Consider the following 576,716-nt stretch of genomic DNA (forward strand, 5'->3'; position numbering starts at 1 on the left):
GCAGAAGTCTATATCACGAGAAAGATGCAGAGCAGTCCCCACTGCTTTCTATAATCCATGTATCATGACTAGATAATACAATGAGATATTACAGAAATGCCAGTTGATGTAGATAATGAATTCAGATAATAGGACATATCACACATCAAGGACGAAAAAAAGACTAATTATAGCAATGCCTTGAAAATAAAATTACATATTTTAGCAGTGCTTTAGAAGCTAAATCAAGAAGAGTACAGCTAAATTAATAAAACTACACTACATGGGAGGGCTTAATAAGCTGAATAAAAAAAATGGCACATACAACATAACAAATTGCTTGTTAGAGATACATCAGAGATGAATTTCTCACTGTAACTGCACTGACCAGGGTGAGAGAAATATGTGGCAGAAAAATCAGTTTCCTCGCTGCACTTTCATTTTAGAGGCAAAAAAATGTTGCCACATTCATACCACCATTTGGACTGTATAGAGCGTTCATAACATATCTTGTGGCTTCCTGACTAGATTTGGCAGTTCCATGGGCCAAACTTCAGAGGCATCCTCTACACCATCCGGCCCAGCCCCTGAGCTCCTGGCCAGGCAGCTAGCTCCCGGCCCCTACCCTGCTGTCCCCCCTCCTCCGCAGCCACACTGCTGCACGGGCAGTGCTCTGGGTGGCGTGGCTGTGCGCTCATGCAGGGCAGTGCTGCAGTGTGTCTGGGGCGGCTCCAGACATGCTGCTCTGAGAGGCATGGTAAGGGGGCCAGGGCTGGGGTTCGATATGGGGCAGGGAGTCCTGGGGCGCAGTCAGGACACAGGGAGCAGGGGATGGTTGGATGGGGCAGAGGTCCAGGGGGGTGCAGGGGACAGGGAACAAGGGGGATTGGATAGGGGGTGGGGTCCGGGGGGCCTGTCAGGGGTGGGGGTATGGATAGGGGTCATGGCAGTCAGGGGACAGGGAACGGGGTGGGGGTTGATGGGGTGGGGTCCTGGGGGGTGGTTAGGGGTGGGCATCTTGGGAGGGGGTGGTCAGGGGGCAAGGAGCAAAGGGGCAAGTTGGATGGGCAGGGGGGTCTGGGGAGGCAGGGGATAGAAAGTGGGAGGGGTTGGATAGGAGGCAGGGGCCAGGCTGTTTGGGAGTACACAGCCTTCCCTACCAGGCCCTCCATACAGTTTCGCACCCCAATGTGGCCCTCAGGCCAAAAAGTTTGCCCACCCCTATTCTACACAGTGGACAGGCTTATGGTTGTAACCTTATTGTACCAAAGTGGTTGACTGCCTGACTTAGGTTTGACTAAAAAAAACCCTTTCCAGTTACGTGCTATAAACGTTTAAGCCTCATCAGATTTAAAAGAATCTGACAGCAGGAAAGTGGAAACTACCATCTGTTGCTACACCGCACAAATTGTCCAGTAGTAGCTTCAGCAACAGATAAACCAGTAGCGTGACTGCGAGTGTGCACACCTGCACGAGTGCATGACAGAGAGCCATACTATTGTGGAAAGCCACAACAGAGAGACGACTTCTACATGTGGTTTCAACTCTCAAATAAAGTCAGTCACCAATTTCAGCCAGGAGCCCTGCTGGGAGAACAAGTACGTGGATCCCAGACGGGTGGGCTCCCTCGCACCAAGACGCAGACAAGAAAAAACAAGGATTCTCACAAAAACAATTGCCACATTTCTATTTCAGCTCTAGCTGTGGACAGCAGCCAGGGCAGGGGGCTGTCTGGGAGCCCACACCGCAAGATGGGTCGCACTTGCAGGGGTTTCGCTGCAAGCGTAAGAACTTTTCATTGGTGCGGAAAACCACGTGCGGGGCCAGCAGAGCCGCTTCACCTGCCCTGGGCTCATGGGCTTCATAGAACCACAGAATATCAGGGCTGGAAGGGACCTCACGAGCTCATCCAGTCCAATCCCCTGCTCACAGCAGGGCCAATTCCCAACTAAATCGGCTTGCCAGGCTGGGCCCGGCTTGCCAGGCTGGCCCTGCCCTCGGCGAGCACCACCCAGCTCTGCCTGGGCTGCTGGCGCTGCAGGGAAGGCGCTGCGGCCCCAGAGGGCCAAACCCGGAGCGGGGCCCGCCCCCGCGCGGCTCCTATTGGCCGAAGAGAGAGACCCGCTAGCTGCCTCTCCCGCTCACTGCCCCCACGTGACCTTCGCTAGGCTGTCACACACACCGTTTCAGTTATTGTCCCCGGTCCCTTTCTCTCTCCACCCCCACGCAACGACTATTTTCTTACACATGCGCAGTGCTCTTCCCGGAAATACTCGGTTGAACGGTCAAGTGGTCCTTGGTCACCTGACACAGCCCTCCAGAGGAGTGGGCGGGGGGTTCTCGTGTCACGTGACGCCCCCGGCTCGCTTCTGTTCTCGCCGTGCCTACAGGAGGGTCTGCGCATGCGCAAAAAACAGCTGTCATCCGCGCACGGAAGAAGCCCCGAAAGCAAAGCAGGGAGCGAGTGAGGGGGAGTGGGGCCGCTCCCCCGACCCTGCCGTGCCGGTAGCTTCCCCGTCCAGGTACAGTCCGCGGAGCCGGGCCGGAGCGCACAGACCCCGCTGGGGGCAGAGGCCGGGCCTGGGGAGCCCGCAGGGAAGGCCCCTGAGGGGAGCAAGCAGGGGCGGGAGCCCGGTGGCGCAGGGAGCGGCGGGGAGGCCGGTGCACGCAGCACTTAGGTGGGGATGCTTCTGCCACCTGCTGGGGGGAGGGGCCGGGAGTGTGTGTGTGTAACCAGGGCTGTGTTTGTGGTGAAGCAGGGATGAGTGGGGAGCAGCACAGCTTGTGTGTATGGGGAGGGGCCGGTGGTGGCTCCCTGTGAGCAGCCCTCGCCCCGCGGAGAGGAGGGCACGGGGCTGCGTGTGGGTCCCAGCGCCCTATGCCGTGCTCACTGTCTACGCCCTAAACCACCAGGTGGTAGGTACGGTGCTGCACTGGCTTAACAGGACGTGAGGGGATCACACAGGAAACCAGCCCGCTTGCCCCAGCTGTCACTGTGGCTGCTGCCCTTGTGCACGCTGCAGCTGGGCTGGGTGCATCTGTTAGTTCGGCAGCGAAATGGAAGAAAGCGAGGGGCAAATGCAGTTCTTGCGGCACATGTTGAGTTGTTTGGAGTTTGTGTTCACAAACATGCTATTGTTTTTTTTTAAACAAGTGTTTTCATAACATTAACGTGGAAAAACAAATCAGACTGCATGTGTGACTTGTCAGTGTGTCTCACACTTCTTGTGTGATTGTACTTCAGAGTTGGATATGGGCATGTGTGTAAACCTAGATAATTTACTGTGGGGGAGAAAATCCCATTAAAAAAACGTAGTGAAATGAATACAGCAGGTGTATCACTTTGGCCCCAATTCTGCATTGACTCAGCATAGGTTGGCCCCCCTACTACAGTTCTGGTGCTACATGTAGATACAGGTGTCTGTCCAAATAATATTAATCCCTACCTCTTATGTAGTGGTTTCCCTCTGTAGTTTTCAAAGTGCTTTACAAATGAAGTAAATGTTGTTATTCCCATTTCTCAGATGGGGAAACTGAGAAACAGAGCTGAAATTACTTGTCCAAGGTCACCCTTCAGGCCAGTGGCTGAGCCAGGAATAGAATCTGGCTCTCCTGAGTGCTAATTGGTTACTCTATCCACTGGGCCATACTGAGTCCCTTATAAGATTGGAACCTTCAGGAAGTGTTTTGGATCCTCTGTTATGGAATGTATTGTGGATTCTGTTGCTTTGCATTGTGAAATAGTTCTCAGTATTTTTATAGAAAAATTATTTTTAAACTCAGGCTTGGTAAATGAAACTAGCAGGTGTCAGGTAAATATAATCAGTTAGTTCAGTAGTGCATGGTATTAGATTTGAGGAGGTGCTGTTTTGACTTGAACTGTGATACTTTTTTTAAAAAGCCATGTAATTTCACAGATTCTTCATGTATGGATTTGAATACAGTTTTCGGACTGTCCTATTCTCTCCATCATATTCTTTGTATTTTTTTTCAAATGATCCATTTTTCTGTTCTTGCAGCTTCTGTAAACTATAGGTGCAGTAGAAGAACATATGCATTTCTTGTTGTAGTTGATATTTCAGTGAAAGTTAACCAATACAAGACTATAGCTTTGTACTATCACATAGGTGTTGTGAAGTGGATAACAAGGGATTGTAGTTCAGAGATAGGGTTCCTATTGTCATTGTCAAAAAAAAAAATCATAAGCAAACTCTCAACAGACTGTAGCAAGGGATTTTCTGTGTAATAACTGCAAAAACTAGAAAGAAGATGATTACTATATTCTGAATTAATTATTATTTTAGGCCCCAGTCCTACAGCTGACCCTATGTGGGTACAGGGATTCACCTATGCAGAGCAAGTTGCAGGATTGAGACCTTAAATTTTACATTATCAATCTACTTGAAAATCAGAAAATAAAGGTAAAATTCTCCTCTCCTCACTTGTTCAAGTAATCCTATTAGGTTCATTTGGATTCCTCACATGAGTGAAATGAGTGGGATTTGATCCCAAATCAGTAAAAGCATCACTGGCTTCAAGGTCTGGTTAAAACTAACATTTTTTACTTTGAATATTTCTGCTAGGTTGTAATGCATTTGAATGAAGAGAACTGATCTTGTTTCTTTATGTAAAGAAACAAATTCTTCCTATTGATTGATTTTCAGTGTTTATATCATTTCAGAGACTGAAGGATCCATCTTGGATGTTCTTAAATAGCTTTAAATTTATAGTTTCTTCCATTATTATTGCTGCTAATTTTTTAGAAGTAGGGACAAAAATTATCAGGTAGCTGACGTACCCATAATTTGTAAGCTGATCTATTTTATGCAAAGCAAAGGGCTTTGTAGTGATAGGTTAGTGGCTTGATTTAAAAAAAAAAAAAGAGAAACAAAATAGCACAGTGATCTTTTTCTTGGATGATTTTTTACTAAGATATTGAGTATGATGACATACATATTTGTAAAATTGTTTCTCTGTCAGTGTCTATACTTTGATAACCAGCAAATGGTTTTACTGCAACAACACAACCCCCAAATGTAGACAAACAAAAATGTGATTTGCAAATTCTATTTTCCCTTGCTTGAAATTGGGATAAACCTGAACTGGTGTGATTCATGGCTACCCTTGTCTCCACTGAATTTGTGCTGGTATAGCTATGCCAGTTGCTGGCCACAGGTGGCTGAATTGTGGCTAATGCCTGGTAATAAAACCTATACTATAACCTGCCTTTTTGGGATGTCTCCCAGGAAATGATTTTAGCCTAATAATAAAGAATGGTAAAGATTAAGCCATAATGGGATCAGATTTAGCATACATTGCACTTAAGGGGGGGAGGGAGGAGGGCAGGAACATTTAGCCAGTATGAAGAGATGCTAAAATATGAAATTGTAAGATTTAGCCTTCTAATCATAGATTGCTATGTAAATATTAAAAGAAGAAAACGAGGTGGAGTGAGTTAGTTTTTTGTCTTGTGTCTCTGTTTAATACAGTATTTTGTCATTAAGGGTCTGAATTTTAAACAAGTCAGGTGGGGAGTTGTGTGCCAAACTTAAATGTACAATTACCACAGTTATGCATTCAAATCAGTAAATTACACAGGTAAATGCTAATTATTATTTTAGATTGTTTAAAATGTGGCCTCTTTCAACTGGGGCAGCTGCCTAATGAATTAATTTTGAAGTCTCTCTTATTTCAAGTTGTCTTCTATTGGGATTTGACTATACTTCCTAAATCTGATGGTGAACATATCTTGGTTTTAGCTGCATGAGGTGGCTAACTATATTCAAATGTAGTTTAAATTAAAATCTTGTTTGAAAATTGTTTTTAGTTTTGGCTAAAGTATATATGGAACTTCAGAGTAGCACTTCTTCTTATAATTGTCTTACTATTTGATTAAAGTTCCTCTCAATGATTATGGCAAATAAGAATTGTTTTTGGGACACCATAACACTTTTCCAAAACAAAAATGTAAATAGTGTAACCGTGAGGAACTTGTTGTTGCTTTCTGGTGTATATATATATATTTTTTTTTTTGCTCATTTTAATGTCTACAACATAACAATAAACAAGTGACAGAAAATAACTGTTTAGTTTAATAAATGGAGATATACTAATCTCCTAGAACTGGAAGGGACCCTGAAAGGTCATTGAGTCCAGCCCCCTGCCTTCACTAGCAGGACCAAGTACTGATTTTTACCCCAGGTCCCTAAGTGGCCCTCTCAAGGATTGAACTCACAATCTTGGGTTTAGCAGGCTAATGCTCAAACCACTGAGATATCCTTCTTCCCCCTTATGCTGTTGCATTTAAAAAAAAAATGCCTCCCTCTTCCCTTCCGTAGAATCAGAAATTAGCAAGATTAAATACTGGATATTCTAGAATGAGAACTTAGTTCTTGCATATTTCAAATGTGTAATAAAGGGATTTATAAAGTTGCATACTGATGGGTCTAAATGGCACTATAAAACTGTGCTTCTTTTTTGGAGCAGCAAATTGTTAAGGAGCTTTGTAGGTTTCTTAGATGGTATTGCATTTAGTTTACTATCATAGATTTATATATTAATCTAGGCTTTATTTCATTAGTTAAAAGGTGTGTAATTAAATGATAGATAAAGTCCTGATGCTGCATGCTTAAATGCTTAACTTTATACACATGAGTAGCCCCAGTGCCTTCAGAGGAACTTCTCATGTACTTAAAGATAAGAGCATGGATAAGTTTTGCAGGACTTGAGTCTAACTTTGGGTAAAAATAAAAAAAACATTCTCAAGTTAAAATAACATTTAAAGCAGATTTTCCTATCAATAATTTAAGATGTTAAAATATGAGAGTTTGAATTTTAAATACATTTGTTCAGGTTAAAACAACTGCATAATGCAAAAAGTAGAAAGTGAAAGCAAATTTACTTCTATCTGTAGCTCTCATCAGTTTCACTTTCTGGTTCTCAAACATTGGCAGAACACTACAAATGCAAACCTTAGGCAGGATTATTTAAATCCAAAAACAATTTAAAAAAAAGAAAAGAAAAGAAAACCAAGTGTAAAAATATAATTAGGAAGGCCAAAAAAGAATTTGAGGAACAGTTAGCCAAAGACTCAAAATGTAATAGCAATTTTTTTTTTCTTAGTACATCAGAAACGGGATGCCTGCTAAACAACCAGTGGGGCTACTGGACAATTGTGATGCTAAAGGAGCACTCAAGGACAATAAGGCTATTGTGGCAAAACTAAATGAATTCTTTGCATGGATCTTCATGGTTGAGGATGTGAGGGAGATTCCGAAACCTGAACCATTCTCTTTAGGTGACAAATCTGAGGACCTGTTGATAAATGCAAAATAATGCACATTGGAAAACATAATCCCAACTATACATGTAACATGATGGGCTCTAAATTAGCTGTTACCACTCAAGAAAACGATCCACAATGATGCCAAGATTTCTACCTGAAAACATGCAATCAATGTGCAACGGCAGTCAAAAAAGCAAACAGAACATTAGCAATCATTAAGAAAACGATAGATAATAAGACATAAAATATCATATTGCCTCTATATAAATCCATACAATGGATTTATATATAGGCAATCCATCCATCTTGAATACTGTGTGCAGATATGGTTCCCATCTCACAGAAGATAGATTGCAATTGGAAAAGGTTCAGAAAAGGGCAACCTACATGATTAGGCGTATTGGATGGCTTCTGTATGAGGAGAGTTTAATAAGACTGTGACTTTTCAGCTTGGAAAAGAGATGACTAAGGGGGGATATGATAGAGATCTATAAAATCATGACTGAAGTGTTATTTACTTCTTCTCATGTCACATGAACTAGGGGTCACCCAATGAAATTAATAGGTAGCAGATTTAAAACAAAGTGTTTTTTCATACAACGCACAGTCAACCTGTGGAACTCCTTGCCAGAGGATGTTGTGAAGGCCAAGACTATAATAGGGTTAAAAAAAGAACTAGATAAGTTCATGGAGGATAGATCCATGACTGGCCAGAGTGGACAGGGATGGTGTCCCTAGCCTCTGTTTTCCAGAAGCTGGGAATGGGCAACAGGGCATGGATCATTTGATGATTATCTGTTCTGTTCATTCCCTCTGGGGCACCTGGCATTGGCCACTGTCAGAAGATAGGATACTGAGCTAGATGGACCTTTGGTCTGACCCAATATGGCTATTCTTATGTAAAATAAAAAAAATGCATTTCTGCCAGTAAAAAGTGAATTCCTGTCCCCATCAGGCAAAATGTCAATGTGGCTAGGATTTTACCCAAAGTTGGTTTTTTTTTTTTGGAAATCTAGTTTTCTATCAAAACTTAAAGCTTGAACCTACGGCTTGACAGTGTCCCTCTTTAAAATAACCTAGATCATTATTACTGCGGAGAAGGAAAGTAAAGAGACAGACATTGTTGGGGGCGATGAGGTTGTTAATTTTCACCATTTATTTCCTTCATGTAGAAGTGACCTTACAATATACTCAAAATTACAAATGTATTTGATACATTGGAACCAGAAAAATTGTTTATACCAGCGTAGTGGTTAAGAAAGACATTTTATTTATTCTAATTCAAAATAAAATAAGACATATGAATTAGAAATTGGGTGGAAATATAGGGAATAAAGCAACAGAAATGAAAGTAAGTTTAAGGAAAAGTCAGATATTTTGTGAAGGGGGGGAGGCTGGAGTGGTAAAGCCAGGAGGCTTATGAGAAATCCCAAGAGATTTCCTTTTTAACAATTCCTTTATTCTGTTTTCTGCAATTACAGCTCTGCTAATACCTATTATTAAAACATTATTAATGTTTTCCCTGTAACTCCGTGTTTTTTGTTTCTTGTAACTTAGACAAACTTTAACTTTTTGGGCTGAAACTTTCCAGCTTGGTCTCAGTCTCCGACTAATTGCTTTTGAGTAAACATTTAAAAAAAAAAGTTCTCACTTTTGAGAGTAGGTCAATGAAAAACAGATAAAATATATATTTGGTTAAATCTTTTTTTATAACCTAGTGTCCCAGGGATTTTGCATGTGCATTTGAAATTTTGGCAGAGTGATATTTCCGAGTTCAGAAGTTCCTTTTGCTGTCCCTATGAAAATGTCTCCTAGTTTGACTGAGTTATTATGAGCCATGGGAACTTGTTAAATGCATGCATGCTCCTGGACCACACTGAGCCTCACATATCACTTCTAAATTGCTATATGGAGTTATAGCTTCAAACCCAACACAGGCAAAATGAATGTATCTGGTTCCTTTTCCCTCATCAAGATGCCTGTTGGTTTGGGGGAAGGAACACTGGGCTGGGAATCAGGAGACTTTTTTTGTGTCTTGCCTCTTCCACTGATGAGAAGCACAAATTATTATTATTATTCTAAACTCTTATTATTGCACGAGACTTTATATCTCTTCCCTAAAAGGGAGGCCTATATAATTCCTCCCATTTTACAGGAGGAATAACTGAGGACTAGAGAGGTTACACATGTCCCTTCTAGCAGAATTGGGACTAGAACCCAGATTTCTAATATGGTGGACCCAAGTCATCTCCTCTAAACTACACTACCTTTCAGCAAGAAAATGCCAAATCTATGTGCTTGGCTATGCTCCAAAATGAGACCCTTCCTTCTTACATACAAAATGCTTCGAGATCCATAGAGAGTTAGCAGTATGTAAATGTGAAGTATCATTAACAGGTATAGAATCCAGGATTCCTAATTCTCAATCCCCTGCTTTAATCACTCATTTCCCAGAGACAGGAATTCTGCTCTCTAATTTTCTAACTGATGCCTAGCAGAGATCTGCGTATGATGGAATTATTTTCTCCTTTTTTTCCCCCCCAAAAGTCCATTTAAAAACTGTTGAAAGTATATTAGGGTGTAAAATGAAGGTCTCAAAATTTAGGAAATGTCAGAATTAAACTATACTACGCAACCCTAATTCTGCTCCTTTGTGTGTCTGTATTAGGACACAATTTTTAAATTTAACAATGATCATGTATAATGGTTTTCCCACTTGATTCAGTGCATGGGATGAACAATGAGTGAGGCAGGGACTGAAGGAAGAGAAAAGAGTTTTGTAGTCAGGATGCTGGCCTGGGACCTGTGATAACTGGGTTTTATTCCTGGCTCTGCCATACATTTCCTACATAATAAACCCACGTTTGGACGTGATCACTAATTATGTGATTCTCTTTTGTTGGGTGCCCTATTTAAGATACCAGGGATTGATATTTGTTTCCCCCTCCCCCCCCCCCAAAAAAAAAAAAACAAAAAACCAAAAAAGTTCTCAAGACTCTCAATTCCAGTTAAAGTCAGTGGGACCTGTGAGATGATCACATCTGAAAAAATCAAAAATTAAGATCAGCGTTCAGTTACTGAGTGTGATATTCCCCCAGGTGCAGCCTGCGCTGCTGAACTGCTGTGTCCCCTTAGCTCTCCAGTCTAGGATCCCTTTTAGGCTGCTTTGCTAGTGAACTGCAAACCCATCCAGGCTCTGCTCACTCACAGCCATCAACATGCAAAGTCACTCCCAGCTGAATATATGAATGTTATCCCCAGGCATTCATGAATAGATACAGGGTGATATCTGCCTATCCCTCAGTCCCAGCCTTGCCTCTCAGAAATATGCATCTTGCATCATTCAGTAGCCCACTGGACCGTACAAGGTCATGAGTTAGTCCATCATTCCAACAAATGTAATGAATATGCAGCAGCCCTGTTGGCCTGAGTAGAGTTTTTTCAAACACACTGGTTTAGGTAAAATAGTAAAAACAAGTTTATTCACTAGAGAGAGACAGATTTTCAGTGATGTATAAGTGATAAGGAATAAGTCAGTGCTGGTTACAAAAGAAAAAGAGAAACATGCAAGCTAATTTCTAAACTTTACCAAGACTAATGTTTAAAAACAAAAAGATTTCTCTCACCCAGTCTATACTGCTGGGAAAAACCTCCAGGCCAGGACCACTCTCCCCACTTCAATGACCTCTACGTGGCAACAAGATTGCTTGTAAGACAAGGGGGAGAAGAGGTAATGAGGAGATCACTGCTTCTCCTTTTTATACTCTGACCCTTTGTACTGGAAAAGTCTTTGCTGAGTCATGGGATCAGGCAGTTCCATGGTGTGTGTGAACTGACAACTATCCTTCAGGTGAATTGTAAATTTCTTGTTGACAACTCCCCTGCTGGTGAATCTCCGATTTAAGCAGGTGATGGCCTTTTAGCACTTAGCTGGTGTGCCACTATCCTTTTGTCTTTGAGAAAATAGTTTGAGGGCACTATCCAGAATTACAGCGTATTTCAGTAACAAACCTATAACAAGATCTCACAATTTTACATGCAGTGATGTTACACATTTCATCAGGATAATAATATTCAGCAGATTTGAGTTTTAAACTTATATTTCACAAGGCATACTTTGTACACACTATATCATAACCATATAAAAGTGGGGGGTATATGGGTGTACAGGGTTGTCACAGTGAGCTACCCAAAATAGGTGGTCACTTACAAGCTTTGGCCTTAATCTCCCTGTGCCTCGGCTCCTCACCTGTAAAATATGGTATTAATTCTCTAAAGAAGTATTGTGAAGATGAATTCATAACGGTTTGTGAGGCACTCATGTGTGCAATGTAGTGGTGAGTGTTCCAGAAAAGCTCCATGAAGACATTCTTAAAAAATTCCTTATTCAATGAAGGGTTTAGATGGTGTGCAGTAAATAAGATGATTCATCTTTTGAATGAAGAGGATAAAAAAATATTGAGCAGCTGCCTCACTGAACATCATGTGATCATATAAGAAAAGACTATGTCATGATGCATACTTACAAACAGGCAGATTTAAGATTGTGTGTGCTACCTGGATTCTGGCCTTTCTGAACTTTTTTGAATGCTTCACTCTGTAACCTTAAGAATGCTTTCTAATATTAATTCCTCACAAAAAATATATATTTTGTTTTTCCTTTTCAGTAGGATTTGAAAAATCCATTCACTATTGGCGAGTAGGCAACTTTTTCCTTAATGATGTGTGGGAAGTAGAGTGTTTGTCAGCACTTAAAAATGTATCAGGTGCCTACTAACTATAGGTAGATACAAAAGACAAAGTGTCCGTGTGTATGGAGTGTCTTTCCATCACTGATGCTCAGGGCAGTGCCTTGTTGAAAAGGCCAGTCTCTGGGAGAATCATCATGGAAATGACTTAGCAGAAAGAAGACATCAGCAATCAGCAGGAGCAAAACTTTTTTTCAGCATAAATTCAAGACAAACATAACTAAAATTCTCCAATTTGGGGTTCACTCATCACTGGATTTAGAACTCTCTCTTCTTATAGGCATTCTTTTGGACGTGGCTCACAAGCAGCCATTCTTATAGCTCCTTATCAAATCACATGTATCAGAGGAGAAGAGAGGAAAGCCAGAGATGCTGACCTTTTTGTTTACTGAGCACTAGGTGTTGCCTCTGCATCCCGTCACAACCAGTGTCTGGCTATGTGATTCTGATACATTTATCACTCTACCCCCAACTCTACCTGCTAGAAGAGAGAAGGTGTTTTCTCCTTCTCCCTCCTCTTGGGGGCTGCAAAGGGGATTGGTAAGGAAGATTACTGCTAGTCTACCCCAGAGCCTCCCATCAGACATGTTGACTTTCTAATGTGTTATGGGGGAGGGGTGCGCTCTGCCCCAGGTCCTGGCCTCACTCCGTCCCTTCCCCCAAGGTCTCAAGAACCATAGTAAAAAATAAAAGGAATACTGAAGAATGTTTCTTATGAAAGTAGGGAATTGCTAGCATTAATTTGAGGGCAGGTGCTGTATGTGCTTTCCAAACTCTGCTTTGCTAACACACCCAAGTCCTACTTTTCATTGAGTTCTCCAGCAGAGACTGTCAATCATGGCAATTCTGCAATGGCTCTAAGACACAATCAAATTTGACTAAATAAGACTTAGCCCAGATCTACAGAAGTTTGTGATTGTAACCCTTCTGCCACTCTGAGTTGGCAGCAACAAGGGCTGGGTTCAGTAGCCAAGGGTTCTGTTTCAATAACACAATATAAAACCGGCTCAAGCCCCCACCCAGTGACCTGGGACAATTACATACCACGCCCCCCCGGGCGCTTCTAGGAGGCATGCTTCTCCACTCACAAGCACGGAGTCCGAGTGTAGCAAAATCCTTTTAATAAAGGAGGGAAACAATGCGGCATTACGTTGGGGAAACACCACAAACAGGATTATATCACAACCCATGAGCAAAAGACCCACCTCCAAGTACGTTTGGCAATGTCTTTTTCTCCTCAGGGTCTTAAGTCCAAATCACCCCAAAGTCCAACAACCCAAAAGCCTCTGTCCCTGGTCAGTGCCACCCCAGTGTTCAAAAATTCATCTGCAGAGTTTTACGCGCCCACTCCCCCAACCCTGTGTGGAATTGGGGGGGGGGCACAGAGGGTGTTAAAGGGCACCTTACGTGAGTGAGGCCGACTGTCCCGCCTCTCCGTGGAGGTCTGCTACAGCCTTCACCACGAATGGCTCTGCTCCTCCAGCCGCCCCTGCAAACCACTCCGGTCACTGTTCTGTGGGCTGCTCCAACCATCCCACAAGCTGCTCTGCTCCACCAGCCATCCCATAAACCACTCCAACTGTCCCCGCAAACTGCTCAGCTCCACTCTGCTGACTCGCTGCTCCAACCAATGGTCCTGCAAACTGCTCTGCCCACTGCTTGCAGTATATTTTCAGGCTCCCCCACTAGTTAACACAGCACTCAGTGATCTCAGCTCAGTAGTTCTAGCTCTATAGTGATTTCAGCTTGTAGTAGGGGAGCCCCAATGCTGGTGCACTATTGGCCCAAAGTGAATTCAGCTCAGCAGTCTCTAGCTAGACTTCTAATAGAATCAAAATTAGCTCTGCTATTCAACAGTGGAGAGAGAGAAAAGGAGGTGCAATTGGTGTGCTAGACCCTCCAAAGAGACCCATACTATCAAGTACACACACCAGTCCCCAACCTTTCTCAATTCACTAGGTTTTGGCACCCATGTCCCTTGTCTAGCGAGTGCTATTTACTTGATGGTGAGATTCTCTGTCATAAGGCAGTTTCATAGTTCCTCATTCATGTAATCAGGGTGACAACACTTTATTCCTCCTGCCCCAATAACAAAAATTAGGGATCCCACAGCTGTCAAAGTAACCATTTTAGGCTGCCGTGGGCTATGCTAGGCGGGGTGGGCGTGCCTATGCAAACACGATCAGTCCCTGAAACTCTTTTCCACGCTCACCATAATTCACCATGAGATGTCAGGGTGGAGCTCATCCTGACTCTGCTTACATGGTTAATGCATTAAACCAGTGCAGAACTTAGCTCAGGAGTCAGCAACCTATGGCATGTGTGCCAAAGACAGCACATGAGCTGATTTTTAATGGCACGCTGCTGCCTGTTAGGGTGCCTCTCAGTCTGCTGCCGAACCCCGGCAGGCAGCAGCATGCCATTAAAAATGCTGCCCGCCCCAGCCCGCTCTTCTCCACCTCTCGCCTAACACTCTCTATGGCGGGGGCAGGGGGCAAAAGCAAACGTGGTCCTGCCAGCTGCTGCTGTACTGCAGGCTCTGCCGGCAGCCAAGCTTCCCCCTCCCCGCCTCTTCCCCCAGCATGCTGCATCGTGCCCCGCCTCCTCTCCCTCCCTGCTGCTGATGGCCCTTGTGAGGGAGGGGAGAAGAGCAGCCCCAGCACCCTCACTGCTCAGACCGGTAAGGAGGTGGGGAAGGGAGGCAGGAGCGGGGCATATCCCTCCAGCCCCCTGCCGTGAACCACTCAGGGCGCGGGGCTGGGAGCACCCTCCTGACCCCAGCCCACCCCCCCCAGCCTTTTGCTCTGACCCTTGCACCCCAGCTCCCTGCTTCCCCCCTCACGACCCCATCCCTGAGTCCTGCACCTTCCACACATACCCAGCCCCCCAACACCCCATGTCCTGACTCCTGCACCCCCTCACATGCCCCCAGATCTCTGCTCTGACTCCTGCACTCCTCACACATACTCAACCCCCCTATGCCCTGACTCTTGCACCCCTCACATCCTCACCCCCCACTCTGAGCACCAAATGGGAGCTCCTGCCCCACCCCCCCCATTCCCACCTGCACCTCTCACACCAAATGGGAGCTGCCCAGGTAAGCGCTCCATACCCAAACCTCCTGCCCCAACCCTGAGCCCCCTCCCTCATTCTAGCTCCTGGCCAGACCCTGCACCCCAACCCCCAGCCTGCTCCTTCACCTCCAGCCCTGTGCTCAGTGCAGAGAGAGAGAGGAAGAGAATGGGCCAGAACCAGGGAGAAGGTAGGTACCCACTGTATGTGGGCAGGGCTAGGACCCCAGGCTGGCAGTGGGCTGAGCGGGGCCGACGGCTGGGATCCCAACTGGCAAGGGGCCGGCAGCCAGAACCTCAGACTGGCAGCGGGCTGAGCGGGGCTGGCAGCTGGGACCCTGGCTGGCAGGAGCCAGCGGACGGAACCGCAGACGGGCAGGGGGCTGAGCGGCTCGGCCTGCTGTTGATCTGGGGTGCTGGCCTGCTCAGCCCGCCGCCGGTCTGGGGTTCTGGGTGCCGGCCCCTTGCCAGCTAGCGTCCCAGCCGCTGGCCCTGCTCTCCTGCTGCCGGCCTAAGTGAATGGAACCCCAGGCCGGGAGCAGGCTGGCAGCTTAAGATCAGCATTTTAATTTAATTTAACTTTTAGTGAAGCTCTTTAAACATTTGAAAACCTTGTTTACTTTACCTACAACAGTAGTTTAGTTATATTATATATAGACTAGAGAGAGAAACCTAAAGAAAAGTTAAAATGTATTACCAGCACGCGAAATCTTAAAGTGAATAAATGAAGACTCGGCACACCACTTCTGAAAGGTTGCTGACCCATGACTTGACCTATTCCTCTAGTATGTCATTCAGCAGCTCCATATGTTCAATGCAAGTGGCATACTATGATGTTTGTAACGACTTTTCTTCTGTAAAGTCCATCCAGCTCTCATAATAAAGGGCAGTCTCTGCTGGTTTTGCCGTTTTCGTCTGACAGTTTTCTCCCGAATTGGAAAGGAGGAAAAAATTATGTTGTATAAATGGTTTGTTTTGATCATCAAAAAATAGAGAAAATCACCTTGCATGCAGTCTGTTATTGCAGTAGGTTCTCCAGGCTGAAATTTTTCCTATTTCAACTTGTTTTGCAAAGATCAACCCTTCTGAACTGTTGCTGACCTGAATGAGCCACAACAGATAGATAAATAAAATAAAAATGTTCTTACTTCAGTATTATAGTGCACTCCTCTGACAATGGTTATAATGGAAACAATAGGGTTTTTTGTAGCACAAAACCCTGGTTTTCCATATCACATAACATTTGGCACATTTTTTCATTCATGGTGTGAATAAAAATATTTGCTGTAATAAACATTTTCTAGTGTTTCAGGTGCTCTGATTTTGTACAAAGAAAACCAATCAAGCATTTCTTGCTATTGTGCTTTGGTATCTGGTAACAGGATCTATCTGATTTGCAGAAATGAATTGTAGAGAAATGTCAGAGAGGATAAGGTGGATAAATTACGATTTTCACTTAAATAAGAAATTTAAATAAAGAGTTTTTTTTTAATTCAATTTTTATCCACACTATTTGCTCTAGCCTTCTCTGCAATTAACTGCTACAGAATTTACATACTTCTGTCTGAAGAGTTAAAATAACTCTATTAATTTCAGGAAAAAGAGAAAAAAAATCATTGTGTTGAAATAGATCACTATTATGGAATGTCATCCTTCACCCTCTCACAACTTCCCGGATAAAAAAAAATGTGTATAATGTATAGAAGTAGAAGAGTAGAAGTTTTGTGGTTTTTTTATATATATAATATTAGAACACTATATATATATATATATATATATATATATATAATATAAAACTTTGAAACTCCTTTGATACTTTTTCCTATACTGAATAGAAAAATGCTCATGCATATCGTCTCAGGGTAGAAGTTTTTTGTTTTACACACCCACACCCACACCCTACCTTGGGATGAGATGCAACATGAGCATTTTTCTATTAAGTATAGGAAAAAAGTATCAAAGGCATTTCAAAGTTATGGGTTGGAATAGCTCAGTGGTTTGAGCATTAGCCTGGGTTGTGAGTTCAATCCTTGAGAGGGCCGTTTAGGGAGCTGGGGTAAAAATCTATGGATTGGTCCTACTTTGAGCAGGGGGTTAGACTAGATGATCTCCTGAGGTCCCTTCCAACCCCAATAGTCTGATTGTATATTTCCATTCCAGAAAATGTAAAGGCACTATGCCTGGTACCTCAGGGGCTGTGTTCAGAGAGACCAGAGAAGGGTCAGAGGTTTATCTAGCCCTGTAACCATGACAGGGTCCACAGGGTCTTCAGTAGTACCAACCACAGGGGCCTTGGGCAGAGATAATGGTGTTTCCTTTTTTTCCCGACTCCCATGATTTCCTTATGCCTAATCCATTTGAGTTTTGTGGTAGATTTCTGTTATAGCATCTGTTTGTGGAAAATCTTTTCTCTTGGTTACTGTAATATCTAGCTGTAAAGAAAGTATATTAGGACCTTAGAAAATCCTAAAACCCAACATGTTGTAATTTATCATGCCTTCTGGGAGAAACATATTATAAAGTTGTGCTCTTTTTAATTAGTAGTAGTGGACTAAAGTCACTTTGAGGAGAGGAAAGCCATGTCATAAGGAGGAACATAGCTATTTTTTATATTAATTCTGCAGGCAAGCTTTCAGTTTTATTTTTATCCTGTTACTTTATTACATCAGTCAGCTGATATACTCGTTTTTATGAAGGTATGGGAAACTCACAATAACTCCAGATTGTCAAATAAGTAAATGAATAAAAATAAGGCCCAATTTGGAAATACTGTGGGGGAAAAAAAATCACATAATTTTGGCCTTGTCAAAAAAGATCAAGTGTCAAAAGTAAGACGTGTATCAGAGATGTACAGTCTGGTCACAACAAGGAAACAACATTTCTGAAAAATGTGCTGTTGATGGCAATATAGTTGAACACCCATGTTCTTTCATATAGTGTTAGCCACATCTTCATAGCAAGTTTCTTATGGCCACCTCCGCACCCATTTATGGTCATGTAACGCCCGTATGATAGATACAGCTATTTCTTACATAGAAAAGTTAGCAGTAGGGAAGTATTTTATTTGTCTTTTGATGCAGTTTAGCAGCCGGAAACAAGGAAAGGAAGATAGCACCTTGTGACCTGTCAGCTTCCCATGTACCACTTAGAGTTAGAAGACTAATGTGACTGAAAGATACTGTTGTACTTGACCAGCTTGATATATTGGCTCTATCATTTATTGGTACACCTCTGACTCAACATAACACGGCCCGATATAACACGAATTTGGATATAATGCGGTAAAGCAGTGCTCAGGGGGCGCGAGGCTGCACACTCCTGCCAATCAAAGAAAGTTCGATATTACGTGGTTTCACCTATAACGTGGTAAGATTTTTTGGCTCCCGAGGACAGCGTTATATCTGGGTAGAGTTGTATTCATTTGTAAGAATAAAACGTACAGGAGGATTGCCAGACTGTTGTGTTAAAGTCTAATAATCTAATCTAATATTTTAATAGGACTGTCAAACAATTAAAAATAATTGCAGTTAACCGTGAGATTAAAAAAATTAATCACAATTAATTGCAGTTTTAATCATTCTGTTAATTTTAAAGTGGTATTCTATTATTTATTATAAATATTTATTTTTGCAAGTTTGTTTTACATTTTCAAATATATTTATTTCAGTTGCAACACAGGCATAAAGTTGTAGAGTGCTCACTTTATATTATTATTTTTGATAGCACTTTTTTACAGTGCAAATATTTGTAATCTACAAGCCCAAACATGAAGGGTTATAAATGTTTAGCATATCTGGCATGTAAATATCTTGCAACCTGGCTACAACAGCGCCATGTGAATACCGGTTCTCACTTTCAGGTGACATTGTAAATAAGAAGAGGGCAGGATTATCTCCCGTAAATGTAAACAAACTTGTTTGTATGAGCGATTGGCTGAATAAGAAGTAGGACTGAGTGGACATGTAGGTTCTACAGTTTTACATTGTTTTGTGTCTGAGTGCAGTTATGTAAAAAAAAATCTACATTTGTAAGTTGCACTTTCATGATAAAAAACTTTTGCACTACAGCAGGGAGTCTCAACCTTTTTCTTTCTGAGGCCCTCCCAACATGCTATAAAACACCAGATCGTAGTGTGGGGGACAACCCTTGGGCATAGGCGTAGTTTTACTTCCTTTCCTGGAGGGGGGGGGGCAGCAAGGGCCGGTGGGGCTCGAGCCAGCTCTGCACAGAGGGGTCCAGGGAGGGAGCGCCACCTCCACCCCCGACTCACTCAGGAGGCCACCAGCTGTCTGGGTTGTGGGGGACACACTACCAAAATATAATTCAAAGGGAGGACTCAGTTAAGAAGTTTGAAAACTGCTCAGGGTGCAGGGAAGCGGTTAGCTAGGGGGTGTGTGCAGATGGGGGGATAGCTAGGGGCTGTGTGCAGGCGGGGGGTAGCTCAGGTGCAGGTAGGAGGGTAGGTAGGAGCTGTGTACAGGTCAGGGGGAGACTCCCAGTGCGACTTTCAGCGTCTGTGTGTGTGTGTGGTGTGTGTGTGGGCCCTGGTGCTCCTAACTTCAACCACCTGCTGCTCTGGCTTTGGGGGTGGGGGGAGTGCTGGCTTCAGCCCCATGCTGCTCCCAGCTTCGACGCTGGGCTTGGGTCGCTGGATTTCAACCAGGGGCTCTACAGCCCCTGAAAGGGCTCGTTGACTCCCAGGGAGCCGTGGACTCCTGGTTGAGAACTGCTGCACTACAGTACTCGTATGAGGTGAATTGAAAAATATTTTTTCTTTGTTTTTAACTTTTTACAGTGCAAATATGTATACTTAAAAATAATAATATAAAGTGAACACTGTACACTTTGTATTCTGGGTTGTAACTGAAATCAGTATATTTGAAAATGCCGAAAAACATCAAAAATATTATAATTTAATTTGGTATATCTATTTGCTGTTTTTAATAGATTGACTAAAACTGCAATTAATCATAAAGTTTTTATTCAAGTTATTTGTTTGAGTTAAACGTTTGAGTTAACTGTGATTAATTGACAGCCCTAATTTTTAAATAAATACTATTGATATATTTTTTTTCTGTTTGTATATTCTATCCAAGAGTACAATTTAGACCTATTTCAGCATGCTATTTGTGCTACCAGCGTTATGAGACTGGAAACTCTGCAGTGAACCTTCTCTTGAAATTTCAGGGGTGGGTTTGTTTGTCTGAGCTAACGTTTTCAGAAGTATTTATGATGTTGTAGCAGGGCACTCACATTGAAGTAATGAGTTCCATGTGTAAGTCTGCATGACAAAAAATCCCCTCTTAAATTAGGCGTAGGAAGAAAAGTTAAAAATGATTACTTTTGATTTTTTTCTTCCTCATTTCCAAAATCAACTGTTTTAAAATGTCTTTTCACACCATTAGTAAAAGGTGTAGAGGAATAATGTCTGGGGGTTTAATTCTGCTCATGTTGAAATCAATTAACTTCCATGGGTCATTTGTAAATTTTTTTTTTATAAATATTATTTCTCCAATCAAGATAAGGAAATCATACCTGAAAATAAAAGTTTGCTGCCTAGTCACATTTTTACAAACAGAAATTGAGAAATGCTCAAATTGTCTAAAATTCAGTATTTTAAAGCAATTTTGGATATGTATTTCTATATAGATCAACCATTAAACCACATATATTCAGATTTTATATTAAAATTCCTGATAGAATCTTTATATATCAGAATAAGGGTAAATAATTCTATATTTTAATATTTTTAGGAATGTGCAAAACTCTTTAACTGACAGCCATTACATTTCCGATAGGTGTCAACCAAACCGTGATGTTTAGTTTAGAAATAAAATATAAAATATTGAAGATTTAACAGATCAAATATATGTGTGGCAGCCAAATACAATAAATAGTGACTTTAGAATTCCTACTCAGTCATAATTTCGTTTTTTTCTGTTTTCAAAGTCAGGTGCACAGACTTCATGCACTTAATTTTCATGTGAGCATTTAGTTAGTTCTATAATGAAAAAGATTTTGCAATAAAAGTTGAAATTGTTTCCATTTTGCAGAGTTACAAGGGACCTGTTTTCCAGTTTTGGCAGACAGAATGTTGATCAACGTTTTAAATCAAAATCTTTTAGACCAACTCTGTTCACAAATCAGTGGCTTTATATGCTTCCCTCTGTGCATGGAAGAACTTTCTATTTCTGTCTGCCAGTTCCAGTCCCACTTCTCTCCTTCCTATCCCTCTCCACCCCAAATTAATACTTTCTTGGGCTATGTCTACTCACAGCGGTGCAGCTGGGCCGATGTATTCTGGTGAAGATGCTCTAAGTCGACTGGAGAGAGCTCTCCTGTTAACTTAATTCTTGCCTCCACAAGAGGTGGTACCCACATCTGCAGGAGAAGCTCTCCCATTCACATAGCGCTGTCCATACTGATGCTTAGATTGGTATAATTTAGGTTGCCTCAGGATGTGGATTATTCACACCCCTGAGTGAATAAGTTATAACAAAGTTATTTGTAGTGTAGATTAATAGATTCTAGGGCTAGAAGGGACCTCGAGAGGTCATCGAGTCCAGTCCCTTGCCCTCCTTGCAGGACCAATACTGTCTGGACCATCCCTGATAGACATTTATCTAACCTACTGTTAAATATCTCCAGAGATGGAGATTCCACAGCCTGCCTAAGCAATTTATTCCAGTGTTTAACCAACCTGACAGTTAGGAACTTTTTCCTAATGTCCAGCCCAACCTCCCTGCTGCTGTTTTAAGCCCATTGCTTCTTGCTCTATCCTTGGAGGCTAAGATGAACAAGTTTTCTCCATTCACCTTATGAACCCTTTTAGATACCTGAAAACTGCTATCATGTTCCCTCTCAGTCTTCTCTTTTGTCTAAATTAAACAAACCCAATTCTTTCAGCCTGCCTCATAGGTCATGTTCTCTAGACCTTTAATCATTCTTGTTGCTCTTCTCTGGACCCTCTCCAATTTCTCCACATCTTTTTGCTTTTTTTTTGCAACAGCATCACACTGTTGACTCATATTTAGCTTGTGGTCCACTGTAACCCTAGATCCCTTTTTGTCGTACTCCTTCCTAGACAGTCTCTTCCCATCTGTATGTGTGAAACTGATTGTTCCTTCCAAATTGGAGCACTTGCATTTGTATTTGTTAAACTTCATCCTGTTTACCTCAAACCATTCTCCAATTTGTCCAGATCATTTTGAATTATGACCCTATCCTCCAAAGCAGTTGCAATCCTTCTCAGTTTGGTATCATTTGCAACTTAAGTGTACTTTGTTCAATATCTTCATCAATGACTTGGATATTGGCATAGAGAGCCAGTCCCAAACGGACCTCTGCGGAACTCCACTTCTATCTTTCCAGCAGGATGGGAACCATTAATAACTACTCTGAGTACGGTTATCCAGCCAGTTATGCACCCACCTTATATTAGCCCCATCAAAGTTGTATTTGCCTGTATTATAAAATATCATGTGAGACTGTATCAAATGCCTTACTGAAATTCAGGTATACCACATTGACTGCTTCTCCCTTATTCCACAAGATCATTATCCTGTCAAAGAAAGCTATCGGATTTGTTTGACATGATTGTTCTTTACAATCCATGCTGGCTATTCCTGTCACCTTACCATCTTCCAAGGTTTGCAGATGATTCCTTAGTTACTTGCTCCATTATCTTCCCTGGCACAGAAAGTTAAACTAACTGGTCTGTAGTTTCCTGGGTTGTTTTTATTTCCTTTTTTTATAGATGGGCACTATGTTTGCCCATTTTCAGTCTTCTGGCATCTCTCTGTCTCCATGATTTTCCAAAGATGATAAATAAAGGCCCTATACCTCCTCTATTAGCTCTTTGAGTATGCTAGGATGCAATTCATCAGGTCCTGGTGATTGCAGGCATCTAACTTTTCTAAGTGATTTTTAACTTGTTCTTCTTTTTATTTTATCTTTCAAATCTACCCCCTTCCCTTAAGCATTCACTATGTTAGGCATTTCTTCAGACTTCTTGGTGAAGACCGAAACAAAGAAGTCATTGAGCAGCTCTGCCATTTCCAATTTCCTGTTACTGTTTCTCCTTCCTCACTGAGCAGTGTGCCTGCCCTATCCTTGGTCTGGCCTACCCTGTCCTGGGTCTAGACATAGCCTTAATAAACTCCCAGCCATAATTGTTGTTCTGTTATATGTGCCCTGAAAACATCACTAATAAGAAGAAGATGGAAAGAAAAGAATGGGGAAACTGCTCCTAAATAACCTGAGATCTATGTGAACTGAAGTGATGGTTTGCTAAGAGCTATCGTCTCTGTCTCTCATGCCTTCCTTCCTTTCTCATCCACTCTCTGGAATTTGCTGCTTTGTAGTGTGGCCTAATTTAGATTGTAAAATATTTAGCACATAAACCCTCCCATTTCATGTGTCCGTTGGTGTAAGTGCTGTAGATGTAATGATGAAATAATCTGGATCTCATAAACAAAACTGTGATGTCATTAGGGTATTGCTATGAAACCTGCAGCTTAATCTTTGCCAGCGGTACACTAGCTTGTGGTTGAGTGTGTGGAGCATGGCAGCAGTGGCAGGCCAGGTTCTCTCTATTTTTGCATGTCTTGCATAGCACTCTCTCAAATCCAGAAGCCAAGCCCAGCCTCATGTACCCATGAAAAGGAAACTCCAGCTGATAGCATTTTGGGAAGAGTGCTGACTTCCAGACTTGCATAGGGTAGGCAGCAAAATTCTACTGATGTGCTGGTGGAATGGGGATGAGAGTAGTAATCAGCTCATTGTACCTAAGGGGAGAGAAGGGAAGTGGACAGACCCTAGCGAAGAAATGGGGCAACTTGGAAGGAAGTGGGGGAGAGGGAATATGTGAGGGGTAATCTTATTCTGGAGTTCAAGATTATAGATTTTATACAACGTCAATTCCAGAATAAGCTTTTCAGTGGTATCACTGTTTGCTTCAACTTAATAGGGCATATAACAGATGTTCAGTGACATTAGTGTCTGGTGCATATGTGCAGTTTGTTTTTAAATGACCGTCAAAGTCAATTTCCAAATTTTTACTAAATTAAACTTCTGAAGTCATATTATCCCATTTTGGTTTTCAAAATGCAAGACAAGTTACCGTGGGAGGAAGGGAAAAGCTGTGATTAGCAAAACAAAACGGTTTGCACCAGTAGATGCTATTTAATAGCTGACAGCCTTTGAGTGGTGGCAAAGGAGTGTGCATAACAAAAGGTGATCCTCCTGGCTCCCTTTGTTAGAGAGAAATCGCAGCTGGCTCATTTGGACATATGAGATTCAGGTAACTATGACTGACTATAGAAGCCCTTTCTTTTTGTTACGATATTAAAAAAAAAAGATGTAACCGTAGATTCTTCTCTTGCTCAGTTTTGCATAATGAGTGTGTGTGCATTAAGTGCACAATATAGTATGTTATATTCTAAGATATAGGTAATTAGTCATTTAACAGGACAGACCCTGATTTTTGTCAAGAAATTCAGTTATTACTGTTTTTCCCTTCTCTCTCTTTTTTTTCTTTTTCAGTTTCCCTGAGTTTAGTATAGGAGATTTTGTCATCTATTTGGTAACTTGCTTCATGTTGATAATATATTAATCACTTAAAAAAACCTCAGTCAGTCCTGTACACACCAAGTTACTTCTGCACTTAAACAGGGTGACTTTTTAAAAACACACACACACAAATTCCCACTGCCAGCAAAAAAGGCAAAAGATCATATTTGCATCTTAGATTATGTAAAAGTTAGTAGTATTCACCCTTAAGTTTTTTTCTTCTTTGCTTTGGGTGAATGAATGTTTCAAGTGCTGTAGTTATATTGACATTTTAAAATATTCATCATTAGGCTTCAGAGTCAACACGTTGAGCTGAATGGGAGCAGCTCATACTTCCTTGAGCTATCATTTCAGGCTGTTCATAGACTCAGGCAAACATTGCTATTTTGATTTACTCTTGGCTGAAGTTCTGAAGATTTCCTTTGCAGCTAAAAGGGCTAAAAACCTTTTTAAGTTTAGATTCTGAAATACAGTTATTCAGTAACTCAAATAATCAGCAGTTACGGAAGCAAATTTACATACTTGCATAATCACACTATACCTGGGGCTCTCATATGTGATTTGTAAGGCTCAAAGTATGGGCCAGACTGGTTATTGGGGCATTGAAGTTGGCAGACAAACTTTGAAATTAGTTTAAGCATAGCAATTGTTAGCTTGAGGCTCAGTTTGAATGAGATGGAAATCATTTCGATACTTAGATTTGAGTGTAGCCATCTCACCATTTATTAACATTGCCTAAGAGTACCTGTAAAAGTAGGTGACATTTGATCTTTGCCATACAGCAACACTTTCTTGCTGCAGATGGGGCAACAAAGGTTCCATTGCAGTTTAATATTCGTGATGGTAAAAATAATAATGTAAAGAAGAAGTTTGTTTAAATCACGAGTTACAAAAGAGATTTTATTTACATATGATAGTCTTTACTGTCTTTCCATTTTGTAGTCTTAAATTGCTGAAGTGATGTGTTGTACTTAATTGTTAGTAGACTTTCAGATTTACGTAAAGATTGTTTTTTTCTATTAAATTGGCCTGCTCTACATTTAAGTTTTTACTGACATAGGTATGCCAGTACACAGGTGTTAGCTTTTGTTTGTGTTTTGTTTTGCTTTACTAACATAGTTATGCCAGTAGAAGCCTTAACCTAGATATAGTTTTACCGGTACAAGGTGCTTTTTACCAGGATAGCGTTTTCTGCTTTGCCAAACTAGAGTAAGCTATACTGGTATAGGCAGAGTCGTAGTAGTATAAGTGCATCTATACTAGGGAGATTTTGATATGTTAACTATGCTGGCAAAGCCTGAAACTAAGAGTCACTCCACTCTGGCTGTAAAGCTGTTAAATAATTCACAAATCTTAAATTAAATTAAAACATAAAAAGCTAGTATACGAAACTTAACGATTTTACCATGTACTGCATGCTACTTTTAATCTGTCCCCCTTAAGCTTCAGACAAAATGCATAATAATCCACTTAAACATCTCTCTCATAAATACTATGCCTATAACTTTCCTAATAACAGTAAGTAAATAGGAGAAGGTTCTTTGGGCTGCTTTTCTGGGGAGTGGGGCGGGGAAGGTAGGCTGACAGTTTATTTCTATCAGGACAAACTACCTGGGCGTGCCTCTTTGAGGACTGAACACTGGTCATTGAGTAGGAAACTGGGCCATAGAAAGAGAGGCAACTGGGATACAGCAGGCTCTTAGTACGAGACCCTCCTTTCAATCAGCACACCAACAAAATTGGTTGAGCAAAAAATTCTGATGTATGTGTCCTACTGCTTGGCTGAAACTTTGCTGTTAATTATGGCTATAGGGTGGGTGTATGGTACGAATCAGGTTCAGTGGAATGCAGTTCAGTGATGTGTTTGGGGCCTGATCCCACTTCCACAGACTTCAATACAAGTAGGATCAGACCCCTAGCATTAGTTTTCTGTCCTGTGTTAGAATGGGAGGATTTTGAGTCTCATAGTTCCTTTTAAATAAGATGCCAGTTGGCAAACTTATTCACTAGTTAAATTCTGTACTGTGCAACTCTGTTTACTTCAAGCTATTTCCTTTCCTTAATGAATTAATTATATCTTAATAACAAGCCATAATAAAGTGTTTAATGTTTGAATGCTCTGTATATGATTTATATTTGACTGGCTGACAAGTATGGTACACTTTTTTTTTTTCCTCTGAGTTTTGGCTAATTAGGCCCAGGCTTGAAACATTTATCAGATACTAATTAGCTGAAAGACTTAACTTGCTAGGCAGTGTTAGTTACAAAAGACAATGATTAAACCCAACATAAGAGTGTCCCTACTGGGTCAGACCAAAGGTCCATCTAGCCCAATATCCTGTCTTCTGATAGTGGCCAATGCCAGTGCCCCAGAGGAAATGAACAGAACAGGTAATCATCAAGTGATCCATTCCCAGCTTCTGGCAACAGAGTAGAGTAGAGTTCAGATGAGAAGCTTAGCCCCTGCCAACCCCATTTACTGAGTTTGAAAGAGGTGCTAAGAAAACGATTGCAATAAATGTATTAAGAAATGAAACATTTAAAAAAAAATCTAAGGTTAAAGCCTGAGAAGTTCTGAACACTTGTAACTCCCATTGAAGTCAGCAGCAGATGCTGATCATCTCTCAGAATTTGAGCAAGTCAGCTGATTCATATTGGACCATTATGACAAATTATTTAATGAGCACAGAAAAATGGAATTATGATAAAATGGAACATATGAATATTTAAGGCTCTAGGAGAAAATTATTGATATTAGGTCTGATTTCTGTAAGCATTTACACACAAGAGTAACTTTAGTCATTTGAGTAGGCACACTGATGTCAGTCAGACTATCCACGCTGGTAAATTTATTCATGTAGGGGCTTGTGGGATTGGGCCAATATATTGAGTTATTTGTGAAATAAAATGAGATTATGTAAATGAAAACTGTAGGATTATGCACACACTCAAGGAGATAGTTAAGTTTCCATTACCTGTCTTATGAGTGCTTACCTGTATAACCGTAACATCTTATTAACACAATTGTTTATGTGGAATACTGTATATAATTTAGCTGAAATAGATGCTCTGCTTGCTAAGTATACTTAGATGAAGTTGCATATTTGACTACTCTGGAGTGAGACAGCAAATAATCACCTGGCAATCCAGCTTTTCTCAGTTTAGTTTATTACAAAACTCATTTCAGGTTGATACCTCAGTAGGAGGGTTTGGGGCAATGCTCAGTCAACAGATAAATGAACAAGAACATGCTATACTTTATAGTAGCAGAAAAGTCTTTTTCCAAATAGAGGGGAAAAGATTGCAGTGATTTTTAAAAATGTATTGCTGTAAAATTACCTATGAAGTCATTTGTGCTTTTTTGTATGCAGTGAAGGAAAACAACTGTTTAACAGTATACAGGAATGCTATACAACAATCTGGGACAGAATATAATGAATTTATGGGTATGGCTACACTGCAATAAAACACCTGCATCTGGCCAATGTCAGTTGACCTGGCTCATTGAACTCTGGCTGTATGGCTATAAAATTGCAGTGCAGGCACTCAGGGCTGGAGCCCAGGCTCTGGGACCCTCCCCTGTTGTGAGCCTGAACATCTATGCCATTTAAAGCCACATAGCCAGAGCCCCACAAGCCTGAGTCAGCTGACGTGGGCCAGCTGCGGGTGTTTCACTGGAGTGTAGACATACCCTATATGTTACACTGAAGTTACTAGTTATTATTAGGGCTGTCGATTTAATCACAGTTAATTCATGCGATTAACTCAAAAAAAGTAATTGTGATTAATTGCAGTTTTAATTGCTGTTAAACAATAGAATACCAATTGAAATGTATTAAATATTTTGGATGTCTTTCTACATTTTCATCTATAATGCTGTATTCTGTGTTGTAACTGAAATCAAAATATTAGCACTGTAAAAATGATAAACAAAAGAAATAGTATTTTTCAGTTCACCTCATACAAGAACTGTAGTGCAATTTTTTTTGTTGTGAAAGTGCAGTTTACATTGTTTTGTTTTTGAGTGCAGTTATGTAAAACTTCAGAGCCTACAAGTCCACTCAGTCCTACTTCTTGTTCATCCAGTCGCTAAGACAAACAAGTCTGTTCACATTTGCAGGATATAATGCTGCCCTCTTATTTACAGTGTCACCAGAAAGTGAGAACAGGTATTTGCATGACGCTTTGTAGCGGGCATTGCAAGGTATTTACGATCAAGATATGCTGAACATTTGTATGTCCCATAATGCTTCGGACACCATTCCAGAGCACATGCTTCCATGCTGATGATGCATCATTAAAAAAAATAATGCATTAATTAAATTTTTGATTTGAACTCCTTGGGGGAGAATTGTATGTCCCCTGCTCTGTTTTACCTGCGTTCTGCCATATATTTCATGTGGTAACGGTCTCTGATGATAACTCAGCACATGTGGTTCATTCTAAGAACACTTTCACTGCAGATTTGATAACTTGCAAAGAAGATACCAATGTGAGATTTCTAAAGATAGCTACAGCACTTGACCTAAGGTTTAAGAATCTGAAGTGCCCTCCAAAATCTGAGAGGGACGAGGTATGGAGAAGTCGTCTTAAAAGAGCAGCACTCCACAGCCGAAACTACAGAACCCGAACCACCAAAAAAGAAAATCAACCTTCTGCTCGTGGCATCTGACTCAGATAATGAAAATGAACATGCGTTGGTCTGTACTGCTTTGGATTGTTATCGAGCAGAACCCATCATCAGCATGGACACATGTCCCCTGGAATGGTGGTTGAAGCATGAAGGGACATATGAATCTTTAGCACATCTGTCACGTAAATATCTTGCAACGCTGGATATAACAGTGTAATGAAAATGCTAGTTCTCAGTTTCAGGTGATATTTTAAACTAGAAGCGGTTAGCATTATCTCCTGCCAAAGTAGCCAGACTTGTTGGTCCGAGCCAATGGCTGAACAAGAAGGACTGAGTGGATTTGCAGGCTAAAAATTTTACTATGTTTTATTTTTGAATGCAGGTTTTTTGTACATAATTCTACATTTGTAAGTTCAACTTTTGTGATAGAGATTGCACTACAGTACTTGTGTTAGGTGAATTGAAAAATACTATTTTTTTACAGTGCAAATACTTGTAATCACAAATACAAAGTGAGCACAGTACACTTTGTATTCTGTGTTGTAATTGAAATCAATATGTTTCAAAATCTAAAAAACATCTAAAATATTTAAATAAATGGTATTGTATCATTGTTTAACTTGGCAGCCCTAGTTGTTATATGAAGTCTCATAATTTGCCTGGCATGAAGCCACACCATCTTAATTCCTAGAGCTGTTCATAGGATCTCTCTGTATGCAGATAGAGGTACTCTTAGGTAGCATATGCATTTACAGTAGATTTCAGACTGTTTGAGAAAGTATAGAATGATGAGTAAGGAGGGAATATTAATTTTCCTGTGGGCTTGTGGGAGAAGAGTGGATCTGTGCTCTTGTTAATGAGACACATGTACTTATTTAAACTGTCTGAAGGTGAAGGCTTGAAAATCAAATGGATACACAGAAATCAAATATCCTGTATGACCTCTTTCCGGTGATACTTGGCTGCCAGTGGGGGCTTATAAATAGCAAATATCCACCATTATGTATATATTGCAATGGTGAGCATGAACACTCATGAGGCCATATGTGCATGTCGTTTAGCATAGTTGTATGCACTTTTTAAGTTAAGTTATCTGCACTGTAATCCAGGTTCTATTTAAGTCTATATATAATTGGAGAGATCAAATATGCTGTTGTGTCCCCGTCCGCCACCGTCTACAGCAGTTTTGATAAATGAGCTTAATTCCTCCTATTGTTACTACTAGTAGCTGGAGATCAGAAGTCAGAATGGTGAGGCCGTTGCTCCTTGTATGTGAAGGATATACAATGTCACTTCTCACGTTTCCAATCTTCAGTGGATGGAAGCAACTTTTTTGCTGGCAGTTAAATTTTTCCTATCGGGATTGCAACTATATGTACTGATGGTCAAAGAAATTTTTTGTGTTGTCTGAATTTCTCTTGGATTCCACTATCTGAAAAACCACTTCTCCGAGAATCTCTCTTCCTCTTGTCTTTATCCATTACCTTCACAGCCTCCCTTTCATGAGCACAGTCTCATGTTTCACCTTGTCATTGTTTTAATTTTGTTTCATGGAAGAAATGATCCTGAAAAATCTGGAAATTAAATGAAATGCACATATGAGTTAAGTTACTCATGCTTAAGGGCTTGCAGTAGTTTGAAAACTTTTTGTATCTTGTATCATTTGAGGCACTATTAAATGCATGGCACTATATAACTGATTTTAATATATCTAATTTTTTTGTCTACATTTGTTGGTAGGAAGAAATAAAAGAAGGAATTGAGGAAACAAATTACCTTTTTTTTTTTTTTCTTTTTCCTTCTTCCTACAGTGTTCTTTCTCTTGCCCGGCAATACAGAGATTTTTATTTTATGTCAAATAATTGATTTTTGCGGTGTGTGTGTCTCTTAGATTCTGAGGTAAAATACTGATTCTGAGGACAAATTCCAGTGCTGACTTTATAATAAATTTTCCCATTATTAAGTAAATTGGGCATTAACCCTCTGGCTCTTAGATGCCTGTGTCCATCCTTGCACTGTATCTGTTTGTCCAGTAGAGTAGGAAGATACCAGCAAACTAAAAGTAAGTTCTTCAAGGCAGCCATAGGAACTTCTGGAAGGCCGTGCTCATTTGGGGCTTAACTTTTGAGTCCTTGACTTTGAAACCTTACTATACTTTTAACGTGTTGTGGATTGGTTTTAGATGTAATTATATGTACATGCTGTTTTGCTTGGATAGCAAAGATTGCAGAGAATGAAATCCTATCTGCAGTATACCCACCAAACCATCTGGGGGAATAGAGGAAGAGGTGCTATGCCTGCAAACAACTGTAACAATGGCTGTTGCTACTGCTCTAGCTATAATATGCATCATCATATGCATAGAACATGTGATCATGCAGAGTGGTACAAAGACATCAGCATAAGTTTAGGATAGGTACATTATCCATGGGTGATGAGTAGCCATCCCAAAATGCAATTAAGACCTCTTACACTGAATCTTGTATTTTGTTTATGCCACATTCTAAAACAGACTTTCTATAGAGAAACTTTTTTAAGAATTTTAAAGGTTATGTTAACAATATCTTTTGTTGTCTTCTACTTGTAAAGCCACGCTGCCTTACTACCATGAATCCAACTGTATAGGTAGAGGAAGAGGATAGTATAAGAATAAAAAGGAAAATCACTTTTTCTCCTTTTCCCCCATGGTACACGCACATGCTGAATGAGGACCAAGTTTAAAAATAAATGAATTTTGAAATATTTGACTACAGATGTGTTCTGACTAGCTGAATGACCCGTAAACTGGAAATATCTAAAACATAAAATCACAATAGAAGCAAAGTATAAGTTTGCAGAGAGTTCAGTTATTGAGAAATTTTCTCTCTCAGTAGTGAAGGACTAGTAAACACATTCTTAATATATCAAAATACTAGATTCTTTATATATATAGTATAGTAAGACATGATCAAGTATATATTTCTAGTTTCAGTCTGCTCCTTGAAATATTTCCAAACTCTCAATGTATAATTACTGCTTGATAACTTATCATTGTGATTGCAATTAATGGATTAACCTCTACTCATTAGCTGAGACTTAAATATTGGTTTCTTCCCCTACAGAAGATAAACTTAGAAGCAACTTCTGAAGGGCAAGAAGCTATTCTCAAGCCACAGCCACTGAATAAAGATGAAAAAGATAAATGCATGAACTAGCTAGCAAGGGAAACGAATGAACAAAACCCCCACAACTTTTGTATCATCTGAACTTTAGCAGCAATTTTCTCTTTACTACAGTAGTGGAAGAGGACATTAAAGAGATGCAGTCTTTAGCTCTAATGACAGAAGTCTGTTAATAGCTTTTAACAATTGACAGATAATCAATAAAACATTGTTCTGGTGTCACTTGTTAACATCTATATTTGTTTCAGGGATTTCTATTATCTTCTGCACTAAGATGATATCTGTGTGGGGAATTCATACTATGTAGGTAGTATTTATTTATTTTTTTTACATAGCACCTCTTATATGTATCAGTGGGCCTGATCCCAATTTCCACTGACTTCAACTGGAATTGGACCAAGTCCAAGGTGCTGCACAGTTTTATGGAGCTGTTGGTAATGACACCATACTTAAGGCTGACCTTGGACTCCGATATTAAGCCCTGATTTTCCCCCTACCCCATTTAGACTTTTGTTTGCAAACTAGGATGCTGAAAATAGGGGTGAGAAGAATTTTTCCCAAGGATTGAGGAAATGCAGGATCAAAGATGTTTATATGCTGCTTAATCAACAGTAATACAAGTCATAAATTTATTCCCAGTGTCATGACTCTTTGACCCATTTGTTCTCAATAGAGGCACCTGGTTGCACAGCAGCTCTTCATGTGCAGAGCCCAGGGTGACTCTTCCACATTGGGTATTTCCTAGGAGAAAACTGTTTAGGAATTTTCATTCTTACAGACTGACCCACGATCCAACTGGGGAAGGGAATCTGCTGACCATGTTGATCCAGTCTGGCCCCTGAAGCTGCAAGCAAAGATAAGCACTGAGAATGGGCACAAATTGAGGAGTGATACGATGGTCAGCTCTGCTGGCTGACAAATGGGAAGCCAAATCTGAGCAGACACATGTTCTGAGCAGACAGAGCACTCTCTTTCCAATTTCTGAACCTGGCTGATGTTGAATGAGGGGGAAAAAGTCCCTGAAGAAAGCTTTTGCTCAAAGGTTGCCAAAGGGGACAGGATGACAAAGCAGCTATTGAGCAGGCCAAATAACCCAGACATCCACCTCAGGCCCGGCTCAGATCTGGTTCCAACTACTCTAGGCTTATAGAAAGAGATTTGAAGGTCAAAATCTTTTGCATTACTCCAGTTTTTTCTGTGAAATGTGCTAGAATTGGCTTCCTTCAGCCCCTACTGCAAACTTTCTTACCAGGAGCATGCCGAAAGGCTACCCTGAACAACAGGGCCTCCTGCCTGATGCTGGTAGCTTTGAATAAGGCAGCCATAATACTTTACAGCAGAGTGAGTGTGAGTGGGTGGTTCCTGCTCTTCTGAGGGGTTCCAAGACCTAGCCAAATCTTTCATTGTTCAGCACATTATGAAACCCCTTTACAGATCAGGGCATCTGGCAGCCTGTGCACTGAATGAAGATGACCAGTAGGTATGAGGTCTTTGTAGAGTGAGTGGAACCTTGCTCCCTAGTTCATTGGCCCACATGTTTCAATGAATGGGTCACAAGTCATGGAATTTAGCAACCTTCTTACAAGACAAAATGGATAAAAGCAGCCTGCTGGTACCACAAGGTAGCTGGGAGCATAGACTGATTCACCATGCCAAACCTTCAGCAGCATCATAGGCTCTCACTCTGTAGTAGGGTCATAACAGCAAAATTTCAACTGAAAATGAATGTGTGTCAGCAGTACTGTTATCTATCATGAGCATATTCCTGCAGGTAATATTGAACACCAGGCATTGAGGGACAAAGGCCCTTACTAACCTCTTAAGTCCTGGCTGTCAAGGTTCATGCCATACATCACTGCCAATTATCCTCCCCAGAATTGTCCAGAACATGGCAGGGGTGGTATAACCCAGCCTTGTAGCTCTACTGGAGGGGTGGAGTTACATATTGGATGAGATCTTTCTTCTTCTGTTTTCTTTTCCCTACCTTAAAGCTCCAGTTAAAGAGGGCTTGGAAGAAAGGAAGAAGTAGGGGGCGGGGTGTGGATCTGTGGGGGAAAAGGCCCTAAATGTAAAGCAGTCCATCTTAAAAAAAACTTTAAAGAAAAATCCTCTGTTTTTCAGATAAATATTGAAAAATCAAACTGCAGGTCAGGAATAAGGAAAATTATACTTTTTAAATCCCTTAAATAAATAAGGGAAGAAACCACCTTGTCTCCTAGATAAATGTAGATAGCTGGACATCCATAAATATAGGGGGAGTTCTAGCCTCAATCCCCATCACGGTTCAGGGGAAAACTAATAAAATAGAAACAGCACTGTAGGTCAAGTAAGGCAGTCAATTCACCCATGTGGGACTAAGGGTGGGGAAAATTCCATAAATGCTATTTTTTAAACATAGTGGGAAAAATATTCCTCCCTTAAGTGCCACTACACACTTTCACTTCTGTTATCCTTTCCTCTATTCTTCCTTTCCTCTTATCCTTCCTCATGTCCTGCCAATCAAATTTAAGACCTGCACATGGAATGAAAGGGAGGTTGTCCTAGCACAAAGCCCAGTGGCTTACATGTGAGTGTATGTGGTAAGAATTGCACCAGTGGAACATTCCTGACCTCCAGAGGCTCACCCATAACAGCAGTTGGATGTGGTCTTTCTGTTACTGTTGAAGAAATACCACTTTTGGCTACTGTGTTTATGAAATAATTATCTTGTTAAGAAGTCTGAGTTATTTAGTTATCCATAAGGCTGCAAATTTGTCACGGAGGTCACAGAAGTCACAGATTTTGTTATTTTCCAGGATCTCCGGGACTTCTGCGGTGGCTAGTGCAGCTGTCCCGGGGACGCCTGAGCAGCTTTCGGTGTGTGTGGCAGGGAGCTTAGGGTTAGAGTATGGGAGGGAGTGAGGGCTCTGGGTGGTGCTTACCTTGGGGGGGGCTCCCCAGAAGCGGCAACAAGTCCGTCCCTCAGCTACTAGCTCTGGGTGCTGCCTCTGCCTGCAGGCACAGCCCCTACAGCTCCCATTGACCATGGTTCCCCGTTGTAGGAGCTGCAGAGCCGACGCTTGGGGTGGACTTAGAAGCTGTGCTACAGTCCTTCCCAAGCAGTGGCCATAAAGAGTTTTTTGTGGGGTGGGGAGGAGATGAGAGCCACAGCTGACAATGGAGAAAGTGAAGAAGGAAAAGCAAAGATGTCCCCAAGGTTTGCAATAAGCAGCAGGCAGGAAGCCATTGTAGCAGTGGCATCAAGACTGGAAAGAGTGTGGAGGATTATCCAAGGAGTGACTGTAGAGTACTAGGAGTATCTTGCTATGGTGGAGGTGGAGGGCAGGGTAGGGAAGGACCTTCGTGTGCTTTGCTTGCCAATACCAACTGCTCTGTGCCCCCAGCTAGCCAGACAACCTACGAGCTTGTTGAAGGCTCCAAGACTACCCAATAAGAGCCCTCCTCTTAGAGGTACTGCCTCACTCTCTTAAAGTTGTAACTTGACAATTGCCTTTGGGTCCTTGACCACCATCCCATAATGGTGGGAAGGCCAACATGCCTTAATTCCAATTAATTTCAATATTCATTGTTTGTTTTTTCATGACAGATTCCAGTATATTAGAACAGATATTTACTGCTCATGGAAGCCACATATTTAGCACAGCATATTTATAAATGCTAACAAATTGAGCTAACATGTTTTAATATGTAAACTGGTTTAACTTTCTCTTTCATAGCTGTGCTCACATATATTGTTACACTTTGAGCTAAAATTAGGATTATATGGCTGTATTTAATGATGATGCTTTAAAATAGTATTTTACAGAGCAAAAAGGTGAGAATTTGAATTATAACACTATGTAATTTTTTCCCCCTGGCTATGCCTTAGCATAGGGCAAAAGAGATGACCTACAGTGAGCTGACATTGCTTATAACAGTCCAATTCCTCTTTGTGCTATATAATGCAAATTCTGCAAAAAGTCAATCAGAGGTTGAATTATCGTATTACGCTTTGCCATGAGGTATGCAACGTGCCTCAGTTGCAAACCCAGAAAGTATGCTTTTGATCCCACAAGTGCTTTGTGTGGGTGATGGGTTCTGTACTAGCAGATCTAGTTGCAGGACTACTGTTAGTTTCTGTAGGAGAAGCATAAATATGTGAAAACCACATAAGTGGCTACTTATTTCATGAATATTATATTTTTGTATGAGAGATGAGTATATTTTGTGTTAATTTATTTCATTTAATTAAAAGCAATTTACTCTTTTTAGTGAAAAAACTTTTTTTAGTGTGCAGGGTGGGGAAGAGAACTTGTTCTGTTTCTCTATGCCTTTGGTATAGATATATATATACTTTAAAACCTATTAAAAGAAACAGTGAGGGAAAGGAAAGTCTTACGGTTAAGGAGTCAGGAAATCTGGGTTCAGTTCTGGTCAGACCCGAAATTTATTGCACAGCCAAGAACACTTAGGACACGTCACTTAATCTCTCTGTATGTCAATTGCCCATGTGTAAAATGGGAATAATGAGACTTCAGTGCCAAACAGGAGTATTGTGAGGTGCTTGGAGTCTATGGTGATGAGGCTGCCATGTATTGTAAATACCTAAAACGAAGAAAATTACAGTGTACTGGAGATGAACCAGCCCAAGCAGATACTGCTATAATATTGAAGGATCAGTTTAGAGAGTATATTGTTATAAAGACAAACAATGAGGGGCTAGATTGTGCAACTGTTACTCATGATTGGGTTCACTAGGGTGGATAATGGCTGAACAGCCTAATCCTACTTTTATATTGTGTTCTTGTAACCAGCCTGGGAGATAGCATTTCAGGAGTGTTCATTCCAGGTAGAAGCCGATATACTGATATATTTTTGGAGACTATTTTCATTGAAGGATTTTTCATTACAGTATACATTATACTTATTAATAACTTGTTTAATTTTTAGCAGGGCTGATATTGAGCCACAATGGCAGCTGTAGTCTCGGACAGTCCTCCAAACCCAAGCTGCAAAATTATGACCTTTAGGCCTTCAATGGATGAATTCAGGGAGTTCAACAAATACTTAGCGTACATGGAATCAAAAGGTGCTCATCGTGCTGGACTTGCAAAGGTAAACATCTTTTACATTAAAAAAAACTATTTTCATAAACATTTGCCTTTTGCAAAACTGATATGTTAAATTTTAATAATTTTTCAAATGGTTCTCCTGTGATAGCGTTGATATGTCACTCTGACGAGAGTTAAATGGAATAGCTCATGTTGCCTATAAACAAAGAAAAAAGAAAATGTATGTTGTCTGCCACATACTCTCAAATTATTGGGTTTTGCTATTTTCATCACATGGAATGTGAAAAGAAAATCTTTGAGGCTGACTGTTAATGCTTAGCAGTGCAGCCCAAAATATAAATGAGGGGATCCAGTATGCCAAACATAGGAATCCACCATGCAAACACTTAAAGGTATGTGTAACTTAGGGTGACCAGAGAGCAAATGTGAAAAATTGGGACAGGGATTGGGCGGTAATAGGATCCTATATAAGAGAGAGACCCAAAAATTGGGACTGTCCCTATAAAATCGGGACATCTAATCACCCTAGTGTAACTTGAATCATTTCACTGAACTCAGTGGGTCTACTTATGAATAAAATGAAGCACATTCTTAAGTGTTTTCAGCATCTGGGCCATCATAGGATTTCAAATTGTTGATTTTTTTTTTTTTTAAATTGTAATCATCCTACCTCCTGGTTGACAAAATTAAGACATGGAAACCATGCAAAAGCTGCTGTAGCATTGCCTCTTGGCTGAGCAATAGTTGATTCAGGGCCTTGTAGCTAGTCAGTTTCCATTAATGGAGAGAAATTGTCACAGCTTCAGTTTGGTGTAACTTATTTATTTACATGGTGAATATGCTCTTATCTCTGCTATATACATTAGTCTTGTTTCTCTTATGTAGTCCTGCAGTGTGAGGATCATAGGGGACGAAACACAACCATGCACATGCAGATTTGGGAATCTCAGCTCGGTCATTCAGAGTAGTCACTAGGTACAGCTACCTTAATCACTGGGTCTCCAATCCTGTGTTGCAAACCCAGAACATTCAAAAATCATCAGAATGGCTTAAAATGAGATTTATAAAGAAAAAATAACAAACTTTGGGTTCTTATTTGCTTTCTGTGTTTTGAGCCTTGAGGATGCACTTTAGTTGCATCTCCAAACTTTTCTTTGCAAGCATGAAGGCTAGAAACTTTTCATTTAAAAAAAGATGAAGAAAAAATTCCAATTACTAGATTGGACAACTCATTCATAACAGGCATAGATAAGTATGTGACATAAAAGTACACCCTGATGTTATGTTGTCCCCACCACCTTCTATGCTCATTCTGTCCTGAAACAAATGGGGACCTACTCTTTGAGGGTTTGCTGCATGGTACTAATCACTGCAGTTGGACTGCTTATATGCTTAACATTAAGCATGTGCTTCGGTGCTTTGATGGACCAAAGTCAGAGCATTCAACACCTTGCAGAATCAAGTCCGAAGATGGCTGGGGAACAGGAAGCGTCTATGTTTTGGTCCCTTTCTGATTAACAGTAATTGAGCTAGCAGAGAGTGAAGGGATAGTGCAACTTGTTGTGGATTGTTCAGTATATTGACTTACTTCCTTGATCCCCAAAATCTCAGCATGATCGTAGACTGTCCAGAGGTATGTTAAACTCTTCTTGGTGCTATGAGGCCACCTACTTTTTCCCACTCTCAAAGGAGCCACATTATGGTGATTTTTCTTCCAGTCACCATGGCTGGATGCAGAGTTTTCTGAGGCCTTTCATTGCCTCTCTCACAGTGAAGACAAGGCCTGGTTACTAGAGTGAAGGAAGGTGCCCTCTTTCCTCAATGTGCTTTGTACTGCCTTGTCAATGCTTTCAGTCCCCATCAGGGAGCAAGAAGGTACTGGGGTTTAGTGGTGATTGCACTCCTCGTTCAGTTTTTGGGCAGGCTGTTTGGGATAGTTTTTCTATTCTCAGTGAAGAATTTCTAAAGAGTGAAAAAATATTTTAAAAACAGAAGGTCAAACTCTCTTTACCTTTCAACTGTAAATAAAACTGAGCTCTTTACAGTATCAGTTTCTATGTTAAAATCCTTAGTTAATATTCTTAATGACATTAAATGAAAGCATAAGTCACTTGCTAAAACCTATCAGGAGATAATGACTTTTTCTGTTTGGATTCTTCTCTAAACATAATCCTTGCTTCCCTGGGTAAATATTTTTCTCATTGAAATGTTTTACGCAATGTTACATTTAGATTAATGTTATGTCTGATAGCAGGGTTGTGTATTTAGTGGCAGTCATTAGAGTAACCTCTCTAGTGGCTCTCAGGAGGGAGGCTGTCACACCGGGAGACTGCAGACACTGAGGTTGTGGTGTGGCTGGAGGTGTGTAACAGGAGAAAGCTAATGAGATCTGGAACTGGTGAGCTAATGTAACAAACAAAGAAAATTAACAGATTAAAGACACCTGAGACCAGAGTGCTTTGTGTTTGTGGACTGGGGATCAGGGAGAATGTCAGTAATTTATGATTTTCAGTACCAGGATCTGTTACAAAGATAGCAGCAGCTGACAGCATGCTGAGTACAAACAAGTTTTCTCATGTCAGCTATAAGAAAAGAGTCACTCTGTTCCTGAAAATATTACAAATTTTCTTTCAAGACACACAAACTCAGTATTAACTGTTCTTAATTTTGCACTGAAATTCCCAAAGGCAGCGGACTTTGCTGATCTCTCATGTTCATTTCTTTGACTGCTTCAGGGAAGAGAGTGATAACACTGAGATCCTTTATTAATTTTAATATGGTAGTGGCCTCCTGAGTTCAGATGTTCTGCATTTAAGAAAATATCCTACCATAATAATGGAGAGATTGTGAGCTTTGATCAGTCAAGCACATTATGTGATAAGAAATATGGCCGCAGGTATCAGTTCTGTTTGTTTCTTGCCCAGATTCTTTCCCAGCCTCATTTACTCCCATCCAGACATTGGACCTCACTCTGCAACCACAGTAGGAAATGCTGGTGACCCATTTTACACATGATACATTAAAATGCCTTTCTCTGCTTATCCAGCTCTTTTTTTGAGGAGTGGAGAGAGTTCTATGCTTTTCAACATTAAAATACCATGTTGAAAAATAGAGGGAGCCCTGAGAAGCAGTACTGACCTAATTGAAATGAGTGGAGAGAGTGGAAGAACAGAGATTAAGAGCAAGCTGTGTCATTTTGTGTTCTTTCAAATGATTGTGCACATAATATATATTCTACTTCAGGTGTGTATGAACCCAGAGTATGCGAGTCAGAGACCTTTAGCTAGCAGTACCTATTGGAGTGGCACATGTGCTCTGCACATCCGTGTGTCTTGAATTGAGGGCAAAAAGGGAAGGGCCACACTGATCCATTTCTCACTGCCTGTGGTTAAAATTTTGAGCCCTCTGTGATGCCTCAAGCTCATGGTCCCTTTTCCCAGCTTATCAGTGGGGAAGTTTTTCTTTTGTTATTGGGAGGTGCCTAAGTACTGCATTAATGTACAGAAATCACCGGATTGATGCCTGAGGCCTTGCTTATTTTGAACTATCAGGCACTCTTGTTGAAATAGGACTTTATTTATTTGGACTCCAGGGCAAAATTCTCACAAAAGCTTCCTCAGGACTGAGAAATGTATTTAACTCCCTAGTTACCGAGGGCCTCCTGGTTGCTGGCATTTCTTTACAGCAGCTCTTGACTTGGCAGATACAGCTCCAGGTGTATTGCAGCAGTCACCACTATACAGTAAATTATTCTGCCACCATGCACCTGGCATCTCTAGAGAGGCACAAATCATGGCGGAAGAATTACCACTTGAGGGCTGCAACTTATTCACAGACAAAATGGATGAGGGATTGCACTCACTTGAAGACTCCAGAGCAACACTTTGTTCCTGAGGATGTCCCCCAGCCCCAAGAAGAAGTCGTTATAGGCCTCAAGTGCGCACATATGGCAGAAGCTGCCTAGTTTCCCAAGAGATGTTTTCACCTATACCTTCTGTGGGTTCTTGCCATCCAGGCCCCTATACTTCAAAGCAACAGTTTTTTGACGGTTTTGTCAAGAGCAGAGTGACAGTTGTTGAGGATCTTTCCATCTTGTGCCCTCTCTTTGGGAACCAGTTTTCCACTTCTTCGGTGTCTGGAACTCCATAACTATAGTACAATGAGTTTGACACTGTGGGACTGGGTTATACCATTCAACTCTGGTCCTTGCCCTACCTTGCCCACCTTCCCTGTCCTTGTTCAGGAACTGCTTTCCTGAGACCATACTGCTTCAGGAGGTATAGTATCTTTTAAATCTTGGAGCTAGAGAGGAGGTGCCTTTACTGCACAAGAGAAGGGAGTTCTACTCCTGATATTTCATCGTACCCAGAGGGAGCTGAAGGCCTATCTTGGGCTTAAGGAAGTTAAGCACTTTTATCAGGAAGATAAAATTCAGGATGGTGTCCGTTGCTTCTGGTTTGGGGCCAGTTCAGCCAACAGGTGATGGACCACATCCAGATTCAATCCCTATGTGCTCAGCTGGGTCTAAAAATAAAATGGAGCAGTTGATTTTGTCACTAATGAAAAGAATCAAGTTCAGTGCGGCCATTCTTGATTCTATGACTGCAACAGCCTACTGCTTCAAGAAAAGTTCTGGTCTGTTTTGAACCTCTGCACAAGTCTTAAAAACCAACCTCAGGACAGCAGTGAGAGCTAATATGAGGCTGTTGGGACACATGGCATCCAGCACATATGTTACTCAGCCTGCCAGACTTCATCTTAAGTGTATACAAAGCTGGTTGAAGTTTGTTGATGAAACAGATAGCTTCTGGACTTGCTGGTTCATGTATCTGTTTAGGTTCTAGCATCCTTAGAGTGGTGGATGAATCTGGACAGGATGAATCTTTGAGAGGATAGTCTTTCAGTGGCCACGAAGGGCTGGGCTTTGATATTGGCACTGTATTTGATGGGGAAGGCAGTCAGCCTATCACAACCAGGACCAAGAACAGACCATGGACACCAGACAAGGGAAAGCTGCTATTTAGACAACTTAGATATCAATGAAGAGATGCATCTTTGACACTGGTAAACCAGGTGTCAATTCTTGCCAAGGCTGTAGGCGTCAGCTGAGCACTGACAAATTCATAACTGGAAACAGACCAGCTCACCTGTATGTTAATGTTGTTCAAGATGGGTTTTTGGTCCTATCTGACCGAGGAAAGGGAGGCATGAGACATGACACTAAGCTGTAACACCTGCTTGTGCGGAGCCACATTTAGAAGTTCCCTCCAGGAGTGCCAGGCTGCCTGCTCAGTCAGAACAATGGGATAGGGATAGGGTGAGCTCTGCTCGAGCATCTGTCCTATACATCAGTCCTCTGAAACAGGTTCCTCAGGGAGATTCTAGTGCCATGTGGTGACCAAATCTACCTCCAACAAAGAAAGATGCCCCCGAGGCCAGCCCGGAGAGCTATTCACTCCTGTGGGCAGCAAAGACGTATAAGGAAAGAATGCCCCCTCATGGAGACTCAGTATGCCTCAGGTTGGACTGTAGAGACACATGCTCATGAATAAAACACCTCAAATTGACAGTACCAGTCTGAGTAAAAGGAAAGGAGTACAAGGACTTGTAGATTCTGGGTGCAGCCAGATAATAGTTCAAGCCTACCTGGCTGGGTAAGACGATGCTCCAGAAGAGACAATCTGTGTACAGCTCATAAACAGTGAAGGTTACAATTAACTGTGGGAGCCCACACTGAAATCCTCACAGTGGCTCTGGCTGGAGAGTTGAGGTACCCAGTAATAATAGAATATGGATTGCAAGTGTCAGTTTTATTTACTAAAATCAAATATATCTGATCTGAATATTCACTCTTTGACTGGAAGGCAAAAACTACATAAATACCATAAAATGTAGCATGCTGTGACTGTCATTTGAGAATGGGTGACAGTCAATACATCCATTAAGATGCCCTATTTCATAGATTTATAACTTGTCTGTGAACATTGTATTGATTTTGAAAGATCTTGGCCCACAGCAATATAATTTAAAAAAAAATTTAGTGTTTTTTTTTTAATATGTATGAATGATTTAAAAATAAGACTTAGTTTTTTTTTTCCAGCTTCTGAATGTACCAAAGCATTATACCTACATGTAAATGGTATCCAGGTAGAATATCAATATCTTGGAAGAGTATGATGCAGATTAGAGGGGGTGTATATACTGTATCCTCTAGTTTTTACATTAGCCAAAAGTGCATCTGTGCATACAAAAATGATGAATAAGATGGAGGGGTAGGAGTTGGGCACTGGGTTGTCATCGCTATGTTGTTTCTCTTATTTGCCATGATGTAATGAAGCATATTTGCAGACTGTCATTGAACATGGGTAGGGAGTCCACATTGCTATCTAATTTAAATGCAAGTTTGTGGTTTAGAGCTACAGTGGTTTGCAGGGCTTGGGAGAGAAGCAGACAAGCTTTAGGAGTCAAGCCCCTCCACCCCCACACACAGTATAACCTGTTAAAACTTCTTCTAAATTGTCAAGCAAGACTCTTTGGAAATTTACTTAAATAAAAATCAAAACCAATTTCCTTCCATAGAAGGCCATTTATTCCTTCCCTCAGCAAGGAATGTCTCCATGTCAAAGTGCCATTTTCAGACTTCAGCCACTTATAGCGCTATTCTAAAGTCATATATAATATAATATAATATATAAATATAAATATGGACTTTCCCCCATAATAAATGGGGGAAAGTGCATTTTTTTCCTTCACTCTCCTTTCACATAGAAATGTTTTGAACTGTTTTGAGAGAAAGGACGCTCTAGTAATTGGGAGCCCTAGCATAGATTTTGAGAGACCTGGTTCATTTCTCCTAGCTCCTGAACAGACTTCCTGTGTGATCTTGGGCAAGATCCTGTGTGACCCACTTCCCTATTTGTGCTCCAGTTCTGTATCTCTAAAAATGGGGATAATAATATTTCTCTACCTCACAGAGGTATTGTGAGGATAAATACATTAAAAAGACTGTGAAGCATTTGGAGCTCTACTGATGAAGAATGCAATATAAGTGCTAGGTGGTGTTACTATTTTGCTCAAAAATAGGACCAATACTAAGCACAGAGAATTTCAGACCCAAAAGGGTGGTTTTACAACGTTATGGGTGCGAGCAAACAATGGATTAGAATGGAAACTGTCCTGCGATCTTAATATAAATATTATGAGGTACCTGCTAACAGTATTTGGAAGGGGAGGGTGTCTGATCTTGCTTCTGTTGAAGTCATTGGAAAAACTCCTGTTGCCTCCAGTGGGAGTAGGATTTTCTCTGATGGTCACACTAGTCAGGGATTGGGATATTTGTACACTGTAAATGAGTTTATTTGAAGTTTAATGTTCCAGGGGTGTGTTTATATCTCAGTTGTTTGTTGGCAAGATGGCACTGGTGCAGTTTACTTACAGAAAAAACAATACACATAGAATGAAGTGGCAGTACATTATGTTCCCTGGCTTTTCCACTCTTACATGTCACTCCTCCCTTTAAAATGAGGTCTCAGGATACATTTTCCAGCTCAGCTTTGTTCATCTGATAGTCTCCAGAGTTTTTTGAACACACCTCAAATTTCTTTGTATGTTATTCCAGAGCGGCTGCCAGCAGCAGTGCAGAAGGAGGTATGGCATGGTATGGTATTGCCACCCTTACTTCTGCACTGCTGCCTGGAGAGCTTGGGCCCTCAGTCACTCTCCAACTGCCCAGCTCTGATGTCACCAGCACAGAAGTAAGGGTGGCATGGTATGGTTTTGTCACCCTTACTTCTGTACTGCTGCTGGCGGGGTGCTGCCTTCACAGCTGGGTGCCTGCCAACAGCTGCTGCTCTCCAGCCACCCAGCTCTGAAAGCAGCACAGAAGTAAGGGCGGCAATACCGCTTACCCCCCCCCCCCCGCAAAATAACCTTGCGACCCTCCTGCAACTCCCTTTTGAGTCAGAATCCCCTATTTGAGAAACGCTGGTCTCTCCCGTGAACTCTGTGTAGTAAGAGTAAAAGCACACACAAGGCCAGATTTCATGGTCCATGACGTGTGTTTTTTTCATGGCCACGAATTTAGAAGAGCCCTACAAATAACCATTATTCTGGGTAGGCCCCCTTCATCTTAACATCCAGGATGCAGGCCACTTGCAAATATTCTCACCCTTCCCCACAAGCAAGAATAAAGGTACACTTAAAGGATATTGGAAAGTATAAAGAGTTAAGGTCTCCCCTTCTTCTTGTATGCTAATTGGGTCCATCAGTCACCTCCCAGATCTCTCTAATTCCTGGGAGCTGGCCCTTTTGAGGCTTCTGCCATAAATTGTGACAAATTTACAAATACTGTAATACCCATTTATAGAAATTGAAGGATTTATTGGAAAATTGCAAGTAAGAATATCAGCGCGCACACAGGCAGTATTTAACTTTCTTCTAAGCCCTGCACACCAGGTTAACATAATATCAAAACAAGATAACCACAGTAAAATCAAGATTCAGCACTATCTATTGGTGAAGGTGCTGTCTGCACTGATCATTATAACTTTCTCTCTTTTGGTTTAATAAGAGTTTGAAAACAATAACTAAAGTTTTATCATCATTGTAATTCCTAGGAATCCAGGTAGTCTGCCATCCTCACAGGTTTCCCTGTTAGTCTACCTCCTCGAGTCATGTATTCAGTCATGGAGATGTCACTTGTAAATGAATTCAGAGATTATTGGCATGTATAGGGTTCATATTCTCCAGGTTAGGCATATCTGGTGGGTGTAGATGGTCTTTTAAAGACTGCAATGTGGTGAAGTTTTGAGGACATACTCCTCCACAATCAGTTATGCATTACAAGTTACAGGAATCTGCTGGTGAATTTCCAAATCCTCCTCTGAAGTTGTTGAATAACCTCAGAGATTGTCCTCCCCTTTTCCTTCAATAAATCTGTACATCAATTCTCTGTGTACTACAAAAGGGCAAGCTCTCACTTTTCATATCGGCAAGGATAAACTGTTTATTTTCCTAAGTATTGTGTAAGGTCCCCCTGAAAAGGAGGACATTTGAGGGTGGGGTTTTTTTCCGCTGGCGGACTTTTTTCTTGGTGCATTACCACATACTTTTTCCTTCCTGGATGGGCACGTCATAAACAGATAGTTAAGGGTTAATGTTCTTTTACCTGTAAGGGGTTAACAAGGAAACCAAACACTTGACCAGAGGACCAATCAGAAAACAAGATTTTTCAAATGTCCAGGGAGGGAGTTTTGGGTGTGAGTTTTCTTTTTTCTTTGTCTTGGTTTGGTGGCCCTCTTGGCTCTGAGAGGGATCTCTCTATCTCCAGGCTTTCTAATCTTCTGTTTCCAAGTTGTAAGTACAAGGATAGTAAGACAATAGGTTTATATTGTTTTCTTTCGTATTTACATGTGTGTAGTTTTCTGGAGTGTTTTAAATTGTATTCTTTTGGATAAGGCTGTTTATTCATTTTTTTTTCTTTAAGCAATTGACCCTGTATATTGTCACCTTAATACAGAGACTATTTTTAATGTCTTTTTCTTTTTTTTTTATATAAAGCTTTCTTTTTAAGAGCTGTTGGAGTTTTTTCTTTAGTGGGGACTCCAGGGAATTGAGTCTGCAGCTCACCAGGGGATTGGTGGGAGGAAGAAGTCAGGGGGAAAAATCTCTTTGTGTTAGATTTACTAAGCCTGACTTTGCATATCCTCTGGGTGAGGGGAGAGAGAGATTTGATCTCTCGGTACTTGTGTTTCAAGGACTGGAAGCAGGGAATATCCTAGAGTGCCCAGGGTGGGAGAATCTGGGAGGAGGTAAGGGGGAAGGGAAGTGGGTTATTCCCCTTTGTAGTGAGACTCAGGGCATCTGAGTCTTGGGGTTCCCCAGGGAAGGTTTTGGGGAGACCAGAGTGAGCTAGACACTGAAATTTCTGGCTGGTGGCAGCAATATAAGATCCAAGCTGGTAATTAAGTTTGGAGGTTTCATGCTAACTTCTCATGTTCTGAACTCTAAGGTTCAGGTCTGAGTAGGAGAGTTAGGACAGGGCACATGGTCACTTTTTCCTGGTACCTTGTGCTTGTCATGGTTCCTTCTGGCCCATCTGTTCCTCTACCTTCTGAAATGCTGTGCTTAGGTCACTGGTGTAAGACTCTGCCTGTGTAGGTGCAGGAGGCCTGGCCATTGCTTGCTGAACATCAAGCCATATGCAAGCATGGGTTTGAGAGTCCAAAAATAATCTGAGAGAGTGGTGAATAGTTGAGTGTCAGCTGGTGTTATATGCAAAGACAAGAAGTTCCCTCATATCTTGGTCTCATTGGTCTTCGCTAAGAGTTTGAGCATGGAACCAATGGTGCTGTTTTACTCTCTCCATTCTTCCATTACCTGTAGGGTGGGTAACCCCAGACCTCACTTTAGATATGTTATCTGGAGTTGTCAGCAAATCTTATGTAATAACAGAGATTGAAATTCCTTCCCCGATCATTGAAAGGCAGCTGAGGCAGAGGGGTGGGGGTGTGGAGAAGGGGCAGGAGCAATCTGCAACATTCCGTGTTTCATCAATGCAGCTGTAACTGCCTCAGGACTTTATCCTTCTTCAGTGGCTCTGCCACAACATACTTTTACATGGTGTCATACATTATCGGCAAATATCGATTTTCAACTGGTGTTTCTGGTTGTGGTCCTTCCAAGACAGTCATGAACTCCCAGGGCTTACTGATAGGGGCATATCCCGTAAAAGGAGTTCTGCCTCTCTTTGCTGGTGCGGTCTTGTGACAGGTAAGATGGGAAAGTAGCAGATCTTTAACATCTGCAGCCAAAAAAAAAAAAAATCTGTCAAACACCTGGTTCAGAGTCTTCTCTTACCCGAGGCAGCCTGCTACTTTGATGTCATGAAGACACTCCAGCACTGCTCTCTGCAAACTTGCCGGTAAGACAACCCTGATAGACCAGGAAAATCATACACCAGCAAATGGGTAGCTGGATCAGTGTTAATTGTTCCTGCACTGCTTTGAATCTCTCCAGTCTGCATCTCCTTTGTGTAGATCTTTTAACACACCAAAATAACTCAGGGTCCTTAGACTGTTCTTGCCAGACGTTGTCACACGATCAGTCTGAGTCTACTCTCACTGTCCTCATCCAGGTGAGAGCATTCACAACCATATATTACTTTCCATGTTTATGGTGAACTATGAATTCTGAACCTAGTAAATATGGATGATAGGCCCCATGGCCTCCACAATAGCCAGAAATTCCAGTACTGTTGCTGAATTTTTGTTTCCCCTCTCACTTAATTTTTGACTTCCAAAGGCCACCAGGCTCTGCCTACTGAGCTAATCAATTTGTTCAAATGCAAATCTGACCATAAACCATCACAGATTATCACAAATGAACAGGATGAGTCTGGGAATTCAAACACAGCATGGTTTAGCAGTCTTTCCTTCAGTGACTCAAAAGATTTTTTGGTGCTCCTCTGTCCAGACAAAGTTGCTCTTAGTTCACTGGTATAATGGCAGTGCTTGTTCTGGGAAGTTTTGTACAGGTGTCCTACAAACCACTGTATCTCCTCCACATTGTGTAGGAACCATCAATTTATTTTTAATTTTCAATTTCTAGGGTTGGAGCTCCAGTGTATCCTCACTGACTATATGTCCAGGCATGCAATGTGACTCTTTGCATACTGAAAATGGTTTCCTGCAAGTTTAAACCCTAACTCCTTATAAAGCTCCAGAATCTTTTCCATTCCTGCCAGAGGTTCCTCCCATCTTTCATGGATAGAAAGAAAATAATCTAAATATTTTACTTCTGACAGTTTATTCAGTGTCTGCTATGTGGAGAAGTGGGTAGCTATGTTGAAATCTTTAGTTATGTCTCTTGTATTCAGTAAATATTCTTAAGTCTCCGCTGGGCTTTTTCATGATTATAATTGGGGATGCCCAAGCTGATATAGATGGTCCAAGCAGGACATCCTCTAGCATGCAGTTTAGCATCCTTTAGGATTTGCCTCACAGGAAAAGCCACTTGCTTAAGGGATGTTGCACTGGATCATATCTCCCAAGCTTCCCATTATTCTTGGAGAACACACTAGCATACTGTATGAACAGATGATTTAATTGCTTTCTTCCATTGTCTTCTATGGATGCTTCTGTCAGCAACTTCTGGTTTCACTGGTGTGGCTTCCCTCTGCTTGGGCAATTCTGTCTCCCATGGGCTTTGCCTCCTCGTTACCTGCAAATATCATATGATCTAGGAATAACTTGGGAGACTGTTGCTCTTATTTGAGCCATGGGATCTCTACAGATATCTTGCACTGGGACTCCTCTAAGTTTTTAGCCACTTTACTAGCAATCATTTCTTGAAGCGTAGCATTTGGTATAAAGGAATCACCTTGGGTCTGGGAATTAATAGCTGATACCTTTTAAGGAGATCCCACCTTCTGCTTCCACATTTGTAACTCTGCACATAATCCGGTCCATACATTTATCCAGTATGTTATCTTCCTTCACCAGCAGTTTATAAAGTTCCTCTGTTAAACCATTTATAAACTGTCTTCTCACACAGGATTCACTCATGACCTGTCACTGGACATAGGTTCCTCCTTGCTATGCCAGTTCCAGATCCAGTGCAGATGGTTTTGCTTTACTCAAGCTATCACTGATTGTGAGGCGCAGGAAAAGCCCTATTAACCAGGCTCCTCAAGGCAAATAAAGTATGCAGGGGTTCCCCTTTCTCTTACTCCAATCTTGTCATTTCTCTCCGATATTTCAAAAACAGATCTCTCCTAGAGGTCATATAAGTGTTTGTTTGTGTAATTGTCTGTAAGATCCATGATTCACACTGGGAAGCTTCTCGTTAAAAGCTTTGGCAGCATCATTCAAAAACACTGCTGTGTTCTGTGGTGCTTTCTCATCAGTCCACTCATTCACAGAGAGCAGCAGCTCAGTGTCTATCAGGTACTCACTGATTCCAATTTCATCTGCAAGACCATTGAGAAGTAACTTAAGCAAAAGTGTTTTTGCCATCTTGAAGCTGCTACCACTAATTGCAACACCTGCTTATAAAAATCAAAGGATTTTTCTGGAACACTGCTGGGATGTCTGGAGTTGTTACTTGCAGTCCCAGGTTTGACTGTCCTGCTTTGACCTCCAAAGCTCTCTGCTGGTTGAAGCAGAAAATTTCTTGCATTCGGGGCCACCCAGAGAGGGAGAGTCCAAAGAGGCTCACCTGTTTAAGAGTTTCCTCAAACTAAGTGGTGGTGTGATTGGCACACAAGGCTGCAGTTCCACTCATGTTTGGCCCTGCTGCCACTCTGTCTCTGTCTACACAGGGGCAGACAGGCCAAACCTGAATGGTGCTGTGTCCCACTGTAGCCATTTGAAACGTTTCAAGGCAGGACTTTATTTCCCTTAGTCCCCTAAACAAGACAGCAACTTAATCTAGATAAAAATATTGGTGGAAGTGATGCACTGATCATTCTTCTTCTTTGCTGGGCTGATGGACAGGAATCAATGTCAATGGGATTGAATGAAGTCTTTTTCATTCTTCATTCAGTTTCTATGGTCTCATGTTCTTCAACCATTTGACCAGGAGTCCTTGGCATGCACTTGGAGAATCAGATGTACCGTTCGCTAGTGGCAGCAACCACTAGAGATCCTCATTAGATTTTGCATGCCAGCTGAGGCCAGGTCCTGTGGTGTGGCCCTATGGTTTAACACATACAGCTACTTGGAGCCTCTAATGAGAGTTAAGTGAGGCTCCAGGACCATCTGTAAGCAAACTACCCTTTAAAGGTTGGGCTGTCTACTATGTAGAGGTACTACCCATTGAACTCACCCCATATACCCTGCACTTATCATTACAATCCACTTACAGTCCAGCTGTAACTTGCTGTTCTTACTCTTATTAACTCAAAACTGCACCTCTGGGAATGGGATGCTATGAGGAATGTGAATTCCCCTCCCCACCCCAGATGCCTTTTCATTCTTGCCCCCAAGGGATAGTGATTGGTCAGACCCACAGTATCTTAGGAACAAATTTTTTTTGACTATACCTCCCTTCTAGGGCAGGCCAGCAACCGCAGCAGAATGGCTACTGCATGCTGCGAGGGCTTCATATAGAGTCAGATGCAGGGAGGAAGAGGGGTGACAGCAGCATGAGAGACAATAAACTTGTTCTTCCCTGTCCCTTAAAATAGGGTCTTACCTCATCCAGTCAGACCCTACTGCTGCCTCAGTTTCCTTTCTTCCCTCCCCAAGAAAATAAAACTCCAACTCTTATGCTTTAGAATTACTCTCCTGTTCTGGAGTCTGGTTTGTTAACATAAACTACCTCCTAGCCTTCTTCTCCAGGTTCACCAGTCCATTATGCCTCACCTGGGCTCCTAATTCCCACTTCAGGGTTTTGCTCCTGCCCATCTCTGCATGTAACTCCAGCAAAGCCAATAAGTGATGCTGAATGTGATGATAAGTTAGTGAGGAAATAATACACAATGGTAATGAAAAGTTTAATTACTAAATAAAGGCCATATTCTACCTTTGATCTTTTTGAAAATTGATTACTAAAATCAATGGGAGATTGAGGGGAATATGTAGTCCTAAATGTATACCTCTGTTATGATAGATAGCTACCCTAAAAAGGAGAGCCATACTATAATTACGTATAGGAGCGAGAACTCTACTTTCAGGAAATGCTTGATGAGAGAGCACAGTATATGTTAAAGGAGGAATAAAGCCTGAATGTTGCACTGTCTTGGTTTTAGCCCAGTGTTTCTCAAATGCGGCCTCCAGGGCTTTCTCTTTGGCCACAGCCTCTTGGACTGTGATGGGGGTGTGGGTGGGGAGCCCCTCTCCCCAGAGAAACGCATGCTGAAGGTGCAGGCAGCTGGTGAATTCCCCATTTTCCCAAGGGTAGGGGAGGCAGATTTTGGCCATGGGGCTTCGAGCTCCGTCCTTGCGGTGGCAGGCTCTGGTTCCAGGCACCAGGTTCACTACTTCCACCATTGTCCCTGGACCCCACTGCCTCCCTGCCCACTTCCCCAACCAGGGCTTAATTTGTGCCAGGGCTTGCTGGGGCTGAGTAAGTCTGCTGTGAAAAGTGATATTAACAAACATACAGATATCACTTTTCACAGCAGACGACTTACCAGCTAGCAAGTCTTGGGGTGGGGTAGGGGGAGCACAACTTAAAAAAACCAAAAGAAACAACAACAAAAAGACAAGAACATGCAAAGTGTGCTGTATTTGTATTTCTGTTCTGTTTAGGTCCATTCAAGAATAGAGACAACTGTAAATTATTTTTATTACTGAGTCTGGAAAAAACCCTACATAAATAAATAATAATTTGGATAGGTATACGTGCATATTTATTTGTTTTTCGTAAAGTTAATTAAGTATTTTAGGAAAAATGTCAGCACAGCCACCAGCAAGAGTTGGTGACTGCACCCTGAGGCCACTAAAAAATTTGTTGTGAGAACCCCGGTTTTAGTACGTCCTTTTTTTCTGTTTAAACACTGAGCAAGCTAAAGCTATAGACCACAGTTAAAAGTAGAATTTGGCTGTCTGCATGGAATGTATTTGATGCTTGTGATTTGGAAGATGATAGTTTTGCTAAACATTAATGGGGAGGCTGTAAGACCTAATGGAAAGGATACTTTACTGAGAGTCAAGAGTGGTTCTGTGCTCAGGTCTGCCATTGAGCTACTTATCTTAGGCAAGTCACTTAATTTCTGTCTCAGTTCCCTGTCCCCAACTTTTGTCTGTCATGTTTGAAGGCTTTGCCATCTAAATAGAGCAGGAACGGTCTCTCAATACAGTGAGATCGCATAGCACAGAGAGGTCCCAGTCTCAGGTGGGCTCGCTAAGCACTACTGTAATACAATTAAACAGTAAGGGTGCTCCAGTTTGCTGAAGGAGGATACTTTGGACACTAGTCACAACAATATTTCATGCTGCATATTGCTAAAAACAAAACACTATTAACTTTTTGAATTAAAAGAATGCAAATGCTGGTTTTTAATATTTACATTGTGGAGCCAAACCTACAAGTTCATGCCTAATAGTCATGAAAATGGAAATCTCTATGCACATCTTTGATTTTTATAAATACATTTTGAATGCATCGCTTCTCTGCTTCCAAAGCAATGTTTTGTATTTTTTGTGCATATAACTTAAGATTTGTGTAAAAACATTAATGGAAACTACACGACTAGACAGTTGAACACTCTTGTTTCTTTAAGAAGAGGAAACATTGGGCCCAATGTTGCAGTCCCTAGATGGACAAAGGTCACATCAAAGTTAATAAAATTAAAAAAAAAAAAAAGTGAATTTTAACCACGTAGGAAGTACAGGATTAAACTAGAAGTATTAACTATGCCTTTAACAGGAAATGGTTATCTACTAAAAACACTTTCTTTGGTTGTCTAAATTTGTATTTCCTACATGTTCTAGGTTTGTGCACTTTTATACTGTGAACAGTGGAAACATCCCAGTCTCAGAAAGACATGTTCAAGCGGGTTAGGTTTAAAATTTGACCGTGTTGTTATCTGGAGACACTGAATGATCTCCAGATCCCAGATGTATTCTAAAATTCCATACTCTCACTAAGGTGTTTTAAAGATAAAAGTGGCTTTTGCATTTTTGTTTATATATAACCCTAAAATGTTTGCATTTTGAAGAAACTGCCTGCTATCAGGGGGAGTGGCGAGGAGCTAGTGGGCAGGGAAAACTAAAGGCGGGCGAGGGAAGAGGAGGAAATGTCTTCAGTCTTTTAATAACAACAATAATATGAATGTAAAAAGTTTTTATATAAAAAGAACTCTATATAAACAATATCTATTGCAGCGTTTTAAAAAATGTCTTGTTGACAAAGTAGTGAATTAAAAGATAAATATCTCTAAATTCCAAATTGGAATTCCATTTTGGGCTATAATAATATATAAAACATCTTTTCAAAACTACCTAATACCCTAAAACAAGACACTTGTATGAGACCATTTGGGTGAACTCAGGCTTCTGTAAAATTCCTAATGGCAATGAATAGCATGGTGCATGCTTGTGAGTCATAGCAGAACTTGAAATCAGATGGGGTGAATCAGGGGAACCTGAAACACAAAAACCCTCAAACTTTGCAATCAACTGGGGTTGTGTACACACAGTTTTTGTACTTAGTTTTATTACATACATTTATGGGAATAAACTCTGTTTAAGGCAACCCAATATACCTGCATCCACATGAGGGGTTGTACCAATTTAACGTATTTGGTTTAAAAAAAAAAAAAGAAATAGTTTAAATTGGAATAAAAATTGTGAATAGACCTGACGTTGTAAGATTTACTAAATAATCTGGATAGGAAGATGGAGAGAGGCATTAAGCAAGTAATTCTGTACTTTTATCTTGTTTTAAAAAACATTGAAGATGTTATGTTTAAATTAGATGGTACACAATGTTCATGGACAACAAGATTTTTTTTTTTAACTTACAGTAATTAAAGCTTTAAATCTTCCAGTCAGATCTGCTAAGTTTTTTATGTATTCGGTTTAATGAAATTACTTGTTTCTTCATCCACTTCAAAAGTATTTTTGACATGAGCAGTAGCTGTGCTGATTTGTGTATTGCTGCTCTGACATTTCAGGTGATCCCACCCAAGGAGTGGAAGCCAAGAAAACATTATGACGACATTGATGATTTAGTGATTCCAGCTCCAATTCAGCAGATGGTCACTGGTCAATCAGGCCTTTTCACTCAGTACAACATTCAGAAAAAGCCAATGACTGTGAAAGAGTTCAGGCAACTGGCCAACAGTGACAAGTATGTATATTGGGTATTCTGTTTGGAAAGGAGAATGTGTAACCTTCTCCCACTGTGACTTTTACCTTTTTAGGCATCAGATGATTTTTATGTCTAACTTACTTACTGAAGGCCGTCCTTGTCTTCCTCTAGGACTTGGTAGAAGGCACTACTCAGTGCACAGAGTAGTCTGTCATCACCCTAACCAATACTGCATTTACAATGGCGCAACTGGTGCCAGGCCCACGGTCGAAAGGGGCTCCAGCTCACTCTTGTCTGCCCCCACTCTCTCCTGTGGGGTCAGAGAAGCTTGATGCTGCTAGCTGCTGTGGCTCCATGGCAGCGTCTGCCAGCAGCAGCCTGGCTCCTCCCTGGCCTCTTTCCCCAGTGTGCTACCTTCCCTACCCCCTCCCTGCCACCGATCAGCTGCTTGCTGGCAGGAGGGGGAAAGAGGAGGGAGCCACAGCACACTTGCAGCTCTGGGGAGGAGGAGAAGAGGCCAGGGTGAGGCCTTGGGGAAGGGGCTGGAATTGGGGCACCCCCATGATCCCAGCCCACACCCCCAGTCCCCTGCCCACCCTGACTGCTGCACCCCCTCATGCACCGTCAGCCCCCTGCATCCCCTCACATACCCTGAGCCCCCTGCCCTGACTCCTGCATCCCCTCACACACATCCAGCCCCCTGTCCTGACCCCTGCACTCCCCTCACACCTTCCCACCCCTGACTCCTGCACTGTCCCACATCCCCACCCCCATCCTGAGAACTAAACAGGAGCTGCCCCATGTAAGCACTCCACACCCCAAACTCCTGCCCCAACCCTGAGCCTCCTCCCTCACCCTAGCTCCTGGCCAGACCCCCCTGCACCTTTTTTTTTTTTTTTTTTTTTTCCTTACAATATTTGGAAAGATCATTAAGTGGTCCATTGAGACCCTCCGTGATTTTCAAGTGGTCTGTGAAAAAATAAGTTAGACTACAAGAACAATCAATGTACCTCACTTTATTTTCGTTTACTTCCTATTACTTTTAGGAGGAGGATGGGAAAAAAAATAATGAAAAACAAGGGCAAGGGGGAGATAAGAGTTAATGTTCTTTTTCTTGGCTGGGTCCCCAGGAGGAGCCCCAAAAATGAAGCTGAGCACAGGGCTGGGAGCCCCCACTAACTCTAAATCCACCACTGGCTGTCACGTCACCTGGGCTGGGGATATTGTCAGGGCCAGTGTAACCACTAGGTGACCGCCTAGGGTGCCAAGATTTAGGAGTGCCAAAAAGCAGTGCCCCCAATTTTTTTTTTACACTACAGTGGAATCGCATCTAACGCGGGGGTTAGGTTCTAAGCTCAGTGCATAAGAGGAAAATAGTGTATAGTGAAAATTACCATAAAGTACAGTATACACTAGAACAGGGGCCCTCAACCTATGGCACGCATGCCAAAGATGGCACGCAAGCAGGTTTTTTTTTTTTTTAAAACGGCAGGCTGCAGGTCCTGGCCACCAGTGAGCCTGCTGCCAGCCTGGGATTCTGTTCACTCAGCTGGCAGTGGGTTGAGCAGGGCCAGCAGTGGGCCAGCTCCTACCAGCCGGGGTCCCGGCCACCGGCCCTGCTCAGCCCACTGATGATCTGGGGTTCTGGCTGCCGACCCCTTGCCAGCCAGGGTCTCGTTCACCGGCCCTGCTCAGCCTCCTTCCAGCCTGGGTGAACAGCAGGAGGCTGAGCGCAGTCACCAGCTGGGACCCCGGCTGGCAGCTGAGTGAACGGAACCCCAGGCCATCAGCAGGCTCAGAGGTGGCTGGGTCCCACATTTGGCACGCGTGCTGTAGGTTTAGGACCCCTATTCTAATGTTTACTGTAGCTTACGGTAACTTTAACTATACGCGATTTTCCTCTTAAGCACTGACCTTAGAACCTAACCCCCGTGTAAGATGTGACTCCACTGTATTCATTTTTGAAAATTTATAATAAGCGATGCTCGCAGGGTGGGGGCACAAGGTGGAAGTTTTTGCCTAGGGTGTAAAATATCCTTGCACCGGCCCTGGATACTGTCAGCCGATCCCCACAGTCTTCAACCTACCTGGGCAGTACAGCAGACATGGCCCTGCCCACTAGCTCCTTGCCACTCCCTAGCCCACCCACCACTTGCCCCTCTCTTTAAGGCTTAGCCCTCTCACTTTTAAAAATGATTGCTTGCCCCTCTCTCCCCCACTCAGGCTTTTCTCGCAGCCCTGTTGCCAGGTATCCAGTTTTAGACTGGAAACTCCAGTAGAAAATGGGACCTGAGTGTCTGGTTAGCAGTGCTGACTGGAAACTTAAATGTCCTGTTATAGGAGTAACCACATTAGCCCCTGCTCCTCCCACTCCCAACACCCACCCCAGAGGACTGGAAGAGAACCTGTCCTGCTGCTGTGGGAGGAGAGGCAGTTCAGTGCAGAGAAAGACAGAGAATGGGCTAGAGCCACATAGGTACCTGCTCTATGTGGGCAGGGGGGATCCTGTTTACCCCCTCCCCAGCCCTGCTGTGCTTGCAGTTTGCCCCTGACCCCTCCCTTGCTCCAGAGACCAACCCTAGCTCCTGTCCCACTGTGCTTTTACCCCTGGCCCCTTTTACAATCATTCCCCAGGAGCCAGGCTCACAAATATATGTTTGGCACCAGACCCACAAAAAGTTAATTCTGCCCAGACCCCAACATCTGTCCATCCCTTTTATTACCAAATCAGTTTTTCTCCCCCTCTTCACATCTGTTCTGTTCCCTTTCCACCAGCAATTCTGCCCCCACCATGCCCCAAGTCAATTTTACCCCCCTATTTCCACTACCCCCTTCAGTGCCCACATCAGTTCTGCCCCCCACCTCACCTGTGCTCCTCTTGCAGCACCTGGAATTTTTCAGCCCCTCCCACAGGCCTGGGGGAAGGGAGGCTGGAACGGAGACCCTTCCCAGGCCAGGTGCTGCACGGAGGGAGAGCAGAGGGGGAAGCAGGGGCGACTTCAGGCACCAGCACAGCAAGCGCATGCCTGGGACGGCAAGCCGCAGGGGGTGACCTGCCGGTTGCTGTGAGGACATTAGGCAGGTGACTTTTGGTGGCTTGCCTGCGGGATGTCCTCCGGTCCCGCGGCTTCAGTGGCAATTCGGTGGCAGGGATGCTGAATCCGCATGACTAGCAGATCGCCCGCAGGCGTGCCGCTGAATCCGCATGACTACCGTGCTTAGGGCAGCAAAAAAACATAGAGCCGCCCCTGTGGGGAAGGAGCAAAGGAGCTGTCTTATTGCTTTTTGGAGGGTGAGGAAAGAGGGAGTAGAACTGCCTTGATCGAACTGCTCTGAGTGGGTGCCATCTTTTTGCTCACTTCCCCCTCGCCCCCCTTTGAATAGTGTCGGCTCCTGAGGAGAAGGGAAATAACTGTCTGTCTGCCTCTTGCAGCATTCCTGATTGGCTTCCGTTCCCCAGGAGGCAGACAAATGGGTAAAGCAGCCAACCAGAAGGCTTTTCCTCCAAGGTGGTCCTAAAAAAGTGCACCTCTGCAACTGGGCTCATTTTTAAAAAAATTAATTTCCTGTGTCTGTGACCCTTTATGATCCAGCATACTTTAAATCCTGGTGATAATGAAATCTGTTTAGATTGCTGTGATCATTTGTTTTATATGCTGACATCTGCATAGGGGGATATAAAAATATAACACATATGTAACCCTTCTGCCCCTCTGAGTTGGCAGCAACAAGGGCCGGGTTCAGTATCCAGGGGTTCCGTTCCAGTAACACAGTGCATAACCGGCTCGAGCCCCCACCCAGTGACTTGGGACACTCACATACCACACCCCCCTGGGCGCCTCTAGGAGGCAGTACTTCCCCTCTTGCAAGCACGGAGTCTGAGTGTAGTAAAATCTTTTTAATAAAGGAAGGAATCAATGTGGCATCCCATTGGAGAAACACCACAAACAGGGTTATAACACAAATCATAAACAAAAACCCACCTCCAAGTACATTTGGCACTGTCCTTTTTCCCCTTAGGGTTTTAAGTCCAATTACCCCAAAGTCCAACAACCGAAAAGTCTCTGGTCAATGCCACCCCAGAGTTCAAGGGTTATCTGTAGAGGTCCCTCCCCCCAGCCTGGGTAGAAAGGGGCACCTTACATGGTCCGGGGCCAACTGCCCTGCCTCTCCGTGGGTTCTGCTTCCGCCTTCTCCACGAACTGCTCCGCTTTACGAGCTGCTCCACTCTGCTCCTCCAGCCGTCCTCAGGAACTGCTCCGCTCCACCAGCTGCTCTGCTCCATGAGCCGCTCTGCAAAACTGCTTAGCTCCGCTCGCTCTATGGGCCGCTCCACTCGTCCCACGGCTACTCACTCTGCCAGCCGCTCTGCTGCCACCAGCTGTCCTGTGATCCGCGCCAGCCGTCCCCACAACTGCTCCACTCCGCCAGCTGCTCTGTTCCACAGTATGTCTTCAGGCTCCCCCACTAGTTAGCACAGTACTCAGTGCTCTCAGCTCAGTCATTTCAGCTCTTTAGTGATTTCAACTCTTAGTGATCTCAGGTCTTAGTGGGGGAGCCCCAGTGCTAGTGCACCATTAGCCCAAAGTGCGTTCAGCTCAGTAACCTGTATTTAGATTCTTGAGGGAATAAAAAAAATCAACTCTGACATTCCACAGTGGAGAGGGTGCAACTAGTGCTTCTGGCTCCACAAGGAGTCTGCACCACCAGGCACAGACATCTGTCCTCAGCCTCTCTCACTTCACTGGGTTTTGGAACCCATGTCCCTTGTCTAGCAAGTACCACCCAACTGAGGGTGAGTCATTTGTCACCAAGCAGTCCCACCGCTCAGCAGTCTGGGATAGGGTAGGCGTGCCTATGCAGATACACTCTCTGACATTCTTTCCACCAGATGTCAGGGTAGAGCTTATCCTGACTCTGCTTACACATCCATATAAAAATTATAGAATATAAAATGCCATGTAGTCATATAAAGGTCGTACAGACATAGTTTAGATTATTTCACCACTTGTGAGTAAAAGGAACAATGTGTAGCTATGAACTTGCATAGGATATCCTGTGAGTGCTAACAGAACCCTAATTCTGCACTCACCATAATAGAAAATATTTTAGAAATATTTGTAATTACAATTGTTTTATCCCTCTACCTATAAAATCATATTGCTGTGTTATATTTAATAAGGCTATATGAGTTTGGAGTACTTAAAAAGCCACTTAGCTTGTTGCATTCTTCTTAAAAAAGTGATAGCAGAAGGTCCTAACCTTTCTTTAGAGAAGATTTTCCCTCTGTTCAAAGAAGTCAGGTTTCTGTGGAGGACCGCTTCCTTTCTGTGGGCATATCTCTGTGACACTAAATTGCTTTCTCCTTCATTTGGGATCCCCAGATGAGAATGCCCTGAACATGGATGTCATCTTAACATGGTTGAATGGCTCTAGTCTGAGTGATAAACTGCATTTAAGAGAAACCGTGGTCTGTAGTCCAGGTTACTCATGGGTTGCTGGGGTCCAGCTCCTGTTTGTTGAGACAGTCCATTCGCCATTTTCCTCCATCCTTCTCAATAGGAGCTCTGTCAGCTGCATGACTTCCTGCTTCCTGTACTTCCAAGTTTTCTTCCAAGCAGTCTAAACAGAAAGAAAAGCCTTACAGAGTTGATCAGGAACTTTCTCTCCCTCCCAAGTTGTTGCGTTTATAGAAGCAAATTTCCCTTCCTAAAGACTTTTTTAAATAAGGGAGTACTGTGGCCAGACACCCTGAGGAAACGGTTTTGGAAAGTAGGCTGCTTGGCAATAGCAATAGAAGCATGCTTCCTCTATGGGAAATTAGAAGAATCTTCCCAGGCCACAGAAAAGGATGTAAAAATGCCCCAAGCATCTGAGACAAGCAAAGGTATGAAGACAAGATCCTCTAAAGATTTCTGCCAACTGGAAGAACTGTTGTACCTCTCCCAAAAAAGCGTTGTGGGAGAGGGAGAAAGGAAACCAAGGTCCACAGGAGCCTTGGGATTCCTCCCCTTGCTTCTGGCCAGGGCTACTAAATGGCAGAACAATGGCCTTTTGGACCTGTTGGGGATAATCTACAGGACCTACTTCTGCTAGGACCAGCATGTATTTGCACACTCTTTTGTGTCTATGCCCCTACAGTACAGGGGTAGGAACTGGTGACCATATTGCTTATTAACAGTAGTACTTCTTCACCAACCCAGAAAATGCGGTAGGCTAAAATGGAGGATGGGGTGGTGAAGAAAGACTGTGGGGCCACCAACTAGTAGTTTTGTATTGGCTCTTTCAAGAGCCTTGGGTGACAACAATCACACTTAATGGCCTAAAACTCAGAACAGGCAGCAGAAGTTCCTTCCAACTGTTAAGACAGGAACAAATTATCTGGGAAGCGCAGGACTAATAGAGACATAAATCTGTGAAAGACATTACCCAGTGTTACTTTGAAAGCATTGTTACTATGAAACCTATGGGTTTAGGACTGTTGAATATGTGAAAGGACAAAAGAGTGTGAAACTGATATATTTGTCTAAAAGTACCTGGTCTGCAAAATCAAGTATAGAGCACATCAGGAGTGTGGATGTTGGGAGACATCCAAACCATGAAAGTGAAGGACAACTTGTCAATTGAGATCCCCTGAACATTGCCTTTAATTTCATTTTCCCTTTGCAGATACTGCACTCCAAGATATATAGATTATGAAGATCTGGAGCGTAAATACTGGAAGAATTTAACCTTTGTGGCACCGATCTATGGAGCAGATATCAATGGGAGCATTTATGATGAAGTATGTATTAGTTTTATATATGTCATTTTCCCCCCTCCTCAGCCCTGGCCCAAAAGGTTAGTTAATGTTGCACTCTTGTATTGCAGCTGAGAACCGGGTATCTCTTGAGAAAATTGTCTCTCAAGATCCCCACTCTTGAGTTGCAGATGTCCTTAGTATGATGCACTTTAGACCTTCTTGGGAAGCAGTATGCCCCCTTATGAATCCGAACATTGGTAGAGGGTATATGGTATCATGGGCTCAACAATCCTTAGCTAAGCATTTCTGGTATCTGCAAGATCTTGCTGCAGCAGCTTATTTTTCTGGATAAATTAGTTTGTCTAGTTACAATCTTTAAAAGGTACAGACATACTTGTTTGTGCAGTATCAGCTCTGTTACACATTTCCAGCCACCTCCATGCTTTTTGTTGTTGGTTCTGCTCAGTTGATTTCCAGTGAGTGGGATCGTATGCATTCAAATCTAAATCCACCCTAATTGATAGTCTGTCAGATTTGGAGCAAAGATCAGGTTGTAAGTGTTGCGCATCATACGATGGGATGGTGTCTAGGGCAGACCAGCACTCGGATGTTGTATGTCCCCTATCACTGTGGTATTTTAATGTCTGATATGTCATTAAGATGGACACTCTCTGAAAAGGTGTTCTGCATGTGCATGATTTTGCCCTCTTCAAATATGAGTGCTACCTGAAATTCCTTCTCTGTGAGGCAGTGTCAAAACTCACCTGAACTAGTCCTTCTCCACATTAGTGCTAAAGAAAATGTATTTCCTGTAGTGATTCTGTTGCTGGTTTGCTGCCCCTTGACCTTTACTTCTGAGATGAGTGTGGTGCTTTAGACCTGGTGGGCCTGGGATGATTCTGAGTTGACACTTCATTCTTCTAGACATGCTGATTCCTCTTGGCTCTGAGCTGCTTGGATATGCTCACCTTGTCACCTCAGAAGCAATATTAGTCTGAGGAAGGTGCTTGGGTCTGAGGACTGTCAAGGTCAACTTTGATTTCATCTGGAATGGGGTCAGAGGTTCACCCCAAGGTCCCTTGGACTTGTGAGTTTCCTAGCAAGTTTATGATCGACCTTAAGTCTGAGGAACCTTCACGAGTCAGATCATTCTCTTCTGAGATGGCTATGTACAGATCCTCTGTCTGACCTCAGGAATCATTCTACCCTCTGGACCTGTCCAGTTCTTGAGGTTCCGTCTGTTTACCACCTCACGTCTTATCCTACCTCTGTGCTTCTCTTGTGAGGAAAGCTAACACAGTTTTAACTAACGTTCTTCAGCTTCGGAGGAAAAAAAAAGTGTTTGAAATAGCTTCATTTTTCCAACTGCTTCACCTTAGAAGATTAGTTGCAATACTGTTTACACCGCTGGACAGGTCTCTGGCTGCATAGAAATGCCCTTAGAATTACTACCTATTTCTGACTGAAATAATGGAGAAAGGAAATTGCAGGCTTGCACAACATGCGGCCTGTAGGGCAAGCACCAGGGTGGGGCTGCTGGTTTCGCCCCCTGCCTTGGGGGGCCCCACCTCACAGCCCTGCGTGTGCTGTGCTTCAACTGCCCTAACAGTCTGAATCACATGTGCCTCTGTCTCCCACGCCCTCTTCCTGACATACAACATGTGTGTCACTTCTGGGGTTCGCTGAGGCAGGAAGCGCTGGGCACGAGGCAGAGCCAGTAAGTGCCAAGCGAGGGGAGAGGCGCCTGGCCTGGGCTCGAGCCGCAGCTTGTGGGGTAGGGGGCAGGAGACTGGACCGAAACCCCTCCCAAGCCCCTCCCCTTCAGTTGGGGGTGGGGCAGCTACTGCTCTGGTTAGTCCTAGGGTGGCCTCTGTAGTGGTTGGGGGTGGGGGGGGTGTTGACCTGTCTGTGGACAACCAGGAAATCCCCAGGGGAGAGGGGTGGGTGTGTGTTGCACCAGCCTGCCCCGACTGCTGCCCCCTTCCCTGGTCCAGGGATCTTCACCCTCCCTGGCCCCTATCACACTGCCCCCCTCCTCCCGGGCTCCCTGCGTCCCCTGTGTTTGTATTGGGGGGGGGGGGGGGAAATGTATTTTGGTGGGGCTGGGCGGCACTGGGGGGGATGTTTTGGCAGCGCTGGGGGGGCAGTTTTTCAGCCCTCAGCTGTTTTATTTTGGATTAATATGGCCCTCACCGCTTTACGAGTTCTAGAGGAAGTAGGATTTTGCTTATTGTTGACACAGGTGACTATGGGTAACAAGTGACTGTTAGTACAGCTCTCATTATACAGTCAGAGAAATGTGAAATACCTATCAGCATCAATTTTGCTACTTAGAGAGCCATTCAAGAAACTGCATAATATCCTAAGGGAGTAATTAAGCAATGAGACCATCTAAGAAAGGAGAAGGAAAATTATCTTTGTAAGAATACATGCACGTCTCCCAACTTACTGGGTGAATCCTTCCTTCAGAAGGGTCTGTGTTCTCTCCACTTTTTGATGGTTCTGCTTAGCACTTCTTGAAATGCTCTCTATCTTTGTAATCAGTAGGAGAAGCAGCGTGTAACTTGGGTTTGTCTACACTGAAGGGAAAAGTCAATCTAAGCTATGCAATTTGAGTTACGTGAATAGGGTAACTCAAATTGATGTAGCTTAGATCTGGGGGATAACTTCTAATAAAGCAGGAGGAGTAGTGGATGAAGGAATAGACAGGGAGAAAAACAGGAGAGAAAGGAGGAGCTGACACCGTGTAAAGGGGCATCCATGCCAGGACATGGCGCAAGGGGATCTGGAGGAAAGTGAGAGGTGGTGCCTGGCACCAAGTCATTGCTGGGAGGGGGTGCCAGCTAGAAAAGATGGGGAATAATTGATAAAAATGGAAATTTATATTTTTAGACAGAACTTTTATTTCCCAAATTACTCTTTGTCCGCCAGATGGTGCTCTTGGGCAACTAATGTGCTGAAGGCTAAGCTAGGGGAGAAACCTCTTGACTAGATTTAGCACTCAAGAGATTGCTTTTGCATGTTTGTCCATTTCAGAGATTTTCACATATGCAGAAAGAATGGATGTAGTACTCCCGGCTACAGTTGTGTGCAAACAGTGAAAGAAAGGGGAAGGTGTCATTAATTTCTCATTACAAGCTATTTGTGATAATGGAAACAAATGTTTGTATTTTGTAAAGTTAGGGAAACTGTTGCAGACAACATGCTGCAAGCATTGAATTTACCATAAAACAATAAGGCAAATATCTCAAAGCATTTCCATTAAAAAAAAAAAAAAAAAAAAAAAGCCAGCCGAAGGCACATGCACTAATTCATGGATTTAGTGTTGCATCTCTGCACTACTGATGTTTCCATGCCCTATAAGCATGCACTCAGATCTCCAAAATTAGTGGCAAAAGCTGCAGCAATATAGGTCCTTGCTCTTTTGTTTACAAAACAAACAAATAAAAACAGTTGCCATCTAGCTGACTGGTTTTGAATAGGATTTGTCTGTTTTTTGCACAATGACTTTCACTTTCTATTAACAAAGTTATCTCTGAAGCGCCGTACACCCCCGATTTTAACTTTTTTTAAAATTAATTAGAAACTGGCAATGTTGTATTTCTGAAATCCAGGACCTTACTGGTGTTATGGGAGAGAGCAATTGAAAAGATACTGCAGTGTATTAACGAGTGGTGAGTTCTTTTTCTCTTTAACTCAAAGGATAATGAGGGTTTAGAAGAAGGGACACGACTGTAAAATCTGTTACATAGAATAAAAAATAGGAAAGGGAACAAGCTATAAACACGTTTTGAGTTCTGACAACCAACATAAAGAAGCAAACTTTGCTCTTATGACTTACATTCAAAGAGTTCTGGTAATATAGTATTTATAGCATTGTGTTTCATGGTTAACTATCTCTGTTTTGTTCACAGATTAGGATATTTCCTCATTTTATAATTTATTTAAAGTAGTAACTGTTGTGAAAACACACGGTGGGTTTATAGAAAAGAAATTCAACGTAGAAGGCTTAGAGTTAGGTCGAAGTATTATGCCATGCTGTACACATCTTTTATTGTTTTTATATTTAATTGCAGTACTTTGTAAGAGAAGGACAACCCAGTTGACTCAAGAAATAATTTAGGGAGGCATTCCACTAAAGGATAGATTACAAAGACTGTATTTATTTTAAGGTCACCACTGTCTGTACTTTTATAGGTGAATTGGGAAATGTTTTATATTTCTGAGACAAGAGTTCAAGGCTCTGTTTTTCTGTGGCCACTATGTCATCTGACCTTGAGTAAAAATGCTTGTGCCAGGTCTACCAAAGAGTTTAGACTGTTAATAATAATAAATAATAATGATAATAAATAGCACCAATGTGGCTAGTTACAGTGGTACTGAAAATTGAATAAGACATTTTCTACTGTAGACGTACCTATGGGGGGGAAAAGAGAAGAAAAGGTTTAGAAAAGGTTCAAAGAAGGGCAACTAAAATGATTAGGGGTTTGGAATGGGTCCCATATGAGGGCAGATTAAAGAGGCTAGGACTTTTCAGCTTGGAAAAGAGAAGACTAAGGGGGCATATGATAGAGGTATATAAAATCATGACTGGTGTGGAGAAAACAAATAAGAAAGTTATTTACTTGTTCCCATAATACAAGAACTAGGGATCACCAAATGAAATTAATGGGCAGCAGGTTTAAAACAAAGAAAAGGAAGTTCTTCTTCACACAGAGCACAATCAACCTGTGGAACTCCTTGCTTGAGGAGGTTTTATGAAGGCTAGGACTATAATAGGGTTTAAAAGAGAACTAGATAAATTCATAGAGGTTAAGTCCATTAATGGCTATTAGCCAGAATGGGTAACGAATGGTGTCCCTAGCCTCTGTTTGTCAGTGGGTGGAGATGGATGGCAGGAGAGAGATCACTTGATTGTTACTTGTTAGGTTCACTCCCTCTGGGGCATCTGGCACTGGCCACTATCAGCAGACAGGATACTGGGCTGGATGAACCTTAGGTCTAACCCAGCATGTCCATTCTTATGTCCTTAATTTCTCATGTTCTTACTTTTCTGAGGCCCCAGTTTATCGGATGCTAATTTCCTGTGTCTCTGGCTTTCTGGTCCTTTTCCCACCACTGCCAATCAACACACTGCCAGTTTTCTTTGAAAAACAAGGCCAAATTTCCATATGAACATAGAAAAACAAATGAGTGCGAAATACACAAAATACACAACCCCTTCAGCCTATACATGATCTATTTGCATAGCATGGAAGTTCTCAGCCTGGGAGGAAATGTTGATAGAGTTTGGACAAAAACATTTTAGGTAGTTATTAGGTAATAATGGTCTAAAATATTTTGGCCAGTTTTTAATTCTTTTTTCATCCTCTTTGAATATATAAGAAAATCAGTTTTATTTCTGCAACTGTAATGTTGAAAGATGTTACTTTATAAAATGGAAAATACTGTTTTGGTCTTCCAAACATTTCAAAGCAAAACATTTGCTCAGTATAATATGGAGTCAAGTCTCATTGACAGTAATGTAACTGTTTAATTCTAACAATTGCAACACTGACAGCAAAGAAAACAGGAGCTCTAGAAGTGTTGCTCATCTCAACACTTAAGAACACCTCTCAAAATTCAAAACTCAACTGGCAATTTTATATTTAAATATCCAACATTAAATTAACAGTACACAGGCTCATTCATATATAATGTTTAGTAGACAGCCACTTGATTGTAGAAAAGCAGTTAGAATCCGTTTATTCATCATCCTTGGCATATGAAGAGAATGCAATCAATATTTATTCTGGGCATTTATGGAAAACAGAGTTAATATTTTTAATTAAAAATGTTTCTGGAGCTAACCTAGATTATTAAAATGTTATTTAATTACAACAAAAGATTATTTATATTTCTAATCTCTACATATATTTTAGGAGCATATTTGTCAAATGTAATGGGTATTTTTTTTTTTTTCAGGAAACACATCAGGCAGTCTGACCTAAGGGACAAAGTTGTGTAATAACAGGTTATTTTTTATTTAAAAGATGAAATACCCTTTTTCCCTGGTTATCTTATTCTGTAACAAAGAAGCAATTTTTTTTATAAGTTTCATACTTATAGTGCCTAATTATCTATGGCCCTTGTTGTAGCACATTAGACTTACCTTTTATTTCCTCTGAGAAATGTTGCAGAACTTTCCTTTACAGGTAACAGTTCAAATGAAAGATCATTAGTTCCCTTTTTCCTAATATGTTGGGTGACGGTGGGCTAGTCTACTCTAGAATCACAACAGTGGCTCAGCTGTACTAATGTAGCTGCACAGCTGTCGCACTGCTAGTGCAGACACTCTGTGCTGACGGGAGAGAGCTCTTCTATCGGCACAATTACTCCACCTCCCCGAGTGGCATTAGGTATCTCAGTTGGATAACTTCTCCCACCAACCTAGCACTGTCTACACCAATGCTTAGGACGGTGTAACTTACATTGCCCAGGGAGGTGGCTTTTCCACAACCCTGAGAAACTTATATTATAGTGAAGTAAGTGCTAATGTGTATAAGCCCTGTTTGTTACTGTTAACTACTGTCCAGTGTTAATAGAGTCTTATGAACAGCATTTGAATCAACTTTCGACACACTGTGGAGATAGAAATGGAAAGCCTGATGTCTCTAGCAAAGGTTTGAAAACTCAGAGTCCTGGAAAAACTGATTCTCTTCTTTCTCAAGAGCAAAGAATCTTGTAGCTTTCAATAGCTCAAGTGAAAGGTCTAGCTTTAATGTAGCTTTCCATGATAAGAGTAAAATGGGTCCCATGTAGAACTAACTTCCATTCATTTTGGTTTTTTAAAGGGTAATTATTGTTAGTGGTATGATACCATTCTTTACTTCTCCTTTCTTCAGATCAACCAGCAGTTAGTTAGTTAAAAACACAAAACATCGAGGCCAGATTCCAGAGGAAATTTAAGACCGCACAACCTTTGTAGACCTGTCATAGAGTCTGGATTTAGGGCTTGATGCTGAAGCTTGCAAGGATCATCTCCTGCCTCACAACACTACGCCTACTATGGACGATGCTGAGTAATAGGTGGCTGTGTGTCAGCTTGGGCAACTAAGTCAATTCGATCTAGTTCCTCAACAATGGACTGCCACAAGGCTCAGTACTCAAGCCAATGCTTTTTAATGTTTGTACAAGCAACATGCTTCCAACAAAGTCATGCAAATTTGCATAGGCGGATAACCTCACCTGGCAACACAAGCAGCCAGCTTCGGTGACATCAAGTCCACCTTGAACAGGGACCTCAACCCAGGGAGGAATAGTTCCAGAAATGGAGGCTCAAGAGACAGCCTCACAAAACAGTCACTGCATTCCATCTTGATAACAGGAACGCTAAGTGCATCCTAAAAGTGACCCTCTGTGGCCACACTGTGTGACATGACCCCACTCTGACCTATCTTGTAGCAAAGCTGGATTGCATGCTAACGTTCCACAACCATCTGAAGAAGGTAGCTGCCAAGATGAAGGGTCAGCCTGGTCCAGTGACAGGCAAGCATAAACTGGGAAGCACCTGCATCCATGTTACAGACATCAGCGATGGCCCTCGTGTACTCTGTAGCCAAGTACAGTGCAACAGTATAGACAAGAAGTAGCCATACTCTATTTGTTGATGTCCAACTGAACACTACAATACAGTGCATCACTGGAACCCTCAAGTCGACTCCAACACCCTATCGGCCCATGCTGTCACACATTGCTCCCACATCCATTTGCCATGATGCCACAACCCTTCGGGAATTTCTGAGGATGATGGAAAATGAATGTCTTCCAATCTTAATTCTGCGCAGTAGGGATGCTGACATTTCAGCACTCCTTTCCCCAAACTTGAGTGACATTTCCCAGAACTGTGCAGAGCTTCAGTAGAGGATGGGAAAAAGATCTGGTCTTGCTTAACTATGAGCATGTGTTTAAGTCCTGTTATCGTCAGGGAGCTTTAAATGCATGTTTAAGTGCTATCCTAAATAGAGATGCTTTCTTGAGTTAGGGCCTAAATTACTTTACTTGAATGTCCTGATGTTCTGTATATCTAGTAATTTGTACCTTACTGGTACTTGTGATTACTGTTGTAATAAAGTGTGATTTTCCTTCTCTTTACTTTTAGGCAACAGCTCTGATCTCAGTTAGTTATTTTACATCACACACAGTGATGCATACTTTAGCATCTGAGATTAGAATTGCTCTTAATGGGTAAATGAAATACAGCAAAAACAACATGTAGGGCTGTAAATATAGAATTCCTATGAGTTATAATGATGATAAAATGACTGAAATTCCATGTAATTCCTCAGAAGGTTTTCTTGTCCAATCTGTTGTTATGATTAAAAATGTTTCTGAAGTGACTTAGTGATTTTATTTTTTCATCCTTTACAGAGCAATGTTAAACTTTCAGAAGTAAATAAAATAATGTATGTTTTAAGTTACTGTTTGTTAAACACTTTCATATTGCATGATTTTACTTTGGAACCAAATAAAATATGCATCCATGCCTTTTTGAACAGGGTCCTAGCTTGTATGTATATCTACAAAAGAGTTTTTTTTTTTTTGTTCTCTGGCAATTTATTTTTAATGTAGCTGCACTTATAGCCCCTGTCAGGATTGAGGTCCCGATGAATTAGATGCTGTACAAACCTCTAGGACAATGTGTGTTCTCTGCTCTGAATCTTAGGGCCTGATCCAATGCCCATGTATTCAATAGGAGTCTTCCAGTTGACTTCAGCAGCCCCCTTAAGTGCTTATAATATTGTATTTGCGTATTAATATATTGCAGCATTAGATAAGGTTTATACCACTAGTAATGTTGAGTGTATGTATTGTACTGTTGAAATTTTTTGATAATTGTGTTATTTTTCATTCCTCTCTTCAATTAAAATACCTTTTGGAATCATTTCAGATTGTGTTTTTCATTTGGTAGTCAATCAGTCATTTATTTATTTATTTATTTATTTAAGTATCTATTAATGTATTTTATGTCTGTGTTTCAGGATATTGACGAATGGAATATTGCTCATCTCAATACAATATTGGATGTCGTGGGTGAAGACTGTGGAATTTCTATTGAGGGTGTAAATACCCCCTATCTCTATTTTGGCATGTGGAAAACAACATTTGCATGGCATACTGAAGATATGGATCTCTACAGTATTAATTATCTCCACTTTGGAGAACCCAAGTCATGGCAAGTGCAATTATTTTTTAATGAAAGCTCATTTTGAAAGATGTTTCTTTTTTGTTTCAGCTGACTAAACCAAATAGGTGAGGTAGAATTACTTCATGGTGAGGAGCTCCATTAAAAAACAAGATAAGAGTGATTTGGTGGGCAGCTCAGAAAGTAATGAAATTTGAGTCTTGTGATTGAAAATTGAATATAAACTTCTCCTCCTTTTAAAGGAAATGTCTAAAGAGAAAAATAATCTGGGACTCAACTGAATGAGTTCAACAGAAAGAACAACAAATAGTTAAACAACAGACATTAGTTGAATGAGGAAACCCACAATACTGTTTGAGAACACTCTTATTAGGGCCTCATTGAAATCATCGGGACAGATTTGATATCTTAAGCCCATGTGAGCAAAGTACATAAGCATGTAGTTCATTTAAATGTATAACCAGACCTCTGAAGTCAATGAGATTGCTGAAGTGTTCTATTGAGTTGTACCTGTATTATCCACTGCTACACAGCAGACTCCACATGAGTGGAGACTGAATGATCAAGGTATATATTAACTGTGATGCCCGCAGCCAGAGAGGTTCTCTCTCCTGGACTGTTAACTGGACAGCCGTATGATAGTATGAGGAGACAACTAGGTCAACATGCTGTGCAGTGGAAGTCCAAGGTGCCTTGGGGATTGGTGTGGGTGAGAGGGTGTAAGAGAGAGAGACTTTACATTTTTCACTCTGATGATCAGAAAATGATTTTTAGTTGAAAATACTGGTGACCAGAAAAGTGATGGAGATAATTCATATTATGTTATGTTGGTTGCTTTATCATATGCTAAAGCTGCATATAATGCATGTCATCCCTATATAGGTGCCTATTTCTGGTCATCCACTTATGATGGTGGGAATGTTTGTTTGCAGGTGATGTTCACTAATGGTGTTATTGAAATTATGTCCATGCATTCAGTCCCTTCTGGATTAGGAGAAGGAACTGTGACATTTTAAATATGTAAGCTGGCAAACTGATCAACTTACTAAAAATATTGCAAAAGCACAGTAGGAAAAACGTTTTCTAGATTCTAGTTCTAGCCTAATGCTTTACATTTAAATACAAGACAGTGGAACTCTCGTTACTCTTTGTGATAATACTGAGAAAGTAAAGAGGACCAGGACCATAATTTCAAATCATATGAGTAGCATATATCTGAGTTTTGCATCATTGAATAGTACATTTTGTTGGAAATGATTGGTTTAATAAATTCAAGTTTATTATGACTTCATCTTTTTTTCCTACAGTGAACTTTTCAGATACAACGTTGATGGATTGATATTTTAAAAACTATCTAAGTAGGCAACTATCTTTTGAACACATAGTTTTTATGTTCGATCCCAAGAAATATGTAAGTAATTTAGAAAGCAATTTTGCAAAACACTTAATATTGTAAAATTCCAACCAGCAAAGACACTTACTTAATCCTAATAGAACATGGACATGTTCTGGCAAGAATTTAGCAAAGTTCTGATTAGTGCATTTAGCAAAGTTCTGATTAGTGCGTTTTAAAGTATTTTAAAGCAAGTTTTAAATTATTTGTGCTGAATGCCCCTCTAGTCTACAGATTAGGTTTTGAGTCTTCCAAATAACTAAATAAAATTTAAAGAAATCTATTTGAGTGCCCTCCTAAGGAGGAATAGTGGACACTAAGCACTTTGTAATTTTATGTTTTCACACTGTCAAGTCAGATTTGTCTCAGAATTAGGCCTTATGGGGAGAGGGACGACCCAAAGAAGTGTTTCCATTGAATTTTTTTGTATTTTCAGTGGAAAATAAATATTCTCTGCACTGTTTGTAACTCAGACACTGAAGCATTTAGCTACTGTATAAAAACCTGAACATGCATTGACAAAAAACCCTTAAGCCTGTTTTCATATTCTGAAGTGAAATTTAATACTAGCATAAGTAGTTAAACCTTTATTAGATTATTCAAATTGAAAGAATTTGAAAAATCTCAGCATTTATAAAATGGGGAAAGGGTTTTATTTTTTTTTAAGCATGTGCTCTTTAACCTGATCGTTAGCCACTGCTGTCATAAGACATAGTAGAAAATAAGAATTTCTATTTTGTTGAAAATTACATCATCTCAAAATTGGTTTTTGTTTGGAATCAGAATAAAATGTCAATATTTTTTTAAATAGAAAATTATGAACAATTTCAGTTTTGAAATATCCAGTAGTTTCATTTTTGATACTATCAAAGCATTTTGTTTTGGTAAGGTAAAATGTTTCATTTCAATAATTTTGAAATGGTCTCTCTATAAAATATTAAATATAACACACATAAATAGTGCTAAATATAAATATAGTATATTAAATTAATATTTTAATTCAATAGTTAAAATAATGAAGGCACAATTTTTTTTACCCTAGTGAAACATTTTGACATCACAATGATTTCTTTAAACTTTTTCCCTTTGAAAATTCTGTCAGAATCCATGTTTCCACAAAAAGTTTCCATTTCGACTAAACTACATTTTTTGATGGAAAACTGTTTCACTGAAACATTCTCAAACAATTCTAATTACCATTTAGTTAATCTTTAACAATTTTTTTTTTATATTTTCATAAATGAGAGTTAGGCCCTCAACTCCCACTGATTTTTTTTTTTTAAATGAGAGTTGAGTACCTAACTGCCCTTTCTGCCTTTGAATATCTCCCCTCTAAAATACATTGTGTATTGCTATTATATGGCAAATGGAGACCATTTATAAATCATAGAAAATATTTAGTTTCTTGATCATTCTTTGAGCATAAGTACTTATTAGATCCACATTAATTTTATAACAAAATGTATTTACATTAAATTTAAGTACAGTTAAGTTCAGTAAATACTAAATGCTAAAGGCATTTTGACAGCCATAATTAGATGATGCTCAGCTGTATCAAAAGTACTACAAAATGAACTGCAATGACAGTTGACTCATTTGGTTGCTGAGCAACAGAAGGCAGAGATCATGACACTGACAAATGCCTGTGTTAGTGTTTAGAATGAAAGCCATGAAATGGAGGAAGTCGATGCCCCTAGAATGAAGAGGTCACAGTTTAGAGGTCCACTGCATCTGTATTTCCCCGCTCTGAGGACCCTCAAGGTTACGGCTCCTAGCCGCCTTCTCTCTTGTGCTGACGCTCATCTCTCTCTCTCCTGCCTGACTGGAGGTTTTGACGGCTGCTCAAAGTTTTGAACATAATTTTAAGGGTTCCATTAAATGTCTCGAGCCCTTAAGTCTGGGGGTGATAAGAATATGAACAAAATTGTTGAACCCCACATTTCTCTCATAGTCCTTCATGCAGATCAGACATAAAGTTTGCCCCCTGATCAATCAGAATCTCACAGGGAAACGCCATCTGGCTGAATAATGCTAGCAAAGCCACCTTGTCTACCTCCATAGAGGATAGAGCTATGAGTTCTGGGTATCAATCTGTTATCACCAGCATATACTTTTATTCTGTCCAGGTAATTTTGCTAAGGAGCCTTCCTCCAGCCCATCGCTTAATTCAGAGATCACTAGCAACTGCTAGTGAATCTAAGATTTAAAAAATAATTTACGAAGATGAAGCATGTTAAGATGCATCTTGGCTTTGAATTGTGACAAGAGAGCCTTCTATTTCTTCCAGGGGCCAAGACTGACCGAGCTTATGGATCTAGCATGCCTCAAATATGCTGACCATAATGGCAGCAATTGGGGAACGTGGAACTAATTTCTGAAAGTATTCTGTGGATAAATACTGCACCCTATTCATTATACAGTTCAATTCTCAATATTTATGCAAATAAGAGTGTCTTTGTAAATTGTATATCTTGATTCCACAGCTGCAGTTGCCATACCCACATGGAGCCCAGTGGGGCTCTGTGCAGGAACAGGTCTGTGTGCCACACCTAGTCAGTTGCAAGATCAGGGCCATAATGAATATGTGTGCAAATGTTTAAATGTGTAATATTTCTTTTTGGGGTTATTTTTTGCTTTAGGATCTGTTATGCCTGAGAATTATTGTCTAACACAGACAATAATTTGAAGGGAAATAGATAAAGAATGGAAAATTAAAAAAAACATGGGAAATAGTGCAGCAGCTGGGGAAAAGAGAAAAAGATACAGTGAGGGGACAGTTACTAGATTTGAGGGTACGATTTATTATTACAATTGATTTTCTTTGCTAGTAGTTATTTTTATTACCATAAGTTTTCCTTTGCATTCTTTTCTTGAAAAATGTGGAATTCTATATAATGGTTATTATACTGTAAATTTATATTCATGAAAATTATTTAAACAGTGCTTCGTTATATTTTTTTGATTTCCTTGTAGAACATTCTTTGTTACGTTGCAAAGTTGTTTGAATGATTGATGGTTTACTTAGCCCATGTATTTAAGGGAGTGGCTTGGTGACTTGGAGTTCACAACAGTTTTTGTTGGATACTTGTTCCCATTACAAAAGGCCTTTTCTGTTGGATGTTGTAAGGTGTTTTTATCTCTCTCTCCCTCCCCGTCTGGTTAATAGTTTTAGGTTACCGGATAAAGTTGATGCATAGGGTGGTATGCTGGGAGGATTTGAGTCTTGACTAATAAATTGAGAAATTTTGCTCATGGCCTAAGTATTGAACTGCACTTGGAGCTAAACCCTTCCTAGAGAGCAGCACTAGCATCTGTATTATAAGATTCTAAGAATGTCACTCTGTGTGTCACTTTGAAGCCTAAAACATCTCTTGAGCTAGTGTGACGTGATGGAAACAGCTATATGTGTGGCTGAGAATTCTTTTTGTTCAGGATATCACCAGGTTCAATCATCACTGGGCTTTGTGTCTGTTCCAGTCCAGTTTTTAAGTTTCAGAACATTTTGACTTCACAAATTACACTTGTATGGTGTACAGCTACAGTAATGTATGTATCTGTACAGTGCCATGAGTCCTAGACCACTGTGATATCAGAGGTAACTCAAGCAATCACCCATACTCTACTGCTACTTTGCATGCAACAGTTTAATTGGTTGTATCAGGGAGACTGCACAGAGGGTGGACTACTTGGCCCAGCTGCCACATTTGTGCACCTAATTCCCACCTGCACAAATCAACACACAACCAGCACACACAACCCCAACCACACATAGCCCCTAACTGCAGCGCTGCCCCACTTTCCACTTCCAGAAATCCATACAACTCTCCCAGCACAACACAAACAGCATGCACAATAACCCTGAACACAAACAGCCCCCTCACTGCAGCATACACTCCTCATTTGCTACCCACCCAAATTTCCTAACACAACCCTGCCCCAAACAGATCAACACTACCACGCACACAACTGCACAGTCAACACGCACTAAACCCAAATATCTCCCTGAAGCCTAGAATGTCTGAGTCAGTGTGAAGCAATGGAAACAGCTACAAGGATGGTTTAGAGCTCTTTTTGTTCGGAAAATCACCAGGTTCAATCATCACTGGTATTCGTGGTCTGTCACTGTCCAGTTTTTAAATTCTCCACCATTTCTGGCTTTTTTTACACACATGACTTTGAGTTATGCCTGAGTGATAGCATGGGCTTTCAGCTACTAGTATAATAATAATAATAAAGGCAGAATACTGAACAGAATATGTAGATTGGAGCCATGTAGAAGATGCATATGATGCTCCAAGGTATGATACATGTCCATAAATTCAAAAAATTTGAATAGGGCCTTCAAGTTGTGGAAAACAATCTAGGCACATTAGGTATTTGAAATCAGTTTATTCTTGCTGCTGTTATCTGACTCGTAAAATACTGGTGAAGCTAGATCTCAGATCTGGAAGGATTAAAATGATATAAATCTCACTGAAGAAGGTGAAAGTTTTGATTTAAACAGGAGCAAAGCAATTATTTTCATGGCAGTTTGGATATTTTGAATGCTGTTGTAGTAAGACTAGTTTCATTTTTATTTGTTAGAACAACCTTACACACATGCTCTTTTTTAGACAGGACTATTTTTGGAATTATACTCATTTTGTCTGTTTGTGTTTTATTATTGGGATTTGGAATTTTTGTTGTATAACATGACAATGTACATAGATAAATACAGAATGCATGGGTCCTCAATTTGTAGCAAGGCATTTTCAGTGGCATTCCTTCTGGTCTTCACACTGTGACTCCTGTGAATGAACTGGGAATGATGGGATAATACATTACTATATGTCAAGTATCAGAGGGGTAGCCATGTTAGTCTGGATCTGTAAAAGCAGCAAAGAATCCTGTGGCACCTTATAGACTAACAGACGTTTTGGAGCATGAGCTTTCGTGGGTGAATACCCACTTACTCAGATGCATGTAGTGGAAATTTCCAGGGGCAGGTATATATATGCTAGCAAGCAAGCTAGAGATAACGAGGTCAGTTCAATCAGGGAGGATGAGGCCCTGTTCTAGCAGTTGAGGTGTGAAAACCAAGAGAGGAGAAACTGGTTCTGTAGTTGGCAAGCCATTCACAGTCTTTGTTCAATCCTGAGCTGATGGTGTCAAATTTGCAGATGAACTGAAGCTCAGCAGTTTCTCTTTGAAGTCTGGTCCTGAAGTTTTTTTGCTGCAGGATGGCCACCTTAAGGTCTGCTATAGTGTGGCCAGGGAGGTTGAAGTGTTCTCCTACAGGTTTTTGTATATTGCCATTCCTAATGTCTGATTTGTGTTGGCATATGATGGCGTATATTACATTGGTAGACAGTGATCCTGGACAATGATCCCACACTTTCACAGGCCTTGGGTGGCAGGCCAGTCCTTGCCCACAGACAACCTGAAACATATTCTCACCAGTAACTGCACACGGCATCATAATAACTCTAGCTCAGGAACCAATCCATGCAACAAACCTCGATGCCAACTCTGCCCACATATCTACACCAGCGACACCATCACAGGACCTAACCAGATCAGCCACACCATCACCGGTTCATTCACCTGCAGGTCCACCAATGTAATATACGCCATCATATGCCAGCAATGCCCCTCTGCTATGTACATCGGCCAAACTGGACAGTCTCTACGGAAAAGGATAAATGGACACAAATCAGACATTAGGAATGGCAATATACAAAAACCTGTAGGAGAGCACTTCAACCTCCCTGGCCACACTATAGCAGACCTTAAGGTGGCCATCCTGCAGCAAAAAAACTTCAGGACCAGACTTCAAAGAGAAACTGCTGAGCTTCAGTTCATCTGCAAATTTGACACCATCAGCTCAGGACTGAACAAAGACTGTGAATGGCTTGCCAATTACAGAACCAGTTTCTCCTCTCTTGGTTTTCACACCTCAACTGCTAGAACAGGGCCTCATCCTCCCTGATTGAACTGACCTCGTTATCTCTAGCTTGCTTGCTAGCATATATATACCTGCCCCTGGAAATTTCCACTACATGCATCTGAGGAAGTAGGTATTCACCTACGAAAGCTCATGCTCCAAAACGTCTGTTAGTCTATAAGGTGCCACAGGATTCTTTGCTGCTTTTACATTACTATATGATTTGTTCTGTATATCACAAAACACTCTGGAGAGAGGGTCAGTCATAAGATAAAGAGAAGGGTAAGCTTTAGAAAGGGAAAGTGACTCCATAACTTTGAGTGAGCAGGGAAAATAGACCAGAGAGCTGAATGGAGGGAACATAGGAAGCCAGGATTGGAGGAGCAGGGTGAATGAGTCTTATCTCAAGAGTAAATGCATGGAAGGTCAGAGGAGTAGAATGAAGCAAGTTCCCGGTGAAGTCTGAAAGAAAGAATTTGAATTGGATTCTTAGATGACTAGAAGCCAATGAAGATAACCAAGGACTCTGAGATATTGGGCAGCTCTTCTTTCTGGAGCAAGAGTGTTCTGATTGCAAGTATTCTGATCCTCTGAAGATAGCATGAGATTCTGCCATGCACACAAGAGGAGGGTGCAGAGGGACTGGGTTGTGACTGGAGCCACATCCTTTTCTGCTGCCCCTCTTCTCTCACAGCTAGAATCTGCATCATCTAACAGGAACTGTGCTCTCCAGTGATTGCTGGTGTCCCCAACAATTGCTGGCCAGCCCCTGTTAAGGGGAGGGAAGCTCCTCTGCCCTTGTGGATTAGGGACGGTTTCAGACAGTCTCGAATGGAACCAATTTAAACTATGAATATCGATTTCAGGGGAAGCATTGTTCAGGTGAGGGTGAAATTGATAGGGTTCTGGAATAAGTGATTCTTAGCAAGAAGAAGAAGTAGGAGAGAGAGAGAGCTCATCCAAGATGATGCCCAAGATTTCTGGCCTAGTGAGCAAAGTTGTCTACGTTAAGGAGAAAGATGGTAGAGTTAGACATAGGGGAGCAAATGTGGGCATGTCTCTCAGAAAGAGTAAAAGTCCCTGCAGGACATTTCAGTCCTTCAGGAATAGGATACTTTGGTGTAACCAGCAGCTGACAGAGTTAAGACAAGAAAGCAGGGAATCATCATCATCAATCAAACCTCTCTTATGTAGTGCTTTTCATCAGTAGATCTCAAAGGACTTCATAAATGGGAAAACCGAGAGACAGAAAGGTGACATGGGTAGGAGCTGGGAGTCATCGATACAGAATTGATATACACAATTGATAGCAATGACATGTCAAATAGAGAAAAGAATCATGTAGCATCTGTTCATTATTCAACTTTTATATCTGACAAAAAATGTGTGTGGGAGCCAATAGAGCCAAGGATAGAAACCTGAGACACTCTTTAGCGCGTAGAGTGGAAGTAACATGTACATCTTTCATGAATGAAGGAAATGGTTGAATTCAAATTAGAGAAGGAGATTATTGAACACACAGGTTTCTTGTTAGAATTCTTAGGCAGGGGTGTGATAAGTAACACCAAAAGTCACAACCATCAAGTGGGAAGGGAAACATCATAAGCAAAAGTGTTGGTTTACTAATTTATCTGTAGAAGGGCCGTCTCACTGTAAAACGGTCAACGCCCAGTTTGAAGTCAGTCAGACAGACCTGTTGTGCTGGAGAAGGTGGTTGGAATGGTGAGAGAGGGTCACCTTCTCCCGAACTTTGCTGAGGAATTGACTTTGAAACTGGATATCTTTTGATGAGCAAGAAATGATCAAATGAGATATTTTTGTTTAAAGAGCTAATAGCAGTTTTGAAAAAGACCTGGAAAGTTACAGAAAGTGCAGTGCTTTTTAAGAACAGTGATCATAAGGAGTTGGAAGACAAAACTTGAGGTTGGAAGGGAGTCCAATAACGAGGTTTTTGCTCATGGATGAGATTTTGTTGAGGACAATATTGGGGTGGATGGGAAAAGATACATGAAATGAAAGGATGTCACTTTGTAGGTGAATCAAGAGACAGTGAGGTGCCTAGGTTCAAAGCAGTCGGGTGGGTGATACTGATTTTTCTAAAGGGATAGCGTGGCAAACTGTTCATATCGCTCAGTGGACAGAGAGAGGTTGGGAGTGGGTATTGGACCAGTGATCTAGAATTAGGCTGAAACAACTGCTTGGATAACATGTGGAGGATGATGAACTACGCTAATCATCAGCCAATGACTTTAAAGTTAGTTGAACAAATTTTAACTGAATTAAAGCTTTGGAATTTTTTAATGCTAGTCATACCAAAGAAATCCTCAGTTGTTTTATTCCCCCCCAACTTCCATCATCACATAAACTAGTATTAAAGTGCAGTAGCATGGTAAAATGTCGCATTGAATTAGCCTGAATCTAATGGCATTTTTCACTATCTGTGGAAATATCTGCTTTAGTAACCATGGAACTCTACTGCTTTTATATCCAGTTTCTTGTTACAAAGATAAGAATAAATGAGTGAACACAAAAGGCTGTTTCACATCAGCCTGATGCCCATATTGTCATTTAGTTGTTACATTTTTTATGTAGTAAAGCACATTTTGAAAATTTGATGATTCTTTGTTTCATCTATGTGTTCGCATTATTACTATGAATAGTTCTATTTTTAAAAACCATGTTACATTTAAACCAGATAGACAGCTTCTCTATAATTTTTATTGAAAACAATTACAATTATCTGGGCATTCTTCACAGATCAACAATTTTCCTTCCACATATAGTCACCAGATGGTGGTTTGCAATATGCTGAAATTTGTTTTAATACTAAAAAAATATAGATTTAATTTCCAATTTAATGACTGCTACACTTCTATAACTTTCAGTGCAAAATAAAGTACTTATCACACAGCACAAAAATTAAAATGAGTGACATCCCTCCATTTCGTTAATTGCTTGGGTAAGATTTGTAAAATGGACTTAATGAAGAACACTGTCCAGTAAATGAAAATTCACTATAAAGGTATTTAATGTTAAGACTATTTTAACATTTTTAATTGCATAAAAACTGTCCATGCAAGGCATTATATTTTCTCATTTCCTACATAGTGTCCTGGATTCCTACAGAATGTTTAATCTGCGTTTGTAGGTTTATTATTACCAGTACATAAGATTGCCCAATTATTTTTATTAGGATTTGGGTTAAAACTCGTAATACAAACTCGCAAAAGTAATACAACTCCTGATAAAACTCATAGTACAGAAGTACTTCACTGATGTCCCTCTACTCTGGCTTAGAGTAACCAATTCTGTGGATAAAGGGGTAGTGCAGTTGTTCATTCAACTCATGGTTTTTTTGGTGAAAGTGCCAAACAAACTTCTGGCTAAAGTTGTTTAATATAATAAATCTCTTATTCTGATTCTTTTTGGGTTCTACCAAATTGCACGTGAATTTAAATTCATCTGTTTTTGTTAGGAGCTGCGTAATCTTTGGAATTTGCTGTTTTTTTTAAAAACTTTTTCCTGAAAACACACTGCTAAAACAGCAGTCTCCTCTTAGCTTAGTATATAATTGTTAGGCCTGAGTAGTTTACTTATGACTTTCTTCTTCTAATCATGAATAACTTCAGCAGGTTTATTGTAGCTTATATAATACCTTTCAGCCTTTGCGACATAGTTTTATAAAGATTCCTTCATGCTAGTGCCCATATAATGAATTTAAGTGGGCACAATGTATGATGATGATGATGCAGACTTTCACACACAGGAGCCCCATAAATACTTGCATCTTTTTTTAGTGGTGCATACTGCGTAAACAGCTAACATTGCTCTGAATTCCTTCTCTGGGACTTTTCCAACCCTATGGGATATTCTCCTGAGGACTGATCTACTTTTTTGGGATGTCAGAACTTTCTCCTTTTAAATTTTTCATGTTCAACTTAATTCTTGTGAAAACAGAAAAGGGAACAATACTGACAAGCATAGAATGATGCTTATGCTAAGCACAGGCAAACAAATGAAAATTTTCTACCCTAGCCTTAAGGGCAAATCATCTGTGACTTGGAGAAGCAAGCCTTTTGTCAGCTGATAGTTACATGCACACAGTAGTTGGCTTCTGAGTTTCCATAAAGGTTTTACAGGTATGGGCTCTGAATTGCAAATAAAGTGTTAATACTGAAAGTTTTGTTAGTTGGGCAACGTGTAGAATTCTGAACTGTTTCAAGAATACATTTTATAGCAAGGTTAAGACAACTATGTGGAAGCTTTTACTTTCTACAAGATTAAGGAGTGTGTTCCCTAGTTGCTTGTCTATACTACTGCGTGGGGTCAATCTAAAATACGCAGCTTCAGCTATGTGAATAGCGTAGCTGAAGTCGACATACTTAGATCTACTTACCATGGTGTCTTCACTGTGGTAAGTTGACAGCTGATGCTCTCCCATTGACTCCACTTGAACTTCTTGTTCTGGTGGAGTACCGGAGTTGATGGGAGAGCGCTCAGAGGTCGACTTATTGCATCTATACTGGATACGATAAATTGACCACCACTGGATTGATCACTGCCCACCTATTTGGCGGGTAGTGTAGACAAGCCGAAGCTACTAACTGCACTGCCAATGGAAGGTTTCTCCCCTATCCTGTAAACAGACCTCATCGCTGACCTTGAGGGGCAAGAGGTTTTTCACTCTCTATGAAAAGTCATTCTTTGACTATTCTGTTGATATTCTTAATGACATGGACCAGTTGTGGCTCTTTGGTTGTTTGGAGAAGTAATGAAATCCCCCTCTCATTTTACATAGGCCTGCAGACACACATCATGTGTGAACAACTCTCCATCCATAAGCATGACTACACTGGAAATGATTAACTAGAGCTGAAAGCCTCCAAATACTAATTAGCACTCTCCTGAGCAATCATGTTCGCTGATCAGTGGGCTATAGAAAAATTAGTGAAAGGTTCTGAACGAACATAACATCTCCAAAATAATCAGTTTTAGAGTTACAGTAGCACTACAAGTTAAGGTAAAAATGGTACTAGTAATAGCCAATATATATTACAAAAATATGTTCTTTGGCTATAATATCTGGAACAATTAAAACTCATTTCTTTTGTGTTAGTGCATATAACTACATCCCAAAACATAAAGAAAAATTAACCTTAAATTACAAAAATCTGCCTAGTTTCTTACACTATCACCCACCATTCCTATAAAAATATTTTATGGTCACTATTAGTTTTGGCGTTTTAAAAATAAACTTCTTACAAGCTGGACTTCTCTGCCATTTTTTTTCTTTATTCATGTAATGACTTTGTACTTCTCAGTGCAAAACCCTATCTGTTTATTCTAACTGCATGAGCTGCCTTACCTTATTTGAGTTAAGTATCAGAGGTGCAGCCGTGTTAGTCTGGATCCGTAAAAGCAGCAAAGAGTCCTGTGGCACCTTATAGACTAACAGACGTTTTGGAGCATGAGCTTTCGTGGGTGAATACCCACTTTGTCAGATGCATGTCTTCCCACTTCATCAGATGCAACTTATTTGAGTTGCAGCCTAGTTAAACTGCATTCCTGGTATCTTGTTTTTCTGCCTGTGGTTTCTGGGACAAAGGAGAGGTAAGCAAGTGTGGAAGCCAGTTCAGTACATGTCAATGAAAGGATGCACCAGTCTCATGTTCTCAGAAACTGTTTTGAAATTTGCATTTGTTTGCCTCTCCTTTTGTCTGTTGCTGGGTTCCTCAGTACAGCAGAACCTTGGTTACGGACACCTCAGGAATGGAGGTTGTCCATAACTCTGAAAATGGTCTGTAACTCTGAACAAGACTGTAGGTACTTCAGTCACAGGGGAGTTGGGGCTGCAACTACAGGGTGGGGCTAGGGGCTAGAGCCCCTGGGAGCACGAGGGCTTAGGGCTTTAGATGTATGTGTGTGTGTGGGCATGCAGAGGCTTGGTGCTTGAGCCCCGTGACTCCATTCCCAGCTTCTGCCCCGCGGGGGCGGGGAGCGCTGAAAATCAGGATTTGAGCTACGAGGGAGCTCTGTGCCTGAGAACGGTGCTCTCCTCATTGCTAAAGCCCCGAGCCCTGGCGATCCCTGTGGGGCTGAAGCTGGAACAGATCCATGGGACTGAAGCCCTGAGCCTGGGCACCCCCCATGTGGCTGAAGACCAAGCCTCAGCACTCCCCCCGGTCTTGCTCTCAAGGGTTAGAAGCTCCCAGCCGTTCCCCCCCCCCCCCCCCCCCCCCCAAGCTGAACCCCCTTGACCTTGCAGCTGCAGCCCCAGCCACCCTGTGGCTGAAGCTGTGAGCCCCAGGGCTAAAGTCCTGAGGCAGTACAGTATTTGCTGGGGGCATTTTTTTACTCCTCTGCTGCCTGATTGATGTCTGGGTGACCAGTAAGTCCATAACTCTGGTGTTCGTGTCTTTAGGATTCTAGTGTATGTTATTAGTTTGTAGAATACTGTAAGGAGTCAGCTCAGAATTCATGGGAAGCATGTTTTCCTAACGAAACTGCCATATTTTTAAAGCCTCTATATTTGCAACTATAGCTCATATCCTGATCTTTGTGCATGAAAATGAGGCCCTTGCCATCATAGAGTTGTGGCTTTGAAGAGAGGTAAAATATACTGCAAGTTTCCTTCTTGGGAAACAGAGACTAAGGATCTATTGGAAAGTTTGGCCTAAATCTCAGTGTTCTTGGTAGCTCTGAACATTACTTGGTATTGGCAGTATGGCTTAGTTGGTCGCTATGCTGCAGTCTATAACAGCTGTCACTGGGTCTACAGAGAATGCAGGGGAAGATAAATGATTTCCTTGCTATGGAAGTGAAATATGCCAGCTTTTCAAGGGCAGCATGCAGCATAGACTGACTGGTATACCTCACTATAGCATGCATCCCATGATTGCTACAGCAGAGGTTACCAGTGGTTAAGCAATGGCCAGAGCACTTTGTGGAACCATCTTTGCCCTCTGCTCTGACTTCTGGGATGATTTTCTTTCAATTAGTGAATGTTTACTGCCCTACAGGTCACTGTTCTTCTGAATAAACTTTCACTTTGATGGGATTTCTCCTTTTTCTTTTAATCAGAATTTTCAAATTGGAGCAAACTTGGATATAGAAATTTTATACAAACAGTGTCTTGGACAGTAGGTTTTTCCCTCACTTTTTTTTTTTACTATTAAATAACTTTTCTCTAATTTCATGTGGCACTTTCACATTTTATAAGGGCCTTATCTTAAACATATCTTAACATATTCTAAAATTCTAGTGTAGACAAGGCAGGGTAATCTTTAACGTGTGTAAACTGGACAGGCTGAAGCTTGCAAGTATTCCGCTACCTACAATTTTAGAAAGTGTTAGTTAGAACATGTTAAATAACATTCTCTAACAACGTACCTCTTAAATCTTTCTCCAGACCCAATCCAAATGGATTCAGACTAAGGTTTCTGCAGGCTCATCTTGATGCCTTTGTTTAATAAAAGCTAGAATACGAATCTGGTAAATGTCATAGGCATTATGGAAAGCTAAGGAGCCTAGGTTTGATTTATACAAAAATAGCACCACTAATTTTTAACCTAAATATTGCTGAATATATAAGGCATTAATTATGCAGCAAAATATTGCTATAGAAAACAAGTGTCATCGCAGAAAGTAAAATATTACTTAAACATATATTACACTAAATTTTATTTCCCCAAATCAACGTTTTAATTTTACAAACTTTAACATAAGGTACAAAACAACATACCTTAAAGTTAAGAAAAATTAAGGTAACTTGTGCTATATAATTGCAAACATTAATGGTTGAGCAGAATAAAGGTATTCAATTTAAAGCAAATGGATTTTATGGCAGCAAATATTAAGACTTGTTTATCAACATCCAAAATAACATGAAGATGTACTTTAATCACATAGATGACAACATCTACACTTGCATTGTTTGTTTTATAGATAAATTTAGTTTTATGCTGTGGAAGGGCTAAAAATGGATGGAAAAGGAGGGTGACATAATGCAAGGCAAAGCGAAGTTCCTTGAGATGCTGCCCTCTGACCTAACTGTCATTATTAAATAATGTAACCTAGAGCTAAAGATCAAACAGAACACAGGAAAATTTACTTCAGTGTCTGGAGCATGTCCAGAATTTGAAAAGAGCACACGTAAGAGATCGTGAGAGGATTGTGGTAGGTTCATTCTTGGCCTAGTCAGCATTGCAATTGGCTGGGGGGAGCAGTGGTGTTCCTTCTCCTGGCATTCCCTGATGGGTCCTGGGGAGAACAGCGAGGAAGAGAAAATTAACAAAATCGAAAAGAGTCACAAACAAATACATAAGAATTTCTATAAAGCATCCATTACTATACATTAAACAGGAATTGGAGATACGACGTGAGACCCTGAAGAAACCCAGAAATTAAGTGAAAGAGCCCAAGATTTTTTGCCTTCCTCTCTTATGAATGGTAGACTTCACACAAAGGTAGTTTACAGAAACCTGAGGGCTGTGGTTCCAGTGGTCTGTCCACCTTTCTGGTCTCTCTTTTTTTTTTTTTTTTTTTTTTTTTTTAATTTTCTTTTTTCCCCACAATGCAGTCTTGCTTCCTGATTAATCAGTTCCTTTAAATGTTGCAGTGTGATCCTTACTCTATTATTAAGCATTCTACAAAAGGGAGAGAATGCCTCAGGAGCCAGGCACCTGCTCTCCTTGGCTGCTAAACACAATGGCACAATTATGGACTGTCTCTTACACAGGGTGAAACATAAAGTCTCAGTCTTACCATTTGGGATTGCACTGGCTACCAATGCATTTTTAGTCCATTTTGAAAATATATATACACACACCTTTCACTTGAGAGCTTCCTCAGATACTTTCCCCGCTTTCTTCGAAGGATTGAATATTCCTAGCACTAGAGCCTGGACTCCAGGCTGAGATGAATGAGCCGGTTCTTGGATTACGTAACATACATGATATTATTCTCTTCCCTAAGTGGCTGACTTAAGTTACAAACAGGCACAGCAGAAATATTATAATTGTTAATTGCAAAGTAGAACTCAGTCTTCTTTATGTTGGGCAGAGGGTCATGTGGGCAGTGGGCAAAGTTATAAATTCACTCATATAAAAGATAAACAAAAACAATCTAGAAGGGGACACTGTGACACATTTTTAGGGTTACTCCGGTTATCCAGGGTGAATTACTATCATCTGTTTACAGTGGGAGGGAGTTCTGTTTGTGCCCCACTAGGGAAATTCTCCCCACTTACTAGGAACACAGGCACTCCAGTCCAGGCTCTGCGAGCCCTGCTCTTTCCCTCTGCAGGCTAACAATTTACACATTCCACTGGGTTACATTTAAGTGTCTAGTTCCCTCCCTTCTGGGCACCCGCAAAATATACACCTATTTGTTGTCTCTGTGGCAACAGTGTACTCTGGGTTCACTGGTTTAGTCAAGAAATGCTTAACTGTATTATGCTGTTAAGAACGGCCATACTGGATGAGACCAAAGGTCCATCTAGTTCAGTGTCCTGTCTTCCGAGAGTGGCCAATGGTGCCCCAGAGGGAATGAACAGAACAGATAATCATCAAATGATCTATCCCCTGTCACCTATTCCCAGCTTCTGGCAAACAGAGACTAGGGACATCCCTGCCCATGCTGGCCAATAGCAATTGATGGACCTATCCTCCATGAATTTATCAGTGTTCAAAAAAAAAACTAGATATAGTCTTGGCCTTCACAGCATCCTCAGGCAAAGAGTTCCACAGGTTTACTGTGTGTTGTATGAGAAAATATTTCCTTTTGTTTGTTTTAAACCTGTTGCCTATTAATTTCATATGGTAGCCTCTAGTTCCTATGTTGTGAGAAGCACTAAGTAATGCTTACTTATTTACTTTCTCCACACCAGTCATGATTTTATAGACCTCTATCATATCCCCCTTTGTCGTCTCTATTCCAAGCTGAAAAGTCCCAGTCTTACTAATCGCTTCTCATATGACAGCCATTCCATACACCTAATCATTTTTGTTGCCTTTTTCTGAACCTTTTCCAATTCCAATATATCTTTTTTGAGATGGGGCGACCACATCTGCATGCAGTATTCAAGAGATGAGCATACCATGGATTTATATAGAGGCAATATGATATTTTCTGTCTTATTATCTATCCCTTTCTTAATGATCCCCAACATTCTGTTTGCTTTTTTGACTGCCATTGCACATTGATTCCAAGATCTCTTTTTTGAGTGGTAACAGCTAATTTAGACCCCATCATTTTATATGTATAGTTGGGATTATGTTTTCCACTGTGCATTACTTTGCATTTATCAACCATGAAGACTAGTGCAAATAATTAATTTAGTTTCTCTGCAATGGCCTTAGCATTCTTGAGTGCTCCTTTAGCATCTTGATCGTCCAGTGGCCACACTGGCTGTTTAGCAGGCTTCCCGTTTCTGATGTACTTAACATTTTTTTTCTTGCTATTACTTTCTTGAGTCTTTGGCTAGATGTACTTCAAATTCTTTTTTGGCCTTCCTAATTATATTTTTACACAATTATATTTTACAGTAGGTGGCAGTGTGTGTAAAATGCTTTTATTTAAACAAATATATACCAGACTTTACAGATCATTAAAGGATCTTGTGATGAAAACATTTGGTGCATATAAGCAAGCTCTGTGACCAGTCAGTGTCTGGGACAGACGTACATGGTGTGGTGTGAGGAATAACCTAAGAACAGAAACATAAGGAACAAAGCAATAAAGATGGCAGGATGTCATCAAAATGCCATTCTTCAGTGCCCCAGAGAATTTCAGCTTTGACAAACCTTCAGTATGGATAGACTGAAAAAAATATTTTGCAAGATTTTGCATTGCTCCCAAGCACCATAAAGAGAGTGGAAATATGCAGGTATCTTCTTTATGCTGTGAGGAAGCAAGCAGAGCATGTCTTTAAATCCTTTGACTTGACTGAAGATAGTCAAAAAGATTACTATGAAAGGGTTCTGGCTATGTTTGATGCATACTTTATACCTGAGATAAATGTGGTTTATAAAAGAGCATTTTTCCACCAGAGAATTCAAGAACCGGGGGAAACGGTGAATGTTTTATAACAGCTCTGCATATATTGGCTGAAAACTGATTTTTTTTGGGAACGCAAAACATGAATATATCAGACAGGCGGATTGTTTGGTAACAGATAAACTTTTCACAGCACCCACAGTTGTAAAGAGATTTAACCTTAGCCACAGCTATACGCAGAGCAAAGCAGCCTGAGCTGATGAAACAGCAGAACCTAGAGCAACTTAACAAGCTTGAAAAACCTGATGCTAGCTTAGAAACTATAAACAGACGCTTGAGTGTTAAAAGTCATTACTACAAAATCCCCGAGGCAAGGAGAGAGAAATCCTAGACTAAGGACAAATTCCAGCCTACATGCAAATGTTGTAGAAAAAGTCATATCCCAAGAGTAATGTAATCCCTCTAATTTTTTCCATCCACGTATGGAATACATTTTGTGTTGTGCACTGAGGTATGTGCAGGTGTGCGCCACCAGGAGAAACAAAAAAACCTAGATTTAATATATGTGTTTAAAAAGTTACCATAGGGCTACTTGCTCCAGCCAGGAGAGGTTAGGCATTTTAGAACTTACTACTCAAAGAATAAAAGAACAGGAGTACTTGTATCACCTTAGACGAACAAATGTATTTGAGCATAAGCTTTCGTGGTGTAAGAGAAATAAAAATTATGAAATGCATAGACAAGTCAAAACACTAAAATAACACACTTTGAAATAATAAAATTACAGAGAATATATGTGCATTGCAGGAAGTACCAAGTAAGAACAACAATTCAAGTATGTGTTGAGAGGTGAGTGTGACACAGACTGTGTGTGTATGTGTTTGAGATACAGTGTGTTCTTTAATAGGAACTTTAGTTTTCTGTAGAGTACTAACACTTTTGGTTGTACTTCATGGAGTTATGTAGTTTAATTAACAGTACAATACATAGCACTATATACAGTAATTTGTCTGCCTTGGCCTGTGAAAGATGTGAGCATATATTTTAAGCAATTTGCCAGGACAAACATGGAGAGAAAGAGATTCAGTTTTAGGAAGATAATGAGTTGCTACTAAAGCTGCAATAAAGTGAGCAGAATAAAGTTGAAAGTCTCTCCCCGTGGTCATTTCCATTTACAGTACTTCTGAAGTGGGCATGAGCTCTGTTACAACCGTTGTAACTTGTGGATGCTGGCCATCTTGATAGAATAATCTTCTTATATTTTAATTGGGCCCACTGAGTAGTGGTTAAGTGTATATGTGAATGAGGGGTTGTGGTTGGGAGAAGTCAGAAATAGGCACCCTAGCTTGAACCTCTAGTGATAGCTTCTTAACTCACTGTGCTTTTTCAAACTATAATAGTTTTCAATTCCTTAACATTTAGAAATAGAAATAAAATTACCAATATATGGTATAGAAGTGAATGTGGCTAGGCTTGGGCTTAAGTTGTTTCAAGACCTCCAAACTGGAAAAAAAAGATTAGTTTGATAGATAGGTGAACTGGGTGGAAAGGGAGATGAATCCTAGATGTGAGTCACATTTACCATGCGCAAAATAGTAAAATGTCCAGAGTATCACATACATGTCTTTTCTATGCTTACCACTTGACATTTTAAACCAAAACCAATTCAAAGTGCACTGATCGTTTTAGTGGTGATATTTGTGCATGTATGAGCAGAGATTGAAAATTACTTAGGTCATTGATCCAGTACTTGCTATATTTAGTCTGAGAACAAAGCCAAGAAGCGGCTTCAAGCCTAAGAGACCAATGATAGATTCCAGATCCAGTATCTTGTGAACCACTGGGGCTAGAAATAAATACTGTATCCCACAGTGTATTCTGCTTCCTAGTAGTATACCTCATTGTTTACTTGTCTTGGCAGGTCATGAGAAACTAGGGTGACCAGATGGCAAGTGTGAAAAATCGGGACGGGGGTGGGGGATACTAGGAGTCTATATAAGAGAGAGACCCAAAAATGGAGACTGTCCCTATAAAATTGGGACATCTGGTCACCCTATGAGAAACTGAATCATAAATTCACATAATTCTGATTACTATTTTGACTTTAGGCATCCAGGTCAATTCTGACTTGATTTTAGTGATTGCCATTTTGAGAAATGTCCCACAGTGTCACAGGGGCATTGACTGGAGTCACCTGGGAAGACTGTCTGGTCTCATGGCTGACTGGAGAGTTATGGCCCACTGTCTTAAAGGAAGCCATTTGACTGGTTGATTATACAACCGCTGCAAAGACCCACTTACTGGACCTCTGTCTGTGGGCATGGTACTTAATGTCACAATTTAGTAAAGAACTTAAGTATAGTTTAAATTTGCCATGAGAACTTGAGTCATTTCATTGAGTTTGTGGAATTGAAAGAGGAAATTTTAAACTGTTGGACTCCACGTAATTTTATCTGAAAAATTACCGTGTATATTTGGTTTAGAGAAACAAGCAATAGTAGGCCAGCTCTTGCTAATTGTTTCACTCACTGCTAACTCTGGTGTGACTCCCAGTATTTCGTTACAAGGGTTCTTTTGCTTAGTTTAGGGCACACCATGTTCAACATCAAGCAAGATAATCACAATTATTAACCATGGCTATTTTATTATTTTAAGAAAAAGGAAAAAAACTCTAAACAACACAAATGATAAACTGGTTATTTCTATTACAATCTCTTCTTTAGCTCTCATTGTGGAGAGCTTTTAACAGAGATTACAACCCTGAACGTGAACATCTGAGGTGTGCGTTTCTCTCCCTGTATCAAGACCAAAATTTATTATTTCACAAAATGATTGTGACTCCATTCTTTAGTATATCCTTTAAGAAGTAAGAATATGTATAGATGGGCAAAGGAACTTTGTTTCAGGGAAGGCAGATCTGCTGGTTATTAATAAATAATCATTGAGTTTATAGTTGACAAAGTAAGCGATCTTAACTACATCCTATTAAACCAAGAAAATATTGAAATCATTCATTAGAAGAAGCCATTTAAGGAGCTGTCTTGAGGTAGGCCAGTTAATCAATATTCAGAATGTCAAATACAGTTTCATCCCATTGTTTCTCTGTTTACCAGTGTTTAACCCCTTCTCCTCTGTAGCAGTATCTGGCCTAACCATCTGGTGATTAATAGGAGAAACTGTTAGTCTTTTAAGTTACAACAGCATTTCAGTATTCCAATAAAATCATTACAAGAGTTTGAAATCTAATTCCTTGGCATTGTTTTGGTTAACCTCCTCTCATCAATCTATGCTGATGTTTTGGAGAAGTTTTCTTGGGTTGGTTTCTTCATGAGTCTTCTCTGTTTTTCTTATAAAAAGCAACAATGAGTCCAGTGGCACCTTAAAGACTACAGATGTATTGGAGCATAAGCTTTCATGGGTGAATTCCCACTTTGTCAGATGCATGTAATGGAAATTTCCAGAGGCAGGTATAATATGCAGGCAAGAATCAGTCTGAAATAAGGAGGTTAGTTCAATCAGGGAGGGTGAGGCCTCTTCTAGCAGTTGAGGTGTGAACACCAAGGGAGGAAAAACTGCTTTTGTAGTTGGCTAGCCATTCACAGTGTTTGTTTAATCCTGATCTGATGGTGTCAAATTTGTAGCAGCTTGCTTGTAGTGATGAACTGGATTAGTTGTGGAGTGCTTGCTGCTTAAGCAGAGTAGCAGAGGGTGTGAGGGTGGGGTCACTTCAGAATTATTTAAAACCTTCTCCTTGTTTTCATGAAGTTATAGGTAAATGTTCCTCTTTTCAGGCTTGTTTAGATTCAGATTAGTTGCTGTTACTCTTTCATTGGCTCCATGCCTTTGGGGTTGGTTTAGGTGACACTTTCAGCTCCCGAACAAGCATTGTTTTATGCATATGCAAAGTTTCTTTAATTGCCTTTATTCTTGTGGCAAGAAAGATCCAGATAACTTGTAAAGTTTAGTGTTAAGTATTCCTTTTGGTATTCCTTTTGATATTCTTATCAAAACAGTTTAAAAAATTAAATAACTTGTTTAAGTACTTGAGCTTAAGCTGTGGCTTCTATGTGACAATTTTTGGAAATATAATTTTTCTCATCATTCTGAGTGGATTGAAAAATATTTGAGCACTGACAGTAAGTGATTCTCCATTTATAGAAATATTCTATACTTAAATAGCTGCTTACATTAGTAATTAGTTTAGCATCAAAAAGCACTCCTATATTTGTACATAAAGCATCTTACTATTCCTATAACAACGATATCAGGCAGTTACTATATGAGGCCTGTTAAAAGAAGCTTAGGCCATCAGCACTTGAGGGAAAAAAAACAGGTTTTCACCTTTAAATGGAACATGAGTTGAAAGTAACCAATATTTTCTGTAACACATTTCCTACCAGAAATATTTTCCAAGTTTGAAGAACATTTATGGTGGGAAATGTTTTACAAAAGATATTGGAGCAATATTTAGTTAAAATAGATAATGATGTAAATTTTGTAATTTGGTTATCTGTTTTTTGTGAGGTTGTGGAGCTTGTTAATTATTTGCTGTATGTGATTCTGTTCTCTTTCTGTGTAAGGGAATGTTGAATTATTGCATGGTCAGGGGCTTGTTGGTTTTCATTTGTGGTGTGGATAGTCCTTACACATGATCATTAAATTATAAAACTAATTTAACTGTTGAGAATAGGCCACTTCCACCTTGATTGAATTGGCCTCATTAGCACTGACCCTCCACTTGGTAAGGCAATTCCCATCTTTTCATGTGCTGTAATATATATACTGCTTTTTTTTCCACTCCGTGCATCTGATGAAGTGGGTTTTAGCCCACAAAAGCTTATGCCCAAAAATTTGTTAGTCTCTAAGGTGCCACAAGTATCAATTCAGGAAGGCAGTTGGATTGTTTGGAGTTGGGCGGATTATTTTGTTAGATAAATGTCTGTCAGGGATGGTCTAGACAGTATTTGGTCCTGCCATGAGAGCAGGGGACTGGACTCAATGACCTCTCGAGGTCCCTTCCAGCCCTACATGTCTATGAATCTATGAATCTATTTTATTATACCACAAGTATTGGTGAAACTCAGTGAGAGAAGTTGCCATGATTTTGCTTGGATTTGGCTCTAACTAATTACATGGGAACAGAGCTGTAACAACTCATGACCTGAGTCAGATGGACAGATCTGTGAGGTTGAGAGCTAATTTAATCTGGGAACAGTGCAGTGCACCTTTGATGTTGAGATCAGGTGATTTATGTTTAATTTGGGTTTAGGGGTTACCTGCGGTCAGGTGAGCAATGTTTTTTCCCCTGTGCTGTGGGCTGCTTACTTTTTTGTTTTATGGTGGCTTTTTCCAGTGAAGTTAGTCACTGTGCCATATTCTCTGAAGTTGTCATTCTGCTTGACAATGTAGCTGAATTATTTTATGGAAGTAAGTAACGCCCACATTTTATGATCCAATATTTTGACTGGTCATGGCTAAAAAAGCTTGAGTGAACCACTGTTAATGAACGTTTCCAAGAGATGATCCTGGACCAGTGATCAGACAGTCAACTGACAGTTCAAAATGTTTTCTTTTATTTCCCAGTTTAACGTCTACTTTCAAAGTACTTTATATAGTTTGGCTGTTGGACCAATCTGAAAACATTCATATATGGATTAGGCTGAAGAATACATACTTGCTGATATTTTTTTCACCTGACCAAAGCCACATGTTTATTCTGCATAGAAGATATCAAATGCAACCTAACTCTGCCATAAACACATACAGTGAAATAGAAGCTGATTGTGCACACACATCACATATGCTATTGAATCCAAAAATTACAAGCTAATTAACATCTTTGGTAAATCTGTGAAGTAAATAACAAAATGCTAATTCATTTTTATATTATACCATGTGCTGCTGAATTAGGAAAGGAAGTATAATCTTTCTGCATTACAGTAATCTTAAATTTTCAAGCTGTAATAAACACTAAAAAACAATGATACCACCAATGCTTTTTCTTCTCACAGATTTTGTTGTGACTAGACTTTAATAAAAAAAAATTAAAAAATTTCTTGAAATAAAAGATGAAAATATTTCCAAATACAGTATTTTCATAAACAATGTGATAAATATTGAATTTATGAATATTTATTTGAATTATAAACTGATGTATAACTCAACTACAGAGAACAAATATGAAAAAATCATCTTAAATTCATATTTTTCAGTTGAACTCTTGTTTTGTGAAACATTCAAAGAAAATAATCCTGTATGAAAGTATGCTGCTTTGGTGTATGTGTAAGTCTTTTTTAGAAATAAAAGTAGAGATAAGTATCTGCATTTCTTTTAACTGGAATAACTGTGTACAGATATAATTACGTACAGGTATTGCCAAACTTTAGAAATTCAAGGCGGGATTGGTGACTAAAACATTCTTAAACTACAATTTGTATTATACTAATCAGTTTTTAAAACTAAAAGTAAAATAAATCACTTTTTCTTAAAAGTAAATCAACTCCTAGTTTTTCCTCATGTTGTTTTACACTGTATTTTATATTAATAACCATATTTAGTCTCTTTTCTTTCAGATAGTTTGTCCATGCAGAATTATTGTTTCATAATTGTAGTGCTAAACATTTAATCCGTTTCTTTGTGTAATTTTTAGGTATGCGATCCCTCCAGAACACGGAAAACGGCTTGAAAGACTAGCTCAAGGTAATATTTTCAACATTTCTAATCAAAGATGTTTGTTTCAAAGGTCCTTGATTTTCAGGAGTTTCTTTGATTTCAGGAAAAATCATTTTACAATCTCGGCTCTCTTGATTTAATATGGTTTCATCCTTCTTAAAATGGTGGCATCTAAAATGCCTGAAACATGGTAGATCAATATTATTCAAACATTTGTGTGGGTGGCGGGGAGGGAGAGGAGAACTTTAAAAGCAATTGAGGCTTGGTTCTTAAAACTTAATATTTTTCTTGACTTTTTTTTTTTACCATATTATAGATACTTATTTTGTCTTCAGATTAAAGTTGAGAATTATGGATAAACAAATAAATAATTAGATCTATTAATGGGACTGGTACCACATGAGCTGTAGGTCTTTGAGATATTTTCACCAATTAAATTTGAAATAGAGTTAAGCATGTTTTAGTTAGGTGCTGTAGGCCAAAGTTATTTCTGTTTATAGGTTTTTAAATATTTGTTTTAAAGAGCATGATCAGATGCAAATTACCAAAAGCGTATGTACATATTTGTCTATACCCAAATTGCGTGTGCAAAAGAATCTGATGCATATGTGCAGGTAGGGTATTTGCACACACATATACAATTATGCATACATTTGGGTTTAATTCTCCCTTGAGTTAATTCTACACTAGTCCCTGAGAAAAGTAATATGTGGCATAGCTGAACTGAATTATTGACACATAATACCAATGCCCTGTATATTTGTGATAATTAAACCATGGCCAAATTCCATCTTGGCTAATTACTTTCTATCTACTTAAATTACTCTTGTTGTTCCAGTTGAGAGAGCTTTCCTCATTTTCTCCTTTCCAAATCCCATTATACCTTATTGCTGAGGTCTGCTATTTACCACCATAGAGTTGGCTGCAGTTCATTTGTGAAGTAAGTGACCCTTAGTATAGGAAGGACTGGTAGCGTCGCCTATTATTGAGGTTGTCTGACACTTCCCATTATTGTACCTTGTGTTCAGTTACTTATAACTTGGCAAAACTTTTACCATTTGGTCTGAATTTTTCCATATTTTGTGTCTGCCTCAGGCTGGTTGGGTTTTTTTTTTCTGTTTGAAATGAGGGAAAAAAACCCCAAGGATAAAGGTCAAGCCATTTGCAAGAGCGAGGCTAGGGAAGCAGATATTGTTTTGCTCTTGTTAAAGTCTTGACTTTTTTTTTTTTTTAAATTCTCTAGTGCAGTGTTTCCCAAACTTGGGATGCCGCTTGTGTAGGGAAAGGCCCTAGTGGGCTAGGCCAGTTTGTTAACCTGTCCCCTCCGCAGGTCCAGCCGATCGTGGCTCCCAATGGCCACAGTTTGCCGCTTCTGACCAATGGGGACTGTGGGAAGCGGCACGGGCTGAGGAATGTGCTGGCCGCCGCTCCCAGCAGCTCCCATTTGGCGTGGAGCCGCAAACCGTGGCCAGTGGGAGCCGTGATTGGCCGGACTTGCGGATGGGGCAGGTAAACAAACCGGCCCAGCCCACCCAGGGGCTTTCCCTACACAAGTGGCGTCCCAAGTTTGGGAAACTGCTCTAGTGCATCCAGATGGTTGAGCAGAGAAATGAAATTTGTTAGGGTTTGGGGAGTGGCCTTTGACAGGGATGTGCCTTTTGCAGTCTCTATGAAAATTTGCCCAAGTTGTAAGCTTTTACAAAAAATAAAATAATTGCAGCTTGCACATACTCAGTAGAGACTTTCTTCAATTTAAACAAGTAAAATCTTTGAAGATTCCATTCACGTGAGAGACAAGCTTTCGAGCTACACAGACAATAACTGGAGAGTCATTTCTCAGTCTCTTTCCCTGTCCCAATGACTATTCATTGCCATTATGAATGATTAGGAATGGCCACCATGAATGTCAATAATTGTTGTTTGCTGGGTGATAGCTGTGCTGGTGTCAGGATATTAGAGAGATGAGGTGAGTGAGGTAATATCTTTTATTGAACCAACTTCTGTTGGTCTCTTTCATCAGCAGAAATTGGTTCCATAAAAGATGTCACTTCATTCACCTTGTCTCTCTAATAAATAGTCATTGAGCCAGGGAAAGAGTGTAATTCTGTAGCTGGTTGTTGGGGCACTTACCTAAGGTGTTGGAGACCCAGGTTCAGGCTCCAATTACTATTAAATTACTTCTACAAAGCGGAACAGCTTCAACAGGAGAGACTGAAAATGACTGATACTGGAATATTCTATAGACTTGCGGTTAGGGCACTCACCTGAGAGTTGAGACCCATGTTCAAATCCCTTTTTTCTCATCAGGCAGAGGAGGGAATTGAACCCAGGTCTCCCACTAGGCTAAAGGATAAGAGAGGCTGCTGTTGCTGCTGCCACCTCCTCCTCAATATGAATTCACAAATAGTTTTGGGTTGCCAAAACTGCATTTTTCAGCGAACAGTTTATTCATAGAAAAAATTTCACCCAGCTCTACTTGTGTCAGGATTATCCTTTTAAAATTGAAAATTCAGCTTTTTTGAATGGCTGAAACAGGGCAGGTAAAGACTTGGCATTTTTTCCCTTTTGTGTTGGGCTTTCTCTTAGGCTTGAGCCAAAGCCAATTGAAGATGCTAGGAAGACTCTTGTAGACTTCAGTAGTTTTTGGATTAGGTCGTAAGAGATACCAGTCCTGTAGACTAGATAAGAAGTTTATTCATCCCAACATAAAATTTGGTATTGGCTTTTAGTTTAGCAGACATTAAAGGTGACTATCCCACCACATTTTTCATGTTTTGGTTAGTTCAATTCTCCATCAAATTTAAAACGGAATTCCAAGAATTACTTTCTTTTAAAATCATGTGGACAATTCTAGAAACTAGTAGTAGTAGTAGTAGTAGTAATAATAATAATAATAATAATATAATAGTTAGTTTTTACACTTGTCGTTCTATTATGAAAGTTTTGCGATACTAATAACTATAAAGCTGGTATGTACTAATAGCCCAATACATTATAAATAATACTAACATAATTGTAATCTTGAACTTCTGGCAGGAGCAAACTATTCTCATGAATATTAAAGTTAATGAGTCCCTGGGTCTGGATAGTAGATTAGAGTAGGACATGGAAGGTGATTATTATAATCCTTCCTTACACATGTAATGAACTTTTTACTCCCTCTGACTATATTTTCCCATATTTTCTTTAATGATTGCTCCATAATTCCGTATTATTTTGTTGCTAGTGGAGTTTGAGAAAGAGGCATCTGTGATCTTCATGATGTAGTTTCTGCCCATTAAAATATGGTCAAAGTTTTAAAGTAAAACGTTTTAAAATGATGAAAATGTCATGTCAGCCACATGGCTGCAATTTATCTAATCAGTAAAGGTTAATAAACTTAGGGGATGATGATGACTTCATACTTAATTACATGTTTATTCAAAACCTGTTTTTGTGGCATATTTCTTGTGGAAATGCAACAGCTAAAAAGCTGCATGATTCAGAGGTTTAGTCTTGCTGACCAGATGCCTACTGAATTAATTGAATACTCCTAAATAATTAAAATAAAATAATGCATTACATGTGATGAAGCATTACAGGTTGTCTAGGTCAAAGCAGTACTTGATACATAAGGTTGAAGAAAGGCTAGGAGATTTTCCATTATCTTGTCTGCACATCATAATTATCACATTTGCCTTTTATGCATGAATGCTTTCATCTTTGGTTTCCACTGAAATCTTGATTGACTGTGGCACCTACAAATATTTTATCTGAAAGACATTAGACTTGCATCTAATAAAGGCAGCAGTTTGATTTTGCCCTTCAGCTGCTTTCTCATTTATATAGTTTCTTTCAATTTTATGTGGACATAAATGTAATAAAAATCTCAAGTGAGCTGTTATTGCAATTTTTAAACTTGTTGTTATGTTCATCTGTAATACCATAGAATTGTAAGGATTTTTGTTTGATAAAGTTGGTTGGAAAATAGAGGCAGAGCAGCAAATCATAAATGTCAGTTTGAAAGATCTTCAGGTTCTTTAAATAGATTCCTTAATTGTATAGGCTATTTTAGAAAAGAGGCAACATCTATCTGAAGTGTTCAGTTATGTTATACAAAGGGACTAAGGCAGAGTATAATATACTGTAAGTATTTTGAAGAATGTTTCAAAACTACAGTATATAGTATAAGCTGATCTACTTAATACAGAAGTTCATAACTATCATTTATGAATAAAATTAAGTAGTTCTTGACGTGCAATTTAATGCGGAACTTGAGATATCTTTATCTGTCTATGTCTATCTGTCACCTCACAGTTGCAAAAACTGAAAATTTGTGGTTGCTGAAGAGTTAAAGCTTTCGTCAAATGACAATTTTATTTTAGTCAAAGTTAGTAGAGATGGAAATGAATAGATAAACTTTAGATTATTACATATGCATATACATCAGTGTATAATAACACTCATTTATTGCAAGCAGCACTTGCCATCTTCTGTGACTGTAACAGTCTGTACTTACAGATTGTTACTGTCTTCCAGAGGTCACTATGACCATACACGATCATCCTCCTAATGTTTCATTTTTCTTGCATTAACTTTCAAAGGGTTAATACATTAAGAATTGGTTATATGTTAACATTCTAACATTCTGGCTTGGGCATGGCATGGGGAGCAGGGGCAGGGCATTGTGTGGGCAGGGTCCCCATCCCCCCCACTTTTGAGAGGGCTCCAGTGCCCTTGTTTCCAGTATGGTTCTTGGCCCTATGCTATTCAACATTTTGTCAACGACCTGGAAGTAACTGTAAAATCATCACTGATAAAGTGTGCGGATAACACACAAATTGGATATATATATCTTGGAATAAAGAATATAGGCCATACTTACAGGACTGGGCCTCTGTTCAGGGAAGCAGTGACTGAAAAAGATTTGGGTCTTGTGGTGGATAATCACCTGAACATGAGCTCCCATTGTGACACTGTCAAAAAGAGCTAATGTGATCCTGGGATGCACACACAAGGAAATCTCAATTAGGGTTCAAGAGGTTATTTTACCTCTATATTTGGTACTGGTACAACTGTTGCTGGAATACAGTGTCCAGTTCTAGAGGCCACAGTTCAAGAAGGTTGTTGGTAAATGGAAGAGGATACCGAAAAGAGCCACAATAATGAGTAACGGATTAGAAAACATGCCTTAGAGTGATAGACCTAAGGATCTCAGTCTATTTAACTTAACGAAGACAAGGCTAAGGGTTAATGGTTTATTTGATTACTGTCTAAGGGCTTGTCTACATCAGAAAGTTGCAGCGCTGGTGAGGGAGTTACAGCGCTGCAACTTAGGAGGTGTACACATCTGCAGGGCATCACCAGCGCTGCAAGTCCCTGTTTGCAGCGCTGGCTGTACTCCCGTTTTGTCTCAGGTGTAGAGGATCCAGCGCTGGTGATCCAGCGCTGGTAATCAAGTGTAGACACTTACCAGCGCTTTTCTTGACCTCCGTGGAATAAGCAGGTATCCCAGCATACCTGAGGATACCTCTCTGGTAATCAAGAAAACTCCTCTGCCCTGTGCTCACCTGACCCCTCCTTTAAATGCTCCGGGAAATTTCAAAAATCACCTTCCTGTTTGCTCAGCCAGGCGTGGAGTGCAATTAATCAATCAATCATTCAGCGACCATGCCTCCACGCACCAAACGAGCCCCAGCATGGACCAATGCAGAGCTGCAGGATCTAATTAGTGTGTGGGGGATGAGGCTGTTCAAACACAGCTGCGCTCCAGAAGGAGAAACTATGATACCTATGGTCAGATATCGCAGTCCATGATGAGAAGGGGCCACGAACGGGACGCCTTGCAATGCAGAGTCAAAATTAAGGAGCTGAGGAGTGCATACTGCAAAGCCCGTGAGGGAAACCGACGCTCAGGAGCTGCCCCCACAACCTGCAGGTTTTACAAGGAGCTGGATGCCATACTTGGGTGTGACCCCACCGTGAATCTTAAGAGCACGATGGAGAGTTCAGAGCAGGGAGAAGTGGGGGATGGTGTAGAGGATGAATACAGTGATGCTACTGGCGTGGAGGGAGACACCCTGGAGTCTCAGGACACAGGCAGCCAGGAGCTCTTCTCCAGCCCTGAGGAGACTAGCCAGCCGCAGTAGCTGGAAGCGGACGTTGATGAGGAAGCTGAGGATCGTGCTCGTGGTAAGTAGATTGCAATGTTTTGGGAGAGGAGGATTTTCGTTATGGCTGCCTGCATGCATGCCTAAACGTGGAATAGCCCATTGATGTGATCTATGACATCTGTGTAATCTGCCTGAGTAATCTCTTGAAAAGTTGCAGCTAGAGCTTGGGCAATGTGCTTTCTCAAGTTTATAGGGAGAGCCACCGTGGTCCCTGTCCCGGTCAGGCTAACTCGTCCGATCCACTGTGCAGCGAGGGGTGGGGGGACCATGGCTGCACACAGGCAAGCTGCATAGGGGCCAGGGCGGTATCCACATTCCTGTAGAAGACCCTCCCTCTCTTCCCAGGTAACACGCAGCAGTGATATGTCTGGCATTACGAAAGCCTGTGGATAGTTTAGGGATAATTGAGGGCAGGGAGCTAGATTCACGGCTCCCCAGCCCCAGGCGCTCTGTTTCCCCTCCCCCAACCCCCCCCGCCCTTCCCAGCACGTAGGCATCCACGCGGTGTGATCTGCTGTTCCCCCAGCCCCCCTTCCAAGCAGGCACCCTGCCCCACGGTGTACTCTGTTGTTCCCCCAGCCCCCCCTCCAAGCAGGCACCCTGCCCCGCGGTGTGCTCTGCTGTTCCCCCAGCCCCCCTTCCAAGCAGGCACCCTGCCCCGCGGTTTGCTCTGCTGTTTCCCCAGCCAGCAGTCCAAGCAGGCACTCATCCCCGCGGTGTGCTCTGTTGTTCCCCAGCCAGCAGTCCAAGCAGGCACCCTGCCCTGCGGTGTGCTCTGTTCTTCCCCCAGCCCCTCTTCCAAGCAGGCACCCTGCCCCGCGGTGTGCTCTGCTGTTTCCCCAGCCAGCAGTCCAAGCAGGCACTCATCCCCGCGGTGTGCTCTGTTGTTCCCCCAGCCCCCCTTCCAAGCAGGCACCTTGCCCCGCGGTGTGCTCTGCTGTTTCCCCAGCCAGCAGTCCAAGCAGGCACTCATCCCCGCGGTGTTAGCTGTTGTTCCCCCAGCCAGCAGTCCAAGCAGGCACCCTGCCCTGCGGTGTGCTCTGTTCTTCCCCCAGCCCCTCTTCCAAGCAGGCACCCTGCCCCGCGGTGTGCTCTGCTGTTTCCCCAGCCAGCAGTCCAAGCAGGCACTCATCCCCGCGGTGTGCTCTGTTGTTCCCCCAGCCCCCCTTCCAAGCAGGCACCTTGCCCCGCGGTGTGCTCTGCTGTTTCCCCAGCCAGCAGTCCAAGCAGGCACTCATCCCCGCGGTGTTAGCTGTTGTTCCCCCAGCCAGCAGTCCAAACAGGCACCCTGCCCTGCGGTGTGCTCTGTTCTTCCCCCAGCCCCTCTTCCAAGCAGGCACCCTGCCCCGCGGTGTGCTCTGTTGTTCCCTCAGCCCCCCTTCCAAGCAGGCACCCTGCCCCGCGGTGTGCTCTGCTGTTTCCCTAGCCAGCAGTCCAAGCAGGCACTCATCCCCGCGGTGTGCTCTGTTGTTCTCCCAGCCCCCCTTCCAAGCAGGCACCCTGCCCCGCGGTGTGCTCTGCTGTTCTCCCAGCCCCCTTTCCAAGCAGGCACCCTGCCCCGCGGTGTGCTCTGCTGTTCCCCCAGCCCCCCTTCCAAGCAGGTACCCTGCCCCGCGGTGTGCTCTGCTGTTCTCCCAGCCCCCCTTCCAAGCAGGCACCCTGCCCCGCGGTTTGCTCTGCTGTTTCCCCAGCCAGCAGTCCAAGCAGGCACTCATCCCCGCGGTGTTAGCTGTTGTTCCCCCAGCCAGCAGTCCAAGCAGGCACCCTGCCCTGCGGTGTGCTCTGTTCTTCCCCCAGCCCCTCTTCCAAGCAGGCACCCTGCCCCGCGGTGTGCTCTGTTGTTCCCCCAGCCAGCAGTCCAAGCAGGCACTCAGCCCCGCGGTGTTAGCTGTTGTTCCCCCAGCCCCTCTTCCAAGCAGGCACCCTGCCCTGCGGTGTGCTCTGTTGTTCCCCCAGCCCCCCTTCCAAGCAGGCACCCTGCCCCGCGGTGTGCTCTGCTGTTTCCCCAGCCAGCAGTCCAAGCAGGCACTCATCCCCGCGGTGTGCTCTGTTGTTCCCCCAGCCCCCCTTTCAAGCAGGCACCCTGCCCCGCGGTGTGCTCTGCTGTTTCCCCAGCCAGCAGTCCAAGCAGGCACTCATCCCCGCGGTGTGCTCTGTTGTTCCCCCCAGCCAGCAGTCCAAGCAGGCATTCATCCCCGCGGTGTGCTCTGCTGTTCCTCCAGCCCCCCTTCCAAGCAGGCACCCTGCCCCGCGGTGTGCTCTGCTGTTCCCCCAGCCCCCCTTCCAAGCAGGCACCCTGCCCTGCGGTGTGCTCTGTTCTTCCCCCAGCCCCCCTTCCAAGCAGGCACCCTGCCCCGCGGTGTGCTCTGTTCTTCCCCCAGCCACCAGTCCAAGCAGGCACCCTGCCCCGCGGTGTGCTCTGCTGTTCCCCCAGCCACCAGTCCAAGCAGGAACCAAGGCATCCCACTAACATGGGAGAAATTTTAGCAAAAGTACTCAACCCATTGCTCGACATGACTTAGCTTTCTTGTCCTCTACAGTGTTATGTGAGGTATGTGAGAGGGATGCTACCTAAAGTTTCAAATGTCCTTCAAAATTTGATAATAAACAATGATGCCCCTGTGTATTACATGTCTCTATCTCTATTTTTTCTAGGGAACTCGAGTAATGCAGCTGTATCACCGGCCTCACGTAGATTACAGAACTTGAGGCGCAATCCTAGGAAATCAAAAGAGGAATTGATCAAGACCGTTCTGAACCACTACAACAGGGAAAGTAGGAAGACTGAGGAATGGAGAAATACTGTACATGAATGGAGGCAGAGAGAAAGCAGGAGACAGGAATTGTCTGCCAAAAAAATAGCCAGGCAGATGATGAGCCTCCTGTCTCACCAAACCAAGTCTTTTGAGTCTCTTGTAGCCATGCAGGCAAATATATTCCGTGATAACTCACAGCCTTCCCAAAGCACTCTTCCTTGTCCCCCTGTGTATCCTCAAAACAGCTTTCTGCAGCAGCCAGTTCCTTATTATCACCAGCTGCCCCCAACACCTATAAGATCACCTACTAACCAAGATATCTATAATTCTTACCCAGTGCACTCCACCCCCATCATTCTGCAGCAAAGTAATGGTGACTTGCATCAGACAGTGACAATTGAGTAAAATAGGACATAGTAAAACCTCTTAATGTACTGTGAACCACCCATACCCCCTTGCATGTTTTTTACTGTATGACAAATAAAAGGTTTTGGTTTGTATTTCTTTCAATACGTTTAATTGGTGCTAGAAATGGTAAATTATACACAGCAAGGTAAAGCAAAGCACAACACATGCATCAAACATTACTGCTGGCTCTCAGCATCAAATTGCTCCCTTATAGCATCCCTAATCCTTGAAGCCCTTTCCTGGGCCTCCCTATTAGCCCTGCTCTCTGGCTGAGCAAACTCATTCTCCAAGCGTCTAACCTCGGAGGTCCATTCCTCACTGAACCTTTCACCCTTCCCTTCACAAATATTATGGAGGGTGCAGCACGCGGCTATAACAGCGGTTATGCTGCTTTCCATCAAATCTAGCTTCCCATAGAGACTGCGCCAGCGAGCTTTCAAACGGCCAAAAGCACGCTCCACAATCATTCTACACCGGCTCAACCTGTAGTTGAACCGTTCCTTGCTCCTGTCAAGCTTCCCTGTATATGGTTTCATGAGCCATGGCATTAATGGGTAAGCGGGGTCTCCCAGAATCACAATGGGCATTTCCACATCCCCTACTGTTATCTTGTGATCTGGGAAAAAGGTCCCGGCCCTAAGCCTCCTGAACAGGGCACTGTTCCTAAATATGCGTGCATTGTGCACCTTTCCAGGCCATCCAGAGTAAATGTCAGTGAAATGCCCATGGTGATCCACAAGCGCTTGCAGAACCACGGAGAAGTACCCCTTGCGATTAATATACTCTGATGCCAGGTGGGGTGGAGAGATAATAGGAATATGCGTCCCATCTACTGCCCCTCCACAGTTAGGGAACCCCATTTCTGCAAAGCCATCTAAAATGTCCTGCACATTCCCAAGAGTCACGGTTCTTCTTGTCAGTGTTCGATTAATGGCCCTGCAAACTTGCATCAGCACCATTCCAGTGGTGGACTTTCCCACTCCGAACTGGTTCGCCACCGATCGGAAACAGTCTGGAGTTGCCAGCTTCCAGATTGCAATAGCCACCCGCTTCTCCACAGAAAGGGCATCTCTAAATCTCGTGTTCATGCGCCGCAGGTTGGGGGCGAGATCATCACAAAGTGCCATGAAAGTGGCTTTCCTCATACGAAAGTTCTGCAGCCACTGCTCGTCATCCCATGATTGCAGGATGATGTGATCCCACGAGACAGTGCTGGTTTCCCGAGCCCAAACGCGCCGGTCCACGGAGCAGAGCACGTCTGTTACTGCCACTAGCAATGTACTGTCTGCACATTGATGCGATTCACTATCATCGTCTGACTCCTCGATGTCACTCTCACTCACATTTAGCAGCTGAAGGAATAGCTCCACAGCCAGGCGAGATGTGCTGGCAATAGTCATTAGTAAGGTATTCAGTAGCTGAGGATCCATTCTTGAAAGATAATGCAGAAAAAGCGCTGTAGAGTCACAATGCTGCCACAGTGCTCCGCATGTGTCCCAAAGCAACGCTGGCCGTTGGAACAGGAACAGGAAGCGGAAAGACAATCACACTTCCTTCCCCTTCCCACAAGCCCCAGCGCCGCTGTGGGACGAGGTGCTCTGTGGGATAGCCGCCCACAATGCATCACTCCCAACAGCGCTGCAGTGTGGCCACATCTAACAGCACTTGCAGCGCTGCTAGCTGTAAGTGTGGCCACTCTGCAGCGCTGGCCCTATACAGCTGTACTAATACAGCTGTAACAACCAGCGCTGCAAAATTTTAGATGTAGACATGGCCTAAGTATCTATATCAGGGGTGCCCAACCTGTGGCTCCAGAGCCACATGCAGCTTTTCAGAAGTTAATATGTGGCTCCTTGTATAAGCACTGACTCCAGGGCTGGAGCTACAGATGCCAACCTTGCAGTGTGCCGGGAGGTGCTCGCTGTTCAATCCCTGGCTCTGCCAGAAGCCCTGCCCCCACTCCACCCCTTCCCACCCCCTCCCCTGAGCCTGCCATGCCCTTGCTACTTCCTCTCCTACTCCCCCATACCTCCTATATGCCAAGAAATAGCTGATGGGGAGAGAGGGGGAGGTGCAGATCAGGGCTGTTGGTGGACAGGAGGCACTGGGAGCGGGAGGGTGGGGGTCAGGATGATGGGGGCTGCTGATGTATTATTGTGGCTCTTTGGCAGTGTACATTGGTAAATTCTGACTCCTTCTCAGGCTCAGGTTGGCCACCCCGATCTTGTTGCCCAACTATTTAATAATGGGCTCTTTTAGCAGAGAAAGATGTAACTCGATCCAATGGTTGAAGTTGAAGCTAGACTGGAAATAAGATGTAGATTTTTAACACTGAGACAGCTTTTAAGTAAAGATTGGAGGTTTTTGTAAAAGATGTGCGCTAGGAATTTTTTTGGCTAAGTTCTCTGGCCTGTATTATACAGGAGATCAGACTAGATGATCACTGTGGTCTCTTCTGGCCTTGGATTATATGGATCTATTAACCTATGAATCTGCATTTGAGATTGCCCTCAGAAGATATTTCTGTTCCGTTGTAAAGCCACAACTTTGTTATGGGCTGGGTTGTATTATTCTTACCCATATTGAATAGTACCGTACACCACTAATAGTCTTGTTGGAGTCAGTGGGTCTGCTAGTGGAGTAAGGCACTACTCTTTTTGAGGTAGTAATATCACTATCTGGCTCTATACGATCATAGCAATACAGTTTAACTGAAGATCCTGTGCAAGTGTTCCTTGTACTATGGACGTGTTTTCCAGTTGTCCCTGACAAAACAAATTGTAAACTGTTTGAGAGGCCTGATTCCCAGCCGTTAGACTGAGACTTTTGCCATCTGATATAGAGCCCTGTGCTATATGGGTCACCATTTCCAAAATGAAAAATTGAGCCCTACAGCTGACAGTGCTCATTGTTCCCTAGTGGTTTGGTTTATCTATCAAGCAAGAGGTAAATACAACCTTTGTCTCAGCTGATCCCAGTTGTGAGATTGCTCGCCCTCAGTGTTTGAAACCTTTTATTGCCTTAAGGTCCCCAGTGCCATGCTGTCCTGTATACATGTGTACTGCTTGCCCTCAGATGCAGCTAGTAAACTGGTTAGCAAATTGTCATTTACGTTTTCATACAATCGTAGACTTTAAAGGTCAGAAGGGACTGTTACGATCATGTAGTCTGACCTGCACAATGCAGGCCACAGAATCTCACCCACCCACTCCTGTATCAAACCTGTGTCTGAGCCATTGAAGTCGTCAAATCATGATTTAAAGACTTCAAGGTGCAGAAAATCTTCCAGCAAGTGACCGGTGCCCCATGCTTCAGAAAAAGGCAAACCCCTGCCAGGGCCTCTGCCAATCTGCCTGGAGGAAAATTTTGCAGCTCATTGCACCTTGTCCACCTAAAAGTCACAAAGATCTTGAGCCAAGTCTGGACCAAGGATAACTGTACTGGAAGTGATGTTGGAGAGATGTAGCCCATCCAAATAGAACAGCCCGAACTTGTGGGGAATCCAGTCGTACCCGAAGGTCTGGTCACCAACAGTGCAAGTGAAATTCTTGTCTCACCGGCAATATTATTCCTGCTCTAGGACACCATACTAGGGATATTGGTGTCCCTTTACCCCTGCCATGAGAGAAGTTTTGAATACACTAGTCTGGTTCTTGAGTTGCATTGTTTCCTATGTTCCCAATTCTGTTGCTCTCTAACTTTCAATGATACACTTATCCATGCCACCAAAACATTGTACTAGATTTTTCTGTCCCTGATATCTTAACCTTTTTAGATATGTGCACTCAGTCACTGCCCACTGTTTTTTCCCCACCCTTGTGTCTTGAGCTGATTATGCTTTAAGTATAGTGGATCTCAGTGTACAGTTTAATTTTTTTTTTTTATTCCAAAGAGTTTTTGATTTGATCACTCTCGGTCCCAACTGATTTCTTCTCTGTCCTCAAACCTTTAACCTCACCTTTTGACAGTTTTTTGTTAAGCTTTTACAGGGTTCATTTCAATGTATTGTAAATTACGTTATTATGTTGTACAGAACCCTGGGCATTATAGCAGGTAGCTAGTGGGGCTTTTAAAATTAGGATTATTATGATTGAGTCATGGCAACTGAAATGCATGTGCTGAGGCTCATTGGTATTTATCTCAGTAGCCCACTAGTAGTTTGCTAACCAGCGTTGCCAAATAAATTGGTGAAACTGCGTTGCAAGGGCTGCTCTTAAAAAAGGTCTTTGGGTTTTATTTACAATTGCAAAAGGGAGAAAAAATTATATGGCTGTTGTTGGAAAAAATTAGTCAGCACTGAATTTTAATGAAATGTGACACAATAATTAGTCCCTTCAGATTCAAAGGAATCTTAATAGACTTCCTAGTGCTTGCGCAGTGAAAGATCTGTATGACAACTTTGCATCTTAATTGAACTTCATATCCTTTATCTAAGAAACTTTGTGTTGTTGGGGTTGGGGAGTCAGCTAGAAAGGAATGCACAGTTGATATACTTATCAGAACCTGCCCAGGCAGACATGTGCAGGTGATTGTTCTGGAGTCTTTAAGAGACCCTAATAGACCTTAATGGGAGAATTGACATGGAGAATAAAACAGGTTGAGGGTGTAGATTAGGATGGAAGGGAAGGAGACTGGTTATTCTGAGAGAATGTTGCCCTACGTTTGTTCATTATTTTAAGACCTGAAGAGTATTAAGACAGCTGAATTGGATGGTTGGAAATGTCTTATTGTTAAAGTGCGAACGTGCTCCATAGAAATAACCTTCTTTTTGAATGGCAAAAGAATCTCTGCATGTGCTTTCTCTCTCATATAGAGTTGACAGAAGAGTCCAGATATTATTTCAATGTCTAGTATCTAAGTTTAGTGCCAGTCCGGTAATGCTTTCTATAGTATTTTTAAGCATGTATGTTTATTTTTACCTATCCTTTCATTTAATGACGTTTTCTCACTGTTTTTATGCAGTTGCCAATAAAACATTATTTTGCTTAAGACAAATGGAATTCAGTTTGGACATTGTAATTTTTGGGCAGTCTTTGGTTGGTGACCCACAGAGGACAAAAGTTCTCTAACCTCTCAAGAGGCCTCGAGCGTAGACTTCTAAACCTACTAATCTGAATCTCCCAGATTTTCGCCATAGATTCCTAAAGTTGTGCAGACATAAAGTGTCACTCTTTATAGAAATGAAATCTAGTAGTTGTTCTGAATGGGTATAAAGTTTATTATAAAGACTTGTTTTTACTCTGTAAAATAATATTGCTGATATACTCTCATACACTGAAAGCAAGACATTGTTTTCAAATGGCTTTTCTTTTTTTTGTTTGTTTTTCATGCGACTGTTAATGTGAACTTGTAAATACAACTGGAAATTATTTTGGAGGACCCATTAGGAGTCCTTGGTGGAGCAGACTATCAATTGAGGACAAGTTTTAAAGAAATAAGAGTCTAAAGTTAATCATCTAAATTTATTTTTGGACACCTAAATAGGGCTGGGCATCTCGGTCCCATTAGGTGATCAGCATTTTATTTTATTTTTTTAAAACTTTTGGATCTTGTATTTAGATGTCCAAATATGGATATATCCTATTTATGAAAATATTGTCTTTTCAACCCATTTAAATTTGAACTATTTTACATTGTACACAGTGATTTTGGTGAGATAATAGAAGGTATAATTTTAGAGGTTCATTATAAATATAAACTGATGCAGAGTACTTAATACACTGCACATTACCTTCCTTCAGTGGTTTTCCAATTTAAGTTAACTTATGGCCAGTCACCACATTTGTTTGGGCCCTGGTTACAAATCCATATAGAAAGAGAATTAAATAGATTCTTCTTTCATCATTGATTTTAATTTAAAATGTAATTCATGTAATGTAGTACAAACCTTCAGATTTTAAAACTTTGCTGGGTTCATTTAAAATGAACTGCTAAGAAATAGATTTTAGTATTGGCATATCTGTTGACAACCTGAATAACGTGGAGTGTTACACAGGAGTTTAGTGGATGAATAAAATGGACTTCTTTGGCATGCACTTTCCTTTCTCTTTCATGCAGTGGTGTGGTGAGCAGATTTTTGTAATTAAATGGTAACTTTATCCTAACTCATTTATCTATCATGTCCTTTATATGTTCGTTGTCAAGGTATTTTTTCCCCCAGTTTGAACGTTAGCTTCCAAAAGTGGGGACCTGCATGTACCCTTCTAAGCTTAATTCCTAGCTTAGACCTGATAGCGCCGCCACCAGCCAAAATACAGTGTTTGGCACACTTTCTGTTCCCCCAAAACCTTCCCTAGGGAACCCAAGACCCAAACCCTTTGGGTCTTAAAACAAGGAGAAATAAACCATTCCCCCTCCCAGACTTTTCCCCTCCCTGGGCTACCCTGAGAGACTACACTGATCCAAACTCCTTGGATCTTAAAACAGAGAGGAATTAACCTCCCTGCCCTCCTTTTCCCCCCACCAATCCCTGGTGAGTTCAGACCCAATCCCCTTGGGTCTTAAACAAGGGGAAAAAAAGCAATCAGGTTCTTAAAAAAGAAAGCTTTTAATTAAAGAAAGAAAAAAGTAAAAATTATGTCTGTAAAATCAGGATGGGAAAAAGTTTACAGGATATTCAGATCATAGAGACTAAAGGGACTTCCCCCACCCCAGCCTGAAATTCAAATTGCAGCAAACAGAGGTAAAAATTCTTCCAGTGAAATACACATTCACAAGTTAAGAAAACAAACATAAGACTAATCCGCCTTTTCTAGCTAGTACTTACTATTTTGAACATGAGACTGTTTCAGAAAGATTGGAGAAAGACCGGGTTGCATGTCTGGCCCCTCTTAGCCCCAAGAGCGAACAGCGAACAAAAAAAACACAAACACAGACTTCCCTCCACCAAGATTTGAAAGTATCTTGTCCCCCCATTGGTCCTCTGGTCAGGTGTCAGCCAGGTTCACTGAGCTTCTTAACCTTTTACAGGTAAAAGAGACATTAACCCTTAACCATCTGTTTGACATTCGTATATGAGAGAAAACAGATTAGAATATTGTTATCATTGGGGAAAAATGGCAATTACTTTTGTTATGTGAGTATGACAAAGGGAAAATGTGTTTTGTCCCTGTAAACCAGTTATATCATAAAATACAGATTGTTTTTTATTTGTTTATGTAAATACCATATTATGACAAAATTTACAAACTAAACTTACCAACCCCTTCCATCCTCTTTCATTGTCATGTACTTTTTCTTTGCAGTAGAGCCTTCCTAATTCATGATTCCCTAGTTAAGAAACCCATTAATTTTCATAAAACAGCAGACATTTCACCTTATATCTAATAGCAGAATGCTTAGTGAAATCTTCTGTACTGAACTTGAGACAGTATGGTCTCTTGGGGTTAAAGCAGATGTGTGGAAGGTAGGACATCTGGGTTCTGCTCCTGAATGGTCCCCAAAAACTTGCTGTGTGACCATTGGAAAGTCATGTAACTTTTCTGAGCTGGTTTCCCTCTTTGTAAAGTGCTTTGGGATACTTGTATGATAGATACTGTATAAGTGCAATGAATTATTGTTATTGAGACATCAATCATTTTGCAAAACATACTGTATAGTATATTATGAAGGTTGTATAGATAATAAACTAAATTGAAGTGGCCAAAATGAATTATTTTGAAATGATCTGCCTTAGGTATTTTAAAATCATATATGTTTGCTTGATTGCGAACAATGTGAATTTCAGTGATCCTCAGTAGATCTGTCATTAATGCCATGTACTTTTCTCTTGTAAAGACTTTCTCATAACTGCTGATCACTGAGTAACTAGGGCAAACAGAATTGTCTTCTTTATAATTTGCCTACTCCTCTCACCTGGTTCATTCAATAATGTTACAATCCAGTCTTTATAGCACTATATTTTATTTCAGTTATGTCACATTTTGATATCACAAACCAGATTCTGCCATCACTGAATGAACAGCGCAGGATGGCTAGACTGATTATAAATAATGAAGATGGTATTTAACCTTTAAATAGCTCTCTGTAGAACTCAAAGAACATTCCATTTTACATGTGGGGAAAGTGAGGTGCAGAGAGATAAGTGACATGCCTAAGATTAAAGAGGAAGTGTGTAGAGAGGTCTTGGAACAGAACCCAGACCTTCAGAAAGGAGGGTAACTTTGTTTTTAGTGATGGAAACCAACCTCTTTCTCCTCCATCTAGAGCAGCATTGCTATCTGATCTAGCTATGTCTCATATTTGGGGGAGAGGTTTGAATTAATTAATCTTAATTTTTAAACAAAATATTGTCATGTGCTGAACCACTATATTACATCAGTTGTTTGCTGATGACATTGCCACACTGACCCATCAGGAGGCATGTGGCACGAATATTCAGTGCTGGCTGTCAGCCAGATTGGGAGGAAACATCTTCAGCTAGCCACTGAGCATCAGCTGTCGTCACAGTAAAGAAATGGCTTGAGCTACTGCCTCCATAACCTCCAAGCTTTATATAAATATAGTTGAAAAATTAGGATTAGCCTTGAACAAAGAAATGTCAGGGAATAAAAATTGAAGATTCAACAAATGATGTGTGTCAACTTGTTTGAGATGGAAACATATTTTATTTTAATTCCTTGGAGTAATTGTCTTCCCCCAGTAAACTGGAAACATTATGAAAGCAAAAAGTCTGACAAGTGAGGTCCAAATTATTATTGAAGTGTTTTTTTCCCTCTTATTTTAAACCTAAATTCTAGCAAAAATAGGCTAATTTATATAGGAGAGAGCTTTGTTTTTTATATAGATATCGCTGTTAATTGACAATGATGAGAGAGAAATTTCAGCTTAAGTATGCAACTGTATGGTTTACTGTGCTTTAAACAAAATACCATTAAAGTTTCCTGTTCTTGTTTTAATTGAAGAAAACTCACTTTGCTTATTTTGCCTTATTAGGATTCTTCCCAAGCAGTTCTCAAGGGTGTGATGCTTTTCTCCGCCATAAGATGACACTGATTTCTCCCTCCATATTGAAAAAATATGGAATTCCTTTTGACAAGGTACCGTAGAATTTATTTAATGATGTGCCTCTGTGCTTAGTATCCAGGTATGTGTAGCTACAAAGGCAAAGCAGAACAGTATCTTTTTATTCAGGCCCAGATTCTGAATCACTGTTATTAAAACAAGCTTATGGGCCGTTTGGTTGTTCTCTTGGTTTAGTCTGGGATTTTCAGAGGAGCCTAAGGGAGAGTTAGGTTGCCAAATCCCGTTGAAATGTAATATAATTATTTTAATATGAAACAGCTTGGAAAATTAAAAACTTTTATGTTCCAAACTCATTTAGTAATAGCTTAATTTTTGAAGCCATCAACAGTCCATTATGTAATATTTTTTGATATTTGGTAAATAAAAATTTATTTAGAGTGGTACTGCTACATTAATTCATACAACTCTTAAATTAGTGGTATTAGATGGTGGTGTGTTTGGATAAAACTTTTTAAAGAAATGTTTATATGAACCCTGCTTTGTTTTCTTTAAGTAATTCAGTGTAATTTTTGTTAGCATCTTGTGGTGATAAGTTTCAGATGAAAATAGAAGATGGAATGAATGTTTGAAAATGTATTTATTGTGAAACTTTAATGCAACTTAGATGTAGTTAGAAATACCATAATAATAATAATAATAATCAGATGCTCCTTTTCTGGGCTACAGATTGTTTTCTAAAAAAATTAGTGCATATGTTATTATTTTGCTTTGTGCTGGTCGATAGTGACTGAGAATGGGTATACAACATGAACATTATATATAAAGCAGGAGAAATAAAGAACTTTGGCTTGATTTAAAAAAAAATCTCCTTTTGAGAAGGATTAAGTACTTTGCTGTTTGCAAAAACATTTAAAATACTCCCGTGTATCCTCCTCTCCACTTGATTTTTTTCTTCCCATGATCCTAGCTCTTCTCTCCCAAAAAGCTTTTTCATTTGTGACTACGTGTGCACTTCATGTGGGTGCAAGGCAGTGAAAGTGTTTTGTTTTTTTGTTTTTTTTTTTTAAATGGCATCAACCTATGCCAAGATTCGTTCAGCACCTTGGTGAGCCTAACTCAGCTCCCCTTGCTGGACATTTGTCTGTGTGATATTGAAATTTAGCAGCCCTCTGATCATTATACAGTTACGATCATTATATGGATTCTTGATTTCCCACCTCCAGCTTTTCTAAAGTGTATAGAGAAGTCCAAAAATAAGCCTCTATATTTTTATCATACTAAATCCACTTGCAGAATAAGCCCATCGGTTTTTGTTTGATTGTTGTCTCTGTTTTCACAAATGTGATTTATTTACTTATAGTTAGCAGGAGGATCTATGTATATATGCTCAGCTGCTCACTTTTTCACTCTCTAGACTGTATGGCTGCGTAGGGCTTCCTATCTTATTTAATTTAGATTTATGGGATATTATTAAATGAAGTTAAGAGAAATAATGTAACTACTGATTCTTTTCATACCCTTGTAATTTATTACTAATGTGTCAAATAAAATCACAGAATTTAGATCTATTGTTTTGGATTTAATGAACTTTAATCTGAGCAGTATATGTTTCAGCATATGGAAATAGTAGAAGCATAAAGTTTAACCTTGCTGGCAGATTTGTTTTTAACATTGTCAGGCTTGTGTTTGGGGTAGGTAGGTGAGTCCAGAGCAAAAAGGTCGGTTGCTTTATTTCAGTGTCTTGGACTTTCTCATTTTCTATTTTTAAAAAATGTGTTAAATTGTTAAATAGAATAAATTTAGTTCTGTCTCTTAGTGTTAGGAAGAAGCAGCCTGTACCCGAGTGCAGTTTTAATTAATGGGATTCAGTGAGAATGTGAATAGAAAGAATCAGGCTGTGATCTCTCGTGGCTTGCTGTGATAGAACTGGAAATGTGCTGAACACTGATAAGTCAGCCTACACCTACCAGGTGACAGCTGAACTGCCGCTTTTTGCAAAAGAACACCTGCTAAACTGTCATCAGTAGCGGGGTGCATGACAAGATAAATTTGGGAATTGCTGGCACTGAGAATGTTTTTTCTTATACGTCTCTGCAACATGATTTGAAAATTCCAATCACAATCACAGTGTGTGTTTCGTGTACTATATATTTATACACATGCTTATGCATATGTAAAGCGTCCAATTGCTTCACATTTATGCTGGAACCATAGGATGGTTTATATATTTGTATATAAAGTGTGATTTTTTTATTCTTTAATCTTATCTCATTGTAGTTTTTGCTATCTCCCCCCCCCCATTTTGGCCTAAAAGTACTGTGATGGTGGTGATATCAAGAACATGCCAGTATCTGGAGTGCCATTCCTTTGGGTTTCTTGTTGCATACAAACACAGAATGCACACACCACATTCATATGATTGTGAGAACAGAGTTTTGTGTATATGTGGGGTCCAAATGAGGAAACTAAATACAAAAACTGTTAGTATCATACTTGAGAGTTTAAGACATTAAAGGTAATATACATTTCTACAGAAGTGTAGTGTGACCTTGTTATGGTGGCTCTGTAAAAGTTACTAACTTTGAACTTTCTGACTTTTACTGTATTTAAAAGCGCAACCACAATGTTGCCTTACCATAGTGTATCTCTCCATTTTTGTGAGTGTCTCACCTGATTGCATTGTTCAGGCAAAGCATTATTAGACCCATGGAAGACATCCCTCTGATCACTAAGGTCTCCTTGTCTTCCATGAACCAGTAACTACTGCTTGGTGCCCAAACATCTGCCCTTAAGTATTCTTCACAACAAATAGCTTCTTTCCACTGGCCCCATTTTCTGACCTAAATTTAGTGTCAAGGGGGCATGTCAGATGAAGTATATGGATTTTCGTTCACCTCTTTACTCTTTGATCACTAATGCCATGAAGCAGCTCCTATCAGCCAGCTGAAGAGAGCATGTGGCTGGGCCATCTGTTCAGCAGCCTCCGGTGAGCTCATCCTTTCTGCAGCCTTTGATGGCTGGGATCTAATGGAGCTCCCAATGGAAAGTAAAACAATCCCTAACTGATGGGAACTCTTGGGGATTGCAAGCAGTGGTTCTGCTGCCTGTTCTCCACTGATGAATGGAGCAGACCCAAACAGCACATAGAGGTGCACATTACTCTGCTAGCAAGAGAGATTCCTGCCCACTGTTTCCTGAAAATTTATATTGCATGCTGTTCACTATCTGGTATTCAACTTTTAAGTGTTTGGTGATTCTGTTTATATGAAAATGACTATACTGTACAAAATATAGTTGTATATTTTGTAGTTTCATTGTTTTTTTCCCCTTACTATAACTTAATCTATTGAATCAGTGGGCTGCAGTCTCTTTCCACTGAATCACTCTCCATTGTATTTTGTAAGGAAAAGTGATCCTTTGGATAAATCCTTGTTTACTGCATAAAGTGGTGCTAAAGCTTCACCGCCCAGTGCTACTTGAGTACCTTTTCCCAGACCTGATGCTTCACACCCTCTGGGTAGAATTCTAGTCAAGTGCTATAGCAACATCCTTTCAATATCCTCAATACTGTTCAAAAACCCTCAGTAAAATAAGTGCTAATGGAGTGTTAGGAAGGAGATTTTAATGGCACAAAGTTTAGGACATTCATTACATCGTTTAGAATACAAAGAATCTTCAGCATTATTAGTTTTTGTGTAACATCACTACTACAACTTTACAATAAGTGTGGTTCTGCTTCCTTGAGAAAGATTTGGAAAAAATGGCACCTGTTTGTGTATTATCCACTAATAGAATGTGTGAAAGTTAAATTAGCACCTCATTTATACACACATAGTTCCACTGTCTGCAGAATAGATTGTCAGTGACACCTGTGAAACCTAATTAGCATTAAATGGGTCAGGCATTGAAAAGTTGTGTGGGGATGGGAAAGAGAGGAGAAGAAATCTCCGTCTATCCTACTTCAGTAACATGGAGCATCTGTGGCACCATTCCAGAGAAGCTACTTAAGGCCAGTGGATGAAGTAGCCTTCCCAGCCATTAGAGTATGCCCCCTCTACTGAGGAAGGTAGTAGCAGATGTTTAGCTCATATCTTCCCCTGCTGGCTGCCAACCTACCTTGTCTGGCCCTTTAAATCTTATGCTCTGTATTTATTGCCCCCCAGGTATTGTTAATAGGGGTTGTCTGCTTTTGTAGAAGAGGGAACATGATTTGCTCCCTTTTGAACGCTTTCTGAATTTGTGGCCTACTCTAATGTGAGGGTACTGGTGGGCCAGAAGCTTGTTATTTCAAAATGTAGTCAGTAAAGTCTCCTCAGGTGCATTCAGGTCTGCCTATATTTAATCCAAATTGGATGCTATGTGCCAATGTCTATTTTGACCTCAGCAAACATAATTTTCATTTCTTTAATAAGAGAAGGTCTTTTAAAATGTTGTTTGTTTTCTTGTTATGTAGATCACACAGGAGGCAGGGGAATTTATGATAACCTTCCCATATGGATACCATGCGGGATTTAACCATGGTTTCAACTGTGCAGAATCAACTAACTTTGCCACAATCAGATGGATTGATTATGGAAAAGTAGCTAAATTGGTAAGTAGGGAGAACAACAATTAAGTCATCTTGTACATCATGCTGTCAATGCAGTAATATTCCATATTCATTAACTAGCATGTTATAACACTTGCAGTACATGTATTTGTTATCGTAGTAGATTTTATGTATGACTTAATGTGTATATGGTATGTTAAAAATCTTTCTTTTTCAGGAGATATTTTTATGTAGTTAAGTTTATATAAGGCCATATAAATTGAGAATTATGTTTGGAAGGGACACACAGAATTTCTTTCTGTTCTTCTGAAACCCTATACATCATAGTCCTAGAGGCAGCTTGGAAATAACCTTATTCAAGTCACATATAGCAATTCAGCTCCCTTATCGAATTTTATATGTATCTTGGAAAACATGTCACAGACTTGAGGGGAAATGTGCCTGTTCAAAAGAGGACAAAGAACAATGAGAGGGCTGACCTAAATGAGCAAATTAAACTTTAATTGTGATTTTTTTTAAATGGCAATATTTTGTGATAAATTAAATATGCTCCCAGAGTGGAAATGTTTCATAATTTAAAATCACTAACATATTTTACAAAAAGGTGGTTTTGTGTCACAGTTTTAGTCTATGCAGTGATGTTGTAGCTATGTCAACCCGAGGATATTATAGAGACAAGGCGGGTGAAGTAATATCTTTTATTGGACCAAATTCTGTTTCTGAGAGAGACAAACTTTTGAGCTACACGATATAGCTCAAAAGCCTCTTTCTGACCAAGAGAAATTGGTCCAATAAAAAATATTGCCTCACCCAACTTGTTTCCACTATTTTAGTCTGAAACTTTGCATATGCTGCATATATTTTACATTCTGTTCACATACGGTGTGTGGGTAATATACTGAATCAAATGTGTGTATTTTGTTCAGCAAAAGGTCATTCATGTTATACAGTACTTTTGAATAGTGGAGAGATCATATAAAGAATGGATTATAAGAGCACTGTTTAGGATGCTTTGATAAATACGTAATGTGGAGCCAGTTTGCAGACAGAGATATTTTGTACTGACAACAACAACATCTACAAATTGTGTGCATGTTACATTAGCTAATGAGATGACAAGTGAATTCAGTTCAAAAGCAAACATGGGAGGAGGTGGGGTTGCAGCAAAGTAATCCAGGAAGAGTATAGGGCTAAATATGTGGCATTGGAAGAAGACTTTGAGAATATTTTCTTTTAGCAGAACTTCTTGATTTTAGGCACTATTGACTATAATTGTGAATGAGATTGATGAGTGGGTTTCAAGAGATAAAAGGCCTGAAAATGATTGATTGTTTCATGTAGCCTATACACAGGCATTTACTGTAATGAAAGTAATGAAAACATTAATAAGAATTTAAAATGTTCAGCTAGGTCTTCACTTTTAAAGCAAAACTTACATTTATGATAGGTAATTAATAAGGCCCTGATTGGAAATACTGATTTTTAAGGTCTATATATTTAGTAGCTCAGTGGTTCAAAAGATAGTAAAATGAACCACCATGTAGAAGACTTGAGTTTAATATAACTCTACGGGTCAAATTCAAATGTGGGACAAGCTGATCTGTAGAAAAATTAGTGGAGTTTCCCTCTCTTGGTCTTGAATTTGCTTCTAAAAGTCCTAATTTTTGGCTAGGAAGTCTTGGTTCATTTTGAGTACTCTTTGTCCATGGAAAAAGCAGTTATTGAAATACATTGACTTTCATGCTGTGTAATACTGTGTTCGTGTATTGTATAAGAAGGTAAAATGGCTCCAGGGTGTTTGTAATCAATTCAAAGTGTCTGAAATCTTCCAAATACTATTTTAATCAATAATAATATCTGCTATAGAGAAATCTTAGGGATTGTAGTGGAGTGTGAATGCCAATTCCTGTGACTAGAGGCCACAGTCATGAATTGCACTCTTCATTTTACTATATATAATAAAAAATGTCAGAATTAAAGCCTGACTCATTGAACATTTTGCTTCATTTTTTAATTAATCAAGAAAAAGACTTGGAAGTAGTATTTGCCAAATAAAACATATCTCAGGTTATTGCACAACTTTCATAGAATATCAGGGTTGGAAGGGAGCTCCGGAGGTCATCTAGTCCAACCCACTACTCAAAGCAGGACCAATCCCCAACTAAATCATCCCAGCCAGGGCTTTGTCAAGCCTGGCCTTAAAAACCTCTAAGAAAGGAGATTCCACCCCCACCCCCCGGTAACCCATTCCAGTCCTTCACCACCCTGCTAGTGAAAAAGTTTTTCCTAATATCCAACCTAAACGTCCCCCGCTGCAACTTGAGATCATTATTCCTTGTTTTGTCATCTGGTACCACTGAGAACAGTCGAGATCCATCCTCTTTTGAATCCTTTAGGTAGTTGAAAGCAGCTATCAAATCTTCCCTCATTCTTCTCTTCCTCAGACTATCCAGTTCCCTCAGCCGCTCCTCGTAAGTCATGTGCTCCAGCCCCTAATCCTTTTTGTTGCCCTCCACTGGACTCTTTCCAGTTTTTCCAAATCCTTTTTATAGTTTGGGGCCCGAAACTGGACACAGTACTCCAGATGAGGCCTCACTAATGTGGAATAGAGGAGAAAGATCACGTCCCTCCAGTCTGCTGGCAATGATCATACTTATACATCCCCAAATGCTGTTAGCCTTCTTGGCAACAAGGGCACACTGTTGACTCATCTCTAGCTTCTTGTCCATTGTAACCCCTGCTGCCTAGCCACTTGGTCCCTTGTCTATAGCAGTGTATTGGATTCTACTGTCTTAAGTACAGGACTCTGCACTTATTCTTGTTGAACCTCATCATATTTTTTTTGGCCCAATCCTCTAATTTGTCTAGATCCCTCTGTATCCTATCCCTACCCTGCAGTGTATCTATCACTCTCCTCCCAGTTTAGTGTAATCTGCCAACTTGCTGAGGGTGCAATCCCCGCCATCCTCCAGATCATTAATGAAGATATTGAACAAAACCGGCCTCAGGACTGATCCTTGGGGCCCTCCACTTGATACTGGCTGTCAACTAGGCATGCAGCCATTGATCAGTACCCGATGAGCCCAATGATCTAGCCAGGTTTCTGTCCACCTTATAGTCCATTCATCTAGCTCATACTTCTTTAACTTGCTGGCAAGAATACTATGGGAGACTGTATCAAAAGCTTTGATAAAGTCAAGGAATAATGCGTCCACTGCTTTCCCCTCATCCACAGACCCAGTTATCTCATCATAGAAGGCGATTAGGTTAGTCAGGCATTACTTGCCTTTGGTGAATCCATGCTGACTGTTTCTGGTCATTTTCCTCTCCTCCAAGTGCTTCAAAATTGATTCCTTGAGGACTGTTCCATGATTTTTCCGGGGACTGAGGTGAGGCTGACTGGCCTGTAGTTCCCTGGATCTTTTTAAAATATGGGCACTACATTAGCCTTTTTCCAGTCATCCAGGACCTCCCCCATTCACCATGAGTTTTCATAGATAATGGCCAATGGCTCTGCAATCACATCCGCTACTCCTTTTAGCACCCTCGGATGCAGTGCATCTGGCCACATGGACTTGTGCTTGTCCAGCTTTTCTAAATAGTCCTGAACCACTTCTTTCTCCACAGAGGGCTGGTCACCTCCTCCCCATACTGTGCTGCCCAGTGCAGTAGTCTGGGAGCTGACCTTGTTCATGGGGGGGAAAAAAAGCAATGAGTACATTAGCTTTTTCCTTCATCCTCTGCCAATAGTTTGCCTCCCCCATTCAGTAAGGGACCCACGCTTTCCCTGACCACCTTCTTGTTGCTAATGTACCTGTAGAAACCCTTCTCGTTACTCTTAATATCCCTTACTAGCTATAACTCCAAGTATGATTTGGCCTTCCTGATTTCACTTCTGCACGCCTGAACAATATTTTTATACTTGTCCCTGGTCATTTGTCCAATATTCCACTTCTTGTAAGCTTCTTTATAAACACTTCTTTTCAACAGCAGTTACATAATAATACAAAGCTAATGGAAACAAAACAACTTGATGATAATTATTTATTATAATGATATTTGTTGGTATTTGTTCATGCTGTACAAATACAACTTGATGGAATGTTAAGGAAATGCATGTTACTGCTTTAATGTTCCAATATTAATTGTAAAACAAGATACATTAGGGAAATGTTAAGTTACAACTTTACCTGTTATACTTGATATTTAAAGACATTATATTTGAAACAAAGGCATGTGGGAGACAGACAGACGGAGGAGCACACCGTTTATTAAAGCGGATACTCTAAATCCTAGTAAGGAGGAGAGGCTAGAAGTTGATGAAGTACAGGTAGTAACTGAAAAGAAACAGCCAAATGAAAGAGTCCCATTCAATGAAGGGAGATAACTAAATATTGACAAATTTTGTACATGTTCGTATACAAATGCTAGAAGTCTTAATGCTAAGATGGGTGAAGTTGATCTCCTGGTATTAAATGAGGATACTGACATAATAGGCATCATAGAAATTCGGTGGAATGATGATCATCAGTGGGACATGGTGAAAAATATATAGGCATGACAGAGTAGGGTTGCGCTAACGGGGAAGTGGCGCTATATATGAAAAAAAGCATGGAGTAAAAATCTAAAATGAATCAAACTGTACCATAAAAATCTCTGAGAATAGAAATTACATGCTTGAACAATAAGACTATAACAGTATGACAGTGATTGTGAAATGCTCAGGGAGATTAGAGAGGCTACGAAAACAGAAAACCCAATAACAAAAAGAGAAGAGAGAAGGTCCTCTCATAGATTGGTAACTGATTAAAAGATAGGAAGCAAAGGGTAGTAATATATTGTAACTTTTCACAATGGAAAGGCGTAAATAATGGGGTCTCCCAAGGATCTGTACTGAAACCTGTGCTGTTGGACATATTCATAAATGATCTTGAAAAAGAGGTATACAGTGAGGTGGTAAAATAAGATAGTTAAGTCCAAAGTTGACTGCGAAGAGTTACAAAGGGATCTCACAAAACTGGGCAACAAAATGGCAGATGAAATTCAGTGTTAAGTGCAAAGTAATACACATTGAGAAAAATAGTTCTAACTATATATTAAAAAGAGATAGGGTCTAAATTAGCTGTTATCACTCAAGAAAATGATCTTGGAGTCGTCATGGATAGTTCTCAGAAAATTTGTGCTCAATGTGCAGCTCCAGTCAAAAAAAGCGAACAATGTTAGGAACCATTAGGAAAGGGATAGTTAATAAGAGGGACGCTATGTAATAACACTATATAAATCTCTGGTATGCCCCCACCTTGAATGCTGTGTGCAGTTCTGGTTGCCCCATCTAAAAAAAAACATATTAGAACTGGAAAAGGGCAACAGAGAAGGGCAACAAAAATGATTTTAAGGATATTGAACAGCTTCCAGACATGGATAAATTTAAAAAGACTGGGACTGTTCTTCTTAGAAAAGAGATGAGCGTATGTGGGGGGTGGGGTGGGTATGATAGAAATCTATATAAAATCATGACTGGTGTGGAGAAAGTGAATAGGGAAGTGTTATTTACCCCTTCACATAACACAAGAACCAAGATCATTCAATGAAATTAATAGGCAGCAGGTTTAAAACATAAGAAAGTACTTATTTACACAATGTACAGTCAACCTGTGGAACTCATTTCCATGTGTTGTGAAGACCAAAAGTATAAGTGGATTTAAAAAAGCATTAGATAAGTTCATAGAGGATAGGTCCATGGATGGCTATTAGCCAAGATGGTCAGGAACGCAACCCCCTGCTCTGGGTATCTCTAAACCTCAGACTGCCAGAAACTGGAACTAGATGACAGAGGATGGCTCCCTTGATTTGTTGTTCTCATTGCTTCATTCTCTCTGAAGCATCTGGCACAGTCCACTGTCAGAAGACCTTGTGTGGCCATTCTTATGTTCTTATATTAATAAAAATAGAGAAAACAATGTATGTTGTTAACTATTCTTGCGTTATATTTGTACAACAGTTTTAAAGCATGCATGATACCAGAGCTTTTGCAAACTGAAAAATACTGTTTCTTGGCCTTCTGTTAGGCAGGAAGTGGAAAATGGGTAAATCTATAGTTGCTTATACTGGAACTCCAGAGAAATTTCCAAAAAATGTCAATTAATTAAAAAAGGATAAGAAATCCTCTCTGCTTCAGAAGGCTATTGTGATGTTAGTAGGTTATATCCACTATTATAATATTATTATATCATTTAATAAAACAAGCCACACAGTTTTATGTTGTAATTTATGGTTCTCCAGACTGGCATGGCTCACTGATGTTGAAGTTTAATCTGTTGCTTCTTCTCTGTCTGTGCATGATACTTACGTGATTTTTAATTAGGGGGAAAATTTTGGATCTAAATATAATTTCTAGATGACTGTTACATTTTTCTCTTTAATATGTATTATATTGGATATGCCTTTCTGGTAGCAGTGAAATGCAGTAATCTAGGTCAGTAGAGTGTAGCGTTCACCTTACAGGCTTTTGTTGTACTGGAGACTGATTATTTTTCTGACAAGGCAGTTCTGAGTTACTTACAGCTGTATTATTGTCTATGCCACTTTCCCTCCAAAAACCCCCATATTTAGCAAAAACAAAAAAACAACTAATGAGCTACCACCTTCATCCCTTTTTTTGTCTCAACAGCAGCTAGATGTGTAATAGCATACAATTTTTTATCGAAACTACAGTAAATACTTAAGTTAAAGAACATTATTATTGTCCTAAAGAAAATGCCACAAGGTTAAGGGCCCAATGAAATAAATTGCCTACATTAACTGCAGTTTTAAATAGGTCATGTCTTTAAAATGAAAGGCATGTTTTGAACACAGAACTAGAGGAAGCGAACTCCTCAATTCCAGTTCTTGCTCTGAAACAGACTCATTCTGTGGCCTTGGGGAAATTGCTGAACTCACTGTCTCAGTTTCCTCATATGTACACCTACCTGCAACAATACTGTTTTAGCTGGGGCTGTCTTTACTAAAGTCCTGGGGAACATGATAGCTGCACCTCTTTCCCAAAGGCTGCAGTGCTGCATGAGGGCTGCATGTGAGAAGGCTGGAGACTAGGTGGAGAGCCTGCATGCTTTTTCTGCTGTCTCAGGTACTTCTTTCTACTGTAGTCTCAGTGCAGTGAACAGAATGGTGACACCTGTGGAGACAGGTCTGAGGTCTGGCACAGATAAGAGACGCGTGGGATGAGGGGCACAGTTGACACATGATAGAGTGCACAGGTTTGGACAGGGGACAGAAGGAGATGGTTAAAGGTGATAAAGGAAAATAGAGAGAAAGGTGGAGCATTCCAAACCTTCCCATGCCCTAGAAGAGAGAGAACAGAAACAACATTAACTTCTCCTCACTGATCCTCTGGGAAGAGAGAGATTCCAGAGAAGGAAGGGGGCCCGGCATCCATCCTGACAGCACTTAAAGGAGTGGGAAGGGAGCAGGCTGTCTGTGAAATGGGTTTAAGTGTTCAGATACTATAGTGACAGGAGCTAGAGAAAACCCTAAAATTAGATAAAACTAACTGTATTTATCCCATGGTAGGTCACATAGGTTAGTTAGTTATGTTTGTAATGTGCTGTGAAGATGAGAGGTGTATACCATACATTTTAAGTATTATTAATAGTCATCCTGTAGCTTCAGTTTCCAGAATTTAATTTGATACCAAAATGTAAAGGGTATGAAAGAAGGCAGATAGGACATTTCTTCAGACTCATGGCTTATTATTTACCTAATGGAGCTTACGTTTATCTAAGTAGGCTGGCACTCCTTGCTGTTCTGCAAACAACATTTTAAGTTATCTTACTCCAGTGCATTTTGTTAATGTTGGTAAAACAGATGAACCAATGTCAATTAGTTTGTATGTTTTGCTGGGATCTACTTTAATTTGTGCCGAGTAGGCAACTTGTGTGCTGAAGTAGGGACAATGTTCAGGCATTAAAGTTACTGAATATAAGTGTTTACACACCATTTTGATTAATTTTTTTGTATTCTACAAAATCCCTTCTGAAGTGATTGGATAAAAGATATTCACTTTAATCCAAGAATGAACTTGCATCTCTCTCTTTAGCCAAGATGTAATGATGTGTAGCTGTGCGGGGAAACACTTCTAGGTAATCTGTATGCAATCAACTAACATTCAAACCTTTGGTAGTCTTGACCATCACATATTTTGATTTTTCCTTGTTTATCACAGTTAAAAGATATTTGAATTTTTTTCTGACTCCTGCAAGTGAGGGATAGCTTTTCCCCCAAACAGTAATTAATTACAAGCAACTATTTTCAGGACTGTTGTGGAAAACAATTACTTAAAACACCTTTTGCCTATTTAAGTATTTATTCCATGCTCATCACTGTGGTCTTTGAGAACCTTTTCTGTATAATTCATTCATGATTCTCTTGTGCTTCTGTCAGTATTGGTTGCACTCACCTCTGGACATTGTTAGCATTTTTATAACCATTTCTATGTATTAGTTTTTGAGCTGTCATGTTAATCATGTGACCTTGGGTATGAAAGGATAAGTTGGAATTAAACAGAAAGAGCTCAGATGGCAAATTGAGCGACATCTTCTGGAATTACATACTGTAGTTTGACCTGTGTTGCAGTAACGCTGGTTTGGGAGTTTGTATGATGATCTGGCACTGATATGTATGTTACTGAAATATATTTATAAGAAGCTGTCTTGGCTTGTATTGATCCCATCATTTTTTCTGTATTAATTCCCCATTAAATAATTTATTGAAAAATGGACATTTTTTTATCAGAACTAATTGACTTTTAGGGTGAATTCCGTGCTTGCCCTCATAAAAAATTTACAGGTGGAGTCCTTTCATTTTCTTTGTGTGAATGTACTTTAGGAAATTTATGTAAAATTTACCTGGAAAAATGCATCATCCATTTAATTGTAATTGAAAGATGATTAGATGATATGCTAAAATCTGGAGAATCACTCATAATTTCCACCTTCTCGCCAAATGAAAATACCCATGGAGAGGACCAGTAAATGCTGTCTGTCATACTGGTATGCTGGAGTTTAGAAACAGACTGAAAAAAGTTAAAAACAAGATTGTGTACTTTTATCTACTGATGTATTTTCTTTACATTGCATTTCTCATCCTTACAATTTATTAGTATTGTTAATTGAAAAACAAGCCTAGGAACAAATAAACTCTTTCCCTCTCTTTTTCCTGTTTGCAGAGCCAGGAGGGTTGGGAGGGTGGGCTGAGCTTGCGAACTCTCTAGACCCTGCAGGGAGGATGTCTCAAGGAGAAAAGGTCTCATAAGCTCCTCCTTAACTCAACCACATGAGCTAAGATAGAAGGAAGCTCTCAAGACAGAGCCAGTCCCAGGATAAAAGGACTCTGGTCCTCTCCCTGGCAAGAGCAGAGAGAGGTGGAGAGTAAAACCTTTACAGTATTGTTTCTGAACGTAGGTGACTTCATTAGACTTTCCTTCCTTCAGTTTGGACATTTTTTATTCCAATTTCCTCCTCCACTGTCCTTCCACTGCAACCTCATTCTCCCTGGCCTCCAAGCACCTCATCATCTCTTCTCCCTCCTTTCCTCTGTCATTCCATCCCCTCAGCCTCCCAAATCAATATCTCCACCACCAAAGGAAAAAAAAAAGGTAGAGAAAACATGACATTTGCCAACCATTACCCATATCATGCCCTCTCCCTTACCCTTCCTCTGTCTGGCCTATTTAAATTATACAGTCCTTGTGGCAGGATGATCTCTTTCTGTATGTTTTTATAGCACAGTAGGACCCCAATTTGAGTGGGATCTTCAGTTGTCACTATACAGCGGAACAAATCATAAGAATATGTGTAAAATGCAAGGATTTGTCATGGTCCTTCCTTATGGCCCAATCCTGCAAACAACGAAGCCAATGGGGCTACTCATGTGAGTGGTGTGTTTGCAGGACTGAGTGCTTAAGTGTGAAATCCCATATAACAGTAATTTGAAACTGGCGTCAGTGCATGCCTGTGATTGAATGGATCAGACCTATTGAAATATAGGGTCATTGACTTCAGCGGAGATTCATCGTCTTACGTCTGGACTCATTTTGGCTCTTAGTGATGGTGTTGTTGTTTTTTAAAAAGAGCATATGTGGAACATAGATTGTTTGTTTGTTTTTAAGAAAACAAAATGCCTCTTTTACATGCCCAGCTGGAGATGCTCATAGCTCTGATCTTGGAAATTTCCTCCTCCTGAGAGCAAGTGCTAGCAGCCGCCTTTGAAGCTTAGTTTACTGTTTAAAAATTATATTTGAACACTGCCAAAAGTGCAAATGAAGTGACTCCAAAATGGTGGATTTGAGCATTTCTGAATCGAATGTGGAAAACAAGTGTTTTGAGAGAAGGAAATACTTGGTAATAAATCAACATACAGTATTTATATAATAGTCACTATAGCCTGCGTATAAATGTGCTGTCAAACACTTATGACTTTAAAGAAAGAAAACAGCATACTTTGCCAGTACCTTTCTTTATTCCTTTTGCTATTGAAGTAGGTATTTTGAAAAAAAATTTGTTCCTTTCACTTCCCAATACTACCCCCTCCTCCTCAATCAAGAAGCGAGAACCTAGGTTCTTTATTTATGATATCTCAGTATTTTGCTATGAAAATGATTGTGCTGGTACAAATTCAATATTATGACATTGTAGTGAGGTGCTGAAGAAGGCTGTAAAAGAGAAACACCTTAGCTGAATTAAATCTTTTTAATCAGCAAAGGGGGGAGGAAAAGTGTAAAAATATGTAACAGATGACTGTCTTGTATGTGATTTTTATTTTCAAGGTTGTCCCCAGCGTGAAAGTTGTCCTTTAAAATTTACTCCCCATTTGAATGCCTTCATATTGGCAGAAATGCTTGTCGTCACCTAATAGACGTAGCTAGATTTCTAGCTCTCGTGATGTGTTATCCCATGGTAGTTATAGGTGTACAATCCTTTTTAAAAGCACAACTCTGTCTCTCTGTTAATGTGAATTTTCTCTTTTACAGTTGTTCTACAATTCTTGTTTGATCTTATAACAAATGCCATAATATAATTGCATCAAAACTCAGCATGGAAATGTAACTGGTGTCATTTGGGTAAAATAAGATCCAGCTCCAAAGGTCACCCATTCTTCAACCTGAAACAAACTTGAAGGACTTTTTTCAGTTCTGAAGAGATATTACAGGAGTATAGGAATTGTAATGTTTAGCGTAGACTAGTGGTTCTCAACCTGTGGTTCTCAGCACACAGCTGCAGCCCATGTGACATCCTCACGGCCATATATATCGTGTGGCTGTGGCCCACATAACCCATAGAGAGCTTCATATGTGTCCCACAATGATAAATAGGTTGCGAACCACTGTCATAGACAGTACTTCCACCAGTAGATGGTGCCATATCCTTATCTTAATGGTAAGTTATTTTCTCTGTCATTATGTTATTGATCTTACCTGGGGGTAACTGGAAAGTCAGTCCTGTCCTTGTGTTCTGAAGTTGATACTTGCATTAAATGTCTGTGGCTCTTTGAGTGTTACAAAATCCTGTGAGGGCATATCGGTGGCGCATCGTGAGAGAACTTGCAGTACTACTGCTGTGCTGTACCTCTTCAGTGGGAGAACAGATAATGTCATTTCCCAGGACTGTCAATTCCACTCTTTTCCATCATTAAATCCTCTTTAAACAAGAATTGGAAGAACTTTACTAATTATATGAAAAGAATTTAAAGGGACACCTGGTGGACAGACACTAAATTTCACGTCTCTTCAGTCCACCTACCCAAAAATACATGGTTCCTTTAAAACATACCGTTGAAGAAGGTGTGCTTTACACTTAAAAGTTCGGTTGACATAGGCTACATCTACAGTGAATTAGGGGTGTGATTCCCAGCTTGCATATACATACTTGCGCTAGTTCTCATCAAGCTAACATGAGTATAAAAAGCAGTATAGCCATGGTAACATGGACAATGTCAGTATGCACAAACCCGCCTGAAAGCAGCGGATATGTACTCGGCAGAGCTAAGTTGCCCATGCTACGTTCCTATTTATACTTGTGCTAGCTAAGTGAGAACTGGCACGAGTATGTGTACGAGCTGGGAATCTTGCCCCTTATTCATGGTGTAGACATAGCTGTAGATAGTTACATTGGTCAGGGGTTTAAAAACCTGACTGACATAGCTATGCTGGCCTAACCCCCATGTAGGTGCTGCTGTGTTAATGGAAGAACGCTTCCATCGATTTAACTTTGTTCCAGAAGGTGGTGTTCCTACAATCATGGAAAAACCTGTTTCATTGCTGTAGGCTGCATCTGCACTATGGGGTTATGCCGACATACCTGTGTCAAACGATGTATGCCAGACTAGTCCCCGGAGCGTAAACACAGCCTCTGGCATAGTTTTGTGTAAACTTCATATCACTTTTCTTTGTTTTAAAGAAACATGAGGAAAAATGTTAAGGTCACTATAGTTCATCTATATTTTTAGTGTCTTTTGAGTATGTGTTGAAAGGGTCAGTGTAGGGATCTTTTGTATTTTTTTAACTGACTGTAGGACATTAAAGAAAAATTTTGCAAACCTTTTTTACTGGAGTCATGGGCTCCTTAAATATTATTCCTTCATTTCATGAAATTAAGTTCATCATTACTCATGCATATTCTGCAGCAGTAGCTGCTTAGAGACCTGTTTTCTGTGGATAGGTTAGATCAAAGTGCTGGCCTGCAGGTTGTATTTCATTTTTTCCCTTTGGTGGGATGAAGTGCAGTTGTTTTGATGTTAGGTTTGATGGATTTGTTTGCCACTGCATTCATTAGCTTCACATCAAAAAACTGACAGGCTGTTAAATGAAACTTTGGCTTAGATTTTCAGCTTGACTGTTTGGAGACATTTGTGAAGATATTTTTGTTTTTGTGTTGCAGCAGCCTCAAGCACTTATAAGTGTCTCAAAGGGAAGAAAATTTATTTACTATGCTGATTTCATTGAGTAAAAAAAACATTCCCTTGAAGACAGTCATATCTAGTGTACGCTATCCAAAATATTATATTTATTATGTTATATAAATTGATATATAGAGAGACTGAATAAATAATTTTGTCAGAGAGAAAAAAAAGAGCATAGTCGCTACCATATTCAAGGCATTTTTCCAGCCCTAACATTATTATTAGTTTTTATCCTGTGAAATTAAGGCAAAAGATGCAATGGTTCAGTGTAGTGTGTAAAAAACCAAAAAAAAAACAAAAAAATGTACTTTACATACAGATCACCCAGACTGATGCAGTTCTGAAATTTGACTGTCAATATTCTCACCAAAGCAGGTTCATAAATGATTAATGTGTCATCTACTTTTTATAGTTTGAGCTGCAGACATCTGAGCCAGGTAACTTTTTATTTTTTTTTTTTTGGGTGGTGGTGCTGGATCTTGGTACATCTAATACTCATAACAGTGGTATCCAGGATAATTTAGGATTTATATAATTTAAGATGTCTGCCTGTCAAAAAATCAGAGCTAGGCTCTGTATGACTCTGTGACTTGGTTTCTGTGGAACTTGATGAAGATTCAGGAACCACTTATGTGGTAAAGCCTCTAGAGAGCCCCCATGCATTCCTCTATGGCAGTATTTAGGTATTTTGCCTTAGAATGAATAATGTTTCCATGAATGAATATATGGTTAGCTGGCACTAATGTTGCATTGCTTACATAGAGCAAGAGAATAGACATAGTATTTAATGCTACCATGGAGGCATCTGTGTTTTAGTGAAACTAGCATGCCACCTTATGCTAACTTGATATTGTTCTTGCTCATGAGTGCCTGCAGCTAAGACCTCATATGTGTGCATCAGTTGTGTGTCATAGAACAGCTAAGTGCAGAATTTCAAGCTGGAAACATTGAAATTAATGGCTTACATTGGTTCCTAACAGTTGCGTAGGAAGTGCTATTGCTGTATCTTCTTAATTCAGGATTAGCATTGAAAAATACCTTCACTTTTCCTGCTATCTGAAGCAAGTTGAGCATGGATGGAGGTATTGTAGTAAGGTCTCCAGTCCCCTTTTTCTCTCCATGTGACTGCTAAGCAGTATTTTGGGATAGCTGACTTCCTAATGGACAATATGAAATAATGGGAAGAGTCTGTTCCTTTCTTGGGGTTCCTTTCACAGGTTGCACATAAACATGTGTTTATCACTTCTACATCAGTACAATGCTGGTCCATACAAAACAATTTATGTACTATAACCTACTCTCCCATAATTTGAATAAAAATATGGGGAGCCTAGGTTTGAAAAAAAAAAGAGAAAGTAAGTGTGAGTGAGTGAAAAGTATTATGCCTGCCTAGTTTAAGGAAACACCATGTGGATTTATCCATATTTGTGGATATCTACATACTGAAATAAATGCACCTGTTTTTATTGTAGCAGCTGATCCTAGAAATAAAAATGGGACTCTGTACATAGGGAACAGTCAAACAAATGTTTTTACACCATATATTCTGATAAATACTCTATATAAAAAAGTAAAGAAAGATGGGACAGTGAAAAGAGCTAGCATTGCTGGATTGCTCATCTAACTGTACATAATAATTTAGCCCGTGTTTATGCATGAACATGGGAATGCATGTATATATGACAAGTGAAAATGATATTTCTATGATACACTGTAGAGTCAGGAGATTAATTAATTTATCATGAACCTTTGACCACCTCTAATCCACCTTCCCTTTGTCATCCTCACCACAAACTTGGATTTCCTTCCAAAATTGCACCTTTCCAAGGCCCATGATGGGTAAGACCAGAGATAATTTTCTCTATATACAAATATCATGGCTTTAAAGTCTGTTACCTTGTCACCCTGCAGGGCTAGAAACAGGAGTGTTATACCACTGAAAAGTGGAGATGGCCAGTTTCCCAGTGGGACACATTTCACTCACTTCTAGCTCTGGAATGGTTTGGTATATTGGACTTCAAAATTATTATAGTTTTAGGTACAAAAAAGCTGTTTCAGGTCATTTATATGAGGTTTTATGGCTCCCTCTGGTCCCTGTATAGTTTAGCTCATGATAACCAAGGTGCTTGTCTTTACAAATAGAAGGATTTAAGGAAGTAGTCTCCATAATCATTTTTTTAAAACACCATGCATTTCCAGAATAGATTTTCTCTAACATATGTGGCATCTACAGAATACATGACCGAATGGTGTGATATAAATGTTTTATCTGCACTTGTTTGGGTTGATCTGTCTTGCTTTTTACTGCCATTCGTGGTTTAATTCCTTAAAGAGGCTTATGAAGGGAAACTAACATATGCCTTTATATAATATAGATTTTTGTGTGTGTGTAAATCTGAACAAGAAATAATGAGATAGTATACTCTTCAAAGTGGATTTTAGATTTTGGAGTACATTCAAGGAACTATGAATGAGCAGAAGTGATAGAATCTGCTTTTTGGTTTTTTTTGTTTTCTTTAGCTGATTCTAAGTGTAAAATGCTGTAGAGGTTTCATTTATCAATGTAACAAATGCACTGAGCTGACAGATTTTGTGCAAAACTAACAGACTTTCAGGAGCTATTGTTTTATGGCAGTTCTAACCAAAGAACAGTGTTTTTTTTTTCTTACCATAAGTCAATAGTTTGCAATAACTTGTCTTTTTGGAATACCATTTGTATGAAATGTTGAGAAAAATCAATGTAATTTTTCTCTCCTTTCATTTCTACAGCACGTAAATTATAGTTATCCTTGACTTCGTTGAGAGAAACTATTTTGAATGACTGGTCTTTTCTCCATACATTAATGTCACAGCTATAAAGAGAGATTTTTCCTAGTCTACTTTTTTTCAAAGAAATAGAATTAGAGCTCCATTCTTCTTCGATACCTTTTTTTGCTGAGTTCAAATAAATTTATGACAGTGCAATTAGAGTGTATAGCTACATCTATTGCTTTGAAGTGAAAGTTGTTTTAATACCTATTTATTACATTTTCCTGTCTTAAGGGTCACAGAAATTTCCATCCCTGTTAGTTACTCCATATTAATCACTTCCATTATGTGGTCATCTATTCTAAAGGACAAAAAGTGGACTTCGCAATCTTAATGTTCTTCTAACTTTTTTGGTTATGATTTCCTAACTATATATTAAACTACAATTCCCCACACAAACCAAAAAACCCTGCCCCCACCAACCCTAGGAAGTCCATCATGGGAACCATATTGTTGCCCCCCTTAAGTTTCAGTCATTGGCAGAGTTCAGATTTTTAGATTCACAGTACAGACATCTGTCACTTGAGCTTACTCAGTAATTGGTAGTAGGAGAAGGCTGCTTTTCTTTTTGTTCACCAGACACACTAGAGGAAAATGAGACATACATTTTGCCATGGGCTCACCAGGAGTTTTCTGAGAGCAGAGGAATGTTAGAGACTGAGGACTCCATGTCTATGGGGACTATTCTGTCTCTTGCCTTCTGCAGACCTCAGTTGCTCTTTGTGCCTATCCTGTCCAACCCTAGCTCCTGTCTCTGTCACTCTTTCCTCCCATCCACCCTCCTTGTCTACTGAAATCCTCTTCAACCACCCAATCACTGCCCCCATCCCTCTCTGCTCCTGTCCAACCTCCCACAGCCCTGGTTTTGCCCTTTCCCATTCTGCTTCTATCCACCATCTTCAGCTTTTGCCACAGGTACCCTCCCCTTCTGTTCCTCCCAACCTCCAACTCCTGTAACTCACTCAAATCCCTGGCCCCCCAAATTTCCCATCTCTCTGCACACCACCTAGACTGCTGCTTCCTCCTCTTTTTCGCTGACTGTGGACAAGCAGGGGGAGCACTGAAAGCACAGATGAGATGGTCTCCATACTCTCAATGCACGGGACTGATGCCACAGCACCCCTTGCTGCCTGGAGGAGCAATTGTAGAGAATGTTCTGCTCAACCCTGCAGCCCTGGGCTGGAGCATGCCCAGTACAGACAGCATCTGTGGAGAATGTAGTTGTCAAATTCTAACAAATCTCTACTGAGCATAAGCAAACAGATTTTTCTGAGGCTACTAAATTGGCCAAGTTTCACAGAAAACGTGAATCTCTGCCAAATATCAAGCCATTGTTCTAGAGCATGCAGGCTTTAGAGCATCTCAACCAAATGGCTGTAAAAATATATATATATATATATATTTTAACACGAGCAAAACAATGTTTTTTCCTGTACTTGTTCTCTGAAAGAGGTGACCTCTTTTAGCTGAAACTTTCACTCTCCACAAAAACCAAACAAACCTTCAAAACTTCAGCATCAGGCAGACACTTGCCATGAGAAGTTTCAGCTGGAAGAGTTAAAGTTTGGCAAAGTTATACACAACTGAAATCAGATTCTTATAGTGGAAGTGTCAGGCAACCTTAACTGTAAGGGATGCTCCCTCTCTACCTTTAAAAAAAAAAAAGTACATGTAAACCTCATTTATTAAAAAATCTCTTCTCATTTTTGTATGATTGGGATTTTTGAATAGTCCTTAGTCCTCATTGCATTAAAAATTTCCTCACACCATTAAAATAAGCACAACCCTTCTGTTCTATTGGGAGAAATTGGGTTCTGTTTTATTATCTGATAATATTCATGTACATTGGATGCTTGAGTCCAGAAGCTTGAATTCTCATTTATACTACTGAGAATCTGAACTAACTAAATCTTTTGGAGTCACTGGAGTTGTACCAATGGAGAACTGGTATATCTGAAAGAAGACTCAGGTGCAAGATTAATTTCCAGTTTCAATTTTATCTCTTTCTACTTTATAATTGATAATTTTTCAAATTATAGCTATTTTTTCCATGCTTGATATAACAGAAAAGCAAATTGTTTGGAGTTGAAGGGCGAAGCAGTTTGACCGCGATTCATAAAGCCCTTAAATTTTTTCTTTTTAAAATATGGAAAAAAATCCCTTATGTTCATAACTCACAAGCATCAAACTTTAAGCTTGGCTTGTTTTATACAATAGTCATTTTTGGAATGATATAAATCTGAAAAAAACATAAAAAAATTAACATACTATTTGAAATATGGCACATTTGTGCTCGGGTTAGAATAGGTTTTATTCTTTTACCGCAAACAGTTCAGAATTCTGGTCACATAGTTAGGCTCTGATCCAGTACAGCACTTAAGCATTTATAACTTTAAGCATGTGAATAAGCCCATTTACTTCACTCAGATGAAGGCTAACAACAAATGTCCTAACCCACATGAATGAATGTGGTTTCTTAAAACGTCATGGGTTTTTCTCCTCAAAAATTATATCCTTTGTAGTTTTTGAATCATTGACTTTGATGGGAATACTTAGGGCTTAAAGTTACACACATGCTTAAGTGCTTCTCTGAATTGGAAATCTAATGCTACCTTTTTCTATAGTCTCCTGATATCAGATATCTGTTTCATTTCCTTTTCCTTATTTCCTCTCTGAGGGGAGATATCTTTTCCATTAAGATTATTTTCATTACCTATATATAAACAACAGAAACTATCAGAAGCAGTATGTCAAGGGAAGTGTTAAAAGGTAGTTTCAGCTTCACTAAAAAATAACTCAGATGGCAAACAGAACTTTAATGTGAGAAGAAAGTGATTTATAAAAATGGTAGCATTCAGTCCTTTTTCTTAGGGGAAACAATTGGCTGAAATTACAAAACAATTTTCAATTAGCAGTAGACTGAGGAAAGTTAGGGAGGACTCAAAAGAAAGGCAGTATACAAATGTATCTACTGTGTAGAACTCGGTAGTGCTAATGATCACATTTTTCACCCTAATGTATTAGATGATGGACAGTAGAACCCTGCTTTCAGTCTGTGTTAGTGGAGAAAAAAGTGTTTACATCAAAGTCTTTTCTAGTTCTTCAGTACAGCCTGCATGGTCAGAAATTGCCAGGCAATGACAGGAAAAGCCAAAGTAGAAAATAATGTTGAAAATCATTTGTTTGCATTGCTGTATGAAGCAAAATATTTGGCTTCAAAATTTCCAGTATTTCTTGAAAATAAAAGGTAGTAGAAAAGGAAAAACTGTTGGTGCTTTGGAAACATTTACTTTTCTTTCCCCAGAATAGTATGTTTTGCTTGGAGTGCATTTGTGAAAGTTTATGGTTTATTCCCTCAGGAATTTCACCATTTTTCCTACAGAAATGATGAAGCTTCAGTCTTGACCAAATTAAAAGATCTCAGTTTTTTCCTTGTGAGAATTAATAGTTTGCATAATTTGAGGTCCAGAAACAAGAGCATTTGACATGGTGCTAAATAGCCAACCTATTAAATACTAAGAGAAAATATTCAAATGATCATTTTATGTTAGGAATCATTTAATGATCACTCCGCCCCACCCCAGAAGATTGTTGTTGATACTGTCTTCATAAAGTAGGTATCGCTTCTAGTTATGGATGTTATAAATATTCTTGTTTTGGAATCTGAGGGCCAACATTTGGATTCTCCATCACATGAAGCCTTTAAATCAAGATTGGATGTCTTTCCAAAAGATGTAGTTGAGCCAGAAGTTACCGGCTTGAAGCAGGACTTACTGGGTGAAAAGTTTTGGACTTGTTTATGCAAGAGGTCAGACTAGATAATCATTGTGGTCCTTTCTCGCCTAAAAATCATGAAATGTCTTTCCTGCTTTGTTTAATCTGATAGTGAGTATGGAACTGGATAGCCAGTAACTTGTTAGTTTGCATTACTTATCAACAGTTTGTGCTATGCAATTCCTCATGCAGAGCAACTGATAGGCAACCAATCAACAGGGATGCCAGAGCATGAGACACAGCTCGACTGACTGGCAATGAGCTGTGATTTGATAAGAATAGTACTCAATAATATGAAGCCTTGCTGAATGTGCTGCTAAGGAAGCAACTAGGTAATTTTTTGGGTCCATTTAGAATAGTGAAACCTGTACTAATTGATGCCAAAAGTTGGCACATCCACGTAAGGGAAATGTGATACTTGGTACTGTTCCCTTTCTGGTTTGCCCTGCATAGAGCCAGAAATGCTGAGACTGACCTCAGAGAGCGAGAGAGAAAGAGAGCAGTGATTCGCCAAGCTGATACGGTTCATGATAGCTGATCTTCTAGGACAGTGATACTTAGGGTATGTCTACATCTACAATTTTGTAGCGCTGGTTGTTACAGCTGTATTAGTACAGCTGTATAGGGCCAGCGCTGCAGAGTGGCCGCACTTACAGCAACCAGCGCTGCAAGTGGTGTTAGATGTGGCCACGGTGCAGCGCTGTTGGGCGGCTTCAAGGGGGGTTCGGGGAACGCGAGAGCAAACCGCGGGAAAGCAGGTCTCCTTCCCCGGTTTTGCTCCAGTGTTCCCCGAACCCCCGAGCAAGCAGGTCTCCTTCCCCGCGGTTTGCTCTCGCGTTCCCCGAACCCCCGTGCAAGCAGGTCTCCTTCCCCGCGGTTTGCTCTCGCGTTCCCCGAACCCCCCTGCAAACGGTGGGGAAGGAGACCTGCTTGCTCGGGGGTGCGGGGAAGGAGACCTGCTTGCACGGGGGTTCGGGGAACGCGAGAGCAAACCGGGGAAGGAGACCTGCTTCCCCGCGGTTTGCTCTCGCGTTCCCCGAACCCCCGAGCAAGCAGATCTCCTTCCCCGCGGTTTGCTCTCGCGTTCCCCGAACCCCCGAGCAAGCAGATCTCCTTCCCCGCGGTTTGCTCTCGCGTTCCCCGAACCCCCGAGCAAGCAGATCTCCTTCCCCGCGGTTTGCTCTCGCGTTCCTCGAACCCCCGAGCAAGCAGATATCCTTCCCCGCGGTTTGCAGGGGGGTTCGGGGAACGCGAGAGCAAACCGCGGGGAAGGAGATCTGCTTGCTTGGGGGTTCGGGGAACGCGAGAGCAAACCGGGGAAGGAGACCTGCTTCCCCGCGATTTGCTCTCGCGTTCCCTGAACCCCCCTGCAAACCGCTGGGAAGGAGACCCGCTTGGGGGGGGATTCGGAGAACACCAGAGCAAACCGCCGGGAAGGATACCTGCTTGATTACCAGAGAGGCTTCCTCAGGTATGCTGGGATACCTGCTTATTCCACAGAGGTCAAGAAAAGCGCTGGTAAGTGTCTACACTTGATTACCAGCGCTGGATCACCAGCGCTGGATCCTCTACACCCGAGACAAAACGGGAGTACGGCCAGCGCTGCAAACAGGGAGTTGCAGCGCTGGTGATGCCCTGCAGATGTGTACACCTCCTAAGTTGCAGCACTGTAACCCCCTCACCAGCGCTGCAACTTTGTGATGTAGACAAGCCCTTAGACTGATGCTTGGGAGCTTCAAGTGGTTCTTTGTGCTTTGTGCAGCTCTTTGCAGCACATATTAAAACACTATGTTTTAATTATTAATCAGCCTGTGTTATGAACCAATCAGAATGCTTTTACTATGTTAACCAATTTTAGCTAATAAATTAATACTTGCAGTGAGAATAATATATATAAAAATAATAAATAAAACAATGAATTCACGTTACTCTTTTGAGTAATGTTGATTGCTAATTTGGTTCCTGAACCACAGGTCTGAGTATCACTCTTTTAAGACCACTGATTTGTGGTGCCCCATCCCATTGAGAGAACACCGAAGAATATATGAGAGTGGAAGAGATCATATTGACCAGAAACTTGAAATATCCACGAATTGGGGATTTTGTGTGTGTGTGTGTGTGTGTGTATGTGTGTGTGTGTGTGAGAGAGAGAGAGAGAGAGAGAGAGAGAGAGCGAGCCAAAGCCAAAGCCAAATCACATGCAGATAGTTATTCTCAGCGTGAAGTATCTTTCTCCGTGAAGTCTCTCAGAGCCCACCAAGGAGTCTGAGCAGGGAATGGGAGGGCACAAAACACCTATCTGCGCATCAGCTATCCTATTGAAAATGGGTTCCAGACAACTGGCTTCGATAAGTAGTGTAGCTCTGTCATAAACAGATGGTTAAGGTTAATGTCTCTTTTACCTGTAAAGGGTTAAGAAGCTCAGTAAACCTGGCTGACACCTGACCAGAGGACCAATAGGGAGACAAGATACTTTCAAATCTTGGTGGAGGGAAGTCTTTGTTTGTGCTTTTTGTTTTGTTCGTTGTTCGCTTTCGGGACTGAGAGGGACGAGACGTACACCCAGGTTTTCCCAATCTTTCTGAATCAGTCTTTCATGTTTCAAAATTGTAAATATAGCCAGGCAAGGCGGATTAGTCTTATGTTTGTTTTCTTAACTTGTAAATGTGTCTTTTTGCTGGAAGGATTTTTACCTCTGTTTGCTGTAACTTTGAATCTCAGGCTAGGGGGAGGAGTCCCTCTAGTCTATATGAATCTGAGTACCCTGTAAAGCATTTTCCATCTTGATTTTACAGAGATAAATTTTACCTTTTCTTTCTTTAATTAAAAGCTTTCTTTTTAAGAACCTGATTGATTTTTCCTTGTTTTAGAATCCAAGGGATTGAGTCTAAACTCACCAGGGATTGGTGAGGGGAAAGAAGGGGGGGATCATTAATTCCTCCTTGTTTTAAGATCCAAGGAGTTTGGATCGGTGTGAAGCATCCCAAGGCAACCCAGGGAGGGGAAAGTCTGGGGGGAAAAAGAGGGGATGGTTAATTTCTCCTTGTTTTAAGACCCAAGGGGTTTGGGGTTTTAGGTTCCCCAGGGAAGGTTTTGGGGGAACAGAAGTGTGCCAGACACAGACTTCTGGCTGGTGGCAGCGTAACCAGATCTAAGCTAGGAATTAAGCTTAGAAGGGTCCATGCAGGTCCCCCACATTTTTACTCTAAAGTTCAAAGTGGGGGAAAAAACCTTGACAAACTCATACTGGCTAGCAAAGTGGCTCAGACATTGAGGGTAGCTGGTTTCAGTCAAAAGGACACACTTCTATACGGTATATACAAAACTTAGGCACATGGGCCATTCAGTGAGCTAAACTCCATATCCTAAAAAATCTCACAGATCTAAAGAAAATAATATTTTTAACCTAAAAGTATTCCTCAAGCATCTGAGAATTTAGTGTAAAGTGTATTCTCTACGTCTACTGTCTTTTTTTAAACTTCAATATCAGTAACGAACAGAACTTCTTAATGTTGAACTTAGAATTATGTGGAAGAATATATAAAGAGCAGTCTGTGTTGTACAGTTTGAGTAATTCTGATAAAATGGAGTGGAATGTGTGACTAAAGTTCTGTGGAATTGACAGCTGTGAATACTCATTATTGTAATCAGGAATTCCTGATGTGCCTCCTTTTAAGTATAAACCACTGTAAAACATACTAGTATTTTCAAAGGAGGCTAAATAGAAATATATTGAAATTATTTGTTGGCATATAATATAGCAAGAAGAATCCTGATACTAGGCTGACAGATTTTCCCATATCTTAGGGCCATTGTTCTTAGGGTCCATTTCTAACATTTGTTTTTGTCTGAAGCATTAACCACTTTCAAATGGTTGAGGAATGAGTTCAAAATCAATCATTTGGAATGCCTGGTCCCTCTCTGAGGATGTATGTAGCCTCCTTTTTACTCAGTTACAGTATTAATACTGAAGGAGATGTATGATTATATGAAGATTTGGATGCAAGTTTTAAACATCTGTTCCTTAGGAGAGTTAAAGTCGATGCCTTTTTTGAGTTCTGAAAAAATAAGTCACTCAAGCATCCAGTAATTCTGAAATAGAAGTCGTGCTCAAGTACAGTTCAATGCCTGAATAAAATATATCCTTGCCTTTCCATTGTGAAATAAAGTATTTTACGTTTCTAATGCAATAGAGATACCAAATCCTCAAATTTGGTCTCTGTCTAAGGTTGTTCCTCTGCACATGATGAGGTCTCGGGTACTGAGAATCCTCATCAGCTAGGTTAAAATACATTCCTATTTAGAATATTTAAAAAAAACAAACAAACCTGGTATGTAGGCCTGGCAACATGTACATTCTGCTCCAGTTGACTTAGAGAATGAGATATGTCATGTTATTGAAATCAGGTGAACTACTCAAGAAGAGAAAATTGCAAGGAAAACAGTGAAAGGAGGCTAGAGAATAATAAAAGCAAGTTAGATAGATAGAAGAGGTAGGACAAGGGTAAGGGAATAAAATAAAGTAGAAGAGTCAGTCCTCTTTCTATGGATATGTGGAGACCTCATGCTATAGCAGCCTCACTTGATTCTTACCTTTCATCATTCAACATCATTTAAGCCTAGGGCTCTAAGAAGAGTTTCTGTTCAGATACCTTCATAAAATTCAGGTTTGTTGTTAAGTCTGAAACACAGGTTGCTCAAAGGTAGCTAGCACATCTCGGCCTCACAACTATTTTAAAATAGTGGTTTGGACTGATATTTTCCCACCATCTCTCAGTTAAACATGTTGCACGGATGGTAGCTACTGTTAGGCCTTTATAGACTGAGGAGGGAGCAGCCCTGGGGGATTTCAGGTCTTGTGTTTCAATATGGACCATGTACAAATGCTGAAAAGACCCCTCCCTCCTCTCTTCCCCTTTTCCCCAGATACAGACTAGAGATACAGTGAGCTGCTCAGCAAAGATTTGAACCTGGCCAACAAACATCTGTTAATGAAAAGTGAAGGTTTTTTTGATCTGCTTACCCACTCTGCTTGTTTTTGTCGTGCCTTGCTCATTCAGATTGTTTATATGATTATTTCACCTGGATGCAGCGGTGAGAGACACCTGATGTCACTGACAAATGCTCAGGTTGCTTTCTCAAACCATGTGAAAGAAAACAATAGCGTGGAAAACAGCAGAGAAATGTGACCTTTTCTGACATACTGTTGTGAAGTTGGGCTAAAATTTTTTTCATGGGCATGAATCTGTAGCTGAGATGGGGAAGCGGAAGGAGAATTTTTTTTTCAAATCACTGCAATTTGTTTTAAATCTTCTGTTTGAATATCTATTGATTAGTATGATTCAAAGCCAAGATTGCTGGGTTGGAATCTGCCTGTAAGGGAAGGTTCAAAATAATGAGTTGTGGTTATATATTCATTCAACGCTGCACTGCACACACTTTTCCCTGTGAGGAGAGGGTGAGAAAACAAATAACGTGACAGATGTCACATTGGTTAATGCACTACAGGAAGTTGCTCAGATGCTATGGTGATAAACATGGTATAAAAAACTACATGAAATAAAATAAAGTAGGTAAAGTCCAGGTTTACAAGAAACCTGATAAGCAGCATTCTTCATTAAGGGGCTGACTATTAAAGATCTTTGGAAAGTTGCTCTCCGCTCCAAGGCAAACATCTGTGGAATCTTAGTTAAAATGAATTCCAATTTTTATTTTTATTTCTTTTAAATCAGATGGACCTCATCTCTCTCTCTCATAGACCAAGCAGGAATGGTTCCCATTTATTAATAATAAATAAGAGAAAGATTTGAACTCTGGATTCAGAATGGATTTAAAAATTGGGTCTGGAATGACAAGATAATGAGAGACTGCTCTAAGATATGATACAATTTAAAATATTCCATGAACTTTATTGGACACCTGCCCAAATTGAGAGATGGGCTTGACACAACAACTGATACTGGAGGTGTTCTGAAGATATGCAGGACAACAGGCATATGTTTTGGGAGTGACAAACTATAAAACATTTGGGCAAAAGTCTTCACAGATGCTATAATTAAACAAAACTTAGGATTCACCTGCAAGCCAAAAAATGGTTTTGCTAGGAAACCATTTACAGCCAGTTTTAGAAATAACGTGGATTCAAATGAGTTTAAAAAATATTTGCAAACAAATTATGTCACATCTAAACTGGGGGCAAAACTGTACTAGTTAGAATAATTTAAAAAAAATGGTTTTCGAGCATGTTCTTCTTTTCTGTAGATGACTTGTTCAATGAGACTCATCTGCATTAGGGTGACCACTTTTCCCTAATTGGGCAGGACAGGCCCAAAATGTACATTTCAAGTTCCAGTCTGTTAGCTCTCCCTCACCATGAGGCCCTGCCCCCAGCTCCTTCTCCTCTCTGAGGCCCTGGGTGGTGCACCTCAGGGGACAGGGAAACAGGCCGGGGGCTGCATATGAGCACCTTGGCACCCTGCCCAAGGCAGGTGGAGGGTCTGGGGCTTGCCACAGTGGCTTGGGCTCCCTGGGCAGCTCTTATTGATGTCTGGCTCTGGCTTCCTGCCTGGTCAGTGAACAGGGCCTCAGGAGGGAGAGGTCATGGAGGGGAGCCGTGCTCCTGCATGTGTCCTGTTTCTGCATTTTGAAAAGGTGGTCGCCTTAAGTTGCATATATGTTACAAGATGTGTGTACAATGTGGAGTTCCATGGGATAGCAATTGAAGGGAGATCCTTTTTGGATATCTTCTCAGAACTCTTAGTAATTTAGAGACATTGAAAGGAAAAGAACAGTTCAGCGGTGAAGGAATTTATTACAAGAAATAGTAATGACAGCATGAGGTGAAAGATATGGATCGAGGACTTTGGAAAAATATTGGTTGATTGCTGAAAATATACAAGGAACATTTTTAAGATTTGTAGAGGAAAAAGTAGCTTCCCAGATAAGTCATTAATAAACAATAATACTAAGTGCAAATATATGTTGGGGGTGGGAGTGAGATGTCATCAGTAGATAGCACAGGGAGAAAATAAGTCAAAGGTAAAGAAACAGCATATGTTTGTAGGGCATTAAGGGGAGGAGTATTTTCTGTTGGCTTGGAGTGATTTTTTCTTATGAATTGGATGAAATTCTGCTCTCAGTTACACTGGTGCAGTAGTGGCGTCAAACTTATTCCAATGTGGTCTTCCTGGGCCCCTCCTAATCTTCAAAGGACAAGGTTGTCGCCTTCTATTTCTAATATATATATATATATATATAATATTCTTGAAATTTTATTTTAACTATGTTTATTATATCTTGTAGACAATGACAAAAACACTAAATACAGCTTAAATGGGGTCAGGGGGTCATAGGTGAGAAACCTGTTACTGGAAGAGGGAAGGCAAAAACTGTCTTTTTATTGGGTTTTTATTTTGTACTGGTGCTCACTGTAGAAACCAGGACTCTAATTTTGTAGCTGGGAATGAGGAATAGCACAGAAGCAGAATGTGATTTCTTAGACTTACAACTTTTAAAATCTACCAGCAGCACGTTGGTGGCGAGTTGGAGAGGAAATAGCTTGAGGTATTATTGAAGCTGAAGTAAGCGTATTTTAAATAACGACAACTACTTTAAAGTTTTCCATTAGGCTTTAAGCTTGGAAAGAGAGAGGGAAGGAACTCAATTGCTATGTGTGTTAATCTAACCCAGTGATTCTCAAATGTCCTTGCACCTCAACCCCCTTCTGACAACAGAAATTACTACATGACCCCGGGAGAGGGACTGAAGCCTGAGCCCATCGGGGTGGGGGTGGGGCTGGGGCTGGGGCTGGGGCTGGGGACAAAACTGAAGCCCAAGGGCTTCAGCTCTGGATGGTGGGTTTCAGGCTTCAGCTTCAGCCCCAGGCCCCAGCAAAATTAATGCCAACGCTGGTGACCCCATTAAAATGGGGTCGTGACCCATTTTGGGGTCCCAACCCACAGTTTGAGAACCGCTGACCTAACCTCTCCTATTTTTAGTGAAGATCTAGAATTTGATATGGTCAAATGGACAGTAATTGCAATCAAGTAAATAAATAGCTATACATTTATGTTTTATTGCTAATAACAATTATCAATCACATAGGGCCGTAGCTTGTATCTGTTATTGAGGTGAATAGTTCTCATCCTAGTAGTCCCATTGATTATAATAGATTTCTTATCTGACGAAGGATTGCAGGATTGGGCCCTTTGTATATAAAATCAGAAATGTATCAAACTGTCATAACATTTTTCGCAGATCTGGACCTTAGCATCCAAAATATGGGTGTTAGCATGAAAACCTCCAAGCTTAGTTACCAGCTTGGACCTGGTAAAGCTGCCACCAGCCAGGAATTATACAGTGCCTAGCTCACTATGGTCTTCCCAAAACCTTCCCTGGGGGACCCCAAGACTCAGATTCCTTGAGTCTCACAACAAAGGGGAATAAACCATCTCCCTTCCCCCTCCTCCCCTCCAGGTGTTCCCTCCCTGGGTTCCTGGAGAGATATACAGAAGCAAGCTCCGTGAATCTAAACAGAGGGACTCCACCCTCCCTATTTCCAGTCCTGGAAAACACAAGTACCGAGAGAGAGCTAATCTCTCCTCCTCCTCCCCCCCTCACCCAGAGGGTATGCAAAGTCAGGCTAGTAAATCTAACACAAAGAGATTTTCCCCCTGACTTCTTCCTCCCACCAATTCCCTGGTGAGCTGCAGACTCAATTCCCTGGAGTCCCCACTAAAGAAAAACTCCAACAGGTCTTAAAAAGAAAGCTTTATATAAAAAGAAAGAAAAGGACATAAAAATGGTCTCTCTGTATTAAGGTGACAAATACAGGGTCATTTGCTTAAAGGAAAAAATGAATAAACAGCCTTATCCAAAATGAATACAATATAACACATTCCAGCAACTATACACATGTAAATACAAAAGAAAACAATATAAACCTTATTGTCTTACCATCTTTGTACTTACAACTTGGAAACAGAAGGTTAGAAAGCTGGAGATAGAAAAATCGCTCTCATAGCCGAGAGGGTCAGACCCAAGACAAAGAACAAAGAAGTCACACACAAACTTCCCTCCACCCAGATTTTAAAAAGTCTTGTTTCCTGATTGGTCCTCTGGTCAGGTGTTTCAGGTTACTGGTGTTACCCCTTTACAGGTAAAAGAACATTAACCCTTAGCTATCTGTTTATGACACAAACATTCCAGCTGCATGGTAGATTTACCTGTGTCTCACATTGTGCTCTATGATTAGACAGGGGGAGTTGCATATGCAGTCCCTCCACCCTCAAGGTATTTTCCAGGAAATTTTTTCTGCTTTTCAGGCTGCAGTGCTGCTAGCAATGCTGCTTGAGCATATGTATGTAGGCTCAGGGAGAATGCACTGGGATCATATTTCTGTGCTTTTCAGTTTGGAAGCAAATCATACGTTCATTTTGGTTTATTTTCTGATTTCCAACTCTTGGGTTGTCCAAATTATTCTGTGTCACTGCTCTGGTCCCATCCCCAGCTAGCTCTGATGAGGGCTGATGCAAACATACAAAGCTTCTTGATTAGCAGATTCAGACCCATTTAACTGGCATTCATTTGAGAACTGGGTTACTCTGAGCCTCTCTATTGATAATTGGCATCCTCTCTTCATCATGTTCTGGTTTCCCAGTGTCTGAAGTGCAGCCTCTACGGTGTTGGCCTGCATAAAAAATGCCATTTTAGCTGGAATATGGCTCTGTTCAAGCTCTTTGTTCTGCAACCCCTTTTTGGCACTGAAGAGGTTGTTCTTTGGCCTTCGGGATCCCAGGGCACAGTGAAAAGAAAATACTGGCTGGCTTTGACCAAGCCAGCTACGTCCTCTGCAATCAGGAAACCAACCCTGTAGATTCTGAAGTCTGCACCCAGGAATTGGAGATTTCTGAATGCAGACCTCAAAGCCCACAGGGCCTGTTTCCTAGAGCTTTTAAATGCAAGCCTTTTGGAAAATTGGGTGTGTACTGTATGTAATTTGTAGCTGTAATTCTTTAAAGCTTGTAAAAAATTTTGGGAGCTTTCTAGGTGAAATCCCCTATGTTAGTATAAGATCATTACCATTTAACTTATTTGTAAATACCAACAAAATTTTGGTTGACATAATTGTTGTACTTGTTATGCTTTCCTAGATCATTATATTCTCACAACAATAAAATTTTAAACCCTCTAAAGGAAAGTGCATATCTGTGTCTTTGGTGGAAATGTTTATAATGAAAATCCAATGATATCTTGCCATTTGTCATCAAAATTTTCCATCATCTGCTTAATGAAAATTAAATGCTGTATGTGACTATAACAGTGGTTAGGAGTAGAAGTGCACACAGAGGAAGGGAAGGAGGAGAAGGAAGGCTGTGAGCCATTCCTCAATAGTAATCTTGCATAAATATCTGTGATAAGTGAAACCTTGACAGCATTTTGAAAGCAGGGCAGATTCACAGCTCTAAATCCAGAGCATTCTTGAAGGGAGATAAAAACATTATGGTATCTTGTAAGGAAATTTTTGTTTATGGATGTTCTACACCAGTTTTCCTGCTTAAGACCTATTACTTCAATTCACATGACTGGCATATATGTCAGGGAGAAGCTTATTTTTATATTCAGAAATGGAGAAGTCTTAGCACTAAATTGATTTTAAAATCTCGAGAAAAGTGGTAATGCACCAACCCATACATCGAGGTTCCTGGCAGAAGCATCTATAGTTGTAATAGTAAAAGAGCTAACAGCAGGATGGGCAGATGGATTGCATTACATATTTCCTCGGATCCCTCACATTCGTTCAGTCTTAACTCCAACAAAAACAGGGGTTGCAAGAATAAAAAGAGGGAAACTAATTTACAACATTCAGCAGTTCCTTCTGGCCAGATTGCTGAGAGGAGGATTCTAAGAAGTTGTTGCTTATCTCTACCAATACATACTGTAACACTTGGGTTTCTGCAAAGAAAGAGACCGCTACACCATATGTTGCAGCAGAGAGCCAAATTTGCAAACTTCTGAACAGAAAGCCATCAGTGCTGTGGCACATGTAGGTGATTTCTTTTAAAGGTCAACTAGAATCTCATTTTTCAATCTGATAAACAGTTCAAAATAATCAAACTGCATATTTCAGACATTTCAGAATTTTTTCCACTGGTGTACATTAGAATCTGGTGATAATTACAAGTATTCGTACTGAAACTAGCACGACTTGTATTGTTACGTTAGGGATCCTGCTGATTCTCTGGGAATCTTATTGTTTTGCAGATTCCCCATATTGTGAGTTGACTTTCCCTTGCTCTGTTTTTATTAAAAAATAAAATGTCAACCAAATTTTACCTACAGTATAAACATGGGTGATGTCTGACACAGTGTAAAAATGCTTCCTTTGCAATATATGTTTTGAGACATCCAAAGTATATATTTTCTCAAATAGTGTTGGTTTATTTACTAGAGAGCTTTTCACAAGATGTTGCTTACGTCACCAAAATGGGTCCTGTGCGTAGAGCAGAAAAAAGCTGGTATCCTGGGGCCCTTCTGTGCTGTGGCATTTACATATTGTTTCAGGCAGGTTCTCCCCTTTTTCCTCCTCTCCTGTTTGGATGGCTATGACGAGCATGTTTGTGGCCTGCCTAGCGACTGATAGGTCCTATAACTCTGGTCCCTGGGAGTTCCTATAGGAAGCTGCTGCTGGATGTTGCCATGGTTCACCAGTGTCCCATCCTTACTATAATTGTCATGCTTTGAGTGTGGCCAATTCATTAGGAGCTGTTGCATGATATGAGGACAGCTGTTTTACTTTGTATCTAAGCAGGTCACTTACTGGGTTGGGAAGGAATTTTCTCCTACTGAAGATTGGTCAAGCAGTTGTGTTTTTGGTTTTGGTTTTTTGCTTTGTGCAAAGCATTTTGTAGTCCTGGTTGGGAGTGTAATATGTTTTGCACGTTGTGTGGTTGGTGGCCAGTGTGGTCAAGGTAGTTGCAGAAGCTGTTTCCCAATCCTGAGTATATCGTTGGACTAGATTTTGATTGCATTTGTGGTTGGTTGTGCACAAGTGTGAAAGACTTCAAAGGCAATTACATACTGGTTCATCCCTTAAATAACCTTCAACTATCATACAGGAGAAAGGTGGTTCGTAAAGATTATGGCATCAGTCATAATTCCATGATATGGTTAAAGGGTTGACTATAATGGTAACCTCTCCTTTTTGCGGTGGCCAGGGGTGCCATTAAGTTGTGCTGTTCTAGGCTAGTTGATTGCCAAATTGAATGCTTATTAACCCTATTTTTTTCTTCACAGTATATATTCTGTAGAACAAACAAAAATTGTCGTTCACTTTAATCATGCTAATTGCATCTGCATCTTATTCCCGTCAGTCTCTAGACAATCTAGTTGTTATGGTTGGCATCTTGTTTAGAGTGGGTTTCTGTCCCAGGATAATCCATGACCATTTTGGTGTTTGAGTTTAGTGTATGGATGCTATTAACAAAGGGAAACTTGGAGAATGATGAACTGGTTTTACTGCTTATTTATTTTTCTATGCATCACATGACAAGGTGAATTACATCCAGTATCCTCTAATTGGCATTATTTCTTCGTTACAGAGAAGTGATAGCTATTTCTGTGTTCTTGTCTGAAAGCACTTAGGAATGGGTCATACAGAAATGTTAAAAGAAATAACGTACCCTAAGTTCCACAGCAGCTGGGACAAATGAGGGAAGTGTATTTGCAACACTGGGGAAATATTCAGATTTACCAGGTCTGGAGGGTTTATTAGTTAACATAAAGTTGGAACTAGCCCACATTTTTTTCAAGGTTGGTGGACTATATTTTGTTTAATCACATACCTCTGGGTTTCCTGGATCAGCTTGGACAAGAGGCAGAAATACCATGAGAGAGTCTATTCCTGCAGCCTTTCTGACCTGACCAAAACAAAATCCTAATATTCTAATATGAGAGGGCTACCCCTCTGATACTGCAGCAAAGAGTCCTGTGGCACCTTATAGACTAACAGATGTTCTGGAGCGTGAGCTTTCGTGGGTGAATACCCACTTCGTCAGATGCATGTATTCACCCACGAAAGCTCATGCTCCAAAACGTCTGTTAGTCTATAAGGTGCCACAGGACTCTTTGCTGCTTTTACAGATCCAGACTAACACGGCTACCCCTCTGACACTTGACCCCTCTGATACTGTTTTTTTTTCAAGATACTTTAGAGAAAACATATTTTGATAAGCATCCAAACTTAACCAAACTCAGGTCTTAAGCTTAGCTCTGAATTTTCAAAGATACAATTCCTATTGAATTCATAGGGACCTGTGAACTCTTTAGGTTCAGACAGTTTTTTTATATATTCTAAATATTAGTTTGCTGATAACTAACTGAAATGCTCTTCTTCTAAAATCTGTGGCCCTTGAACAATACATTTAAGTGTATAAGGAAAGTGCCATATATATATTTTTGTAGGCAAGTCAGTATTTTCTGTGAGATATATTTTTCTGTCATGTACACACCAAAAGAGCTTGTCTCTGCAAGTGGAGAGAAGTAATATCTTCAGCAGAGCCATTCAGTCACTTTGAACAGCATGGCACACAATAATGAGATGTGCTATAGATAAGCTGATGCATTTGTACAGAACCAGCACTTAGACGAAACTGCACTTGATTTTTCCTTGTGTTGTAACTGGACTCCTACATGCAACAGAAGCTATACTTTATTCTATAAAGATAATGTAGCTAACATATAATTGCTCATTTGGAATAATGGGAAATTATATTTCACAGCTGTGCTGCTCATAAAATTTGTTACAAAACATTTTGAGTTTGGAAAGCTTTGAATCCACAGAAAACAAATGTAATGTGAAATCTTTCATTAAATTTTGCCATATTTAAATAATGTAATTTGTATTGATTATATTGCTGCAGTGCAGTTAGGTTTTTATATTTAATTAGGATTTGAAAATTTTGTTTTACCTTCCAGAGCTATTCAGAAAATGACTGTGGAGAAAATTCATGTTAATTAAATTAGCATTTATGTATATTTAGTAAATCCAAAATCAGACCATAATTTTATTTTTCTTTGGGAGGGGTAGGATGAAGGATAAGTAAAATAACACTTCTTACAAACAACACAAGATAGTTTCCATCTCACTGGAAGGATCTTTGAAGTGGCCCCCTGCCCCTTGGGCTGCAGGGATCAACCTGGTTGTGACTGCCTCTACAGCAGTGGTTTGACCACCACTGCTCTACAGGCTAGCAACACTTGCTTCCAAAATGGCTCCAGTGATTAGCATTATATTGCACTTTAGAAATCTTTCCCTATTTCTCCCTGGGAGTGTGCTAGAGCACTTAGTCATTGTCTTCCAGGACTCATAGACTCTAGGACTGGAAGGGAGAGGTCATCGAGTCCAGTCTCCTGCCCTCATGGCAGGATCAAATACTGTCTAGACCATCCCTAATAGACATTTATCTAACCTACTCTTAAATATCTCCAGAGATGGAGATTCCACAACTTCCCTAGGCAATCTATTCCAGTGTTTAACTACCCTGACAGTTAGGAACTTTTTCCTAATGTCCAACCTAAATCTCCCTTGCTGCAGTTTAAGCCTATTGCTTCTTGTTCTATCATTGGAGGCTAAGGTGAACAAGTTTTCTCCCTCCTCCTGATGACACCCTTTTAGATACCTGAAAACTGCCATCATGTCCCCTCTCAGTCTTCTCTTTTCCAAACTAAACAAACCCAATTCCTTCAACCTTCCTTCATAGGTCATGTTCTCAAGACCTTTAATCATTCTCGTTGCTCTTCTCTGGACCCTCTCCAATTTCTCCACATCTTTCTTGAAATGCGGTGCCCAGAACTGGACACACTACTTCAGTTGAGGCCTAACCAGTGCAAAGTAAAGCAGAAGAATGACTTCTCGTGTCTTGTTTACAACACACCTGTTAATGCATCCCAGAATCACGTTTGCTGTTTTTGCGACAGTATCACACTGTTAACTCATATTAAGTTTGTGGTCCACTATGACCCCTAGATCTCTTTCTGCAATACTCCTTCCTAGACAGTCTCTTCCCATTCTATATGTGTGAAACTGATTGTTCCTTCCTAAGTGGAGCACTTTGCGTTTATCTTTATTGAATTTCATCCTGTTTACCTCAGACCATTTCTCCAATTTGTCCGGATCATTTTGAATTTTGACCCTGTCCTCCAAAGCAGTTGCAATCCCTACCAGTTTGGTATCGTCTGCAAACTTAATAAGTGTACTTTCTATGCCAACATCTAAATCGTTGATGAAGATATTGAACAGAGCCAGTCCCAAAACAGACCCCTGCAGAACCCCACTTGTTATACCTTTCCAGCAGGATTGGGAGCCATTAATAACTACTCTCTGAGTACGGTTATCCAGCCAGTTATGCACCCACCTTATAGTAGCCCCATCTAAATTGTACTTTCCTAGTTTATCTATAAGAATATCATGCAAGACCGTATCAAATGCCTTACTAAAGTCTAGGTATATCACATCCACCGCTTCTCCCTTATCCACAAGACTCGTTATCCTATCAAAGAATGCTATCAGATTAGTTTGACATGATTTGTTCTTTACAAATGCATGCTGGCTATTCCCTATCACCTTACCACCTTCTAAGTGTTTGCAGATGATTTCTTTAATTACTTGCTCCATTATCTTCCCTGGCACAGAAGTTAAACTAACTGGTCTGTAGTTTCCTGGGTTGTTTTTATTTCCCTTTTTATAGATGGGCACTATATTTGCCCCTTTTCCAGTCTTCTGGAATCTCCCCCGTCTCCCATGATTTCCCAAAGATAATAGCTAGAGGCTCAGATACCTCCTCTATTAACTCCTTGAGTATTCTAGTATGCATTTCATCAGGCCCTGGTGACTTGCAGGCATCTAACTTTTCTAAGTGATTTTTTACTTGCTCTTTTTTTATTTTATCTTCTAAACCTATCCTCTTCCCATAAGCATGCACTATATTGGACATTCCTTCAGACTTCTCAGTGAAGACCGAAACAAAGTCGTCATTAAGCATCTCTGCCATTTCCAAGTCTCCCGTTACTGTTTCCCCCTCCTCACTGAGCAGTGGGCCTACCCTGTCCTTGGTCTTCCTCTTGCTTCTAATGTATTGATAAAAAGTCTTCTTGTTTCCCTTTATTCCCATAGCTAGTTTGAGCTCATTTTGTGCCTTTGCCTTTCTAATCTTGCCTCTGCATTCCTGTGTTATTTGCCTATATTCATCCTTTGTAATCTGACCTAGTTTCCATTTTTTATATGACACCTTTTTATTTTGTAGGTCACGCAAGATCTCGTGGTTTAGCCAAGGTGGTCTTTTGCCACATTTTCTATTTTTCCTAACCATCGGAATAGCTTGCTTTTGGGCCCTTATTAGTGTCCGTTTGAAAAACTGCCAACTCTCCTCAGTTGTTTTTCCCCTCAGTCTTGATTCCCATGGGACCTTACCTATCAGTTCTCTGAGCTTACCAAAATCCGCCTTCCTGAAATCCATTGTCTCTATTTTGCTGTACTCCCTTCTACCCTTCCTTAGAATTGCAAACTCTATGATTTCATGATCACTTTCACCCAAGCTTCCTTCTACTTTCAAATTCTCAACGAGTTCCTCCCTATTTGTTAAAATCAAGTCTAGAACAGCTTCCCCCCAGTAGCTTTTTCAACTTTCTGAAATAAAAAGTTGTCTCCAATGCAGTCCAGGAACTTATTGGTTAGTCTGTGCCCCGCGGTGTTATTTTCCCAACATATATCTGGATAGTTGAAGTCCCCCATCACCACCAAATCTTGGGCTTTGGATGATTTTGTTAGTTGTTTGAAAAAAGCCTCATCCACCTCTTCCACCTGATTAGGTGGCCTGTAGTAGATTCCCAGCATGACATCACCTGTGTTTTTTACCCCTTTTAGCCTAACCCAGAGACTCTCAACACTTCCATCTCCTATGTCCATCTCCACCTCAGTCCACGTGTGTACATTTTTAATATATAAGGCAACACCTCCTCCCTTTTTCCCCTGTCTATCCTTCCTGAGCAAACTATACCCATCCACACCAACATTCCAGTCGTGTGTATTATCCCACCAAGTTTCAGTAATGCCAACAATGTCGTAGTTGTATTTATTTATTAGCACTTCCAGTTCTTCTTGCTTATTACCCATACTTCTTGCATTTGTATATTGGCATCTAAGATACTGGTTTGATCTTGCCTCCCAGCTTCGCCCTGACCCTCCTTCCTCTCTGCCATTATAGCCTGTGCTCCCTCCTGTTTCCAACCCATCTCCCAGGTCTTGTTCCCCACTTACCTGTGGGCTTTGCTCACCTGTCCCCGTCGAACCTAGTTTAAAGCCCTCCTTACTAGGTTAGCCAGTCTGTGCGCAAATAAGGCCTTTCCCCTTCTCGAAAGGTGAAGGCCATCTCTGCCTAGCAGTCCTTCCTCGAATAGCATCCCGTGGTTGAGGAAGCCAAAGTCCTCCTGGCGACACCATCTTCGCAGCCAGGCATTCACCTCCACGATGCATCTGTCTCTGCCCGGGCCCCTACCTTCTACAGGAAGAATCGAAGAGAATACCACCAATCGACAGGACAGGGTTGAAGGATGGAGTTCAGTCTTGGATTTGGTTGCCCTGATAAGTGTTTCTCTGGCTAATACTAGGCCACCCCATAATACTATAGCCATAGTACTATAGCATGCAGAAAACAATTCCAGAATGAAAAATTCATTGTATTATGTCAAACTCACAAAGTAACATTCATACTGCATAATCTTAGGGCCTTTTAGAGTTTATATACAATTATAGCTTGTTTTCCTTTTGTAGTTGTATTATTAGCAGCTAGGTAAACTATTACAAAAGATCAAGAAAAAGTAAATATGTGCATCTCTGTACAGCTATAACTAGGTAGACAGAGGGTAGACTCCTGGGTCTGTTTGGGGGTGGGAGATGGGAAGAGGGTGTAAAGCGGGGTTGGTTACATTTATGAGATACTGGGGCAGGGAGAACCTTTGTTGAAAGAAGGTCTGCTGAAGCGAGTTGAGCTGCTGACCTGACAGATGCCTTGGCATTAGCACAGCAAGCTACAGATGCTTAATTGGTGATGTTACAGAAGCCTGTGCCTAGGCATCATCCCAGCAAGGCGAAGTGTTGAGGCAGTTGCCTCTCAAGGGGCTTGGTTGAAATCTAGTCCCACTGAAGTCAATGGAAGTTTTGCCATTATTAACATCAGTGAGGCCAGGATTTTACCCTGTGTAGATTGACATTCGCCCAGCCAGATAGAAATGCTGAGCCAGGAAATTCAAGGAAGCGTCTGTCCTGACGTGATTAGTGCAAGCTGGTGGTACTTAACCAATAACTTAAGGTATGTCTTCACTACCGGCCGTATCGGCGGGTAGCAATCGATTTCTCGGGGATCAATATATCGCGTCTCATCTAGACGCGATATATCGATCCCCGAACGAGCTCCTGTCGACTCCGGAACTCCACCAACACGAAGACGGTAGCGGAGTCGACAGGGAGAGCCGCAGAAGTCGATCCTGCGCCGTGAGGACGATAGGTAACTCGATCTAAGATACTTTGACTTCAGCTACGCTATTCATGTAGCTGAAGTTTCGTATCTTAGATTGATTTCCCCCCCTAGTGTAGACCAGCCCTTAGAGAGGCCCATGACTTGACATCAACTCCTCAATGTAGAGATGCTGAGCCAGTGAGGCCTCGGTTTTATTGTTGAAAATTATTTGCATCAGAACAGCCCTGTTCATTCCCTCTGTGCTCATAGCACTCTGTGGTGGTATATATGGGTGTGGATGATGTATCAAAAGTAGCAAAAGAATGTTCATCTTCACAAGTCTGCACTCTGTGTGCTTGTTCACATACATACTTATTTGGCTGGCTATGAGTCTGCTTGGGTCCATCAGCTCCCTTCAGACACATTCATGTGTACATAGTCTAACTCATGCCATGTATCATCTTACAAAGTGAAATTTCGCCATGTGACACAATGTCTGTGATGACATATACCCACAGGAAATGGTGAACTCCCTCTGTTATTCAGATCTTTGTTAAACACTGCTTAAGACGGATCTATCTAAATAGAGGTGTTATGCTACTGCCCATTACTATAGTATCTGAGTACTTTCCACATAAAATCGATAGTAGTGATAGTGTGCTCAAATACAGCTATGATGTGGGCCAAATCGGTCTCTAGATTGATTAGATTTAGGAGTACAGTATTGTAGTGAGGATTTGTATTATTAAGTTGTTGTTTTTACTAAATAAACTACAGTGCATTTAATTGCACATGATAAAATATTAACACAAATAAAACTAAATTACCATACAATTCTCAAAATAAATGAGCAAAATACCTGTGATGCATTATTCTTGCTTGTTTGCTGCATTTGTTCACTTATTTATTAATGCCTCCCAAAAAACTAATTCACAATGGGTTTTACAGACTTTAGGGTCAGAAGGGACCAATATGATCATCTAGTCTGACCTCCTGCACAAAACAGGCCACAGAACCCTACCCAGCCACTTCTGTAACAAACCCCTAACCTATGTCTGAGTTATTGAAGTCTTCAAATTGTGATTTGAAGACCTCAAGCTGCAGAGAATCCACCAGCAAGTGACCCATGCCCCACACTGCAGAGGAAGGCGAAAAACCTCCAGGGCCTCTGCCAATCTGCCCTGGAGGAAAATTCCTTCCCGACCCCAAATATGGCAATCAGCTAAACCCTGAGCATGTGGGCAAGACTCACCAGCCAGCTCTCAGGAAAGAATTCTCTGCAGTAACTCAGATCCCATCCCATCCCATCCAACATCCCATCACAGACCACTGGGCATACTTATCTGCTGATAATCAAAGATCAGTTGCCAAAATTAAGCTATCCCATCATACCATTCCTTCCATAAACTTAGTCTTAAAGCCAGGTATGTCTTTTGCCCCCACTACTCTCCTTGGAAGGCTGTTCCAGAACTTCACTCCTCTAATGGTTAGAAACCTTCATCTAATTTCAAGTCTAAACTTCCTAGTGTCCAGTTTATAGCCATTTGTTCTTGTGTCTACATTGATACTAAACTTAAATAATTCCTCTCCCTCCCTAATATTAATCCCTCTGATATATTTATAAAGAGCAAGCATATCCCTCCTCAACCTTCTTTTGGTTAGGCTAAACAAGCCTAACAAGTCTTCCAGTCATTAATGCGAATTAATGATGATCTAATGTATTTTTCATTTTATTTATCCAGTGTAGACATTAACTATGGTACTACTGTTTGAAACAACTAAATATTATATTAAAAATACAGTATGTGCACAATTTTTTAAAATGTTGTTAAGGCTCTTACATTTTTTTAATTCTGAAAGAGCATTGGTCTGTTGCATTAACAGCCGGCAAAATTTCATGTTAAAGGTGTAATTCAGAGTGCAAACAAAGAAACAAAAAGTGCAGCAGAAGTTATTCCCCTTTGCTTCCTTTTCCCTCCTTTATAATTTATAAATGGATTAAGAGATTGTTTTGAATATTTTAAAAGCAATTTGGCCTTGGATTACAACTTCTGTGTCAGGTTTTAGCCCCAAGCAAATTGTTACAGCCAAGTTACAAACTCTTGATGACAGAAGTGTATGATGAAAAGACTGATAGATTACTCTTTCTTTTTTTTTATGTGCACTTTTTGTGTGACACCATTTTTGAGCTTTATTGATCCACAAAGAAAGAAACTATTATATTTAAAGTTGACGAGGTAAACATATATTGTAATATAGGGCATTAAAAATCTTATAAAGTAATTACAAGAGGGACACAGTCACCATAAGAACTTTCTCATAACAGGAGAAGTTTTTGAACAAGTTTAAAATAGATGTAGGTGCTGCTGATATCTTCTTATGAGTTATTGCATCTGAGAATGTTGACATTAATTTGTCAGTGAATTTAATGGGATTTTTTAATACTTCTCATTTTAATTTCCTCCATGAAGAGTCTGATCATTGATGTTTTGCAGTTGAACAAAGCAGATGTGCAGAGATCTGCCGACAGTACTGTATATGCTCCAATAAATCTAATGGCAAGAAGAGTCTGCATCAGCCCGAGTGTTTGTATCTATCATGTTCCCTAGTTGCTTGGTAAATTTACAGCAAGCAAGAAGATAAATATGGCCCATTTCAAGTCATTTCTTACATCATCGTTTTAGTCCACATGTAGATTAATCACTGGAGTTGAATTTAATATAATGGAAAGTCTGAAGGCTTTTGACAAATAGCTTTGAAGAAGGAAGAGCACAAGGTCAAGCTACATACATAATTGTTATTTCTCAAGGGCTCTCCAATATGTAGGGCCTCATATGATTTCTTGTCATTTGGAATTGTAACTGAAGTAGAATGAGAGATGTTGGATTCAAAGTTTTACTTTTGTTCCGCATGTTCTAAGTGTCTTACAGCACCATTGTTTAACTTATGTCACTGTCTTATAAACTTTATTTCTACTTCATGATAACCTATTTCAGACAAAAGCTTTGCATACAAGACTTTTGCTGGGTGTGGCTGGACCATTTTTAAATTACAGAAGTGGGACTAAAAATTGCTTTGACTCTACTGTTTTTTTTTTGTATAAAAATACATTGATTTTTAAGCTAGTATTTTATAATGTATTTGGTCCTCCATTTGCTAATGTGCCCCAGAACACATGAAGTTTGTATTTCTTGGTCACCAGGGCCTAGCAGAGTTGATGTCAGGTGTGCTGAGGCAGCAATCTTTCACTCTTAAAGTGATTTGGAAGTCAGAATATCAGGTGATCTGTGTACAATTGAGCAAGTCCCTTAATTGTATCGACCTTTATAAAGTTCTTTGAGATCATCAGTTAAAATGTGCTATATAACTGCAAATTATAATTAATACACAATCTTTAAGGATGGACAGTTCAGGCATTGTGGGGAGGGGAACCTGTTCAAAGATGCAGGGAAGACTCTAAGATATGAAAGAGGGAGGGAAGAGTTGGGGGTCTGTATTCAGCCTAATCTGAAACTAGAAAATGATTTGAGGATGGATGAATGGTCAGTTTGATTTTTACTTTATGAACTAGGATGGTTATTGCTTATTATAAGTTCGTGTTGTTGGCCTGCTGTGGAAGTAGTTTCTTGCAGTGTTGACAAATTGAAAAATAAAAGAAATTGCTGTTAGGGCAGGGGAACCTGTGGCAAGCTGTGTGATGGGGTGTTTACCCCACGCCAGAAAGGAAGGGGTTAAAAGCAGCCCAGGGAGGCTGTGCAGGGAGAGGCCAGTCAGGGCCCAGTGGGCTCATATAAAAAGGAGCTGCAGCTCCAGAGACAGTTAGTTGCTGCTGGGAGTTCAAGGAGCAGGTGCTGTCTCTAGAAGGCTGAGAGACCTTCAGCACCTTGGACAGAGCAACTGCTGGCAGAGATGTGGGAGCAAAAGGAGCTCCTGACTGGCTGCGGAAACTGGGTAATTCCATGCCCTAAGGAAGGACAAAGAAGGTGCTGGGGCCATGGGGAAGTGTCCCAGGGAGACATAGCAGCAGTGAGAGGAATAAGAGGCAGCAGGAGGCTGCTATTTACAGGGTCTCTGAGCCGGAACCCACAGTAACTGCCAACTGGGGAAGTGGATGGACTATAAAACTGGGAGATACTTCCCTCTAGAAGAGGGAAAACATGGATGATGGCACAGCAGGAGGGCCAAGTCATGAAGAGTACACTGAGGGACTTAGACTGAGGCAGGTCTGCAGCTGGAGAGGACAACAGGAGAGGGCGCACTTGCTGAGAGAGCTAATCCCTAGAGGGCCAGCAGGAGGCACCATTCTGGTGAATGGACTCCGTAACAGGCAATTCCTAGTATGCTTTAGACTGGACACCACAGAACTTTCAAACCACATAAAGTTATCTTATGTGGTTTTCTTTCTTATGCACCAATGTAGAGGTAAACGGCTTTGTGTTAAGCACTGTCAACAGTGTGTAATCTTTGACAGTGTCCATGGTGTTCACACGCTCAGTGTGCCAAGGTCTGCCAAGACAGACCTTCACAGACAGCAATATGAGAGGTCTCCCCTTTTTTTCTGAAGCATTGTGACTTGATGACAGTAAAAACCTCAAAGATACGTACACCAGGCTTATAGTTTGACCGATCAACTGGACACCAAATGACACCTAAAGTAACCAATCAGGCAGCAGCAGAGATGGAAAAAAATACTGTAATGTGCATGTATTGCATCTTAAAGGTAAGCACATCTGGGCTGCCTGTCCCCACCTCCACGCAGAGCCAGCCAGCAGAGCAGGAGCAGTGCTGGGGTTTGCACTGCTTTCACCCCTCCCCCCCACTGAGAGGGGGCTGTGCTATACTGTTTTTAGGGGTGCGTGACATGCTGTTCTCTCTCTGTCCCTCCCCCCTCTGCAAGGAGGGGGACAAGCTTACAAAGTCATGCCTGAACTGAGTAGGGAGCTCAGCTGCTTCTGAAGCCTGGCCTGGAGTGTCAGCTGCTGGATCTGGAACCTGAACTGTGCTTTGTTCAGTGTTAAGAATATTTCAGAGTTATGGACAGCCTCCATTCCCGAGAAGCCTGTAACTCTGAGGTTCCACTGTAATTATCAGGAGAAATTTATGATCTCTTGGTCAGTGTTGGATCCGACGTCTCTTCTCACTTCCTATTGCTAAATACTAAGGACAGCTGCTTCAAAAACAGAGAAGAGACCATTGACGATTATGTTGGCTCTCACTTTTTATAAAGGCCTCCAGCCAAGAAATATTTAAGCCAAATTGGATCATTTTTGAAATAACAAAGAGATTTACAGTGATTGATTTAAGACACAATTGAAACTGGCACCATCTGACTTAAGAACTGTTATTGAAAGTTAGGTATGAGAAATGGTCTGTAATGATTACTTCACTTAAGTGTTAACAATGTGCTCAAGACTCTAGCTGAGGGTATTCTTTAATCTTTTGATTTATCATATCAACTCCAGGGTAGCTGGATCCCCTACCCACAGAGATTTTAAAAGTAAGGAGGCCCCATCTTTACTTAACAATTGAAATGTGTTTATGTGGTCTAGGACACTTTTCCAGGTAAGATCCCTGACTGCAATTTTTAACAAAATGAATAAGCTTCATTTTTAAGTCATTCATTTGAAAATATTTTTCTGGTGTCTTCTCCATATGTTTCTACAGGAAGGAGGACCACTACCACACTCTAGTCTCTGTCTAGTTAGCATCCACGCATAACCTCACCCTTTAAATCCCCACATTGAGGCAGTCTTATTTCAGGATTGACTCTCATTCAGAATCTTCAAATATCACTTGCCACAAATACCACAAGAGTAAGGCACAAGGCCAGAAGATGAAGCTGATGCACTACTAGCTCCTGTGACCTGCTACACATTCCTCTTTGCTCTCTTCCCCTCTCTCTCAGCCGTCTCTCTTCCCCCATTTGACTTCTTGGCACAGTGTAGCCCTTTAGAGTGGGCTGTTGCTAGTTGCATCTTTCCCGCTAGCAATGTCGATGCTGAAAGTTAAGTCCCTCTTGCAAATGTCCTTGAGTAGTGCAGTTTAATCCCTCCACCAGTACACGTTGATTGATTTGCTGTCTGCTATTTTAAAAACTAATGTAAAGTTAATGCAAGCTCCATATTTTCTGTTGCTTTCTGACGTAGTTCTTGCTGTACACATGAATGTCATACACAAAAAATAAAAACCTCACATACTTTTCAGGCATGAGCAAGATGAAAATAATAGAAAATCATGTTACTAAATGACCATGCTTATTTCATCATATTTTACATGTTGAACTCCATGTGAATAACTTTTAAAATAAAATGATCGTGGTTACAGTAGGGCAATCAAAAATTTATTAGTTTAGACTAGTGTTGTGCAAACTGCGACCCATGGACTGCATGCGGCCAATCAGGGTAAGCTGATCTTGGGCCGCAAGACATTTTGTGGACGTTGATTGGCCGCAGGCACAGCACCCTGCAGCTCCCACGGTTTGCCATTCCCAGCCAATGGATGTGCTGGCCGCCGCTTCCCACAGTTCGCATTGGCCAGAAACAGTGAACTATGTCCACTGGAAGCTGTAGGATACTGTGCCTGTGGACCGTCAACATCTGCAAAATTGATTGTGTCCCACAATCAATCAGCTTACCCCAGTGGGCCACAGGTTGCCCACTACTGGTTTAGACCATTGCTTCCTTGCATTTGTTGATTTAAATCAGACTCCAAATGTTACTTTGATGCAGTGTTTCCCAAACTTGGGATGCCACTTGTGTAGGGAAAGCCCCTGGTGGGCCAGGTGGGTTTGTTTACCTGCCATGTCCACAGATCCAGCCGATCGCAGCTCCCACTGGCTGCAGTTCACCTCTCCAGGCTAATGGGAGCTGCTGGAAGTGGCAGCCAGTAGGTCCACTGGCCTGGAGCAGCGAACTGCGGCCAGTGGGAGCCGTGATCAGCCGGACCTATGGACATGGCAGGTAAAGAAACCGACCTGGCCCGCCGGGGGCTTTTCCTACACAAGCGGTGTCCCAAGTTTGGGAAACACTGCTTTAATGTAGCCTTTTGTGATTGAAGAATATTACAGAAGGATGCTGCTGTGAAAAAGCAAAATTACAGAAACTTGAATTTTTATACTTTTTGTGTAGAACACAGGACCAGCTCCAGGCACCAGTGCAGGAAGCAGGTGCTCTGGGCAGCCTATGGAAAGGGGCTGCACGTCCGTGTCTTCAGTGGCAATTTGGTGGCGGTCCCTCAGTCCCTCTTGGAGGGAAGGACCGGCTGCCAAATTGCCGCCAAAGAATGAAGCAGTGGCGGTAGAGCAGCTGCCAAAGTGCCATCAATTGTGGCTTCATCTTTTTTTTTTTTTTTTTTTTTTCCTTCGCCGCTTGGGACAGCAAAACATGCTGGAGCCGGCCATGGTAGAACAGATGGGACAATGTATTGTTTTGTTTAGACAGTATTATTATTTTGTCTACACCATTACTTCCATTTCTAGAAGAGGGTAGATAAATCACAAAGACATTGTCTAGAATAGGATTTAAGATGTGATGTTAGCTCTTAGCTCAATCTAATTCACATGTTCTCGGACTCTAGTCAAAACAGAGCAATTGTACTTTAGCATGTGAGGAGCTTAGGCTATAACTGCTGAAGTCAGAATAAAGGTGTTAACCTGATTTAACATCCATGTAGATACAGTTTTTCAATTGAATTAAACTAGTTGCACTCAGATAACCTTACTGGGGGGGAAAAACCTAGCAGTAGTCTAGACCAGGGATTCTTAAGCATTTTTCTTTTTAAGCCCCCTTCCCAACATGCTCCACTGCCCAGCTGTGCCACAACAACTGTTTTTCTGAATATAAAAACCAGGGTTGGCATTAGGGGGTAGCAAGCAGGGTAATTGTCTGAGGACCCACACCACAGGAGACATCATGAATCTAAATTGCTTAGGTTTTGGCTTCAGTCTCAGGTGGTGGGACTCAGGGGCCCAGGGTGCAGTCCCGTATGGCAAGGCTTTGGCTTTCTGCCATGGGCCCTTGCAAGTCTTATCCGGCTGTGCTTGGCGGACTCCCTGAAACTGCTCACAGCCTCCCAGGGGGCCCTTGACCCTTAGTTGAGAACCACTGATCTAGACAAGGGCAAAAAGAATGACATCCACTGTATTTTGGAGGATTATAGATTGTCAGACCAGGTGATCCAAGTGGGCCTTTCTGGCACTGCGATCTAGTAGAAGTAGTAGTAGTAGTAATTATAATAATATATATTACTTGTTCATTACCGCCTACATTTTGTTGCTGCTATATGAAATACAAGTATAAAAACAGAGGGCCTAAATCTACTCTCACTCACACTTAGATCAAGTGAGTTACATGAGTGTAAATCCAGCTCAGAGATTATATGAGGAAATAGCATATAATTTATCATCTATAAATATCTTTTTCATCATAGTATTATTCCATATAGATCTGTGAATATACTTTCTTAACCTCTCCTAAACATTTCCCCCTAAAAATTGCCCATTAAAAGTAGTACTCTATTTTATTTATTGTGTTCTAACTGTAGTAACATGCTGGATTCACTTGAAAGAGACAATAACTATAATAAAATACAATTTAAAATAGTTTGAATGTCCCAACTTTTTTGTGGTAAGTAATTTCAGGTGGGATTCTGCAGATAAATTGTATTTTAGACTAGAATGAAATTAGCTAAATATATTTTCTAACTCACGGAACAGAAAAGTCTAAAATTGGATGTTTCCTCTTTCTTTGTTTGTTCATATTGTTCTGTTTGTTGATAATCCTCTGCAAAGCAGAACTGACATTTGGGGTCTGTTGGAATTATATCATGGAAAAGCAAGTACTTCAATTTTAGAACAACACATTATTTTAAAAGATTTATTCAAAACAATCAATTGGGACCTAAACTTAAGTTTTCAATCTAATTTTAATAATTCATCAGCAGAGGGCAATATAACCTCATAAATTAAATTTTGCCAGACAAATATGTTATTTTTTAATGTATTATTTCAAACTTTAAAAGAGCACCTTCAAGTAAATGCCAAGAAAAAAATATATGAACTTGATGAAAAAGCAATGAGCTGTAGTATTAGTATTCCGTATGCACTTTCACAAGGCTATGTCAGGTGTCCAGTAGTTATTTATTATGCGAGATGTGCTTCAAATTCAAAGAGAGGCTGATAACTGAGCCCAGACTTCTGTGAAAATGGGGAAGTTTACTACCACTTGTTTGTCAAAAATGTAAGTTGCAATTAGCTCTTCCATGTATTCTCTGTTACTGATGTGCTCATTCATCAAGCAGTTCTGGGATAGATTCATGCAGAATTTCCGAGGTGTTTGGCTATCTCCTGTTATGCTTGCATATATTGTGCTGTAGAGTTAACCCCTTTCCTCAACCCCGTTGAGAAGAGGTATAGTGGTTTATAACTTTGTGAATGGTTATACTGTAAATCACATATGGTATCACTAAGACTGATGAAAAGAATTGCTGGGCTTACGTCACCACAGAGGAGTCAAGTCTTCATTACAGTGCATTGACTCTGTCATCGGTGCTATAGAAAAGACAACTTTGTTTACACAGCCTTAGCAGTAAAATAGACTTGTGCAGTCTACAGCCCTCAGAAAACATCCATCAGTTTACCAGTGTCTCTTAGCCCATGCTTATGAGCTAAAGTGTGTCATGCTAAAATTATTTTGTTAGGATAGTTCTTTGATTCCTATCTTGCCTTTTAAATTTGTCATTTAAACCTTCATTCCTCCAGCAAATGTCGGAAGTCATAAAGTGAATATGTACATCCAACAGTGATTAACCTCCCCCCCCACGTCCCCCTCAGACACTTAACTATTTCTGATACTCCTGAGGGATTATTCCAGAAGGCTTCAGACATATGGTTTCTTTGTTGTTCAACTGTCCTTTGAGTATTACATATTCAAAGTGTCTATTTGACTGTCCATATGTACACACATTTCCTGTTAACAGCTTGAGCAAGAGACAGCATAGTACATTGGTTTGAACATAGGACTAGGATCAGAAGACTTTAGTTCTATTTCTAGCTGTGCCACTGACTTGGTGAGTGACCTTGGGCAATCACTCTCCCCTCCTCTATTTCCTCTTCTTTAAAACAGAGTCAATGATGATGACCTACTTTTCTCAGAAATGTTGTGAAGCTTAATACTTAGCTGTGAAATGCTTTGACAAGTAAAGTATCGTACAAATTCTTATTATTAACAGATAATTGTCAATTATTACAGTTATGCACATGTATCAATGGCAGAATAAATTATGGAGAAGTATGTAGGTTCTAAAAGTGGTCTAATGTTTACAGTGTAGGACCTAGGCTTAGGAGATCCATGGTCTAGTCCCAGGTCTGCCACTGACTAGCTGTGTGACACTGGCCAAGTCACTTGGTCAGTTCATCAGTTTTACCCACTGTAATTTAGGAACAATCATTCTTATTCACCTTTGCAAAAGGCTTTGAGATGTTTAGAAAGCAAAGTCATTTATTATTAAAATTTCCAAAACTGAACGCATACAGACATTCATAAGTTACTTGGACAAATTTGAGTGTTTGTAGACAAAAATGGTGAATTATGAGTCCAGTTTGCCATTGTCATGCAAATTACAGTGATTACATGCACAAATTAGGGAACAGTTTTGGAAATCAGTCTCCTGCATCTAATTACTGTGACCACATCTAATACAAAGATAGTTTCTTGGACACCTCACTCCAGTTCATGATTTTATCATCCATTTTAACACAGTTTAGCAGGGGGAAATAGGGAGAAGCCAGCACAGTGAGTCAGATTCATGCCCGCTGATGTCAGTGGGCTTTGGATCAAGTCCTGTATGACCTGGCAGCAGTCAATAGACCACCAGTTATTCGTAGTCTGACATTGAAGACATCCTTAATTCTTTAACACACAACTTCCATGTTTATAATTCTTGTAACTGAGAAAATTTGTGTATCCAGATTAAAGAAGGGCTGAGCAGATAATCTAATTCAGACTGATTTTTTTTTTTAAATCTGGATCTCAAACTTCATTAAAATGGTATAAGCATTAGGGTAATATGGTTATAATCTTATTATTTTAAATTAAGGAACATAATACTATAGCTACAGGCGTGCTTTTTTCTTAAATGGAAGCTCACAAGTTCATTTCTATTGCTGTCATTATGTGTTTTCTTTTTAATGAAAACTATTTTATCAATTTAGATGCATATTATGAAATTTTAAGAGAATTTATTTATAAAACTGTGAATCTGAAATTTGACTTTTCATTCTAGAAGTGCAGTTAAACTGGACAGGAATAGAATGAAGCAAGCCTAATATTAAGATCTAATTTAAAATAAAAAAATCAAAGCTCTTACCCTGTCTGTAGCTCATCCTCTTGTAGGTTTATCTATTGCTGAAGTCTTAGGACAGTGTGTGTTATGTGTTGTCACCTATAACAGAGTTAGAATGAGAACTTAAGTCATTAATATGTACAGTATTATGTTAGGGCCCACTCCCACAAAACCTTATTCAACCAGTAGTCTTTACACAAGTGTCATCCTTGTGGACAAGGAGAATAATTCACGTGTAGATGTCAATTGCCCTTGTATGTAAAAGTAAACAAGCAGAAATTCCCAGGCCTTCTTGCAACGGAGGTTAAATAGGGGTGTCTTTTTGTTATATATCTTCACAGTGCCCTGACTTGGGCTCCTAGATACCATAGTACAAGTAGTAAATAATAATATATTAAAAAGAGTGAATATTTAAATGCTTGCAAATGGCATAACGAGACAGGCTGACTATATGTTCTTTTTATAAGAACAGTCCCAGTGGATATTATTCATGGTTTTTTGTTATATTTTTGCTATCATGGAACTGTAGATGGCAAAGAAAATAGTTTATTTCTCTCCCATTGCTGATTGTTTTAGGAAATCCCTGAGAATAGGGTTTCTGAAAGGAAGGATCAGAATATTGAAACTAGCTTTAGTTCTCTGCATGCTTGTTGTTGTGTATCTGCTGCACCCTACCATCTTTACTAATATTAATACTGTATATGGATCTTTGACATATACCTGATAAAAAGGAAAGGATATTGCAGAGCCATGAATTTGTACTGTGCAAATCTGTGGAAAGGGGATATTCTGCCAATCCATGACAGAAATACAATAATACATGAGCAAATACAGCACCTTGATATTGTGGATGGATATGAAATTAATATAGAAGAATAATCCAGACTGCATGTTGAGGTTACACAATGACATATGCCTCACATGGGACCAATTGTGGCCCCCTGTGCAAAGCATGGTTAAATGGGCATTGCGTGTGGGAACACTTTCAGTGATAGGGTGTAATGGATTCACCTGCATCCCCAAGGCCATGGAGATCCAGTGCAGCTGCTACTTCAGTCTAAATGCTGTAGTGAGGGTTGCTACCTATGTGTTCATCCTACTCACCAATTTTTGCCTATAAATCCTGATGGCTGCAGACTCTTTAGCGGTGCTCTCTCCCCTGCTTTCAAAATGTTTTTGGCAATCTGTTTTGTGTGGGGTGAAAAGTACGGGGTCTGTTGTAAAAAGAACACAGTGAAAAACAATTGCTTAGTATCTTTTAAGATTTCTTATGATTTGTCTATCACTGACAAAATATAGGTGACACAGGTGCAAAATGAATCCACACTTCAATTATGAATGCTTCAAATTGTACAGTAGGCATTTTAAAAAATAATTCTATTAGAACTTTACCTTTAGATACTTTAAATATTGGATCAATATTAGTTTGGTATTATTTCAGACTAAAGTTTATAAAAAGGATTAAGTTGTATCATGTTTGTCATACTTTCTAATTTTAATGTCTGCATTTTGTGACAGCTGATAAAGAATTAATTTCCAATTCAAATTGTCTTCCGTGCCTGAATCTATTAGAACCTGTTAAGGGAATGTTATTTGGCGCATGTTCTCTAAGGCTATATAGTCAGATGTCTTTTTTGCTTTGCTGTCTTAATGGAAGTAATCTCAACCCTGCCGTGTTCCTTGACATTTTTACATCAAATCATTATGTTCTTATAGAGCAAGCAGGTACTTGGGAGAAAATGGACAGCCTTTTACTTTATTTTGATAGTATGCAGAAGGAAGAACTCCTAGTTGCAAATTCAGAACAGTTAATGAAGAAAAAAGTGAACCATACTTGACACTCCCTGGAGCCAAGCCACTCTGTGGTAGTTCCTGGTAGTTTATTCAATTTTATTATAAAACATAATCATTGTTATCATAGAGGGGAAAATATGAATATGACAATTGAATGTAGGCAATAAATCAAAGGTCACTGCAGTGAAGACTCTTTAAAGAGCAATCAAATGAAGTAATCTTATTATTCTGCTTTTGCGGTTCCAATATGAGTCATTCAAGTTCAGTTCTAGATTTTGTATTCATTACCTTTTGCTTTCCTTAATTCAAAAGAAACTTGTAAGAGATCATTGAAATAAGAATTTCCTAGCTGACGAATACTGGTACCTTGTGATTATGTACTTAAGTGAGATCAGATTTTGTACACAACACATATAGACCAAACAAGTACATAAACCTTCCAAATATGCTGCTCTTGGGTAAGAGAGAAGGAAATAAAATAACCTAACCCCCCCCCCCGCCCCCCCAACAGAATGTTGAAAATCTTCTGGAAATCAGTTAAATATGTGAATCTTGTTAGTATCATAGTATTTCTTCCATGTCACAGAAATATTTTATCAATGATCTGTTTTTTAATTGAAGATTAATTTCACTCCAAACAGTAATTTTCATCTAAAACATGTCTTGCTATAAAGAACACTATATACTGTGGTCTGTTAACTAACCGCCTGCTGCTATATAGTAGATAAGAATTTTATCTTTTATAAAAGCCTGATTTTTGTTGTATTCTTTTTATATTTTTTTAAACATGGCAATAAAATTATGTTACTGCCAAGTTTATATTAAGCAACAACAAACATATAATTATTGTTTAATGTGAGCTCCACAGCTTAGGTGTCAGCAATACAAGATGAAGGGAATAGTAAACCAACAAACCAAACCAAAGAGGAAGGATTAACTAGACCTGGTTGAAATGTAGAATTTCCGTTTGAAACAAAAAATTGGAACAAAAAGTAAAAATTTTGAAATTTCATGTGAAATGAAATTTCAGAAAAAATGTGATCAAGCTAAATGCTTCATTTTGGTAAAATCAAATTGTTTTTTTCATTACTTTTGGATTTTTACATTTTAGTTTACATTTGACACTTCATTTTGTATATTTTCAAATTGTATTTTATATTATTTGTATTTATTTTACTATTTATTTTATTTTAAATGATTGTAAAATCAGTGCTTAATTATTTTGAAGCCATAATATAAAATAATATAATAATTGGTGCTTGGTATTCTAATTGGTTTGGTAATTGGTATTGTAACTGGTAATTACTCTGTTAATTGGTATTCTAAATAGTAATTGCTTTAGAAATTGGTATGCTAATTGGTTAGTGGTTTATAATTAGTACTTGGTTTGCTCCTTGCTAGTAACTGGTATTCAAATAGGTTGTTTGTAATTGGTATTGTAATTGGTCAGTGGTATTAACATTGGTATAATAAAATACATTAAACTAACGTAAAATATTAAATAAAATGAAAATTGAAATGTCATTTCCAAATGAAAAATTGAAATTGTTTCTGTTTCGACAAGCTCGAAACAGAACATTTTTACCTTATTGAAAGCATTTGTTTCAATTCTTTTTCAAAGCAAAAATTTTGATAGAATAGTCACATTCCCATAGAATGTTTTGATTTCAAGAAATCATTTTCCAATGGAAAAATGTTCAGTGAGAAAAAATTCAATCAGTTCTAGCCTTAATTAAGGTTATCAGTCTTTCTCTACTTAGTGCTCCAGGAGCAGCTGTGGTTTATTGCCATAATCTCCATCGCATGTCTGGGTTTCATCCACAATCTTTTGGGGCTGCAAATTTCTAATTTTGCTAGGATTCTGATAATAGAAGTATTATGATGGGTGCATATATTGCAAATCTGAAATAAAAATGATCTCCAATTAAAATACTGTGTTCATAATACATTCAAAATGGGTACTGTTGAAGGGTTCTGGGTGATGAGAGGCTTGCTTTTTCTTATGAGTGTAGAGGTACTGGTGGGCGGGGAATGTTTATACTGTGAGAAAGTGATGTCTTGTGTCTCTTGAGAATATTTCATGATTTGCTTTAGGATTTGTCTGGGAAGGAGACTCATCAGTGTTAGGCATTCTATCTGGCAGTGACTTACGAACAAAAGGATAGGTATTGCAAATTCATGCCAAAATTATATAATTTTTTTGATTGCACTTTTAGTTTTGGCACCAAATCTTATTCAGCATCCATAAACCTCTCTAAACTGCAATATTATACTTTGGGAATTACTTTCATGTCTGTTTACATGCCACCCATCTCTAAGCTGTGTTCCTATAAATGAAAAGCATATACTTCTTTGAGTGTTGTATATGTCCATTTTGGTGTGTATGTGTCTCGTGCACCAGTGCAGGAGAGTTTTCTCTAGTGGTGCCTGTAGGGGAGGCCCTGCCTGTGTCCTGGTGTCACTTATACTTTGAGTTGAGGGTATAAAGGCAGATCCACTCTGCCCATCCTTTCATTCCTTCTTACCGTCAATGGTTGGAGGTCAGAGTTTGCTCTGAGCTTGTTTCTCTTGTGAACATGCTATTGTAGTTAGTTGTTGTTAGTTAGTGGTACTTGTTTTGGGTTCCTGGACCTTATCTTTTTCTCTCTTTTTTTTTTCTTTTACTTATTGTTCTCTGTCAGTAGTCAGTGGACTCCCAGCTTTGCCTGGTACCAGGGAAGACTCTGTCAAGGTCCCAGTCTTCAAACCCTGCTCCAGGTGTCACAAATTGATGCCCATGAATGCCCCTCACCTCCACTGCCTGAAGTGCTTGGCTGAGGGTCACATCAGTTGTCCGATTTGACAGGGTGTCAAGACAAGAATTAAGAAACAAAGTGAAGAGCGTCTCAGGAACCGCCTTCTGAAGACTGAGCCTTGCCAGTATTGGAACCACCTTTGTCGGTTAGAGGGAGTTCCTCTCCATCCAGGGGTATTCACCCAACCTTACTTGGGGATAGAGAGAGGAGGAGATCCCTTTCACTGGGGCAGTTCTCAGAAAGGCACAAGCCCTTGGAGTATCCTTGAGCTCCAAATCCAAAGACGAGGATGACTTCCACATCATCTGAGTCTTCCTTAACTGCAGAGGCCAGCCACTCCTGTACCAAAGGTAGATCATGCCCTTTGGCCTGCAATTCCCAAGTACTGTATTCTGGTGGCTTGATCAGAGCAAAGTTATTCATTCTTGTTCCTGTGCCGGGACCACTGAAGCTGACACAGACACTGCAGCCATTGGTCCTGCTTACAGTGGTACAAAGGTCAATTTTGGTACCAACCTTTAGGCCTAGGCAGCTGTGAAGAATCTCCTGAGCCTCTTAATATGACCCTTACTGATTATTCAGGCTGACAGTGCCTTGCTGAGTCTCTCTCACTGGCTTCATTGTAGAAATCTGTTGCAGTGCCAGTGATTTCAGGTCTGGTACTGCTTTCAGCAGTCTCAAAGGCAGCTCTGATTACACAAAGTACCACTCCCCCTTGGCATTTGGAGTACTTCTCCTAGGAACCTGAAATCCCCTAAGTTCCTATGTCTCCAACTTCAGGTAATGCAGGGCTTCCTGTAAGGATCATACGTGCAGTCAGAGGAGGCATCCTGACAACAGTTGATCAAGACAATGTAGTGCGTTATCTAGGCACAAGTGATCTCCAAGACCGTACTGGCCCATCTTTGGCACTACTGGATACCACAGGGATTGCTTCCAGCATCTAGATCCTCATCTTCACTACATTACAGAAATGGATCCCTGAGAAAGGAGATCTGGGAAATCTTCCCAGCGGGTACTGACAGACCATCTGAAGTTGGTACTGAACAATTGCTACACTACAGAAACCTCCCCTTCTTGGGTATATTTCTCCATGCAGTACTAGTAGGCCACTCAGTTTTATTACTGAGCTTCAGCAAGGCACTGAGGATTGGGACCACCCATTACCTGCTTCACACAGCCCTTTAACATCACTCATGCAAGATCAACCTCAGGTAGATTTTAATTCATCTCCCCCGTACACCTCATCGTGACATATCTAGGGTACGATCTAGATTTATGAACAGCTGTGGCCCCTCAGCTCTCTAATCTGGGGTGCCTTTCTCACTGCTTTGCTGTTAGAGCTACCTCTTCTTGGCTGCTCTCACACAGCCTCCAGCATGCAAGTTACTCCCAGTCATATTGTATAAGTGCTGCAGCCAGCAACTCTTTCATTACACTTTAGAATGACACCAGCAAACTCCCACTCCCAGACTTTACCCAGAAATGTACAATTCTCTCTTGGGCAAAACAAGCTCATATAAAGGCCACTATTTTGTTAATCGAAAATGATATGCACGATCCTGTTATCCCAAATGGAGTTTCCCAAACACCTCAATTCAAATACAATGGTTTAGATAAAACATTAAAACAAATTTATAAACTACAAAAGGATAGATTTTAAGAGACTGCAAGTAGTGAGACATAAGTCAATTGGTTACAAGAAAAATAAAAGTAAAACGAAACTAATGCCTAACTTAACAACCTAGAGTGAATTCAATGTAAAAGTCTCTCTCACTGCATGTTCCAGCGATCTTACTGGCTGAACGTCTTTCAGTCAGGATTCCTCTCTCAGTCCGATGCCACTTCCTTTGTTCTTCACGTGTTGTGGATGACCTGGGCAGAGAGACGGAGGAATAATTTTGAGGATGTCTGCTCTCTCTTCTTCTTCTTCTTCTTCAAGCATCTCCAGTTGTGGTTCAGGAGACAGAAAATCAAAATGGACAGGAACCCCAAATTGTTTGTGTCAAGATGTAGATTTTTTTTTTTTGCCCACACCCTCTTTCCTTCCAAGGAATGGTCACTTAATCAGATGATGATCCATTTGATTTTTGTTGACATCTGGCTGAGGTGTCAGCTAACCTTTTATCTCTGAGGAACTGGTTTGTGACTGCTCCCCAGACTTAGAACATGTCTTAGATAATACTGTACAGAGGAATCTTACAAATTTACAATGTTGCCATGTATTTTACCAGGACAATAAAGGTCAGCAAATTGAGTTTTCAAATGATAACTCGCAAGGCACACTTTGTATAAAATTTATTATAATCCCGTAAAAGAGGTGAACACAGGGATACAGACAGTTTCCAATTTGAAGTGATTTCAAGTCCTACCTGGAGCACAGGTTATGTCTCTGGGGATAGAGATAGAGCTTGTGGAGGAAGATCCCCACAAACACACAGACACTTTACACCTGGCTACAACAGGGAAAGTTGCTCTCCCTATAAATGAGGCAATTATGCAGCCTCTGAAAGCCTTTTGGAAATCACTGTCATCACTGATGTCGGTGGCAAAGTACATGGAGCACAAGTACCAAGTGCCATAACAGGAGTACAAGCAGATTTATCAGCATCGCACACTGGTAGTGCTGGCAGTAAATGAGAGACCACGAAGGTAGAGCAAATATGATTCTAGGAGACAAAGATACACAAAAAAGGGTCTTTTCTGCTAGAAAACATCCAGCTGTGGGGTCGCAAGTATGCAAAGCAAATCATGTGGTCCTTTTGGCCCATTATGATTGTTCAGATTGGGATACTTTGTCCAAATTCCTCAATGAGCTGCCAAGTGACACCAGGGGTGAGTTCTAGTCTCTTCTGGTGGAAAGTTGTCGAGTTACAAGGTCTGCATTGCAGGCTACTTTGGATATGGCAGATTCAGCTGCCCAAGTCATGGTGATGGCACTAACCATGCGCTGCTTGTCAAGACTCCCGTTGTGGGGATTCCTAGAAGTAAAACAGGCCACTGAAGATTTCCCCTTTGAGGGCTGTGTTTTATTTTCCTCTAAGATGGACAAAGCACTGCATATGTTAAAAGACTCTAGGTCAGCGTTGAAATCCATTAGTTTATATTCACCAGCCTTGAAAAGAGCCAAGTTGCTTTCTCAGTTTCAACTGACACAGTAATATTACATGCCTATACAGGCGGATCAGTATAGGCGAAAACTCAAGCAGCAAAGGAGGAGTTCCTCACCATTCACTTCCACTGCTGCTTCCTCCAGGTAGCTTTGTAGCTCAAAGCAACCTATTTGACTTCTCCATCGATGTCAGCATACCAGCCATATCACAGCTCACTGAGAATGTCCCCATGTCAAGGGTTTTTCCCCACTTTGAACTTAAGCATCCAAAAAGTGGGGAGCTGCATGATCACTTTTAAGCTTAATTACTAGCTTAAATTTGGTACGCTGCCACCAGCCAAAAATATAGTATTTGGCACACTTCCTGTTCCCCCAAAACCTTCCCTGGGGAGCCCAAGACCCAAACCCCTTGTGTCTTAAAACAAGGAGAAATAAACCATCCCCCCTTTTTCCCCTCCCCAGACTTTCCCCTCCCTGGGTTGCCTTGGGAAGCTACACAGATCCAAACTTCTTGGATCTTAAAACAAAAAGGAATTAACCTTTCCCTTCCTTTCCCCCCCACCAATCCCTGGTGAGTTTAGACTCAATCCCTTGCATTCCAGAACAAGAAAAAATCAATCATGTTCTTAAAAAGAAAGCTTTTAATTAAAGAAAGAAAAGGTAAAAATTATCTCTTTAAAATCAGGATGGAAAATGCTTACAGGGTACTCAGATTCATATAGCCTAGAGGGAGTCCCCCTGCCCTAGCCTGAGATTCAAAGTTACAGCAAACAGAAGTAAAAATCCTTCCAGCAAAAAGACACATTTACACGTTAAGAAAACAAACATAAGACTAATCCGCCTTACCTGGCTATACTTACAATTTTGAAACATGAAAGACTGATTCAGAAAGATTGGGAACACCTGGGTGTACGTCTGGTCCCTCTTAGCCCCAAGAGCAAACAACGAACAAAACAAACAACACAAACAAAGACTTCCCTCCACCAAGATTTGAAAGTATCTTGTCCCCCCATTGGTCCTCTGGTCAGGTGTCAGCCAGGTTCACTGAGTTTCTTAACCCTTTACAGGTAAAAGAGACATTAACCCTTAACCATCTGTTTATGACACCCCACCTTTGGTGCTAAGCATGATGGGAACAGGATATACCCTGCAGTTCCTGTCTGACATCCATTCCCACCTACATTCTCTGTCCCTTTTCAGGGATCCGTCTCACGAATCTGTCTTGAGGAAAGAAATGGAGATTCTACATTCTTAGGGAATCACAGAAGATGTGCCCCCTAAGTACAAGCAAGGAGGGGTGTCTCAGTCCCATTGTGGACATTCAAAACCTGGAGAAATACAACAAGGAGCTACAACTCCTTACAGTTTACTTCGCAACTATTATCCCTTCAGTAGATCTGGGAAATTGACATGCTCCCCTTGACTTGAGGGACGTTGCCCACAGGAGATTTCTAAGGTTCATAATAGGAGGAGACCACTTCCAGTTCACATTTCCACCCTTCAGCCTATCATCTGTGCCAAGGGTTTACACCAAATGCATGGTAGTGGTAGCAGCCTACCTCCATTGCTGGGATGTCCAGGTATTCTTCTACCTGGTTGGTGTGTGGTTGCTTCTGTCAGCAAGTGGAGGAAAATATTCATTGAATGTTCCACCTATTTTCATGCCTAGGCCTGGAACAAAGAGAAATTGATCCTCACATACTTCCAGAAAGTATAATTTATCAGGGTAGTCTTGTATTCAACCTTAGCCAAGTTTTTTTCTGCTGCTACCAAGGTATCTAGCTATATGAGACCTCTGTGTATCTTTTAAGGGCCATCACCAAATCTCACTGAGGACTTGTCTCAGGCCCCTGGGGCATATGGCAATGTGCATTTAAGTGATTTCCCCCCTCCTCTGCCTCTCCCCATGCCAGGCTGCATCTTAGAGGGTTACAGACACAGCTCAAGTCAGTGTACTGCCCTCAGGTACATCCCCTTGACAGTCTAGTATGTATCCCAGACAAGGTCTTATCCCTGGATTGGCTAATGAAATGACATTTGCAGGGGAGTCCTGTTCTCTCTCTGTCTCTCCCCTCTATGACTTTGGTAACGAATGCTTCAGCATTGATTAATAAGACTGGGAGTTTTCAGCTCGGAAAAGAGGCGACTAAGGTGGGATATGATAGAGGTCTATTAAAGTCCTGACTGGTGTGGAAAAAATAAATAAGGAACTATTCTTTATTCCTTCTCGTAACACAAAGAAATAGGCATCACCAAATGAAATTAATAGTCAGCAGATTTAAAAGAAACAAAAGGAAGTATTTCTTCACATAATGCACAGTCAACCTGTAGACCTCTTTGCTGGAGGATGTTGTGAAAGCCAAGACTATAACAGAGTTCAAAAAAGAACTAGATAAGTTCATGGAGGAAAGATCCATCACTGGCTATTAGACAGGATGGGCAGGTTGTAAAACCATGCTCTGAAGTGTCCCTAGCATGTGTTTGCCAGAAGCTGGGAATAGGCGATGGGGGATGGTTCGCTTGATGATTACCTGTTCTGTTCATTCCCTCCCAAGTACCTGACATTGACCACTGTCACAAGACAGGTTGCTGGGCTGGATGGACCATTGGTCTTGCCCAGTAGGCTGTTCTTATGGGGTGGGGAATGCATCTGGGAGACCTGCAAGCTAAGGCTTGCGGTCCACTCAGGATGCCAGGCTGCATATCAACATTTTAGAATTACAGGCTATTGCCAGAGCATGCCACCAGTTCCTGTTTCATACAGAGCAGGACTATCTAAGTATTTACCAACAAAAACACAACGCTGTCCTGGGTCAACAAGGGAGTGAGGGCATCAGTTCAAACAGCCTGTGCCAGGAGACAGTCAGGTGCTAGTTCCTGTATATGGAATTCCTTGACTCTCATAGCTTCACACCGACAGAGGGGTTCAGGATGTCTTGGCAGATTGACTGAATAGGTTGTTCAGCTTGGATGGTCTCTCAATGTGACCATTTTAAGATCAGTATTTCAAATAGGAATATTCAGATCAGTGGACTTGTTTGCAATCTGTCAGTACAGAAAATGCTCCCCTTTTTGAGGGCAGGCCACAGCTCCAGGTCTATCTGAGACATGCTTCTTTTCCCTTGAGACAAGGTCCTGCTCTACACTTACCCTCCAGTGCTGCTGATTCTCATTTTCAACCTGAAACAAGAGTGAGGCAAAACGATACTCATTGTACCAGCCTGGGTAAGGCACACAGAGTTCATGGACGTGCAGAAACTGTCCATCAGGGAGCCCTTACCCTGCCTTTAGTTCAGGACCTAATATTGGGTTGGTGTTGCACCTGAATCTTCAGCCGTTACACCTCACAGCTTGATTCGTCTGTGGCTAAATCCAGAGGAGGAACACTGTTCAGAAGCAGTCTAGAATGTCCTACTTATTAGTAGGAAACCATAGTTCTTGAATTCTGATAGCTGCTTGGTGATTTATGTGTATTGAGTTTGGTCTCAATCAATTTTTTAATACACGGGGGTTGACACCAAAAAACCATCATTCCAATAGGCACCTTTGTTGGCAGTGTCAAAGGTTAGGTCTACACTGCATCCGGGAATGTGAATTACAGTTCGGTAGACAGACCTTCACTAGCTCTGCGTGAGCTAGTGTGCTAAAAATAGCAGTGTATTTGGGGTAGTGTGGTGGCAACTTGGGCTAGCTGTCAGAGTATAAATTTGCCCAGACCACCGGGTACATAGGCAGCTAGCCCAAACTCCTGTCCATGCTACCCCCCAACTGCAGTACTATTTTTAGTCTGCTAATATGAGCACACCTAGCCCAATTGGGAAGCATGCTCCCAGCTGCAGTGTAGACCTAAAGAGGCCAAGGAGTAGTGTGGACTTAGGGGCTGGTACTCTCCTGTATGCAGGTGTTCCCTCCAGAAGAGGATTGTTGCTTGTAGTCAGAATGGGATAGGAAACTGTACACTTCCTCTGGCTGTCTTGTTCCTATCTGTGAAGAGAGGTCTGGAATGTTGTCGGCCTAGTTCCTTTCATGAGCACAAAATTCACTTAAGGCTGAAATGTGCACTGCTAGTTAAAGTGAACTTGAGCTACCTCTAGATGGTGTGCTGAGCCTGGACCTCATTCATGCCCTTGTCACAACTTGTATCTGATCTAATCATAAACTCCTGACATATACATAAAGGGGAATTTAATTAAAACAGACCCCAGCTAGGATTCAGTTGTGGCTTTTAGTCACAGCCTCAGGGAAATAGAGGGAGGTGTTCTGCCTCAGGGAGTCAGAATACCTGCCAGACTTGCTGGCCATGCAGAAACTGCAATCGAACTGCTATACTTCTTTATGATGGTGCAACGTGCTTTCCCGTTTGTGTGTTCAGCCAGGTCTGCAGGCTGCTATTTGGGGTAGGAGGAATAGTGGGATATGGCTTGCCTCATCCCCTTTTCTAAGAGCAAAAGGGGTGAGAGAGAATGAGACAAAAAATGGAAAAATAGTAAAGATAGAAAGGAGAGATAGGGAAGAGAAAAATGAGCAGGAAAACCATCATCAACTGTACAGATTAATGGCATGAGGCAGTATGGGGGAGATGTAGCCTTGATTTATTTTTTCTTTGGATGTATTACTCAGGTTAAACAGATGTTAATACAATCTGCAGAGTTTGTCTGAATAGCACCAGTGAGACTGGCTTTGGATAGAATGTCTCTCTCATGCTTTTCCTTTTCATTCTTTTTGCACCGTTTCTTTTTCCTCAGCTCATTGAACTTCACTGCATAATCAAAATCTGAAGTCTTGCTCTTTTGTTTTCTCCATGACTGCTTTTAGATTGTAAGGAAACAAATTACATCTCCAAGAACAGCAGAAGCACTTACATGTTGTTTTGGTGGTCTGTTCTTCTTCTCCTTTCTCCCTTCTCTCTGTTCATTTCTGGTTTTTTTGTCTTTCAATCATGCATCTGGTTTTGGGCTTGTCAGAAGAAAACCTTTCAAAATTCTTATTTCTAACCACATAGTAACCAACTGTTTTTCTGTTTCATGCACACTGTTAGTTTTCATGTTTTCCAATGTTTAATATTTAGAAAAGAGCCTAACAATTATTTAGAGTAATTTTGCTTGGACTTCCTTCTTAAGAGGAAAATCAGTTCCACAAATCTAAGGAAACATCCAGGCAATATATGAGGGACTTCTTTAGCAGAACTCATAAAGAGGGAGAAAAGTTTGCTACACATTTAATTATCACTGTATTATGAACTGTTTTACCAAAATGAGATTTACAATAATTAGAATAAATAGAAAATGTAATTGAATCACATTCATTTTCAGTCACACATAGCATGCTCTATTACATATATAATTCTGTTAATATGATATGTGTGCTATAAGCTACATATAATAGCTGCAGTTTATCATTCTTTTCTGGAGGGAGACCTGCATAGTGTAGCACGGTGCAAAGGACAGCACAGGTCCAGCATGTCCCTGTTTGATCTTCCAGCCCAAGACAGAGGGATACTTAGTGTTAGGGTGACTAGATGTCCTGTTTTTAAAGGGACAGTCCCATTTTTGGGACTTTTCTTATATAGGTGCCTATTACCCCCCACCCCCGTCCCATTTTTTCCACAGTTGCTATCTGATCACCCTACTTAGTGTTGTTCCAGAAGAGACCACCAAACTGTAGGCTAGTACTAAAGCATGGTGGGAAAGGGGGCGCAAAGCATGCTGCTTAGTGTTGAGAGAGACCTAGGGAAAGTAGCAGTTTGTGAGGGAGGCCTCCAGTGACTGAGTTCTGGGCATAGTCAGTAGTGTTGTTCTTGGTAGGGGAGCTGGGTGAATTGCTTAGAAGGCCCATATTGTAGAAGCCTGAGAAATGGGATGGGAAGGAGGCCTACAAGGCTGGCAAATATAGGTGGGCTGGGACGTGGGTGGTGGTGGTGGGTGGTAGAAGCAAAGCGCTGCATAACTGAGTTTGGAGTGAACAGCTGCTTCTCTTCAAAGGTTTCTAGGATGGAGCCCGTGATGAAGAGAAGGCATGAGCTCCCCATGGCCCTTTGGCACCATATAAAGGTGATATGGTTATACATCTGCAGTCAAGGGGAAGGAATTGGTTACTTGTGTTTAACAAGGGGAGTAGGTCACAGAGCTATGGCCAAAGGAAAGTGGAGGATAGGGTTTGCAGATGTTTTGTTCCACTGGATTTTTCTTTATTGTGGAAGAGGAGGACTTTCTGTTGGTTTGTCAGAGTGCTGAACTGAATTAAACACATTAGCAAGGAAGAAAGGCTGAGGCAAGAGCCACACCAGATGATGGAATGGTGAGATGCTCTCATATGTAGATGTACTTGTGTGGTTCTTTGTCATCATTATTGTAAAGGCAAAAACTTAAAAACGGTTGATTTATATTTTAAAGATCTGTCACACCAGAAAAAGCTTCACATTTCATTTTTGACATTGCAGTATTGCTATTTGCATGACTTCACTTTTACATTGAAATCCAGAGGCTATTTTGTGCTTGCGTCTCCAGCCCCTAGCAATGGATGAAGACAACTCTACTTTTTATTTATAACCAAAAGTGAAAAGTTAAGAAAAATGAGCAGAGTCTATTATATAGCCAAAATCTTCTTATCACATTTCATGTGTTGAAATGGCAGAATGCCAGGCAGAGTATACATCCCTTTAACAACATTAAAAATGCAGTATATTGCATAAAGGATAAAGGTACATCAATCAGAAAGTTCAGAATACCGGCCGTTTTGATTTTTAATTGCACAGAAATAGACTCTTTTGGGTTGTAATGGCTTACTGAAAGCATTGAATATAGGACTTGAATTACTTATTGTGGAGACTAATTTGTACAAAAATATAGCAATGCTAAAGATACTCTGCATTTTTAAAGAATTCTCATTGTTATCTTCAGAAATAGAGAGTGAAAGAAAAAAGAATCCCTGATGCTTGATGGCATATTCTAGAGGAGGAAATCATCCTGCTTGTGATATTTAGTTTTAAAAAAATTATCAAGAAATTTCTATCAGCATGTTTCCCTTTGGTGCCTTAGGGAAGCTAATGTTTACTTCATACAAAGCTCTCATATGGTAATCGAGAATTATCTTTCACATAGCTGTTTGACTTTGCCGTTCAGATAAAATGCTCCATTGCTCATACTAGGGAAAGTGTTATTAACTGAAGATTTGATGGTGTCTACTTTGGGCTAGTGGTAGTGAAAGGACAGGGGCACAGATCTGTAAAGATATTTAGGTTCCTAAAGTTACAGATAGACACTTCATAGAATTTTCAAACATGCCTAGGTACCTAAGGGCTTGTCTACACTACCTGCTGGATTGGTGGACGGCGATCGATCCAGCGGGGTCGATTTTATGACGTCTAGTATATACATGATAAATTGACTACTGAGCACTCTCCCGTTGACTCCAGTACTCCACCAGAACGAAAAACACAAGCGAAGTCGACAGGAGAGCGTCAGCTGTTGACTTACTGCAGTGAAGACACCACAGTAAGTAGATCTAAGTACATCGACTTCAGCTACGCTATTCACGTAGCCGAAGTTGTGTATCTTAGATTGACCCCAATTGGTAGTGTAGACAAGCCTTTGCTCCCAATGGGTTAGTTTCAGTGAGAGTTAACTGGCTACTTGGATTTTCAAAAGCACCTATGTACGTAACTCGGGTTGTAACTAATTCATTCGGAGTTAGGTGCCTCGGTGCTTTTGAAAATCCCACTGGGCACTTATCTGCATCGTTAGGCACCTAATGCCTTTAAAAACCTGGCTCAAAGTGAATTCATTCTTCACATTTAGATATGGCGCACAGTTGCTTTTAAATTTTACACATCTCACTTGCTGAACAATATTATACTATAATGAACAATGTTATTTGGGAATGGAATTATTATTCATCATCTTAAAAATTAAACTTACACTGAAAACGCTTTTACGCTAGTAATGTCGGTTAAAGATATCTTTATTCACATGGCCAGAATGTGGTACAATTGTAAATTTTGTAAATTTTAAAATGAAGGTCAGACTGGACAAGTACAAGTCTTGTATCTTCTGTAGTTTCTGATCCACACAGTTTAGTTGCTGAAGCATTTTGTTTGACAGTAAAAATTGCCTTTAACTGTTAGATTCTACCAGTATTTTTTCAAGAAGTAATATGCTATCAAAACTACACTGGCCCCAATTTTTGCCCAAAAATTATTCGTCAGCTATGACTGTAGTCTTAAGATTCTAATTTGAATAATGAATGGAGAGTTAAAGGTTACTTAGCATGATCATTATCATTTGCGGCTTTAGTACATGTCTGAACATGCATAAATTAAAACAAATCACAGTATGTGCATCCTATATGGAAACATAGGTCACTACCAATTCCCCCATTATTAGACTGTATAATACTTCCCATTATAAAAGATTCTTGCAGCCTATTCTGAGAAGCTCTCTTACGTCCATCGTTTGCAGCAGGCTGTTGGTATTCTGACCGGAGAGTGCCTTTGGGCTGTTGAACGTGCTTTTCGTTATCCTATAGAATTCCATTCAGATTTGACAGGTATACAAAGGGATAAAAATTACCATTTCCCTCCTCTCACTTCTGTGCTTCAGGGCGTTTTTGGCAGCCTGCCAGCAGCAACGCATGCTGTATTGAGAATGCCAGTGAGTAGGGAGGCAGGGTAGGGTAGAAGAGAGCTGTGATGGGCATCCCTCTGCCTGGTATAAACCAGGAGGCTAGACATTTCTCACAAGGGGGTAAACCTTTGAGATTGCTAGGCCCAGAGTTCAGGAGTTTTTTGTGCCAGTAGATTTGGTTCCTTGTGCAGGATAATATAATTAGGTTAATATGAAATCAAAGTAGAAACATGTTTCTCCATGCATTTTAGTTTTGTGTACTACACAGTGTTAAGGCTGTAGTTGTTTTCAGTCAGTGGCAGCTATACCTATGATCAGCATGCTGATCACAGATGGTAGAAAAGAGCTAATTAAATGAAAAAAGATTTTTATTTTTCAAGAATCAGTGCATCCAGTTCACTTATTCAAAAATGTCTCCAGCTTATATATTTGGAAGTGTTTCCTTCCACACGTGTAGCTCAGTGTAGCAGTTGTAAGACATTAGTGATTGTACCAGTTTATGGAGATGCTTTGAACTAAGATTAGCAAACTAATTTGAATTTCTGTTTTAGTTGTTGGAATGAAAAAGACTTGTCACAAGAACATATACTGAGAAAAACAAATCAAATGTCTCTATGCAGAGTATTCCACAGAAAGGTGCTTGTAGAGTGTTTGCCTTGAATTTTGAAACAATCCATGTATTTTGACTAGTCTGCATATCAATTAAATGGAATTTCTATATTTTTTGTGATTTAGATAAATTGGCCTTATATTAGGGAGGCTAAAATTGTATAGGTTGCAAATTCGAGCTCTTGAAGGTTAGGAAATGCTAGATTTAAGGATGTCTGTGCAACCTGATCTGGCCCCTTTGTTATATGCATTATGATACTATCTTTAATAACAGGATCACATATTGTTTTTTCCACAGGATCCCAGATTCATTCAGTAAATGCACAGATGTTCAATATTTCTTTTTAGTCTCCTCATTTAATGTATGGCTATCGGCCTTATTGTAAAATATCCAAACCTTGCACTGAGTAAAAATATATTAATTTCATCCTGGCTGTTCTTGTGGTGATCTCACCAGAACATCTGGATGCTTCACAAACATTAATTAATCTGTTTTCACAACACCCCTGCGAAATAGGGGAGGGGAAGGGAGGCACAAAGATTATGGCCAAACGTGTCTACTAATTTTAAGTGCCCAATTTGAGACCCTTAGGGCCTGATATTTAAGGCTATTTAGCAATTTGTAGCATTTTCATGTTCAAAGCACAGCTTCAGTTGTATTCAGTTGCAGTTGTGAGTGCTCAACTCTTCTGCAGATCTGGTCTCAGATGTCTCATGATGAGCACTCAGAAACCGAGGAACATACAATTAGTGGCCACCTGTGAAAACTTTGGTTTAATTGACTTGGTTCCAATAAATAGGAGTTCTGGCAGAGGCAGCATTCAACTTTCTTAACCATGAGGCCATCCTCATGGTTTCCTGCCTCATTCATTACACACCTTCCAACAGCAAGTGGCGAGACCTGCTGCCACTGGGGTGGAGGGCGAGGAGCCCCAGTCTATACTCCATTCTGGTTCCACGGCCCACCAGGGATATTTGTTGGAGGCTCCTCTATGGAGCCAAGAACAGTTGTGTACCTGGAGCAGTTCACAAATTCCCCCAAGTCCTGTCTTTTCTGTGGTGAGAGGGAGATCCTGGCTCACGTCTACGTAAAGTGCATCAGGTTGCAGCCCCTCTTCTGGCTCCTCCAGAATCTCTTAGTGAGGTTCTGGCTGCACTTTTCGCCACACCTCCTGATTTATGTACATGCCACCCTTGACTCCACAAAGTCACAAGACCTCCTCATCAACCTCCTCCTGGCACTGGCCACGTTGGCCAGGCATCATACCAGGCAGAGCCAGCGCTAGCCCGTTAGGAGCCCTAAGCAGGAATATTTTTGGGTCTACTCCCACCACAATTCTAAAACTGGCAAGTTCTTATAATACAAAGCAAATGGGGGGCCCCCTTCAGCTGCTTGGGGCCCTACAGAAGATACCAGGAGAAGAAAGTTAGTTAGGGGGTGGGATGGTCTGTCGCTGTGGGGCCTTTTTCTGATCCCTTCTTAGATCCTGTCTCCAGGCAGTGGTCCTCCGGGCAGTGCCCACTAACTCATTAGATGCCAGTGAGGAGCAGTGAATGCTTTCAGGGGTTCTGTGCTTGATGTTTCCTTCTGGTTCTCTGAGTCTTGCTCTGACCTTCACTCCCATCCCAGTTTTTTATTTGTTGTCCCCTGTAATTACTGGTGGGCTGGGTGAATGGGTGCCTCCCCTGGCTAAGGGGGAGGGCCTTTAGCTATGGGTGGGTGTAAGCTCACCATTTCCCCCCAACCTACAATAGGCACACAACTTCCAACATGAAGTGGTGGGACTTGCTGCCACTGGCAGAGGGCAAGGAGACCTGTGGGTCAGTCTGTACTCCACTCTGGTTCCATGGGCCACCAGGGATGTTTGTTGGAGCCTCCTCTATGGAACCAGGAGCACAGGCATGTACCTGACACAGTTCACAAACTTCCTTGACACCTGCTCCACTTGAGACGAGAGGGAGACTCCGGCACACATCTCTGTAGAGTGTGTCAGGTTGCAACGCCCTTCTGGTTCTTCCAGAACCTCTTATTCAGGTGGTGTTGGCATTTTTCCTTGCATCTCCTCATTCATACACATTCCATCTGTGGCCCTACAAAGTCATGAGACCTCCTCATTAACCTCCTTCTGGCATTGGCCATGCTTGTCATATATCAGTCCAGGAGAAAAGGATTGGAGGGGGTGGGGTTTCCTTGTGACTGTGGGGCCCATTTTTGCACATTTTATCTGGTCGTGTCTCCAGGTGGTGTCCTTCTGAATGCGTCCACTAACTCCCTTGGTTCTTTTGAGGAACGGTGGGCACTTTCTGGGGTCCTCCGTTCAGTGTCCCCTTCTGGAACCCTGATTTTTAACCTATCACTCTCACTCCCATTTGTTGTTCCCTGGAATTAGTTAATCCCCTGCGATTTTTTTTTCTAGTACTTCCCCCTGTAGAGGGAGAGACTCTTTTGGTTTACTAGATGGATTCCCTTTGGAGATCATTCATGTACATGTGGACCAAAGAGGCCTGGGCACTGAATGAGGCAGGGTTTTCTTTGTTTTTTAAACAGATCAGAGGAAAGCCTGATTCTCTTCTCACATTCATTAGGAAGTTGCATACAAAGTCAGGAACTACATTAGTGCAACTTCACTGAAGACAGAGGAGTTATTCCTGACTTACAGTAACATATGTGAGAGCAGAATCAGGCCCATTGTTTCCGGTTATGTTTAAAAGCTTAAAAGTGTTCCGTAGTTTAGAATACAGCATATCTTGAAGTGTTTGTGCTCTTACTGTACATGTTTATTTCCTGGATTAGATTGTTTAGACCCTGTGTATAAGAATAGTCTTGCATCAGCATGTGAGCTTTGATGTGAAAAAGCAATGAACATTAATAATTGCCATTACCCAGAAGCAGAAATAAATAATGAAAATAAAATATGTGCTCCAGGTAAGACTTATAGATTCCTCGGATCTGTTTAAAAACAAAGAATATCCTCACCACAATCCAGGCTGAGTTTCTACAGTGTGATATACCTAGGGTGACCAGATAGCAAGTGTGAAAAATCAGGATGGGGTAGGGGTAATAGGTGCTTATGTAAGAAAAAGCTCCAAAAATCGGGACTGTCCCTATAAAATCAGGGCATCCGGTCACCCTAGATGTACCTTACTTTTTACCTATGTTTTATCACCACCTAAAGAAGCCCTCGTTATATTAGACATTTGTCAATAATTTAATTTTCTCCTGTAGAACACAACATAATCTTGATAAATCCTAAGGATCTACAGTAAATTGTCTTCCATTTAGACTTCCTCTCTTGAAAGCATTTCAGGGAACTCTTTGCAAAGAGAACTTGGATGATGCTCCCTTTGGAGCCACTTACTGTAACTTTGTAGCTAAGTATCGGATTGATCGATCCAGCGGGGGGTCGATTTATCATGTCTAGGTTAAATCGATCCCTGAGTGCTCTCCCATCAACTTCTGTACTCCACTGCCACAAGAGGCGCAGACGGAGTTGACGGGGGAGCGGCAGCCGTTGACTCACAGCAGTGTGTACACCACGGTAAGTCAATCTAAGTACATCGACTTCAGCTACATTATTCACATAGCTGAAGTTGCGTAACTTTGATTCCCCCCACCCCACCCTCCAGTGTTGACTAGACCTAAATTTAGGAATAAATCTTTTACTGCTTTTTTGTTTTGTCTGTAAAACAGTTAGACTAGAGCTTTATGTGTTAGAACAAAATGATCATAATTCTTTATCTGACGTATGATAATATTCTATTAGCTGGGGTTAAAATGTTGTAGATCATCCAGATATGCTATATTTAGCTGGCATGCTTCTCAAAAAGAGCCCAGCAAAATTGAAAACTCAGACATTAATTGACTATGCAAAATATCAAATGGATCATTCCTGGTATTTGTAGCACTCCATAATCGTTATTGCTAGTGCTGACTGCAATGCCATATTCAGAATAGCATCTATAAAAGAATTGCATATCGTACTATAGCAGCAAGGGAGGGATACTAGAAATGAAACAGGAAATGGATAACTAGGTAAATACATCTGGGTAAATACATCTGCCAATACCTAGGAACTGGGACATAAATAGTGTTTAGAGTCATAAGACAAAATGTATTTTCACAACAAATATAGGAACTATATTTTTTTCAAAAGGATTTCTTTTCTAATAAAGCCAACCATTAATGACCTTATAAAATAGGAACTAACAATTTGTTTTCACGTGTTAAAGTACTTTATATTAACTTTTTATTATGCAAATTACTTGCTAACTAAATTACTTTCTAAGTAATTACTTACTTTTTTGATTTAAAAAAACTGGATTCAAATATGTAATGGTGAAATTGTTGACTAGATCTGGTTCCATACATTTCAGTTTATAATGGAAATTGTATTTTATTTTTTTCTGATGTATTCTTTGCACATCTGTATGATTAAAGAAAGCATATTTTAATAATATCTGGGTTGTTTTAATAATACAATCCTGGTTTATGTCTCTTGCGGTTGCTCTTAAAAAGTCAGCAGTTGCCCACAGTCAACACAGTGTTATCTGAAATACCACACTTGTTCTACTGTTGGAAATGTTGAATTTTTAATGGTAACTGTTGTCAGAGGTGTTGTTAGATGCTACCGGTGTAGTGCTCTGCTCTGCTCTCTCCTTGTTGGTATCACTCGGCTGTGTGCATGTGTTCCCTCTGTGTGCTGCCCCAGCTCTGCGCAGGTAGCTGACACAGCAGACACGAAGAGAACTCCCAATGACCACAGAGTCTTGTAAGGTACGAAGGCACGTCGGCCAGGTTTATTGCCGTATTGGACACAACGATAGTTCCCCTAGATTGTTACTCTAGTAAAAGGCATACTACTAATATGTGCCCACGGTCAATGGACTCGGCTCAGTCAGTGGCGGAACTTTCCACTGCCCCCTCGGCCGGACAAAGACATCGCCCCAGGGATGCATTCTTATACATAGGAACAGACAAGTTACACATCACTCCTGACGTATTGAGGTGCAACCCCTTTACGCAGTAAGGTACAACCCCTCTACATAGTAAGGTGCTGCCTCTCACCTTGTACAACTTGGTTTGATCAAAATTACTCTATCCAATCATATTATCCTTTTGCCCCGTCATTGGGATGGGTCAGTCTGTTCCTTGTTATCTGTGTGGAATGTGCAAGTATGTGAATGTTCTGATCTCTAGTGTTCAGTACCTTTTAGGTACGTATCTTCTTGCAACATCAGCCCTTTCCTTGCCAGCTTCTGTGAGCAGGGCCTGCCTCTGGCTCACAGCTTCACTTTGCTTTATGTTAGCAAAGTCTTGACCATTACTTCAGGTCAGGCCTTAGGCCTCATACCAGGCCTCTGATACCAAGGTTTACATTTTAGGGCCTCCTCTTGCTACCGTAACCACAGTGTATTGCATACAGAAAACCTAAGTGTGGTCTTGATTTATTTATTTATTTATTTAATTAATTAATTAATTATCAGTTTAAATTTCAGTTTAGCTTTTCAGGATACATCTGTACGGGAAAAGCAAAAGCAAAAGTGTTAATTTCAACATGCGTATCTCCTCTAAATTAAGAATTGGTAAAGATTTAAGATGACTAGTATATTATTTATATATTGGAAATTTCTTTTTCTCCAACCAGATGCACTGATCAACTTAAAAGTCCGTTGGATACAATGAATTTCTGGTTTCAGAAATTATCATAAATTGGTGGGTTTTTTCCAAAATGCCTTGTTTCCTTTGAATATCTATTGGATTTTTTAAAATTTCTGAATATGAAAAAGTAATGGGATAAATAAAACATTACATTTTTAAAATAAAATATAAGACATTACAAAAGTAAAAATTCCATTGGATTTAATTTAAATTATTCATTTTAGTAGAAACTTTCTGGTTTATGTATATATCTGTTGGTTTCAGTAGCTGATATTGAGAAAATATTTTCAATCAGAATGTCTTGGCTCAAAAAAATGAATAGATAACAATTAGGCACCTTGAGGTTCTTTGAATTAAAACTGTAAAGTTTAAATTATGGATGTATAAATATTACAGTACAAAAAGAATCTCATATTTCAAAGTCAGATAAAGCATAAGAGGATTAGTAGTCAAATGTATTAACATTGCATGCAAACATATCTGTAAAGTTATGTTTATAATAAATGGTTTAGTGAGAGACTAGATCTCTAAAAATTTGGGAAAATCCGAACTAAGGGCCCATTGCATGTATGCAGTACTATGGGGTTTTTAATTACATGAGCACACAAAGGTCTACAATTTGACATAATATCTGAGAAACAATAGAATGCAATAAAAAGCACCGTTTATCGCTATGTAACTTTAGATATGCATATTTGTGTAAAGTATGTAAGATTTAATATTATTGTGTGTGCTCCTAAAAAGCTAATTTTGACTGCTATTTCAGTGAGGTTTTTTTAACAACTTCAGCTGTTGTCCATTTATGATTCACTGTATTTTTTAAATGTTAGATGAAATAGATATTTCCTATTTCATACTGTATGTTGAATTTTTATTGCATATAGTGTAAATGTTTGCTTGTATATTAGGAGACCCTATTGTAACGTGGTAACACACAAGGTGTTAGGGTTTTGGGTGCTGCAACAATCCTCACTGAATTTCCAGATCCCTTGGTGCCTCTCTGGACCACCTCTGAACTCAATCTCTCTTAGGCCTTCCCCACGGCCTCTCCTTGGGGTCACTGTGTATTGACATCTTTCTCTTCTCCAGGATCACTATCAAGCTTCTTAGCATTTTCTTCCACCCAGCTGGTTCTGCTGCAGGAGTTTTTTTCTCCACTCCCTCACAGGGGCATTTCTGACCCTTCAGGAGTCTTCCTGCTCCTTGGAGGCCTCTCCACCAGTGCAAACCAACTGACTTCCCCCAGATTACTTCTACAATTGCTTGGGGCTCCCTTCCTTCAGGGAGGTTCTGTTTGCCAGCAGGCCAGCTCTGTTTCCTGTTTTCAGCTAAGCTTTCTCCCTAAATGAGAGACAGCAATCTGCTCTCCTTCCCAGTCATCCCCCAACTGAGCCAGATTCAACCCTTTTAGGTTCTTCCTCCAGTCTTGACACTTACTGCTTGTGTAGCTGAGTGAAGCTGATAGAGCCCCAGACTCTCATTAACCCCTTCTGACCCAGTGTGGGCTTTGGTTATCCGATCACAACGTTGACTGAAGAACATCCACTCCCTTGGTGGAATCTCTTATTAGTCTTCATAGTTTTCTAAACTGCCCTTGAATACTTTGCCTCCAACATTAATTTAGAAATTATGGGAAATATAAACTGTGCACTTGATTTATGTATAGATTTCAGCTTTTTCTATAGTCCTAGAATGTATGTAAAAACTATGGTTTCCCTCTTAAGACCTGAAGAAGAGCTCTGTGAAGCTTGAAAGCTTGTACCTTCCACCAACAGAAGTTGGTCCAATAAAAGATATTATTTCATCTACCTTGTTTCTCTTAAAATATATGTAGACATTTGTAGTAACTGAATATGTATTGTTGTGACCTAATCCTTATGTCTGAGAGGGCAGAATGAAGTCAGTCATACTATAAGTTAAAATTTCATATGCAAGTCTCAAAGTGAAAATATAAGAAGGCTTTTCAGTTAGGGAAAATAATTGAGCAGCAATCAACTGGAGAAACAGCTGTAAACTCTGTGGAAGGTACATACAAAGTTCTGTGGATACATAGTAAGATGCAGTATGAATGCCTGCATGCTCTTTGTCACCTCTTGCTTTCTTCCTTTCCGTTTTCTTTTTCTCTCTTTCTCAGCTTATTTGAATAAGTATGTACTCAAAAATATTGCACTATTTCCCATTAGAATGTGTGATGGTCCAGATAAATACCAGTGGCATTATCTGAGGGTGCATATATATATTTAGTCTGTACTTAAAAGTTAAGGAAAGCATCCTTAGGTCATGATTTTGAATTGTGCATCCTTAGTTCATGATTTTGAAACATTCAGAATGTTATCTTTTCAAAACCTAATTGCTTCAGACAAGGGAAAGCTCGCATTCTAACTGTGTTGCACTAACTACGTCCCATGTGTGACATTTTATAAGAGAGCTATTTTGAGTTGAGGGCAAAGTGCCTCTGAAAAAGTTAACTATTTCAAAATGCACATTTCTTCACATTCTTAAAATTCAAGTTGTATAATGGGATTGTGTCAGACTTCAAAAAATGAAAACAAAAGGGATCAATCCAAACACTGTGTTGTATGTAATTTTATGGAAAAGATATGTGACTTAAAATAAGGTTGAAATGGTACATTTGTTCTAAATTCTTAGCCACTCTGTTTCTAGATTATGCAGAAATAATAATAATAATTTATTAACAAAATTTAAATGAGACAGTCCAAATGCATCTCGGAGATCAAAATTGCGATGCTATTTTTACTGCACAATGCTAAAAGGGTAAGAAGGGTCAACAGAGATGAAAGTTAAAGGTCTATCAGGAGAAGCTAATACATGAATGATACTCATTCTTGAAAGAAAAGAAAATAATGGGAAAAAAAAAAGATGTGGGACACATTTGAAATAGATGAATTTGGATTCCATGTCAGAGTTTTTCTAGAGCTGTCTTTATTCTCCCACCAATTATTTCTGCTAAGTTTTTTATTGGTCATGAAAGTTTTTGACCATATATGAGATGAAATGTAGCCTCATAATCAAACAGTTATATTCTTACATGATCATGGTCTAATAAAGGTGCTATATGTGTAGTTCATATGATGTCAGTGCATAACTAGAATCCATTTTAAGTGAGGTAAATAGTCTCCAGTATTTAAACAGTTGACAATTATAGATCAATGGTGTTAGCAAATGGGACTCACACTAGCGTGAGATGAATATCTGTAAATAACTAACTTTTTTCCAAGTAATTCCCTTTGAGTATTTAATTAACAGATGCTTTTTACCTGTGACATGGGTAAATCCTAGTATTGCCTTCCTATAGAAAATCAACTCTTAATTATCCCTTTGAGTGGTAGAGCTCATTATAAGACATGAGAACTGGCTGGATAAGAGAGATTTTGTTCTGACCATGTTTGGACTTCTCACTGGAGACAAATTTATACTTGGTGGCTATGTTTGCTTTTTGAAAATGAGACAATTGTAATCATGACTGTAAACACTAGCTCAGCTGGAGGCTACTGCTGAAAATCATTTCTAGGTCAGATGCTTAGCTCAGGCATTCTTCAGATATGTTTTTCTTCATAGTTAAAGGAGTTTTTAAAGGTTTATAAATATAATACATTTCCTACAGCTGCGCAGAATAATCTGATTTATAACTTTTTTTGTACCTGGACATATGCATTTTTTAATTTACTTTTTAAAAAGCTCTTGACAGATTTCCCATGTTTTAGCTGAATTAGATTAGAAAATTTAGATCCATAATCCTAACAAAATAGCCTTCCAACATGCTATACGTTTCAAAGAAACATGATGAAATGACAATAGTACAGTATAGTCAGGAGATGGTAACAGTCTGCAAAGAGAAGATGTAGAGTAAAACTCTGCTTTCAGATCTCCACAATGGCCCTGAGTCAATATCAATGAGTCTCATGGTTTGGTTTTGTTTTTTTAACAGGGAGTGGTGGTGTCCATTGGCATTCCTTCTACACTGAGTTTTAGCCAGTGGCTTTGTGTAGTTGCATGAATATTTCTGGCCAACCTCATTCCCAGAACTGTACTGTATAATGCCATGGATTGAGCACCCCATCATGGAGCCACAGAGCATCCAGTCCTCTGTGTGGACCCTCCACAGCACACAGTTCTTCTGCACACAGTTGTAGCACATTGGTTCTACTCTCTTTGTTTTTTACAGGCCCTGGAGAAGGTGGGGAGGGAGGGGCTCAGAATTGGCTCAGTAATATGGTTTTGCATGTGGAGAGTAATGTAGGGCTAGATCATGAAACTATAGCATATGACCATTGTAACACTGCACTGGTCATTTGCACGTGGTGCTTCATCTGGAGAGGAGGATGATCTTTGCGTTGTTACCCTTTGCTACAAATTGCCTGTGGGAAATGAGAGAGGCCAGTTATATTCCTGAGAAGTAATGGGGAAGGAAGTTTTGGAATTGACTACCAACAAGTTGCAGAATGGTCACCCACAGTAGCTGGCTGAAGTGATTCTTGCCGTCACTCTGTCACTGCTGGTCCACTCCAGGGGCATCTCCATTCCATCTAATGCTGGCTGGCAGCACCAGCTCTTTCTGCAGTATCAGATGCTGTGTAGCCAAGTAAGTGTGCACCCCAGCAAGAAAAAGATCAGTGCCAGTTACATATCCCTCCATGTCCAGGGAAGCAGAATCCATTGGCAAACAGCAGGAGTGCGCTATGCTCCCTGGTGAATGGTGTCATTGAAAGAAGCCCAGAACGGAGCATCCATACTTTTTTTCCCTATAGAAATACCACAGCTCGGCAGAGCAGAATTGTATACAAGTGCCACATTGTTCAGCTACTGCATTTGCTATCCTAATTCCAGTGCATGTCGTGTGGCAATGGGAGATGTGGTTAGCCAGAATTGTGGTGAGTGAAAGACCGTCTTAACTGTCCAGGACTTGGGGGAACTAGTCATGGATGCCTGGCTCGTGAGGAGCTGGCTGGGTTTTTTTAGTGATAAAAGAAGCAAGTGGATGCAGCTGATGTTAACAAGCTGCTGATCTTTGTCCGCTTGTTGGGCAGCGAAATGGCTTGTATGCTCCTCAGTGGGTAAGCTATTTCAACTGAGATGGCTGTGTTCTCACAGCTGTCCAGGCCCTGCTGTTTACAGCTGCCTCAACTGATTTGTGTTGACACATTGCTTGCTGTTCTATTGCATAGGCCGTGGCTGGGAGCTGGGCGTCACGATTCCCATTTTGTGTAATATTACACCATTGTAGGGTTTGAACTTAGTTCTTCTGGATGTGAAAATATGAGCCTCTCCTGCTTGAGTTAAAAGATCCCGCTCTGTTATGTAAGGCCACGTCTACACTACAGCATAAAATCGAAATTATTAAAACTGGTTTTATAAAACTGGTTTTATAAAATCGATTTTACGCGTCCACACTAGGGCACATTAATTCGGTGGTGTGCGTCCATGGTCCTAGGCTACCATCGATTTCCGGAGCGGTGCACACTGGGTAGCTCAGTAAAAGAATGAGACCAATAGCTTCGATTTCCGTCCACACTAACCCTAAATCGATATAGTAATATCGATTTTAGGGTTACTCCTCTCATTGGGGAGGAGTACAGAAATCGATTTTAAGAGCCCTTAAAATCGATTTAAAGTGCCTTGTAGTGTGGACGGGTACAGCGTTAAATCGATATAACACTGTTTAAATCGATTTAACGCTGTAGTGTGGATCAGGCCTAAAAGCCAGTAGCAGAGTCAAGTCTCTATGTGGTGTAGCTGCTAGAAAGAAACAACAAAGCCCCATATTGAGTAAGTGTGTGTTCCACTCCCCCTGCTGGGCTTTTCCTGAGCTGCAGAAGTCCATCCAATTCAATTCATATCCCTGTAATGCTGTGCCCCTGGGTAGGTTGTCAGCAGCAGGAATTTAATTCATTTAATTCAAACGCTGCATTGCTATGTTAAGGCATGCGACTTAGAAAGTGCCTAGAAATCGAGTAAAGCTGATTAGACTCTTTTTTGTCCCAGATGAATGTAGTGCAAAAATTAACAGTAATAATTAAAAATTAAAAGTAATTAGTTAATACCAAACTAAAACTGATTAGACCATTTCTTTTTAGCCACTGGTTTAGCTAAATTGGAAAAGCTGGGGATCAATATGAAAACTGAAAGATGGATAAGGAACTGGTTAAAGGGGAGACTACAGCGGGTCATACTGAAAGGTGAATTGTTAGGCTGGAGGGAGATTACTAATGGAGTTCCTTAAAGTCTATGATTCTGTGTTTTTTCTGAATCATAGAATCAGCAGCATTTGGCAACAATCAAAATGTTCTGCAAACAGTATTCCAGAGAATGTGAGAAATGAACTAACTAATACCGTAACACAGGCTGTAGACAAGGACTATAAGGCATATTAGCAGGGCTATATCGAAAAGTAATATATCTGACCGTATCCAGCTCTACTGGCCCTAATGCATGGAGAGGTAGCTACATAACTCCCATTAATTCTAATCAACTTCAGTGCACCTTTTAGTTTTCCAGTGCTTTGCTGTTTGTTTCAGTGACAGAGCTGACCCGTGCTTCTGCTTAATTCTTTAAGTATCTTCTTATTCTATTTCTCAGGCAAATATTTATAAGCCTTTTTAGTCTATATTTAGTACAGTGTTCGAAAGAAGCTACACTTAGTATTAATTGAGATAAAATATTGGTTTAATATATTATAAATGCATACATTTTAGATAGTGACATAAATCTGACTATATTGCCCCCCCCGTATTTTGTAGTAGGACATGAAAACACAAGAACAGAGGAAATTCTATCAGAAAATGAAATCTAAACTTCATCTTTTGGATATAAATCTTACAGTAGGAAACAATTATGTGAATATGTGCTCTGCTTATTCTAGCAATGACAGACTACACACTTCTACACACTTCTCTGCCGCCAAAAGCGATCAATTACTACCCAATGCTGTCATCTATGCTGGAGTATGAGATAAGTACATCACGTGAAAGTAGTGACAGAAATCATGACAGTGTCAGTTCCACCTCCACAGGAATTGGATTTAAATGTGGTTGGATTATTACTGTAGTTTTGAAAAAGATTCAGAAACTTACAAACTGACTTAAATTTATCAACAAACCTGAAGAAGGCTGGTGGGGAAAAAAACAAACAAAATCAGGGAGCAACAAGTAAGAGACATCTGATTTTAGTATATATACTTTCCTTATGTTGTCACAGGCTCCATGCATATATTTATATGCACACACAAAGGGCTGAGTTAAAGTAAGGTGGAAAGTAGCCCTCCTCTTCTTGAGTTGGAGGAGCAGTGCTCCCCTCACTCTTTCTTATTTGATCCAGTGAACACTCCCCTCTTTTTACAGTTTACTTTAACAACTGCAAACATGTATATACTGTGTGGACTCAAATGACTATTTACATGTTACCCTTTTAGCATTTGGTTTTATACTGGAATTTTTTTTTGTTTTCTTATACACCTCTACCCTGATATTATGCTGTCCTTGGGAGCCAAAAAATCTTACCCTGTTGTAGGTGAAACTGCATTATACTGAACTTGCTTTGATCCGCTGGAGTGCACAGCCCTGCCCCACCTGCAGCACTGCTTTACTGCGTTTATATCCAAATTCGTGTTATATCAGGTGACGTTATATTGGGGCAGAGGTGTATATGTATGTTCCTGGTCATGTTTAAAGTACTAGTTTTAGAATTGATTTATTATTTTAGTATACAAAGAATTTATATTCCTAATTACGAAGTATTTCTCTCTTTCTCCAATAAGAAATCATAAATCATGTCTTGTTACAACTCATGAACAAATGTGGAATGGATTTTAAATTTAGGTCTAACCCTTGTCATATAAACAGACCGTTTTCCTGGAAACTAATAAAATAGATGTTTTGCTCAAACAGTTTCAGTTCAAAAAGGAAGGTAGATTTTTTTGTCAAAGAATCTTCATTTAAATAGTTCCAACTTATGTCCTCTTCATCCCTAAAGCATCCGAAGAAGAGTCACACTGAAACGTTTACTTCATAGAAACACCTTTTGCTTACAGAGTTGCCTCTTGTTTTTGTTTACTCCAGGGTTTTTGTTTTATATTTAAAATTGAAATTCAGTTCTTTCAAAATGATTTTTTTTTATGGTGGTTAATGTTGCCTGCCTTTCCATCTGTGCTGATATATATCTCCTGCCGACTCAGAATAGCTTTTTTTTGTAATATACTGTATATATATCTGCCCCTTGCATGGATATAGCTTTCAAAATAATGCACAACTTCTTATTTAAAAACAAAAACAGTATTTCAGTAAGGTAAAGTGCAGGGACTTCTGAAAGTAAACCCGTTATTGTTTTTGAGGCCTTGAAATACAATAATACATATGACATTTACTGTGAGCCCTCAATATTTTTGGACTATTTCTAAAATCAGACCATTTTCAGTGTAATATGGGGAAAAGGCTTGTTTCCCATACTGAATCAATCTAGTTCAGTGGGCCTGAATGTTGAGGCCATGGTGGTCCTTTTTTTTTAGCATTTTTTTACCACTTGAGAGTGTCATTTTGGGAATTCACAGCAATGCAAGGATTGTGAGGATTTCCAGAGTTCATGTTGCTGAGGCTTGCATGTTTAAATAATTTTATGCAATATAGAGGGGCTTCTCTGTGTGTAGAATTCTCACTGTGACATTATTCTGCTTCCAAAAAATTGTCCTGCTGAGAAGGAATGTCTTAACATAGAAATTATTAGCATGGATTCTCCCTTTCTGCATTTCCAAGGAGTTTGTGGGTGGTAACAGGTGCAGCGAATTTCCTATCTGAATTATTATTATTTTTTACATTTGACAGATCAGATTAGTTTAGCTTGTTTGTTCAGATTTATTTCTGATATGTCTCATTAGTTGAAGAAATTTGTCAGATGGATTTCAGCTTGTCGTTAGCTAACCTGAGGTTGGAATTGAGATTTTATGGTGATGGTCACATAAGGAGTTGTAGTATATAACAATAAAGCGTTTCCTCATTGAAGACATTTTATAACAACATACATCTGATATTGACCAGATAGGGAGCAATTGTTTCTGCCACCTTTGTACTCCCTCATTCCTTATAAATCATGGCAGTGGTGTTCTGACCAAAGTTACAGAGGACCAGCCTCTACTCTGGTTGATGTTATCTGAGCTCCACCAGTTTAAGAGTCAAGAGAACTGAGGAGGTTCCATCTTGAATTCACATCTCCAACACTGGACCCTTTGGCTTGCAGTTCTGCCTAGGATTTGTGCCCATCGGTAGCAGTAAATGAAATTTACTCAGTTTTCTTTAATAATTTTTTAAATTTCATAATGAATGCAGTAACAAGTATTTTAACCCTGCCCCCGACCCTCCCCAATAAGTATGTGAAATTGCCTACATGAAAACAATGGGTGGGATTTAGTGTTTTATATTTGTGGTGACTGCTTGGTGTTAAATAACTAATGTATAGAACCAAATTTTCATGTATGGGCAGATAAGTGGGTAATGATCTACATCAGGATATTTTCCATTTATAGCTTTAAAAACATAGCCCATAATAACTATAAACTGTATGTCTGAAATGCCTTAATTGTTCTTTCCTTTAGTTGGCAGTAAAGCTTGTGGAATGTAGGGAGATGGGATAATTAGGGAATTAAACTCCGATACTATTGAAATACAGTGAAGTTATATTTTTCTGTTGATTTTCGTATATTCTTTTTTTGATATTGGAATCAATTCTGGTTATTCTCACATGACTTTTCAATTGGCTGCCATATAACACGACTTTCAGAACATTTTTACATTTAAACTAACAAAACGTTGCTAGAACTTTGTAAACAAAATCTTGCCCATGTGTACTTAACTTTAACTTCTGTACTTTTATTTAGGAGAAATAATGTTGATCCTAGGTTTATTAAAGAGGATGATTCAAGTAAAAATGTGTATTCAGTTTATTTAAAATGCAATTCAACAGTAAATAAGGACAAATTAGTAACAACGAATGAACTATAACCATTAAAGCCTCCAATTCAAATGTAATATCACTATTTAGAGGGTTTTATAACATTTGATGTATCGAAAAATAAATACATTCCCATGGTATTTATAAGCCTGAGGAACACATTCTCACCTTATTGCATGTATGCAACTTTTATTAGATGTTATAGAAACTATGCTTAATATTGAAGGAAGAGAATCTATAAGGATCCTGTGAATTGATTGAACAACTGTCCAGATTAGGAACCAAGGGCTGTCTTTTGGAGATTTTTTTTTTTTTTAAGTCTCAAAAAGACTTACAATAAAATAAAAATCTTGTCCCAACTAAAATTAAGGAAGTAAACTTTGTATTCATTAGATATTCATCCTTATTTCTTTTTTTAACTCTTATTTGGGAATTTCTGAATTAAAAAAAATGGATCTTAGAGTTTCATACCGATTTATTATCTGGCTAAGCATCACTTATCCCTCTAGCACCAGTCAGTTTTATTGAAATGTTGTTCTGTTCTGAAAAGTAACTAATGTATGTAAAAGTGGCACCTACTTACTCAACAGATTTGTTCCCTCGGTGAATTCAGAGACGTAATTGCTAACTTGTAAGTAACTAAGCAGTGTTTTCTGTTTTTCACTCCTATTAGTCTGGCAGCAAACATCTCTAAAAGAGAATGAGTTGAATTATTTCCTTTCTTATGCATCATCCACAGAATTATTTGTAAAGGTCCATCAGTTACCCTGGTCAACCCCACTAAAGGTAGCAGAATAGCACAGGTGTTAGAGAGGATCTGATTTGGCCAGCAGGACCTTTATTTCTGATGATAGTGTGTGATATACTAAAAATCCACTTGATTCTTAGATCCCAGATTGGGGTTGTAGACATGGAGTACGAAATAATCTTTTTATTTATAAACTGAGCATGTTGAATCTAGAAATCTTGGAGATACAACAGTTGTGGATCCCAAAATGCTACTTTTGGAGACATACTTTTCAGGGTGAAACTATACTTTGGAAGTTTTAATAATATCCCAATCCAACAGCAATCATTGCCATTGTCATTAGGGCAAACCTACTCTATTAAGTGTGTCTTGATTAAGAATTCATTATACCTCCCTTACATCTTAATTCCTCACAGTTGTGAAGAAAAACCTTTCTAGGGGAGGGTATGTGTTCCTGTCACGTTGTGAACATGTAATTTCTGCAAATGGATGCATCTTTGGGAGAACTTCCTTCCATATGTGTGTATCTTTTATGTTGAATGGAGTTAGAACTTAGTCATACAATTGAATAACTCAGTGGGAGCTGAAGGCACTTAGAACCTTCTGCAGTTGCTGATAACCTTGCAGGATCAAGCCCTAACTGAGCATCAGTCACCTTTTTTGCAAATACTGTACACAATGCAGCGTGATATTCCAGCTATGCGACTCCTAAAAAGGAACGTTCTTAACTTGACGTGCAATGGCAACTTAACTGTTTTAAGCTAAGTTTAACTCAAATATTGTAACATAGATGTTTACATTATTATCTTGACACTTGTGAGTACATAAAGCAGCATTTTTTGTTTCTGTTTAAAAATTAAATTAGCAAAGTACACAAAGCTATTGATTTTAATCAGTATTCTGATTCATGCTTAGAGCCTCTGTTTTATTACTGCTATTGATTGAACATTACTGCCTCTGAACTTGTGCCAGATCCAATAGGATTGGGTAGTGCTGGAAGTAGTCGGTGTTACAGTATTAGTTAGACACTTAAGCTGCTCGAAACTAGACTGCTAAAGTCAATTCTGAAGATTGATTTAGCTTTGGAGGATTTAATACACACCAGTGACAGAAAATGGTGCTTTCTGACAGTTTGGAATGGTGTAACAGAAGACTTTTAGTAAATATAGGGCCTCAGGAGTCTAACCAATTTCATGATACCTTTCTGTAAACATTTCTGTTAGTAAATAACTTACTAGCATATTCATTGTTCACAAATTTTCTTGATTCCTCTTTTTTTGTAAGTTGCAAACTACAGTCTGGCTCAGTTTTTAGAATTTTTTATTTTTGTAAGTGTACATAGATTTAAATATCACTTATTTTCAAAGCGTATATTTCTGTTCAAGGATTGACACAGGATATTCACTTACAGAATGTACCCTCAGATATATAAAATAAGATAATGGGCCAGATTCTTGATTGTCCTGTGGCCACACTGCACTATTCAGGTGATGCAGAGCAGACCTAAGTTGGGTGCCTATCCCTTGCATAGGGGAATTCTTGGGTGGTGCAGAGGCATTATACTGACTCCTATGTCATTCTAGGCCTGGCCTCCACTGTTGAGATTGTGGCTAGGAACAAGGGGCTATGGCAGGGGCATCCCCATGTCTTGCAGGTCCCTGGTACCTGGAATGACCCAACAGGTAATATGCTCCTGATGTAGTATATGAAGAATCTGTGTTATGCATCCTGTGGGTTAGAGAATCAGATCATTTAGCCAGGTTTTATTGGAATTTACACACCCCGTTGTTTACTTTGTGGAAAACTTGCAATGGAAATCAGCCTTAGGAGTGCATATCCCTCAGTTAGGAGACATGTTAGGGAAACACTGAAATATATCTATATCTATATATCTAAAGTAAAAAAACTGCAGTAAAAGAATATTATGTAGGTTTCATTATGCTAGATTTGCTGCTACGCATCTAACCATAATTGTGTCTCCTGGTGAGTCCATCCGGCACACTGAATGAGGAAGGGGTCCTTCAGGAAAAATAGTATGGGGGAATCATGTAATTAGAGGCTGTATCATAATAGATACGCACAAGGGGGCTGAATTAAAGCTGCTCAGGCAAGCATAAATATGGCATTTTGTAATTTCCAAGTGCTTGACTTTGCAACCTAAGGAATGTTCTTTAATAGAATTTTGTTTTTATGTAATTTCCTAGGTGTTTTCAAAGGGAAACTGGAAAAACTAATTCTGTTATATGCAACTTTAACAACCCCCTGCATGCATCATCAGGGTTTGAACTGTCACCCTTCAGTATTGCAATTTTTATTGAGCTACAGGATTAACTAAATTACCTCAGATTAAGAGAAGGCTGTTGTCTTGGAGGGGGGAATGGACCACTGGGTTGGGAATGTGGTCAAGTTGGGGAGAGGTGCACAGCCTGGCTTGTGTCTCTTTTTCTCCTCATCCAGAAATTGGGGTAGGTTCCCCCTCAAGGAGGGGTTGTCTGTGCGGATTAAATGCTGGCTCTGAGGCGTGGTTGAGGGGACCATAGCCTAGCTGTCTCTCCTACAATCTGGCAGATGGGGGAGCTCCAGCCACACCTATGAGTCTATGTGGTGCCTCGAGAGCGAGGCAGGGGAAGACATGGGCAGCTGGGACCAAGTGCTGGGTCTGTACGTAGACAGGTGAACCCTGGCTTGACTCTGCAACCCCACCATCCCTACCACAGCTGCTCCAGTGACTCCTAGGTGTTGAAGTGCTGCTACTTTGGCATCAGCTGGTGTTAGAATGATTGTTTGTTTAGTTATTATTGTGGCAGGCTACTAGCATTTTCCTGAAGAATACAAGCAGCAGAATGGAAGTTGTGATGTTTAATTCTTTATATCTCAACAAAAGCTGAACAATGTCATGTGACACAGTCTCTAGCTAGAGGGTATTCCCTCTGCCAAAGTCCCGCTGCAAACAGAAGAGATGTGCGAGCTTATCAAAAAAAAAAGTCACAGGAATCTTATAATAATGAAAAGTGGTAGGCTATCTAAATATAGTAGTTACTGTCAGTTTCCCCTGTAATATATATATTATATATATATAAAAATTATAATTTCGCCAAACAAGCTTTCACATGGCCAGGAGAACATGAAATTACCTCTTAAACTCTATAGCATTATATTTTCTGAGCCTATTAAAAACAAACAAACAAAACCTCCCATTATATGCAAGTTTTTCTTTTATAAAACAAATTAAGGTATATTTATGATTGTTATTATTAAGCTGAGAGCAAATAAAATTGACATTTGTAATACAGTAGTGAAAATATATAATTGAAGTGTGACATTTTCTAAAATTCACATAATTTAAATCTGGGCATTTGTCACACATAACCAATGTGAAACCAATTGAATTTGTTAAAATGAGTTAAGGGCCTGACTTAGTAACTAGTTTGTTCTAGTTACCCACATTTGTAAGGAGAGCATAACAGCACAAAACAGAGCAGATTGTGTGCTCTTACTGCTCATTGAAGTGATTCACTCCACCTTTGTGAATACATTGTTAAAGCCTGCAGAAGCCAAAAGATGGCAAAGTCAAACCTGGCAAATTTATGATGTATGGCCATCTCATGATGTACACAAGTAACTCCTATTCGTGTGAATATGATTTCTGCTTGCTTGTGAATGGGAGTCTGTTTCCCTGTTGGGTGTACTGGACTGTATGCAAACTCAGCAAATGATGGTTTCCATGGATAGATGTATGGGTACAAATGAGTGACCTCTTGACCGAATTGCTCTTAGGTATGTTGCTTTCCTGCCTTTTGCACAGCAAAGAACATAAGTGCTCTGCTGTGGTTTGGGAACAAGACACAAATATTTCTTTATTTCCTGTACCGTATCATGTTTTATTGCACAAACACGTTTACATCATGTTGAACATATCTTGATTTACATTTGATGTTTGGATACTGCTTAGTGTTACTGAGTCATATGTGATGGCGTCTGCTGAATTGACACTATGTTTTTTTGTTTGAAAACTTGATAGCAAAACTAAATATAGTTGTTCAAACTGATGGATTTCTGGGATGAAAACAGATATGAAAAGTCATCAGAGAAATGGTAGATCTATACTTGGAGTCCTTCACCGCTGAAGATAAGAAAGCCCTGGATCTTGGGAGCTCCACAGTAGCATGTACTGAAAGTTAAAAAGCAGTGGCAGGGAGGCAGCAATTCTCTATTTTGCATGTGGTGTTTTTATAAATCTAATGCTACCAACCCTGCAGGACTCTTTCAGTGGACCTTAGAACGTCCACAGAAGGGTCAATACTTTCTTACATCCACATGTTTTTCTTCTAAAAAAAAATCCAAAGTTATATTCTGTTCTCATTAGGTTCTAATACTGTGCAGATAACTGTAGTCACTGAATGCCTTCCATTAGTGCAGTAAACAATGTGACTACACATCTATCACATGTCATTTAAAGGCATACAGAGCCACAGGAGTGTGTGGAGCTTGGAAAGTCTGTGTGCTGCTGTGGAACTCCTGTAATGCCTGTAGAAGGGGAGCCTATGCAGCGTCTAAGACAGGGGTGGGCAAACTTTTTGGCCCGAGGGCCACATCGAGGTTGGAAAATGGTATGGAGGGCCAGGTAGGGAAGGCTGTGCCTCCCCAAACAGCCCACTCCCTCCCACTTCCCGCCCTCTGACTGCCCCCCTCAGAACCTCTGATTTATCCAACCCCTCCTGCTCCTTGTCCCCTGACTGCCCCCTCCCAGGATCCCCACCTCAACCGCCTCCCCCGGGACCCAACCTCCTGCCCCTAACTGCCCCCCAGGACCCTACCCCTTATCCACCCCGCCATCCCCTTTTGAATGTGGCCCTGCGATCATGGGCAGAGGACTCAGGAGGAGAAGGGGCAGCCACGCAGCCAGAAAGAAGCAGTGGTTTTCCTCTTCAGAGTGCCGCTTCTCTCCGGCCGACTGCGCAGCTGCCCGGTGCTCCTCCTGAGTCCTCCAGCCACATTCCCTGCCTGCTCTTGTGCCCACACAGTGCAGCCTCTTCCCCCCACCGCCCCCACAGGGGGCATGCCGGTGCTGAGCTGCCTGAGTGCCTGGCCCTGGGGTCCCCTGTTGTTGGGGGGCCCCGTGCCAGTGCACCCTGTGTTCACTTGTAAATCTGCCCCTGAGCCGTGCCGCCCAGCTGGAGCCAGCCATGCTGCCATGCTGCTGGCATGGTGAGCTGAGGCTGCAGGGGAGAGGAGACAGCAGGGGATGGGCCGGCCGGGAGCTCAGGGGCCTCCCCTCACAATTGCTGCATTATCTTTAGTCTCTTAGATTACTGTAGTCCCCCTTGTCTCTCCTTGCTCCTAAGATCTACAGGAGGTGAACTGTGTTTCTGTATGAAGACTGCAGGGAGTTGAAGTCTTGGAGCCCTTACCCTATGTGGCGATGTATGTTGGTGACTAGAGAGGGACATTATAGTTGAGCCTGCTGTCTGGGAAAGCTTTGTAAAACTTCTCAGCCCCCTGGTGGATCTCTTTAGGACAATCAAACTCCTGACCATCCATAGAAAGGTTGCTAGATTTCGTGTTCCTAAGTCACCAATGAATAACTTCAAAGTTATATTGGCTCAGTTCATCTCAAATTTACTCCTGGGTACTAAATCTCAACAAGATCCTTCAATAATACTACACATGGAATTTCTGTGGCAAAAAAGTATTCGAATTTGCAGACTGTGATTAACATGCATATTTGCTCTCTCCCATCTGGAGTAAGTTACCTCAAATTTGGCAAAACAAAACATCATTAGCTATCCATATGTGCCACTTGCAAAGCTGAAAGGAATTCTATTGGGATACTAGAGGTGGGCCAAAATTGGCATGATGATATTAATTGTGACATTTGGGGGTTTACCCAGACCAGTGAAGGGAGTCTGTTGCCACCTGCGCTGTAACCGTGGATGCCTTTAGCTTGTGCAGTTTTGGCTGAGTCCTAACACCCAGCAGCATGACAACAACAACTATCACACCCTGAGCTTGCAGTCCCGAGTCTCCCCTGTAGTGTCCAGTCCCTTTTATTGGATGTTCACAGAGGTGTAGCACCAAATTTACTGCCTCCAAAGGGCCAGTACATAACAGCTTGTTCACTCGTGCATTCCACTTTAATACACAACACTGAGATGTCTGTAGTAAAATTAAGAATAAGTCCATTAACAAAGAACATAGATTTAAGTGATTTCAAGCAAGAGTGAAAGAGAGCTGAAAGGGTTACAAATAAAACAAAAATAACGTGTAAATCCTAACAAGATATAGCTTTGCTTAACACAGTTTCTTTCTCACAGTAAATCATTTGCATTCTCCAGCATGAGAGGCTGTTGTAGCCAGGATCCAACCCATTCAGAATCAGAAGTGCTGGTTGCTTTGTTTCCTCAAGAGACAGATGCCACAATGGCTTTTTGTTTCTCCCCAAACTCATTATTTTGTCCCCAGAGTCAGAATGTTCACCTGCTGTTCTTGCTTTCCTGTACTTCCCATCCACCTGCTGATTCATATGTAAATAGGGCTTCCATTGTTTTGCTTCCATAATGCTTAATTTACATTGGAGACAGGTAGGTAGCTTCCTTTTCCAGGAGGAAACCAGTTCCTCCCTTTGCTTGGTCACAGATTTTAAAGCAGTGGTCACCAGCCGGTCAATGGTGATCAACTGTCGATCCTAGAGGATGTCCCAGTTGATTGCAATCTCTGGCGGTGCAGTGTGGCTGCCCTTAAGGCAGACTCCCTGCCTACTCCAACCCCACACTGCTCCTAGAAGTGGCCAGCGCGGCCCTGGGGGTGGGGGAGCAGGTGGCTCCCACCGCGTGCTGCTCTTGCCTGCAAGCACTACCCCCGCAGCACTCATTGGCCAGGAGAGCTGCGAGGGTGGTGGTTGCAGAGAGGGGCAGCGCGCAGAGCCACGTGCTCCCTCCCAGGGGCTGCAGGGTCGTGTTTGCCCCTTCCGGGAGCAGTGTGGGGACAGGGTAGGCAGGGAGCCTGCCTTAGCCTCTCTGCGCTCACCGCCGACCAAGAGCTGCCAGAGGTAAGTGCTCCCTGACGGGAGGCTGCAACCCAACCCCCAGCCCTCAGTCCCCTCCTGGAGCCAGCACCCCATACCTCCTCCTGCACCCCAAACCCTCTCCTGCACTCCAGCGCACTGCCCCAGCCGTGACCTCCCCTCCCAGAGCCAGCACCCTGCACCCCCTCCTGCACCCCAACACGCTGCCGCACCCTTGAGTCCTTAACTGCACCCCAGATCTCTCCTAGAGCTTGCACCCTCACCCCCTCTGCACCTTGCCCCAGGCTTAGCCCAGAGCTCCCTTCCACACTGCGAACCCCTTGGCCCTAGCCCAGAGTCCACACCCCCCCCCCAAACCCCAGCCCCAGCCTGCTGAAAGTGAGTGAGGGTGGGGAAGAATGAGTGATGGGAGGGAGGAATGGAGTGAGTGGAGGGGGCTTTGGGGACGGGGGAGGGTAGATCCTGGGTTGCCCTTAGATACAAAAAGTGATCTTGGGAGTGAAAAGGTTGGAGACCACTGCTTTACAGTGTGGTATCCGTGAGTATCCATAATTCGTCATATAGTGTTATACATAGATTTCACAATGATATTAATTACCAGTGTTTCACTGGCTTTCATAACAGACCTTACTTGATACACTTTTATAGTACAGAAATATTGTATGCAATTAGTTGGTTCAAATACTTATTTTCTGAGGTTCAGAACCCCTGTTCTCCCCCGGATCCTGATCATCACAGTAATACCTAGCTCTTGTACAGCACTTTTCATCAGTAGATCTCGAAGTGCTTTACTAAGGAGATCAGTATCATTATCTCTATTTTAACAATAGATAATAGTGGGCGCCTATGAAGAGCTTCTGCCACTCTCCTGAAGGAGAAGCCCTATATTAATGTAACATAAAGTAAATAAAGAAAACTTAAATATATTGGACCAAACTCAGTTCTGGTGCAGGCAAGTGCAATTCCCAGGTAATCACTGGATACTGAGATTGCTTATGGCAGGATGAATTCTTCTTCGAGTGCTTGCTCATATTGATTCCAGTTAGGTGTGCACGTGCCTTGTGCACGCTCGTCGGAAGATTTTTACCCTAGCAACACTCGGTGGGTAGACCGGGTCGCCCCCTGGAGTGGCGCCGCTGTAGCGCCGGATATATGCCCCTGCCGACCCAATGGCCCTTCTGTTCCTTCTTGCCGCCCGTGACGGTCGTTGGAACTGTGGAGCGCGGCTTTGCCGATCTCCACATCCCTAGCTTCTCATAGTTCTTTGCTCTTTACTGTTTTTATAGTTTGAGTTCTTGTAGTTATAGTTAGTGTTAGTACTTCTATTCATAGTTAATGTATATAGTTGAAGGGGGGATGGGGGATTAGCCCCTTTCCTCCACCTCGGTGCGGGCCCATGCCCAAGGCACCGGGATTCAAACCGTGCTCGGTGTGCCAAAAGCCAATGCCAATAGGGGTCCCCACGACTCCTGCCTCAAGTGCCTAGGGGAATCCCACCTTGTTGACAAGTGCCACATTTGCAAGTCATTTAAACCAAGAATGAAGAAGGAGCGGGACTTTCGATTGAAGCAGCTCCTCATGGAGTCGGCACTTAGTCCTGCAACATCGGTACTGAGCACCCAACAGACTGCCTCAGTAAGGAGCGCCCCTTCGGCACCGGATCATTCCAGTACCGAGAAGGAGTCCCGGCACCGACTCCTCGGCACCGCTCCCTTTCCCCGACTGGGAAACGACACAGTGCTCCGACTCCAGCCTCGCAGAAGGAGCACTCGTCTAAGACGGTTTGTCGGGCACCATCATCTGCTGCGGCACTGTCGACGCCGGCACCGCAGATTGCAGTTCCATCTGGCGCGGCACCGTCGATTCCGGTCCCACAAGGGCCGTTGAGTCTGGTGCCAGACAGCTCCCCGGCTCCTGCTGTGGTTGAGCTTGTTCTCCCTTCTACACCAGAGACCTTCTCTACGGAAAGGGAGCTCGTTGCTATGACAGAGCCGATACGTCCTCAACCCCTGGCACTGCCAGTGCGGGTTGTTCAATCCATCGGCAAGCCGACCCTGGTAAGGCCTCCTTCCGTTGGTCCACCAAAGAGACGTCATTCCAGATCACACTCTCACAGACACTCTCGATCACATTGTTCCTGCTCCCTTTGCCGCTCGCAGTCCCGGCACTGCTCTCCATCACAGTACCGGTCGCACTTGCGGCGACGTTCAACATCTCGTTCACTGGACAGATACTCCCGGTACCGATCTGGCTTTCGGCACCGATCTCGGTACTGTGTATCCCGCAGTCACTCCAGGCAAAGGGACTCGAGATCCCAGTCGACCTCCTGGCACCAGTGCAGTCAAGGTCCCGGTCTCACTCCCAGTACCGCCATAGCTCCTGGTACCGCTCCTCGGTACCACCCCAGGATTGAGCATCAAGAACAGTGGCGCCCTTCCAGGGTCTCTCGGCACCACCGTGGCCTTTGAGACACACATCAGTATTGTCTCAGGCTGGCAGTGCATCCTACCATCAGGAGGGTGACTCTAACGTCCTCAGCCAATATCTGGAGAGACAAAGCCACAAACAAGGGCCTCATCACTCTTCCTTCTGGACACCATGGGCATACCACCAGGCCCAACGTGCCCTGTCAGTGGCTCAGCGCTCAGCCCCGTCAAAACACCGGGTACCAGAGGCAACAGTGAGCCGCTCTCCCCCTACGGGTGCAGACGGGGCTCCAATTCCATCTGCAGTCACTTAGGTTCCACCTGATGCAGATGACGCCCCTCAAGTACACGACCCAACTCAGGACCCGCTGTTCCCGGGCCTCGCCGCCGCCTCCTCACCAGATGAGGCGGTAGCAGGAACATCCTCCTCAGGCCCTCCACCAATTGATCTCAGGGCCTATCAAGACCTCTTGAGGCAGGTGGCCCAGAATATGAACTTGCAGATGGAGGAGGTCACTGAAATAGAGGACCCAGTCGTGGACATCTTATCGGCTGATGCACCTACTAGAGTGGCTCTTACGTTCATCCGCACTATACAAGCCAATGTGGACACCATTTGGCAATCCCCAGCTTCAATTCCACCTACAGCTAGGGGAGTAGAGAGGAAATATATGGTCCCCTCAAAGGGGTACGAATATCTCTACACCCACCTCCCTGCTCTCTGGTTGTCCAATTGATGAACGAACTGGAACATCATGGCCAGCAGGCATCAGCTCCTAAGGCAAAGGAGGCTGGATGCATAGACCTCCTAAGCCACAAAATATACTCGGCTGTGGGCCTCCAACTTAGGGTGGCAAACCAACAAGCCCTCCTAAGTCGGTATAACTTTAATACGTGGGTGTCTGTGGGGAAGTTTGCGGAGCTTCTTCCCCAAGAGTCCCATCCAGAGTTTACAGCCCTGCTTGAAGAGGGTAAAAAGGTAGCAAGAACCTCCTTCCAGGCCTCTCTGGATGCAGAGGACTCGGCTGCCAGAACTCTGGCATCTGGAGTGACGATGAGGCGTCTCTCCTGGCTCCAGGCTTCAGGCCTTCCCCCTGAATTGCAGCAGACCATTCAGGATTTACCCTTTGAGGGCCAGGGCCTTTTCTCACAGAAAACCGACCCCAGGTTGCAAAGTCTGAAGGACAATCGTGTCATAATGCTCTCGCTGGGTATGCACACACCAGTGACCCAACGAAGATCCTTCCGGCTCCAGCCACACCGCCCTTACAACCAGACTAGGCCGCGTCAGGATGCTATCGGAAGGCGTGGCAGGGGGAATCGGAGGCAGTCTGGCCCTCAAGGAACCCAAAGTCAAGTGCCTCCTAAACCACCAGCGAGGCCTAAGCAAACCTTTTGATGAGACGCCCGAGGACGGCCCACCAGTTATCCTACTAGATCCTTCTCCCTCCTTTTTCAACTGCCTCTCCCATTTCCTCCCTGCCTGGTCCCAGCTAACCTCAGATCATTGGGTCCTCCGCACGGTGGAAACGGGATACCACCTCCAGTTTGTTTCAAACCCCCCCACACACACCCTCCCTACCCATCCCTCTTCAGGGATTTCTCTCACGAGCAATTCCTCTTACAAGAGGTCCAGGCGCTCCTAAAACTGGGAGCCATAGAGGAGGTGCCAAAAGACATGAGGGGCAAGGGGTTCTATTCCCGCTACTTCTTAATCCCCAAGGCAAAGGGAGGTCTACGACCAATCCTAGACCTGCGAGAACTCAACAAATTCCTGATAAAGCTGAAGTTCTGCATAGTATATCTGGGGACCATCATCCCATCCCTGGATCCGGGAGACTGGTATGCTTCCCTCGATATGAAGGACGCTTATTTCCACATCGCCATTTATCCACCACACAGACGCTACCTCCGTTTTGTGGTCAACCACCAACACTTTCAGTTTGGCCTTTCTACAGCTCCAAGGGTCTTCACCAAATGCATGGCAGTAGTAGCCGCCTCCCTCCGGCATCGTCGAGTACACGTCTACTCATATCTCGACGATTGGCTCATTCGAGGGACTTCCTGGTCACAAGTATCGCAGCACCTGTGCATCATCAGAGACCTCTTTGGGAGCCTAGGCCTCATGATCAACACAGAAAAGTCTACTCTGACACCCACGCAGAGAATAGACTTCATCGGAGCTGTTCTGGACTCCAATCTGGCCAGAGCCTGCCTCCCCGAGTCACATTTTCAAGCAATAGCTTCAATAATTCGAAATCTTCAATCTTTTCCAACAACGTCAGTGCACACTTGCCTCGGCCTAGTAGGTCACATGGCCTCCTGCATATTCGTGACCAAGTACACAAGGCTACATCTCTGTCCCTTTCAAACCTGACTTGCTTCAATATACCGTCCACACAGAGACAGTCTGGATTCGGTGCTCACTATCCCCAGGAAGGTTCTCGACTCCCTCACTTGGTGGTTAGACCCCTCTCTGGTCTGCGCAGGGATGCCGTTCCACCCACCACAACCCCTGGTGGGCCTAACCACAAACGTATCATCTCTGGGTTGGGGTGCCCTCCTCGGGAGCCTTCACACTCAAGGCCTCTGGTTGCCCCAAGAGCTGGCCCTGCACATCAACGTGAGGAAGCTGAGAGCAGTCCGTCTAGCATGCCAGGTGTTTCGGGACCATCTACAAGGCTGTTGTGTATCAGTGTTCATGGACAACACAACGGCCATGTTTTACATAAACAAGCAGGGAGGACACACTCCTCCCTCCTTTGTCAAGAAGCCATCTGCCTCTGGGACTTTTGCCTAGCACACTATTGATTTGGTAGCATCTTTTCTCCCAGGACTCCAGAACACTCTGGCAGATCACCTCAGCAGGTCCTTCCTGTCTCACAAGTAGTCGATTCGTCCGGATGTTATCCATTCTGTTTTCCGGAGGTGGGGCTTTCCCCACATAGACCTCTTTGCCTCCCGAGAGAACAGGAAATACCAGGTGTTCTGCTCCTTCCCAGGTCACTCTCCGGGCTCCCTCTCAGACGCATTCCTGATTCAGTGGAAGAGGCACCTACTTTATGCCTTCCCACCATTTCCACTCGTCCACAGAGTCCTACTCAAGCTCTGCAGGGACAGAGCCCACCTGATCCTCATTGCTCCAGCATGGCCGAGGCTGCACTGGTACACACTGTTGTTCGACCTCTCAGTGGCAGACCCGATCCCCCTGCCACTCTGGCCAGACCTCATAACACAGGACTTCGGCAGGCTTCACCATCCGAATCTGCAATCCCTTCATCTCACAGCGTGGCTGCTGTTTGGTTGAGCAGTCTGAGTTGCGTTGCTCTGCCTCGGTACAACAGGTGCTCTTGGGCAGTAGGAAGCCTTCCACGAGGACGACATATCTCGCCAAGTGGAAGTGCTTCTCCTACTGGTGCACTCAAAGTAACTTAGTCCCCAGACAAGTATCTGTCCCTACCGTCCTGGATTTCCTATGGTCCCTGAAAGAGCAGGGCCTGGCGGTCTCTTCTATAAAGGTGAATCTGGCAGCTGTTTCCACCTTCTACCCGGGGGAAAGTGGCAGTCGAATCTTTTCTCACCCCATAGTTTCCAGGTTCCTTAAGGGATTGGAGTGGTTGTACCCTCAAGTCAGACGCTCGACCCCTACCTGGGATCTAAACCTGGCGCTAGCCAAGCTTATGGGCGCCCCTTTGGAGCCTCTGGCCACCCGCTCGCTGCTGTACCTCTCCTGGAAGACAGCCTTCTTCGTCGCTATCACCTTGGCAAGACAAGTGTCGGAGCTTTGGGCTTTGACAGCGGATCTCCCATATACGGTATTCCACAAGGACAAGGTACAGCTGTGACCGCACCCCTCTTTCCTCCCTAAGGTGGTCTCTCCTTTTCATGTCAATCAAGACATCTTTCTCCCACTCTTTTTCCTGAAGCCACACTCATCGCTTCGGGAACAACTACATACCTTGGATGTCTGCAGGGCTCTCACCTTTTATATGGAGAGGACCAAACCCTTCCAACATTTGCCTCAGCTCTTTGTAGCGGTGGCAGACCGGATGAAAGGCCTACCGGTCTCATCCCAACGGATTTCATCTTGGGTGATATCCTGCATCCGAACATGCTATGAATTGGCTCACATTCCGGCTAGCCATCTCACCGCCCATTCTACTCGGGCGCATGCCTCATCTGCCGCTTTCCTGGCCCATGTCTCCATCCAGGAAATATGTCGCGCTGCTACCTGGTCATCGATTCACACCTTTGCCTCACATTACGCATTGGTTCAGCAGTCCAGAGACGATGCAGCCTTTGGCTCAGCAGTTTTGCATTCTGCAACGTCTCACTCCGACCCCACCGCCTAGGTAAGGCTTGGGAATCACCTAATTGGAATCGATATGAGCAAGCACTCGAAGAAGAAAAGATGGTTTCTCACCTTTGTAACTGTTGTTCTTCGAGATGTGTTGCTCATATCTATTCCAAACCCGCCCTCCTTCCCCACTATCGGAGTAGCCGGCAAGAAGGAACTGAAGGGCTGTTGGGTCGGCAGGGGTATATATCCGGCGCTATAGCGGCGCCACTCCAGGGGGCGACCCAGCTGACCCACTGATTGTTGCTAGAGTAAAAATCTTCTAATGAGCATGCATGCGGCGCACACACACCTAATTGGAATGGATATGAGCAACACATCTTGAAGAACAACAGTTACAAAGGTGAGTAACCATCTTTTATGGCCTCCTTTTCTGTAGCACCAATGGAGGGCACTTCATTTTCTAGCAAATGAGATTAACCTAATTACTTCAGGTTGTAGTACAGTTACACAGAGAAGGGACTGTTAACCTCTATGCTACATTATGTGATGCCTCTGCATTTCAAGCCCCAAACTGCATTGTGTATGGGACGATGCGGGGAGAGGAAGTGTGGTGCACTGTTATACAGTATTGCAAACTTATATCCTAAATTGCTGCCCACAATCAACCCAACCGTTACTCCCTTGCTGTATCCTCCTTCCCTTTAAATATGTGTTTCCAGTTACTTTTCCAGCTTGAAACCCACTCCATTTTCTCCCCATGTTTCAAACCTCTTTAGGACTGGTATCAGGTTTGGTTTTTTGCTTGACTCCTTGACTTTGACAATTAGATTTGAGATGTGTTTGGAAAGTTTTATAGATGCATATAATCCAGATTAGTTAATTTGTATGTATTTAAATATACCCCCAAATATTATTCTTCATCAACAGATATTTTTACAAGATCTTCATTACATCCTAAATACTCAAACTTCTTTTAGTTTTCTTTTTAAAGACCGATTTAAAAGAGAAATCCAGTGGTTCAGACATTTTTGAGTCATGAATTTCCTCATCTTTCTTATTTATTAATATTAATAGGCTTACTGTGTATACCTCTGAGATATTTATCAAAACTTTTTCTTTAGTTATTACCACCTCATTCTGCTTTTTTTTGCTTCCCTTAATTTTTCTGTATTAAATGTAAAGGACTGTGTTCTTGTTTAGTTGTCTATCCCATTTTCCATTTCCAGGACATTATTTTCTTTAACATCAGATCTTTGAGCTGTCACTGAGAATCCATGCTGGCATTTGTTCTTATAGAAAGACCAAAAAAGGTATCTGAAAATATCTTCCTTTACTCTGTTATTAGCTCTGATTCTTGAGAATCAAACTGGTACACCTGCCATAGCAAATGCTTGCATTGATAAAGCCTTTTTTTTAAAATTATGACTTAAGAAATCTACATATGTTATTTTTTACATAGCAAACAGTGAATTGATTCCATCTGCCTCGGCTCTTCATGGCCAGCTGTTTAAAAAAAAAAAAGTCTGGATTGATGGTATCTGCTCATCTATATTAAAAAGAATGCAAGATTCCATTTTCTAATAACACTAATAAGAGATTTTTTAAAAAAATGTATCTTTTCACACTAATGGCCCCATGATTTTGAAGTTTCCTTGCAAGGTGCAATAGTAGAAGCTGAAATACCATCCACGGTTGCATCCTTTTTATTAGGCAAATGTGCTTAATAGCAAAATGGATCTGTTGTAATGCTGATCCATTTCACATTGGTGTTGATAGCATGAAGTGTAACTGTCTGTGCTTGATATTCTCAAGCTAAAGCTTCCAGGGGTGGAAGATAATGACTTTGGCACTAACTCTTTCTTTGTAGTGCCTTGAAAACACATGTGTGAAGGCTGCCTGGCACACAGCCACTTATGAACATTATGCCCTGCCTAATGCATTCGGTAGTTTCCTCACAGATTTATTGTGACCATGAATCCTTTACAGCTCTTTATGTCAAATTCAACCTACCAGCATATTTTTCTACAACACAGTTAGATAGATTACCAGAAGTTTATTTCATATTTTTTTCCTTTTGGAGCTTTGCTTACAGTAGTCTGTTTTCTCTAACATTTCCAGCCATTGCTAGGTTCAGTTCCATGCAGACAAGAACAGTTGGGGCTGCGGCATTAATAAGGTGCCAGAGGCCCCCAGCATCTTTATCATCTTGTCATATAAATATGCTAAGAGCAAGGTTAGTGAACAGGATGGTAAAAATGATGGCAACTGCAGGAACGTTGTCTATACCACTGCCCACTCCATTGCTACCTCTGGTAGAGTGGAACTGGTGGTAACAGTGTTAGGAAAACTCAATGATAAAAAAGCAAGTGTAGACATAGCCCAGTTTTCTGCATTCCTTTTGGTGCCTGAAAGATAATCTCCCCAGAGGTGTCGTGAATGCTGCGGAGGGCCAGATAGGGCTCGCTTCGTAGCTTGTCAAAGTTGCTTCTTAATTAGATAAAGAGCTGTCAGAAGAGCTATGAGAGACACTACCTCCGTACCAGAGCTCACTTCCATTTCTATGAAATGAATTTACTAAGTGGAGAAGAAAGGTTCTAGTATCTTAAAAAAAAAAAATCATATTTTGAGCCAAAAGCCTAAAGGTGTTTTGGGAGATGAAGAATTTGCATGGCATGAATTGTGGACAGGTGAGATCTTGGTTAAAAACTTAACATTCTGGCTTGCTGTTTGACGTTCATAGGTTTATATCATGGAAAGCTGCAGTTGGATTTCCAGTCAGATTGGCTTTCAAATACGGGAAATGAACCAGTGCATTTTGGAAATGCACATCAGTGCAGTTTTTTTCCTCCTTTTTGCTTATTTGTCTGTTTATTTAAAAAAAAAACCTTTCAATATTAATTGTAAAAAAAAATAATCATAATTCAGTAGTAAGAACATAACAATAAAGTGCATAGCTCCTGTAGTCTTGGAGGAAATCTGCGGAAGTTCTTATCGATTGCCACCATTGCAGCCTTTGTTGCATTAAATATCTGTTTAATACTGTATCTGCCACATTTCTAAGTAATATTTGACAAGTAAAAGTGTAACTGTGAAGGCAAACAGCTGATTTAGAATGGTGCCTCAAGGCTATACTTAAGGCCCTACCAAATTCACAACTGTGAAAAATCATCACGAACCGTGAAATCTGGTCTCCACAAAAACACAGATTTCACAGCGAATTTTTATCTATACTGTATAGATTTAATGGGAGAGACCAGCGTTTCTCAAACTGGGGGTCCTGACCCAAAAAGAGGTGGGGGGACTGTGGGGGTTGCAAGTTTATTGTCGAAGGGTTGTGGTATTGCCACCCTTACCTCTGCGCTGCCTTCAGAATGGGATGGTTGGAGAGTGATGGCTGCTTGCTAAGCACCCAGCTCTGAAGGCAGTGCCCCGCCAGCAGCAGTGCAGAAGTAAGGGTGGCAATACCATACCATGTTGCCATTACTTCAGCACTGCTGCCTTCAGAGCTGGGCAGTTGGAGAGTGGCAGCCACTGGCTGAGGATCCAGCTGTACATGCAGCAGTGCGGAAGTCAGGATGGTAATATCATACCATGCCATCCTTACTTCTCTGCTGCTGGTGGTGGCAGTGCTACCTTAAGAGCTGGGCTCCTCGCCAACAGCCACCGCTCTCTGGCCACCCAACTCTGAAGTCAGCACAGAAGTAAGGGTGGCAATACCATGAACCCCCTACAATAACTTTGCAACTCCCCCCCCCCACTTCCTTTTAGGTCATGATCCCCACAGTTACAGCACTATGAAATTTCAGGTTTAAATATCTGAAATCCTGAAATTTACAATTATATAAATTCTGTGACCATGAAATTGACCAAAATGGACCATGATTTTTGATAGGGCATTGGCTATACTATATATTCCCCACTTCTTAACCAACATAATTTATTCTGTTTTTAAGTGTTCAGTCTTGGAAGAAGATCTTCATTTGATCTTCATTTGATCTTCAAATAAAAAGTTTATCTTCTAGGAATTAATATTAAGAAATTATAATGTAAAGATGATGACTTAGTAGCATGCATCTTTTTGCTGTAGTGCTTAAAAATCCCTAAGTCCATGATTTCAGCTTTTACTGTATTATGTTGTTGCTAAGATTCAGATAAGCTTGAACCCTTTGAGAATTCACTGGTATTTGGATCATAGCAGATCTAATAATCTCATTCCTATATTTCATTTTGGAATCTGCTTTTTTTTTAATGCTTGAGTAGCATTTATGTTGAAAAATATTATACTACAATTACCGGGTATTCTGCTTTCAGTCTTGGGTCTTACTAATATTATGTAGGGGATACAAGATATTTTTCCCTTTCATAATGGTAATAGACACAGTATGTCAGCATTGATTATGGTTCTCAGTATAGTAAAGCTGACCAATAAGATGCAAGAAATTGTGTGTGTGGTAGTATAGATTAATGGACACATTGCCTGGACAGTGAGGCACTAGGTGAAATAGAGTCCTCCCTTTCCCACCTGAAATGTACATTAAAATTTAAACAGTATGGCCACATAGTCTAAGGTTTCTTATTGCAGTCATAAAAATCATACTTCTATCTCAAAGTAGTAACAGTTTTAGTGTTAACAGCAATTTTATAAAATGCCAGTATGCCTTGTGAATTAGTAGCAGGTAGCTGTAATGGAGGAGTGAGAGGAGAGATTTGTTTGGAAAGGTTATGGCAATGTATATAAAATTAAAAAAGAACAATTTTGAATTATAGCACTGATTCCATGAAGGGGGTTGTTATCACTACACCAGTTTCTGGTGGTTGGACATCTCCAGAATTTTTTTCGAATTAAAGTCTCATAATTCTCTTATGTATTTGTATATGATCAATTACACTTTTTGGAATAGGCATATAATTATTTTTGCACACTGATTAAGAGACTTATTTAAATAGATAAATATTAATTGCTCTGAATAGCCATGAAGTCCAGTGACTACTAGAGATTGTATTAATTGTAAGTTTTCCAGGAAAAATATTATTTGATCAATAGGCAGATTGCTTCTAATATATGATGCTTGACTGAATTTGAATGAATTGTTTCACCAAGTGTATAAAGAGGATCATTTAAAATGTTAGCTAACTAAATTACAATACTATTTGTATGTATGTGAGAAAAGGAAAGTACCTAGTTGTCAGTCTATATAGGAAAAAATGTGACTAGAATTACATTACACCTCTTGTGCTTACCTTGTTACTGTATCCTCAGTCACACATGTTAACCAGTTCACTTAAGCAGCTAGAGTTGCCTTATGTTCAGCACTGATGTGTTTTAAATAAGTGCTACCACATCAAGAAACCCTAACTCCTGTCACCCAAGAGTTAAGAGAAATATTTTGGCTAGCACTGCAGAGCTAAAAACTATAGCTCTACTATCGTATTTAGCACTTTGCACTGATGTTCCATTTGATTGTGTTCATTATGGGAAATAGTATTTCTTCCCTCCCCCCAAGAATATACAAGTCATGAGCTTTATGGATTTATTAAATAAACATTCTTGGGTTTTACCTTTGAGTGTAATCAGTCTCTGTCATATGTCCTTAACTTTGGAAACTACGCATGGTCCCCAAATGTTAATCAGTGTCATTTTAAAATTAAATATGTATCATAAGCAAGGGCATCAATAATCATCAACCCCTCTTAAACCATAAGCCTGCTGCTGGGCTGATTTTACTGACCTGTAAACCTTGGGAAAGCAGTCTTTCTCATGGTATTTTACTTGTTCGTCATGCCATTCTAAAACCAGGATAAGGAGAGATCTTGGGGAGAATCAGCCATTTTTGAGTATCATTAAAAGATTTACTTCAAGTTTCAGGGGAAGATTTCTGTTACTTCTTACATTATTTGAACTAGCTTATCATTCATTAATGAGAGTATTCACAAAAGTGAACCTTGTCATAGGATAATGGTTTCCTTCAGGAAGAAAAATGTTCAGGTATGCAAAAAAACAAAACAAACAAAAATCAACCTCAACCCCCCCACCTCCCCAAAAAACCCACACATACAAAAATTCCACCAACAGCAAAACAGTGTTTGAAAAACGCTATAATTTTTCATCAGCATGCTCACAGTGAGAGAGTGACCATTTGATAACATTTTGTACAATGAGTTTAGTTTAAAAGCTGTTGCAGTTTTGTCTGGGTTATTGGTATAGTATAATGATAGTTTATCAAAAGAAAACCGGTGGATTTGCTAGTATATGGCTTGAGGAGTAGAGTAACTCTTAATAATTACTGTATTTCAGTAACTGCAGTTTGATTAGTTTAGATTTAAAAAATAAGGTATTTGAAAAATGTACCTGACATGTCCTAACCAGAGGGTTAAACCAACTATCCAGAGATGGATATAAAAGAGGATGATTTCCATTGATGAGCAGTGTTTTGAATTCCATTGTGTCGCCACACTATCCCACCTTGGCTACTGGAAATGTTGAGGGCATTAAGTACTTCTTATCAGTACCCGCTCCTGGAAGAAGGTATTTGCAGGCTTCCTTTTCTCCTAGCTCTCCTTCATTCTCTGGATTTCTGCTGCTGCTCTCAGCTGTCCTGAGGAAACTGGGTGAAATTGAGTGATCAGTTTCATTACTCTTCTGGGTGAATAACAGATTTTTCAGATAGCTGGCAATTCTAAAAATTGGGAAAAATAATTATTTTGAGTTGAACCAAAAAATGAAAATTTTCAGTGAATCAAAAAGTTTTAGAAAATAGTTTCTAATCAAAGTATTTTGTTTGAAACAGTTTTTTTTTCATTTTGAGCATGTAACTTTTTTATTCTTTAAAATCTAATTAAAGAATTTCTAAATGGAAAATAATTTCAAATGGAAAATTCAGTGTTTTGAAAAGGACAAAGTGTAGCATTTTGGTTTTTTTCTGAACTTTTTTACTGTATTTTAACTGAAAAAATTTGGTGAAATTGACATGAACGTGTGGAATGTTTTGGTATTACCAAATCTGTGTTTTTATGGTGGGGGTAGGGGCAGAGTTTTGGTCCAAGGATTTCACCCAGTTTTCCTTCTGAGCTGCCGATATGATACATGTGAATTTCATGGAGCTAATCCGAAGGCAAGAATAGCAAAGTTAGACATTCCATGGCTGACATATGAGTAGGACATAGACAGTCTCTCCCTGTCTCTGTTCTCTTGAACTAACCCAGGACTGGTCCTTGACTCTCCTGCTGGGAGCTTTCATTGTTTACTTGAGACAGTTTCCTAATTTGCAGTATCAAACATGTTTAGTCTTGGTAAGTGAACACTTGTGTCTCTAAGACCACTAGAGGCGATCTTATCAAGTAAAACAGCTTTTTAAAAAAAAGGATTTTTTTTTTGTAATGTGAATGGACCAGCTTCTGATTAACTGAGGATTTATTTATACTGATTTCTGATAAAACTTCAATCAAGACACCCCCACCTTTATTTCTGAAATGCGTCTAATTCATTTTAGAAACTGGCTGGACCATTCAGATTCTTCATCCTTTTTTTTTTTTTTTTTTTTTTTTTTTTTTTTTTTTTGGTAAGAAACACTTACATTGTTTGGCATTGTTCACCCCACTAGAACTTCAGTTTTCCAAGCCCCTCTTTTTTTTTCTTTTGTAAATTGTTACATCCTCTGACATGAATGATTTGCGTTGATTAATCCATTTATTCTCCATATAAGTCAATGTTCCTGGTATAGTCTTATAGTATTAAAATCTAGTTCTTTAAAATATTAAGTTACTAATTTCTTTAAAATAATGCCTTTATGGCAATAGGCCTCCTTAGCACAGGCTTTCCTTAAAAGTTGTGGACCTTGATGTCAAAACATACTATCCCTAATAATGCAATACAAGATTGAAAGCTAAGGGAATTTATTTTTAGTTCTAGTCCTATCCCAAATTTATAATACACCTACAGATGGTGTCCCAGTGTTGTACACTGAGTGGTGTGCTGGAGAAAGGCATGTCTTCCTGATTCCTGCAGGTGGATCAACTTTATTGCACATCCTACTCCAAAGCTGACTGCAAAGAATTACACAAAAGTGGGTGACTAGGCAACAAAATGGCAGATGAAATTCAATGTTGATAAATTCAAAGTAATGCACATAGGAAAAAATAATCCCAAGGATGCATACAAAATAGATTGGGGTCTACATTAGCAGTTACTGCTCAAAAAAGAGATCTTGGAGTCATTGTGGATAGTTCTCTGAAAACATCTGCTTGATGTGCAGCAGCAGTCAAAAAAACTAACAATGTTAGGAGCCATTAGAAAAGGGGTGGATATTTAAGACAGAAAATATCATAATACCACTGTATAAATCCATGGTATGCCCACACCTTAAATGCCATGTGCAGTTCTGTTCGTCACATCTCAAAAAAGATGTATTAGAATTGGAAAAAGAGAAGGGCAACAAAAATGATTAGGAGTATGGAACAGTTCCAAACATGGAGAAATTAAAAAGCTCAGAAAAGAGACAAGTAAAGGGAGATATTATAGAATTCTATAAAATCACCAATGGTGTGGAGAAAGTGAATAGGGAAGTGTTATTTACCCCTTCACATAACACAAGAACCAGGGGTCACCAAATAACATTAATAGGCAGTAGGTTTAAAACAAACATAAGGAAGTACTTCACACAATGCAATCAACCAGTAGTACTCGTTGTGAAGGCCAAAAGTATAACTGGGTTTGAAAAAGAATTAGATAAGTTCCTGGAGGATAGGTCCATCGATGGCTGTCAGCAGACAGACTACTGGGCTAGATGGAGCATTGGTCTGACCCGACATGGCCATTCTTATGTTATGTTATTCATAATGATAAAAAATGTTGCAATCTCTCAGCATTGTACTATTTTCATTGTACAAATAGGATGGTAGGTTCCTCATACATTATGAGTAGAAAGGGGGATTTACCTGTCTATATGATACGGCTTCTCTCAATAATGTTCTGAGAGGCGTTAATGGTCTCTTGAAACTGAAATTATTAATGGAGAATTTCTTACAGATTTTCAATAAATCAGTAACATGAAAGGCTAAAAGGAACTGAATGCTCTTGCTCCACTTTGTAGATGATATAGGTTACTTTTAACGGGGGAAATTCATCCAGCAGTTCACGGGCTTTGGAGAGCCCCACACATAGCAGAACTGACATGGTTCTGATGCATATATAGGAGTTAAAGTTGCAGAAGGGCACTTTGCCTCCCTTTTTCCCATATGTTGTAGGGCAACATCACCTATCACCGCCATGCAGAGCACCATATTGGAAGATTAAGTGAAAAACTGGATTGTAGCCAATAAACCTGAGTTTATGGGGATCCAAACACCACAGACTTCTGCACAAGGGAGTGCATGTGGGTCATGGCCCTATTTTAGCATAGGGATCTAGAGAGGATGTTGTGGGACTGTCCAATATTATGCTTTCAGATTGGGTGTGAATCACATACACCACCTCTGCACAGTTTCTTTCCACCAAGCTCATTTCCTTTGGTTTTGTTAAGAGTCAGGGTGAATTTCCCTTTCAACAGTATGTTTTCACTCCTTTAAGACTGTTTATTATGTAATTACAGCTTAAACTAGTCCAATGGTCACACTTTCTGCCAAGCTGGCTGTCTTTGGGAAAGCATTTCCTGTCAGTGATTGACTGGACGTGCTACTGTTAGTGATGCCACATTGCAATTAAAAAAAAAAAACGTTCTGAATATTTAATAGTTGAAAAAACTGGAGTGTCAAAGGCAAAGAAGATAACCTGACTTTCTGGGGGTGGGTGAAATTTTTTTACCAAACTACAATAGGAAAAAAGAATAAAAAATGACTTTTTTTCTGAATTGGAATTTGGCTTATAGTTTCCTTTGTGGCTCAATACAAATAACATACTTTATCTTTTAATATATAATACTCATTTGTGTGACTGGTGGTAATTTTCAATAATATAGTATCTCTTAGTGCAGGTTGCCACATTTCTGAATATCAGTTTTTTTCCTACAAATAAGGACTTGGATCTAGATATTAAAGTAATGTGGTATAGTAGATTAGTTTCTTAGAAAGTACATTGATTCTGGTACATTAGAATACATTATCTTCTCTTGGGTCGATCAGTAGTTAATTGCTCTTTTGATGTTACTTTACTGACCTTGTAAATAATGTAATGTAATTAAACACACATCATCTATCTTCTCCCCACCCCTCTTTTTTTCTCCCTGACTTAAAACTTGGATTTAAAACATGGCTGAATTTAAATCTCCCTAGGAAATAAGCAGTCTATATAGGGAAATAACTGTTGGGGTAGTCTAATCTTCAGGGACTGTAAGTTCAGGAATATGTGGCTTACTATACTATATTAAAAATAAACAAATTGAATTTAGTTGTATTAAGAGAGAGCTGAGAAAAAGGAGTTCTTTACAGGATGGTGTATGGACAATATTAACACTGAATGGCTGTTCCAATAATCTAGAATTAGTAATTTATCCATAATCTGTATTGCCCAATAAACTGTGGTGATGTATGTTTTGTACACAGCTGTGGGTCTTACATGAAGAGGAAAGATGATAGTCAGATTATAGTGTGGGCGCTGGAGTCAGATGAGGGTTCCATTCCCTATTCTTCTACAGACATGCTGTGTTGGGGTGATCTGTATTAATTTATGAATACGGTATGTGACTGGGTCATGGGAAATGGTTACTGTATGACTAGGGTGACCAGATGGGATGAAGAAAATATTGGGACACTTGGGGGGAGTCCTGCCGGCAGAGCACAAAAAAAAAAAAGTGGAGTCCCGCCAGCAGAGGGGGGGGGGGGGAAAAAAGCGGAGTCCTGCTGGTGGAACAAAACAAAACAAAAACTAGGAGTGCAAATATCGGGACAAATTGTGTCCCGACCAAACATCGATTGGGACGTGGGACAAACACCTAAAAATCGGGACAGTCCCAATTTTATTGGGAGATGTAGTCACCTTATGACTATATTGGACCATGTACTGTATGTATAGGTGGTTAGTTTAATAATAGGGCTTTTAGATAAACTAGCAGGAAGGCATTATGAAGATAAGTAACTTCCTGGTAAGCATTTCAAGGGCAACTAAGAAACAATACCTGAGCTATTAGCTGTGAAGATACTAATCCCAAGCTCTGGCCAAGTGACACAGCTGTTTTGCCAAGGCTGGGAGCAGACAGATCTAAAAGACTACCCCCTTTGGCATATGCATTTGGATACAGTCTTTAATTACATCATCACTTACTATTTTTTCCACAGGACCTTGGTCTCATTCAGTGCACAAGATGAATGGTGGTCACTTAATGAGCAATAATTCAGTATTTTATTTCATCCTTATTGCTCAGTGTGTGGCCCTGGCCTTGTTTACTGCACACTATTCAAACCCTCCTCATGGGCTTTCCTATGGTGCTCATCATTATAGTATCTGAATGCTTCACAAACAACTAATTTATTTTTGCAATATGGGGAGATGGTGGTATTATCTCAATTTTACAGTCAGGAAACAGAGGCAAAGAGAAATTAAGGCCATGAATGTTCACTAATTGTGGGTGGCCAACTTAAGATACCTTAGGAATTTAGTAGAGAACATAGCGTTATGTACCACTTCATATGTTCGAAGCACAGCTCCCACTGGTTTAGGTTGCATCAGTAAGCGCTGAGCCCCCGGGTCTTGGTTTAGGCAGCTGTTGAATGAGGAACATGCAATTAGCGCCACATATGAAAAGTTCGGTTTAGGTGACTTGCCCAGTATCACTCAGGAACTCTGCAGCAAGGCAGGGATAGAATTCAGTTATTCAGGGCAACATTCAACTGCATTAACCTTGAGACCATATTTCTCTTCCTGTAATCCCCTACTTCATTCACTACACATCTTCCAACTTCTGCAACGGATGAGGCAGGGATCCTAGAGGATTCTGTGTATTGAATGAGGCAGAGGCCCTGTGGGAAAAAAATAGGATATAATTAAAGACTGCAAGGGGGCTGAACTAAGGTTGCACAGGCAACTGTAATTCTGGCATTTCCCAACCTTTGAGTGCTTGACCCTGCAATCGTAATAGAGTTATAAACCCGTGGAAAATTGTAGTCCACACAAATTCTTTTCTATCCTTTGCCTTACCTATTTAAACTGTAAGCCGTTTGGAGACGGGGGCTTTTTCTTAGTGTTTGTACGGGTTCTAGCATTATTAGTCCTTAGGCACTACTGTAATGCAAATAAATAGTGATGATAATAGATAATATTGATGTTAATACTGATACAAATTCAGAAAAGTATCCCTATTTAGGAAAGCACATAAGCATATGAGTACATCCCAGTGAAGTCAATGGGTCTAAAGGACATGCTTGAGTGCTTCTCTGAATCAGGGCCACCATATTAAATTTCTGACTTTCTATAGCCCTGCCTGTTTCAGAAAGTTCTTCTTATAAAAATAAAACAGAGTTCAAATTATAGTTTAAAAAATAGCAGGCTAAAAAGGTATGGTTTTGTGTGTGTAATTGGAAATTGTGTGTGTAATTGGAAATTGCTAAATTTGGAAATAAATTATGCTTCAATGATTTAAATATTCACAGACTGGAAGGTGATTTAACAATTAGCACTTTTGAGTCCTTAAATGCGAAATAATTTTTAAACATGAATCTCAGTGTGTTTGTGTTTGTGAGACATGCTGAGTTACTGCAGCCTGTGGGCCAATCCTGCAAAGATATCAGCAGTCTTCTGGGTAGATATGAGGCATAAGTTGGTGTAACTTCCTATGGCATGAATGGGAACTGTGCAATATGACATGGATGAATTAGGCATTTTCCCCACACACAGCTGGGTGCTGAGGAGTCTCGGAGCAACTGAAGGAGACGAAAGGTCACAAAAATTAGCTCTTTATTTCTCATGCTATGCAAATCTCCATCTTAGTCCTGGTCTCTTTTCTCTCTTTAGGGTCAGGCTGTGGAGTTCCTGTTGCCTTTGGACTTATGTAATTTCTGTGCGCAATCCCCATAAGTGGGTGAGGCACAAGTCTGAGCTGGCCTGTGAGTCATCCTTAAAAATAAATAAATAAAATAGAAAATAAAGAGTACTCAAAACGGGCATCATATAGTTCCTACTAACTGGGAAGTCTCTACTCAGAACAGCACCTCTGGCTCCATTGCCAAAGAGAGCAGCAGAACTTTCATTGGTGGTTAAGTTGCTGCCCTTGGATAGGTCCTGCTGGATAAGTTGCCTCCTTTGTTTAGGGCCCTGGTGGTTAGAGGTCATTTTTGAGGTAAATTTTCATTCCTGTATTATGAAAGCTGCATTTATTCCCTACTCTCAGATCATGCATAAAAGATTAAATGTTGGGCCCAATCCTGCAAAACCTCACTGACACGAACAGTCCTTATTCATGTGAGTAGCCCGAATTGGCTTCCAACTACTTGCGCAAATAGACTACTCATGTGAGTGAGGGGTTTGCAGGATCAGACCCTTATCAGCTCCTTGCAAAAATTATATGAAGTAAAATAATTTTACATTATATTTTAGGTACTGTGTGATAGAGCAACTTGCATTGGAATAATATAACACAGCTGGATGATCTGTCATTTGGCTCTGTGAAATTTTGCATTCACAGTTGCACACATATACAATATTTGTATATACAGTTTTTCACCAACAACTCCCTTACATGTAGGCAAATGTGTACACCAAGCTTGGTTCATCTAATTTCCAAGACAAGAAGTCTTTTTAAAAGTTCTGGTGCTCCTGCCTCCTTCTAGTGGATTGTGACATTCCCAAGTCCTGCTGTTTCTGTAGCAATCCTCAACTTCTTTATGGGTTATTAGTCTCCTAAATTGTCCATGTAGTTGGGGTGTGCCCAAGAGCAAGTGCTCTTGACAGAGTTTTGAGGTACTTCAATGTTTTGCAATTGATATCCTCCTAAAGAGCATTCCCCTGCAAAACACTGTCTTTATTGAAGCCGTGGAATACAACAGATCAATTGAATAGTCTTTAATCTCTCGCACGTGATGATGAAAAACATTTGAAGAGTTGTTTTATGTATTTAGAGGATAAGAAAGGAGTATAGTTCATCTTTTGAAAGTTTTTTGTACTCATACAATGTTACAGAAAAAATTATTTTAATCCAAAAGGATGTGCATCTCATTAAAATATTTAGAATGTTTTCCTATTTTTTAAACAAAAAATGCTTATGCTTGTGATAACTTGTCCTGTGATAAAACAAAAGATAATGTTGGCGGCCCAAGATTAATTCTGAATTTTGTAATGTATATGTTGTATTTTCAGTAGAAAATAATCTTCTATTTGTCCCACCATTAAAACTACAGGTATGCCTGTCTCTAAAGGCAGTGGAGAGGTAGTATGTCCTAATGGATAGAGCACTGGACTGGGACTCAGAAGACGTTGTCCTAATCCTGGCTTAGTCACTGGCTTGTTGGATGACTGTGACAAATCAATTCAACACTCTGTGCCTCAGTTTCCCCATCTATAAAATGGGGATAATGATACTGATCTCCTTTGTAGAGTGCTGTGAGATTTACTGATGAAAATAACTAGATAAGAGCAGAGTATTGTTACTGTTATTAGTAATAGTGTTTTTGCCATCTATATGCACCAGGGCCTGATCCTGCCAGGTACTGAGCTCCCTCAGTTTCCATTGAGGCCCCTGGAATTTGAGGGTACTTCTAGGAGGCACTCAGGATCAGGTCCCAGAGTAACTAATCAAAACAGTGTTTTGTCATAGTCTGTTTGTCTTCCTCACTGAAATTTCTTATTATGAAGTCACATTATTGATCCTTTGACAAGAGGAGTGGCTTGCTGGAAACCATTATCAGGTAATTCTTCCCTGCCTTATGTCATTTTGTCTTGTGAGGCAGCTAAGTTTAATATTCATTGCATGCTTCTCTTCAGCATTAATTCTTTAACTATATTTTAGTGGGAGAGAGCAATGTGGTAGGTTCAGATACAAAAATCTTGATTCCTACACAGACATATGGCATAGAATTAGCTATCTAAGGATGAAACAATGTGATGATAACTTAGTGGAGTGACATCTGCACCATAAAATAACATGCTGATTCCATTGGAAAAGTGAATGCAAAAGTTTTATTCGCACTATTCTGACATCATCAGAAAACCATTATCGTGCCTCCATGGAATGTTAAAATGTAATGATCTAATTTAGCCTTATCATGTATAGTATAAATAAAAAATAACCTTATGAAGTATTCAATTCTCAAGCTGAACACAAACCCTTTTAAATACTATACTTTAATATTAGAACAAGTTTAGTGAGAGATGGAGAAAATATTATTAAAAAAAATCCTTTGTCATTTTCTTGGTTCCACTGATAGTTATTGAGGATATTTGGCTACAAACAGTTCAGCTTTTATTCCTGCTGTTCTTAATGTTTGTAATTAGCAAGCGTGAAAAAAAAATTCTATGAAATAAGGAAATTAATAGGGAATGAACTTATGTTTGATTCTGATGTATTTGAAACTCTCTATCATGAAAGTTCTTTAAACATTTGTGTTGATACATCAGAAAAATAGCCTTTGATAGGGAGAAATTTAATTACTTCATGACATAAGAGGAAAGCTTATCATTTGTAGTGTAAGTATTAAAGTGGAAAGTGGGGGCAGGGTTGACAACAATATTTCAGCTTCAGAATATTAAATCTATACAAAATATATTCCATGTAGACTTAGAACAGACTTAGAACAGTCAAGTCCATTTCACATTGATTTTTTGTTCTGTACTTCTAACCTTAGTTTTCCCACTTTAATTTACTCTGTCAAACAGCTTTTGCATTTTTTTTAAATGGACAGCTGCTGCTGTGCGCATTCGTTTTGTTTTTTTTAAAAGGAAGGCACATTTCTGTACATTTTTCTTGACAGTTAATAGATCACAATAGGCAGCCACATTTTAAGGCACTAAAAAAACCCTGCCATGTATTATTTTATTTTTACACAACTGTATTAATAGTCTTTATGTTTTGTTACTTTGTAAAACATACAGATTCCATTTTTGGAATCAGAAATTCAACTGGACAGGCTGAGATAGAATTGTCTTAGGTCGGTCTTTAGTGCCTGCCAGAATACTGAATTGATATTAGCTTCATTATTTATTGTTGATTTCAGGATAACTGCAAATTTGTATAAAATATCCCATTGAAATATATGTGAGCACAGGAAATGAATAAGCACTATAGACATTTTAATCTTTTTTACTTTTTGACGTACTGCATGATTAATAGACTCATAAAGATTAAAATATAACTTGTATGCAATACAGTACCATTTGCTAGGTCTTATCAGTTATCTCTGGGCCAGATATAGAGCATCTGTATAAATCTGTGTAAAGATAAAGGTGATGATTTTACAAAAAGTGAAAATATTGGAATATTCCCCTTGCATTAAAAGTAAGCAGACAGTTTTACTAAAGCTACTACCTTTAAATTTTAATAGGATTTCTATTTATTTCAGGTAACCAAGTCAAATCAGAAAAACAAAACAAACATTTTGTGGATAACAAATAAAAATCACAGTAGTATCAACTCTAACCTGTTATGTATACAAGTCTGAGTCTTTTTGGTTATATTGCCCCAAACACAATTGTGAAGGTTTATTCTTGTATAGAAGTTCAGAAATATAATACAAAAGGATAAATCATGTACTTATGGCTAGCTACCCATCATAGCTACCAAGCAAACCCATAAGTTTTTGAAAACATGCAGAAGCTCTGCAGTAACTCCAGTTTACCTTATGGCAGTAGGAGAGGGTTAGAAGATTCCATGTATTGGGATTGCAGGAAAGAAAGAGAGTGAATGTGCATTAGCTTTCCTCCTTCAAGTAAGACCTGCAGCTTTTGACTGTCAGTTTTTTGAATGTCTAGTATTAACTAATAGATATCAGTTTAATACTATGTAGTTGCAAACACATGATTCTGATTTTATTTTGTATTTTAAGTTGTGTTGAATAAAATCCTGTTTTAATGAAAGCGCCACAAATTCAATAATGAAAGTTAAGACAAATGAAAATAATAGATCTTCTCACATCTTGATTTTTTTTTAATGATTTCTTTAATGACATATGAGCAAGTCTCTGGTGCCTCCACACATTTGTTAGATCAAGACTGGGTAACCAAAAGACTTCCTCTTAATTGGCTTCTGTGGTATCAATGGCATTATTCTAAATTTTAAGTAATACTGTTATTCTAAGGTGACATATACCTAGAGATTGTGTAATCTGTGACACAATAGGACCATTATGAATAATTGATCTCACTGCAGTTACAAGAGGGATGAATTTGGTTTAATATGTTCAACCGGTGATGTGTGATGAGAGGCTGCATTGTTTGTGGAGAGAGCGCTGGACTGGAACTCAGAAGATCTGGGTTTTATTTCCAACTCTGTCACTGGTTTGCGGGTCGACCTTGGGCATGTCGCTTAACCTCTCTGTGCCTTTGTTTCCCCATCTGTAAAATGAGGCTAATGACGCCTCTTTTGGAAAGTGCTATGAGATTTACTCACAAAAAGCACTATATAAGAGCTAGGTATTTATTTTATTTAATTTTATTACTACTGGTACACTAAGGCTTTTGTGAGAGGTACTCCAGGCTCCTCTTTCTGGCCCTAATAATAATGAGCTACTCTGTTGGAATCTGAAAACTGCCTCTGCATAATTCCCATTCAGTCTTACCCATTTTAATGCTCTGAGGAGCTTAGGTTTCTCCAAACCCCAGTCTGTCTTGTAAGAGAACACACAGTTAAAAAAAGTGCAGTTGCTTTTCATTGACCTGCCATTTCTGTTGAGTAGGAGTTTAAACTGAAAGTGAGCCCTCCTTTTTACCATTTGCTGAACCACTGTCTCGCTGTCTATAACATTTGTTAGCTGGAGACTCCTTTCCAGCAATAGGTTCAATTTTCCAAGATGTTTGGCAGATATTTCTTTAGGGTCTTTAATGGCACCTATTTATTTGTTGGCATCCCTCTGTTTGCTGGAGGGTTCTCTCACTGCACATTAGTGAATCTATTTTTTTTTTGTAGAAGCATCAGTTAACAGAAAAATACTCCCCCCCCCACTAGATTTTTGGCTGTGGTTCTGCAACTGATTTGGCTTTGGTTCTGCTACTCTTTCTTCTTTGCTACTGATCAGCGACATTATGCTCTTGCCACCAAGTTACTTCCACAGTCTTGGCACCAGTAGCTGCCCCAGTGGTATGTTAGTACAACTTTAACAGTAGAACCTCCCACTCAACTGAGATGTTAGCCATAAACAATTGGGATTTGGGTAGATTTCATTCTTTTATTATTACTGTTTTACAGCTCAACCTTTCTCTCAAAGATTCTAGAGCACATATCTGAGAGAATTAGCTCCCATGCCTGGAAGGCTGTTTACATTATTACTTCTGTGTCTATGTCACAGTATCTGAATCAGTAAAAGGAAAGTTTCCAGTTTGCACGATTTCCATATGATTTTTATGGGAGGGTGAAAAGAGCCAAGATTCTACAATTTCTCTCTCTCTCTCTCCCCCCCGCCCTCCACACACAATAAAATAAAATCTCCCGTAGAACCTGGGTCACAAATGCTGTTCCTTTTGGCAAGGGACTAGTAACATCCAGTAACACGTTAACACAACTCCTTCATGCAGGCAGCCTGAGTGATTTGGGAATGACAAAAGGTGTTACTCTGCCTCTACCTGGAAATAAGCATTTTTCTCTTTCATCTTTGATTAAGAATTTTGTCATTTTTTTAAATAATAACAGAGGGGGGAGAGAGAGAAGGAAAATACAATGTACAATCCTGCTACTGATGGTACGGACAGTTTCTGAATAGATAGTAATAGTGGCAGACATGCGCGCGCACACACAATCAGTGGAGCTGTTATAAAACAAATGATGTAAGATGCGGAATTATTTTCATATGGTTTCACTTTACAACCTTGTAAGGATGTGGGAGTTTGTGTGTGTGTGAGACAGAGAGAGTATTTCCTAAAAAGTTAAGAGGTTTATTTTTTACTTAGCGTCAAAATTCTGAATTCCATATTGATAACAGAAAATCTTGTAGTAAATTACGCTTCTCTTCCTGAAGGCATATTTTGTCTACTTAACTTTAATCAAATTATAGGTTGTTTCACATTCTACTAACATTACTCAGAGAATTTCAGGTAATAAGGGACTAAGTTAATCAAAAACATATGTCAGGCAACATTGATTATGACATGGCATTCTTAAATAAATAAGGTTTTCAGTATTGCTAGGAGTTTGAGTTCTAAAAGCCCAATAAACAGAGCACGCTTATGGAAAATATTATATTCACATCCATTTTTATATTGGAAAACTGAGACAATCTCCTTTGTTCCAAAGCAAAGCACAGATATATTGAACTCTTACAAAATCTCCTTAGGAATTTTCTGCATTAAACTGTGGTTGTAGTCAGAGTCTGTTAAAATTACACCTTGTTGCTCAGCAGATCTACTCCCACTTTATATTCCAAATTGTATGTGGTGTATTTTATTGACTAAAATAAGTTTTCATTATTTTTAACTAGTTAGCTCTGGAGAACCAAAACATTTAAGGAGTGAGCTGGCTTATGCTCTCACTTATGTATCATTAACAGAACAGATAATTAACTTTCTCATGGCAGCATATTTATTACTGGTAGTAAATGTGTAAGCTGCAGAGAAGATAACCTGACTTTGAGATCTCAAGTTGAATTTAATTGTTGCAGGTTTTTTAAAAAAAAATTAGTTGTGACATAGAAGCAAGAATGAGCAAAAACTGAGGAAATGTGGCCCAGAAATTCTGGAGGGCCCAGTCCAACACACACTGAAGTCAACTGAAAGATTCACATTGATCTTGACTAGGAGTTGACTGATTGTGAGGGACACATACATGAGTGTCTACATTGGCATGTTCAGAGTCACTTTTCAAAGTGTAACCACACTTTACATTCTGGAAATTTATTTTATTTGCATTTTGTTGTATTCTTTTTGACTAGTTTGCTACTATTTTTTTCTGAGTCAAGAGGCAAAGTTTTTCATCTGGTTTCTGTATCCCTTATTTTCTTGACCCAAGGAAATGCAGTACAAATGTGCTAAGAGAACTGGCACATCACAAAGGGAAAAGGGCTTCCTATAATTTGTTCCTGTGATCTGAGAGGTTAACCAGGTAGGAGAACCAGGACTGGGCAGTGTCATGGAAACCCCAGAAGGAGGATTTCAAAATGTGGTTGGCTGTTGGCAGAGGCCACAGAGAGATTGAGGAATGTGTCCATGAAGTACAGACGCTTATGCTATGAGCTTGGAAAAAAACTTCATTCAGAAGTGGCAGAGCTGTTTGTTTTTTTTTGCAGACTTTCAAAAATGTTCTGCTGAAGCCAGACATTGAACGTGGAGCATTTCATCCAGAAACGCTAAAGTTTTAGAAAGCAACCGAAATGGGGGTCAGAATGGAAGTAGTTGTGCCTCTTTTACCATAGCTATTTCTAAAACTCTGGCTATTGTAATTTCTATTAATTAAATTCAGTGTTTAATAATAATTGTTTTTAATTACTTAAAACTGCTTGCTAGATGAATGACGTTGTTTGTAAAACAGAATGCAATATAGTACTGGTCCTATGTTTTAGGTGTGTTACTCTGAAGTGACAACTTGAATTTGTAGGACACAGGTTATGATGTACAAACTGCTTCTCATGGGCTTAAAGTCCCTTCTCTTACCCTGTTTCCCACAGATTAAAATTGTTCCCATTTTTACCTGTCTCCAATATGTGTCCACATCTGGATGCTGTTCTTCCTAATGTGCTGACTAGCTTCACCGTTGTAACACCTTACCACATGGGTGACATTCTATGTAACTGGGCACAGACAATAGAATCAAAGAAAAACATATATTTGTTCCGGTTATACATTAGTGTATTGGAGAGAATGCAACCCACTTGCTCATATATTTATGCTGCAAATCAATATAACATGCTAGTTTTATTCAAATGCACAAGTAAAACATTAAGATAGTTTTAAAAACCCAACAACAAAGAATGGCATACTGGAAGTTTCTGTTTTTGCGTTGTTTGACTGGAACTGAGTGTCCTCTTCGAGACTCTTATCGAAGGAACACTTGCTTTACTGAAGCTTGTGCAGATGGATAACTGATATCAAAGGTTTCTGCAGCAGAGCCTACAAGTTGCCAGAAGGTCAGTGTAAGAATATATCACTTCATGATTCTAGCAGCAACAAATGGTTATTGTTACTATGGTGCTCTAAATCCTCTCCTCATGAGAAACAGTACCTATTAAATGCTTGTTCTATAGGTAATCTGTTAAATGAAAGAGGTTGAGAAACTACTGCTGCTTACAGGCAATATAACAGAGTACATCTTTCACTCCTTTAAATTCTATCTTATTGTAAGAAAAGTGAGTAACAATAAGTGAAACATTGTATTCTACTGTTCAGTCTCTGCAGATTTAGTAATAAGAATCTGAATTGTTATAGCTATATCATTGCTAACTACCACTCTAACACGATGAAAGCTTTCATTCATTATAAACAGTTGGGAAAGCATTTTAAAGACTGATAGCTTAATTAGTCCCCTTTTGTAGTATGCTTTTAGGATGGGAATTTCTATAGCACATGTAGAATGCGGCAGACCTAATTGTTATTTTATTCTGTTCGTCTTTTATGTGCATTTTTTCATAGTAGTTATTGGTCTTTTTTCCACAACAGAGAGTTGTTGACTTGTCTTGACTATATTTCTTACACATGGTTTCACATGGTTGTGCACAAGAAGATTTGACATAGAATTGGAAATTGTATTTTGATGTAGGCACTGCATTTCTCTTAAATGCTTACATAAAAGAATTAGGGCCAAAAATTGATTTGAGAAATGAAAGTACCAAAACTTCCATTTTCATTTGATCTGTATGAAAATTGATTACAGTAGGTTTCATCAGCTATAACAAGAAAGCAATTTTATTATAACATCCTATCCTCATTGTGAAATACTATTATATAACATGGTCTGTGTTATGTAGCTACTGTATTTTCATAGAAATCATAGAACTGGAAGAGACTTTGAGAGGTCCTCTATTCCAGTCCCCCTCTATACCCCCCAGCTACTTTCAACTCATTATGTTAACTCTCATAACACCTTTGTATAGCATATGATGCTTAGATCCAGAAGATATTGTCACAAGTAGGGCATAATTTTACATGATAGCAAATATAATTAGCTACATTTTATGGAACTGAAAGAAAAAGATAAACACTTATTTAAAAAATAGACTCAACATACCTCATCCTGGAAGAATTACCTCAAAGAGAAGTATTCTTCACCTACTAGTCAAATCAAAATATTATGAATCAAATATTTGCTTTCCACTGTGTAAAGCTATGGTACACTAGACCATACTGTGCATATATTTTATATTAACTTCTAAAACATAGTGATTCTGTCTACTGAAGGGATTTAATAGTCATGCTACAGTATCAGATAAATCCTTCAGCCAAGTTCCAGTCCTTGGTTCTCAATTATTTAAAATGATTCCCAGGAACAATTAGTAGTCCTGCAGTTTCATGTTTGAGTTCCTTCAGAACTCTTGAGTAAATACCATTAGGTCCTGGGGACTTATTACTGTTTAGTTTATCAATTTGTTCCAAAACGTCCTCTAATGACACCACAGTTTGGGACAGTTCCTCAGATCTGTCACCCCAAAAGAATGACTCAGGTTTGGGAGTCTCCCTCACATCCTCGACAGTGAAGACTGATGCAAAGAATTTTAGTTTCTCCGCAATGGCCTTATCTTTGAGTGCTCCTTTTGCATCTTGATTGTCCAGTGGCCCCACTAGTTGTTTAGCAGGCTTTCTGCTTCTGATGTATTTTTTTTAAAAATGGCTATTACTTTTAGAGTCTTTGGCTGGCTGTTCTTCAGATTATTTTTTGGTTATTCTAATAATATTTTTACACTTCATTTGCCAGAGTTTATGCTCTTTTCTATTTTCCTCATTAGGATTTATCTTCCACTTTTTAAAGGATGCCTTTTTGCCTCTCACTGCTTCTTTTACTTTGTTGTTTAACCACAGTGGCTCTTTTTTGGTTCTCTTACTATGTTTTTTTAAATTGGGGTAATTAAGTTGGGCCTCTATTATGGTGTCTTTAAAAAGATTCCACGCAGTTTGCAGAGGTTTTACTTTTGGTACGGTACCTTTTAATTTTTGTTTCACTAACATCCTCATTTTTGTGCCAATGTTAACAACACTCACTCTGCCCCCTCCATGGTCTGCTCACGGCCATCCTTGTGGCCTCCAGCCATCGCTTCTCTATTGACAGGAACCCACTTCCCTCTCCCACCAAACCAGGAATTTAGACTTGCTGTCCCTCTGCAATTCACTGTTACTATCCCAGCAGGTCTGACCTCAGTCCAGACACTTGCAGTTCTGTCTTTCACAAGGGACAGTGACAGTGTTTATCAGTGACTAGGCAGCTTTCACCAAGAATATAACATTTATTTTAGGAGAAAAAGCATTATAGAGAAAACATAATAAAACGGTAAACAATCTACGTGCATGCTAAGCTAACCAAGTGTCACTCATCTTTCACAGAGAGACTTTGGTAAGTGTCCAGTATTTCAAACCCTTCCAGCAAGGATTTGCCCTTTTTGTCACAACCTCATGTCAGTTTTGGGGTCAAAATGAGGGGCCCCATCCAGTTCAGGCTGAATCTTTACACCAAAAGCCCTCTTTTTGGTCTCCCATATGCCTTGAACTTGATCTGTGCCAGAGTATTCAATTTACCCCAGGGAGTGGTGTATCACTGGAGTTATTTACCTGTTCCAGGGTCTGCAGTAATTAACCTCCACTTACTTTAGTTATTATGGAAGCTCAGAAATCCTCCACCTCGGAGCTAGAATACAGTCCCTAGACCACAAAGATATATATTTCCTGAGCTCATAACATCTGGCATATCTCAGTGTAATAGTTTTTTGAAGTTTCCACGTTTCCAATGTCTCATGTCTGACAACAAATTTGAACCCAGTTCGGTTGCAAGCCCAGAGGCCAGACTTGATGGTCAGGGAGGCTAACTCACTGCCTCCTCTTACCAGGGAAACGGAGACAGCACTGAGTATTGCTGCGTGATGCCTTAGACAAGAGTAGGGAAATGGTGGCATAACTGAGAGTTGCTGTGGCTAAGACCGTAGGCCAGGGATCGGCAGCCTTTCAGAAGTGGTGTGCCGAATCTTCATTTATTCACTCTAATTTAAGGTTTCATGTGCCAATAATACATTTTAATGTTTTTAGAAGGTCTCTTTCTATAAGTCTATAATATATAACTAAACCATTGTTGTATGTAAAGTAAATAAGGCTTTTAAAATGTTTAAGAAGCTTCATTTAAAATTAAATTAAAATGCAGAGCCCCCCCGGACTGGTGGCCAGGACCCAGGCAGTGTGACTGCCACTGAAAATCAGCTCACGTGCCACCTTCGGCACCCGTGCCATAGGTTGCGTACCCCTGCCATAGGCAAAAGTGGGGAAACTGAAGCTGGTAAATTCTGAAAGCATGTGATTCCTTTCAGTGGTTGCGAAAGGCCGAGATGGAGTAAAGAAGCCATGAGGCCACTCCCTCTAATAGAGGACCCCCTTTTCAGACGGTGGCCATAATGGTTGTGAACTTGACAATGGGCCCCAATACATAGCTTACAGAGAAAAGAATCTGTCCTGGGCCAGGAACAGATCCCTGGAGAAGGCATTTCAAATCTGGGGTGTCAAGTGACTGTCTTCAGGGATGAGATCAGTAATGAGAAACACGATTCTGAAGTGAAAGCCAGGCACAGGTCCATCTTGGTAACTGCCAGTTCTTTAAGTCACTCAGAATATGAGATGGGCAGAATTTTAGAGCAGATGATGGTAGTCATTGAGGAGCCCGCTCAAATGCAGCTAAGCCCTTTAAACCACAGTTCATGACCAGTGTTGGGTTTAATGAAAAGCAGTGATCACGTTGAACATTCATATGTATGTTGGGGAGGTAGAGGAATTTAATCGACTCTACTTGAGAGCAGGGGCAGGTCCTCTTAGAATTGACCAAATAACTACAATCATAATGTCATGGGTGCATTGGGGGCTCAGATATTGGTGGCTGTCACTATTTGGGGTGAGGAATTTGTAAATAAACAGGTTTGGTTTTGGTATGACAACCAGATATGGGTTCACATCCTTGACCAGTAGTTAGTATGGGGAATGTGGCTGGTATGAGCAGTTATATTACACTGCTTTTTTTGTTTGTCAAACTTTTCTTTGCATGATGATGTAGATAATGGCCTCATTGATGCTCTGACTCCATTTCAGGACAGCAGATTAAAGGAGCTAACACTGTTTGACAGCCGAGCCCTGTAGGTGATGGTTTGTGGAGCCATAATTTAGAATAGATGAAAAACCCAGAGTCCCAAGGACAATCATGATTTACAAAGCTGCAATTGTTAGGTTTATTTAATTTAGAGTTCACGTAGGTCTCTTTTGTTGTTTGTGTCTTCACTGAGCCTTGGGTGGTGAGATATAGAGTGCCTATGATGTATCATGGACTAGCTTCATCTGCAATACTGGGTTTCCTGTTTGGCCTGGTTTGTTGCATAGTGGCAGGATTTACTGGCTTATGTAGAGGACTCTTACTAAGCAAGCTCTTGAAGGTATGGTCATGAACTGAGAGTTGCAAAGATGATAACAGGAATACCATCCCCTTGTGAAATTTGCTGGGTTATCGAAGGCTTTACCTATGGAGTGAAGTTGTGGGATGAAGGCATTTCTATTTAAAGCTGCATTTGTCAAGTCCTTGTTTGTGCTTTCAGGTTTAGTGAACTAGTGCTACAGATGGCAGGGGCCACCTCCTGACATATATTAGATTGGCAGAGGTACCATTTTAACAAGCAGCAATAGACTTGAAATTAAGGTATTCAGAAACTGATCAGACTAGAAAAGAGACCATGATAGAGCTAAGGGAATGCTCAGCTGAATGAGTATGTCTGGTAAAAGCCACAAACAGTTTTTGCTGAAACTGCATGTATGTGGGAGCCAGGCCCACCTACTTGTACATGGGGATGGTAGCTACTTGACCAGCTACCAGTTTGTTGTGGTAATGAGGAATGTGTTAGCCTACTTGGATCTCAATCTGGCAAATTTTGCACACATTCTTTGTACAAATGTTGTTGAGGCAGCAACACCAACAGCATTGGAAGGTTTTTTTACTTCTCAAGGATCCAGGCACTCTTACAGGACCTGTGTTCACCCTGCTGATGGGTTACTGGGCAGGCAAAAGCGTGAGAACTAACCCTATCTGTGGTTGCTGGGGACATCGGAAAAGGGTGCTGTCTGGATCTGCAGCTTTTGTACAGCGTTGGGCCTACAAGCAGGTAGCCAGGTCAGCAGGGGAATCACAACTGAACTTCAGGGTTGAGGTTCTTTACCTTCAATGATATGGCAGAGGTGACATGTTGTGGAATCAGCTCATGTCTCTTCTCTTCTCACTGAAATGCAAACTACAGCCACCTTGTGCACTTCTCAGATACAGAGTCTGACATTGCCTAAGGGATCTTAGGGATTGCATTTGTCAGGAAATAGATACTAGGCACTTTGGACATTGCGTGCAGACAATGAAGCTAATTGCTGGTTCTCCCAGCGGCTGGTATCCATTGTAGATGGAAGCTAAAAAAGGCCAGCTCCCAGGTAGAAATGAGATCCAGGATTTTACTGATGGACTTTGTGCCTGTAAGGAGAAGGGGAGACCAATTCTTTTCAGACTGAGGTCCCTCTTGGTACCTTCTACCCTCCTGGTGGTGGGTAGGGCAAGAGAATTCAGAAATGAGTCTAGTCCTAGGAGCAGGCTGAAGAAGGTATACCTCAAGTAATGGTTATATGGTGGGAGCTGTATAAACCCATAATGGACCCACTTAAATACCTGGTATGAAGAGGAGGTGTATAGTGCCTTGCCCCGTTATTAAATTAATAAAGTTGTGGTCTGTCACTTAAATCCACTGCTGTATCTGTCTTTCAGTTGTGCATGTCCTGATCAATGGGACTATTCACATTCTTAAAATAATGCACATCTTTAAGTGACTTGCTGACATTGGGTCTAAGACCTCAATTATGGAAGGTATATAAGCACATGTCTGTCTAAGCACATGAATAATCCCATTGTCTTAAATGGGACTATACATATGCTTGCAGTTTGGCCCAGGCTTAATTACCTTTCTGAATCAGAGCCTAAAATAGGAGGGAAGTACGGCTTAGTCAGGCAAAACCAGTCAAAATATTTAGTCTTTGCCAATATTCATTGTGTTTGTTATTCAGAAATGGCATCCTCTGCAAACAAACAAAAAAGAAAAGATATCTCAAGTAGGCAGTTTTCTCCATTACAAATACATTTCACAGTCTGTTATACCAATTTAATAAAGTGGATAAAACGGTTTCCTTTCAACTCACTGCTATCAAACACCTTGTGGCCTCTAATAAATGTTTCCTTCAAGCAGTTTTCTTTATACTAGTAGAACATAATAATAAAACCAATAATAATAATACCAAAGGATCATGAAGGAGGTCTATTCCCATAATCATATTGATTGCCATGATGATCTTTGCTTGTAATCCCATATAAGAATCTAACTATACTATATGTGGATAGGGGATTCCTTTCACTACTCCTGTTACAACATTTGCCACTGCCAACATGAACTATTCTTTTAATTTTATTGGGCGTAAATTACCATCGATATAACAAGTTATCCTCCGAGTGGGGTATGTTGCACAGGCAGCAGCAAATAAAATTCTCTCAGTTTTCTATCAATATGTTTCAATCCTGACCAGGAGTCCCCATGCTTATTCAGTTCATGGTTCTCTGTTGAAGTACCTAACAAGGGTGCCAGTTTGTGGGAGTGGGAGGGTGATAGTTTTTGTGGTATGGACACTTGTCTGGTAGGGCATGGGCTGAACATAGCCCATTTCACATACAGCAAAGAATACCCATCAGATGGTAACATCAGACAGTAACATCAGACGATTTTCTATTTTTGTCAGTTTATAAAAAAAGATAATTTTTAATTTTTATTCCCACATGAAAATATTTTTACCTTTAAAAATATGATGAAATTTTTCTAAGTATCTTGTGAATGGTGAACATGACAAACTTGATATTTTGGTGGGAAGCTGCATGTTCTATGATCTCTGTCCCAACAGAGCCCTTCAACTGAATGACATTCAAGTTAGCTTCAGGGAGAGATGCTTTCATTCACTCTTCTGTCTTGGAAGCAGAGTTGACAGTTACATGGCTTCCTAAGTAAGTTGGATGGGAAATGAGGAAAGAACACTTTAAAAACCCTGAACCTGCCAGATTATTTATCAAAGCAACATATTACTTTCTTGGCACATTTTGGGGAAAATAAATAGAAATGCTTTGCAGCATATATCTGCTTTCACTGTCTAATACGATGCTTTCAAATGTTTCTAGCCTCAAGTATCTAGAAGCTTAAGTCTTCCAGATTTCCCAGCAAATGATGAAGGCTTGAATTAGCATGTTGATAATGCTGCAAATATTATTAAAATTCTGCTGTTGTCTCATTTTAGATAGTGATAAACTTTTTTACTTTTACACAGGTATAATGCACTTCAGTAGTAGTATAAAAACAGCATCAAATATTCAAAGATTACTAAAAGGAAGATTTTTGTACCTCATTTAGGCATAATTTATTAAACTTTTCTTTTAGAACATTATCATCCTATCACTGGATATTTTTTCTTGATGGATTTTTTACTTCAATAAATCAATGCTGATTTAAATATTGGCCCTTTTCCAAATTGCTTGAAGACTTGATGCCCAACAGCAAAGACAGTAATCTTTTTCCTTAAGCAACCATTTGTCATCCCTGCATAGCAGTGTAGCTTGCATTCAAAGGGATTTTGTGTGTAAACGAGGGGAAAATTTAGTATTACTTGTCCTTATGTAATGAATTTAGCTCTTAATGATGATAAAATTCCAAGTGGACAGTCTTTTGCACCTATCCAATATTCAGAAGCACTATCAGTGCTTTTTTGTAACTATTTCAGTGTTATTGATCAGTGACTCTCTGAATGAGGTAAGCTAGTCACAGCAGAATAAGAGCTTTGTACAAAAATAATACAGTGCACACCCAAGAAAAAGAAAAATCACATCAGATAATTATATTTCTATGCATCAAACATCATGAAGTGCTGTCACTCTAGCACTTTTGTTGCAATTGTGACCTCGGGAGCTCCTCCTTTAATAGTCTGAATGATTTTCTCCTCTGTATATTGTCTCCACTAAATGGGGAGAATTATTAATAGCATCACGGGGCAGGTATTTGAGTGTTGTACAGCAGCACTTTCTATACAGAAGTAGGAAATTCAGTTAAACTACAAACTTTAAAAATAGCTATTAAGGAAATTGTATTTTTAAATGTGTAAGGATTGTTCATTTTTGGGAGGTTTCAGAAAATAATTTAAAACTAAGAACGACCAATTTAAAAAACATATATGCTTAAAAGACGTTTCCCTGAAATAATGCATTTAATATAACCTGTACTTCTCTGTCTTCCTTATATAAGTTACTGTGAAACTGGTAATCATGCCTCTCCAGCAGAAGAGTCAGACAGAAGCAGCTGCAATGACTGCATCCCAGTTTATGAGGGGAATGAGAGACCGTGTTGCCTAGTAGATTGTGCACTGCACTGCACTGGGATTTAGGAGTCTTGAGTTCTAATCCCAGCTCTGCCTCTGACCTTCTTTGTTACCTTGGGCAAGTCACTTTACCTCTCCATGTCTCAGTTTCTCCATCTCTTTTGTAAAGTGCTTTGAGATCTGCGGCTGAAAGCATTATATAAGATCTTAGTGTTAATATATATCAGTGTTACGTGTGGAATAACGCTGTGGTACTAGCAATGAGAACTAGTATCATGGAAGTGTGGGGTTAGACATGCCTCTTCTACTCTTTTGAGAGCAAGCGCTGAATCCTTGCATTGTGAGGTGCCAGATTCTAGTCATACGCTTTCTTCTGATTCAAATTGTGTTAAAAATTCCATCGGAAAACGTAGCAGAGCATAATGTAAATTCAGAAATCTTTCATGGAGTTGTTTACTTGAGACAAAAATTAGTTTGACATTTATCATGCTAACAGTCTTCAAAAGATCCAAGGAATTGCATTAAAAGATAACATCCCTGAGTCATAACAACTTCAAGTGTTGAAATATCACATAATTTCCACATTCTGGATCTGGGATCTGGTCAGTAAGAGAATTTTTCCTTTGAGTTAGGCTTTGGTTGGTCTACCTTAAACAAAAAATATTGGCAAAAACATTTTCTTCATGGGAGGTGAATTTCTACAAAACCAGTTTTTAAGTTGCTTTTTCATGTTTGCAGCAATTTGCCAGTAGGATATAAATGTCTGATTTCAGTGCAGTTCTGGCTGCTGCCTGAAGTAGTTTCCTGTTCGGCTTTTTTCTGTTACGCTAGATGTGTGTTTTGAAAGTATTGAAAGGAAGGCAGGATGTTTTATGACATTTCTGATCCCCTTTTCCATTATAGAACTTATTATTTTCAAGGAAAAGAAGGATGGACTAGAAGTGGCCGGTGGATGCCTGCAGTACACAAAGCCTGTGTGCCTATTTAGCAGTCAGTAACAAGCAAATTTAATTCCATCTGTTGTAAGATATCCTGTTCAGCTAAAAAGGCATGATAATACAAATCATAGAGGACGAGGAGGTCAGGCCATATGTTGTTTTGTTTTCATTCTTTCATTCACCTGAAAGGTTATATTAGCTACACGGCGTTGTTTCACTTACCAGTTGAGACATTTTATTAGGTATAACATTAGACATTTCATTTTTTTTTCAATTTTGGAGAATCAATTTTTTAGCTAAAAACTTTTTCTTAGTATGAATGGTTTATGTGCTGCAGGCTTGTTGATTCACATATTATAGTCTCCTAATATAAAGATTTTTTGAGCTTCAAGTACAGTAAATTTGCTTTGAAGCTATTTTAGTATCTGTTATTTTAAGTGAGAGAATTTTACTTGAAAATTCAGTACTATTTATTTATTTTGGTGTGTTTAAAATATGCCAGTTCAGATCTCTGTGGGCACATAGAGACTTTATCAAGAAAATTAATACCTTGGGCCAATGACCAAACTAAAGTTATTGGGTTTGATAGAGGAATTATGGGGTAAAATGCCATGGCCTTTGTTATACAGGAGGTCAGACTAGATACGATAACACTCCCTTCCGGCCTTAAAATGTAAGGGTATGTCTACACAGCAAAAGCTGTACATGGACTAGTCTACCTGACTTAATTTGAATTCAGCTAATGCAGGTAACAGTAGCAGCGAAGACAGCACAGCATGAGCTTTAGTGTGGGCTTAGTGACCTGAGAACATAGGATCCATGCTGGGCTTGTACTACCTGGGCTGAAGCCCATGCTCTGCTGTCTTTGCTCCTATTGTTGCCCATGCTAGCTTGATTCAAACTAGCTCAGGTAGACTAGCCTGTAGGCACACTCTAAGAATCTAAAAACTGCTCTCCGCTCTTTTCAAAACAAGCATTTTCATACGTGTCACTCAATGCTTCCCAATTGTGTAAAAGCTTGGGAGTATAGGTAGATCTTGCAGCAAGAAAATAGTGATATGGTCTTTTTCTACCTTCCCTAAGGATCTGATATTTGTGTTGAAAAGGAGTGGTGATAGAACAGAATGCTGTAATATTTCTCCCCTCGCCCTTTCCCCCCAGCTAAAAACCCTTGTGACAGATAAGCAACTGCTCAAAACTACTCGTTTCCTCAGAGAGAGAGAATAATGGAACCATTCAAGGGTAATTCAGTCTGTCTATTGGGTTCAACAGTACCCTTGTGTTTAATAATAACAAAGGCAAATGATAGACCTGAAAGAAACAGCATAGACGCTTGCTTATTGTTTGTTATTGGTAGGAGTTCATCAACCAATGAAATTTCCATACTATGTATATGCTAAATGGACTATCCTCACAGAACCATGAGGAATCCAGGCATGGCTGTAGTTGTTCAGGTAATATTTTCTGTATGACCATTCCTCCCAAAAAAAGAGTTTCATATTCAAGGCTTTTTCTACTACAAACTACAGCAAATCATTTAGTTTGTCACATGCAGTATATATTTCTGATTTCTCCTCCAGTGCACCTGCAGGAAAGACATGGTAACAATATCAATGGATATCTTTGTGAGGAAGTTTCAACCAGATAGATATCAACTGTGGAAACAAGGAAAGGATTTATACACCATTGATCACACAAAACCCACGCCTGAAACAACACCTGAGGTAAAGGCCTGGTTGCAGAGAAGAAGAAAAACAAAGAAATCTCCCAAATGGTAATTAGAGTTGTTCACCTTCCATTTAATTAAAGTAAAATATGTTGTATATTTCCATTTTTTTAATGCCCTTTTCTCTGACATTCCATTAGAGTTGTTCATTTATTCTAGTCACAGCTAATTTAACTCTTCTTATAATTTAACCATGAGCTTGAGGCCAAGAAAGTCATAATTCATTATGATTGTTTAAATGAAAAATACATTCATTTTGCAACATGTAAGGAAAATGCATAGCTGAAGTTAATCCACATGGAGAGGTGGCCATTGCTTCTAAAGCAATATTTAAATCTTTTCCTTTGGTGAGGGTGTGTTTACTAGCACTTACACTGTGTGTAACATCATCTCCAACCAGGAGATCAGGAAAACATCTGTAGAGAGTGGGCTAAATGCTATTCATTAGTTAGAAAAGAGGGGTATAAAACAGGTGCAGAATTGTAGCAGCTGTGCACAACCTCTAGCAATAGACTTAACATTCAGTAGCTTGTAGCCTAGGAGGTCTATAGAAAGATTCCTATTTGGCAGACTTTCACAGTGCCACTGCCAATACCTGCTATATCTGCTATGGATTAACAACAGGTTGGAGTTTGGCATAATGAAATCCTTAACCCAATTGTCAGTGCAGACTTTACTGACATACCTAAAAAGTTAACATTTTGGGTTATCATTGACACTATCAAAGTTTTGACTTTTTTGATACAGCTGGGTCCAGTGTCATTATATAGGTAGTGTATTTTGGGGGAACGTTTTCTTTACATGCAGCATTTCTCTTTTGTTTGCACTTAACAGAATTCCAACTGATTTTCCTATTCATTATTGCTTTGAGTTTTAACTGCTAAAAATTATGACGTGAGCTTTGCTTGTGTTTTGTCACAGCAGGGCACAATTGGATCAAGTTAAGGATAATACTTAGTCCTTTAATAGCCCTTTTAATCTTCAAATCATTTTGCAAACATTAAATAATTAAGGATGATGCCCCATTGTGACTGCATATTGGCAAGTGAACACTACACTGTGAATTTCCTTCTTTACTTTTTAAATGAATTTGCTTCTCTTAAAAGGTGATATGATAGCACTGGAGACAAACATTCTCTGCTTATCCACTGGATGAGTAAAACACAGGCAATGGCATTGTGTGGTGGGGGCAGCCCAGTTTGTTGTGTTGCCCCCACCCAAGGTTTAAACTAATACCACCTTACTCAGTCCGGGGTCCAAACAGCCACCAGTATCTTAGTCCCCAAGCAGGTTCCTTTCTGGCCCTTGTAGTAGCTGCTGGTGCTTGGGCACAGTGCAGGCTTGGAGTCATGAATCCCAGTCTCTGCTGCCTTGCTGGTGTCCATGTCTGCAGTCACCATGCTATTCAGGCTTCTTTGCTAGGCTACTCCTTCAGCTTGGCTGTAACCTGCTCCCTGGACCTCTTCTCTAGCCCCAGATTCTGGAGTGGTATTCCTCTCCTCCAGTGACGGGTGGGATGGCAGAAGGAAGCCAGTTATGAGATTTCCTCCCAGTCCTCTATCCAGTCAGGGTTCTGGAGCCAGCTCCCCTCTCTCTGCTTGCCTCTTAATGAATCAGGGTTTGTGGAGGTAGGGGCTTCTGTTCTCGTGAAGGGTGGAGTTTCTCTCCACATGAGTTTCCCCATATTGCTCCACAATATGTGCCTCAACCCTGAAGTAAAGGTTCACATCTAGGGGTGAGATGTTCATTTTCCATGTTGACTCAACTCCCAATAAAGATGCCATTTAATGTTTACTGTGTGAAGACTAGCTCCTGACCTTCCTTGGCGCTACCCAAAGGCCTGAGGGATACTCCAAGCAGACTTTTCATGTGTGCATCTGTATGTGAGCGAAGACTTAGTGGAACATTTTCAGACCTTTAATATAGTTTGATTTGTGGGATATTCAGGAGTGTCTCAATGTGTTAGCTTATCCAAACTGGTTTTCCAGCCTATAGTCTTCTATGAAAGTCCTTTTAAAAATCAACCATACAAAAAAAACAGCAATTCAAAGTTGTTTGATATTTTTCCCTTAACAGAAATTATATTGGGCCCACATTCAGCAAATCACTACATGCTTTAGTATATCCTTATTCATCAAAGCACCTAACCACACGTTTAATCTGTTTGCTGAATTGGATCCTTAGTTTGGAGAATTTAGTCGAATTCTTCTTCTTCGAGTGCTTGCTCATGTCCATTCAACTTAGATGTGTGTGCTCGCCAAATGCACTGGTGCTGGAAGTTTTTCTCTCAGTAGTATCCGTAGGGGACTGGCTTCAGTGCCCCCGAAGTGGTATGCACATGCCACGGTATACAGGGCGCTCCCAGTTCCCCCCCATCCCCAGTTCCTTCTACCGCCAGTGACGATGCTGAAACTGTTGCTGCTTTAGCTAGTGCTGTTGCTGCTCGATTGTATGAACTAGTTATCTCCTGTATTATACTGTATATAGTTTTCTGTTAGTGTTTATAAATCCCTTAGCTATAGTTAGAGGGTCTCACTCCTCATCCTGGTACCACTCAACTGTGAGACATACAACGCTAGCTCCAAGCTGTCGCGGATCTGTTGAGTGCCTCCAGTCCCTAAGACCCAACTCCAGATCAGATTTCAGGTGGAGTGACCGACACTGGTTGAGACAGAACCACCGTTCTGCTCCATCCTGGTCACCTGGGAGCGACCATTCAGGATCCAGTCCTGGTTTGGAGTGAGGTTCCCTAACAGTGGGACAAGCTCTGGTACTGGCTACGTTGTTGGCACCGAAACCAGCCCCATGGTCTCCACTGACACCGTGGTACCCAAGGAACTTGTGGGGGTTCACCCAGCCCTCCCAGGCCACCTGCGTGGTGTCTGGAGCCTCAGAGAGACCAGCTGTCTCTCTCCTCTACCCTCTGGTGCATGAAGTCTTGGGTGTGAGATGCCTGGAGGTCTAAGAGGGAGCAGGGGAACAAGCCATTGGGTCACCAATGGTTGTGGAGGACCCTACAGAATCCTCCTCGTCATCACCAGACGAGACTGTAACAGGGTCCCCTCTCCTGGTTGCTCCGGATGACACTAAAGCACACCAGGAACTACTGAAGAGGGTTGCTGCCAACCTGGGTCTTCAAGCAGAGGAGCTAGAGGAGCCTTTGGACTCTCTCTTCAATGCCCTCTGCTCCACAGCACTGGCCAGGTTGGCTCTGCTCCTTCATGATGGGGTCTCTAAGATTACTAATGCCCTGTGGCAAACTCCCACCTCCCTTCCCCCCATCTCCAAGAGGGTTGAGTGCAAGTACTTTGTGCCATCCAAAGGCCACGAGTACCGGTATACCCACCCTGCTCCCAACTCCCTAGTGGTGGAAGCAGTTAACCACAGGAAGTAACAAGTGCAAGCCGGGGCTACCCCTAAGAACAAAGAGACTAGGCTTGTTGGGGTGTAAGTTTATTCATCTTCTAGTCTCCAACTGAGGGTGGCCAACCATCAAGCCCTCCTAGGATGCTATGATTTTAACATATGGCAAGCCATGGCCAAGTTCAAAGGCTCTCTTCCTGAGGCTTCTAGGAAGGAGTTCTGGGCTATTGTGGAGGAGGGCACTAATGCAGCCAGGGCGATGCTCCAAGCGGCATCAGATGTGGCGGACACTGCCGCCCAAACCATGTCCTTGGCCATCACCATGCGCTGGGCATCCTGGCTGCTCCTTTCTTGCTTGTCTACGGAGGCTCAGCAGTTGATGCAAGACCTTCCCTTGGATGGGCAAGCCCTGTTTGTGGAACAGATGGACAATAAGCTCCATGGCCTAAAGGACTTCTGCACGACCCTTATAACACTGGGCCTGTATGTCCCTGGCCCTGCCCACAAGCGGTTTAAGCTGCAGCGGCCTCAGGGCCAGGGGACCAACTTCACTAGGAACCTTCGCATAAGTCGTCCAGACGTTACAAGAGGCATCCTAGCCAACAACATTAACAGGTCTCTCAGTCAAGCTTGACCTGCAATAAGCAGGCGGGCAAGCGCTCATGTTGAGGGTACGCCCAAGGGACACCTATCACATTGTTCCCAGGATCTTCTGTCATGGTATAATTCCCCAATCTGAACCTTAAAGTCCAAAAGTTGGGGTACCAGCATGAATTCATCTAAGCTTAATTACCTGCTTAGATTTGATACGCTGCCACCAACCAGGAATTCCAGTGCCTGGTACACTCTGGTCCCCCCAAAACCTTGCCTGGGGACCCCCAAGACCCAGATTCCTTGAGTCTTACAACAAAGGGGAATAAAGCATTTCTGCTCCTTCTCCTTCCTTCCTCCCAGATCTTTTCTGCCCTGGGTACACTAGGAGATCACCGGGATTCAAACTTCTTGAATCACAACACAGAGAAATCAGGTTTGTTTCCCCCCCTCTCTCCCCCTCCCAGGCGTTCCCTCCCTGGGATATCCTGGAGAGAGAGACAGATTCAAGCTCCGTGAATCTAAACAAAGGGATTCCACCGTTCCCCCCTCCCTTCTTTCTCTCTGTCTCTCACCAATTTCGTGGTAAGTACAGACTCCTCTTGAGCCTCAACAAGGGGAAAAATCAAACAGGTCTTAAAAAACAAAACTTTTAATAACTTTTACTTTTTTTTTCTTTCTTTTTATCTTTTGTAATTTAGATGGTAAAAGTTACAGAGTCTTTCAGCTTATAGACACTAGAGAGAAGCCTCCCCCCAGCAAAATACAATTTAAAATACTTCCAGCAAACTACACATTTGCAAATACAGAAAACAATCAAAAGACTATAACCACCTTTCTTACTAAATACTCACTATTCTGAATATATAAGAGACTGTAGCAGGGACATTGGCAGGAAACCTGGTTGCACATCTAGTCCCTTTCAGGACCCAGAGAGAACAAAGCCAAACCCAAAAAACACAAACAAAGGCTTCCCTCCACCAAGATTTTAAAGTATCTTATTTCCTGATTGGTCCTCTGGTCAGGTGTTTTTGGTTCACTGTTTGTTAACGCTTTACAGGTAAAAGAGACATTAACCCTTAACTATCTGTTTATGACATCTTCCCTATTTTTGCCAACTGCCTTTCTCCTTTCCTCCCTGTGTGGGCATTTATAACATCGGACCGATGGGTCCTCAGTACGGTGGCACGGGGTTACACCCTTCAGTTAGTTTCTACCCCTCCTACCCATCCTCCCCGTCCCTCAGAAGCATCTCCTCGTGCAGGAGGTAGAGGAGTTACTGCAACTAGGTGTGGTGGAAGTCGTTCCTCCAGAATACAGGAACAAGGGGTTCTGTTCTGCTATTTTTTAGTCCCAAAAGCCAAGGGTGGTCTGCAACCTTTCCTGGACCTGTGAGACTTGAACTGCTTCCTACTGAAGCTCAAGGAGCACATGGTCTCCCTGGATCCTGGAGGCTGGTACACTGCCCTCAGTCTGAAAGATGCGCACTTTCACATCACCATCTTTGAGGGACACAGACGCTTCCTCCGGTTTACTGTAGGTCCCAACCACTATCAATTTTCAGTCCTCCCGTTTTGGTCTAGCGACAGCACCGCAACAGACTTTGAGATATCAAGATCTAGTCAAGGGCAGTTGCAGGTCCCAAGGCATGTTGCGATGCTGTTGCCTCGGCCTGTTGGCAAATGACAAAAAATCCATGTTAGTTCTGGTACAAAGGATAGAGTTCATTGGAGCAGTGCTCGAGTCGACCTGCAGCAGGGTGTTCCTGCCACTAGAGAGATTCAGTCTCCGCGTTTCCTCTGACCATGGACAGGGTTTGCCTGCGCCTACTAGGTCACAGCAGAATGTACATGTGTGTTTTGTCATGCTAGGCTCCGGATGCAACCCCTGCAGCAATTCCTAGCAATGGTCTACTCCCAGTCCATGGACCACCTGGAAAAGGTCATTATCATCCCTGCGACTGTACTTATCTTGCTGCAATGGTGGACCTGCCCCAAAAAAGTCCTGGAAGGAGTTCTCTTCATCAGCACTTCTCACTAAGTCAAGTTGGTTTCGGATGCCTCGGACCTCAGCTGGGGTGTGCACCTCAGCATCCTCCAGACTCAAGGTATGTGGTCTCCAGAGGAAACGACACTTCACTTAAATATCAAAGAGGTCAGGGTGGTGCGCAGAGGATGCGCCATCTTCCTACCTCACCTATCGGGCAACATCGTCAAACTCCTGACAGACAACACAGCCTCGACGTTCTACATCAACAGACAAACGGGAGTGCGATCCTTGGCCCTCTGCCAAGAGGCAGTCCGTCTTTAGGACTTCTCCATTAACCATGGAATCCGCCTTCTGGGTGCCAAGAATGCGCTAGCAGATCACCTAAGCAGGGACTTCTCCTCTCACCACGAATGGGTGCTCCATCTGGAGGTAGCCGGCATGATCTTCCAGAGGTGGGAACTCCCCAAGTGGATTTGTTCACCAGAACAGGAGGTGCTACAGGTTTTTCTCCAGCCTGGGTCTGGGCAAGGGCTTCCTCTCTGACATCTTCCTCCTGCCATGGGCAGGAAGTCTAATGTATGCGTTCCCTCCAATTCTGTTCATCAGCAAAGTCCTAGCACAAATCAAGAGAGAAAAGGCTCAGGTTATCATGATCGCCCCAGTGTTTCCTCGCCAACACTGGCATGGGATGCTGTCGAGCCTGTCAGTGATCCCTCTTTGGCCCCTGCTGAGCCGACCAGACCTGCTGTCATAGGATCACAGCTGACTCGTGCACCACAACCGTGTGTACCTCCACCTCACGGCATGGATATTGAACCCTGAGGAACGGGCCTGTTTGGAAGAGGTCCAGAAGCTCTTCCTCAAAAGTAGAAAGCGCTCGACTAGATAGATTTACCTGGCAAAGTGGATGAGGTTCTCCTGCCGGGTTGGCAAATGGAGCATCTCCTCTTCTCATTCCTTGGTGCAGTCGATCTTAGACTACCTGCTTCATTTGAGGAGCCATGATCTGGCACACTCATCTATCAGGGTGCATCTGGTGGCCCTTTCCGCCTTTCATCCACCCATCCAGTGGAAGACGGTGTTCTCCCATGACATGACAGTCATGTTCCTCAGAGGTTTCGAGAGACTTTTTCCTCAAGTTTGGTCCCCAGTCCCTCAGTGGGATCTCAACTTTGTTCTGCCCGGGCTCATGGGCCCATGCTGTGAGCCTCTGGCCTCGTGCTCCCTGTCTCACTTATAGTGGAAGGTAGCTTTCCTGGTGGTGGTGATGTTGATGAGGTGAGTCTCTGAGCTGCAAGCCCTGACCTCAGAACCACTATACACGGTCTTCTCTAAAGACAGGGTCCAGCTACGGCCCTACCTGGCCTTCCTTCTCAAAGGGGGGTGTACTTTCACATGAGCCAGGACATCTTCCTTCTAGTCTTACTCCCTAAGCCCCAAGAGACTAGTGAAGAGAGGCGCCTTCATGCTTTGGGTGCAAGAAGGGCCCTGGCTTTTTACCTAGATCGAACAAAGTCTTTCCATAAGTCGACTCAGCTTTTCATCTCTACAGCTGATAGGATGAAGGGCCTCCCACTGTCCACGCAGAGGATTTCTAATTCAGTCACCTCTTGTATTTGGACCTGCTATGGGTTGGTGGGAGTCCCTCCACCACTGATTTGTGAGAGCCTACTTGACCAGTGCACAGACATCTTCGGCAGCCTTCCTGGCACACTTCCTGATCCAGGACAGCTGTGGAGCTGCGAAGAGGTCCTTAGTGCACACATTCACAGTCCACTACGCCATCACTCAGCAGGCCAGGGATGATGCTGGGTTCAGCAGAGCAGTGTTGCAATCTGAATATCCGTGAATTCTTACCGACCTCTGAGGGGTACTGCTTGGAAGTCACCCAAGTTTCATGGACAGGAGCAGCACTCAAAGAACAAAAGACCATTATCTTTTCCTTAACTGGTGTTCTTCGAAATGTGTCGCTTATGTCCATTCCACAACCTGCCCTTCTTCTCCACTGTCGGAGTTTTCAACAAGAAGGAACTGATGGGGGGGAACTGGCGGTGCCCTATATACCGCGGCATGTACGCACCACTCCAGGGGGGTGCCAGAGCTGGTCCCTTCGGATACTGCTGAGGGGAAAAACTTCCAGCACCCGTGCATGTGGCCAGCGCACACACTTAACCATAGGAAGACCAACAGGCTTGGGGTCTAGGCAAAGATGCTAAATGTGAAGAATCAGATGCATTGTTAGAGCTTTATGTATAGAGCTTGCCAAGTCCTTGTCCTGCCCTGTGCTTGACTCTGGTCACTGCTGATAGTTGATCATGTCCATCAGTGCAAAATTCACAGGAAATAATGAACAAAACCAAACAGAGTGGCAGGGGGTGGGGAAGGGGTGACCTAAACAAAAAATAAATTATGAGTTTCCCTTCTCCCTTGCTAATTTCCTGCACAGGCATTCTTTTAGAAAATTATTGATCTGATCCTTTCCTTTATCCCCTACGCCTGACATAAGTAGCTATGTGGGGATTTCTTTTAGGATGTCTACGATCAAAAGTGTGATTGAAACTTGAGTAGGCATACCTGCATTAGCTTTAATATAGCTACCACAGCTAAAAACAGTGAAGATGCAGTGGAATGTGTTTCAACGCTGGCTGTACAAGCCCACCCCAGAACCCTGAGTACGCACTCAAGTTGTTAGCCTGTGCTGGTATCTGTGCTTCCATGTCTTTGCGGCTGTTTTTGGCCTGCTAGCTAGATTAGAGCTAGTGCATGTATGCCTATGTGAAGTGCAGTCACACCTCTGATTACAGCGTAGAAAATGTAAGAGGAACGACTGGGTGCTTTGGAGACAATGTTGCCTGCCCTCTGCCTGCCCTTTTGCATAGTGGTTGTGATTAAGGGGAGGAGAATGCAGTCAGGTCACGATTGCTCTTTTGTGATTCTTGGCTGTCCGAAAGGTCTCTTGGATGCTGTTGCACCTAGGTATATCACTGAGGCTGCTATAAGTTGTGGCAGGGCCCCAGCCTACCCTTGGTAGGCATCAGGAGCATGAAAGTACCTTTTTCCACGTCTCCTCACCACCATCAGTTGGTTTAGGCACAGCAGTAGTACAGCTGAGAATCATGCCTGTATGTTAGCGTGAGATTTGTGTGTTAAATTTATTAATTATACTATTTTTTAAATTAAAGAAAATAATGAAACAAATGAAGAAGGCCCAAGAATAAAGCAGATCAGAATGACCTCAGGGATCTCCCTTCTTGAGCGATGGCAGATCAGCGGCTTTATTAAAGTTGATGGACACTATTGCACAGCACCAACTTCTATACGCTTTGACAGCAGACGAAGCTCCTGGTTGCAGGGCCAGCTGCAAGTTGTGAAAGAGAAGGGAGGTTAAGTTTCCAAACAGAACAAGAGAGGAACTTATTACAGGAGATGAGTCTCACTTCAAATAAATGTTTTTGAAATCTTTAGTGATCAGAAGAATTTATCAACCGTAACTTTTGATACTTTCTTTTGTTGCCTGTTATTTCATAGACTACATAAATGTACTGAAGAACAATGTATTACTTTTGAAGTTACAAAAGAAGACTGGCAAAGGGGATTCTTTAGCTTCCTTAACCATCATAAGAAGGGCTTTCTAATACTGAATTCTCTCATGTAAGGTTTAGAGCTTTTGCTTCCCAACCGGTTAGATCTTTTTTAAAATTCATATTAGGATACGTTATTAATTTTGTGAAATAGTTCAGTACAAAAACCAACAACAATCATCACCAGCATTTACCAACTTGAGATAGGTGTGTGTATAATGTTTGTGCACACACACAAATATAGAATTGTATTATATTGTGTTTAGTGTCTCAGATGTCACTCCTGCATTGTTATAGTATGTATAGTACTATACTATGGCAGATTTGCAGTAGGCACAGCAATGATTTACTTGCCAACATAATCCTGTTGGTCTGGGGAGCCAATTTCGGTTAAGTAGAGATAGTATAATAATTATATTAAAAGTTTTATCAGATCAGTACACGTGCTAAATATAATCACTTAGCTAAACTGATAAACAGACGCCTGTGCTATTTAATTACTAGATTGGCAGTGGTGTAGGCACACAGGGATGCATGTCCTGCAAATGAAGATAAAATGTTTTTGTCCATTTCATCTCTGCTGTAATGTATTGATGAAGAACATGATAATTTTGATTCCAGGAATAATATGACTTCCCAACTAGGATTGGGTACGAATAGAAATACAACTATAGGGACGTGCCTGCCTGGATGGAGGTAACACTCATGCACTTGTGGACAGATGCTTTGTCATGCTAGGATCTCAAGAACAAGTAATTGTATATAGTGGTTCCAGGAGTTATAAAACAATGCCAGCATTTCCAGCATCGCAACACAGTTTCTAGAAGGATCAGCTTATAGAGAAGGAAATTCAGGGAATATTAGTGGAGGTAAAATATGGCTCCTTAAAAGGCTGGTGAAAAGGTCATCAAAATATTTCTAGCTCACTGGCTCCAAAATATACAACCCTTTGATGTAAACTAGTGATGTCTACTACACAGGACACTTCTCATGAAAGTCTCATTAGGTTGGAAATTGGCAACACCTGACTTGTGATGAAGTAATGTGTACAGCACTGCTCTTCTATACTAGAGACTTGAATTTAGGATTTGAGACTCTCACTCCCTGTACCTTGGGCATATGGATTACAACCCATTCAGTTTTTGAAAGCAGTAGCCAGCATTCTTGCTGCATGTTTGCCCTTCTGTTGGTGGTACAGAATATGCATAAGGTGGGCTGGAGGTTACACTTTATCCATATACTTAAATATAGTAAAATAACATTTTCTTCAAGACTCAGAAATTTTCCCTAATTCAGATTCTAGTAGCTGCTGTTAAAGATGCATATACAATTCCAAAAATAATGATCTTTGTAAAAACTATATGAATGTACAAGACTGATGAGGCAAAATGTCTAGTGCACGCTGGGACTGGGACAATATTATCTAATTTTATTGCAGCTAAGCACATTTTTTCTTTATTATTATGTTGCTCAACTTAGTCTCTTTCAGATTCCGAAGATTGGTTCATCAAAAACTAGTTTGGGACTTTGGTTAAGAAAGACTTACTTGATGTTGTTTCAGGTTTATAGTTCAATACCTTGTTCTAAGGAATTGTGATAAAACATTAGAAGGTTAAATCCAGTCAATTGTTAATCTATCCCTTAATAAATTGTAAACACTATCTTGGCACAAAAAGTTGGGAAATTGTCAGTTTTTTACAACTTTAAGCAGGTGAAAGGGACATTTTTGTTGGTAGTCACTTTATCTTATCCAAGACAGACATTCTACTGTGACAGCAATATCTCTTATAATAGCTTCCAGCATACCAGATCTCGATCTAAAAAGCTTAAAACTCCAGAGGATGAGAGAGAATCAGCTATGATCGCTGGTGCAGAAATCATAGCCACTGAAGCAGCTACAGATGGCTTCAAGGTCAATGAAAAGCCAGAAGAAAAAGGGAAGCTGGTAAATTCAGAAGTGCCTTCTGGGGAAGAGAAAAACTTTAGCAGAACACAGCTGGATCGGCATTTATTGGATAATATTGAGGTCTCAGGTGAGATAAGGACTGATTATGTTTCACTTGTAAATTTTAGGCTATAGATATTATGATGCCATAAATCTGTGAATGATTAGGCAAATGTGTTGCTCCAAGTGGCATAACTAAAAATTCCTATTCATAAAGTTTTTATCCCGGGAAATAATGCAAGCAGGAGCATCATATGGTATTTTTATGTGTTAGGAGCAAGAGCACAATCAATTTAAAATACTGAGCTGAGAGCAAAACAGGTAAAATTATTTTTACTAATTTATTTTTAAAAGAAAGGAACCTTCCCCCCCTCAAAAAACAGCACAAATGTTTTTAAATGAACTCCTTCCATAGATTGGCACATTGTAGTGAATGAAAACCTTGTCTGGAAAATGATATGAAGTACTTTATCCGCTGAGAGACACTGTACAGAATATGTACACTTGAGATGTACTGCTTACATTTACAAGCAGAAAACAAATTGTGTATAATGTTGTAGGGAGTTTTAGTTTTCCTTGTGCACAAAATCCCCCACTTCCAAGTGGACAAGTTATATTACCTAAGCTACACTAGAAGTGTCTGCTAGAGAGCAGGCTCCCTATGCACACATTACATATGCCGGTGCCAGCCCAGCATATTTTTGTTTACCCTGTTTTGATACTGATACCTTTTCTGAGATTCATTCTCTTGTTAACTGTGAATTTCACTGTGGGCAGGACATAGTCTCACACTCCTGTCCAGAAGGATGCTTAGGACCCAGTTAAGCAAAATACTTGAGCACATGCCTGGCTTTAAGCACATGATTAGTCCCTTTGTTTTCAGTTTGGCACCAAAGCTGTTTTCAGGACTGAAGAATATGACCCTTACTAGAAATACCATCCTTGTTCAAATGTATGAACCAGAAGCTGTAGGCATTGTACAGTTCCCAGCACCAGACAGACGACAAGGTGAATTGTCCACAGGTGACTTCTCATGTGCTTAGAAGTAAGCATGTCCATACTTTCCTGAGTTGGGACTTTACAATATCCACCCCTTTGCCTGATTTTCAGAGGTACTGATCATTTGCAACGCCCATTGACTTAAATAGAAGTTGGGAATGTCCATCATTATGGAAAAACAAGTCCCTTCTTAAGTGCCAAGGTGAAATACAAGCTTTGTAAAATAGAGCTCAGTCCATTCTTCTTTTCATAAATTAAAAGATGGAAGATTGGGCCTTTGTAGAGGGAGCCTTGTGGATGTGACAGCTGGGCTACCTTGTTACATGTATGGTGCTGGTAATTGGTGCCTGCAACCTCTGGCTGGTACATCCCAACAATTAATTAAAGAAAATATTCTTTATATCTGGACGTTCTGCATTGACATCAGATGGGACTACTTATTGGTAAATTCTGAAACCAAATAGATGGATTTTAATATTCATTGTATACTGCACATGAAATTAATCTTCAGCAGCACTGAAGTACAAAATTACTCACTGTAATTTTTGGTGATTTTTATGTCAGTGCTGCTATTTGCAGACAATTCTTGATATTTCTTGTAAATATATTTTCTGTATTTTAAGTTATTATTTCTTGTTTACTGACAGAGTTTCACACAGGCATAATAGGTGTAAATTCAGAGTATAAAGTTCAATACGCCAACTTTTTACAATGGTTATTTCAAGTAGTTAAATTGCTTGTAGGCTTCAGAATAATCATGCCAAGTGCATATTGATAATTTCAACTGATACAAAAATGCTTTGTCTAGTTGTTCAAATTGAAAATGCCAATAGAAAGAAAAGCACGATGTAAAAAAAGTTTTACACTCTAAACTCAATATGCTATTACTTAAATTATTCTTTGATAAAACATATCATTCACTTTTTAGTCTGGCCTTTTCTTGATGGAATGCTAGACAGGATTTCTAAATGAGAAGCAGAATTATGAAACTGATATTCAATTCAAACTGCTGTGAGAATGATATAGAATAATAATAATACAATATGAAGTTTATTAACATTCATATTTTTGATACCTAGGGAACATCTGTTCAAACTCATTTTTCAGCCCTACTCCTGTAATGCAGAAAATAAAAACAGAAGATGAGGACAAGGAAGATTCCAGTATTGCTTCCTTTACACCTAAGGATTCTACACTCCCCATACCTACATCTATTCATTGTATAAATGAAGAAGACGACTCTTTAAAATCTCAGAATCAGTCTGTGCAGGTTGAATCATGCCAAAAGTCACCTGGATGTGCTTCCTTTGAATCAGAGAGCCTGGAAAAAGAAGAAACGAATAGTGTGTCCACAGAGGATGATGTCAGCGACCTAGAAAGCAGTGAAAGTAGCGAAAGTGGCTTGGAACCTGGAGAAATACCTGCTGTAAGAAAAAATGCTGTGAAAATACCCATTGTATATGAAACATATTGCATGGTGGTTTTAATTTATTCATAATCAAGGGCACAGACGCCTGTCGAACAACAGCAGGCTACTAACCAAAACCTGCTGAACTTTGTGTGTGTTAAGTCCTATTGAGTTCAGTGAGACTTGAGCACATGCTTGAAATGAAGCATGTGCTTAAGGGGCTCTCCTGAATAGGGATGATTTCCTGAATTAGGACAGAATTTTATTGCAGCTTACTTGATGATTTTTTTTTCTTTTCCTATTTTGGATATCTGGTAATCTGACAGTAGGTAGGCAAGTCTGAATTGTCAGCTAAGCCCCTCCCCTTTTCACTAACTGCCAGAGTGGAGGACTCCCCACACTGTAACTATACTAGGAAACTTGGCTAGAGCATTTGAAATAAACTAAAAATGGAAAAGAAAGCATCCCATGAGACAGACGTGGCCACTACTATAAGATATTCAAGTGTGAGGAAAGAAATTTTTTACATATTCAAAGAACTGAGGAAAAATACCAATCATTTACCATGAGTCAGTACCCCTAAATGTGTTAGGAGGATTGCTGGTTATTCAGAATAGGTGGATAGGAGGAAGGAAACTCACAGGGATACCACAATCAAATTTTTCTTCTCCTGCTATTGGAAAGTCTGGCAGTCTGACATGGGGATATGAACAGCAGTAAATAGTCTCATGGTAAGAAAAGTGATTTGAACTTGTCTGCCTGTGGCTCATAATAGTTTAGTCTCCTGAGGGCTGTAATACTGTCATCTGTTTTCAGTTGTTAGGTTTAGTATGTGGGTTCTGGTTGGTGTTGGTGGCCTGTAATATATAGAGGCTTAGACTGGATGATCTGGTGATCCCTTCTGGCCTTAGACTTTGTGTAACTATGCACTGTATTTATAACCACTAGCAAGGATGCTTAGGGAGGCACTACAGATTGTATCGCCCTCCTACCGAATGTTGAGGGCTGGCAGATGACTAAAGAGAGACCATACAGTAGCTGGCAAAAGTGTGTTCTAAAGACAAGGTCATAAACCTTGCAGATGTCTTCATAGAGGCTTGAGCTCTTACCACTCCAGAGACTGCGTGTGACCTAGTGGAATAAGCCATGACATTGGTAAAAACATATGTGTCTTTATGTGCTTTGGAAAAACATACTTTGATGTATATGGCTGTTGAAGTATTTGAGGTCTTCTCACCATTAACATCTGGATAATAGCGGATGAAAAACATAACTTGACTTCCTGAAGGGTTTAATACCTTAGATATAAATCTTAATGGCCTATATTCATCTAACGTATGCTTTTTTCCCCCTTCAGGTGAAATGGATTTAACAGAAGGAAGGTAGTGCAGTTTCCTGAGCTCTGTAAAAAATTAATGTTTCTTTAGGAATAAGTGGAGGAAGAAAGAGATTAGTACCCTGAATACTAATTTAAAGGCCAGACAGGAAATCTGTGTGCCAGAGGAGGTTGAAGGAGTTCAGCAGTGTGTAGAAAAAGTGTAACATTGGAGTGAAAAGGTAAAGATCTTGGTTTGTTCATGGTGTTAATATGGACTGCTAGAAATGGCTGAATCTTGAACTGAAGAGCAGATCTGTTAAGCTCAGATTCAGGAGTGCTTTTAGAACTAGGAGTCCTGAGTTCATTCCCTGGAAATGAAGTGACCAGTCAAATCATTGCAACTGGTGAGTCATTCAGGGATTTGAAGTACTGTGACCTCTGAATGTTGTGATGAGCTTCCCCACATTCATCAAGTATATCTTTATTCCCCTCTAGTGGAAGGACCACATAAGGAGTGTTCATGAGTTTGCTATTCCCTCTGAGCTAATGGACTGGGTCCTTTAGCTCAGGCAATAGTGGTTCATGCATTCAGATTGAGCTACCTTGGTTTCAATCCTCACAGACGAACCGACCATGGGTGTTGTTACAGAAACAATATTGGACCCATTAATAGTGATAGAAACTTGGAAAACCATGCACTCTCTTTGGAAAGAACAGCAGGGTACTGTAGGCTACCTGTAGAGAGCCAGTGACTTTGCATTAACTTTGTCATTTCTGCGTTGAATCTGCATTTCCTTCTGAACTACATGGGGGCCTTCAAATCCAATGTTACTCTGTGAGTCCTGTCATCTTGAGAACATTGGAGAATATTGAGCGAATTACCTCTTAGCATTTGAACGCTATAACAGGCTCTGTTTCCCCTGTTTGGAAACAATGACAGATGACTTCTTGTGTAATCTGGCATATCAGTTGATCTTTGGATGTTGGGGGCTTGATGAATCTGTCCCTGGGAAGAGTTCAGTTCAACTCAGCATCCATTCAGAATTAATTCTGTAACCTAACCTGTTTAAGGTAGATCAATAGTGTGCAAAGTTTTTGGGGTCTTCCTCCTATTTTATCCTGGGCCTCTATACATGTGGACTAAAGAGTCTGGCCATTATTCTTAGAGATGGAAGAAGGCATAGAGGTAAATTCAGATTTGCATCTCCTGATATGTCTCTTACCAGCTATTGTCCATCATCTACCTTTATTATCATCTGTCTCTGTTGAAGTTAGAATCTCTTCTTGGATAGCAGGATGACCAGCCCAAAGGGCTGCCTGTTTCTACTATCAGGACAAAATTCCCTTCTGTTCTATCTCATAGAAGGAAGAGATTTCTTACCTTTGGCAGAAGTTTCCACCACTACTTTATCACCACTCCCCAAAGAGCTTCACTTTGAAAATATTGAGGTACCCATCAGTTTGTCTTGTAAATCTCCTCCTGATGCTCTTAAACTAATCCATGTATACGTGATGGTGTTTAAAGTCATGAGTCTATCAGAAAATCTTCAGAGTACCTAAGGAAGCATCTGTAACAAAGGATGAAGCAAGGGAACAAGCAATTCTTGTAGACTAGGAAGAGTTTTTTGTCTTTGGCTGGTGGTTAATCAGTTAGGTTATTTGTCCAATACTGAGAGGGGCCTTCAGTAGCACAAAACTAGGGCAGAAGCTGTCAGCATTGCACAGGAAGCTCCAGAGTTTTTTTCTGGAAAGTCCTTAATCCTTTTGTCCATAGCTAGGAAGTCCTCCTCTGATGGAATCAATGTTTCTATAAAAAGTGCGGCAACAACTAAATTTAAAATATTTGGATTATGTTTTGGAAAAGAGTAAAATATTGGTATGTGATCATTAAAGTGCCTGGACTGATTAGAAAAGTCTCATTCCAAATTAACTGTATCTAAGGGCTCGTTTTCACTACTGGGGTAATTCAACCTAAGTTACGCTGCTGCTGGAGTTGACATAGCTTAGGTCGAATTATCCGAGTGTCTTCACTATGCTGTGTCAATGGGAGAGTAACTTACCTAAATCTTCTTGGGGAGCTGGAGTACCGGGGTCGACCGGAGAACGCTCTGCTGTCAACCCCTGCTGCATCGATTGCAGCAGAGTCGATCTCCCTGTAGTGAAGACAAGCCCTGAGATTCTTTCTCAGAAGAATACACATTGTTCCTTTTGTATATTGAGAAAATACTATGTTATTTCACTAGTTCTGTGAACAGGATTTTCCTCAGGTTTGTCCAATTGTGGAACAACGTCCATTGATTCTTCTTGGAGTGCTTGTTCATGTCAATTCCAATCAGGTGTTCGCGTGCCGCATGCACGACAGCCGGAAGATATTCCTCTAGCAGTATCCGTAGGATCTACCTGGGCACCTGCTGGAGTTGCTCCTTCATGGCGCCCACTATAGGGCCCTGTCAACCTGACCCCCCTCATTTCCTTCTTATTGCTTGTGACGTCTAGCTGGAACTCCCTGTTGCTCTTGCCTTGGCAAGTGCAAGTTAGCAGTGTTCATATATATAGTTAGATAGTGTAGTAGTTTTATTTTTTTTTCATTTTGGGGTCCAACCCCCGTTGTTTTTCCCTGACACCGGGTTATGCCTCGGTCTCCGGGTTTTAAACCGTGCTTGGACTATGGCAGGTTTATGCTGAAAAGTAAGCCGCAGACTTTGTGCTTGAAGTGTCTCGGCAAGGGGAATCTTAGAGACAGGTGCAAAATCTGTAGAAGTTTTTGCCTCAGGACTCTTAAAGACAGGGAGCACCGCCTCCGAGTATTGTTTATGGAGGTAGCACTTCGGCCTCAGTCAGAGTCGGGCATGGCGAATCCGACTTCAAATGCCACATCCTCAGCACACAGCACTCCGGCACCATCCATGCGTGAGCTGCTGCCAAGGAAGGACTCTACTAGAGACGGTTGGCACTGCCACGACTCCGCTCACACCCAGACATTGGGGAGGCACCAGTCGCACTCCCTGGTGTCCCACAAACAGAAAAAGAGGGTGCTCTCCAGCCAGGTCTAAAGACCAGCTGGCCAATAAACCCCCATCCACACCCATTGGGTGGGGATTCCATTGACTTCTGCCCCGGAATGGGTCCAGTCGAATCCAGACCCACACCGCTCACTGGCAAAGACCTACAGCTGCCCTCCACTCCAGAGGCATTCCAGGAAGCAGCAGACCTTTTGGCGCTTACAGCGCCAGCGCCACCGTCACCTCCTAGGCAAGAGAGCTCTCCAGCACCGGTTCTGAGCCCAGTACATTCCATGGGCAAACTGACGATGATGTCGGCCATAAGACCACCATCCCTGTCACATCAGCCTGCGGCATCAGTGGCACATATGGGTGAACTGCTCTGGTCCCTCAGTTAGCACCAATCTCTAGCACCAAACAGCTCCGCTCCTCTGTGGTCATCACAGTCTGAGACCTTGGAGTCGGAAGCAGAGTCATCACACTCTAGTAGGAGCAGAAGATCCTGCTTCCACTGCGACCGACAGCCCTACCTGGCACCATGGCCGGGCCAATGGCAGGCTCCTCAGTGGCCCTTCTGGATACCCTGGGTCTATCGCCGGAGCGGCATTGGTGATCTCAGCTTCTTTTGGGCAGACGCATACATCCTCCGCATTGGGCATCCCAATGGGGACCAAACTACCGACATGAATGGTCTTGACTCTGATGGCACCTTCGATGACTGTGGCACCGATCATGCCACTGGTGCTGGCGGCACCAGTTGCCGCTCCACCCTCGGCACTGATACCAGCACTGGCCGCAGCACTAGTTGTAGTTCAGCTGCTCCTTGCCCCATGGGACCCCAGAGGGCTGAGGGCAGGAAAGAGACCCAGCCACCAGTTCATCTTCCTTGTTGCCGGATGAAGTGCTGGCGGGTTCCTCAACCACTCTGGCCTCAGTGAACACAAGGGTCTTTCAGCAGCTGCTGAGACGGATGTCCCAGAACCTTAATATCAAGGCTGAGGAGGTGATGGAGAAGGTTGATCCGATGGTCGACATCGTCCTCCCCTCCTCCCCAGGCCATCCCATATCGCACTGCCACTGTCAGCAATGCCACTAAGAATCTGTAGGAGACCCCGTCCTCATTGCCTCTGATCGCGAAAAGGCACGAGTGGGGATGCTTTGTTCCCTCTCAAGGATACAAGCATTTGTATACTCACCCCCACTGGACTCCCTGATAGGGGATGTGACTAACCAGCACAAGCACCAGGGCTATCAGGGGCCCTCTCCCAAGAACCACAAGGCCAAAAAACTGGACCACTTTGGCAGGAAAATATACTCTGTGGAGGGGGTTGCAGCTTCGTTTCGCTAACCACCAGGCGGAGGTTAGCACATACAACTATAATACATGTGGCACAATGGAAATATTCACAGAGCTTCTGCCTACAGACTCTCGTGTGGAGTTTTCCGCGCTTGTAGAGGAAGGCAAATTGATTTCCTGCACGTCCCTGTAGGCAGCCTTGGATGCAGCAGATGCCACCTTTTGCACCATTGCTTCAGGGGTGGCTATTAGAAGAAGTTCCTGGCTTCAAGTCTCAGGCCTACCGTATGAGGTGCAGCAGACAATTTAGGATCTCCCCTTCGAGGTCCAGTCTCTGTTTTCAGAAAAGACAGACTCCCATCTGCATAGCCTCAAGGACTCTCAGGCCATCCTGAAGTCCTTGGGCCACCACACGCCTGCGACCCAAAGGAGGCACTTCAGACCTCCCTAACCCCCACCAGTATAGAGACTGAATCCTCCCTGCCTTACCTTTTCGTTCTGTCTGTCCCCATACTTTCACGCGTACTTTCATGTAGCAATCACTTCGTCCCACAGAAAATATCTTGGTCTGTCAGCGGTGCCCTGTGTATTCACCAAATGCATGGCGGTTGTGGCCGTGTTTCTGTACAGGCTCCAAGTACAGGTGTTCCCGTACCTCGGTGACTGGCTGATCAAGGGCTGTTCCAGGCCTCCAGTGGAGGTGCAAGTCAAATTCATCATAGTGATATTAGGCGAGCTGGGCCTTCTATAAACAGGGGGAAGTCAACTCTATCCCCCTTCAGCAGATAGAGTTCATAGGGGTGGTTCTAGACTCAACCCAAGCTAGGGTGTACCTGCCGGAGACAAGGTTCTGGGCCATGGGCAACATTATTCGGAGTCTCAGGCAGTTTCCCATCACCACAGCGCAAAATTGTCTAAGACTCCTCGGACACATAGCCACCTGCACCTACTTGGTGCAACACACCAGGCTCAGGCTTCGGCCTCTCCAGTTGTGGCCAGTCGTGTGTATTGGCCGGTTCGAGACAGTTTGGACAGTGTAGTGACTCTGCCTTTCCCGGTCCTTGACTCCCTTCTGTGGTGGCTCGACCCACAGGTGGTGCGTGCAGGGGTCTCCTTCGCCAGCTCCCAGTCAACTCTCTTGTTGGTGATGGATGCATCAGACTTGGGCTGTGGAGTGCATTTTGGAGACCTCAGGACGCAAGGCCTCTGATCTTGGCAGATCTGGCTGTCCACATCAATGTCAGAGAGCTGAGAGTCGTGTGCCAGACTTTCAGAGCCCACCTAACAGGGAATTGTGTATCAGTTATGACAAACAACATCACAGCAAGTTTTATATCAACAAACGGGGGTGCATGCGTCTCTCTCCCCTGTGCCAGGAAGCCCTCATGCTGTGAGACTTCTGTGGTAGAGCATTTGATTAATCTGCAAGCATCGTACCTCTCTGGAGTACAGAATGAGTTGGTGGACTACCTCAGCAGGTCATTCCACAGCCACGAGTGGTCCCTATGCCCCGATGTTGCAAACTCCATCTTCCAACAGTGGGGTTTTCCCAGATAGACCTGTTTGCCAGCAGTTTTGCTCCTTACACAACCACAGTCTTGGCCCCTTAGCGTTCCTCTTCCTGTGCAGAGACCATCTCCTTTACGCGTTCCCATCCCATTCATTCACAAGCTATTCCTCAAAATAAGGGAACAAGCTTTGATGATACTGGTAGCTCCAGCCTGACCCTGCCAACGCTGGTACACATTGCTCCTGGAAATGTTCGTGGAAGCCCCAATCACCTTGCCGCTCTTCTTGGACTTAATAACTCAGGAGCATGGCCTCCTTCAGCACCCGAACCTCATGATGTGGAAGCTCCGTGGCTGAACCTGATGGAGCTTGCCTGCTCGGACCAGGTTAGACAAGTCCTCCTTGGCAGTAGAAAACCCTCCACCAGGGCAATCTACCATTCCAAGTGGAAACAATTTTCAATCTGAGTGACACAGCATTATTCATCTCCAACGCTCACCACTCTCCTTCTTATATTGGACTACTTCCTCCACCTCAAGCAGCAAGGTCTGTCCATGTCGTCAATAAGTGTTCACTTGGCTGCCATTTCAGCCTTCCATCCAGGTACAAATGGCCAGTCGGTCTTCGCCAACCCTATAGTCAGTCGTTTTCTGAAAGGTCTCAACAGGCTATAGCCACAGGTCAGGCAGCTGATCCTGGCTTGGGACCCCAACCTGATCCTTTCCAGACTCATGGGACCGCCCTTTGAACCTTTGGCAAAGTACTCCTTGCTCTATTTCTCATACAAGGTAGCGTTTCTGGCAGTGATAACCTCAGCCAGGAGGGTGTCGGAGCTCAGGTCCCTGACATCAGAGCCCCCTTAGACTGTGTTCCATAAGGACAAGGTCCAGCTCAGGCCTTACTCGACTTTCCTCTCTAAGGTTATCTCCCAATTTCACATCAACCAGGACATCTTCCTCCCACTGTTCTATCCTAAACCTCCCTCGAGTGACAGGGAGCAAAGGCTTCACTCATTGGATGTCTGCAGAGTGCTAGCCTTCTACATCAAGAGGATGAAGCCGTTCTGAAAGTCTGTCCAGTTATTCTTGGCAGTGGCAGACAGAATGAAAGGTCTTCCCATCTCTTCTCAATGGATTTCTTCCTGGATCATGTCCTGCATCCATGCGTGCTACAATCTGACAGGGGTGCCTGCTCCTCCGATCACTGTGCACTCCACCAGGGCTCAGGCCTCTTCCATGGCATTCCTGGGGCAGGTTCCCACCCAGGAAATATATACAGAGTGGCAACATGGTCCTCCATACACACTTTCACCACGCACTGTGCAATCACCCAGCAGGCCAGAGACGATACAGCCTTTGGAAGAGTGGTGCTCTCATCAGTGGAAACTCCAACCCCCGCCTCCTGAACTTGGGCTTGGGAGTCACCTGATTGGAATCGACGTGAACAAGCACTCGAAGAAGAAAAAAACGGTTATTCACCTTCTTGTAACTGTCGTTCTTCGAGAGATGTTGTTCATGTCAATTTCAATACCCATCCTCCTTCCCCACTGTCAGAGTAGCCAGCAAGAAGGAACTGAGTGGGGGTCAGGTTGTCAGGGCCCTATATTGGGCACCATGAAGGCACGACTCCAGGGAGCACCCAGGCTGACCCTACGGATACTGATAGGGGAAAAAAAATCTTCCATCTGTCATGCATATGGCGCACGCACACCTGGTTGGAATGGACATGAACAACACATTTCAAAGAACAAAGTCACGAGAAGGTGAGTAACCATTTTATTCAGAACTCTTCATAACTTAGAATCATAAAATTGATGGGAAAAAGTCTATCATGAGCTTCTTCTTCAGACCCTTCCTCAGGGAGCTCCTGTTCTTCTAGCCAAGAGGTGAGAGAGGAACGGGAATATTTACCTTCTACATTCTTCGATTTTTTTTTTTGGTATGAAAACCACTCTTTATCTTTTCATCTGTTATAAAAAAGAGTCGTAGATGGAGGGGAGGGAGGGATCAGGTAATGGAAAATAAATGAAGGTTTTCATCAATCCTTTGAAACTCTGAATAGGCTCCAGTAAAGATCACTTAGTTCTCAGATGAGTTATATCTTGACCTTTTAGAGTGTGCCCTGGATCACCAGAATCACTAAGAATGGACTATTTCTCTCTTTTGGTGTGCTTGTGTGTTTGCATGTATGTCAAGGAGGTTTGAAGGATTGGATGGAGGAGGATGGTACAAAAATAATTTGGATATTTGTGATCTGTAGATGGAGCCTGGACTTCAGCAGGAAGTGGTCCATATACATGGATGGTGGGTGGGATGTTGATTTAGGGAGAAAGAGGAAATTGAGTTAAGGACCCCAGAACAAATGGAGGATCAAAGGCCATGAACCACTGTCTAATGAGAGGTGAAAGAGTATTCAGTTAAAATTTCAGCACAATGGGCTGGATTCATGAGGGAATAACTTCCCAAGGGCACGAGGCTGAGGAGAGGGGAACATGTTGACTTATTATTGGAACTGGTCCACATAGACTACTGGCTTCCTCTAGTAAAGCAGCTGATACAACCAGGCCATCTGCTGCAGAAGCTGATGAAGAGCTCCTGTGGGGCAGCATGGTTGAGATGAGGCTCTTGTTTTTCTTAGTTACATCAGCTCGTGTGGCTTTTTTCTGGGATTGGGACCACATTTCTGGCTTAAAGCTATGGCTTCTGTCTGCCTCCTTGCTTGTGAATCTTTATTCTCCTGCTTGTGTTAGCACAGAGATGGGTGAACTCAAGGACATGGTATTGGAGGCATGCGAAGAGTAAAATGACTCCTCAAGGTACATCTGAAACAGGCGTTGTGTATTGAAGGTACGAGGCTTCTTATCCCTTTTGGACTTCAGAGATGCATCTAAGGTGCCTTTAGGAGAAGTCCTCATGTTCAATAGTGTCAATTTGTATTTTTAATTAGTACATTTAGTAAAATCTTCTTATTATTACCCACTACAAAATGCACAATTTTTGTTTTCTCATGCTGAGATAAGAGGCAGTCAGGATGATCTTGGAGAAGCAGAACAATTGTGGGTCTTAGCGAAAAGAGGAGCATGTAGTTGCTGTGTAACAGACTGGACCTGCCTCTGATATTAACAGAGAGGAAGGAAAACCGATTGTTGCATTGCCAGACGTACCCAAAGTAGGGGAAATATAATTTAGGGGCAGAAATAAAACAGCACTTCCCTGACTTTACAGACATGAAGATTGCACTAATAATTTTTCAGAGAGATGTGAGATTTGAGTCCTGACATCACTCCTCCCCTTGTAATAACATTAAGTACTATAAACATCTTTTCAATGTTGTGATCATACTATGTAACAGGTTATATTTAATTTATCTGTTTGGGTACCTCGCAGACATTTCCAAGTGGCTTTTCAAATATTTTCCAGTACACCTCCATGCTCTCTCTGTGTTATGGTTGTACAGAATTACATTACAGAGGCTATCAGGAAGGCCAGTCTGCCTTACTTTTTTGCTCAGCTAGTTGCATCTTTTGATGTCATAAACCCAGCCTTAGCCACAACATCCTCCTCCCTCCACTTATTTTAGTAAACAGTACATTGTTCTGTATTGTAGCTGCTGACAGCCTTGATTTGCTGTTTTCTTGCTCTCGAGGACGTTCATTGTTTTGTCAGTCATCTCCTTTATCTTTCCTCCTTACCTGAACTGGCAAACTCCAGAAGTGATCTCTGGTACTGATCCTTGATAAATGAGGTTGTTGTGACGTGATTTTCCCTTTTTTAAAAAGTACCCATTTGATGATGATTACTGACAACTGCATGAAGCCACCACAGGGTGAATCGTATGGCTGTGCAGATAAATGAAATGGCACACACATTTCCATTTAATACCTTATGAGACAGTGTGATCAAATGTTTTGAAGTACACAGCAGTATTCTAGCGTACATTACATTTTCAGCCAGCGTTAATCTTTATTCAGTAAATTTAGCATTTATTTGTTGTAATTATATGTTAATGGTTGCTTTGTGTTTCATTTTAAAGACAAATGTTGCATTTTAATTTTTAATTCCTAAACTGAATGGGGGAAAAGTTATGAAGAAAAACCATGCATGTTTTTTTAATATGTTGTCCTAATACCAAGTTGTTTTCCACACCTTTTTCTGAAGTAAACTGAGAGATTGTCCCATCTCCTGGATCTAACAAAATAACTAATGTCAGACAAATTTTTGAACCATCAATGAGAGTATTTTACATTCCTTATGTGAGAATTTATCTAACAAAATGGATACTTTATACTATTAGCAGAAGAATGTTCTTGTTTATCAGCATTAGTTTTGTTCGGTTTCCGATTAAATTAAATGTGGTTTCTTCCTTTCAGCTAGCAGAAATTGAAAGAAAGAAAACATGTAAGAGTTGGCGTCATCCACTAAGTAAACCCCCGGCCAGATCTCCTATGACACTGGTTAAACAGCAGGCAGTAAGTGATGAAGGTGAGCATGGTTTTAATGTGTTTCTCTAATTATATCTGCCTGTCTTTATAAACCCGTATACATATATATTTTAACTATGACAAAAGTGCTGAGGATGAAAGAGTATTTTGACTGTGGGAAATCTTCTAAAGTTGCAGAATAATTCCATTGAAAAGCTGTCAGCATGCTCACTGAATTCATGGATTCTTTCTTTTTCCTCGTTTTCTCTTAAATTATCCTAAACATATTAGAACTGTCTTGTAAGAAGCTCAGAACAGTATGAAGTCATTTAAAGTGCTGTGTGTGGGATGAAGACACTTTCTGTAGCCAGATCTCCTTTGTTGGATTTCACAGCAATTGGTTTTAGCAGCAAACTTTACATCTTATTGTAGGAAGGCAAGTGTAGCTATGACATGCCATTTCTAGATCTTTAGAACATCAATCCTTGTAAACTGTACCTCATTGGACCTTTTTTTTTCCTTTCTTTTTTTTGCGCATTGTGATTCCATTGTTTTATAGACATCCAGTTGGAGGCTTGAAAAGTGGTTCTGGTAAAAGACGTCTGTAGTCTTGATTCATGAAAGAGACCAGGCATGGGGTTTGGTGGGGTGGGGTTCTGGGTTCAGCTACCTGAGGGTCAGTGGCATAAGGGTCTGGATGTGCAGGCTCAGGGTGGTGCAGGGGGTGAGGCATCAGGGTGGGGGTTTGAGTGCAGGGAACTCTGGGGGTGATCTGGATGCAGGGGTGGGGGTCTGTAGTTATACCAGTAAGTTTCTGTAACAAGCAAAGTTCAAGATTTTAACAATCGGGGATCAGATTCTCAGCATAGCTGAAGAGACTGGCATAAATGTAGGCCAACTAAAAGCAAAAATAGCACTTAATGAAATTTTAAAGCTACCCAGGACTGCCTCCCTATCCTCATTTCTGACACAATTCCTCCTCTGTGGGGGAATCGGCAGCAGCAGCATTAAGGTAGCTTTCTGCTTGCTTTGGTGGTGCACAAAGCAGATGGTGTCAGGGCAAAGAATCTGGCTCCTAAATTCACATTTAAGCAGTTAAATAATGTTCGAAAACACTGAACCCAGAGCAGCTCCCATTAACTTCTAGGACTGCTGCTATGTACTCAGGACTTCTGAAATTTAGTCCAGTTGCTTAGATGCCTAAATAAGGAGCCTAATATTATGCACCAATCTTTCCACAATATTAAAACTGCACCTCAAAGCTAGATACCACCATAGAGTGGACAGGTTTTTTTAATAGATCCAAATAGAATTAGGCTTCTCCCATAATATTTCAATCTGAGTGGGTTGTGAAAAAATAGTAAGGTCAAAATGATATAATACAGCCATCAAGCTATTCAGTATGCCAGCTTCACTCATGTATAAGGTGCTTTTGTTTTCCTTAACTGTTATAAGCAATGGTGTGTGCGCGCAGGGCTGGTACAAGGATATTTTGCAATGTAGGTAAAACCTCCACCTTGCACGTGTGCCCCCCCGAGCATCGCTTATTATAAACTTTCAAAAATGAATACAGTAGAGTCACATCTTACGCGGGGGTTAGGTTCTAAGGTCAGCACGTAAGAGGAAAATCACATATAGTGAAAATTATCATAAAGTACAGTACACACAGTATATACTTTTATCACATAATAATTTTAACTTTCACTGTATGGTTTTCTTTCAAAAATTTAGGATTAATATTTATGTTAAAGCCCTAAGTTACAAAGGAAATTTGATCTTCTTATGTGGCATATTTGGTAAGTGGTGCTAAAAGAAGCCTCTTTTCCCCTCAGCTACTATAGATTCATCCATACACAGTTCCTGTAGCTAACTTGATGGTACTTTTGATTTGAATGACTTATCAGACATCTCTTATTAAAATATCGATCATGGCCTCCTGGATGTGTTCTCTGGGTTGACATGCAAACATTCTAATAAGATACATCACAGTTGTTGAAAGCAGTTTTTATTTCAGGTTTGCAGGCACCAGCTATTAACAGTTGGGAAAATAAAAATAACCTCTATCTCACAAATTCCTTTGCATGCATTTCCAATAACACAACATTCATTTTAGGGGAAAATACTTGAGAAAAAGTACACAGCAATTCTGTTGGGTTGTTTGGCTGTATTTTAGTAGATAGGAATATGGAATGTATATCGTCTTTTAACATATAGTAGTTTTGTTTAAACAGCATATTTTGATGATAGATTTAAAGAAAAACTAGTTAAAGGGGATTAAAATAAAGTACATGGTTGTTTTCAAACAATTTAATTAGCATAGTTAAATTAACATAAGCCCTTCTTAATTTAAATCATTCACCTCCATTACAACAAAAATTTTTGGGACAATGACAAACTCACAATAGAAACTGATGCAAAGCAAGCAAACAATATGGTTAGTGTTCTACTTCCATCACTTTTCATTTCTTTTTCTGCCTTATTTTTGGCATTCATCTAGGTGGCTGCTCTTAGAGGAGCTGGGATTGGCAAATATAGTTCACTTCTGAACTTGCTGACATTGATGGGCTTGAATTTCAGTAATGCTGAGCGCTGACACCTCCAGTGAAGTCAATGTGAGTGCTGAGCATCTCTAAAATATCAGGTCTCATGTTTTCAACACAGTGGTGCCAGTTGCTTATTAAATGATGCTACATTTTTTTTCTTTTTTTAGTTTTTGAGAAGTTACTGCACTCAAGTATAGTTTAAGTGTAAATCCAGCAAAGACATGAATTGGTATGTTAAATTCACAGCACTTTGTAAAGGAATGCAAAAGGTTGGACCCTGTAGCGGGGTGGTCACCCACTCCGGCCTTAAAGGGCTTCAAACAGCCCAGGAGAGGGCTGTGTCTGGGGAATGGAGAAGCCGCCTCAGCTGTGGCTATGCTCTAGTTAGGGCCCAGCTGGCCCTTATAGGAGGGCAGTGGGCCAGGAGCAGATAGTCTCCCTCTAGCTGAGGAGGGAGATGGACCTAGTTGCCTGAGTGCTAAAGGTTACTGGAGTGGAGCAGGACTGGGGGAAGGCCAAGGGAGCTGGGGAGCTCTGGCCTGGAAACCCCCCAGGCTGCCGCCTAGCAGAGGGCCAATTAGCTACTGGGTTGCAGGGGGCAGCCCACAGGTAGGCAGAGGCAGCAGATCCAAACCCCCCTTGCCTGTGATGAGAGGCTTTTACACTGCAGTCTGCCCCAGTGAACAGGGGCTAGATGGTGACTGGCAGTAGCCCACGACGGAGGCAGGGTGGGGATAGAGGGTTGGGGGTTCCCCTGGGTGGGGAGACCCTGAGACTGCGGGGGTATTGCCAGGGGGCAGCACCCCAAAGACAAGGGGCACTGGGTCCCAGGAGGGACACGGGGACCAGTGGCAGTGGGACAGCAGCCTGCAGAGGGCGCTCTGCCCTGGAAAGAGCTAATCCCCGGAACGACCAGCGGGAAGTGCAGCAGGGGTGAGTCGTCCTGCACCATCACAGACCCCTGAAAGTGTAACTTGCACAGCCTTTATCTAAGAACAATGGAAGGCCTACCTCCAGACATAAACTGCAACCGTACAGGCAGCTTAAAAACCCCCTCTGCAGCTGTTTTTGTTCTCTTGGATAACACAAATTTAACAGGGCTGGCTTGTCTCTTCCAGTGTTATGCTTTCAGTCAGCCTCAGCTAAGTGTCACTGAATTGCATGTGGTAATTATAGTTGTTTCCTTGTCCATAAGTCTCCCACCTTGTTCTAAGCCTAAAATCTCTCATTTGTTTCTGCTTCCCTTTGCATCCGAAAATGTCTGAACAGATCTAATTCACCAAATGCAGTACTTCAGTTAGCTGTTAGCATCTTTCTGAACATTAGTGACAGCTTAGATGCATGATCCATATCTCTGTAATGTTTGCATGCCTTGAGGGGCTAGATTGAGTGGATTTCAGACAGTGTTACAGTAATTTGCACAAAAAGGGCTTTATTAATTTTATAATTCATCTGGTAAAGTAATTAAATATTTAAGTATGTGGTGGGTTAGAGTGAAGTTGCTCTTTTTAAATGAGAGATTTTAGTAGTTGTGGTAGATGATGGCTCCTTAACCTTGGCTAGAGCTAAAATAAAGTATCAGAAACGTGGATTATTGTTGCCATAATCTGGTTGGATGGCACAAACCTGGCAGTGAGTCGCAAGGATTCTGTTGTCTCCATACTGTCTTTTGCAGCAGGGTGTCAGCCTTCTAGCATCCCTATATCTGTTGTCACAGAGGCAGCAGCCTAACAGCAGTTCACGTGTCTTCTGGCTTTTAGCTCACCTCCAATTTCTCTCTTGAACAGGAAAATTATCTTTCTGGTGACATAATTTGTGTGTGTGTGTGTGTGTGTATTGGGGATGGGTGTGAATTGGTACCAGTAGCTACTGGGCACATGTGGCCCTCTTGCTGTGAGAAGGGTGAAACAGTCAGTGGAAATGGTGGGTATTGCTAACAATCTGAAGAAGTCCCTCCATTGTTCCCTCACCCTCCTGTCTCTCCAGATTGTGGTGATCTTGTATGATAGGTTTCCAGGCTTGGTCAAGATGGAGATGGTTTGTACTTTGGTATCACTCTCATTTCTCTCTGCTCCTTCCAATTGTCTAGTTTACCAATATTGTCCTTTTCACTCTGACTTCTCATCATGCACCAATTACAGGCCAGCAGCCACCCAATTCCTAGCTTCGGTGGGTGACATCGCAACAGAGTATAGACTTTGGTGGGCAGAGTTTGCACACAAGATGGAGACTGAATGAGCCACTAAAGGGAAGAGCAATGCTTGCCCCTTTAGCAAAATGAGGCCTCATCAAGAGGCAGCTCGAGTTAGGGGATCTGAATCACAGACTCCAAGGCAATACCAAGGTCACATATATTTAGTGGGAGTACAAGAGCTCTGTTTACAAGGATGCCAGGTTCTTCAATTGCTGCCTTCTGTCAGGAGCCTCCAGCTGCTTGCTACGCTCATCATCCTACTGTCTTTCCTTTCCCCACTCCCATGGTCTCTCACTTTCCTCCAGTCCCGCTCGTTGTGTGGGACTGCTTCACAGCGAGGACACAGCTTGTCCTCTCATCTCTCTGTGTGAATCCAGTCAGCAGCGTTTCTTTCTCTTCCTGACACACCAAATGGAGAGCAGTGGTTAGATGAGCATCGATCAAGAGGAGCATCAATTTGTTAACCAGAACGTGAATACCAACATCTGGGCAGAGGTTTTTCTGAACACATGCTTGAACATCGATTGTCAAATATCAGAGATGGTAATAGCAAGTGTTACTGTGTGCAAAATACTCCATGCTCCAGAGCATCTCAGCTGGGATATACATCTATCCTATAGTGATGTGTAATGACAAGGATTAGTTTGGCTTGTGTCATATAGGAGAGCTACCCCAGGAAAGACTGCTCCTATTGCAGCATCTGCTGATCCCCTTGTTTCTGAGCAACTGCTGCCTTTACTGTCCAAAACACTGCTGCAGCATCACCTGCTGTCAGTATTAATTCTGTCTCATCTAATCTGTTCTATCTAAGCCTTTCTGCAGCACTCATTTGCTCTGGTATCTGTGTCTTCCTTGAGTCTGTTGAGTCATGGGTCTGATCCAGGTAGGGGCAAGGGGCATTTTCCCAACCTTTTTATTAAGTTGTCCTTGTATCCAGATGTATTATAATAGGCGATTAACTATCTGAAGTGTTCAAAAACCGTAATGAGAGCTCTGAAATAAGGGCTTGATTTACTCTGAAAACACCTATTTATACTGATTTAGCAGTTCCTCTTGGTCTTTCTAGCTAATGTTTTCATACAACGTTCTGTCTGGGCTCTATTTTTGCCAGATTATTTCTTATATTTCCAATCTTTTGGGGTTGACTAGTCTGCTGTTTTTTCAGGTGTTCAGGGAGATGAGTGATGTCCTGGAAAGGAAATGTTAGTATTCTTATAACTACGTCATTAGTATAGCTGTAGGCTGGGCAGTTCATAGCCTGTTAACGTCTGTTGTGTGAGACCCAGCTATCTATACTTTTACTGGGTATAGTCCTTGGAGTTGCATAAATTTCCAGTTTGTTTAATTTCTGAGGAGTTCTTTGAGACTGAATGATCATCTGCATGGGGCATGAGAATATTATGTTCCCAGTCAGGGCCAGCTTTAGGAACTGCGGGGCCCGATTCGAATACCAGGCAGCGTCTTTGGTGGCGAGGGTCCTTCACTCGCTCCGAGTCTTCCACGGCACTGAAGGACCCCCTGCCGCTGAAGACCCAGAGCGAGTGAAGGACCCCTCACCGCTGAAGACCCGGACGCTACTGAGTGAGTAAAATAAATTTCAAAGGCACGGGGCCCGATTCCGGGGAATCGAGGGAATTGGCCTAAAGCTAGCCCTGTTCCCAGTGGATTATGATGCATGGAATTCAGTTCTTTCTCCATTAGCAGCAACCTAAAATGAATTAAAACTTAAAATCATGCAAGGGATGTGTTCAAGCCCTAGTGATGGTCGTTGATGTGCTTCTTTGAGTGTTGTCAGAAATACAAAATAGGTGAGGCTAAATGGAGTTAATGAACTGGTCCTTTTCTCTAAACCTTTAAGTGAAATTAGTGCTCGTAGAAGGAGCTGTATTGAGAGCCCTGGAGACTGAAGTCATTTATTTGCTGCAAGCCAGCATCAGCAGTGCAAGTTTCTCATTCTGCCTTCAACCTTATTCTGGAGGTTACACCTTTTGGGTGAGAGGAGAGTTCAGTCTCTACCCCCATTCAGCACTTGTCCTCTGTGTTGATACTACCCACTAGGGTGCCAGATACTATCAGAATTTTGTGATCTGGACACGAGTCCACTTGAAAATGGATTGGTTAGTATACTTCACATATGAACTTATCATTTACCTTTGGAGTCCTACCTAGATTCAAATTCTGTGTTTGATCAGGGTCATCTTAGTCCCTAGGAAATGTATATTCACATAATCAAACCAGTACTAAGTTTGGCAAAATTCTGTGTGATTGGTAGCCTTTGTTCAGAAGTTGGGAGGTAATGCCAATATGGAAGAGACTGGAATATCATACAAGAAGATCTGGATTACATTGAAAACTGGAGTAATAGAAATGGGATGAAATTTAGTAGTACAAAGTGCAAGGTCATACTTTTAGGGACTAACAATAAGAAATTTTGTTGTAAGCTGGGGATTTATCAGTTGGGAGCAACAGAGGAGGAGAAAGACCTGGGTATATTGGTTGATCACAGGATGACTATGAGCTACCACTGTGAAGCAGCCATGAAAAAGACTAATGCAGTCCTAAGTGCATCAGGCAAGCTATTTCCAGTAGAGACGGGGAAGTGTTCGTACCATTATATAAGGCATTGGTGAGATGATACCTGGAATACTGAGTGCAGTTCTGGTCTCTCATGTTTAAGAAAGATTAATTCAAACTGGACCAGGTGCAGAGAAGGGTTATTAGGATGATCAGAGGAATGGAAAATCTGCTTTATGAGAGGAGACTCAAAGAGCTTGGTTTATTTAGCCTGGCCAAGAGAAGGTTGAGGGGATATACCATTGCTCTCTATAAATACATCAGAGAGATAAATACCAATGAGTGGGGAGGAGTTACTGAAGTTAAGCGCCAGCGTTGGCGCAAGAACCAATAGACATAAACTGGCCATCAATAAATGTAGGCTTGAAATTAGATGATGGTTTCTAACCATTAGAGGAGTGAAGTTCTGGAACAGCCTTCCAAGAGGAGCAGTAGGGGCAAAAAAATTAACTGGCTTCAAGACTGAACTTGCTACGTTTATGGAGGGAATGGTATGATGAGACTGCCTACAGTGGCATTGGCTAGTAGCAAATTCATAGATTCATAGACTTAAGGTCAGAAGGGACCATTATGGTCATCTAATCTGACCTCCTGCACAATGCAGACCACAGAATCTCACCCATCCACTCCTGTAACAAACCCTTAACCTATGTCTGAGTTACTGAAGTCCTCAAATTGTGGTTTAAAGACCTCAAGGTGCAGAGAATCCTCCAGCAAGTAACCCATGCCCCACGCTGCAGAGGAAGGCGAAAAACCTCCAGTCTCTGCCAATCTTCCCTGGAAGAAAATTCCTTCCCGACCCCAAATATGACGATCAGCTAAACCCTGAGCATGTGGGCAAGACTCACCAGTCAGCACCCAGGAAAGAATTCTCTGTAATAACTCAGATTACACCCCATCTAACATCCCATCACAGACCATTGGGCCTATTTACCTGCTAATAATCAAAGATCAATTAATTGCCAAAATTAGGCTATCTCATCATACCATCCCCTCCATAAAATTATCAAGCTTAGTCTTGAAGCCAGATATGTCTTTTGCCCCCACTACTCCCCTATCTCCAACAACCAGTGTTGGAATGCTAGAGAAGGGAGGGCTCTGAGTTACTACAGAGAATTGTTTCCCATTGTGTCTGGCTGGTGTGTCTTGCCCACATGCTCAGGGCCCAACTGATTGCCATATTTGGGGTCAGGAAGGAATTTTCTCCTGGGTCAGATTGGCAGAGATCCTATGATTTTTTCGCCTTCCTCTGCACCATAGGGCATGGGTCACTTTCAGGGTTAAACCAGCGTAAATGTTGGATTCTCTGTAAATAACAATTTGAGGACTTCAGTAACTCAGCCAGAGGCTATAGGTCTATTACAGGAGTAGGTGGGTGAGGTTCTGTGGCCTGCAACATGAAGGAGGTCAGACTAGATGATCATGATGGTCCATTCTGGCCATTGAAGTCTGAGTCTGTGTCTAAGAAGTATCTCTGAACTGGAATTGCATGTGTACTTCTGATGTGAACTGAGAGGTATAAGCAGACCTATGAGGGAAAGCTTGCCCATGTCTGAACTATGTTGGGGTTCTTTTAGTTGTCTAGAATAGTCATTTGCTGCCATAACTCCTGAGTTCGCCTATCATTTTTCAGGGGCAGTGCATGCTAGATGTGTGCTTTATATCTTAATTTTGCTGTCTCCAACAAAATTATATATGGAAATAAACCCACAATACAAGGGACCAGAGAAAAAGATAGACATTGTATGTTCACTTAAACACATCTGTAAGACCCTCCAATGCTATGGTGATGAGCAGTCTAAGACCCTATAGTAGATAGGGATGATGGGGGAAAGAGAGTTATCTTCAAGAGCTAATGGCAAAATTAATACATTATCTGACACTTGGGCAGCTATTCATTGGAATTTCACCATATTTACTAAGCTGCATAATGGCGGGAGGAAGACTTGTCCCATCAACCCCCTGGCAGAATTTCAGCTTTTTCTTCATAGGATTACTTGCAAGTTGCGTTCTAAATGAGACTTTTGTATTTTGTTTTTACTACTGTAAATACTAACTCTGATTTCATTATGACCTGGGGCATTTTCTCCAATAATTTCTCTGCATCAGGGCTGGCTTAGGTATTTTTAGGGATTCCATTATTGTAACAGTTGTTGTTTCATGAGTTCTCTTCATCCTTGGTTTCCTTGCAGAATTGTTTGTACACATTTCAATGTAAATCCAGTTTTTTAAAAAGAAAATTTGTCTTGCAGTATGCCTGTCTTTTCTTGTTATGCCTATTTTGGTGGAATTAATGCCTAAAGGAAGAGTAGCAATGAAGAATAGACGGGATTGAGGAATAGGGTGACCAGATAGCAAGTGTGAAAAATCAGGACAGAGGTTGGAGGGGGGGTAATAGGTGCCTATATAAGAAAACCCCTCAAAAATCGGGACTGTTCCTATAAAATTGGAACATCTGATCACTCTACTGGGGAATCAAAACCAGAAAGTGCTGCTCACGCTGCCAGATTTGAAAAATAAGTGGAGCAATACAGTATGAACTGCATCTCACACTTCAAATATTAAGACTGGGAGTCATTATGCAAAAAATATTATGTTCAATTCAGGCTTATTATTAGTGAATGCAGTCATATTTCTACTCCATTTAAGTAATAAAATGCAAATTCAGCAAAAAGAGTAAGTAGATTAGCTATGGATGCTTATTTGTTGGCTCCAGAGATTGTTTTCCTGCGTTATTTGGGCATTAAGCATTAGAATCTGTTTTTGACTAGGTTTTTCATTGTCCTTACAATTTACAGTTTGAGTTAGCATGTTTCTTCTATAATGTTTCTAACATTTTCAATAGCATTCATGAGTCCAAATTTAGTTTGCAGACTTCTACTGTAAGATATGAGAACAGGGAGGGAGGGAAAAGGCTATTGTGGCTAGAAAGAGCAGCTGGAACAAGAGTTTGACTGAATTAGGGGAAAATTGCTCATTTTATAGCTATAGTATATATATAATATGGCAATATAAATCAAAGCTTCCTTTGCTTTTTTTTATATGCAGTCACAATAGCATGTGAAATGTACTGAACAGCAGCTGCTATTCAAGTCAGATAAGATATATTCAGTAATGTCATAAGCAGGTTAAGCAAGTTGAATGGAAGGTAAAATCATATGTGAAGATGCAGCTATAGATTGTCTGACCATGAAACCTAAATTGCTAAATTCTAGTTCAAAGTCCTTATTCCTTGTTTGGTCTATGAAAGTGCCACTTTACTCTGCTCTTCCATGCATTACTTTGGTGGTGGAGGGAGGAAGCCACTAACCTGTTGATATGGGCTGATCTATTTTTGCCACCATTAGCATTAATATATTTTATATTAGCATATTGTATAGCAGGGTGGTAGGGTCTTGGTTTTAAACAACTAATCGTGGCTTTTTTTTGTTTCGTTTTTGCTATTCTGTAGTCTGAGTATTCAAATATAGGGCAGGTATTTTGCACTCTTCTGCATGTTGCTTTGACAGTACAGTAACTCCTCACTTAATGTCGTCCTTGTAATTGTTGATATGTTGCTGATCAATTAGGGAACATGCTCATTCAAAGTTGCGCAATGCTGCCGCCTGCTTTCTCTACTGCTTGCAGAAAGAGCAGCCCATTGGAGCTAGCTGGTGGGGCTTCGAACCAGGATGGACCGGCAGCCTCCCTATCAGCCCCCCGCTCCTCTAAGTTCCCTGTGCAGCAGTCGCCCAGCAGGCTACCACTTGCCGGACAGTTCAGCTCCCCCCACTGCCATGTGCTGCTCCTGCCCTCTGCCTTGGAGCTGCTCCTGGGAGCCTCCTGCCTGCTGTGCAGGGCGGGAGGGAAAGACTGGTGCTAATGTCAGGATGTCCCACTCCCTCTCCTCCCCACTCCTTTACCCCATCTCCAGAGAGCAGGGCGGGGGACATGGCAGGGGTCAGGACAGCGGGAGCTTACTGGAAGCAGCTGCTGTCTCAACTTGCTGATCTACTTAAAAAGGCAATGTACTTAGAGTGCGGTCAGCATACTTAAAGGGGCAATGCCTCTCACACCCATGGTGTGTGTGTCTGTGTCTCTCTGCCATGCTGTCTCCTCTCCCTCCATTCATGCTGTCTTGTAGAATACGAGGCTACATTAACAGTAATGTGTTAACCCTTGAGAGCTCAGCCAAGTGCTAGTTCATCATTTAGCAGTAAGGCATTCCCTGGGAAATACCCCACCCTCTTCCACCCTCTGACTTCACCACCTCAACCAACCTTCACAATCATCATTGCTGTGTACAGTACTAAACTGTTTAAAACTCATTCTGTCTGTCTCTCTCGTTATAGTCTTTTGTCTGGCGAAAAAAATTTCCCTAGAAACTAACCCCGACAATTTACATTAATTCTTATGAGGAAATTGGATTTGCTTAACATCATTTTGCTTAAAATAGCATTTTTCAGGAACATAATTAAAATGTTAAGTGAGGAATTACTGTATATTTAAGCATCACAACCCTAGCTATATATCATTGCTCTATATAGTTACGACTATAGCTGTATGTCATTAAGCTAGGTGGAAAATATGCTACCCATTCTTATGTAATCTAAAGTTTTTCTGATACATTTTAACTTAGGTTTAAAGGACTAATAAAAATTAGCCTAAACCCTATATGGCACATTTCATTATGTGAACTCAAATCACTTTACAGAGTTGAGTAAAAATCAGCTGTGATTTGGAATACTGAGGCAAAGAGAGCTCAAGGCCAAATTTTTCCAAAATTTGATCAATCTTTGACACCTAGAGGCCGATCTTCAGAGATAAGACCTGATCATTCCGACTGAAGTCATTTGGGAGCTGTGGGGGGCTCAACACTGTTCTAAGATAAACTGTGTCTTAAGTTGGGCATCGAACAATTAGTGATTATATAGGAAGGTTTTGGCTTAAATAGCTAGACCCAGTGTCACCCACTGAGTCAGTAGCAAATTTGGAAATAGAACCCAGGTCTTCTGACTCCCCATGTGGTGCCCTGTCCACTGGATCATGCTTAAGGCTGTTATTTAATCATGGATATATTTTAGTAAAAGTCATGTACTGATCACGGGCAATAAACAAACATTCATGGCTCATGACCTGTCCATTACCTTTATTATAAATACTCCTGACTAAATCTTAGCTGGGAGCGCCTCCTGGGGGTCACTGCTCTGAGGGGCCTCTGCAGTGCTGCTACTCTGGGGAGCCCCTGGGGTCAGTCCCACTGGCCACTGTTCAGGCGGCTCCCGGGGCCAGTCGTACCTACTGCTTCTCAGGCGCTTTTCTGGGGCCAACTGCCTGGGGCCGCCCGAGCAGCAGCTGGTGCTGCTGGCTGCAGGGCCACCTGAGCGGCTGGCTGTAGGGCTGCTCCCTGCCTAAGCAGCTGGCCCTGGGGTCAGCCATGCTGGCTGCTGCAGAAGTCACCGGGTCGCAGAAAATCACGGAATCTATGATTTCCGTGACCCCCGTAACAGACGCACAGCCTTAATATCCTAGCTTTTTGTGTTCATTAAAACTCATTAACCTTTAATAAAACCTGTTTTGTTGCAATTTTCATAGATCCTTTGAAAATTTGTATAGAGAATATATATTTCGTCTCATGAAACAATGATACAGAACCATAGTCTCAGATATATAGTCATGCACAAGTTCCCTATGATTAAAAGTAAGCCAAAATGAAAATGGCATTCCTGCTGTATTAGCACTACTTCTCAGTAGCCTTCCCATGAGTAGCTACAGAGTCACCAGGCAAATTGGATATGAAGTTTGCCAAGGAGCTAGATGTCTCTTCTGTAAGATTATCTTCCACAGACTAGTTTCTGGTTTTGTAATTACAGTCCAAAGAGAAAATGGAAAATGTATGACTTACTTTCATGAAGGATCAGTTCACTCGAGTATGGATACACAACATTCCACAGTATAAGATAGTTAAAAGGTATCCTAGCAATTACTTTTTTTTTAAATTAAATAATGAGTTTGTTGAATTACCATTATTTTTGTCTGCCAAAATCTGTAACTGCTTTACAGACCATCTGCACTGTAAGACACTCAATTATAACACTCACGTTATTGTACCAAAATGTTCTTTAGTTAAGTATCATTCTGTTTGTGATACCACCTCCTCTGATAATGCACAAAAGGTTAAACTCCAAAAGTTGATCACTGAAAAAAGTTGAGTACAGTTGCTGTCCAGTACTTGTATCGTATTAATAAAGCATTTAAGAGATACAGGTTCTAGTGATCTGTGCAGGGGACTATGAGCGTGAAACTTCTGAATTACAATCACAACAGCCCTTGATTCGCCATGTGAATTTGGGGAAGACACTTGAATTTCTCTACTTCTGTTTTCCCATCTATAAAATAATGATAATACTTAGCTACCCAAGGCCCTGATTCAGCAAAGCACTGAGGCACATTATTTCCAGTAAGCATGAGAGTACTGCCAGCCCTTAAAATTGAATATGTACTTTGCCCAACATTGGTTATGCAGAGATTGATTATTTACTTAAAGCAGATTCACTGCTGTTGTTCAGATATTTTCTGTTGCTCTGGGGATGGAAAGCAGCCATAAACCCAGTTTACTAGACTTAGAACTGCTTTGCATCACTGGAATGGCACAAAGCAGCTGCAGTGTGCTGGTGAATTTAGTCTGTAATGTTTTTAAAGCAATTTAAAGGTTAAAATGATGTATAAATATATATTTTATTGGATAGTACATTAGACAGTTTGATCAGTGAGAATGCATTTTAATTTCTGGAATAAATAGGATATACACTGTAATAGCTAAGCCTGTCATATCTGAGTTCCTTTTTATTGCTAGGTGAGAAATGCTAGGTTTTGCCAAAATTTCACTATTTTTCAGTTTTGCTAAGCCTCCATATGTACATTTATGGCCATAAGTTCGACAAACTTTGTATAGTGGCTTAGAAAATCATAATGATTAGAATGTTCATTTAATATGTAACATTCCTTGAAATCAGAAAGACATTTGAAAAAAAGAATAACCGTAGACATCATCTAAATAGATTTTTACCTACTAAGATTACACTAAAAGTATAAACCTTATCTGCTGTCTCCGGTAGAGGTGGGCTCTCTCCATAGTGAATTGTGTATGTTTTATTACTTTGTTTTTGTGCCCAGAACTTCAGATTATCTTAATGTTGAAGAAATAAAAATAAGTAAATGAAATCTTGCTCATTCCCCTCTGTATGGAATAGTTCACATATCTTGCTGAAACATAAAAGGCCTTATTTACCACTTCTATACATCAGTTTTACACCATGAAATCACATTGGTGTAATGGAATGAGGAGTCAGGCCTCAAACCTGTAGTATCTCATTTCTGTGTCTGTGTAGTAAATATACATACAACAATATACTACACATCACTCTTTTAATAGTCCAGTTTCTGCTCCTTTACATTTGTGCAACCCTATTGAAGTCCATAGGGTCTATCTGGAGAGCTAATGTGTGGCAAGCTACTAAGCTACTTTGATCTACTCATGTTTCAAGCGGGAGTAGTTCAAAGAGCACTACAGAACTTTTAGTGCATGGTACCAGGGACCACACAGCCAGTTAGTTGGTTGAGGGGGTACACTGGTCCATTTTCTTCCATTGTAAAGCAATGAGTGTTTAGACCCACATTTGAATTGTGGGTTCTTCAATATATGGGCATCCAACTGGAGACATCTTGGGCCTGATTTTCAGAAGCGATGATTCAACATCAATTGAAATCAGTGGTAGCTGTGGGTACATACCGGTAATACTACCGAAACTCAGGTGATTATTGGGTTGGGTATCCAAAATTAGTGAACATTTCTGAAAAATTTATCTTAACCTTTTGGGCCCAGTCCTGTATTTCTTGTACAGACAAAACTCCTGTTGGCTTTTGTTGGGAGTTCAAAGAATGCAGGATTGGCCCTTAAATCTGTTTCTTAGCTGGGATTTTTGCCATTCATGTTATGAAATAGAAATATGTTTTTTGTAATGAGTCATTAAGCACAGTAAAACAGAGGTTTAGAGTGTCAACATTCTGTATTCCTGTTAGATTAGTTAGTAAGTAAGAGGTACGTGGCCTGCTTATGCATGCTTTGAGCCCTCAGTTCTCTTTCTGGGAGTTTCTATATGTATAAGGGATACAGTCCTTCAGCCAAGCCATATAGGGTTTAATTAATTTACCCTTATCTGAATAAACGTTAAAATGATGATGTAAAATTGTTCTTTACTAATTGTTTTTGTGTCATTTAAGTGAAACTCTAGTAATTTACATACTCTTTAAAATTTCAGATTTAAAACATTCTGAGATAGGACTGATGTGTCATGTGTTTTGTGATATTTTGCTAATGTTTATAAATGTACCTAGTTAGTTTCCCTTCTAATCTAAAACTAATCTGTTCCAGGAGCTCTTAGGTTTAGACTTTAATACGCTGATGCAGTTTGTCTCTCCTCATGTACAACTTTTATAAGAACTGTGGGAACTTATTGTACTTCAGCAATCAGACTTACTCACCAAATAAATTACACAGACTCTACAGAACTGTTATTATGAGAGAGTGACAAAATTAGCATTTTTTTATCCTATGCTGTAAAACCTATTGCATTCTTCGCTGAGAAAATGAAACAATTTTTGAAATCTAGTTTGTAGAAATAATACAGGAACAACGAAGTTTCAAAGTTGCAACTTATTTTCTAATTGAGTGAATCAAATTTTTTTTAAATTCCTTTCAGGACATTTGAAGCTCCATATAATGTCTCCCAGGGCTGAGATTATGCTCAAGTACCTGAAAAATAACAGATGCTGCTATGCTCTTCATAGCAGAGAATGGTGCTGTACACAGCCAGAAAACATCAGTGGAACATAACCCCAAGCAGCAAAATCATTGTTGAGATTGGCAAAAGAAAATTATACTGTATTAGAGTCTATGGCTTTTCACATCTGTTAGGTTAGATCAGCAAGTACTGGCAACAGCCCATTCTGCAAATGTCCCAAATGTTTCCCTTCTGAGAATTTCACTTTAACTTAGTAAGCAAAATTTGTTCAAAGTAGATAATATTGAGTGTTGAAATGAGTTACTCCAAACTTTTAAGCCAAAACACTTGTGAAAACAAGGATTGCTTTCATTAATGTATTATTCACTTAGTTATTTGGACCACAGAACAGTAAATGTTTATATGTTGTTTGTTTTAAAAGAGGTTTTCCTTTTTCCTAAAAGTAGTCCTGGTCCTTATTTTTCCTATTTTGTCTAGGTAGTAAAGAAAAAAAAATTCTTCCTCCCTGAGACAAGTAAGATGGTAAAGCATCAAGTATGTATTTGCAAAAGTTAAAGTTGGTATGTCATTAATTATATACATTAATTTGTCCTATATGAGGTTCATTTTCTGTCTTAAGAGTGTATTATCTAGCAAATGGTATAGAGTTTTGGCACTGTTACTGCTACTATAGTATCAATACCAGTAAGTCTGAACTCTTATACAATAGGATGTATCCTTTGGCAATTATTTATTAATTTATATTAAGTTGTTAATTATTTCATGGAGTGTTAATACTTCTGTTTTGGAAATAAATTGCACATGCCCTGTTTCCCTGGGAAACAAAATACTTAACCTTGCCATAACCTGTACCAGTTTCCAGGCAGCACAGATAACGAGATGTCACTTACAGCAACATAAAAGTGCATCCGAATAGTGGGAATCCAGTCCTCTGTCTGGCTTGTGGGATGTAATGAAGGATTTATTAAATAAATAAGATTCATTAATAAAGAAAAATCTCCTTTAATGCCCACATAATCCAATTAATAAATGTTTTGGAAGATAGTGGTCCATTAATTTTACTGTTTTGTGAGGAAATGTTGTGCAATACACAGCCAGACATGTAGGTGCATTACAAGAAGCATACAATGTACTTGTGAAAGCACAAACAAAAAGACCAGCTGCTCAGGGACAGAAAATGTACTTCCTAAAGTGCTGAGCTGTTAAGCTCAGAAGTAGCAGTAGAAAACTGTAATGGCCAGACATGGTACTCCATTTATACTAAGATGACATCAATTTATCATCTAAGCACTTCACAACAATGTTAAATCTGGAACTAATACTGCTAGTATTATAGTTTTTCTTTTGCTAACACTAGTTGAATGCAAGTAGCAAACGTTGTATCATGACTTGCCCATTACAGCTCAGTAAAAACTCTTCCAGCATTCTGGTATAAATTCCAACTTTGAGGGTTTAAAACTCAATCAGGAAATTTTTCTCTGATTTGGAATGCAAGTTCTCAACTTAAGAGCACATTTTCTTTCCTCAAATTAAGGCAACCATTTCAGACGTCTGGTATGTGGTCACTCTGAGACCACTTAATGTGTGTGTCGCACAAACATCTCATACCAGACTAGAACGATTCCTTGAGAGTTACACAATTACTCCACTGAACGCTTAGCTAGGGTCAAACTCTCAACCAGGTGTTGAACCAGCTTCTTAAGTTGCGCACACACATTTTGAGCATTTGTACGTGCAGAACCCAAAATGGTGTGCATAAACAGGAACTTAAACTTGCAAATTAAAGGGACAGTTCTTCAGTTAACATGTGAAATGTATTTCCTACCTGGAAGGCCTGCCAAGAGAATGTAGAAGAGTGAGGTTAAGGCACAGCAGTTCCCAGAAGCATGCTGAGCTTTCCCTGTCCACTAGACTTCTTGAGAGGACACATTAAGGATTACTGCTTCCAGAATAGTAAGCTACATCCGTCCCCATCAGTCGGTGCTCAGGCTGGATGACTGGATGAGAGGGATGCCTCCTAGCTGAAAACAAAATCTCTGCTCCTGCTTTCTTCCTCAGTCTCTCTGAAAAATTCTGGACTTGAGTTTGTGGCGCCTGCATCTTCTACAGAACCCTCTAGAGCCCTATTTTCTAGGAGTACTGTGATCTCCTGCCCATTTCAAGCTATGTCCCGAGTGGGAGGAGTCTGTTCTGAACTTATCCACCTGGGTGATAAGTTGTCAATGTGTAAGGCTAGGGCTCCATTGGGGTAAGTGCTTCAGTGATTTCTTTGGTAGGAACGTCTTCCCCCCTGTAACTGCATTTCCTTCAGATGGTAGCCTCTTTCATTGGGGCAGCTTTGGACCAACCTAAGGGTATGTTTACACTACGGGATAATTCAGATTTTACATAAACCGGTTTTATAAAACGGATTGTATAAAGTCAAGTGCATGCGGCCACACTAAGCACATTAATTCGGCAGTGTGCGTCCATGGTCTGAGGCTAGCGTCGACTTCCGGAGTGTTGCACTGTGGGTAGCTATTCCGTAGCTATCCCATATTTCCCGCAGTCTCCCCCGCCCCTTAGAATTCTGGGTTGAGAGCCCAGTGGCTGATAGGGCAAAAATCATTGTTGCTGGCGGTTCTGGGTAAATGTCGTCAGTCATTCCTTCCTCCAGGAAAGCAATGGCAGACAATCATTTTGTGCCCTTTTTCCCTGGATTGCCCTGGCAGACGCCATAGCACGGCAACCATGGAGCCTGTTCAGCTTTTTTTTTACAGTCACCGTTTGTGTACTGGATGCCGCGACCAGAGGCGATACTCCAGCGCTACACAGCAGCATTCATTTGCTTTTGCATGATAGCAGAGATGGTTACCAGTCGTTCTGTACCGTCTGCTGCCAGTGTAATTTGGCAATGAGATGACGGTTATCTGTCCCTCTGTGCTGTCTGCTGCTATCATGGGTGCCCCTGGCTGAGATTGGCCGGGGGCACAAAAGCAAAACTGAGAATGACTCCCCGAGTCAATCCCTCCTTTATGGTTTCTAAAAATAGTCAGTCCTGCCTAGAATATGGGGCAAGTGTACTAGAGAAGCAGTGTATCAGAGAGCACAGCTGCTCCCTGTCAGATCCCGCAGAAATGATGAGCTACATGCCATTCACAGGGGTGCCCCAGCAACAACCCCACCTGTTGCTTCCCTCCTCCCCCAACCTTCCTGGGCTACCGTGGCAGTGTCCCCCCCCCCATTTGTGTCAGGAAGTTATAAAGAATGCAGGAATAAGGAACACTGACTTGTTAGTGAGATAAAATGAGGGGGAGGCAGCCTCCTGGTGCTATGACAGTCCAGGCAGGACATTAAGCGGTGCGGAGGAGAGGAGCCCAGCATGCCGCTGCTATGATAGTCCAGGCAGTACAGAATCTTTTCTTTACACAGGGAAGAGAGGGGGCTGATGGAGCTCAGCCCCCAGTTGCTATGATGAGGACGGTTACCAGCCATTCTGTCCCATCTACTGAGAATGACCAGGAATCATTCCTATTTTTTACCCAGGCGCCCCTGAGGCCAGCCAGGGTTATTCAGCAGTTATCAAGCACGAGCTGATGGTGACGATGGATAGCAGTCATATTGTACTGTCTGCCACCAGGGAGGGGAGAAGAGCGGATACTACTCTTCACCGCTGCAGCATCGTGTCTACCACCAGCATTCAGTAGACATAGGGTGACATTGAAAAACGTCAAAAACGATTTCTTTCCCTTTTCTTTCACGTGGTGGTGGGAGGGAGTAAATTGACGAGCTGTACCCTGAACCACGCTGGACAATGTGTTTGAACCTACAGGCATTGGGAGCTCAGCTAAGAATGCAAATACTTTTCGGAGGCTGCTGGGGACTGTGGGATAGCTGGAGTCCTCAGTACCCCCTCCCTCCCTCCCTCCATGAGCATCCATTTGAGTCTCTGGCTTCCCGTTACGCTTGTCACGCAGCACTGTGTAGCCTGTAGATTTTTTTTTTCAAACACTTTGGCATTTCGTGTTCTGTAACGGAGCTTTGATAGAACAGATTTGTTTCCCCATACAGCGATCAGATCCAGTATCTCCTGTACTGTCAATGCTGGAGCTCTTTTTGGATTTGGGACTGCATTGCCACCCATGCTGATCAGAGCTCCACGCTGGGCAAACAGGAAATGAAAATCAAAATTTCCCGGGGCTTTTCCTGTTTACCTGGCCACTGCATCCGAGTTGAGATTGCTGTCCAGAGTGGTCACAGTGGTGCACTGTGGGATACCGCCCGGAGGCCAATACCGTCGATTTGCGGCCACACACCCTAATCCGATATGGTAATACCGATTTTAGCGCTACTCTTCTCGTCGGGGAGGAGTACAGAAACCGATTTAAAGAGCCCTTCATATCGATATAAAAAGCCTCGTAGTGTGGACGGGTACAGCGTTAAATCGGTTTAACACTGCTAAAATCGGTTTAAACGCGTAGTGTAGTCCAGGCCTAACTCAGCTTTCGGGTTCTCACATCAGTCTTCTATTGCTCCGAGTTCAGTAAAGCTTTGTTCACTAGGAGATCTGCCTCTAAGACACTTCAGTGTTCTGTCTGGTGTCCTCCAAATTATAATATGGCTGTTAACTGTTTGGGCTTAGTCAATTTCCAGCTGTTCCTGTCATATTTATCCCTGCCCATACTTGGCTGCACATATAGTCTATGTGCTGCACTCAGATTTCAGTGCATAAAGAGTTCTGTGAATAACTAGGGGAACTGGTCTTCATTTGGGGTTCTGGGAATAGTAGAGGGTGAGAGTCTATTTCTCCAACAGACTATGAGAAAAGGAGGTTCACCAGCTGCCGGAACCACCTCAGCCCGTGTTCACCAGCATGGGATGAAGTTTGTGAATACTCTGAAGCTTGAACTCATAACCCAGTTCAAGTTGGCTGAATTTCAAAACTTTTTTCCTCCTCTTTTTCTCCCTGAGATAAGAGACTTGAAATGAACTGCTTCATTCTACTTTCCTGTGATTAAAACTTTGGAGTTCACTTAGTAAACCAAACTTTGTAAGAGACGCACAGCACTAATAATACTCCTTACCCATTTTATAGGAGTGTTCTGAGCTTAATTAATGTTTGTAAAGGCTTTTGAGATTCATGGATGAAAGGCTGTTATATAAGTGGCTGTTGTTATTGCATTTGGAAAGCATATGAAGAGAAATGCTGGCTTGATATGAGACTACTCTGTGCCTGCTCCTTTATCATATTTTGAACTTGGCAAGGATGCTAGTGTAAAATGTGCAGTTTGTAGAAATAGTGTGATGTTTAATTTTGTTCAGTTAATTTCCTGGCTGTACTCATTTGGTGCTAGCTGATTTCTTTTAGATGTTATCAACGTGCAGACTTGCACTGGCTTAACTAAAGGTTTGTTTTAAAAGCAGCTTAGTTAAGCTGGTGCAAGGTTGTGTGTAGATGCTCTTTGTTCGGTTTAAGAATAACTTTTTTGTTTAGCTTAATTTTTTAATTGCACCCCATGAATCAGTAGGGTTTTTTTTTACCATTATTGATGCAATGCTGGCAACTAGTTAAGGTACTGAATGTTCACTTACCTTAGTGACAGCTCATAGAAATTAACCAAAGTTTAACTGAAGATTTTTTTTTTTAATCTGAACATCAGATAACTGAAACTTGCTTATTGGAAGGTTAGATTCATTATTCCAAGATTTGACTTCACATAACCACTTTTTGTACTGCAGTCGTGTTCCCGGAAATAAAAACTTCAATGCACAGTCAAGGGAGCTGGCCCAGCAAACACTTTCTGCAGTCAGAGGACTTTCCCAGGTCAGAGGACTTTGAACACAATCTTAAGTCTGTTGGCCAGTTCTCCTTGCATAGCTTCCTACCCATATCAGGATGTGAGCACATATGACTTTATATGCTGTTAGACTCCATCTATAGAGTCTTATCTGCTGATGTTCTGCTGAGCCAACCAGCACTGGGAGAACAGAAAGTTGTTTATAAGAATGTGAACCAGATAACCGAGTTTCTGTTTGTTGAAAAGTCTGGATACCAGTGTATAAAGTGTATTCTCAAAGTGAAGCATTCAGGTCTACTCCTGAGCAGATTTTTTGTGTGAAAGTATTTTTGCATTAAAGAATCATCTGTTCCTGCAGCTCATTTCCTCTGGAAGTGTAACCTCACTTGTGACGACATCATTGGTAGCTATGGAAATAATTATAATGTCTGAAATAGAGTATTATGATATGAGATGGGGAGTAAACAACAAGAACAGATGAACTGTTAAGGAATAGAGAGGTTCTTTGTTGATGTAGTCAGTAATCAAAAAATGGATCATTGAAGAATTAAGCAGCATATCTGACATACTGGATAAATTGCAGAAATGCTTTTCAAAGTTTTCCATGAGGCACCAGTAGTTGGTCAGTCTTGCAATCCTTACACAGGTAATCAGTTGACATCAGTAAGAGTTTTGACTGTATCAGAACTAATAGATTTGCTGCATCAAATTATCATATCTGAGGGAAGAGGGAAATATCGCAGGTTTTCTAAATGCCATCAAGAAATATGGAAAAAAAATCCTTAATCACTAATTTTTTTTGTGGGTTTTGCTCAAGAACATTTTTTTTTCTATGCTGACTTGGTGTAAATGGGCAGAGCTCCATTTAAGTCAATAGAGTTATATCCTTTTATGCCAGCTGACAATCTAGTCAGCAGTTCCCAGCACTGTGCCTATTTCTGGAAGATATAGATTGTAAACTCCTCAGGGCAGGGATTGTGTCTACCTCTGTGTTTGCAGAGTGCTTAGCTCAATGCCGCTCAAAATCTGAAAGTGCAGTTTTAATATAAAAATTAAAAATAATGACAATATAGAGGTTCAAAAGTGAGTTGAGGGAGAAGTTTAGTTCTGGAGAGAAATTAGCAAGAACATAAGAATGGCCATACTAGGTCAGATCAAAGGTCCGTCTAGCCCAGTATCCTGTCTTCCAGCAGTGGCCAATGGGAATGAACAGAACAGGTCATCTTCAAGTTATCCATCCTCTGTCATCCATTCCCAGCTTCAGGCAAACAGAGGCTAGGAACAGTATCCTCACCCATCCTGGCGAATAGCCATTGAATGTAAGAAGGATGAAGCTAGCAATGAGGTTGTTTTATAAGGAAAAGTAAATAAAGAGGGGAAAGGGCCAAGAACAGAGGTCTGAGAAACTTCATGACAGAGTATGTAAGAGGGTGTAGATGTAAATTCTCCACCAGAAAATTTGTTAGGAAATTGCCAGAGAGCAAAGTGCAAGAGACATTAACTCATTGACTTCTGCTACTTTGGCAATATAAGAAATAATAATCTATGCCTGTCATATTGAAAATGACAACACTGATAGGTGTTGTCATGGCAGGGAACAATGTATTTTATTTCAAGATTCTAGGGTATTGTAAATATGCTCAATAGAACTCTTTTTTAACATAAAAATATGGTGGAACTTTTGATTAAAGGTAGACTCTGTATTCTGGAAATCTTAATTTGTCTGACCATTCCTACATTGTTAACTGTACACTTTGTACCTGCATATTACCCAATAGCCGTCTGTAAACTGAATTTAAGTTTGGAAACAGCTGTTCACATACATTTCCTGTTTCTCTCAAGTCTGCTGTATGTACATTGCGGGCAAATGTTTCTTGAAGAGCTGTTTTTTTAATAGCAGTGTATAACATTGCAAATAAATTTACATGTAGTATATGTCAGTTTATTAATTCCTCTATCCAATATGTGGCTACATACTGTGTTTATATGAAAATAATTCATTTCTTTACTCATCACCAATACAACTATTATGCTTTATTATAATTTACAGCAATTCAGGATAGTTTTATCAGAGGAAGCAATCTATAAAGTCTTTACTTCTTTATAAACTGGTGAAGGCAGTCATGGGCTGAAGGAATGTGATGATCCAGCTTACTTTAACTCTTCTATATTGTTTTCTTCTGAAAGAAACTAATCTTCATAAATACATGGTTAAAAATGAACACCACACTATAGAACTGTCTCTTCTCTTCTTCTTTAAATTGTATTCAATGACTTTTCAAAGCTTTTTGCTCTTTCCTCTCTCCCCATTCCCAGGGTTTTCAGTTTCCGTAATGGATACCTATCCTTCCATTTTTCTAAAAATTCCCATCTCAAAGACTTCACAGTCACCATTCATCTGACTGCATAGAAATTTCATGTCCTCAAGAACCACTGAGATCATTCTTAATCATGGGTATATGCGTGTGTGTATGTGGAAGGGGATCACTTCAGAGAGAAACTTTGCCACAAGAGTCAAATAATCTTCTCAGCAGCCATCTTTCCTGATTTTTTTGCTCTTTGCACCTGGGGTGATTTACTAGTAATAACTAGTTTGACTGATAGTCTCTTCTGCACAGAAACCTGCAGGAGGAAGGGACAAAAGTCCACAAAATTATCTTATCAGAGTTTTCCAGCAAATTTTTACTAAGGCTGGGAAACAGATTCCCCTTCACAGAGTGAACAGGGAGTTTTAAACCCTCCCCCCCATACCTATGCAATACAGGGATCCTAAAGAGATCATTGCCATCCATGTGGCGGTCACATGGTGTATCTCCACCAATTTAGTCCTGGAGGACCCATTATAGTAACACCAGGGTGAATTCCGGCCTTGTTGAAGTCAGTGGGGGTCTTGCCATTGACTTCAATGGGACCAGGATTTTACTCCAAGTCTCTTGTCCCAGGACCCCATTTTCTACATCATTCCTGACAGACACCTATTAGCACTTCCTGAAGGGAGTTAGGCTAGTTGGCCGTGCTGCCCAAGGAATTATTTCTCTTTTGCAGTCTCAGTCTGGCTGGAAAAGGGTTTGTCATTATCTTTTCAACCCACTAAATCCTGTTTCTTTGTGATTGGTTAGAGGATTTCCTGTAGCCAGAACTGGTGGCTATCTTTCAAGTCTCCATTGAGAAGAGGACACTCTCCTTTCTTCCTTCCATCCCTGTTAAGAAATCCTCTAAAAGATTAGACTATTCTCTGTATGTTTTTATTCCTGATGTTCTTTGTCCCTAGCACTCAGAGTAAAATTCAACTAGTAGAACTAGTATTAAAGAATCATGCAGTGCTGCAGTGGTTCTTTGTCCTAGGAATAACTACTTGCTTAACTTTTACTTGAGGGCTAGCTGCCTCCTGGGCAGAAAGGGCATCCATCCTCTGTCCTAGAGATATGCGATACCCTACTCAGTGTTCTCTTCACACATTTCCCGAGTGCTACTTAGTAGAAATGAATGCCTCCCGGGAGGATGCCTGGGAGGTCCTTAGTTCAGTGATGTGAGTCAAGGCTGTTTTAATCCTCTCACCTTTCATCATGGGTCTTCTGTGTAGGAGAGCTACAATTAGACAGATTCCATTAGTACCAAATCTGGGAAGACTTGAACAAAAATTAATTGCATGTTACCTCTAAACTTTGCTTCTGTGAGAGTTCCAGCTCCTTGTGATGAGGGCTGGACATTTCTAGCATGTGTGTAGTTTATTTAATAGGGTAAAATTAGTCATTTGCTAGGAATTCCCAGCTAATTTGGTGCAGAGGTTGCTCATAGGGTGAGGTGGCAAAAATCCACCGGGGGGAAAGGATCTGTCTACCTGTGTGGAGAAGAGAGGAAGGAGTAACGTATTAGTCTCAGGCACTATGAGGGTTTTCAGAGGGACACAATGTACAAGTAAGGCAAACTTACTTTCAGGTCTGAAAAGACAGATTCCTGAGAACGCCAGATCTTTCTTCATGTGACGGCCCAGGAGGCATCACTGCCACCGCTGACCGTCACCTGAGCCTGATCATAGGCAGGGTCTGATTGTCTCTCAGTATTGCATATTTTTAAAGTCCAAAATATTTATGCATTATATGCTGCAGAAAATGAATATAAATATATTTTAAAAAGCAAATAAAAATGCATCATATTGGGAAAACCAACTGACTTGCTTGGTGCTGGTTGACAGGCTCTAGCATGGTTCAGTGGTGAGAGTTAAAGCAGAGTGCATACTAGGAAAGAGGCAGAGGTTGGAGGAAGTAAGAGATGAGGGATATAGGTGTTCACTCTGCAGATCTGAGTATAAGCACAAATTGTAAGGAATATAAGTGTTGCAGTGCACCCTGATGCTCTTTATGTGGAGAAGTAAGCATGTCGCACAGGGGCAAAGCTCTCCTCTCTACCCTGTACTGTGGACCTCTTCACCGCCCCGCATAATTGTATTGTTGTTTTGCATTTGTTCTCACATGCCGAAGTTCTTTTGACACTGCTATTCATTGCTAGTGCAGATGGATGCTTCAGTATCGTTTGCCTTCATCCCAAGAATGCAGTGTTACCAGGTGTTTATTTTCTTTAAGAACTGCTTGAGGCTCCCTTAATCGAAGAGGAAGTGCAAGAAACAGAGTCATGGGCCAAACCTCTTGTCCACCTTTGGCAGAAAAGAGCACACGATTTCATTGCTGAAAAAGAATATAATGCAGCTGCGGCCAAAATGGAACCCCATTGTGCCATTTGCACTCTCCTTATGCCCTACTACAAGGTAAGCCGGATTCGAATAATTCAGTAGTTATTTGGAAAGGAGTCTTTAATGTCTCTTTTATAGCTATGCATAACAATAAAATTAAATGATGCAAACACTAATCATTATAGAAGGTTAATTTGTGACATGAAAAGGAAAGGAAAAATTCATTTCTGGCTAAGACTCATTAGTATAGAAAGTGAAGTATTAATCACTGCATAAGGGGTAAATGATCCACCAGCCACAGTAAATACATTTTTCAAGAAGGATTTACTGGCACACCTCCTTCCAATTCCTCCCCCCCCAGCCTGTGGGTAGAAGGTGGAGTAACTGAGTAACTTCTTCATGGCCTTTACTACAGTCCATGGGCTTACAATAAGCACTGTGCACTCATTCCTTGCAGGGGAGACAGATTTGAAAATAGAACCATGTAGTTGTAGATCCACTAGTCACTTCCTTCCTCCCCCCAAAATCCCTCTCTGCATTACGGTGGAAAGAAAGTTATTCAAGGGAGAACAGAGTCTTACTGTTTGTCCTTTTCCTGGTCTGTGGTCTGCAGCACTGCAGTACCCCTGTGGTTTAATGGTACTTGGGCCTTTTGGGCAGCAACTTTTCATCCAGAGGAAACATCTCATTTACAGTACTGTTTGATATACGTTTGTGGAAATACCAATAATGAATGTCAGGTGAAAATTCTGACATAGAATCGTTGAGTTTAAGATCAGAAGGGACCACCAAATCATTTAATCTGACTTTTGTGATATCACACTGACGAGCAGACTGTTGTCATAATAAACTCCTTAATAAGAACAGGACGTAGGTACAGAAATGAGATAACAAACTTTCTACTACTCTGTGTAGCTTCAGCCTGCAACTGCCTTATCCTGGGCTTCTTTGTGACTGCCTCTAGCAGGAAGTGTGTCCCAGCAAACTAAAGACTGTATCTAGAGTGTGCAGGACGTTTGGCATTTCCGCACTTCCTGGAGGACTTAGTACAGCACATTTTCCCATTTTTAGATTCCTTTTTGAAATTTCCTGCCTGAACTAAAACACTGTTAAATTAAACTATCAAACTATTACAAATACACTAACTGACCTAACTTTTCAGGTTGCTAAACATAACCTTAACATGTCTCAATCAGTCTCTTGGGACATTTCAGCAAGCTTTCCAATCTGCTGTGTTGCAAACCCTCTTTAGTCAAATCCTTTTCTAAGGTTCTGCCTCATCAATAACAGGGTCAGTTTGGGAATGGTTTTCAACTTGTATGTCTGCTCTCACTTCACTTGTGTCAGCCAAGTTGTCAGGTATATTGAGCAGATGCTTATTCCTTCATGAGATTGTGCTTTCGTCTGTGGTCACTGAGTCCAGAACGAGGTAACTCCTCTTTGATCATTGTAGCTTTCACTGGTCAAATTCTTCCTACGTCTTTGTTTTTAACTATGGAAAAGGTCTTGCTCCTTTATCATAATATTTTGTCTTTTTTTCTCACTATCACAGGCTCTTTTGTTATCCTTCATTTGTATCCCCTATTTGGTCATTGGATATTTATACATCTGCTCTAAAGGAGTTCAGTAGGTGACTTTCCACATTGGGATGAAGTAGCTCTATAACTGGAGTAGTGATAGAAATGGATCTTCTCTCGCATCCATTTCTTTTTTCTGCAAGTTCTTCACTATACATACTACACATTAAGATAATTCATTGGCTTCAGGGTATATGGGACTTAATGTCTCATGCTGAAAGTCTTACATTTTAGTTCTTGAATTGTAGTCCATGGTCAGTTATTACTATTCTCAGAATAACATGCCAAGCAAATACAGATTTAATGTGCCTGATAGCAGTTGCAGATGTAGTATCTTCAAGTGTGACTACTTCTAAGAAATTGGTTATAACCAAGTGATCTTGTGTTCCCAAGTTTGACACATCAATTCCAACTTTGTCCCATGGAATTGCAAGTGATTAATTTTGCTGGATTCTTTCTGCTGGGAATTTTTGCATTTCTGATGTTGCACACCTGCCCCATCATTTCTTCGATGTCATTATTAACCTGTGGCCAGCATACAACTTCTCTAGCTCTTCTTTTGGATTTGGTCATTCCCAGGTACCCTTCATGTATTCAATCCAATATTTTCCTTATCACTATTGAAACTATGATTTGTGTTCACATCAAAAGCACTCCTGCAATCACTGAAAGCTGTTTTATAGTGGGACTAGGCAGGTGGGAAGTTTTTGATTTTTTCCTCTTTTACTTATTGCTTGTATCATTGCTTGCAGCATTTCATCTTTAGCTGTTGCTGTCTCCATGTCATCCCATATGCCTGGAGATACAGCATGTGACACTTACCATGTTCACAGGTATGTTTACTGCTTGTTCCAGGTCATCAAGCTGTTTGTTGACTCCTGAAGCATAAGTTCTTGATAGAGTGTCTGCTCTTACTAAATGGCATCCAAGTTGAAACTCCAGTGTCACCTCATACTTTTGTATTTTTGAAAGCAGTCACTATATCCAGGGTGGTGCTTCTCCAAATCCCTTTTTGTATATTTCAGTCAGTGGTTTTGATCAGTTTATGCTTTGAAGCTACAACCGTAGAGAAAGTTGTGAAATCTTGTACATCCATACACCAGAATTAATGTCTTTTTTTCAGATTATGCATACATCTTCTCTGTGGCATATAAGAGTGGCAACCAATCATAATCAGTTCCATGACACTGGTCTAGTACTGCTCCCAGCCCTCCTTTCAAAGTATGTGTGCAGAGCTTGATATCCTTCAATGAGTTAAAGAACTGCAGCACTGGAGGTTATGTCAGAACCTGCTTTAAATACTTGAATTCTCTTTTGTGCTCTGGCATCCATACCTATTTGGTGACCTGGTGGAGCACAAGTCTTAGGTGAGCTGTGCAAGCAGTATAGTTAAATATGAACTTCTTGAAATAATTCAACATGCCTAGCAGTCTTTGAATTCCCTTTCTATCTTCAGGTCTCAGCATGTTCAATATTGCCTGAACCTTTGATTCATTGGGCAAGATTCCCTTCAAGGTCAGTCTCTTTCCCAACTATGTTGTATGTATTGATTGTAAACGACATTTGGCCTTATTCAGTTTAACGTTATTAGCTCTCACAGTTTCCAGTACTCTCCTCGGTTATTCCTGATCGTCAGTGGAAGTGCTGCTCCAAATTATTACTTAATCCGCAAACACTTTCATATATGCTACACCCTTTAGGATCTGGCTCACTGTACTGTGAAATATTTTTGGAGCTGAACATGTTCCGAAAGGCAGTCTGAAGAAGTAGCATCTGCCAAAACGGTCTGTTTGAAGTCAGATCTTGGAGCTCTCCGTGTCAAAATCCAGCGATACATTTCATTTGTTGAAGAATTTGGTTCCTACCACCTGACAGCAGTTCACTTCTTGTGAGCAAGTGGAAGTGTTCTCTTTTTATGGTTTTGTTCAGCTCCTTATGGTCCATAGACAGCCAGAGTCCCCTCCTTTTTTTCTCTACAGTTACTAAGGAGTAAACTCAATCTGTCAGTTCTTTTATTCTCTGAAGGATACTATTTGCTGTCATGTTTTGAAGCTCTTAAGGCTTGTGGAACTTTTCGTGTAGTGTGTACCACAGGTTCTTCTTCATCTATTAACTGTATCTTGCATGTTACTGGAAAGCACCCATTTCCTGTGAATATGTCTTTAAATGATGCTATTAATACTTTCATATCTCAGTCTAGGTGGTTGTTCTGTCTCTCTATCCTACATCCTTTTATGAGACCAAGCATCTCACAGCCATGTAGGTCCAAGACTGGTTGTTTGCCTCTGCCACAATCCCCTGTCCACAAACTTTTTTTTATTGTGTTCGCTTTGTATTAAGTGTCAGCATGCACTCTCCCATCACTGAAATTGTTCCCCCATTATAGTCTTTCACAGACACTTTTTACTCCTCCACAGTTGTGTTCCTTCCATCTCTCTCTTTCAGTGCTTCTTATTACATTACTTGTGCCCCAGTGTCTATATTGTATGTCACATAAGTGCCATTTGTGCATGTCAAGAGGTAGCTCCTCCTCAAGTGCCCTCTTATAACAGGCTGCAGCATGATAGGAATGTCTGCCTCAGTTTCCCCTGAGTCAAACCAGGGATTCTGTGCCTCAGCTGAACCCTTTCTTGAGGCTACTTTTTTTTTTCTTTTCCAAAACATACTACAAATAGTCTGCAACAGAAGTTCCAATCACCCAGTCATTAAAAACCCATTCCATCTTGTCCCTTGACATCCCACATATCATACGACAGACTCTTTGTCACTCCTGGACTCTTTGTCAGTCCTCTTCCATCCCTCATTGCCAGGACAGCCACCCTGGCCCTTCCAGCTGGAGTGCAACCCTGCTTTTCCTAAGTGAGAATCCCCAAAGCCTCTCTCCTGGGAGATTATCCTCGCCAGGGGAGCACCCCTCACTCCCTCTGGTCCATTTGCCATCTCACTCTTCCCCCTGGGTCCCGCTGTCTGGTGCAGAGACATCAGTGGGTCCAGCTCTCAATGTTGGAGATGTCTGCCGGTAACATCTGCCAATATTCCCTGGCCTTCAGCTTTCTCTGGTTCTTGGCTTCGACTCTCTGGCTTAGAGCCAGCAGGCACCTCCCTCTTTTGCTCCTCCTACCTTCAGCCCTCTCCAGGCCTCTGGCCCTGGCTCTGGGAGCTCAGCCAGCAAACCCCTCTTGCTGCTCTTCTTGCCTTCAGCCTTGCCCCCAAAAACATCATCTTCCTTTGGCAGCTCTCATTTCATGCAGATTTCCTCCTTCCAGGAAACCCTGACTCATCAGATCTCTCTTACTGTGTCGAGCTGCTCCACACTCTTAGTTGGCCAAAAGAGACCACCTTTACTGGCTTAGGGGAGGTGGCCCGACTTCCTTTACAGGAGCCAGCCACCCAGTGACAGTGCACATTTTAATTAAACAGTCTGTTGCATTTTCATATTCCTTCTTCTCTTTAAGAACAGCTCTTCCTCTTTGTTTGAAGAACCCATTTTTCACTTAATACATGAAACCTGCACTTTCTCCGCACATTTTAGTGTAATGGTTCGGTTTATTATGGTTTCCACATATTTGCCCGAAGGCTGGGCATTTACTATACTCTTGTTGATTTGCCGCATCACTGACTTGTTTCCTGCTTTCCATTTTCTTGTCACTGGTCAGTTTAATTTCTGTGAACTTTCCCCTTGCTGGCTTAATTATAGTACTGAGTCATGTGCTCTGTGCCTTTGTCTAGGCTTTTTATTTGTGTTTGTCTGTTCTGCTGCTTGGCATATACATATTGCCCTTTCTAGTGTCAGATCCATCTCCCTTAGTAACATTTAACAGATTCTTTATTGTTACACCCCAGGACAATTTGGTCTTTAATGAGTCTTTTAATATTCCATACTCACAGGACTGACTTTTTAGTTTTAAGTCTGTGACAAACTCCTCTATTGTTTCTCCTTTATTTTGTGTTCTTATCCTAAATACATCTCTCTCATAAGTAATATTTTTAGAGACACAATGATCTTCAAACAATTTAGTTATTTCTGAACGTTTCCTCTTTCCCCACACCATCTGTATGGAATGCATTGTATACATCTAGGTCTCCTGTGCCTGGTACTGTTAATCTTTTGCTCATCCTCCAGCTTATTTGTCCCAGTGGCTTTCATTTGCAGCTCAGCTTGCTGCTTGAATGTTTTCCAGGCATATTCAGCATTTCCCCTGATTCTCAGTGCTGGTGTGGGGGAGTTATGTGCAGTTGCACAGACTATATAGCAGCCACCACGTCTCATTGAGTTATGCTGTGCCTTCCACTCCTGGTAACATGGCTTATCTCACTGCCAAGAAGACTGGTGTCACAATAAACCCTTTATTATGAACAGGAGTCTGAGGTAACAAACTTTCCATTAATCTGTAGCTGCAGCCCACAGCTTCTGTTTCTACAGTGTGCAGGAAGTGCAGCCTCCCTACACTTCCTGGAGGACTTCTAGAATCTATGAATCTTTGACTGGAAGGGACCTTGAGAGGTCATTGAGTCCAGTCCCCTGCACTCATGGCAGGACCAAATACTGTCTGCAGCAATACTTACTCTACAGCACATCCTCCTGTCTATCACAGGCCTCTAACACCACCCAGCCACCTCCACACAGAGTGCACGTTTGCTCTGTCACACCCAATGCTTGCAGCTTGAGACAATATTAAAGCTGGATCTTGCCTATCAGAATATTTTACAAATAACATGCTTGGGATGGGACACACATAAGTGCAGTGCGTCTCTTCATATTTAAGACAATAATTCATACATGGTTTTAGTCTTGGCTCGAAGATGACTGCTTTGGTACCCTTTCCAAATGAAGTGAAATTGTCTTTAAAGAATGAGGCATTGGGCAGATGCAAAGGATTTTATTGACTCCTGTATTTGTTTTAACTACTGGGGCTTTGCATTTTCATAAATGAATGGATCCAATGTAAAAATAAGACATACAGTACCAAGTACAAATCATGCTAATCTGAGCACAATAAAAAGAAAACCAGTGTTTGCTGTCATCTTAGCATTCCCACTTCTAGCAGAGCTGCCAGCAAAAAATGATGTTTACAGCTGTGTATCATAACAAATATAAAAACTTTAATGAGTCAGACCATTCTTAGCATTTTTGTGAATGAATTTCATTATGAATGATGTAAGCACAGTAAAAAATAGCAGTAGGTTTACTGGTTTGACAAGCTCTAGAAACTGCAGATTTTGGCTGAACCAGGCTGCCCAGAGGATTCAGGGGGCCTGGGGTCTTCGGCAGCAGGGGGCCCCCGCTTTGGCAGTAATTCGACGGCAGGGGGGTCCTTCAGCAGCGGGTCCTGGAGTGGAAGTGCCCTGAAGACCCATGGCGGGGGCACCCCGCCGCCGCCGAATTACTGCTGAAGACCAGCACTTCGGCGGTGGGTCCTGCTTCGACGGTAATTTGGCGGCGGGGTCCTTCCGCCCCGGGGTGGAAGGACCCCCCGCTGCCGAAGATCAAGAGCAGAAGAAGTTCCAGGGCCCCAGGCCCCGTGAGAGTTTTCCAGGGCTCCTGGAGCAAGTGAAGGACCCTGCTCCAGGGGCCCCTCAAAACTCTCATGAGAGCCCCTGCGGGGCCTGGGGCAAATTGCCCCATTCCCCCCCCCCCAGGTGACCCTAGGCTGAACAGCAGACTGACCTGTAGTATAGAGAGCAGTGGTGCTCAAACTTTTTCAGTCACGCCCACCCCTTACCAGTAACGGAGGCTGTCTGTGCCCCCCATTACTGTATAGCCAAGGCATTCTGAGCAGTGGAGCTTGGGCTGAAGGCAGAGCTGGGGACGGAACTGGGGATGGGGCAGGAACTAGAGCTAGAGGCGGAGTTGGTCTGGGGGCAGAGAGGAGATGAGGGCAGAGCCAAGCTAGGGATAGAGCAGGGGGTAGAGTGAAGCTGTGGCTGAGGACAGAGTTGGTCTGAGGGTACACATGGAGTGAAGGCAGAGCCGTCCTGGGGGTGGAGCAGGATTGGGAGCTGAATGGGGTAGAGGGAGGAGCAAGGCGGGGGGCTGAGCTGGTCTAGGGGAAGAGCAGGGCTGGGAAAGTATGGCACTCTCTACCTGCCGCTCATGGGGCTGGCCCCAGTGCATGTCCCCCTCCCACCCCCAGTGTTCCTCTCTGCCACCTCTAAGGCAGTGCAGTTCACAGTTTGGGGACCACTGGTGCAGAGGGGAAAGGTCTGTTGACTTAGGTGTGGCAAGCCTTTCCTAACCCAGGAACCCTACAGTTCAGTGTCTGGGAACTGTAGAGCTTCTCATGAGAAGAGAACTCAGCACCTCAGATGCTCCCCAGAATGATATATACTAGACCTGAGCCATCACTCCCACCGACACTGCACAGACTATAGAATTTCTGGAAGCCCTTGAACTGGAGTAATTCCTTTGTGGGAGCACTTGTCAAAAGAGGGGTAAAATAGTCCTTGTACCACATGGGAGTCAGGAAGTAGCTGAAGCAGTGAGGTGGTAATTTTGGTTTCCCCATGCTGCTGGCCAGGTGACTCCTCACTGTATCTTCAGGCTGCCAGTGAGGGAGCTCCTGCCTGGGGACAGTTAGTGGTAGGACTCCCTTCTTTCCCAAGTCCGGATTGTATGTGGCAAAGGAAGGAATACTCAGACATACATTGCTACTTTATATCTGTGCAGAAAGAGGCTGCTTTGTTGAATTGTCCTACCTGGCTTACAGTCATATTAACAGGGTACTGTTAATTAACCTGCAGCAGCAGCTTCATATTGAATATGAGCTAGATCGGGCCCAGGGGACTCAAAATTGTAGTCATAGCGATGGTACAATAAAATGAGCACAGTTGCAGCAGCGCTAACTTTCAGACTGCCGGAGTGTTATTTTTAATCTAAAACCTACCAAAATAATAAAGGATCTAAAGAAAATGGTGGTGAGAGATGCTTTGGAAGCAGCTAATTTTCTTTTGAAACTATTAAACCACTAGTGAAAGGGAAAAGTGTGTACACCCAAGTCAAAATAACAAATAAGTAAGCCTTTTGTGTCTTTTTTAGTTAAATATAAATATTGTGTATTTCCAGCCAGACAACCATAATGAAGAAAATTATACTTGCTGGGAAACAAAATCAGATGAAACATTTACGGCTGGTGAAAAGACTAAACCACTTATTCCAGAGATGTGTTTTATTTATAGCGAAGAAAACACTGAAAACTATCCGTCAAATGCCTTTATTGAAGAGGATGGAACAAGTCTTCTAATATCCTGTGCAAAGTGTTGTGTACAGGTTCATGCAAGTAAATAAACTAATCATTCAATTTAAAGAAGTTGTGATTTACAATTTTGCCTGATTTGCTTTAGCAAGCAACATATACTGAGTCTATTCAGAACAGTTTTGTATGTAATCTTCAGAATTGTTAGGGTAAAACTTTATATCAGAACATCAAATATTCCGGCAATTGTTAACTTCGTCTGTGAAAACAGCAAATAATTGGAACCCTGTAAATAATAGTTAACATCATTATGGAACAGACCAAAGCTTTATATCTACAATTTTCAGTCTCATCTGCTGTAATCAGTCAAACTTAGCATAATAAAATACCTGTGCAACCATATCACCTTCTGCTATGATCCCACTAGGTTTCAAAAGTCAGGGCCAGGTCAGTACTTATTAAATAGATGGTGCCCTCCTTCTAAGTCAGTATTGAACCAATGGCCTAGCATAAAAATAGGGGAAGCTGTGATGCTAGAAGTGCCATCTTTCAGTTGAGAAGTAAAACCAAGGTCCTTGACCGCTTGTGATCAGTAATTGTCCCATAGCACTTTAATTAACTATATGAGCATTAGCCCCAGTGTCCTGGTCAGGGGGTATCAACCCCAGTGCCCAGTCTTTTTCTCCAATTACTAATGTGTGCCTTCCTTTCTGTAAAATTCACCCTGAACTTTTGTTAGAATAACATGTTCTCTCCCTATTCTAAACTGTTGTGTAGTGTTGTGTTGCCCTGTTAAATAACTAGAGTGAAGCCCTGGCCCCACTGAAGTCAATGAAAGTTTTGTTATTAACTTCAGTGGGGCCATAATTTCACCCTTAATATATTCTTCCCCTTTTCAGAAGTGTCAGGTGGAGTGATTTCCTACAGTACCTCAGAGAGGTGCTAGGACTTAATTAGTTAACATTCATGTAGCACACTATGTTTCTCATATGTAAGTGCCATATAGTTGGAAAGATTTAGTGTTACTTCATTTATCTGATTCTTAATTTTTATCATATGGAAAAATATCATATGGACTAGAAAAAACTAATAAAATGGAAAGTTTTCAGAGTTGAGAACTAGATGAATTGCTACCTGTGTCCTCTATAAGTTGATTATGCAGTAACATTAGACTTTACCTGGGAAGGAGCTCATTATTTAGTCATTTTGGTCACATGGCATGTGTTACTTTAGTGTTTGTATACAGCTGAATTGTGTGGAGCTATAGATACCCAGAAGGGCAGAATATATTAATCAACCCAACTCTTTTATTATAGGTTGTTATGGTGTTCCTTCTCATGAAATCCATGATGGATGGCTGTGTTCTCGATGCAGAAAAGGAGCCTGGACAGCTGTAAGTTGCATAGTTTATTTAGTTATCCTACTCCCTGCAGACGAACCAAAAAAAGCACACAAGGTATTGTATGTGGAATGCAGTATATAGGGCTGGGTTCTTCTAAATATACCACTTATTGCCAGTGAAGTGGTTTTTTCTCACTTTTAACAATGTTATTAGATTTAAATATAAAATTTCACTGTTTTGAGAGAGCGAACGAACCTTGAAAGAATTTTATATTGTCAAGAAAATTGCTAGCAAGTATATTATATTGTTTGTAGAATATTGTCTAAGAAAGCAACCCAAACTTTGACTATACATCAGAAGGAAAAGAAGAAATGAAATTTACTCTAATTATTTTAGTCCTTGAGAATGTATGCATGGGAATCTGGGGAGAGCAGAGGAAGGGAAAGCTGAATAATAAATTATCAGCAAGTATGAAATTGTTCTTTTAGAGCATTTATGGATTTACACCAGCAGACAGTCATAAAATGTTTCACATCTCAAACCATATATGTATATTGTATGATCAAAAAAGAAAATAACACAGGGATGAAATATTGTTGGAAATAGATGGATCCTATCCTTTCAGGAAAATTGCATGTTTTCATAATTTTTTTTTCAGTAATACTATTTGATAAAGTAAAAGCAGCAAAGAGTCCTGTGGCACCTTATAGACTAACAGACATTTTGGAGCATGAGCTTTCATGGGTGAATGTCTGTTAGTCTATAAGGTGCCACAGGACTCTTTGCTGCTTTTACAGATCCAGACTAACACGGCTACCCCTCTGATATTTGATAAAGTGTAAACAATAATAAATGTGGTTAAGAAGATAGATTATTTAAAATAATTCAACTTGTACAGAATGTTAACATTTTTCCCCGTGGATCAAGCAGATCTCTGACCTGAATAATTTGCATTAACTTAAACAATGGGATTCAGAAGGAGGTTTTATAACCCATATCTCCTGTATAGGGTCATAGGATATTTTTCTATAGCCTGTATAGGCTCACAGGATATTTTTCAATAGTGTTCACTGTTAAAAGTTAGCAATTACTATGCCATGCTATCTAAAACTCTGCACTCAGAATATGCAATAGTTGCAGGATTTCTGGTGCCCTTAATGGCAACTTTGGGTAAATGCTGACTTTTTAGTAACAACCACTCCTACTACTAGGGAATAGCCATTTATTTTTTCATTTAGCCATCACATGTCTAGAATTTAGCAAATCTGCCTTCCCCCAACAAACTTCTGTTACATTTGATGGCAGTTGTGTTCTCTGGGAAAGCATTTCGTTTCATCATTCATTTTAAGAAATGCAAAGTTGTGGGTGACAACATTGATTAATGAACACCAGCCTCCTGATTTAATGTGGTATAATCATTTCATCATTACTTACTAAGTGTGATTTATATGAATCTAATGGATGGGATAACTGAGTTGTAAAGCTATTTACTAAGCATGAACTGTACTTGATAAAGAAATATTGGCCACTTTAGGCATTAGAAAATTAAAGGCCAAACTTTGCAGATTGGCTTTCTACATTGAGCCTGGGAAATCTGCACATGTACCTATTGCACAAATAAACAAACATTCCAAGTAGGTCGCTACATACACACAATAAGCACTAATGCAGATTTTATTTTTGCATATTCAGTGAGTTTCCTCAGTGCAGATGTTACCAACTGACCATGAATTCCCCATATTTAAATAGGGATCTATCTAACAAAGGGGTATTAAGAGCATGCTTGAGGCATGGAGGCAGTGTGGTTTGGAAGAGGGAGCACTGGACTGGGACTCAGGATACTAGGGTTCTATTCCCAGCTCTGGCCTGCTGGGTGACCTTGGACAAGTCAGTGCCCTTCTCTGTGCCTCAGTTTTTCTATTTGTAAAGTACTTTGAGATCTACTGGTGAAGAGCAAGGTGGTATTATTATTATTATTATTATTATTATTATTATTATTATGGCGATGCCTCAACAAGAAATACATTACTATGTCGTTGTTCAAATAACTCCTTCTCTTGACACCTGGTGAGAGATATTATCCCTGGACCTTTTCTCTTAGAGACTCTCTTCCCCCAATACATCCTGCCATGGTGGTTGGGGTTGGCTGGGACACTGCAGTTGTATGTTCCTGTGTATTAACTCAGTGTTTGGGTGGAGTTAAGGCATCTTCAGTAGCAAGCCCTACGCTCTGAAATTTAACTTCTGGTGCAATTCTGTCAGAACAGAAATCCTATTTTAGGGTGTGATGCGAGACACGTCTCTAAGTTCAGGCTTTCTCCCAGTAATATATATTGGATTCCCTATGGCAGCTAGTCATCTCTCATCTGATTTCCGTTAAGAAAACTTAGAAAGAAATCCTATTTTATCTCAGGGGGTAATGTTTTCAGATACTTTGAAGAAGACACAAGTGTCCACTGTACTGAAAAATGTGACATTGCTCACTGTGGTGGGTCAGCTCCCTGCCCCAGTCAAGAAGTGGTTAAAGAGTTCCTCGCAACTAAGTCAGCTCCAATCCCCTACTCCCATAAGGCCTGTCAGTCCTGGAGGTCCACAAAAGGGAGGTTCCTGGCTCAGGTGGGGGTGGCATTGAGGCAGTGCACAGAGCTCCCTGGTCCCAGGGAGTTGTCTACTGGGGAATCTATTTGCGAGCATCACCGCCTGAACCCCTGAGTAGTAGGTATGGTATATGTATTGACTAAGATGAGTGGAACAAGAAGGGAAAGAATGTTTTAAAACTGTCAGAAATACTTTCTGATTTTTAAGGTTGTAGTCCAGTGTTTGCTCAGTACATAGTTATTAAAATGTGCACTGAATCCATTTCTATTTCTGTAAAATGTTTTCCTGTTTCTCTCTTGCTGGTCAATGGAAAAAACTTGTTAAATGCTCTTTATCAAACAATCAGGAATTTCAGGACTTTGGAAACTGCTTTTGTAATGTTTTTTCCAGAGTTGTGGGTGGGTGGGGGGAAAGGCAAAAGTCAATCCTAGCAAGTGACAGGGTGCCTTTAACTGAGACTCTAATTATCAATTAAGTGAACAGGGTTAGACAGCCCTGCTGCTCTAACAAAAAGTTTGTCAATTTCCTTTCAGGAAAGGGACAGCTGTGGCATTTCTAAGTGTTGGGGTTGTAAGGCGAACATTCATGAAAATTCCTTGGGTGACTGCAATAGGAATGGAAAGCCACATTGTTGTATTCAAAATACTGAGAAACTTCAGAACATTTGCTTGAAGTTTGGTATTAAAGACAACCTATACCTCTCACTGCTATATACAGCAGCGTGTCTTAAGGGAAAAAGCATAGAGTCTACATTTTTTGTATGTAATAAGCATGTTTAATTATCAAAACACAGGAGGAAAAAGTATAAAAGAATATGAAATCCCATATTTTGTTAGTTTCATGTTGAAGGAAGGTAAGCGTGAAGGTCCTGAAATAGCACCAAAGTTGGAGATCATTTAAGAAATGCTCCTATTTAAAAGCATCGGAGTGTGTCATAGGGTGATAGGTGCAATATAAGAACATAAATAGTTAGATAATACGTGGTATTGTCACTTATTTCATATGAACAGCAGGTTAAGGAGGAATCCTAGGGCTTAGTAGGAAGTTGAGGAGGTGGAGAAGAGGGGTAGGATTGGGGCGATGTCTGGAGGCTGAGGAAAAGAGAGTATTGGAACTGGAGACAAGGAGGCACAAAGGATTTAGGATTTCTGTTTCTGTGTTTTCAGGAGTACGTGAGAATAGTGATGTTTCTAGGAGATTGGAAAGGACTAGGTGGTAAACCAGGGTCCATCTAGTTCACCAGTCTTTTATTTTTCATTTGAAGCCCTGTGTATAAAATATTTGAGTGAACTTTTGTAGTTTTAGGTGTGTGTCGATAAAAATGTTGCAAGATTATTAGTGGTGACAACTTCATATTCATCTAAATACAGTTTGGTGACCTGTGTGAAATGAGGAGTTGGCCTCAGTTTAGTTCTTTTTCTGGATTTTTCTACATAACAGAAACCGCTGTCTTAGTGGCACAAGTTGATGTTTTGGTTGGGAGCATCACTGGGAATATCAGAGATTGAATGGACGTATTAATTGCCTTCTCATTTTTAGAAGTGGTCCCTTGGTGCTCTAGAAGCACATTGGTAGGATAACTTTTGGAAATATATATTAGTGCTTCCTATTTATTTTATCTGTTTTGTGTTTACCTGGAAAATTTTCAGGGCTATAATTTTCTGGCATCTTTTATTAGCGCTAAATTTACTTTAAGCGTTTCCTCTTTAATCTAGCATTCAGTTCGTTATTGCCACATTTAGCTTAGTTATGCTAACACAAACAAATGATCTTATTAGTGTGAGCTATGGGACTTGAGAGAGGATAGATATTGAGGTGAAATCTTGACCTGCTGAACTCAGTGACAAATAGGATTGTCAATTTTGAGTGGAGGTATTTCTGGAAGTTACATCATATGGCGTAATCTTCAATTAAAGATTAATATTTCATTCCTTGGGACTCCAGGACAGTCCTGGAGGGTTGGCAAACCTAAATGGCAAAATTCCCATTGACTTGGGTTGCGTGATTGAATGGCATTCATAGTTCAGTAAGGGGAAATGTCTGTCATTTTACTTGAAGGAAAAAAAATACTTATCGATGTCAAACACAACTTTAATAAATTACTGTATTGAAATTTTATTAATATGGAACCACACTGCAGCCATCTACGTGGTTCAAAGGTTTAATATTATTTTTGAATTCTATATGTCATTTTAGGGTCATGTTTACAAAACTGTCTTTTTAATGTCTCTGAAATGATGCTAGATTATGCTGTTGGCTTTCTCCTCTAGAGATTGACACTAACATAAAATCTCATAGTTGGCTAGTTACATTTACTGTGGTTCCCTTTTAACTGATGCGCCTCTTAAAAGACTGCAGTTAATTAAAGTGCTAGTGCCAGGGTTATTGCTTTACCTTATAAAAACGTGCAAATTCCATTATTCTCCACAACCTCTTCCTGAAAGCTTTGTTCTATCTTTGTGTTCCACATTTATATTGCTTTTGTTAATAAAGGAATGTATTTGCTTGACGTTTTAGGGTCTTGGTACTATAATGTCTGTCATGTTTTACTTTCCAGTTTATGCTATTCTGGATCCAGTTTTCTATAATAAACCATGAATATAGGTTATTCATGTAAATATACAGTTCTTCATTAGGCTAACCATCGATTAGATGCTTCAACTGTGGCATATGGGGGCCTTTAAAGATCCTATAGCATTCCTATCATTTCTAAGTCACCAACATTGTACTAAGCAGTACATAAAATATGGTCTGCGCCTCAGTGAACGGACTGTCTAAACAGTGCATTCAGTACAGTCTGAACATATAATTACACACAATTAAAATACATAGAATACAGGTGAAATTTTCATGCAGTCTGAATTGTTTTCTTCTTTCATTTCCCCCCATTATCTGAGGGGAGTTAGCACTGAAAGCCTGATGGAAGAATTATATTTTGAGAAGAGATTTGAATGCAGAGGGGAGACTACATGATAAACAACAAGACAACAGGGTCTACCATCCATAAGGGGGCAGCATGGGAGGATACAAAAAGGGTGGTCAGGTGGGATGGTTGGAAAGAGTGGAAGCAATGGTAGGGATGTTAACCTCAGTGTCCTGGCCAGGTTCCAACTCGGTGACTGTTAGCTTAGAGTGGAAAAGGCATTTTTCACTTTCTTTGTGAAGCTATTGGGTACTGGTGTTGTCCTGTTAAATAGTTGCTGTTTTCTCTCCAACCTTTTATATTCAATTAACAGGAGAATTGGTCTCTGTGTGTAATTTAATTTTGTCTATCTAAGTTTGTAAAACACTTTGGGATGAAAGGCCCTATAGAAATGAAAGTCCAGAAAGCTGTTTTTCATTTGAGTCCCAACTAGGACTATGACAGACATTTGAAAGTATAACAGATTCTAGGTGTACTAAAAGTTACAGAGTCTAGGCTGTTTCCTTTGGTTGGAAATTCCTTCCTGTATGTATTAGCTTGGCGAACTGTCTCCTCTGAAATATTCAGATGCACGTTATTTTCTTTGGTTCGCAGCTTTTCCTTCTGTAGTAGTTTAGGATAGGTTATGCTATCATGATACTGTGCTTGGGTAGCTCCAAAGATGAATTTTGCCTTTGATCTAGGTAATTGAAGCTGAAGCAGTCTTACAGGGATTGTCTTACTGGAACACTGAAATAAGCCAAATACACCTAATGATTCTAGTATTTACTAAGAAATTTTACAGATGTGAGAGCTCCCTACATAGGCAATCAAGAACCCAAAGAAATGTCTGAATTAGCGCTGACATCTTAGAGATTTAAATTGTACATCTACAGCAGTGGTCCCCAAACTTTTTGTGGCCGGTAGCACATTCATGTTTTCAGAAGAGTGTGGCGGGCGCCAACAATTTTTCAAGGCTTATTTTGTATTTGTACCTTATATAATACAAAAAACATCATATTTAATATTACATAATATATGAATCCAGAGAAAAGAGAAGCTGTGAGGACACTGGCGCCCGCAGCCCCGGTGTTTTCTGTCCCCGGCAGGCACGGGGCCGCAGCTTCTCTCCCCAGCTGGGCAGTAGGTGGGGGCACACAAATGCCCCGGCGGGCGCCATGGTGCCCACGGGCACTGCATTGGGAACCACTGTCGTACAGGGTGAATGCTGTTGCTCATACTGAGTTCCTATAAACACGGCGTTCCTGTCCTATCAGTCAGGTGGAATGTTACTGTTTTTAGGAGTTTACAGGAACACACCGTATTTAGCTGTTTCATTATTTGTCTGTAGAACCCGACATTTTTAAGAAGTGGTTAGTGATTTAGAATGCTTCTGTTTTTTGGACTCCATTTTGAAACACTTTAAAAGCACCATTTTAAAGCTCAGCCCTTTCTGAAAATCATCCCTTTAAAGTACTTTAAGTTGAGCACTGAAAATCACTGGTCACTTATGAAAATTTATGCTCCTGTATTTATATAGGTTTACATAACTTTTAGTTTATGTAGCAGATCCTCAGCTGGGTTGATTGTCACAGCTCCATGGAGGGTAATTTACAGTAGCAGAAGACCTGCTCCTATATGCTTATAATAATAGACTTCTGACTATTGTGCTCATCTAATTAGCCAGTTTGCTAAAACTTTTAAATAATATGAAAATATATTTTTACTAATTGAAATATATATATTGCAATTTAAATATGCATTAAATATTGAAGTATATTAATTATATAGTATTGGCCCCAAGCCTGCTTCTACTGAAAACAGTGGAACTTTTGCCACTGGATTGGGCCCCATGTGTTCTCTACAAGAGTCATGCAACAGAGATATTCTTGTATATAAACAAAGTAGTAACCGTACTGCAAAATAGTAAATTGTATCATGAAAAATATAATGTGATATAAATTAGTATCCCTATTCTTTATTATGAAATGCATAAATCAGAAAATTGTGAATATTTATTACTCTGCTGCATAATAAGGAAGATTTTGTATAATATAGTGGAACTCCTACATTGCAGCAGCAGCCATATTTTGTGTGAATAGTACATAATTGTGGAATGATTGCCACCCTGCTCCCGTAGCTTTCTGCTCCTCTTCAGGTTCATTGAAGAGCAGCATGCTGATATGCAGACTCATTATGGTATATATTAGTACTTTGATTTCCACTGCTTTATGTCTAACTTTTCTCTCCAGAAAATTCTAATTTAAATGAAATGATGAAAATATTATATGCAAAAACAATTTGTAAGTTTCCGTGTAGTAAATTATGGGACGGCTGTTTAGTTTTATTACCAGTAACTATCACTCAGGGAACCCCTCTAGCACAGCTCACAACATGTCAATTCTTGCATCATTCAGCATTTGCATGAACCCACATGTAAGATAATGCACATTCATATTTTACTGTGCAGTTGTTATTGTTTGACTGATAATTATTTTTGAGACAGAGAAAGAGTGACATTGAATCCATCTGTGTTAGAGTACTGCTCATAAAAAACTAGCCACAAATCATCTCAAAAAATAAAAAGACCAAAAGATTAAATGATTCATCTGTATAGTTCTTAAAAGTGAAACTGTATTCATACCTAGCTTCTTGATTGAGAACAAATGCCTCATTAATCTTAAATACCTCAGCCAGAGAATGCTAGTAAAGTCAGGAAGAATAATGACAGACATTTCAGGGAACGCAGCATAGTGTACCCTATGCAGAAGTGCTGTCACCCCTTAGGCACTCTGCGCAAACATATATACCCTTACTTTAAAAAAAAATTGGGGAAGGAGAAAATGGGGAGGAGAAAGGAAAGAAATGTGCTCGTAGATACTTACTTTAAATGATGAAAATAAATCCAATCAATGAAAATGAAAGAAACACTAAGTTTTAATCTTCACATGAACACACATGCTTTACACCTTAGCTGCTTTAATCATGCTGAGAACAAAGAATAAAGCATCTCTAAATCCTGAGTACATATTATGTATTACCCCTCCTGGCTAGGTGAATGAGAAGTAACATCTAACTTTTCAGTTTACTTAGCAGGGTCCCACTTTCAAAGGTGCTGAAGTTGCACCTGCAAAATATGTATGTATGTATTCAGTTGTATAGGTACATGTGTATTTGTGAATGCACAGGAATGTTTCCTGGGCTCAAGCCATTGTTTTCATACTAACTTGTAGGTAGTCTTTCCCAGGGGTAATAAAGTCAGTTTTTAAGACTCCTTCAAGAAACATTAAATACAGAGAGTGAAATCCTGGCCCTATTGTGATTTTTGCCAATGATTTTAATTGGGTCAAGATTCCACTGTCTATCATTGTCTGTGTGGGAGAAGGAAGTGCTCAAGATAATTTTAGCTAATTTAAAAGCACTATATTCTGTTATAGAGTTACAACAGGTTTTTGCAATAGAAAACAAACTACTATATTTCTGTGATTTCTATGATTCTTAAAGTGGCCACAGGCACTCAGTCTTTATATGGAATATCCCGAAGGTGGAAGCTGCAAACTGGTCTGATTGGATTTTATCAGGTTAGACCTGTCCCTGCTACACTTTTAAAGTGAGGAGACTGCGTAAATGTACACAATCAAATGTTTTTTGGCTCTCTGAAATTCTGCTGCTGACTGTAGTTTTAGAGAGACGGGGAGGTACAAATTTACCATCACAGAAATCCTGCAGACCTTAATCTGCTTCAGAATTTGAAGTCACTTGCCACAGAAGTGACAACTGAATGATCAGAGATTTGAAGAGCCCTGGACAATGTTTCAAGGACACTGCATGGTGTGTTAATAGTAACCGTGCAATAGTTCTTTATTTAGTTGTTCAATTATTTGTATGCAGATGTGCTTTAAATACATAGGTTTTTATTTCCAAATTCAGATTTAGTGAGTGGATTTATGTTTGATTCTATTTCCTGTTAGAAGAGCCTAATACATGGATTGAGGTGGGCTATACTTAAAGCTCATTTTATTTCATTTTATTTTATTTTGATTTGGGCCAGGTATTAAAATTGTGACTTGCTGAGGCCTATTTGGCAAATCAGCTAAAACAAGGACATTTAAGACAGCAAGCGAAGACTATTTTGTATTGGTATTTCTTTAAGTGATGTCTTCGTAAAGAGCCATTGGAACATTATTTAATTGTACAAAAATAATGAATTGGGACAGTCTTATTATAATGATGCACTTCTGTATTTGAGGTTGTGTCAGCACGTTCATTATAAACCCATATTTTCAAGGTTTGATAACTCAGCCATAAAAATTTGCGTCATGTTGTAACTTGGCACACAAAGTCTTAATCTCCAGCGAGGTATTTTTGTTATCCAAATTTTTAAAGAATTTGGCCATTTTAAAGGGGAATTATCAGAATTGGTGGACATAAAAATTGTGGCTCCAGTAGGAAAGGCTTAACTTTCCTGATACTTCCTCTGTATTTCTTTTTCAAACTGATCCATGCTGCTATCAGAAAAATTAATAATAATAATAATAATAATAATAATTAAAAAAGGACAAATAACTCACTGTGAGAATCACATGCAAGGATTGATACTAGCAATGTGTGTACCTTGGTTTGTGTTTACTGTTAGACTAACAGTCTGTCAGGCAGTGTTTATTAACATGCTCTTTAGAGGCAATATGGTTGGAAAGGATTCAAACTAGATACCTTCCTGACAGGATTGTTTAAATAGCAAATCAAGGTTTAGACTGTCAAACCTGGATACTGTCATTTTAACCTAGGAATACAGAAACTATCATAATGGATTGGACCCAAGGTCCATCTAGTCCGTTATTCTGTCTGAGGGATCAGTTCTAGGTGCTTCAGAGGAAAGTGTAAGAACCATGCGGTAGGCAGATGTGGGAAAATCTTGCCCCCCACATTAGGTACCAGGCTGGTCACTAATACTGAATAGAGATTGGCTTAAACACTGAAGTCTGAGGCTTACTGTCATTTCCAAAATGTTTGTTACTAATTGTAAGAACTCTGGATATTTTTGTTATCCAAGTGAATGTCCAATCCATTTTCGAATCTTGATAATTTCTTTCCCTCAACAACATCCTGTGGTAATGAGTTCCACAGTCTTATCACATTTTGTATGGAAAGCGTTATCAGTTTTGAATTTGACACCTTTTAATTTAATTGAATGTCCCATTGTTTTTGTGTTATGAGACAGGGAGACCAGAACCACCCCATCTCTCTGCTCTATGTCATTCCTTATTTTATATACCTTTATCATGTCTCTTCTTTAAGATAACAATCCAAATCTTTTAAATCTCTCTTACTATGAGAATTTGTCCATGCTCTTAATGTGGTCACCCTTCGCTGAACGCGCTATAGTTCTACAATATCCTTTTTGAGATGGGTTGGCAGCAACTACACACAGTATTCCAGAGGAGGCTGCACCATTGGTTTATGTAAAAGCATAATATTCTCTTGATTACTCTCCATCTCATTCTTTATGCATCCTAACATTTTGTTAGCATTTTTGACCCAGATGCACTTTGAGAAAAAGATTTCAGGTCCCTTTCTTGAGTTGATGCATTTAATTTTGAACCCTGTAAGATATATGAGTAGTTTAAATTTGTCCTTCCAAGGTCTCAGTATGGGACCCTTGGACTGTATACTTTTCAGGGATATGTAAGTAGTTTACTTTGTTTTGTAAAGAGTTGTAGAATCATAAAAATGTTCAGTAATATTGTCTGTTGTATTGGGTAAATGATATGTATATGAAAATATATATCATATTACACACAAGAAACTACAGTAATAGAACATTTTGCAGGTTGCAATGCCAAACACTTAAAAATTAGGAAATGCTAGAATTAAGATTGCTTGTGCAACCTTAATTCTTCCCCCTTGTCCATGTACATTATGACACTGTCTTTAATTCCATAATCACACACTATTTTTTCCATAGGATCCCTATTTTCCCCCCTTACCTGCCTTCTCAGAAATGGCTGAACTGCTTTGGCTGAAATTAAAAAAAAAAAAAAAAAAAAAAAAAAAAAAAAGCTAGAGGTAGACAGCCAACATGGAAATTTTTAGCTGAAGCAGTAAAATTTTTGCAGTAAGCAACTGAAAACAGGGTCTTATCATGGGAAGCGTTGGGCAACCGTAATAATAGGTGGTGCTACCAGCCCTGACAGTGCACACCTATGACAGATCGATTTTAATCTGCTGAAAATTCATATTTTATATATTGTATAAATGTTGAGTTTTTCTGAAAAAATAGAAGCTGTGTCTGTATAAGGAGTTGGTTTTAAGGTAACATCACAAGTCAGAGACAGTAAATATTTGAAAGGAGGTTAATCGACATCCCAAAAGGATGTTTTCCAGCTGCAGTCCATCACCTTGGAGTGAAATGAAAATCCACTCTAAGAGAAAGCCCCTTTAAAGAACACTTCCAGAAGAATGTTGTGGAAAAAAAGGGGTAGAAAACCAAACTGCTTATCCAAAGCAATGAACACAAATCTGAATGGATTTGGGAAGTATGTAATGTGAGAGACAGCATTGGCACCTCAGAAGGGGTATCTATGTTAATACCTTGTGGGTGATCAGACTGTGAGACTGAGAGAAGAGGGAGGGAGAGCCAGGGACACTTACTTTGGGTTCAGAGGGGATGCTCTGTAGAAGAAAACAGGACGAGCTGGGAAAAGTGTAAGCTTTTGTTTCTGCACTGCAACTACACAAATTGTACTACACAGCTTAGCTTTGGCAGAGTTCAAGATTAGAAGCTTATTTAAATTTATGATTTTTCTCTAAACTTCATAAACTTGTTTTTAATGAGACCATATGAGTCCAATATTATTTTGAGATAATGTCACTCAGTATATTCATGAAGGGGAATCGATCTCTTCTCAGTGGCAATGGGGGAGAAAACTGTGGCTATCCTTTAGCAGTTGGCTGAGACAGCATCTTAAGAAATGCTTTCCAGTCACTGGTTGCAGTCAGTAGAGGCATGGGAAAAGCCTGTTGACCATGAGGAGTAGCAGAAAAAGGAGACCTAAGATTACAATACTAAATATATAATTTGACTGGGCAAATAGTGAGCTACTTAAAATGCTGCAAACATATTATCAATACTTGCCATGCATTAACCCACCAGCCAAAATACATATTTACCTGAAATGATCCATTCTGGTACCTCTATTAATTAAAGTTCTTTTTCTAAGCTTCCACGAGTCCATTTTGTTTGTTTTTCAAAATAGAGGCTCTTATTAACAAACAAACAAACAAAAATGATAGTAAGCGTAGGCTAGGCTGTGAGGATTAAAGTCAAGCTGACATCATTTAATTGTTCTGTATCATTTTTACCAGTCACCATACACATGGTATAGTATTTATGTATTTTTTCTTTACAATGTATGCTTAGCACTGCAGAACAACAATGCATTTTTCCTAGACCAGTTTGCTGTGAAATTTAAATATGTTTCTATATCATATTAAAAACATAGAGTTAGCTCCCATCCCAAATGTAACTTTTTTATAAAGCTGCTGATGTGAAGCTATTCAAAATCTAGTGTGCCACTCTGGCATTTTTACATTTTTGTGACAAATTAATATTACTAAAAGTTTCTATAGAATGTAACCATTTAGAAGACAAGCATATGAAGAGTAATAATTATAGCTAGACAACTAATTCCCGGAAAATAATTTGTTTGATGAATTTAGCTCCTTTTTCTGCTTGCAGAATGCCCTTGACAAATCACGATTCCTTTGTTGTTCATATGCGTTCAGAGCATTTTTTAAACTTAGTTATATAGTGTACTCTGAGTATTTGATACTTGAAATTCAAATAGGTCAGTTAAATTTGATTGGTCACATATGTAATTTTTTTTCCTGTTCCCTGATTGACTAAGGGCAGCTCTTATGGTCTGATTTTGAAGAAGCCACAGGGGCTTTCACTGTCTCACGGAGAGAGAGCAATTTAAAGAGAAAGCAGGATGTGAAAAGTTCATAGCCTCGTTGTCAGTAAGAGTACTGTCAAATCTTTGTTTGGCTTGTTTATAAGCATCTGTGCCAAGGCTCTTCAGATGGGTTTGGGGAATCTTATTTCCTTGCTGTGTCAAACAGACACCTATCCCATATAAAATACTGCTACCTCTGAAGAGAGTACTCACGTGAGTTCAAAAACCATTTTCTGTAAGCATTGGTGTCAAAAACGACAACAATAGCTTGAATGTTGGAAGAAAGTGAAAAAAGGTACTCAGACCCAACCAGAGGACGTTCATTTTTAAATTTCAATGAATAGTTGTATGATATTTTTGTGGTATTTACTGTGGCCTAATAATAACTAATAACTAATTTTGAATTAATAAATGATATTCATTTGAGCAAACCTGATCCCCATCTTGGCTATAATTACAGGTAGGATGGACAAAGAGAAGGGAGGTTTACTCAGTTTACTTGTATGTCAGCCTTTCAGTGCAAAAAAGACAATGTATATGTAAGAATACCATAGGGTGGTTACAAACCTTGCTATACCATTGTAAACCGGAGTAATTGTACAATATCAAATTGAAGAGTCTTGACAGTCTGGGGTACCACAGGGTGATTGGTACTGGCAATTATACTATTTATTATCTTCATTAAGGATCTGGAAGATTAAGTAAACTGTAGCTTCAATATGTTCTCAAATCATATGAAACTAGGCAAGATTGCCTGCTCACTAAAGGAGAGATTTTTTTAAAAAAGTATAGAATGTTCTGGAGATCTTTAAACAGATCAGCAATTTAAAATGGTCTAAGATTTAATTTAGATAAATGTGAAATAATAGACACGAGGAGAAATTAATATTCAGCCAAAGTACAAAATGGGAGAAAGTTTCTTGTGTAAAGCAAGCGATGAATTTTAGGAGTGATGGTGGATAACAGATTGGGCATATTCTTCTAATACAGTGCAGCTGCAGCAAAGACCAGTGCTATCCTGAGATATGTATATCTTCTGTAGGCCATGGGCAAGAGCTAGTAGTGCATACATCATTTTACCAATACTACTTTTGTCCATAGCAGATGTAATTGTCCAAGCTTAGTGCTTCTCAGCACTTAAAGGATTTCTTCCTGCTTTTAGTTTAAATAATCACCCCCTTCCCAACCAACCCCTACGCAAAACATCCAAACTCCAAATTTTCATTGTTGGCAATATGGCTAAGGTAGCTGCATAGAACTTGTCATATCAGATCACACCAGATGCATATACTCCAATAGTCCATGTGAGGTTCTGTACTGTGCTTCTGAGACACACAGTATAGAACGCATAGTCCATGGGGAAGGGGAGTTGAGGTGGCTTTAAGCTACCTTTGCATCCTTCCATTTCTGGGCTGCTCCATGCTCCACCAATGAAATTCAGACATCTCTAGGGGGCTGTTTAAGATATGGCAGCCTCTCCCCAGCTGCTTATGGGTCACATCACTGCCCAGAGTCTCTGCAATGTTATGTGTTTAGGGACCTTCTCCCTCCAGTATGCCCACTACACCAGAGCTTGTCCTTGGAAGACAGCCATAAGGGCAGTCATGCATTGGGGGAATCCTCCCCTACCAGGAATTACAGTTTTTACAACCTTTTACATCAGTCAGAGCCTTTTACCTGGTGTAAAGGTGCTGGAATGGAGGTGAGAGTCCCGCCTTCTGTCTCTGACCGTGACAGTACCACAGAAGAAGATGCAAGAAACCCTATAGTAGATACCTATGGAATGAACAACAATATGTGTGGTTTCTTAATAACAACCTGACAGAGAGAAATTTCTATAAGGAAAAAACTGAATTTTTACCCTCTGCTGCTTGAGTAATCTTTATTGTATTCATAGGAAGTTTTCAGGGCTCTGAGCCTTGCCTAGATGCAATAACAGAATATAATGCAGGTGGTAACTTTAGGCTCTTCCTTCTAATTACAAATATTTGTCACAGGTGAGGGACATTAAAACAAGTTTATTCTTATCCCAGCATTAATTTTTAGAACAAAACATGAACAACAACAGCAGGGGATTATAAAGTAGGAGTGAAAATACTGACGGTTATTTTTCAGACAGAAAAAAAGCCACTTCATTTTTAAAGCAAGAATGGAAGAAGAAATGTGCTCCCATAAGGTTTAGAAACCATCGAACTGTGTGAGGGGTGGGGAGAAAGTGAGTTCATACAAATGAGCTTTTTGTTCCAAGGAGACATCCCTAAAACAGATTTTTTCTTTCTTTCCCTATCTGGAGAGATTATTCTAGCTCTTCCTTTTGGTTATCCCTATCAAACTGCTGGAGTGCTGAAAGAGTCATGGATGGGTTCCTTAAGGAAATGCTGTTGTCTCTCTTCCCCTGTTACTGATCACTACAGAGGTAGGAAGATCGTAGGCCTGATGTCCCTTTCCCCTCTCTGGGTAACAGAGATCCATTTTGGATCTTTCCCTATGTGCTTCCTGGCCCATTCATTTTCTCACTGACTGTGAGACATGTTTGAAGCTGCAGAGCACAGATTTCACTGAGCCAGGATTTGGGCCTATAACCTTTATGTCTATTTGGATCAAACTTCTCTTTTCCCTCATGTTCCTTTTCTCTGTCTCGACACCAAGAGACAGATTCACCTGCAATAAATTTGACTTCTTTAAATTTTATTTTTCAGGCTCTTTTAAATGGAAAGACTTTTCTGTGTGACATGATTACAAAATTATATGTTTCCTCGTGTTTTTTGTTGTTGTCATTATTGGAAACTGTTCTGTGCCTGTAAGCTGCTTAGAGGCACTCTTGTCATGATATTTCAGAGTCAGCTGAGAGTGATGTGAACTAAAGTTACAAAGCCTTAGCTTTTTGGATACTTGGCATCTAGTTTAGGAAAATCCTCACCTTTCTTGGCTCAGTAGTTCTCCACCAGTGTGTTGCTCATGGTACAGGGGTATCATATGCCGGATAAGGACGGTAATGTACTTGTTTATTCAGCCTTGATATGGCCATACTTGAGAATATATAGATTTCAGCATCTCATTATGCTAATGACAGATAAATGAGAGAGAATCCAGAGAAGAGCAACAAACATGATAAAAGGATTAGAAGATCTGACCTTGATGAGAGGTTATGGGAATTTAACATTACAGCTTGAAGAAAAGGAGACTGAGTGGAGGATATGATAAGAGTCTACAAATATTTGAGAGGTAATAAGATAAAGGAAGAAGAGGGATTATCTCCAGTGCTTGAAGCAACATAACAAGGAACAGTGCTTGAAATAGTAAGAATGTAGGTTAAACCAGTTCTGCTTGGCATGTGGATCGAGAAAGACACGAAATCCCTGGGGCAGACCAGAGTTCCTCTTGCTCTGCCTGCTGCCATACAACATAGTTGAAAGTATACAGACTAGAAACACCAGACTACTTCTCCTTTTCTTCAAGCAGCCATGGAAATTGAGAGCCCGAGAGAGAGGAGAAATAGCCCAGCTCAATGGGAGTGGGTCACACTGATGGGGTGTCAGACCAGTCCAGGGAGCATAGGCTCAGAAGAGGAGCTTTGAGCGGTCGGAGAAATGCAAGATTCTGTGTGATAGGGCCCAGTTCCAGAACCACACTTACAACTCTAGGAGACTCCTTAGTTTGGGGTAAAATTCCTGTTCCAGGAAAAGAATTTATTCTCAGAGAGCCAACAGCCAGTAAAGTCCCTTGGAAAAAATGCCCTTAGCCTTTTGGGCTGTTGACTCGGAAAACAAGGGTTACAATGGTAAACAAAATAATACAATTTGGGTCCCTCCCAGTGAGGAAGCAGACCATTATTTCTCTCTAAAGCTGCAGCCACTTTCTGTCCAGTTTTCCCATTTACGTCTGTTCCTAGTAATTGGGTCTAGTTCCCATGCTTTGAACATTTGAGGGAACTACTCTGGGTCATAATGTTACACTCACTGAGGCAGGCATTGCATGCTTCTATAAAGGGTAGTGGAATGTGGGGGAACTGTGACCTTGAGGGCACATTTTTTGGTTCCAAGTGGTCTATCCAACCAACACACCCTGAATCACTTCTGACTGTCCAGTGTAAACAAGCTACTGTGGGTAAAGCAATGCGCAGCTCCTGGAATACTATCTTCCCTCCCTATTTCCTTATACAATTGATGATTCCTAATACATCAGAGCTACAAGATCAGAAGGCAGCTTTTTAGCTCAAGATTTAGATCTCCAACACACAACTCAGCTACAAAGCTCCTTGGGGCAGGGACTATCTTTTAGTTCTGTGTTTGTATCATGCCCAGCACAATGGAGTCCAGCTCCATGATAGGCTCACTGGTGCTACGGTAATACAAATTATAAATAATCATAATAATTAGTGTGCATGTGTCCCAGGGCCCCAGAACTACCAGTCAGTGCTCTCCACCCTATGCGTCATGTAGCATGGGGGGAACAGTGTTAGGAAGCAATGTAGAGAGGGGAACAAAACTCAGTAATGAAGAAAAAAAGAAAGGAAAATTAAAACTTGGGGAGAGAAGATAAGAAGACAGAGGGAAAGAGAAAGGAGGCAGAAAGGAGGAGGGCTGAAGAGAGAGAGGGAATCATCAGAAAGGAGTAGGCAGAGCATTTCTACTGGAGTGTAGTGTGAGGAGGTGGAGTGGGAGAGCCTATTCACCAAACTATTCCTCTGACCAAAGAAATCTTGGGAACCACAGAAACAGGCCTTACCATGCACCCTGAAAATCAACAAACTTGTGCTCTGTTGGATCAAGGAGACAATACAGTTCCAGAGTCACCGGCCCCACACTAACTTTATTATTACCTTTCATAGAGCACTTTTCATCAGTAGATCTCAAAGCACTTTACAAAGGAGGTCACTATCATCCCCATTTGAGAGATGGGAAACTGAGGCAAAGGGAAGTAACTGGCTTGCCCAAGGTCAGCAGGCCAGTAATAGAGCCAGAAATAGAACATAGGTCTCCTGAGCCCCAATCCAGTGCTCTATCTGCTAGATCACACTACCTCTCACAGTGTACAAATCTGGGAATTATCAGCATAAGTGTCCTAGCTGATCTCTATTATTGTGCAATTGCATGACAAAAAAGCTCATCCCCAAAGTACACAGTTGAAGTCTATGATTCCATAGTAATTTCTACGAATTTAATGATATGCAATTTTAATTCAGTTTAATCTGATGGGCTCTGTATTAATTCCAGGTACAGGACTTTATATTCAAGCATTAGGGGAATGCCCTTGCATTTGAAATCTATTCAAATGATTGGTCAGTTTTTTCAATGGTTATTCTCAAAACTTGTTTTTTCTGTGGCTCTTTGGACTTGTTATTCTATTATTACATTTTTATATTTGTCTTGTGTGGCACTGTGATATTTGTGAATGTCATGTTATAAGTCAGTCAATAATAATAGTTTGCAAATCCTTTAAAACATTAAATGAATAAAATTGGCATTACTAGTAGTCAGTATCACTTACTTGTTTTTACTTCTTTTCTTTAGGAATGCTGTCTCTGCAATTTGAGAGGTGGTGCACTCAAGCAAACTACTGACAAGAAGTAAGTGATGGATACACTGAGATCAGTCTCGTTAGTTTTAAACTCTGTTCACATACATATTTACACAAAGAGAACTTCCAGATATAATTACTTGACAGTGTCCCCTTAAGTGGAATAGCTTAACATCCAGGGCCCACTGAAGACACCGAATCGAGCCTTTAGCATTTTGTGAACACACTTACGTGCTTACAAATAAACATTTGTTTTGTTGTTTGAACATTCTTAACTATTCTAAACTCTGCTCTGCTAGTCACTATATAAAGGAAGCAGATGAAAGCTCATTTGTCATTGTTTGCATGGGGAAGCCTTATCACACATTCAAATGTATTTTCTTCTTTAGTACTGGAATTTTGTGATTACAGCAGTTAATATGGCATCTGTGAACTTTTGACAGATATAAGCATGTCATTAACAAATTAATCATTCTGAATCCTTTTAGTGGTTCTGGATCTTGAGGTGATTTGCTTTATTGCTCTTCATTTTATAATGGACTCCCAAAAATGGTACTGTAGCTGACATCATGCGATTAATAAGACTAATATTTATTTTACATGGTGATGATAAAATGAAGCACAGTGCGTCAGATATTCTTGGGAGATGAAATGGAAAAAGTTGTGCTTTAGTATTTGTTCATGTGCAGTTGTAGAAGAACCTACTATTCATTTTGAATCTTTGCTTGGCATAATTCATGCAACATTTCATGAGTTACTCCTGACTTTTTTCATTAAAATCCTCCTATGCCCAAAGAGAATCTAGCAGAGTGATACAAGATCATCTAGCCCAAACTTACTTTATCCTGGCTCAAGTTCTATTCAAACATTTTTATTAATGACTTGGATAATGGAGTGGAGAGTAAGCTTATAAAATTTGCAGATGACACTAAACTGGGAGGGAGGGCTGCAACCACTTTGGAGGATTATAGTTCAAAACAACCTTGACAAATAGGAGAATTGGTCTGATATCAACAAGATGAAATTCAGTGAAGACAAAGTGAAAAGTATTACTTTTAGAGAGGAAAAATCAAATGCACAACTACTAAATGGGGAATAACTGGCATCGGGGTTCTCACAACAAATTTTTTGGTGGCCTCAGAGTGCGGCCACCAACTCTTGGTGGTGAACACTCTGACAATTTTCCCTAAAATACTTAACGGTACTTAACAAATAAAGGAAAAACAAATAAATATGCACATACACATGTCCAAATAATTGTAATTTTTTTATGTAGGGTTTTTGCAGGCTCAATAATAAAAATAATGTACAGTTGTTTCTATTCTTTTCTGGACCTAAACAGAATAGAAACAAAATCAGTACTTGGTCCTGCTATTGAAGGCAGGGGGCTGGACTCGATGAGGTTTCAAGGTCCCTTCCAGTTCTATGAGATATGTATATCTCCATATTTTAAAAGAAGGCTGAGGGGGCACCTGATAAGTCTTCAGAGATGTTAAGGTCTGTTGCAGAGAGGCTGGTGATCAATTGTTCTACATGTCCACTGAAGGCAGGACAAGAAGTAATGAGCTTAGTCTGCAGCAAAGGAAATTTAGGGTCGATATTAGGAAAAACTTTCTAACTCTAAGGCGTAGTTAAGTTCCGGAATAGGCTTCCAAAGGAGGTTGTGGAATCCCCATCTTTGGAGGTTTTCAAGAACAGGTTAGACAAACCCCTGTCGGGGTGTTCTAGGTTTTCTTGATCCTGCCTCAGTGCAGGGGGCTGGACTAGATAACTTCTCAAGGTCCCTTCAAGCTCTACATTTCTGAGTCTTTTTCTATAATTTTAGATCTGTTTGAAACGGAATTTTCATTTATCACTTGCTTTTCTTATTAAGGTGTTGACAGGTGTAAACAGATTAACAAATAAACTAACAAAAACAGCAAAAAGGTGTCACATAAATAGAATGCAATATTGTCTTTGTCTCAGGCACAGGGGAAGAAAGACAAGGTACAAGGGATGTGATTTAATTAGGCTACAACTTTAACAACGAAATTCATCTGGGAAATATATATTGCAATAACTCATACATTGCAGGTCATGATTCCTTCTTTAATCATTTTCACCTGATGGGGAGCAGAAAGTGAGCCTCCCATCCCTGCCCAGCTGGTTCCTAGCTCATTGCAGGGACCCACTCCACTACCTTCACCTCATATCAGGGTTAAGGGATTGGGGAAAGCGGGTTGTCTCTTTGTTGTACCAGACATAGGGAGCCCCAGCTCCAGTCCCCAGCCAACCTGCTAAATTGTGACAACATGAGCTGTGCCTCCTGATCTACTCCACCAGGTCCATGAGCTGAAGTGTGGAAAATTTAAAAAAAAAAATCCTACCCCTGCTTATCTGTCAGTGAGAGAAAAATTCTTTCTCAGTCCCCCAAAAAAGCAACTAACTGAAGTCCAGAACAGACCAAAAAACCCCAATCCTATGCTAATCTCCTGGGAGGGAAGGCTCAAGCTAGAAGGACAGAGCTTATAAACCCTCCTCCAGCCACTCAGAGGCCAGTGGCTTACCTGAGTCCCACCAGCCTGCCCACTAGCTCAGGTGATGCTTTCCTCCCCTCTTGGCTAGCCCATTCCAAACCCTCGTGGAAGGGGAGACCCTAAATAGACCCATTAACCCAGTGGTTCCCAAACTCATTCCACCACTTGTTCAGGGAAAGCCCCTGGCAGGCCAGGCCGGTTTGTTTACCTGCCACGTCCACAGGTTCAGCCAATTGCAGCTCCCAGTGCCTGCGGTTCGCTGCTCCAGGCCAGTGGGGGTTGTGGGAGGCGGCGGCCAGTATGTCCCTCAGCCCGCACTACTTCCTGCAGCTCCCATTGGCCCAGAGAGGCAAACCGCAGCCACTGGGAGCTGCTATTGGCCGAACCTGCGGATGCAGCAGGTAAACAAACCGGCCTGGCCCACCAGGGGTTTCCCTGCACAAGTGGTGGAACAAGCCTGGGAACCACTGCACAAACCATTTTTCCCTGCCAGTCCAGAAAAAGCCTCCATGACTTTGGGACTGCAGGAGTTACATTTGATGTCTGATGCTGAGAATTCATACACAGCAGGTTTGAAAACACCAGGATATCTCTTTTGTGCACAGTTTCTTAAAAGTATTTTAAAAATTCATGTGTCGCTGCTTTTAATTTTTGGAGGAAACTGCCACCATGCATGCTGTAAAAACGGTAATCATGCCCATAATCGGAAACTTTGCATTCTATATCACTGTTGGTCCATTAAAAATTGTGAAATAATAGCTCTCTACAGCAGGCCTCAACTTCTGTCTCCTTGTCCATATAATAAATTACATTGCTATGGACCTTTGACCACCTCACCTCCACTCTGTCCATAGATTCATCTTCTCCTGGACATGATCTACCATTCCAAACCTATAAGCAGCTTCAAAACAACCTGCTCCTGCTACTCTGGCAGTGTGTGTATTTTTTCTGCTTCATATAGAATCTACCCCACACCCATATATACTGATTTGAGATGCAGGTTGGGCACTATACAGTTGTGATAGACTGAAGGACTAATGAACCAGGAATACTAGGGGAGTGAGAGCTTTACCTCATCGGCGAGCTGTGAATCCCTTTGTGCAGTGGAACACCACACTTGTTTTGAGCCCCTGGTAGATTACGAGAGGTTAGACCATAAAGCTCTGACATGATGATTTATAGAAGAGTTACTTTATTTATAACTTTTCTCTCTCCCCAAGGCTTTATAGTTAGCTACCTGATATTAAGGCACTCTGGCTTTACAGGCAGGTGGTTATGAAAAAAAGTTTTAATAAAAAATATTAAAACTCAAACAATATTTCTGTAAACTGTGGCATGACCATCTGTTATCCAGGAGGGTGTGAGGTTGTCTAAAGTCTTTATTGGGCCTCATTTGGGACGGCCTGCATAAATTTATCATCTCTACATCACTTGGAGTACTGCTCTCATTTCATACTCATGCCAGTCGCACTTTCATACCACACAACACTTTTATCTATTTTATATTTATACTGCACTTTTCTGGATATTTTTCTTAAATCTGAATGACTAAAATAGCATTATTATGGTGCAGGAGGGAGGAATGGTTCCCCGTTTGGTCTCTTCCCCCTAAGTCCCTGCTGGCCCCAGACCCTGCCCTTGCGGACCGTTTCAGGTCTTTGTTTCCTGCATACTTCAGGGAGATCTGCAAGAATTGGAGCAGAGTAAGTGCATGGAACTGGAAGGGACAGTGGAGTAGGAGGGCACTGGGGTCAGTGAAGAAGGAGAGAATCATAGAAATGTAGGGCTGGAAGGGACTTCAAGTGGTCCTACCTGTGCTGAGGCAGGATTATTCCTGGACCATCACTGACAGGTGTTTGTCTAATCTCCAGTTATGGGGCTTCCACAACTTCCCTTGGCAACCCATTCCAGTGCTTAACAATCCTTATAGTTAGGGAAATTATCTTAATATTTACCCTAAATTTCCCTTGCTTCAAACTAACCTGATTACTACTTGGTGGACATGGAGAATAATTGATCACTGTCCTCTTTAGAACAATCGTTTACATATTTATCATATTGTGATGGGTTAGATCACAAAACCCCCCCTGGGAGCTGCCAACTGATTTGCCAAGACTACCTCTGCTCCTGTTTTTCTTGCTAGCTCAGGACTCCAGCACCCTGTCTTGCTGAGCCAGACACTCCCATCGGCTCCAACAAAGACCCAGGGTCTGAATTACTTGCCCCAAAGCTGCAGGTTTACCTGAAAGCAGCTCACAGAAGTGCACTTGTCTTTGGCGCTCAGATGCCCAACCCTCAATGGGGGTCTAAACCCAAATAAATCCTTTTTACCCTGTATAAAGCTTATGCAGGATAAACTCATAAATTGTTCGTCCTCTGTAACACTGATAGAGATGCACAGTTGTTTGCTCCCCCAGGTATTAATACATACTCTGAGTTAATAAGTAAAAAGTGCTTTTATTAAATACAGAAAGTAGGATTTAAGTGGTTCCAAGTAGTAGCAGACAGAACAAAGTAAGTTACCAAGCAAAATAAAATAAAATGTACAAATCTATGTCTAAACAAACAATACAGATAAGATCCTCACCAGTTCCAGAATGCTCCCTTTTACAGACTAATCTCCTTTTCGCCTGGGTCCAGCAATCACTCATGCCCCTTCTTCCAAGTATCCTGGGGGGTGGAGAGGCTCCCTCTTTAGCCAGCTGAAGACAAAATGTCAGAATCTTCCAGGGGTTTAAATAGACTTTCTCTTCTGGATAGACACCCCTCCCTCCCTCTGTGTAGAATCCAGTCACAAAATGGAGATTCAGAATCACACGGGCAAGTCACACACCCATGCATGACTCAGGACTTGCAGGTAGCAGCCATTACCCACATGCTACTTTGAACATCCTCAGGTAGACTTCTTATGTGAATTGGAGTCTTCCAAGCTCTTCGTCTGCTGAGTGCTTCCTGATTGAGCACTTAACTTGCACATTCTTTTCCCAAAAAGTGACCAGTGTTCTAACTGAGGCTGCTTAGAAATCAAGCAAGTATACAGCCAATGTTCATAATTTTGAACGCACAAATGGTACCTGCAAACAACTAGGATAAACATAACCAGTAGATCATAACCTTTACATAGATGTGTTACATGGCATATGTAGCAAAAACCTATTCCAGTTATATCATACATACATTTATAGGCACCCCCCCCATAAAGCCTTATGGAGTACACTGTCACATATATGCCCCCTCAGTTTTCTAATTTCTAGACTATATAACGATGAATAGTGAGGGGCAGCGGATTGGAGGACGATGTAGAAGAGCAGACATTAGACTCGAGGAGTGGAGGTATTCTCCCTCCTTCAAATTGTGGAAGGTTCATTACTTTCTTCCCTCCTGCTCTAACTGCAAACCTTAGGGGAAGTCACCAAGGACTTCACCAAACCCAGTGAACCTAATTTGACTCTTTGAATACGCCGAAGTAGATTTGTTAGTCAACTGTGAATTTCCAGACAGACTCATGTTTAAATTTAACACAGTTTCCTGGGTGTTTTTTTGTGCTAGTTATGATGTTCTTACCTGGTTTTTACCAGTTAGTTACTAACATATAATCTCAATCTTAGTGTCATCATCACAAAGGTTTGGGAGTTTTTTGTTTGGCTGTCTATTTATATTTTGAACCACTACTTGGAGAATCAGGCAGTAACTCATATTGGCAGCTATTCTGTTCAGATGCAGCATACTCTTGTCCCACTCAGCTGACTTCCTGCAGTTGCAGTGAGGTGTGTTTTGGTGAGTCCTTAGTCCTGAGGAGCCATGATCCCAGATGTTGCTTTCTCCAGTCACAAGGGTCCAACTCACAGATGAGGGCAAGGACATCCCCAAGAGCATTCCATCCCGCTATTTGTGCAATTGGGTCAAATTCTGAGAGGGTGATAATGCTGCGGTTTCATTCTGTTCTAATTCTGTGTCTGTTTGCCTGGCAACACAGAATCCTGACAGTGACAGGGTACTGTGCTTTGGTAGCTGAGTGTGAGTGTCAATATGGGGGTTGACTAAAAATACCCACTTGCATCTAATTAGGGTTAATCCAAAGTGCTGTAGTTTAAACTGTAAATTGTACAAATGACATATTGTGTAGGCTATACGTACAAACGTTGCTGGCACCACTACAAAAGCTTTGTACTCTGTAAAACAAGTGAAAATACTTGAAAGGCCATTTACAATAGATTTCTGTTAACATAAGGATTTTTCTCTAATGTTGAAACAGTATCTTTCTGGCAAATAGTTTCAAAACTAGATTGCTACATCTTATTAAAAAATGTCGTGACTAGTTTGCCTCATACATGTAAGTGGTATTGGAGTGGCAGAAAAGGCATATGGTATATTGTATTGCCATCACTTTTCCAGCATAATCCACTTATTTTGTTGTGCTGATCTTTCTATCTGAAATAAACCAATTTTTTAGGTATCTGTCTAATGCTACTTAAAATTAAATCTTAAAGATAAACACTGTCAATCAACCTTGCATTTTGACCTTTTTGTGTTGTTGCAGCTCATAAAATAAAGCAAAGAAATGTAATAGGGAAGGACTAGATGGTTAGTTGATTTTGTTTGAGGGGAGCACTTTTTAATGATCACATTTCTGTACAATTTTTTGGTGTTATTGACTCGCCACTTTTCACAGGTGGGCACATGTGATGTGCGCAATCGCAATTCCAGAAGTCAGATTTGGTAATGTCACAGAGAGGACGCCAGTAGACACTAGGAGAATACCTCTGCAGAGATTAAAATTGGTGAGTAGTAAGGCTCCAACCTGCTGGTGTTTTGAAATATATACAAAATCTCATCTCTGGTTAGGTACATTCACATACATTTCAGGGGGAAATTTAAATAAACAAAATGTCACTTAAAAGAGAGAATTTGCTAAGGATTGTCATATTGTTTTTCATGTATAATGATAATTTAGGTATTTTAATTCTTCAGCCTAGTTCTGGATTACAACCTTAGGTAAGGGGCCTTTGCATAGCGATAAGGAAGGAGAAACAATGAGCGTTTTCAATCACTCTCCTAATGCTCCTGTGACTGCTCATTGAGGATACTGCTGAAACTAATAAACCAGAATATCTCAGAAGTCTTATTTGTGTTGTATATTCATGAGGGTCCCCTTCCCCCCCCCGGGAGCCATTTATGAAGTTAAATTGATGAGACATAGTGGTCTCATGGTATTTTTACCATCCAAGAATTGAGGAATGTGCACAGACCAGATTGCACATTATATTGGACTAATAAATGACTCCCTGAGGCCTCGAAAAAGCAAGTGAGAAATATAAACACAAAAGCTCAAACTACAAATGCTCAAATCCATCCATAGCCCTAGATAATCCTTCCATCCAGGAGAAAGTCCCATGCACTAATGAGAAACCTACAAAAGCGTTTGTTAAATCCAAAGAGAATTTTCCCTGTTGGATTAGACCTAAATTACTTAATTTATCAGACTATGCTTCAGTGTGACACAGACTTCCTCTGACAAAAGGAAAGTGATCTCCTGCCCCGTGTAAAAGAAAAGAAAAGTTTGGGAAACAACCCCATCTGTTCTCTTTATCCACACCAAATGTGATGGAAAAAATGCTTATTGATATACTTAACCTTGAACTACCCTTTCCTTGCTGTAACATTGTGAACTATTAATTGTTAACTTTAATTCATTGTACTTTATATTTTGTAACTATTTTTAATTTTGAACTGCAGCTTAACCATTCTTAAAATGGAGGCATGTCTGACAATTGGTCTTTGTTCACTGAGATTTCTCAAGTCTTTGTGGGCTTTATAGACTAACTGTAATGCATATTGAACATTTTCCTACACCATTTTGGCTCCATTATACAATCTGTTACAGAGAAACTCTGGCTTGAACACTCTTTATCTAATGTATGAAATATTCCCAAATGCTGTTTCAGCCTGTCCTTCTAGTATATTTTTTGGAAAATCAGAAAGATGGTCAATGCCCCGTTGTCCTCCCCTCCCAATTTTCCTGCATCTGAAGTCAGACTTACTTATTTCAGTACATGGCAATGTAACCCTGTTGTATATGGGCTCTCACTGTGTGAGAGAAGGCTGTCAAAATCTCATTTTTAACCTACAGTGACTGTTCAATTTGCTTGTCGGCCTCAAATTCTCATTAATTTGAATATATGAACACAGGAATCACTGGATCTGAACATAATGCTCTCATACTTTTGAGGAACCTAAACAGTCACAGATATGATGACAATAACTTGGTTGGTGATTCTTAATTGAGGGTTTGTTTTCTTGAGACTCTGGAAATGATTCCCGGTAATTTACCATGCACTGGTAAATAACCCCTATATATGAAGTTCCCTCCTCTGATGAGCTGCCTGTGGCTTAAACCACAGAATAGGTCCAGTTCTGTTCAAAATCTTCATCAATGATTTAGATTATGGCATAGAGAGTATACCTATAAAGTTTGTGGACGAGACCAAGCTGGGAGGGGTTGCAAGTGCTTAGAATGATAGGATTAAAATTCAAAATGAGCTGGACGAACTGGAGACATTGTCCGGAGTAAATAGGATTAAATTAAGTAAGGACAAATGCAAATTACTCCACTTAGGAAGGAACAATCAGTTGCACACATACAAAATGAGATATGACTGTCTAGGATGAAGTACTGTAGAAAAGGGGTCATAGTGGACCACATGCTAAATATGAGTCAACAGTGTTAACACTGTTGCAAAAAAAACAAAAACAAAAATCATTCTGGGATGTATTAGCAGGAGTGTTGTAAGCAAGACACAAGTAATTATTCTGCTCTACTCTGCAGTGATTAGGCCTCATCTGGAGTATTGTGTCCAGTTCTGAGCACCACATTTCAGGAAAGATGTGAACAAATTGGAGAAACTCCAGGGAAGAGCAGCAAAAATGATTAAAGGTCTAGAAAACATGACATATGAGGGATGATTGAAAAAATTGGGTTTGTTTAGTCTGGAAAAGAGAAGACTGAGAGGGGACATGATGACCATTTTCAAATACATAAAAGGTTGTTACAAGGAGGAGGGAGAGGAATTGTTCTTCTTAACCTCTGAGGATAGGACAAGAAGCAGTGGGCTTAAATTGCAGCAAGGGAGGTTTAGGTTCGACATTAGGAAAAACTTCCTCTCAGGGAATGGTCTAGATAATACTTAGTCCTGGCATGAGTGCAGGGGACTGGACTAGATGACCTCTTCAGGTCCCTTCCAGTCTTGTGATTCTATGATCAAGGCAAAAGGCCTCCCAGGACTCCCTAGCACGCAATAGCACAGCTTCTGCTCCATCCTTAAAGAGGATACACCTTTTATTCCTCTCTATAGCCAGCCTCACTGTGACTATATTGTACCTCCATTCTTCCCAATATCATTCCTTGAGTGACCTAGCCTTGCACTCATGTGTATGGAAGGCTGAGATTGTGCCTCTCAGGTACTTTGGTACCAGATATGGACTAGTCACAGATCCTGCTTATACACCGCATGTGTTCATCATAAGATCCTTAATGCTCTGCTGGTATGGCAGAGGTTGAAATACGGTATTTTACACACAGTGGCACCTAGTATAATACAGTTTAGCATTCCATTACGTCTCCCCATTTAAGTTCTCCATTACTGCCATTTAAAATGTTTACACTATCATGCTCTCTTTGATGTTCAGTACGTATCAGTCTGTTAAGTGTCTCTGAATCATACTGGTTTTCTAATTACACAGTCCGAATGCATAACAATATGATTATCTGGCATGTTGCAATGACTGGCAATGGTTGGTTTGGAACCTTTGAGTTATCATCATCTTGTTCTGCATCTGGCATCTTTGAGGAACAAACTATAGATACTGATGGTTTCTGTTAAACTCTCTACTGTCAGACTTGATCACGTATCATCCGGGCACTCCATTTTTTTCTTTGACGAGTGGAGTTGTCCATCCCTTTTCTCCATCCAATTTGACAGAAACACAGTCACTAGGTTCTAGACCTGGCAGTTCTTTGAGTGACATCTGTTGTAAAAGTGTTTCATAAAGCTATTTTAGTCTTTTTATCTAATTTGGCTATTCTCTTCGTGCCTGGCCACTTTGGAGATAGTTCTTTTCCAAGATTGAAACAGTAATTCTGAGTTATCTGCCCATCAGGAGTTGTGCTGGACTACAACCAATAGCTGCTATTGGTGTTGATCTATAACTCAGAAGAGCAAGGAATGGATCTTCCTGCTACTGGATTTTCTTGGCTGTCTATACAGCTCTTTCAGCCTCTCCATGCACTTGTGGGTAACTGGGATTGCTACAAATATGATCAAAACCATATTTTGTTCAGAATTACTGAAATTTTTCTGCTGTGAATTGTGGTTTGTTGTCAGTCCTAGGTATCCTGGAATATTGAAGTGAGGGAAAAATGTGTTTGTTTCTTGACACTGCAACATGTTTTGTCTTTCAAGAACCTGAAAAAATAGTCCACGACGACGAGGTAGTGATATCCTCTGAATATGCATTAATTTGTAGCTAATATCTTCCTACCTCTCCGGTAGAGGTGTTTATACACTATATCGTTCAACATTGTTTCTTAAATTAAGATGTACTGGATCCCCTTTCAAAAGTCCAGTATCATCAAATCCTCTGAGTTTTCACCTTTCTCACTAGGCTCACTCCTGTTGCTACACTGTGACTTAGAAAGTTGTTGGTCTTTGTAGGGCCTGTGCAACCATTTAGGCGACCTAGGCAGCCGGATCTTTGGCCGCCCCGGTCGCCGCCGGCATTTAGGCGAAGGGAGCTGGGGCAGGGGAGGGCTGCCTGCAGCAAGTAAGGGTGGAAGGGCAGCACACAGGGGAGCTCCCCACCCCAGCTCACCCCTGCCCCACCTCCTTCCCGAGCACGCCGTGGCTGCTTCACTTCGCCCGCCTCCCGCCTTGCAGCGCCTAAGTTGATTGGGGCTGTAAGCCTGGGAAGTGGGAGAAGTGAAGCAGCCACGGCGTGCTCTGGGAGGAGGCGGGGCAGGGGTGAGCTGCTTCACTTCTTCTGCCTCCCAGGCTTGCGGCCCCAATCAGCTTAGGCACCGCAAGCCTGGGAGGTGGGAGAAGTGAAGCAGCGACGGTGTGCTCAGGGTGCTTGTGCTCGTGCACGGAGCAGGGGTGAGCTGGGGTGGGGGGGTGCCTCAGGGTGGAGGGGGGAGAGTTGCCGCACGGGGGGTGCCTCAGGTTGGGGGGGGGGAGCTGCCCCGGGGGAGCGCCTCAGGGCGGGGACACAGAGGGGGTGAGGGCGCAAGGTGGAAGTTTCGCCTAGGGCACGAAACATCCTTGCACCGGCTCTGGGTCTTTGATCCTTTGATCTCATGCACTCTCAATGCAAAGCTTTTGTCTTTGTAAGTTGTTTCTATGGTGAACGAGCCCATGCAATTCAGAATACCTTCAGTGCTAGGCAGAGCTGTGGAGGGGTTGAAAGTGATTATAAGTCCCTTCTGAGATGCTTGTGACCTCAGTGCCTGAGTCAGTTTTAAAGTCAATAGTCTTGCCTTGAATATTCAGTTTCATTCTCCAGGCAGGCTCTGTGTCATCTCAAGTGATAGATTCTAGAAACAATGGCTCCTGATTATCTGTAATATGAGCCCATTCCCTGACTGCTTTGGTGAAGCAAACTACTGCAAAATGTCTATATTTCATGCATTTGTTATACCATGTGCCTCTGGGTGGACTTGCGTTATCTCTTGGGATATGTTTTTAAGGAAGTAAACACTAATGGGAAATGTGTGATCATGGGAGACTTTAACTTCCCAAATATAGACTGGAGTACAAGTGCTAGCAAGAATAGTAGGGATCAGATTTTTCTGGATGTGATAGCTGATGGATTCCTTCACCAGTAGTTGAAGAACCGACAAGAGGGAATGCCATTTTAGATTTGGTTTTGGTGAGCAGTGAGGACCTCATAGAAGAAATGGTTGTAGGGGACAACCTTGGTTCGAGTGATCATGAGCTAATTCAGTTCAAACTAGATGGAAGGATAAACAAAAATAGATCTGGGACTAGGGTTTTTGATTTCAAAAGGGCTAACTTTAAAGAATTAAGGAAATTAGTTAAGGAAGTGGATTGGATTGAAGAACTTGTGGATCTAAATGCAGAAGAGGCTTGGAATTACTTTAAGTCGCAGCTGCAGAAACTATCGGAAGCCTGCATCCCAAGAAAGGGAAAAAAAAATATAGGCAGGAGTTGTAGCTGGATGAGCAAGCATCTCAGAGAGGTGATTAAGAAAAAGCAGAAAGCCTACAAGGAGTGGAAGAAGGATGGGATTAGCAAGGAAAGCTATTTTAGTGAGGTCATAACATGTAGGGATAAAGTGAGAAAGGCTAAAAGCCAAGTAGAGTTGAACCTTGCAAAGGGAATTAAAACCAATAGTAAAAGGTTCTATAGCCATATAAATAAGAAGAAAACAAAGAAAGAAGAAGTGGGACCGCTACACACTGAGGATGGAATGGAGGTTAAGGATAACCTAGGCATGGCCCAATATCTAAATAAGTACTTTGCCTCAGGCTTTAATAAGGCTAATGGGGAGCTTAGGGGTAATGGAAGGATAACAAACGGGAATGAGGATATGGAGGTGGATATTACCACATCTGAGGTAGAAGCCATACTTGAACAGCTTAATGGGACAAAATCGGAGAGCCTGGACAATCTTCATCCGAGAATATTAAAGGAACTGGCGCATGAAATTGCAAGCCCGTTACCGAGAATTTTTAATGAATCAGTAAACTCAGGGGTTGTACCGTACGACTGGAGAATTGCTAATGTAGTTCCTATCTTTAAGAAAGGGAGAAAGAGTGATCCGAGTAACTATAGGCCTGTTAGTTTGAAATCTGTAGCATGTAAGGTCTTGGAAAAAATTTTGAAGGAGAAAGTAGTTAAGGACATTGAGGTCAATGGCAATTGGGACAAAGTACAACATGGTTTTACTAAAGGTAGATCGTGCCAAACCAACCTGATCTCCTTCTTTGAGAAGGTGACAGACCATTTAGACAAAGGAAATGTGGTAGACCTAATTTACCTAGATTTCAGTAAGGCATTTGACACAGTTCCACATGCAGAATTATTAGTCAAATTGGAAAAGATGGGGATCAATATGAGAATTGAAAGGTGGATAAGGAACTGGTTAAAGGGGAGACTACAATAGGTCATACTGAAGGGTGTTCTGTCAGGCTGGAAGGAGGTTACTAGTGGAGTTCCTCCAGGATTGGCTCTGGGACCAATCTTATTTAACCTTTTTATTACCGTCCTTGGAACAAAAAGCAGGAATGTGCTAATAAAGTTCGCGGATGACACGAAGCTGGGGGGTATTGCTAACACAGAGAAGGACCGGGATATCATACAGGAAGATCTGGATGACCTTGTAAACTGGAGTAATAGTAATAGGATGAAATTTAATAGTGAAAAGTGCAAGGTCATACACTTAGGGTTTAATAATAAGAACTTTAGATGTAGATTGGGGACGCATCAGTTGGAAGCAACAGAGGAAGAGAAGGACCTTGGGGTGTTGGTAGATCACAGGATGACTATGAGCCGCCAATGTGATATGGCCGTTAAAAAAGCTAATGCAGTTTTAGGATGCATTAGGTGAGGTATTTCCAGCAAAGATAAGGAGGTGTTAGTACCGTTATATAAGGCGCTGGTGAGACCCCACCTGGAATACTGTGTGCAGTTCTGGTCTCCCATGTTTAAGAAGGATGAATTCAAACTGGAACAGGTTCAGAGACGGGCTACTAGGATGATCCGAGGAATGGAAAACCTGTCCTATGAAAGGAGACTCAAAGAGCTTGGCTTGTTTAGTCTAGCCAAAAGAAGGCTGAGGGGGGATATGCTTGCTCTTTATAAATATATCAGAGGGATTAATATTAGGGAGGGAGAGGAATTATTTAAGCTTAGTACCAATGTAGACACAAGAACGAATGGGTATAAACTGGACACTAGGAAGTTTAGACTTGAAATTAGACGAAGGTTTCTAACCATTAGAGGAGTGAAGTTCTGGAACAACCTTCCAAGGTGAGTAGTGGGGGCAAAAGACATATCTGGCTTTAAGATTAAGCTTGATAAATTTATGGAAGAGATGGTATGATGAGAGAGCCTAATTTTGGCAATTGATCTTTGATTATCGCCAGATAGGTATGCCCAGTGGTTGGTGATGGGATGTTGGATGGGATGGGATCTGAGTTACTGCAGAGAATTCTTTCCTGAGTGCTGGCTGCTGAGTCTTGCCCACATGCTCAGGGTTTAGCTGATCGCCATATTTGGGGTCGGGAAGGAATTTTCCTCCAGGGCAGATTGGCAGAGGCCCTGGAGGTTTTTCGCCTTCCCCTGCAGCATGGGGCATGGGTCACTTGCTGGTGGATTCTCTGCAGCTTGAGGTCTTCAGACCACAATTTGAAGACTTCAGTAACTCAGGCATAGGTTAGGGGTTTGTTATAGAAGTGGATGGGTAGGGTTCTGTGGCCTGCTTTGTGCAGGGGGTCGGACTAGATGATCACATTGGTCCCTTCTGACCCTAGTATCTATGAATCTGTGACTTTTTCACCTTTTGTGTATGTAGGCTGGAATTAGTCCCTCTTAGCCTAGGAATTCTCTCCCCTTGCCTCAGGGGTTTTATGATAATGACTTTTAACATTCAAGGGTCCATTTAGCATTTCTAAGCCAGTTTGAGGTTTTTCAAATTGCCCCTGCCTTTTGTTCTGTCATTTGACATATTCTGACTGCTTTGCTCTCTGTATAGCTAGGGCTAGGGTTAAATCTCTCTTCAGTTGTAGTTGCTCTGAAAATTTTCTCTATTAAGCCAATAACCAACCTATCTCTGATATATTCATGTTTTGCATCGCCAATATTTTCAGCCAATGTATGCATAGGCCTTATAAAACATTCATCATTTCCCCCTGGTTCTTGAATTCTCTGGTGAAAACATACACTTTCATAAACCACATTTCTCTGGGTTATAAAGTATGCGTCAAACATAGCCAGAACCCTTTCATGGTCATCTTTGTGACTGTTTTCAGTGAAGTCAAAGGATTTAAAGATACTCTGCTTGGTTCCCCAAAGCATAAATTAAAGAAGATACCTATATATCGCCAATATTTTGCGGAGTTTGTTTGCAATTTGAAATCTTACAAAATATTGCTTCCAGTCTGTCTCTTCTGAAGATCTGTCAAAACTGAAGTCCTCTGGGGCTTTGCAGAGTGGCATGTTGATGAGATTCTGTAAGCCTTATTGCTGTTTTCCTTCTGTTTCTGTTCTTACTTAGGTGTATTGAAGGCTGAGATTGTGGCTAGCCCTTTTGTAAGGGTCTGAGGATGTTTATACCTTCTCCCTGCCTTTCATGCCCATGTAGGACCAAGGCATGTTCTGGCCCCAAAAAACATAAGGCAGGCATTTCAACTACCAAATGTCTCTGTCAAGTTATAGTTTGTGATCTTCACCACTATCATAGGCAGCTTCAGGCCTGGTCAGGACTTAGGTGTTGCAGGCAGTGGTTAAAAATGTGTGAAACTTACACTTACTGTGACAATCTCACCTTGTTACAGATTTCATTACTAATCCCAAAATTTATTTATTTGTGGTAGTGCCTACGATATACATTTTAGGTACTTCCCAAACACTTCAGAGGGATAGTCCCTGCTCTGAGGAGCACACAGTCAAAGGACAAATAAGTAGACAAAGGTCATGGGAAGGGGAATAATCATCATAGGCAGTTTAAATGCTATTTATATACAAGTGACCTTGTCTCGCTATAGGTAGCATGTCAGAAGTGGGTCTTCAAGAGGGACTTAAATGTGGACAAGGTAAAAGCCTTGCAGATGAGCTCAGGGATGTCATATAATGCATAGAATGCTTCACAGGGGAAGGCACAAAAGTGAATATGGGAGAATTTGACAGATAGGGAGACGGAGATTGGGAGCTTTGGAAACGGGGATTGGGAATGAGAGGAACATGAGGTTTGACAGAAGGAGGCGCAGATTTATTTATAGTTTTGAAGATGGTGTCAGCTTGGATCAGGTTAGTGAGCTGAGGTGAAATCTATAGCAGAACGGGGCCTATTTGTGGTTTCCTGTGGAACCAAGCATAATTAATGGGATCTCATGGTTTCAGCCCCAAAAGGCAAAACTTGACGATTTTGGCTCAGTGTAGCTTTGGGTTTGGGTGCATTTGAAACCTAAATCACAGAGTGAAACTCAGGTGGAAACTCCTGCCAATTGTCTTACAAAAGATATTTTCCTTGGCACCTTAATTTTACATAGCTATATGTGATAGAAACAGATGGTGAATTCCTGACCCCATTGAAGTCAATAGCAAAACTCCCACTGACTTTAATGGGGCTAGGATTTCAGTCAGAGTGCTTAAATATACTCTATAGTTTCAAAAGAATGTTATTACTTTGTTTGGGCCTGAAAAAAGAATACAGTCACGTTCCATAGCAGAGTGAAGAAATCCTTGGAGGTATGAAGCCAAACTGACCTCTCAAATACACACACACAATTCCCATGGATATCCTGGGATTTGGCCCATAAATGTAAACCAACAGGAATACGGGATCTGATTCTCATTTACGTTAAGGCCTGTTTACAGTGCCAAGGTGGTGTTTTAATGTAAATGAGAATCAGGCTCACTGTGTTTAAATGTTTCATCTGAAATCAAAGTAACAGTTAAAATGTAATCATTAGCTCTCCTTTACTAAGCCAATATATTTAAAACATCTTCTCTAAAATCGTCTCTGAATAGTACATGATGAACTCATTAGCAAAATGCATTATCTACCTTTGTTATGATCCAAGCTTTAAAATGCTTTGATAATATAGATTGCAGCCACTGCCTGTTGGGACAAACTCAATGCTGTACTGAAACATGAACATAATATGCCTTTGTTTCTGTATCTGTAGTGCTTCCTATTATTTTTACATTTGAAATCCTATTTCCCCAACAAAATAGAGGTAGAAAATGAGTTTTGCAATAGTTGAAGTTGCCCTTGGGCTTTCAGTGACCTCAAATTTGTATTTGACAAGTGAACTGAGAATAAGCGCAAGTGTACTCTGAGTGAGGAACATTATTTTGAAAAGAAATTTACACTGCGATGGTGACTGATCTACAAGCCTTTCAGTATCTGGCTGATGCTGTAGCATTTTGTTTAGAAGCCTATACACTTTAAAATTTTCACCTGAAGGCAAATAATAGTGAGCTTGAAAGCCAAAGATTATAGTTTTGAAAGGTACATCAATTCTGAAAATAGAGAGGTTTCACTGGGGTAAGCCAAACGAAGAGTGGAATCAAGGGAAAAACATGTTTGAGCTTTTAAAAGAATGGGCAGGTGTTCTCTTACCTATCCTTCTGTTTTAATAAGAAAATCTAAAAATAAAATTAAATACATTTGCAGATATTGCTTGTCGTCTTTGTTCTAGTTTTGCAGTAGAATTCATTTGTTAAACTGAAATGGAACTGTGGAACTACTGCACTGTATTTCTGAAAGACTAAAGAAATACTTGACTGTGTTGTCATGTAAAGAAATATTAATTTCCTCACAGCATTTCCAAAAATATTGCTAGAGGGGCAATGAAGCAAAGTCATTGTATTATACTTTAACTTATACACTGACTGATTCACATGCTCACGTTTTTGAAGAAAGAGAGAGGAAAATAGGCAAAGAGATGGAGGCTTGAGCTCGTTTAATCACATGTCCAAATTGTTTTAACATTGTAATTTAAATAGCTTTAAATAGCACAGACCCTTTTTCTAATTAAAACAATGTTAAAATGCAGATGATACAATAATTGATTAACCTACTGCAATTTATAACACCAATTAAAATGTACAGATTCATTAAAATCATGTGCAAAACACAATTTAGTGTACATATATTTGTTACTACCATTGTAAGATTTTTAATGTGTGATATAAAAATGTGCATTACCAGCTGTATAGTACTTACTGTCAGAATGATTTGATACAGTGAATAATAGATCCTATTGCAAACTGTCAAATTTGTATATTGCTGTAATACTGAACCATAAAAACCTTTTGAATGGAATGGAAAATGTTAGATAGGCATGTCTACATATAATACTTTTTGAAGACTGGAGGTATCTGTAATAGTGAAAGCAGAATGCTTAAAGAGTTAACTAGTTACTGTAAATTTCCCTTTAATCCAAAGAGAATAACCTCTTTGCAAAAGGAAATTGATTTTCATTTTAAAAAGTTTTTAAGAAAGAGTTTAGGTTTTGAATCATTAAAAATATTCATGGCAAGAACCGTTGTCTGTTCAAAGCAGGGCTTTGCAACTATGCAGTTGAGAAATTCAATTCATAAATTGAAGTTGCTCCCACAACTTTCACTTGGCCATGTTGCTGTGATGGGGCGCTCCACTCATCACTAGTCTGGCACCTCCTGCTGGTTCCTCCAGGGATTATCTCATCAGGTTGACGCACCTTCCCATGGTTCTCACTCTGTTGCACTCTTTGGTCTACAGCCCCTCTCTCACTCCAGGAACTGCAGTATCCTCTTCATGACTCAGCCCTCTGGCCAGGCACTCAGCGTCCCCCCGCTTCCAGGGTATAGTCCTTCCAGTTCACTGCCCCGCCAGTGCCACTTCCCCAGTAGCAGGTAGGGGAACCCAGGTCAGCCCTCTAGTTTGGGTGCCAGCCCAGGGACCCTACAACACGCAGCCAAAGTTTGTTCAGTCCCCAGCCTAGGTGCTTACTCCTTGTGCTGCTTCCTACCTCAGCACTCCCCCTTCTCTGGGATTTGCTGGCCTCTCTACTCCTGCCTCCCAGGGAGCAAACATGAGCTGCTTCTCTCTGTAGCCCCCCAGTATACCTCCCTTCTCTCAGGGGATGACTGCAGACTACCTTCCTGCAAGTCCCCTTCCTCCTCTCAACTTCCTGGATTTGTGGAAGCGCTGCCTGTTCCTACACAGGTGAGCTTCCCCTAATGAGGGCTTTCTTTTCAGCCTTCAACCTAATAGGTGAATTGGCCCATCTGGCCTCCATTAACCCTTTTAGGGTGAGTGTGGGATTGACAACCCATCACAGTTGCGCATATACTTGTAACTACCAGTCAACTGAGTTTTATATTTTTACAGGGAAAGCAGGAATATAAAATGTTGTGTATATGCCAGGTGGCCAAATTAGGATTGTTGGAGCATCCTTAACTTTTGGAAGTTCCTGCCTTTTGAGTGATTGATAACTTAACCTTTTCATTGCATTATAACTCCTTTATTTTTTTTTTAAATAAATTTCTCGTTTTATTTTTAAGGGAAAAAAAAAGAAAAATTCTAAACTATTTCAGTTGCAGAGCATACAGATTCCACTGACTTTGAACAAATATTACTAAGCTATGCTTGGTTTGGTGATGGACTGTGGTACGAAACAGGCTGAATGTTCTGTTTGGGGTGTGCTGGGGAATTCTAGGACTAGTTACTATGACTCCAGAAGAGGGAAATCCAAAGGAGGGGCTTCTTGCAGGTCCATCCTGAGCCCACCAAGAGGGTGTCCTGGAAGTGGTGGTTGTATGACAAATGTTTCCAAATCAGTATTTTTAAAGCTTTTCGTTCCACTATAAGTTATGATGCTTTCAATTTTTTTACTGATTTGGGATGAAAACTGATTTGGTTGAGAAATAGGGATTTCCAATTTCCAGTACTAGCCTCAAAGGGAAATGTCCAACCTGATTAAACTGCTGAATCCTCTTTAAACTGTAACAGTGCTTTAGTGCAGCTATAGTGTAAGCAATTTCTTAATACCCAGTGGTCTGAGTTGCTTTCTGTTGAACAGTGTGAATGACATATAATCTTGGTAATATTTACATGTTAATGGCTTCAAAACTACTGAATTAATTTTCTTCAGGCTTGGCTTATTTTTTAAGTTCATGTCAGATCTACAGAAAAAACTTCTGTAAGTTCAAAGTTCTTAGCTTATGGGTAAAGTTTTTGAAAGCACATTAGTGACTTTGGAGCACAAGTCCCATTTTCAAAAGTGACATAGGCACTTGAGCTCGTAAATGCCTAAGGGCTACATTTTTAGATGTTTGTAGGTGTCTAACTACATTTAAAATAATGGGTGTTAGCTGCCTACATACTTGTAAAAATCTGGCCCTGAGTCACATTTGAAAATGGGATTTGGGCTTTTAAGTCTCTTAAGCACTGTTGAAAATTTTGGTAAGTAGGGCTATATCTGCACTGCCCTGTGGTTTGGACTATGGGAGTATGAATAGCAGTTTGCACTAAAGTGCTGCATTGTAACTCCCCCATGTGGAGGCTGCGGGCAAAGTCATTTTTGAGTTATGGAACAAAATTTCTGACTGGAATATGAGGCAATAGAGTCTCGATAAATGGGAACAGGATTCAGAATTTAAGAAGTCCCAAACTCTTGCCCTGGCTATGCCATTAATTTGCTGTGTCATTTAGGTAAGACACTTTGTAACTACACCTCAATCTCCCCATAGGCGATAATACCTATCTTGATTGGATGTTGTAAAGGTTAGTTTGTTAATGGCTGTGTAGTATTTTGAACATGTATTGTGCTATGGATTATTGTAAGTGCTTAGATACTGCAGTGGTGGGTTCTGTATAAATCTGGAAAATAGAGTGTTGTGGGTTGTTTATGTCCTAGTAACTTAAAATTAGTAAACTATGTTTGTTTCAAACTTCCAAACAAAAAATCCTCTTTTGGGTTAAATGAAACCTGGAAGGTTTCAGTCCAAATGAATTGGACTGAGAAAGTTATGAGCAATTTACAGAGGGTGGTTTAAAATGGATAAGTAAAAGCAGCAAAGAGTCCTGTGGCACCTTATAGACTAACAGGCGTATTGGAGCATGAGCTTTTGTGGGTGAATACCCACTTTGTTGGATGCATGGCTACCCCTCTGATACTAAAATGGATAAGTGTGTGTGTCTGTGTGTGTGTGCTTACACACACGCAGTGACTTATGTATAATAAGTAGTAGGAACGAAAAGATCCTGACCTCTGCTATGAACAGATATGTTCAGCTCATGCCCTGGATGAGAGAGAGATTACACTAGGACTACATTTATAATGAGGATATCTAATGATAACAAACCATGAGAGCAAAGCTTGAATACATGTCACCACAAACTCAAGATAAAAATGCAACTTTTTAATACAGTATCGAGAGCAGGGGGTTATTTTATAGTAGTTGAGTACATACAAAAACTAGAGATGTTTAAAGTCAATTTTTAAAAAAATTCATCCATCTTACATCACTTATTATACCATGGGTCAGTTCTTCTATCTGTCTTGGAGCATATGTCAATTTAAGTTACAAGAATACAGCCCATACATGTATTGTTTAATCTTCTAGAAATTTCCATTTTTATTGTCGGTAAGTCGTAAGTTCTTGTGAAGACATCTTCCTGGGATGTTGGATATATTTATATGAAATACATTTTAAAGAAAGCAGAACTCTCCACCAATGTCAGCAAAAACACTTAGGCATCTTTGTTTCATACCTTTATCCCTGTAAGTCAGTCATTTCCAGTGTTTTGTGGACTTCTGCTTGATTTGGGCAGAGAAAAATAGATAACTGTAAACCTAAACTGGAAACTGAACGCAAAGAGGATTTTTACATTTTAAACATTTAGGGTTGGGCTGTTAAACATTTGCACCCAAATTTGTTCAGTCTCCACTTTCTGTTAGGTGGCACAAGCCACAGGGCACTGCATTGGTGATTCCTGGAGCGTGGGCACAGTTTAGATTGCAAGCTTGAGAATCAGCCTTCAGGAACAGAAATCTGTCTTTCATTTCCTCCCATAAGAAACTGTAGAGTCTGGCAGTTGCATGAGACTCCTGGAGGTGGAAGAGGGGGCCTGAGGTGAGCAGAAGAATGCAGAGATAAATTGAGTGGCTTCAAAGGTAGTACTGATTTTTAGAGAAAAACAAATGTGAGAATCTGTCTGTTGCAGGTCCTGGATTCCTGCCAGGAGGTACCTTATTTCCAAACTGGCAGTAGGTCTCAACAGGTTCCCCTCATCTGCAGCTGCCAAGAAAAGGAAGTGGAGACCTGCTGGAGCCTCTATTCTGAAAGGAAGGTGGCATCTCTCTAGTGCAGTCCAGAGACTGGCTCAAGGAAACACAGTTCTCCCTATGTTTGCAGTGTAGCTCTTTAAAAGCAGTTCACTCCCTCCCTCTGTTCAGCTTACTCCTGCATCCCACCCCATCTTAAGAGAGATATGTGGTCTTTTAGGTAGACCACACGTCTCTCTAAGTTACCGGACATGTAACATAGATCAATGTCAGTGCTTTGAATTGTACCCAGAACTGAATAGTAGAATTCTCCACTTTTGAAACATGGCATAATTGCCTCCATATAGATAACAAAACCACATCAGTGGGTAGCCATATTCTGTACTTTTAGATTTAGGTTCTGTGTAGTTTTCAGGAGTGGCCTAGATTCTTTTCATTAACTACCAGCCTCACCTCTGACTTGTCTGGACTGAGCTCTAAGCAAATTACTTTTTTCATTCCCCTTATCTTTTACCAGGCAGTTGGAAAGCCAAGAATACACTCTCTGGATCTGACGAATACAAGGCCGATAATTATATGTCAACGTCACACTGGTGGCACTGCAGCCTTTATCATTTTATTGTCTACCCCAGTGGCCTCACCTATATGTGGAGCGGTAAAGGTGACAGAGAGCCCTCTTGGCAGATGGCGATTGCCCAACACTACCCTCTGTTACTTATGAGAGGAAAGTGAAGTGTGATTTTTTTTTTTTTGTCCACCCCACCAGGGTCCATGAGTGAGATGACAAAATCTCATGGTCAAACACAGAAAAGAGAAAATTCTAAATGTCTTTTCATTAAATTAGCATCTGTTGTGAGATTTTGCAGTAAAAAACAAGAGGCATAAACAAACTAGGAAAATACTAGGGAAGAGCAACAAAAATGATTAAAGATCTAGAAAACATGACCTATGAAGGAAGATTGAAAAAATTGGGTTTGTTTAATCTGGAAAGGAGAAGACTGAGAGGGGACATGACAGTTTTCAAATACATAAAAGGTTGTTACAAGGAGGAGGGAGAAGAATTGTTCTTCTTAACCTCTGAGGATAGGACAAGAAGCAATGGGCTGAAATTGCAGTAAGGGAGGTTTAGATTGGACATTAGGAAAAACTTCCTAACTGTTAGAGTGGTTAAGCACTGGAAAACATTGCGTAGGTAGGTTGTGAAATCTCCATAATTGGAGATTTTTAAGAACAGGTTAGACAAACACCAGTCAGGGATGGTCTAGCAAATATTTAGTCCTGCCATGAGTGCAGGGGACTGGATTAGATGACAAGGTCACTTCCAGTCCTACAAATCTACAGCACTTTGTGAAGGAGAAGACTATGACCAGTGCCTTGAAAAGAACTTGCCAAATTATACAATTGTCTGCTTTGGACTTCATACTGGCAGTAGGAGATCTGTTGTCCAGCTATACCAAAAGAAGGACATGAGACACCTGATATGGATTTAATCAGGCTGCAACTTTACTTTTGATGTCTGGGACTAGCCTGCAGATAAAAGTGTACAGTGCAGGTAAACCCTATTTGTTTTATTTTGTAATTACCCGGGGAGGGAAATCTCTTTCTAGTTTCCCCTCTTTTTCCATTTATGTCCCTCCAGCAAATCCATTGCTGGGACTTTACCATCCACCCCTGCTCCCTCCCCCCCCCCCCCGTAGGAGGGCAATAAGAAAGGGGAGTTGGCTCCCTGCCATTCCAAAGATAGGAGCCCGAAACCCCACACCATTCCATTCCTTTAACCAGCACCTCCTTTTTAAGTCCTTTACCAGGCCATTTATCTGGTCACTGGATGCCTTCCCTATGGAGTACCTGCACTGGACATCCACCATAAGAAGGCACCAGCAATTAGCTTAGCTGCCTCCCATCCCACCCCCGCTCCTGCCTTGCCTGCTGTGTGGAGGAAGGGTTTTCCAACGCCAGAGCTTGCAACTTTAAAGCCTTTTGCCCTTACGTTCCAAGGGGGTGAGTCAGTGCTGCAAAGCTGACCAACACCACCTCTTTTCCGACCTTGTTCCCTCCCCTCTGCCTTAAAGCACTACTGTCTTCCTCCGGCAACCCTGGACAACGGTGCAGGGCCGTCATTCTCATTCAAGTGTAGTTAAACAAACAAGGTTACAAAACACCACAGTTGACTGACATTACATTCTAAAGATCTGATCCTGGAAAAGAGAAAATTTGTGAGCCCTTATTCTCCTGCAGTGTCCTACTAATGTCATTCCCTTAACAGAATTGAGGATTTAGTTACCCACATCATCCATTCGATTGTGGGGAAAAGAAAATAATTACCATTATTACATACATGGAGAGGTCGCTACTTGAAATTTGCTCAATAAGTTTAATTCCATCCCATTAATGTACCTCAGTTTTGTGACTTTTTATTGTTAGGTATTTTACCCTAACAGTAACATACAGTTATTTCAGTTATTTCATTTTTCGAACTGCTCTTCTCTGAGATCACCGTCTGATGTTATTCCTTTGTATCTCTTTCGGAAATGTGTTCTGGTAATTCTTTGTCCCAAAGAAGGTATTGTTTTTTGTGCATACCTCACACAGACTTTAACGAGATTTAATACTGCTCTTTCAGCTCAACATTTATAAAACCTCGTTTAACTTTACACACATTTTTCTTTTATTTTTAGTACTCGAGCTAACATCAGAAAGCAAAAGCAGGTCAGGGCCTTTGAATTTCACATCTTTAATTTTACAGGCCGCAGCATGGATATCTGATAAAGTGAAGTGCTCCACATCTGCAGATTTCTCCACTGCCTTTCACCTGGGGGCTCTGAAACTTTTCTTAGTATAAATGAGGTAATCGTTGGACCTCACTCTAAAGCATTTGCAGTTAATTCTTCTGTATGTCAATAGAAAGCCAAACAGCTGTGCTTTTGCTGTCAAGAAACCCCTTAAGGGAGTTGGTGTCAAGCAAGTTGACTGCTTCCTGCCTCAGCCCATGGCTTCCCATGAATTTTCTCAAGTCTCTGCTATGCAAAAAATACCTAGAAAAGAACATAAGAATCTGCCCAAGGCTCCTGACATAAAAGAGACAGCCAAATTTAAACTCTGATTCCCTTTCCTAAAACTCCAGATGGAGGCCTCCTTTGCTGAGACCACACTAACAGCCATGTTGAGTGAAAGATAGGAAAGAGAGCTGACCACTCTCTCACTAAGTGAGACTTAGTAGATTTGAGTTTCACAAGAAATATTGATAACTGATATGGGAACCATTAAACCTGCTAACATTACCACTGACACTAAGAATGGCCATTGCCAAAAGAAAATAAAGACTCTTGAAACCAGAGTTACAAACTGGATTAAGGTAAACTTGACATTGACACGCACCTTCATATAATCAAGCAACTTTTGTGTTAAACTGAACATGAAAATAGCCATACTGGTTCAGACCAAAGGTCCATCTAGCCCAGTATCCTGTCTTCTGACAGTGGCCAATGCCAGGTGCCCCAGAGGGAATGAACAGAATAGGTAATCATCAAGTGATCCATCTCATCACCCATTCCCAGCTTCTAGCAAACAGGCTAGGGACACCATCCCTGCTCATCCTGGCTAGTAGCCATTCATGGACCTATTCTCCATGAATTTATTTAGGGTTCTTTTTTTGAACCCTGTTATAGTCTTGGCCTTCACAACACCCTCTGGCAAGGAGTTCCACAGGTTGACTGTACGTTGTGTAAAAAAATACTTCCTTTGGTTTGTTTTAAACCTGCCACTTATTAATTTCATTTGATGGCCCCTAGTGCTTGTGTTATTGGAAGGAGTAAATAACACTCCTTTATTTACACTCTCCACACCAGTCATGATTTTATAGACCTCTCTCATATCTCCCCTTAGTCATCTCTTTTTGAAGCTGAAAAGTCCCAGTCTTGTTAATCTCTCCTCATACGGCAGCCATTTCATACCCCTAATCATTTTTGTTGCCCTTTTCTGAACCTTTTCCAATTCCAATCTATCTTTTTTGAGAAGAGGTGACCACATCTGCACACAGTATTCAAGGTGTGGGCATACCATGGATTTATATAGAGGCAATATGATATTTTCTGTCTTATTATCTATCCCTTCCTTAATGATTCCCAACATTCTGTTTGCTTTTTTGACTGCTGCTGCACATTGAGTGGAAGTTTTCAGAAAACTATCCACAATGACTCCAAGATCTTTCTTGAGTGGTAACAGCTAATTTAGACCCCATCATTTTATATGTATAGTTGGGATTATGTTTATTGATGTGCATTACTTTGCATTTATCAACATTGAATGTCATCTTCCATTTTGTTGCCCAGTTACCCAATTTTGAGAGATCCTTTTATAACTGAAATCCAAAATGGAAGATCTAGAAAATCAGACCTGCTGTTCCAACTGATGTATTGCTGGGATCCCAGAGGATTTAGAAAGATCAGATATAGTACCCTTCACAAACTACCTTCTGCAGGCAGCTTGTTAACAGCAATGAACTCATCAGCCCTCTAGGCCAAAACCTATGGGTAAGTCAGGAAAAATACCATGAGCAATCATACTAACATTTCTAAGATTTGCAGATAAAAGAATCCTGCCAATATCTCAGAACATTTTTTTAAAAAATGTTCATAAAATACATTTTTGTATGTATTTCAGCATAGAAATGATGGTCAAATATTGATCCTCCCTGATCATGTGTGCTATTCAGCTGACCTGTTCAACTGATTTTTTTTCATAATGGTAAATATTAATTCTTTGAAGAGACAGAGGAACTAGAGTCACTTTTTCTGGTCCTGGAGCCTTTCCAGATCCCATTGAAGTAATGAGTCCTGACTTACATTGCAGGTCTCATCAAGTTATGAAGATTTTTTGTGTTATGCCATCATAGACGGTTATTTCTGCGTCCTGGTTACAGACCTTTTCTGTGAGTCACCTCTTCCCATTAGAAAGTACTGTTTTTGTTTAGGGTCTGCCTTTTCCAACCTTCATGGTGAACAATAGGCATACATTAATTTTGTCCTAACTAGTTCACTCTTTGGATGTGATAATTTATTATTTTCTGTTAATAAATGAGTCAATGTGTCCTGTATTGTAGATAAAGAATATTTTTTTCCTTTGAGGAAGTAACAAATCACTTACTGCAATATTTCCTGTGTCCACTCTCTGATCTCTTTGGCTACAAAAGAGACAACTCTTACTCCTGCCTGTTTTGTATGAAGATTTCTTCTTATCTGGTATGGTCCTCAGTTGTGATATTGTGACAATAGTTATTTTTTGTTGCCTTGATTCTTTTATATCTGGATTTCTTACTGTTCACCTGCAAACCAAAAAAGTAGAAGGTAATGGGCTTGAGAATGCTGTAAAGGAATTATACTACCAACATTGATGCTCCTGATGTAAGTTTCTGGGATGCTACAAAAGAAGTTCTCCCTGAAATATTAATTATAATTATTGAGGGATATAAGAAACTTCCTGTGAGCATCCTAAGAAATATAGAGTCAAAACAGAAAAAAATCACTGAGAAGTATCTTTCTGAACCTGCCTTACTGAAGATAATTAAAATCAGAGCTGTAATCAATATATAAGAAACCAACCAAATCAAACATGTTCATAGTATCATAAATATTTGTATTTTTGATAAATCCAATAAACTGACAAAGTGTTGGCTTGGAAACTGTACAAACAAAAATTAAACTTTAAATACAGTAGATTAAATATCCAAATTTGATATGAGCTGCCTACTTTCTATAATCTCTGCGTTACTATGAAGGGGAAAGCAGACACACCTCACCATTTCTAGCATTATGCTTCCCAGGATCTACTATGCAAAGGTAGAAAGCCTCAGTGCTGCCACTTTTCCTAAAGAGAGAGAGAGAGTACAATCTCAGACTTGGTCAGTGAGGATCACTCAGGCTTTGGAGTGGCATTTTATTAATCAATGGCAGATCACTTAACTCCTAGCCTCAGTAGAGTTTGAAGGATATTCTCCTCTTGGGGCTTCTCCCAGACAGTAGGTGCTGGGTGACAATTACTCTGTACTCAAAGCAAGGCTGCTCACTAGAGACTTATGCTAATTACAGTCCTGTTGCACTTCTCAAAGCAGAGGTCAAGATTGTCTAAATTGCTCAGGCTAATGTCCTAATTATTTAAATTTTATCAGAGGGAATTTATCAGTGACCAGTGCAGTCTTGACAATGTTGTACTGACTGGTAAATATTCCCCAGTAGGTTCAACTGAAGGGTGATCACACCTTAATTGTATTTCTGAATCCAGAAAAGACTTTTACTGGGTTGAGTGGTCACTTCTGTTCAACCTTATGAGGCCTGTGGGCTCAGGGGTAAGTGTTAAATACCTTGATCTTCTGATAACTCCTAACCCTTCCCAACTATAGACTGTAAAGGATTTTTTGTCTGAAGTATCAATAAATCTGTCTTTCTGGGCGGACATTTCTGTCATTTGGCTGGGCTTTATTAATATGGCCAACATGATAGCTTTTCTTTACACTTTTTGTGTATACCATACCTCCATGTTATAGCCCTTTTTTTAATGTTTCTGCAGAGTGATTAGTAAATTTTGTAAAGAAGAATAAGAAACCTAAGATAGGATGGAATGCCACTTGTAGCTTCAGCTAATTTTGGGTTGCTATGCTTAGGAGAAAAGCATTCAAGAGGGTTAGACTGCTTCATGTTTCGTATACACTCGATATTAATGGAAAATGGCCTATTAAGAGCACCTAATATAACTTACAAGTTGCCAGGACTGAGCATCTGTTATACACTGAAGTTAGTAGGGTTACACCTGCTGTTTTGTTCAGCATGGAAGCTTGGCTGAAAGATAAAAATGAAAGCAGAATTTCCCAATGTCTTTTCCCATTCATACCCCTTAAATGCTCTTATTTCAGAAGGCCTTATTTTGAAAAATCTCATTGCTGGTCTTTCTGAATGTAGCATAATGAAATTTTCTTGGCCATCATAAAGGGAAAATCTTTCAGAGCATGGAAAAAAGTGTGAAAATAACTTGTAAAGCTGGTCCTCTTTTTCAATATTTGCAAAACTGAGATGAAAAACAAAATTGCCTCTTTTCATGCAAATGCAGAAGCCTGTATTCTTGTATATGGTACAATCAAGAGTTTTATATCATAAACGTATTGCTACTTAGTCACTTTATATCACAAGAAAAATCAGTTGTATTTGACTGCATTGGAGAGCGACTTCACAATTAAATGGACATAGGCAGATAAAATTGCTATTAAAAGGTTTATGAAGGCATACTCCAGCTCTTATTCTATTAGAGAATCCCAGATCTCTATAAGATTTACATCTCCTCAGCTCTGCTTCATACAACTAACCCAGTCATGTCTCATCTTTGCTGGAAGGGGGTGGTGTCAGCGCAGATTATTGGCTCACTTGTGATGGCTCTACCTGAACGTTTAATCATTTTGGTCAGCAATTCAATAATGTACCTTGGAGATAACTGGCATACAACTATCCTTTAGCCTAAAGATTTCAGCTAGGAATATCCTCTCTGCTCCTTTAATGAGTATCTGTGTACATTATTTCATTATAGTAATTTAGAAATCAGATTGCCTGTAAGTAGAATCTTGCAACTCTCACCTCTAATATTGGATATGTCTGGTTGTATTAGAAACATTACAGTAATGGAGAAATTTGGACTTGCTTTCACAGGTATTCTAAAAAGGAAGGCTCAGGTGTCCCTAAGCACCACCATCTCCATACATTTTTGGCATTAACCTAAAACTTAATCAGTTCAGTTCACTTTCTCCCTCCCTCCCTCACACAGTCACACTTTACAAACGTTTATCCTCTGTAATCCAACTGATTCAATTCAGTTACTGTGTTTTGAATTTCTTTTTAAAATATTGTGCTATTATATGTCATTAATATTAACTCTTTGCGTAGACTGATCTTTTATTAAAATCACATTACTCTTATTAAAATAATAATACTGAACCATATGCCTTACAATGATGTAGCAATTATCACTTGAGGTATAAATATATGTACATATTTCTTTTCTAACCATAAAAAAATGTAAACTAACAATAATGGGTTTATCCATTCGCATCCTTGATCTCTTCATACATAAAGGAGTGATTTCCTGATGCCTCTTCACCGTAGTGCAGAGTTTTTCAGTCTTTGAAACTCTGGCTTCCTGCTCCTTCAGCTCAATTTTAATATCTTCCATCTTTCATTGTCTGCCCAGATTATTGGTTTGAGGTGTCATACTCTCCATTTTATCTTCGTCAAGTCCTTTTGCTATTGATATATTGGATGATTGTAAACATATTTATCCAAAATGTATTTGAGGGAGATAGAAAATCACAAATCCAAAGATCATGAGCCCTAGGATATATTATAGAGGAGGAGTAAAAAGAGGAAAGGATGGTTGGACAGAGCAAAGGACTGAGAGTCAGGAGAGCATTTCCAGACCCATAACAGATTTTTTTGTGTAACTGTGGGAAAATCCATAAAGATTCTATATGAAGGCATACAGTATATATTTTAATATACACAGCACTAGAACAGTACTTATTTCACCAATATGTCATGTGTTTTGTGCCACAGCTATACAGCAATATTACAGATTTTATGTGAGAAACTAAATAGTGTATGCAAAACAGTGTTACTAGTGTTGTATCTTTTTTTCTCTTTTGTCAACCAGTGGCTATGCACATCAGTTGTATTAATAAACAGACATTTATTTGATCATCTATTTCCAAAGCATATGATAGATAAGTGAGTATGACAGCCACTAATTTGACCATTGTTATCATCATATTATCATTTACTTATTGATGCAGCTGAGTGGCAGTATTAATTACATGTGTCTAATAATGCAACTTCAACACATCTTTTGCAGCAGATAAAGTGGTTCAGCTGTTTGTCATGTTTCAGCTAGTCTGGACCAGGAGAGACAAACACTTTTAATATCTTACAAGAGCCTCTACTACCCAAAGTAGTAATGAATATAGATTATATTGTTGGGTGATTTCTTGAGTGTGTTAGTTTCCTGACAGGTTTATTCCACACCTGTGCAGTTGAATAACTGTGACTAACATATAATCAGATGTCAGAGAAACAGCTACTGACTGTACATTTTTACAAAATACCATCCTGCATATCTCCTAGTAAATTATAATTATCCAGTCAAGTAGTGCCAAATGCAGGTATGTGACTCTGATCTGTCTCGTTCATACTCCCTCAGAGTAAAAAGAACAAAATAAAAGCTCAAAGATCACAAGTTCAGAGGTATTGGATATTCTTACCTGCTAACAGAGGATATAAAAGTCTGTATGGGGAATAAAGTTCAAGACTCTGATAAAGGATAAAGGTGATTAAGTGATTAGGCACCAGACAATAACAATATTTTTGAAAAATAAACTTTTGATACTTCTCATTCACAGGAAAGGAAATTTGAAATAGCAAACAGGTTTTTTAAGTTGAAGGTCTGAAAAAAGGATCAAAGTATCTTTCAGTGCATAAATCTTAAGAAACTGCAAACATCTTAGTTTATAAACTGTATGTACTATCAGTAAGCAAAACTGCAAATGGTTCAATATTTGCAAATTTTATCCTAAATGGCGAAAGAAGAGAGAAAGATAACTAAGAAGTAACAGGACCCAAAGCAACAGGATTAAATAGTTTAAACTAAAGCTAGTAAGAAGTATGATTGCAATTCATAGGTTAGGTGTAGATAACAGATATATAACAACTCCTAATTTATTTGAAAGTTGTGGGCCTTTCTCTGTGGTGTGAAAAACTTATAGACAAATAACTACACTGGATACATTTCAGTTTTATTTCAAGCAGACATCCTCTGCCCCCAATAACAAGTTTGGATATTTGCTCTAACCATGAGAATAACCATAGAGTATGCAACATTGTGAAAAAGGAGTTTTATTTTTCCCCATTCTATGTCATCAGAGATTATCTGGTTCAGGGTTTCTCTAATTTTTTCATTGTACAGACCTGTGTGTGTGTGAGAGAGAGAGAGATCCTCTTATGGGCCGTATCCCCCTCTGTTTTCATTAAAGGTCTCCAGATGTTTGGTTGTTAAAACATTTCAAACTGAGAACCCGCATGTTGTCTCCTGACCACTTTCTGAGAACCAGTCATCTAGTTCCTCTGTTGAACTAATTTTTTCTTTGCTTAGTTTTACTGTGATTATCTGCTATTTAAAGCAAGTTAGGCAGATAAAATATAGTTGCTGTTTTCCTGCAGATCTTGTTATTGAATAGTGTTTGTATATTAAGGGCTGTTCAGGTAGATACATGCAGAAGAAATTATCCCAAGATTTTTGCACTGTACTATATTAGTTTTATTGCTAAGTGCAGTGCATTACTAAAAATATTGTATTAGAGGTAGGCTTTACAGTAACATTTTTTTAGGCACAAGAATAGAATTTGGTATGTATAAAGTATCTTTCATATTCCAGATAGATCACTGCAAATGTGTTCTATTCTATATCAGTTCTTATGCTACATTTTTCACTGTAGTATCTAAGAACCTTCCAGTAGTGTAGTAAGTGACGTGACTAATGTCTGTTGCATGTAGTTCATTCTTTCTGTTGTCGTATCCCTGAGGGGAGAATTGTGCATGTTAGTGTTGTTTTATTTTGGGGGTTGTTTTAAATGTACATGCTGCTACAGAGCAGATTTAGCATGGGTTCATGGGCTGAATTGCACTGTGACGGGGTATACAAACCCCACACTGGTGACACAAGGGTTAAGGAGTTGTTCTGGACCCAGGAAGCCACACCCTTGACCCTTGCTGGGCATGCTCACGGTGGAGGGAGAGTGCAAGAGGGAGCAACTCAGCTCAGTCCAGGCTGACTGAGCAGGAGAGCAACTGGATGCTGTAGCCTCCTGCAGAGAAGCCACAGAGGCTCCAAGAGGCCAGCAGTGGATCTCACAGTCAAGCTGCTGCTGGCCTTCCAACTGCGGGGGCCGAGGATGACAGATCGCTGCAGAGAGGGGAAGAGGCTCCGGAAAGCAACCTAAGAGGACTCCAAGGAGGACCCAAGGACAGACCTGTGGCAAGACAGAGGAACAGAAGCAGGGGCAAGAAATGACCCAAGGAACAGGTGTAAGGGTGCCAGCCCTTAGGCCATGTGGGTGAACCATTAATTTGAAGGGCCCTTGGTTTGAACCCAATGGAGCAAACTCTCACTTTTGGGCCACAGACTCTTGCTGTTGGACGATATTATCACTCATTCTAGCCGGTAGGCAAGGTGACCATGGACTCTGGCCACTGGGCGACATAGACCAGAGTATCTCCACTAGGAGATATTATGGCCCTTGGACACAAAACTCCCCTGACAGGCAGCCACAGAAATCATGAAATCAAGGGTGCAAAAACAGGTAAACAAACTCTTCTCCCAACCCAGTGTAGTGGGAAGGACTCTGAGGGGCTGGTATTGAAGAGCAAGCCCACCCTACACTCAGTCAGCAGCAGTGGCTTTTGTCTTGGAGGGCTGGGCCCAGCTCTCCACTTCAGGCATTGTGATCCAGCACGTGGGGTCCCAGCACCACTCAGGTTTGGCACAGCCACCCTTCTGCTTTCCAGCCCTCCCACCCCTGAGATCACCCTTCTACATAAATCTGGAATTAGGGTTACAGTGCCAACACAGAGGGTGCTGCTGTGGGTGGTTAGTGCCTCATCAGCAGTTTAATATAGTATCACCCATTGAATCGAGAAGTTACGTCTGCTCCGCACCACTATTTGTTTATGTTAGAGAAGTCAAGTCAAAGAAGCACACCTTGGACTTGGAGTGGAAGGTGATAAGATTTGTGATGGTCCTTAGTTCCTGCGAGAGGTTGTTCCATAGTCTTGGCCTGGCCCTCAAGAAAGCTCCATCTTCTGCACTGTTGGGATTTACGTTATGGTAAAAAGTTCTATTCTGTTTGAGGAGCATCCACAGTTTGAGGTCAACCACAGTCATCAACCTGGTCTTCATCTCAGAACTTTAGGTGATCTTTTAGATATGATAAACCCAGATCATTGAGCATCTTTGAACATAAGGACTGAGACCTTAAACTTGACTCAGTATTCTGTGGGAAGACAGTGTAGAGCGTGGAGTAGTCGTCACTATAGTGTCTGTAGGCACATTTGGAACGTTTGGGGCCTTTACTAATAGCTCACACATAATTTTGAACATCAGAACCAGTTTTACTGAGAACAAAACTGTTTACTAGGGAACAGAGGTTATCATCCTATCCTTTAAAAAAAATGCTATGGGGATCTTTAAGCTCCATTTGGATGATGAACAGAGACATGCAGGTAAGTCACGTGTGGCGAGATCTTTCTCTCAGAGAGACGTGTCCTTACATTTCCTTGCCTGTGGGTCTCTGTGTACTAGGAAGTCTGAGGATCTCATTTGGAACCCGTAGGTACAGTTCTTGCTCTTTATAATTCACCCTTTTCTATATGAGATTCACTCTGCAACTCAGGAAATCCCATTGAATAACATTGAATTCCTTTAAAAAAAAACAATCCCATCATGCAGAACAGATGGAATTTTAAATGTCTAGGTCTGTAATTGGGTATAAGGGAGTCCAAGCAGATGTATTCTACAGACAAATGGAGCAGGTAGGGTTGTGTATAACAGCTAATAATGGCATATAAGATTATTGAAAGTAAAGATTTAAAATAGCCCCCACCTACTCTAACTTGCACCTTCTTCCATCTCTCCATCAGGAAATTACACGATCTTAGATGCTACTATGCTCACTTACCGGAGTGTAAATTACATCATCTCTGAATTTGGCCAACCGTGTCTACTAAACTTCCTGGGAAAGTGCTTATCTATTTTAATCTGTTTTAAAACTCAGGGCAACAGCGTACAACCATCTAGTTTAAAATTCAGACAGAAAGCACAGAACACTGTGTTTCAGAGTTAAGTGTTAATATAGCTTCTGGGGTTGTACTTCATACTCAGGTTATCCTATTTCTGTATTTCATGGTGATAGTTTTAAAGAACATGATTTTCTTCATTGTAATTCCTCAGTTACTCATTACTTTAAATTAGTTTGGGAACAAATATAATTCTCCATAACAAGTTTTAACTTGTTAGGAAAGGTTTAGTTTATAGCACTCAGACCTATGGGTGAGTTGTTTTGAATTGTACATTTCTCATCAAAACACATCACAGATATTTGATATATTTTCAGCTAAATGTCAAATACTGAACAGCCATTTTGGAAGGGGAAAGACTTATTATAAAACAAAGTGAATATTAGTGTTCTTAACCAGATTGTTTTTTATTTTTTTATTTTTGCATTTAAAAGGCCCAATGTTTGATGATATTGTAAGCATAATATCTCATGTACTGTTAAAAATATTTGTTTAGTACTTAAACTCACTCAAATAGATAAAACTTTAAACTTTTATAATACAAGTAAAAGTGAATGGAGTGGCAGTGAAAGATGCCAGATGGAATTTAAAGTATGGTATTTATCCACACGTCGTATACTGTCCCGTTGTTGAGAATGCATGCTACTTTGGTAATGTGCATCGATTTCCTCCTGGAGGGACCACCTCATAGAGTGAGAGGTTAACTAAGTCTTCAGACAGATTTCATACCTGTCTCTTCAGTACTAAACATTGTCAATCGTCTAATCCATTTTGTATTATACATTTTGTACAGACAGATACTTACTCCTAAAAATTGGATTTAGTTGAGTAACTCACTTTCCATAGGTAATTTTTGGTCCCTACAGACTTAGGTTTGGATCTTTCATGGAGAACCATATGGATGGAACTGTGTGTCTATATGGAGGCCTATTGAAGTTGTTGGGGCTCTGTGAGTGCAGAGATCTGCCTTAATAGAGTTACAAAAATGTTGTCAGAAAATTCCCATCCAGGTCTATCTGGTACTTGGAGCACCTCTGGAATAGTGAACTAGTCATAAAATCCTCCTTTTAGCCATCCAGCTCCCTCTCTTCATCCATTCAGTCCTATACAACTTTATTGCCTTGACTACTTTTTACTTTTCAACCCTTGCCTTAAATGCAGGTCCAAAATTTTAGTGGAAGATGCTGACTATTACTATTCATCATCTTGGTGATTATCTTTAATAAAAAGATCAGTGGAGTCCTAGGTTTAATGTAATTTGTAATGAAATAATGAGCTTCCTGACTACAGAAGACTGAGCCTTTTCTGATTTCCGGAATGAGGAATTGACTCTGTCAACATTTGCAATCTAGTCTAGTGAAATATTTAGCTATGAAAGTTTAATTCTCATTCTTTATTTATGAAAGCAGTGGTAGTGTCACAACATGTTATAATACAAGTGCTATTTTGTGTGATTTATTTTAATGAGTGTCACTTTGTTGATGTATTTAGTAATTGTTGACCCATATTTAATGCTAAAATCTCTAAGTGTTCTGAAATGTAATAAATCAGTCATTGTATTTAAAAATCAAAATCAACAAACTCTACCTCTTTGCAGTTCTCTTCTACCTAGGAAATGCAGTGATCTCAGAGCTGACAATAGACAGCTGTTAATAGTAGGGCAAGGCAATAGGAGTGGTTTAACCCTGCTGCTTTGCAAACACCATTTTTTAAGGATGCTTTATATGTTTGTTAAAAATGTGAATTTAAACTTCTGTAAAATACCTACTCTCTATAGATTTTAAGAAACCTCTGTAGCTTACTGACTTACATTTGGGAATAAACGAGACAATGCAATGCATTGCTTCTGTAGAGCAAGTGTAACCTTATAGGATGTATCTTTTGTGCTTATTACTCAGTAGGGTAGCGGGGTAATGCACAAGGTTCGGTGAGATCAGAACTGGGATTTAGTAGTATTCTAAGAGAGCCATTTAGTTAGGATTCATAGCATAAACCATATTTCTTTCAACTTACTTGTGTAGACAGTTAAAAGACAAAATAGCATATATGTACTACTTTTTTGTGAATTATTGTGGTTTATTGTAACAGTTTTAGGACTGGTAACAAACTGAACAATAAACAGCAAGCCACAAGGCTGTAGTTCTTTTTGTAGTTCTGCTAACAGTATAAACTCTAAAAGTATTCACAGCTCATAGAAAACTAACTTCTTATATCGGAATCAATACACTCTTATTATATTGAATATGTACAATTTGAAAGTCAATAGACATGCTTTTGTATCTGGAAAAAAAACCTGGGGATTTTATAGATTGTATGTGTGGTAGTAAAGATAATATATTCCGCTCGATAAGCTACTGTATGAGACCTGAAAGGAAGGACTTCTTCAAAAATAAAAGTCTAGGTTACTAATCAAAAGAGAGTCTCATAGTTAAGAACTCTTGGATTTCCACTTTATGGCGGATGGGATCAGCTGATATTTTGTTTTTATAAAGCAGACATTCTTTAAAAATCCTAACCAAAAACAAATATTCACACTCCTCAAATTTCCTAAAGAAATCTCAAAAAGATGGGCTTTGTAGTATGCCTTGAAGATTACTCCTTGGGGAATCATGCGCCACTGCGGCACAGCAGAAAAATGCCACCACCCTCACTCCGCAGATTCTTTTTGCTCCTTTGCAGAAAATAGTTTCTGCGGCGAAGGAAAGAGAAACTGCACCAGTGCTCACTCATCCCTCCCCAGCAGCTCAGACACATCCGTTCAGGCAATCAGGGGAGAGGTAAATCACTGAGGGGAGGGGGTTTGGGGATGTCCCAGCTGCCCCAGGGATGTTAGTCCCAGCTGAGGGGTGGGGAGAGGAGGAGGAGAAGGATGGAGACAGAGTTCCCTCTCCCCCTTCACTTCCATGCACAGTGCAGCTGAGACTGGGCCAAATCAACTCCCAGAAACTTCCTCTGGCTGCAGGAAGCTCTGCACCATGGAGGAGGGTGGGGCTTTGATGCAGGAAAGTCTGGGTGCAGGAGATGAGACTCAGTGGGGGGGGGGTCCAGATGCACGGAGGTTGGGCATACAGGGGGAGTAGCTCCCTGTACAGAGATTCCTCCCCCCACTCTCACATCTGGAACCCCCCCGGTCACACACACACCCGCATCAGGAGCCCCCTGCAACCATCTACTTGAGAAGTCACCCCTCTTTTGTGTTGTACTGCTTGTAGTTGCAATAACTCCTGCAGTTTCTGAAGGAGGGGAAAAGCTGGCAGGCCCCCTTGATTTTGGAATTCACTTTCCTCTCTAAACTCCAGCTACAAGCCAATGAACGGCCAGTCTAGACACGGAGGACTATCATAGGATGTTCACAGTGAGATGCTCCAATTAAAAAGTGGGTTGCTGCATTGTGTACTAGCTTCAGTATCAGTATAGGTTAAAAAGAGTAGTCCTAATCTGTTCTTAAAGTGAAAAAAACCTAGATTTCAGGAAAAATGGCACATCCTGACCACATGCAGATGTAAAATAGCCACCCAGGTTACAGTAATCTCAGTGCAGTTCCCAATTTATGAACTTTGATTAATAAAAAAAAAAAAAGTTTTGTGTTACTCCCTCAATCATGAAATGTAATCTCAACCATGTCCTCCTGTGGCTTCCTCCAGCCCACTATAATCTCTTCAGCCTTGAGTATCAACAGACTCACTCTCATCCAGTTTGTAATCTTTAAATGCGGTGGCAAGAAGCATTTGGCACTGAAAAAGAGAAGATATGTAAGATTCTTTTCACTGACTGTTAACTATCTAATGATGTCTATTTTAATATCAACACAGTTAATGGTTAACTCTTTCCCTGCTGATTGTTTTGCTATAAACTTCCAGCTACTCCAGGATGGTGAAAAAAAGCTTATGTAGAATACTCCCAAACTCTCCACTCCTGCTGCAAATCCAGCTCTTTTTTTACGTACACAGAGAACTGTTATTAGAGTGGTCTTCTCCTGTTGGAATTAGGATTTATGTAGGATATTATCACATCACTAATTTAACCATAAATTCCTTTTGTAAATCCAAAGGCTGAATGGTAATTATACAATTGCTCTAAACATTCCTGAAAAACCTAAATAACCAATTTCGTACATTGAAACAGTAACAAAACATTGATAAGCATTTAATCAAGATACTTTCAATCAGATAAAGCCAAGGGGTACATAGACCTATATTAGTTGGCTCCAATGTGGTCCAGCAAGTATTAGCAATGAACCTTTAAGCGTTTACTGTTTTATATCCTTTGACGAAGTAATTGACATCTCTTGTTTGTTAATTACTGACTTCAGCTAAAAACCAATTTGAGAGAGTTCACCCTTATTTCCAGTCTTAATCCAGATAAGATTTACAACCTTCTTTCTCCCCAAGGCCTTTCCTCGCTATATCTTTCCCTCCTTCTTTCTGATCAACAGTTTTTCCTCTGCATCTGGATTCACATAGACCCTGACTTTTCAGATAACACTATCGGTGGGAAGGTGCATGTGCGCTCTTTTGAAGACATTCTCTATGTCTTATTTAAACCCATATGTAGTCATCCATAGATCAAAGGCCTTCTTTTTAGAAACTTCCCCTTATTTTATTGTTATTCTTTGAACCAGACATCCTCCATTATAACTGCAGCTACCAAGATCCCCCTTTGATGCCACTCCATCTACCAAACCATCTCTGCACATGGGAGAGAGGGAGCCTTACTCCCTGAACCAGCACGTACTCAGAGGAGATGAGGGAAAGTGCAACAGATACTGAAATCCCATGCAGTATCTTTGGGGACCATGTTGTATTTAAATTTATGTACTACAGTGCAACTCTGTAGAGGATGATTATCGCAGCTACTCCAGGAACCTAAACCAGTGGGTAGTGATTCAGGTGAATCAATTAGGTTGTAAATGCCTCCTGACAGGTACCACCACCTGGGGAGGCTTGTATATTCTGCTTCAGACTGGGTTTTCCAAAGACCAACAAAGAAAGGGCTTCTGATATGAAAAGGCTGTGTTTGTTGACTCAGCCTTGTTTCTGATCCAACAAATGGATAGGACCTTCTCTCCAACAGGAGTCCGAGCCCTTGAGAAAAGGTTAAATCAAGGGTAGGCAACCTATGGCACACATGCTAAAGGCAGCGCACGAGCTGATTTTCAGTGGCGCTCACAATAGTTTAGTTATATATTATAGACTTATAGAAAGAGAACTTCTAAAAACATTAAACTGTATTACTGGCACCCAAAACCTTAAATTAGAGTGAATAAATGAAGACTCAGCACACCACTTCTGAAAGGTTGCTGACCCCTGGGTTATAGTCTTCAGTGTACTAGGGCCGCAAAAGACTGAAGGGTGACTCCTAGTATGTTTAGTGTGTGTTGTGTTGTGTTATATATTTCCTCTGTAATGCTTTTACCTTAAGAATAAATGTGCTTGCTTAGAAAGAGTTTTGTGTGGTAACTTGTAACTGTTGGCAATGCTTTATTCATAGCCCTTGGAGGGAAAGCAATGCACAGGCACTGGCCTTTAGGCAGACTGGCTTGCTGGGAATATCACAGTGTAAGGCAGGGAGCTGTGCCTTAACCACCCAGAGGGGGAGAGAGATGGGTCTCCACCCAAGAGAGGTGATAGCTAAAAGCTGGAAACCTGAAGTAGGTGCCCCCAATATTGAACCCAGTTAGAATTCTCACGGACTTGAACATCTCTCACAGTCAACCAAGGAATAAAGTGTGCTGGATAGTACAGACATTTCAGTTTTACAGGACAGTTACTGTATCATTCTAATATATTGTTCAGCTGTCTTGATGAGCTATATGGAGATGCTAAAGTGTCCCAGAATATTATGTTTGTATGTATGCTTCCTTCCCTAGTGTGACATGCTGAATTTGAGCGTTCCTGTGTTCTCCTGTTTCTGGCATACTGTGTAATGTATACTCTGTGCAGATAAGGCAAAACAGTTTTTTAACTTCAGTAGTCTGTGTAGCCCAACTGCAAAAAGATTATTGAATTATGAGAATAAAGTGTTTTCCGTATCACTACTGGTAATTTTGCAGCCTGATTTATCAGTTCCCCAACAGAATTACCATATCTTGTAGATTCAATTGGCAGACTAGGACATACAAAGCCTAACGGTTCTCCAAATAGCAGATACGTACAACTGCTGACCCTTTTACTTAGTTTCTCCTCTGCTGTTTTTATTCTTTGGTATCTCCCATCCTCCACATATTATGTTGTTTCTTTCCACCCATTTCTCATTTCTTTTCTTCTTCACACCTCTCCAATTCATTCCTTGGTGTAGAAACTACTATTGTACTAAACTGAAATTTACAAGAAATCTGCTCTATGGAACACTAGCATTCAGCATTCAAGGATAAGTGCCTCCTCACGTGTATTTCACGTATTCATTGAATTCTTATTGTAGAGTTGCTCTTAAGTGTTGCCACTGAGTTTTCTTCAAAACTGTCCATGTTGAAATGCTTCTTTTATTTTGAAAAATCCCAACCTTTATGGAATTATGTGGGCAATGTAAGAAAATAAAAAACAAGTCAATTATTCAATGTGATAAACACTACTAACAACAACAAAAGGTACCTCATTAAACAGGTTTCCTCAGAACTCTTTTCTAACTACGTGGATTTCTGGTCTCATGAGACTTATCTCTCTTGCAGTGGCAAACTAAGAACATAAAGAAAAACACTACTTTCAGAGGTAAAACTACATCTCTGGATTTCATAGTGAACCTGAAGCAGCTATATAACATGCTGTGTCACTACAGGTTACAAATACAATGCTTCCGCTCCAACTTAACCTTTATTTCTTTCTCTCCTAAACAGCACATACCATTCAATGCTTTATAGTTCAGTCGAGAGTGCTATTTCATCATGTTTCTGTAATCCATATAATATCTGATCTCCTAGTAGTTCCAGTTCCTCCATTTTAGGCTACTAAGTTTATATTTGAGGCTTCTCAGTAAAAGTATCCAGACTTTTAGAGGTGCTGAGCACCTTCAGATCTCACCAACTTTATTTCCTTGAAACTTTTGTTTTACTACATGGATGCACTGAGGAATCTTGTTATGGTTCTCTTGTCTCACAGATGCTCCAAAAGTTCTATTTTTACATTTTTATTTAGTGTAAAATCAGTGGGAAAGATTCTGATGGTTCTATTCTACATAGCCAGAGTCTGAGGGTTCCAGTCCACATAGCCAAACACATCTTGAGGCAGAATTTGTGCCATGTGAACAGTGAGGTGGTATTTATGCACAGACTCACTGTTTTCTATCATTCCTATGAAATACTAATATGTTTTCTTACATTAAAAAACATTTAAATTTTGAGAACAAATTATTTTGCTATTCTGTAAATGTGAAAATATATATCCCATAGAGTTGTTCTATAACAGAAAGAGTCATACATGAGCATGCATAATTACATCAGTGAGAGAGAATACCACATACTGTACTTCACAAGTTTTTGGTATATTTTCTCTTTTTATTTTTAAATTTTTTTAAGAAAAATACAGTGGAATGATCTTGTTTTCTGGGCTCAGTAACAAAAGTAATGCATGTGTCTTAGCTGTCACTCTATCTGCTCCGGAACAAAGTAATGAAGTCACAACATTCATAAACAAGTGATCATAGCCAAAATATTCAGTTTAGCCTTGGATAAGTCAACTAATAATAGCAGCCCTGAACAGTTGATGGTATGGATAAAGTACATCATGTAATAAATAAATAAACCCAGGACATATACTGTTTATTTCCAGTGCATGGATAGTTTGTAGGGGAAAGCTTGCAAATTAAAAATTGCTTGGGATGATTAACTCTGATATATTTTCTTATGATTGGACCTTAAAACTGAAACTTTGCATCCCTAAGCTTTTGTAACACTGCCGCATTTTACAATGCATCACATCAGGATTCTAGGCTAAAAGATTGGAGGCCTTTGTGGTGTCATGCAGCTAATAGTAAAAATTAAAAATGTCTTGCATGAAAAATCAGAATCAGTGACTTTTCAAGCCTTTCCTTGAGGAGACCAAAGCTCAGTTTGGACACTTCATGTTCACTTACCAAATGAAATCTGGTGGCTGAGAGAAGAAATTGTGCTTTAAAGATTTGTCCTACTGCTTCAAAAAGACAAACAAGTCCTGGGTTCACAAAATGCCCTCTTTTAAAGTTGACTACATAAACTGTACTTTGAGGTACTGCATCTCATTTAAATAAATTGAATCTGTCATTCTGAGATAGGAATCAACTGCTCCCAATAATGGGTAGATGCTGCCGTTATTCAAAGACTGGATCCATAATCACAACTTGACATAGTTCCTACGTGTAAGAACTCAGTTACTCTATTGTCCTGGTATTCAAGCCCTAATTAGTTTCCTGATATTCCGCTGAAAATTTACTTTCATTGGATACTTAGATGGACATTTTATAATCCAAAGTATTTTTAACTTTTTCCCCTCAAATTTGAATGAAAGTGAATATGGTATTAATGTTTATTAATGAAGAGAACAAACAAGAGACCCATAAACACATGACAATAACTTGATTCTTAAAATAATGGTATCAAAGCAAGATATACTATATTCAGATATTCTGCTCTAAGGTAAAGCTAAAAGCACTAATGTTTCAGTAGAGTGGCTTTTTCTTTAGGAATCTACTCTGGCAGAAAACAAGTCTGTAGATTTAAAATGAGGTGCAAACACTTCTGGTCAGTGATGGGCACAACATGTGGCCCTGAAAAAATGCACAGATGGAATTGCATGGATTAGGAAAATACTGTATGTGGAAATATGTGTTACACTACAAAATGGATGTGTGCTTTTGCAGGTGCACCCATGGGCAAGACCTTTGAAAATGTGTCTCTGTGTGTCTCAGTAATGGCAATAGGTTCTTTTCCCATTCTCTGAGTAACAGGTTAGAGGGTAGAGATTATTCTGGCTTCCATATAACACCCTTCATAGACAGTCAAAATAGAGTGTAAATCCTGGTTTATAGTTGAGACTTTTTCTGAAGGATAGTGGATTAATGTCATTGCAAAAAGGATTATTAAGATTTTAGTCTGGGGGTTGGATCGACCTTAGCCATAATCTAAAACAGAACGAAGAAATTATCTATCTGTTAGGTACAAACATCACAAAGATCAAAAGCAGATAATTATGGATGATACCTTTTCAGGCCTGTGCTGTGCTACAAGTCTAAAGGCTCTTATTCCACTTTTCCTCCATCCAACCCCCAGACTACCAGACACGCACTCTGAGTGTCTGTGTATAGCCACAGCCCTGGTCCAGCAGCTCTGACCCCAGCAGCCTGTCAGCAACACACCACTCAAACTCTAACCAGCCTTGGTTAGTACTTGCAGTGTGACCCACCCCAACGCCCTTCCAATCCCAAATTTTCCCCCAAAACATGTGTTGTGCCCTCTCCTGGACTGTTCAGATATTAAATGTCCATTGCCCCTTCAGAGCATCAATATTTAACAGCTTGTTACTAACAAACAGTTCAGGTTAAACACAGCATTGGTTTAGATAAAGAAATAAAACAAGTTTATAACAAAAGAAGATAGGATTTTAAGTGAATTCAAGTATCAGGTATTAAAGTCAGAATTGATTAAAAGAGAAATAAAAATAAAATGCTTTCTAGTAGCTAAAACTTAACAAGCTAGACTTGGATTCACAGTAAAATCCTTATCACTGTTTTCAGCAACACGTCTGACCAAATTATTTAGGAACTTCTGCAGTGTGTGCAAACTGAAGTTTATTTGTAGTGAAAATCTGGAAAGGATAGTCACTGTCTTAAAAGGTGCTATTAATATTCCGGGATAAAACATAAATGCTTTTAGGATAACTCCTCTAGGTAAATGATGAACACGGGAAAGACAGAGAAAAAATTAGTATTTCAGAAGATGGAAAGCTCAAAACAGAACAAATCAACTACCCACTCTGTTAAGATGTGTGGTTAAACTGAAGGATAAAGTCACAAGCAAACATCACACTGCTTCCTACTACAGTATCACTGCAGTATGAGATTATCACCACAGTGCCATCAAGCAGTCTTGTGGGCCAGACATAGCAAGTCTGTTCTGCAGAAGCACCCATTTATTCTATTCACTTTCAGAATAAGTAAACACAGCTAATCAAATTGACAAAGACAGGTTTCACAGTATCTATTAGAGCAGTTCAGTCAATAGTGATTCTTGGCACTGGAATTGGTGGTGACAACAGGAGTAGTGGGGGTTTTCATGCCACTTCCAGCTCTAGATTCTCAGTACTTTGCATTCAATATGTTAAAGTGATCCAAGAATGCACCTTCTGGGGTCACTCAAAATGTTTTCAGTAAAATAACTACCTCCAAAACAGACATTTGGCAGCTGACATCTGACAGCTCAGCTCATCACCACTCACTTGTCATTCTCAGTTCCTGATCACTCAGTGCTTTAGATGATATAGCTCCACGGCATAAGGCCCTATTGGAAATATATTAAGGTTGGCAGTTTTATTGAGAAGTTGCAACAGGAGAAAACACAGCCAGCAAAGTGAAAATACTACTACTGCTGCCATTACTACTACTTTAAAGAACAATTGAACAAAGCTGAACAGACTAAAACAAGTACAAAAAGTTCAAGCACAAGCACGTGGCACAAAACATTGGAAGCCCCCCCCCCTTTTAACTTTTTATGTTAGTAATTTCTTGTAAAAGAATTTTGTAAGAAATTGTCAGCAGTATTATTCCATTCTCTATTTTTATGAACAAACTTTCCAAGACCTTAAAACCCGATTATTTAAAAAAAAAAAAAAAAAAAAAAAGAGTGGCTCCTTATGTGAAAGGCATTGAAGGTAACAAAATATCCTTCGTACCCTAAATATTAGAAGTCTATTTCCCAAATATTAGATACTCCAGCAGTTTTGCCTTGTTATTAGGAATAGATTTGGTAAAAAGTTGATTTTAATAAGTATTTAAATATTTTTTTTTACCAATATATCATCCCTATTTCTTCAGCATGTTTGTTTCAAAAAGGTAATTTTAAATACACAGCTATCTTCCTGAGATTTTTCTCTATTCTATCCTGGTGTTGAGGTTGTCCCAGCCTTCCTGTGGATCAAGTGAATCTACAAGCCACCTGGATCCACACAGATCCCAGTGTGACACCCTGGCACCCCCTTATTCACCATTGTCATATAATTAGGATATGTTTTGTACAAAGTAGGCCTTGTGAAGTATCATTCTAAAAGTTTTGACCTGCTAGACATTAATATCTCCTTGGATTATATGTGCTATCATTGTATATGAAGTTGTGAAGTTTGGCTACTGAAACATGTCATGAAGTTGAGAACACCCCCAAGCAGCCTTTCAGGTACAGCAATAAAAAGGCCAAAAAATGTTAATGGCTTATTGAGGAAATGCATGCAAGCACAAGGATTACCCCAGGAACTGTGTACAATAGAAACCTCTCAGTGATAGCACTACACAAGGGGACCTATTTGACCCAGGTCACAGCAAAAGAGCTTTCTAGCAAGTTGGAAGAAGATATAAAAAGTGGAAATGACATCATGACGGCATCTCACTCTTCCCACAACAACACACCCGAAAGTACCAGAGGAACAGGACTGAACTGGGGGTGGGGAAGTATTAGTCCCAGGATACAGGGATTTCTAGCCTGTGGATGGAAACTTGGTGGATTGTTTGTATCATCAGTCAGGGCGAGAGATTACTGATTTAAATCCTATCTAATATTGTAGGCTTAGTTTGTGTTTTGTTTTATTTCTTATGATAATCTACTTTGACCTGTTTGTTATCACTTATGATCACTTAAAATCTATCTTTTTGCTATTAATACATTTATTTCATGGTTTAATCTCAACTAGTAAGTTTGCATGAAGTGCTTGGGAATCTTAGTTTATGGGGCTGTTGCATGTCCTCTCCACATTGAGGGAGGGTTGAACTCCCTGTGCAATGCAAGATGGTATAAGTTTTGGGGGTGGAGGTCCTAGGCTGAGAAGCTGGCTGTAGCCGCTCTATTGTTGGTTCATGCAGGGGCTGGTCAGAGAGCCTGCATGTAACTACAGATTGGTGTGTCCCTACTGAATGCTGGAGGAAGTGTAGGACTGGGAGTAGATCTGCAGTTTGTCACAGCAGCACAGTGTGAGTAGGAGCCCAGGCTGGGGGGTCAGAGGGCTCTGTTGTACCCCAGTTCCAAGTGGAACCCCGGAGGGAACCCATCACATCTAGGTGAGCAGAGAAAGGCTGGAATTCTTCTTCAAGTGCTTGCTCATATCCATTCCAGTTAGGTCTGCGCGCGCCACGTTCACGTTTGTCGGAAGATTTTTACCCTAGCAACACTCGGTGGGTCGGCTGGGCGCCCCCTGGAGTGGCGCCGCTATGGCACCGGATATATACCCCTGCCGACCCAGCCACCCTTTAGTTCCTTCTTACCGCCTATGTCGGTCGTTGGAACAGCGGAGCGCGGCTTTGCTGACCTCCACTTCCCTAGCTACTCGTATATATAGTTATGTAGTTATAATCCTTATATATATATTGTTTCTTTACTAACATAGTTAGTTTAGTAATAGTTAGCGGGGTTTGGGAAGTAGCCCCTTCCCCGCACCCGGTGCCGGAGCCCATGCCCGGCTCACCGGGTTTTAAAACGGGCTCAGCCTGCCAGAAGCCGATGCCGACGGGAGATCCGCATGACTCCTGTTTGAAGTGCCTCGGGGAATCACACTTGACAGCTAAGTGCCCCATTTGCAAGGCTTTTAAGCCGAGAACAAAATGGAGCGGGACTTTCACTTAACCCTCCGCCTTTGGCACCGAGCGATGGTCAAGCAGCGGGCAGAAGCGCCTGCTCGGCACCGGACCCCGCCGGTACTGCCAAGGCCTTTCAGCACCGGCCGTCGCCGGCACCGAAGTCGACTCGGCACCGCTCTCTCTCTCCGAGGTCGAGAAAGCCTACGACTCCTGCTGGTGCCTGACGGGTCCCCGGCACGCACCGTGGTTGAGCTCCCTGCTCCTGCTGCTTTCGTGCCACCTGCGTCGCAGCCAGAGAGCTCGTCTAAGTCGGATCTCCCAGCACCGACGCCTGCAGAGGCACCGATGACGTCAGCATCGTCAATTCCAGTCCCACGGGGCCGTCGAATCCAGTGCCTGACGGCTCCCCGGCACGCACCGTAGTTGAGCTTACTGCTCCTGCTGCTTCCGTGCCAACTGCACTGCAGCCAGAGAGCTCGTCTAAGTCGGATCGCCTGGCACCGACACCTGCCGAGGCTCTGAAGACGTCGGTACCATCGATCCCGGTCCCACGAGGGCAGTCGAATCCGGTGTCTGACAGCTCCCCAGTATGCACTATGGTTGAGCCTATTGTTCCCTCCACGCTGGAGACATTCCCAGTGGCGAGGGATCTCATTGCCATGACAGAGTCGATGCTGCCTGACCCCGGCACCGCTGGTGTGGGTAATACAGTCTCTTGGCAAGACTCCCTTGATATGACCATCCTCTGTCGGCACAGCAGAGCGGCACCGTTCATGATCACGGTCCCGCAGACGCTCCAGGTCCCATCCGCACACCCGACACCACTTGCAGTCCCGGTGCTGTTCTCCTCTTCGGTACCGGTCACACTCGCCGCACCGGTCGGTATCCCGTTCACCGACCTGCTACTATTGGCACCGTTCCAACACCCGGCACTGCTACAGGTACCATGACTCCCGTAGCCTCTCCCGAGCTCGAGCCTCGAGATCTCGGTCGACCTCCTGGCACCGCTCTGGTTGCAGGTCTGGATCTCGTTCCAGGTACCGGTACGCCTCCCGGTACCAGTCCCCAGTGCCGAGTTGGGCAAGGTCCGATAGAGTCAGAGACTCTGCCCATGCTTTTTTAGCACCTCCATGGCCATCCAGACACGCATCTATGTCATCTCACGCGGGCAGATCTTTTGCTCAGGACCGCGATTCTGATGTGCCCACCAACAACCTGAGAGCCCATCAGGACCTCCTAAGGAGGGTACCATGCCATATGGACCTCCAGGTGGAGGAGGTCCCGGAGGTAAAGGACCCGGTATGGTTCCCTCTGAGGGGTACGACTACTTGTCTGTCCGTCCTCCTCTCTGCTCACTAGTCGTTCAGTCTGTTAAGGAGAGGGAACGGCATGGCCAGCAGGTGCCAGTCCCGAAATCAAAGGAGGCTAGGCGAATGAACCTACTCGACCGCCAGGTGTACTCTGCAGAGGCCTTACAGCTCTGGGTGGCAAAGCAACAAGCCTTGCATAGCCGCTACAATTATAACACCTGGGTGGCGGTAGTTTAGTTTATGGAGTTTCTCCCTCAAAACTCCCGCCAAGAGTTTGCTGCCCTCTTGGAGGAAGGGAAAAAGGTGCCCAGAGCGTCCCTCCAGGCCTCGTTGGACGCAGCAGACTCAGCAGCCAGGACTCTGGCCTCGGGTGTTGCCATGAGGCACATCTCATGGCTTCAGGTTTCAAACCTCCGGCCGGAGCTGCAGTATGCCATTCAGGACTTACCATTTGATGGTAAAGGCCTCTTCATGGCAAAGACAGCCCCAGGCTGCAAAGCCTGAAGGACAACAGGGTCCTAATGCGCTCTCTCAGCGTGCATACGCCAGCGACCAAACGCAGGCTTTTCCATCCCCGGCCACACCACTGTACTCTGTGCCTAGCAAGAGACAGGACTTTGGCAGACGGTGCGGCCGAGATGGTCGCAGACAAACGTCAGGACCCCTAGAGGGCCAAGGTCAAGGTCCCTCGCAATCACCACCGGGACCAAAGACGAACCTTCCAAGGTGCACCCAAGGGCGGTGTACCAGTCACAGGCCGGGATCCCACTCCTACTTTCTCCTGGCGTGGCCCCAGTTAACTTCAGATCGCTGGGTCCTGCGCACGGTGGAGCATGGGTACCACCTCCAATTTCTTCCAACCCTGTCCCCCTTCAGGGACCCCTCTCACGAGCAATTCCTCTTACAAGAGGTGCAGACGCCGATGGATGAAAGGGGCAAGCGGTTTTACTCTCGTTATGCCCTAGTCCCCCACTCAAACAGAGGTCTCAGACCTTCCTAGACCTGCGAGGACTCAACCAGTTTATGATAAGGTTGAAGTTCCGCATGGTATCCTTGGGAACCATTATCCCATCCTTGGATCCTGGAGACTGGTATGCCGCCCTCGATATGAAGGAAGCGTACTTTCACATCGCCATCTTCCCTCCGCACAGGAGATACCTCCGCTTTCTAGCCAACCGTCAGTACTTCTGGCTTACGGTCCTGCTGTTTGGCCTTTCTGCAGCCCCACAGGTATTGTCCAAGTGTATGGCCGTAGTCGCCGCCTGCCTTCGCCGATGTTGGATATGCGTTTTTCCACATCTGGACGATTGGCTTATCCGAGGAGACTCCGAGACACAAATCATTCAGCACGTGGGCATCGTCACAGACCTATTCACACATCTAGGCTTGATGATTACTATAGAGCAATCCACTCTGGTTCCCACGCAGAGGTTGGACTTCCTAGGGGCTATCCTGGTCTCCGACCTAGCCGGAGCCTGCTTACCACAGCCGCGGTTTCAGGCGATGGCAACAATCATCCGAGGTCTGCAGACTTTCCCAACGACCTCGGCTCGCACTTGTCTCGGTCTCCTGGGTCCATGGCTGCCTGCAAGTTTGTAACCAAACAGGCCAAGCTCCGCCTTCGTCCTCTCCAAGTCTGGCTCACCTCGGCGTACCGCCCGGACAGGGACCCAATGGTCATGATACTCACCGTTCCCTCGAGCACCCTAGGCTCCCTAGAATGGTGGCTAACTCCCTCCCTGGTGTGGGCAGGGATGCCATTCCATCCGCCCCAGCCCTCACTGCCCCTGACAAAGGGCGCGTCATCTCTCAGCTCGGGTGCTCACCTCGGTCACCTTCGATCTTAAGGCCTTTGGTCTTCTCGGGAGCTGGCATTCCACATCAATGCCCAAAAGTGAGAGCAGTCCGCCTGGCGTGCCAGGGGTTCCAGCAGCAGCAGCGAGGCCATGGTGTCTCAGTGTTTACAACCAACACAACGGCCATGTGCTACATAAACAACCAGGGAGGGACATGGTCCCCCCCCTTTTGTCAGGAGACCATCCATCTCTGGGACTTTTGCATGGCCCACTCGATGAACCTGGTAGCATCCTTTCTCCCAGGCGTCCGGAACGCCTTGGCGCTTCGACTTGGCAGGTCTTTCCTGTCTCACGAGTGGTCACTCTGCCCCGATGTGATGCATTCTGTTTTCCAGAAGTGGAGACTTTTCCCCGCATAGACCTGTTCACTTACCGCAAGAGCAGGAAATGCCAGATGTTCTGCTCCTTCCAAGGTCTCTCCTCGGGATTGATCTCGGGCGCATTCCTGATGCTGTGGAAGGGCCAACTCCTTTATGCCTTCCCACTGTTTCCACTGTTTCATTAGGTCCTGCTCAAAGTCCGCAGGGACAGAGCGCGCATCATCATGATCACTCCAGCATGGTCCAGGCAGCACTGATACACCACGTTGCTCGACCTGTCAATAACCAACCCAATTACCCTTCCACTCCACCCAGACCTCATAACTCAGGGCCACGGCAGGCTTCGTCACCCGGACCTGCAGTTTCTTCACCTCACGGTGTGGCTGCTGCGTGACTAAACCGGCGTGGCAGGAAGCCTTCCACCTGGTCAACATACCTGGCTGAGTGAAAACGTTTCTCCTACAGGTGCGAAACGCTCGATCTTACTCCTACTGAGGTCTCGATCCCCTCTATTTGGCCTACCTCTGGCCTTCAACAGCAGGACCTAGCGGTGTCATCGCTGAGGGTACACTTGGCAGCCATCTCTACCTTCCACCCAGGCTAAGGTGGTCATTCTGTGTTCTCTCACTCTATGGGTTCGAGGTCCCTCAAGGGCTTGGAGCGCTTACACCCTCAAGTACGCCGCCCAGCCCCAACCTGGGACCTCAACCTAGTTTTAACCAGACCTATGTCTCCCCCATTCGAGCCGTTAGCGACCTGCTCGCTGCTATACCTGTCTTGGAAGACAGATTTCCTCGTAGCCGTTACATCGGCCAGATGAGTCTCCGAGCTCAGGGCTCTTACTGTGGTTCCGCCGTACACTATGTTTCACAAAGACAAGGTGCAGTTACGACCACACCCGGCTTTCCTCCCTAAGGTGGTTTCGGCCTTTCATGTTACCCACACTCAACGCAATGGGCGCAACAATTGCACTCCCTGGACATCTGTAAAGCGCTCGCATTTATATTGCGCGGACAGAACCATTTCGTAAAATGCCCCAACTCTGTCATGGTAGCAGACGGAAGGAAAGGCCTACCTGTTTCCTCTCAGAGGATCACATCTTGGGTGATGGCGTGCATCCGCGCTTGTTATGATTTGGCTCATATTTCCCCAAGCTACATCACCGTGCATTCTACCAGGGCTCAGGCTTCATCTGCCGCCTTGCTGGCTCGTGTACCTACCCACGAGATCTGTCGCGCAGCTCCATGGTCCTCGGTCCATACCTTTGCTTCGCATTATGCTCTGGTTCAACAGTCAAGAGATGCTGTAGCCTCTGGCTCAGCAGTTTTCATTCTGCCACATTTCACTCCGACCCCACCGCCTACGTAAGGCTTGGGAATCACCTAACTGGAATGGATATGAGCAAGCACTCGAAGAAGAAAAGATGGTTACTCACCTTTGTAACTGTTGTTCTTGGAGATATGTTGCTCATATCCATTCCAAACCCACCCTCCTTCCCCTCTGTCGGAGTAGCTGGCAAGAAGGAAGTGAGGGGCGGTTGGGTCGGCAGAGGTATATATCCGGTGCCACTCCAGGGGGCGCCCAGCCGACCCACCAAGTGTTGCTAGGGTAAAAATCTTCCGACGAACGTGCACGCGGCGCGCGCACACCTAACTGAAATGGATATGAGCAACACATCTCGAAGAACAACAGATACAAAGGTGAGTAACCGTCTTTTTCCTTGAAGAGGTTTAGTGCAATAAAATAATTTTCCCTTCCCCGCCCCATGCTAGGCCTCAGGACACTCTTAAAAATGGATTCCCTTGACAAAGAGGGGTAATAGAAGCCTTTTTCTGCTTTGAAATCCAGGTATACAGTGGAAGACAATGTGTGGGTTCTCCACAGCTCCACCCTAATTTATTCACTTCCTACCTCGCCCTTCCATGGATTCTGAGTCTGCAGTTCACCCTCTGGGTGGAGGGGCACAGTGCTGCCACAGAATTGACCAAAACTCCATCTGCAGCGGTAGAGGAGATACTGTCCTACGTGTCCCCTTTAGACACACATCTCAGGGCTTCATTAGGCCCTGGGATTGTAAAGATTGGTTTGCATTTGTGTGTGTGTGTTTTGTTAAAATGTGAAATAAGCATGTGACTCAAAATTACAGTGTTCCCCAGGAAGTTCAGATGTTATTCCGTATCACTGGTTCAACTATACTGTGTTACAGGAATTCTGAGATCCTGAAATCCATGTTATAATTTCTCTGGTGCTAAGACATTAGAATGTGTCTAAGAAATGGATTGTATGAATAAGGAAATATTCTTGTATCTGTTAATCCATTCAGTGATTGGATGTTTTAGAAGTTTAATTAAGCAGGTGAGTAGGCCCACTGAAATCAATAATTATGTGTTTAAAGGGAGTCATACGCTTAAATAACTTGCTTAGCTGGATCCTATCAGGCAAGTGAAAACAGCTTCCTTTTCTATAAAAGAAATGTTTTCAAAAATTCATTGATTGCTTGTCAGAGCAATATGAACAATTTATTGTCATGCCTCCTTTTGGAAGTATTAGCTATGGACTTTACCATAGTGTATCTTCTCTTTTAGGCTGAGATGTGTGGATACCATGAATTGATTTTATAATATATTGTAGCATTAAGACACAATGGAGCATGTTTTTGAGGTTCATTAGCACGTGCCTTGCATACATGGTGTGGGGTGATAGAACATCATCCAAAGGGCCAAATGGGTCATAAAGAAACTGACAATTGGTGTCAAAAGCCAAATTGCATGCCTGCTGACAGTCCTCAGTCTCTTCCTGAACTTTTAGTATGTCACGTCTGTAACATAACTAATGTACTCATAGGCAAAGGCAGAAAACCATTTTTAAACATTTAAAAAGTCATATTATAACATAAAGCTACCTGTTTATTTTTCTGTAAACTATTGTAACTTTAAAGGAAATATATTCACAGAGTCATAGAAATATAGTGCTGGAAGAGATCTTGAGAAATAATCCAGTCCAGTCTTCTTCCCACCCCAACCCTTCACCCCCGCAAAAAAGCAGGAATATCCCTAACAGGTGTTTGTCTAACCTTATTCTTAGAAACCTCTAGTGACAGGGATTCCACAACCTCACTTGGAAGTCTATTCCATTATAGAATTATCCTTAGGGCATATCTACACTTACTGGTAGATCAGCAGTGCTTCCGTCAATGCAGGTCTGGTGTGTACTCTACCTCCCAGAGGAGTGTAAGGAATGTCAAGAGGAGATGCTCTCCCATCGACACAGCACAGTGTAGCCACCACGCTAAGTGGGTCTAACTACATTGACATCAGTTATGTTATTCACATAACTGATGTTGCGAAAGTTAGATCGATTTTCTTTAGATCGGCCCTTAGAGTTAGAAAGATTTTCTTCATGTCTAACCTAAATCTCTTGCTGTAGATTAAAGCTGCTGCTTCTTGTTTTACCTTCAGTGAACATGGAAAACAATTAATCATTATCCTCTCTAAAACAGCTGTTAACATATCTGAAGACTGTTATCAGCCTTCCCACCCCCAGATTAACCATACCTAGTGTGATACAGTCAGGCTGGACGGCTGCAAGAGGGTAGTGGAAGGCAGATATGTTAAAGGCCCTTTTTCCTACAAACTGAGAAGCGGTTACCTCAGGTGCTTAGAGACACCTGAATCCAATTAAGGGCTGCCTGAGACCTTTTAAAACCTGTCCTCCAATGAGAGAAAGGAAGGACACACACTCACTCTCACACTCACACTCCCTCTCTGCCTGCCTGCCTGCCTGTAGGGAAGTAGCTTCTCCAGGAGGAGAGGCTGTGTTCCTTCCCATAGTGGAAGCAGACAAGACCGGCTAGGGGAAGGACTGAAACCCTTTCTTTGGGTCTATGGGATGATTTCCCTTTTTTTGAGTAGGAAGGAGCACCTCTTAGGATTATCCTCAGGCCTACCCTGAAGACACAACCAAGGGAGCAAAGCAGAGGGAAGGCAAACCCTGCCTGAGTGGGACTGATTACCCCAGGCCCACCATCATTAGAGGGGAGAAATGCTAAGGCTGGCAAGAGAAAAGAGGTGCCTTGCCACACCAGTTTGTTTAACCTTTCTTCATAGGCCAGGTTCTTTGTTGTTGCTCTTCTCTGGACTCTCTCCAGTTTGTCTACGTCTTTCTTAAAGTGTGGTGCCCAAAATTGGACACATATCCGACGAAGTGGGTATTCACCCACGAAAGCTCATGCTCCAAAACCTCTGTTAGTCTATAAGGTGCCACAGGACTTTTTGCTGCTGATAATGGCTGAATATTGTGAGATGCTGTTTAATGTTGACGATGAAAAAGTATAGCCATTATAGCGGGATCTGGTAGCAACCTCTATATTTAGGTTGCCTAACATTTTCCATGATAAAATATTCTTGCGACCTTTTTTTCAGACTCTCTCAGACTTCAGTTGTTTACAGGAGGCATTGGAAATTCGGCTGGGACAAAGCCCCTGTGACAAGACAAGTGCCTTTTGTCACATGAAATTCTATTCTGTTATGAACACAGTTTTACATGTGACAAAACTGATTCACACATACTTTAAGGAACTAATTTTCAGGAGTGTCTAGCACGTGCTGCTCCCACTGGAATTGTGGATACTCAGCACTTTCGAAACACAGCCCTATATGACTTTTCCAAGATCAGTATGGGCCTGATTGTGCCACCTTTACTCATGTTACGTAGCACCTTACTCTGCAGTTAGCACCAGTCATTCTAATGGGGCTAAACTGCAGAGGAAGTTGCTACTCAATGTGAGTAAGGGTGGCGGAATCATGCTATCAGAAGTCAATGGGAGAGCCAAGAAAATAATTCAGGTCTCAGTCCATTACTCTCCATTGGACTTCTCTCTCTCCAATATCTTGGGCTCCACTAACATTTGTGGAATTGTCAGTTTACCTTATCTGAGGATCTGGCCCATCGAGTTCGTCATCCTACGAGTTCAAGAGATAACCCCAGCTGGAAACGGTGTCCAATATTTAGATAGTATCTAACTTAATTTTACCCAGGAATTGTTTTTATCCTGATAAACCATCAGCCATTAATTTAAAACCTGTGTTTTAACAAAAATGTTTATTTTCAGAAAACAAAGTACTATTTAAACAAAACAAAAGACAATTAAAATATTTGCCGAATGTTGCCTACTTTTGGCCCTTTTCTTCATAAAATCTCTCAAATTGAAAGATATGTATAATAATAGAATGAAAACGCATGCCATGCAGTACAGTCTGAAGGATTCAGTTTAACTGGAATAATTTTGTATAAAAAATTCCTGTCTCTCTCCCTCTCTTCCTTTCTTTTCTATTAATGTGAGAAATTTGTAGTCTCTTCTTATGTCTCAACATGATTAATGAACTAATTTAAAATATTTTCCATGCCTCATCTGTCCACTCCACAAGCTGTCAATGAGCTTGGATTGGGAGCTTTCATGTCAATAGTCCACAGCGAGCAGTTGTATTATTTTGAAATAAGAATGTTGTTTCCATGGCAAACTTGGAACTTTTTGGAATTGTGCTGATATCCACATACTTTCAGGTTTATGCAAGAAAAATGATACTTTTATGAGATTTCTAAGGCAAAGGGTCCTTTGTTTGCTTGACCATAATAAAACCCTTGTATTGTTCTTTTTCCTTTTTTGGTTTTTCAGGTAGATAATAACTGGGGAAAAGCAAAAGATGGAGAGAGACAGAAATATTGAACTTTATTTTAAACATTAAGCTTGTGTGTGTGTGTGTGTCTGCATTTTAGTGTCTTGTTACTTTTATGGTAAAAAAAAGTTAATGTATTTAAATATACGGAGGGAAGTGATTTGGCAAATGTTTATAATGGCTTAGAACTGTAAGATACACATCACCTTGTTCTGCAACAGGCTTGGATTTTTCTGAGTATTTATTTAGTGGAGTTAATGCAGGAATGTGGGATGGGAGAAAAGGCTTGGAAAACACTTTTACTGTTTTTGAGATGCTACAGGCTGGTCATTTTGGATTTGTTGAACTTTTTACACTTAATAAAGTATTTTAATGTGCCCTTAGGGAATGCCATAACATTACTATTCTGCCTTATCACCCTGATCTGCTTAAATAACACAATGCTCCGGTGAGGTATCACATTAAAGTTGATTCTAGTTAAAAGTAGATTTTGGCTTTTTGCCGAACACTGCACAATTCTCAGTAAGTTAAATGGTCCCATAAGCTTTTTAACACTCAAGGTTTCCAAACAGGCTGAAATACAGAACTTGTTTAAATATTTTCCCAAAGAATCTTTTTTGTTTTTATATAACTCTTTTCCCTTTTGTACTGGAATAGCCCTTTCCTTCCTGGATTTGATATCTGTACTCATATGGCTATTGTTATTAGCATAGGTGTGACTTACATTGGCCCCCTCTACAGTAAGTTGAACCAGGTGATTCTTGGCTAGTGGCACAACCTCACTAAACGAAGGCTGTCCCTCTTATATATTATAATGTTCTCGCCACAATAGCCCCCCTTCAACAGAGAGTACGCCATCAAGCAGCTGTGTCCCCAGTCTTTGCCAATGTACTCCACATGCGTAACATTTTCCTTCCCAGAGGCAGAGTGCATTCACCTACATAATTGGCCATGACCTCTTCTTGCCCAGAGCATAGGGACTCAAGTCCATTCCTATTTCCAAATGTTTTAAGACACAAGGCAGCACATTGCTGTCATGCCAGTGAGCAAGCCTCGAGGTAGATGAAATTTTGATACAAGCACTCGTATCATCATCAGAGGTTTCCGTTTGAGCTTGACAAGATTCCTGTTTCTAAATATTTGAACATGCCAGTCTTAAATGCTACTATGTCTATCTCAGGACTGTTTCCATCTGTGGTGGTGGGTGTTTTTTTTTTTTTTTTTAAATTTAAATTATCTCTTTTGAGTTTTTGTAGGGAAAAAAAGAAAATGTTTCTTTTTAGCTTATTGATATCAGCCTGCAGGCTAGCTGTTCTCAGAAGGATGGAAAGTATATTGGTTAAGAGATGCAGGCACCTATTTTGTGATAAAGAATTTCTTTGCATTTTTTCCCAGTGAAGTAAATTGCTTGCAGGATATTGCTAAGAAGTAGTCCTTTCAGTGCTGCATCTCAGTAGATGTAGTATAAACTTTCTCTTATTACAGAGTAAAATTTTGTGTGTGTTTTCCTGCAAGTATATCATCTGCAGAAACATTGACTTCCTGTGAAACAAATATAAGTAACTAGATTTCTTGTCTGACCAGTGCTTTATATAAAAATGCAGTTGAAGTCCAAAAATGTCCTGGAAAAACAATTTCACTCCATGCCAAATTTTACAAATCCTAGATGATCCCAGGATCTCTTCTTTACAGGAATTATTCAAACCCAAAAGTCATAAGTAGTATTTTCACTGCCCTTGAAAAGTGTTAGGAAGTGCCCCTTTAATTTCCAACATTTTAATTTCCAACAGGTTACATAGGAGCCCTTCTGGAGAGAGGGCGACTTTAACTTAGCACTGCACTCCACAGCCACCACCCTGGTGATGACATCAGAGATGCACGGAACAGATGCATAATCTGGTTGCTTTGGCATAACCCCTACTCAATCAGTGCAAAAACAGCCTGCCCCCCTGGGTGCTTGAATTTATCACACGTGGAGCTTCTGTTTTGAGTAAGAAGAAGCACTTTAATAAATAAACTTACTTCCTGAAGGATGTTAAAAAACCAGATTCTTTCCAGCTTCCCTTATTTGCCTTGCTATGAATGTGCTCCTTTGGCACCAATGTCAATCATGTTTGGCTTTCATTTCGCAATGCTTGCAAGTTGCACCCAACGCAGGCATGATGCTACTTTTAAATGTCGCCTTTTAGTGTTGTGTTTAATTCATTTGTATGATGTGATGCTGAAATGAAAGGGGAAAAATGACAAGGAAATAATGAAGCAGGAAAGGCAAATGTAGTATTTCAAAGCCACATCTGGCAAAGAGATATAGTTTGTCCTGTAGTAAAAATACATTTGAAAATATATAAAAGGTGTACAGGAGACTAAAGTTAAGCTGAAATCATAACCTTTTCTTTCTAAAGTAATAGCTCACAGCCACATATTCATATTTTGGTAAGCAAACCAAGTAGGAAGTGAGCAAGAGAAGCAGTTGATGGTGACTGCGTTCTTACAGCAGCACCTGGTATAGATTGCATTTGGAGAAAACTGTGTTCAGTGACTGACTACCAGGAACAAGTAAACCGTAAATGTGATTCTACTTTTAGAAAAGGAGTTTTGGTGATTTATCAATTTATATTTTCCTTTTGGTATTTGGTGGTGCTTCAACATAACCTATTTATACAGAAAGTTGTGTAGATGTGTGTGCATAGGATAAACTTCCAAAGGTTGTGTCCACCCCTGTATAAGGAATATAAAATGCTGTTGTACTTGCTGAGTATAGTGGGCAGATCATGTAAATGAAAGTCAACAGTACTGATTTCAGCCTGTTTTTTGGGTCCTGGGGGAGATCACGCAAGCCCCCTTGTTAAAATTCTGCCAGTAGTGTTGGGGAATTTTTCGGTTTTGGATGGTGTTGCCTGTTTTCTAAATCATCCCTGCCAGGGACAACTGAACAGATACTTCTGGAAGGAACAGTTCTTTGTTTTTGGAATTCAACAAATTGTGCCAAACTGCAAGAATATATATATTTTTAATACACATAAGGTTACTCCCATTGATCTGAGAGGAAGATTAGGTAATTGGTGATTGGCACCAATATAAGACAACCTGGACTGATTGTTGGACAGAGGACACCCTACAAAGTCTGTCCTTTTTCTTTCTTTCTTTTCCCACTCCCCTATTTCCAATTACAAAAGTTGATCAGTATGTGATGTATATTTTTGGGAAGATTCCCTTAGCATGGATTATTTTTGTGAATTTTATAATATTGTGTAGTAAATTCCATTTCACGATTTGCTGCTTCTTGCCAAGGCATATAAATGTTTGGGAAAAAATTAATAATCCAAATCATATTTAAAAAAAAAAACAAAAAAACTTAACCTCCACTTGTCTGTTTAAGTTCTTGCCCTCAGAGAGCATGTTACTGTTTAATTCATGATCCTGCTAGAGACTGGGATTTTGTTTGTAAATATTAATCTCTTTGGGGAAAGCAATATCAAATTGTTTATATAAGGTTGCACAAAATTCATTATGTAATCTATCAGCAAGCTTTGTTCTGAAAAATACTGGCATCTTCTCCCTCCTTCCCCCCCCCCCATAGCCATTCTTTTAAATCCATTCTCTCTCTGCATTTTTAGTCTATTGTTATTAAATAACTGTTCTGTAATTATGAAATCCATTTACCTCAGAACACTTTTTATTTGGAGGGCAAAGAGCAGCATCTACAAAATCTCAGTGAAATATCAGTGTATTATTCTGTCCTATATTCTTAATCTATAGTTATATAAACAATTTTATTTCTTCTCTGTTTGGTATTGCATCTTAATCACAGATTGATCCTCAGCCGCTTTCTCCCATACCTTTTACTTTGTAAAAATATCTAGCAAACATTAAATCGTAATGATATTCTTCAGGGGTACCTAAGAAACTGAATGTGCTTTACCAGATAAGAACAGCCTTAGTTTACCCTTACAGGAACATCAGGTTAGTGAATTACTATAGCTATCAAATGAATGTTGAGTAAGCATGAATGCATTTCAGTAAACATGTTGTTATTTTTGACAAACTGAAATGCAGAGATTCGTTGTGTTGATGATGAACCTGAATTTGAAATATCTGTGTAAATACATCGTTTTGTTACCTTTTGTCATTTTTCATCATGTCCATATTCATATGCTCAGGTTGATCTAAATTTGGATTAAATTGCTTAATTTTCATACAACTTTGGAGTATACTACTATGTACTCTGAAATATGTTTTATCTTATTTTCTCAGGTGCATCTTTCTACCAGATGTAAACTCTAATTTATCACTCTAGCAAACCTTGAGACTATCCCTTGAACCCACCAGTTTCAAAAGGTGGGAAAGATCAGACCTGTAAAAATCATCAATCTCAAGGAGAATTTTCAAAACCCTGCACAGCAAGGGCAAGATAGTTGGTTGCCCTGTATGCCCATGCAGAAAAATATGGGGATGTAAGGCATTCCCTTACTCCCTTACACTGGCTACCTACCCTGTACACTATGTGCCAGCCTGAAGCAGCTGAGCCAGCACAGAGGAGGCAGTAATCTGTGCCAGGTGTGGGGCTGGAATAGACTACTTCCCCGCCAGTGTTAGGTGGAACAAGAAACTAAATTGTGATCAGGGCCGGATTTACACCTTACACACCCCGAAGCACATCTTCAGTGCCCCCCCTGCCTGCAGCTGACCTTCATGTTTTCTGCTTAAAAAAAAAAAATCTGAGTAAAAAAGTTTTTAACTTTTAGATGCTCCTAGGCACATGCTTACTGTGCCTAATTGGAAATCTGGCCCTGATTGTGACTCAGAGTCTGAGAGAATCTTCTACTAGGCTTTGAAGGATTAGCTGCGGGGGGAGGGGGGAATGTCAATTACATTGTACACACACAATCCAACAAAAATTTTTCTTCCATCAGTGATGATCTAAATTGACAAAATAAGCAAAATAAGGAAAATGCTGCTTGAAAACTTATTAAAGTTAGATTTAATGATATTTACTTCGTATATTTTGACATATGATGCTAACAATTTGTGTGTTAATGATAATAAAGCTTTAACTTTTTGAATCTCAGTGCCTGCTGTCATTAAGTAATTGTCTGACCTCTCCCTCATCTCCCCCCCATGATTTCCTACAACTATGAAAATTTAGTTAGATAAAAATGCTTAAAATAAACATCAATATTATCTGTCAAAATTATATATATCATCATTGGTTACACTCAGGTTGGTTAATGTCACGCTCAAGTATTAGGTTTCTGCGCACACATATGGGGGAAGCCCAGGCCGTGGGAGTATGCATCTTGGGCCTTGTCATGTGAGATGCCAAGGGTATTCTGCAGCATGCAAGATAAGGCCCATTTTGTGTAATGAACCTATTTTACAGAAAATCTCACCCTCAAATAGTAAGTAAGCAATCTCAGTCTTTGCATTCTCATGATCCACCTCTTCTTTCCTTGCAGTTTGGGTTTCCTTTCTCTTTTTTTCTCTGCCTATCATCTTTGTTTTTTTCTCTGAAAGAATTTCTGTCTTTTTTAAACTCTATTTTCTTATAATTCTTTTGAAATATAGAGTAATAGCAAAATAAACACTCTGTGTAATGAACATACAGTGGGAAAGGTTACTTATAGAAAGAAAAAAACACACTGCAGCCACCATCCACTAAAGCCCAGAGTTTATAAGTGCTTATAAGTAATAAATTATCAGGAAGAGTTGGAGGGAGGAAGCAATTACCAACAGGTGTCACAGAGAGCATTGTTCAGTTTATAACTAACATCTGATATGTACCAGTTCACTATTAGCTTCTTGAACAAGGATCCAAATCACTAATAGGAGAAAATTATCGTTTTCTCTACTTTTTTTGTTAGCTAAATATGGAGTATTAAATAGCTTGTAGGGTCTACATTTTTAAAAGTGCATGCGCATATTCTCCTGTCCAGAGCTGTGGACATGCTGCCTGGTACACGTGTAAATCAGGGATTTGCTCATGCCCATGCCTTTTCACTTGCGCTACCTCAACTTGTATTTGTGCTTTTTTCATAATGTATGCTTTAGTGTGTGTCTGTCATCTTGAGGCTGAGCAATATCAGAATTATCCAAACGTTACTACAAAATAAAGGACAGAGCATCTTCAAACTCATAAGAAATGTATCTTATTGTGTTATATATCAGCCTTAGTACCTTTCAATTATGCCTTCTGAGGGAGATCTCATCCTTAGACTAATAATTGGTTTTGTGTGCCGTAGGTTCAGGAAAAAAATAGATCTTCTCTCCCTGAATATTCAGTAACTCTCATTTGTCTTCCTAATCTTATCCATGATTCGTTTTCGTACCTGAACGAAAAATAATAATGTACCACCAGAGATAAGTGTGTCCTTGGAGTTAATTGGTATAATACATGCCTTCTCTTGATTCAGCAGTAAAGTGAACACACCTTATTGTTAGGAATACAATATGATTTTTTTCAATTTGTTCATATAATTCTAAATCTGCACTAGCCACTTACTTAGGGCCAGATTCTTATCATAGTTACGCTAGTGTAAATCCAGAGTAACTTCACTTAAATTAGTAGTTACTAAGATTTACGCCAGTATAACTGAGATCAGAATCTGCTCCTTAATACTTTACAAATGAATTTTCTTAAAGCCTTCCCCTTACTCGCAATGATCAAGCATAGCATATGCACTGTAGTTTCCAGCATTTTTGAATAATTGAGGGAAGAGTTTTCTTAATAAAGCTTCTGAAATTGTTCCTGGAACTCTCGTATGAACAGGCTTTTTTGCCAGATTTCTAGTATTCTCTAGTTTGAGCTAAGTAAATAATACTGTGAGAAAAAGCCATGTGTGTGTGCAGTATTTCAGTGTGTCCACATTAGTATATTAAGGGATTGAAAAGAGGGGAAGAGGTGAACCTCAGTGAATTTTTAAACCTAAAAAATAGTTTGGGTAAAGTTCTTATTTCAATCTGTATTGATTTGGCCATCTACTGATATCTCAGCCTCTACACCCTTCTTTTAGATCTCTTCTGACCTTATCATTTGGCTGTTACCCAGTCCCAAGGTCTCTGTTTTCTGAAACACATTTCCAAATCCTCCTGAACTTGTGTCACAGTTCTCCCTTGTCTTTCATTTCATGTTTCTCAGCTCTTCCACTTCTTGAAGCAGAGAGAGTCTGGCAAATCATGTGACTCATGTAGAATAGCTAATTTTAATTCAATCTTTTTTTTTTTGATGCATGAGCCAATTAATTATAACACTATAACACTTCCTGTGTTAATTTTTTTCCTTTGTTTTGCATAGGACCTTTTTATAAGTTGTTGTACAAACATATACAATAGTTCATCTTATAATTTCTTAGTGTCTTGGTTCTTGTAAGCTTCCTAAAATGCTGACTATAGAACAATTTGATGTGGCTGTTCTAGCTGAGGCAGGTAGCGCTGCCTATACTGACAGTTGCCCAACACTTCGAATTATAAGACCCTTTGTTTAATGAGTTAGAACTTCACCAAATTTTAACCATTTGGGCAAAAAAGCCAGATTTCTCAGTTGAGCTGCTGCTGCTTTTTTTAAGTTTCAGCCATTTCAGAGAAGATGAATGAAAATACATTGGTTTGCTTATGTTTAAAATATTCATGCAACCACTCTGTTGAAAAGCACTAGCACTTCCATGCTTACTAGCAAGGATTTGATATTTTTCAGGGTGACCTCCCTGTGTCAGGTATGTGCCTTTTGCCATCCCCGTGAAAATCTGCCCACATTTGGCCAAGTTATAGGCCTCTGAAAAATTCCACTTCACACATTCTCAGTAAAGGCTTAGTAGAGTTTGGCAGCTAAATTCTCTGTAGCATTTGCCATCCTCTCGTAGTTTCCTACATGCCAACCAGACTGTGGATGCATCATATTCACAGAACAACTGAGCATACTCCATTTCATATCTGCCAGGGGCTGAACAGGACTTTCCCTGCAATTGCTCCTCAAAGCTGATGGTTGCATAGATACTGGGCACCAGAACTGAGAGCAGGGAGACAGTCTCTCCTTTGCTCTCACTGCACCCCTTGCTGGTGCCCAGAGGGGCAGGAGCAGAGTGATGGAATAGAAAGGCAGGAGCTGATGGTGGGAGAAGATAGGAGCAAGGGGCAAGGACAGGGGTAGCATAGGAGCAAGGGGGCATGGGCAAAAGCTAAAGACTGGGCAGGAGCAGGAGTTGATTTTAGAGGGAGGCAGGTGCCAGAGAGGTTAACAGTGGGGATGAAGTGATAAGGGCAGTGACTTGGAAGGGAAATATAAGAGCAGAAAGGGACATAGAGAGGCTCGAGGCACAGGGGGCAGAAGGCTCAGAAACCATTAGATCATAGTCCCCTGCTGAACATGGATCCCACTCCCTGCTGCTGACCCTGTGGGGAGTCAGTACGATTACACAGGTTGAAATTTTTGTTTTTCCATTTTTAAGTTTTTTTAAAGTTTGGGAAATTACATTAAAAGGGGGGCTGGGAGGAAGAAAGTCCTGAGTGCTGATCCCATTATTATGCGGGCACGGGAAAGTCATTTAACCTTTCTGTCTCTCTTTCCCTCTCCATTTAATGTGAATAATAATACTTGCCTTGAAGGGGTAGTTAAATGTTTGTAAAGCATTTTGAAATCTTTAGATGAAAGGCTTATAAGACCAATGCATTAATTTTAGCGTTTTACTCCTGTGAGGCACTGAACATTGTGGGTTCACTTCCTTAGTCTGCTCATGCTTTGTATTCTAACTTTACTTTTGAGGATGACTTGGACTAACACATTCACCACTCTGGCAGCCTTTGCAGTGATAGTTACATAAGTTCACGGCAATCCCATCATACAATGTTGAGTTGGTGAAGTTCACTGATGACGCTTCAGTGAGTTGCTTTGTAAAAACTATTGATAATTTAGAGCAATGAAAGGAATCAGTAGTACTTCAACACCATATAATCAGATTGTGGAGTTCACTGCTGCCAAGGCCATTGGGTAAAATAGTGTGGGTGGATTTTAAAATGTTATGATCATCTATAACATATTTCTTGTTTTATAAGCTATGATAAGGCTAAGCAGGAAAGAGCTATATCCCCATGTATAGTATTACACAAGTGACAATACGTAGTAATGGAGTATTTCTCCGTCTGACATATTGGTTATTGGCTATTTCTGGCAGTAGGATACCAGACTTCATGGACAAATTGTTTTATTCAGGCAGAGCCTGTCTCTCTCATTTCTCCCATCCCCCAATGCCTGTTTTGAATACACAGGAACATAACGGAGTGTACGTATTTTAGTTTTATTGTTGTCACACATCATGATTATTTTTGAAGAATTATATTAGCAATTTGCTAACTTTGGGAGACAGGGTTGATTTGTAGGTCAGTGCATGGGATTTAGAATCAAAATGATTAAAAACGATCAACTATATATCAGATTCCCCACTACGGCACCAAAAGCATTAACTCTTTGTGTGTCCATAAAGAAAGACAAAAGTGCCGACTTAGAGTTACAGCATATTACAAGGTTTATTTGTAATTCAGAAAAGTTTGTTCTTTTTCAGTACAGCTTAGCTGTAAAATTTAGTCAATAAAACATGGAAATTAGCTAAGTGACGGGAGTTTAGTTGACATTCTGTTCTGTTTTGTTTGTACAGAAATGTATCTTCTGCAGACAGAGAATGAAGAAATTTTCTGGTGCCTGCATACAGTGTTCTTATGGGCGTTGTCCAGCTTCCTTCCATGTTACCTGTGCCCATGCTGCAGGGGTGCTGATGGAGCCTGATGATTGGCCTTATGTTGTCTACATCACATGTTTCAGACACAAGATCAATCAAAATGTGGTAAGGAATTTCTTTCTTTCTTTTTCTTTCAACAAAAAATAAAATTTGCTGTGAATAGTCTTTGCATTTTAAAAGTGTAATTAAGGCAGGAATTTACTTAGCTGTCTAGAGAAAATGAAGAAAGTGGATTATGTTTAAAAGATTGCTCCATCTATATTCTTTTCATATGCAGCAGGTCATTATATTTTGACAGTTTCTCCTTAAGTCTGGAGCTTGGAGAGATGTTCATACTCAAACAGTGGTTGATGGACCTGACACTCTTTTCCATTAGGACCATTACAGTATGTATGGATTCAGCACCACAATAAATCAATACAGTGTCTTTTTTTTAATGTTCAGGGTATTACAAATACCTGCATTTATTACAAAAACCCAGATTAAATATTATCAGTATCCAGTATAAAAATATTGCACATATAACATACTTATTCAGCATTCCCAATAAAACCTTGCAAATGTCCTTTCAAAATTTCACTACTGACAGACAATAGTTACACAAAGTATGAGTAAAACTCCATATTCTTTGTTACAGTGCCAGACGTTCCCTTCAACGCTGAGAGAGAGCCTTTAATTTTAGCTGTGACGTACACTCCATTCACAATATTGTCATTAAATGTCTTGTAGATCTTAATGCATTTTGTTCCACTTTATTTCTGTCACTTCTAATGGGATATGCTTAACCATTCTGTATTTTGTAAATTATATTTGAATTATTCCTTAACGTTGTTCAGCCAGAAGAAATACATAATAGAATCTTTGGATGGAAAATACCTATTTGATCATTTTATCCAGTATCAGAGGGGTAGCCGTGTTAGTCTGGATCTGTAAAAGCAGCAAAGAATCCTGTGGCACCTTATAGACTAACAGACGTTTTGGAGCATGAGCTTTTGTGGGTGAATACCCACTTCTTCAGATGCATGCATGCATGTATGCATGCATGCATCTGAAGAAGTGGGTATTCACCCACGAAAGCTCATGCTCCAAAACGTCTGTTAGTCTATAAGGTGCCACAGGATTCTTTGCTATTTTATCCAGTGTTTTTCAAACTTCATGTTGGTGACCCCGCATTCAAAGTCAAATGTTTTGCAGCCCTACCTCCTTACTATGAACATAAATGTGTCATTGATAGCAATGATAGATCTATATAACCTGTTTATTTTGTGTTTTGAAAAGTTAACCGAGAATACTTGACCTCAAAGCGGAAGGTGTGCAGGAAGTTGAAGAGCAAGATTTTGTTTGCTTTAGATTGCAATAACTTTTTTAACACCACACAACCCCGGCCCACAGGAGAATTAATCTGGCCCTGCTTGGGATAGATGGCAATTGAGTGGCCCTCCAGTTTTTGCCCTGGCTGAGGTCTCCTTTTTTTTTTTTTTTTTTTTTTTTTTTTTTTTTTTTTTTTTTGGCAGCTTCAGTTGTTTGGTGCTTTTATACTTATTTTTTCTAAGCTAATCCTTGCTGCTCCTTACTCATATTTTGTTTTTTTCTTAACTCCATCTGATTTGTCTGTGCCTTTCTGTTACTGAGGCATCCAGAGTAAACAGCCACACTAACAAAGCACATCATTCTCTTCTGCCTTTTTCCCCTCTGGATTGTAAATCTGTCAAGGCAGGGATAATCTTTTTTCTATGTTTGTATAACACCCAGCACAATGAGCCCCCATCCTGACTTGGGTCTTTTCCCTGCTTCCATAATATAAATATTTATTAATAAGGCTAATAATAATAATGCCTGTACATTGTTAGTAAAGTAAGGTGGAACATGTAGCATTCACATTTTCTGTCTGTCTAATATGCACAGCACAGATTACAATATATTACATCTGCAATTTATCAGTATACTTTATTGACATACATTTAAACTGGGCGCTGTAAACAGTTGTTAAATGATAATTATTTTGTGCTCTAGAAGCCAAAACAAATGCTGGTCTGATACAACACTATTATGATAAAATGGACTCCCACAAAAATCCTTAATTTTTTCCCCAATGATTTTCTTGATCTGTATTTGGTGTTATTAAAGGAAAAATAAAAATGACCTTGAGAGAGAGCATCTTGCAGAACCACTTGTGATGTGTATGGGATGCATGGTCAGACTGGCTTGGATAAAAATGAAAATCAATTCATCTTCTCCCAGAACTCAGAGCCAACAATATATCTTTACAGGAGGAGTTTGGGTTGGTTGGCTTATTTTTTGTGTGCAGAACCAAAAAACACCAGGGAAAGAGAGGCTATTCTTGTGCGTACTTTATTGGACAAAATCTTGGAAATATCAGAGATACTATGAGAGCTTTTCCTTCTGTAATTTTGACATGAGGAGGTTGACATACATTTTATATATGCTTTGGTTTAATGCCCTACCTTTTGGATAATTAATCAAATCTCCAAACTTTCAGAAGTTTGTTCACCATTAATTTTCTTATTAGACCTTTATCCTTTCTATTAGCTATCCTTTCATGCAGAGATTACACTGCCTTTTGCCATTTGGCACAATAGCATTTCTCTGTTTGTAATGAACCTTTCTTGTTTGTCCATCACTTTAACTTATATTGTATTGTTTGAAAGCAAAATAATTAAACAACGAGCACTGACTTTTTAAACTAGTTTTGCAATTTTAAAGAGAATAGACTAGAGATTAAAAAAATAGAATATGTCAGAGCAAATCTATACAGATATTCAGCTATTCAATAAACCACACATATGGCAAGCTGCCACTATCCCTGCTCATGGAGAAAGTGAAACAATAATTAGCTGGTGTTATCTTAATAAAGTTGTCCCAAAATGCATTATGAGAGTTATTTGTTATTACCTAGGTCAAGGTTGGAAGAAAAATAAGAGTTCATTTTTTATTTAGATTGGAGGAGGGGGTGTGACAACTATCTAACATAGTATTGTAATATATAAATTGTAAGATGTAATTTTAAGCTGTGTAAATCAGGGAGATTGCTTGTCCAAAAGCCTCTTCCCTCCTACACGCACGCACGCTCGCTCGCTCGCTCTTACTTTACTGCATAATTTTAATATATCCCTTAACCTGTGTTATCAAGTCTCCACCCACTGCAATGCTGAAATTTTGTTTTGAGTCTGAATTATTTAGTAGTGTAGTCTCCAACAAATTATGTCCAGATTATTTATCACAGTAGTCTCTTAAATCTTTCTGACCTGGGGTCACAGTCTTTCTGAATCGTCATGGTTATTTCTTCCTAGGTTACAGTTTTAATATCAACCACTGGCAAATTTGGCTTGTATTTTATGCTAAATAAAGATGGAGAAGGTAGGTGGGGAAGTAATACTAGTACCTATATAGTGTTTCAAAATGTAGTAAAAATAAATTGAATTTGGACTTTTAAATGTTGTGCTGCATTTTCAAAATCTTTTGCTTTTTGGTCCAAATTTTCAAATATGAGCGCTAATACTGTGCCTGCCAAAATGTCTGGATGCTCCCTTTAGGTGTGCAAGCAGCTATTTCATCATGTAGACTGGGTAATTGCATGCCTAAAGGAACACACATCTATGCTGTCACCCATACTGCACACACAAATACTGGTTTGCTTGCAGTAAAGTAAATTTTATGTGCAAAATTGGTTGTTTCATATTTTTTCATCGAAACAATGTATTATTTTGCATATGTAAATTTGAAAATACTGTTGCATGGGCAGTTCTCATCACAGCTGTGAAAGTTTAGATGACTGAACAATTGACTTAGTAATCTTTTATATTATTTATGTGCATATATAAAAGGAGAAAAGCCTCAACTGACTCATTTTTCCTGTTAAGATTCTTTTAGGAATTTGGATTAGAATAAAGACCCTTATAAGGATCAGCAAGCAATATTTTTGAGGGACAAACTGGAAAATAGTAGCTATTCCTTTTTGGGCCCTCAGAGATTAATATGTTTTAAATAAAGATAACTAACCTTTTTGGATTACTTTAAGACCGTGGTTCTCAGCCAGAGGTACGTGTACTCCCGAGGGTAGGCAGAGGTCTCAACTTGATTCATCCAGATACTCAACTCATCCAGATCAGCGTTTCTCAGCCTGGGGGTTCCGACCCTCGGGAGGGTGTCACAGGATGGGCTTAGGGGGGGTTGCAAGTGCAGGGTTGGCATTAGGGGTGGCAAGCATGGCAATTGCCCGGGGCCCTGCACCACAGGGAACCCAGTGAAGCTAAGTTACATGCTTCAGCTCTGGGCAGTGGGGCTCAGACTTCAGCCCCACTGCCTGGAACTCTGGCTTCAGACAAGGCTCAAGTGAAAAACAGGCTGAAGTATCACACTGAAATGTAAATATAATATTTATATTCCAATCAATTTATTTTATAATTATATGGTAAAAATGAGAAAGTTGGCAATTTTTCAGTAACAGTGTGCTGTGACACTTTTTTGTATTTTTATGCCTGATTTTGTAAACAAGTAGTTTTTAAGTGAGGTGAAAACTGGAGTACACAAGACATATCAGACTCTTGAAAGGGAAACATTAGTTTCAGACAACAGAATCCTATAGCTCATGCTCTAAGGAGAGCTAGTCATTGTGGCGAGATCTCCATACCTTGCATAACTAAAGATCCCCTTGAAATCAATGACTGTTAACTGGGCTTGGAATGCAGGATCAGGACATAAAAATGTAGAGGCGGGAAGGGAAGTTTAGTATACAGCTGCAGGAGTGAACCATATGTGAATTTTTATGTTATAATTTCTCCTGGCCCTTCTGTGGATGTGCAAGGATAGAAGAAAGGGGATAGGGAGCCTCATGTATGTACATGGTTGCCCAGAAAAATACCTTTCTGTACATACCTTACACACACTGTTGTGGGTTTAAGATTGCTCTGTACTATAACATACCTAATCCAAAACCACAAAAGCAAGGAAATAAAAAACATCTAACAGTACATACCCTCTACTCCTCTGCCCAGAGACAAGCACCTGACCACTAGAACAACCACCAGACACCTCAGATGACACACCACAACTTTCCTGCCCTTATAAAGATACTAGTAGACTTAGGCAGAAATTTTTCATTCAAATTCTTTTTTAAATGATAAATAGCTTTTTTTGTCAAAATGGAAATTTCTGTGGGAAATGTTGATTTTTACAAAATTAGGGGAGTGATAAATAGAAAAACTGGTTCTGTTATTTTCAACAACAAAAAAATAAAAATTTCATCCATTTGAGCAACAGTTTTCAGTAAACCCAAAAGATTTTTACCTGACTGGCTGAAATGTTTCGATTTTTGATTGAAAATGTTTCAGTTTTTAGCCAAAACTTGTAGTTCTAAATTACCAAAACCCATAACATTTTGTTTTTCAATGTTTGGATGAAAAACTTAAATGTTAGAGAAAAACTTTGGAAAAATGTTTTTTTTGTTTTTGTCAAAAATGTTCTGAGGAGGAACATTTGCCTACCAGTTGTAGAAGTCCGTCTTCTAGCACCTCTTCACCCAAATTCCACACCACTGCAAATAGACCAGAGTTTCTGCTATCTGTTCTGCAAAATCACATATGATCCTGCACTGGCTGACCATCTTCATGGAAAAACGGGATCTTCAACTTTAGCATCTGTTGCTGTCATGAAAACCAGGAGCTCCTGAGCTGGCTGGCCAGTGTCATGAAGAATAGGGTTCTCAGAACAGTAGCTGTTCCTATGCTGAAGATACTGTTCTTCATGAAACAATCTCAAAGATCTCTTGCTCTTTCACGAACGAGCAGCTACTACTTGTAGAAGATCTTAGTCATCCAAACTTTTGTTCTCCATTACCTAAGTGCTGCACTTAAGGATTCGTTTATGACAAAGAACTGTAACATTTTTTAATTATTTTTGTTAATTAACAAAATAAATACATAACTCCAGAGAGCCCACCAAACTCTCCTTATCTCCCAGGGTTTCAGCTAGGAGAACCCAAAAAATCAGGAGATAGATACTGAGCTTTTTTTAGGTGAGGGATGCAGTTTTTAATTGATTAGAACTTTAAAATTAACTGATTTTTTTCAAACTCCCCAGAAAATTCAGGTTTTGCTCAGCCATTATGTGCTAAAATTTACAGTGTATACACTGTATTTTTCCTATAAAACGAACAAGTTGAACTTGCGCTTGAAGTGCAAAACAGAAGACAAACTTTGTAACAGCTTCACCATAACTGATCCTCTATTCTGTGATGCTTCTGCATCACAAATGTAATGGAGAGCTCCTGTAACAGGAGAGCTGGGGATTTTCTTTATGTGGAAGAATCCCTGGTTGACAAAAAGCCAATGTAGCCAACTCTGTGCTGCCTGCGCCTGGCCCTCTGGTGATCCAGGGGCATGCCTTGGGGGAGACACAGAGACCAAAGGGAAAAAATCCTGACCAGGCATACTGTTCAGATATCACTTTCACATTAGGACTATAGTTCTAGGGGGGTAAATTGGCATGGTGGAATAAAACTTAGGTTTTCATATCAAACCAAATACATCTTAGAGCTTTGATGATCCTCTACTATAAATATGATCTGGAACTTTTTAGACCAAATGTTTCTTGGCTAGTTGTCAAGTTGTCCTGCAGTGACTGAAGGGTGTGGATACCAACCTCAGGGCAAACTGTTAGGAAACAGGGCACAAACCCCAAATTGTTGTGAGTTCTATACGTAGATTTCACCTGTCAATTATCAAGTGTAAACTCATCAGAAACTATTAACAGCCTTACCATGAAATTACAGACAGTCCCTTGGGTACTCCTATCTGTCTTGCCTCCCAGGTAAGCCCACCTTACACTGAAGATCACAGGAATATTCAGATTACTCTCAGTCACAAGGACCAGTCACTTACCTCAGGTCAATTGCATCTTAGATTTCACACGAAAGACAACACTATACACAAATGAATTTCAATCTTAAATTTCAAAAAGTAACAGAAGCTTCTATGATAAGCAAGTTCAAGGACTAACTCAGGCTAAGCATTGGGGATCTTTTGCTTATGCTTAGTAATCCTTGTTCCTCAGAGTCCAAGCAGCATAAAGATACAGTTCCTCCTTGTTAGGGCTTTTTATTCCTTCCCCACTTCTGCTTAGAGTTGCAAACTCAGCTGATGGAAGGAATTCACTTGCATGTTTTCTCTTCATGGTGGGGGAGAAAGCAATCAACAAAGTCTTTTGCCCTCTGATGTTCCACAGTACTTCATCTTGTGTTTCTGTGCCTTTTATGTCGGACAGGACATAACACCTGTTGGAGACTAGTATTTCACACTAGCTAATGCTTCTCTCCTGTCTGGTGATTTACACAGTTACAGAGACTTATAGTGCAAGATCTTGCATTCCAAGCTCAAATAATACCTTACAATATGAGATACAGATGTTATAAGTGATATTAATCCAAATAGCAGTTTACAAGTGTTCAATAAAGCATAAACACTAAGCACATTTTTATAACTCTAATGATTTTACCAGTACTAACACACAGGTGAACCAGACTGATTCCAGCTATGTGTTTTTAGTATCCAAGGCATGGGGACCTTGGCATAAGATGGCATCTGGTTTGCTAGCAATACACCAGTCCAAAATAAAGAGCAAGAACTCATACCATAATGTTTCCTATTTTTTCAAGTTTACATATGGAAGGCCAAGGTGGCTTTGTGTGTGTGTGTGTGTGTGTTAGATTTTCTCTGTTTCTACTGCTATCTTAGTTCATCCTTGGCTTGGGTTATGTTGAAGAAAAATCACACTTTCTGAATCACAATTTGCACCATAATCTGAAAGATACCACAGCTGTTTCTTTAATCTGATAGAGCCCCTTGCATAACAACTGTCCTTTCTGATCAAAAATGACATTCTTAACATCAATAAATTCTTAGGCTTTTCTGGCAGGAAATGTTCTCTGGGACAGGCAATCATTTATACAGTGTGCTTGTCAATGTTTTTCTGCAAAAGAAATCAAGAATCCTACCAAAATAGCATACTTAAAGCCAAACTCCATCTCCTTGAGCTGGGATGCAGTAGGGTTTTCTATGGTTTGAATTTTTTGTTCATTTATTTGGTTTTCTGCCTGGAGGTAGGGGGATTGAGTTGTGGAGTTTATTTTGTGAACCTTTTACCAGTAAACCAATCTGCATATTCTTAATAACAAAAAAATCTTGTTTTTTTGTTTTGTGAAGCTCAGTCTTCATACTTGTAATACATTTTGTACTTTTAATACATTTACTTCCTGGTGGATTTATATGTCAACCAGAAACTTCTGCTCCACTCACATGCGTAATTCAGTGACTACTTTCAATTTCTGCTTCTGAACATATTTGGATAAATGGAGTCTGGAATTTTTCAGTAAACAAACACCTGGGTTTTTATATAATATTCAAGATTTGGTGTAACAGTGATAACTGATGTTAACCAGTAGAGGGACCTATATAATGATAACTTATAGTGGTAAACTAGTTCTTGGCTCATTTCACCGTTTTGTGTTTAGGCTTAGTGATATTGTTCTATACAGAACTAGTAATGGCTGTTTAAACAGATAAACAGCCATTAAATAATATATAATTATTGTCGGAGAAACACTCAGTTCTCACTTTTTGGTTGGGTACAGCAAAGTCAGATACTTTATTCTGTTTAGCAGCTACAGCAGGGAGAGAGTATACTAGGACATAGGATCTCCCCTTCTTAGACAGGTCTCTCAACAGGTAAACAATTACAGCAAACATTTATACTTTTGTTACAGACAATAATACGCAACAGCTGCATTTTGTTTCTACATAGATCATCCTGATATCTTGTTTTTCTCGCTTCTAAAGAGACGCCAGTCTACATTTCATATTATCTACACATTCTCTACATAAGGTCACAACAGCTTTTCACACAGTTCTTTTTCACTCACCTCACATAATCCTTGCTTCTACAAATCTCATGTCATTAGGGTTACAGCTAGCCTAACTCTTGCTAACAGACTGTCATGCATTAAGATCCCCTGCAAATCCCTGTCAGTTCTTTCCCTACTTCCACATTATGAAAGAGAGATAATTTCCAGGTAATCTTGAAAATGCTATAGAAATATAATTGGGTATAACTTCATCAGTAGGCCTCAGTCCAATCCTCTATTTTCATGAACACAATTTTACTCAGAGAAATCACTTGCAAACACAAACTGAGTGCACTAGCACAAGAAAACGTGTTGTGTGCATCTGAAGTCTATCAATTTCTGGTGCTAGTGCGCTAAGTTTGTACTTGCTTTGCCCTCAGTTTTTAGAAACACAAAAGTTTGAGATGTGTACATTCTGTAATGTGCTGCAAGAAAGTGGTATTGTGCCAAAAATTACAAAGCAAGAGAAGTAACTGAAAATTTGGCCCAAGTTTGTTTAAAAAAAGTTGCGGGAATTACTTGAAAATAAAATGTAAAAATCTAACAAAGAGCATGGGCACTGGCCATAACACAGCTTCTAATAATCATGCTGACAATTCTACAGTCACATCAGTTTGCAGACTTTCACAGGTACTTTCTTTTCTGATTATTACATTTATTGAAGAATTTTACTGCTTGGAAGTTTACAGACAGTTGAAAAAGTGGTAGGAAATTGGGTAATTAATTTAGTATATGTCATACAGTACTTCAAGCTGGTTAAATAAATATTTCTAATTCAAAACATTTTCACTAATACAGAAATGCTATTTGAATCATGCCATGCTTTTTAGAATCTCCTGTTGTCAGAAATGTTCAGATCCCCAGCTGTTGCCTGAGACACAGTACAGTTTACCACACAAACACAGCAACCAATATGAAATGATTTACAGCTAGTGAACAGCCATAGGATGTCTTATTAGGATGAGAAACTCTTGATTTTACTTCTCCAGATGGTGAAGCTCACTGTGCAAGTGGGAGGCACACTGGGATGCATTAGTTGAGAAGTGGTGTGCGCAATTTTCTGCCTCATGTACAACTCTGAGCATTTGCTGAGTTATGGGGTTTGAGTTGTGGTTATTTCTTTTTGTTTTTGATTTTTCGATAATAGGAGTATAACACCCATAGTTGTTGAGGTAAAATCTTTGCATAATTTGAGCTTAGAGTATGTCCTGGCTACACTTCTGAAGGTGATAGCTGATTTTAGGGAAATTAGAGAGGAAACATGAAAATAAACAATGATTATAACTGACCTGCTACATCATAAAGGTGAGTGATAAAATAGACAATCATTATAACTGCACAATACCATCTGCAGTTTTAAAGTGAGTGTTCTGCATGGTATTGTTTCTGAGTTACTGAAAAATCCTGTTGTATCACTGTTGACCACTTTCACAAAAACGAGATGTGTATCTATTGATATCATCCCAGTGAGCAAAATACTAAGTATATCATTATGAAAATCCAAACATGAATCCAAAGCTTGAGAAGTGCCTTTCAATAAAATTCTACAGTTTGTTTGGTCTACCATGTCTGATCTCTACTGGTGCTGGATATAAGAAGGCTTTAAGATAGTGGCAAACAAAATTTCTGAATGGTCCCAGAATTGTTATGCTTAAATTATTCTCCTGTTTTGTAAGATGAGTCAAAACACCATAATACTAGATATATTTTTAGTAATGTGCTGTACCTTGTGTGGCTGTAATTCTTTTTCTAATAAAATGTAAATGTGTATGCTTCACAGAAAGTTTGTTGTAGTAAGGAAAGATTTTGCATTTCAAGATTTCTCGCCAAATTGAGATCCATGATTGATCACTGCACTACTTTATCATGTGACATGGTTTTGATAAACTAAGTGGTGACTATTTTTAATGACTGTTTCTTCAATTCTTGCTTTCAAGAGAACCAAAGCATGTGAGAAGGCCATCACGGTGGGGCAGACTGTCATCACAAAACACAGGAACACACGATATTATAGTTGCAGTGTGATAGGAGTGACATCTCAAGTCTTCTATGAAGTCATGTTTGATGATGGCTCCTTCAGTCGGGACACTTTCCCTGAAGATATTGTAGTAAGTTTTTTTTAAAGATACTTGCTCTTTTTGTTCTTTTTTGATAATAGGATAATAACAGCCATAGCTAAACAGACTGAATCTTTGGGAATATTTCCTTTCACTTCTAAAGGAGATAACTGACTTAATATTCAGTTCATGTTTGTTGTTTTCACTGCAGAGAATTATCATTTTTTTAATGAGCTTCCCAACCTTGGTTGTTCTAATTAGTATCCACCATTTGACCAAATTAATCAAAACTAATCTTCCAAAGTCTTTCTTTTAATTAAATAAGAAATATGTGTTTAATAAAGGATATTAGAATGGGAATTCCACATATTCTGATCTGTCTCTGAGAGATAATACAAGAACATTCCTTGCTGAATTGAAAAATCCTGTTTTCAGATATGTAATGGGAAGAATGGCTCTCAGGAATCTGTTCTGACATCTTGTTTACATCTTTTGATGTTTAGTTTGTAAGATTACATTATTAATGATAAAAATCAACAGGGAAAAGAATATGTAGTTTAGTCCTAAAAGCAATGCAGATTTTGATTTCCCCTGTGCACTTAAGCCTCCATGTTTTTCAGGAATGTTACTGAACACCTGATGTGCTTATTTGGGGAACATGCACATTTTCCTTACATATTCTGGATTACATTCGCCACTGCCTTGCACCTTGTATAATCATTTATAAAAGTGCAGAGTGGGTGCAAACCATTACCATTTGATTTGGTACCATTTTACATCCACTTAGCTTCAATCAAGCCACCTTTGTGCTCTTCTGATCCTGAGGCTTCTCTGTGTTGTGCTGATTTGTTGGTATAAGTGTTATAACTTGCACCCAGGGCCAGCTCCAGGGGTTTTGCCGCCCCAAGCAGCCAAAAAAAAAAAGCCGCGATTGCGATCTGCGGCAATTCAGCGGGAGGTCCTTCGCTCCGAGAGGGAGTGAGGTACCCTCCGCCGAATTGCTGCCGAATCCCTGAAAGTGCTGCCCCACTCCCAAGTTGCCACCCCAAGCACCTGCTTGATAAGCTGGTTTCTGGAGCCGGCCCTGCTTGCACCTCTTGTTAACAACCCCCAGGCTCTGTTAGAGCAGCCAGGGATTGCCAGGATGCACCTCCCCTTTCCCTTAGCTGTGTTCTCTGCTGGCTGCGGGGAGGTAGGATAGTGTAGGACACTAGCATAAGAGTTAGAATGCTGTGGTTCCAGAAGCTGCACCCCCCAGAATACACAGCCTTCCTGTCCTATAAAGATGTTTGGGAGCTTTAATGTTTTCCACAAACCAGCTTGTCTCTGGAAGCAGTTATCTGTCAAATACTGTCAATAGAAATAATTCTGTTTTTCTTGGCAACTGTTTAGTTATTGCAAAGTCTAATGTATTTTGGAAATATGACATTTAAAGGGGTACATTTTTGAAGCAGCGAGTAGGGAGTTAGCTGTTCACCTCCCACTGGTGTTAATGGAAGTCATGCAGCTAAATCCCTCTTACATCACTTTGAAAATTTACCCCTTAATTTGAAATATTCTGAAAGGCTCCAGTAATGATCCAGGGCCTTTTCATTTAGGATCATCAAGATACTAAGAAAATGTGGCTGTATTGTTATCACAAACCTCTCTTTTGTGTGCACCTGCATCAAAGCATCAAAGGGAGAGATGAGAAACTGCTCACCACCCTACTGGGATAGCTTGTTCTGGAGCTAAGAAGGAATGTAATCAGGTCTGGATATGCCTCAGTGCTTCTCAGATACTAAATGAACAACATATAATTGTTTGATGGAAATACCAAACAAATTTCACATTCCTTAGAGAAATCTTGTTGTGTTTTCATGAGATAATATACCTGTAGCAGTAACTGGGAGGAAAGAATATTTTTTCTTCTGCCTGGCCTAAAACTTGCTAATCCATTCAATGTGCATATCAGGTGTTAGTGCCGCTGGGAGGACTTAGTCATCAAATCTGGTGTGAAAGCAATGTTACTGCCTATTGAGAAACTTATTTCTCTAATCTGTTTTCACTTTTCAGCTAGCTCACAAAGATAGCAGGAGCTTTCTGCTTTTGCAGTATGTGTTGAGTCCACAGCACAATTTCAGTTCAACTCACAATTATGTTTATGCAAGGCAGGCCACCATTTCAGTGTTTGGGCACAGTAATTTATTTGTAAGGAGGAAGATGGGGAGCTTCATCTCTAAAACTCTCTCTTCTCTAGCTCTAGATATTCAACAGTTGCCAAGGCAAGGAATCCATTGATCCTATCTTCTGTATATATTTCTTTGTTTTGCATTAGCATTTGCTAAATATATTAGGACATGCTTTTACTGACTTTTTTTACTTCACATTTGGGACCTCTGGTTTCAAACTTGTAAGAGAGTCACAAACAAATGACTCTTCAGTTAGACCATCTAAACTAATTAAATGGCAAATTAGTAAGCCTCAGTGCGTTTGCTAAACTGGGGGCTCAGTCCTATCCTCTGTTGTGCTGGTGTGCAAAAGATGCAGGTGCAACTTTTTATCCCACACACGCAGGAGGTAAGGATTGCCTCATAGCTCAGTGAAGAATGTAGACAACAGCTGGCGAATTGTACTGTCTGGTGCTCCATATCCCAAAGGAGATGAGATCTGCTGGTTAAATTGGCTATTTAGGATCCCCACCCCCTGCTAAAAAAAAAAAAAAAAAAGTGGCTGGTACATAAGCTGTATTCTCCAGCAAGTGCTGCCAACAGCAGGTTGAAAGTGAAACTTGCTGCTGCTCAGAGGAGCATCACATAATGCTCTATGACTTGTCACCCATCCCCAGCTCAGCTCACCATGATGAATGCTGCCCCGGCATGCGGGGCTGATGTCAATTAGCAGACTCTGCACTGGACAGTGTCTCTCTACTCCCCTGTTCCAGTCAGGGTTGGGTTTTCCTTCAGTAAACACAACATGCTGTGAAACTTGGTATTTTAATACCTGTCATACACATCTCTATGTGAAAATCCTGGCAGTTTGCTAAATATGGAACATGCTGGTTCAGGTTTATTTATATAGTTTTTCCTATTTATGTATTACATCTGTCAAAAATGCCTTAGCCACATGTACAGTTTGTGATATAAAGACATTTTCTAAAATGAACCTGATACAAAAACTAAGACATGACCCATTCCCACTCTTTGTGAAAGCCCTATAGGCCTTGTAGCAGGCTTTGGGGGGTCACCAAATTCTTACTGTCTCAGACCAAGGAGGGAAACAAATTCCGGAGTCAAGGACACTCCGCTGAGAATGACCCACCACATGTACAAATCTAGGAGTTGTCAGTTTGTTTGCCTGAGCTGATCTTAAGTGCTATAGGACAACATGTCCAGGACTGAAAGCGTAAAGATCTTTATAGATTAAAACAAACAATCTAAATTGCTCCTGGAAATGCATTGGATGTCACTGCAGTATGCGGAATACCAGTGCAAAATGCTCCTGGAAAGGAAGGGTACTTGCAGGAGGCAAAGGAGACATTTATCTGTCGGTGGAGAGTATTTGGAGCAGCCTTAGTGTGATATTTTCAAGAGTCCCAGGGAATTTCTTCCCCAAACCCAAATACTGTGGTTCTGGGAAGTTCTGAAAATGTCTATGAAATTTCTGCTTAACAATATATTCCTGAAGAATATGTATATCAGCTCAGTTAAACTCAGCATGCAAACTGCTGCAGTCAAGAACCATAATAAAAGTTGTATTGCTACATGATTCAGTCTGTCAATCCAAGCATATGTGACAGTCACCGATGATTTTTTTTTTTTTTTGATCTACAACTCTTCTGAAATAGGAGTTCCCTCACCTGAAAGAACTCAAACATCCATAGAAATACACGGGCCTTTTTTAAAAAAACCTACAGTGATACATAGAGCCCTTAAAAGAATTATGCTGACGCTTATATAACCACCTCCTTTTACCAGTGGACCCAAAGGAGCCTTCAGCGTGATGAGATTAGTGAAGATTAAGGTCCATCATTCTGTGTGTATCAGTACTTTAAATTCATCACCGGCCATGAAAAGCAAAACAGGACCATTTAGAAATGTGACAGTGAAAGTACATCACTGAAATTTTCAAGACGGCTACAGTTGCTTTCAGCACACATCTAAATTTCACAAAGCACCAAAATTATGATCTTATGCTTTCTTATGCATCACTTTTTAGTTACTGTGCATTTGAACAAAAGTTGTCAGTGTAATGGCAAAGCAATTTGAGAGGTTGCTTTTTTTGTTTGTTGCGGGGAGGGGTTTAAAGGTTTTTCCCCACCAGAGACCTTCTTTACAGCTCTCTAGTGCTGTCAATGTCTGTGAATACCCCCTTGTGATGCTGTCAGAGTTTGAAATGAAAATTTTAACAACTCCTGACCCCACGCTCTGATATACATAATTGGATGGTATTAGCTTTCCCACTGTTTAATTTTTTCTTTCTGTCTCTGGAACCTTTGAGATCTTAAATTATTACCCCAATTTTGGGGGTCTAGCAGATTGTTTCTGCTAGGAAAAGAAATTTGATGATGGAGTCACATATTTGATGCAATCCTGTACAAAGAATGTACAAATTCCTCTTTCCTGAACACAGTAGGAATCAAACGAGGGTAATTTCTTTGCTTTCAGTTCCAAGCCTCCTTCATTTAGCACTTTGACCAAAAGCTCTCCCTTAGCTTTTTTCTAAGGAACACACTACCAGGACTTTTCTGACCTTATCTGGGGCTTCTTTGCTCCTTCTTTGTGTCCGTCTATTTTTTTCTGCTGCTTGAACTTCTCTTTCACACATGGCTTCACTAATGAATGTGCCAACCCCTGTGTAACGGCACTGGCACCCAGCTCTCACGAGTGCCCCCTTCTCGTTGGGCGTGTCTGCGTTCTTTAGTTCTAGTGACCCTTTCGGTGGTTCTCAGGCGGGTTTGTCAGTGACACAGCGCTCCGTCCAAGTCACTGTCTGCATTTTAACAAGCACAAATCCCTTTCGGGGTATATGGTCAACCGGGGGTCTGTCTCAGTACCCATCTGGTGGCGTCTCTCTCTAACTCTCCCTGGGCTCAGTTCTAGCAACCAGCCAAGAGCTCCCTCAATACTCCCCTGGTCCCTGCTAGCAAATCATCCATGGCCCAGCTGCTCTTCCAGGCAGCGAAACCTGCAGTCCTTTCTTCTCCTGCTCCAAGCAGCTACTGACTAGTGCTCTCCTCTGCAGCTCCTTTTATATGGCCTTCCTGGGTCCTGAATGGCTGCTTCCCCTGCAGCCACTCTTGCCTGCTTGGAGGACCTCTCCACTGCTCCTTCCCTGGGATGGATGTGGCAGAACCCTGAGGCCTCCAGCAGGGGGCCTTTGGGCCTAATCCACCCCATCACACCCTGCATTTGCTATGTCAGTCCACAAAGAAAACCCTTGGGCCACATGGTTCAGCCTCTGCTCGAGCCTTGCCATGTCCCTATTTTTTTGGGTGATGGCTCCTGTTGTTTTAGCTTACCTGGTTCCATTGTTTGTTTCTTACATTTATACTAAACAGAGGGCGGTGGTTATGCCCATCAGGTTTACTGAGGTTTTGCGCAATTCCCCAATATTACATTATCCTTCTTGGCCTGGACATCTGATGGCTATTTGAAGTTGCTCATGTGTTTGTAATCTCAGAAGTTGTGCAGCCTGAGGTAGATTACTAGACAGAGTGCAGGTCAAAGATGCATGATAGGTACAATTTATGAAATGGATATATCCTTCGTGTGTGTGTGAGAGAGAGAGAGAAAATACGACTAACTTTATCCTCCACTGAGGTACAATAACCTATGGAATGAAACATGGCAATTCTTTAAAAGTGACCATCAGTATAATGTATATACTGGATGTGAAGAAGAATGTTGTGTCCAGTTTCAAACAGCAGGGAATTTAGGTATGTAGAATGTAGTACTAGAGATGGAAGTCAGATAGGATGTTGAGGTTAAATGCTCCTACTTTTATAGAATTTAATATGGAAATGCTTATTGATCACAGTTGTGGAGGACATTCGATTTTTTTTCTTAGCTTCTTTCCAGTCACAGTGCAGTGCCTCTTAACATCGTGATGGATCATTGGTTTAATACTGATTCTGATAGAAGAGTATCCTCTACTGAGCAACCTTACACCACTTCCCATAGCACCTTTGTCCAAGTTCCATCCAAGTACTTACCTGGCCAACCCTACTTAGCTTACTGGGGTCACAACACTTACATCAGTGGACCTTCTAAGATGGTGTTTGCAATACCACCCAATAATGGCTTTATTAATCCACCCCCTCCCCACATGTATTCTTCTATGAACTCCCAAGAAAATTGAACAGTACAGCAGGTGATGATAGTAGGGAGCACAGCACATAGCTTTTCTATTAGAGATTACTTATTGAGGTGATATGTCAGTACGCTCAAATGATGGAGAGGTATTTTCCCAAGCCAGTAATTGAATTTTTCATCTAATTGCATGTACACCTCTACCTCGATATAACGCTGTTCTTGGGAACCAAAAAATCTTACCGCGTTATAGGTGAAACCGTGTTATATTTAACTTGCTTTGATCTACCGGAGTGTGCAGCACCCCTCCCCCCTCTGGAGCACTGCTTTACCGTGTTATATCCAAATTCGTATTATATCAGGTGGCGTTATATCGAGGTAGTGGTGTATATGTAAACTCAAGGCATAGTGTAGTACTACCCATTGAAAATGACCTTTTCCCTGTAAAATTAGACATAAAGTTTGCACGATGCCTCACAGATAAATGACCCACAGCAAAACTGCAAACTCTCTGCTTCAGAATTTTTAATTAGTTGGGCCAGCCGATTGGTAGATAGAAAAGCATTTAGTAACTAACTGGGTAAAACAGTAACATACATTGACTTGTGCGAATCAAATATGCATGAGACAAGGAATAACAAAGATGGCAACGGTAGTACATTTTAAGTTTCCTTTAGCTTTCTCTCATGTCTGTTATTTCATCAAAGATTTACAGGCAGTGTAATTCAGCATGAATAGTGTGACTGAGGTCAGACCAGCTGGGGCTTCAGAGCTCAACCAAGTTAGGTCCTATCTCGCAATGCATGTATCGTCTCAGAGACTGCTGTTATTGTTTATTATTTAACTGCTAACAACATGTGCTCAGTGCTATGCAGGAGGCAAATTAATAAAGAGAGCCTTTGCCCCAAGGAGATGAAAAACAGAGACATGCGTACAAAACATGGTGAGCAGTGGTAACTTGGAACATTGCATGGCTTCTCTCCAACCAAATGTGGAAATTTGATGGACATGAGTTAGTGTTTGTGGACCTTACGGAAGCAGCGAGTCTTGGTCTGGGAAGTCATTCCATGCGTAGGCCACGACAAGAAAGAAGGCCTAATGAGCTGGGGCACTGAGGCTCATCATACAGTCAGATGTGAATAGGAAGATCCTTGTACCTGTACAGACCCCTATTGACTTCATTGCAGCTCCACAGGGCACAAGGATCTGCCTGCATGGATCCAGTTTCAAAATAAGGACCTTTTTTTTATTAACAAGAACTTACTTGTAATGATCTTCGTTCAAAAAAATCTGCCTTCTGTACAATTCATATGACCCCAGTGACTACAGTGATGGTAAGCAGATTGAAGGAAAGTCAGGGCAGAATTTGCCTCTTTATTTCTAAAGTTGGTGGAGTGATAGGATTAAAATTAAAAAGAAAATAGGAAAATACTTAATAAAATTAGATTTAAAGAATATGAGCACAATTCTGTCTGCTTGACCCTCTCTGTTTGCTTAATCACATTTACTCAAAAGTCAGAAGGCTTTGGCCCTTAATTAACCTTAAGGAACACATTTAATAATGATTTGTGTAATTTGTATAAGCACCCTGTTGCACTTGCAAATCTTGTATTGACACTTACAAATCCGGCACACAGACTGTTGTTCTTTACACGCTCAAGTCCCTGTTTACACGCACAGAAGAGCACAGATGTGAATTTCTGAGGTACTTTAAAAGTTTGGACATAAATTTATTAAAAAAAACCTAAACAAGCAGAGTCACGGTGAAGGCTGCACTTCATACGTAACACCCTGGGCCCAAGCAGTGCTGCTCATACAATTCCAGGGGCCTGAGTCTGACCTCAGGCTGATTTAAAACAGTGTAACTTTATTAACTTCTAGAGAATCCTCGTGATTTACCCAAAGTGTAGGTGAGAGCAGAATCTGACTTTTTTGTTTGTATGTTTGTTTTTTGGTTCTGTGATACACTACAAATACAGGAGAATCATAGTTAAGCATAAACAATGAATATAGGGTAAATTACGGCCAGCTTTAACTTTGAATCTACCTACATTTGAGGCTTTATAAAGCTCAATCTCATCTTATCACAGTTTCCTGTATAGAACTTCCTCTTTTTTCTAACAATAGTCTAACTTGATAATGGAAAGGCTGATAGAACTGACTTCAGATGAGATGTTAAATTAAGATAATCTGTAAAATCATCTTTTTAAGAAAAAGATCAGTCTTCCTAATATTTAGCAAATGCTACTGGAGAGAATTATAAAAGTGAAAACAAGCTTTTGTGCTTTATTTTTTCCCAGTCATGGCACAATTTGAACTTTAATTGCCTTTTAGATTTTAAATTTGGCAGCTTATATATAGCAAGCATGTACCCTGGTTCACTATATGAAATCCTAGCTTATGACAATAAAAGTGCAATGTGTATATCACAGCCATACAAACATCAGTATTAAAAGTTGGGCTCAGAAGCCAGTGTTTGTGATCTAGTGGTTGATCCATGTTTGTCAACAACAGTGGCCTGTCCTATCGGTCTCTTGTTCAGCAGTCAGAGGTTGCTTATGGTCATGGGGATCATGAAGAGCATAGTGGAAGCTATGGACAGCAGGAGGGACGCAACGGAAAATGTGGGGGTTATAGTGGGAGCCAATATAATAGAGTGGAGAAGGGGGAAACCATGACAAAAGCAGAATTTTTTCCAAGTAACCAAGGAGTTGCTGGAGAGTTGTGCTGTTGGAGGATGAACATGTATTGTGGTACATTTTAGGATGATAGTTCCTGGGGATTTCTCTCTCACCTTTCTAAGAAAAAAAAAATCTAAAATTATTTTGGATCCAAAAATGCTGCCCAGGTCTCAGGCTTATTTTTCGAAATGTCCCTGCAAAATTCTTGGCAGGTTGGCAGCTATGACTGAAGAAGAGGCTGGGAGCCAGAAGACCCATGTTCTGTTCACGCACTGACTTGCTGTGTGACCTTGGACAGGTCGTTTTCTGTTCCTCAGTTTCCACATTTGTAAAATGAGGAGAATAGTACTTCCTTCGCTTTTAGGGATTTAGAGACTAAATGAATATATGTAAAACTTTCAGATCTTTGGGTGAAAGACACTGCAGATGTGGAGAGTATTATTTTTTAAAACTGATATGCAGAGAAAGAATAAAAGCGTGACTGTACCAGCCATGTCTTTCTGGTTAAGAGAACAAATTATATGATTTTGTCACGAGGCTCAAGGGTGTAGGAGGATAGCTTTGGCAACTAGTTCATCCGATTGACTGAACTTGTTAGTGTGGGATTGGGAGCTAGGAATGGTAAGTCAAGTTGGCAGCACTTGTAACTGGGAAGGGATGGGTCTTGCTTGTGATCATTCCTGACCATTTATTGGTTTTGCATTCTTTAGACCTTTCGTTGCATCCCCTGCAATCCAGGGTGTCATGTAGCAATCCCACCCAGAGGACCCTCTCCTTTCCTTGTACCAGGGGCAGTCACCCCAGTCCTTCCAACAGGAGTGTAGCCCCACTCTTCCCAGCACAAACCCGGACAGACTTTCTGCTGGGAGCATCTTTGTTATGGGAGTGTCCCTTATTCCCCCTGGTCCTCTCATTGTTCTCTGGGTCCAGCTCTCCAGCCCTGGAGATGTTAGCAGGTAAAGTTCTCCACAGCTCCCCTCCCTTCAGCCCCCTTACAGCCCTTGTCTCTGGCCTAAAAACAACAGGCAACTCCCTCTGCTTCTGCAGCTTCTCCTCCTGCCTTCAGCCTTCTCCCAGGTCCTAACCCTATGGTCTCTTAGGTGATTTCTCCCTTTTCCCAAGCAGGGCCTACAGAAAGCTTTCTGCTCTCTGCATCTTTCACCAGAAACCTCCTTCAGTCTCCTGGCTTTTCCAGACTGACTCTTACCACTATTCCTGACTCTCAGTCCCTGGGTCTCTCCCTGACCTTTTATAGCCCCCAGGTGCTGCCCTTTTCATTGGCCAGATTGGGAGCACCTGCTACTTCATTTTCTGGGGCTGGAGATTGTGTCCAGACACACGTATGTGTGAAAGGCAGAGGAAGTCGGAGGCTTTCCCCATCTAACCTATGCATCCACATACAATGGCTGGGCATAAACTGGTGCTAACGCTCTCTTGAGTACAAGGGAACTGCAGCAACATTAGCCTCTCCATAGTAGATGGGGAAGGGGTGAGACAAGTGGCACTGTGTGAGGGAGAGCATATTGCACCCCCCAAAATGGTGAATCAGCTATTAGGCTCCCCTATACTTGAGGCATTGTGCCTAAATCAGGCACAATGTATTCTGGTATCCCTGAGATGCAGTGCACCTCTGCACCACCCACAATGAGAGTCTGTGTTTTCAGGGCATAGTGTAGCCCAAATTTAGGCCCCATCTATCTCTGTGCTAGTTCCTAGTGTGGCACCTACCACAGGTGCTTAGTAGTGGAGTGTTCCAAATGACATTCTCCAATTCCAATTAGAATAGTCACCATTCAGTGGAAAGTTGTGTCAGTCTGCACCTATCAGTTAACATTAATTTAAACGTCTATTGGTGCTATTAATGGGTGTTTTGGTGGTCAATGAAAGATTATGTTGCAGCTGAAATATTAATTGTTTAAACTGAACAAATATCAAGAGAATCATTAGAAGGCGTTCATGATTGCTTAATCCAGCCTTCTGTTTTCTCTCTAAGGAAAACATAACATGTTGTGTGTAGAAGAAGGTTCATTAACATTTTAAGGACAAGAGTTTAAGCTTAAGTATAGTTTTCGTACTGTGCATTCTGATTGTCCTTGGAATACATACAGCTAATTCACTGCACTATAGTCACCCTTCTTTTACTCCAGTTTTATGCCAATGTGGCTTCACTGATTTCAGTGAAGTCACACCAGTCTAAAAACAGAGTAACACTGTGGTGAATCAGGCCTGCTATCTTGGATGTTAACATGCTTTCTTGCGGTATGAATAGCTGTTCCTGTTTAGATAAATTCTGGCTGTGGCATATTAACTACCACTCTTTTTCATTCAACATGACATGGAACATATGAAAAGCTAGGATTTGGATTTCAGAAATTTGCATGAGAACTGTCCATGATCAATTTTCCAAAGCAAAATATTGTTTGAAAGCATTTTGACATCATGAGATGTGTGCAGAGAGTTTTTACATTTTCTTACTTCCGTTCCAATTAATGGTATGAGAAAATATATTCACTCTTCTCAACTATGATGCCGTACCTGTCTGTCTGACAAGCTGGTCTAAATCAGAGGTGTTAGTAGTAAATACGTTTGTCGTATTCTTTATAAAACAATCACCTGTAGGCTTAATCACTTACACCAAAGCTGAAAGCTCATGCACATTAAACTAACATAAGCAGAAGAGACAGCTTGTATTAAGTGCATTAACAGAATGGGCTTGCTTACATTTCAGTTCAATCTTTGGTGATGCTCTCTCTACCCAGGGAACCCCAGTTGAGTCACCTTTGCAGATCTGCCACATGAGCCCTGTTCTCCCCTGTATTTTATACAGCTCTCGCGCCGTGTGTTCAGTTCTTTATGTCCCCCTTCCGCACACTTTGTACTGTGTTAAGCCCCTGTTTGAAACAATCTGCAAATAATTTCCATTACTACAGAGAGCAGTCTGCTAATGAGGGCATTTTGATAGCTGCATGGTAGGATACTGCATTAAGCTAAATTTCTAAATTCAGGCGGGAAAAATTATAGCTATAACTTAATACCATTCATCTAAAGACAGCTGGAAGACCATTTGTATGCAGAAGTCCAGCAGCCGTACATGCTGGTTCCATAATGATATTTCTATAGATTTTTATAGCGCTTCCACGCTGATATTTTGCTTCTGAGCATTTTCCTGGAGAAGGTTTGTAAATTTGCTTGAAAACCTTTCAGTGAGAATTAGATGACCTCAGCCTCCAAATAATTTTCTGCATGTTATTTAGGCTTGTTCTGAAGTAGCCATTTCCAGTCAAGGTGTATATAATTAATTTCTGTGAGTGCTGTGGCACACTCAGATTATCCTCCAGCTAAATTGACTTCAGTGCTCCAGAATAATAGGGTTGATTGGCTTTTAGGCATTATGCAAACTCTGCAGGTTGTTTTTCAGAAACTTCACCACTTAGTACCTAAATTCAAAGGCTTTGATGAGTTAGTGCCATGGCTTGATCCATTCTTTGAAATAAAGGTTAGGTGGATGGCATCTTACATTGAACAGTTATTCTGGATTTAAACAGCATTTCTGGGAGCACCATATATATAAGGGGAACAGGAGAGTTTATCTTCAATAGTTTGATTTTAGTAGATTTTACTTTTAATTTGTGTCATAATGTAAAAGAGCATGTAATTTTACAGAGAGCTACAAGAGGCAAGGCATGGAGTTTGTAGAGGTGAGGTGAAGGTTTAGAAGGCATGTGGACTGGAGGGTCTGCTCAATATAGCAAGAGAGTTAAGGAAGAGAGCATAAAGAAGAGATGCAAAAAGAGTGAGGGATAAGTAAGAAGAGACTGAAGCCAGCAAATGGAAAGCAGGAGGGTGTGATACTTGGTGACAGGATGGAGAGATTTAAGAAGGCAGAGGGGTGGTACATGAGAAGAAAGCTGGTGATGATAGAAATAAATGATTCCAGGGTTGGTGATGAGAAAAGTTCACACACACATTGGTCTGCTATCATCAGACTGAGGTTTTGTAGGACTGTCCCTGTTGCTCATGGTGATAGTGCCTTCTGGAATAGTGGGATGTGTTCTAAACAGTGCCTCTGGAAGATTGTGGGGTCCTATGGAGGGTGAGAGGAGGGAGCTGGGGCACTGAGGCACAGCTGGTGTCTGGTGTACTAACCCACTCATTGAAGAATTAACTTCAGTTTCTATGTTCATAATTTATTATTGTTGTTTTTTTCTAATTATAATAACACTTCATAATCGTTCCAGCTTTAAAATTTAGTTACCTAAAGTTAAGCCCTAAATTATGATTTAGGAGCCCAGTTCAACTGATTCATAATTAAATACATAAATCAACAGCTAGCATACAGATTTAGGTGCCTGGCTGTACGCATCCAGATTTTGAAAACTAGACCCAATGTTCTACTGTTGTATTTCTGTGTAGAACTCTTTATTACCTACTGCTCTATGGCCACTGAGTGGGCTGTACATTGTGATGTTTCCCTTACTTCCTCGCACATTTCAGGGGAGACTTGCACAACTTTGGCTAAAGATAAGTAAGTAGAGGTAGTACTGTGTTGCATGCACAGGTATGTATATCTATCATAGTTGATGGGGTTGATTTAGTACTGCCTCTTTAGTACGTGGTACAACATGTGGTAACACAGAGATATGCATCAGATAAGCTTGAGTTATACCAAATATACAGATTGTATTAGAGTACTCCAGCATTAGAGGTGAGTCTGAGCTGTTGAAGTTCACATCTAAATATCAACTTTCCCAAAGTTAGGGCCCAGGTCTGTTCAGTGCCTCTTCGTGATCTTTATTTGCATTCTATTTTAGCCAAGTTGTAAAAAGTCAGAAAAGCTGTCAGAAGATTAAGTTCCGTGTTGTCTAGTCCAGTGGTTCTCAAACATTTGTACTGGTGACCCATTTCACATAGCAAACCTCTGAGTGCGACCCCACTTATAAATTAAATACGCTTTTTTATATATTTAAAACCATTGTAAATGCTGAAGGCAAGGCAGGGTTTAGGGTAGAGGCTGACAGCTCGCAACCCCCCTGTAATAACCTCATGACCCCCTGAGGAGTCCCGACTCCGTTTGAGAACCCCATGTGTAGTAAATCTGAAAAGAGAATCTAACACCATAGATGATCATATCAATGCAGTTAACAACAAAAGAAAGAAAAACAAAAAGATTGAGAAGGACATCAGGGCCACTAGTTATCAACATCATTTTTCTAACTCAAACCCCTATTGTTATGCCTGTGCGTTACCACAATTAAAATCCCATAATCCATAACAGTATAAACATTTCAGGAATCCTTTCACTTCACGTTAGAGTGGAGATATTCCAAAGAGACCGCCTCCAGCAAGTAGTCTGAGCTAGGTTGAGTTAGGCAAGGTATGGTCAAGTGAAATTCTTGTACTTTTATTATCTGAAAATGATGCAGCTCAATAAAATAAATATTTACTTCAGCAAAAATTGTGCATAAATCAAAATGCAAAATTAGATGGCTAAAATGTATTTAGATGTCTAAAATGTATTGAGTCAAATTAATTAGTACAAGTAATTTTTACTTTCAAAGTTAGGCTCAAAATTTGGCCTGTCTTTAAATTGTTATGATCGAAGGAAAATGAATTTCATACAGATTCTTAATAGCTATTTAAAAACACTGCACCACACCTTCCCCAGCAAATAACTCTCCTCCACCTCCATAGCCACAGGACCATCCCATGTTTTTATTCTGCTGCTGTATTATAGACCCACGTAGCTAACTGGCATTAGATGTGTATGAGTTAACAACCTCTTGACAGGACCACACTAATATTATTCATATCAGTTATATTGGTGAAAAACAAGGATGCGAATAAGCCAGAAATGTACCTTTTTTGGGTTTTTTTTTCCATAATGGGATGAAGGGATGGCAAGGGCAGTGATGGGGCATCAGTTTTTGCCAGGAGACAAATATATTTGACACAGGAAGAAATGTTTTTAAGAGCTTCAGTACAGCATAACACACTACAGCCTTACAGAGGTGAGTAGTCCCACTGACTATTTAAAATGAAATTGGTATCAATGGGTATAACCATGTGAGTAAAGGCTGCTAGATTGGGCCCTCTGTTAATATAATGGAGAACCTGATTTCTTACACGTCACTATCTCTGTTAATGCCATGTTCTCAAATGAGGTGATGCATACCGTGAATAATGCATAGTCATTCTTTATGTAAACTACAAAAAAAGTTTGTAGTGTACATAAAAACTGTTTAATAAATTACAGAAAAACTGACCTGTAGTGAATATGGAACCTCGAAAGCTCAGAGAAAAGAGCCAGTTTAGCAAGATAGGTCCACTTTTGCCAGTTCATGAATATAAACTTCGAAATTTCAACAAAGTCAGGTGTTGGAACCTCTGTGTGTGTGTGTGTGTGTGTGAGAGAGAGAGAACCAATGCTTATTCGGATCTTGGCAGGATTACAGAGGCAACATTTCAGAGTGATAAACATGAACAATGTTTCCAGTGTACTCTCTTTTGCGTACCAGAGACAGCTTTTCTCCAGTAGCAGTAGTACATTTCATCTTTCAGTTTTTTCCTAATCTATTTTTTTAGCCAATGCAAAGGAAATTGCAATCTCCATTTACTGTTATAGACACCTGAATGTTATAGTGCTCTGTTCAAGAAATACCTGGCATTTCTGAAAAAAGGCACTCTCTCCTAGCAGTCAATAACGTTCTGGTGACTATGGAAGTCAGTCTGAGTCCTGAAAGCATGACCGTCTGTATGTATCTTTTACAATGTAATATTTCATCCTCCTCTTCCCTTCAAAGCCCGCTGTGTGAGAGCAGCTGGTAGAACTGGATTTAACAATCTTCTGCAGAAAAAAGTTCTGATCTTATCAAGATGGAAATTGATTTTTTTCTGCTTGCTATAAGTAGTTCCACAGGGTGCACATGCAGCAGTGTGAGTGGGAGTAAGGGTGCAAACAGAATTTTCCTAAGGAGGGAGCCCAGAGCTGTCCCTACCCTGGTCTGCACCCACTTCCAAGCTCTCTCCTGCTACACACAGCTCTAAACACACTCCCCTCCTGCTGCCCACATTGATCTCCATATTTTTCCCACCTCATTGCCCCTCAGCCAGATCCGTGCTCTTCCCCCCACATTCAGCCCCATGGCCTCCCCGCCCCACACCCGACTCCAAGCTCTCCTTCCTGCACCCAGCCCAACAGTCTCCTTGCCTCACATTCAGCCCTGAGCTCTAACTCAGAGAGGAGGCCAGGCTAAAGAACACCATCCCTAGCAGGGGCCAGGCAGTTTGGGGAAGCCTAGATCCCATCTTCATGCAGCTCCATTTGCTCAGGCAGTGACAAAAGACCAGATCTAATCCTCCCACACTTCTGGGGACTGGGAGGTTCCTGGAGCCCACTTCTCCTACTCTCCTCAGGAGCTGGGGTGTCCCTGGGTGCTAAAGGACTGGAAAGGTGTGGGAGCTGCATGGGGTCACATGGCCACTCCAGTTTGGTCCAGCTGCCCCTCCAGTATGACAGAGGATTTCAGATCCAATTTTCAGACCCAGTCAGGAGCTAGGCTCCTCACCCACTGCATGCTTAAGTGGGAGGTAAAATACAGCTGTTCAGGCCAGATGTTCTAGTCCAGTGGTTCTCAAACTTTTGTACTGGTGACCCCTTTCACACAGCAAGCCTCTGAGTGTGACCCCCTGTCAAGGTATGATTCCCCACTCTGAACCTTAGCGTCCAAAAGATGGGGTACCTGCATGAACCCTTCTAAGCTTAATTACTAGCTTAGAAATGATAGAGCTGCCACCACCCAAAAATATAGTGTTTTGGGACACTTTCTGGCCCCCAAACCCTTCCCTGGGGATCCCAAGACCCAAAACCCCTTGGGTCTAACAACAAAGGGAAATAAACCATTCCCCCTTCTTCCTTCCTCCCAGATTCTCCCCTCCTTGGGTAACACTGGGAGACCCCTGTGATTCAACTCCTTGAATCTTAAAAGAGAGAGGAAATTCACCTTCCCCCCACTTCTCTCCCCCTCCCAGACTCTCCCTGAGGGAGAGACAGTGATCCTAACACAGAGAGAAATCAGGCTTTTCCTCCCCCCCTTCTCTCCTTTCTCCCACCAATTCCCTGGTGAGTGCAGACCCCCTCCCCTTGGGTCTTACACAAGAAATAAAAAAAAAATCAATCAGGTTCTTAAAAAGAAAAGGTTTTAATAAAAGAAAAAAAAAGTAAAAATTGTCTCTGTAAAATCAAGGTGGAAAATGTTACAGGGTCTTTCAGCTTATAGACGCTAGAGAGAAATCCTCCCCCCAGCACAAATACAAGTTGCAGCAAACAGAGATACAATCCTTCCAGCAAAATACACATTTGCAAATAAAGAAAACAAAAGACTAAACCGCCTTTCTAACTGGTACTTACTAAATTGAACAGAAGAGGCTGTTTCAGAAAATTGGAGAGTCTGTATACATGTCTGGTCCCTCTCAGAACCCAGAGAGAACAAAGAAAAAACCCAAAAAGCACAGACAAAGGTTTTCCTCCACCGAGATTTTAAAGTATCTTGTCTCCTGATTGGTCCTCTGGTCAGGTGTTCCAGGTTTACTGAGCTAGTAAAAGAGACATTAACCCTTAACCATCTGTTTATGACACCCCCCACTTATAAATTATAAACACTTTTTTATATATTTAACACCATTATAAATGCTGGAGGCAAAGCAGGGTTTGAGGTGGAGGCTGACAGCTTGTAACCCCTCCATGTAATAACCTCATGACTCCCAGTCTGAGAACCCCTGTTCTAGTCCAACAAACCTGTGGCTGCTTACATACAGACGCCAAGATTGTCAGGAGTGAGGATCAAATCTGAGACCATCACCAAAACCACTTTATCCTCACTTGAGTCAGCACCCATGGGTACACCACATATGAGTACACATATGACCACACATACTGAGCCAGTTTATTACAGTAGCATCAAAACAATTAACAAAATCCAGCTCTGCTGAGGCAGCTCTCTGACAGTTAGAATAAGCGATGGTTGGCATTTTCCTCATTTTGAATGGGATGGTTTTCTACTACTGTTTACAGGCCTTGCTGCAGTACATAAATTTGGGACAAGAATTGATTCATTTTTCCCCAAAATGTGCCATGTGAGCCTGCACCTTCCCCGTGTTTAAAAAAAAAAATTCTAATGGGTCATTGTCATTCCTACTATATCAAGTGTAACAATGGTTCCATGGTCTCCCTGCCTTTGATTGACTAATGCATTTTTACACACCAGTCACAGAAAGAGAAGCAAATTTGAAAGGGTAGGAACTCATTTAATCCCAAGGATCAAGCCTCTTGAGTTTTAAACTAACTGTTGAAAGGCAGAAAATTACCCAGCTTAATGAAGGGCTTTTCCTGCTGGTAAATTCAGTGGGAATATATCTGTGGTATTTGTTGCTAGTTAAGAATATTCACAGGTATTTGTTGGAAAGCTTTTTGCTTTTTATTTATTTAAGATGAAATGTACAATCTTAAGAGCATTGATTTATTGACCTGTTACAGCTTTTAGATCCTTTGCATTTTATTCCCTTATCTACAACAGCTGACTTCCCGTCCCTGCTGAAAAAATGCTAAACACAAATTTTCTTTTTGTAATAAAATTCTTTGTCTATACCAGTGTTTTCCTGTGTTAGTTTTCTTTGGTATCCTTCAGGTAAAATTTTCTTTAAATTAATATTTTCTATTATTCTTAACCATAAAATAACTTCTTCCTTACTCGCAAGACAATACAGCACAATACAAACATTAAAGAGTACAGTATTTTTTCTTCCCCTTCCACTTTATCTTGCGGCTTCTTTTAGCTACTCCCTTCCAATATGAACCACATCTACAGAGGATGCTCTTGTGGGCACTGAACTTTAGTCCCATTGATTCTGATGACCACATCACATAATGTTCTTTTTAATATGATTTCACTGAAGATGTGGCAGAGGAAGGTATTCATTTTTCAATCTATAGTGCTTTGGATAAAGCCTAGAAGTACCCAGTGGCTCTTATAGGTGTATCATTGCCAAATTAATTACTAATATATTCATTTCAAACTCTGTAATGATATTGACAGGCAAAACAGTTAAAATGGAACTTGAAATATCCAAAAAGCGGCTATTTTTGGCATACTTTGAGAATGGTCTACATACTAATCCTTCTGTTCAGGAATCATCTTCTCCATCTCATCTAAGATCAGAATGGCTATACTTATGTATTGCAAGGCAAAGCAGGAAAGCATGTGTGTGTTTTCCTGCATAAGGATGCTTTCCGGAATTGGGCCTAAAGGAGATGTGAGGAAAATCTGTGCTTGGTGAAGGGTTTTCAGTTCTAGAATGAATAGGCTCCTACAGATGAATAGGCTATTCCAACACCTAAGCAAATTTAGGGCATGCTGCAAGACCTTGCTCTTTGATAGCGCTCTTGCAGCATCACTGGAATATTTTTTTTAACTTAAATTGATTTGTATGTACCAAACAGAGCATCCTGTGAGACCTGACTCAGTCCCAGTTGAAGCCTTTCATTAACTTGAATTGGTTTTGTATCAGGCCCATAAACAGAGCAAAAAGAACTAAAAACTGCATGTGAAGGAGGTGAGATTGTGCCACAATAATTTACGGATACTATATGTTCTGTTCCTTCATCTCTTTGGTGTAAATGGATTTACTGTATAAAAATGGGGTTAATTCCACAAGAGGCTGAATGCAAACAGGCAGAAAAGAGACAGACTTCTTGAACCAAAGTGTTGTTTAATTTCAACAGTAGGAACAAAGTATGTAACATGAGAGAAAAAGGATTTTGAAAACGCATGTTGGCCAATGAACCTTTGTTCTCTTTAGTTCCTACATGCAGTCAAACTCTTCCTGAATTAACCCCATGTTTTCATATAGTAAACCCACTTACCACAACCAGACAAACACATAGAACGTGTAGTATTCATGAGTCCTTCACACTCCATGAGGTCCGCTAGGATTTTGCCACGCAGATTTAATTGATCTGTATAGCACTTTGATACTAAGACTGAAGGGCACTATAGAAAACATTAGTAAAGTCCCCTGACTTGCTTCCCAGTATATTGTCATGGAAAGTAGTCACTCTCATTATAGAGTCAGGCTCACAAGCATTTGAACAAGCAGTTCTATTGTTGGTCACTGTATTCAGAGCCAAATATGATATTTCAGTAAATATTGTTCTGATATCTATTGTTAAAGCATTACTTGCTATTTTTTCTTATTGGAAAAGTAGTTAATGAACCCAAAATTGAATGCTGCTTAAAACAAGATAGATTATTCAGCCACACACACAAAACTTGAAAATGTTTGCAGTTCTGTGATTTAAGATAATAAAGGAATGTTCATAACACCATAAACAGATGGACTCAGATATTCCATAACTGATTGGTGCTTTATATACCAGCAGGTTAGATCCACTAATGTGGCATAAGATGAGCTGTGTTACAATTTCATTTACTGCACAGAATATATGAAACTCTAGAGCAAATGCATGTGATTTACACTTCAAGCCCAGAAATTACTGAGTCTGGAGATTATTACATCTGGTACAGAGAGAGGTAGAAGGATCCCGTTTTTCTGGTGCCTGGCTATTAATTATACATCTGACAGATTAGATGTTTCAAATTAACAGTATCCAGTTTGGTCTGTCTAAGAAATGTGTGTAACCTTTCCCCTGAAGAAAATGTGGGAATCAATTTTTCAATAGTAAGATAATACAGTATGTTAATACGATAGACTGTTTTAAAAGCACCAGTGATAGAATAGACAGAAGTAAAGAACTCCACGGTGGAATGGAATACAGGCTATCTAGGACAGCGGTTCCCGGAAATTGTGCCCTGGACCACTGAAATCCTTAAAACATTTGCTAATGCTCTCTGGACAGCTGGCTGATCATAGAGCTGGCTCTCCTTAGTTTTAGCTGGTAAATTGGACTAAAAGTAACTGAAATACATTAAATCCTTCCCTCTGTTAAATTTCCATATTAGCAGTTATGGCCCTTATCCCAGGAATGTTATGTAGTCATAGGCTGCAAGCTTGTCTTTTGGAAGGTGGGGAGGAAGAAAAGCAATAAAGGCTAGTATTTGCAATTACACTGTGGTACTGTTTGGTTTGAAACCACAAGTAGATCATTTGTTTTTTAGACAAGCTGATGGTTTTGTATAGTCGTTTTTAAAATTATGTCCAAGACACACAGGCAGGCTTTGTTTTTCTTTTTATGTTATAACTCTAAATAAATAAAGGTAAGAGAGGGAAAATAAAAGCATGGTACCTGCTGTTTTCAGCACCATCATAAATGGGAGGAAAAGCGGTTGTTGGAGGGTTTCCTTTAAGATGTGGTTCATGCAATTAATGAGTTTAAGAATCCCTGAACTAGTCTGGTACAGGTGACACCTCAGTAACTCCACTGCTGGAACCCAGGCTGTGGACCTTCAGTTTCACCAAGAGCAGGATAGTGTAGCAAGGAAGGTTGCCTACTACCCTGTTAATATTGGGAGGTCTGCAACTGGATAGCACAGCCAGGAAAGTGGGTGGAGCCAGCTATGAGGGACTGGGATCAGAAAGCACACATCTTTCAGCATATCTCATCAGACTGCGCCAGCCAGATTCCTGTGCTATGCTGAGCACGGTTTGAAGCTGTCACCCTGAGAGAGCCCCTAAGGGATAGCAGTGGCTATACTGCCATCTGTCCTCCTGTGAGGATATCCCTGCCCACCGAAGAACGGCTACCTCAACAAGCTCAGTGGGATGCAGTTTGCACTTCCTTGGGCTCATGGGTTGAATCAAAATGTGGACTACATCTGGGGATTAGGAGATGTTTCTAGCAACAAAATAAGTTTATAGCTCATGGATGTAAATAATAGGTGATAAGCTGGGCTGTCAAGCGATTAAAAAAAATAAATCATGATTATTTGCACGATTAAACAATAATAGAATACTATTTATTTAAATATTTTTGGATGTTTCTACATTTTTATATATATTTATTTCAATTACAACACAGAATACAAAGTTTACGCTACTCACTTTATATTTATTTATTACAAATATTTGCGCTGTAAAAAACAAAAGAAATAGTATATTTCAGTTCACCTAGTTCAAATACTGTAGTGCAATCTCTTTATAATGAAAGTTGAACTTACCAATATAGAATTATGTACAAAAAATAACTGAAGTCAAAAATAAGACAACGTAAAACTTTAGAAACTACAAGTCCACTGACTCCTACTTCAGCCAATTGCAAATTGTAACAAGTTTGGTTACAATTTGCAGGAGATAATGCTGCCCACATCTTGTTTACAATGTCACCTGAAAGTGAGAACAACCGTTTGCATGGCACTATTGTAGGCAGAATCGCAAGATATTTATGTGCCAAATGCGCTAAAGATTCATATGTCCCTTCATGCTTCAATCACCATTCCAGAAGACATATATGCATGCTGATGATGGGTTCTGCTCGATAACAACCTAAGGCAGAGTGGACCGATGCATGTTCATTTTCATCATATGAGTCAAATGCCACCAGCAGAAGGTTGATTTTCTCTTTTGGTGATTTGGGTTCTGTAGTTTCCGCATGGGAGTGTTGCTCTTTTAAGACATCTGAAAGCATTCTCCACTTCTCGTCCCTCTCAGATTTTGGAAGGCGCTTCAGATTCTTAAACCTTGGGTCGAGTGCTGTATCTATCCTTAGAAATCTCACATTGGTACCTTCTTTGCATTCTGTCAAATCTGCAGTGAAAGTGTTCCTAAAAAGAACGTGCTGGTTCATCTTCCAAGACTGCTATAACATGAGATATATGGCAAAATGCAGGTAAAACAGAACAGGATACATACAATTCTCCCCCAGGGAGTTCAGTCACAAATTTAATTAACGCATTATTTTTTTAACGAGTATCATCAGCATGGAAGCATGTCCTCTGGTATGGTGGCCAAGGCATAAAGGAGCATATTACTGTTTAGCATATCTGGCACGGTAAATACCTTGCAATGCCAGCTACAAAAGTGCCATGTGACCTCCTGTTCTCACTTTCAGGTGACATTGTAAATAAGAAACAGTCAGCAGTATCTCCCGTAAATGTAAACAAACTTGTTTGTCTTAGCAATTGGCTGAACAAGAAGTAGGACTGAGAGGACTTGTAGGTTCTAAAGTTTTACATTTTGTTTTTGAGTGCAGTTATGTATAAAAAAAATCTACATTTGTAAGTTACACTTTCACAATAAAGAGATTACAGTACAGTACCTGTATGAGGTGAATTGAAAAATACTATCTTTTATCATTTTTACAGTGCAAATATTTGTAATAGAAAATAATATAAAGTGAACATTATACACTTTGTATTCTGTGTTGTAATAGAAATCAATATATTTGAAAATGTAGAAAAACATCCAAAAATATTTAATAAGTTTGAATAAGTGTTCTACTGTTTAACCATACAATTAATGGCGATTACTTTTTTTAATCACAGTTCATTTTTTTGAGTTAAGTGGAATTAATCAGCAGTCCTAGTGATAAGATAACATTCAGGTAAGAGTCAAAAAAAGTTATTATCCATGTAAATGCTATTGCAGTCTCCTCACTCACTTCGCTGTCGTTAGCCGTTATGATTAGGCATTTAGGTGTCTGGAGGCCCTTGGCTACGAGAGAGGCAAATTTTCATCTCTCAGTCCGATATGTTCTAAATGTAAATGCATGATGAAGTGTGAGATGTGTTGTGAAATAATTCATATTTTTAAAATATTTAGTGTGAATTTGTTGCTCACAAAATGGCAAGCATTACTGCAGTAACTAGACTAACAGCTAGGTGCTGGGCAAACTACAAACAGTTGTCAGTGTACCCCAATGCTATTTTGCAACAGCCTTGCTATTGCAGTTCTAGGTCTGCCATTAATGCCGAACAATTTGCTGACTGACAAAGAGTCAGTACAGGTTAGGATGTTCCCACTAAATCCCCTTTCATTTGTGACTTGAGTCATAATTTGAACCTGTGGGCTGCTTTACGTGAGTGGATAGCTGGCTGAGATGGCCCCGGAAGAAAAGTGCTTGCAAAAGATTGCTTCTTCAGCTAATACAGAGCTGACATAAAGACTTTTCTCTGGTCCTTCACCCCAATTCCAAGTGTAGAAGTGTGAGTCGGGGTGTGAATAGTGTGCTCTCCTCTCTGGCTATACTGGCCTGGCAGAGCATCCTACGGAGTGAGTGGTTTAAAGCCAGCATATGTTATACCAGGAGCCAAGCCCAGAGTTCAGGTGATACAAAGGTGGCAGTAAACCTTTACATTCTTTTTGTGCATATATATGTATACCAGCTAAGCAAGAAACCTGCTGATGCTCTTGACATTGTAGTTTGATCAGTCATGTGTATGTTTCAATCAGTAAACATCTAGCAGGAATGCATTGGTGTTAGCAAAATATAAATTGCTTAAGTATGTTAAAAAAAACAACCTCTATAGACCTCTGGCAAATATGTAGCTGCACTTTGTTAAACCTCATCTTCACTATGTGACAAAAATGAAATTGGGGAAAAGTAGCACCACTGCTGATAACTATCTGATTCATACACATTGCTTTGACATCATGACATCAAACTGTTAGGAGTGTTTCTTTGGTCACTAGTTCCTTCTCATGAAGATGAACGGTGTGTTTTGTTGGCCCGTTAGCAAGATTATAATGCTTGAAACACACATGATCATAATAACTCCCCTCTAATTATCAAGTTGTAAGAAGCAGCTCACTGGTCATTTCAAAATTTAATTGCTTAATCACTGATTTGAGAAACAATCCCTTGTTTGTAAATAGAGCAGAGACTGCCGGAAGCTGGGTCCACCTGCAGAGGGAGAGGTGGTCCAAGTGAAGTGGCCTGATGGAAAACTGTACGGGGCAAAATATCTGGGAGCAAATGTAGCTCACATGTATCAGGTGAGTGCCCATATTTTTTTATTATGTGCATATTAGGAATTTTCTTTCAAATGTCTTCATGTTTATTACAAATAACCCATTCCACATCAAAAGTAGACTGGCCGTGCCACAGTTGTAAAGTTCTGGAAGGCAGGGATATAGTTAAGTACTGACTCTTAAACAGTAATGCCGTTACCTTATCAAATAGAGCTTTCCCCAATTGTTTGCAATGGCTGAGCTGCTGCTGTAGCTAATTATTGCTATGTACAATCTTGTAACTTTAAAATTCCAAAGGAAGAGAGTGCATCATTTTATAGGAACTCAGGGTTATTCAATGGACCACATCCTATAAAACAAAACTTCAGTATATTATGTTGTTCTCTATATGTTGTTTGCTTTTATTAATCATTCGTAGCCATTTAATTAATGGTATAACTGGGCACCTGACTTTAATGAGCTAACGAAGTTTCAGAAAAAGGGATGAGAGAAAGGACAATGAAAAACATAGTTTCAGTAGACACATTTTCAGCTGTTCAGTGAGGCAATCTTATATTAACTAACATGTACATTAAGGCGTGTTATAAACTTTAGAGAGAAGGGAGAACTCAGTACTGTGGACAAGACTAAAGAGCTCAGTCCTGATTTCAGAGACAGAATAATTGTTTGTTTTCAAAAGCGCATGTCTCTGAGAAAAATCAGTCAGCAGCGTTGAGTACCCAAGTGCATGGTAGAAACTACAATAAACCAACCACAATAATAACAACACTTTGGGAAATAACAAGACCTCTGCATAGCCCCAGAGTTGAGAACTGCTGGGCTAGATCCTCCATGCCTCAAACTGGACATATGGGGTTCAGATTCTCTTGTGTGGTATGGCTGCTCAGTGCCACACTACCAGTGTAATCTGGTCCTAAAGCCCATTTAACAGAGCCAGGGAAAATCACCCCAACATCAGGGTGATTCTTTGGTGGACTACAGTGAATGTAGACCATTCACCTCTCTCCTCTGTGCTGCCATAGTGGCTTGGAAAAAGAGGCATTGTCAAAGGGGGCAGGGGCGTGGGCAGTGATAGCCCAACACCATACTGATCATTGGGTATATTTTTGATTCCTTGTCACTATTTACAGCATGGGTTAAGTTCAAGAAGGCTTCAAGCTACTCTAATATGCATGGAGACCAGTCCTGCACATGTTAGCAGTAGAATCAGGGAGTGTGAAGATGCACTGTAAGACATCTTTGCACCCCATCCTCTAACCTGGGCTTTGTGCAGTTCAGTGGCATACCAGGATGTGGCCCAGGTCCTTTATGATGGAGTTAAAATTACTTCTCTTAAGGATTTTAATAGTTCACAGCTCTGTATCTTGGCTGTTGCTACTGTATGTACTCTAGGACAGTCCCGGAAAGCTTTTCAGCGGTGCACAATTAATCTGAGAGATTCAGTTTGTTTGAATGTTTTGATTTGAAACCTACAAGGCAACATTTTAATGTGAACAGCAAACCCTATATTTTTGTACGTGCATTGTGCTAATTGTGCTTCTTGTCAAGGTTCTTTTAGAAGTATATGTATTTCAGTGTATATTTTCACATCATTTATGCCTAATCCTGCAACCCTGACTCCTGCATATAGCTGTTATTCAGGTAGTTCCATTGAAGCCATATGAGCTTGCAGGATTGGGCCCTGTGTAAGTTTTCTGAAAACTAGTTTTAAATTAAAGTTTCTGAAGGAACTCAAAGTACAGTTGTAGATAGTAGCAGACATTCATCTCTTATAGATGAAGGATTCCAGGGATGGATGGTGGGGGGCGGGGGGAGGAGGGCGGAAGCGTCTCAAAAAGCATAAGTGGTTAGAAGGCTGAGGATTTTAGCATTCCCTGCACCTACCTGCATTTCCTTTCTCATTTTCTGCTAAAGGGGTTCATGTTGGATTAATCTAAACCTAAGCATGATAAAGCTTTTCATCTTCTGAACAGAGCATTTTAAAGAAATTCTATCAGATTCAATATAATTCTGTTAACTGGCATTTCCCTGAGTGTCACTCATACCTCCTGTCTTTTGACGTAGTCTTCCACAACCTTGAAACATAGCATAGTAAAGTTAATTTATACCACTTGGGAAATTAGAAGCAAACATAAGCAATGACATCTTAATGTGTGATAAAGTGATGTTGTATATGTTGGTGTTCTTTAGCATTCCTAATCGAATACATTTGTACTTTTATATACAAATTTCAACATTGGTAGTGCAGTCCTTTTGCAAGTTAATCTACAGCTGTGTCTATGCTTGTGACCGTGCATGGTGAGATATACATTGTTGTGTCATGACTCCTATTGTCCCCATCTGAAGCCCTGAAGCACGTTCCAGACGGACAGAGTAGTGTGAGACAGCTGGCATGCCTGAAGGATGTGGGCATATTCATGCCTCCCTTGTGCCATGGCCCTGTACCTGTTCTACAGTACTGTGTAGATGGGGGTAAAGCTCATGCACCAGGTCATGAGTATCGATAGTCCTCCAAGGCCATTCCCACAATGCATTGATCCTTTTGCCATCTGACCCTTACCCAAATGTATATAGGTAATAGCAACCTGTGCTGAGCATTTAAGATCAATTCTACTGTGAACTGGTTTGATCAGCACTGGTGATCTCAGATCATGTTCCAAGAGCTGCCTCGTAGTCTCTGAAGCACACTCACGTGCTGATTAATATGTGGTCAGACCAGGCCGTCCTCCACAATTTAATGCATACTGGCAGGAACATATGCCTTTACCAGGAGATTTTATGGAGGCTGAAGGAGGCAGGCATTCACTGGACCCCATTCCTGTGCTGGGAGCACATGGAGCACCTCAGGCTCCTGTACCAGAGTGTGAAGGACTCCAACATTTGCTGTAGGAGAGGAACATGACACATGCCCATATTACGATGAGTTCCAAGGCTGTGAGTATCAAGCCTGAAGTGACTCATGATTCTATCCTCACCCACCGGCTTCATCATATGATGGGACACTGATGAGGGGCAGGGTGAGGAGGCAGCAGGGACCTCAGAGGAAGTCCTGGAAGGGGACCTGGAGAAAGAGGAGCACAGTAGTCAACACCTCTACCCGATGGACTTGACTGAGGAAGTCCCCCTTGAGGAGGACCCTAAGCCATCACAAGAATTGGAATCCAAGGCTGGTAAGTTACAATACACCCCCGCATTCCTTGTAAATAGCCCCTCTTGCACTAGTAATACATGCCTGATGCTGACCCCCACACCTCGTCCCCACTCCACCCCTACATGGTCCCCAAGCAAGACACAGCTGTAAATCAATTATTAATTTAAATCCTGTGAACCATTATAAAGCGTTTATAAAGCTATAGCAAATGATTAATAAGCAGTCACTGTGCCCCTGTGTCTGTGCATTTCTCATCCAGGACTCTGAATAGCAATAGGCTGGGCTATGTAGACCAGAGGGAAAGGAAGGGACAGAGGAAGGGCGCAAGTTATGAAAGGACCCAGGTTAGGAAAGAACAATATTATGACATTTATGTTTGTTCAAAGACCCCAGACTACCCTCCCCCTGCAAATAGGAGCCTCGTGAAAGGGGTGTGGGTGTGGATGGTGTCTGGGGTGTGGGCCCGCTTATGTCTGGGAAGAGAATGGTGAAATCAGAGCAGTCCTTTCTCCTTGTGACCATTGCAAATGTTTATTACCATTCCCAGTCCCTGGTGAGTGGTCCCTCTCCATGCTGAGCCACTCTGCAGAAGCTGGGAGAAGTGGGAGTGGGTGAAGCATTCCCTCCAGCAGTTCCACAGACACAATGCTGTGTCCCTTAGTGACTGGCTTTTGGTGTTAATCCAAAAGTTTGGAGAAGAGTATACATTTATAGTGCTACTCTCTGTTTTCCAGTCCCTTTTCGTGTTGCTCGCTGGACCCAGGCCAGACTTTCTGGCAATGCATAGGGAGTTAGGAGCTGGATGGATATTTTCGGTGGTTCTCCTTTTTTATGGGAAATCCATAGAATCATAGATTATCAGGGTTGGAAGGGATCTCATGAGATCATCTAGTCCAACCCCTCTGCTCAAAGCAGGACCACTCCATCTGCTAGCTGAGAATACAGTCAATTTCCTTTGAATTGCCTTCAAGTTTTGTAAGCATAATTCAACAGATTTTTGGTGTAGCAGAAATTCAAGCTGGTTCTTCAGGTTTTATGGCAGGGCAAATGTGCTTGGTCCACCTTCCTAGCTCGCCTGTCCTCTCCACTCAGCAATGTAGGGGGTCATCATCAGCAGAAACATCTCTCTGGCATAGGTGACTGGATGTTTCCACAGATCTGGAAAACCACTTCTCTTCTCCATTCTGGTACCTTGAATACTGCCATGTTCTCCAAATGATAGCCAGCCTTTTAAAGAATATATAGGTAACTAGTAATGTAAATCCTGAAAGGACTCAAACCACACTGCAGCTGACCCCTTGATGCACTACAGTGCAACCTTTTCATAGCAGTACTGCAGGGTATCTTGCTGTTTTTACCCTCAGCTCCTGCCTTCTGGGAAGCAAAAGTAGTCAGAAGGAAGGAGGCTATAACAGTAGCATTTTTGGGATGCTAAAATGTATCAATATTGTGTCTTTTGGAAGCACAGATACCTTGCAAGATGTGTGTGCGTGGGGGTTCCTTAGGTTCCTGCAAAGGAGAAATGAAATATAACGTCAGCCTTGTCTTCGACTTGTCAGGACATTCCTGATGCTGGCAGGGAACCCGTTCTGCCAAGAGGGCAGAAAGAACACCGCAGAGATAGCAGAGGCAAATAGAGAAGGACCATGCTTGCTGGCATTGACAGGAGAAGTCAGGAGCAGTAGAGTTCCTTAGGGCTAGGGAGGATTGGGGTCTTAGGCAGGAAGAGTCATTCATGAACTGGTTCATGGAGTGGGAGCATGCCCATAGAGAATGGGACCATTCACTCATGCAGTCCCTAGTACAGCTGGTGGCAGAATACTTTTGGGTCCTGTCCACCACTGGGCTTCTGCTTCCCTCCAGAACAGGCAGCACGTCCTCCTCCTGCCGCTTCTCCTCTTCCTCCAGCTGTTGACCAGGCTGCTCCTGAGGTGGTGAACTCCACCACCACCTCTGCCGGGGAGGAGCATGCTGGATACCTGGCACACCAGACTCTGTCAGCACCCAAAACTCTGCACAGGGGAACTCCCCAAAGCCTGCTAGTGAGGAACAATAAGCCCAATCCAGTCCCTATAGCCAGTCTTTGTTTACCCCCATTCAGGATACCTCTCTGCCCACCCGCGCAATATTCCACAGTCTTTTCCCCTCTTCTCTGGGAGGGAAAGGGCAAGAAGACATGTCCTCAAACACTAATGTTTGCCCAGTTTCAGGGAATTGTACTATTTTTATTTTTGTTAATTTGTCTGTTACAAACTGTTTTAGTCCTTTGTTCGATGTTCATTTGTAAATAAAAGTTACCATTCACTTACTTGTGTGTGCTGCTCACTTTCTGAGTATGATCAGTGTGATATTTTCCATGTTAGGGATGGGTCAGCAGGATTTACGACATGTGACTGTGATTTCTGCAAAATGTCTTGTGCCAAAGAAATGCAATGAATTCTGTCCCTCCCATGTCACCTTCAGCCCCCAGTCACGAATTTCCTAGTGTTAAAAAAAGAAAAAGAAAAAAAAGGTTCGTTACAGTGAACTAAACTGTGAAGTAACTGTTGCTGTCTAAAGCACCAGAATGAAAAAACAGAAAAGAAGTTAACTGAACCGTCTTTATGGCTTTGTTAATGACTTAATTGACAAAACAGACAAAGGAAACAAAAGTAAATTAACAGTATAGATATCTGACACTGAACCGTGCTTTTCTCTCAACCTCACCAAATAGTCACCGCTTGATGCACAGAAGTACTCATGCATAGCACCTGATAAATGCTGTGAGCAAGGATGTCAGAAAACACTGTGAAGAAGGAATGTGTGAAGCCCATCCCAAAATCTTACAGGACTGTTTTTAAATTACTTTAACAATCCTTAATTACTCCCCATAAAGCAGCCTGAAAGCAAGTTGTTAACATGCAACAAGAGCGTTGCGCAAGGATGGCGATACAGTGCCTATACGTTCTCCGCAGCACAAAACCACAGCCAGAGGTGTTAACTTTGTGTGCCCTCACCCAGTTGTCTGCTTTCAGTTATGACATTACCATTGGCTGTAGGGAATCGAAACTCACTGAAGTATGTCGCTGGACAATCAAGTAGCAATGATCTATTGAGCTTTTTCAGCAGTACCATAACGTCAAAATAGTGTCCCTCAGCACTTTCCCAGGTCACTTTGTGGCTCTACACTGCTCTACAACGTACGACAAAACAGCATCACAAATTTCCATTGCCACCTGGGAACCATGAGCAGTGTGCACCTGGGTGGGATCTAGCTCCCTGTACAGGCTTTATAAACCAGATCTGCCCTGTGCCCAGTAGCTCTGGGAGTATTCTCTTTTAACCTCGCATACATTGTGCAAGGTGCAGCATGCCATGATAATGCAAACTGTGTTGGCTACCTTGGCATTCATTTGTGTTTGCAGGCATTGCCAATGAGCTGTCAGAGTCCCAAAGGCATTCCCCTGCTATACTGCAGTTACTCAGGCTATAGATGAATTCCCTTTTTCTTGGGTCAGTGATGTTGGAAAGAGCTTCACGAGCCAAGTTAGGAGTGCATATGCAGGGTCCCTCCGCATAACTATGGGAACAGAACCTCTGCAGAGCCATGGCATTTCTGGGGAATAAAATCCCTTCGCTCCCCCTCCCTCCCCCCACTGTGCAATCCTGACCTCCTGAGCACCCTGGCGTCATGGACCTTTCCCCATATGTCCAACATTAGTCTCAGGAACTGACTTTCGTGGTCCACTGAGTCTTGGAGAACAAGTGAATAGTAACTTTTTTGGTTCACATATTCACTCTCCCCTTTCAGTGGGCAAAGTACTGGGATGTGTGTTCTATCGATGGCCCCTGCACCATTCAGAAACCCCATCTTCTGATATCCTGCTATAATTTAAGGGACTTTGGATATGGCAGCCATGCCTGAGTAGATTCCAGTATTGGTATTGTGGCAAACCTGTACAACCACCACTCTGACAGTCGACTTCCCAACCCCAACTGGGTTGTAACTGACCAATAGTTGTCAGAAGTTGCCAGCTTCCAAAGGGCAATAACCACCTGCTTCTGTACTGCTATGAGTTTCTGAGAACAAGTGATCTGGTGCTAGAGGATTGGTGCAAGCTGCTTGCACAACTCCATGAAGGTCTGCTTCCATAATATGACTTCTGCAGCCACAGGTCATCATTCCAGCTTTCCAAGATGAGGTGGTTCCACCACACGATTGTGGTTCTCCGGGACCAGAAGCAACAATCCACTTATAGCCATGCCATGGCAATCCCAGCATTCAACACATCTTTTCCTTGCAACCCCAGTGGATTTTCATATGCCCTCTTGGTCAGCCATTTTCAATGTCTCAGATTTTCCTGGATGCATTCCATCCAGTACTGGACCACATGAACATTTGTCGCAGGAGCAGAATTACATCATCATGGACTTGCTGCATTTCTTCAATGCAGTTAGGCAGAAGAAGACATAATTGAGAGCCGCCATCACAAAATGCGGCATACAGCACCAGCAACACACAACAAGGCAGTTCTCAGAGTGTCTCCTTGGACACACAGGGCTCTCTGATACTGCCGCTCGAATGGCAGCGCTATCGTCATGTACTGAAAAGGGCAGTGTGGGCGTGGGGTATATATGCATGTCATATGTCCATGCTCAGCACATTGTATTTGGACACTCGGCAAGGGTATGGGATACATGTACTATCAGTGCATGGACAAGTACCCAGGGCAACGCACAAGTGTAGACATAGCCTAACTGGTGATTATTTTCTGGCTATAATTCTTAACTCTTCACGATTTTCTTGGTGGTGGTTCTTTAGTCTCCTTCCTAAAAGTAACAATAGATAACTATTTAACTCAAATGTTTAATCTCTCTGTAGATAATCTGTCTATTATTGGAGAGTGCTTGAGGATTGCAAACAATGAGTTTATATTTTTCTAAAATTCTCATGTGTCAAATTAGGTTGAGTTTGAAGATGGTTCTCAGATAGCTATGAAGAGGGAAGAGATCTACACATTAGATGAAGAGCTGCCTAAACGAGTGAAAGCCCGTTTCGTAAGTATTTACAAATACAAATGTTCTAATATTAATTTACTCAAAGGACTTTAAACCGAACTGTGACTTTATTCTGAATTAGTCCTTTATACTTCAAAAGGATTTTTGTGAAGAGGCAGTGCTAGTGTAGCTATCCAAATTCCTACAAGTAGCAAAAGTGTGCTGTCATAAACAGATAGTTAAGGGTTAATGTCTCTTTTACCTGTAGAAGGTTAACAAACAGGGAACCAAACACCTGATCAGAGGACCAATCAGGAAACAAGATACTTTCAAATCTCGGTGGAGGGAAGCCTTTGTTTGTGTTTGTTGGGTTTTGCTTTGTTCTCTCTGGGTCCTGGAAGGGACTAGACGTGCAACCAGGTTTCTTGCCAATCTCTCTGCTACAGTCTCTTATATATTCAAAATAGTGAGTATTTAGTAAGAAAGGCGGTTATAGTCTTTTGATTGTTTTCTGTATTTGCAAATGTGTAGTTTGCTGGAAGAATTTTAAATTGTATTTCTGCTGGAGGAGGCATTTTCTCCAGTTTCTATAAGCTGACAGACCCTGTAACTTTTACCATCTAAATTACAGAGATAACTTTTACCTTTTTCTTTCTTTTAATAAAAAAAGTTTTTTGTTTTTAAGACCTGTTTGATTTTTTTCCCCTTGTTGAGGCTCAAGGGAATTGAGTCTGTACTTAACAGGAAAGGGGAAGGGAGGGGAGAATGGGGAATCTCTTTGTTTTAGATTCACGGAGCTTACATCTGTATTGCCTCTAGGTGAGGGAGAAAGGGGAGGGGGGGAAGGGACATTCCTCCCTGTTTTAAGATTCAAGGAGTTTGAATCACAGTAATCTTCCAGTGTAACCCAGGGAGGGAAATCCTAGGAGAGGCAATGGTGAGGAAAGGGATTTACTTTCCTTGTGTTAAGATCCAGGGGGTCTGGGTCTTGGGGGTCCCCAGGGAAGGTTTTGGGGGGACCAGAGTGTATCAGGCACTGGAATTCCTGATTAGTGGCAGCTTATCAGATCTAAGCAGGTAATTAAGCTTAGAGGAATTCATGCTGGTACCCCAACTTTTGGACTCTAAGGTTCAGATTGGGGAAAGATACTATGACGTGCACTGGCCAGTCAGACTGGTTTACTGTTCTGTTAATACAGCCAAATACTGTAATCAAACACACATCTTGACTGCTGACAGGGACTTCTTGGTAGAACATCTGTCAGAGCATGAAGGATTAAGTAAGAACATCTCGTGTTGACAGATGAACTGTTCTTTCCATACCCTTATCAAATATAAGCTCTTTATGTACATTTTCCAAATTCTCAAAGTTTATAATTCTAAAAGCACAAATTTAACCAAAAACAACAAAGAACCTGATCCAAATCCCATTAAAGTCAATGGCAGGACTCCCATTGACTACAGTGGAGTTTTAATTGGACTCCAAGCTCTCAAATACTTTCCCAGCTCTTGCATAAATTTCAGCTGGTATGCAGCAATCAGTTATTCCAACACAGTACCATATGTAAAATTCACACAACACCATAAGAACAGAACTCCTTTAAGACTAAGACATGCTGCATTCCAACATACAGGTATTGGAGGAGAGAGAAGGTTTGTATTACCGAAGTTTGGCATGAATTTTAAATGTTGTACAGTCCTATATCAGTTACTCAGAGGGTCAAATACTCAGACTCAGAGACACCATGTTCTTCATCTCATTTGCATATAACACACTCTGCTCTGTTTCTCAGCAGTCCACTCAAAATCATACACTGCTAGTTAACTCTAAGTCATTTTTAACGTGTAAAATGGAAGCATACAGACTAAAAAAACTTATAATATTTAAATTTGACAGATAATGAATAAAATATCCATATTGTATTTAAAGATAATGTGAACATATCTGTAAACGAGAACAGCAACACAGTGTGTTTCTTATTGCAAATAAGATGTGTACTTGCACATACCGTCCCTACTCTCACATGCATTGTATGAGATTAACCATATGGAAACTAGGTGATTCCCAGGGGATGAGAGGTGGGGGTCATCTAGGGAATGTCTATTTAAGTGAAGTAGGGGCAATCAGACAGGAGGCTCTGGGGTGTGGCTGAGGGAGGGTTTCTTGCAGCTGGAAAATGGAGACAGGTCAGGATTCTTTGGAGAAGCAAATCCTGACCTTATATTCGCCTCCACTACTTCCTCAGCATGCCCACCTGACATGAGCTGCTTCTCCATGTTGCCAGTTCTCAGCCGCAGCCTGAAGCATGTGCATGGCACGTATTGGAAGGTGCGATTGGAGTAAGAAGTGACATGGAGCTGGCACCATGTCTGAGAGGGGAGCTGGGCCTGGCAGCTGGGGAGAGGACAAGAAGGATGAGGTTGTCTCTTTGCTATGAAGTGCTTTTCCAGGAAGATAGCATATCTCACTCAGGAGAGCAAGAGGGGAGCAAGAAGGCAATAAGAGTGGGGAGGGGCAGAGCTCCTTCTGCCAGGGATGTTCGGAAGTCAAATTCTAGACGTTCACACCTCAGGGCCAGTTTACTTCAGAGGAGTACACTCGTCCTTCTGTGTGCTAAGGCTTAAGATAGATGGTTCTTGAAAAAATTAACAAACAAGCCACCTGGGTGAGTACAATTGGTTGTTTTTCATTATATTCAGAAAAGGCCCCATTGCCTCCTGTTGTTTTATAGAGTATATGTAACAGGAGTTTAGAATTAACTAGACAGACTGTAAATCTGTTTTATTGTTGCACTTGACTAAGAACAACAATATAGATGTGGCTGGTTTTTGTTATTCTTTTAAAATAGTCGCATTTTTATAGATCAATATTTTACTTTCGCTTGTGACACCATTAACTTTTTAGTGGAATTGGGTATTATTTTATAACATGAAATTTAGACTATTAAATTTAACAAACTCCAGAAACAAAATGCTTGCTATAGATGAGAAGTGCAGTTTTCCCCGCAGTGGAAAGTCTGATGTGGTTTCCCTGTTGTTAACTTGGGCTTCACAAACGTACAGCCCAGTATTCAAGGTGCTGAGTGTATCTTTGATGTACAAGTCCATGGAACTCAGTTGGAACTCATCTGAGTACCCTCAAGTCAGAGGTTACTCAAGTCCTTGCAGGACTACTCCCATGGTTTATAATGTTGGTTCCACCCTTTCTGTTAAACTGCTAGGGATATATGATGATCTCTTCATCTTAAAGGGTTTGATCCCATGCCATTGACATTCATGGGAGTTTTGCTACTGGCTTCAGCAGTGGGCCCTAAAATTCCTGTCATTTGTCACTGTCATTATTTTTTCAATAGCTAGACATTTGCCGTTTCAGTTTTTGCCCTCTTTTTTTTTTTTTTTTTTTTTTTTTTTTTTTTTACATTTTCCAGCACTAGCTGAACTCATGACTCTCTTTCCACACAAGCCATGCAGTTGTACAGGGCACCTTTTTAATAGTCAGCATCATACAGTCCCTTACATTTAAAACTAGACTGGATAAAATGCTAGATAATATACATTACTGTTGGGAAGAAACCTACACTGGCAGATAGATGAACTGAACCCAATATGATCTTTCCCATCTCTCATTTCTGTGATTCTGTGATCTTTTGACACAATGAAATCCAACAGCTAGAGTCAGTCAAATGAATTTTAAGAAACCCCACAAACATGTGGAACTAAACACTGCAAAGTGAGTTTAAAAAAATAAGTTCAACATTTATTTAACATGAATGGATTTTCTTAGAAACAGTATCATAAAACTGCGTGTTCTGAAGCACTGATGACTTCATAATGATGCAATTCTCTGGGTTAGCCCCTAAAATTGTCTTCAGTTTGTCTAAACCAAAGGTGTCTGTGCTTTCATGTGCCTGCCCTGGAGGGAGTCAGAATGTGATTTCCTCTGTGGAACTGAAGAGGTAATTAATGTCTGTTTTTAGTCGACAGCCTCCGACATGAGATTTGAAGACACATTTTATGGAGCAGATATTATCCAGGGAGAAAAGAAGAGACAGAGAGTACTGAGTTCCCGGTTTAAGAATGAATACGTGGATGACCCTGGGTACCGCACCTTTTTGAAAAGCTCGTTCCAGAAGAAATGCCAGAAGGGACTATAAAGGAAGCAACAAAGGAATAAACCCACACACACTACAGGGAAGTAAACAGATTAAATTTTGGTGGAAAACATACAGAATACACCAGTGCTTGGTTTGAAGATTGTATCCCTTCATTACATTAAATCACTTTTGGCTCTGAGTTTTTCAGTGAATTTACCAGTAAATATTTAAAACAATCCCCTACAGTTACCCATGTTAATTTCAAATTGCTCCAGATTTGGTTTTTCTTGTTAATGTATTAAAGGCTGTGTATTAATTTTGCATCATGGATTGGAGGAAACTGAGATTAAGAGGCACTGCAAAATGACATGCCAAAGAAAACTTGGAATACGATCCCGCTTCCATTTAAGTCAGTGGTAAAACTTCCATCGACTTCTGTGAGAGAAGCATCAACTGCTAGGACAACCTTTACATGGCATCCAATAAAGAGGATAAAAATTCTCACCACAATGTCTGCCCCATCATCCTGGAAAACCATAAAGTTTTAACAACAAGATAGGCTCGTATATTTTCCACAGCCAGGGAAGGACATTCAATTTTTTGTTTTAAAATAGGAGTTTTTATAAAACATTTTAAAAACAAATGCAAGCGTGTGCAGTATTAAAACCTATAAATGCTGTACTTGCGTACTTTGTACAGTGCTTTTACCTTTTTATATCACTACTGCTGTCAGTAGGGTTTGATGAGGACTCAGTGTGACTTAGATATTTTTTGGCTTCCAAGGAAGAAATCTTCAGAATAGCAAGGGGGGCGTGGGGCGTGTATATTTAAAGAGGGAGATTTTGGCAATTATTTTTAAAACATGTTTTTCATAATACTTATTAAAATAGCTATTTGTAAAATAAAAATTATTTCATTACGTGTTTGTAAAATTAGAGTTTAAATATACATGCTTAACAGGATAGTTTTAAACTAATATAATATGGTCTTCCTTTTTAAATAATAGTTGGCAAATGTAATAGTGTTTAAAAATAAATGCCCTTTTGCTTACTAATGTTTGTGTCTGCTGATGTGATTACCTATCTATACATCTGTGTGAATGAAACAAATCACTGGCAATATGCATGTAAATTCATGAACAGAGCAGACTGTACCTACACAAGACTCAGTACTGATGTAATAATCGATTAAACACTGTATCACGGGCTCATATCTTTTTATTTTCCCCTCTATCTTGTGATGCTGATCTTATCAGGGGTTGTAGAAACAGGCTGAAAATGCCTGTTTCTGCTGTTTTCCAGGAACACTGGCGTGTGTAAAGCCAAAAGGAAGCATTATCAAAATGACATCATCTGTTCTGCGTAAGTTGTCCATTAGCAGGATTTCTGACTTCCTGCCCCAGGAAGAAAACTCTCAGAACCCAATTTAATCTTGAGTGCTGCTGTTTTTCATTGTGCTACTTACAAATGTTCTTATAACTGGGTATGTGGGCCTGGAAAAACACTTTTTGAGACAAACCTGCTCCTTGCTATTGAGAAGTACATATCTTAGTTTCACTGCATCCTTTGCAAGGTTATTCTTAGTCGTATGACTGGACAGCTAAATCTTTTCACTTACTGCATAACATCTCAATTGGAATTTTAATTTTTTTGTGTTACATTGACTGCTTTTTTTTATACCATGAAATCACTAAAAATCCCTTTAGTCTCTAAGAAATTGTTTAGCTGTGACAATCATAATGTATTTCTAATTGAGAATGCTTTCTCTTGAGGTTGGAGGGTTTAGTGAATGCTGCCTGGCATATTTCAGAGTATCAGAGTTCTTTTTGGCAGATCTGAAGGAAAAGCAGAATTACTAGTACACAGGTCTCATTTGCCACACAGAGCAGGCTTGTATTCAACTTGTCAAGAGCTAAATGCAGGTGACAAGCTATTTAATTATGTACAATCTTGTCATTGTAATTAGAAGATAAGAATGATTTTATTAGCCCTCATGAAGTTTCATGAGACAATAAAATCTTAAAATGCATAAGTACATTGCAAAATTACAGCTACTAGAAAGGCCATTGTGAGGAAGTGTAGGTGGATAGGAGTCACATGTGGGTTCCATGCCTAGCTCTGCATTAACCTGCTGTGTGACTTCAGTCAATTCACCCCACTTCTGTGAAATGGGGGTCATGATACATCTCTTCCTTTGTAAAGGAGATTTGCAGACTAAAATTGATCTGCAGGAACTAACAATTATTATTTTTAAAAAACATCATTTGCCTATTTCTTCTCTATTGTGCCCTGGGATTGCTAAAGATTTTACTCTAAAAGTCCTGGAAGTCTTATGAATAATTACCCGGCCTCGTAAACTATATAAAATATCTTGTCTTCCTTGTTCTTGCTTTAATGAAAGTGAATCTGAAATGTAATTATCTTAATTTCAGAAAGCATAAATCAACATTGTAACTTTAAAGAAAGAATGGCATGATGCTAACCCAGAGATCGTGGAACTTCGTTATTATACAATAATGGATAGTTTGAAGATTCTGCAGTAAAAACAATAATGTCGTATGGGAATTTTGGATAGAGATGGTATGTCGTAAATGTTCTTCAGATCTGGAAATCAGACAATTCCTCCAGACTAGCTTTATAATAATGATACTGCTTTGCACAGATGGGGAAGAAGATTGTGTTTAAAAACAATGGACTAGGAGTCAAGAGATATGGGTTCTGGGATTGTGACACTGGCCCAGGCACTTAAGTTGACTCAACACCTCTGAACCTTTTTATTTAGCTTCCTAAATATGGATTTAGATGCTGTCTTTAGGCATCCAAATTTGAAAATGTTGGCAATAATCTTTGTCTGTTTCCCCAGCTGTAAAATTGAGATAATAATTGTCTCAGGTCAGGATGTTGTGAGACTTCACTCATTTATGAACCTCAGATGGAAGGTGTTATATGAATGCAGAGGATGATGATGATGATAATATAGTGCCTCCCATCTGAGGATCTCAACGCACTTTGCAAACTAATGTAGCCTCACAGCACCTGTGTAAGTATTATATTAGTATTAAAGATGGGAAAACTGAGGAAAGGTGATTGTCTTCCCCATGTTACACCTTTGTACCGATGGCAGAGTTAGCTGTACAACCTAAGAGCTGAGGCACCCAGTCCTCTGTTTTAAACACTAGTCCCCACTGTCTTTTTATCCTTTCAATAGATGAGACATAGAACAATTGCTTCACATGTTCAAGAATCCTGAATACTGGGTATGAGGCATATATTTACATAAGCAGCAGTGTTTTGACAGACAGTGATAAAAATACTGCGCTTTTACTCATGGCTGTGTTCACATCCATCTCATGAATAACAGGGAAGTGTGCTGTATTTAGATTTATTCTGGTTTGCAAAAGACAATGTTTTAGTAGCAAGGTGTTGATTCCCCAAATTATACTCAAGGCATGATCAAATTAAATGTTTCGTTTATTAATTTTAGATGACTTCTGTTTAATCCAATTTGCATTATATTGTCATGATAGGGCAATTCAACCAATGGTTTTTAGTAACAATATGATATACAATACCATGCTGTGCTACAACACTCTGAAAATTACAGTTAAAAGAAGAAATATATATATATATAGCCCCTTGAAGTTATTCATATTTTGAAGCTTGTATATAGTTCCTATCTTGTGTTCTAAAACACAGAAAAGTTAGTACAATGACCTCATATGAATTTATAAACAATATTTTAAAACATAATGGGACGAATTCTGCACTCATTTTCACAAACACAGCCCTCATGATTTCATGTGCTGTGATACTCTCCATGGAAGAGAAAGTGAGAAAAAAAATACAGATAAGCCAAATATTGCTTGAATGATCAGCTAGGTTGGTACTAAATATTCTGCAAAAGTTCTGGTTGATTAGTCAATCCTTACTTAATGGCTCAATCACAACTTTTAAATTAGATATGGTATGAAAGCACATATGATAATTCCCCCTGGAATTCCAATTAGGGTGACCAGATGTCCCAATTTTATAGGGACAGTCCCGATATTTGGGGCTTTTTCTTATATAGTGACCTATTACCCCCCACTCCCTGTCCTGATTTTTCACACTTGCTGTCTGGTCACCCTAATTCCAATAAATGCAATATTCTTTCTGCTCTGTTTGGGTTTGGTTAAACAGCTGTTGTGTTCCATTCCACTGAAGGCTGTATTTTAATAGAAAGCAGTCCTGTGTGAGTGAGAGTGAGAGAGAGAGAGAGAGCTCTCTCAAACATGCATACAGAGGGAGAGGTGACATCTGTATGAAAAATTGCAGAGTCATGTAATATATACTTTTATCATGCACTTTTGAATATTACCAATCCATCTCCCTGGAATCTATTCTAAATCCCTTAAAAGGAGGTTTCTCTGACATGTAGCATATACAGAATATGTGGTGATAGGACGTGGTTTAAATATTTTATTGGCACTTATTTGGGATGATATTCATATCAGCAACTCAATTATGGCTTTGTCATCTATATGTAAAGAATGCCGTCTCAAATTCAGACTGATGAAACTCTAGACCACATTACTTTCAAGGATTCTCCATATAGCTAGATATTACAAGCAGAGCTGGGTACCTTCAGCTAAGATCGTCAACACCTTCCATTGTGAAATGCTATTTTTAGTTACTTTTAACTTTGCCCAAATCTCTATGCTGGGTGTTTGCCTCAGGCATATATTTTTGTAACATTTACCCTAAAACAGTTCAGCCTTTTCCAAGATCAAGATTAGGGAAAAAATACATTGTTTTGTCCATGTTAAAATCTTGTCACCATTTAACTGAGAGGCTCTAGAGCATCTGTGCTTTAAAACAGGGACTTGAAATATGGGGTAGGTGAGGATTGCCATGAGATCAAGGATGTGCTTGTTGCTGTCCCCATAAAAATCTGCCCAAATTTGGCCAATGAAAAACTACAATTCAAACATCATCCGTAGAGGTTCGTTAGTGGCTGGGAGCTCAAGTCTCAAAGATTCCATCTGCACTGACCATGCTCCTTCCTCACACAGCTGTTTCTCAATGGGATTACACATACACCATCACAACAGAATGGCTGTGCATGCACCATGCAATGGCTGAACAGGACTTTTACAACAATTACTCTTCATATCTTCCAAGGGCCACTTACACCAGGCACTGGAACTGACAACAAGGAGACTGTCTCGTCTGTCTTCTCAGTGCCCACTCTGCTAGTGCCCAGGCATCATGAAAGAGGGGGAAATCCAATCGCCTTGAGTGCAAAGACATGAGGAGCAGAAGGGAGCTAGAGGTGGGACCAGGAGCTGTGGTGAGGAGAAGGAGGGGGGCAGGATCTGGAGTGGATAATGGCAGATGGATCTATAACCACTAAACCATACTCCTCTCCAGAGCCTGGAATTGAATCCGGGATTCCTCAGTGTCAACATTCCTTTGCTGTAAGCCAGGAGTAGGCAGTCTATGGCACGTGTGCCAAAGGCAACTTGCAAGCTGATTTTCAGTGGCACTCTCACTGCCCGGGTCCTGGCCACCAGTCCAGGGGGCTCTGCATTTTAATTTAATTTTAAATGACGCTTCTTAAACATTTTTAAAACCTTATTTACTTTACATACAACAATAGTTTAATTAGCTATTATAGACTTCTAGAAAGAGACCTTCTAAAAACGTTAAAATGTATTACTGTCACACAAAACCTTAAATCAGAGTGAATAAATGAAGACTCGGCACGCCACTTCTGAAAGGTTGCCGACCCCTGCTGTAAGCAAACAGCTGAGAAACCCACTGGTGAATTGTCTCTCTTCCCCCTTTAGTGTCTGGTTCACCTGAAGGATGATTACTGCTATGATCGTTTACTCTGATAGCTCTAATGGCAGGGGCCTGTCCCGTGAAACTAATATTTCCGATACTACTTTTTGACCCACGTGGTCAGCATGGTTCCACGTGATTTGTTTTATCAGTTTGCCTTTTTAAAAATTTAGGAAATTAACCCTCCTCCAATTGTCCCCCTCCCCCAACTACATTAAAAGAACATTAAAGGTGCAAAGTCCTTGAAAGGTAGAGAACTCAGGTTGCCCTTGAGCATATAATGCAGTCTTTAATTAAGTCTTTTAGGCTGCCCCTTCTAACTGTCCCACTGCTCCAGGGAACCTGGAGGGTGAAATCAGCAACTTTCTCAGGGGGAAGAAATATCACTCTTCAAGCTGCACAAAATTTGGCAGTGATGTTTCTAGACACTAGGCCAGAAGATGTAGGAGAGGGTAGCAAGAGTATTCTTTGGGAAATATTTCAAATAGACAGAATGGAGCAGAAGTGCAACAGTTCCAGAGGCTGTCTATTGTTGTGAGTGTTGACATCATGTGGCGAAGTGATGCTGTATCAGCTGTTTCATGGGACAAGGCTCCAGGGAGAAACAGAGACAAGGGAATAAATTATCTTGGAGGATTCCATGTCACTAAACAGGGCCTTGATTTATGGTGTTTCCCATATTCTACATACCAGTAGGCATTTATAGAAAATATACATAAAATACCTTTGTGGGTGAGCTCATTGTAAAATATCTCTTATACTAACTGCTGAGATAGAGACAGAAGGGGACTACATGGCCATTAAAAGTCACAGAAAGCAATTGAGAGAGACCCAGGAGGGCAGTTACTAGCCATCAGAGCTATTCACTTATTGATGTATTTTAAAGGAAAAGCTACTGACCGCTCAGAGAGGCCTGTGGAAAAGGACAGTATTGGCGCACAACCCCATGTGTTTTCTCAGTGCTTGCTAATAACTAATTTACACCACTAACTAATTTTTCCTTTAGTTGAAATGGGACAGATCTCTTTCGTTTATGGACCCATCTCACACCACTATATGCCACGGAAGGAGGCACGCAGAGATTTGTACAGCTTACATATTGGTACAGAGACATTGTAAGTGCAATCATTTGGTCCACACTTGCAGAATTCTCCATGTGTCTGTCTCTCCCCATGCCAGGCTTCTGCCTGTCCAGACACACTCATGTATATTCACATGTTGGAAACAGCTGTGGGGCAGAAAAAGCACTCCTGCGGCTCTGTGGGAGAGGTAAGGGCAGGCTTTCACCTGATACAGCAGGCCAGATGAAGGATGGGGTGCAGCACTGCCAGACACCATGATTTCCTCTTCTGTACCCAGTTAGCAGCTCCAATTTTTTTCAAGTGCAGGATTGGAGCTACACTCCCTCAGTCCAAAACTCGGCTTAGCATCAATGGGAGCTCTGGCTGAATAAAAACTACTGATTTTGGCCCAACGGAAGTTGTAATAACATGGAAATTATGGTTTAGTTCTGCTATGAGAACATTCTCTGACATGCCCTCGCTGTTGTCAAAGCATGTAATCCATTTTCTCTAGTGAATTATGTGGCATTCCCTGTAGCAGAGAAACTGTTTTGCACTTTGGAACATCTCTTTTTATCAAGATTTTATGCTTTATACTTTTCATACGGCTCTGTTAGCCAGTATAATTTCTTTCCTAGGATCCCTTTATCTCTCTGTCTATTGGTCTCTTTCCCCATTTGTGCGTGACCTACGACTGTCCAGGTAATAGTGCAGATAGCTGAAGACATTCTTATCTTGGCATAGTTCTGTATGCTGCAATATCTGTGTCAAACCAAAGATGAGCGTCTCTGAATTTCTTTTCCTTTATTGTGGATCGTACCAAGATCATTAATGCTCATCTAATGTATTTTTTGGCTTTCACCAAAGGTTCTGATGCCCTAGCGCTTGTGGCTTGGATAAGAATTAAAAACTTCACAGGTTTGCTGGCACCTAACATGCTAATTTGAGTCAGTGTCTGTACATGGCCCTCTGCATGGTGGCCCTGCCTTGCATGCTCCACAAACTCTCATGTCATCACATGAGGAAATCTGTCCCTAGCTGATTATTAAATATTAAACAAATTATATAACTAAAAACCAACTCTTCCACCTGGAGTTCAGGACTAGCTGAAAGCCCCAGCTGGGCCATAGGAAATAGGCACCAGCTCCCAGCTCTCTCCCCTCATCCATCCCATGCTGTAGCTGCCTCAGAGGGTTATGGTAGAAAGTCTAATTTGCAGAGAGACAATGTGGGAGAGTAGCCCCATGTTAACAGGTGGCAAATGCAGGTTACAGAGCAGGCATGGGGATCAGGGTGCTAGCAACCGGAGATGGTCCCACCATCTTACTATGGCAGTGGACACAGCCTAACTGTATTGAGTTCAATATTGTGCAAGACTATTTTTTGATCTACTTAGATTTATGAACAACCCAAAAAGACCTCCTCCAAATAGCTGTGAGTATGGTTTACAAAACAACACTCCTCCACCATGCAAAACAGCAAAATAACAATAACAATAAAGCAATTACGCTTCCAGGCCTTCTTCCAGCAATCCGATTCCCCCAAATCCTCATGCCTCCATCCCACACCCTGCCTGATGCAGAACCCCAAGACTCTGTTAAAAACTAAAAAGCCACCTGCCTCTCCTGAAACACTGGAGAGAAAAGATAAGCTTTGTGGTGTGCCTGGAAGGATAACAAATCCAAGCGCTGTTGGCCAAGGGGAGAAAGCAAATTCTAAAGCCAAAACATGATCTGCTGGCAGCTCACTCCTGTTTACATCCAGGAAGCTCCAGCTCTCTAGCTGCAGCAGAATGGCATTGTGAGAGGGGCAGCAACTTCACAAATCAATAGGGCTTTGAAGGTTAAAACCAGCACCTTGAATTCCGCTTGGGAACTCACCACCTGCTGAGGTCCCAGAGCCATGGATTGAAGAGGCTGCAGCCCTGTTCACTCCTTTCAGATTGGGCATCAGGCCGGAACAGGTAAGCCCCCTAACTTACTAACTTGTACTACAAACAGCAGTCACAGACCCTCCCTTAAGGATGCTGATATAATTCCCACAAAACCTTCCAGATGGTTCCCCTAGCTTAGCAACATTACCTCCGTCTTATGTAGACTGAATCTTAACCAGTCAGGTCTCACCCATTCATCTGTGGGTCTGGTTTTCAAATAGAGGGGACTGAAAAGGGGGTCTAAATCCTGTATTTGGGCACTCAGCTCAGTACTTTGAGGGTATAAAATGTGTGTATGGGTGTAGGTAGTAGCTGGAGCATCCAAATGCCATCTTACTAATGGCCCCATATCAATTTCTGCTGGAAGAATAAGTGTAAATCTGTAAGAAGTATTCTGTTGTCAGGCTGTCAGCGCTTTTATTAAGGACAATGGGTTACGTTTAGACTCAAAATACTCACTGTTCCTGGAAAGTGGACAGTAATATAATCATAATTTCTATTTTTTGCAAGTAAATACAGTAAATTACACTAAAATGTTTGCCCTGTGATTCTGCTGCTGAACTGTTAATCAAGCATTTTCGGTAACAACACATACATCCTCCCCCCAGGCCCTGTGTTCTTAATTTTTTATGCTCAAAAATCTAACTCAGGGTACAGTATCTTTTCTCTAAGATGAATCTGGCTGCTGTGGAAATGATTGAAACTAAAAGGGAATGTAGAAAGTATGATGCATCCTAGTTAAGAGGATATTTCCTCTGCTTCTGCTCCAGAAAGTGCTCACAACAGTAAAAATGGAAAGGTGAACAGTGTGACTATGAGTGGGATATGAAAGCAGCCAAGTACATGGCCTTGCAACAATGGGAAGATAGGTAGCACACAGGGGCGGCTACAGGCACCAGCGCAGCAAGCATGTGCCTGGGGTGCAAGCCGTAGGGGGCGGCCTGCCGGTCGCTCTGAGGGCAGCAGCCAGGCAGCCTTCGGCAGCGTTTCTGCCGGTCCAGCAGTTTCGGCGGCAATTCGGTGGCGAGTACATCGAAGGCACGGGACCAGTAGATCACCCGCAGAACCACTGCCGAATCCACATGACCGGCGGACCTCACACAGAAACGCCGCTGAAGGCTGCCTGACTGCCGTGCGTGGGGCGGCAAAAACCATAGAGCCGCCCCTGCTAGCACAGAAAAGGGCAGCAAGGTGTTGGGAATGTAGATTGGCCATGTTTTACTTGAAGCTGCTGGACTTGTCAAAGCCTCTCAGTTCTGCAGCAAAGTGAATACAGGTTGTCAAAAGTTGGATTTAAGTGAAATAGGGAAATTAACATATCTTTTGCGGCTGCTTGTCTCTTTTATTCATATTTAACGCTGACACTATTTCAAGCGCAGACAGCCTAATGTATTATGCACTCACTTTAGTGGTGTGTTGGTCCCATTCTGTAGAGCAAGAGTTGTAGTTTTCCTCTGCCCTATCTCTCTCCCTTATGCTCCTTATTTTCCCTTTCTTCTACTACCCTGCTGCTCCTGCCCTCTTTGCGTTCCCACCTCTACTCATCCTGCCTTCCTCCCCCAACCCATTGCCATTATAAACACAATCCTCTCCCTTGTTTGTGTCAACTGCTCATTTCCTGCACCCAGCCTCTGAACAGTCAGAAAACATTCTAGGAGCACAGTTAAAATGAAAAGCAGTGATAACAGTTCATAATGTGATTATTAAGATAATAGATTTAGCTGCATGATTGTGTGACAATTCAGGAAACATAATTAAAATAAATACTTGAGTGAATTTAGTGCCTGTCAATACAGCTGGTTGATGAGCCCTAGAGACCAAAGCCCTGCAGCTATTCCCCAGCATCAGCACTGCTAGTACAAACCTCCCTCTACTCCAGGTGTGGAGTTACATCATTCTCTAGGCCCAGTCAGTCCTTGGTTTCTCTGCTGAAGCTTCCAACAAGGATCACAGGATCAGAGAATTTGAAGATAGAAAAGACATTAGGCCTGATTCTCCACTGCTTTGCGTTGTGTGTGCTCATTTACGCTTGTGTTAAGGGGATGTGCCATACAACTATTCTGATTGGGCAGCTTTTTACACTCACACTATCCAGCTGCAAGTTACTGTGCAATGCTCAAGTCAACTGAGAATCAGCCCCATGGATTCCATCTTTCTTCACTACTCCCAGATCAGTGATGACCTTCACCCAATAAAACCCCACAGCCATCTGTGTATAAACTAAGCCTCCTTCCCACCCTAAGCTAGAAATTCAAATCAATTACAGGGGGAGTTTAAAAGCAGCTTGGAGCCATGGTTAGAAAATGAGCTCCAGCTTGGAAACCAGCCTCCACTGAACTGTAATGAGCAGCTTTCTGGCTGTGGCATTAATAAAGCCTCCAGCAGGAGGACACAATTAGTGTGAAGCTTTTAAACTAGACACCCGTGAAGGCTGAGTTAGTAGTACCAGAACAAGGGTCGCTTGGGAGTTCCAGAAGAAAAATTCATTGGTACTGTAGGAGAGTCTTTGAATTGTCCTAACGTTTGCCACTGTGGAGAGAGATGCAGTAAGTCCTGCTTAGGCTATTCAGGACACTGGTGAGTAGAGAGAACTGGGGCTCAGGAAGCAGCAGAATGAAATCCCTCCCACTGGGGGTGCTTCAGTGCTGGTGAGAAAGAGATAATGTGATCCTGGCTCACATGCAGAGTGGACCTTAAAACTGACTGTGCTATTCCTTGGTGAGAGAGGTGATCATATGCTCAAATATGTATACGGTTGTTCCATGATAGAGGATGGATCCAATATTAAACTGATACTATACTTGCTTTTAGCCTAAAGTACCAATTGAAGTGGTTTCTATAATGTGGCTGCTTGTCCACTAGGAATTGGACTGAATTCTTTTTATATGGGTTACCAAATTGTCAGGCAGCAAAGATTGTTACCTATTGGCTGCCTTCATTGACCAGGGGTCTGTGTTTAATAACGTATGCACATATATCTCAAATTCTGCTACTGCAACCAGCAGTATATAGTTTGGCTGACCTGGGCAGATAGGGGTGACCACACTGACTGGCCCAAATCATGTCATACACCTCCCTTCCCCCGCTGCCCTCTGTTTCAAAATGGTTTTAACTTGGTTTTTAAATGTGCAGCTCTAGCCACCAATTAGATGGTTCAGTTCCTGTGCCGGTTTTGAACTGACTTAGAGGTACAATATGTGTGTTCTAGTCCCACTCTCCTGATTCTGGTTTCCCTTAGAAAAAAACACTTCTGAACAGTGCTTGTCCTCATGTTTAATTAGAGGCAGTACCAATATATAGAGGTGATCACTTACCTTGGATTGGGGCAATGTAAAACATAAGAGGAAATTAACACAGGTTTCTGCAACTGTTTCTGATTAGCAACTCGATAGAATTGACTGTGTAAGATGTAGTGATTGTTATAATTTACATGTGTGTTGCCCTTTGTAGGAGACTCCTGGAGGCAACAGCTATTATTTGTGTTCAATTTAGATTTCCTTTCTTACAAAGGAAAGAGTCACACTGTACTCTCTCATGGAGGGTTTTGTTCTCTTGTTTATATAAAATAAGTCATAGATTTAATTTTTTTATATAGAAAATATAACAAACTAAGGGCAAAATTGAAGACTGTACATTGTGATACAGAATAATGAAGAATGTCTATGCCACCTAGATTTCTATAAGCACTAGGTGGAATCCATACCACCTGGTCCCTAAAGTAAAAGTTCTGTAGAATTTTAACAGAGAATGATGATCTTTCTATAGTACTGTTAAATAAATGCATAGAACTCCAAAGACTAGGGTATAATTCCCTATCAAATTATATAGGATGGTCAAAGTGTTCATTTAGAATGGCAATTATTCTCTATTAAGTCAATGTTTTAGAGCCCTTTCTAGACAAATCATTGTGTCCCCCCATTTAGCTCTGTTGGATTTTCTTATAATGTGTGCCTTGGGAAGAGGTCCATGACTAGAAAACATGAGGACCAAACACATCCTGTGTATATGGACATGGGAGGTGGCCTAGAAGTCTTGCCCGAGGGCATTCTGTGTTCCAGGCAGATATTTAATGTCTAGCTCAATTGGGAATTTAATTCACTTCCTGAAATAAAAAGGTTCTGCTCCCCAAGGATAGCCCAATTGAGCTCGAAATTAAATATCTGCCTGGAACACAGAATGCCCTGGAGCAATACTTCTTGGCCATCTCCTGTTACCTATCAAAGACCTCACTGTAATATGATTAAGAAGCTATTAACTGTCTATTTTTTTTCCTCCCTAAAATACAAAAGATCCATGATCAAGTCTATTTATTTTGGTAACCAAGGAAATGGCTGTTATTATAAAAATAAGCCTGCTGTTCTTAAATCCGCAATCTTCATTGCTCTATTGTAAAAGATGCCTTGTATCTGGGCTCATTAGAAGCAAAACTTTATTTCCTCAAAGGAAAACAGTCAGGAGAGAGTGTTTCATCTTTAATATGGCTGTACTACAACAATGCCATTATCCTGAATTCAGATGAATTTAATTGAACTCTAATGAACAAAATTAGTAATTTTATGCAATTACAATCCCATTTAAATTGTTAGAAAATGGATGCGATGGTAATTGTGGTTGACTTCATTTTCTTACAGCCTGAATCTCTCAGACACTTCCTTCTGTTTCCCCCGCTGTGCAGAAGATAGTTAGCCACTGGGGTTAGGGAGGATGTTGGTGCTATTCCTTAATGCTGCTTTCTGAAGTTGGCTCCTCTGCAGTAGCAAATGTGCATCCTGGTTAAATAAACGAAGGAAAGAGGAAATTGGCCTGGTAGCATGAGATGAGCTGAGACTGAAATGCCAACGTCAGTAACTGTATGGTGCTGGGTATCCTGCCACAATATGCGCAGGTGGTGTGGTGGTCTGAAACACGGTACCTCAACAAATCCTGGGGATAGGAGAGCACTGGCTGAGGGGGAAAGATCTAACTCTAAAGAACAAATCCTGAGAACCATGGAGGGCTTGTTTACACTTACAATGCTGCGGCACTGTAGCACTTAGTGAAGATGCTACCTACGCTGATGGGAGGGAGTCTCTGGTCAGTGTAGATACTCCACGGCCCTGAGAGACCCTAGCTAGGTTGGCTGGATAAGCCCTTCCATCGCCATACTGACTGAACTTCCCATGCCGACAGAACTATAACTGTGTTGCTCAGGGATGTGGGTTTTTCCACACTCCTGGCAACATGCCTAAACTACAAACTTATGTTGGTATAACTAAGGGCCCAGCTTTGGACCTGGGGGTTTTGTATTATTTGGATTTCTCACTGTCCCTGATTCCCTGCCAGCAGTAGAAATCTTCCCAATTCTTCTTTTCTCCCTTGTTCGAGGGCAGTCAGCCTGACCAAAATCATATGAATATAGGTGGCTCTGGATCCGAATGCAAATTTGAAGCTGATTGCAAGTAGCCATGCACATCTTTTGCTGGGGTTTGAAGCGTTGTCTTCTCAGCATTTAACCATTACAGCCATCTGGTGAAGAAGGGGGAAAATCAGAGAAACATGAAGTGAGAAAATATAAACAGAATGAAGGGGAAAAATACTGAAATGTGCTATGAGTCTCCTGTCCCCCTCTCCTCTTCTGTTTCCATCTTCATGTACCATGCATCTCTCTCCCTTTATTCTTTAATCTCTCTTCTAACCCCGCCCAAGTAAAGACAATGGAAGTTACTTACCCAACTGTTTATCATGTATCTAGCACTTGGTGTTTTGACCTTGTATTTGCTGGCAGCTGGTGAGTTATGAGGGAGTTTCCTTCTCTTGTTGCACAGACGGAGAAAACACTTCATTAACCCTCCTTGCTGGTTCCATGGAGGAATACATTAGACCTGAGGCTTTATGTTAGCAGTTAGAGGTTTGTTTGGGTTTTTCAATTCAATTTTTGAGGAAGTTGGCTCTCTGAAACACCTGAACTGTAATGGAGTCGTAGAGGGACTTGGCAGGGAGTCACTGGAGAGCCATCAATGGACAGAACAGAATAAAGAGTAGGTAAAGCAATGAGATTTACTTTGCTGCATCTGCTGCCTCCAAGTCCTTAAAGAGCATGAGTAAAAGACCCAGGAGCAATTGTAACCCTCCTACCAGGTGGCATTCGGGGTAATAAAGACTATGTTCAATATCTAGGGCTTCCTCTTAACAATATAACAGAATCAGCTTGAGGCCCTGCCCAGCAATCTGGGAAAAGTAACCCCTCTCCTGCCTCCTACTCCCACCCCCGGTGTCTCTGAGAGGCAACACTTCCTTGCTCGCAAGTATTGAGTCTACATATAATTTTTTTATTGAAAAGAGAAAGGGAACCCAGCATTAATTTGGGGAAAACATCACGACGGCATTCAAATGCCTGTAACCAAAAGCAAACACTAACCCATGCTACGTTGGGCCTCAGTTTCCTTTGCCTCAGTTTCCCACTTTGTGGTGTGACAATCTGAACAAATGTCCCTTTACCATGTCACTCCTCTTTCCCTCTGATGCACCCCACTCATGGTTGTCTTTAGTCAGCAAAGACCCAGTGTTCAGAGGCGCATTCACAGGGGTTCACCTTCTCCTCCCCCCAAAGCAAATGTTGAGACCCCTTTGCTGCTGCCTCTGCACCTGGCTCACTGTTGCTTGCCACTGATATCACTGCCGCTGTTTGCCACCACTGATATCACTGCTGCTGTTTGCCACCACTGTTATCGCTGCTGCCGCTCATCTCTGCTGCTGGTTGCTGCTCACTGTCCCTTCTGCAGTGGAGCTTTCCGAACTTAATGATTGCACTGGCTGGCAGGGAACCCCTGGGCTAATGCTGCCTCTTCATTGTCTTTCACTGCAGCACTGTCTTGTTACCAAGTCTAAGGCTTAGCTCCTAGATCTGCTCATCAGTAACTTTGGCCTGGTCTACACTTGGGGAGGGGGGAAAATCGATTTAAGTTAAGCAACTTCAGCTACATGAATAACATAGCTGAAGTTGACGTACTTAGATCGACCCACTGTGGTGTCTTCACTGCAGTGAGTCGACTGCTGCCACTCCCTCGTCAACTCTGCCTGCTCCTCTCGCTCTGGTGGAGTACAGGAGTCGACGGGAGAACGCTGAGGAGTAGATTTATTGCATCTAGACTAGACATAATAAATTGACCCCCGCTCCACTGGATGGATGACTGCCCTCTGATCGGGTAGGTAGTGTAGACATACCCTTCAGGTCTTGTTTCTGTTCAGTAATCACAAGGATTCTCCAATCAGCTGTTCTCAAACATTGGAGAGGGAAAGGGTCAAATGGCATCAAGAACTCTTTAGGCAGAGATCACACCATCAGATACGAACAGCTGTCTGCACCCCGCCACCTCATCTTCAGTGGGATTTGGCACTTCTACTGTCTGCTTAGCAAGTGAGGTTGAGTTTAGGATGACCCCCCTCAAATAGAACATGCTAAGGACAGCTCTGTGGCCCTTTACTCATCCAATAAGGATGACATTTAATTGCCTCTGCATTTGAATTTAATTTTTTATTAAAGCTAATATTAAAATTATCTAATACACAGGTTAAAGAGTCTCTATTCAGCTGGGTATAATGCTTAAATTATCTAAAAGTACAAAGTTTTGTTAAAAGGTCATAAAATACATCTGCAATATTCCAAATTAAGGTTAAAGAATTTAATGATAGTTTAAATATTAGCATCCAAATATTCAGATACATCACTCATAAAAAGTTATACTGAAAGTAGCTTATGGAATGCAAATATAGTAATGAGTGTAGGTTGTCCCTCAGCCATTGAGAATATAGGATAGGTTGTCCCTCAGTAAATACAATCCATCAGAGAAGTATTTCAGTTACCTTCTGACGTTGCTTCTCAATGGCACTCTAGGGCTAGGTCTACGCTTGGGCGAATAGAGTAGCTGAAGCCGGCATATTTTAGGTTGATTTACCTGGCTGTAAGGATGGCGCGAGTCGACCGCTGCCATTCCCATGTCGACTCCGCTTCTGCCTCTTGCCGCAGTGGAGTTCTGGAATCGACAGCAGAGTGATCAAGGATCAATTTTATCGCATCTATGCTAGACATGATAAATCAATCCCTGATAGATCGATCACTACCCGTCCATCCGGCGGGTAGTGTAGACGTACCCTGCTCATTTTCCCCTGGTATTGCCAATGTCCAGTGACATGTTCTAAATAGATGTCCCTTGACCAACTACTGTTGTCCAATACCATGAGTGATGTGTGACCCAAACTAGGCAAAATTGATCACTTTGGCAAAGCTGCTCTGTCTGCAGAAGGCAGGCTCGGAAGGAGGTGGGGTAGATCCTCTGAGCACTAATGTAGGCAAGTAGGAGCAGCATGCGCACATATATAAAATATTGCAATAGACCCAGGCCAGTTGGGAACAGCAGAGTAGTAGAAGGGAGATATACTGGCCACTGGATAAGCAGTTTTCTGTTCCCTGAGTGACCAGAGTGGGGGCTGCTCCAGGCTAATGAGAACACTTGACTCCAATTAACTTGGTAAGTCAGGTGAGGCAGTTAAGCACCTGACTCTAAGGCCCGTCTGATGTGATAAAAGGGCTTACTCCAGTCAGGCCAGAGGGAGCCAGAGGAGAGGAAGTGTGTACAAGGAATGGGGAGCAAGAGGCATGCAAGAAGCTGAGAGTGAGTAGGCATACTGCTGGAGGACTGAGAAGTACAAGTGTTATCAGACATCAGGAAGAAGGTCTGGTGGTGAGGATAAACAAGGTATTGGGAGGAGGCTGTGGGGAAGTAGCCCAGGGAGTTGTAGCTGTCACGCAACTGTACCAGGAGACACTGTAGACAGCTGCAGTCCACAAGGCCCTGGGCTGGAACCCAGAGTAGAGGGTGGGCCCGGCTTCCCCCCAAACCACCTAACTCCTGATCAAACCCAGGAGGAATTGACCTGGACTGTGCCTTCTACCAGAGGGGAAGGTCTTTGGGCTGTTTCCTGACCCTCAGGCTGAATCTGTGAGGTGAGCAAATCCGCCCATAAGTGCAGGACCCGCCAAGGTAGAGGAGGAACTTTTGTCACAATATATAATTTATTTTCTGCCTCAGGGCTTCACTGCCTTTGTAGATAGGTCTGCTGCCAAGGCATAGAGTTGAGAAAGAACTGGCTTGTGAAAATCAGAGAAGCTGCAGGCTGTACAGAGGCAATGACTATTGCCACACAATACCCCTAGTGCAGTGATGGGTAACCTGCAGCCCATCAGGATAATCCGCTGGCGGGCTATGAGACAGTTTGTTTCCACTGACTGACTGCAGGCACGGCTGCCCGCAGCTCCCAGTAGCCATGACTTGCTGTTCCCGGCCAATGAGAGCTGTGGAAAGTGTTGCAAGCCACAGGGACGTGCTGGCTGCTGCTTTCCACAGCTTCCATTGGCCAGGAACAGTGAACTGTGGCCACTGGGAGCTGCGGGCAGCTGTGCCTATGGATGATCAATGTAAATAAACTGTCTCATTGCCTGCCAGCGGGTTATCCTGGTGGCCTGAATGCAGGCCTCAGGTTGCCTACCATTGCCCTAGTTCATTGATTCAGAAGTTCTCTTCTAACTCTGTGCTGAGTCAGATTCTGCCATCTGGGAGATTAGAGTCAGTGGGAACCTTGATGTCCCCTACTGCCTCCTTGTGGCCATGGCCTTGTCACTTCCTAAAAACAACCTCTCTCATCAATGGTGAGTTTCTAATATTGGAAAGGTTAGATTTGTTGTTGGTAAATTTGTTTCACCACAGACACAAACAAACTATATCTATGGATGATGATGATGATCAGGACTGAGAGCTAGGGAAAGTAAAAGAAAATGCTGCTTGAGAACTTGTTGGAATTTGGTTTAAGGGTATATATTTTGATGCAATGTTGTTTTTAATGGTTGTAAGTGCAACTGTGAAAACATTTTAAGCATTTCTATTTTTCATTAATTTAAAACTCTTTGTTCAACTGAATTTTTATTGAAAAAACTTAAAAATAAACCTATTACCCATTGAAATTATACAAAAAAGCAAAATTTGCCAAGTTTATTACTATATAATTTTGTACTACGATGAAAACAAAAAAAAACGTAAAAAGAGAGAAAGGAATGCTCATTTCTGCATGGCTGGTATGACGATAGTAGCCTGGGCTGCCATTGAGTTAAACGCTGACAACGAAGATCCGGGAATGAACCCCAGAGTAATGTGTAGCAATCCATCTTGTCCCTGAATTCCAGCAGATGCTTTGTACATTTCACAAGTTCTAAAGCATTTATCTAGGCTTCCACACATGGGATCGACCTGCTTTTCCAATTCATCAGTATTATCATTCTGGCAGGCAATATGGCCCTTAAGAAAAACTATCCCTCTTCCCAACAGCTCACAGAAGTATAGAGAAGCAGTGTTACTTAAAAGGAGTGCCAGTGAATTAATTCCTGTAACAATTCCAAGCAGCATAGTAATTCATCTCACTATTGCATTACAAAAGGGGTTTTTATGTGAGAATCCAAAAACATACGTGGGAGTCTGGCTTTGTTTCCCATGAACTTCTAACATCTTGGCTCTGGAACTTCAAGAGATCCTGTGAAGCATTAGCATTGAATTGCCCTGATTCGATGGCCCGTGGAACAATTCTAGACAATGGGCCTGGTCCAAAATTCACTGAGATCAATGGGAGTCTTTCCATTGACTTCACTGGGCTTTGGATCTAGCTAGCATAAACCAGGCAGAGTCACAAAGTCTTGTCTATCCAAGATGAAAGGAAGAGGATTTGGGCATTTTTCCAGATCAGCTAAGTAGCATTTCTTTGTTTGACGAAATGTTCAAAATTATATCTGCTGTAGGTGAAATTCCTACTGGAACGACTTAACCCTCATCATTTATCAGTATATCAGCAAGAGAGTTCACACATGCTTGCCAACCGTGCCAGAAATGAGGGAGATTTACCAATATGCAGAAGAGGATTTATCAAAAGAGGATTCCTGGTGCCAGGATGTATTTATTTTCACTATGCCTGCGGCTTATGTCTACAGACTTTGGCAATCCTATGAAAGAGGATTGGTATTATCTTTTCTGCATGGACATGAGGTTAGGAGGTGTTCCAAAACTATGAGTTTTGAATGTTTGGTGCCGATAAAGCTACATCATTAATGTTCAAGTAGTGCCATGTCATTGTATGATTCACTCAATGTGGGAGAGAGGCGGGATATGTATATGAGTTTGGTAGATTAAATCCCCTAAGATTTTGTAGCTTATTTAACAAAGTCCTCTTTGCCCTCCCTTCCCACCACCCCAGCATCTTGGAGGAATTCCATTAATTGTCAATTTTTTTGAGTAGCTACTCAGAAATATTCAGGGGTAGCATGCTAAGCAAATAGTTCAGTTTGGCATTGTGTTCATTGTTGTGATAATCCTCTCACATAATGAGGAAAGAAGTAAGTTTATCTTTCTGTGTCAGCCTGAATTTTACTGAGAGGAAGTTACTTGAGCTCCTGGAAATAGTGGCAGTAGTTAACAATACTTGTGAAATATTTCAGTGTCTCCTTTTGCCCTCCCATCCCTGCCCAAAACAGCACTATAAACTAAAGCTTGTGGACAAAATCAAGATAATGGCATTACACCTGATTTCTTCCAGGTGATTCTAACTACCTTCCCAAGAAACCTTCCACAACCCTAAAAAGAAACTGGGCTAAAAACAGGTAAAGCAGGATATTCCTGTGCTTGGTTTATCTAGAAACCACACTGGATGGACATTCCCTCAGAGCAAGCTACAATAGTGCAGGATGCCAATAATAACAATCCTTGATGGTTATCTTTGATTGTTAGTCATGCTAAACTTCCTTGGCAGATCTTTAATGGAGCTATGACTGTGTACACTAGCTACGGATCTGCCCCCTAAGATCCAAAAGTTGCCTGGCCAATTGTTGCACCTATCCTACAATTCCCAGCCCAGCTCTGGTTCCAGTTAACTTGGCTCAGATAACTGAGGTAGGACTACAGGACATTGCCCATTCCTCTGGGTTTCCAAATTCTCTTCACTATGGTTAAGTGTACATCTATGTTACATAAAACTAATCTCTTTCAGAATATTTGCAATTCTCTAACAATTTGACTTACTGAGCTGTAGCACAATCTTCTAGTGTCTGAAATATTCTGTATAGGCCATTTCTCTTCCCTTAAGATAGGTTGTGGTCTGTACATAATAGCACTCAAACCCATCCCTCTTTCCCCTCCTTTAATTCTAGATGCTAATCCTAAAATCAGAGTGAGACTAGAACTTGGACTTGGATTGGAGGTGAATTTCAAGAGGGAGATGAGTGTTTGGATGTAAATCTGAATCCAAACTCATTCCAGTGGTTCACGTTCCGGATTGGCTCTAAAGCCACAAGAGGACTTTTTCTAGTTCATGTTGGCATACAGATGAAATCTAGCAAGAACAGCTGAATTCATGAGATTTCTGTGTGGGCAAAAATCTCCCAAGAGCAGTTTGCTATTTTGGAGCTGTCTAATCTGGACCTGAGCCATCAGCAACCTTGCACCCTAGCCTTAGCATAAACCTAATCCAGATCTACATTTGAGCACTACCTTCATGGTCCATCTCTAGCTAAAAGGATTTCAGTAAGGATCAAAATGTTGAGGCTCTTTGATTCACTGAAACTTGGCCTGACTAAGAGGAGGATTTCAGTTTTTACATCAGTTCCTCCAGGCTTTTTCTTTTTTATATAGTCATAAACTGTGTACTGTCACCAGAAGGGAGGTGTGCTGCTGTGATGAATTCCTCCACATTCTAAATCAAATGAAAACCTGTGACTGAATTGTCTTCAATTAAACACATCACATGTATTCTAAAGAGAGCAAATTATTTAGCAATTGCTATTATTCCCCTCCCCCAAATCAAATTTTACACAAGATTTATTGCAAACTTGTATATCTACTATTCCTTCAATCAACCACTTCTGATAGTGAATGAACTGGCTATAGATGTAAAGTAGACTGCATTTTAGGTTAATGGTTTTGAATCTGAGTGGCCCAAAAGTTGTTTTGATCAGTAGCTGTTCAGAATTGCTAGGGCTTAAATATTCCTCCTTTTTGACAGCCACATCTGTGTCAAAATGTACTGAAGCTGATGCACTTCTGAGAGCTTGTCCTCAATTTGGTTTTATCATACTTGCGCTGTTGTCTCTGTACTATCAATAATTGATCTTATGATATCAGATCACTAAGTGATTATATTTTACTTGGATTCAACATTGATCATCCAAAATATCTCCAAGCACTTTATTAAATTTTTATTCTTTTAAGCAATTATAGCCTATCTTCTAAGGGCATATTCTCTCTTGATGTGTATGCATAATACTTGTTAACAGAAATAAGCATGACTTGTACACAGTGTGAAGAGATGATTACCCTGGAATGCTGTATTTAGATTTAGTTCTACCTGGTTATAAAATCCTTCAGATCCAAAATATCTGGGTATAGTGGGTATTTATCACTGCCAATTAACTGTAAAGAAATCAAGAAGAACCATTGTTGTTGTTTTTTGTAGGACCTACAAGGTTTTGTGCCCTATTGTTAAAGGGGTTGGAGAGGCAGAACAACTAACTATATTCCTGATACTGTTGTGAATTCACTGATGCCAGCAAACTACCATCAAATTCCAAATCTAATGACTGAATTTTAGACTAATGTATTAATTTTGGTTCCACCAACAATTGGAGGAAAAACATGGCAGTTTAGCTCCTTTTATACCGATATGCAAAGTGTTTTAAAAAATATGCATTGAGGAACATTTTCCAAGGCAGCTGTGGGAGCCAGGCCCCAGTTTCCATTGACATTCATTGGGGCTGACCATTGAGAACTTTCTCTCTAGAGCTCCCATGTGGCCTGTGTGCCTGGGCAGGGGAGTTCTGTGCGGAGAGGTAAGGGGGCACATGCTACCAGCGCGGCTGGTCATAATGTGGAGGGGAGAGCAGCTGCCACGAGTCAGCTGCTTCCACTCTTGTGCAGGTGACTGGGCTGTGGGGGGAGCCCATGCTCTATGACCCCCCCCCACAACACACAAGCCTGCATCAGGTAAAAGGTTGGATCACTTTCCTCCCTTTGGAGCAAGAGGAAATAGGGACCGACTGGTGGTTCACAATCACAGCTTGGTCTCTGCTCTGCTCTTGAGGCAGTGCAACTATCTGAGCCCCTCACTCATAGCAGATAGCCCTCAAGTAAGCAAGAATTACCCTAGTATGGAAACCTGTGGATAGCCTGTTACACAGGAGATCTCATGCTCTAAGTGTTGCAAATGATGTACAGAGGGCACCGGCAGCACAGCAATAAGATGAGAAATAATGTCAGAAATAGCCATTAAATTCTATAGACCTAATTCTGGCCTCCAGCGTTCATGTCAGATCACCCTGAAGTCAGTTAGATTTGTGCACTAGACCATAATCTGACCCTTATTACCAAAATACATTTCACAATTTATATGTGGCAAGACCAGTGCTGAGGAAAATGAGTCTGGTAGTTTTTTCTTTTAAGTAATAGAGGCATTTCATATTGCTTTACTGGTGTCTTTAAAAAATACTTGAAAGGACTATTTTTTTTAGTTGCATCTGTACACAAAGGAAAATCAGTCTTTCTCAAACTTCATAAAAGTTTAAAACAAAACTTGCTGTTTGTATTTATTTGTTAAGTAGAACTCATTGGATCCTTGAAACTGAATTGTTTTCTTACCAACCCTCCATTAACAACAAATCATTGAGCATCAAACTGATCTGTTACATTTTTCCATACCCCAACAAGCAAATCTCATTTTAAACAGTTTGATTTGAAACTCTCAGCTGCTTGTGTTTCGTTTCTCTTGGTGTGGGGGATGACAATTTTCACTAGTTCTCCAGTTACAACAGAGTCCACCAGGCTAGACAGGACCTAAATTGCTATAAAATAAAAAACCAAAAGAGAAGTCCCCTTTGTATTTAAAAACAAACAAAAAATCTTCTTTATGTCAGACAGTCAACAATGGCTTTAAGAATTCTATTCATTGCCCAGCTAAAATTTCCAACTGCATGGCCTAATTCAGTGCCCTGGGGTGCAGAACCATCAGACACATTTTTGTTTTTGTTTGCAGTTTGAGACTCAGTCTCAGGGATAGCTCTGCAAAGGGTATTTTGCACTCTTCAATCTCTGTAAGGCCCAGTCTTGTCTAGGATTTAAAGGTATGATATTTCATGTGAGCTAGCTTGACACCTAGAACTTTAGTCAACATGAGGGAATTTGTATTTACTTAAGTTGGTTGGGTTACTCAATCAGTTTAGCACACAGTAAAGTACAACTTGCCTTGTGTTGACTATATGCTACTCCACGAAAGGCTTAAAGGCCTTCACAAGGTGGGAGGCAGTGGAGATGAGGGAGTGTGTGGTAAGCATACACACGCTTGTATTCTTACCATATTTGTTACTGCATGTGTAACTAATAACTTTACTGAAACCAATATCTGAGCTGGGAGCCCACAGGAGGAATTAACAGCCATTGCACACATGCCTGCCAATGATTTCTTTGACTGAATCAATAACTGCAGACACTTGAGCCCCTGTATTCAAGAGGGAGGTCACTAGAGACTGAATTCAGCTACGTTTCCTTTTTGTTTGGCAAAATAGCCACAGCCATGGAAGGATGATAACTGAGATATGGAACAGGCTCATGTTCTTAACAAGGGATCTTAACGCATTTGGTAAAAGAATTGGGCCATGCAGGACATGATTTTCATAAACGTGGGCACAGAATTGCACACCATGTTTGCAAATTGCGTTTGCACAGTAGTTAGCTAGTTTTTGTGCAGTAATAATATCTTCATGCACAAATCTGTGCTTACATTTTTTTTTCAAAGCAAAAAACCCTCAGAAGCCCACAGATTTACATAGCAATAGAAACGGTTTGTGGGTTTAGTAGTAAAATAATAGTTTGGATACATTTATGTATAACAAAGCAGATGCCTTCTCCAGCTCAAAGCTTCTGCACATGCCCTGGTGGGAAGATCCCTGGATTTAACAGATTTCTATCCAGCCCACTTCATGGTGTGTTCAAACTGTAGAACAAACGTCTATTTGCAAAGCTTCTCCTTTTTACTTATTTGCAACAGAAAATCAGTCGTGAAGTCCTGTATCTTAACATGTTGTGTAAAAGGGGGTCATAAACTGGACAAAGTCATCTGACCCAACATGCTTTGCCTTTTTTAGTTGATCTATATCCCACCTTTCTTACTGTATCCTTAAATCAACTCCTTTCCCAGAGAGAAATCTCAACATCTTGTGTACTTTTTGGTTCAGTTGCCTTCCTCAATGCCTTCTTATCTTTGGAGCTTAACAGCTCAGTCTTTAGCAGGAAAAAAACTATAGGACCAAAGATGCAGTGAGTATTGTGCTGGCTTGTGCATCATTGTGCTTGTGCATATGGGTAAGGCAATATCAGACTGTGGCAAATGTCCAGTAAGCCAATATCCTGCTTGCGCTGCTTATTACAACCTGTTATCAGGAGAGCATAGAGTCTCCTCCACAGGGGCAAAATGTTCAGTAAAGAGGAAATGTAATGAGACAGGAAGAAAGCCAGATGACTAAGGGGAAAACAAGGGAACCAGTAACTAAACCAATAAATATCACATACTGCAAGTAGTCTCAACTACAGAATGAGCTGGTGTACAAGCTCTTTCCTTCTCAGGCTGGGCAATGTTTCTACAGAAGATATAGAGAGTTACCATTCTTTCCCATTTCAGCATGTCTATATTGTCAACTTTCTTTTCCAATGTGTATATAAGACAGTGAACGAATGAGGGCTGTGATGTATTCTGTTTGCTGATTGTACCTAGTCCCACTTCTCCACCTATATCTTGCCCATCCGGAGCAGTGGATCTAACAACCGAGCATCTAGGTAACTTAGGGCTTAAAGTTGCAGCTGGCAAGTTCTCCTTTATTGGGACAAGACTGAGATAGCACTGGGTTGTTGAAAGCAGCTGGAGATGTTAGAACTTATGATGGTCCCCCTGCTTGAGGAAGTGTGCCTGCATTTTCTAACATAGGTGTTTTAATTAGATCTTGGCTTGCTCCTGGGTACCCAGGCATCAACTGTGGCCAAGAATATTTTGCTTTTCTTTTCCTATCTGTATCAGGTGAGAAGAGTTTTGCTTTGACACGTGAGATTTTGCCACACCTACCCATGCATTAGGTAACTGTAATGTCCTCTCAATGTTCAGCCACTTGTAGACCTCATGAAGAGGGAGGTTAGGCAGAAGACTTCTGTCTGCTAATTACATGGAATTTAACACCAGGAACATACTATGCTTTACTTGATCTCTTGGACCTCTTTTAATTTCCACTAGATTTCCAGTGGGAATTAAAAGTGTTGGTGTTAATCTATGAAGTCCTAAATGGTTTAGGACTAAGTACCTGAGAGAGGTCGCATCTCCATGTACAATATACAGCTGAGATCTGCAGAGGCACTCAAACTGAAATCCCCTCAATAAACATGAGGAATTTGTCATTATGACATTCTCTGGAAGAACTTTGGTCTGGATAGGTTATCCCACTGGACATGCTGCAAAGGGCCAAGAAGTTGTGGGGTTTGGGCTTTTTTATCTTTATTAGCTAGTGGATGTCTGTCTCAAGATGCGGGACAGAGGCCCTGTATAAGTTTCTTATCCTAATAGGATAAACTGAGAATGGGATGAACACCTGTAGTTTTATCTTTTATACTTACAAATAACAGAAAATAGTTTTTAAGAAGCAGGTAAAGTTCCTCCTAAATACTCTCGGGGTGGTGGTGAGGAGGCAGGGCACATGTTTACAAATGCACACACCCTCTTCCACATGCACCCCCCTTTTTTTTTTCTTTCCAGTGAGGCTCTAAGTTTCCCCCTAGTGGTGCGGTTTTGTGGAATTGTAATGCCTCTGCTTGACCCCTGGAAACCAATCCTGCTTTTCATCTGACTACTGTGGTGTAAAGCAGGTGCAACTTCAGTGAAGTTGGTGGAGTTGCACTAGCATAAAAGTATATGAAAAGATAATCCAGAATCTACCTTTGCAATGAGACCTGACTCTGATGGTATGTCAGTGCTGTAGCTGACAGTGAGCTTGCTATAGTGGGCTCGTGCTAAAAATAGCAATGTGGACATTGAGGTACCTTCGGCTGGTACCACAACATCCACACTGCTATTTTCAGAGTGGTAGCCCAAGCCCTGCTAGCTCAAGTTTGTGTAGACATGCAACAAGGGGCTTGTTGTAGAATCACAGAGATGCCTAACTTTTTTTTAATTTGTGAAACCTGTGTGTGTGTGTGTGTGTGTGTGTGTGGTTTCCCTGCCCCTCTTTCCCTCCCCCCTGCCCCCAGAATGCACCTACTTACGCTATTTTATATTAACGCAAAGTGATTTGGGCAAAAAAGAGCCCTGGAAAAGTCAAGAAAATTCCCTGCAATTTTCTCCAATATATTGATCAAATTTCAAACATTTTCTCCTTCAATTTCTCACTGGCCTTGATTATTGGCTGGGAAAATAGTGTGATAGAAACTTTCTCTGAAAAAGATTTAACCCAAGCAATCTCCAGCTGGATTTATAAACCGAGGTAATATGTTGAAGAATTTTTAGCATTTATTTTAGAATAACCAGCTCGGCAGAGTAATATGCAGTTTGATCTGAAAATACGAAAAGTGGCAGATAAGAATAGGAGAGTGAAATAAGGTTTTTCCAAGACACAGGGAAGCACACACAGAATAGCAAAGCTCATGAAATGCAAACACATATGCTAGGTGGGGGTCCTGTTTCCTTTTTTTTCCTCCTCAAGAAAATTAAGTGTCTGTATGGATTTATTTAAAACAGAAAGCTCCACAGTACTTGAATCCATTACCAAAATGAATGGATTCAATATCTGTGCAATGATGTGTTCAAAATGAAAGCGACATCATTAAATGTCAAAGATGATGTTAACACATTTTGCTCCTTACCGGAATAAAACTGCCATTATCTCACCAGGTACTACCCACTCCACTTGCAATTCAGTATCTCGAGTTCGTGGTTACTCTGTTCCCAAAAGGCAGCAGACAATGCCTCTAATTGTAATGTCTGCATGGATCCCAGTGCTCAACCCTTCCATATGCACTCAGACATACTTAACTAGAGTTCCAGGAAAATGTGAAACATGCTTGTTATGCGGAGAACCTTCTAGCTGATTATTTAATCATGCATTCTGAAGCCATGACTTTATACCACTTGTGCAATCACAAACCATAAATCTCTGCTCTTTCTTTTCCTTTTTCTCCATATCACAGTGAAGTGATTTTCGAGGACCTGTTTTGGAGAGCGTAGCGAGCACTGGCTTGTAACCATATTCAACAATGGACTGTTCTATCCTTCATCTCCTAGACTTCTCGTCTCTGTTAACATGCCTGGAGCTACTACCCACTGAAGGACTTCATATGTTTGAATATTTAAATTGAAAGAAGCAGATTTGGGAGAAACTACATAAATCCATTATTGTAGCTGGAATATCTCACTGCTTTAGGCAGAGGAGATAAATTGCCACAAAAAAACGATACCAAGTTGGTTTGATTATTTCATTGGATCAAATACATCATGCTGTCTTAATCTCTCTGCTTTCAAGTCAAAATTAAAGAATTTTACTATAACCATAATAGACATTATCATTTGCATATATTTCATCTCAAGCGTTACATAACTTCAAAAGTCTCCTTTAAGTGTTTAATTGTTCTTCACATCACTGAAATATCAAATTATATTCAGAAACCAAAAGGATTCTCCTGGTAGATAGCAGTGACTGGCCCGTTATCTGACAAGGACAGAATCCACAAGTGGGAGCCTTTACACCAGACAAGGAAAAAGCAATTGTAAAAAACTGAGTGACACTGAGAGCATCAAGCAGCAGTTCTTAATGTGTTCATTTCCTGAATTTGCGGGTTCTTCTCCGCTGAGTGTTGATTCGAAGAATTGCAATGTTTGTTTTTAGTGTCAGGGTAAACCATTGAGCTAATACTAATAAATGTGTTATTGTGGATAACACCACAACTATGGCATGCTCATTCCAAAATGGTGAGAGCTGGGTTTTGCATGGACTCCTTTAGTATACATTGTCGGTGAGCATTCTGATTTAATTGCTAATGCAGATTTAATATTGGCCACATTTTCTAACTCAGGGCTAGGGAGGAAGTGAGCAATAATTGGAATTCTTCCTAATAGGATTTACTATGTTCATTTTCTTACCACTGATGAATTTCATAATAAGCCACTTGAAAACTTTCTAACGCTCTTGTTGCTGTCACGATTAAGCTTTCTCTGCTTACCCTCGCTTTCTATGCCTCACTGTAGCCCATATAGACAAGCTACAACCTGGCAATCAGTAAGTGTAGGCATTTCATTTGCAGTTAATTCAGCCCTTTCTAGCCATTTTCCCCTATGACATTATGGCTGTGAATATAAATGGTGGATTTTTATGTGTGCTAGAACTCAGTGAGATGCAAGCATCAAGAAGATATTATCTGATACCAATGTGTCAGTAAGAGTTAAATCTTTTTGACAATTCAATGGTTCCCTTTGGGTTTGCACAAATGGCACCTGTTGTTGAAGTCAATAGAGCTTACAATTTAATTTCATCTGCCTGCAAACAATCTCTCTCATTAGGGGGTGAAATGATGATAGAATTCACTGATGCATGCAGGTTCACTTTCTACAGGGCAATACGTAAGTACAGTCATCATTTTCAGCAAAGGGAGGCACGGTTATCCTGGAAACTGATGGTAAAGAAGAAGAGAGAGAATCTTCAGAAAAGCATTGTAAAAAGCCAAGCTCTGCAATTTCACTACATTTGTCGTTCAGTGCCAATTTGCAGTCTAATTACTGTGTTTAACAGGATCTGAAAATGTAGTAGTCCCAATGACAGGTAAATGGCTTTTTCCATACATTAGCGATGAACTCATCAGCTTTCGGCAGTAAGTATATGTAAGACTGAAGCCTGTCTGTTCCTTTGCCTCCCGACTTTTCATTGGATTTAGTTAATTGTTTGTAAAATATAAATACGCTGGTATTTTCCTCAAAAGGTAGGTGGTTGGATGGACGGACAAGCAAATATGTATAAAATAACATTGGTCATGTTCGGTCCTGGGAGAAACTCTTTAAATAGTAGATATTAAAAAACCAACCATTAGGAATGCAGGAAATTTAGGAGCAAGGTTAAATGTAACCCCTCCTGCTTCAAACATTCAAATGTGAGAAAATGCAGTAAGGGCTCCTCAGATAACCTTAACTCTCCCCCTTTAGCAATTTTCATCAACTTATCTCTCTACTTATAACAACTTTGAGATTAATTATTTCCGGATCAGGTTATTTTTCTAAGGGCTTTAAGAAGTATGTAATCAGAAGGGCTAACGGCTAATACTTTTATGTAAGGCATAGTGTAAAATTACACCATAGTGCTTTGTTTCTCCTCTGTATCAAATATGAATTACTAACAAAGAGCAGGCTTGTCTTGTACACACAACATGAAGCCCACTTCCCACCCCCCCCAAGCAAAAATTGTGGAATTTCATTGTTCAGTAACAGTACTTCTGTTGCAGCCCATCTCCCTTTAAGTGTTTTGAATTTTCTAGTTAGATTATAATCCCTTCATGAGAGTGTCTTGATCTTCATTTCTGACTATTAAGAACCTACTTATGGGTGGCTGGCACTATATAGAGAATAGATTCTTTTTGTTGGCAACTGACTGTTGTCAGATGCTCCTGGTGTGGTGCTCTGTTGGTATCAATCGGCTGCATGCGTGTGTTCCCTCTGTGTGCTGCCCCAGCTCTGCTCAGATATTAAGGTATGAAAGCATGTCGGCCAGGTTTACTGTTGAAGAGAAACAGTGTCAGGTCCCTGGCATAGAAGTCCAAGGTGCTGCTAGCTAGTACTTATGTGCTCCCTGACAATGGACCAGCTCAGTCAGTGGCGGGACTTTCCACTGCCCCCTAGGCCAGACAAAGACACCGCCCCAGGGATACATTCTTATACACAGGTACAAACAAGTTACACATCACTCCTGACATATTGAGGTGCAACCCTTCTACATAACAAGGTGCAACCCCTCTACGTAGTACGGTGCTGCCTCTCACATTGTACATGTTGGTTCAAACAAAACAACTCTATCCATCATATTACCCTTTTGGCCCTGTCATTGGGATGGGTTAGCCTGCTCCATGTTATCCGTGTGGAATGTACAAGTATGTGAATGTTCTGATATCTGGTGTCCAGTACCTTTTAGATATGTCTCTCTTTTTGCAGCATCAGCCCTTTCCTTGCCAGTTTCTGTGAGCAGGGCCTGCCTCTGGCTCACAGCTTAACTTTGCTTTATGTTACGAAGTCTTGACCATTACTTTAGTTCAGGCCTTAGGCCTCATACTGGGCCTCTGATACCAAGGTTCATATCTCAGGGCCTCCTGTTACTACACTGACAACCAGTTGGCCAACAGTTTTAGGTTTTACTGAAAATTGTCATCCAACTAACCTCATTCAGTTTTTGGTTGCTGAAAATGGAGAAACATTTTGATTTTTTTTAATCAAAAGCAAAAAATTGTGTGAATTTCTCTATTAAAAAGTTTAGTTTTGTTAAATGGTTGGAGGAAGGAATTTCCCTCTGAGCTGGCTCATAGTTATGACTGCTTAAGATGCTGTTATTGATGCAAATTCCCCATATTTCTGTACAGTGTTTCACAACACAGAAGTATTTCTCATATGTGAGTGGTACTGCCTATGAAAGGTATATGGCACAGATTAGACCTCCGATTTGATCTATCTTGAAAATGTTTGAATCAAGTGAATAACCTACTGCTTCTTTGTAAACACATCACTTTATCACAATAACTTTTTTTAAAAAGCTAATGGCCACTGTCAATGCATGTGTAATTGTTTTGTTTTATGGAGTAAGTCAGGAAGGGCGAGCAGAAGTTATTTAACAAACCTCTCTTCTAGAATTGTCCTGATGTTGTGATACCATGGATAATGGTTTTGACAAGCAGGACACTACTTGCTCTCCCAGGCTGCTTTTCCATAAGAGACAAAATGGGGGAATCAATGCTGGACAAAGACAATAGGAAAAAGTGGAAGTGAATTGTTTTTATTTTCAAGCTCTTAGCAAGGCATTAAACTCTGGAAATCACTGATTTAAAAGAACAAATACAATAAAAAGTCAGATTTGACAGTTTTGTTAGATTGTGAAGCAGATCTGCCCACAAGGGTATAAAAGCCCTTCTACAAATACAAGTTAACTAGCTCTAGCTAACCCTGGAGGAGTATGTTGAATAAATAGGACACATGATAGGGTTTTATTACTGGGCCTATCTCTGATTCACTGTGTGATGGTAGATAAGTTATTTAACTGCCTTGTTCCCCATTTTATAGTTGGAGAAATTGAGGCACAATTTATTGTAATTTGTTACAATATTGTCCAGATGATCAGATCAAGATTGGGGTTTCATGGTGCTAGGACTGCACTATAAAAACACACAGTTAAAGATAGTCCCTGCCCTGAAATACTTGCATTCTAAATGGCGGCACTACACACAGGGTGGGAGGATAAACCGAGCCACAGAGATCAAGTGACTTGCCTAAGGTTAAACAGCAAGTTATTGTCAGAGCTAGGACCATAACACAGGTCTTTGGACTTTCAGCCTAGTGCCCAATCCACACTGTAGCTCAGCTTTTTAAAGGTCTTTGGGATCTAGGGGTGAAAAAGTGCTAGATAATTGTAAGAAGCTATTATTCACAATCACAAATTCTGCTCACAGATTACTGACATTTGTGGAGTTCCTGTGCAGACTAGGCAGTAGGGATCTGCATTGCACATAATAAGAGATCTGCAGTGCTAATGTGAGAGCAACATTTTCCCTGTTGTCTTTAACAAACCACCATGTGGTACTAGGAAAGTGGAGGGATAGCAGCAGTGATATAGAAGCTGAAATTTTCCTAATAAATTTGTGGATCATACTAATGGAAAGGACACTTACGAGAGGTATTTAATACTTGCTTGTTAGCTAAATAATCTTGAGGATTTATAATCTGTTTATGCTTTTTCTAGGCATTAAATATAATACTGCACATATCAATCTAAGTTTAATAAAGTTTGCTTTAGATTTCTCCCCACTCTGGCTAACCACCTCCCACCCCTCCCCCGGGGCCCTGCTTGTCTGTCTATTAAATTAGTACAGACAGCAGGTGGGCTCTAAAGAAATTGGAAAACAACAGCTGAGCTGAGTTAGAGCAGACTGTGGAATCCTGCTATGGAACATGAGATACCAACCCTATTATACTGCCTACTCAGTGAGGAGCTGCCACTCTGTGCGCTGCCCTCCACCCCCCATCAGCATTAAAATCAGTCCCTTAATAACAAGAAGCTCTTCAAATATAACTCAGAATGTGCTATCATGTTTATTTTAACCCCTTCATTGACCTTGACATACAAAGCACAGGGGGGCTTGTGCGGCTGGTTTCTTGGGATGTACAGTTGACATCCAGGTGTTCCTGTTGTCCATTAAAGTAGCCAAAGAGAATATTCTAGGTGTATTGTGAAGGGGTGAGGAAAGGGTACTTTTATTATATTCTCTTCTTTTACTGACAAAAGTTATTCTAGGACAGTGTTTCTCAAACTGGAGTTGCCGCTTTTGTAGGGAAAGTCCCTGGCAGGCTCTGCCAGTTTGTTTACCTGCCCCGTCCACAGGTCCGGCCACTCATGGCTCCCACAGGCCATGGTTTGCCATTGCAGGACAATGGGAGCCGCTGGCCCGGAGAGGCGAACTGCAGCCAGTGGGAGCCACGATCGGCTGGACCTGCAGATGGGGCAGGAAAACAAACCGGCCTGGCCCACCAGGGGCTTTCCCTACACAAGCGGCGACCCCAGTTTGAGAAACACTGTTTTCTAGGAGGTGTGCTGGATATTGGTCAGAGGGATGAGAAAAAGCTAAGAGCGCTTGTTAAGGTGACCAGCTAGCAAGTATGAAAAAATCAGGACAGAGTGTAGGGGGTAATAGGCACCTATATAAGAAAAATCCCCGAATATCAGAACTGTCCCTATAAAATCAGGACAGCTGGTCACCCTAGTGCTTGTGTGCATGTGACAAGATTCAGAAGGGAGACAAAGGCCAGGACCAGTGTTAGAGTCTCAAGATCCCAACCAAACCAGATTGTTTCTATTCCATATGCATTTAGACATGAGAGAGCAGGTTTTTTCACCCCTGCAATGAAAGAGCCAAACAGAAAATGACACTTTTGCATCAGTATTACAGGAAAAAACATATATTCTGCTACCTGTTGGCATTGGATCATGTGGAGGAAATTTATATCTGGTGTAACTCCCATTACCTTTAGGTTACCCCAGGGACAAATTAGATCCCATAGTCCTATAGTTAAATTAGTGTGATGCTTGGAGGCCATGCTGGTATGCATTATATAGAAGGAAATAAAGTATTCATTTACCTTCAGCTGGCACCTTGGGTCTTTCTCTATCACAATGTTGTATTGATCAGATCCCTGTCATAGTGAACCAGTGACGGCAGAGTCTTCAAACTCTACTATTCAGAACTGCCAGAGCCATTTTTTTTTATCTTCATCCTTGGTGTCATGTTATTGTGTTCCACCATATTACCTAATAGTACATCACAATAAATATCACCGAAATATGATGCAACGCATGCTATTGCATGAGAATGTTTGCTATTTATCATACAATAAAACCATAGTGTTACCATATAAATACCATTGGTTCGTATGGAATTAATTATAGCCCCACTGGATGTCACACAATACCAAATGTTCCGTTATATAATTACATGATATTCTATAGTAATAGTACCAAACAATGTACAGCAGTAGTGGCTGTATATTGATGATTTAGACCATTACTGTTGTGTGATTTTTGGTTTTTTTTGTAAAGACCTTTTGTTTCTTAGTAAACAACTTATCACTCTGAGTTGCAGTGTTTTGCTTCTAAACCAAAATACTCTTACTCTCTAGAAAGAAAAATCTATTCTGAGCTAACATTTATACTGAAATCTCAATACTATTAGCAAATACATATTTGGAATTTCTTTATTTTCAAAAAGAGTCAAATTCGATTGCAGGTAACCTCTTTTCTTTTTCTTTTTTTTTTAAATATAAGGTTGTAAAGGAGTAATCAACTCATGAACAAATTGTTTCTCCAGCACATCTCAAATTGAAATAGTTTAAAATGATTTGGAGCTGATTTAACTTTATTTTGTAGGGGTTATACCAGGTTCATGTAGATATCTCCCGATTCTGATACAAATACCTACAATCTTTGAGTAAAGGAAAGGCCACAGGGGTTGTGTGTGCCAGGCATGGTGAATACAGTATTCCTGATCCACAGAAACTTGGGGGGAGGGGCAAATGTTAATTTCATTTATAAACTAGGCTGAAGGGAGCCTTTTGGAACTCAATTTTAAAATCTGTTTGTGGGAAGATACTTGCTTGGGCTGCAGTCAGAAGCCTAACACTTCCAGGCTCCCCTGGTCAGGGGCAGCTCTATGTATTTTGTCACCCCAACCATGGCAGTCAGGCGGCTTTCGGTGGCAAGCCTGCGGAAGGTCTGCCGGTAATGCGGATTCGGCGGCATGCCTGTGGGAGGTCTGCCAGTCCTGTGCCTTTGTCGTCCCTGCCGCCAAATTGCTGCCGAAGCCGCAGGACCGGCGGATTTCCTGCAGGCCTCACTGCTGCCCTCACAGCAACTGGCAGGCCATTCCCCATGGCATGCCATCCCAGGCACGCGCTTGCTGGTGCCTGGAGCCGCCCTTGCCCCTGGTTTACAGATATTCCTCTTAATCTTTCACTTTATATATACCTTACTTTGAGATGGTCCTGAATGAAAACCTGGGTTGAAGTGCTAGAGGGTTGAGGTTTGGGTCTGAATTGTGTGGCTTAGACTTGTCTCTATTTTCAACACTATGAACTTTCTGGATTCGGAAAAAGAGGCATCTAAACTTTTCCTGAACTCCACTGAACAGCTTCTGTGAAGTTTCCTGTAGGAATCCTAGCAGTAAATCTTAGTTCACAATGGGTTAACAGAACTTTCTAGGGCCAGCTTGTAGCAATTAGGGTGAGGTAGATTAGTGAAACAGTGTGCCAGGAGCAGACAGCTGATCAGTGGCAGAGGTCAGAGACTGAATATTGAGCATTTCTGTGCAATGAACTACTGAAACTCCTAGAAGAAACACCTGTCCAATCTTCCAAGAACACATTGTACCTATGTCTTGTCCTAATTTTAGGATCCATTGCTCTATTGAGTTGAGCTGCTGCTGCTGCTACTGCTGCTTTTAAAAATTCTGCTTCAGTCAATGCCATAGAGGGCAACTATCCTCAGAGGATAAAGGTGCCATAAATTCTACCAATTAAGGAGGCGCAATGCTTTCCTTAGAGGTGCTGTATAATCAGGCAGGTGAAAATGCCATGGTACTATCAAATGCAGAGCCAGCCTGAGTCATCCTAAACTCCTGTTCATCTGCTCACATGGGAATTTTTCATAAGGCAATTGCCTTAAAAACTGGTTCAATTTTCAATAATCCTGCATTCGCCTGGGAAAAAGAGCATTTTTATCCCATGGAGATTCTATCTTACAGCTACCAAAAGGAAGTAAATAAGGCAACATGAAATGGGAGAATTTGAAGGTGGCTGAGTAAGATTGCTTAAAATTCATGACTTATATTGAGGCAGAGGTATGTAATCAGAGATGGTGTGTGTGTTTTCTCTCACTCTGTGGGTGCATCTCTTGCAAATTACAATACCTGTAAATGCAATTGCCTTTGCTTATCTTCCTTTACAGTAGGTAGGTCATAATCTTGGTAGGTTTCCATCATCAAGCAATATGCCTCCCACCTGAAATTCTTTATACTTTCCAGAGGTTTGTGCTTCCTATTCAGGAAAGAAGCCTGACTGCAGTGATTGAGTGTGTGCACGCATGTGTGTACGTATACCTTCAGTTTAAATTGTTGCTCTAATACACCTCTTAATTTCCCGTAGTCACTTTTCACTTCAGGTTGTAAGTAAACCAATACATACCGGTCTGTCTTGTCTTTGAGTAACAAATCAAAAAATTTAGACTCTGAGTGCATTACCTTATTGGAGTAGCTCTTTTAAATTGTTCTGGTCATGCAGTCTAGTCACTCGCTGCTTTGGTGAATGACTCCAGCAGCAAAACCAGGTGCTTGCCCCTTCTATCCCAAGCCCCAGCATCTTGAACAACCTATTCATCAACTATTTCAAAGTCGCTATTTTTTAACGGGTTTTCTTATGCGTATACAGATCTCATTAGATGCCAACAATTTGTCCTATTCTAGGTGTTAGCAGTAGTGCTCATATATTTTGTTCATAACTAATTCTGCACCCGAAAGTTGAAATGTAATAATTGGAACAGAGCTAAAAGAGAAAAAATCTAATATATACATTTCAAGATAGTTCCTCTTGGAATAGAGCTGATCTTGTTCAGATATCAAAAATTCCTCTAGTGACATATATAATTCTCGGTCTGATTCTCAGGAAAAGATTAATTCTTAATATTTTGAAACCTTATCAGGACATAAACACAGCCCATGATATTCCAGTTCATAGCCTCTTAAAAATTTCTTCTGGTGTCTGTCACAGCCTAAAACTGTGGCTTGATTCTTCCAGTTCTTTCAGCACCTTTGGAATTCAAACCATGGATGCTTTGTAACCATTATGTATTTGGCTGTGGATTGTGATGGTCTGATGGACAGTCCTTTTTCAGTTTATTGTGTTTCTTTCATGCTGAAATAGCTCAGAAATGCCTTTAGTTCAGTTATGCTTAAGGATGATCCACAAGGGGTCAAGGAAAGTTTTATGCCTGTCCCCTCTGCTTTTTAATGATAGAGTCTGAATTTTAGAAACCAAAACCAACCAAACCGCTTTTCCCCATTTTGTTGACATTAGGGAAATAAAAGATATCAAGTTTTGCCTTTCCTGTCTTTGCTAGAAATCTCTTTGGAGGCCCAGAGAAGTGGAGTGGCACCATTTTCAGTCCATAATGAATGGAGCATCAGCCGTTGAATTTTATTTCTGAAGTGTATGTCAAGTTTTGTTTAAAAAAAAATTAAAAATAGGTTATACAGTCTGACTAAAAATCCCTTCCTCTCTCAATTGCTCTTCTTTCAATTCCTTGGCATTTATAATGTCATATTCCTACTAAGTCTCCAGGCATCCATATAGTGTCTTCCTGGAAAAACAAGGGAGATCACACCTCAATTTCTAATGTAAAACAGCAAACAAGAAAAGTTGTTTTGTTTTTTTTTTAAAAGCATGCAGTCCTCTTTATGCATCTTAAATAAACAAGACAGGACACGAGCCTATTTATTTTCTTTTTCAGATAATCTTAAAACACTGAGTGTGAGAACTAAAACCAAAGTCATTGAAGAGAAAGAACCACATAATTATATTTGTGGTATAACAGTTTATCTTAAACCACTGCACAGGTAATATTATCACTAACCCAAAGGAAAACTACTCTGGAAATGCTGATAGGTGTACATAAAAACAAAGCTTTCAGAGCTTTTACAGTAATTGTTACAAAGCATTTACCCTAGGCAAAGGAATAGAGCTGGGTGAAGAATAGGTTATTTTTTGATTCACTGACAATTCCAAAAAAATTGAAGAAATTGTTTCAGGCCATGAAGAAAACTAATTTTTCAGCAAATGGAAAAAAAACCGTTAGAAGCGTCTGTGTGATCTGAAGTGAACAGCACTAGTTTTTTAATACAATAAAAAATTTTAAAACTAGGTTGTTTTTAAATCAAAATGTTTCATGTAGAAAATGTTGAAACACCATGTTTTAATTTTTTTAACTGAAACAATTTGGTGAAATTGACATGAATTCACAAAATGTTTGTCCCAGAATTTGCATTTTTCACTGAAAAAAGTTTCCATTGGACAATTTTTGCCCAGGTCTATATAGGAAACAATGGGCTTGATTCTCATTTACATTAAGGCTGCTGTACACCACTCTGTGTAAAGAGGCACTAATAGAGTGGTGAATGGAGCATTAGTGTAACTGAAAATTGGGACTAGTTTAAAGTTGCAGCCTGCATAGTACTGACATGTCCATAATGTCTTCTGCAAAAAGACCCTGCTTTGGGTCCTTCTACTTTCTGATCAGAGGCCAGGTTACGCTCTGTTACCCCTTTATTATGCTATTGGTTTCAGTGGAATTGCACTAGTAACCAGATAGAAGCATTTGGCCCACTGTAGGTGTAAGCAAAATTGAAGAGAAATATCTGAACAGCTGAGGAAAGGAGGACATAGGGTTCACTGACTCCTTCTGGCTATGACTAGGACAGATTGCATTACAGCTTCCATATGGGAAAATCAAAGTTTACCTAGGGCACCAAAAATGCAGTAACAAACTACTGCACTGCCCCTTGGCATTGTTAGTGCAGGCAGTAACATAGCAGACAAGGACTCTGAATAACCTTAACCACACACAGGTGATGACAAAACAGCTTAAGGCACGTGAACCATCTTATGAAATGGACAATCTTCCTCAGCAAGGAAGTCCAGAAAATAAAGTGTAAACCCAAGGCAAGTAATAGTCTTTGTAAATTTCTTGTGCCTGGAAAACATCCTTGACTGCATAAGGCACAGTGCAAGACGAGCATGCGTGAGTCTGCACACACACAAAAATCATCTGCCTGTTACTCAGAGCTATACCCTCTCTAGGAATTGTTGGAGAGCCAAGAGCTATTTATAGTTTTCTGTTAGCTATGGCTGTAGAATTGTGTTGTGTGTTTTGAATTCTTCAAGGGTATTGTCTGTCAGATGGTGTGGTTTGTCTTGTTTCTCTGCCACTGTTTTCACTGAGCAAGCTAACATCAATTATTCTGGTATCACCTTGGTGGAACACTTTCCGTGGATTAAAGGAAGATCTTGGACCCCTCAGAACTTTGGGAGCACAGTGTTGACTCAGTCTTTGGCAGCTGTGCTGCTGAGAGGACGAAAACCTGCTGAAGTGCCCTCTATCACCAAATCTGTGGAAAAGGAAATCATGCCTCCTCAATCTATCAAAATTCTTTGAGGGAGTCAACAAGTACGTGGATGAAGGTGAGCCAGTCCATATAGTGTACTTGGATTTTCAGAAAGCCTTTGGCAAGGTTCCTCACCAAAGGCACTTTAAGCAAAATAAGCAGTCATGGGATAAGAGTGAAGGTTCTCTCACAGATTAATAACTGATTAAAAGATAAAAAACAAAGGGTAGGAATAAAGGTCAGTTTTCAGAATGGAGACAGGTAAATAGCGGTGTCCCCCAGGGATCTGTACTGGGCCCGTACCTATTTAACATATTCTTGAATGATCTGGAAAAAGGGGTAAACAGGTGGCAAAATTTGCAGATGATACACAACTACTTAAGACAGTTAAGTTCCAGACAGAATGCGAAGAGCTACAAAAAGATTTCACAAAACTGAGGGACTGGGCAACAAAATGGCAGATGAAATTTAAAGTTGATAAATGCAAAATAATGCACATTGGAAAACATAATCCTAAGTATACATATATAACGATGGGGTGTAAATTAACTGTTACCACTCAAGAAAGAGATCTTGGAGTCATTGTGGATAGTTCTCTGAAATCATCCAATCAATGTCCAGCGGCAGTCAAAAAAGCAAACAGAATGTTGGGAATCATCAAGAAAGAGAGACAGAAAATATCTTATTGTCTCTATACAAATCAATGGTACGCCCACACCTTGAATACTGCATGCAGATGTGTTTGCCAATCTCAAAAAAGATATATTGGAAAAGGTTCAGAAAAAGGGCAACGAAAATTATTAGGGGTATAGAAGGGCTTGGGTATGAGGAGAAATTAATATGAGTGGGACTTTTCAGCTTGGAAAAGAGGTGACTGGGCGGGTTATGATCGAGGTCTATAAAATTATGAGTGGTATAGAGAAAGTAAATAAGGAAGTGTTATTTATTCCTTCTCATAATACAAGAACAAGCAGCCACCAAATGAAAATAATAGGTAGCAGACTTAAAACAAACACAAGAAAGTCTTTTTCATGCAACACACTGTCAACCCCTGGAACTCCTTGCCAGAGAGTGTTGTGAAGACCAATAATATAACGGGGATCAAGAGGGAGCTAGATAGGGAGGAAGATAGGTCCACCAATGGTTATTGTCCAGGATGGACAGGAATGGTGTCCCTAGCCTCTGTTTGTCAGAAGCTGGAATTGGGTGACAGGGCATGGATCACTTGATAATAATCTGTCTGTTCATTCCCTTTGGAACACCTGCCATATGAGGAGAGATTAAAAAGAGTGAGACTGGTCATTTTAGAAAAGAGATATCTAAGGGAGTATGTTAGAGGTCTATAAAATGACTTATACAGGGAAAGTGAATAGGAAAATGTTATTTACCCCTCCCATGACAAGAACAAAGGGTCACCCAATGAAATTAATAGGCATCAGGTTAAAACAAAAGGAAGTACTTCTTCACATAATAGATAGTCAGCCTGTAGAACTTGTTGCCAGGGAATGTTGTGAAGGCCAAAAGTATAACTGGGTTTAAAAAAATTAGAAAAGTTTATGGAATAGTCAAGATGGTCAGGGATGGAGTCCCTAAACCTCTGAATGCCTGGCTATGGTCACAGCCAGGATACTGAGCTAGATTACCACTTTTATGATATTGTATGGCCATTCCTATATTGTCATTTAAACTGAGTCAATGGAGCCTTCTTTTCATCTTCAGACTAAAGTCCATAAGCTGTGATTGTTAGGCAATAGCTAACAGATATATCAATCAAGTTAATATTTTCCTAGTATCTGAACGTATACAGTGCTTAAATAAAGATGTTCTCAATCCCTGGCTAAGATGGGTTTTCAGTAATTAAAGAAAATAGGAATTTTATTCAGATTCAACATATCCCATTTGTAATTATCTTCTTGAAGTCCCTTTGTAATTATTCTTTTTTTATGATCCTTTGCATTAGCATATTCAATCTAAATTGTTTAATTAGATGATAGTTTACTCAAATTACAGAGGCATAAGTTCTGTTTGTGTAACATTCCAGTCAACATAGAGCTTTTGAGCTGTGATACATTAAGGAATGAAAGGAAAAAGTGTTCTTCTATTGCCAACAATGATGCAAATTTACTACTTTAAAGTCCCCACTCTATTTACATTACATGGACAAAAACAGATCCTGGGCTATGATTTACAAAGCCTGCTGAAGCCCACGGGCTGAGTCTTAAAAAAAAACGAACTACTCAAACTGCAGAGCCTTGCACAACTCACATTTTTTGTATAAGCATGAGGGAAGGTTGAGTATATAGGGATATGTCTCTCTGTCGTATACAGTCACCATTTCCCATTCCCCCCTCCCCCAGCTGTCCCTCATTAAAGATTAGGCTCTGCAGTATAGATTTTACACTAGAATTATTTCAAATCAGGATTAGAGCAAGGAGGTTTATGTGAGCTAAGAATTACTCAGCTTGCATACTATAAATGATTATTTGGTTGTGGGTATCACAATGTCTTTGCCCCCCTCCTCCAAACCTCAAGCCCTGTCTCCCCTCCCCCATCATAGGCATGTACTAGTGCTTGAAGCTATTCTTAATTCATTCAGGGCACCATTCATCTTAACTGTTGCTTGCATGCAGTTCCCACAGAAATTTATGTTGAAGTCAATGGGAATTCCCATGAACAATTGATGAAATGAAGAATCATAATTTTGCTCCCAATAAAATCAGTGCGAGTTTTGTCAGTGAATTCAATGCAAGTGTCTTCGTAATGAACAGTGAACACTATGGACAGCAAAATGGAGAAGCAACTCTCCAACGGCTTCAGGCCTCAGTTACCATGCTGCTGAGATGAGGAAATGGAGCCTGCCAAAGCTCACTCTACCACCAAATCTGTGGAAACCAAAAGGTCTTGGAGCTTTAACGTCATAGAACCTAATATGGAGTCCTTTTAACTGCATTCTCATACTACATATGTATGTACAGTGATATTCTGCTTATTTTAAATGCAGGAGCCCTACAGAAGTGAGCTCAAGTTGGTAATTCTGCCATGTGTGAGTGTCTCCAAAATCTATCTTGTGTGTGATGTTACCAAAAGATAAAACATCCATATTCAAAACATTGTACCAACACATTTTTTCATAGAAAAACTGTGCAACAGCAATTATAAGACTTCACATATAGTAGTAATAAATACACGTAGATCAGCAGAAAACACATGGAACTCAGTTTTTATATGCCAACCTTTAAACTAGGTAGCAAGGCACATCCAAAGAACACACGAAGTTGGCCAAAAAACCTATTGGCAGCACATATAAAATACTTTTTTTTCTAACAATATTCTCTACAAACTTCAAATAAGCGCAGGATTCAATGGAGTGCTCCAGCTTCTTTTGGGTCACTCCATAAAAACAGTTTAAACTGACGATGTTGACAATGGTTTTCCACTCTCTTTTACTTATCCTGGAAGTCCCCTCCCCCGATCCTGCAGCCCTGACACACATCCTGTTTAGTACAGGCCCCAAGACTTCAGCCCAACTGCCCACAGCCTCCAACATCCCTCATGTTCCAACCCTCATCCATCCAGACCTGCAACATAACGCACTTGGCCCCCCAACAATCCCCACTCATATCATAGCCCCTCACCACTGTCCCCAGGACCTTCCTGTCCATTCAATGAAGCTCCCACTTCAGCTCCGAACTTGGCTCTTTCCTGGGCTAGGCCTGCTCCTTCTGGCTCTGGGCACCCAGCTGCTGTGATTACTCACCTTGCCTGCCTCACTCACATGCTGCAGGTTAAATTTGGAAGAGGAGTGGCATTGTGGCCTGGGGCATGAGGTCACAGCTCCTCAGGTTTGCCTGGGTGGTTGCCCATCATCGGATGACAGGGCAGCCATGCAAATGTAAGTGATGTTGCAACCCTGTATATCTCATAAAAATGCCAGAGCACTGCTCTGTGCTGGATTTCAGGTGCTGGAACAATTCTCCAGACCTCTCTGGCAGCAATGTGTGTGTGTGTGTTCATTCTATAAAATATGTGAGAAGGACACGAAACAGAGCCATCACTAGCCAAGCTCTTGTCCAATCACAGGTCAACTGTTAAAGTTTGACTTGAGCCTGATTCTCTTGCCATATCATATGAATAACTTCCATTGACTTCAATGGCAGAATGCAACCCCTGGGCCATAAATATTCTTCTCTCTCACTAGCTCTTATGTGCTGAGTTTTAAAATGTCAAGTTTCAAACTACATTAATTTTCTTCCCGGAGTCCTGTGTTTCTTTTTTACTCGAGTTGGGTTATATTTTTAATTTTAGCTGAGATGCAATTAAACAAGAGGCGCTGTGATGCTCAAGGGACTAGTATTGGGGTAAAGAATCTTTTACCACTAAGGGCTCAGGTTATGTAATAGCTTTGGATATTATTTAGTGATTTACTGTGTATGTGACCTAAGTTGGTGGTCTTAGCCCAATTCCTCATGGACAAGCATCCACATCCTAAAAACGTATAATAAAATTGGCACTAACAGGCATTTAGTTGCCATTTTTTGTCAGAGAGGCCTAATAGCAGATGGGCATGTAAGTGAAATGTTCTCTGACAGCTGGAGGTGGTCCCTCTGGAGCAGGGCAGGGCTTATCGATAGGGCAGTGTGCAGAAACGTGAACTGTTAGTCTAAGTTCTGTATACATTATCTGTGGATAAGATGAAAGTGTCAGTCTCCAAAATTGTCAGTTTGCCCCCCATCAGCATCACTAAGCTGGGATTTCCAAAGGAGCCTAAGGAAGCTAGTGGCTTTCAATGGGATTTGGGTATCTATGATGCTTGTGCTCTTGAAACCCCCCTGCCCCAATGCCTTTGGGAAGAGACCCACCTCCTACCCCTAAAAATGCCTTTGGGAGAGGAATAGAAAGATAAAATGTCAATAAATGACAATGACTTCAGTAGATTTTTTGGGAAGAAACGCAAGACCTGTTTTCTCTACCTTTGCCTAGGATGGCTCATTCTCCATTTCTATGACATCGTTGCAGATGCTTCTTAAAATCCTCCTCTGTGAGCTGGTCTGCTAAGGTTACTTGATATGATGTAATTTGTATTCTATAGTCCTCTTCTGTTGTTTCTTGTTCCGTTATGAACATTTTTCTCCCTAAATGGTATGTTGTGGAGAACTTCTCACCATCCATCCCTAAAGCTCAGTTTTATTTTTTCATCAATAGACTGAGCCAATGTAAAGCAAAATAGATGGTTCTATAAGGTAAGGAAAAGTGACAACAAGGCTTGGCAAATTTCTTTTTCTGAAGGTTAGCAAAGGCAGCATGTGATCCTATGGGAGGTTCACCCAGACCAGTATGGGGTTGTGTCACCATCTACCCTGTAACTTGGGTGTTTCTGTGCTGTGCAGTTTGGGCTCAAAGCCCTGACACTGACAGCCCTTCCAGTCCTGAGTCTCCCCCAAACTGCCTTCCCTGCAGTGTCCTGTCCCTCTCACTGTATCTTCACTACAATTATTACAGTCACTGTCCCCAAGCATACCAGCCGGAAAGTTTGACTGAGGATTTTACCCTTCAGTTTAGTACCCAGCACTGACATGGTTATGTTATAAAACAAAAATAAGTTTATTAACCAAGAACAGATATTTAAGTGATAATAAATAGACACCGAAGACAAAGGTCTGGTTAAAAGTAAAACAAAACAAAATATGCTCCCTAGTGAGTAAAACTTAACATCAGCAAGTTACAATCTTTGTCTAAGCAGGTTTTTCACCTACAGTTAGTTTACAGCTACTCTTGTCTCCTGGGCCAAGAGGGTCCACTTTCATGAATGCAGTGGGTGCTGCTCCCCATTGTCCCCTAGGTGAGGGATACCCCCAAGCCTTATATTCCTTATATTCTTCAAGTTTATCACAGTTTTCAAAATCAGGAAGCACTCCAGGGGGCTCAGCTTGCTGCGTCCACCAGGGAGCCAATGCCAGGTTCATTTTTGCAGTCACCATTTGCTTTGCAAATATCACAGGTCTTCCTGTGACCCCCGATGCAAATGAATGGTCCATTGTTCTTGGTCACATCTGGCTTGATTTTTCAATTGAGCTCAAGAGGGGCTGGCTATTCTCCTTCATCTGGTAAAAACCTGTTTTGCCTCCTTGGCCTGTTTACAGACTCCAAAATATACTAGCAGAATATCCATAATTTCACATACAGCAGCATTACATACATTTTAGAGTGATATTAAAGACCAGTGTGGTGGTAGTTTTCACATAATCTGTTAATGACTTCTTTTAAATAAATATCAGGGTAGGAGGTGTATTGAGCAGGTCAGGCCATACAAGTAGGAGGGAGCCCTTGCCAACTGGTACGGAGGTGCTCTTAGTGTCACACAGTTTATCAGACAATAAATTACAAGCGGGAGCCAGGACATTGTTATTGCTGCCATCTGAGATTTAAGCCCCTGTAGCAGGGTGCTGGTGCAGAGGCACCTAATTAGCCCCTGCTCAGCCAGCCCCAATCAGAGGAAATAGATTGTGGCTGGGAGAAGTCTGGTGCCTGACCTTTGGAACTGGCTGCACCTGCGGAACTGAGGGTTCAAGGGCTATAAAGGCTGGCTGGCAGCCAGAAGAAGGGGGAATGGCCAGGGGAAGGTCAGTCTCCAGGCTGAGGGCAGAATCTGTGTAGGAGAGGAGACTGTCAGGCCTGCAAGCTCTGTATATAGTATATCACTGGTGGTGGGAGAACAGGGTGTAAATAAAGCCATGGGTGCTGTAGAACTAGAAGCCTCTCTGAGCTTTATTGGGGCAGCCGGTGGGCAGAGGAGTTGTTACAGCCCCATTGTTGCGATAGGCATTGTCATAAACAGATAGCTAAGGGTTAATGTCTCTTTCACCTGAAACACCTGACCAGAGAACCAATCAGGAAACCGGATTTTTTCAACTTTGGGTGGAGGGAAGTGGGTGTCTGAGTCTTTTGTCTGCCTGCCTGCTTCTCTGAGCTTTGGAGAAGTACCTTCTACTTTCTAGTCTTCTGTTTCTAAGTGTAAGGACAAAGAGATCAGATAGTAAGTTCTATGGTTTCTTTTCTTTGGTATTTGCATGAATATAAGTGCTGGAATGCTTTGATTTGTATTCTTTTTGAATAAGGCTGGTTATTCAATATTCTTTTAAGCAATTGACCCTGTGTTGTATCATCCTAATACAGAGAGAACATTTGTATTTTTTCTTTCTTTTTTATATAAAGTTTTCTTTTAAGACCTGTTGGAGTTTTTCTTTACTTCAGGGAAATTAAGTCTGTACTCACCAGGGAATTGGTGGGAGGAAGAAATCAAGGGGAGAGCTGTGTGTTGAATTGCTAGCCTGATTTGGCATTTCCTCTGGGTGAAGAGGAAAGTGCTTTTGTTCCAGGATTGGGAACGGAGAGGGGGAATCACTCTGCGTAGTTTCACAGAGCTTGTGTCTGGGTATCTCTCCAGGAGCATCTGGAGGGGGGAAGGGAAAAAGGATTATTTCCCTTTGTTGTGAGACTCAAGGGATTTGGGTCTTGGGTCCCCAGGGAAGGTTTTTCAGTGGGACCAGAGTGCCCCAAAACACTCTAATTTTTTGGGTGGTGGCAGCAGTACCAGGTCCAAGCTGGTAACTAAGCTTGGAGGTTTTCATGCTAACCCCCATATTTTGGACGCTAAGGTCCAGAATCTGGGAATAAGGTTATAACAGGCATAACAAAAGGGAGACCTGTAGGACAAGAAAATATATGCAGGGAAAAAAACTGAACTTGAAACTTAACGCACATTGGGGCAGATCCTCAGCTCTGGCTAAGGATCATGCAGTGCAAGGTGGGGCTGTGGGAGTGTGTGTGTAAGCTCAACTTTGAACTCCCCCAATTCTGAGACCTAGATCTCACCTATGAGTGCCCCTGATCCTGAGGCAGTTGTAAGCAAGGTCAGTCCCCTTATGTAGGTTAAAATAGTCCTTAAACTACTTTAGCTCAAACTTCTCTACCTGTTAACATTCCTGAGGGCCAACCCTACAGCCAGGATTGGTGCATCTTAGTCTTGTCCCTGGTCCTATGGTCCCACTGCAGGCAGCTGTGTGGAGAAGGTGGCTTCGGTATCTCTGCACTAGCTCCACTACACTGCAGGAACCCCCTTGCACTTAGGAGATCCTCTCTGGTCCAGATATGCTGGCTCCTCAGCCAGAATCGGGCAGTGGAATGGTATAAAGTGGCCACTTAATAACAATGCTTTAGAAAAGACAATTGTTCACAGCACTCCATATTTTCAAAGCACTGTGAAAACATTAGCTAATGAAAGTAAACGTCTTTCTCCTGCGATAGCTTTAGCCCTGTAAAAGGCATTTTGAGGCTGAATAAAATACTTTTACTACTATATCACTAACACACTATTTCAGTTTATACAGTGCATCAATCTACATGGTGAGATAGCAATGTTCTTATTTCCTGCCCCAGCCCCACTAAAACTAAACATACATCTTTTAAAAATAAAATTTATTTGTGTTGGTTACAGGATGCTCCCACCTTACTTGCAATACAATACAACTTTATCTTGTGTAGCATGAGATTGTCTCTCTGAATGTTTTACAATCAGAGTGAAACAATAAAGAGTGGAGGCAGAGAGGACTGTAGAAAAAGCACCAGCATATTTTCAGATACTCTTATAGACAGAGCACTGAACTGGGACTTGGGAGACCTGGAATTCTATTCCTGGCTCTATCCCTAGTCTGCTGGTTGGCTTTGGGCAAGTCACTTCACCTTTCTGTACCTCAGTTTCCTTATCTATAACATGGAGATGATACTGTCCTTCTTTGGAAAGTGCTTTGAGATCTATGGATGAAAAGAGCTATATAAGAGCTAGGTGGTATTATGATGTGGGTGAGATATTATATAAAGGCAATCTATTCCAGGAGCTGTAATAACTGTGGTGAGATTGTGGGAAGAAGCTAAAAGGAGGCCGATGCTAGATGAGAAGAGGGAGGGGAGTGGAAAGGAACAAGTTTCATGAGGCAGGTTGGCCCAAGACCCTGAAGAGTTTTTTAAATCAAAGTGCAATTTAGAGCTGTATATCGATCCTGTATCGGGAGGCAGTGGGATTGGCTAAGGAGGGAGTATGACCCAGGGACCCCCTGGTGGCAGAAGGCGCAAGAGGAGTGCATAGGGTTTTACTGGGATCCTCTGGGTCAGATATATGTATCAGAGTTCACCAAAGGGTGGCATGTGGGATCTCTACCGAGAGCCAGTAGTCTGCTGGTTGGCATAATCATTGTGAAATGTATGTACGGATAATATCTACGGAGTTATGTATCTATACTAAAACTATGTTCTTAAGGTCTTGGATTTAAGGCAGGTCACCAGGAGGTGATATATCTCCTGCCTGAAAGGAACCTTTCCAAGGTAACAGACATCTATCTCCCTGTCTGGCCGTTTGGTATTGTATACCTCACATAGCATGCCTTTTTGCATACTAAGCCAGTTGCAGAATGAGAAATTGCAAAATCTATGAGAAAGGAAATCTGCAAGCTGAAACAAACAGCAGAGAGTGTCCTATTTATGACAAAGGATGTATATTTTGGGGGACAAAGAATCCTTCACCTAGCAGGCAATCTGCAGCATATCTGTCCTGATGAAAGGCGGGTTACAGCCACCTGGCAGTAAAATGCTGCAAGGATTTAGGGTGAGTAACACTTGGTTAGACATGACAGTACCTTGTTAATCACGGCTAGGCTCCAGAGAGTGTGTCATGATTTTATGTTACATGGACCCATTTGTTTCCAGTGCTTCTGCTACTATTACTTGAATCTGTGTGCTTTATCTGTAGCTCTTACTAGATTTCACTATAAACCTAAGTTCTGGGTGATAAGCAGCACAGTCATCTGAGGTGGAGCTGGTAAGTGGGACACAGTGAATCTGTGAATACTGTGAGCGTCCAGCGAACTAGGAGCTGCCCACTACTGAGAGACACTTCCGACTGAAAGAGTTGGAGAGCTGATCCCTGGCAGGCACAGACAAGCCTTCCTCATGCTAAGGGCAGGTGGTTGAGAGGTGACTCACAATCCTGGGTACCCCCAGGAAGCATCACAAGGAGATGACATGGTTATTCTTCTTACATAATTTCTTATCATGCACAGAAAGTCCAGATTCTTTAGGGTATGGATACAGAAAGAGGAAGAAGCACACTTCACCCCTTCCACGGGTGCTGTTTGGTACAGTCAGGCACATTGGTGAAGTGCAGAACTAAGTAAGTGCACTGCAGAGACAAGTCATCCACCATGCAATGCAACATTAATCCTGCCCCTTTATAGGCCTCACCATACCTGGCTCGGCAAGTCATTCTCTTCAAGCATCTGCAAAATCACAAGTGCTGCTTTGTTATATTCTGTTCACCAGAGGGCTTGTTCTCCTCTCCATACACGTGCCTGTAGTGGACTTCTGTTAATGTGAATGAGAGCCATGCTGGGTATGGGCGCTAAAGGAAGGACAGACTTCACAGATTGGACATCTGGAAAAGGACAGGTCATTGGGCTAGCAGATTCCATTCCCTAGTCTGAGCTCTGTGCAGACCTTTCCAGTACACACACATTTTGAATCAAGACTTGCCCTCCAAGACCTGTCCTACACTGTTCCCCACACAGTTGGACAAAAATGTGTATATACATTTTTAATTGTTCTTTCATCTGACCAGTGATTTGACAAGATCACTCTCATGGTGGCTGTAAGATCACTTGCATTTGACATGTAAAACCCACAAACTAAATCTTCTACCTGCTCACCTTTAACAAAACTCTTGTCATCTGCATTCAGAGGGGGAAGGACTCATGCTCCATTCCAGGGCTGAAGAAAAGGATATGGGCCAACCCACTTTACCAGAAAAGCTCTAACTTCCTCATGACATGACAAGTGACCTCGCTGATTCCCATCTTCATTTGGCACCAGTATCACCTGTGGAGGAAGAAAAATGGTAGCACTGATCCAGATGCTCTAAGATTTCCTCCCCCTTGCTGGTGGTGCTGTATGAAGGAGAGAAAGTTTCATATGTTATGTGGTTCAGAATATTGTGGCCGAGATTTTCAAGCAACTAGTGATTTGGGGTGTTCTGATGGGGTGTATAAACCTCACAATGGTGACAAAGGGCTTAAAAAGCTGCTGTGGGCAAGGAAGCCCCTGCTAATCATGTTGGGGTGGAATAAGGGTTTAAAAGCAGGAAGCAGCAGACAGTAGGTGGGCAGCTCTGGAAGAGAGTAAACAGCAGTTCTACAGCTCTTGAGAGAGGGTCCTGGAAGGCTTCAGGGAACCTGTCCTCAGGAAGGACACTCACTAATCTCCCCCATGCCTACAAGGAGACAACATATTCCTGTATACTGACCAGGTAGCATAGATTTGGCAAGCCCCAAGGCGAGCTGTTAAGTGATCAATGCAACTATCCTGTACCCCTTCTGGAGTTAGGGACTCTGGGACTATATTGAAAGGACTTTGGCAGTGAGAACTAGGAGCCCCCCATCCCCTTCAAATGCAATTGGACTGGATGGCTCAGTTTTGTATCGGGGACACTCCTGTTTATGCAGATGGGAGCACCCTCTGAGTTTTGCAGCACCCAAAGAGCAGGAGGTGCCTGTCAGTATCCTGAGAACTGGGACAGTGTCCAGCTTCAGTCACTGTATAGGGTCCTGATTATTTTGTTTAGAAAGTGCAGAGAAGTTACTCTCTGAAAACAAGACCTCTTCAAGGGGTCTTAAACTGGGCATCCAAAAATCACCAGTGATGTTTAAAAACCTTGGCCTACATGTTTAATTGGACCATATGGAGTTCTTCCACTACACACCCTGGATACTGATGGGTAAGGAAGTTCAAATATTTTGGAGCAGTGATTGGGCTATACCTCAAAATTTGTTTCCAGATTTGAAACACTCTGGAGCTTGGAGGCATCCAGACCTAAGGCACATTAGATGAAAGGACCATGTGCAAAGTTCAGATGCCACCCCCTCAAAAGTTTGGGGTGTGTCCAGCTTGGGCCCATATGCGGTGCAGCAGTTAAGAGAAAGGTATGAATGCTTATCCAAATTATCCAGCTCTCTCAGGGCGACCAGATGTCCTGATTTTATACAGACAGTCCTGATTTTTGAGTCTTTTTCTTATATACCCTCCTATTACCCCCTCACCCGCAGCCCCTGTCCTGATTTTTCACACTTGCTGTCTGGTCACCCTAAGCTCTCTTGATCTCCCAAACAGAGCTGGAAATCTCAGAGGAACTGGCTGCCTAGTGAGCTTTCCACTATTTCTGTCATTTTGAATCTTCTACCTCCAATTCTAAATAGAACCCAGACACGCACAAAAATGGGAGTAAGAGGGGGAAATTCACTAGTTTTGGGAAAGCTTAAGAAAGTTTGTGTTTTGTTGGGGTTTTGAGTGAAGATTTTTATTTTAATCCAATTGATTTGCCCATAGCTCATCCAGGGGCTCTTAACTTGTTACAATTCGGTGTTCCATGAGACTGACAGCATAGAGAAATATTGTGGAGCTCTTTCTCTGCTCTGACAATGCCATCTTTCTAAAACGAAGGTTCCTCTCTGCTCAAACAACTTGCAAAACAAAAACATATAAGGTTCCACTGAGACTGTTATTTCCTGTGTTGGAGGGTTGTGGCGTGAATTCATTAGTGAATGCTTGCAAAGCACCACATGTAAACTGAAATGTATGGGAAATGCTTAGTCAATGAAGCAGTGTAGTCTAGTGGACTGGGCACAGGATCACAAGCACAGGTGTTCCTGAGTTTTAAACTCTGCTCTATCAGGGCCTTGTGGTAAGAAGTCACTGGACCACCTTTTCCTCAGTTTCCCTTGAAAAATGGGAATAATAATTCTTCCTTACCTGACAAAAATGGTGTGTGAATTAATTAGTTAAAGTTTGTAAAGCACTTTGAACATGAAAAGAAAACAAAGATGCCTTTGTTTTACTAATTTTACATGTTTGCTTTTCTTACTAGGCATTTCAGTGGGAGTTCAAAAGAAATCAGACAAAGGTAAAGATAAGCTATCTATTAAAAACCTTATTCTTGTGAAGTATCCATTTGTGTCTTTACTATGCAAGATAAATAGCTCCAAAAACTAAGAATGCAAATAACAGAACATTAGATTTTTGTTCAGGTCATGGAAGAAGTTAAATTTATGCAGGACTAAAAATGAGCAAATTTTTTTTTTTTTACTTGAACCTGATCCTGCATCAGGAAACTTCCATACAGGACTCTCTACAGAAACTTTGTGCACAGTTCATTCTTAACTGTAGGGAACCCCCACAGCACCAGTAAATAAGCAACTCAGGAATTAAATTTGCCCCTAGCTATCTTAAGCAAATAACCTACAAGTGAAATTGTGTTATCTAACTGGCCAGTTGATGCTTGGCTTTTTCCAGCTTTAAGAAAGAAATTAAATGGGAGAGCAGCATATTACTCTCATTTCAAATCCTCTGGAGCAGATAAACATTATCATGAAACTGGCCAAGGATGAAATTTAAATAAGTAGTGATTGGAAAGGATGACAGCAAGAGTTTCCAACCCACAAAAAACAGACAAATCAGTTTAATTAACTGAAAATTTTGGAGTACAAAGATAGGCGGGAATTATTGAGTTTGCTGTGTAATGCATGCTCAATATTTCTGTAAACAGATTAGTGTAAAGAAACCCTGCCATATAATTATCCTTTAAAATAAATAAAAAAATAAATCTTGGAGCTTTCTACGCACTTTTCTCCTTGTAAATCAGTGTCACTTTATAATTCCAGTGTGGATTACAGATTCATTCCATTTCTTCTATGTTCTCTAACAAAACAGAACCCTTCTCCAGGGCACTTCTGTATAGAACGGTTTGGTTTGTGTCATAACCACCATATGTGTCTGCCATGTACAAAGGATTATGAATCCTCATATCGTGGTCATATGTTTATACTGCTCATTTCTTTTCTGAGAGCTTTGCATTGTGCAAACATAATGTTGTCTATAAATACAGTAGTGGGAGAATTAAACAAATGTTAAGCTGCAGTCCCAGAATAGAACAGCAATTCTTTCTTCTTTTTTATTTTTGGTTGCTCAAAAAGCAAAACTCCTGGGTCTGTGGCTCTTCATTTGATCCCTGTTATAATACCACAGATGCTGTGATGATACCTGGGTTTAGCAGAGCTCTAAAACGGTCCACTCGACTTCGGATTTTTTACATTTTTAGCAATCACACTGTCATTCATAATCCATGAAGTGGGATGGAAACAAATGATTCATGTTTTAAAAAAGAATAATAGTGAGAGCAGCATGCACCCATTGATTAGGCATATGACTAAGAATTCAGAACTCCCAAATTCTAATCCCAGCACTTACTGTTTCAGCGTTCTTGGGCAAATGATTTATACTCTTGGTGCCTCAATTTTCCCATCTATAAAATGAGAATGGTGTAAAGATCAGTTAACTAAATGATTGAATAGTGCTTTGAAGATGCAGAAGTGCCAAGTATTCTGGTTTACCTGTGGCTGGCTTTCCCTTTGCAGTGGCAGTATATATTACTGCATGGTGAAAAACTCCTGCTGTATTATGAACGTTTTATTGCATTGTCTCAGTTGTATCCAGCATCCTCGTCTGCTGCAACTCAGAGCCAGGGAAAAGCTCTGGGTTTTTAACAGCAGTCTCTAGCTGCTAAACTTCTTCCCTTCCATGCCTTAATCTCTCTCCTCTTGAGTTTGTTTTCTGTATCTCAATGGCAGGGCTACAACGATGACTGTTATGCCTAATTCCATTGCATTTTGTGCCTTTGGGAATGGTTTCCAACAAGGAAGAAATACACTGACAAGTGCAAAAAGCAAACTGATTTCCCCAGCAGCAGAGTGAGGTTGCTCTGGTGTTGCAGGCCTTAGTACTTATACCTCAAAGGAGACCAAGCTACCTGATGAGGGGGTAGGTTAAAAATAGGCAAGCTAATGCGGAAATGGGGCCATTAGAAAGGCCCAAGATAGCATACTGTTTATCATTGCTCGTTGTTTCTAATATGGTAGGTTTAGGTCTTCAGCAAAGATACCGGAGGAGTTCAGTCCTGTAACAGCAGACATGTGAACATCACTGATTAACATTGTGCTGGATTCACAGACAGATTCTATTTAAAATAGAGTAGTAATTTGCACGGGGGAATAAGAGCATATAATTCAACCCTGGGACTCTGTGTGGTAACTTGTGCTGAGTGCCTCATAGGCCTGCTGTCTCCTGTAAGCACTGCAGTTTGGGCTTTAGGCACCTATGTGTCACTTTAGATGCCTACAGGTAAAATTTAGATCCTTCAAATACTGGCTCAAGTGTCATCTTACCCTGTAGGTGCCTGAAGTCCCTAGGGCACCTAAATTTCTGTCAGTGGGCAGGTGCACAGCCACCAAAGTCCTAATGCCAACCCACCAATTCATGCCTAAACCACAGAAGGATAGCCAAGCTAGGTGTTCTGTCACCACCATCTGCAGGGCTTGATTCAGAAGGTGCGATCAGAACCCACCTACTAGACCAGGCCTCGGCAAAGCATGGGCTCAGGAAGGTGGTTCCATGTTCCCCCTTTAGTCCAGTGGTTAGGGCCCTCACCCAGGATATGACAGGCTGGTGTTCAAATCCCTCCTTTGCCTGAAGAGAGCAGCGTTTTCAGTGAAGTGCTCTCACCCCTGAGGTGCACTGGGCTATGGAGCCTTCTGAGATGGATTTCTCTCAATCTCTCCTGTGGAAGTGGTTCCATTTTGGGTCCAGAATGGGTCCATCTCCCCCACACCTGCCTAAGGCTCTGGGAGGGGGGTTGGGTGTGGGCTCTGGGCTGGGACAGAGGGTTGGGGTGGGAGTGCAGAGCATGGGGATGAGGAGTTTGGGGTGCAGCAGGTGGGCTGCCTTGAGGCTGGGGTAGGGGAGCCAGAGAGGAGGACTCCCCCCAGCCCTCTCCCCATTGGCAGCAGCGAGCTCCAGGTGAGGGGTGACACTCACTCAAGCTCCCCTAGACTGCTGCTCAGAAGGTCTAGCCGGTATAAGCCCCCACCAGGAGTTGACTCAGAGTTACTTGCTGGGGGAGGGGGCGCTGCCATGTGCCTCCTCCCTTTTTCCCTCTGCAGGCGCAGCAGCCACCTCACTCTGCTGCCGGCACCGCTCTCTTGTAGGCGGCTGCAGAAGTGGTCGGGAAGGTTGCACAGTGCAGAGCTGCAGGGGGCAGCCGCCTACTGCCCAGAGCAGGCATGGACTCTCCAGGGCAGATGTGCAGGGGCAGCAGGCGGGGCCGGGGGAGAGACCCAGCCCCGAACATTGGTGGACCCAGGCCCCCCAGGCCTTGAATTTCCTGGAGCCCAGGCACCATGGGCCCATACAACTCAACACCCCTTTGCACTGGACCAAAGGTTATGGGGAGGCGGGCACGCCCCCAGCTTTGTCTTAGGCACCTAAGCCCTGTCTTGTATGACTCCACGATAGGTTTCATGGCTTTGAATCCCAAGGAGAGGGAGGCACCTCTCTCCAGCCCAGACTTAGGTGCTCATGTCCCTTCAAGGGGCAGGGCTTAGACCCTACCCCTCTCCTTGGCATTTCCAAAGAGCTAGTTCAGGTTGCTTCCTGCTTAGTATGCTGTGAAGCCATTTTGTAGGCACGTAGCTCTCTCCATGCATTGTGCAGGGAGGCTGGGCACCTAACACAGGGCTGTGGATTCCATTAGGCAACAGGGCATCTAAATATTAGGCACTGCAACACTCAGCCTAAATTCCTTTTGTAGATTTAGCCCTTTGTGCCTTGATTGGCTTTTCCACATTGTTTCTTTAGGAAAGAGAAGCCTGTTTTACAGCGTGAACCTTAGTTTAGGAAGTCAGGCTTGTGTGAGGTCTTTGGTTCCTCTGATTTTATAATACCAAAAGACTCTGACTAGTTTTACACACCTGCTCTTCCCCCCAGAAAAAATCTGCTGTGGGGGAGGAGGTTTCTGTCAAAATGGAGCAGCTAATTGTGGCAGCCTAGGGGATGAGTAGCATAGCTGCTTTAAGCCTATGATTGGCCCTGAGGAAAGAGTGTTCCTATCTCCACGAAGTTAAATTTGGTGAAGGAGGAGCAAGTACTTGTGGGAGAGTTGTGTGTGTTCTGAGAGGTTCAGGGGCTGTCTAAATACAGCATTGCGATAGTCTGAGTATCTGGGAGCAGATTACTCTTCTGGCTAAAAGATTATCTTAAAGGCATGGGAAGATCTGGTGTGTCTCTAAATAGGCTCAGGGTTAATATGGGGCCAATGGCCCAGAATTAAGGACATTGATCTTCCTCTACTGTTGTTTGTTTTAATATGAATGAATAACTTTAATATAATCAACAAGTTGTGAGACTTTAATTTCATGAGACAGCATTTTGGAATAGCACTAAAAATGTTAAAGTGGGATGATAATAATAGTGTCTCTGTGTGAGATAGAGGAATAAAATAGATATATTTCTTCAGGAGGAACAACTGAAAAATGTGTTTTAACAAGGAAACTGTGACCCAAGACCTAGGCAATGGAGAACTGTGTATCATTTCTTCATGTAGTATTTTGCCTAATGAACTCAATAAATACTTTGGACTTCTGTGTGAATTCGTGCTTCTTTCACATAAGTGTAGTTCCATTGATTTCCTTGGGTTACTCTTTATATAGTGCTGCCAGGAAGAGCTGAGTCAGGCCCTTGGAGGGGTGAGAGCTGGACTGCTGAGAAACCTTTTTCTTCTACAGTGGATGAATTTGGAGACAGTTAAGTTATTTGTAATGAAGCGAAGTGAAATGTTCAAATATTTTCAGTATACTGAAACCATGTGCAAAATTACTGTAATAGACCTCAGAGTGAGGCTGTTCCAGAGAGTGCCACTGACTAGAGAAGCTTCTTTTCACTCAAAAGTTACCTCTAATGTTGTCCCTGATTTAAGTCCTGTCCACACACACAAATCCTTGAGTGCAATGGTGCTTTTACCTTCAGTCGTCCGGCCTGAGAAGAGGGGCATGACTAAAACTAAAGTGAGCACAAGCAGCAAACCCTGCTGCAGGTTATGCTGGCTAGCACCACTCAAGTACTATAAACCTTTCAATGCCTCTCCATGATTCTCCCCATGTGGCCAGCAAGCACACAGAAATTCTCCTACAATTCACTGGGAAAGAATTCATGCAGTGACTCAAAAGTCTTAGGGCCAACTCGAGTTATTTTGCAGTATGGCCATTCTCACCGAAGCTAGGCTAACTGAAAAGGAGTAACTCAAGTTAACTGCAGTGAAGACATACAAAGGGACTCCTGCTCTGAGAAGGTAAGGCTGCTTATAAATACTTCTGGGGTAATGGGTGAATCCTGTTCAGTAGTTTCCACAACCATTCTTACAATTTGGAATTACAAACTGGTTCTTTTCTGACCCTGAGTTTAAAAGTACCCTGCAATTGCAACCATTACACAGCTACTTTGTCTACAAAAGCTTCCTACAAGACATTCATTGATTGATATTACTCTCTCGGTTAGTATGCATATAACACTTGTTGGGTTTAACTGCTCATGGCTTCTCCCTTCCTGCACAATTTTGGGGATGAAAGTTGTGGTTAGTCTTCTGAGAGGTTGGGTGTGGTTTTTTGTTTTCCCTCCCAAACACCTACAAGTACATCAGGCAGTACAAAAAGCTTTCTTATGCGACTACTTTACTGTATCCTGCTCAAGATAAACGGACAACTTATCCTCCATTACAAACAATTAACCTGGGTGAGAAAGTTGCATTAAGTTAAGATAGCATAATATTATCCAAGAGAAAGGAATTGGCTATTTATATGGATATCAAGAATGTACAGAGTTTGTCATAGTTAATGACTACAAACATTTTGGATGGGATATTAAACTTTGTGTTTAGGGCTTAATCCAGTCCCTACTACTTAGAGATCAGGCTGAGACCTATGTAGGGAGCTGATTGTCCCACACTGACCTACTGTGGGCTTCTTAAATCTTCCACTTGAAGCACCTGGCACTGACCACTATCAGAGAGGATACTGGACTAGATGGTCTCTGGGTCTGATCCAACATGGCAATTCCTATATTCCTAGAACGCTGGTTGGCACTGGTAATAAAATACCCACTGGCAGACTGTTATAGTGTAGCTTCCATCTAAGGAGGACAGCTGTGGGAAAAAATATAGTACAAAGTTTATTTTTAAGAGGCAACACAGCAGTATGTCTCACAATTACATGCTTGCAGTATACAATTCATTGGATGATTATTGCTTGAAAATTATAACTTTTTACCTGACCAAACACTCCATAGTAGTAACTGTTTGTTGTATATGGGTCTTCCGCATGGGGGGAGCGGTTGACATAGGGATCTATTTAGTTAGTTCTGTAAAGCATCAGTTTCTTTGTGGGAAAGACTTTTTACACAGATCTAGTGGTTTGGAGGTAATTTCAGGGCTCTCACTTAAGAGGTATTTATCTGGTCTTATAAAGATGAAACCAAATACCTAAGCAGAAGTTAACAAATTAATATTAATGTCTAAGATCTTTGCCTAAGTTAGATGTCTTAGACTGAGGTAAAAACAGCTATACTGAAGTAGGATTTTGGGAATCTGATCTCAGGATCATTTTAGTTTATTGGCTTAGCAAAGTTTCTCTATCCTCTCTGCGTTCTGGTTCTGGGTTTGGACTGTTCCGTGAGCCAGAGAAGGGTCACAGCACTAGATTCCCATATGGTTTATCAGTAGGTTTAGCCAGAATTGGAGGGGTCCCACAGCTTCTTTGCTGGGCTTGCTATTCAAAGACTATGCAGTTTTAACCAGATTCATGACTCTCCTCTTTAGTTTCTGGTTTCAAATCTGAATTGTGCTAATGACTCCACTGGCTAAGTGATAACATCTCCTCTATGAAGGTTCATAGAGTAAGTTCCCTAGAACGGAAAGTGAACTTCATCAGATCATGGTTTAATTTATGGAATGATCTGTTGACTTCCGGGCTGGAGGACAGGCAGCTCAGATGAAAGGCATCTTTTATGAAATATCAGGCTTTCAGAGATGAAGAAGGAGCAACTCTTGTTTCCTGTTGGCCTGGTAGTCATATTGTGTGGTTCTGAAATTTTTGAACTTTGTTCCTTTTGGCATACAGTGAATTTCACTGATGTACTACAAATAACTTAGTCAATACTTAGTAGGAAAAAGAGGCAGTTCTGATTCTAAATGGAGCAGAATTTCCCATGTTCAGCTAAAATTACTTTCAAACTATTCTTTTTACCCTTGGTATTTCTCAAGCTTCAGTGATTTTTGTGTGGGTGTCTAACATTTACTTTTTACAGTGTTTTATCTTTTTCATACGTTTCATGTTGCTAAAACATTTCAAATATGTAACTTCTCATATGAACAAGGTTTTTTTTTTTAAATTACCTAGATTTAGGAGATAAATGGTAGAAGCTGTCACAGTTCAGGGTGACTGCAAGTCTGTATTTTCCCCTTAGTGGTTCAGCAAGGGCATATGTTCTCATGCTTCTGGCCTCCCCAGCTGTTGCTTCTCTTTGGTGGAGACCTGCATCTCTCTCTCCCTTCTAGCCAGGGTACATCAAGGCTGCATAGTTCCCTGAGTGTACTGTGACTTCCCAGCAAAAGGCAGTCTGCCTAAGCAGGCTTGCTTCACTTCTCTCCTCAGAGACACACAGTGTGATTGCTAAAGTTCTAAGTTACCACATAGCTTTTTTCTAAGCAAGTACATTCTTAATGTAAAGAGAAATACAGAAAAAACACATTTAAAAAAAACAATAAAAGAATCTATATGCACGCGAATAAGCTTACCAGAGATCAACCTGCTAACTCTAGCAAGGGCTCTTTCCGAAAGACAGAAGCCCACCTTGGACCAGAAGTCCCATCCATGTACTGGATCATAAAAGAGGCCCTGCGTCATCTTAAATTCAGGCTACTTTTTCAAAAATCTTTTCTTTGTCTTTTGATTCCTGGAGAATCCAGATCGGGTCTTTGAATTGTTCTCATGTAACAGGTGATCGGCAGACAGGTCTCCCCTACCCCTCAGGGTGAAGCTTCAAAGGACGAGTTCTTAGGTAGGGGGTTGGAATTCTCTCAACCCAGGTATTTCCTTAGAAATCAACTTCAAACACATTACCCCCCAAGTCCTTTGAAGTTCCTAATCCTTCCCAGAGCTTGCATCAGTCTGTCTCTTAGGGAAGTTGCATACAATTCCACAAGAACACACACACAATTTTGTCTTTCATACAAAAGACCCCATAGGTATTAAACTTTAATTAACTAATGTTTAGCTTAATTCCATAAGGTTTGTCCAGGATATTGCAGAATATTGTCATGTCTGTCTCATAAAAACATCATAAACAATATATCCAACTTACTCTTTATAGCATCTTTATACACTCATTCTTATATAAAATATTCTACGCCTGTTCACAAAAAGCATCAAGGAACTGGTGATTAAAATGTAAGAGAAACAAACAGGCTACAAATATAAGGGGTATGTAATTAATTTCATACAAATGTAAAAGATTCCAGTCTTAGAAATAGCAGTGTGTGTTTATACATTTTAACAGCTCAAACAGCAACATCTTGGTTCGCCAGGTTTGAGCTGCTTAATAGTTGTTAAAACCAATTAGGGTAGGTTCAAAAAGTTAAAAATCTCTTTTTAAAAGAAGCCTGATTACAGGTGGGTTAATTACCATTTCTTTTGTGTCAGAGCTCCCATATGCATGCTGAGGGTAAGCCTTGCTGTGGGTTGGCTTAACCTGTGTGGTCGGGATGTCTGTTGGGGTGGTTTGGGTGAAACTCAAACCTTTCAAAATACCAGCATGTGCTTTGATGAATTGTATTTATCGCACAACAGGGTACTTTAGTGAGAGCGGTAACACAGAGTGAAAAGCAGCTTCCTAATTTCAACTGGTTATTGTGTTGGGTTACTTCGAAAGGTCACAAGAGACACAGCAGCAAGTTCAACTTTCTCTTTTATTGGTGTCCTAGTTTTATATTTCACCCCTGCAAGCACAAGTGAGATCAAGGGCTAGGCATGGATCTCGATGTTGAGCAGCGATAACTCTCAAGCCTCTTGTGTGCATGCTCTCTTAACCCCAAGAGCACAGGGTACAGAAGAAGATGTTGGGAGTCTCCGTATGGGTATATCTGAGGAGATGTGGATCTAGGAGCAATCTTCAGCGTGCTACTGAGGTGCTTAGTTATGTACTCTTCTCTTTGACCCTACACCCACTACTATGCAGGAGAAACTTGGCAGTTGCATAGCAATATCATCATTATCCTAGAATCAAATTCCCATGCACTCATTACTTTCCATCTTGTGCCTCTCACCTAGCCCTCCACACCTGCTCTGTGGACGCTCATTTTTGCCTTCTTGAGGATCAGGCAGAAATTCAGGCTCAAAAACTCCAACTTAATCTGGGAAAGCTGCATTCAGTCAATTTATGGCCTAATTTTATGACAAAGTGGGATGCTGGGTGAAAATACGAGAATCTTTAGTGCACTGCAAATCCCATGCATGCTAAGCCATCAGGTGATTGCATTGTTTATTCTTCTAGAACATAACGTGCCATAAAAATAAATGTTGATCTGGATATTATGGAAAAGGTAATTGAGCCCAACACTGGCTAAAGCATTTTGAACGTATTGAAGCTGTTAATAATAGTCTGGCATACTGTATGTGTAATTAAATAGCTTGTGAGGAAAAACCTTGTTTTAGTACTGAGGGTGACTGCTGTGATTTGACTGCAGCTCTTTGTCAGTAACGTTTCCTAATCTAACACCACATAAAGCGTTTTATGTGGATTTCAATGCAGTTCACAATTGGAGGGAGAAACATTTGTGAGGAAATGCAGTTAAATGACTCATTTAACACACACAAAATCCCTGTAGTCCTAAAGCATGTTTTGTTTACCCAGGTTCGTGTGTGCCTTCCAAACAAACATACATCTGGGAGGGTTGGGGCCTCATAAAAGTTTATTTTACTAGTTTCACAAATACTGTTGAATAGCGAAAGGTTTAAACTCCAAAACCAGCATTAGAAGGTTGTAGAGCTTGGACCTAAATTGAGTCCTGAAGTTCTGGAAAAGTTCAAAGTAAAGCAAGCTTAGTGTTAGAATAATTTCTGTGTTTCACACCCCCTTGTAATTTGTTTTCCACACACTGATGTGAAACCATGCCATAAACCTGCAGGAGCCTGTCTGGCTGATGTAGCAGGTTCCACTTTGTCAGCTTTGATGGGTGCACTTAAAACATTTTGATAACATGACATTCCCTGATGTCCAAGTACAGCTCAAGCAGAGTGCACCAGCTGTTGCTTCGACTGCTGATCAAGAATCTCCCAGATGAAGACAATCTTATATAAATCTGCTATGAAAATGAAAACCCTCTCATGTGAGGTTATATTTCCCAATTACTCTGTAGGCATTCATGTGGTGGAAACTTACAAGAACAACCCTGAAAACATCCTGGGACATGGGACGGTCTACTTCATTGCAAAGCAGTCCTTCCATTAGAATAGGAGGTTCCATCTCTGCCTTAATTGTGCTGCTGGTTGAATGAACAATTTCCCCACAATACTGATGATGACCAGTTTTGGTTAGCAAGAGGTTTCCTCCCACCCCGGGGGGGCTCCAGGCCCCAGCACACCAAGCTGCTGGTCCTGCTGCTTCAGAGGACCTCCCGAAGGCAGTCTGTCTGCCGTGCTTGGGGCGGCAAAATGCCTACAGCCTCCCCTGCTCCCACCTATCAAGTTAATGGGGAGGTTCATTTCTATACTGGAAAAAAATAAAGTTTTTTCCCACCTTGCTACAAACTGCCATCTTCTCCCTCCTCTCTTTAGTTGTCTAATGTTTATATGGGCAGATGTTCCCAGAATTCCATACCCTGCCTGGGAACCTCTTTAGCTCCCAGCATGCAGCAGGATTCTGCACATAAATCCAATACTGAGACTTAAACTGCAATTGATCTGCTGCTCTCTAGCCAAGGAGATAAAAGTTCTGCAACTGTCAAGAAGAGATGTATTAGTCTGGCCATGCCTACAGTGCTTTGTGAGGTTTTCTAAAAACGAACATGCTAGTCTTGTTCTGCTGAAAGGGGAGACTTGAAAATGTAAGGCCTTCATTTCCAAATTTCACCCAGCCAACAGGTAGAACTAATTCAAAAGGATGTTTTTTCTTTCCTGAGGGTCTTGGTAGTTTGTTAGAAATAATTGCACATATGATCTGCTGGAGTTAACATGCTCAGCAAGCTCTTAAATTGCACAGCAGCAGACGGTACAATTCAAAATACTGCAGTAATTTAGTACTACTGAATGTCCAAAAACCAGATAGTCTGATCTTGAATGCCCAAATCTCCACCTATTTTCTTAAAATATTCATAGGGAAGTCAACCTCCACACTGAACTGTTCAGCTCCTGGTGGTGTTTTTGGTGATGTAAGAGAAGATCCAGAAGTAGTGGAGGAATCTGAAAAACCTGTATGCAGAAGCTACTAGGCATCTCCTTTCATACTATACTTTATCTTGCCACTATGGTCTCAAAGTGCCCTGGAGGTGAATATTTGGTTTCAATTCTGTGTCCAGCAAGTAAGATGAACCAAGGATCAACCAAGGCAATATCACAATTTTCTGTCATGCAATGCTTATCGCTAGGTCACATTTCCAGCTAAGTCATGGCTTTGTGCGCTGTGAAGTACAGAGGGAGGGAAAGCCCTTAGTTCCCCAGTGCTAGTGAAGGGAGGCACCATTACTGTAGAAACGGTTATGCTTCCAGTGGAGCAGCAGATCTCATTATATATATTGGAAAGAAGTAGCCTGTGTTTTCCTCTCAGTCTTTTGCAGCCCTAGTGCTTGATAGTGGTCAGGGGAAGTGGGGCCATCAGGCATGAGAAGAACAATTCCAATAGCATGCTAGCTGAAGGACCCAGGCCAGGAGCGGCCAACCTGAGCCTGAGAAGAAGCTAGAATTTACCAATGTACATTGCCAAAGAGCCACAGTAATATGTCAGCAGCCCCCCATCACCTCTCCTTCTCACCCTGCTCCCAGCGCCTCTCGCCCACTGGCAGCCCAGCCGATCAGCACCTCCTCTTCTCTCCCTGCACCTCCCGATAAGCTGTTTTGTGGCATGCAGGAGGCTCGGAGGGGGAGCAAGGAGCATGGCAGGCTCAGGGAAGGGGGTAGGAAGGAGTGGAGTGGAGGCAGGGCCTGTGCCAGAGCCAGGGGGTTGAACAGTGAGCACTCTCCAGCTCATTGGAAAGTAGGTGTCTGTGACTCCAGCCCTGGAGTCTGTGCCTATACAAGAAGCTGCATATTAACTTCTGAAGAGCTGCATGTGGCTCCAGAGGCACAGGCTGGCCACCCCAATGCAGGCCTATACATCAGATAGTGCCAGCTAATGCAATAGTGGTTACAAGTAGTTATTTCTCAAATAAAATATGAATATTATGAAATATTTTTGGAAAATAAGCCTCAAGAATAAATATTCTTGCCTTTTTACAATTGGCATAGTTACGCTGCGTAAATAGAGCCAGCAATGGCTCCAGGCCCCAGTGCTCCAAGCACATGCCTGGGGTGGCAAGCCGTGGGGGATGGCCTGTTGATCCCTGCGAGCATGGCAGGCAGGCTGCCTTCGGTGGCTTGCCTGTAGGAGGTCTGCTGGTCCTGTGGATTTGGTGGCAATTCGGTGGCAGCAATGCCGGATCCGTGGGACTGGCAGAGCTCCCGCAGGCAAGCTGCCAAATCCGCTGGACAGGGGACCTCCTGTAGGCAAGCCGCCGAAGGCAGCCTGCCTGCCGTGCTTGGGGTGGCAAAAAAGCTAAAGCCACCCCTGACTAGAGCATTTGTGTTTTTCTTCACTCCTTCTCAATAGCCAAGTGGTATTTGCAGGATTATAGCTAGTTATTGTTACTTTCCATTCTCTGCAATTTGTTCTGAAATTCTTTTTGGGGGGTCAGAGTAGTACTTGATCAAGTATTAATTCCTTCCCTTCAGTTTCTCCGGCTGGTGCCAATACGTTTGGTGCCCCTTTCCCTCTGTTCCACTGACTGGATCCATTCTCATTCTTTGCTTCAGTCTTCCTGAAAGAGGATCTGTTTGAGAAACTTCCTTCATTTCTTTCCTCCTGTCAGTAGCTTTGGGAAATTAGCACAGAAGTCCAGTTAAGAGCATTTTTCTCCTGTTTCTCCAGTAAACATTTTTTGGTTTCTGCTAAAATGCTCATGGGAAATGAATTTACAAGTTCCTTTTCTCTAACCAGTTCCATTACCACTCTCTCTGGTACAGTCCTCACGCAGCAGAGTTGCAAATAAATGAATCCACAATGCTAGCCCATTGTCCTAGTGGGAGGAAGGTGGGGAGAACACTCTACCTTCAAGAAATTTCTGCCTCAGAAATCTTCCTCCTGTTCCTCCATCCTTTTGAGGATATATTCCTTTCTCTTTCTGAGACAAGACTGCTTCCTTCAGAGATCTTAATTAATGTTTCTCTTTCCAACTCCAATGCACTTCCTATTACCCCAGTCTACTCCAAACTGAAAACCTGGCCTAGTGTCACTGTTGATAAAGTCATCAGGAGGGGAAGATTCCTTTGTTCCCAGATAAAGTACTAGATGAAAGGTTTTGTAGTTTTAAAGATACCTAAAGATGCAGATAAGCTCCTAGTGAGATTTTTCAAACATACTTCGACTCCTAACTGCCACTGAAGTCAATGGAGTTAGGCACCGAACCTGCATAAGGGCTTTTGAAAATCCCACTAGGTTCTTATGTGCATCTTTAGGTGCCTAAATACCTTTGAAAATCTGGCACACCTTAACTAACTTCTTTGACGTTTACAAGTACATCCATATGGCACCCATGAAAGTAATTTACCCTTGCAGATTGTATTAGCAGCTGTCCTCAGTTGTTAATCTCAGCTTTACTGATCAATTTTTAGCAGGAGGGACACCTTTTGTTTAGGAGCCACAACAAGGGAAGAACTGCACTACCTAGGCAAGTATAACATTCTTTTTACAAATTATGGTAAAGAATCAGTTGCTACTGCCAGGGGTGGATCAAGACAAAACAGAGCCAGGATCCAATCCACCAACAGAGGTGGCATTAGTTTTTCACCCTTCACATAGCACCTTTATTTCCAGTTTTTTCCAAGCTGACTCATCCAATGATAGATTTTTTTTCATCAGTTTAATTTGTCTTTTCCGTGGGTCTTTCGATTATCTAGTTCTTACCAAATTTAAATGACCCTGCAACTAACTTCCTTTTCTGCTCTTTGTATATCTGTAAGTTTAAATCTAAATGGTTTGGATTTAGCAAGTGAACAAAAAGGCAGCTGTCCATTTTTTGGAGAGTGTTTTTTTTTTTAAAGCCATCCTCATTTTGAAGCCACCCTTGATTTAAAGCCACAGGAGAAAGTAATTAGAAGATATATTGTCAAATTAAGTTCTAATTAGAAAATTTAATAGCAGCTGCTAAATAAAGATAGATGGCAACTTTAAATTGCTTTTTCTTCAATGGTTTAATCTGGTATAAAAATACACACTAGATGGTGCTGTCAACACAAGTCCTCTAGGGCAGTAGAGGTTGATGCATTAGCTGGAAATTCAGAAAAAGCAGCAATAATTTAAGAGGAGCGCTAAACATTAACTTGACATGCCCAGCTGCCACCTGATTGGTTGTGTCATGCTGTACAACATGATGATGCACAGCAGGGACCCCTTTGTCCTTTATGCGATGATGACATTGATACCATTTTAAGATAGGCTTCTGTTGGGACTCATGCATTTGCAGATGCTTAAGACTAGCCCTCATAAACTGACCTGCATTTGGGCATTCCCCTTACTCTGGCCCTCACTTCACTTTCTGGATTTTCCTTTTCTGTGTCAAAGCAATTAGTGTTTTGGAAGCAAGATTTAGCTAGAGCTCAATAAGTCTTTCAAAAGCAAACCCTTCTACTCAGAAGTAACTTTGCTTTAGTAGAAGCTGAATATATGAGTGCTCATGATGTGGAAGAAAGTTAGTTTGAGAGAGAAGAGTCTTTCATAAGCATTTATAGAGTGGAAGATTGAGAAGTCTTGCAATTGCAGACTTGGACACAAAGATTGAGGTTACAACAGATTTTAGCCATAAGAGGGTTGTGTAAATTCCACTACTGGCCTCCGTTCCCCTTGATTTGTGCAGGTGGATTTAGTGTTGCTACTAGCTCAAGCCCCGCAGCCAAATTTGGTGAAGCAATGCCTATCTACACCTGGTTTGGGGATTGCGCTGGAGCTTAGATGTTGGGTATCTGGACATCTGACAGAGGCAGCAGTGCATATGCAGGAAGGCAGAAACTTAGGCCTAGGGAACTTTTATAGTGAAAAATTAGGTGCCAGCTAAACAGGAGTTTTGTGGAGTAGCACCTAAATCTGGGACTTAGGTTGCCTATGTTCTATTTTTGGCTCTGAGCCCAAGTGATTTCCTTATGCTCATGCAGGAAGTCTGTAGCAAAGCAGGGAATTGAACGTAAGGACTAGTCTGCTAGTGGGCCTTCTTGCTCTAATTTTAGCAGTCAGGGAGCTCAATCCTACGAGGTACTGAGCATTCCAGTCCTGATGCAGCAAAGAGTTACCTTTAAGCATTTGGATGGTTCTGCTGACTTCATAAATCAAAGCATGTCTTTAAAGTTTAGCACATATTTAAGTTCTTTGTTGGACTGGTACCAGAATGCTTAACACTTTACAGGATCAAGCCCATATTCAGTAATCTTATACTTCCAGTGGTAAAATGATCATCACAGGCTCAGGGAGGAATTTTCCCCCTCTGTTTGTACAATCGCCTATCTGTGTGGAGGACATTTGTCTTCCTGTAAAGGGGCAAGCATAAGTCACTTTTATAGGCTGAATACCGTTTCTGACAGGCTAGTGTTGTGATCCAGTATGGCAAATCCTGCGTTGTTATGTGCTAGCCTATGTTTCTGTTAAAGCAGCTTATTAAGAGATGAAATTCCATTCATTACCTGCACTCTGTAACAATTGGCTTTTACTTTTAAGCATTGCATTTTGTGCCCTGTTTATTTATGTCAATGGGAGTTTGCTTGAGAGAGGACCGATGATTTGGTCCAGTAGTACTAGGGAAGAAGGAATCTAACTGGCTAGATACAGGAACAGCACATTTACAGAGCAGACTACAAGTTGTTAAATCTTTTGAGTCCTGAGCTATCTCTGAGGCTGCAGACCGAAACTTTACGCAGCCAGCATATGTTTTTGCTGAGACTTTTTCAGGGTGCAGCTAATTCTTTTAAAGTGGATGTTAGTAAATTCCCTACGTATATCAGCAAAGTTGTTCAGCATGATTTGATGGAGTAAGCACTGGTGATGGTGAGTTGGTATCCTGTGGGATGATATGTGGAGGGGCCTTACCAACAGGAATCTGTTGACAGCTCCAAAAAGGGTATATTTTTCTAGTGCTTTTTGATTGGCTCCTGAGCTCTGTTTTCTAAGAGTAACAAGCCACTTGAGTTCCTTTAAGTAATGGGTTTCAATCAGACCTCTTTCTATGCCACCAAATTTTCCCACATTTGTTACCAGCTCCATTTTGACTTTCTACACACCGTTGTCTCTCCTCTTTCACTCCTTAGAATGAATGTGTATTCATTGGTTGCCCAGTGAAATATTCAACATTAGTCTTATGAGAGCAAGTTTTGTGGCATTTCAGCTCTTCTTCTTCTGGCCCTGTCTAGAATGAGGGAGAGCACAGGGTCATGAAAATGGAAAATAATGTGGAGGAAGGGGAAGTTAGCCAGAAAGTTTTGGTTGAAGCTTTGGGTAATGGTTTGGCTTGATTCTCATTTTATTCAAAGTACAGCATTGGCTCCATTATGGGTACCGCTGCAATGGCTCCTCACAAGTTGAGTACATTTTAATTCTTTCCTTTCATACGGAGCAGCTCTAATTTTATAAATTACTACTTTTATTCTCTGTTTGAAAATGTGATACATTTTCCAGGTTTTATTGCTGTGGAGCAACTCTTCTGATGTGATTTAACATGTCAAATTACCTGATCTATTTTGCTTTGATTGACCACTAAATAAACCTAGACAAATCCCATCCATACTAGAGCTACAGTTCTGCATCATTAATCAGTCTGTTTTTGTCACCATTTTATTGCTTACCTCTACTATTGGGTTAGTTTATGTTTTCACGTATTGTGTGATTGATTAAACTAGTTAGCTTGCTAGATAGATTATACGCATTAACGCTTAATGGTTTTGCACATGCACTGGGCAAAATAAAAGGCATTCTTTTATACAAAGCAATTAAGCATGCTATTTTCTGTGGTTTTTGACTTTTTTGGTCCCGCTTTCCTTGTGGATAGCAATGGCAATGTAATCATTTTTTAACTGAACATTTAATTCTTTTCTTTCTCAGGAGGATCATACTGCAGTTTAATGGTCAGTATAGCTGAATCAGGTTTCTCTCTTCTTCCACTAGCCAAGTTCCTTTTTTGGTCAGAAAAAAATTAGAAATTCCTGAAGCAAACTAATTCCATTTAGGCTTTTTTGTTTTGTTTCTAGGAAATTGGAAACATGTTTTCTGTTCAGATGACTAACGTGTGATTCTTCAGTTCATGTTGTTTAATTTACCATGTAATTTTTTTTTTATTAAAGGCATAAAAGTCTCTATGCTCTACAGTTGTAGGACCAAATAGGTAATACTGATTACCCCTCTTAGAGTTGTAGGACCAAATAGGCAATACTCATCACACCAGGAACTGATCATACATGCAGTGCTAGCTAATTCAGCATCAGTCTGCCTACAGTGATTCACCTGGAATGATAAATCCAGACAATGTACCAGTATGTTTTACTTTTTTTCCTATCCTTCACAAAACAACAATCCTCAAGTAAAATTGAAGTCTTATGTTTATTCCATCTCATAGTGTCTGGGCTAAGCATCTTAATGCACTCATTTTATAAATGTAGTTTGGTTTCCCATTCTTCTTTTCCTAAGTGCTGCGTGCCCCACACTTTCTTTGTGAAAATGTTCACTTAGGCTGAAGTATTCCCTATTTAGCCTCATTCTCTTTCAGCTTTATAAATTTTCATTTTAAAATGTTTGTCTTGTCCTGGTGTTTATCTGATGATGTTTTCTTTCTTTGGCAGTCTCTCCTATACTTTGGTTTGTATGTTAGAGTTGTCACTTCCATCATTTTGGGGCAGCCATTCACATATCACTCTGAAAGCTGCAGCTCACACTTTCCCTAATCTTTCTCAAGAATAATGGGATGCAGCTATTGCTAATATTAGTTCTTTCCGTCCAACAGATATGTTGTCGAGCACCAAGATTGCCCAAATCACTGCGTGTCTTTGGGAGGTGGGTTGGTGGGGGAAGGGAAGAACGCAGAGAGGTTAAGTAATAACAATTTAAACGTGCTGTTAGTAACAGATATTTGTAGAGATGTACAGTATTTCTGGAAATGCACCTTTTATCAATTGAGATGACTGGAAAGAGGCATTGTGTGCACCATCTGTGCTGCATTTGTTACTTTGCTTAGAGTCAAAGTGCTGTTGCTGCCATGGAAAGATGAAATATCAAAATAAGCAAAATTACCCCAACGTAGTCCATGTTCAATGAATAATAGATACCACTGCTGGATCTAAGATAAGAGCCTGACTGAGCTAGGTACTATATACATACTGTGACAAAGTTCCTCCTTGGCAGCAGACCTGTCTACAAAGGCAGTGAAGCCCTGAGGCGGAAAACAAATTATATATTGTGACAAAAGTTCCTCCTTTCCCTTGGTGGGACCTGTGCTTATTGGCGGATTTGCTCACCTCAGAGATTCACCTGTGGGTCGGGAAATAGCCCAGAGACCTTCCCCTCTGGTAGAAGCCACAGACCAGGTCAATTCCTCCTGTGTTTGATCAGGAGTTGGGAGTTTTGGGGGGAACCTGGGCCTGCTTTCTACTCCAGGTTCCAGCCCAGGGCCCTGTGGACTGTAGCTGTCTAGAGTGCCTCCTGGTACAGCTGCGTGACAGCTACAACTCCCTGGGCTATTTCCCCATGGCCTCCTCCCAACACCTTCTTTATCCTCACCACAGGACCTTTCTCCTGGTGTTTGATAATGCTTGTACTCCTCAGTCTTCCAGTAATATGCCTTCTCACTCTCAACTTCTAGTGCCTCTTGCTCCCAGCTCCTCGCATGCAAACTACAAACTGAAGTGAGGTCCTTTTTAACTCAGGCGCCCTCAGCCAGCCTGTCCTAATTGATTCTAACAGTTTCTTCTTAATTGGCTCCAGGAGTCCTAATTAGCCTGCCTGCCTTAGTTGGTTCCAGCAAGTTCCTGCTTGTTCTGGAACTGCCCCTGTTACCTTACCCAGGGAAAACAGATCTACTTAATCTGGGACTAATATATCCACCTTCTAACACTCTCCTATAGCCGTCTGCCCTGACCCTGTCAAAATACATATTATAAAAAGGTGGTCCCTTTCTCAAAGAACTCACGATCTATGTGTGAGATGAGAGACATCTCCTGTGACAGATGGAAGAACAGTGTAACCATGAGACAGTTATGGTTAGTGTAGGAAGCAGCAATCTCACATGCCATCTGCTTGACCCTGGTGAAGTGTTTCATAGGCATCATGAAAGAGATGTGGTTTAAAGAAGGATTTAAAGGAGAACAGTGTCTAGTGGCTTCGTGGATTTTTACATGGCATTCTTCCCATGCTTCAGCAGCAGCATGGGAGAGAGAGCATACAGGTAGGAAAACTTGAGAAACTGGTAATCAGGATTGGTGTTGCTGGCAGAGCAGAGATGGGGGTCAGTGGTTCGATAGTGTTTAGGGCAGGATAGGGGAAGGATAGGTCCTTAACGGTGATGACAAAGAGTATGTAGTGGAGAAGGAAGAGCCAGTAGAGAGCTGACCAGTGAAGGAGTGACAGAGCTTTTGTGGTGTGGCTTAGCGGAGGCTAAAGAAATTGAGCAGCTAACATCAAGCAATGAGATTGGGCTCAGGTGCTGTGCAAGCTTTATACAAATAGCAATGGCAATGCACCTCATTCCTGTCCAGCAATACTCTCCACTCTAACAGCTGTGGGGGGTTCCTTTGAACAGAGACTGTACCTATTGTGGCAAATCGTCTGATGGTTATGTGATGTGGATAAGTGTCCACTAGAGGCTAGGATGAGACCATAGAACTCATGTTCACTTGTTCCCTAAACCAGATTTTCCACCTCTGTCTCCTGAGGTGGAAGGCCTAAGCCACTGAATGTATTAATCTACTGCATCACCTGGAGCCCATATATGATTTTCCTGTGGTAGTTGTCAATGTTGCCATGATGATTGCTACATTTTGCCTGCCTTATGTGGCAAAAGAAAGAAAATGAAAGCAAGATAAAGCAAGACACTGACTCATTAAACCCCTAGACTCATAAACTTTTTTTAAGGTCAGAAGGGACCATCATGATAACCTAGTCCAGTTGTCCTCAACCTTTTTGGCTGGCAGATGCCAGCTGAAGGACCACTGCGGCGGTGGAGCACCCGCCGAAATGCTGCCGAATTTCGGCTGCATTTCAGTGGCGACTCCTCTCAATGATGCCGCTTGACAAGCTGCGTCACCGAGAGGCATGCCCGCCAAAATGCCACTGTGGCATTTCGGCGGGTGCTCTCTCCTGGGGGCTAGGACACGGGCGCATTAAGATGCCCCCACGGGCGCCATGGTGCCTGCGGGCACCGCTTTGGGGACCCCGATCTAGTCTGACTTCCTGCACATTGCAGTACACAGAACCTCACCCATCCACTCCTTTTAATAGACTCCTAACCTCTGGCAGAGTTACTGAAGTCCTTAAATCATTGACAAATAATAGCTGTAGAAAAAAAGGCATCCCTTATGAAAAGACTGGCATAAAACATGTTGGAAATCCTTCAAATGAAACTTTTTTTGCAGTAAACATAAAGGGAACCTGTCATGGTCCCTCCTGCTTGAGTCCCCTAGTTTGTAGTGCTTGTTTTGTCTTCAATTATTTGTAAACAGGCATAGGATTGAACGATCTTTCCTAGGGAATCACGTGACCAATTTCATTCCTCTGCCACTTTATTCATTATCTCTTAAGTTTCCCTGGCAAAGCCAGTCACTTTCCTCACAGAACATAACAAGTACAGCAGCACATTCAGTTATGTTGCACTTACAAAATGTCAAGAAAATGAAAACAAATGTTTTGAATGGCCCTCAGGGGGATCTAGAGTTCAGTTATTAAGCTCCCACACCAGAAACAGAGTGATTTAGTCATCAAGGATGATCTTATTCCATTTTCTGTTTATAGGCTGTATCACATAAATTTGTGTTCCATTTCTGGAGTGAGATGCTGGTGAATTTTGAAATTACTTTTGGCATGATCAGAGTTTGTGGACTGCTGTGTGGACAAGTGCTTATGGAAGGGGAGAAGCAACAGTATTAATTGTAGTCTTGTTTGTTTAGGTTTTGTGTGTTTAGTCAGACACCCAGACAGAAAGAATATATGATCAATAATCTACTTGGTGACATTTATGAACCTGCTGTAACTAATATAGTGTGCGTCTAACATCCCTTCTTCACATCCAGTTGTATATCTCACAACTTGAAACCTTTCTTTCAGGGCTACAGTCACTAAAGATTTTTTTTAAAATAGATCGGAAGGGTTATGTACAAGGAAATGAAAACCTGGATGGGTATATTGTGAGTTTGAAGATGAGAGCATTCCGCTACAAGAAGTGGGCAGCTCAGAGACCAGTGCTTACCTTCTCTTAACCGGCATACAGGTAGCAATTTGTTGACAGTTTGTTGCCTCAAACCAAGGTAATCACATTTAGCTGCCTTAAGTTAAACACCTTGGCCAAAATTTTCAGACTTAGATTGCCTAAAGTTAGGCACCTATATCTGCATTTAGGCACCTAAATAAGAGACCTGATTTTTAGAGGCGTTGAACACCTGCAACTCTAGATTGATTCAATGGGAAGTGCAGGTGCTCAGCAGCTTTCAGTTTCAGGCCACATCTGTTTAGGTGCCTCAGTATGGAGTTAAATGCCTATCTCTAAGCTGCTAAGTTTAAAAATTTGAACCAGGGTGTTAGAACTGTGAGTGGAAGGAACTGAGGATCTGATCAGTTCCAGAGTTGTGGCATAAACATGCTCACACCCTTTTTAAAACATGAACAGCAAAAAGTCCATTCATTCATTCACCAGACAGTGGCTCCCTCAGATCAGCAGGATTTGGATTGCCAAGGGTTGCATAAAACATTCATCACAAAAGCCCAAACTGCAAGAAACTTGCGTTTTTTCATTACAGAAGCTTTTGCTAAAGGTCATAAAACCTTTCAGTAAACCTGTGTCCAGTTTCAATAAAACCTCCTCCAAGTTATTGTTTTTTGAATTGACATCATGTGACCTTTATGAGTTTATTGCATGGCATCATAACAAAGCCAGAGGAAATCCAGCAGTTTTAGATGAGTTTCACTTTCAGATTTTGGTTCTGATTCTTATTTAGAATATGACCCCTTTATATTATCCTGGCAAAATGTGAAGGGGCCTGAAAGTGGGAATAAACATAGATGCAATTCACATCTATGTACACTTACTTTAAGATCCCTATGCTCTAGGGGTAGGTCTACAACTAAAGCAGCAAGTTGAGTACAGGCACTTCATGCCCAGCTAGTACGGACGTAAATAGCAGTGTAGACGGTAAGATATTGCCTAGATAAGAAAATATATGCCAGAGCCCTATGGTGTATACCCTACATGACTCTCTACACACCTGAGCAGTACCTATTTTTTAGCAGTGTAGTGTCCTGCTGCCTCCCCGTTGCAGAGCCTTTCCCCACCACAGTGAAAAGCTCTGAACACAGTGTGGAAGCAGCCTGCCTTTCACTGACACATGTAGTGACACATGCCCTATTTCCCACCACCAGTATAGGCAAAGCCCAAGAATGATTTAGAGTGAAAATGAAGCTCTTAAACTGAAAGCAAACTTTGAGGGATGTGACTTAATGAGGAAACTGAAGTAAATATTTGCCTGGCCCCTGTGGAAGTTAAACTAATGGGTTTTGCCTGGTGTCTTACTCTATTGGTCCACTCATGGCATCTTTCGGTTAGGGACATATTGTCCCCATTTTAAAACTAGGGAAACTGAGGCCAAGAGTTTTTTTTTTTAAATGATTGCCCAAGGTAATGCAGTGATTCAGTGGCAGGCTGGGGAATACAGCTCAAAAATCCTGACCCTTTATCTCCAGTGCTAACCATAACAATTGAAAAGGAACCTCTGCACTAGATTCTGTTGCTAGGGTTAATGTTTGTTTCAGATGTTTGTAGCTCATCCTGTGAAGCCAGACTAAACCCATTACTAGAAGGACAATTGCTATATTTATCCTTTTACACAGAAACTTTGCTGCCGCTTTCCAAGATACAGAACTCTTATTTTTTTGGCTAGATTTCATTAAACTGGATTGCAGTCAACTTTGCTGCATTTCCTTTCCATATTCAAATCCGTGCCACTGAATAATGGGAAAATCACCCTGGATCATAGCATTCTGTAATGACAACTAGCTTTCTACCTCTCTGATTAATTAAGAGTTTGAGCTTGTATCTTAGTCTTAAATTCATAGAATATAATGCCTTTGTGCGTGGGATTTTCATTTAAAATAGGTTTCTTTATACAGACAGGGAGATGCTTAGGAAACTTTTTTTTAAATTGCTTCCAAGTTGAGGTCATATACAGAAATTTCAGGTCAAAGGGTATATTTTCCAGAAAATTACGAGCATTGGAAAATACTCTCGTCATGGAAGTGCTACTTTAGTCATGGTAGTACAGCAACTCAAATGACACAATATTATTTTGGGTTTTTACAAAACATTTTTTCTTTTAAAAAGTATTTTTTTTCTTGCCCTACAGAAGCTGAAGACCTATTTTAACTATCTTGTCCCCTGGCCCTTTGTGATGGGGTATACAAAGCCCACACTGGCCAGAAGGAGCTTAAAGTGCTGCTGTGGCCCCACTGTGCTGTACCTGCAATAGGTATTAGGCTAGGCGGGAGAAGTTAAAAGGGGCTAGCCCTGCTCAATGGGGAGAGCACGCCACCAGTTCTCACCGGGCCAGGAACTGGCTAGTGACTGCTGCCTGCCAGAGCCTTCCAGAGGGAAGACAGGCTGTCATAACATTTCTTCCCAGATCTGGACCTTAGCGTCCAAAATATGGGTGTTAGCATGAAAACCTCCAAGCTTAGTTACCAGCTTGGACCTGGTACTGCTGACACCAGCTAGGAATTATACAGTGCCTAGCTCACTGTGGCCTCCCCAAAACCTTCCCTGGGAGACCCCAAGACTCAGATTCCTTTAGTCTCACAACAAAGAGAAATAACCCCCTCCTCTTGTTTCCTTGTTACTTCCTCCCAGGCTCCCCTCCCTGGACGACCATAGGAGATTCCCTGCTTCCAGTCCTGGAAACACAAGTACCGAGAGATCTAATCTCTCTCCCCCTCACCCAGAGGGTATGCAAAGTCAGGCTTAGTAAATCTAACACAAAGAGATTTTCCCCCTGACTTCTTCCTCCCACCAATTCCCTGGTGAGCTGCAGACTCAATTCCCTGGAGTCCCCACTAAAGAAAAACTCCAACAGGTCTTAAAAAGAAAGCTTTATATAAAAAGAATGAAAAAAGGACATAAAATGGTCTCTGTAATAAGATGACAATATACAGGGTCAATTGCTTAAAGGAAAAAAATGAATAAACAGCCTTATCCAAAAAGAATACAATTTAAAACATTCCAGCAACTACACACATGTAAATACAAAAGAAAACAATATAAACCTATTGTCTTACTATCCTTGTACTTACAACTTGGAAACAGAAGATTAGAAAGCCTGGAGATAGAAAAATCCCTCTCATAGCTGAGAGGGCACAGACCAAGAACAAAGGACTCACACCCAAAAACTTCCCTCCATCCAGATTTGAAAAAGTCTTGTTTCCTGATTGGTCCTCTGGTCAGGTGTTTCAGGTTACTGTTGTTACCCCTTTACAGGTAAAATAACATTAACCCTTAGCTATCTGTTTATGACACAGGCCTCATGTGGTACTCTTTGATTTGCTACCAGTGCCTATTGCTGCTGAGTAAGACTGCTGCAGGCAGTGCCCTGCCTGACTGAGGCAACGGCCAAATAACGTTCTTATGTCTTTTGCACCTGACCAGAGACCAAGCAGTTCAGGAGTTACTCTGTAACATCTTCCTTCCTACAGTTCCAGTCCATAGCAAAGTGAAAAATACCACGTACAGTGGAATGGTTATTCATGTATGACCTGTTCAGACCTACCAGGTCACTGAGTCTCTGGGGGATATTTACCGGCCACTAGGACGTGACTGTGGAAGCAAATGTCTCCCCAGTCCAATTACTTTGATTCAGTAAGAGGCAGTTGATCCTCTACATAAAGCAATCTTGGGCCTTGAGTAAAATAAAGGCACATGAGTGAGGAGAGGCCTGGAGTATGTGGACATAGCTACAATATTTCTCCCATCACTGTGTTAGCAAGGAGAGAGGGGCTGTTCTGGCGACTAAAATGGAAGCCAAGAAGATTATATACTCTTTAAAAATAACTCACATGACGACAGTAAAAATCAAAAGGCTAACATTATTGTTAACTGTGGAGTACTATTTACAACCTTTGGGGTCAGGGCATGTTTGCTTAATACTTTTTGTTCTGTGAGCAGAGATTCAGGGCACTTTATTTTCTGCTAAGGCAGGCCTTTTATATAAAGCTGTTTTGTGACAGCTTGTAAGGCATTCTTTTTCTTGGTGACAATCTTTGAAGAACTACTCCTAGACTGTGAGAAGATGCATTGGCTGAGAATATGGTTTCTTTATTTGGATACTATTGATCCAAATATGGTGAGCAAATCTCCAGGTTTCTCTTAATCTCACTGAATATTGAGCTCTGAGTTCCCCAGTACAAGGAATTTTGATTGTTTTAAAGATCTCTACATCAAGACATAAGTGTCTTTCTAAAATCTGTAGCCCCTACCAGAAGTTGTAAGTATGATGCAAGGATTAATGAGTGAAATGTTATGGCCTGTGTTTATGCAGGAAGTCCTGTCAGACTTCTGGTCTTAAAATCTAGGAATCTTCCCCATTAGACAATCACCTGAGAAAATTGCTACCTCACTTGTCTATAAACTGATATAGCTCAATGGTGTTCTTAGGCTTACTCATCTGAATTGACTGTCTTTAGCCTTTCAATGTCTGCTTTGCCATCTTGTCCCCCTGGGGTAATTTGTTTTAGAAATTTAATTTGGCCCTTTGTAAATTTGCCCTTAGCCTCAGGCATTAAGCCTGGCTTTTCCAATTATTTTAGTACTGCAAAGAAATGCTGGTTGTGTTTTGTGTCACACACCATTATTTTCCATTTAGCAGAGGATCTCTTGTTAGCCCACCAAGGTTTGCAACTTCTTCATCTGGAAGTGTTTAAACACTGAAGAGTTGCCATATAGTAGTACTTGTAAAAACTCCAGTAGGATGTGATGAAGGTTGCCAGTAATGATGATGCTGGAACCAGGGGCAGATTTAGATTTAGTGAGGCCCTGTGTGCAGTTTCATTTTTGCCCCCACCCTCAGGACCCAGCCAAGAAAGAGAACATTCTCTCTTATATCCCCCTCCCACCCTTTTTCATTCTTTTTTTCTTCGTCCTCCTCCTATATTATAAGTAATGGGAAGTAAATGAAAATTAAGTGAGGTACCTTGATTGGGGCAGAGGATTGAGGTGTGGGAGGGGGTGAGGGGTGTGGGCTCTGGGAGAAAATTTGGATGAGAGGTGCGAGCTTGGGGCAGGGGGGTTGGGTGTGGGAGGAGAGAGGGTCGGGATGTGGGAGGAAGTTCGGGTGTCGGGTGCAGGATCTGGGCTGGGGCAGGGGGTTGGGGAGTGTGAGGGGGGTAGGGGGGCAGTGCTTACCTTGGGCGGTGCAGCTCCCAAAACGGCAGGCCCACATACCCCTCCAGCAGTGGCTCCTAGGTGGGAGGGACCAGGAGGTCTCCAAGCGCTGTTGCCTGCAAACGCTGCCCCCCCGGCTTCCATTGACTGCAGTTCCTGGCCAATGGGAGTTGCAGAGCCGGTGCTTGGGGCAGGGGCAATGCACAGAGACATGCCAGGGACATGCCAGCGGCTTCCAGGAGTGAAGCAGCATGGAGAGAAGGAGGCAGAATAGGCAGGGAGCTGCCTTAGCCCTGCTGCGCTGCTGATGGCATGTCTCTGCATGCCCCTTGGAGCGAGGGGGACAGTGGGTTTCCGTGCGCTGCTTGGGGTGGGAACAGCACATGGAGCTGCCTTCCCCTCTGCCAGGGGTGCGCAGAGACTTGTCAGCAGCTGACCACTTCCAGGGAGTGGCATGGGGCCACCGGCTACGGCATGTAGGCAGCCTGCCTTCCAGAGCTCTGCTGCTCTGCTGGCCGGGACTCGGGGGCAGGTTGTTACATATTTGTCCTGTCTTTGGGGGCTCCATGCCACCGCATGGTTTGTTTCATGGTAAATCTGCTCCTGACTGGAACCCTTTGTAAATCCACGTAATCCAAATTCTAGCTTAGGATCCTTTGAGATGCAAATATGTATTCAAAATTGGATGCACAAAGTGCAGTCTAATCATGGAAGTAAATGTCTCTCCTTGCAGATATTCTCACTGAGCATGGTGAGAGCTAAACTGCTCTGAACCTGCCTATCAAAAGATTCTACCATGGGTGATTCAATCCAGCTAATCAGACATAGGACTCTGATTGCTGGATGGCTACAAAGCACACACTGAACCATGTGGACTTTCCGAATACCACTTGCACTTCACAACTCTAAGATGGTGGAAAATCTTCCTCTCATCTGCAGTGGGTAAAGTCATGGGCCCTGCAGTATTCTCCTTGCCTCAAGGAATGGCACTACTTTAATCTTGCAATAAATAAGGTGGATCTTGCCATTGATTTGTTTCATCTTATGTGTGTACAGGAATCGTTACCATAGCCTCTAGTGACTGCCATCGTCATTACACGTGCTGTAGAGTCTCTTCAAGCCATGGAGGTTCCTGTCTGTTTCCTTCTGTGGTCTCGTAGTCAGTATCTTGTGGGTTTGGTTTTGTAAAGATCTCTCTTGTCTGAACTAGACCTCTAGAGGAAATCAATGGGATTTAGGCACTTAACCTACTTAGGCTCTTTTGAAAATCCCACTAGACTTCTAGCTGTATTTTAAGGTGCCTAAATACCTTTGAAAATATGGTCCTAAATACTTTATAAAAGGGTGGTATTGGAAAGAAATACTGTTGCAAAAGGGTCCCTTTTGACTTCTTTATGGCAGTGGGTATAAATCAGCCCCACATCATCAGAGTTTATATGAGTGGAAGAAAAAATGTGAAGGGGCATATCAGTGAGACTGAGACTTCTGTATAAACTGTTCCATAAAGGGAGTGGTTTCCCCTTTCTTCTCCTCCCGTCATTGGATCAAGCTGGTAGAATTCTTTCATGTATTCCCAGGGATCCACTTGAAGGAAGACACAGGAACATGTGTGCGGAGGCTCTGAGCCTCTGCACTAGCCCATAAGCCTCCCCCCATCTTAAGCTCTCTGGCAACACAGCTCTGCTGGAGCCTGTGCTGCCCTGGCTTCCCCTGCCTGTCATTTTTGCTGCCACTCCCATATCAAGAAGCATGTCTCAGCATGCAGTGGGCTCTGCACCAAAGGTAATGCAGCCTGACTCTGCATTCGCTGTTTGGCTGACTAATCACTTGTCACTGTGAGACAAGTATGGCATTCTGGGTTTGCCCCACAACCCGCTCCCCAAGACCCATGAAATATCCTCAGACAGTTTTTGGGCAGGGGAGGATAGTACAGCAGAAATGACTGATCCCCAACATGAAGGGAGAGATCTAGATACAGTGAGAGTCCCCCCGGCCATGGATCCTGCACTTAATCCTCAGCTACAACTTGTCTGTGTGATATATCATAGCCTAGTAGACTGAACCCTATATTTTAATACAGCTTTATTTCTCCAGTGTGACACATTGGGTTGATTTGGTAACTGCCTCTTGATACTGCAGCTGATAGTAGCTCACTGATGATTTTCAGTAAAACATGTTTTGCTCTGAAACTTTTACTTACTGGTGATAAGGTGGAACCTTTGGACCTTGGGCTCTTAAATTCCAATTTGACATTCCCAGCTCTTTTTTCCTGCTAGGACACTTATTGCTATACAGCTTTCAATAATCTCTGTAGGTTCCACAACTGGTACAAGGTGGGCGCTTGTATATTACTGCTACAGTTGAGATGTTAGAAAGGCCATTGCCTTGTACTATATTTCTAATTTTTTTGCATGTATGACTCTGTATTGCCACTTTTGATGTGTTATTCATGTATTCATCAACAGAGAAATATGAAACTAAGAATTCAGTTCATATCTCTGATTTCAGGCATGACACAAGACAAGTTGCTGTAGTGCACATATAATGACCTAATGATATGTAATGCAAATATGAACTGTCTACAGAACCCAGCTTTCCTGTAAAACTGTACTTGGAACAGTTGTGGGATTTATTGAATGCATATAATGCATATTCTGTTTATAATATTTACTGGCCCCAGATGCCTTTTTTTGGTTTTCCTGTTGCAAATCTTGTCACTGAAGCTAACGGAGAATTTTCAAGTAAATAGTGAAACATCTGCCAAACCAAACTATGTAAAAACCACCGATGACTAGTTTTTTGGAGACACCAGAAGTGGTGAAAAAATCCGACAAACACTTACTTCATTAGAATTACACCAGGGATGAATTTAAGCCAGAGATTTTTTTTCTTTACAGTTCATATTTTTTGGGGTGCGGGAGAAGTGTTGTCTAAACAAGTTCTATTAAAACGTCAAATGTTATTCTGTAAACAGATTCCCCCCCACTTATAATTAGGAAGGCCAAAAAAGAATTTGAAGAACAGATTCAAAAAGTAATAATAATTTTTTCAACATACATCTGAAGCAGGAACCCTGCTAAACAACCAGTGGGACCACTGGACAATCAAGATGCTAAAGGAGCACTCAAGGATGATAAGGACATTGTGGAGATACTAAATGAATTCTTTGCATCAGTCTTCATGGCTGAGGATGTGAGGGAGATTCCCAAACCTGAGCTATTCTTTTTAGGTGACAAATCTGAGGAACTATCCCAGACTGAGGTGTCATTGGAGGAGGTTTTGGAACAAATTGATAAACTAAACAGTAATAAGTCACCAGACCAGAGGGTATTCACCCAAGAGTTCTGAAGGAACTCAAATGTGAAATTGCAGAACTATTAACTGTAGTCTGTAATCCATCATTTAATCTGCTTCTGTACCAAATGACTGGAGGATAGCTAATGTGACACCAATTTTTAAAAAGGGCTCCAGAGGTGATCCAGGCAATTACAGGCTGGTAAACCTGACTTCAGTACTGGGCAAACTGGTTCAAACGATAGTAAAGAACAAAATTGCCAGACACATAGATGAACACCATTTGTTGGGGAAGAGTCAACATGGTTTTTGTAAAGGGAAGTCATGCCTCACCAATTTGCAGATGATACAAAACTACTCTAGATAAGTCCCAGGCAGACTGCGAAGAGCTACAAAAGGATGTCTCAAAACTGGGTGACTGGGCAACAAAATGGCAGATGAAATTCAATGTTGATAAATCCAAAGTAATACACATTGGAAAACATAATCCCAACTATACATATAAAATGATGGGGTCTAAATTAGCTGTTAACACTTAAGAAAGAGATCTTGGAGTCATTGTGGATAGTTCTCTGAAAACATCTACTCAGTGTGTAGTGGCGGTCAAAAAAGTGAACAGAATGTTGGGAATCATTAAGAAAGGGATAGATAATAAGACAGAAAATATCATATTGCCTCTATATAAATCCATGGTATGCCCGTATCTTGAATACTGTGTGCAGACGTGGTCGCTCCATCTCAAAAAAGATATATTGGAATTGAAAAAGGTTCAGAAAACGGCAGCAAAAATGATTAGGGATATGGAATGACTTCCATATGAGGAGCGATTAATAAGACTGGGACTTTTCAGCTTGGGAAAGAGATGACTAACGGGGTTATGACTGAGGTCTATAAAATCATGACTGGTGTGGAGAAAGTAAATAAGGAAGTGTTATTTACTCCTTCTTGTAACACAAGAACTAGGGGTCACCAAATGAAATTAATAAGCAGCAGGTTTAAAACCAACAAAAGGAAGTATTTCTTCACACAACGCACAGTCAACCTGTGGAACTCTCTGCTAAAGGATGTTGTGAAGGGCAAAACGGTATCAGGGTTCAAAAAAGAACTAGATAAATTCATGAGCGACAGGAGATGGATCACTTGATGATTACCTGTTCTGTTTGTTCCCTCTGGGGTACCTGGCATTGGCCACTGTTGGAAGACAGGATACTGAGCTAGATGGACCTTTGTCCAGTATGGCCATTCTTATATTCTTACAATACTAGGAAGAAAAATACATATTCTCTTCAGAGCAGATGCACACAGCCCTCTTGGATACCAAGATTCAGTCCAGTTTGGCAGAATCTTTCACCAGATCTTTTGTTTACTGAAGCAGTTACCACTAGTTTTTATTATTTGCACATAGGTTGCCTTGGCAGTGATTTCACAAATATTAGAAAACTTCTATTGATTTCAATGACCGTGCATCAGGGATCAGTTTGGTCATATAATCTTAAAGCCCTGTCTGCTCTAATACTTGTGAACAGCATGACTTGCCTTTGCAGAACACAGCTTTGAAACGATGTTGCAACATACTTGACCCAATTAAGGTAGGTTCATTAAGTATTATCCATTACTCCTCCAAAGCTGGAATGTAGTGCTGGTTGGGATAGCAGTTTTGATAACACCAATGCTGTGTCTCAGTATGAAGACTGTATGAAATAATTACTCTATTTCCTTTTCTACATCTATTATACTCCCTGTTTATTTCGCTTCCGATCCTGGGGAATAGAGGCACTGAGTGCATTTTCCAAAGTTGGAGGAATTTTGCTAGAATTTTTTGCAAGTCCTGTTTTAGCAAAATTAGTGTTGCCAGGAATCCTTTATTTATCCATAGAACACATACTGTATGGGAAATAAAAGCTTTCAGTAAAAGGCAATGAGTTTTCATACTTGATTGGCAGGGATCCTCTAAGTGTCAGTCTCTCTGCTCCTTCAGTGCATATCCTCTTGGCTGACCAGGATGGAAGATTGTGATTGAGGGAGAGGGAGTTGTGTGTGAATAGACAACTGTCTGTTAGGAACTGAGCCCATCAAGGCCCGTGGTCAGGGGTGAAAGTAACTTAAAGGACTTACCAGTATGCCGGATTCCTGAGCAGGGGTGCGGCCTCAATTAGACGAGGCAATGCCTTTCAAGATTTAAGAGCCCTGCGGCTGTGGCTGGGAGTCCCGGGGCCTTTAAATCATCCAGAGCTACCAGCTGCAGAGGCAGCTGGGAGCCCTGGAGATCAGGGGTGAATTAGAGGGCCTGAGACTCCAGCCGTGGTGGAGCTCTTGGCCCTTTAAATCACTGCTGAAGTCCTGCCGCTGCTACCCTAGGGTGGCAGGGCTCCGGTGGGGCTTTAAAGGGCCCAGGGCTCCCTGCCACTGGGGTTTGCTGGGGTAATGGTGGCAGGGCTCCAGTAGGGATTTAAAGGGCCCAGGGCTCCCCACAGCGGCCGGAGCCTAGGCCCTTTAAATCACTACCCCAACCCAGCTGGGGTAGCAGTGGCAGGGCTTGGGTGGTGATTTAAAGGGCCCGGAGCTCCCTGCAGTGGTTGGAGCCCTGGGCCCTTTAAATCACTGCCAGAGAAGCTGGTCCAGCTCGGCACGGCGTACCATACCGGCTTACTTTCACCTCTGCCAATGGTTCTCAACCAGGTGTCCTCCAAACAGGGCCAGTGTTAGACTCGCTGGGGCCCAGGACAGAAAGCCAGAGTCTGTTATGCAGAGCTGAAGCCTGGAGCCCTGAACCCTGCCACTTGGGGCTGAAGTCAAAGCCTGAGCAACTCAGCTTTGCGAGGCCCCCTATGGTATGGGGTCCAGGGCAATAGCCCTGCTTGCTACTCGCTAATGCTGGTTCTGGCTTTTATATGCAGAACAAAGTTCTTGTGGCACAGGTGGGCCATGCAGTTTTTATAACTTGTGTATGGGAGGGGAAAGGGGCTCAAAAAGTAAATGGCTGAGAACCCCTGATATAGGCTATAGAATAGTCATCAGTTGTTGAAGTTTTTGGTAATTAGCATCCGGGATTGAACCTGAACCATGGCTCATAGATGATAAACTCCCTGTCCCATTAGCTCTCTTTTCCTATTTCTTGATACATCCATTCATTCAGCCGTGTTTCCAACTGTAAAAGTAATATTAAAAAGTTTACAAAAAAGCTGTCAAACAATAAATGATTGAGTACTATGATGTTAGACCATAACTTACATCTATCCTAGCACATTGGAAAGACTTAGGGAATTGATTTAGCAAGAGAGGTTTCTGCAACTTTAAGTTTAAGCAGTCTTCTAAGTGCTCTGTAGAGCCTTTGCTCTAATTTAGGAAGCAGGTGTAAAGACAGCAATGAGTATTTATTGGCTGAGAATGCAGAGAGTTAAGAGAGTAATGTAAGCAGCCACTGCATTGTGATATTATTATTGCCTGGATATTACTTTCTGAAAAGGTGATTGATGGGATTATCCCTTTTATCCTTTTTTCATTCCTTTTCTGCAATCATTTGGTTGGTTATAATGCAAATTGTAACATTACTATTCCATTCTGCAGCCCATTTTGTTTCCACATGTGAAGCATGTAACACCTTAAATACAAGCAGGTGATGTGCAGGTTAGAGAAGTAAATAAGAAGATGCTTTCTCTTTCTATTTAGCAATTTCCCAATACAACCATTAGGGTAATCCCTTCTGGCGATTTCCCAGTGTACAGGCTTGACTGTTCCTTTCCTCCCATTGTTTGGATGTGCTACAAAACGAGCTTTGTAAATGGGAATGGGTAAATGAGGTGCAATCTGATGGAAACTTCAAGTCTCTTGTATCAGTTTAATATTTGTCCTCTGCAAAGGGAGGGGTGTATAGGCTATCTTATGTCCTAGTAGGAGGATGGACTCAATTATTTTATAGATCTTTCTCATGTTCAACAGACACAATCCAAACTTCCTTCACTTGGAAGTCTCAGAGGAAATTCCCAATATTTATTAGTTTTCCTGTGCCAGATGTATGACATGAGTAGGCTTTCTTTTGTTACTTTTTATTTACCTCTAGTGTAAACAGGAAGTACAGGGGAATAATCCCAAGGTTTTTGAGGCTCAGAGTTTTATCTTCAGTTTGAGTTTTGTGTAAAGGAGCTAGAGGATTTTTATTATTATTCGCCCATCCTCACTCAGTCCATGACGTTTCATTTAAGGCAATCCTCTTAATTCCACACCGGAACTGATGGATCTTGCATGTTCAAATTCTAACCCTTGAGAATGTGCATGAGCAAGTGCTTGTGCCTAGCAACCTCAAATGCATTTACATGTGCATCTTCGTAAGTGGAGGTTGCAAAGATGCTTTTGAAAACTTACATCTCTCTGAAACCAAGCAATGGGCTGGACACAAATTTGGATCTGGCATCTGAAACGAAATTGTGGAGCACTAGCATGAGCAGTTCTTCTTAGGAACTTTCTACGATTTCAGCTTCTTTCCTTCAAAATCCACACTGACTATTGTCTTCTGGGAAGTATGTCCACTGGCCTCTACTCATTTCTAATCTTGTAATCTTTTCAATCGTTGCCAACTCTCATAACTTTATTGTGAGTCTCATGCTATCTGATGTTTTACTTTAAAGCCTCAGCTTCCAATTTCTTGTGATTTCTGTTTATTACACTAGAATCTCAGCTTCCATTTTTTAAAAATAAGTTTCTGGTCCTCCTGGTTGCAGAGAAAAGCTTGAAAATGTGACCTGAGCATACCTGAAAGTAAACAAACAAAAAAAACCCCCTCATCATTTTAAAGATAATTTTTTGATTTGTGCTCCCCAGGCTGTATCGTCAAATGAAGCTGTCAGGTTGGCTGGTAGCTATGCTGATCCTCAAATGTATGCGGAGCAGAACAGTTTACTGCTCACCGCCAGTGCTGCCCACTGAACTAAACCTCCCAGAATCCCATGCACAGTTCCATTCAAAGCCAGCACCCCTTTGAAGAATTAAGGAATGGGCTGCAGACCTCTGGGCCTTGCTCATAGCAAACTGTAATGGTTAACATGCGCACCAAGGCAGGATATGATCTTTGCTTCGGAAGGCAAACTTGGCTTTTTTCCTTGTTTTGTATTTAAAATCTGGTGCTGTGAATGACTGCGTAGAGCGTTGTTTATGTTTGGATCTAAAGTCCTGGCTTGGGCCCAGCTGTCTTACTTTGAATCATATGGACTGTGTTTGCTTAACAGATTTAACATTGGTGCGTATTGGTGCACGGTACATACGGTACCATTTCCCCCATACACAATTTAAGCTTTAAAATGCATAGCACGTTGGTATACTCAGCAGGCTTCTCCCCTTTTTTCAATCCAGTACACATTTTTAGATTACCTTCCCTCCCACCCCTATGCCCAAGAAGAAACAGTCAGTATGTGTGCAATTCTAGATATATTCATTTAGGATTAGAATGAAATCTTTTTTCAGTCTCTGGTGTTTGCAAGTACACCTGGTGCTCAGGATTGACTGTGTCAGACACAAGTCAATTTGAGAATGATGGAGGATTAGAAGTAGTTTCTGCCACTCTAACTTGAGAAGTGCAATAAACTTCGTGCTCGGTATCTGTAGGTGGTATGTGGACTTATGGCAAGAACCAGGATTCAGAGAGAAGTGCTCAGCTTTTGGTGAATGACAGATGAAGTTTTTAAAGCATTTGCAGACAGGTTATTCCTTTGCCCAGTGTGGTCTTTTAATTTCCCCAATTTGAATTTTCAGAAAATTAGAAGCAGGATGATTGTTGGACTAAACCAATGAAAATGGGAAAGCTAAATTGTTAGCCGAATGCTGACATTTTGGCTTCCTTCCTAATCTTTATCTTAAAAAGGCTCTAATTGCCTAGAGGCCAACATTTGCCCGGAGCAGTCCCATATTTAGGTCAGACTAAATGATCACAATAGTCCCTTCTGGCCTTATAATCTCTGACTATTTTCTGAAAGTCAGCTTGTAATAGACTATAAATTGAAAATTTCTCTTAATTGTTTTAGAAATAAAAAATAAATGCTTCCAGTCTCTGGAGGAATCCACCCTGGGCAATGAAATAGGGTTCAATAAATTGTTCCTTTTCACTATGGGAGCCAGCCATGGCCATTTATTTAAGAGGGCAGAGGAGCTTGTTTTTCAGTAGCTGTTTGACACGAGGGTTGTTGTATTCTGTTTTTTTAGAGCTGACTTAAGATTTCCTTAGGGCAAATATTGATTATTGCTGCACAAAGTCTTAAATAAAGACGGACAACATGTCTTCAGAAGTCAATATTTAATAGTGCAGCTGGAGGCACTGTGTAAAAGACATATGCGCTAGAATTAAAAAAAAACCTAGTAACCATCAGCTTAAAGATGAGGGGTAAGGGGAAGGAAGGGGAAAGAAAACCCTCTGTGTTGTCTGACCTATATGGAATGAGTGAGTGGATTCAGTTTCTAGTGGACATGGCAAAGACCAAAGATATGAATGCATGCATTGTATGAGATGTGGACTCATTGGGCCTGAGTCTTCTGTCGCTTAAACTGGAGTCACTCTAGAGTAAACTCCATGGAAGGCAATGGATTTACACAGGCAAATGAGAATGTCCAGAGTCTTAGGCTCTTTGTGTGGAGAAACAAGGGAAGCATAAAATGGAATAAGTTAATATTAGGTGGAGGATAAGAAGTGTATTTCTTATTGTTTCTAAACAAACATGCAGGTGGGGAGGGCTGAAATCCCAGATTAGTGGTCTCTGGACCATTGATAGTCCTAGATAGTCTGCTGAGCTATTTGTCCTAATGATAATGGCGGCTGTTGGACTTTGAGCAGTGATGCTTTATCCTATTGTAGTATACCCCAGGATTTTGTTTTAAGGATTTCCAACAAATTTTTGACCAAGTAAATTAAAAAATCCCCATAATTACCTTCCTGCAGCCTTTGCAGCTACTTCATGTCCACACCAATCACAATCATGTGAATACACTTCAATTTCATTTCTTTAATGCTAGCCTAATCTTATTTTCTCGTGTAACTAAGCAGTGTAGTTGCTGTAAGGAAAGCGAGTAATCTATACTTGAGAGGCTACATAGAGGGGAGGTCTCTGAGAGGATGTCTGCCTGAAAAAGTGGGCCAGAATATTAAAATGTTTGAGAAATGCCATCCCAGAGAGTAAAAATTAGAACCATTAATAAAGAGGATGAAATGAACGTCTCAGAGCTGAGATACTGAATTCACGTCTAACATTTGACTTTCACTGAAAAATAAAGAGAAGACTTGGGGACAAGCACAATCACTCATAAGGGACCACTTGGAAAACAAATATATTCAAAGAAGGGGTCAGGATTTTGTGCAGAATCTGTGGGCTTGTCTACAGCACTAGTTAGTACATGACACAGTGTGCAGCAAACCAGAGCGTAAATGTACCACACACTAGCTTGCCACACACTTACTGGCACTATGGACCCTGCTAACATGCACCAAAAGTTCCACACTTGCTGTGATGTACTCCAATTTGAAACTGAATTTTAGCACATGGTAGCAGGGTTCACGTGGCTGATTAGTGTGCTGTAGGTTCATGCCATGGCTTGCCACATGCTAATTGCCAGTGTAGACAAGCCCTATCCCTATTATGGAAGGATCTGCACGTGGCTGCAGAGAGCAGTGGGTCACCCCCCATTCTGAAAAGTGTGGCTGTGGAGGATAAGGAGCTGCAGTCAACACCAAATTCTGTTGATTCAGAGTTCTGCAATACTTAAATGAATATAATGTAATTATTCGATACAAGCTGTCTGTGACGTAAAAGGAAGAATGTAAAGATTAGAAGCACCCTCTAATATTAAAAAAACTAGTTAGTTAACAAATTTTACTCTACCACTGACAATTTTTTTCAAAGATATGGGCCATTGGTATTGGAAGAATGGAGGAAAAGTAAACATGGTTCCAATATTCAAATAAGGCTGGAAGAAAGATTCCGGCAATTACCATCCAGTAAATCCAATTTCTATTCCTAGAAAAATAATGGAACTAATATTTTGTAAAGAAAATAAGAGCACTTAGGGGATAACTGAGCCAAGAACAGTAAGTGGGGTATTTTATAATGAAGAAATCTTACCAGACAAGTTTGTCACTAATTTTATGGCATGTAAATAGTTTTTAGTAAGGCATTTGATAGTCTCTCTCAATCTTTCTTTCAAAGCGAATACCAATTGGCTTTGATATGGATCCTGCTTTGTAGAATGCAAACTGGTTGAATGACCATATAGGAAGAATAATAGGTAAACAGCACGGCATCAAATTAAGGAGGGAAGTTGTTAGGTATCATCTTATTTATCATATAATGTTCTGGAAGAGCAGGGAAAGCAGCACATAATGATTTTGGCAAATGTGCTGAACTGTGAGATGTTTCAAACCCCAGTAAGAAAACAGAAATAATGTGAAGGGACCTAGAAAGCCTAGAGAGGTGGGCCAAACTGAAAAGAATTGGAGAAAATCCACACAAATGATCAGAAGGCTAGAAGGACTTGCTAATGAGGGAAGATTATAAGAGGTAAATATGCATAGCTTGGCTAGGAGACGACAACAACAACAACAACAAAGGGAAACCTGGTAAGTCTACAAATATTTGAAGATTGTAAACACCATGGCTGGAGAAAAGTTATTTAGTGAGATACAGGGGTGCAACTAGAAGTATTGGAATGAAATTAAGACAAGGGCACTTAGGCTGACTATCGGAGAGACTTTTCTGATACTGAAACACAGTAGGCCATGATCCTGCAACCTGCTCTTGTATAGGTGCAGGGGTATGCGCATGTGGAGTACCTTGCAGGGCCTTAGTGAGTGGGAGAGTCTCCCACATGAAGTGGTGGAATCCCTGTCACTTGGAGCATTTAAAACAATAATGGATAATTTTGTCTAGATTAAGGGATAGCCACGATTGACCTGTGTTTATGACCTCAGCTGCAGCAGTTGCATGATTACAGCAGAATTTCAGCTTTCATCAAAACAAACAACCAAACAAAAAAACCCCTAAGTATCTGGTACAGCTGGTTGTGAAGACAAGCTTGAAAACACAACCCAAGTGTAACATATGCGCTGTTGTATGGAGGGACCCTGAAACAATAATTCTGACAGTGGTAAACTGTCTCATATATCTCATTGGATTGTTAATTCCAAGGTCCACCTGCTCTGGGGGTTTCACTAACACAGGGCTCTGCATGCCGCAGGAGGAATGGAATGCAATTGGGGTAAATAATGGGAACATCCCTGCTGCCACCCTTGCATCTCTGGAGGAGAGGAAGGCTTCTGTCACAACTTCTGGGATAACAGGCCCTGTGCTGCTGTCTCTGCCTCTCTGGGAGTGAAGGGGGCCCCCTTCCATTGGCCAACTGAGGTGGGTCAGGGTCATGGTGTGGGGACAGGGCTATGGGAGGCAGGGCCGTAGCAACAAAGAACGTGGCCCCCTCCGAACATATGTCCGGGACCCCTTACAATGCAGAAATGATAAAAAACTAAACAACTAAATTAATAACATTTATCCGCCGACCGCCATTATGAACGCAAATACACATTCTTTGAATAGGTCCAACTAAAATTCGAAACTGACCGATGGACAACTGATATAGCCAATAGCATTATGATGCATCATAATGACTTCATGGTTTTGTCAGTAAAACTGTCATAGATTGTGCAGTAGCGTCAATAAATGTTACTTACCTAGTTATACCTTAAATTTTTTTTTGCCACTTTTAGGGCCCCCCTTCCTTGCGGGGCCCCCTCCGGTCGGAGGTATGGAGGGTGCTCACTACGTTTCTGATGGGAGGCCTTGTGTCATGATGCACATAGGGGTCTGACTTGCCTTAATCCGGCACTGTGAATAATGCACTTCTAAATGAAATGTACTGCTGGGAACAATCCTGTAACAGCCTGAGGACAGAGTGATTATTTAGTAGGGCCGTTCCATCTCTTATTGCTAGAATTTCACTTTTAGGTATTTAACATCTTTACCACCTTAAAAATAATTCTTAAATTGGTTTCTTGTTGCCCTCATGCTTTGAAAGTTCATTAGCAAGTGGCAAGCTGAATTTGTATGACTTTAAGTCCAGTGGCAAAAAGATTCAGTGCATCAATTCATGGCTGATTTTTTCAAGTGTCAGAGTAGCTGCGTTTCTACTTGGTGGAACTGGAGAATGCCAGATTGTGTCAGATTGATGAATTATGTAAAAGCTGATTTTCTTGTGCATTATTGGTCACCCCAAACAAAGGAAGGCATTCTAATTAATTTGATTATTTTTACTTGTAAATGCTAGAGAGGGAAAAGAGAGGAGGTTTTAATTGCGATAAGTTGCTTTAAAGACTTGGGGCTTGAAAATGCTGTTAAAATGGAGGGAGGCTACATAGCTGTCTATCTTTGAAGACAGTGATATGGAAACTTAAATGGAAATCTATGGTGATTTACAACATAAGAGCTACATTTTTGAAACATAGGCAACTAAGTTGCACCTACAATATTTGAGTGCAGGCACAAATAAGTAGTAAATTGCACAAGGTGTAAATTTGTATAAGAAAAAATACGCATTTACAAATGAATACTTTGCTTACAGATGGTGCATCTGAGGCACTTGTGTCTGAAGATGTGGCCCTCAATCTCGCTCATTTAAAGTGACAGAAGAGCACAGATAAATATTCTGTGATTTACTTTACAATCCTAAATGAGTGCATTATAGACATTCTTCAAATGGAAATCTGACCTCCCTGTGCTCTGTTTTTTGCAATGCTGCTTTATTTCACTTTGACAATAACGAAAATATCAGTGACCATGTAAAAGAAAAATTTCTATCAGGGGTCATTCATTTGTCAGATAAGCAATGTTTAATATACCTCTGCAGCCAAGAAACCCCTGAGCATCACAGCAGGACTTGAAGGAAGGCTGTCCTGAGTGCAAACAGCAGAACATAATAGACAAGTTGACGTTTTCTCTTAACCAGATGCACAGATTTAATGCCTGAGGCTCTTTTAATGTGGGGATCAAGCTTTACTTTACTACTTTTCTCCACCGTGCCTCACCTCCACACCCAATAGAATGTATGGCTAAAATACAAGATATGTTTTGGAGATGTGTTCATTGTCATCTCTGGTCACTTCTCCTTAACAGGTAAATAGAAAGAGTTTTAGTATATTGTAGGCAAAACTACAGAAATACCAAGCACTTTGTCTTAGGCTTTCTGGTGTTGTATTGTACAGATAGGGTCAATTATTTTGTGTAAGTAGTAGGTTTCAAAAACATGGAAAATACAATGTCATTCCACTTTCTCCATAAAGATATAGGTGTAAATGGTCTAACCTCGGTGCCAGGAATTCGGATCCCAAATCCATATTTAAGCACCTCAGTAGGTGGCCTGACTTTTTGAAGTAGATCAGTGAGTGAAATCAATGGGCATGATTTGCCTCTGACGTACACTGGTGTAAATCAGGAGTAACTTAATTGCGTTACACTGGTATAAACTCCAGAGGAAGTGAGGGGTGAAATCAGGCTTATTGACTTCAGTGAGAGATGCATATACTCATCTGTCTCTGAAAATCAGGCCACTTTATTGAAGACTCTTAGGAATTGCCATTTAAAATTCTGATCTTGGTATTCTTTTTCCAGGGATGAATGTGGGCCCTGTTTTGTAGCTCCACTTAAGTCAATGGGAGTTGCATCAGCGTGAGATCAGAATCTGGTCCACAGTATTTTTGTTCCTTCAGGCTTCTTCCCTCTTTCAAAAGCTCTGAAGACTGCAAGTCTGATGTAGTGCAACTCCCTTTTCCACCAGAACTACTCCCATGGCTTGAATTTAGCAGTTTACAATTTTGGGGGAAAACAAGGTAGTCTTTGCAGACACATAGTCTGTGTATTTTATTTGGTTTCTCTAAGATATACCTCTCTTTCTTCTACCCTCAAGAGACTTTTCTATTTTACAAACAAAAGCCTAACAGCCACCGTATCTCCATGTAAATGCTCTGAATGCGTCCTTGGTAGTTCTTTAACTGAAGGTTACAAATAACATTGATGTATTTGATGCTGTGAGGAATATAGACTTGGATCAGCAGCTTATTTAAAAAAAACAAAACAAATTATTCCTTTTTTTTAAAGGTTCCCTCTAATATTTAAATTACTGGGTTGCTATGGTAGCTGCAAGAGAAGAGAGAAGCTGGCTTTGGTCTGCAGGTTTTCTTCCTTGTCAATGTATGAGAGAGTTTTCAGGACACTATATAGCACAAGAGAGAGAGAGTCTTGAGTCACCTAAAAACTACATTTGTGGAACATGCAAGCTTATGAATTTTTTACACAAATACTAACTTCATCATGCATTTCAAAAATGCTTTCTCTCTCTCATTTCCCCTCTCCCCCCATTGTACACTGCATCACAATGGACATGCTACGTTGTATTAGATTATGTTAGGTTACTCTGTATGCATCACAAGATATGATTAAACCTGATGTGACTTGACACAATGGGATGTGTTCCACAGCACTGCAAATTTTAAAGAATTCTCCCTTTTAATGAGAAGTAGGTGCTGTTCCCAAAACAAGCAACAGAAACAGCAGTGAGTTGGATGTTAGTGTATTGTCAATTAACACAATGCTGTTGTTGTTTTTACTGTTTTGGGGACAAATGGAGACATATTTTCTGAGGCTGTGTTATATTTAAAGAAAGAACTTGGAAAAGTAGTATAGAAAAAACGAAACTAGGCTTTCCCATGTGCTCAAAATAAACGCACATTTATGATATAATCAAAAATATTTATGAAAAAGTCTTACAAAAATGTCTATCCTCTACTTGCCAGAGATGAAGAATTCTTTTGTTACTCAATACAACATCATCTGCTTCACAGCCATCTCCATTACAATTGCTCTTATGGTACCCCAGAAGTTGGTAAATTTTTGTGTCTGGGCTGGCAAATTTTCATAAGTTTAGCAAGTCTGCCCTAAAAGCTATTTCACAGAGCTCTAGAAAACATGTCTTTATGGCATATGGGTGGATTTCAAGAATGAAAAGCAGCTTTTTCCTCCTCTCTACTGCAGGGCTGCCTCTTTTTCCAAACATATTTCCCAGCATGCCTTTCTGGGGCTGACCCTTTAAATTTGCAAGAGCCAAATAGCACGGGCCCTAAAGTGGCCATTTTGCAGCTGGCTACCCGTTGCATTATCTTCCTATCTGACAGTTGGTAAGCATGAATTCTTGTTATGCTTTCTGAAGTTGTGTAGCTGCTGCAGGAGGCAGGCAAAGATCTTAATCCTCAGTTCTCAGGGGCCACAAGAATGCTATGAGTAGGGGAAGGGAGGGAGCAGCCAACGACATTCTCACAAGAAGGGAGGATGGATCAGGCCACTGTAGTTTCTGGAGATCCCACTGCTTGCCAGAAGTCACAAGTGGATACAGCCACTTCACTTCCTGGCATGTATCACTACTTAAAGGCACAGTTCCACAACACTTGTGCTTTCTAGAACTTTCAGCAGACACAGGAAAATTGAGTGTCTATTGGATGCTTGGCTGACAGGCATTGTCCTGAAAGAATAATCAAAAGAATAATTAAGTTGTTTAGGTTCTCAGAATAGATTGTTTTCTTTAAATGTGAAATGCAATGGGGTTAGAATGTTGTGTTGTATTTTGAAATGTGGCTACTCTCACCAACTCTGTCTTCAAGGCTGCTCAAAAAAATATGTTGCTTTAAAAATATTATGTTTTCACGCACACACACGGGAAGCGTATTTGTCCTCCAGTCTCCAAATACTTGGACGCAACTGAACTGTTTTAACTCAAATTTCCAAAATAAATTGGGCTCCAACTAGCCCCACACTTTAAATCCTTTGAAAAGACAGTAGTTCTGTCTTAATTTCTTTCCCAAAATCCCTGAACCTGAGAACTCCAGGCTTTCTTAAAGTTTGTATCCAGCGACAATCTCTAGTCTGCTCTTTATCTCACTGTTATGATAAAGGCAAGAGAGACCATTAATGATTTTAATTGACGATGATACTTTCTTTTATAAATCATTTAGAGATAAAGATTACATAGCATACGCTCTTTCCGTCCATCCTCAGAAACAGTGCTATATAGTTTGCTGTCAAGATAATTTAAATGAGCACCAATAGGCTCTACGAGATATAGAAACTTAAAGCGCCTGGAAAAAGCTGGGTCACCCAAATGCCTAAAGCAGAAAACACCTGGCTTGGGCACTCAACAAAGTCACTTTCTGAACCCTTCAGTTCAGGGGCATTCTTTTCAGTTCCCAATAGCATCGTTTCACACCCTGACAGCTACAAGTGCTCCATGAACCTCCTAAATAGTGTAATAGCCCATCAATGCTTGAGTGCTAAATGTTTAACAATGGTCTATACCAGTGCGTTTCCATTGGCTTTCCTTCATGTCCTTGTATTAAACTGTGTATGTTAATATGGGGAATGGCCTTTTTTGATGTGACAGGCAGTGCCTAGCACAAGCAAGTGAAGCTCCGTTATGAGATGCTTTTCTTTTTGCTATGATCAGGGGTTGTCTCCTAGTGCTGCTCTACTGTTGTAAACCTTTCTTTTTAATTGCATCAGTTCATAAGATTTGGAATTCAAAACTATAGTTGCTTAAGTCCAGTTCTTAGTGGACCAGGTGTCAACAATATCACCACAGTTATTTATTGGCACCTTAGATTACATTTTCAGCAAAGAGTTTAGGGACTAAAGGAGCAAGTAACTTGAACTGCCCTTCTCGCTCTGGAAAGCAGCCCCTTCAAATTAGAAATGAAGCATATGAAAGGGGCGTGGCAAGGAAACTTGCATTGCTGCTGCCTGCACCGGATCTTTTTTAGGTCAGCAAGAGGAATTATAATAGTCCTTTATGATAAAACTGCCCAACTTTTAATGATGAGATCATATAGAAAAGTGGAAGGTACTTATTTATTCCTATATTTGTTTAGTGGTTTGCCTAGTACCCACTGGCTACTACGTGGGGGTTTCAGAGATCTAAAATTATTTTGTGTGTGTATTTTGGTTTTTTGTGTGTATATTATTTCAGAAGCAAAAGTGGTAGAAATTATATTTAATGCCTAATCGTTTCTATTTTAACCACTTTTTTCAGTTGCCTTAGATTCTGAAATTTGTTCCTAATGGGCTGAAATTGTTCCTGGTTGGTTAGTTGGAGCCCAATTTATTTTGGATATTTCAGTTAAAACAGTTCAGTTGCTTCCAAGTATTTGGAGACTAGGGGACAAATACATTTCCCGTGTGTGTGTGTGTGTGTGCACATGCGCGCATGCATAATTTTTAAAGCAGCACATTTTTTTGAGCAGCCTTGAAGCCAAAGTGAGTGGCAGCTGAAATTTGGCATGGAAGTGTCATCTGAGTATTTCAGTGGCATTTATTTTTTTCACTTCATTGAGTTATAGGCCTTTGAAATTCACATTTGTCATGTGCTGCAGAATGGATTTGATTATTCTTATCACTAGAACATGTAGGAGTCATATATTATACATAAAGTGTCTTAGGACTCTAACCAGGGCATCATATGAGACGGGAAGGAGAAAAGTAACTTATGCTAACAGAAAATGTTAACAAAGACACAGGAATAACAAAAACCCAAATTCAGATTGATTTAGGTGAGATGTATGTGGTCCACATAACTGAAAGCAGAGAGGCAAAAGTAATAAGATTAGAGACCAAAAGCTAACCATGCATGGAGCCTCAAATGAAAGCACAAAATATTACACAGAACTGGAAGAAACTTAGGTTGGAAGGGTGATCATAAATATTACACGAAAACTGTTTGTAAGTTACTTGGCAGTAGTGAAAAGACAGGCTCAAAGAGTCTGGGAATATAAATTGGTAAATGTTAGTCTGATACTGTGCAGGGCGTGAATGGGACTGGGACAGTAGTTGGAACATTACAATGTGTACAGTTTTTTAAGGGGCTTTATGTTAGGAAGGACATTATGGAAGAGGAAGGGTTAACATGAATCAGAGTTTGCGATATTAATTATAAAGATCAGCCAGACTTGGCCTCTGATACACAGATTAGAATAAAAGGAAATTGTAATAAATATTCTAGTAATATTGTATAAAGGACCCTAAAAGAGAGAGATTACTTCTGAGCAAAGATTAAAAATAGTTACTGGTGTGGGACAGCATAGTGTTTCTGTTCTGCACTGCCAGCCAAAGCCAAGTCCCCGACCTCCACACTTGCCAGGCCAGAAAGGGCTTGGACTGTTTTGGTGACAACAAATTCAGTCTCTGAGCAATGTGAGGAAGTCTCTTCATCCAAAGTGACCCTTCCTGCTGACTAAGGAGCCATATTGACAAACTCTTTCAAATTAGCCCCATCCTGTCATCCTCAACTGGAAGGATGGGAGAAGGGTGGTTGGAACCCTGACAGGGACACAAGACTTTCAACCCTAAGGAAGGATAGAGAGAGTTAATGCTTTAAAAAATTAAAAAATGGGAACTTGAGTATAACATAATTATATAGTTCTATTAAATTGAAGCTGAATTTCTTTACACAATGGAAACAAGGAAAGAAGAGGTGGGACCGCCAAGCACTGAGGATGGGGTGAAGATTAAAGATAATCTAGGGATTGCCCAACACCTAAACAAATACTTTGCATTAGTTTTAATATGGGTAATGAAACGCTAAGGGGTAGTACCATGGTGGCTAATGGAAATGAGGATATGGAAGTAGAAATTGCCACATCTGATGTAGAAGTCAAACTTAAACAGTTTAATGGGACTAAATTGGGGGAGAGGGGAGTAGATAATCTCCATCCAAGAATATTAAAGGAACTGGCACATGAAATTGAAAGCCCAATAACAAGGATTTTTAATTAATCTGTAAACTCAAGGATTGTACCCTCTGACTGGAGAATTGCAAACATAGTACCTATTTTAAGACGGGGCGGGGGGATAGGGGGAAATGTGATCCAGGAAACTACAGACCTATTAGTTTGACTTCAATTGTATGCAAGGTTTTGCAGCAAACTTTGAAAGAGAAAGTAGTTAAGGGCATAGAGGTAAATGTAATTGGAATAAAATACAACATAGTTTTACAAAAGCTAGAGCCTGCCAGACCAGCATGAACTTTCTTTGAGAGGATAACTATGGATTTTTTTTTCTTTTTCTTTTTTTTCCTCAAAGGAAATGCAGTAGATCTAATCTACCTGGATTTTATTAAGGCATTTGATATGGTTCCATATGGAAAATTATTAGTTAAATTAGAGACATTGTCAATTAATATGAGAACTGAAGAGTGGATAAGGAAATGGTTAGAGGGGAGACTACAATGGATCATACTGAAAAGTGAACTGTCGGACTGCGGGGGAGGTAACTGTGAGGGATTGGTTTTGGGACCAATCTTATTTAACATTTTTATTAATGATTTTGGCACAGAGGGGGAGTGCTAATAAAACTTGCAGATGAGACAAAGGTGGGAGCTATTGCTCATATGGAGAAGGACCAGAATATCATACAAGAAAATCTGGATGACCTTGAAAATTGGAGTAATAGAAATGGGATGAAATGTAGTAGTGTAAAATACAAAGCCTTGCACTTGGGGACTAACAACAAGATTTTTTGCTATAAGCTGGAGACTTATCAGTTGGAAGTGACAGAGGAGGAGAAAGATGGGCTGTATTGATTGATCACAGGATAACTATGAGCTGCCTATGTGATGCGGCCAAGAAAAAGGCTGATGCAATTCTAGGATGCATCAGGAGAAGTATTCCCAGTAGAGACAGGAAAGTGTTATTGTCCTTACACAAGACACCGGTGAGACCTCATCTGGAATGCTGTTTGCAGTTCTGGTCTCCCATGTTTAAGAAAGGTGAATTCAAACTGAAACAGGTACAGAGAAGGGCTACTAGGTTGGTCAGAGGAATGAAAAACCTATCATATGAGAGGAAACTCAAGGAGCTTGGTTTGTTTATCCTAACCAAATGAAGGCTGAGGGAGATCTGATTGCTCTCTATAAATACATCCGAGGGGTAAACACCAGGGAGGAAGAGGAGTTATTTAACATAAAGGCCAATGTTCATACAAGAACAGGTACACATAAACTGGCCATTAATAAGTTTAGGCTTGAAATTAGATGAAGATTTCTAACCGTCTAAATTCTAACTTCTAACAGAAGACAGAAGTTCTGGAATAGCTGTCCAAGGGGAGGAGTGGGGCAAAAAACATAACAGATTTCAAGACTGAGTGTGTTAAGTTTATGGAGGGGAAGGTATGATGAGACTGCCTACTATGGCATGTAGCTGATCTGTTACTTCTAGTAGCAAATATCCCGCAATAGCCAGTGATGGGATGCTAGATAGGGAGGGCTCTGAGCTATTACAGTGAATTCTTTCCCAGGTGTAAGGCTGGTGGGTCTTGCCAAAATGCTCAAGATCTAACTGATTGCCATATTTGGGGTTGGGAAGGAATTTCCTGGTGGGTCAGATTGGTGCAGACCCTCGGGGGAGGTTCATCTTCCTCTGCAATATGGGGTATTGCAGGTTTAAACTAGTGTAAATGGCACATTTGCTGTAACTTGGAGTTTTTTGAGGACTTCAGTAACTCACCAGAGAGGTTATGGATCTATTACAGGAGTGGGTGGGTGAGGTTCTTTGGCTGCAATGTGCAGGAGATCAGACTAGATGGTCATGATGGTCCCTATTGACCTTAAAGTTAATGAGTAACTGGGAATGGAACTGATAGACTTCTAAATTTACTAGTAGAACAGATCAATGGGAATGTAGGGAAAATTGTTTATTTCCTTTCTGCCAGCTGGTAGCAGATTTTGGGGCCTTGCAGGTTGGTTTCCTAATGGAGGAGACATCAGTGATGTGGAATCAGGGAATTTTCTTGTGTGTTTTCACTATATACCCCAGTCTTAGAACAGAAGTGGTCATAGACAGCACACAGGCAATCCATGCTTTCAGGAATATCAATCCAAACCAGTGTCTGGTTCCCAGGAAGCAACTCTGCACTAAGAACTGACTCTAGTTAAAAGATGCAGGCTGTTTGCAATAGCCCTTCCCCAAAGCAATTCTATCACAAAACAATGCAGCATTTCTTCAAAGACTGTGCACTGTTCACATTCTAAGAAATAGAATACTATGAGTAACTATGCCAGCTGTTGACTCCCACTATAACAATATTCAGGCCTAGGCAAACTTTCTTGAAGAAAACTTGTATTAGTCAAAAATAGCTGAATATGTGGGTCGATTAATGGTTTGTGAAGTACAGACACATAGTTTCCATCTTAAACTATCCTGAATCTATAGCTTCCAGCTAAATTTCACTTTGTTTTTAATTTCACTTTGTTTTTAACACAAAGCAAGACCAATGGGGAGCAACCGCTCTCCCCGCAAAAGAAGGGTTTGCATGAACTTCTGTCAGTCAAAACTGACCACTCAGTGACCAAGTGAGAGAGATCCTTTCACTTGGGAAAAGATGGTGGCGGGTGGGGACGGGGAGAGATTTACAGGAGTTTGTCTTGGTCTCATATTTTGTTTTTGTTCAACATCTATCTATTGTCCGTTTGCACTTAGGCCACCTAAAAAGATACCCTAATTCTGCTCCTTGCAGTTTCTAATAAGCACACTTAGGACAATGATGAGCCACAATTCTTACAGAACCAAGAGATACCCCAAGAATATGGCTGCATTTTAGGCTGTTCTCACTGTCACACAGAATTTGTCCCTGAAAAGCCCTAGAAAATGTAGGTTTAAATGAATGATGTCACAAACATTAAGCAACAGCTGATGCTGCAGCTTTGATTATATTAATTTGCACTTCTATAGCACTTTCTATTTCATAATGAGTTAACTACCTTACAGCTTCCAAACAGTGTGTGGATACCTGCTCCTGCACTTCTTCAAATTCCAGCTCTGTAGAGAGGAATTGGGAAGAAGGCATCTGAGGGAGGGAAGGTCAGCAGTGTCACCACTATGTTCTGCAGCAGTGCTCAGTCTCCTACCATCTCATTCCTGTTGTTGAGCTGCTCAGCCTCACAGAAAGGCAGATGGTCAGCAAGGGACACTGCATAGAAAAGACTGGTTTCCTATAACAGGCTGAGAAGGTCTGGAATTCTGGTTCTCTGCTCCTGCCACATATCCCTGGGCAGGGGTGACCGAGTGAAGAGGAAGCGAGTGTGGAGAAAACAGAAGTGACTTGAATGGGAAACAGGACATCTAGACTGGGTAGAAATTTTGAAAGGGTGGAGGAGTGGGAGATGATGGATTTGATTACAAGAGACTGGATCTGAGGAGCTGCTAAGGAGCTCCATAAGGAGGGTGGAAGGATTTGTAGCGTGAACAGGCTCTTGCGAGTACAGTAAGGGCCAAGCATAGGGGGTGGAATTAGAGGTGCTAGAGTGCTGCTGCACCCCCTTGGCTTGAAGTGGTTTCCATTATATCTAGGGTTTATAGCTTTGGTTCAATAACTTTCAGCATCCCCACTATACAAATTGTTACAGCATTCCTGGGACCAAAAGCAATTGGAGAGCTAGCTTCTTGCTTCCCCCATCCCAAGATGTGGGGTCAAAATTACTCCACTATATATGGCCCTAAAGAGTATCTGAGCCACAGCTTCCCCATCTGTAAAATGAGGTTGATATTTAACTACTTCATGTTAGACTGGAATGCCCCAGATCTGGGTTCAATTCCTGGCTCCACTACAAACTTTGTGTGATTTTGGGAAAAAATCAGACACCTGGCCACCCTACCAGGACAAAAGCAGCTGCTGCTGGTGCAGGGCAGCCCCACCGGCCTGGGACCGCCAAGCTGCTGCTGCCAGGGTGCGGCGCGGGACTCCCACCACCCTGCCAGGTTTGCCGCTGTTGTGCGGGGCGGGGGAGAGGCGGCAGTGCAGCTGGCCCTGGGGTCAGTTGCACTTGCCAGCTGTAGAAGTCATGGTGGTCCCGGAAAGTGACGGAATCCGTGACCTCCATGACAGGCTTGCAGCCTTATTTGTAATGAAATGGGTTAGAACAAAACCTCAGATTGAAACTTAGCAGAGGAGGCTCAAAATATGGACTTTCTCAAAAGTTGCAGTGTTGCAACTTTGATGTCAGCACTTGGCTTAGTTAGTGATAGGGTAGAGTTGTAAACTTGTATCTGAACCCAGACTGGAGGGTTCAGTTTGGTCCTTTGTCTAATAAAGTTGTGGAAGAGAAACACTTAACCAAAGTAAGTGGGGTTTGAGAAGCGTATTTTCCAGGATAACACACATTCCTTAGCCTCTCCACCAACTTCACAAGCTTTTTTTGTGGAATCACCACATTTGTATTGCACTCCAGCAGAGGGCAACATGCATCCTTAAGTGGGATTTTACTATCACATTGCTGCTCTCTAATACTTCACTGCAAAATGTCCCACTGCAATATGTTTCTCCATAAAACAAGATATTGTACTGCATGACTGTTCAATTCTTCACCTCTGTTTATGCCTTCCCTTATATAGGATAGCACTTCTGCATTACAGTGGCTTGATTATTTTGTAAAGACTTTCCTGCTCTGAAGTATATGGACTCCAGATGGTACTTTCTTCCTTCCACTCACAGCCTACATAGAACTACAGTGGTTACTTTGCCATACCTCTGATTTATTAGGTTTTTACACCCATCTCTAAAACTATAGAATAGTCTTTATTTATTTATGAATTAATTTTTTTGAACATTGTTGGTTCATCTGGATCTCCTCTTCTGCAGGAAACACACAAAAAATTGTGTGAGGAAAACAGATTTTAAAAAGCTTTATGGTGTTTGCCATCATTTGTAATGAGCTGGTTTACAATCGGTGAAGTATATTTTATGCACATATTTGATCATGGGATATAGTTCATGCTAAATATATTTTATAGTGATTGTATATTTTTAAAGGAGACTTCGTAAAAAGCCTTCCCACAAATAAGTAATTTACTGTGGTAATGAAAGATCAAAGAATTCATTCCAGCTATACGTGATGGTACTGAATCTAAGCCCACATACCTAAATAGTGCCTGGTCACTGTGAGAGTATGCAAAGAGAGGGGGGGAATGTGCAAGGAGCAGGGACTGAGCATGATGGGAGTCATGCTGAATGTTGCCAGGACTCTACAGACCTAGAGCTGGCGTTAGCCAGCCCATAGGGACCAGAGATAGTTGGGACTGTTGACCTCTCCAGCTAAGCAGTTCAGGTGCAGAGGACAGCAGCTGCTGTGCCCTATCCAATTGTGGCACTGCAACTATGACTCACCCTACACTCCCTAAAGCACTGGCACAATGCCTCCAGAGAGCTTGTGCAAAGATAATGTACCTTTGCCCAGGGCTAGGGCTATATGCTGCTTTGAGCTCTCAATGTTATAGGGGCCTAGATAAGTCTTCAGATCCTTAGGTCTTTGGAAATGGCTATTTTTGTCTGCATTCCATTTTAACATAAGGGAACACTACACAGATTCCACTAGTACATATAGCACATCAAGGGATATTATGGGATTCACTAAGTGCTTCAGAATCCTGTCTTCTTGTGACAATGCTATTGGCACAAGAGTTTATTTTTAATCCTCAGTTATTATTTTAACTTTCCTTCTCCGCAGACTCTTTCTCTCTCTCTCGATGGATGTTGGCTGTACTCCATCAGAGGCTTCTATAGGACTCTGTCTCCATGGAGAATGTGGAGAGTATTGTTACTAGAGGCATTTTCTTCATTTTCTATCCAGCTGTACTATTCTTATTATGATACATAGGGGTAAAACCTGACTCCTCTTCTGTGGCAGCGGAAAACTCTGCCTGCAGCAGAACTAGTGCATGATTTGTGAAGACCATGTGGGGTGTCCATATCCCTTCCATGCCTTATAGAGCTGCTACAGACCATGCCCATATAGCAGGATCTATAGTTACTGGAGCAAGGACAGATGGGCAAGATTTGGTAGATCTGATGCTCTATGTATCCACAAATTTTCCCACATGGTAGAGCAGCGGACTTAGGGCTACAGAAGCCCCCTTTGATAATTTTGACTCCACAGTCTGGGAAAGAGGCTTCCTTTCTGTCAGCCCTTGTGGAGTCCTCCTACTCCTGAACTAAGGCAGGTTACTCAGGCTTGCTGAGAATATGGAAGTGGGGGAACAATCTGGCCCATAGAGATTGTAGAAAAGGTCAAACTTTTAGGCTAAGAGCAATTGAACATGGTGCACTTAACAACTAACTTTAAGAAGTCTCATTCAAATAATTCCTTTTACTATTACAGATGTGTTATTTTAATTTAATTTTTCACAAATTTCATTTTTTTCTTTTTAATGTCAATATTCACTAGGTGCAGTTATAGTAGATCATCTTTTTGCCAGTCCTGAGTGCCATTCTACAATTCATGCACCAGTTGTATGCATGAGATGTGGCGTTTCCCTCTTTCAATTTAACTGTTCTCTCAATGGTAGATTTCCTCCACTGGTACAATTACATTTCCTCCTCCTCCACCTTCTGTTTTTATTATGGCTCTTCTTCTTGTGCCCTATCAGTATTTCTTTGTTAAGAGCAAAGTAATGCACATGGGAAAAATATTCTCAATTAAGCATGCAGAATGATGGAGTCTATATTAGCTGTTACCACTCAAGAAGAAATTTTGGAGTCATCATGGTTAGTTCTCTGAAAACATCTGCTTGATGTGTGGTGGAAGTCAAACAAGCTAACAGAACTACGAAAGGGATGGATAAGATAAAATATTGTAATGCCACTGTGTAATCCAGTGTATGCACCTTGAATGCTGTTTGCAGTTCTTGTTGCCCCGTCTCAAAAAAAGATAGTGGGAAAAGGGTGGGCGGAGGAGGGAAATGAAAATGATTGGGGATATGGAACAGATTCTGTATGAGGAGAGATTAAAGAGACTTGGACTGTTCATCTTAAAAAAGAGACATCTAAGCAGTGATATGATAGAGGTCTATAAAATCAGGAAAGGTGTTTAGCAAGTGACTAGGGAAGTATTATTTACTCCTTCTCATAACACAAGAACCATGGGTCCCCCAATGAAATTAATAGGCAGCAGGTTTAAAACAAACAGAAGTACTCCTTCATACAATGCACAATCAACCTGTGGAACTTGTTGCCAGGAAATGTGATGAACGTCAAAAGTATAACTGCGTTCAAAAAAGAATTAGATAATTTAATGGAGCATAGGTACATCAATGGCTATTAGTCAAGATAATCAGGGATGCAAGCCCATGATCTGAGTGTCCCTAAACCTCTAGCTGCCAGAAGTTTAAACTGGATGACAGGGGATAGATTACTATTTCCCTGTTCTGTTCATTCCCTCTGAAGCATCTAGTGTTGGCCAGTCAGAAGACAGGATACTGGGCTAGAGGGACCATTGCTTTAACCTCATATGGCTGTTATGTTCTTGAGGAGATTAAATGGGCAGGGCCTTTGAAGGAGAAAAATTTTCAGGGACACGTGAAGGAAAAGTCTTTAGCTGAGAAACACTGCAAGAGGGTGGAAATGAAGGAAGGAAGCCTTCCATAGTGCTCATGGTGATTAAAATCAAATATGTCTGCTGTGGAGTTCTTGGATGCTCTATATTTAGTCATTCAAAGTAAAAGATGGGACAATTGTCAAATACCTGTAGCTCCTGTGTGCTGGATGGTCACTTTTTTTTCTTCTTCAAAGTATTCAAAATGTCCTGATAGTCCCTCTAAGTCTTGGCTGAATAAACCTTAGCACAGCCAGTTAGCTCTAATTCTGTTTCACAGCCCCAAGGTTAATCTTGTTGAAGCATATGCTTAAACTCTTGCTGAATTAGGGCTTTAGGCTGTGGACTAAGGGCATCCTTGGATATAATTTGTACCACCCTGATTTTGAACTGGCTGTCCTGGACAACTGGCACAACTGAGATTTTAAAGCTGCAGCCATGCAGAATGGGAGTTTTGGATGCAGAGAACTACTCAGAATCAGAACCCCCTAGAGCACAGCAGAAATTAATAGCTTAGTAACACTGCAGGAAGTGGAGGAGGCCACACAACACTGGTTGGCAACAGGATGGAAATGAGTTGATGGGGAACATTATCATTTTATGACAAAGGGAAGAATGAGGGGTAAAAAACTAGAAGTTTTGTGACAACTTTTGTAGTTTTGAAACTTTTTCATCCTGCATTGGAATGAAAGCAAAATCTTTTGAATGTTTTTGTGAAATGGAATGGACCATTTTTGGTTTTGAAAAGGTCACGTTTCTGATTCAGGTATGTCTGGTGAGAAGTGACCAGAGTCCACCTGGACCTCAGTACCCTTCCTGTCCAAATAGATAGTCTCTTCAAAACATTTTGACTTCAATGACACTGCATATTTCATTGAAAATACATGTTGTCAAAGTGTTCTGGTGAGCTCTAGTGAGAACCAAATAAAATATATCTGAAGCAATGACAACCATAAGGCAGGTTTGAGCTTGATGATCTTTTCTCCCAGCTCAACCCACTTGTGTTTTTAAGGTTTGGCATTAACTGTATTTTGTCTCTCAGAGAGAGTTTTTTAAGTGGCACATATTAGCTTAGCTTTTGCCTCATAAACTCAGGATTCTTATATTCTCTACTTTTCCATATATAAGTTTGCCCGAAGCTTTTCTAACTAGTGCCAAAAGCTGCACTTTCCTTTTCCTTCATAGGTTTGACATCTTGGCTGCTGAATTTGTCTTGGTTCTCTTAGTAAGACAGAAATTAATAAGAGTCTACTTTCCTAATTATACAATCAAAATAAATTATGTCCACAAATTGGAAGGTGTGGAAATTCCATGTGTATTTTGGGTGCCTAGATAATGTCCAACAGTAAATTGTTTTCATATAAATTGCATGCTTAATTAATTGTTTTCAAAATGCCTATGTATTTTTGTGCAAATACATCTATGCCTGCAATTCATAAAAAGCAGAGGCAAATTAAATTGCCCATCCACATATAAAAATGTCGCCCTTGGTGTATCCTGACTGTGCTCAGTTATCTGCTCTTTTTCCTATCCAGAGCAATAAATTTGGATGAGATTCTTACACTGTGAATTGCCACTGGGTATCTAATTCAACAGATTTCATTTTCTTCTAAATTACTGACATACTAGGTTGTGTTGTCTGGCTAGTTTGAACAGAATGTGATATTCCTGAAATGTATTTTTTTCTTAAAGAACATTTTCTCTCTTCCTTAAAGAAAAGTAATATTAACAATAAAGTAAACATGTTACTAAGGGGGAGAGAGAAACTACTGGTGGACTGCATATTTGGGTAAATTAGAGACTTGAATTATTCATGGATAATGAAAATCCACAGATAATTCACTCTACAGTGATCTCTGTGCAAAACCAACACATCTAATCCATCTCAGCAGGCAGAAATAAATCTTTAAGAATGACCATAAACTGAGTTGCCTCTTGCAAAGTTGGTCTTTCTTTGGTTGCTAAACTGAAATCATATAAACTCCCTTCTTAAAGAACTATTTGCTATCTGGCTTTGACATTGTTCACTGAAATTAAACAGACTTTAAAAAACAAACAAACAAAACTTTGAAATGGTAAATTTCCTTGCAACAAAGGACCCCATTTTTTTTAATGGGGAAAAATGTGTCCTAAACAATACAGATACTTTAATCATGCTTCAGAACTGGTCAGTAATCCTTCCAGTCTAATTTTTCAAGTCCTTATTTATTTTTAAAGAAAGGACAATATGCCTGAAGATTGTTCCATTATTTACTGCAATCTCAGCTGACTTGTGTCTCTGGGCAATGCATGTATTTTCAAGGCCAGAAATGCAATGTTTACTCAGTCCAGAAGGAGAAACAATAACTTAGATTCTGACTCTTAGGAGCAGTTTCTTTGCTAATATACAAATATTGGAAAAGAAAGACCTCATTGATATACTTTTGCTAAATGAACTTTGTAAGAGCTTTCCTCTTCAGGCTCTCTTTTATATTTGTTCTGTAACCTCAACTCACTTACAGGAAAGTATAAGCTTTCTGCTAAGACAACAGAAGCTCCTTTTGCAGCTTGACTGCCTCTTTCCATATCTATTGATTCTGCAGCTGCTGCTCAGTAAGCAGCTGCTAGTTTCACATGCTTCACTGCTGTAGTTGCACCTCAAGCCTGATGGCTCAAATGATTGCATAGCCCCTTAAAGCAAATTTTAGTCATCAACATCTGAAATGATAGCACACGAGGTCATTAATAATCTGCTGTTTAGACCAAGGTCTTCCAAGGACACCGAACTAGGAAGCTCTGGATGTGGAACAGGATCCTGCAGTAGTGTAAACTCTGGTATACTGTGAGATAGTAAGCACAGTGGGAAGTAGGGAGAGAAATGCATACAGAACTCACTCTAGGATCATAAAGAAAAGAATTAATAGGGGAAGAAGCAAGGTGGGGGGAGGAGAATAGAGAAGATGAGTTACAAGAGTAACTTGACCTATTCCTAGCAGGATTGGGTGATAATGGACTATTCAAACCAAAATAAAGGTCAAGCCGAAGTGTGATCATGGTGAGAAGTACAGCTGACAGCATTAAAGCCCAGATTGGAACTGTGAGAAGTATAAGCTTACTTTGAACAACTGGCCAGTATTTAAGTTGACAAATGGTATCCTCCTCAAAATCTCAAAGGTTCTAGAACCCAGTTGCTTATTTAAAGAAATGATAAATACAGAAGTCAGCATTTCTCTAAAAGCTAACAAACTGTTTGGACACAAATTATGTGAAGACTTATGGGTGCAGTTCTATGGGCCACTACTGGTTAGGTCACAGAGTTGATTATTTACCCCAAGACTTCTCAAGTCTGGAACCCTGACATATAGGGAAAGAGCATCTAAACCACACAGATTTCCAATTGCATATAATTTAACTAAACTAGATAACTAAGTAAAATAGCTAAAATAAGTACACATAAACAAATCTGAATGTCAGTTAATATTAAATGTAACAAATTAATTTAGTTATTAGGCTGATAAACCAAAAATTCTTAAGTTTTATTTAATAATTTGGGAGGGGAGCAATCTTGTTTAGCTATTAGTCCCCAGAGTAAGTGGGTATTATCAATCTTAATGCTAATTTACATATATTTATGTCATCTGAATGACTGATAGTGGGAGGATCAAATGACTTCCAGGTTGAAGCCAAAGTTGAGACTGCATGTGTGATGTTTCAGACAACAAGGTTGTTTAAACTAGGGTTGCTTTAGGTATTTGAGCACCTATTCTATAGGTGTTGTTCTCAAAAGTTTCATGGGTTCTGTTCTCAGTCTCTCTCTCTCATTTTCAACCTTTTAATGGAATTAAAAACAAGTGCATGAAGGCTATGGTAGAATCATGCCTCTATGAATAAAAATTGCAAGAGAAAACAAAACTAAAAGGTTTGGTACTTATGCATGATGGTGGTTGTGATGCCGGTGGTTTCACTCAGTTTCAAGAAGCAGTAGTTGAGACATTTTAGCTAAAAGTATTCTTGGCTCTAATGTCTTAATTGATGGACTTGCCGGTGGCTCATGATTGTTTAAATCCTAAATGTCTCTGGACTCCAGGTCCTAGGTGGCCATCTAGTAGGGTAGAGGAAGGTGGCATTGTATGGCCAGGGACCAGCACCAGTAAGGATACGTGCCAGAAATAAAGACTTCAGCTTTTTAAGAGGATGCTGTCATATTTCTGGCCAACTGCACGCGGATTCCCCCTTTGTGGTCCCTCAAGGGCACCCACTCTAGGCTTCTGGCTCCTCAGCCATGACCTCTCTTGGATAGAGACCCATTTTCTCTCTCTCCCTCCTATTCAAGGTTTTTTCAGGCTGCGCAATTCCCTGCCTCCACTGTGAGACTCCCAGCAAGCCAGACAGCCTAAACAGGCCGGCATCTGTGCTTTGCTTTCTCTCCAGAGGTTATGAATAGCATAGTTGCCCACAGTTATAAGTTAACACACAGCTCTTTTTATAAGCAAGCACGTATATATTTAAGGTGAAAATATTGCAGAGAAAATGTAATAAAAAAAAAAAAGAACCTACACACATGCTGAAAAGCTTACCAGTCCTTCAAAACCCACAGCTGGGTTTCCCCCATGATTCCAAGTTCATAATTGTCTCAGATTCAGAACCAGAACAACTATGAAAAGTTCTGTCTTTCCTTGCTACAGCTTGGGCCTTGATCTTGGCCTCATGTAACAGGACAATGTCTTACTTTTCAGGCGATAGCTACAAAAGATTAACTTTTTGTATAACCAGAGCTAGGGAATTAACATTCACCTCTCCATAGATATTCCCCAGGAAAACCACTTAACATCTTTCATTCCAAAATTCCGGTTTTGCCTGTTCAGTGTAGTCCTTTGAAACCCCCAGGTCACACATTTATCACATCTCCCTTCTCAAGAGGTTAAGTACAATCACAACACAATAATATATAAAATTATTCATTTATACAGTGGACTCCAAACTTAATTCAATAAGGTCTCCCAAGGATACTGCAGGAAATTGCAATATCTGTCACAGATGGCTTGGCTGGTTCCTCCTCTTGGAATTTACCACATAGTTAGCAAAACACATTTAACACTTTTCAGCAGAATCTTTGCCTTCTAACAGGGCTTAGTGTTTCCTGCCAACACTGCCAATCTGTTAGAATAACTGTTTACTTTAGGGAAAAACAAGCTATTTGACAGTTTACAGTACTTGTGACTGTGAACAGTTCTTCTACTTTAATGTATCTCCGTGTCCAGCTCTCTAAGTACAACAAGAAAATATAAACAAACACACCATTGTCAAATGCCCTTATTCTGTTAAACAAATGGGCTACTCCTATAACCTAGGGAGTTCCTTGGTGCCAGCTGGCAGAGGGCACAACATGCCATAACTCACATCAGGCCTGACACACTCGGTGCCCCTAGCACAGTGGTGTCATAATCTGTGTCTGAAAGATGTCATGCAAACTGGTAATACACAGGTCATTAATGTTATTGCATGATGCAAGTAAGGGTAGTGTATAGAGAATCATAGATGTGTGCTGGAAATATGTTCTTAAAAGACATTTTGCAATTAGTACATAATGCTGGCAAAGGAATGTTGTTTTGCCTGTTTTCCTATGTAAATGGAGTGAGGTAACACCTCAGAGGACAATGACAAGTATATCTACGTATAAGGTAAATAAAGCCATCAAGATAAAGGAGAAAGGGGTAAGGCCACTTAGCCATCAAAACTGGGGATGGAGCCTGCATCCCAGCTCTTGAAACAGACAATAGCATTTGGGAAATATAAAACAATGCAAAAAGCCATTTGGGCATACACACTGAGGGGAAAGTAGGAAACAGCACCCTTTGAAAGCTGGGGTCTTCTTAGCCTGGAAGGCAAGAATTGATGGAAACTTCATGCAAGTGGGAAACCTGTTTAAGCAAAGATTATAACTTGCTGAAATTAAATTTGTCATTGGAGAGTGTGTTTTGTTTTATCTGTAATCATGCTTGACTTTTATTTCAGCTTATTACCACTTAAATATCCACTTGTAATGGAGCGCTTCGCTGCTCATCCCAAAAATCAGTCGGAGACTGCTTAATATGCAAGCACCAGTGCCCTATTATTCATTGGATCAGTTCCCACCACCGTTTATATACAGTGCATTCCAGCCAGCTCCCTGGGAGACAGCTACCTCCTTCAGTCAGCTGGGAGCTATAGCCTCAGGCTCCTCCCTTTCCTGCCCCACCCCCCACTTCCTTCCTGCCAGTTTTATATAGCTTTCTGGCTAACAAGGCCTGCAGGTGTTTTTCCTTAGGTCTTTGGTGAGCCTCACCCAGCCAGTATGAATTAATACCTCTTAATGGGAGCTGGGCTAACAGGGGCCTGGCCAGAACCTTTTTGGCCAGCATCCAGTTACACTACTCTTATTAATAAACTTACTTTTGAGTCATTACAAACCCCCCTCAGTGCTGTGTATTAAACTGAAATGTGAAGTCCTCAGCTAAGCTTCCGCACTGGAGTGCGTTCTGTGTGTCTTTGGAGGCAATGAACTTAACTTCTGCGAGTGTCCAGTGAGAGGACTGGATACTGCAGGGGAGATGGTTTTGGGGAGACTCAGGACTGGAAGGGCTGTTGACATCACTCTGCAAGGAGTTACCAGGCTGGTGGAAGCCAGAGTGAGACCACTGTGCAGTAGGCTGGCTGCTGGCCTCAGGACTATAAAGCTGCAGTGTGCAGATGAACCCAGGGTTACAGTAAAGGGTTGTATCACCACTGTCCTGGTCTGGGTGAACCCCCAAAGTGACACAAGGCTGTTGTTTTTCTTCATAGCATGAATAAATTTGGTAGGCAAGAATTACCTTAAACTAATCTCAAATCTTTAACCGTTTACAATCAGTAAATTCTCCACCAGCCTATGGGACTTTCTGAAACCGGTGCAGATTACACTGCTCTACAGCCAAAATGCTTCTGAAATAAATGTAGTCCAACTTTACTAATTCTGGATCACTGAGAACGAAAATGATGCTTAAAATTGTTGATTGGCTCTAGTTTTCAAGATATGCTATTGGGTCAGTATATACGACCCTTGACTTGGGAATGGGGGAGGATAAGTGAGTTATAAAGGGAAGGGATCTCAATTTAAACCAAAAATGACTAAAATACATCTTTGACTGGATCGATGAATAAATCTATGACTGGGTTTGGACAGTACTTGCTTTTTAGGCAAAACAATGAATGATGCAATCTGAAGCTGGTATTGTGTCATACATGATAAGAATTGCATCATGTTCTTCCTAGAAGTCATGGCTGATGCAATCATAACGAAGCTTACATCACTCTGCTGAACAAATTGCCCTATATCAGCTCTAGAAATCATACAGTGTTGTGCTCTCTTCTTTGTCAGTGTTTGATTTTGCAAAGGGACACATTTCTGTTTAGCCAAAGTGAGCAGAGATGCCTCGTACTTGTGTGAAGAGTGCAGATAACTTCTGCTATGTTTGTGGTGAAGTGACTTTTGCATCGCAAAAGCGCAGTATAACCACTATGGTTAAGAAAGCCTATCACGCTTCTTTTGGCTGCAAAAATTGGAGAACAGGACAAGAGGTGGGCCCCACACATATGCTGCAACACTTGTGCAACAAATCTTGGCCAGTGGTTGAACAGGAAAAGGAAATCTATGCCTTTTGCAGTGCCAATGATTTGGAGAGAGCCAACAGATCATACCAGCAATTGTTACTTCTGCATAGTGCCTCCAATTGGGAAAGATGTGTCAAAGAAGAAAAAGTGAACTGTGCATTATCCAAACATTCCATCAGCTATACGCCCAATACCCCATGGAGAAGGACTGTTGGTTCCTGATGCACCAGAATCATCCTCACTTGAGTCAGACAAGGAAGAGGAAGAGGATGAAACTTCTGGTCCTGAACCATCAATGTCACAGGACCTACATTTTCTCCCATCCTCCTCCTCTGAACCACACATCATAACACAAGGTGAACTGAATGACCTTGTCAGGGATTTGGAACTACCCAAGAGTAAGGCAGAGCTGTTGGGCTCCAGACTACAGCAGTGGAATCTCCTGGCAGGCTATCAGGGCAAATGGAGCCCATCAATGCTTGCAGACTATTGCTGGACAGTGACAAGAGATGCTCCATTTCATGAATACAAGAGACAAGCCAAGAAGTGCCGAGTAGACACTGAATGGGACTAAACTAGTTTTTTGCCTTTTGTTTCATAATAAATTTTATTTATATAACCCTTTTGCTGATTTTTAAAGTGTTACATAAACAGGACAGGTGAAATATTATCATGTAAAGCAACCATAAACACATGAAAAGACCTAGGTTTACAATTTATGATTAAAACTCTACTATCTACACAATATACATAGACATAAAATGTAAAAACTTAAATATCTTAGAAACAGTAGCCAATCAGTTGTTTTAATTGTCATATTTGAATTCAGCACATCAAAATACATAATAAACATCACATTTTATCTCTGAAGCAGACTACTTCTCAAAAATTGTAGACCAGTGTTATTTTAGAAAATACAATAGCAATGCTTTCCTGTACATTAATAATGGTTTCAAGCTAATTATTGTGGTGCCCCAAAATAGACAATCTTAGTCACTATGATCCTAAAATAATCTTCACTGACTGAAAACTTACTGGGAGGCAGGGCTCATTGCCAGAAGCATTGATAGTAAGGATCTGTTATTCTTTCATTCCTGTTTGCTGCAATCTGTTGCAAAGACTGAGGTTTAAAGAATCTCACAGTGGTGTAGGAGTGACTTTCAAACTAAGCACTTATTTTGCTTTTCAAGGTTTTGCTTTTGCAATTGTTCAGATGGTAATTCAGTTGCCTACAAAGTAAAATCTTAGATTTGCATGTTAACGGCATACTGTGTGTTTTAAAAAATTGGGGAACTGGTTTTGTAAACACTTATGCCTGTTGGTGACTTTAAGCACATGATTAGTCCTGGTGAGTTCACAGGATCTAGTCATGTACTTAACATTAGGTGTGTGCAGAAATGTTTGCAGAATCTGGGCCTTTCCTCTTCTAGAAGAGCATGCGGCCTCTACACGAAAAGGATAGAAGAAAGAAAAATCTCATTTGGTAGCATTTTGCACCTGTTTTACACGTGTCAATGGCTACAGAAAGCAATGAAATATCAGTCCCAGTCCCCTTCATAGTATTTTTGGATGGTCTTTGGCATATCTGGCTATATTTTGGTTTTTTCCTCTCATTCTCAAAAAAATACTGGGCCTTATTTGCATATAGGGAATGTATCTTATGAGTCTACCTATAACTTATTGTCACAAAGCCTAGCAGGAATTTTTAAAATGACAAATATTTTCATGGAAATTTTACCTCCCCAAATAAAAAGTTAATTTTTCATTAAAAAAACTGTGCAATTTTATATTTTCAAATTCTTGTTTTTTGTTTTTCTTTTTAACAAAAGCTTTAAAGACAATAAAATAGCCTGGTGCTAGTTATATAACTATATAGTTTATTTGTTTTCTGCATTGCCACAATGATTGCTTAGTTTAGCAGCATGGTGGGTATTTAGTTCACACACACACACACACACACACACACACACACACACACACACACACACACACACACACACACACACACACACACACACACACACACACACACGTATTCTGTATCAATTATCTGATCTCAAAATTCTTCATTTGAAAATAAATCCATGCAACATCTGGTTAATGGGAAAAAAAATTCCCTTTCAAAACATAACTATGGAAAATCCTTTCACATTTGCAGAAATTTCCCAAGGAATTTCTCCTCCTTGTATATGTGTGCACATGGGTGAAAGAGAGAAAGAGAAACTCTAATAATTGCATAGCCTCTTCACTGATCACATTTAAATTCCATTCTACTTCCCTCACATCTCTTTGACCAAAATTTGAGCTCGGGTATGAATTTTGTATTTCTTTTCCTTAGACAATGGTTGTCAGGTAACATCAGAGAAAAAACGCAGGATGAATTCTCCTTCCCTCTTCTTTCCATCTCCTACCTCCCAACCAAGTACATGGAAGTTCACACTTTATTAGGGTGACCAGATGTCCAGATTTTATAGGGACCGTCCTGATTTTTGGATCTTTTTCTTATATAGGCTCCTATTACCCCCCACCTCCTCTCCTGATTTTTCACATTTGCTGTCTGGTCACCCTATGCTTTATTGTCTTTAATTTTTTTTTACTTGGGAGTTTCCCAGCAATCGCCATACTGGTTTCAAACAGCAAAAGACACTGAATGTTATCTTTGTGTCACCAGTCCTGCGAAAAATATCAGGGTGTTTTAGTATTTTTTTTCTGCTCGTATCCTTTTCTGTGAGAAATTCTAGCAGGAGTGGTGGTAAGATTCAGAGGATGGGAGAAGGCTCGTACAAAGACAGTGAGCGCTCCTCATTCTAATCCATCTCTCCTGTCTAGGCCTCGGTCATTGTTGTTCCAGCAGAGAAGTCTTCAGGAGTTAGAAAGATTCTGTTCACTTATATGTGCCTGAATCAGCAAAGAGCAAGTAGTGACAAGGAAAGGTGGCCACTTTTTTAAAGCTGCTCTGGCACTAACTATGAAAGAACAGGCTTCAAATCTAAAACAATGCATGCCCCCAAAACAGCAGAAGAGAAGGAAGTATAAAGAGACTTCAACATAATTTTTTTTTTATGCTCAAAACTTCATCTTCCTAAATCAGCATTTCTGGTATCAGTCAACTGTAGAAAGAGGAGTGGATAATGGAAAAGTACCAGCTGGTTTCTATGGGTTATAGTTAAAGAGGAACCTTCAAAAGGAAGGCTCAATGTTGTTAACAAATACTGTTGCTGTATTTGATTTGGAGATGTTGGACCTAGCACCTCACTGCCTTCCATGTCTCTACATCATTCACTTAACAATGAGAATCGGCTTGGGAGGACAAATACCCTCAGAAATGTTTGTTTTCATAAAGAGTCTGGAACAAATGACCAGAGTCTTAGGAAATAACTATACCTTTGAGAGCCTTGGTGACATAGCTCCTCAGGGGGCCCTCTTAGAGAAGTGTCAGAAATAGACGTGCAGAACCTGCTGCTACAACATAGCATATCGGGGTTAGCCTTGTTAGTCTGTATCCACAAAAACAACAAGGAGCCTGGTGGCACCTTAAAGACTAACAGATTTGTTTGGGCATAAGCTTTCATGGGTTAAAAAACCCACTTCTTCAGATTCATGGAGTGAAAATTACAGATGCAGGCATGAATATATTGGCATGTAAAGAGAAGGGAGTTACCTTACAAGTGGAGAACCAGTGTTGACAAGGCCAATTCAATCAGGGTGGATGTGGTCCACTCCCAATAATTGATGAGGAGGTGTCAATATCTAGAGAGGGAAAATTGCTTTTGTAGTGAGCCAGCCGCTCCCAGTGACCAAAAGACAAAGTGACCCATGTCTTTTTAAGACCTTTCTGACTGGATGTCATTCACCCTGCTTTTGCAGCAGCACAATTGTGTCTTCACAGAAGAGGAAATGTGGGAGATTGTGGTGGTGCAATCATAAGATTCAAGAACTATTGATTTTGACTTATTTAGCTTTTTAGTTAAAACGTCCGCTTCCAAGAAACTGCACATCAGATTTATTTTGTTAGATCAATGCCTCTGTCAGTCTCAAGGTTCTCACTATATCAATGGGCCTTTTCCTTTTCCAACAAACTTTTCTTTAAAGGGACACTGCCATCCCATGTACAGCATATTTTTTAACCAAATCAAAGAGCTGGAATATACCAATGGAAGAACAGAGGTAAAATGACACTTGCTAGAACAAAAGTGTGAGGGAGAAAACTATAGTGAAAGCTGAGTACAATGCAAAAGTGAACAAATTGCACGAATGGTGTAAAGAACATGATTTTTTCAAAAATCCTTTCATTTTCAAACAACTAAGCTATTTGTAATAAGGATTCTTTAAATAAATATATCCTCTTGTGTACTTTGCCCACTGTCCTCTTTAAACACAAAAATACCAACAATCCTAATATAGCTGGAATGTATCTATCTTTAAAGGTTGTTCTCCTTAGTATAGTCAAATTCTGCACATATTGCCAAACACAGTGAAAATTCTTTGCAGACCTCTTTAGCTCAGGGAAGACAACCTCTCTCAGGCATGGGCAAATGTGCTGCTTTTTGGTCTCAGGTCGATTGCAACCCTTCCCCACTTTTTAAATGAAACTTCAAAGATAATCTCATTTTTGCTGTATTTGATAGTTGCATTTGAGTTATGACTATGTTCCCCACAAATTAGTTTTGTGGCTCTGCTTTTCCTTCAGCCCGATATCTCAAAAGTTAACTTTATTTTTTTCCATATAAAGCTTTGCAGGTGATTGATTAGTCAATAATGGCTGCAGACCACTTAAAATTACAGAATAGTTGCTTTTCTTAATTTGTGAGGGAAGAAGTATAGTCAATTATTTTTAAATCCAGCATTGTCAGTGGTGTGATAAGATTCTCAACACCTACTCTGGACACAGCTCCAAATATGTACAACACTTGCACGGGTCCTGGTAATTGGATTCCATGGTGATAGGCTCCTTAAAAATACTTCACCTAAATGTGAAGTGACAAAAATGATTAAATATAAAGAGATAAAAATGGGTTCATAATGGCTACTCCTAAATGTTATAGCAGGATTTGTAGTAATTAATATAGATAAATCTCTGTTTACCTCTTTGAATATTGACCCGATTGTCTTTTTTTTGTATCAAAATTAGGGCTGTCAAAAGATTAAAAAAATTAATCACTCAGTTAAACAATAATAGAATTACATTTATTTAAATATTTTGGATGTTTTCTACATTTTCAAATGTATTGATTTGAATTGCAATATAGAATATAAAGTGAATAGTGCTCACTTTATATTTATTTTTTATTACAAGTATTTGCATTGTAAAAAACAAAATAAATAGTATTTTATTTTACCCAGTGCAAATCCAGTAGTGTAATCTCTTCATCATGAATGTTGAACTTACAAATGTAGAATTATGTACAAAAAATAACTGCATTCAAAAATAAAACAATGTAAAACTTTAGAACGTACAAATCCACTCAGTCTTAATTCTTGTTCAGCCAATCACTCAGACAAACAAGTTTGTTCACATTTGCAGGAGATAATGCTGCCTGCTTCTTGTTTACAATGTTATCTGAAAGTGAGAAAAGGCATTTGCATGGCACTTTTGTAGCCAGTGTCTAAAGGTATTTACGTGCCACATGTGGTAAAGATTCATATGTCCCTTCATGCTTCAACTACCTTTCCAGAGGATATGCATCCAGGCTGATGATGGATTCTGCTCGATAACAATCCAAAGCAGTGCGGAACAATGCATGTTCACTTTTATAATCTGAGTCAGATCCACTAACACATTTTCTGTTTTGGTGGTTCAGGTTCTGTGGTTTCCGCATCAGTGTTGCTCTTTTATGACTTCTGAAAACATGCCCCACACCTTGTCCCTCTCAGATTTTGTAAGGTATTTCAGATTCTTAAATCTTGGGTAGAGTCCTGTAGCTATCTTTAGAAATCTGATATTGGAACCTTCTTTGGGTTTTGTCTAATCTGCAGTGAAAATGTTCTTAAATCAAAGAACATATATGTTGGGTCGTCATCTGAGACTATGATAACACAAAATATATGGCAGAATGCGGGTAAAACCATGGAGCAGGAGACATGCAATTCTCCTACAAGTAGTTAAGTCATAAATTTAATTAATGCATTTTTTTAAACAAGCATCATCAGCATGAAGCATATCCTCTGGAATGGTGGTCGAAGCATAAAGAAACACATGAATGTTTAGCATATCTGGCACATAAATACCTTGCAATTCCGGCTACAAAAGTGCCATGTGAATGCCTGTCCTCACTTTCAGGTGACATTGTAAATAAGTAGCGGGCAGCATTATCTCCTGTAAATGTAAAGAAACTTTTTTCTCTTAGCGACTGGCTCAACAAGAAGTAGGATTGAGTGGACTTGTAAACTGTACAGATTTACATTGTTTGGTTGAGTGCGGTTCTGTAACAAAAAACCCCCTACATTTGTAAGTTGTACTTTCACAATAAAGAGATTTCATTACAGTACTTATGAGGTGAAATGAAAAATACTGTTTCTTTTGTTTATCATTTTTACAGTGCAAATATATTTGGAATCAAAAGCAATATAAAGTGAGCACAGTATACTTTGTATTCTGTGTTGTAATTGACATCAATATATTTGAAAATGTAGAAAAACATCCAAAAATTGTTAATTGGTATTCTATTGTTTAACAGTGCAATTAAAACTGCGATTAATTGTGATTATTATTTTTAATCATGATTACTTTTTTTGAGTTAATCACATGAGTTAACTGCGATTAATCAACAGACCTAATCAAAATACATAATATTTACTACTGAGTGAATGACATGAGACAAATTCTGGGTTTTTATTTACACTTACGTAAAGTTGGAATAATTCCATTCACATCCATTCAGTTACTCCAGATTTACATTGTTGTAGATGAGACACTGAAATAAGGCTAACGCCATTTTGGGCCGTGTAAGTAGGGGCATTGCTAGCACACTGAGGGACATGATCATTCCCCTCTATTAGGCATTGGTGAGGCCTCATCTGGAGTATTGTGCCCAGTTTTGGGCCCCACACTACAAGAAGGATGTGGAAAAATGCGAAAGAGTCCAGCAAAGGGCAACAAAAATGATTAGGGGGCTGGAGGAGACATGACTTATGAGGAGAGGCTGAGGGAACTGGGATTGTTTAGTCTGCAGAAGAGAAGAATGAGGGGGGATTTGATAGCTGCTTTCAACTACCTGAAAGGGGGTTCCAAAGAGGATCTAGACTGTTCTCAGTGGTACCAGATGACAGAACAAGGAGTAACGGTCTCAAGTTGCAGTGGGGGAGTTTAGGTTGGATAGTAGGAAAAACTTTTTCACACAGAGAGTGGTGAAGCACTGGAATGGGTTACCTAGGGAGGTGGTGGAATCTCCTTCCTTAGAGGTTTTTAAAGTCAGGCTTGACAAAGCCCTGGCTGGGATGATTTAGTTGGGAATTGGTCCTGGTTTGAGCAGGGGGTTGGACTAGATGTCCTCCTGAGGTCCCTTCCAGCCCTGATATTCTATGATTTAACTGAGAAAAGACTTGCTCCATCCATTTAATATTTCTTTAATATGCATCAGTACTTCTTTTGGAGTCATAAATTCCAAGGCCAGAAGGGATCATTGTGCTCATCTAGTCTGACCCCCTGCATAACACAGACTGTAGAACTTTTCCAAAATAGTTCCTAGAGCTTATCTTTTTAAAAAACATTCACTATTGTCAATTATTATGGACTAGCAGGTAACAAAATCCTTAAGACAACAATATAGGGTTAAAAAACCCCAACATGATCTCTGAACTAAAACAATTAATATTTGGGGGTGGGGGAGAAGTTGGTGACCATGAGTTCTGGAGAGGGGTGGGGGAAGAAGAGAGAAGCAGAGACAAGGTGACTCACTTTACACAGGAAAAGGGGAGGGAGTAGAGGGGCCTTCATGCTACAATCTCTACAAACTCCAAGGGAAGATACAAAGGAAGGGTTTCACACTGAGTTACAGCAGTTTTACAGAAATCTGGACAGCTAGGGTGAGATGGCATCTGTGATGTGAACATATCAGGTCAGACCCTCAGCCAGGATTATGTCAACAGAACTATGCTAATTTACACCATCTGAGATTCTGGCCTACAGTATCTTGGTTGGATCCCAACTATTCATCCACATCACATTTTATTACATTACAGTATTTTACAATTACAGCAGCCAACATTTCCATGCTGTAAAAAATATCTCATGTTCATGTAACACCATGGATTGCTGAGTACATCCTCATTATATGAAGGCTGTGGCAGCTCAAGGTCAGACTGAGACTTCCTGTTTAATTTTCCATGATAATTGTGGGGTATCAGGAATGGAAAAAGAAAAGACATCTCTACGCGATACATGATACATGCAACATTGTCTCATAACACACATATTACCTTCCTTGCCCTCCAATCCACCGTGTCATATGGATAATGAAAAGTTTAAGTCCTATAACATGGAATTTACAGGTTGATGCCTGACTTCATCTTTAAACGCTGAGTGATTTTATGATGGCTCCCTTTCATCCTAAAGACGTGGAAAATCCTTTGCTGCCTTGACCTTCTTTTCACTTCCTGAATATATCTATTGCTCCTAGGCAGCAATGCACCAATGCTGGCTTAACATGTAACCTTTATGAGCCCAAATTTAGCTTTGTTGAACCTTTCCACCAGCGCTGAATTTGGTCCACAATCTTCAGTCCTTGTAGCACCAGAGAGAGAGAGTGAAATGCCTGTGCATTTAAGATTAGGGCATATGTGTATTTTATAATTTGTATTGTTAGAGGCCCTAACCAGGAATCTGAGTCTCATTGTGCTAAATCTCTCTCTCTCACACTCACAGCCTGCCCTAAAGAATTTACAGTCTATGTGGCATGACATTCTCTCTGAGAGTTCCTCTGGCTTTGCCGAATATTTGTCCTTCCTAAAACCTTCATTGCACTCCATTGCAAATGGAATAACTGCAGAATCAGACCTGTGTGCATGTGCTTCTAGGGTTTGCATCCCTTCTAGTAGCTGACCTTGCTAATGTGAACATGGTTTTTATGGTTAAGATTAATGAGTCAATTATTTTTACACAAGCTATCTGTAATGTAGCCCATTTTCCTTGACTTGATTATGTTAATTAATAAAAAGTGTCCCATCTTCCTTTCATTGATGCTCACACATTAATCAGGAGCAATTATCAATAAGATTTTTTGGGGGGGATGATTTTGTATTTCCTAGCTCCTCAATATATTGGGCAGAGGAAAAATGTGGGTGAAGTTAATGTTTTCACCGAATGCTTCTGCTTCTAAGAGAGAAGTAGGTGCCTACACAATGTAATACAGGTTTTGCCATTTGAAGTCTACCATTACTAAATAAATGCACAGGATTTGAAAGTATAACGTGCTGCTGGTGGATTTGTATGTATCATGAATACATTAAAGCTGCTGTGGGCTAGCTGTCACTGTCCCCATAGGCAACAAAGCCTGAAAAATACCAAGTACTGATTTTTGTGGGAGTTGTGGGTGCTCCCCACCTTTCAAGGTTTTAGTCCTGGAATTTTGGTAGTTTTGAAAGATTGTCCATGAACTATGGGCCATCAGATCTGTGTAACATCTTACCTTAGTGTATGGGACCATGCGGAAACCCAGTAAAAGCTTAATTACTAATACTAATAGCTAATGAAGTTATTCCCCTAGCTTAAGTGGTAGATGAAATATTATTTGGGGTCACCGGAAGGTGCGACGACATATAGGCCTCATCTACTCACCACAAGAGGCATGCTGTGTACTGTATTTGTCCACTCTGTGATGTGTAGCTATATGTCAGTGAAAGGCTCTGGTAGCAGGAAGACAGCGGAGAAAGGCTCCAGCAACAGGGAGCTGATGGAGTCTTTTATCATTACATCCTCCCTGCCAGAGCTTTACCCACTGCTGATGTCTTTCCCAGTCACAGGGAGCTGCTGGATCCTTTCACTGGAGTGGAGAAAGACTCTAGCAGGATACCTGAGTGTACACACATGGGGTTCATGCATATCTTTACTCGTGTAAGTAGTACCTCACCATCTACACTGCTATATATACCTGTGATGGGGAGGCACACAGTGTACGTACTCTACATGCTGCTGAAGGAGTGTGCGGTGTAGATATACCTATAGTGCTAGAAGTTCTGTTTATCTAAATGTATAGGAGTTAGATGTTGGGGAATACACCAGCTGTGATGTAATTATTTTTCAATGATAAGCAGCTTGTGGTAAAGGGGTGTTTCTTACCTGAATCTGGCCTGCCCTGCCATAGTCTCTCTTTCTTGGACTAAAAATAATTCCTAGGTACAGCAGCTGCCTAGATGTTATATAGCCGGTGACCAAACAAAATATTAAATGAGGCCAAAATACTACATTAAGGGTTGTGCTTTGTGCTCTAGGTCTGACATTCATTCCCCACTGACAATGGTGGTGTCTGTATAGAGCCAGGGTTTGCTATATCTGTACTGTGGATCTCCACATTCGGCAGTATTTATGTGTTTCAGAGCTGGGCACAGGCTTCAACACCAAATTTTGGCTCTATTGGTACGATGGCATCCCCCATACATGTGGCTGTCCAGATTCACTGATCACCACTGTATTGTGAAAACCCTAACAGCTACACAGACCGGCCAAAACTTCAAACCTGCACATAAGCCACATACCATCTAAAATTCTAAATTACATGGGTATTCAGCAAATATATGGACACAAGTGAATGACAGCCATGACTGGAGCAACATGCATTTCCAACGAGCACCAGAGTCAAGTATGCAATAGGTTGGCAGATATGATTTGAACCTTTAGCTTAAACTGACATATTTCCATTATAGTAAATTTTTTAAAGTGTCAAATTCTGCTCTCCTATACAACTATGTCACCTCCCTAATGTCCTTAAAATAGGCTGCACAGCTGTAACTGAGAGCAGATTTTGGTGTAGAAAAGGAATGGAGATTTTAAAGTGGGACAAGACTTCCATAGTTTTGGCTAGGAGAGCATGCAGCAGAAATATGTAGGTTCTTTTTGTCGTTTGCTGTGTTTTTTGTCCCCCACACCCCACCCCGTGTAGGGTGTACCTGATGTTCATAAGCTTTATTTCCATTAGGCCAATTTATTGTGGACTACCAGATGAACTCCAGCAGAGTGAAACAATTAGCACGGTTACATGCCTTGCCTGTGTAAATCCTGCACCTGCTTGAAAAGGGGGAAGGGAGGAAGGAACCCCACTGGCTGTGGCAGCACTGGGGAGAAAAGGAATTCTGAAGTGAAATGGGGTGTTTGGTGAGCAGCTCAGTTGCACATCGGTCCCCAGAATGTTCTTTCAGCTCACAGCAAAGTCAGAACAATGATGGAGTTGACGTTCTGGGCAAAGACCAAATGGGTTAGTAGTGCTTGTACATTGCATTCTCTTTGTACAGAATGCTTTGCTAATCAGAATGGTGGAGGGCTCCATCTTTTTTAGACTTCTCCCATCTTCTTTGATTATGGGGTTAATAATGCTGAAAAGCACTCTGACTAGAAGGCTGTTGAGGAAATGAGTGCTGTTTGTTCTGTAGCTAGGAAATAAACCGTAACATATCGAACTGGAAAGTTGCTCGTACAGTATGCAGCCAAGAATATTGTATCATATTAGTCCACAACCATTTTGCTCCTATATTCCCACTCCACTGCTACAGAGAGTTCATAATAGAAATTTGTGATTGGCGATGGATGCCTGGCACCCAACCAGCCATTATAGAAAGAAACTACTGTGTCTGCAGAATAGTCTCATTAAAGAACAGCAGTTATCCCTTCCCTTGAACAAATAAGAACAATAGCAACTAAAAATAAACTGATCCATTGTGGGCAATGGAATCATTTAAGGGGAAAAATGTTTGGTCACCACATTGTGAAATTAGCTAAAACAGTTTTCTGGGGGTAGTGGAGGGAGAAAGATAGGCTGTAAAGGGCTGTATGTATTATAGAACTAGGTCTTGCCTCTGTTCAGTCTGTGGCAGGGGTCTGAGTGGGTGGCTATGTGCCTGGAAATCATCATCTAGGTCTGAAGGAGGCATTCCCCACTTCAGCAGCTAACAGGATAGGTTTGCTGATAATTATCCAGAAAGACAAGGATGCTAAAATATATGCTGCTTTAACTATTATGTGAATGCACGTGTGAGATTGACATAATGGGCCAGATATAAATTGATTGAATCCAGTGGAATGATGCCAATTTACACCAGTTGGGGATTGGCCACATTTCTTTAACCAGCGTATAACTAAGAGACTGCCTTTAAGGACTTGTCTGCAGTGGAAAATTACAGTTAATTCATGTGTTAACGAACCTGATGTCATACACTCAGTATACACTAGGCCTGCCCACCTAGCTAGCTGACACAAGGTTAGACACAGAGGTCTGTGTTACACTGAGTAGTAAGCCATGTTTAACACTGTGTTAGTTAATACATGTTCTAACATGATGTAATTTTTTGTGTAGACAACCAAAGTGATGAAGAGTCTCTATAAGGAGGCTGGTTAAACCTGGCACTTGAGTAAGACGAGAGTTACTGCACTGATGAGCTATTTTTTATTTTCCTGTTACAAACTGCGCTCCAGCACACAATGTAGAATGAGCTCCAGTGAAATTCAATTGCTGCCCTTTCTGGCTGCTCCTCCCCACCCCCCCAGGAAAGCGTAGGTTCCTCTTTGGCCCAATTTGCAGTGAATAGACTGTTGCACCAGAGTTCATGTGTATTGGATTTAGACCTAAATGTGTTGAAGTTGTAAAAGTAACAATCATATAAATTATTCAAGCAGCCCCTTGATTCAACTCGAGTTTTCCTGGCGGTTGGTTTATAGAGCTCAGTTGTCAAGACAGGCAATTGAAGGCAGTCATTTACTGAGCATCCGGAATACCACAGAGGCTGAAAGAGGGGCTAACAAGGCTGGGCAGATATTTAGAGCACTGAATCAGTGGCTGGAAATGCTCCTGTGTGCGTGTGCAGCAAATGTCATCAAGAGCACTCAAATGTGAAGTCCGTCTCTCTTTCCTTCCCTGCCCCCTCCTTCTCTCTCACCTCTGCCCACCTCCCCCACCCCTCACCCCCTTGTAATAAGGGTGTGAGCATCAAAGCAGGGAACCCAGGCTAAAATATACTGTGTCTCTTTCTGATTGGAATTTTGCAGCAACTGTCAAATTCCCAAAGATTTAAAAAAAATAAGAAGGTTGACTGTGCTTTTTAAAAAAACAAGTGAATAATAAGGACTGATTATGATGATTTATTTGTATTAATGATAAATTTCCTTTACAGTCTATCTTCTAGTTAGCAATCTCAAAATGCTTCTTAGACATTATCTAATGAATCCTCACCCATGTGAGGCAGTTAACCTACTGTAAATCTACTTTATAGATGGGGCAGACTAAGGCAGACAGAAGGCAAGTGTAATGCTCAAGGTTATTCATTGAGTCAGGAGAGGCAATGGGATTAGAATGAAACATTCAAGGAAGTGCCTGCATTTGTTTGAACATGCAATTATGATACAGTTGTTAGTGTATGGTCCTACATTTCTATGTGTAACTAACGTTCTAGACTGAGCTATGCCGATTTACATTAGCTGATGTGTGGCCTAAGATGTCTATTTACCCTTTGGGCATTTCATTGTCTGATTGCGCATAATATGACAGTAAATCCATATGCAAAAATAAGGGCACCATTGTACATCAGAGCAGGGTGAACAACTGTTTTTTTGGTTCATTGGCAGTTCTGAAAAATTTTGGTTTGTATCAAACCAAATTAGAAAATCTTGAATAATGTTGGCAAATTGAACAACTCTACAAAGTTTGGGTTTGGGGCCAGTCACTTTGAGTGTTCCATGTTGCAGAAGACTGCCCTAGCCACTAGGCAATAGCCATTCTCACTCTCCCTCCCTAGCCCAATGAGTATTTAATTATTTACACAGACTGGAACAGTTTCAACAGGAGAGACCTTTGAGCGAGCCTCACAACAGACTATCCCATTGTCCGGTGGTTAGGGCACTGTCCTGCAATCTAGAGCACCCAAATTCAAATCCTTTCTCCACATCAGGCAGAGGAGGGAGTTGAACCTAGGTCTCCCACATCCTGAGTGAGTGCCCTAAACACTAGGCTAAGACTTGTAATGTTGGCGTCTTTTTTCTCAGTTATAAAAAATTTTTTTTTTGCCTGAAGCTATGGTGAAACTTCATCTGAAAAATTTCACCCAGTCCTGTTTTGCTTATGCAAAGGGACTTCTGTTTTTTTTGTTTGTTTGTTTGTTTGTTTTTTTAAACTGGCTTTGTCTGTACCATTAAATCTTACCCTTGGTTCAAATCAAGTTGACTATGAATATGTGGAATAAAAGCTGTTCCTTACTGCCCTCCCCATGCTACCTTTTGGAAGTGACTCTAAAATATGTGATTCTGTCCTGGCAGCTAGTGGAGAGTGTGATTTTTGTCTTGGTAAATGTGCAAAAGAGAGAGAGTGTTTCAAGTATCCTGAATGAATGGGAGTCCCTTTTGTGTTAACAGATAGATCTTACCTTCAGAATTTACAGTGTGTCATTCTATCTACAGGAAAGAGGAAAAAATACCATTGGAATAGGGAATTTGCTTCCATTTCTGTCTCCCTTGTTTTGCTTCCTTCTGCTGAACTATAGAGATGAGGATTTAGACTGTGTAGCATCAAGGACTGGCAGCACAAACAAACAATAATGACTGCCAAAGGCAGAATAGCTTTTTACTTTAATGGAGGGAGGGAGACTGAAGCTGAGACTTCTCTTATCACAAGAATCAAATCGGAAGGACACTTTTTCTACTTGCCTGTTCCATCCACCTATGCTTACAGTAATATCTCCAAATCCATTGGTTCAGAGTCATGTTGGTGCCAGGGAATAGTAGCAATCTGGGAGGAACGTGGCCTTATGGTGATGGCAGATAAGTGAGTATGAGGAAAACTGGATTTCTCTTTCAGTTTTGCCACAAACTTTTTGTTTGACCTCTTGGGTAAAACATTTAATTTTTGTTTGATACTTAGGTACTATGGTAGTGAGCACTATAGAAATAGGTGAAATATAAAATAATTTCTAATCACAAGTACCCTATTTTCTTATGTTACAGTAACGCATGGCTTTTCCTCTCACTCCGAGAAGGGCCCATGCACAGTTCATCCAAATAAGGTCACTCTGGAACGCTGCTTAGAATCAGGAATGAGAGCATGGTTTGTTTCCCTCCTCTCCCATTTATCTGTGCATGTATGTGAATACAAATTACACTTGAGTTCCTATCTTGTGGGAAGAAATCTCTTTTTATGTAGAACAGATTTCTGAATCCTCTGCAGTGGAGAATGTAAGCAAGTACCATGCAAAATTCTAATTTTCTGTTTGGTTTTTTTTGTGTTGTGGTGTTCTCAGGGCACCATGCTACTCTCTTGGGCAGAAACCGGGGGAGGGAAAACTAAGTTAAAATAACTGCCACTTCAAAGCTGCAATATTGGGAGATAGTCCAGCCAAAGGGAGGAAAGAGATCTGGCTTTTCAAGAGAGCTGAGAGTATTCCCCAGACCAAGCAAATCATCAAGGGCAATATCCATAGACCTTGGAGCCTCTGCCCCTTCAGGCTGCTCTGTGGGCTCCCTCTCTGTTTTGGTGGTGGCAGTACTCTCTTAGAAGCTGGACTGCTGTGGCTAGCCCTCCCAGCATCTCAGCTGTGCAATATAAGCCATTGAGGGGACTCTGCTGGAGGGAATGCTCCTTTTGGCAGTATAATATTTAAATCCAAAGATTTCTGCATAGAAAACGGTGAGTCCTAAGGGCCTAGGGGTAAATACCACAAGTAGTGGCTACTGCCAGGCTCTTAACTGCCTTCAACTTTGCCGCCTCTTGGAGGCTCAGATGCCCAAAATAGACCTAGTCATGTCAACAAGGGGAAAGAAGGGAGAACACTGCATTGACTCCTTACTTTCATGTGTTCAGGGCACCTTTGTGCACTAATTCCTGCTTCTTTGCTTTCCACTTGACCAGATGGTGGAGCTGAGTAAAGGATTCTGAGCTATTAATAGCTAACAACGTATCATTTATAACTATAGAGCGTTTTACCCTCATCTGGTCTCTGTTTTCATTTATAGCATTTTTTTCCTTTATGTATCTAAACTTAGGTTGATATACAGACAAGTCCAGCCCTAAGATATTCCACATTGGGGGGGGGGGGGGGAGGTTAGGGAGGGGATGGGACTCACAGGGCCTAATTTTCAGTTACGTTAATGTATACTCATTTTAAGGCCCCATTACACTGCCAAAGCAGCCTATTGTTATTCAGGGCTCACAGACCACAATGACCTCCCTTTATTTATACAGTCTGCGCTTTATAAATTAATCTGCCTAGCAACAATTTCCCCCTCTCCTGCATTATCGTCATGATGGTATTATGGAATAAAGACACTAATATGTTTCCTGGATTTTTAGCCTTTTCCTTGGAGAATCAGTGAGGGAAAATGAACCGTTAAAATGAAAAAGCTGGGGAAAAATGTAAAATGTATTTAAAATCATTTATATTTAAATATTCAGTATTTAAATTGAATTTTTTTTCTGTTTGCACTATTAATAATCATAGAATGTGATTGTAAATAGTCAAGAAGGATTTATTACAAAGAGTTCAGCTTACAGCATATAAAACTCACAGATTATAAATTAGCTGTAATTGTAATATATAAGGCTGTCATTTTATTTTCCGTTGTGAGTACATGATATAAAATGGGCTGAGTGCTGAGTGAAGTTTAAAGGAACTGCTGGATATTGGTCACAAGACAAGAATTTCCTCCAGCTATGTACAGTATGTGTTACATGAGGGTAGCTTAATTTAAAGCCACCCAGGGTCTATTTGAACATATGCTCCAGATTTGTGAACACTTGCTCATATGTTGGAAGAGGAGACTACATTGAAGCCAGATGCCCAGCTATAAGGATGCTCTAAGCAGCATCTGCCCGGACTCACTCACCTCCAGCAAGGGCTCTAGAATGGTAAATAACTGTCTTGGGTCAGGTACCAAGGCACTCTGGTAGGCCAGGTTTCAGAGTAGCACCCGTGATAGTCTGTATCCACAAAAAGAACAGGAGTACTTGTGGCACCTTAGAGACTAACAAATTTATTTGAGCACAAGCTTTCGTGGGCTACAGCACACTTCATCGGATGTAGGCCAGTGAGTTTAAAGAATTTGCCTTTCTTAGTCCAGCTCGCTTAGTCGGTCTCTATAGCCTTTTATTTCAGATTCAGTCTTGAGTCATGCATGGAGCTTTGTTTCTCTCTTAGACGCCCTCTGCCTAGGATCTGACTGCCGTTTGCAACAAGTGTTCTTTGTGAATGAAGAGGTGATAGCTTTTGATCTCCTGTGCCACACAATAACAATAAGGAATATATGAGCCTACTGGCTTGAAAAGAGTCTGGAGAATCTTTGAAGAAGGTACCAAATAGCAATTTTATTACATAAAGGGGCAGTAATAAACCTGGAATGTTCAGAAGGGCTCAGGACTTACAACTGGGACCAGATTTTTATAAAAGCTTAGCTATGTACAGTTGATGTGAAAATCTGTCCATTGGTATCACAATGGGAGTTCCTGGGTGCTGAGCATTCATGAAAATCTGTTCCCAATTGTAGGTGCTGAGCACTTGAAAATATGGTAAAAAATGTCCAGTG

At 40.9% G+C, this 576,716-nt stretch overlaps 1 protein-coding gene across 12 annotated transcripts; it reads left to right on the plus strand.

Annotated features, from left to right (window-relative positions):
• The first annotated feature begins 2,371 nt into the window (after window positions 1-2,371).
• Window positions 2,372-444,143, plus strand: KDM4C (lysine demethylase 4C). Of its 12 annotated transcripts, none has more exons than XM_030567955.1 (23): window positions 2,372-2,501; window positions 37,377-37,541; window positions 55,119-55,294; window positions 61,925-62,039; window positions 71,018-71,211; window positions 96,142-96,191; window positions 114,415-114,518; window positions 118,898-119,035; window positions 247,610-247,803; window positions 259,074-259,312; window positions 261,303-261,649; window positions 273,127-273,238; window positions 299,632-299,813; window positions 308,379-308,592; window positions 309,825-309,901; window positions 328,819-328,874; window positions 336,014-336,122; window positions 382,312-382,467; window positions 395,783-395,968; window positions 406,718-406,888; window positions 431,631-431,750; window positions 439,822-439,914; window positions 443,832-444,143. In XM_030567955.1, the coding sequence occupies exons 2-23, from the start codon at window positions 37,398-37,400 to the stop codon at window positions 444,006-444,008; spliced, it is 3,354 nt and encodes a 1,117-aa protein (XP_030423815.1). In that variant the 5' UTR covers window positions 2,372-2,501; window positions 37,377-37,397; the 3' UTR covers window positions 444,009-444,143. The 12 variants fall into 12 exon arrangements, with proteins under 12 accessions (XP_030423815.1, XP_030423814.1, XP_030423816.1 ...); XM_030567954.1 differs by having other exon boundaries at window positions 37,380-37,541; XM_030567956.1 differs by lacking the exon at window positions 382,312-382,467 and having other exon boundaries at window positions 37,380-37,541.
• Window positions 444,144-576,716: the final 132,573 nt, after the last annotated feature.

This window comes from Gopherus evgoodei, chromosome 6, assembly GCF_007399415.2.
Source record: "Gopherus evgoodei ecotype Sinaloan lineage chromosome 6, rGopEvg1_v1.p, whole genome shotgun sequence".
In the NCBI taxonomy this organism is placed as follows: Eukaryota; Metazoa; Chordata; order Testudines; family Testudinidae; genus Gopherus; species Gopherus evgoodei.

Coding starts and splice junctions, on each gene's coding strand:
- KDM4C (XM_030567955.1), top strand. CDS start 37,398: ATGGCAGCTGTAGTCTCGGACAGTCCTCCAAACCCAAGCTGCAAAATT. Junction 96,192..114,414: donor GCTTGAAAGACTAGCTCAAG/GTAATATTTTCA, acceptor TTGCCTTATTAG/GATTCTTCCCAAGCAGTTCT. Junction 273,239..299,631: donor GCAGGCAGTAAGTGATGAAG/GTGAGCATGGTT, acceptor ATTTTCTTTAAG/AACTGCTTGAGGCTCCCTTA.